The sequence below is a fragment of the Amyelois transitella genome, chromosome 13 (assembly GCF_032362555.1).
Source record: "Amyelois transitella isolate CPQ chromosome 13, ilAmyTran1.1, whole genome shotgun sequence".
Classification (NCBI taxonomy): Eukaryota; Metazoa; Arthropoda; class Insecta; order Lepidoptera; family Pyralidae; genus Amyelois; species Amyelois transitella.
This window is the reverse complement of record NC_083516.1, coordinates 8,961,921-9,478,332: the sequence shown is the minus strand read 5'-3', so window position 1 is coordinate 9,478,332 and position 516,412 is coordinate 8,961,921. Positions and strand designations below refer to the sequence as shown.

Sequence of the window (516,412 nt, the reverse complement as noted above, 5' to 3'; positions counted from 1 at the left end):
ATTGGTTGAGCGCGTCAATTTCTTCGCGATGATTGACAGTTGTTGTGTGATTTGATGTTGTTGACGAGTGGCGTAGAGATGTCGCCACAAGAGTTATGAATGTGGATGAAGCGTGCACGGATCGTGCCAAGTGGAAAGATGTGGTCTCTGTCCACCCCACCGGGAAAGGGACGTGATTAATGTATGTATCTTCTGCGACACGGCGATATAGTTGTTGGAAAAACCTCCTTACTGTAAGCGACAACCCTAGGCATATCAAATCCGAGTACTTATAGTAATATGCAGTGATGGCAGCCAGTTATACGAATTGTTATTGTTTAGTTTGTAAATGTTCTATAACGTTGTAAATGTTAATGAAAGATAACTGATCCAAGATGGGCGATTAAGGCGATGCTGTAGCAACATGTCACTATTTGAATCTCAAACTCATCTTTCAGACGTATAGCTGAACGTTGCCTTTCAGTTTTTGTAAGTATTTCAGTACATACATACATATGGTCACGTCTATATCCCTTGCGGGGTAGACAGAGCCAACAGTCTTGAAAGGACTGAATGGCCACGTTCAGCTATTTGGTTTAATGATAGAATTGAGATTCAAATAGTGACAGGTTGCTAGCCCATCACCTAAAAAAGAATTAAAAGTTTGTAAGCCTATCCCTTAGTCGCCTTTAACGAAATCCATGGGAAAGAGATGGAGTGGTCCCATACTTTTTTGTATTGGTGCCGGGAACCACACGGCACCTGTTTTACAAATCTCGATTCTTACAAATTCGATTACTTAAATCAAAATTTAACGATATTTCTCACAATTTCATTGGTAATCAAAATATACAATATCTATTACAGATTCCGACGCAAAACCAGAGGGCGATCCTTTTGCAAATAAATTTGAATATTTCGTAATGTATTCCGTCATTTGAATAATAATCGAATAGTATCCCCTTGTTATATTCTACGTCCCAGCGGTGTGAAATTCGATAACAAACAATTACGCAGTTACTCGTATCTTGTATTTTAATATACCTAGTGATATTAAAAACATTTTTAGCCTTAATATTGACGGCCTCTGTGGCGCAGCGGTAGTACGCTTGTCTGTGACACCGGAGGTCCCGGGTTCAAATCCCGGTCAGGGCATGATGAGAAAAAGAACTTTTTGTGATTGGCCTGGGTCTTGGATGTTTATCTTTATAAGTATTTGTTATAAAATATAATATCGTTGATTTAGTATCTCGTAACAAAAGTTTCGAACTTACTTCGAGGCTAACTCAATCAGTGTAATTTGTCCCGTATATATTTATTTATTTATAAAATCAGTTAATATGTAGCATCAAATATACTATTCAGCGATGCTAGTATTGAACGCACGACGCCGTTATTATCGCGCGATAACTATCGCTATTCTGTTTCATGTTATAATAAAAAGCGATAGGTAGTTTATCGCGCGCTGAAAACCTTATACTTATACATACATAAATACATATGGTCACGTCTATATCCCTTGCGGGGTAGACAGAGCCAACAGTCTTGAAAAGACTGAATGGCCACGTTCAGCTATTTGGCTTAATGATAGAATTGAGATTAAAATAGTGACAGGTTGCTAGCCCATCGCCTAAAAAAGAATCCCAAGTTTGTAAGCCTATCCCTCAGTCGCCTTTTACGACATCCATGGGAAAGAGATGGAGTGGTCTTGTTCTTTTTGTATTGGTGCCGGGAACCACACGGCACTTGTTCTTATTTACATCATAACAATAAAAACGACAGACTACTTTGGAAACAGATGTCTGACCAAGCCGCTACTAGGCTCTGGTAGAAGGATCAGGCCTATAAGATCATGTCTGGACGTCGCAAAAGATGACATGCGAGCCAATGGACTGAAGTCCGAGGACGCCGAAAACCGGACCAAGTGGAGAGAGAAAAGTCGGAAAGCGGACCCCGGGTCCCGAAACACTTCTGTGGCGGGCGACCGATATAAATTAAAAGAGGTAATAGAATAGTTTTATGGTAACCTCTACAGTTCTCACCGCCAAAACCGAGTTCCAGCCCCACTGATACAAGGCCACTTTTAGAAAAGCATTTTACAGCAGATCTTCCCGAAATCAGCCTCTATGAAATTGAGTACCTATGCTCTTAAACTTATGAAGGCGAATAAATCTCCTGGTGGCGATAAAGACACTTACGAGAGTCTTAAATACGGAGGAAAACCCGTTTTGAAACAGCTGCAAATAATAATTAATAAGGCACTTTTTGATGGTGCAGGCGGGTGCAACAGGAAACACACAGACATGAGAGTGATGAGAGATAATAAAAAAATCAAAAAAAAATAAAAATTCGTTCGTCCTACCCGTAAATAAAGCAATAAGAATGATAACTTTATAAATAACCTCCTTTACGAAAGCCGGTTAAAGTAAGTAGCTAGCGAAATCACCTGAGCTAAAAAAGGGGAGTACAAAAAACGCGTCGAGCCTACCCTTAATATATTGTATGCATTTATCAAGATGATAGACAAGAGGCTGGAGTTTCGTCTGCCCCGTAATGTTTTGGGAAAACGAGGCAATAAAAATATAAAGGTTTTAGACTGGAACTCATCTCTTTCCAATGGATGTCGTAAAAAGCGACTAAGAGATAGGCTTATAAACTTGGGATTCTCCTTTTAAGCGACGGGCTAGCAACCTGTCACTTTATATGAATCTTAATTATATCAGTAAGCCAAACAGCTGAACGCAGCCTAACAGTATTTTCAAGACTGTTGGCTCTGTCTACCCCGCAAGGGATATAGATGTCATTATATGCATGTATGTATGTAGACTGAAATTCGTTCATACTAATATTTAAAAAAGAAAAATCTTTTTGTTTTCAATAAAACCTTATAAATAAAATCACGCTTCTTTCTTAGACCGGGAGACAGAGAATTTGAAGATACTTTAAAAACACAATTTTGATTAATTCTATTGGTGTCGTGTGGTTCCCAGCACCACTTATCCTAAGCATACGTTATTCTGGGTCTTCAACTACCTACATACCAAATTTCAATGTAATCGGTTCAGTAGTTTTTGCGTGAAAGTGTAACAAACATCCATACTGACACACTCACAAACTTTCGCATTTATAATATTAGTACGATTCATATTATGCCGATAAAAAAGCATTCCTATTATAGAACATCAAGCTCTGTGGTAGATAAATAAACTAAATACTTAAGAGCTCACCCACATAAACATGCGTTCACACTTAGTGAAAACCAAAAGGTTATTAGGTACATACGAAATAACAATAAACAAAAGAAAACTGTGAACGTTAGCTAAACAGCTAAACGCTTGCTCACAGGAATGGTCTAAGGTTAGATTTTATTTTGTGGCCGCTCTGTTCGGATCAATGTTATAGGACGTAGCGGATACTGGTCTGCTTTTTATTAAAGCCTTTACATACATACATACATATCGTTACGTCTTTATCCCTTGCCGAGTAGACAGAGCCAACAGTCCTGAAAAGACTGAATGGCCACGTTCACCTATATGGCTTAACGATAGAATTGAGATTCAAATAGTGACAGGTTGCTAACCCATCGCCTCCCAAGAATCCTAAGTTCGCAAACTATCGCCTTTTATGACATCCATGGGAAAGATGGAGTGGTCCTATTCTTTTTTGCCTTTATTAGAAGAGAAATAATAATAGTCCCGGCGAAAGGTCAGGTCGCGAACACGCGTGACCTGACCATGTTAGATTACGTGAAGAGAATTCTTAATGTGGTTAATGCAAAAGAAGTATGCAAGGATCACAACTAGATTTAGTCTCTCTCCGTTTTTTAAGACTGTTGGCTCTGTCTGCCGCGCAGGGATATAGACGTGATAGTCACAATGAGATGAAGAATATTTACATGCATACATATAGTGTATGCATGTAAATATTCTTCATCTCATGGCATTATCAGGTCAGAAGCAACATAGTTAACTGCAGTGTAGTTTGTTTCGCCGCTTCTTCTATACATGCGCTTTTGAAGCGGTAATAGTTGTAATTAGATTTAAGTGATACCTTGTATCCAATTTTGGTAATAAATCTATTCTATTCTATTCAATTCATATAAGTTCTTCGTCACAATTGTTATTGCATTGTAAATTATATAAATCTAATTCTCTTATCACTTACGCTCCACCTTTAAGGGCAGATTTCATTGCGCACCCGCCTAAGGCCGTGAATTATTCATTCTCACCGAGCTCTTTACTGAATAAACATTGGATGATGGAATTGTACTTATGTAGTCTTATTTTTATATTCCGCCTCATTGGACTCTCTAGTATATTTATATTTATTTATATTATTTGCCGTGTGGTTCCCGGCACCAATAGAGAAAATAATAGGACCACTCCATCTCTTTCCAATGGATGTTGGGGATAGGCTTACAAATTTGGGATCCTTTTTTAGACGATGGGCTAGCAACCTGTCGCTATTTGAATCTCAATTCTATCATTAAGGCAAATAGTTGAACATGGCAATTCAGTCTTTTCATGACTGTAGGCTCTGACTACCCCTCAAGGGATATAGACGTCACCATTATGTATGTATGTCATGTATGCTATTTATCTTTATTAGGGAAACAAACGGTTACATGGTTGCCTATTAAAATTATCTTATACTATGATGCATACACCAATAAAGTTTCCTCTGTTTACTATCCTTGAGGACTTCAATGATGCCCAAAATAACTATTCCACGCGAACGAAGTGGCGGGCACAGCTAGTAATGGATATAAGTGCCTGAGCAAAATGCGTGAAAAGTACGCTTAGAGGCACAGGTTCAGTCTACCTCGGCCATATGATGACTCCTGATAGACACATTGAGTTGACTACATTAGTTTTATTGCTAACCTATTTGTGTCATGGGGAAAACATGCACATTCAATCAAGTGAATGTGTTACCATGATCCATTACGTGTTAGGTTCCTCCACCTATCCTGAGAGGTGAGGATGTAACTAGGACTTAAGTCAAGAGAAAGAAAAGTTATGTTGTTAAAATGTCATTATTAAACTCAATGCCAGTTATAAGAAATTTATAATCCCTTGATTGATTAAAATAAGTGTGCAGGGATCATGGCTTGTGGAAAGATGTATTCTCTGCCTATCTTTCGGAGGGAAAGGGTCTCATTAAAATAGATTTTGTTCAATTACTCGTAATGTCTGATTTTACATTTTCGCGTTTCATTCTACTATTTATAAATAATACAGGGATTAAACGTGCACTTATCGTTCCTTTATTTTATGTCGGACGTTTCGAATCGTGTTACAATAAATATAAATAAATAAATATATACGGGACAGATAACATTGTAAGTTCAAGACTTGTATTGCGTGATGCTAACTCAACGATAATATATTTTATAATAAATACTTATATAGATAAACATCCAAGACCCAGGCCAATCAAACAAAGTTTCGTTTCTTATCATGCCCTGGCCGAGATTCGAACCCGGGACCGCCGGTGACACAGACGAGCGCACTGCCACTGCGCCACTGAGGCCGCCATAATTACAATGATCAATAGGTACCTGAATTATTTGTAAATACTAGTTATGTGATACCAAATGCATAAAAATATTTTACCAAGACTCTGTCGATAAAATATTGATAGATTTATTTTTACAAACTCGTCCCAGCAAGAGAATTAAATTGTGTCTAAAAATCTCAATTATAAGTTAGTGGGTAGTTCTTCTGGACAGAATTTATCTCACTTCTATTCGACTTTCAAAACATCGCCCAGCTTTTGAAGGGTCCTAAACTAACAACTGAATCGAGTATTTAAGGGCTTAATTGACGTCACAGGAAAAAGGAACCGGCGTCCGATTTTGAGCCCTATTTATAATACCATTAATGGCGACAAATGCTTGTTAAACTCAAATTTTGCTGACACGAAATAATGAGCTTAAACACAAGTAAATTATATACGTACATACCTGAGAGGAATTTTCTATAGGACTATTTGTTACAAAGTTTTGTCCAAAAATAATAATTTAATACTCATAGGCGTCATTAGAAATTTTGTACTATAAAATACAAAAACAGAACCTTTATAGGATCATCTATTTACTTGTCTTCTTCCTCCTGGCTTTAGTCCCGGTTGCATCCTCACCTCTCTGGAGAAGAGCCCGGGGTATGCCCTTGACCATGGATCCTAGATCGGGACCATCTCGTTACTTGCTTTAGCGATAAGTCCGCCTTTGTACTATCTATATCTGCTTTGTGTTGTTTTGTATGTTTTACTCTTATGGTGCAATAAAGAGTTTTATCTATCTATCTATCTTGTCTGTCTATTAATTAAAGCCTCTGTTAAAATAACAAGAGTGTATCAGACGCTAAAATGTACATACATGCATTATAGTCACGTCTATATCCCTTGCGGGGTAGACAAAGTCCACAGTCTTGAAAAGACTGAAAGGCTACATTCAGCTGTATGGCTTAATGGTGGAATTGAGATTCAAATAGTGACAGGTTGCTAGCCCATCGCGTATATGAGGAATCACAAGTTTGTAAGACTATCAATTAATCGCCTTTTACGACATCCATGGGAAAGATATGGAGTGGCCTGTCCTTTTTTCTATTGGTGCCGAGAACCACAGGGCGATTTCACATTCACAACTCTCTTCATGCAAACACTTCTTGGTCCGAATTAATAAATACTTACATTATACAGTTTTAAAAACAATTCATATAAGTTCATGTTCCATTTTCTTTCTATACTTACATCGAAATGCACTCCATCTTTATTGATTACAAATGAACGACTGGAGTTTTCTTGGCATCCAACAAAGGCTTTCATTCAAAACCGTCGAAACAAATCGAGAATCGACAATGGTCTGGGTACCGATACTACCTTTAGAAAGATGAGGCTTAATTTTAATAAACAAAAGAATGGTTAACTTGGATTTCTTTCACAAAAAAAGGGCGAGAGCTCTAATAACAGGCAGAAAGATTATCATGTATTCTTCTTTTTTATTTTTTTATATTAGAAAGGGGTTTTGTCAAGCAGTGACTATGACACCCCTGAAAGGTTATCAAACAAAGGAAAAATGGAACATTAAAGTAATTGCATTCAGAGAATTATTTCGTGACACAATTTGACTAGGTACATACATACATACATATGGTCACGTCTATATCCCACGCGGGGTAGACAGAGCCAACAGTCTTGAAGTCTAAATGGCCACGTTCAGCTATTTGGCTTAATGATACAATTGAGATTCAAATAATGACAGGTTGCTAGCCCATCGCCTAAAAGAAGAATGCCAAGTTTATAAGCCTGTCCCTAAGTGGCCTTTTACGACATCCATGGGAAAGAGATGGAGTGGTCCTATTCTTTTTTGTATTGGTGCCGGGAACCACACGGCATTTGACTAGGTACTTAGCACAATCTGATAACGGATCAGCTAATAGACTGCCTGTGGTTCCCGGCACCAATACAAAAAAAAATACGTATTGTACAATACAAAAACGAATACGTATGTATGTAAATAAAATCAAAAGCTTACTTAAAATTCACTTCAAACTAGGTCAATAAACCCCTCAGAATCGTCGCGACTTGACTGATAATTAATTGAATTCCGTTCGCGATGATACAAGACTGGGAGCTTAATGACAATTTCGGTTTCATTGTAAATAAGGACGATATTGAACAAGAATTCATTAGTCACGTGCCCGCAAATTTAGCGACAATGTAGGGTGAGACACCACAAGACTTACAGAAATGGAAATAATCGCCTTATTGTTCAGTTCAGAAATAATTAAGTTACAACTGTGTTATTTTTCATTTCATTCGAAGTTGATGCAAATATATTTTATTAAAAATACATACATACATACATATGATCACGTCTATATCCCTAGCAGGGTAGACAGAGCCACCAGTCTTGAAAAGACTGATAGGCCACGCTCAGCTGTTTGGCTTAGTGATAGAATTGAGATTCAAATAGTGACAGGTTGCTAGCCCATCGCCTAAAAGAGAAATCCCAAGTTTATAAGCCTAGCCCTTAGTCGCATTTTACGACATCCGTGGGAAAGAGATGGAGTGGTCCTATTCTTTTTTGTAATGGTGACGGGAACCTACGGCACTTTAAAAAAAAAACTCGATAAAATATGTATCAAAATTTTCAATTTTTATGTTCAGGCTTCCTCACGATGATATTCCGTCACCATTAGAACATCAGTTAGTATTCAAACTAATGAACATAACTTTGAAAATAGTCATTAGTACATGGCCCAGTCACTCATTCACAACCACTCACCTTAACCTTTCATTAATAATAATTTTCTACCGCTACATAAAAAGTGTGTAATGATGTTACTTACCTCCTGGACTAATCAGAATTTCAGCATTCACACACACGATATTTATCCAGAATGCACGGTATTACAAATATGCCTCGTCGTATGACCATTTTTCGATATAAATATGAATATTCAGTTCAGTATTTAAGAATTATCTTTATTACAGAGATATGATTTACTATGATTGTTTAAGTACTTATATATATAATTACGTCTTTATGCCTCACGAGGTAACAGAGCCAGGAGTCTCGAAAATACCGGAAGGCCACGTTTAGCTATTTTTTAAATTAGATTTTTCGCTGTTTTTGACTGTTAGCGTTGACTTGTGGCGTAAGGATATCAAATAAATAAATAGAAATAGTAATACTAAATGGCTTAACAGGTTATAAACATAAAAAAACACACATAAAGATACTCGTATCACTAAATAGCTTAACAGGTTATGTATAAAAAAAAAAACACACATAAAAAAAGCAACCTGTCACTATTTGAATCTCAATTCTATCATTAAGCCAAAAAGCGGATCGTGGCGTATTGGTATTTTCGAGAGAAAGTTGACTCTGTTTCCCCGCAAAGGATATAGACGTGATTATATGTATGTGTGTAGAAACTTGAAAAGATTCCAATTCTCATGACGAACTTATAACAATTAAACTTAAAATAGAATTCCAAAGACATTTCAATATTGGACCGGGAGGAACTGTCAAAAATCCAATGACATAAAACCATCTGATAATAATCGTGGCTACCTCAAGTCTCGTAAAGCAGACATAAGGGGAAGGTCAGAAGGACTGAAATTTATTGCACCTATAGAACTTTTCCTATTATCGACTTATCTACGTCGTTATTCATAGAGGCCGTTATTAGGGCATTACTGAAGTATCGACTATGCTTTATCTTGAGATATAAAGATCGTTTGGGTGAATGATTGGCACTCGTTTGAGATATTTGTTCCGGATAAAGGGCTTGTAATTTCTGTTTTGGTACGTATAATACGTCTCTATATTTTATGTGGTAGACAGAGCCAAAAGTCTTGAAGACTGAAAGGCAATGCCCAGATGTACGGCTTAATGGTGGAACTTTTATTTGGTTTGTTTTTTTTTTTTTTTTTTTTTCAGCGATCGTATGATTTAAGTTTAAAAGCGGATCACGCATGTTGAAATCTTACAGCGGTGATGACAAACCTTGAGATCATCACTACGGTAAGGTTATCGGATGTATAAATAATTCATATCAAATTATATTATGTTAGGTTCCCTTGCAAATGTTACGGAGATCAGAAGATAGACGTTTCGTGTAAAATCGTCAAAATCAGTTGCTACAGTTGCTACAATACTAAACACATACAACATAAACCAATTCATCAAACTAATATGTTTTTTAATGTAGACAATGTGCATTCGTCCACGATTTAGATTTAAGAGATCTATATTTGTAAATTGTCGCCCGATGAAAATGCTGCAGTGTAGTTTGTTCCGCCGCTTCTTCTACACATGCACTTTGGAAGCGGTAGTAGTTATAATTAGATTTAAGTTATGTGACGCCAATAAGTGATACCTTGTATCCAATTTTGAAAATAAATCTATTCTATTCTATTCTAATAGCACCCATCTTTTTGATCGCAGACCAAAATAGGTAGGTAACACGCTTCATAGTCGCGTTTTCAGTTGCGCTCAGCGCTGCGTTGAGTGTGCACGTACATCGGGTCTGTTATCGTTTTTGTGGCGTAATATAAAACTACCTTCAGCTATGGAAAATAATAGTGACGGCGACATACAATTGAATAGAAGTTTGGAAGTTCAAGAAAAAACGAGCAGGCAGGAAAGTGATGTTGTTGAAGAGATAGAATGGGATGACTCAAACTTCAGGAATACTGAGAAAAGGAAGACTAGGGAAGATGAAAGTAATAGTGAGGAAGGTTTCCAAACTGTTACCCGCAGAAAGAGGGCAGCGAAGCGTTTACTGAGGAGTAACTCCCACAAGGGCCAAGTTGAACCATCAAGAGGAGAATCGCAATATATTGAAAGATATGAAGTATGTATTACTTCTTTGGAGATTTTACCTAAGCAAATGGCTATGGCAAAGTTGCTGAGAGGTGAGAATATTTCAAATATTTTGAGAATAAAATATAAAAGCCCCTATAAGGTTCTCATTCAAGTAGAAGACGAAGAGACGGCAGAAAAACTGTTAGGTTGTCAAAAAATACTTAATATGGGATGTAGATGTCAGATGACTACGGAAACCAGTTTTTGTTATGGTATTGTGAAAAATGTTGATTTAGATATGACAGAAAAAGATTTAGTGGATGTTGTAGAATCTTCAGCAGAAGTTGTCTCAATTAAACGTTTAAATCGCATTGACGCAGATGGAAAATGGGTACCGAGTGAAACAATAAGACTATGTTTTAAAGGAACCATTTTACCCCCATATATAACAGCATATGGATGTAGATTCAAGGTTGATACCTATATATTCCCTGTAACTCAATGTTCCGGGTGCTGGAAATTTGGACATGTAGTCAAGTTCTGTCCCACGAAGAAAATCGTTTGCCCTAAATGTGGAGAGAACCATGAAAATTGTGAAATCAAAGAATTTTCATGTGCCAATTGTAAAGGTTCCCACTTGGCCCTAGACAAAATATGCCCCATTTACCAAAAAGAGAAATTGATTCGCTCTATTATGAGTAAGAATAATACCACGTATAGAAAGGCATTACTTATTTATAAAGAAGAGATGGCGGAGAAAGAAGAGTCGGAGTCTGAGATCATAAACTGGGAAATGGAACCGACCCCTGCACAAGCAACTGGTATGGACACCAGCGCCTCACAGCCTGCCTCTGTCCCAATTTCCGGTACTTCTCAAAATACTTATAGCAATGTTGTAGGGGCTAAAACAATGGTCCAGCAAACGCGACTAGATAGTGAAGAAACTCCTGCCTCATATAATAAGAAGAAAAACGACAAAAAGAATAAAAAAAAGGAAAAAACGAAGGGAAATCTTTGCAACACGGAAAAATGTTCTATGGAATTCGAGGAAGTCGAAATGGGTAATAATAAAAAACAGGAATCACAACGAGCAACTCAGCAAGAAAGAAGATCCAAGTTTAGAATAATTTTTGAACGTTTTAAAGATATATTATTGTCTAATGTTTCGGTGGGAGAAAAAATTTTTTTGTTGCTTCAGTTGATTGTTGAACAATGTAAAGTTGTTTTAAAGGATATGTTTACCGATGGAGAGATGTTAGGCAAAATTTTTAAACTTTTTAATGGATAGACCTATTAAAAATTTTACTATTAATATATTACAGTGGAATGCACAAAGCCTCAGACCCAAATTGGCAAGTTTTGAAACATTATTGCAACAAGAAAAAATACACATAGCCATTTTGAGTGAAACATGGTTAGAGCCTGAAGCCTGTTTGAAGATCCACGGATATAATATTTACAGAAGGGATCGGCCTGATACCTATGGAGGAGTTGCCATCATAGTTCACAAATCGATTTCAGTACAGGTATGTCCTTTGAACTTAACTAACTCGGACATAGAAATCTTGCATATCAAAATTCTTAACTGTAGTTCTTTGGAAAATGTGTTTTCTATCTACTGCCCGCAAACTGTCGCTACTAGCCCTTCCGATTGGGATAGTATATTCTCTTTGTATTCAAAGAAAACTATAATCGCTGGGGACTTTAACGGCCATCATACTAATTGGTCATATAAGACTGATACAAGGGGAAATCAACTTCTGGACTCATCACTAGAAAACGGGTTTATATCTGTAAATGATGGAAGTCCAACAAGGATTAAACTCGTCAACGGGATCCTCCAAAAATCGTCACCCGACATAACATTTATTTCTTCAGACATTGCACTTAATAATACATGGCAAGTAAGCAACGAAAATCTAGGTAGTGATCATATTGTTGTAAAAGCTTCTTTGAGTTATCAGGATCATATTCATTTTGTTAAAAGTAGGAATTACAAGAGTGCTAACTGGGAGGCTTATAGGGACCATTTAAAAGATACTTTCTGTATACCTCATCTCAATTTCGAAAATATTCAAGAAAAATATGATTATTTTCTTGAGAAGGTCAACGAATCAGTCAATAAGCATATTCCCTTTAAGAAGGTATGTACAGATCCCAATTCTAAATTTAAGCCAAGGGACTACTGGAACTCTGATCTCTCTAAAGTTATTGCCCAACGTAGATTAGCGCTAAAAGAATTTCGGCGTAATCCTACTCCTTCGAATCTTTCACTATTGGAAAATAAAATAATTGAAAGCAGAAAGTGTATTCAAAATGCTAAGTTCAGATGTTACCAGAAATTCTGTGACAATTTAGATGGGCAAACGTCTCCTCAGGAAATGTGGAGGCAAATGCGTTGGATTAAGGGATATCAAAACCAAAGATCAAATATATCTGACGAAAATAAGGAGAAGTTATTATGCTCTCTTACACCTGATTTCGTAGCTAATAGAGAATATTTAAGTAAACCTACTATTACGAGTAATAATACACAGTTAGACTCTAAATTTACGTTGAGTGAGTTTAAAAACTGCTTGAAAAGAAAAGATACAGCTCCCGGCGACGATGGAATAACATATTCCATGATTTTTCACATGCCTGATAATGCGAAGTTGTTTTTATTGAATATTTTTAATGACATTTTCTGTACTGGTCATGTACCCCGTCAATGGCGGGATATTAATATAATTCCTATCCCCAAACAAGGTAGTGTAGTGACAGAAAATCCAAAGTTAAGACCAATATCTTTGATTTCATGTATCTGTAAGATTTTCCACGCCATGATTTCAAGAAGACTCGAATGGTTCAGTGAGAAAAAATCGATACTATCCGTAAATACAGTAGGATTCAGACGTGGACATTCTTGTTTAGACTGCCTTTCACGACTTGTCACTTATATTCAAATAGGATTTGCTAAAAGTCAACCAACACTAGCTTGTTTCCTTGATGTAGAAAATGCCTACAATAACATATTAATAGGAAAGCTTATTAATTTGCTTGATGAACTTAATATTGGGGCTAATATTTGTAATTATCTGTGGTCGTTTCTTACCGAGAGACACCTGTCGGTGCCAAATGAAAATAAGGATAAAATGGTTACCAGATGGACTAATAGAGGCTTAGCGCAAGGTGACCCTTTGTCTCCTCTTTTATTTAATTTGGCCACTTATAAAATTTGTCAGCAAATACAAAATGTTATTGTTGGTCAGTATGCAGATGATTTTGTATTGTATTTCAGTCATAAGGATTTCAGTTGTTGTGAGGATGAAATTCAAGCCGCTTTGGATGTAACCGTATCTCTTTTAAATGATTTGGGATTGGAGCTATCTTCAAGTAAGACAAAACTATGTGTATTCAGTAGAGGTCGTAGGCAGCTGGTACCCAATGTTAAAATAAATTCGGTGACATTATCTTCCAGCGAGTGTATTAAATATTTGGGACTATGGTTGGACAAAAAACTACTGTGGAGCAAGCATATCAATGAAGTAAGCGAAAAATGTTTAAAATTTTTGAACATTTTAAAAGTACTAACAGGGTCATCTTGGGGAGTACATCCTAATCATATGCGAAAATTATATTTATCACTTATTAGAAGCAGACTGGACTATGGAAGTGGCTTGTTTGGAAATAGTGCTCAAACACATTTAAAAAAATTAGACAAGGTTCAAAATCAGGCTTTAAGAATCATAGGAGGTTTCCTTAAGAGCACGCCCATACATGTGATGGAGAGTGAATTAAGTATACCTCCCCTGTATATAAGAAGAGTTCAGTTGGCATACAAACATTGTTTGAAATTTCAATCAATTTCAGAAAACGAAAGTGTAAACCTTCTTGATAAGTTAAGTACTCTGTGTCAATTTAAATACTGGAAGAAAAAAAAGAAACCACTGCTAGTAGAATGTTATGAAAAAACCAAACATGAGATTATCCATTCATCTGCTCCTCTGGAAATGTTTACTTTGAATACTTGGGTCTCAAGCATAGAGTACAAGATTGAGATTAATTTAAAAGCCGTCAAACAGGCAAAAGCGTCTTACGACGCGAGTGTCCTCAAGTTTGAAATAATGAATGAAATCCAAGAGAAATATCGTGGATGGCACATGTTGTTCACTGACGGGTCGAAAAGTGATGAAGGGGCAGGTGCGGCTTTTTACGACTGCACCACCAATTTCTCTGAAGGTTTTAAGGTCGATCCCTGTCTGTCTATAATGTCCGTTGAACTCATTGCAATTTTAAAGGCAGTATCGTACATAAGAGGGCTGGGTATACAAAGATGTGTCATCTTCACTGATAGCAAAAGTGCGCTTCAACACCTGGCTCGATGCGCCTCTGGAAATAGCAGAGGTATATCGATAGCCTACGATATTTTGGCACTTTTGTATGAAGTAGTTCAAACCGATGTTGAGTTAAGATTGCAATGGGTTCCATCTCATATAGGTTTGGTGGGCAATGAGAAGGTTGACTCATTAGCAAAAGAAGCAAGGACCAGTGGTTCTAGCACTACTATTTCACCGGATTATGTAGAAAAGTTTTCTAAATTCAAAAATATTACCTACAATTTATGGAAAGAATATTTTAACCGTAGATCATTGGAGAAAGGAATTTGGTATAAAACGCTACAGAGTCAACCTCCTCAAGTGCCTTGGTTTAGTAATGTAAAACTTAGTAGAAATTTAATTAAAGTAGCATTTAGACTTCGTTCTGGTCATTATTTATGTAATAAGTTTAAATTTATGATGAAAAAATCAGATACTCCTAACTGTGAAAGATGTGGTGTTTTAGAAGATGTACAACATATACTCATTGATTGTATTAAATATAAGTGTGAAAGGGATCAACTAGTGAGAGAATTAATGTTAAACTACAATGATGTGGGACTTGCCCAGTCAATATTGTCAAAACCTAACTCGATAGTTGCAAGAAAATTTTACGAGTTTGTGTTTATATTTTCTCAGAAGTAGATCTCTTAATTAGGGTACGATAGGGCTGACATGCCATTAAGGAAAAAGCCCTATAAAAAAAAATAAAGAGAAAAAAAAAAAAAAATAGTCGCGTTTTGCACCCCGATAGATCCCGACCCTGGATGGAAACTTCTGGACAAGTTAGACAGTTGGCCAGCCAGCCTTGATTATTCCAGTTCACGCCTGAACACCAATCCAAACTCAAAATTGCTCGGCAAATTTCGAAATCTCGATTTATTTTATATAAATCTTGATTAAAGATTCGGTTATTATTATTATACTATCTAATATTATTATGTTATAAACTGAACTTTTGAAAAAAAAAATGTATATGTGCTTTAAGGTGTCAGAAACATTAATTAAGTATTTATAAGCTTCTATTTACCAAGGACCTCAAATAAATCTATTATTTTTCATATTCTGGTATATGATAAATAATAGATTTATCTGAATGTGCTCTACTTACTTAGTTTCTCATCCATATCATCATCTATATCCCTTGCGGGGTAAACAGAGCCAGCAGCCTTGAAAGACAGAGAGGCCATGTTTAACTGTTAGGCTTAATGATAGAATTGAGATTCAAATAGTGACAGGTTGCTGGCCCATCGCCTATAAGAAGAAGACCAAATTTATATGCTCATGTGAAAGGGATGGAGTGACTATATTTTATAATAAGTATTTATTATAAAATATAGTATCGTTGAGTTAGTATCTCGTAACACAAGTCTCGAACTTACTTCGAGGCTAACTCAATCTGTGTAATTTGTCCCGTATATATATCCTATTCTTTTTTTATATTGATGCTGCGTGGTTCTCGGGACCAATATAAAAAAAAATTATAGTATACCTTTTTGACATTTTCGGGAAAATGGTTTCACTTTCCAGAGCGCTGAGAACCGCACGCACAGAAGATTAAGTCTTATCAGTCTATAAAATCTATACTTCAAAAATGGCAAAAGTATAATCGTAAAGTCTCAAAAACTTCAGAATCACGGGCGGATCTGAAAATCTCTATTGGCCGGTTTTATCTCGAATTTCAGTTTGACGAATTATTTCAAAATTTATGCCCGGCCCAACTCGCTACTAACTTTGTTCATTTGTCAATTTTGATTCGATGTTTAAATTGAAATCCCCTCCATTCGGGATCTATAGACTTAAATGGAAATTATATCCGTTAGAAGAATATAGTAAAATCTGTGAAATACAAATAATGTTTTTTTCGTCAAAAAATTAGAACAGTATACAGTTACACTTAGTTTGACACTAAAAAAGAAAACATACATACATACATATGGTCACGTCTTTATCCGTTGCGGGGTAGACAGAGCCAACAGCCTTGAAAAGACTGAATTACCACGTTCAGCTATTTGGCTTAATGATAGAATTGAGATTCAAATAGTGACAGGTTGCTAGCCCATCGCCTAAAAAATAATCAAAAGTTTTTAAGTCTATCCCTTAGTCGCCTTTTACGACATCCATGGGAAATAAATGGAGTGGTCCTATTCTATTTTGTATTGGTGCCGGGTAGCACACGGCACAAAAAGAAAAAAAAAGTAAAAGTAGTATAGTTTATGAGTGTCGGAGATCGAATCGGTGAGGAACCTGGTCAAAACGCTATATTGGATATAGATATATATATATATATTATATATATATATATATACTCGTATAATAAGATATAGAAGAATCCCAAGTTTATAAGCCTATTCCTTACTCGCCTTTTATGATATCCAAAGATGGAGGTGTCCTATTCTTTTCTCTATTGGTGCCGGGAACCACACGGTACGGCAATTACATACATATTCGGTAACATAGGTATGTTCTAAAAACTATATCTGTTTTTGTCATAACTCTTGCCAGTGAAATTTATTTTACGTAGAATAAATTCGTATCAAGTGCTATACATACATACATAAAATCACGCTTCTTTCCCGGGGGGATAGGCAGACTAATACTTTTCACTTGCCACGATCTCTGCATACTTCCTTCGCTTCATCCACACTCATAACTCTCTTTATACAAGTTCGGCGGTTTCGGGTACTTTTGACCTTACTTTAATTACTTACTTTATACTCAAGTGCTATGATGTCGACTATTCACATAACTTAAATCAAAATCCTAACCAAACAGTGTTTTTGCTAACAATGACTCCGGGTAACTTTTTCCGCTTCAAACTTTAAGTTATAGTTTAAGTTACAGTCGGAGCGGTTAAGTCGGGTTCAACCGGATTCGCTTCGACTTTGTAATTCTGTTAAGACACCGTTCTCCTTGGTTTTTGAACAAGAACGGGTTGGACGCCGCAAATTGATTTATACTCTAAGTTCTGAGCAACAAGAATTATTAATGGTCATTATAATAATCGAAAATACGAGTAATACCTATCGTAAATTCGTACCTTATTTTTTATCTTCCATGGTCCTTCGATACTTATTTCGTTTCATTCAAATTAATTCATTCTAGGCCTAAATTGACTAGATATTTCGCCAGGTTGTCCCCGATTTGATCTAGATAGGAATTTTTACATACATACAATCACGTCTTTATCCCTTGCGGGGTATACAGAGCCAACAGTGTTTAGAAGACTAATAAGCCACGTTCAGCTGTTTGGTATCAAATATAATCGAGATTCAAATATAAAAAGGTTTTAAGCCCATCGCCTAAAAGAAGAATTCCAAGTTTATAAGCCTATCACTTATCGTTTTGTATCGGTGCCGGAACCACACGGCATTTGTTCTGTTGTATTGACCTCAATAGAGTTGCGTAAACTAAATACCTTTGTAAATCTATATAGGTATCTACATAACTGTGAAGGCAAATATATAAATACATAAAATCAAACCTCTTTCCATGATCTCTTTATACTGTTTAGATTCATCATTAAAAAAAAAAATTAAATTTTAGAAGAATTCAAGACAATTCTAATCATGAGTACAAATTGAAAACTACGCAAAACTTTAATAATTCATACTGCGTATACCCACTACAGACATGCCCAGTTTAAACTTTGTTTTTCCGTCACGAAACTCTTAATCCTCCAAGAAATAACAAGACGTGACTTCGTTCCGTACTGTTATAAGACTTAGAAGGTTTGTATTACGTTAGAAATACTAATAAATAACTTCGTTAGCGTGGAACAGTTGTATCATACAGTATTATATTAGTTTGCCGTGTGGTTCCCGGCACCAATAGAAAAAAGATTAAGACCACTCCGTCTCATTTCTATGGATGTCGTAAAAGGCGACTAAAGGATAGGCTCGTTAACTTAGAATCCTTTTTTAGGCGATTGGATAGCAACCTGTCACTATTTTAACCACAATTCTCAAGACAGAGCCAACAGTCTCGATAAGACTGATAGGCTACGTTCAGCTGTTTATTTAATGATAGAAATCTGCCTTCTTATATAGTGATTGCTGACTCTGTCTATCCCGTAAGTGACAAATGTGTTTGTGCTGATTCCTTTGCCCTATACGATAGGCAGATTCCGAGGGTGCAACTGGGACAAACAACTGTACTTTCATGATTATTATTTTACATAATTAAAATTGTTGCAAAGTTAATGCATAATTAACATGCCATTACGAGTTTATTACAAAATTTGAAATTTCCCAAGGTTAAATGTAACTTACTCTTCATTAAAAATGTAGCTAAGAATCTATTATTATTCTTGACTACATACTATACACTATAGTATGTAGTATACATATAATATATAAAGTACATACTATACATATAATATAATTTTAACTTAAGTTTTTGTGTATATTTTAGCATAGTGATATTAAAGTTAAATTAACATGGTTACATAAAACTATTTTTATTCAATTTTAATTTGGTTCTATTAATATTTTTTTAACTATAAAGGTTATTTAATACCTTTTCACTAATTTCGGTAATCATTGCACCTATTTATTTATGTATATTGTTTATTTATTGTACTTTTTATGGATGTTTATTATAATTATTTTATTTTGTATTTTTTTGTAGGTATAAATTAAGTTTGACCCCACATAAAGTTCTCTGTCAGACCCAAAGGCTGACTGGTGCTTTCTATAATAATAATATAGAGCCAACAGTCTTGAAAAGAATGATACTTATGCCACGCTCAGCTATTTGGCTTTATGATAGAATTGAGATTCAAATAGTGACAACCAATGTTGTTAAACCATACGTTTTGACAATTATTAAGCGATACGAAGTATCCTATAATAATGAATAAAAATTTTGAATTTGAATTTTTGACAGGTTGCTAGCCCATCGCCTGAAAAAGAATCCCAAGTTTGTAAGCCTATCCGTATCATCTTATAGCTGAAAATTTACACGAAAGCAAAACCCTATGCAATAATAGTTTCAAACGAAAACATTTCTCAGAAACAAAATACAGCAGACTAATGAAATTTTGTTAAGTCTGCACACAATCCGATTTTGATTGGCAAAGTTAAACATTGGCTTAATTGAATCCGATCGCTTAATATTCCTATAATTCCATCGCTGTTGTGTCTTATCCGATTACAAAAGAGAGAAGTGTAAATTTCATTTTGCACATTTATCTTCTCTTTAGATTACTGTTAATTTCAGTTAAAACATATATACATTTATATGTATGTATGTGATTATTCACGTCTATATCCCTTGCGTGGTAGACAGAGCTAACGGTCTTGAAAAACTGACAGGCCACGTTCAGCTGCTTGGTTAATGATCGAATTGAGATTCAAATAGTGAAAGATTGCTAGTTCATCGCCTAAATGAAGAATCCGAAGTTTATAACCTATCCCTTAGTCGCTTTTTACGACATCCAGAGATGGAGTGTACCTATTCTTTTTAATATTTGTGTCGGGAACCACACGGCACACTAACGGCACTATGAGAAGGTAACCAGTGGAAAATGCATTTAAATTTGTGCCACCTATAGAGGCAGCCTTCAGGCAAGTTGCGCCGCTCCAATTAAGCACTGCTTAATGACTTGGACACACTAAGCTCGTACATCACTACATAGTATAAAACAAAGTCGCTATTTTAGTCTGTTTGTCTGTATGCTTAAATCTTTAAAATTACGCAACGGATTTTGATGCGGTTTTTTGTAACAGGTAGAGTGATTCAAGAGGAAGGTTTTTGTGGATATTTTTTTCCGAATTTTGCACCCATGCGAAGCCGGGGCGGATCGCTAGTTTTTAATATATACCTTTTAGGCTTACAAACTTGGGATTCTTTTTTAGGCGATGGGCTAGCAACCTGTCACTATTTGAATCTCAATTCTATCATTAAGCTAAATAGCTGAAAGTGGCTGTTCAGTCTTTTCAAGACTGTTGGCTCTGTCTACTCCGCCAGGGATATAGACGTGACTGTATGTATGTATGTATACCTTTAAATATATGGTTTAAATTTTGTGTAACCTTGTTCTGCTTTTATTCCTAAAGTTACATTTGTTTCCAACGAACTTTTATCCCGTGCGGTTCCCGGCACTGATAGAAAAAAGAATAGTCTTCATCTCTTTCCCATAGATAGCGTAAAAGGCAACTGGGGGATAGGCTTATAAACTTGGAATTCTTTAAGACGATTTATTAGCAACCTGTTACTATTTGGATCGCAATTCTGCCATTAAGCCAAACAGCTGAACGTGGCGAATCAACTTTTTCAAGACTTATCGCTCTGTATATACCGCGAGAGATATAGACGTGATTAAATGTATGTGTGAATGTATGCATGATCATTTTTAAGAAAAGAAACTTTGTTAATGTTTTATCTAGCCTGTTAGCTTATTTACAAAAAAATAATAATGCTATATACATTAAAATTTGAGGAACAGTAATAATTATTCTAAGCTACAGCAAAATACCAGACATAATACTTCAAACTATTCACTAAATTTCAGAAATATCCTGGCATTAATTTTCTTCAAGATTTCAATTTGAATTCTTGATTTTAATACTTGATTCCTTCATTTCGATTTCAAATTCGTGACAGCTAGAAATTATAGCCTGACAAGAAGAGATTTTATTTAGGTGTTCAAATATGAAATTTAACTGTTTTTATAAGTCTAAGTATTTTTGCTGTCTGTACTTTGAGTGTGTATGAAGAAGATAGTAAGAGATTTGTAAGAATATTAAAGTTACCTCTGCACTCCATAGAAATTAGACATAAAAAGGTTCTATGCCTATATTTAACCACTCCAGTAATATGGTCAATCAATTAGGGTTATTAATCTGCGGCTATAAAACTGAGCCGTATGGTTCCCGGCACCAATGGAAAAAAGAATAGGACCACTCCATCTCTCTCCCATGATGTCGTAAAAGGCGACTAAGGGGTAGGTTTTTTTTTTAATGTAAGTATGTATTTCCTTATTCGTTTTTTTATGTAAGTTTGTATATTATTTCGTTTTCTTAGTGACACTCGGTATACCTCCAGCTCCACTGCAACCGCCTGCCTCAATGTGAAAGCTCACAACTCATTATGTGCAACAAACTTAGACGTTAACGGGCAAACACTACGAAATGTAATATTTACACCGAACTCCGAATGAAGATTTAGATTTTGTGACAGCTGGAAGTTGCTTACTAACTTAAGTCATAAAATAATGTTAGTACACATGATTAGGTACAATACAATACAAATTACCTTTAGTGCCCATCAGTCTAGTCAGAATGTGTCTAGTTTTCTCACAATGTTTTCCCTCACCGTAAAAGCATCGTTCGGTATTAAAACTAATGCACATAACTTTGTATAAAGTCATTTATTTACTTATTTATGTACACAGAATTTTATTGATTTATAGCCGAGGATGTAGGAAAGAAAAATCTTTATTTTGCGCAAAAGGTAACATTACAGAAATTACAAAAGGTGGGATTTGAACCTGTCCCCTTAAACCGCATCACGCATTTTAACCGCTGTACCGAGGACCGTGCTATATCTATCTGTTCATTATTTAATGTGTGGTTGGAGTATTGTGGGGGAACTACGATATGAACATATCTGATGCATAAATTAAACCACACTTGTACGCCCTGATACATTTGCTTGCTAAATTATTAGTTTCGGAGTTATATTTTAATATACTAAATGCTGTTTAAAAATTTTGCCGCGAAATATTTTATATATAATATAAGTATATACATATACACATATGGTCACGTCTATATCCCTTACGGGGTTGATAGAGCCAACAGTCTTAAAATGACTGATAGGCCACGTTCAGCTGTTTGGCTTAATGATGGAATTGAGATTCAAATAGTGACAGGTTGCTAGCGTGTCGCCTAAAAGAAGAATCCCAAGTTTATTAGCCTATCCCTTAGTCGCCTTTTACGACATCCATGGGAAAGAGATGGAGTGGTCCTATTCTTTTTTGTATTGGTGCCGGGAACCACACGGTATAATATAAGTGTGGATTGTAAATTGGAACGTTGAAAGAGATAGAAAAATACTTATTACCTTGATTGATTAAGTGTAGCACGTTCTGTAAAAAGGTCAGGTCAAGAGTAACCTAAACTGACGACCTTGAATGAAAGAATTGATGAATTAAGATGAATCAAAAGAAATATGCAGATATAGTGACAAGTGGAATGATAATCTATCTCTTTAAGAAAAACGCATAATCATATTATTCGAAGTTTTAATACAAACACTATGAAAAATTAGGCTTTCTTGGTAAACTTAATTTTATTGGGTTCTCTGAAACAAGCATTTTTTGTTCACTAGAGAGTACTAACAATGTATCTTTGTACACTTTTTGGTAAATGAAATAAACAAATTTTTATTTATTTATTATATTATTGGCTAGTCCACAACAAGGTGTCATTTAATTTAAAAAAATACCCTCCCCTTAAGACTTTCTGATCGGGAGGGCCAAAGCCGACTCAAACAAAAGTGGGCTTCAGAGAAAGAAAACTTATTTAAGCTCTCGTTTGGAAAATGACAACAAAAAAGCTCGGAAACTTCCAAGTCTATTTCAATTACGTGCCAACTTCTGGCACGAGGCTCGCCGTGGAAAGTTGGCAACTGTCATTTTGGCACAATCAAGGATTACCGCTGTATTTGCTAAGAAAAACTAACGTACATGTGTGGCATTAGAAAATACTTTAGAACGTCTGTCTTATTTTTGTATACATACATACATAATCACGTCGATATTCCCTGCGGGGTAGACAGAGCAAACAGTCTTGAAAAGACACGTGAGCCGCGTTCAACTGTTTGCCTCAATGATAGAATTGAGATTCAAATAGTGACAGGTTGCTAGCCCATCTCCTAAAAAAGAATCCCAAGGTTGTAAGCCTATCCCTTAGTCGCCTTTTACGACATCCATAGGAAAGAGATGGAGTGGTCCTATTCTTTTTTGTACTGGTGCCGGGAACCACACGGCACTTAGAAAAACTTTAGAACTTCTTCCTTGTTTCTGTATACATACATACATAATCACGTCGATATTCCCTGCGGGGTAGACAGAGCCAACGGTCTTGAAAAGACACGTAGGCCACGTTCAACGGTAGTAGTTATAATTAGATTTAAATGATGTGACGTCAATAAGTGATACCTTGTATCCAATTTTGAAAATATATCTATTCTTTTCTATTCAATTCATGGTTACCTTTTTTTACCTTTTCGGAAAAGAGCACATTGTCATTGGAGAAACAATCCAGCTCCCGTAACATGAAACACGCGACGCCGTTTTTTATCGCGCGATATCGCTGTTCCGTTCACGTCATACTCGTAACAAAAAGCCAAACAGCGATTGTTTATCGCTCGATGAAACCGGCGTCGCGAATGCCGAACTACAGAAGCTGAATGTTTATTTATAAAACCGTAACAGACAGACAAACTTTCGGAATGCACCAGTATGGATTAACATATATGTATAGCTTCGCTTGTATACATAGACGGTATCCGTCTAAGTACCAAGAGTAATAATGCCAACAAATGTACAAACTTTGAGGCTACATGTATCCTTAGTTTGGTGAAATTCCTCAAGTTGTATTTAAAGACGAGTCCCAAAATTATATAATACTCGTATCATAAAAACACCGTCTACCAAATTACAAGGCTTGGCATGCAAAGTAGCTCAAGTAATATATATGTATATATATAATATATATATATAGCCATGTGGTTCCAGGCACCAATACAAAAAAGAATAAGACCACTTCATCTCTTTCCCATGGATGTCGTAAAAGGCGATTAAGGGATAGACTTATAAACTTGGGGCTCTTCTTATAGGCGATGGGCTAGCAACCTGTCACTATTTGAATCTCAATTCTATCTTTAAGCCAAATAGCTTAACGTAGCCTATCAGTCTTTTCAAGACTGTTAGTCGCGATTATATGTATGTATGTATGTACTTAATAATATATACGCAAAATTAAAAGAAATTTTAATTTTGCGTATATATTATATAAGACAACTAATTAATAAAGAAACAAATAAACTTACTTTCGAATTTATAACTTGTATTATTAATTTCTTACTGAAATGGTGCGAAAGAAAAAAAAATCACAAATTATAGAATCACAGAACAACACACCAACCCAGCTGCTTCTGTCCAAAATGGACGGTCCAATCGAGTGAATGGACCCAATGTCTCTTCGTCTTGTCGAGCCCCGTGCAGCCAATTACTTGCTTCGTTGTCAACTGTAACGGCCCTGTCGTGTCACTGGGGAAATATCTTGTGGAACACTCGTTTACATATAAAGTGCAATATACACTAATGTAAACTGGCTGCTTCAAAAGACAATTAAGAAAAGGGCTGATCCATATTTGAAAAACGAAAAATACTCCGTATGGTGCCGTGTGGTTGCCGGCACCAATAAAAAAAGAATAGGACAGTGTCATCCCCATGGATGTCGTAAAAGGCGACTAAGGTAGAGGCTTATAAACTTGGGATTCTTTTTTAGGCGACGGGCTAGCAACCTGTCACTATTTGAATCTCAATTCTAACATTAAGACAAAAAAACTGAACGTGGCCTATCAGTCGTTTCAAGACTGTTGACTCTGTCTACCCCGCAAGGGATATAGACGTATAAATTAATTGTGCACTTCACGAAATGTTGCCCAGATTTAACCGCTATACAACTACAAGTAATACTTTATATGTTCAATAGTAGATCCTTTATAATATTTTCAATATTGGAACATAATATGAGAAAATTCTGAATCATTTATCAATGCATCACTGAAGTATGCCACGCGGGGATTCCTACGGTATCAAAGTTCGTAATATACTTGTTTAAAATAAAACTGAGAAACTTCCTTATAGTGGTGCCGAAATATTTAATTTAAGGCATAAGGCACACTGCAGCGTCAGGTGGAAAATTTGCATGGAAATCATCTAAGTTTGTGCACACGAATGTACCGGCTTCATGTACCTACTGCTGAGAAAATTGCATATTATACTCATGAGTGCTGAATTAGCTTTGAGATAAGGCAGTGTTTGTTTAAGTAAGTAGGTCGGAATAAGGTATATTTCCTAGCAATTTTTTTGTCTTAGATTCATATATATTTTTTTTATTTGAATATTGAACACGATTTGCCGAAAAGACTGAATGGCCACGTTCAGCTATTTGGCTTAATGATATAATTGAGATTCAAATAGTGACAGGTTGCTAGCCCATCGCCTAAAAAGAATCCCAAGCTTGTAAGGATGTCGTAAAAGGTGACTAAGGAATAGGCCCTTAGTCGCCTTTTACGACATCCATGGGAAAGAAATGGAGTGGTCCTATTCCTTTTTCTTTTGTATTGGTGCCGGGAACCACACGGCACAGAGTTAACAATCTTTAAAATACTGATAGGCTACGTTCAGCTGTTTGGCTGAATACAAGAATTGAGACCTTTTTTTAAAAAGTAAATAAATAAATAAATATATTTTTTTACAGTACAAACATTGGTCGCGTTTGTTTTAACCAAAAACCGCTTGTTATTCATTCCCATTAAAGTTGTTTTCAATACTTGTTCGTATCAATATTTTGGTTGGACACCTTTGAATTCTAATGTAACTCAATGGGAGTAAATTGAATTTGTTTCCCTAAAGAGAATAAGTTCAAACAAAACACGCGTACTGGTAAACAAACACCACGAAATAATATTTCAAAGGTGGGATGGAAAAATGTTTTAACGTAGAAGAACAGAGTTTTGTGAAACGACTTTGATTCGTCAAGCGGCAATAATGTTTCTAGTAATAAATAAACAAGTAATTAAAGATTCTTTTGGATGAAAGAAAACGCCGTGAGTTGGTGCTGTAAAATAATTTATTAAATACATTAGGTATTTTGGAGTAAGTGTCGAGTGACGTCGGTGGTCGAATTGGTAAGGTGCCTGGTTAAAATGCGTGATGCGCAGAAAGGCACAGGTTCGAATCCCACCTAGGTCAATGTACCAATGACTAGTTCGGAAGTTTTGTACATTAGTTTGTATACTAACCGATGCTTTTACGGTGAGGGGAAATCATTGTGAGGAAATCTGTGCATATTCAGGCAACTGGATGTGTAACCATGATCGATCCAATACGGGTTAAGTACTCCTGCAAAGGTTGCGGAGGTCAGATGGGAGTCGCTTCTTGTAAAAACCTGACTCATCCAATCTGGGATCCATGGTCAAAGGCATACCCCAGGCTGCAGGCATCCAGAGTGGTGACGATGTAACTGGGACTAAGGCCAGGAGGAAGAAAAAGGGTATTTTGAAGTAAAAGTGTAGTAAATTAATGATAAATTGTATAAGATATTAATTATTTGGAATTCGACATTCGACAGGTTGCTAGCCCATCACCTAAAAGAACAATCCCAAGTCTATAAACCTATCCCTTAGTCGCTTTTTACGACATCCGTGGGGAAGAGTAGTAGTAGACGGAGTAGTCCTATTCTTTTTTCTATTGGTGCCGGGAACCACGCGGCACCTGTAATTCAAATGAAGCATTATTATATTTTATTCATGTTAGTAATTTATTTTCATCTCTTATCTTATAAAATCAACATCGTGTTACATAGCAAATAATTCTTTATTGCGCTTAATCTGTAAAGTAGTACATTGGAAAAACAATAAGGAAAATGGAAGTGAGGGAAATTGTAAAGATCAAGGAAGGGAATACAAATTTAAGTTGTTCGCGCCTTAGAAGAGTTTGTAAACGGCTCGCGCGAGATCCACTTCGTATATTTTAATTTATTAGTGCTTGAGATTCTAGTAGAAATCGTATACCAGGCCATTATTCTGAATGTGAGAGAGATTGGAATACAAACTTCCATATTTATAAATAATACATACACACATATAGTCACGTCTATATCCCTTACGAGGTAGACACAGCCAACAGTCTTGAAAAGACTGATCGGCCACGTTCAGTAATGATTGAATTGTTATTCAAATAGTGACACGTTGCTAGCCCATCGCCTAAAAAAAATAATCCTAATCTCCATATCTTTCCAATGGATGTCGTTAAAGGCGACTGAGGGATAGGCTTACAAACTTGGAATTCCACTTGTAGGCGATAGGCTAGCAACCTATCGCTATTTGAATCTCAATTCTATTATTAAGCTAAACAGCCGAACGTTGCCTTTCAAGCTTTTCAGTATTGTTGGCTCTGTCTACACCGCAAAGGATATGGACGTTATTATTTGTATATATGTTGAACAGGAGTAACTGACACTAGGTTGTACATGGTCTAAGACTTCGTGATTCGTCAAGCAACATAATATATTGACTTCGTCAAGCAATATAATATATTGACGTAGGTACACTCCAACTCAAGTGAAACCATTTGTAACAAAAGAAGCGATTGGGCGTTTCCAAACGATTGAACTGTGTGAGACACTTCAGTGGTTTCGTACAACAACACAAAAAAAAATTCTTAAATTCTATTTAGGTATTTCTTGACAAAACACATTCGTATTGAAATTCAAACATAACAATCACATTAACAAAAGATGTGTCAATCAATATAATAAAGGGAATGTAATTTGATTTTTAAACAGAAAGAACTTACATACATATAATCACGTCTATAACCCTTGCGGGGTAGACAGTGCCAAAAGTTTTTAAAATACTAATAGGCCACGTTCAGCAGTTGTTTGGCTTAATGATGGAAATATGATTCAAATAGTGACAGGTTAAATTAATCCCAAGTTTACAATCTTTGTTATTCCTATTACTAAAAATACGAGCTATATCGAAGTCAGACCCACAGTAGAAGTAGGTAATCTATACTAATATTATAAAGCTGAAGAGTTTGTTTGTTTGTTCTCATGAACTACTGGTTCGAATTGATAAATAATTTTTGTGTTGAATAAACCATTCATCGAGGAACGCTTTAGGCTATATATAACATCACGCTGCAACTACTAGGAGCGAAGAAATAATGGAGAATGTGAAAAAAATCGGGGAAATTTATTCATCCTTGAGAGCATTATTGAATGCCCAAAATAACTATTTCACGCGGACGAAGTCGCGGACACAGCAAGTTATCAAATATGAGTGCTCATTCTTGTTCGTTCGTCATTTTCTAGAAATCGTACAAACTTTTTGCGACTTTTAAACTCATCGTTTTAAATAATATTACTAACCAATGCTCTTATATAGCACACACATAGGCACAGCTTACTAATTCATATAATTCCGCCAATTTATCACCATTTAAACCATAAGTTCGTTCTATATAAAGTTATAATGCTATATGCGTATCACAATTATCTCTTTCGGCTCATTAATCCATTTTGGATTCTGCTCCGAGGCGGCCCGGAGTCCATTTTGAGGCCATTAGGAGGGTTTGCGAAATTTAATCACTAACACCCATCCTTTGTTCCATGGTTATCCGGGACAAAGCAAGCCGATATTGTTAGATTTTAAGTTTTATTATTGAGCTCACTCGTGTTAGAATTTGTTGCTAAGCTCCATTAGAAAAGAAAAAAAATAGTTTCAAAATTGTATACAAGGTATCACTTATTGACGTCACATCACTTAAGCAGCGGAACAAACTACACTGCAGCATTTTCACCGGACGCCAATTTACAAATATAGAGATCTCTTAAATCTAAATCTTGGACGAATGCACAATGTCTATGTTTTTTTTTACGGGAATTATTTACTATGCTTTCTAATATTAAAAATGCCAAAGTAACTCTGTCTTTTTGTAATGCATTCTCGCCTAAACCAATTCTGATGAAATTTGGTACTGAGAAAGAACATAGGTTACTTTTTGTTAAAAAAAAGGGAAAAAGAGTTAAACACGGGATGAATACAAAATCCAGTCAACACTATCACCACGCGGACGAAGTCACCGACAAAAGCCAGAAGTATTATCATTAATTTATACTCATTCATATGCGCTTTGAAAGCGATAGTAGATATAATTAGATTTAAGTTATTTGACGTCAATAAATGATACCTTGTATCCAATTTTACATACATACATATAATCACGTCTATATCCCTTGCGGGTAGGCAAAGCCAACAGTCTTGAAAAGACTGTATGGCTACGTTCAGCTATTTAGCGTAATGATAGAATTGAGATTCAAATAGTGACAGGTTGCTAGCCCATCGTCTAAAAGAAGAATCCCAAGTTTATAAGCCTACCCGAGTCGCCATTTACGACATCCATGGGAATGAGATGGAGTGGTCCTATTCTTTTTTCCATTTGTGCCGGGAACCACACGGCACTAATTCAAATTCAATTTTGAAAATAAATATGTTCTGAAACATTCTATTCTGCAAAACATAAAAGTAATACATCTATCATGATATTTGAACATGTTTTGAGTATAACAAATGTAATTTCACGATAGCCATAAAGTCGCCACGAAATGAGAAAACTATGACTGATCCATCACGAATGTTGGATCTAGGATATGCAGGAAATGTTCTAACGTTATGTTGTTGGGAGCCAATAATACATAAATACATACACACATAAAATCACGCCACTTTCCCGGAGGGGTAGGCAGAGACTACCTCTTTCCACTTGTCACGATCTCTGCATACTTCCTTCACTTCATCCACATTCATAACTCTCTTCATGCAAGCTCGGCAGTTTCGAGTACTCTTCACCTGACCCTTTACCAGGACGTCCTTAATTTGATCAAGATACGTAATAATGAGCCAGTAATGGCAGTAATAATTTAGAAAGAAAAATTATTTATAACGTCATCCATGTCTGTGGGATCAGAATTCGATTTTTCCATGCCAATAAAGTATGAAAACGTCATCATTTATGCGTTAGTTCTGATTCCGTGCTCAGTTATCTGGAGGACAGTCTGACCTCAGCGTGTTACCATGATTCTGGTGTCCAAAATAACTATTCCACGCGGACGAAATCGCGGGCACAGCTAGTATTATATATATATATATATATATTTACGCTTCCTCGACTGAGTCAGAAACAACTGACTTTAAACTGACGCGGCTCGGAGAAGCTTGAACGGAATCGGGAAGTGAATTTCGAAGTCTGACAACTACCTACATATTAACATCCTAAACAAGATTCTAAGTAGTTTGAAGGTATACAAAATGAAATTCAAACTGATTTTGTTATAGTATAGTAGTAGACATCTAGACTTAATAAGTAGACTTTACAATTCAGGAAACAACCAAATTTCACCGGCGGCGGCATGAAATCTACATTAGTGTATCTCCGAAACTTAGCACTGAATTATTAAACAACAATTAGTGAATAAAAGCTGTAAAACGGAGCTTCTAGACGCTATAGCTTTCGAATAACAAAAGTTTAAGGCTTTCATTTTATACTCACGCTTTTGAAGAACGAAAATTGTTAAATTATCCAAGTTTCATAAAGTAACATCACATTTAATATTGTGCCGTGCGGTTTCCGCCACTTTAGAATAGTATTAGACTAAGGGATAAGCTGATGAACTTGACATTATTTCTTTGCACCTTATAGTTGCGGCGTGATGTTAAGTAGCCTAAAGCCTTCCTCGATAAATCGTCTATTCAACACAATAATAATTTTTCAATTTAAACCAGTAGTGCCTGAGATTAGCGCGTTCAAACAAACAAACAAACAAACAAACTCTTCAGCTTTATATTATTAGTATAGACAAGATACCTACACAATGTTATGATCTGAACGACTGACTATTGAACCAAGTAATTCAAAAATCTCGGGGGAGCTCCCAAGTTCGGACGTGTTGGAAAGATGACGTCATTTGACACATCAAAAAAGGTATTTATAGCGTGTTTTATTTCTTGGCTGACCTTTCGAATACCTAAAATAAACTTATTGTATTAACTCCCTTGGGTGTCACTGGCTGTTTTATGAACGAACAACTTTTTCTTTATTCAAATTATTTATGTTTTTAATAATACCCATATTTTTTTTAAGATTGTGACTTAATTAGTAAAGTTTATCGAGGGTAATACTCGTACGCGGTCTAATTTTATGCCGTGTGGTTCATTTTAGAATAGACCACTCCATAGTTCATCGATATCGTAAGAGGCAGCTAAGGATACAAGCACATTCTACCAATGTAGCTTTTATCATGATCCAATAAAAGTTAAGTTCCCCTGCAAAAGTTGTGGAGGTCAGACGGGATTAGCTTCGTGTAAAAATTTTAAGCCTGGGTCGTCGCCAAAAGACGGATCTAAGTCAGCTCTCCGGAGAGTAAAAATATTATTGGAATTATGTAATAGAAAAGATGTGGTTGAAACAAATGAGGTTATACATTATAAGAAGTGCCGTGTGGTTCCCGGCACTAATAGAAAAAGATTATGACCCATCTCTTTCCCATGTCGATTAAGCGATAGGCTTAAATCGAGAATGTTGGCTCTGTCTACGTATTATGAAAACCAACAAACGCTATTAAAAATAAGGTATATAAATACAAGGAAAAATACGAACACAAATTGCAATATATATTTTTGACATTAACCCAAATTTAATGCTCATATTTTTATTGCGAGCTATCTTGATCGCCCTGACTTCCTTCTCGTCCATATTAAACCCAGATACGGATGAGTTACACACGGTGCTTCCTTTATGAATACAAAATTATGGCGTGTATATTATCATATATACATATAGTCACGTCTATATCCCTTGCGGGGTAGACAGAGGCAACAGTCTTCAAAAGACTGATAGGCCTCGTTCAGATTTTTGGCTTGATAGAATTGATGGTATATAAACTAATGTAACTAATCTAGTGTAACATTTTTCAAACAAAAATATATCTACACAATAATATATTGCACAAAGTTATAAAAACATTTTCATCATCATTTATTTACCTAACATTTTCCCACCATTCATAAATAAATGGAGCTGTATTATTAAAATAATAAGGGCCACTCGTTTAGTATCATTGCAAAGAAAATATCATTATTCTGGTAAATAAAACACCGCCATTTTGTCTGTCCAAGACGTCCCGTCCGAGTCTATTGTAGTCTACACAAGTGTCTCACCAGATTTTTTTCGTTGTCTATACCTACGATTCGTTTATTATCAGGATAGCATCTATACGGACCATAGATATGTAAAGTTATAGAACAACACTTGTAAAAATAATTCTTGTCTCTGTCATAATTTTTAGATTTATAGCTCAGAGGCCGCTTAAGACAGCACAAGGTTAAAAAAATTAATTTGCTTCATCTTAAGTTCAAAGACAATTTTTATAGCCTGCATTCTTCCTCCATAAGCAAGCATAGTTTTTTCATCCACTGAGAAATGTGTCAATTTCATTCCGCCATTACCTCCGTGGTCAAGACAATAAAAAAACTATCTTTTTTCATCACTACTTGACCGAGGGCTGGTTACGTTAGGTAAGGCGAAAAAACGTTTCCAATGTGACCGTTATCTGTAATACTTAGTATTACATACATACATACATACAATTAATAACTCTTTCTTGTGCTCCGTTTTAACAAAAGAAGCTGTCTGAAACATATTTTTAAATACATAAATAAACCAATCTATCAATTGTACAATCGTGATCATATATAAAATGATAAAACAAATTAAAAAAATATATATTTACTGATAAAAAAAAAAAGTAACATTAGCTAAGTAAGTAACATTTAAGTAAGTTCATGAAATATGAAACAAGTTGGTTACAGAGGAGATTGAACCCGAAACCACAGTTACAGATCCACATATAAAACCTGAACTCACAGAAAAAAAAATGGAAACCAAACAAAAAAGTCTTTGTTAAAATTCCACGACCCCATTTCTATTCAAAGTCTATTGACTGTTCATCTATTTACCAATTCTCTGTGACGGTCGTTTGAACAAAATCTTGTTGAGATAAGCCCAGCTTTCACGTGATTTTCCTGTTCTCTTGTCCAATTCGCTGTTAGGACGTCAGAGTCAGTGGCTCATTAAAAAAAAAGTTGTTATAAGTCCTTTATTTCATAGTTGAAGTCTGTTGTTAAGAGTCGACGAATGTCGCTTTGTATCTTGCCTTTAGGGTTCAGTTGCCCTGAAAGGAACATTAAATTCATTCAATGGTTGGACAAGTAATTTTGGCAGGTATATTTAAAGGAATCAAATAAAAAAGACAATACTCTCAGTTAAAACATTGCAGAGGACGATAAAAAAATTGGCCTCGGATTGTTAGTCAAAAATTTACACAAAATTTCATTGAAATCGGTCCAGTAGCTGAGCCGTGAAGTTATAACAGACAGACACGTAAATATACTAATTATTTTTATTATAAACATTATACTAAGCATTTACAAAAAAGACGGGATATTCCGAAAAAGTAAAGATTTTCGGAATATCCCGTCTTTTTCTTCTCGTTTCGAATTTCATTTTCGAAGTGCTCTCCGTTTCGAATTTCTAGACCTAGCGGTTTACGATGTGCAATGTGCATGTTGATCGATATATCTTACAGTAACCTCTTTTATATATTTTGATAAAGTAAATACAGAATATCCAGTATAAACCATATTATTCCCAAGAGCTTTCGGAATCACAAAACGAATTTGAACAATATACAAATAATAACTCCTTATGAGAGATAAACCAATTTGCGCATACATTGAAGAGCACTCAATCAATTTGTTATTCCGTTTAGATCCTTTGTTCGACCCTCTGCAGTCGATGGGCTCTCGGAATAAGGGCTATTTAGGACTCAAGCGGAATAATTATGAACCATACTTTTATGCCAATCGATGTTATGCAAATGAGAATTGTTTTGTATAAATGTTTAAAATTTGTTTTTTTTTTCTAAAATAATGTATATACACATACAAACATATAGTCTCGTCTATATCCTTTGCGGGGCAGACAGAGCCAACACTCTGAAATGACTGAAAAGGCTTGATGATAGAAATAAGATCCAAAAAGTGACGGGTCGCTAGCCCATCGCCTAAAGGAAGAATCCCAAGTTTATGAGCCTAATCGCCTTTTACGACATCCATGGGAAAGAGATGGAATGGTCCAATTATCTATGTTATATTTTCGTTGTGATGGAGAAAAATTGAATTAGGCGTATTTTTCAAATAACATATAATAATTAAACTGTCATCACTCAACGCGTGGGCAGCTTGTCGCTTAAATATGTTTTTTATATAAGTAACTAGCTGTGCCCGCGACTTCGTCCGCGTGGAATAGTTATATTGGGCATCATTGAAGCCCTCAAGTATGAATGATTTTCCTCGTTTTTTTTTTCACATTTTCCATTATTTCTTTGCTCCTAAAAGTTGCAGCGTGATGTAATATAGCCTAAAGCCTTCCTCGATAAATGGTCTATAATAATTTTTCAATTCGAACCAGTAGTTCCTGAGATTAGCACGTTAAAACAAACAAACAAACAAGCTTTATAATATTAGTATAGATACATTTCTTTTCTCGTTCACATTTCAAAGGTCATTTTATATTTAGATTTTTAATCGCATACTTTGCCGTGTGGTTCCCGGCACCAATACAAAAAAGAATAGGACCACTCCATCTCTTTCCCATGGATGTCGTAAAAGGCGACTAAGGGATAGGCTTACAAACTTGAGATTCTTTTTTTAGGCGATAGGCTAGCAACTTGTCACTATTCGAATCTCAATTCTATCTTAAAGCCAAATAGCTGAACGTGGCCTATCAGTCCGCTCAGGACTGTTGGCTCTGTCTACCCCGTAAGGGATATAGACGTGATTATATGTATGTATGTATCGCATACTTCTAAATCACATTCGACGTCATTCTGAGGGTCCATTTTGTAATTATGTTTATCATTACACAGGCGAGGCGATATTACAAAATATGAATTTCGCTTTTCAGTAATATTTTGTTTTTTTCTTTATTTTATATATAAAGCTGGGACGCGTGCATTCTTGATGTTATTTTTATAACTTTATTAAATATTTCCAATTTCTCATATGTCAGTGAATAATAAGGAAAAATGGTGAAAATTAATCCAAACAGCTGAACGTGCCCTTTCAGTCTTTTCGGGACTGTTGGCTCTGTCTACCCCGCAAGGAATAAAGACGCGATTGTATGTAATATGAAAACATATGCAGTACAGCACTTTATGTTTTTATATTTTTCATGCATAACTACTTATTTTTTAAGTCCAAAGTTTTTTGTATTGTGTGCTAAAGTATTTTTTTTTTTCATACATTCATTTAATAAAATTGTAAACAAGTCGTGTCTGTACATGTATAGATAACAGAAAAAAATATTATCCATAGAATAACTACAATCTTTATTAGCGGACATACATACATACATATGGTCACGTCTTTATCCCTTGAGGGGTAGACAGAGCCAACAGTCTTGAGAAGACTGAATGGCCACGTTCAGCTATTTGGCTTAATGATCGAATTGAAATTCAAATAGTGACAGGTTGCTAGCCTATCGCCTAAAAAAGAATCCCAAGTTTGTAAGCATATCCCTTAGTCGCCTTTTACGACATCCACGGGGAAGAGATGGAGTGGTCCTATTCTTTTTTGTATTGGTGCCGGGAACCACACGGCACAACCACGGCTAATGAACGACATCAGAAAAAAAAACTTTCGCCAAAAACTACTAAATTCCACAAATACAATTCAAATTACATTTAACAAAGCAAATATATTCATATTGCGGAAACAGTACCACCTACAGATATAATAGTATTCATTTATATGCAGATTCATTTGCCTCTTCGTGGCAAATTCCGGTGGCTTCAGTTAAAGAGTTTCTACAAATAAATGTTTCTTCTACAGTGTATAATTACTGTCTTATTTACTTCTGTAATAGAGTAAGTTTATATTTAGCGATAAGAAACGTTTTTATTATTCTGAAAAAAAAAACACATTTTGTGTTCAGCCGTAAAGAACATTTAGTCATTAATTATCTAGATTATGAAAAATTATTTTAATAAATTATGTTGTTACTTCTACGTTTTGGTTATGAAATAAATTATTAAAACATAAAAGGAAATACTTTGTGGCATTAACTCCACCTGTTATATATTTTACGTATACAAAGTAACAATAAAAATCAAGGGGTTACCAGTAAGAACTACCAATTGAAATATGTAGTAATCACGAATAATAATTAATAGATAACATAATAATAGACCAGGAAGGTCATTATGACTTGTCTATTAACAGCTAATGCTATAAATCTAAATGATAACACAACAATACAATATCACGGGAATTTTCGCAGACGCACAGAGAATAATAATCGCTAATGCAGTAATAATAAGGATATAATTTCTATGTTATATCTCCGAGCCGTTATGAATTATTAAATTATTCGTGCCACCTGCGATGCTTCGTTTATATGATGATAGTGGTTTAGTCACTTACAATTATTTCTTAGTAAAAGATGATGATTTTCGACATAAAAATTTAAATATAACTAAGTTGATTCAACTTTGTTGTACGAAATACAAATGTATAGCACAATAATTGACGGACTTAATGCTAGAAGCATTATCTACCAGTCAACCATTGGGTCTGACAAACAACTTTGTATGGGGTCAAATTAAATGAATATATTATTTATTTAGGGTTTCAAATTGCGAAATAATTTCTGAATATAACATCCCTCCTACGTAAAGGATAGAAAGATTCAACGGTATTTGATAGACTCGAAAGCAATATCCAATTAATTGCTCATACATTGCCTTTAATACGATATTGGTGATTTAATATTACAGGCAATCAAGAAATAACATAAATTATACATTATAACATATATTATATAACATTTTGTAATATAAATTTACTCTGTACACGAACTGTCAATGTTTTACTTTATATTATATTATTACAATAACAATAAAAAAATATATCTTTATTATTATATACACAAGCCAATGCCTTTCTTTAAAATTTCCTGTCGTTGGCCTACTTGAAAACATTTCTCTAGAAATAAGTAGTGCCCTTGTACTGATTTTCTCTTTATTTTAAGTTTTATTCTTATTCTCTTTGATGTACATAAATATATAAATAAATAGTTTTTAATGTAAAAATATAACAACTGTTGTAAAAAAAAATGTTTAAATAACTAAGCCACTAATCCACTCTAAACGCAGCATGATGGCGTATTCGCGTGTACATTCGTATATCATATGACACGGCCCCTAATAATGGAAGCTCCTTTTGGGCAAATTTGCAAGCAACGCGGCCCACGGCATAACCCTCTTTTTCTCACCCGATGACACCGAGCATTTTTCTTCTAAAATCTCGTGATTTACCGCCTTATCATGGGAAGGTTGTAATTTAGCGCGCATTTTTCTTTTCGAATTTTGAAATGGTTTGGTGAAATTCTTTCTTTTTTTTTTTAATTATTTATGATAACTCGGCTCCCGTCTGAACTTCCCAACCTTAAAATGGGGAATGCGCAGATTTCCTTCAGCATAAAGGCCATCGAAAGAAATAATCATTGTCAGGAGGCTAAATCAGGATTTGAACCTGTGACTTCTAAACACATCCATTACGGCGATGGTAAAATAAAACACGAACTCCGGTTAACAATATGGGAATTATTTAATGCATGAATTATTAAGAATAGTCAACGGCTTATTATACTATGCAAATTTATATATATTATATTATACAGATGCAAATAGAGATAGGTGGTTAGCCGATTGCCTACAAGAGGCATCCTAAGATTATAAGCCTATCCCGAAGTCTACCTTTACGACATCCATGGGAAAGTGATAGAGTGGTCCTATTCTTTATTGTATTGGTGCCGGAAACCACACGGCACCATAATAAAACATGATGCCTTCCTCCTGGCTTTAGTCCCGGTTGCATCCTCACCTCTCTGGAGAGGAGTCCGGGGTATGCCTTTGACCATGGATCCGAGATTGGGTGAGTCAAGCTTTTTTACTCGAAGCGACTGCAATCTACATATACATACATACATCCCTTACGGGGTAGACAGAGCCAATAGTCCCGAAAAGACTGAATGGCCACGTTCAGCTGCTCGGCTTAATGATGGAATTGAGATCCAAATAGTGACAGGTTGCTAGCCCATCGCCTAAAAAAAGTATCGCAATTTTATAATCCTATCCCTTAGTCGCCTTTACGACATTCATGGGAAAGAGATGGAGTGGTCCTATTCTTTTTTGTATTGGTGCCGGGAACCACACGGCACAACTCCAATCTGACCTCCGCAACCTTTGTAAGTCAACCTAACCCGTATTATATCCATGCATGGTTACATATCCAGTTGCCTGAATGTGCAGGTTTCCTCGCTATAAGAGCACATGTAACCCTAAAGAGTACATGACTATATAAATCACACTAACTACCAAAGCATGATACTCTCTTCGGACAGTTGCGCAAAAATCACTAACTTTCATGTCACCAGTATCTCAGAGGGAACGACAGTAACAAAACATCGCGATAAATTAAGTGTCCACAGTACGGACAGATGACGGCCATTTGAGTATTTCGATTAAGGACTGTGTAATCCATCCAACATGTCCGCCATACATATAAAAAACTAGAGGCCGCTGGTGACTTCGTCCGCATGAAAATCCCTATAAATCCTGCGGGAACTCCGGGATGAAACGTAGCCTATATGTTATTCTTGGTCTTCAGCTACCTGCATACCAAATTTCATCGTAATTGGTTCAGTAGTTTTTGTGTGAAAGAGTAACAAACATCCATATTGACTTACATACAAACTTTCGCATTTATTATATTAGTAGGATTAAATTGCAACTATCTGATGTACTTCCGTTATTGAAAAAGCATCAATATTTGTGATCCCGGAGTTCCCGCAGGATTGATATATATATAATCAATATATATATATATATCAATATATACATATATATATATATATATATATATACATAGTCACGTCTATATCCCCTGCGGGATAGACAGAGCCAAAATTCTTGAAAAAACTATTGAGAACTTGAAATTGGCGTGTGGTTTCAGGTACTTTAGAATGAAGCCACTCCAAATCTTTCCTGTGGATGTCATAGAAGGCGAATAAGGGATAGGCTTATAAACTTGGGATTCCTCATATAGACGATGGGCTAACTACCTGTCACTATTTTAATCTCAATTCATTCATGAAACTTTAAAGCTGAACGTGTCCTTTCAGACTTTTCGAAATTGTTGGCTCTGTCTACCCCGCAGACGTGACTATATGTATGTATGTATGCCAATGAGAAACATTAATTAGGAATAACATTTATTTTGCACTAACGCAAATGTCAATTGATTACCTTAACGCGAATGCGGAAGTTAAATTTTACCAGTTCGATTAATCTGCATAGTTTGACAGACGTACAGACAAGCCTACTATTGTAACTACTGTTGTGTTCTGTGTGTGTGTGTGTACTGTGTGTTCCTGATTTCATTTCTTATACTGAGTTTGAAATTTTTGACACGTATTTTTTTAAATATTAATAAGATTGACTCTTGTGTTGATTTTCATATATATTTTTTCACTTTTGAAAGTATGTAATTAATTTCTATGAAAAATTGCCTAAGAAATCACATAAGTATTAACTAAAAGGCTAATTTTAAGTCTCCTTTTATAGAAACCGATTTAACCCTAGAGATTTTGCACTTACTAACTACTTTATTTACCTTGAGGCTACTCAGTGTCCAAATTTGTCCCAGTATAGTACATACAAACATAAAATCACGCCTCTTTCTCGGAGGGGTAGGCAGAGACTACTTTTTTCCACTTGCCACGATCTCTGCATACTTCCTTCGCTTCCCAGTATATTTATTACATTTATTAAATTATTTCGTTACTACGAATTTTTTTTAGTCCAACGGCATCTCTAAATTCATTCATAAGTATCATGGTTGTCCGAAATAAATACATACATAAAATCACGCCTCTTTCCCAGAAGGGTAGGCCTTCTTCTTTCCGCTTGCCACGATACCCGCCGCCGCAGCATAGCACGCGCTACGCCGTTTTGATCGCGCAAAACTATCGCTGTTTCGCTTTTATTGTGACGTGAAACGAGACAGCGCTAATTTGAAATACCTATATAAATAAAAAATTCATCGCGCGGGCCATGCAACGAGGCTGCATACTACAATTACTACATGCAACCTCATTGGCTTAAGGTACTCTTGAACTGACTTTTCGAGAACATAAAAGACTAATTTTATTCGACGTTGAACTTTGAAGCCAGCTGAGAATGAAATCAAGATCCTACGGACTATTCAAGCACAAAAAAGCTAGAACGGCATCAGTTCACATAAGTCTAGACTTTTCAATGAAACGCCTGCCAATTTCCATCAAGGCGAGTTGACGCAGTAATTCGTTCTGCCGCCGTATATCGGCGGCAGAACGAATTGCTTTTAGCCGGTCAATTGGGAGTTCGATTCCCGATGCAGGCATATTTGTTCTCGTCGACACGGTTACTTGTCTGTGGTTTAGTAAGCCTGTATTGTGTTTCAATTAAACATAGGTACCATACATACATATAATGTCTCTCAAATTCAAATTCAAAAATCTTATTCATTATCATAGGATACTTCATGTCACTTTATAATTGTCATATCTTTTGGTTTCACAACATTGGTTGCCGTCAATTAAATTACTTTAGCCTAAGTTTACTGCCGCTTCCGAAACGTCAGTGCAGAAGAAGCGGTAACAAACTGCACTGCAGCATTGTCTTCAACAACGTCAACATCACAACTATCCAAACTTAGAATAGAATTTTGGACGAGAGATTACATTGTTGAGATTTATTGATTTATATGATACTAGCTTTCCGCCCGCGGCTTCGCCCACGTGTAATTCGGTTATATATAGCGTTTTTTAATGATCTCGACAGGGCTTTTTCTTCCACAGGCTGAAATCTTGTTACAACTGGAATTAAATATAGCCTGTGTTACTCAGGGATGATGTAGCTTTCTAATGGTGAATGTTTGAAATCGATTCAGTAGTTTCGGAGTTTATCGATTACATGTGTAAACAAACAAACATATAAAAAAATAGATTGTTCCTCTTTATAATATTAGTATACATACAAATCTATATAGAAAAAGTAAAGCGAGACAAAATCATAGCGCAATCTATCTCGATGCCAACGCCATCTATCGAGCATCGAGACAACTCAACAAGAAAATAAAATTCGGGTGTTTTATTTATGCATACCGATTACGCCGAGATTTATGGACCGATTTACGTGATTCTTTTTTTGTTCGGTAGAGTATACTTTCAAGTTGGTCCCGTTGTTACCTAGTCAGGATCTGATGATGGTATTCCAGGGAAATCAAGGGCAAACCTCAAATTTACAGGCAATTACGTTTTTGACAATTTCATAGATCTTTTTAAGTATTTGCGTCTGATAGTCATCATCCCATGTGAATGAGCTGATGATGGAAGGTACAACTCCTCAACGGTTAGGAGTTGAAAGAAAATTCTTACGAAGTTATACGTACATGTGAGGCTATTAGGTTGACCTGATAATAAAAAGTAAATCTCATTAACGTTAAGAATTTAGGTGAAAATGGATGCGGACAAATTTCGTCTCTTCACTTGTTTCCTTTTAGCTGTTTGTATGGGTAGTGTTAACACAAAATAGGGATTTAAAGGCGTGATGTTATTAATGTTATGCATGTATGTACATAATTATATATGTTATTATGTATGTTAAAGAGACGACTGAAAGTTGTCATACAAAGTCTTTTTTTTTAAGGATGGGAAATCATCAAATGACCTCTCCCGCTCTGGGTGGAACGGAAGGGAGTGTCAGACTTTTACTGACTAAAACCCACCTCGTTCCTTCAGTTGCCCTTTGCGTTCCGGGGCCACGGTATCTCGTTAGAACTTTCCCGCAGCCCCGGCTCAGTTTATCCCGTTTCCCCTTCCCCCAAAAATCCCTTCTTAGTGCTCACTTATGTTACTAAAGGAACCTCTGTTCAAAATCTCAGACTCCTATACCGAGCGGTTTCGGCTGTGCGTTAATAAATCAGTCACCCAATCGCACCCCCTAAATCACGATTGGAGGGTAGTTTGAAAAAACTTATAATGTCAAACATATTTACTTGCCTATGTACGTGTTCATGCCAAGTTTCAAGTTTATAAACCCAAGGAATTAGATTTTTCATAGAAACGTTTTTACCCCTTTTCCCCCCCTTGGGGGTTGAATTTCCAAAAATCCTTTCTTAGTGCTCCCCTACATATCCCAAGGAACCTACATTCCAAATTTCAGCTGTCTACGACCAATAGTTTCGACTGTGCGTTGTCTGTCAGTCAGTCACTCAGTAACGGAAGAGTTTTATATATATAGATTTTAATATTAATAAAATATAATTTTCCCTCTCTTGCAGAGACAACAGTTACAACAAAGAACAATATTATCCTTTGTCGAATAACGTAGATCATGGTTTTTAAGTTAAAACGACGGGAACCACACGGCAGTAAATTGCGAACAATAAAATGACCTAAATCATCATCTTAAGTAGAAGGTCTGTCTAGATTCATTTTAATTTCATAAATATACTGCCGGCCTCTTTAAAATCTAAAGTGGCAAGACAAATCTCTCAACTTTTAATCACTTTATAATGTTTTATCGCGTTAACAACGCAGGTTCATTTAAAGCCTTCCCAAGTTTTTAAAGTATTGTTTTAAATTATGCCTCTTAAGAGAATAGATTTATTGCTCACTTCTCATAATATATGTATAGACCTTGTAACCCACATTATTAATAATTATTGTGCCGTGTGGTTCCCGGCACCAATGCAAAAAAGAATAGAACCATTCCATCTCTCTCCCATGGATGTCGTAAAAGGGGACTAAGGGATAGGCTTATAAACTTGGGATTCTTCTTTTAGGCGAAGGGCTAGCAACCTGTCACTATTTGAATCTCATATGACCATAGGTATATATGTATATATGTACTAGTACTCCTAACATCTCCCTTTTTTAAGACACTCGAAATTTGGTACTTGAAATTTTGACGAGGCCGGCCCTATCCCACTTTTACAGTCAGCTCCGCCTTACAAATTCCTTTCGTTAGTCTATCCTCATCCATTCTCTCGACATGTCCAAACCATCTCAACATACTCTTTTAAATTTTTATCACCACATCCTCTTTCACTCCACACATTTCTCTTACATCGATATTTCGAATTAATTTGATGATTAAACTTTTTATTGCACCATACGAATAAAATATACAAAACAGCACAAAACAGAGAGAGATGGTACAAAGGCGGACTTATCGCTAATGCAATCTCTTCCAGTAAAACTTTGGGTGGAAGAAAACCAAACAGGAGATTGGCGTTGGCGCAGAGCAAGGTAAATAAATGTTTAAACATAATACAATGCACTCAGAATATATATCAATATACGAGTATAATACATATAAATACATACACATAATAACAAACTTCTTAAAGATTCCATTTCAACATTTAGATATCCATGGAAATGAGATGGAGTTTTTGTATTTTTTTTTATTGATGCTGGAAACCACCTTTCACTATTTTAATCTCAATTCCATCATTAAGCCATCTAGATAAACGTGACTGGAGGTCCGTTCACCTCGCAAAAATAAATACGTGATAACTATGTGAAAGTAAATTTCAATCAAGCCATCAAACACTTATCCCTTCCTAACAAAAAGCCTTCCGTGTGCCTAGAGACAGAATTTATTAGGTCCATTTACCGTAAACATAATAAATTAAACAAGTGAATTAACTACCCATATAAATGGCCAGCGGGCAATATACCTGTTAATGTCCGCTGAAACAGCCCAATTTATAACAATTGAAGTGAGAAAATTCGTCTCCCTGAAGGCGGTGACATAGGTACAGACTTGGGTCCAATAAATTAGAATTTTGTTGATCAAAACATATAGACGACCAAAAATTTTATTTGCAACTCTATTAACTGTGTAACAAAGTCTAAAATCTTTTGGGTTATATTGTTTAATCACGGAGAATTGGTCGTGCGGTCAACTATTCTGGACTTTAGTTAGTTACTAAGGGATTTTGAACTCTATTGTGATACAATAGATGGTTTTGTCGGTAAGTCTGTTAGTCCTCCCCTGGGCGCAATTGTTAAGATAGGATTGAAATTAAAAATTTGTTAAATATATTTTTTATTTTTTTATTTCTTTTACTGTTGTTGCACCACCCATATATCCATCTCAGTTTGGTCCAAAGGTTCGACTGGCAGAGAATGCCTTGTGGCATTAAGTCCACCTGTTGTACATTTTACGTGCATAAATTTCACATAATAAATATAGTGAGCAATAAAGTAATGTGCCAGCAACCTGTCAATATATTTGAATCTCAGTTTGTTTATCCATTCAGATTTACGTGGTTTATAGTTCTGTGGCTCATAATTCAATATTTTATTTAAATTTGGTATAGTCAAAAGCCGTTATAAGTATTACGTGGTATATATGTAAGTGGGCTTCATAAATCCAGCTTTTCCAGTCCAATTTCAAGTATAAATGATAAAACAATAAAAATCGTAATATTAACCACATTCTGGACGGAAAAACTTAGCTGATAATGAGACAGTCGGGTTAACATTATAATTTTCCATTAGGCATTGAACTTATACTCGTATATTGGTATGACATAATCGTTTATTATGATTTGGTAAAAGGTTTGTAAGTACGTATTTATCTCTCATTTCTTCTATTCCATACCAAACCAGGAATTTTATCAATAACAATAATATTCGATCCCGTGTTCCAGTTATTTTTATCATAAAAAAGGTCGTGCATTCCCATTTAAAAATTCCAATTTTCCATCTCGATTCGTGACCATTGCGGCCGTTTCCGCAATCGCGGACTGTACAAATTAGACTGTGGTCTAATTTATAAGAAAAGCGAGAGAAATAATAACGCGTACCTACATTAAGACTTTCTTTTCTTCACAACCATTTCTTTTGCCTCGGAATACTTACACGGGAAATAAAATAAATGATTGTAAGCTTAATAATTGGACGTTAAAGCTAGTTGTTACTAAAGCTAACATCTAACCAGCGTAAGTCCTGTTTGCATCCTCATTTTTTTAGAAAGATGCCTTGAGGTTAGCCGTGCCCATAATCCTGAATTGGGTAAGCGGCTTTTACACGGAGCTACTCCACAACCTTTGCAGGGAAACCTATGAAACCTATATTGGAGCGTGGTTATTAAAGCTTAACCTATCTTTTGCTTTTTTAAATCTCAAACCCTTCTTAATTTTTTGCTTCACTTAGATTTTAATTGCTTAACAAACTTGCAAATTCTGTAATCCACTCCTAGGTTTCTGAGAAATTTCATCACAATCTACCCAACGGCTAGAGAGTTATCACGTCACAAATATAACTACTCTTAAACACATAAATAAAAAGACTATACTCGCATCTTCCTTTTTTTTTTCAATATATGTATTTTTATTAGTTTTGTTTTCAAAATCGCCGTCGCTTATAACTCGCCCCGCCACATGTCACAGAAGGCAGGGCATCCGTTGCATTGTCCGCACTAGAGCAGTAATAGCCGGTAATAACCGGTAATAATTACTCTAAAGCTTGGTTTCCATTAACGTAGTGCCACCGGGTTTTGTGATCGTGCGAGTGGAGAACGAGGTTTATGTTAAGCGGCGCAATTGAAAGGAATCGGGAGTTAGAATTGAATTGGAGTTGCTTAATCAGTTGTATGGTTATAGTATCCGATTCATAAGGGTTTCTTTTTAGTGATCCTCCCGACGTTAGATCCAGTTTCGTCGTTACTTTCCTGATAAGTAACCTAGCATCCGGCTATAACGGCGAACTTTGATTAAGGACGTCACCTTTTTACACGAAGCGTCTCCCTAAGACTTTTTAAATCTCAATTCCATCATTTCTGTCTTTGCGAGACTGTCGGCTTTGTCTACCCCGCAAGGGATAAACGTAATAAATGTGTGTTATTAACCCTGCTCCCTAAATCATTACCATTAGTGACTGCGCTGCCGCCAACTAAATTATAGTGATAATAAAAGGTTAAGAGGGTATTAAAAAGGACGTTAGGGGTAATGACACGGTTAACTTATGTTATTATTCCTAATGTAGACCTATTCTTTGGTATGATTAAAATTACAGTGTGGTTCCCGGCACTAATATAAAAAAGGATAGGACCACTCCGACTCTTTCACATGAATGTCGTTAAAGGCGTCTATAGGATATGGTTGATAAACTAAGTATTCTTCTTTTGGGCGATGGGCTAGCAACCTGTCACTATTTGAATCTCGATTCCATCATTAAGCCTAACAGCTGAACGTGGTCTGTCAGTCTTTCAAGACTGCCGGCTCTGTCTACCCCGCAAGGGATATAGACGTGAATAGTCATATGAACGAATGATTAAAATAAACTTATCATTTATTAAATTTTAGGGCGAATGTCCGATATTGTGAATAACATTTTGAATATTAACTAACACCACTCACTAAAGGAAAATCCTAATTTTGAAACTCACAATTGAGAACATTTCATATTTTTCAAGGGCCCAAATAAAATCTTCAATCTACTGAAACACTACGTCTACGTCTAAAAGAAGAATACTAAGTTTAGCAATTCATTTGTGTCGTGTGATTTCCCGCCCTTTAAAATAGGACCTGAGACCCATGAGTTTCGTAAAAGTCGACTAAGAGATAACGATGTCCAAATTAAAGAAATGGAGTGGTGCTATTCTGAAGTGCGTGCAACCACAACGGCACTGAAGAAACATAGTATGGTCACGTCTATATCCCTTGTGGGGTAGACAGAACCAACAGTTTTGAAAGGACTGTTTGGCCACGATCAGCTATTTGGCTAAATGAAAATGATATAATCAAATAGTGACAGGTTGCCAGGCCAATGCCTTAAAAAAAGAATCCCAAGTTTGTAAGCCCAAAGAAAATTAACTACAATTTTCAACTACGCTGACGTTTAGACGGCTATGGCGAATTATTTCGTCATCATGATGTGTGAATCGCCTGAGTAATTTCACGCCTGCTCAGTCAAAAGGCAGGCATTCCGCAGACTAGTTATAACTAGTTATAACTGGATATTAAGGTGAGCTCTCATTTGAGGATTTGATTAAAGGCGAATGAACGAATACATCCATATAATCACGTAATTTATGCCTGTGATGCCGTGTGGTTCCCGGCACCAATATAATAAAGAATAGGACCACTCCATCTCATTTCCTATGGATGTCGTAAGAGGCGACTAAGGGATAGTCTTATAAACTTGGGATTTTTATTTTAGACGATGTGCTAGCAACCTGTCACTATTTGAATCTCAATTCTATTACAAAGTCAAAAAGATGAACGTGGCCTTTCAGTCTCTTCAAGAATGTTTATCACTGTCTACCCCGCGAGGAAAATAGACGTGACTATATGCTGCTATGCTATGCATACATTATGCCTAAGGGATAGACAGACCAAACAGTCTCAAAGACTGAAAAGCAACGTTCAGATGTATGGTTTAATAACTTATATAATCTAGATTCAAATAGTGACAGGTTAGCCCATCGACTGCAAGAAAAATTAGCTTTTCATCAGTCACCTTTTACATCACGAAAGAGTAAAGCGGTCCGATTCAAAAGTGCAGGAAACCACACGGCGGAACACGGATAAAATTAAATTAATACCCGACAAAATGCGAATAATAAATGTAGTTTCACTGTGTGAAAATAAATCGGGTCACGGCGGTTACGCGACTCAGGAATGTATGCAAAAATATTTAACGCCTGATGAAAATGTGGGATGGAATGTTTTTTTTTTCATTATAAATTCGTTTCCAAACCTGTGTATTTATTTCACTGCATAATCTGTGCTGCACCGAGCGCGGTAGGGTTTATGAACATTGTAAATTTTTTTCATCTTCTATCGGGTAAGCACTTAGGATTATCGTGTTATGTTTAACAAGGTAGTATATTGTTATGCTCGTAAAAGTAATGCTGTACAGTTTCGCAATTCAAAATGTCATTTCTTTACAGATTTTTTATTCTGCGTATATAGACTATGTATAGGTACATGCCGCGTGGTTCCCGGCACCAATATAAAAAGAATAGGACCACTTCATCTCTTTCCCATGGATGTCGTTAAAAGCGACTAAGGGATGGGTTTATAAGCTGGGGGTTCTTCTTATAGGCGATGGGCTAGCAACCTGACACTTTTTGAATCTCAATTCTATCAATAACTGAACGTGGCCTGTCATTCTTCGATTTGGTTTGATTTGATAAATGCTACCTATGAAATGCCGGGGCGGGACGCTAGAAAAAAATTATAAATAAGAAAAGCATTTAAACGCTTCAAATAAATCTAGGTTAAGCCTGAAACCGCCTTCAAGATAAGGCTCGACTTATAACAATAGCTGTTTAGCTTGACTGACTAAGCCGTGACTGAAAATGTTTTCACACGCAAACTTTTCTTAATAAAACTCTATATTATTTCCTGGTAATTCCTGTTATTTTATGGTGATCTTCTTCTTCTTCCTCCTAGTTATAGTCCTGGTTACTTTCTTACCTCTGGAGAAGAGCCCGGTGGGATTCTATTTTAATTATTTATATATGTGCAAAAAATTATAAACAGGAGCAATACAGTAATTCTAGTACAAAGGTGCTACTTATTTCAAAAGAAATCTCTTCCAGTAGACACATGAGCGGATCCTATATTGAGTGGGTCAGGTTTTTACACGATACGATTCCCATCTAACAAACATACATATAATCACGTCTATAACCCTTGCAGGTAGTTAGAGCCAACAGTTTTGAAAAAGACTGTAAGGCCACGTTCAGCTTTATGGCTTAAAGATGGGATTAAGATTCATATAGTGACAGGTTGCTAGCCCATCGCCTAAAAGAAGTCGCCTATCCCTCCTTATTCGTCTTTTACGACATCCATAGGAATAAAATAGAGGGGTCCTATTCTGTTTTCCATTGGTATATCAGTTGGTATTTAAACTAATGTACGTAACTTCGAAAATAGTCAATTTTAGGTGTATCAACTCACATTATATCAGTATGAAGTATTTGCATTAAAATAGCCAGTTATTTTGGGCCGGACACCTACATACAGGTTTTACATCCTGTTAGGAACGCATTATCATAAGAAAATAGTTACCCCGAGGTGCCAGATATAACCGCCCCTTGTATGTCTTTTTGTGTTACTATTATAGTCATGTTGACATGCATTGTCATAATCCCAACTGATATTAAGTAGAAAGTAAGTTTATTGTTTGTTTGTTTGTAAACTCTTTATTGCACATAAAAATAAATATAACAAATTACAAAACAGTTATTGGATTTAGAAGAATATGCACAATGGCGGACTTATCCCCAATGGGATTTCTTCCAGTCAACCAAAATATAAAGGAAAATCACAATTCACGGGTTATCTACTGAATTTATCTTGTTTGAATAGCACGTTTATATAATTAAGAGTCTGGAGAAGGAGATAGAGTACCTTTTATCCCGGTAAAAACTATAGTTCCCATGGGATTTGCGAAAAAGCGATATTCTTTTGTAGGTGGCGCTAATTTCACACGGGCGAACCTGCATGTATAAGCTAGTTTGTAAATTTTTATACTGGTCTGGTAACGAATTGGTTTTAATTAAATTTTCTCCTTGTAACAGGAGCGATGATGCGACCGCCGCCAGGCTAGGTGTTCCGACAGACGATGTTATGTCGTACATATGTACATATGGTCACGTCTATATCCCTTGCGGGGTAGACAGAGTCAACAATCTTGAAATGACTGAATGGCCACGTTCAGCTATTTGTCTTAATGATAGAATTAAGATTCAAATAGTGTCAGGTTGCTAGCCCATCGCTTAAAAAAGGATCCCAAGTTTGTAAGCCTTTCCCTTAGTCTCCTTTTACGACATCCACGGGAAAGAGATGGAGTGGTCCTATTCTTTTTGTTGTATTGGTTCCGGGAACCACACGGCATTACGTAGGTTATGATTATGCTCCAATCCGTGAAATCTGTAATATTGTGATTTAGCAAACGCGCTGTGATAGGCTGGTGGCGTGTGACGTTTAAAACGTCATTCGCTGCTATTGGTTGAGTTGAGAAAGTAAAGTCGTAACACCACACGGTACATATAAAGACCTAAATGTGTTTCTGACCAATTCGCAATAAGCCGACTACATTCTAGACCCGAGCATTTATCCAGTGTGACAAGGCAAATGTAATTTCGTTTGTGACCAACCTTTTTGTCCATTGTCCCTTGTAGGGTACACTCAACAGGGTGACCATCCAACAATCACTTTTATTGTGTGCTTAAACCATTTCCTACCAGTTTGATCGTGCGGGTTTCACTGCTTCATTCATTCATATAATCACGTTTTTATCCTTTGCGGGGTACACAGAGCCAGCAGTCTTGAAAGAAAGATCTCTCTCTTTTATTATGGATTTTCCTTTTTATTTTGGTTGACTGGAAGAAATCCCGATTGGGATAAGTCCGCCATTGTACATATTCTTCTATATCCAATGACTGTTTTATTTTTGTTTTTTTTTTATGTGCAATAAACAGTTTACAAACAAACAAACAAACAAAGAAAGGCTACGTTCAGCTGTTAGGCTTAATAATATAATTGAGATTCAAATAGTGACAGGATGCTAGTTCATCGCCTAAAAGAAGAATTTCAAGTTTATAAGCCTATCTCTTAGTTGCCTTTTAACGATAACCATAGGAAAGAGATGGAGTGGTCCTATTATTTTTTATATTGGTGCCGGAAACACATAGCACCGCACTTTTATAAAAAAATGAAAGTTCGTTTCTCTGCCAGCAATGCTTTCAAGACTGCTGCTTCACCGATTTCGAAGAATTTTCTATGAACAAAGTGAATTTTCACGAGAATAGGTTAAACGGACATTTCATTTCAACGCGGCCAGTGAGGCTGTCCCTTTTCACGACATAATAAAAAGCGAAACAGGTATAGTTTATTCCAAGTGCTATGCTAACCCCGCCAAGCAGCGGACAAATCTAACACAATTTAATGTATATATGGAAAATACAATAAGCGGCTACTGTACGGCAACGGTAGTATGCTTTTCTGTGATACCGGAAGTTCCAGGTTCGAATCCCGGCCAGGGCATGATGAGAAAAGAACTTTTTTTGATTGCCTGGGTCTTGGATATTTATACATACATACATACATACATACAATTTATTTATTTATTTATTAGTATTTATTATAAAATGTAGAATCGTTAAGTAAGTATGTACGTCGTAACATAAGTCTCTAACTTACTTCGAAGCTAAGTCAATCTGTGTAATTTGTCCCGTGTATATTTATTTATTTTATACAATGAAAAAACTACTCTACTCTTTAGATAATATAAGTCAAAAGAGAACAAACAAAGGACATATCAATTAATCTCAGTAGCATCCTGCGTTTTGTATCGGCAAAGAACAAAAAGACTCCGAGACAAAGACACTTGTGTCCATTAAAGAGGAATAAGACCACAACAATGTGGACATTAATTGATCAATGAATTCGATTCGGAGATGTCTTTTGCGATGCTGAACTAAATAAATAAAAATATAAATATATACGGAACAAATAACACTGATTGAGTTAACTTCGAAGTAAGTTCGAGACTTGTGTTACGAGATACTAACTCAACGATACTATATTTCATAATAAACTAGCGACCCGCCCCGGCTTCGCACGGATGCAAAATATAAATGTTATTATACATAAATACCTTCCTCTTGAATCACTCTACCTGTTACAAAAAACCGCATCAAAATCCGTTGCGTAATTTTAAAGATTTAAGCATACAGACAAACAGACTAAAATAGCGACTTTGTTTTATACTATGTAGTGATACTGATATAGATAAACATCTAAGACTCTGGCCAATCAGAAAAAGTTCTTTCTCATCAAGCCTTGGCTGGGATTCGAACCCGGGACCTCCGATGTCACAGACAAGCGTACTAACCGCTGCGCCACAGAGGCCGTCAAAACTAACATTACGAAATGGTTTGCTTGTAAATATCCGGCACTGATATAAAAAAAAGAATAGGACCACTCCATCTCTTTCCCATGAATATCGTAAAAGGCGGGATCGTTAAGGGATCGTTTATTATTATTTATTAAGCCTAACAGCTGAACGTAGCTTGTCTTTCTTTCAAGACTTGGTTAAGGTAAGGTTAGGTTAGGCTTGTAATGTAGGTTACATTTCAGTCAGCAGTTTTAAACTTTTACCAAACAAATAACCTTTACAGAATAATCAATATTATGAGTATGGTCACTTGAATTGAATATCTATACTAATATTATAAAGCTGAAGAGTTTGTTTGTTTGAACGCGCTTACTGGTTCGAATTGAAAAATCTTTTTGTGTTGAATACACCATTTATCGAGGAAGGCTTAAGGCTGTGTAACATCACGCTGCAACTTTTAGGAGCGAAGAAATAATGGAAAATGTGAAAAAAGCTGGGAAAAATATTTGTCCTTGAGATCTTAAATGATGCCCAAAATAACTATTCCACGCGGACGACAACGCGGGCACAGCTAGTATAGTTATTATAGTTTTTCAATCATTCAAAAGTATTTGTGTACATGTACTTTCATATCCCGGAATTTCATGTGTACGGGACTGGTGTTAAACCAAATATTTCTAAGACCAGCGTTGTGGTATATACCACGACAAATGCTGAGGGGAGGCAATTTTGGTACAAAAGTTGTTATAGATTAAGGTTTCTGTTCTTGATATATTACATACATACATACATACATATCATCACGTCTATATCCCTTACGGGGTAGACAGAGCCAACAGTCTTGAAAAGGCTGAATGGCCACGTTCAGCTATTTGGCTTAATGATAGAATTGAGATTCAAATAGTGACAGGTTGCTAGCCCATCGCCTAAAAGAAGAATCCCAAGTTTGTAAGCCTATATATTGATATATTATTATGTACCAAATAAACATTATTTCTTTCTTTCTTTCTAATTAACTTGTTTGAACGTTAATTCATGTCTAAGTTCTTTTCTTACACCATTTATTAATAACTCACCACAAAATAACTAACCCAAAGTCGTATTACTAGACAGCAGATATCAATTAATCAAAGCAACATCCTAATGACAAAACAAAACACGAATAAGAGACAAAGGGAGAGGTATCCATTACAGTCGAGACAATGTGAGGAAGCATTAATTGTCAATGAAAATAGGTACAAAACACAAGAAAATTACATCTGATCGTATTAATGATATTTGGGACACACTGCTTTATAGTTCAGTAGGCGAGCGTCGATGGTCGAATCAGTAAAGTGCCCGGTTAAATGCGTGATGCGCAGAAAGGCACAGGTTCAAATCCCACCTCGGCCGAATGACTCTTTTTAAAGTTATGTACATTAGTTTGAATACTAACCGATGCGACTACAATACACCGTCACAATTACGGTGCGGGAAAACATCGTGAGGAAACCTGCACATTCAGGCAACTGGATGTGTAACCATGGAACCAATTTAGGTTAGGTTTACCTATGGGAGTCGCTTCACGCTTAGTGTAAAAAGCTGACTCACCCAATCCAGTATCCATGGTCAAAGGCATACCCCAGGCTCCTCTCCAGAGTGGAGCCCAGGGCATGGGGTGTCAAGGTTATTGGCTCTGTCTAGCCCGCAAGGGATATGGTTATTATCTCGTAACACAAGTCTCGAACTTACTTCGAGGCCAACTCTGTGTAATTTGTCCCGTATATAATCTAATAACTACATACGGGACAAATTACACAGATTGAGGTAGCCTCGAAGTAAATTCGAGACTTGTGTTACGAGATACTAACTCAACGATACTATAATTTATAATAAATACTCGTACTTATATAGATAAACATCCAAGACCCAAGCCAATCAGAGAATGTTCGTTTATCATCATGCCCTGGCCGGGATTCGAACCCGGGACCTCCGGTGACACAGACAAGCGCACTACCGCTGCGCCACAGAGGCCGTCAAATAATTATGCAAAAGTAGATGTATGAATTGAATCTGTCACATGTTGACCAAACGTATTTTATGTGTGTATCAAAATATCTGTATTCAATCAGAGACAATGCTATTGGACACCGTCAACGTATAATAACTTCCAATGAACAATACACCCAAATAAAAGATCCCTCTAATTGTTTTCTCACAATAAGAGGGAAAACAAAAGTTCAAGCTCAAAAATACGTTTAAATACTGCTTGGAATTCAATGGAAATGCTGATTTACTTCTGAATAATAGATTACAATGAGTGCGTTAACGTTTTTAGATCTGACATTTTTTTTTTGTTTTGTTAATTCATTTATGTTTTGTTAAAGGAAATGGTGACTGACATTACTATGCGTCTTGAAATATTTGAATGTATAAGATTTTGTCGCTATTTTGGTATTAGAACAGTTAAGTATATGATTGCAGCAGACAAAGTGAGAAATTGATAATCTATAAAAATGAAATCGAATCGGCTAAAATTAAAAATTCAAATTTTTTTTATGCTTTTTCTTACGGCAAACGTTCCTTGTTTATATGCAGAGAAAAAAATTAAATAATAACAAGAAAAAAAAAAACTTTTACAATTTTTACTCTGGCAAAAGACTCTATGTATGTGCATACAAAAATTTAATTTAAAAAATCAATATTCTCACTCATCTCTGCGTATTCCCGGTTGCACCTTCCACAGAAGTGATTCGGGACTCAGGGTCCGCTTTCAAAAAAATTCTCAGGTTTCTCTCTCCACTTGGTCCTATATACGGCGTCCTCGGATTTCAGTCAAATTAAAAAGATATAGGGTAGAGAGAGCCAACAGTCTTGAAAAACCTGAATGGCCAGTTTCAGCTCTTTGGCTTAATGATAGAATTGAGATTCAAATAGTGACAGGTTGCTTACACATCGTCTAAAAAAGAATCTCAAGTTTGTAAGCCTATTCCTTAGTCGCCTTCGTCCATGGGAAAGAGACGGAGTGATCCTATCATTTGTTTCTTTATCATAAATATTCTCTATCAGTGCCCTTTCACTTGAGTATATTATATTCGCCGACATTTAGCCTTCCTTCATCACTTGCAACTTTCACAACTTTTAAACGGCTCAACCGATTTTGATCAAACATGTCTAAGAACACCCCCATTCATCACCTTCAATTCAAAAAACCTTAATTGAAATGGGTTCATCCGTTTGTGAGGTATGGTGGCACAGCAAACAGACACGTCAAACTTATAACACCCCTGTTTTTCCGTCGGGTGTTAAAAAAGTGTTTTGTCTACGATCTAAAAAAAAACGAATAATTTCTATTAAAAATTTTGAATCTTGGGACAAATCTTTCGTGTCGCTATTTATTATATAAATATTTTCTTTTTACGTTTAAAAATATGGAGTTTAAATGTATGCTATAATTACCTTACAGCAATTAATTAAATTTTATGTTTATTTTAAAGATTAATTAAATCGTGTCAGTTGTGTTTTACGATAAATTATACACGATACGAGAATTAATAAGCATAATTTATATCGTATGCATTTGTGTTCATGTTGAACCTAAACAAACGAATATTACTTCCTCATCGCTACATAAATTGCAGACTCAATTAGTAAGAATAAGATATATGAGTAAAACATATTTATTGCATTAAATACAAAACACAAATTAACGAACTTATGGAATAAAGCAATCTTCTGTAGTAATTATTTATAAGTATATATTAAGGATTACATATCCTGACCCAGGTTATGACAGCACGCGAGACGCCCATTTTTATCGCGCGAAGAACTACCGAAACAGTTTGTCGCGCGATAAAAACGACGTCGCGCGTGTCATGCTACGTGGGCTGAATGTTAGTCTCTGCCTACCCTTCCGGGAAAGAGGCGTGATTTATCCTACTACGGACGAAGTCGCGGGCGGCCTCTAGTGTATGTATATAGATACTAGAGGCCGCCCGCGACTTCGTCCGCATGGAAACCCTATCAATCCCGCGGGAACTCTGGGATAAAAAGTAGCCTATGTGTTATTCTGGGTCTTCAGCTACCTACATACCAAATTTCATGGTAATCGGTTCAGTAGTTTTTGCGTGAAAGAGTAACAAACATCCATACATCCATACAAACTTTCGCCTTTATAATAGTAGTAGGATTAAGTCGGATTTACATTACGAAATTAGTTCCATGACATTTGTTTTACAAAAAATATGTGCATAGGTAGCACGAAACTACTCCAGTTTCACAAAAGTAACGCATTCATTGTAAAACTGAATGTCTACACGTGAAATTACTGGTCAAATCAGTTTTATCAAACTTATTTCGAGCCACTTATTTCGTAGTGTAAATCCGGCTTTAAATAAAGGTATATATAATCAAAACTACGAATCATTTTATAATATTATTATGAATTAACTACATAACTAAAACTAAAATGCATTGAGAAAAGCTCTGTATAAAAACAAATGGGAATAAAAATAAATAAAATCCTTACTCCAAACTGACCGACTGAACGTGCAAACTCAATTAGCTAAGAGGGAATTAATTAAAACAAAGTTAAATCCCCTAAGTTTAAGTAAGATCTCAACTGTGAGGCTTTCTGCCTAGATTCCTATGATGAATTTCTTATGAATTGTTCTGGAAAGATTTTATTTCTTAGATTTCATATTTCTTAGTAAAATATCGGGGTCGTTTTGTTAAAAGGTCAGGTCAAAAGTTAACTTAACGGGTGAGGTAGCATTAAAAGCTGTCCATAACTTGTAAACCTAAATTGATATTTTATGTATGTATATGAATTTATAATGTATATTGTGTATCTTGTATGTATTTTTTTTTTGTAATGTATGTATTTTTAGTATGCATGTGCACTTTATCGCACCACCAACTTAAAGTTTTTTTGTTTGGTCAGCTGGTTGACTGGTAGAAAATGCCAAACGGCATTCAGTCCGCCTTTTGTACATTTTTGTTTTTGTGCAATAAAGTTTTAAATAAATAAATAAACCTTTTCATGCTATTGTACTTAACTGAGCTATCGATAAGCCTATCGATATTTTAGATGATTTTCGATGTTACTACTTCCATCTTATTCCTCCTGGCTTCAGTCCCGGTTGCATCCTCACCTCGAAGGAGAGGAGCCCGGGGTATGCCTTTGACCATGGATCCTGGATTGGGTGAGTCAGGTTTTTACACGAAGCGACTCCCGCGTGACCTCCGCAACCTTTGCAGGTAAACCTAACCCGTATTGGATCCATGTTTACACATACAGTTGCCTGAATTTGCAGGTTTCCTCATGATGTTTTCACTCATCGAAAAAGAAAAAAAACATCGTAAGAGATGTTACTACTTCCATCATTGAGCCATTAGGCTTAATGTGGCCTTAAGTCACATTGAGATTATATGCTCTGTCTCCCCCGTAAACTTATAGGACTACTACTAACATAGACACAAAAGACATTGGTTATTTCAGATTCTTGCTGCCTTCGTTGTGTAACAAACGAACGTACACACCAATTACGTCTATATCACTTGCGGGGTAGACAGAGCCAACAGTCATCAAAAGTATGAAAGACCACGTTTAGCCATTTGGCTCAATGATGTAATTGAGATTCAAATAGTGACAGGTTGCTAGCCACTAGACTAAAAAAGGAATCCTAAGTATATAAGCCAATCCATTTTAATTATATATAAATTTCTCGGAAACATAGAAAGTGACGCCACAAGAAACAAAAATAATGGCAAGAAATTCTGCACGCCAACCTAATTAGCTAAGCGAGAATTAATTACAACAAAATTAGAGCCCTTTAGTCAAATAAAGATCCCGCCACAAAATACTAAGTGTATAGAAATCAAGAACTGCAAAGAGTAAAAATATAAATAGAAAAATATGAAGGTTTGTTTCTCTTTTACGTATAAACTTGTAGACCATTTTATTTAGAAAAAGTAAATCGAAGATCTGAAATGAATATACAAAGGCAAAAGTAATTTTTATTTGCAAAATCACAGAGTTACACAAATTAAAAAAAACGATGAAAAATTGTTAAGAAATCTATGGAACTCCTTTTCCTAGCGTTGTCCCGTCTCTCCGGCGAGGAACCTGGGGTTCGCCTTCCTTCTACTTTTATACATACATATAATCACGTCTATATCCCTTGCGGGGTAGACAGAACCAACAGTCTTGTAAAGACTGATAGGCCACGTTCAGCTATTTGGCTTTAAGATAGAATTGACATTCAAATAGTGACAGGTTGCTAGCCCATCGCCTAAAAGAGGAATCCCAAGTTTATAAGCCTATCCCTTAGTCGCCTTTTACGACATCCGTGGGAAAGAGATGGAGTGGTCCTATTCTATTTTGTAATGGTGCCGGGAACCACACGGCACATTACAAAAAACTACTTTTATTGAATTGACTTTTGATTTATGTAAACGAAAGGGAATTGTGTGTGTTTGTTTGTTTCTTTATTTGACTTTATTTAGTTAAATTAACACAGAAAATTTAGAAATTTAAACAGCTTGTCTTCTGCACTTACTCTAATCTGTAGTCTATTTATAGATTTCGTGGCGTGGTGGAGCGTGAGGTGGCATTGTAATTCACCATGTTAATGAAACGAAACGCATCCATTCTAGGTGTATTTAGAAGACGTCATTATATTTCGTACTAGATTAACATCATACGTCGTACATATAATCACGTACGTCTATATCCCTTGCGGGGTAGTAGTAGTAGTAGGCCACCTTTAGCTGTTTGGCTTAATGATAGAAGTATCGGATTAAGCCCGCGGATTTGTCCGTGTTAAACGAAAAATCCTGTTAATATCCCAAATACGCGAAAACTTTATAAAATCCTCTTTTGGTCATATACATATAATTCATAAAGTACTTGCGTATTTATATAGTCAAGTCTCTATCCCTTGCGGGGTTGACAGAGCCAACAGTCTTGAGAAAACTGAACGGCCACGTTTATCTGTATGACTTCATGATGAATTTGAGATTCAAACAGTAACAGGCCTTTTAGTCTTTTGAAGTCTGTTTGCTCTGTCTACCCCGTAAGGGATATAGACGTGATGATATGTATGTATTCTTCATAACAAAAAAAAAACTGCGCAGGTATAAATTCAGATTATCATAATTTATTCACCTAACTTTTTTACAACAAAAATTTCCAACACCTCCCAACAAACCCTGTCTAAATCAAACACTGCTACGGAAGTTATTACACGAACAGAAACTCTCATCAATGCAAAACTTTTTAACAATCCGCTATCCGGATGATTTTATTAAAAATACAAGAAAAATATGTAGGTAAGTGTATTAAGTAACCTATTATTCATAGACATACATACCTACATAAAATCACGCTTCTTTCCCGGAGGGGTAGGCAAAGACTACCTCTTTCCACCTGCCACGATCTCTGCATACTTCCTTCGCTTCATCCACATTCATAACTCTCTTCATGCAAGCTTGGCGGTTTCGGGTACTTTTGACCTGGTAAAGGGTCAGGCCCTTTACCAGGACGTCCTTAATTTGATCAAGATACGTTCGTCTAGGTCTTCCCACTCCGACCTTTCCCTCCACACTCTCCTAGTATATCTGCTTAGTCAACCTGCTTTCATTCATCCTCTCCACATGACCGAACCATCTTAACATACCCTTTTCTATTCCTGTAACGACATCTTCTTTCACATCACAACATTCCCTTATCACGCTGTTCCTTATTCGGTCATTATTTATATTTATATTATTATTTCTTTTTCAGTTATCGTACCACCCGTACATCCATCTCAGTTTGGTCCAAAGGTTCGACAGGCAGAGAATGCCATGTCGCATTAAGTCCACCTGTGGTATTATTTATTTTATATTATTTGCTTAATCAACCTGCTTTCATTCATCCTCTCTACATGACCAAACCATCTAAGGATTCCCTATTCTAGAATCATTTAGATCTTTTACTAATTAAGATCAGATAATTATTTTTCTTTTTTGTTTTTGTTTTTCACCGCTTAATACGTTGCTTTTTGTTGGTAACGCTAAATTCGTAGCTGCGGGTAAAATCTAAATCTGCGAATAAATACATACATACTATCACGTCAATATCCCTTGCGGGATAGACAGAGCCAACAGTTTTGAAAAGACTGAGAGGCCAAGAATAAGTACATTATAAGGATTTTACAATATCAACAAATGTCAAGGACCTTATTTCATTCGTCGTTTTTTCGCGTAATTATTCATTTGGATTTTTTTTTACCCTTTTTCTCCAAAATTATCCGGACCCCGGGTCCGTCGTTCGTTATCCGGCTTAGCAACATTCCTACTCAGTAATACAAGTCAAATATAATTAGAATGATTAATTAAAACATCGTCAAAGTTCTCGCAAAGCTTTGCAGAAACACTGTCTTTTTTTTTGTCGATTTTTCGTTTTAATGAGCAGATCTTGTCTTCATTGCGATTGTTTGAATTTTCACTAGCTTCTGCCAGCTGTTTTATACATTGTCCTATATATATTTTGTCCCAGGTTCGAATTCCAGCCAGGGCATAATGAGAAATGTTTTTTGTCTGATTGGCCTACGTCTTGGATGTTTATCTATATAAGTATTTTTTTTATAAAATATGGTGTCGCTGAGTTTATATCTCGTAACACAAGTTTCGAACTTACTTCGAGGCTAACTCAATCTGTGTAATTTGTTCCGTATATATTTATTATATAATTATAGACCCATAAGTCTGCTATCACAAACCTACAAGCTCTTCTCCAAGATTATCACCACCAGGATAACACCTAAACTGGACTTCTACCAACCAATCGAGCAAGCAGGCTTTAGAGCGGGATACAGCACAATAGAGCACATTCTGGCAATGAGAGTCCTCATCGAGAAAACTACCGAGTATCAAATGCCACTGTGGTTGGCATTCATTGACTACAAAAAGGCGTTCGACAGCGTGGAAACTTGGGCCGTACATAACTCGCTAAGGAACGCAAGAGTTGATCATAGATACAACCAGCTGATCGCCAGAGTTTACCAAAACGCTAAAATGAAAGTGTCAATACCGCAGATGACAAACCCTATTAACATCAAAAGGGGAGTAAGACAGGGGGATAACCTATCGCCTAAATTGTTTACGCTGGTTGTCGAGGACGTATTTAAAAAACTGAAATGGCAAAAACGAGGTATTTCCATATCAGGTGCACGTTTAACCAACCTTCGATTCGCGGACGACATAGTCTTATTTGCTGACAACCCTACTGAACTACAAGAGATGATCGAGGACCTACACAACACATCATTACGAGTAGGACTGGAGATGAACCTCGATAAGACCAAAGTTATGACATCCGAACAACAAAACAACATCAGGATTGAAGTAGGAGGGACAGAAATTGAGCAAGTCCAAAAGTATGTGTACTTGGGTCAAGAAATTAAAATAGGCAAAGAGAACCAGTGTAACGAAATCGACAGACGAATAAGACTGGGGTGGGCAGCCTACTCCAAGCTTGAATATGTTTTTAACATGAACCTGACGTCACAACAAAAAGCCCAAATTTTCGACCAGTGCATACTACCCGTCCTGACATATGGCGCCGAAACCTGGGTGACTACCCAAGAAGTGATACACAAGCTTGGGGTGGCACAAAGGCATATGGAGCGGAAAATTGTAGGCGTCTGTCTGAAAGACCGTGTGACCAATAAGGACCTAAGACGGCGCAGCAAAGTCACGGATGTCGGCAGAAGAGTTGCGAAGCTCAAGTGGGAGTGGGCTGGTCATATTGCCAGGAAGTCTGAATCTTGGTGCAAAAGATTGCTAGACTGGAGACCTTGGGACCAAAAGCGACCCAGGGGAAGGCCACAAATGAGATGGAAAGACGACATCAAGCAGGTGGCGGGCAGCAATTGGACTCTTACTGCCCAAAATAGAGAAGAATGGAAGGAGATGAAGGAGGCCTACATCAGAATGCTGATAGAAGAAGGCTAAGAAGAAGAGAAGAGAAGAAGAAGATATTTATTAATTTACTACATACATATAATTACGTCTATATTCCTTGCGGGGTAGACAGAGCCAACAGTCTCAAAAATACCCTGAGGCCACGTTCAGCTATTTGGTTATTAAGCCAAATAGCTGAACGTGGCTGAGCGTAGCATTAACTATTAATTATAATTATTTAATACCATAAAAAGTTTTCCTGTTCTATATCATGAACTAGATTTTGAACAGGGCACCTGTGTATAAGTTAAACCTTTATATATAATATATAAGTTAAAATGAGTTATGCACAGAAAAGCACAAGTTCAAATCCCACCTAAGCCATGTACCAATGACTATTTTCAAAGTCATGTACATTAGTTTGAATACTAACCGATGCTCTTACTTTGAGGGAAATCATGAGGAAACCTGCACATTCAGGCAACTGAATGTGTAACCATGGACCCAATACGGGTTAGGTTTACCTGAAAAAGTTGTGGAGGTCAGATGTGAGTCGCTTCGTGTAAATACCTGACTCACCCAATCCAGGATCCATGGTCAAAGGCATACCCCAGTCTCCTCTCCAGAGAGGTGAGGATGCAACCGGGACTAAAGCCAGGAGGAAGAAGATATATGTATACTAGCTGTCCCGGCAAACGTTGTTTTGCTATATAAATAATTTAAAGTAATTTAACCGTTACCGTTATCACTAAGGAGTATGAAAAATAGATGTCGACCTATTCTCAGACCTACTCAATATGCTCACAAAATTTCATGAGAATCGGTCAAGCCGTTTCGGAGAAGTACAGGAACTAACATTGTGACACGAGAATTTTATATATAAGTATTCAAACCGAGTAACGTAGATTGAGCTAAGAAATTGCTACGGCGTAGCCAAGTGCTACGAACTTCGTAGCACGTACGGAGGCTAACCGAACTACCAACGAATTTAAAACTAGAAACTACGCATACAACTTATGTAGTACGTGTTGAAGTGAGACAAAACATAATAACAATAATGTAAGTAAGGGACGGAAATACTGTAAGAACTTAAGCGTGTAGAAGGTTAATTAAGCTTCATTGTATTATTATTCTTTTTCAAAATTTAAAAAGAAATATTCGATTTTTTTCTAATATCTTTTACATACATACATTTAGTCACGTCTATATCGCCTGCGGTGAAGACAGATCCAACAGTCTTAAAAAGGCTGAAAGGTCATATTCAGCTGTATGGCTTATTAATGGACCTGAAATTCAAATAGTGAAAATAGTTATTAAGAACGTGGCGAATCAGTCATTTCAAGACTGTTGGCTCTATCTACCCCGCAAGGGATATAGACGTGATTATATGTATGTATGTATTTAAGACCATGCAACTAAGTAATTTCGTAGCACATTAATCGTAGCAGTTCTACGTCGTAGACGCTCTACGAGTCTACGACAATGTCACATTGGGACGTAGCGGTCATAATAATTATTTTTCATTCCAATAGAAATTTTAACTTGAATTATTTGGCTTTTTGTATTGAACTGAATTGTTGGCAATAAAAATGTTTCTTCTAAATACACACTTATAATCATCACGTCTTTATTTCTCACTGGGTAGACAGAGCCGTCAGTCTCACATAGTCTGAAAAGCCACGTTCAACTGTTTGGCTTAAAGATGGAATTGAGATTCAAATAGTGAAAGGTTTCTAGCCCCTTGCCTATCCCTTAGTCGTCTTTTACGTCATCCATTGGAAAAAAAATTAAGTGGTCCAATTTTTTGGACATTTTCACGGGAATAAAACCGCGTATCAAAAGTATGTTGATAACATATTTATTTACCATTTTGTATTGCAATAATACATACATACATGTAATCACGTCGATATCCCTTGCGGGGTAGACAGAGCCAACGGTTTTGAAAATAGGCCACGTTCAGCTATTTGGCTTACTGAAACGAGTAGAATTGAGATTCATATAAAGTGACAGGTCGCTAGCCCGTCGCCTAAAAGAAGAATCTCAAATTTATAAGCCTATCCCCTAGTCGCCTTTTACGACATCAATGGTAAAGAGATGTAGTGGTCCTATTTTTTTCCGTTGATGCCGGGAACCACACGGCAATAAATTTCAATGAAAACACAAAAGTACTTAATTAACAAATAATATAATATGATAACAATGACAAAAGCCCAATGAATTGAATACCGTATTTGGACCGTGACTAAATTAAATTGAAACACTCCGGTGACCGTTTGTAATGACACCCGGGGTGTCAATTGTTTGTATATATATATATATACATATATATATATATATATATATATATATATATATATATATATATATATATATCTATATCTATATCTATATATATATATATATATATATATATATATACAGGGATACTAGCGAATACCCGCGACTTCGCTCGCGTGATTCGAAAATCATTAAGATTTTTCCATCCTTAAGTTTTAAGAGGTTAAAAAGTACTTTCTTTTTTTTTGTTTTTTTTTTTATTCAAGATTGGATAAGGCGTTTGTCTTCCATCTCACTTGATGGCTTGATGGTATGTTGTTTAATGTTACCTTTTCAATTCATGTTCTTTTAATGTTCTTAATTTCATGTATTTTCGAGTTTTTGCGTTGTTTAATAAAAATTAAAATATTTTCTCTTTATGAATACATCTATAGTCCCGAAAAGACTGTCACACAACGCTCAGCTGCTTGGCTTTAAGATAGAATTGAGATTCAAATAGTGACAGGTTGCCGACCCATCGCCCAAGAAAAAGAATCACAAGGTTATACTATTATACTTACGTTTATATACCTTGAGGGGTAAACAGAGCCAATCGTTCTGAAAATACTGAAATGCCACGGTCATCTATATGGCTTAATGATGGAATTGGGATTCAAATAGTGACAGGTCGTTAGCCCCTCTTTATACATACATACATAATAACACGCCTCTTTCCCGTAGGGGTGGTCAGAGACTACATCTTTGCACTAATCCCTACATACTTCTTTTGTTTCAGCGACATTCATAACTCTGTACATGCAAGCTCGTCGCTTTTATACATTCCTTAATAGACATTTTACATTCTCTTTAAATTGTTTCCAAAACGGTACAAGTAGCGTCTAAATTCAGTGTTTAATCAACTCAAAGGCACAATGTTAGCTAAGCGCTGTCTCTGAGGCGATTTTTTCGAACTCCAAGCCTGGTATTATCAACAGTTTTGCGCGCGCTTCGAACCACCCACCCCAGTCTACTCTAGTCCGCCGAGTCGACCGCACGTCAGTGCGCCACGAACCACATTATAAATGACACCGATGTAAATTCATACGTAAATCGAACCAGATATTTCGAATTTCAAATTTTCATTTGCAACTTTAGTGGCCAGTGTTTCGTGATATTATTTTTTTAATTTTTTTTTTAATTATGTGTTGCATGACAGATGTGATGAGGTTTGTTATCTGTGACTGATGTTACTCATCACCAGTGATGATAAAATGATCATCAGACACTCGAGGCGACTTTGAACGTGCAGAAGCCAGGTAAGCTAATTAGATTTTTATTGCATTAGATTTTTATTTTTCAGGTATTATTCGTTTAAGAATGTAAGTGGTTCGTTATTCAAATAAATAACGGTTGTTGCTCAATTATTCTGAAAACTCTCAAGATCACAATCCAGTCCAATGTTATCGCAATATTGTTTCACGTTATCATTTTTTACTTGAATTTAAGCAGCAAAATATGGTCATTTTTAAATTTTGCAAAACGTAAAAATATTTAAATATTTTTTTTTTTTGTTTTGTTTAATATATTTCAGCGGTTTCAAGTTCAATTCTTTCAAATATTTACATTTTATTTCCTGATATTAGTTATCAGCTTTTGGTACATTTAGTTTAGACTTTTTTCTATCGCATCCATGACACCCTTAAAACATATTTTGAGCCGTTATTTTCATATCTACATAAGAATATGTATACATACGTTAGTTTTTAATAAAGTAAAGTAAAGTTTAAAATAAAGTAAATTACAATCAATATGTCGAAAATAGGACAAAGTGAATATAGAAATGTAGGATTGCGGACCCTGGGCGCTGAACAGAAGTCAAGAGTAAAACCTACCACATAAAGATAAAACACAAAATTTTTTCTTCAATTCTAGATTTATATGTATAAAAGTAATATTTCATATAAAGAAATCTAATACTGCCGGGAACCACACGGATACTCTTTCTTTTGTACAATTTTTGAAATGAATCTCGGAAACTCAGGTTCACAAACGTTCACGTCTATATCCCTTGCGCGGTAGATAGAGCCAGCGGTCTTGAAAGACTGACAGGCCACGTTCAGATGTAAGGCTTCATGATAGAATTGAGATTCAAATAGTGACAGGTTGTAATATATAACTATACAAATGCATTAAAGGCATTAATATCTATGAGAATAAAATCTTAAAACGAATTGATATGAAACGAATAGTGACAGGTTGCTAGCCCATCACCTATAAGAAGAATTCCAAGTTTGTAAGCCATTAGTCGCCTTTCACGACATCCATGGGAACAAAATGGAGTTGTCCTATTAGCTAAAAACACGGTCAAATTTATATAAAGTCAGAATCACCGAACGGATTGCTCTTGACGAATTACTCAGTTATCCCCCTTTTAACCCTAAATGACAGGAATAACCTCTGAATCTACCCAAAAGTGACCCCTCACCGCTCCGCTTACAAAATAATTGCCAGAGATAAAATTTTAAAAGATGAAAAAGTGGCCATCGTTAATCTCCCATCAAAGGAATATTAATTAAAGTAATTGAAGGCAGCGTAGACTAAAAATTATTGGAAAAGAGTTGAATGGTTAGTAATTTTTTTTTTTAACTTTTCGATTTCACTTTCCGACATACAATATACTAGTTAATTTTATGGGTTTACATTACATAACATATATAATCACGTCTTTATCCCTTGCGGGTTAGATATACCCTAATCAAATCAGATCAAAAGACTAAAAGGCCACATTCAGCTGTTTGGCTTAATGATTGAATTGAGATTCAAATAGTGGCAGGTTGCTAGCCGATCGCCCAAAAGAGAAATCCTAAGTATGTAAGCATATCCCTTAGTCACCTTTAACGACATCCATGGGAAAGGGATGGAGCGGTCCTTCTCTTTTTTCTATTGGTGCCGGGAACCACACGGCATGCATTTTATGGGTTTACTTAACGATAAAGTTTTTTTTTTTTTTTTTTTGATATATGTAAGTGCACGTCAAAGCAAGCAGAGCAGCTATGATAGAACGTTTGAAAAATATACAAAGGAAAATTGGCACTCAAATAAAAAAAACTAATTCACTTGACAAATAAATACTTACATATAGTCATGTCTTTATTCCTTGCCGGGTAGACAAAGCCAACAGTCTCAAAAAGACTAAAAGACCACTATCAGATGCAAGGCGTTTATGACTTAATTAAGATTTAAATAGTGACAGGTCGCTAGCCAATCGCCTAAAAAAATAATCTCAAGTTTATAAGCCTATCCCTTAGTCGCCTTTTACGACATCCACGGGAAAAAGATTTAGTGGTCCTACTCTTTTTTGTATTGGTGCCGGGAACCACACGGCACTATATAACTGTAAAAGCTATCCATCACAATTACCAAGGGAAATGTATGGAGCTATATGTTATGTTACTATGAACTTCGGTTTGAAGTCCCACGGGATTTTAATGGTTGGCGTAATCCAGTTTTCTTTCATACTACTGTCAGATGGTTTTGTAATTTTCGGTAATGCAAGGGAGTTCTCAAAGTTTAATATTTCATATTCTTATTCATGTGTATATATAATCACGTCTATATCCCTTGCGGGTAAGACGGGGCCTGAAAGTACTGAAAGGCCACGTTCAGCTGTATAGCTTAGTGATGGAATTGAAAATCAAATAGAGACAGTTTGCTAGCCTGCAAGAAGGATCCCAAGTTTATTAGCCATTCCCTTAGTAGCCTTTTACGACCATAGAAGTGTGATCCAGTGATGTTACTAGCCCATGTGGTTGCCGTGTGCAAAATAAAAAAATAGGACCACTACTCACTTACTACTTGACTCTGTCTACCCCGCAAGGAATATAGACGTGATGATATGTATGTATGGTAACATTGCTAGCTCATTGGCCTCATAGCCTTAATACTATCTAGAAAACTACGTAAATAGGTATTTCTATTGTTTAATATTATTCCAATTACTCCGATCTGAAAATTTGATCTGAAACTACTTTACTTATAAGCATTTTGTTTCATTTTCAGTAACAAATAAATATGAAATTAATACTCGGAAGTTAATTTGAAATCTGTGGAGGAGAAAAGTTCTGATGGACAGACGGGCGGAAATCCAATCAAGGGTGTGACATTAAATATTACGATTTCAATTCGTACTTTATACTTAAACTAGCTGTGCGCGCGACTTCGTCCGCGTAGAATAGTTATTTTGGGCATCATTGAAGCCCTCAAGGATGATTAATTTGCCCCGTGTTTTTATAGGACCACTAAATCTCTTTTCCATGTATGTCGTAAAAGGCGACTGAGGGATAGGCTTACAAACTTGGGATTCTTTTTTTAGGCGATGGGCTAGCAACCAGTCATTATTTATAGGATTGAGATTCAAAAATCTCAATCCTATCATTAAGCCAAATAGCTGAACGTGGCCATTCAATCTTTTCAAGACTATTGGTTCTGTCTACCCCGCAAGGGATATAGACGTGACCATAAGTATGTATGTATTTTTTTCACATTTTCCATTATTTCTTCGCCCCTAATAGTTGCAGCGTGATGTTATATAGCCTAAAACCTTCCTCGATAGTTCCTGAGATTAGCACGTTTAAAACACACAAACAAACTCTTCAGCTTTATAATATTAGTATAGATATAGATGATTGGAACAGGCAATTATTACAAACCAGCGAACTCTGTCTTCCCGCAAGGGATATAGACGTATGTATGTATGTTTACCCGCGTTTTCCGTTATATTGTTTTTCTGTCCATACTTAAAAATAATGTTATAACGTTATCAATTTCAAGTAAAAAAATATATATGTAATATAACCTCATTATAACAACAACAAGTTTACAACATTCAATTATTCATACGTCGATTATCACATTATATGTTGTTTTGTTCCAAGGTCTTATAATTTCTATGTCCTGTAAATTATAGAAAGCGCTTATTTGTCAACAGTTATAACATAGCTTCATTATAATATTTATTTGGCAATTAATACATACATACATATAGTCACGTCTATAAAACTTGCGAGGTAGACAGATCCAACAGTCTTGAAAACACTGATAGGCGACGTTTAGCTGTTTGGCTTAATGATAGAATTGAGATTCAAATAGTGACAATTTGCCTAAAAGAAAAAGCCCAAGTTTAGAAGCCTATCAGTGAGTTGCCTTTTACGACATCCATGAGAAAGAGAAGGAGTGGTCCTATTATTTATTTATTTTTATATTAATATGTAATTACAGTTAATGTTCAGGTTTAATTACTTTTACTACCGGTATAAATGTGGGTTGCATTTGATTTCTTATATAAAACGTAAGTACGTAACGTAAACTAATAAAAAAAAATGATAGAACCACCTCATCTCTAATTTCTAATCGTATCCGATCTCGTCGTAAAAGGCGACTAAGGAATAGGCCTAAAAACTATGGATTCTTCCATAAAGCGACCAGGTCTAGCAACCTGTTTACCATTAAGCCATTACGGTTAATGTGGTCTATCAGCCTTTTCAAGACTGTTGGCTCTGTCTGCCCCGCAAGGGATAAACGTGACTATATGTATGTGCGTTTAACGCGTCAAAATAGCACGTTACTTTACGATCGCAGTGTAAAAACGAAGCCTGATATGAGTAACAGGATAAGGAACAGTCTTGAACGGGATGATGTGATGTGAAAGAAGATCATTAGATACATATACATATATATGAATATATGTGTCGCCAAAATCTCAGCTATTCAACGTTCAAACGAAAGTATTATACTTATATTACATAAAATATGTCGCTTTCGTGAGCACTCTGAATACTATGAGGTCACAAATATGCTTTGAAATCGATACGTTTATTTTACGCGCGCTGAGATCATTATAGAGACCAAGCTTCGTAATTACGGTTTGATTTCCAAATAATGAACGAATGAATGAACATAAAATCACGTCTATATCCCTTGCGGTATAGAAAGTGCCAGCAGTCTGAAAGACTGATTGGCCACGTTCAGCTGTTAGGCTTAATGATAGAATTGAGATTCAAATAGTGACAGGTTGCTAGCACATCGACTAAAAGTAGAATCACATGTTTATAAGCCTATCCCTTAAATGCTTTTTAAGACATCCACGGGAAATAGATGGAATGTTTTTTTATATTGGTGCCGGGAAAATAGATTTGGGGGGCGGTAAGCAAGATGAGGCCTAAGGTAGTGCAGCGCAAGCTCAAATTGTGATTATTTACTCTTGTCTCAAAAATCAAGACTAAAATATTTATAAATAATACTCGTATTACACGCGCACGTTACGTACCTTTGTTTTATCTCGGACGTTTCGAATCATGTTACAGTGATTCTTGGTCACTGAGCGAGCCGTGTAGTTCAAAACCTTAAAGTTAGAAACGAACTATTTATAAAAAAAATTAATTATAAAAAATAGTATCATCTTTCTTAAATGCCAAGTTCGTAATCCGATCACACAACATTTACAAGCATAGAAAATCAGTAAATAATTTTGATGATTTCAAAGCTTTGTCTCTACCCAAATTTCTACTCTTCGCCTCAGGGGCAAAAAAATAAGCGAATGTCAGCGTGATGTTGCCACGAGGAAATGACAACGGTTTTAAATCAACTCCCTCGTAGCAATGGTGACAGAATTCTTGCTATGGACAATTTTTTTTTTTTTTTTTGTTGTAAAGCCAGATATTTTCATAGCCTCCATACTGGTTTGGTAGTGAAAAAAATATTTAACTGTGTATGCTAGATTGTAAAAAGTCAATCGCAGGAAAAGGTATAAACTTGGGATTCCTTTTTTAAATAATGGGCTAGCAACCTGACACTATATGAATCTTAATTCCATAATAATCTTTCCCGTAAGGTATAAAGACGTGATTTTATGTATGTATGTACTTACGGTAAGTTAATTTATTACAACATTCTCCAAGCCTTGCTAATTCGGTATATATTGTATATATTTTATGTAAGTTTATTATTTGGTATTAACATTATGTATTTTATTATATTCTATTTATGTATTAGTTTATGTATGTCTATAATTAGTTGTGTGAGTGGAGTACACGCCTGTCACCCTTTCCATCATGTCTCCTATCTCGGGTCTGCTGGAAGAGATTTCTTTTGTAATAATCTGCAAACATACATTTTCAATTTTTTTTTTCAATATAATCACGTCTATATCCCTTGCGGGGTAGACAGAGCTAACAGTCTTGTAAAGACTGATAGGCCACGTTCAGCCATTTGGCTTTAAGATAAAATTGAAATCTTTGTAATTTTGTTTCTTTTTATTATCAGTCTCGATGTTTTTTTTATACATATTACATAAATTAGTAAATAAATAAAAAAATCGTTATGAAATCCAGCATTGCAACCCGACCAACTTTGACGAGTTTAACGTTATGAGAGATGCTTTTCAATTGCAGCGTTAATGAGCAATTTAAAATAATTTAATTTTAAATGTCCGCTTTCAACAGCGAGTTTAAAACTGTTTGCGAGTTTGTAACATATTATTTTTTTAAGCAATTACACTATAAATATACCTACTAATAAAAAGCGAAATTTTGTATGAATGGATTGGATGCGTATTTTTTTTATTTTACACGCAAAATCTACTGGACAGAGTTCAATTAAGGCAATGGATACATCAAGTGACTAAGGGATAGGCTTATAAACTCAGGATTCTTCTTTTACGCGATGGGCTAGCAACCTGCCACTATTTCAATCTCAATTCTATCGTTAAGCCTAACAGCTAAACGTAGTCAATCAGTCTTTTCAAGACTGTTGGCTCTGTCTACCCCGCAAAGGATATAGACGTGACCATATGTATGTATGTAAGTATAATTTTCAAGGCGCTGTTGGCAATCATATTGATTAGTGCTATTTCAAGGGAGTAAGGGCGCATCTGAAATTTATTATAATGACGCCGATACGACTTACAATGTTATTGGCTATGTGGATAAGTGTTTTCGTTTCGTTTTCCGTGTGGTTCCCGACACTAATACAAAAAAGAATAAAACCACTGCATCTCTTTCACATACATGTCGTATAAAGCCACTTAGGGATAGGCTTATAAATTTGTGATTCCTTTTTTAGGCGATGGGTTAGCAACCTGTCACTATTTTAATCTTATTTCTATCATTATGCTTAATAGCTAAACGTGGCCTATTGTTTTTTTAACACTGTTGGCTCTATCTACCCCGCGAGGGATATAGACAATACTTTATGTATGTCTAAGTTTTTTTTATATCAATATCCAATTCATATTCCAACTAATATTATAAATGCGAAAATAAATTTGTTTGTTGGTTTGTTACCTCTTCACACGTTATATGATAAACCAGTCTTCTTGAAACTTTCCGTATGTATCACTAAGATTCTGGAGAAGGACATAGGGTACCTTTTATCCGAGTAAAACTATAGTTCCGTGAGATTTGCGAAAAGCGCTAATTTCGTCGCTTTTTGTAGATGGCGCTTAATTCACGCGAGCTAAACTACCGGCAAAAACTAGCAACTTCAACTATATATTATTTTTTTAAGCAATAAAGCAAGCAAGTGCTGTGTGGTTCCCGGCACCAATATAAAAAAAGAATAGGACCACTCCATCTCGTTCCCATGGATATCGTAAAAGGCGACTAAGCGATGGGCTTATAAACTTGGGATTCTTCTTTTAGGCGATGGGCTAGCAACCTGTCACTATTTGAATCTTAATTCTATCTTAAAGCCAAATAGCTGAACGAGGCCTATCAGTATTTTCAAGACTGTTGGCTCTGTCTAGCCCGCAAGGGATATACACGTGGCTATATGTATGTATGTATGTTCAACTATATAACAGATTAGTGTATATACATATATATCAGATTTACTATATGTGAACAGCAACAAATAGTGAATATAATAATTTATGACATGACTGTTATTAGTACATCATTGATTCCCTGAAACTTATACAATAACAAGGCAAAGTTAGTCTGTTTGTCAATAACAATATTGTCTGTAACTCTATAAGGAAGGGGCAGAAATAATATGTGCAAAAAAAATTTTACGTAGACATAATTTTTTCATATGATATTTATTCTTGTCTTCTTATATTTGCTTGTAATTTCATCTGCGTTCAAATCCGGTAATCAGTCTAAATGTTTGACTGACTGACTCAGAACGTAAAGCTACCACTACGAAGGGGAAAGCTGAAAATTAGTATGTTCTTACTTAAGGAACAAAGGAACAAAATTTCCCGCGGGAATAGCAAATTAACATTTTTGTTTTGCGCGAGTTAAACTGTGAGTGTTATTACGTCTTTACAAAGTTTCATCTCTTTAGAACTCTTTTTTGCATACACACATAAGACATTTTATCACGTCTACATTCGTTGCGGGGCAGATTGAGCCAACAGTCTTAAAAAGACTGAAAGACCACGGTCAGATGTATGGCTTACTGATGGAAAGTTTATGTTCTATTTGTGTAGATGTAAAGCTTTATTTCCGACACATGCATACATACATGCATGTATATTTACATTTAATCAGAACAATAGGCGGACTTAATGCTTATAGCATTTGCAGAGAACCTGTGTGGGTGATAATAATAATGCATAATAAACATACTTTCTATATCATATATACTATAAACCTATACATAATGTATATAGTAGTGTAGTTTAAAGGTATATATATATACATAATACTAATACTACATAATACTTTAAACTACACTACACATACATATATATTTATATTTGCAGCATATTAAATACAGAGATTACATTTATTATTATAAAACATAACATCTATAATAAAACGAGTTAGGATTTCTTTGTAAATTGGGTCAGTCAAGAAGGGCTGCGACATTCATCTGTCGAGTTCCACCTAGACACATTGATCGATGACTTATCCGACACACTTTAAGGTCACTTGGCTCCATCACTAACAGGTGGTCAGATGACTTGGTTTGTTCCTTTTTGGGCTCGTTATTATGGTTCCTTAAGATATATTTATATTGACGTCCTGTGTAGTTGCAGTGTAGTTTGTTCCGCCACTTCTTCTACACACTTTGAAGTGGTAGTTTAGGCGATGGGCTAACAACCTGTCACTATTTGAATCTCAATTCCATCTTTAAGCCATAAGTTGAACGTGTCCTTTCAGTCTTTGTGAAACTGTCGACTCTGTCTACCCCGAAAGATAGACGTCATTATATGTGTAGGTACGTGTTTTTTATATCCCTTTACATAAATAAGTAAAAAAATAGGTGATTAATCTCTTAACTTTTTAACAATGACATCTAATAAAGTCCAACGGGAAAAACCCAGCTCTCTATAAAATATGACCTTATACCTAGGTTACACAAATAAGTTAAAAAATATACCTATGTGATTAATCCCTACGTTTTTCACCAATGACATCTAGTAAGGTCCGACGGGAAAAAACCTAGCTCTCTATAAAATATGACCTTATACTATAGCCTAGGCTTTTATTAATAGCGCTGTCTACTCGCCCGTGAAAGCCGACCACGACGAAGGTGAAATCTATTGTTTCAGCGCGCTGGTAGTTATATACCTTTTTTGTTTGAGAATTTATAGAGAAAAAATTATATGTATTGTACTCATATTGCTACTAGGCTGATCTGTGGGATTTCCCCGCGAAAATTGTCAAAGAAAATCAAAACTAATTTGAGATTCTTAACTTGTTACCTGTAAATATTAAGATCTGCCTATATAATTCTTATTTTTGATGTGTGTACTGACATTTTCAATTTTATTTTAATTTTTATGTTGACTTTATTTTATATAAATGTATGTAATTAATTATTGTACGTCTGTAAAGACAGGACTCAGTGGTACTCTATACAATTATATTATCTTTTTACCTGTGCTCCACAATAAATAGATTTGATTTGATTTGATTTGATTTGCCTAACCAAAATTTAACACTGATATAAACAGGCATATAATCATGTCTATATCTCTTGCAAAGAAGACATAATCGACAGTCTTGAATGGACTTCAACTGTTTGGCTTAATTAAAGAATTGAGTTTCAAATAGTGGCAGGTTACTAGCCCATCGCCTACATGAAGAATTCTAAGTTTATTAGCCTACTCTTTAGTCGCCTTTTACGACTAATAAACTCACTCTCGCATTTATAACATTAGGTAAGATATGAATAATGAAATCGTGCCCATTCATCTATATATATAAAACTCTTCCGTTACTGAGTGACTGACTGACAGACAACGCACAGTCGAAACTACTGGTCGTAGACAGCTGAAATTTGGAATGTAGGTTCCTTGGGATATGTAGGGGAGCACTAAGAAAGGATTTTTGGAAATTCAACCCCCAAGGGGGGGAAAAGGGGTAAAAACGTTTCTATGAAAAATCTTATTCCTTGGGTTTATAACTTGAAACTTGGCATGAACACGTACATAGGCAAGTAAATATGTTTGACATTATAAGTTTTTTCAAACTACCCTCTAATCGTGATTTAGGGGGTGCGATTGGGTGACTGATTTATTAACGCACAGCCGAAACCGCTCGGTATAGGAGTCTGAGATTTTGAACAGAGGTTCCTTTAGTAACATAAGTGAGCACTAAGAAGGGATTTTTGAAATGTCAACCCCCAAGGGGGGGAAACGGGATAAACCGAGCCGGGGCTGCGGGAAAGTTCTAACGAGATACCGTGGCCCCGGAACGCAAAGGGCAACTGAAGGAACGAGGTGGGTTTTAGTCAGTAAAAGTCTGACACTCCCTTCCGTTCCACCCAGAGCGAGAGAGGTCATTTGATGATTTCCCATCCTTAAAAAAAAAAAGACTTTGTATGACAACTTTCAGTCGTCTCTTTAACATACATAATAACATACATAATTATGTACATACATGCATAACATTAATAACATCACGCCTTTAAATCCCTATTTTGTGTTAACACTACCCATACAAACAGCTAAAAGGAAACAAGTGAAGAGACGAAATTTGTCCGCATCCATTTTCACCTAAATTCTTAACGTTAATGAGATTTACTTTTTATTATCAGGTCAACCTAATAGCCTCACATGTACGTATAACTTCGTAAGAATTTTCTTTCAACTCCTAACCGTTGAGGAGTTGTACCTTCCATCATCAGCTCATTCACATGGGATGATGACTATCAGACGCAAATACTTAAACAGATCTATGAAATTGTCAAAAACGTAATTGCCTGTAAATTTGAGGTTTGCCCTTGATTTCCCTGGAATACCATCATCAGGTCTATAAAAGCGAAAAACACTCATTTAGGAATCACGAAATCTCGAAATCTACTGAGCCAATAAAGATGAAATTTATCAGAAAGGTAGATTTTAATTAGGAGGGATGCACTAAGAAAGGATTTTTGGAAATTCTATTCCTAAGGGGGTGAAATAGGGGTTGCAAGTTTGTATGAAACTTCGTCATTTTTAGTATTGGACACCAGAAAATTGTGATTTAAATTTACGGTTAGATTAAAATAATAATTCATTAATTAGATTTTGTAAATTGCATTTCTAAGGGGGTGAAATAGAGGTGGTAAGTTTGTATGAAACTTTGTCATTTTTAATGTTGGACACATGAAATGTTAGATTTGTTTAGTAAAAAATTCGAATACAGTAATAAGATTTTAAAAATTGCATTCCTATCCCGGTGAAATAAGGGTTGTAAATTTGTATGAAATTTCGTCAGTTTTAACGTTAGGCACATGAAATTTTAGAATTAAATTTTGGTTAGTAAGAAATAAATCATCAAAACATTGGATTTTGAAAACTGCATCTCAAGGACGAAAAATAAGGGTTAGAAGTTTGTATAAAACTTCGTTTTTTGATGGGTGTCGAAGTGCGAGAAGTCTTAAATATTGGTTAGTAAAAAATACGTATCAGTTGCGGAAAGCAGGATGGCACTAAATAGGATGGGATGGGACAGGATAGGACTGGACGGGGCAGGACGGGACACAACAGGTTGGGAGAACGAGAGGAGACGGAACAAGACGGGAGAAGCCATATGAATTTAAATCAAATATAAACTTCACAGTCCCGCACGATACGGGATTCAAAAATGGGTGAAATTATATGGCGTATCCTTATAATCGAAAATACATTTGCGCGGGCGAAGCCGCGGGCAAAAGCTAGTCCCTTATAAGAAGGAACGACAAAAGAAACCCAAAAAAGGTGGTATCTACCGCGACTTAAGGGGAACAATACAAAGATATACAAATAATCCCTTGAGACTCCCATCAACATGGTGTGACTTCAAAATAAAATCCGCTTTGATCCAAATCCATTGCCTTTTAGCCGACTTTCTGGACGAAGATTATGTGTTCCGCACTTAAATTTGTTGACTGAGCCAGTATGTGTGGGGCATTGATTAAATATACTGTATAGAGTACAGTATTGGTTATGCTAAAACAATTATTCATAACTAGCTGTGCCCGCGACTCCGTCCGCGTGGAATAGTTATTTTGGGCATCAATAGGCGAATAATTTTCCCAGTTTTTTCACATTTTCCATTATTTCTTCACTCCTTATAGTTGAGGCGTGATGTTATATAGCCTAAAGCTTTCCTCAATAAATAGTATATTAAACACAAAAATAATTTTTCAATTCGTACCAAGTAGTCCCTGAGATTAGCGCTTCAAACAAACAAACTCTTCAGCTTTATAATATTAGAATAGATAAATTCTTTCTCGAGTCTTGAATTAGTTATTAATATAGTATACATACATGTTTATATATTTTACGGTACGTGTATAATTGTTTAAGTCATAAGCATCATACCTCGTAAATGAACTGTCGTTGACCCTTGCCTCAACTTTCTATGCGATCCTCTTAATGTCAGGTTGGTTGTTAATATTAACTCCTTAACGGTTTCATATCCAATGCGTCTCATTTCAAGTCTTTTTTGACACACCCACAGAACACAGAGATCTGTGGTCACACACAACTTCATATCCCATACATTAGTGTTGGGACCAACACGCCTCTATGCACTGTCAGGTGAGCTGCTGGTGCACTGCTCATAAAGGCATTTAAAATACTCCATTCACCATGTTAACTCGCCGTTTAATATGACAACAAAACAAAACCTACTAATCCTACTACTATTAGTAATAGTTTGTATGGATGTTTGTTACTCTTTCACGCAAAAACTACTGAACCGATTACCATGAAATTTGGTATGTAGGTAGCTGAAGACCCAGAATAACACATAGGCTACTTTTTATCTCAGAGTTCCCGCGGGATTGATAGGGTTTCCATGCGGACGAAGTCGCGGGCGGCCTCTAGTATTATAAATGCGAAAGTTTGTGAGAATGTCAGGATGTCAGTATGGATGTTTGTTACCCTTTGACGCAAAAGCTACTCAACTGATAACGATGAAATTTGGTATGTAAGTAGCTGAAGACCCAGAATAACATATAGTCTACTTTTTTATCCCGGAGTTCCCGCGGGATTGACTCCACGCGGACGAAGTCGCGGGCGGCCTCTAGCATTATAAATATTACGAGTTTCTTTATTATGAGTAGTACTTCTAATACTTCTAATAGCTATCGAGCCAATATTTACTCATGTTCAACGATTGCACAGTCTGTGTATTCGTTCTTTACGACCCCCCAGCGGTTCCGGTGCCGGGGTCTAAAATCTGATCTGTGCAATATATTTATTTAGCTAACGTATACCTATTCGTTTCACTCGACACGGGACAATGGGGCTGTAAAATTAGAGCCAATTCATTAAATTGCGGGTCCGATTGCTGGCTGTCCTTTTTATGTTGAAATTGGTTTTATTTTTCTCTCTTAAGAGTACACGAAACCGCCTAACTTGCATGAAGAGAGTTATGAATGTGGATGAAGCGAAGGAAGTATGCAAAATGCAAAGGTCGTGGCAAGTGGATGGATGTAGTCTCTGCCTACCCCTCCGGGAAAGAAGCGTGATTTTATGTATGTATGCATGTTTGTAAATTATCTTATTTTTATGAAAAATAAAAGGGGATCCGTAAGGTAGTCGTAGCGATAGATGAAACATGTAGATTGTGCTAGCTGGTTTTTGTATTGTAAAAGTAATCAAAGAAAGAAAGAAGTCTCGTGTTGTTTCTGGTACTTTAGAATTGGAACAATCCATCTCTTTCTCGTGGATTCGTCTTAAAGGGCTGCACATTACTGCAACAAGACTCGACATTCATACATATAATCTTGAAAAGACTTATAGGCCACGTTCAGCTGTTCGGCTTATTGATAGAATTGTAATTCAAATAGTGACAGTTTGCTAGCCCATCGCCTAAAAGAAGAATGCCAAACTAATAAGTCTATCCCTTAGACGCCTCTACGTCATCCATGGGAACGAGATGGAGTGGTCCTATTCCTTTTTTTTTTTTTTGATTGGCGCCGAACACCACACGGCAAATGCACATGTCTTAGTAAAACATGCTTATAAAAACGTTTCATTTTCCCGCCCCGTATATCAGTGTCACAACCAATTTTCTCTGCCTACATAACGTGATACGGAACTGAACAATTACGTGTGACGCAACACAAGCAAAATTATATTATTTCTAGACTTCTCGTATAAATACATACATACATATGGTCACGTCTATATCCCTTGCGGGGTAATCAGAGCTAAACGTGGCCATTCAGTCTTGAAAAGACTGAATGGCCACGTTCAGCTATTTGACTTAACGATAGAATTGAGATTCAAATAGTGACAGGTTGCTAGCCCATCGACTACAAGAGGAATCCCAACTTTATAAGCCTATCCCTTAGTCGCCTTTTGATATCGATGGTAAAGATATGGATTGGTTCTATTCTAAAGTGCCGGTAACCACACGGCACACAATACAAAAATTTTTACAACTGGGACTCCAATAAAGTTTTATAATTATTCTATGGATATTCAAATTATCACCCATCACTCGTCCTGCAACGTTTTACCTAAACGTCCAAATGCGTGTATTAGTACATAAAATAACGACCTAATAATAAATTCTTATTCCGTTTGGTTATTCTTATGCTGTGTGGTTCCCGGCACCAATACAAAAAAGAATAGGACCACTCCGTCTCTTTCCCATGGATGTCGTAAAAGGCGACTAAGGGATAGGCTTACAAACTTGAAATTCTTTTTTAGGCGATGGGCCAGCAACCTGTCACTAGTTGAATCTCAATTCTTTCATTAAGCCAAATAGCTGAACGTGGCCATTTAGTCTTTCAAGACTGTTGGCTCTGTCTACCCCGTAAGGGATATAGACGTGACCATATGTATGTATGTAATAAATTCTTAATTGCCAAAAAAAGATCATGACCTCCTTCAGGACTCACACATGTCATAGGAATCGTTTATCTCTGTCAGCCTGGGGATGAACAGGGATGTGGGGATCAAACGCTAATGTCATTTTTGGGCAATTAAGACGTAATTCTCTTGGGCAACCTTCGCTCGGTAGGGTGCATATTACTATCATCGTACATTCTACATACCTACATATAATCACGTCTATATACTTTGCGGGGCAGACAAAGCCAACAGTGATGGGCCACGCTCAGCTGTTTGGCTTAATGATACAATTGAGATTCAAATACTGACCGGTTGCTTTTCCATGGCATGAAAGAAGAGTCCCAAATTTATAAGCCATTCCTTAATCGCCTTATACGACATCCATGGAAATGAGACCGAGTGTTCCTATACTTTTTTTATTGTTACCGGGTGATACACATTGTACATTCTATATATCATCATTTGCTTGAAACACTTAGAAGGTAGACACAAATACGACCACAGTACACATACATATATATAGTCACGTCTATATCCCTTACAGGGTAGACAGAGCCAACTGTCCCGAAAAGACTGAAAGGCCACGTACAGTTGCACTGCTTTGTGATGGAATTGAGATTCAAAAAGTGACAGGTTGCTAGCCCATCGCCTACAAAAAGTATTTGATTGGGTTTGGATTTTAGTTAAAAGACTACTCTTCTTCTGCAGTGCCGTGTGGTTCCCGGCACCAACACAAAAAAGAATGGGACCACTCCATCTCTTTCCCGTGGGTGTCGTAAAAGGCGACAAAGGGATGGGTTTGCAAACTTGAGATTCTTTTTTTGGGCGATGCGCTGGCAACCTGTCACTATTCGAATTTCAATTCTATCTTAAAGCCAAATAGCTGAACGTGGTCTATCAGTCCGTTTGGGACTGTTGGCTCTGTCTACCCCGCAGGGGACATGAACGTGATTATATGTATGTATGTATGTATCTTCTTCTTCACGAGGTCCTGGTTTCCGCAATTGGTCGTTTACGGACGAAATAAGCCGTGTGATTTCCAGCACTTCAGAATAGTACCACTCCATCTATTTCCAAATTATTATGACGAATATAAACATAAATTAACTTCATGGGATAAGTCCGCCATTGCAAGTGATTTGATTCTTTTATAACTATGTAATATTTTCTTGTTAATTTCACTGCAATAAAGATATTATAAACAAACAAACTTAAATGAAAATAAGCAAATTATCACTCATCGCACTATTATTTCTTTAGAATCGTGTCACAAACGTGTCTTTGAAGTGGGAAGGCCTAAACGAACGTACCTCGATCAAATCAGAGACGTTCTAGCAATAGGTCTGGTCAAGAGTACCCAAAACCGACGAGCTTGCATGAAGAAAGTTATAAGTGTGAATAAAGCGAAAGAAGTGTGCAGGGATCGTGGCAAGTGGAAAGATGAGGTCTCTGCCTAGCCCTCCGGGAAAGAGGCGTAATTTATGTATGTATGTATGTGTCACAAACACTTCAAACAATTACCAAAATGGCCGACGATTTGTTGTCAAATTTGAAATGATGCCAAATGACCTATTCAGTAGGTCGTTCGTTAGTAATGTATATACAACCGCAAATTAGGCACAAAATTGTCCCGTGGTCGTCCGTCAAATTGACACTGCTAATCAGGACTAAAACACCGTACTGAATGGAATACATCTGAATAGATGTTCCATTCAGTTTCACTATAGAAATCTGTGATAATAAATTGTTATTTAAGTCTTTGGGTAATTCTTAACTCTTTTGTTAAGGTATATCTTAAGTGTTAATTGCAATTTTCCTCAAAGTTCAACATACATACATATGGTCACTTCTATATCCCTTGGGGGTAGACAGAGCCAACAGTTTTGAAAAGACTGAATGGCCACGTTCAGCTATTTGGCTTAATGATAGAATTGAGATTCAAATAGCGACAGGTTGCTAGCCCATCGCCTAAAAAAGAATCCCAAGTTTGTAAGCCTATCCCTTAGTCGCCTTTTACGACATCCATGGGAAAGAGATGGAGTGGTTTTTTTGTGTTGGTGCCGGGAATCACACGGCACTTTTTACTTCAAATTTTAACAATAACGGTGACTTTAATATGAAACAATTTAAATGATGCAACACAAATTATGATCAAGCGTAGATTTGGTTTCTATGAGATAGGCATATAAACTTGGGACTCTTCTTTTAGTGGGAAGGCTAGCAACCTGTCACTATTCGAATCTCAATTCCATCATGAAGCCAAACAGCGGAACGTAGCCAATCAGTCTTTTCAAGGCTGTTGGCTCTGTCTAAACCACAAGGATATAAACGTGATTACTATATGTATGTAAGCAGACAAAATTAGTTTAAAAAAAAATTCGAACCTTTGCCTAAGTACAGAAACTCTTTACAATTCAGATACTTTAACCACTCTACCGTTAAAGCTTTTAACCTCTCACTGTCAATATTTGCACAGATTCAATAACGGGCCAATAAAAAATTCTAAATTGCCTTCGAGAATATGCTAATAATGTCCATAAATACATTACAGCTAATAATATTTGTAAAAATCATGAGACGGATATTTTTCTGAGTGATTTTATAAAGGAAGTAATAATGATGGTAGATTTATAATAAAAAATTCGTACAACATTTAGCTTTCTTTTATTTAATATGAATACACTAACTAAACTGTATTACTTTAGGACTACGAAAACACGTAATATAATGTATGTATGTCTTTGGTAAACATACATATATATACATATGGTCACGTGTATATCCCTTGTGGGGACATAGCTTACCCATCGCCTAAAAAAGCCCTTGGCCCTTAGTCTTAGCTTTTTATGGGGAAAATATGGAGTGGTTTATTTCTAAAGTGAAACACCACCACGGCACTACTTATTTAAAAAAAAATACAATACATATGGTCACGTCTACATCCCTTGTGGCGTAAACAGAGCTAACAGTCTTGAAAAGACTGATAGGCCACGTTCAGCTATTTGGCTTAATGATAGAATTGAGATTCAAATTGGTAAACAAATTGCTATAATAACATAATGATCCACTTTTTCTTTTCTGAGATTATTATTTACTTGCGTATTAAATGTATAAACAGGATGTCTGGGAAATAGCATTTCATATTTAAGGACATAGTGAATCATGAACACGCTTAACTTTTAACTTAAGTATATAATATTGTATCTACCTATCTCCAGTTCAATATAATTGCTTTTCCTTTACATTTCTTCTCGCGATTAAATTAATTGTAAATATGACTTTTTATTCGCTAAGAAAAAATAAAATTGTCTCTGTCTACCCCTGGCGTGATTTTATGTATGTATGAATGTATGAGAAAAATCGTTGCATCATGATGTTATGTAGTCCAAAGCCTTCCTCGATAAATGGTCTATTCAACGCAAAAAGAATTATTCAATTCGAACCAGAAGTTCCTGAGATTAGCGCCTTCAAACAAACAAACTCTTCAGCTTTTTAATATTAGTATAGATATGGCAAAGGTCAGCTCTTATTCAGAAAAGGTTGAAATTAACTTATCTATACATATAATAAATCTGTAGAAAGGTCAATTCTGTACATTGAAAATATTGAAAAAATAAATAGCAGGGGGTGTTACTGGATCGATACCAAACACAAAAATGTGATTAAAAAAATTTTTGTCTGTCTGTCTGTATGTTCAGGCATCACGTGAAAACTAACGGTTCGATTTTAATGAAACTTGGTATAATTATACCTTATTATCCTGGGCGTAAAATAGGATACTTTTTATCCCGAAAAAATACGAAGAAAAAAAAATCTTAATTTTTCAGTTTATCCATAGACGTTGTTCTGTAGAACCGCGAACACACGTTGCGTTACCCGCAGTGGATTTAGCGCCGTAACCTGTAGCACCTAAAGTCGGCTTTGGCTTGAACCGTTTGCTGCACAAGCGGGCCGCTACTAATTACTATGAAAAAAATACTACATAGCTACATTAATTCCCATCAAGCTGAAAATGAGTATAATTATTTAAAACACAATCAAAAGCATTATTTCAAAATTCCCCATGATTCCGGTTTAAGGAAAAAAATTTACTCACGGTCAAAGGTAAAAAATGGGTGTATCGCAATTTTCTTTAAAACGGTAAGTTTTTCAAATCGGAAAATTACCTCAGACATAAATTGTAGATCATAAAGTTATCTATAAAAAAGGTATCAATATTTTTTTTCAACAAAGCTACCGTTTCTGTGATATAACGATGCAAAAAGTTGCAAGCGTCATAATATGCATCCGTTTCCTTGCCACCTCTGAGGTAGTGTACTATTAGCGCGTTTTTTTTTAACATTTTTATTATTAAACTTGAAAAAGTCTGAAATAGGTTAGAATAAACACGTGTTTTCACTACGCAGTGGCACTCAAGACTAACTTTCGCATTTATTATTTTTAAAAAAATAGAATAACCCTAAGTGAAGAAAATCATCTTAGGACAATAATAGAGATTACAATTATCAAATTCAATGCAATAATCAAATTAAAACTAAAACTACTTATAAAAAGAAAGAAAAAGGATGACTACAAACTAAAATTTAATTTATAAATTGTACAGTCCTTGCATAGCATCAACATGCGGGAATGTGCCCAGAAGGCTGGCAGCATTGCCAATTCGAATGGCAATGCTGATTCTCTGAGACAGATAATTTCCAGCCCTCCGGTCAAGAGATACCTCAATTAGCTTTTTCGACAATTGTCGGAAAAGCTGATGGGCAGATAGGCCCCCCGGTCCCAGAGTTTCTACCCCAAAAGGTTCAAAAGTATAGATATTACTGACTATAACTACATACATACATACATACATAAAATCACGCCTCTTTTCTGGAGGGGTAGGCAGAGACTACCTCTTACCACTTGCCACGATCCCTGCATACTTCCTTTGCTTCATCTACATTCATAACTCTCTTCATGCAAGCTCGGCGGTTTCGGGTACTTTTGACCTGATCCTTTACCAGGACGTCCTTAATTTGATCAAGATATGTTCGTCTAGGTCTTCCCACCCCGACCTTTCCCTCCACACTCTCCATGTATATCTGCTTAGTCAAACTGTTTTCATTCATCCTCTCCACATGACCGAACCATCTCAACATACCCTTTTCTATTCCTGTAACTACATCTTCTTTCACATCACAACATTCCCTTATCACACTGTTCCTTATCCGGTCACTCAATTTCACACCCAACATACTCCTTAACGCTCCCATTTCCACTGCATTTATTCTGCTTTCGTGCTTCTTTTGCCATACCCAACTTTCACTCCCATACATTAATGTCGGGACCAACACGCCCCTGTGCACAGCCAGTCGAGCCTTTTTGGATAGTTTCTGACTGCTCATAAAGGTATGCAAAGCTCCATTCACCATGTTCCCCGCGTTCACTCTCCTTTCAATATCACTATCACACTTGCCATCTGATGTAAACTTTGATCCCGATAACTACATATTTGCGCCTTTTGAGGTTTTTTGCCTCATTTGAAGCAAAACGGCCTTAGATTTAGTAACCAGAAGATGAGACGGCGCGAGTGTGTCGACACAAGTAGCATCCCACACCAAAGGCCGCCCCAATCTCCAGGGTACCAAAGTCATACCATCCGGTCTCTTGGCATCATCCCGAGCCAGACCGTTTGGTTCTAGAACGGCTGGAACATGGATGGTGGCAAGAGCACGGAGGATTATATCATTTAGGGCGGCATGGCGCCCTAAACGGCTGGCACTCCTAGGGCATGAGAGGCCGTGGTGTCCATAGCCGACAACGGTATCCCCGCAAGGACAACTATTATTAAAGACTAACGGTATTTCATGTGTTGAGCATTCTGAGATAAAGCAGCTATACGACCCTAGCCACGTACACAATTAAACAGAGAGACAGATGTTGTCTCAAGGTTTCACTACAATATAAATGAAGGGACTGGGTTTCATTATACTTATGTATATTTTATATTTTGAATTCAAGTTAAAATTACCGACAGAACAATATTTTTACTTATATTACTGCTACATAGAGTATATACGAGACGTGCTTATGCATATTATGACGCTTGCAACTTTTTGCATCGTAATATCTCAGAAACGGTAGCTTTATTGAAAAAAAATATTGATTCCTTTTTATAGATATCTTTATGATCTACAATCTATGTCTGAGGTAATTTTCCTATAAAACTTACCGTTTTGAAGAAAATCGTGAAAATCCCATTTTCTTACCTTTGACCTTGGGTAATTTTTTTCCTTAAACCGGAATCATGGGGAATTTTGAAATAATGCTTTTGATTGTGTTTTAAACAATTATACTCATTTTCAGCTTGATGGGAATTAATGTAGCTTCATTCCTATTTTTTGGTCTAAATTGACCGGACTGAAAATAAAATGGAGAAATAAACCATCTACGCGAAGACCGACATCCGCGCGGACGGAGTCGCGGGGGAAAGCTAGTACAATAATATTTCATTCAAATGTACATTCGTTTGCTTTTAAACAATGACAGTGATTTATCTGAAAACAGAATAAGATATGAAGGGATGAATGACGTACAAATTTGTGCAAGTCAGTGCCGTGAGGTTCCCGGCACAAATAGGAAAATGAACAGGACCGCTCCATATCATTCCCATGGATATCGTAAAAGGCGACTAAGGGAAAAGCTTATAAACTTGGGATTCTTCTTTTAGGCGATGGGTAATCAACCTGTCGCGAATTAAGGCCAAAGTGCCCAAGTCTTTTCAAGACTGTGCGCTCTGTCTACCCCGCAGGTGATAAAGACGTGACTGTAAGTTTGTACAGGTCGACCTGAAATCTTCATTCATACATCGGATATCATAAGCTATCTAGCAAAATAAGTTACTGAGCAAACAAAGTTATTTTTGATCGTCCTTCGAGACGCTATGTATCGGTTCACCTTACCTTATCATTGACCTCGGTAGTGATAACATAATGTATGTTTCGACCGTGAACCCGTTTCTTATTGGTTAGAAATTGCTAAGTAAAGGCTTTAAGGCTTCAAAGGTGGTTTTACTAATGGATAGCGTTAATAGAAAGTTCCGTTGGGCCAGTGTTTTTCTTTTTTCTGAATTATGTGTGTACATTAGTTTGAGTGCTAACCGATAGTCTGGCGGTATGGGATAACATCGTGAGGAACAGGCATAAGGCTGCGTATGATATATATTTTTATATATATTTCGCAGCGTTATGCCTGTCTTATAAATAAATGGTAATTTTTAATTATATATTGTAATAATTCTTATTATGTATAATAATAATTCGCAGATATATAGTGAAAACCTTGTATTTTCTTGTATAATTAAATAATTAATAATATTTTTCTTTAAATCAAGTTAACGATAATACTAATCACGGCTTTTATAAAGATGATGAAGACCTTACAAATATAAGGTAGACAAAGTCATTTGTTAAGAAGTCTCGAAGGCTGAGTTTGACTGGATAGACAGAACGGCTACTATTATCAGCAAATTAAAAAAAAAAGTCATCCCTTACTAATATTATAGGTAAATGTGTCTGTCTGTACCGCTTTCACATCGAAACCTATGGATCGATTCGATTTAAATTTGGAATGGATATTGTCAACAAACCGCATTTTCAAAAATCAACCTCGCAAAATACTTAAAAGAGGAGGGGTGAAAGTTCGTATGAAAATCAATAATGCTACCCGTGCGAACTCGGGGCGGGTCGCTAGTACTTAATATTAACTACAAGCAAAAACAAACCAGTTATATTTTTATCGTAGGCAAATATAAAAATCTAGGTAACAACTTTACAGCCACTTCTACCAAAAAAAATCTTGTTAAAATCTCCACGATAGACGTATTACAAACAAGCTTTTACGAGATCCCATAAAACATTTGATGATTCATAAAATGTAAAATGGCGGATCTTGTTAAGTGTCCTACTGGAATTAAGGGAGAATTATCGCTTATCATATTGATTTGGAATTGTTTTATGAGCGGATGAAGTGATTCCCTATGAGCTATAATGGATAATCTTTACCAAGATAAAGCGAATAGCTTCGGTCTTTTAAACTCGTCAAATATAACATAAGATGTTTATTTATTATGAAGACCAACAACCATTTACAAAAAATAGCGCCGTATATGAAACAAATGGTCAACTGATACAAAACATTAAAAAAATAAAAAAGGAACATTAATCACTAAAAAATCAACAATAACCGTTCATTCATTCATTCATATAGTCACGTCTATGTGCATTGAGGGGTAGACAGAGCCAACAGTCTTAAAAGAGACTGATAGGCCACGTTCAACTGTTTGGCTTTATGAAAGAATTGAGATTTAAATAGCGACAGGTTGCTAGCCTTTCGCCTAAAATAAGAATCCCAAGTTTATGAGCCTATCCCTTAGTCGCCTTATACGACATACACAGGAAATGAGGTCATGAGAGAGTAAATAATCTCTGTATGTTATCTGTATATGTTTATAGTACAGATACATAATATATTTATGGTATAGTAAGTATGTTTATTACACATTATTTATTATCATCCACACAAAGGTTCTCTGCTTAACCCAAGGGTAGACTGTTACAGTTAGATAATGCTATTAGCATTAAGTCCGCCTGTTGTACTTTACAAATCGTAATTGTTACAATAAAGAATAAAAACCTTTATAATTTTGTTAATACCTTCGTAATTTTGTTTCTTGTGTTTATCAATCTCGATGTACATACATATATTAGTAAATAAAATAAATAAATAAATACATGTAGGTACTCGTTGTACATATATTAGTAAATAAAATAAATAAATAAATAACAAGTAGTTACAACACTCCGGCCGAAATTCTGTAAACAATCTTTCCGCCCTACCGTCCTTAAAAGAGTCATAAAAATAAAACGCAATAAAAAGGAAAATAAAGGTAATTAAAAGTGCAATAAAAGTTGGAAACCTCTATTTTCCTGTTATTTACTACTCATTTCAGTTTCAAGGATACTTAAGAATCGTGAGAACTGTTAAAAACTACTCCAAGCAAATGCTTTTATGTTTTACACCGTTTATTTTCTACTTTTCTTAACAGAAAAACGAGAGTCGGTTTTAATCGGCTTTTACGTTGGTCTATTTTCACTTGCATACATGTAATCACGTCTATAGCCCTTGCGGGGTAGACAGAACCAACGGACATGAAAAAGACTGATAGGCTCAGCTGTTAGGCTTAATGATATAATTGAGATTCAAATAGTAACAGGTTGCTAGCCCATCGCCTAAAAGAAGAATCTCAAGTTTCAAATCCATGGGAAAGAGATAGAGTGGTCCTATTATTTTTTCTATTGGTGCCGGAAACTTAATTTAATTAAATTATGTACTTTAATAAATTAATTTATGTATTTTAACCTTTTTTTATTTATTTGTATTTCGAAATTATCACACAGATTGCGAACTATTAATTGCGCCTAACGTAATTTTGAGACTTTGTTTATGGTATATTAATTTGAAGATACTATTACGCGAGCTTAGGTCTCGCGAATGCAAAAAATGTTATTAGGACTAAGTTGATTGGTAGACGTGACACGCTTCGCTTGCTCAGTCAGTTATGTCATGTAACAAATACTTGTATATATCTATACTAGCTGTCCCGGCAAACGTTGTTTTTATAAATAAATTTTAAGAAATTTGTAGTTAAAAAAAAATTAAGTGTGACAACCCTTAACACTTAGGGGTATGAAAAATAGATGTTAGTCGATTCTCAGACCTACTGAATGTGCATGCAAAATTTGGTTAAAATCGGTAAAGCCGTTTCGGAGGAGTACGGTGACAAACATTGTGACACGAGAATTGTATATATAAGAGATATATAAACCAGAAAAAGAAGACCAAGGATCGAACCCGGTACCTGTAGATAAGAGCAACATCACGACCCTTGCGCCAAGTTAACCGCCAAGTAACCACGATCTAGCAAAAAAATTTAGTCAAAAAAGAGAAATTAAATTAAATTATCCTATATCCTAGTCTTTACTTGACTTGAAACCCAAAAATGTCAATAACAGAATCGCAATGTAATTTTGACATTTTAAACGAGGCTACAAATTCGGAAAACGCGCGCAATGTCCACCCAAAACCATAAATTCCCGATCTGAATATCCAATCCGGGCCAAAATTAGCCACATCGACTCGGCTGCCGACCAATCACAGCGCCTAATTTGAAAATCGAACAAAACCCGGCCGTTATTCATTTAAAGAGGTAAGAAGAGATAAAAGACACGCTAGATCCCCCTTTCACTCCCCTTTTATAGCTTATGGAGGGGGTATGACCTAGAAAATTGTGGGCGATGCATTTTTTTGCATTCCGCGAGGCTGCCTACAGACTTTTATTGCGCTCATTAGTAGAGCTTTATATTCACCGTCTGTTTAATATGAACCGCGCATAGATTTGCAAGGTTCCATATTAATTTACTTTTTTTTCTGGGCGTAAAATTTATAAAGTTCGTAAAATTCAAATACTATTTTTGTATAGAAAAATCTCACTCAATATTTTAAGGTTAATTTATTTATTTAAACTTTATGCACGTAAAATGTACAACAGGTGGACTTAATGCCGCAAGGCATTCTCTGCCAGTCGAACCTTTGGACAAAACTGAGATGGATGTACGGGTGGTGCGATAACTGTAAAAGAAATAATAATATGAATAATAGGTTACTTAATACACTTACATATAATAGATTACAAACTTAAGTGTTAATGGCTTAGTTACACAAGTAAGAATGAAAAGTTCATTAAAAAAATGTCTCTGTCCACATGAGCTTCTACAAATTTATCCGTGCTTCAGACCTTTTCGGAAATTGTATGTACATTTTATGGTACAAAATCCAAATTACTTTGTGCAACGTTTGAGATGACACAGTTAAATAACCAAGATCAATTCATTTATGCTTAAAAATATATCTGTCCATTTGCACTCTAATGTCTCCAATCTTTAGAGCGTTTCATAACGACGTGATTAAGTGATGTTTTAATTAATTCGTACATGTGAATTTTTATCCATCTCGCTCTCACATATTAAAAATTTATTAATTAAAAAAATATTTTCCTTTTAAATTTAAAAATAGAAGTTCGATAATTCCCCTAATAGTGGTACAAATGCAATTGACATTATATTAAGATTTTAATACATTTTTACGACAGAATTCCCATGATTTTACTTTAAGTTCCCTGCAATGCAACATCTTAAGTGACGAAACGGTAATTTTTATTTATTCTACACTGGCTAAAACCACAATATTAGCAACACCTGTTAAAATTATACACACAATCGTCTTGAGCGTATTAAGAGGTGAATTACGCCAGCATTTTTCCGTGTGGTTCCCGGCACCAATACAAAAAAGAATAGGACCACTCCAACTCTTTCCCATGGATGTCGTAAAAGGCGACTAGGGGATAGGCTTACAGACTTGAGATTCTTTTTTAGGCGATGGGCTAGCAACCTGTCATTATTTGAATCTCAATTCTATCATTATGCCAAAAAGCTGAACGTGGCCATTCAGTCTTTTCAGGACTGTCGGCTCTGTCTACCCCGCAAGGGATATAGACGTGACCATATGTATGTTTGTTTTTCACCAATAATAAGTCTGCCCATCTCACAGTCAGACAAAATCCCCCTTACGAAAAATAACTTTAAACTCGCCCATGTAATATGTATCTTTGTCGAGTAAAGAGCGTGTTCTTAAAGGTTGGTGGTTAAAGTCGTGAGAAACAAAACTGTACCCTAGCCTCTGTAGTTACCCACACCCCCCCTTATTTGCCAAGAGTTCTCGTTCCTCGGACCACTTTGATGTGTGGCGTAATTAGGTTTGTGAGCTCTGTACTTTGTTTTAATGGAAAGGTAATTTAGTATAAGTACCTACTATAAGGTAGTCCCAATGACGTGTCAGATCAAAGGCCAAAATGTGCCAAGTGGATATGCTGTTAATTTTGTTGATATATGTAGTAATAATTTTCACTTTGAAGTTAATGGATGAAAATATTTGTTGATAGGAGTGTGTTATATCGTTTGTGGGTTAAGTTGACTGAGACGGTAATCCTTAGCGTCGGTGGCAGGTAACTGTTAGGTTTTTGACTTGTATAAGTTCAAAGGTCAAACGTTTTCGTGGTCAAACGGCGACTCCTCTACAAGATGGGGTAAAGATATTATAAACGGATTATTAATAGTCTTATTGTTGCAATTAGTAACGACACCGTTACTATAAATTCTTATTTAATGACTAGATTACGCCCGCTGTTCCGTATGTGTAAAATAAAATAAAAATGTAATAAGTCCTTGTAAAAAATAACAAAAAAATCTGTATAGATTTTTTTTTAATCTGTTTAGATTTTTTTTGTTACTTTTTTACCCAACAAGGTCCGCTACACTTCTAAACTGAATAAATGTATAAGTACCTACATACATATATGCCAAATTTGCACATGTTGCGATACAATGTTTACACTGAGACAAGTTAACATAATCGGAAACTTTGTGATATTAATGGACCGATACAGCTTCGTATATCGCCGTATCACATTATTGATAACTTGCACTAAACACGAGCATTGAGCAATTTCACAGATCACTCTCCTTGTCACAGACATAGTTCTAACTAGACCCTGCAAGTGTGCGTTCACTATTGTAACTTTGCGCGACATCGAGCGACCAACTTTTAGAACCTATTTTTATGGTTAACGTAATTAATCAAAATTCAAAGTTTTTCAAATCACGTCTCGTCACACCTCTTGCGGGGTAGATAGTGCCAACCGTCTTTAAGACCACGTACTGATGTATGGCTTAATAATGGAATTGACACTCAAATCTTCGTCGGTGACAACTGTCAAATCTGACAACTGTATGATATCTTGATTTCATGCATGTGGGCGAAGTGACGCTATCTAACTAGTTCTATGTCTGTGCCCGGTGCACACATCCTTGCTCTGTGGCCCATACAGTCCGTTTTCAATAGAATAGCTCCACAAGAATAGCTCGATCATGTTCATAACTTTGCAACCCTTGTCAATAGCCGATCTACGGATAACACATGTCGATGTGACATCAATTGTTGATTGATAGCGTTTAGAGAGGGAGATACCGTTTGACGGGCTATTGACGAAATTTTACACATACACATACACACACACATGTATAATTACACTGGCTATTGCCCGCGACTTTGTCCGCATCAAATCTCTATAAATTTTAACCTTCATTTCTATGCAGAATTTCATGATTTGATTAAATTAAGAAGTTTTTGCTTAAAATACATACATACATACATATTATCACGTCTATATCCCTTGCGGGGTAGACAGAGCCAACAGTCTTGTAAAGATTGATAGGCCACGTTCAGCTGTTTGGCTTAATGATAGAATTGAGATTCAAATAGTGACAGGTTGCTAGCCCATCACTTAAAAGAAGAATCCCAAGTTTATAAGCATATCCCTTAGTCGCCTTTTACGATATCCATGGGATAGAGATGGAGTGGTCCTATTATTTTTTCTATTGGTGCCGGGAACCATACGGCTATAATGGTCATTGCCCGCGACTTTGTCCGCCTAAAATCTCGATAAATTTTTACCTTCATTTTTATGCAGAATTTCATTATAGATTAAATTATACACATACCTAAATCAGAAAAAAGTTAGACATGTTCAAATACACTTTTGACTAAGGTAGGATTTGAACCTGTGACTCCAAGCTCATTACCCTACGCATTTTAATCTGGTATCTTATCCGTTCGACCATAATAATCTTTAGCATTTTACAAATACCAAAAAGGGCAGTCACCTACCATTTTAAAAATAACTTCGGAGCTAAAACCGTACCGTATATACTTAAAAATTACACTCCTTTGCTTTTCAAATGAATTTTTATTTGCGTTGCCGAAACGTAACTTAATTATGTAAACATACGGTTCGTAATTATGTAAACATGTTAAAACATGCGAGCTCCTTTCGGCTAGACATGTCTTACGGTGAATGAACTTTATTATTCACACCGAATTTACGTTAAACATGAGTTATGTATGTTGTAACGTGTCGGCGAATGCTAATACTTTAATTATGTGATAAAGCGTAGGGCTAACTTGATATACTGTTCCCGCTGAAGAGAATATTCATTCATTCATTGATGTCATCACGCTTATATCCCTTGCGGGGTAAACAAAGCCAGCAATGTTAAAAAACTGATGAACAAAAATATAATTTACAAAAATACAATTCTTTTTATATATACGACTTGCTGTGCCCGCGACTTCGTCCACGTGGAATAGTTATTTTGGACATCATTGAAGACCTCCCGTTTTTTTCACATTTTCCATTATATCTTCGCTCCTTATAGTTGCAGCGTGATGTTATATAACCTAAAACCTGCCTCGATAAATGGTCTATTCAACGCAAAAAGAATTTTTCAATTCGAACCAGTAGTTCCTGAGATTAGCGCGTTCAAACAAACAAACTCTTCAGCTTTATAATATTAGTATACATATGAGCATACAGAGCACTACGCCCTATTAAGAGCAAAATCGTCGTTCTCAGCTCTGTGGCAGAGTTTTATTCATTTACCTTGCTCAGCGCCACTTACAGTAATTGTGCGCATATCGGCCTAATAAATTATATACGGGACTAGCTGTGCCCGCGACTTCGTCCGGGTAGAATAGTTATTTTAGGTATCATTGAAGCCCTCAAGGAGGAATAATTTTCCCCGTTTTTTTTTCATATTTTCCGTTATTTCTTCGCTCCTAATAGTTGCAGCGTACTGATAAATAGCCTAAAGCCTTCCTCGAAAAATGGTCTATTAAATACAAAAAGAATTTTTCAATTCGAACCAGTAGTTGCTGACATTAACGCGTTCAATCAAACAAACTCTTCAGTTTTATGATATTAATATAGATAGTGTGGATAAGGAAGGTCAACTTAAATGCAATACTTTTATTTCAATTCCTGATGTTATAAACGAGTATTTCATCCATTCAAATGCAAAGTCCAAACAAAATTCTCATTCAAAACTGTCCCATAGTCTCACAGCAATTCGCCGAGTTTAATTTACAAGTAAATTCAAGTGAAAACATCACCTGGGGTACAAAATGACACTAGCCATTATGCCTTGAGCAAATTAGTGCTAAATGTCTCTACCTTGTCCCGTGTAGACGCGCCGTTAACATTCAAATGAAATTTTGTAATTACTTCGCTTCTTATTGCATCTACGAATTTCTTTCTCGCGCTGTTTGTACGCGTATTTACTGCATTCGCGTGGGAATTATGGGAAATGTCAACGCGAAGTCTGAACCGTTGCGTTTAGAGATTTGGAATTCGGCATGATACTTTCTTATGTTGTAAATTATTTCTTTCCCAAAATTCTCCCGGAAATTAATAAAAAAAATTGAATCTCAATTCTGTCATTAAGCCAAACAGCTGAACGTGGCCTATCAGTTTTTTTCAAGACTATTGGCTCTGTCTACCCCGTAAGGGATATAGATGTGACTATATGTATGTATGTATTAGTAGGAGATTCAGGTTTTACACCAAGCGACTCTGGTCTGCCCTCCACTACCTTGTAATTAGGTAATCCTTGCTCAGCTTGGCTCATGAGTTATCCTAACCACTCGATGTGGATACTCCATTTCCTTATACATAACTAGCGACCCGCCCCGGCTTTGCACGGGTACCATTTATAAATATAAACCTTCCTCAGGAAACCCTTTTCCCAACATTTCAAACAGGAACAAATCCGTCCATAACTTTCCGAGATTACCGTATACATACGGACAAAGAAAATAGAGACTTTATAATATCTAGTGATTATGACGTGTACATTAACAACAGAATAAAAATAACCTCCATTTTTTCATGAATATTTCGATATAAATTTTTATTCTTATATTCCTTTTTTCTAATAACCAGCACATAAATTCAGCATTATTATGTTTGCAGAGAAAGGAAATTAATATTTCATCTAGATTCTCATTAAGCGTTTTCTCATATCTTTTTTTGTGAAATAGTATACGACTGGCACTCCTAAACAGAAAATTTAAGTGGGCTGCTATATTATTCGGATGTGCTATTACGTTTCATTATACTTTATTTTTTCAGTCCGATCGGAATTTTTTTTCCATAACTTAAGGCATTTATTGGTCGGTTAGCTTTCAAACTAATGTCATAATCAGATAACTTCGAAAATAGTCATTGGTACATGGCCGGGGTCGGATTAGAACCTGTGCCTTTTTGCGCCATACGCATTTTAAGCGACGCTCTTATTTAGTAGATAAAAGATAAATGTACCTATTCCTTAAGCCGCCTTTTAAGATGATATCTTATAAGGAAAGAGGTGGAGTAGTCCTTTTCTAAAATGCCGAGATCCACACGGCACACTCTCGCCGCAAAAGCATCGATTAGTACTCAAACTAATATGCATAACTCAGTTAAAAGTTAAAGTCGAACGGCGCTCGATTTATCGTGACTCACGCAAGCGAAGTCGTTGGCAAGACTTACAGTTGCACAATCAAAAAATATGCAAGCATTATATTCACTAAATCAAAAAATATGCAAACTTCATATTAACTAAATCAAAAAATGTGCAAACATTATATTCACTAAATCAAAAAATGTGCAAACATTATTTTCACTAAATCAAAAAATATGCAAAAATTATATTCACTATAAATAAAAAAATATGCAAACATTATATTCACTATAAATAAAAAAATATGCCAACATTATATTCACTATAAATAAAAAAATATGCAAACATTTTATTCACTAAATAAAAAAAATATGCAAGCATTATATTCACTATAAATAAAAAAAATATCCAAACATTTTATTCACTAAATAAAAAAAATATGCCAACATTATATTCACTATAAATCCGTGAAATGCAACCGAGTACGGTGCTAGCTCCGACAATGGCGGATGCATTATTCATCTGCACTCCGCTTTCGTTACACATCGCACTGCCGCTGTGAGTTTGAATATTACCCGGCGTCGACGTACCTCGGAAACTGTGGGGAACATAGTATGATGTGGTAGAAATTGAACCAACTCAAAATTGTGGTTGTACTATATCACCAAGCTAGCAACCTGTCACTTTATACATGCATATAGTCACGTCTATTTCCCTTGCGGGGTAGACAAAGCCAACACTTTCTATGAATCTCAATTCTTTCAGTATTTTCAAGACTGTTGGCTCTGTCTCCCCCGCAAAGGATGTAAATATAATATGTATAGGATTATAACCAAAAAAGGGATGGTAACCTGTTTCCGCATTATCCCGTATATATTTTATTAGGGCAATATGCGCACAATTACTGTAAGTGACGCGGAGCAAGGTAAATGAATAAAACTCTGCCAAAGAGCTGAGAACGACGATATTGCTCTTAATAGGGCGAAATGCTCTGTATGCTCATATCCTCATGGTACTATTCCACTCAAACTTCAGGAATTCAAATATGGAATTTTGAAAAACAAAAAACACGAGAATTGCTTCACAAGAAATCTTACAGTATTGTTATTTTTTTCGCGTGACGTAAGTTAAACCTACCCTTTTCAAGACATTGTCTTTGAAATTTTTTTCTTAGTTCTATTTTTAAAAGCTGATTACTATATTTGTAATCAAATCGATGACGTTCTAGAAAAAGGTCAGGTCAAGTAGTAACCGAAATTGACTAGCTTGCATCAAGAGAGTTATGAATGTGGCTGAAGCGAAAGAAGTATGCAGGGATCTTGGCAAGTGGAAAGATGTTATCTGCCTTTTCCTCTGGGAAGAGGCTTGATGTTTGGCTTCCTCCTGGCTGAAGTTCCAGTTGCATCCTCACCACGCTGGAGAGGAGGCTGGGGTATACCATACCTTTGACATGGATCCTAGGTTGGGTAAGTCAGGTTTTTACACGAAGCTACATCTGATCTCCGCAACCTTTTCAGGAGAACCTAACCCGTATTGGATTGATCATGGTTACACATCCAGTTGCCTGAATGTGCAGGTTTCCTCACGATGTTTTACCTCACCGTTAGAGCATCGGTTAGTATTCAAACTAATGAACATAACTTCGAAAACAGTCATTGATACATGGTTGAGATGGGATTCGAACCGGTGCCTTTCTGCGCGTCACGCATTTTAACCGGGCACCTTACCGATTCTACCACCGACGACGCTTGTTTGTTAGTATGTATGTATAAATCGTGATTTAAAAACAAAAGTAGTCGAGTAACCATAAAGTATAAAAAATACTCTGGAGAGGAGCCCGGAATCCCCTTGTGACCATGACCTGACGGCCTCTGTGGCACAGCGGTAGTACGCTTGTCTGTGACACCGGAGGTCCCGGGTTCGAATCCCGGCCAGGGCACGATGAGAAAAGTACTTTTTCTGATTAGCCCGGGTCTTGGATATTTATCTATAAAAGTATTTATTAAAAAATATATCTAGTATCGTGGAGTTAGTATCTCGTAACACAAGTCTCGAACTTACTTCGGGGCTAACTCAATCTGTGTAATTTGTCCCGTAAAAAATAAATAACCATCCTGAGTCGGGTGAACCAGTTATTTTTAAAATCGATTTTTCAAACTTTATAAGTTGTTTTAGAATACGAGTTTCAGAAATTCCTATGCTGTTAAAAATTACCAACTTTTTACAGCGCAACAATTTAAAAGTCACGTAAAAAGAATGGAAGTATCCTTTTAAATAATTATTAGCATTATAAAATGTGAAACAGGTGTAAACATATTTTTAGGCTGAATTCTAAGTAGTGATAATAAATATGTCGTCAGTCTTAAACACAGCTATGTCCTAACTACTCCTTTGGTAATAAACTGATTTTAAACGTTCGCGAAGCATTATATTTTATGTACTATTCGTAAATAATAGATCGTATTGAACGCTCACGTAACGTACCTTTTTTAAATCGAACATTTCGAATCGTGTTACGATGTTCAGTGGTCGCCGAGCGACTGAAATACAATTTAAATATTTTGAAGGTAGAAAGTGCCGTGTGGTTCCCGGCACCAATACAAAAAAGAATAGGACCACTCCATCTCTTTCCCGTGGATGTCGTAAAAGGCGACTAAGGGATAGGCTTACAAACTTGGGATTCTTTTTTAGGCGATGGGCTAGCAACCTGTCACTATTTGAATCTCAATTCTATCATTAAGCCAAATAGCTGAATGTGGTCATTCAGTCTTTTCAAGACTGTTGGCTCTGTCTACCCCGCAAGGGATATAGACGTGACCATATGTATGTATGTATAAAGGTATAAAAAGGCTTGTTTGACTTGACTTGTGTGATGTGACCTCAATAAGTGATGCCTTGTATCCAATTTTGAAAATAAATCTATTCTCTTCAATTCGATTCTATTCTTGAAAAAGTCGATAACGAATCATGGGTTTTATTCTTGGGTGCCAGTTGCTTATATTTCTTTGCAGATTATAAAAGTCGGTTAAGGGAAAGACTTTAAAACTGAGGATTATTTTAGGTGATCAACCTGTCGCTATAGAATAGAATAGATTTATTTCAAAGTGAATACAAGGTATCACTTATTGACATCACATTACTTAAATCTAATTATAACTACTACCCCTTCCAAAGCGCATTTGTAGAAGTAGCGACCTATAAAAATTTTAACTATTACATATTTTCACGTTAGTTCTATCTATCCAGCAAGAGATAAAAATGTGATAGATAATGTATGTGTGTATATAAAATGCCTTCGCCTAAATAACGCTTCAAAGAGCCACTTATACTGCCACGCTTTGACATCGCCTCGTGTCAACTTGATACAAGATTTATGTGACAGACGATATAAAACATTCATTTATGCAGTTTATGTTTAAGTACCTATCATATCACTATCTCTGATTCTCAGTTTCAATATTCTTCAAATTTCATGATAATTATTGTCACTCATTCATTATAATGAAACCGTGTGGTTCCCGACACAAATAGAAAAATAGAATATATAAATTTAAAAACAAATAATTTTGAAACTAGTTAAATGTTAGTATATCAGTACCTTTATGCACAAAACATCAAATAATATGATACTGTAATGATTTCTTAGATAAACGTCGTCCGCCTGTTCCAAGGAAAAAAAATCCCACTCAAGCAAAGCTCCGAGCAAAACCTAGTTCACCGTAAAACTAGTCACGAAACGCATTAAGACTTTCATGTACTATATTGATGAAAACTGCAAATAGCGTTCTTGGAAAGTATTTTTTTTTAAACGGGGAATTTTCTCGAACTTGTCCAATACTTCGGTATGTCTACGGTTCGCAACACAAGCTAACTTACCAACTCTTCTCGTTACTTTTGCTGACCGTACATAGAAAAGTCGGCGAGGCAATTTAACTTGGATCATTTTGTTATTTGCTTTTTCCATAAACGGCTGATTAGCCAATGATTTTAAAGATATTTTTGACCCTCGGTCGGAAAGACGAGTGTTATACGCACTTAATACAAGCGAGTATGAAGTGCGTATGACTAGATAATTTTTAAAGGAATTTTAAGGGGACTGTATTTAAAAAATGTGTTTATGAAGTGTTTCTTTACGACAAACATGTCTTTAAATAATTCAAAACAAAATATGTAATCAACATACATTTAAATATAATATTTACATACTTAACGCATACTGGAGGCCGCCCGCGACTTCGTCCGCATGGAAACCCTTTCAATCCCGCGAGAACTCCGCGATCAAAAGTAGCCTAAATGTTATTCTGGGTGAAGACCTACATACCAAAATTCAACGTAATCGGTTCAGTAGTTTTTGCGTGAAAGAGTAACAAACATCCATACTGACATGCTGACATAGTCACAAACTCTCGCATTTATAATATTAGTAGGATTTTACTGCCTGGCTATAATTTTGGCTAAATAATATTAATAATATGTAGGTATATTAGTTAAACAAAACTATACCTCACAACTTTTTCAAGCTAAAAGAAATAGTGACTGAATTATTGTTAAACATACATATAATCACGTCTATATTTCTTGCGGGTTAAACAGAAATAACAGTTTTAAAAAACCGTATGGTTCCCGGCATTAAAGAATAGGACTACCCCATCTCTTTTTAATGGATGCCGTTAAAGATATTTTATTTATTTATTACAACTTCATTGCACAAAATACAAATGTATAGCACAACTGGCGGACTTAATGCTAGAAGCATTATATACCAGTCAACCATTGGGTCTGACAGAGAACTTTATGTGGGTTCAAACTAAATACAACTTTATGGGGTTATACAACTTATACAGAATTTACATACATACATAAAATCACGCCTCTTTCCCGGAGGGGTAGGCAGAGACTACCTCTTTCCACTTGCAACGATCTCTGCGTACTTCCTTCGCTTCATCCACATTCATAACTCTCTTCATGCAAGCTCGGCGGTTTCGGGGACTTTTGACCAGAATTCTCTCTCTCTTCTCTCTATTAATATTATTCCTCATTCCGTTTGCTCATTCACTTCGTTAAGCGTCTAAAACACGTGTTATAAATCACGCCCAAACAAAATTAACCCGAATTTCACTTTGAAGTGCCGGACCCCACTCAGAATTAGACGTTTAATTGTAAATTATGTAATTATTCGCCTTTTTTTGTAATTATGTAATTTTCCCTTTTTTTCTCCAGAATAGTAGCCTAACCTTATGTTCATAGTGTTTTTTTATTTTTATATATTATTAATAAAGAAAGACCAACAGCTACAAGTAATATCTTACATACATACATATATCCTGTTGGCTCCGTCTACCCCGTAAGGGATAAAGTCGCGATCATTACATAGGTATTTATTTTTATTTTTAGGTACGTATCTTGCCTGTCTGCCTTTCTGTCCTATGTATGATTAAAAATACTGTATCACTATCACATACGGGGTAAACAGAGCCATTAATTGCAAATCTTAAAGGCAACATTTAACTAACTTAACGATATACATACATACATACATATGGTCACGTCTATTTCCCTTGCGGGGTAGACAGAGCAAACAGACTTGAAAAGACTGAATGGCCACGATCAGCTATTTGGCTTAAAAAAGAATCCCAAGTTTGTAAGCCTATCCCTTAGTCGCCTTTTACGACATCCATGAGACAGAGATGTATTGGTGCCGGGAACCACACGGCACACTAACTTAACGATATAATATAATTAACTTTAATAAGATCTCAAACTTTAACAGTTTACGGAAAACCTTTGATAAGAAGGGCGTTTTGTTCGCTTATCACGTCACATATTAAACCAAACCAGCTGATGAAGGCTCTTTGAAGTTTTTCAAAGAAGTCTACATTTGTGATTAGGTTTTTGACTCGCCCCGTTTGAAAATCATTCCGTTTGACGTACCCTAAGTATAAAATCAAAAGGGAAATAGGTCATCTGTGTTCCAGTGAAGCGCGTTTCGTTATTATAACGCTATTAAATTTGAAACTTTGGTTATAGTTATAAATCTTAAAACATACTACGGAATAACTAAGGAATAGGCTTATAAACTAATGATTCTTCTTTAAGGTGATGGGCTACTCTCACTATTTTAATCGGAATTATATCTAGAATAGAATAGAATAGAATAGATTTATTTTCAAAATTGGATACAAGGTATCACTTATTGACGTCACATAACTTAAATCTAATTATAACTACTACCGCTTCCAAAGCGCATGTGTAGAAGAAGCGGCGGAACAAACTACACTGCAGCATTATCTTAAAGCCAAATAGCTGAACGTGGACTTTTCAAGACTGTTGGCTCTGTCTACCCCGCAAGGAATATAGACGTGATTATATGTATGTACTAACATATCCCGTGACATTCAACTTTTGCCCTCAGCTCCTGCTACTAGTGCTTTCTAAAACCAAAAACGCATTTTAATTTTCATGGATTTATCGTCTCAATAAATTATAGCATTCTCTGCCACCACTTCACATTTAAAAGACAAAACAATTTAAAATTCGAACACAAACAACTTCTCAGCGAGAACCGAATAAAATGCAGCAATAAATTCAGTTGAATTTAAAAATGGAACTGCCATTCGAACATTCAAATTAGTGTTCTATCGTATATAACCGCTAGTCAATGGAACGAATCGAGTGCGATTCGATAAAAATCTTCTAAATATGTTGATCATTCCACTAAATTGGAAATAAATAGAGTTATTTTTGATAAATAAAAAATATAGCAATATTTTTATTGGGATGCTTTGCAAACAAATAGGTAAATAAAATTTATACTTCAAAAATCATGTGAAAAATTCGAATGAAAAATTCAAAATAATTTGACTTGTTACACAACCTACAAATTTTGACGTCATTTTTCACTTACGGAGTAGACAGAGCCAACAGTTAAGTCAATAATATTTTTTTTCATTCCCTTCATGAGCTACAAAATCGTTGGTTTTTTCCGTACTAAGTAGTACTTATGGATACACCATTAGATTCGATACTCGTGGTCTTCTATTCGAATTCAACGTACGAATAATAGCGGGCATTAATCTTATGAGCGAGAAATAGCGAATTTATGGTAATTCAAGGCTGAAATCGAATATATTTCGTAAAGTAGCATTGGTTACGCTTATATTACACTGATATAAAATTTGTAGATTTCAAAATCGGCTAATAAACTTGGGATTCTACTTTAAGGCGATAAGCTAGCAACCTGTCACTATTTGTATCTCAATACCTTACGGCTGAACGAGGCCTTTCATTCTTCGCGAGACTGTGATGTTAAACAGACTGACTGTACTGGCTCTTTCTACACCCCGTAAGGGATGAAGACGTGATTATATGTAAAGCAGGAGCAATGATTCAGCTCGACCGCCACCAAAGGGAAGATCTTCCGCCAGGCTAGGTGCTATGCCCGCGGGAACCGCGGCTCCAACGATGTTGTGTCGGAGGTTGTATATATACTCCAATCCGTGAAATCTTTGCTTGCGCGATTCATGTTTTTCGCTGTTTATGACTGATAGCTTCGCGTGATTCTATTTTTTATTTTTGTGGCTTGTGGCGTATAGATATCGCCACATGTATTGTGACGTCGTGCCGCTTCGGTCTCACCGGCGCCCCTTTTCACAGCCCGGGAGCTACAAAAGCGTGCGCACGCGCACCGGGTCTTCACCTTAGGACTATCAGGCGTACACCAAGTAGCTCGCTATCAACTAGCGGCTGCTTGCTGGATCTCGCGTCTATAGCTAGACCAACGAACTGTTGTAACTTGTAAAACTAGTCCAAATAAAGTTTGTCTTTATTCTGTCAATTTTTTAATTATCTTAAAGCCAAATAGCTGAACGTGGCCTTTCAGTCTTTAAGACTGTTGGCTCTGTCTACCCCGCAAGGAATATAGACGTGATTATATGTATGTATATACATACATACGTTTTTTACATGCGACGTTTTAGTAAAATATCAAAGTACGTGTGCACTTGTGTTTTGTCAATTGGCAAAATTAGTCTTTTCAAAAGACAACAATATAAATGTATTGTTATTATTTCAGGAGGGCGAGCGACTGGAGAGCAATGAACTCAACGCAAACACTAAGCTGGTTCAATGACACCAACCGTAAGTCTCCATTTTAATCCATACGAATATTTCTAAGCTCATTCCAACTAATACTTCTCTTTTCTATTGGTGCCGGGAACCACACGGCACGGCAATAGAAAAACGAAGTTAAGGGGGTGCCGTGTGGTTCCCGGCACAAATAGAAAAAAGAATAGGACCACTACATCTCTCTCCCATGGATGTCGTAAAAGGCAACTAAAGGGGAAGGCTTATAAACTTGGGATTCTTCTTTTAGGCGATGGGCTAGCAACCTGTCTCTATTTGAATCTCAATTCTATCGTTAAGCCAGACAGCTGACCGCGGCATATCAGACTGTTGGCTCTGTCTACCCCGCAAGGGATATAGACGTGATTTTATGTATGTATGTATCTACACATATAAAATTGTTTGTCTTGTTTGACAATATAAGTTTTTGCGAGTTTTTTTAAATATATCATTGTATTATTTATCTCTGAAGTTAGTAAAAATATATTTAAATACATTTTGTGCCACCGGTAAAGTCTTATCTTTCCTTCCCTTGTGGTTGCTAGGATTCCATTAGCGATAAGGCCGCCTTTTGAACTTCTTAGTCATATTCTTTTGGCTTTATGACGGCCTCTGTGGCGCAGCGGTAGTACGCTTGTCTGTGACACCGGAGGTCCCGGGTTCGAATCCCGGCCAGGGCATGATGAGAAAAGAACTTTTTCTGATTGTCCTGGGTCTTGGATGTTTATCTATATAAGTATTTATTATAAAATATAGTATCGTTGAGTTAGTATCTCGTAACACAAGTCACGAACTTACTTCGAGGCTAACTCAATCTGTGTAATTTGTCCCGTATATATTTATTTTATTTTTATTTTATTTTATTTTTATTTTAGTATCTGTAACTAACCACGTCTCACTATTGAGCATGGTATTACAGTCATTGAATATAATAATTTTAAACCAAGTTAAATCTGTACTATTTCAAGCATAAGACATCAGAGTTTACTCTAACGTATTTTTTTTTCAATTAGATAATTGTCAAAAAAAATATGGCTGAGTAAACGATAATGACCTTTGGAATAAAGTCGCCTTATTTATTGCTAGCAAATATTTAATTATCCGTACAAATATAACTTATAAAGAGAAAAAAAGATTCGTATTTTTGTTTGTAACCAATGAACTCAGAAACTGATATATTATCAGGTTGAACAACTTTTGTTAAGACGTCTTTTTCATAATTCAGGTGATTAAGCTGGTAAAGCAAATCTGTTCAGTAGTTCCGGAGATTAACGTGTACCAACAAACATACAAACAGACAAACTTATTTTTATTTCATGCTCGGTTACTATTTCTAAATAGTAATTTTTTTTAACATATAGGTACTCAATATACAGACAATTTCTTTTTTACTGTTTTATTATATGTATGTATTGATTATTATTAATTTTGTTGCGGTCCTAAATATGCTTGGAAATAAATTTCATTAATTCCAACCTAGCTGAACATATTTTTTTTTTCATCATAAACGTATGTTTCAGTATTATATTATTGTAAATATCTATATTAATTTATTTATATTTATATATTTATGATCATCAAGGAAACAAAACACAATATAATTTTTTTTAACAAATAAATATATACGGGACAGATAAGAGAGTAAGCCTCGAAGTAACTTCGGGACTTGTGTTACGAGATACCAACTCAACGATCCTATATTTTATAATAAATACTTATATAGATAAACATCCAAGACCCAGGCCAATCAGATAAAGTTCTATTCTCATCATGCCCTGACCGGGACTCGAATCCGGGATCTCCGGTGTCACAGACAAGCGTACAGCCACTGCGCCACAGAGGCCTGACTATATTGTAATAAATATATTGCAAATGGGCTTATAAAATTGCGATCCTTTTTTAGGCGATGGGCTAGCAACCTGTCACTATTTGGATCTCAATTCCATCATTTAGTCGAGCAGCTGAACGTAGCCATTCTGTCTTTTCGGGACTATTGGCTCTGTCTACCCCGTAAGGGTCATAGACGTGACTATATGTATGTATATTTCAAAGTACTTGTCCCAACATATCTCACAGTCTCCCATTATTTATGCACACGCCCCTTCGCTGTAATATTCATCCTCCCATGAGTCTACGGGATGACACTTCAATTGAAATAAGTAGCAAATCCCACGGGAATATTCCCACTCAGATGTAAAATACCGTTTGATTTTCTAAATAGGTTCTTCTTATTCTTATATCAATTCCCGTTACCGCAAGAATTTTGTAATAATGAACCTACTTGCCAAATTTCAAGTCTTTAGACCTTGCGGTTGGGATTTAGGTACATTGTCTGTCAGTCACTCAGTAATGGAATATATTTAATCTATACTAATATAATAAAGCTGAATAGTTTGTTTGTTTGTTAGAACGCGTTAATCTCAGAAACTACTGGTTCGAATTTTTTTTGTGTGTTGAATAGACCATTTATCTCGAAAGGCTTTAGGCTATATAACATCACGCTGCAACTTTAAGGAGAGATGAAATAATGGAAAATGTGAAAAAAACGGGGAATATTATTCATCCTTGAGGGCTTTAGTGATGTCCAAAATAGCTATTCCAAGCGGACGTAGTCGCGGGCACCAGTGATGCCCAAAATAACTATTCTACGCGGACGAAGTCGCGGGCACAGCTAGAATATTTAATATAAGCTTGGAAATATAGGTATAGAAATGTTATGTGACCAGCACATTCGTAGGACCACACCATCTACTAGAATTTGAATTGAAAACATTACCATATTTTGCAAATACTGGCTGTCAAAATAAATCGTATCGGATACCTACAGAGGTACTTAAAGGGCCATCAGACGATCCAGTGGTACGTGACTCGAGGGGGGAACATATTATACAAACCAATACTGGTATACAGATAATATTTCCATTTTGTTATTCCAAATTCAAATAGTGTCTCATTTCTTTTTTTTTTATCTGTATTTAGTCTATTGTTTGAAATTTTTGTTTATGGTATAATTATATGTGCTTTTTAGTTATAAATTATTGTGCTGTCTTGTGATTCTTATATTTGTTGTTAAGTTATTTTTATTCATTTGTAAAGTCACTAACACACAGCAAAAAATTAAAACTTAATTTAAACAAAATGTTGACCTTATAAGGCAAGAAATTTGAGTTATATTAATTTTCACAAAATATTATATGATATAAGTTTACCCACACAGATTTTAATAGGGGTTCCATCCGATGATTATATTGCACTACGTGATCACGCTGCTATCAATTAATAAAACAATTTAATAAAAATAAATTCAATTAACCATACGACCTAAAATACAAAAACTCGTCATTAAGTAAGGAAGTGGTTCTCCTGCTAAATCTTCACGATCCTGTTAGCAAGGGGACCTAACGCATATTGAATCATAGTTATATTCCTCACGATGTTCAACCTCACCATAACAGAATCAGTGAGCATTTATACCTAACATACGTAACGTAACTTTTAATATAATCCATTTTTGAAGATTATATTTTTAAAAACACCAGAGTGTAACATACCTACATGACGAACGTATCTTGATCAAATTAAGGACGTCCTGGTAAAGGGTCAGGTCAAAAGTACCCGAAACCGCCGAGCTTGCATGAAGAGAGTTATGAATGTGGATGAAGCAAAGGAAATATGCAGAGATCGTGGCAAGTGAAAGAGGTAGTCTCTGCCTACCCCTGCGGGAAAGAGGCGTGATTTTATGTATGTATGTAACATACACTTTTCTCAAAACCGCATCAAAATCGGTTAAGTGAAACGCGAGATAATCGCGGACAAAAATACATACATACATACAATCATACTTACATGCATACAAACAAACAGGTCAAACTGAGAAACACCGTTGATGCCAAAGTAATGCCAGTCCGTGCTTAAGTAAGATTTGAACCCTGTCACTCTGTCAGATTAATAAGAAAGTGTGATATTAAGGATACATTAATAAATATTAATTTCTTAACCTCCATCCCCTCAACATTTTGCTACCGAACCCTTTCAGGAAAATATTACGGCTTAATGTAATTTTAATATGAAACTTGAATTATGGTGACCTTTTTGCTTTCAGGCGTTAATAAGTTAGGCGGGATCACATTATATTTTCGTGGAGTCACGTAATATATCCAACGCCAGCTTTTTAGGTCTATTTTGGGACTAGTGTGATTCTACATAATATATGTTTTCATGTAAATTGTTGCCAAGACGAGATCTTATTGTTTGCACTGTTAAAAATTTTCAGTTTCTTATGTAGTTCGTTTAGTCTTTTAACTCTTCATTTGAGTCAAAATGTGTGGCTTGAAGTCCAAGGGATTTATCATGATTAAAATGATTTATATGAATAGGACGGACTGGTGCCCTCTATGGTGCAGCAGAAGATGCCGGATTCAAATCCTGGCCGGGGTATAATGTTTATATATAAGTATGTATACTAATATGATAAAGCTGAAGAGTTTGTTTGTTTGTTTAAACGCGCTAATCTCAGGAACTACTGGTTCGAATTGAAAAATTCTTTTTGTGTTGAATAGACCATTTATCGAGGTAGATTTTATATAACGTCACGTTGCAACTATAAGGAGCAAAGAAATAATGGAAAATGTGAAAAAAAAAACGGGGGAAATTATTCATTCTTGAGGGCCAGGGTATAATGTTTATCTATTTAAGTATTCATGATAAGATATCTCGTAACACAAGTCTCGAGCTTGCTTTGAGGCTAACTAAAACTTGTCCAGTATGTAATCATTAGGAACTTGTGCCTTTTCTATCTTTTTTAACAGCTCTATAACCACCGTACCTAATTCTAGATCAGCGAAACATTTATTATGAAAGTTTCCATAACATTTGGAAGTCTCAATATTGACAATTAACGTTTCGTTGTCAGATGAAGTCACCTACCCAACGACGTCAGAATGGTTCGATGGGAACTGCTCCTGGGTGGACGCGGTGTCCTGGGGCTGCAACGGCACCTCTGGGAACTCCACAACAAGTGACGTCACCTCGCTCGTCCTCATGGCAGTCACGTCGGTCGTATTGGCTCTCATCATCTTGGCAACCATCGTCGGTGAGTTTGATTTTTTGAAATTCGAATTGAGTTACATTGAAATTCAAAAAATGAAAGTGGCCAGGATTCTAAGATAAAGTATATTTAAACAAAAAATTAAAAAATAATATCGTAGCAAGAAATTGAATTATTTGAAATTAGAATCGTTGTTCGTGGATATGTATATGTTAACGGAAATGTATAAAATCTAGGAAATGCATACAACTCCTAGGAAATGTATACAATTCCGAAGCTATTTAGGAAATGTATAAAATATTGTTTAAAAAATTATTTAATACATACATATCCTGGGAGATGTATACATTTCCTAGGAATTGTATATAATTCCTATATCGTATTAGGAAACGTATAAAAAGAAGGCTTTCTGTAATAAAACACCTTGTTAAAATGAGAATATATTTATGTAGGTACTTGTACATAAATATATGAAAAAATAAAATAAAACTTTAAATAAAGATAAATTTACTACATACTTATTCCTAGAAAAAATTTCTTCCAGCAGACCCACGACAGGAAAGTGTAAAGAAAGGCATAGGCTCGTGTACATAATAATTAAGATAAATAAAACACATATTTCTAAACTTTCCATATTTTGTGATTCTGTTTATAATGGATTGAGGTTTATTATTGCAGCGAGGCAGTATTAAACATGAGTGCACCCTGTCTTGTATGGCCCATTCAAGTCGTAAAAACAGAATAAGGCTTTAGGCATCCAGTTCCATTATACCATATACTAACCACGTCTTAATCCCATACGAGGTAGATAGAGCCAGCAGTCTTGAAAAGATACATACATATGGTCACGTCTATATCCCTTGCGGGCTAGACAGAGCCAACAGTCTTGATAGAGTGGACTTGAAAGATTGAATGGCCACCTTCAGCTATTTAGCTTAATGATAGAATTGAGATTCAAACAGGTTGCTAGCCCAGCGCATACAAGAAGAATCCCAAGTTCATTAACTTTTCCCTTAGTCGCTTTCTTTTACGACATCCACGCAAAAGATATGTAGTGATCCTATTCTAAAGTTTCGGGAACCACACGGCACAATCCACGTCATAAAATCTCATCTCCATCTCGCATCAAATTTTCTAATCAAACCATCGTTCGGAGAATTCTGGCCGAAGTCCAAATTGTTATGACCATGTGTACGAGTAACAACATAGTAGTGAATCTGTTTTTATTCGCTTCCGTGTTTTATTAACTTGTAAAAAGAGAAAATATGTTCTTCATTAGTGTGTACCGTTTTTTTTTTATTATTTTACCTAGTTTTGTTTGTTTGTTTGTAAACTCTTTATATGTACATACATACACAAAATCACGCCTCTTTCCCGGAGGGGTAGGCAGAGACTACCTCTTTCCACTTGCCACGATCTCTGCATACTTCCTTCGCTTCATCCACATTCATAACTCTCTTCATGTAAGCTCGGCGGTTTCGGGTACTTTTGACCTGACCCTTTACCAGGACGTCCTTCGTTGATCAAGATACGATTAATAAACTCTTTATTACACATAAAAATAAATAAAACAAATTACAAAACAGTTATTGTATTTAGATGAATATGTACAATGGCGGACTTATCCCCAATGGGATTTGTTCCAGTCAACCAAAAGTTTTTTTATTTTTATGATATTTTTTTTGCGTTCTGCGTGTGCTCAAAACTTATTTAGCCTTGATAAAAAGAGAGGTTCTACAAGTTTACAGTACTGACATACATACATATAATCACGTCTAGATTATATAATAGAGCTTTTTTTTTTATTTCACCTAGTTTTTAATGGAGAACTTACCGATAAACCTCGAAAGAGTTTTTTGCGTTCGTGAATAAATAAATGAACAACATTCGACTGCGTGGTGTAAGCTGATTTATTAAGCCTTGATAAAAAGAGAAGTGCTAGTTTACAATATTATGTACATACATACAAGCACGTCGAACGTCAATTTTCAAATATAGATCTGTCAAATCCAAATCGTGGACGAATGCGCATTGAGTACATTAAAAAAAAATGAATAAATAGTATAATAAGATATATATACAATTACATACTGTACATACATGCCGTGTGGTTCCCGGCACCAATAGAAAAAAGAGTACAACCACTCCTTCTCTTTTCTATGGATGCCTTAATAGGCGACTAAGAGATACGATTATTAACTTGGAATTCTTCTTTTAGGCGATGGGTTAGCAACCATTCCCTATTTTAATCTCAATTCTATCATAAAGCCTAACAGCTGAACGGTGGCATTTCAATCTTTTCAACACTATTAGCTCTGTCTACCCCGCACGGGATATAGACGTGACGTATCTGTTTGAGACAGTATCGCAAACAAATTGGCCTAACCGATGCCACTGCATCCAATTAGTATGTGTGGCTTGGCTCCGAGCACTAAAGCGGGTTGACTGACTCGGGCAGATTAAAGGGAGTTTAGTGCCAATTGTAGTATAACATACAAGCTGTGCCCGCGTATTCGTCCGCGTGAAATAGTTAGTTGTTTTGGGCATCATTGAATCCCTCAAGGAGGAATCCCTCAAGCCCTCAAGAACGGGGAAAATTTCCCCGTTTTTTTTTTCACATTTCCCATTATTTCTTAGCTCCTAATAGTTGTAACGTGATGATAAATGGCCTAAAGCCTTCCTCTATAAATAGTCTAAAAAAGAATTTTTCAATTCGAACCATTAATTCCTGAGATTAGCGCGTTCAATCAAAAAAACTCTTCAGCTTTATAATATTAGTATAGATTTTATTTTATGGAAAAAACTCTGACAGTTATTTTATCTAAGTTTCAAATCTCCAATCAGATTGTAATATCACATACATAAAACCACGTCCTCTTATCCGGAGGGGTAGAAAGAGATTTTAAAGAGAGAGACAGATCAAAAGGAGTTTAGTGCCCACTGTAGTATATCATGCAACTTAAACGTATGGGCGAAATAAAAGCAGCCTTCTCTTAACGGCTTTCCCTGTAGTAACGATACTAAATATTTTCTAAGTCAGCTAAATAACTATATAAACTATAAAACGCCCGTGGTTTCGCCTGCGTAAATACATACATATAATCACGTCTATATTTTTTACGAATAAAATAATCAAGGGGGCGCCAAAATCATACCAAGCCCTATCCCAATTGCCTAGTGCCGGCACTGTCACAGTATCGTACAATAGCTAATTGGATACAACCAGCAAAGCTGAACATGTGTCTCCAAGTTCCGTCACCACTTGACCCACTGCCGACGGATTTCACACTCGACTCGGCTTGAACGACCAGTTGGTAGATTGACAGTGTGGTATCACAGAATTCACAGACATCGATATAGTTAGATACGGCTTGTTTATCGATCTGTATGAAAAACATGCGTGGCAAGTTGTTTGGGCTCTGTTAGTCAACGAGGCGGTAAATTTCACATGTACTGTAGTGAGAGCGACGAATCCGGCTTAATCACAACGAAGGAAACATCTGACGCGATACTTCTACGAGCCCGGACTGTTATTGGAAAAGAAAGGCTTTCTAACTTGTAAAGGCTGAAGTTTTTGAATTTATTTCGTTAAAAACTTTGATTGGTACATAAAAATTTGTTTTACCAATTTCTTTTAATATTTTACTGATATATACGCAACACAATTAAAATTATTATATAAAAGAGAATTTGGAATCAATCCAGCGGGAACTCCGTAATTAAGGTAGCCTATGTGTTATTCCGGCTCTTCAGCTACCTACATACCAAATTACATCGTAATCGGTTCAACAAACATCCATACATACACACTCGCTAACTTTCGCATTTTTAATATTTGTTATACGTGGTAAATAACAATCACTACGCCGAATAACAGATGTAAAAAGATGCTCATTAGTCATCATTTATGCCACTCCATTTGGCTCGCGAAGTATATTCACTTACAGGGTCTATATAGATATATGTCTGTGTCAGTTATCGATTCGACTCGAGTTAAGATGCTAGTCGAATCGTGAAGTTTGCCAACTTGAAGTGTCTATTGGTTTTGTTCAAGTGGATTTTGGTATACCGTGGGAATATTGATAGATAGATAAACTCTTAATTGCACCAAAAGAAAAAGAGAAACAAAATAAATACAGGTTATAAGGTACAAAGGCGGACTTATCGATAAAGCAATCTCTTCCAGTCAACCTTAGGGTGGGAGGGAACTAAATGAATAGAAAAGCGATTGGCGCAGTACTACCTAATATAAACAGAATAAAAATACATACTACATTGAAATATATCTAAATAAATAAATAACTTACAATAATTACGTCAATTTACAAACCTGTACCTGGTATAATAAAAATTATGAAGGTGTAGAAAGATAGTGAGACTTAATCAGATCTTTGAAACTGTATATTGTCTGTTATTTGTCTTTGTTGGAGATATTTTCTTATTGGGGATTTACTTGATGCCTTCATAATATAACTAGCTGTGCCCGCGACTTTGTCCGCGTGGAATAGTTATTATGGGCATCATTGAAGCCCTCAACGATAAATAATTTTCCCCGATTTTTTTCACATTCTGCATTATTTCTTTGCTCCTAATAGTTGCAGCGTAATGTTATATAGCCTAAAGCCTTCCTCGATAAATGGTCTATTCAACGCAAAAAGAATTTTTCAATTCAAACCAGTAGTTCCCGAGATTAGCGCGTTCTAACAAACAAACTCTTCAGCTTTATAATATTAGTATAGATTGAGATTGAAATAGTGACAGGTTGCTAGCCCATGTAATCTCTCAATTAAAAAAAATATTGCCCAATCATCGTTCATTCAATTTGTTAATAAATTTAGTAAATATGAATTACCTTCTAAAATCGATCTCTTTCACATACAAGGCTACTCAATCACATACAAGGCTTCCCAATGGTAACAGCACAAAAGCAGTTTGAGGTCTTCATTTTCTAATAATTCCCGAGAACGCCATCTCTCGGCTCTTTACAATAAAATTGATAACATTGTCACGTTGTGTTATACAGCCATCATTTTTCTACTACGACTTTGCAATGAAAAGTTGTTCTATTTTTAACTTTTGAAGAACCGAATTAAAAATAATTCTTATCTCATTGGGAACAACCTATTATTATTATTTTTTAATTTCCATTTTATTTTTTGTTTTTTTTTACTCTGCAAACCTTGGAGAATTAAATGTAATTTATCTATAACATAAAAATGCCTTAAGCTATTTATACAGATTCCTCTGTTTGCCACGTTGAAAGCGGGAAGCAAAATTTACTTTTAAAAATTAAGATATTTGAAGTAAGTTTATACGCCTCGCCAGAGCAAGGAATACATACATACTTATAATCACGTCTGTATCCCTTGCGGGGTAGACAGGGCCAACAGTCTTGAAAAGACCGATAGGCCAAGTTCAGTTATTTGGCATAAAGAAAGATTTTATTTATGTACTAGAGGACGCCCACGACTTCGTCCGCATGGAAATCCAATCAATCCCGCGGGAACTCCGGGATAAAAAGTAACCTTTATGTTATTCTGGGTCTTCAGCTACCTACATACCAAATTTCATCGTAATCGGTTCAGTAGTTTTTGCGTGAAAGAGTAACAAACATCCATACTGACATCCTGACATACTAACAAACTCGCATTTATAATATTAAACAATCAAAGGTACAAACGATATATTTGTAACTTTAACTCTTTATAATAAACGTTAAAAAAATGGACACCACGATCCGTTATGTTAATCAAAAATAACTTTTCAACATGATAACAGTTATAACTCTTAGTTAAGTCCCCAAACTTTTAAACGCTTGATAAAAGGAGGCCTTTACTGGAAAGTTTTGTTCAGTTATTTTTAATTAAAACCAGTTAGCTAACCTTCCGCTGTTAAGGAGTAGAAGCGATTAGGGCGCGGGTAATGAGGCTTGGTGTTCGAAATTGAAGTATTTGATAGAGGGGAATTGTTAAGTATAATATATATATATATATGGTCACGTCTATATCCCTTGCGAAGTAGACAGAGCCAATAGTCTTGAAAAGACTGAATGGCCACGTTCAACTATTTGACTTAATGATAGAATTGAGATTCAAATAGTGACAGGTTGCTAGCCCATCGCCTAAAAAGGAATGCCAAGTTTATGTTTTATAAGACTATGTCTTAGTCGCCTTTTACGACATCCATGGGAAAGAGATGGAGTGGTCGTGTGCTTTTTTGTATTGGTGCCGGGAACCACACGGTTAAGTACAAATTGGGTAGAAAACATGTTTAAATAATCCTAGTTAAAAAAAGAATTGCATACCAATATTTATTAAACATACTACCGGCGTTTGAAAAAAAATGAAAAGAATAAAAAAAAAGTCAACATATTTAATGAACAAACCACAAATCAGATACTCCTATAAATTGGCTATCAAATAATTTAAATCCGAAATGAATCCTAAAACAAATTTCGCATTAACCAATATCTATTACGACAGCTAATTTATTCGGACAATCGATAACCGCGTTTAATTGGGAATCGATCTAAAAACCAAATGGAACCGTTCTTGTAATTGAATGTTAGAATTAATCTCTTCAAGCATTCTCCTTTATAGGCCCTTACTCTTATAAAAGCGTTGGTGGCCGAATCGGTAAGGTGCCCGGTTGAAATGCGTGATGCGCAGAAAGGCACAGGTTCAAATCCCACCACGGCCAAGTATATGTACTCGTACATACCAATGGCTATTTTCGAAGTTATGTACATTAGTTTGAATACTAACTCATGCCGTGTGGTTCCCGGCACCAATACAAAAAAGAATAGGACCACTCCATCTCTTTCCCATGGATGTCGTAAAAGGCGACTAAGGGATAGGCTTATAAAATTGCGATCCTTTTTTTAGGCGATGGGCTAGCAACCTGTCACTATTTGGATCTCAATTCCATCATTTAGTCGAGCTGCTGAACGTGGCCATTCAGTCTTTTCGGGACTATTGGCTCTGTCTACCCCGTAAGGGATATAGACGTGACTATATGTATGTATGTACTAACCCATGCTCTTTGGCGAGGGAAAACATCTTGAGGATACCTGCACATTCAGGCAACTGGATGTGTAATCATGAATGATCCAATATGGGTTAGGTTCTCCTGCAAAGGTTGCGGAGGTCAGATGGGAGTCGCTTCGTGTAAAATCCTGACTTGACCAATCCATGGTCAAAGGCAAACCCAGGATTAGTCTTCAAAGTGTTGAAGATGCAACCAGGACTAAAGCCAGGAAGAAGAGGAAGAAAGCCCTAACTCTTATTAGTCGTTATTTAGAGCTAAAAAGGTGGAAATTCTTTTAAGTTTTTGTTGAAACTAATTCTAATCATTAGTGTTATTTTATTATTAATTCGTATCCCTCGTGATGACGGTTCAAGCAGTAATTTGGCACGAATAAAAATACGTTACATGTATACATTATAATCACGTCTTTATCCCTTACAGGGCGGACAGAACCAACAATCTCGCAAAGACAAGCAAGACACCTTGACGTGCTTCGGACAGTCTTAAAAGAAGTAACTTGAACCTTGTTCAAACAAGAGTTAACTACATCTCGTTGCCGTCATAAACGGATATATCGGTGTACCGGATAACCGTTTATCCGGATAACGATTTATCGATGAAAATAACGCGTTTGCAAACCATTACAAACTGACGGCTGCGGAAAAAAGCCCAGTGAACTTTTATATCTCTCTTACATCATTGACCTGATTTGAGTCATAAAAACATAACAATCGTACATATATGTATATGTACGAGTATACGGGACAAATTACACAGATATATATATATACATCTGTGTCTTCGAGGCTAACTCAATCTGTGTAATTTGTCCCGTATGTATATATACGAGTATACGGGACAAATTACACAGATTGAGTTAGCCTCGACGTAAGTTCGAGACTTGTGTTACGAGATACTAACTCAACGATACTATATTTTATAATAAATACTTATATAAATAAACATCCGAGACCCAGGCCAATCAGAAAAAGTTCCTTTCTCATCATGCCCTGGCCGGGATTCGAACCCGGCCCTCCGGTGTCGCAAACAAGCGTATTACAGCTGCGCCACAGAGGCCATACCATACACTGCGATATATATATCCAAGATATAAGTCACGTCTATATCCCTTGCGGGGTGGAGAGAGCCAACAGTCTTGAAAAGACTGAAAGGCCACGTTCACCTGTATGACTTTATCATGTGAAATAGTGACAGGTTACTAGCCCATCGCCTACGAGAGGAATCCGAAGTTTATATAATCCTATCCCTTAGTCGCCTTTTGATAAAATGTAATAATAATAGTGCTAGAAAGGCAAGCAGCCGACCGCAAAACTCCGCCAACCTTACCTAAACCAACGCGGTTAACCTAATTTATAGTTTCGTTTGTTTAAAACTTATTTCTATTATACTCCACTTAATACCGTTCCATTTGGCAAGACCTTCAAACTCGAAACTCAAAAAACTGGTCAAGTGCGAATCGGACTGTTGAACGAACGGTTCCGTACCAATAATCTTAAACTTGTGACTTTATGTTTGTAAAAATGTATCCCTTATAACCTCTGTCTGACCAGTACTTCACTAGTTCAAGTGAGTGTAGAAACATTAGATTACAAATATTAGGATATTCTTCGTCTTCGTCCTGGTTTCATCCTCACCACTCTGGAGAGGAACCCGGGGTAAGCACTCGACCATGGATCCTGGATTGGGTGAGTCAGGTTTTTACACGAAGCGACTCCCATCTGACCTCCGTAACCTTTGCAGGGGAACCTAACCCATTTTGGGTGATATGGTTACACATCCAGTTGTCTGAATATGCAGAATAAATATAAATATTGGGATATTTGTACTTATAAATGCGAAATAAGTTATCAAGGAAGAGCAAAAGTAAGAAAAATAAATCACGTTTGTTGTATAAGAGCCAGTAATTATTTAATTATTGAGTTTCGAAGTTATTACAAAAATTTACATTCTCTAACATTTTGTCATAATATTTCAAACGTCTACCTATCAATAGGGTTCTATTTTTACGCTTTGGGTGCGTTACCCTAAAAATTGAGGATGTTTTTTTGTACTTATTTCTAACCTCATATATTGGTCGTATTTTTGTTTTTTGATTCTTTTTCAATTGAAATCGTATAAGGATGAAAGGCGAAATTACAATGTATGATTTTGTGAAAGCATTGCGAATAGGGAACCCTAAAAACGCTTCGAACACGCCCAAAAAGTATTTTGGTAACTTTAAGACTTGCCGCGTCATTTTACACAAAGAAGAAAAGTTCGAGAATCTTCTAAGAAAATGTTACAACACCGAAAATTCCCTCCCAGGGCTCCGTTCACGTCATTTCGACGCTGTATAACAATTAATCGTGTGAAACCATAGATCGCTTAACGTTATAGACAGCGTTTACACACTTTTCGGTTCAATATAGGTTTATTTGTACCTTGTGGTTCCCGACACCAATAAAAAAAAGAATAGGACCATAGGGTAGGCTTATAAACTTTGGATTCTTCTTTTAGGCGATGGGCTAGCAACCTGTCACTATTTGAATCTCAATTCTATCTTAAATCCAAACAGCTGAACGCCTTTTAAAACATTTAGGGAAAAGAGTTGCAAAATACGACATCCTTTTCTTTTGGTGCCGGGAACCACACGACACATTTATTTTGTTTTTTATGAACAAGGAAACATGTTTCTGCAGTCGAATTATCGAAGCGAGACAATTAAGAACAAACAATTATTTGAGAGCGAGCTGTTTTAAGCTAAAGATTGAAGATGTCTTCCACGTTTCTTTCTCCCTTTTTCGTTTTAAGAAGGTAAACTTTAAGTTAGGCAGACACTATGTTTTAAGTACCAAGATTTGTCGTAAGTATCTCTCTTTCTAACACTTCGGATTTATACAAGGATAGAGCAGGAAAGAGGTAAGTTAAGACATTATTCTTATAAATTGTCGTGAATTAGTCCCCTGGAAGTCACAACAGATATATAAAATTACGCCTCTTCCGGAGGGGTAGGCAGTCACTTCATGTTTCCACTAGCCACCCTTTCCTTGCATACTTCTTTCGCTTCGTCCACATTCATAACTCTATTCAATTTCGGTTACTCCTTGACCGGACCTTTTTCCAGAACGTCCTTGATTTGATTACAAATTTATCTTTATATGCATGCAGCGGTCCAGATAAACAGAGATTTAAATTATGAAATGCTATGTGGAAAAAACTGGTTCCAGATCAAAAACCAACGAAAGGAAACTTCCACAGTGAAGTTATCTTTTGGAAAGTAAAAACTTTTAACGAATTCAGTTGCCAGTTAAAAGGTATGTTAGTTCGTCTAGTTACCCTGTAGTTATCTGCCCCGGTTAACGGGAAACTTACTCTGTTCACGTTAAAAGATAACCAAGAACCTAGAATGCGTAATAGAGGTTTGTTTGTTTGTTTGTAATATCTTTATGTGCCAATGTGCCATGTGGTTCCCGGCACCAATACAAAAAAGAATAGGACCACTCCATCTCTTTCCCGTGGATGTCGTAAAAGGCGATTTTTAGACGATGGGCTAGCAACCTGTCACAATTTGAATCTCAATTCTATCATTAAGCCAAATAGCTGAATGTGGCCATTCAGTCTTTTCAAGACTGTTGGCTCTGTCTACCCCGCAAGGGATATAGACGTGATTATATGTATGTATGTATGTTAAAAATAAATATCAAGAAAATGGCTTATAAACTTGTGAATCTTTATGTAGGCGTTTATACTAGCAACCTGTCATATTATTTGAATCTCAATTCGTTAGTTCCAGTTGCCTAGGTACTCATCTTCCTGGAGAAAAGATCCTGGATTGGATAAGTCAGGTTTTGTACGAAGTATCTCCCGTCTGACCTCCGCAACCAATGCAGAAAAACTTAACTCATTAATAAGCACGCAACGCCTAGTTAATAAAGAGATCAGGTCAAGAGTACCCGAAACCGTCGAGCATGAAGAAGAGTTATGAATGCGAATGAAGCGAAAGAAGTATGCAGGGATCGTGACAAGTGGAAAGATGTAGTGACTGCCTACCCCGCCGGAAGAGGCGTGTTTATATATCTGTTGTGACATCCAGGGGACTTATTCACGAAAATTTATAAGACGAATGTCTTAACTTACCTCTTTCCCGCTCTATCTTTGTATAAATCCGAAGTGTTAAAAAGAGATACTCACGACAATTCTTGGTACTTGAAATATATTAACTCCTCCATATCTTTTTTAGGTTCTTGACAAGAGCCGAAGCTCAATTTAGTTAATGTTCAAGTATTCGATGGAAAGTGACCGAAAACAGGTGTACTTAGTCTCAGTAGACTGTGTAGGGCGCTCGTGTATTTCAAACTTGGGTGTGTTAACAAGATGTTATACTGAAATAGTGAACGGTCTGACCGGCTGCGCCGTTAAGAGGTTTGTTTCCATGTAAAGACATACATTCTGCACTGACGCTTTGGAAGCGGCGGTAAACTTAGTTTGAAGTAATCTATTTGACGTCAACCAATGTTGTGAAACCAAAACATATGACAATTATTAAGTGATGTTTTGAAAGGTTCCATAATATTGAATGAAAATCTTGAATTTTAATTTGAACTTGGAACATATAAATGACTAATTTCAAATTCCTACGCTAAGAAGTTTACCCTTACATTCATACTCAATCAGAAACGCAAGAGTTTCACATACAATACAATACAATACAGTACAAGAATTCTTTATTGCACCACAATAAAATACAGAAAATTCACAATCATGTATTAAAAACATATACATAAGCAGGTAATTATAATTATTTAAAAACAAAACTGCTAAATTTAATATGCCGTGTGGTTCCCAGCACCTATTAAGAATAGGACCACTCCATCTCTTTCCCATGGATATCATAAAAAGCGACTAAGGGATGGGCTTATAAACTAGAGATTCTTCTTTAGGCGATGGGCTAGCACCCTGTCACTATTTAAATCTCAAATCTATCATTAAGCCTATCAACTGACCGTGGCCTATCAGTCTTACAAGACTGCTGGCTCTATCTACCCCGCAAGGGATATAGACGTGATTAAATATTAAATATAAATAAATATAAATATATACGGGACAAATTACACCGATTGAGTTAGCCTCGAAGTAAGTTCGAAACTTGTGTTACGAGATACTAACTCAACGATACTATATTTTATAATAAATACTTATATAGATAAACATCCAAGACCCAGTACAATCAGAAAAAGTTCTTTTCTCATCATGCCTTGACCGGGATTCGAACCCGGGACCTCCGGTGTCACAGACAAGCGTACTACCGCTGAGCCACAGAGGCCGTGATTAGGAATCAATTTTATATGAAGATATTCAAAATTTTAAGTCTGTCTTTCCATTCCAGGTAACGTGTTCGTGATAGCTGCTATAATCATCGAGAGGAACCTTCAGAATGTCGCCAACTACCTGGTGGCTTCCCTGGCGGTTGCCGACCTGATGGTGGCATGTCTAGTTATGCCCCTCGGCGCTGTCTATGAGGTAATTGTAACCATTTTTTTAAGACTATTAACCTACTCGATGCAGGTGGCTTTTGAAAGTTCAAGGTTGTAGAATCTTGTTGATGTTCTGGAGGTCAGACGGGAGTCGCTTCGCGGAAAATCTTCACTCACCAGATACAGGTTCCAGGTCAAGGGCGTACCCCAGGCGCCTCTACAGAATGGTGATGATGTTACTAAAGCTATGGCCGGGAAGAAGATGATGCATCACTCTTTTTTTCTAATTTAATTTAATACAAAATTCATAGGATGTTTTTTTTTTTTTCAAAAATTCTTGAGATTGAAAGAAAATTCGTTAGCCGAATTTTGTTTTGATCAGATAAATTAATGTTAAGAACAGTGCATGGTTTCCGTAGTAACCTGCTCTCCGACGCCATTTTGATTCAACTCATACGCCGGTTATAGTAACTTGGTTGTGACATCAATCTTACGACATCTAGACTAAATCTTGTCAAGGGGAGTCCCAAGTTCACAAGTCTATCCATTAGTAGCCCTTTATAGGAAAGATATGGAGTGGTTCTGTTCTAAATTGCCAAAAACCACACGGCACTAGCCAGTTACAATAAAAAAATAACAAAGAGCAAGGAATACATACATACATATAATCACGTCTATATCCCTTGCGGGGTAGACAGAGCCAACAGTCTTGTAAAGACTGATAGGCCACGTTCAGCTATTTGGCTTTAAGATAGAATTGAGATTCAAATAGAGACAGGTTGCTAGCCCATCGCCTAAAAAAGAATCTCAAGGATGTAAGCCTATCCGTTAGTCGCCTTTTACGACATCCATGGGAAAGAGATGGTGTGGTACCATTCTTTTTGTATTGGTGCCGGGAACCACACGGCACAGCAAGGAATTACATTTATATATTTTTTTATTCGTTACATTTTGTTCGCGCCCACAAAAACCGGGACGTCCCCAAATGAACCTTATAACAAAGTTCCAACCCGACACCTGCGAACAAAGGGTGAAAGATAAAAAATTGTGCGACTTTAATCAGTAGAGAAGTTTATGTTTCCAACCGATTTTGATAAGGCTGTTTGTTTGTTTGTTATATCTTTATTGCATAGAAATTTACACTGTAACACGAAAATAGTACATAGGTAGTTACAAAAGATACAAATCACTTGCAATGGCGGACTTATCCCATGAAGGGATCTCTTCAAGTCATCAATAAAGGAACTAGATAATTAAGTAAAATGCGGCAAGTCACTATGTTTTTTAGCAACAATATAATAATATACTAACGAAATATACTACTATCTACTATACAAATAATCTAATTACAAAAAATAGACATATACCCACCCACTAAGTCTATATGTATGTATAAACTTATTAATAAATAACTATTTGTTTGTTTGTAAAACTATTGCATAAAAAGAAATAGAACAAAATATATAACAGTAATTTAATATGTACAATGGCGGACTTATCCATTCAACAAAAATAAGAAGGAAACCCAGAAACAAAAAGGCAGCGCACATTAAAAGCATTGAGGGTGCATTACAATAATCAATTAATTACAAATTAATTAATGATAAACATACATACTTAAATAAAATATAAATAAATTCTGAAAAGACTGAAAATTCAGACTCAAAATTCAAATGCATCTAATCAGAATTTTGAGTATGAATTATTGAGTATTTCAGTCTTCTGATAAGTGTTTCAAAATAACTAAGGTATAGAGCAGATCTCGTATCTTGGAGATTTGTTGTTCTGTTATGTTAGTCACGCAATTTGTTTATTGTAATCTCGTATAACTAAAATGTTATAAAGTATTTTAAGTGTACAACAAGAAACACCTACTTGTTGACAAAATGTTGTTACAACAACTGTAATTTTCAACAAGCCAACATTTCACTAAATAAGTACTTATGCATTGGCATTGTTCTGAAATCTCTGGTGAAGAGCCGTGGCATTTGACAAAGATTAAGAATTGTAACTGTATAAAAATAAATAACGTTTCCTCAGAATACAACGCCAATTCAAATCAAGTCAAATCAAATATTTTATTAGTAGTAAGTACATAACATAGTAAAGATTATGAGAGACTGGTATATGAACTAATCAGATGCTTGTATCTCCCCCCCCCCCTTCCCCCACCCCCCCCCCCCCCCCCATATGTGGTTAACATAATTACATGACGACAAAAGATTGTAACAGCAATAGTTCGGTTACGGATGACACGGTCAGTTCATTAGTATTGTCTGGTTCAGATCCTGTGGTTTGTGGTCACGGCATTGATTGCACGCCGACATGTTCGGACTTGTGATTAAAGCGCCATCTTGTCGAAAAAAAAAATTACGATTGACAACATTCTGAACTCTAAACCTGAGGCAGTAAAGCACACGCGACGCCATTTTTATTACGTTAAAAGCTATCGCTGTTTCGTTGTTTTATTATGACGTAAAACGGGACAGTGATATTTTTTGATAAAAATGACGTCAAGCATGCCATGCTACAGGGGATGGATTCAAACCCCGGTTCATGCCCTGTAGTTTTATTGAGAAATTAGACCACAAACCTAGTGACACTTTTTGTTCTTACTATTCCTATTATCTGACTCAAACTCTGAGATAATGCTGTGAATATTTAATTATAGAGAATAAGGTTATCGGCGAAATGAAATTTAGAATTTAACGTAGATTAATAAGTTAGATTGTCTTAATATTTAACTTGAAAGTCAATATGTCCGTCTCCTGGCACAGTGTACGAAAGATTGAACGAAACAAAATGGCGGATGTATTGCATTATGAATAAGTCAATTGATTTTTGCAATTTAAAATTAAATAATTCGATACTAATGATTTAATGTAACTTAAGGTTAATGAGGTAATTATGTAAAATATTTAAAACGGTCACTAAACATACTTGAAGGGTGATCACAGCTTTGAGAGAAAGTGCTAGTTTGTAAATAGACTAACATCGTGTCGTATCAGAAATATATATCATGAAGAACCTAAACCTAACAACTAGAAACATCAAGCATTCTGATACTAGAGTAAGGTCTGATAACACTTCGAAATAAAACCTTACGTACACTGTAACCCTAATTTACCAAAAAAAACAAGTAATCCATCAATGTGTACCGTACACAAAACAAAACGTAGCTTTGTTGAATTTATCAGACCTTTATGAATGTTTAAAACGCTCGGCCCTCGGATTTATATGTGATGATGTCAAGGATATACTAAGACTCTACTGGATAGGGCATTTTATACAAACATACATACATACATAAAATCACGCCTCTTTCCTGGAGGGGTATAGGCAGACACTATCTCTTTCCACTTGCCACGATCTCTGCATACTTCCTTCGCTTCATTCGCTGTTAGATACTTTTAGCTGAGCTGATAATGACAGTGCTACACTGAGAGCGATAGTTCGGGCTCGACCGCCACAAAGGGAAGATCTTCCGCCAGGCTAGGTGTGATGCCTGCGGAACCGCGGCTCCGACGATGTTCAGTCGGAGGTTGTATTTATGCTCCAATACGTGAAATCTTTGTAATCGCGATTTAGATTCTTTACTGCTATTGGCTGAGCGCGTTAACTTCTTCGCTATGATTGACAATTTGTGTGTGACATTAGTGATGTTGCCACAACAAAATTAGAAATTTATATGCACACGTTACGTTAGTTTTAGGAAATAAATATGTTTGTACAAAAAAAAACTTAATACAGAGGTACTCCTTATTCCAAACTGTTAGAAACTTAAGTAAGTAGTTAACTGTTAGAAACTTCAACATTGACAGATTAGCTAAAAATATTTTGCGTAAGTGGCTTAAAGTGAAATTTCTACGCAGCTTAGGTATATATAAAATATAACTCATCACTTTTTTCTTAATAGATCCTAATTCTCGTCAGTCGTCGACGACTCATGATAAGCACATTTTCAATACTCCTAAAACCACCCTTTTCATGAATTATGATATAATCCCGTCACGATATATTCGCCGAGTTCAACCCTGATACATTTCCACGGCACCCTATAATATATTTTGAAGGTGGAGCTATCCGATCAGAGCTAACCAACCATCAACCTCAATTCCCGAAAGTCGATCGAATAACATCTTCGTTATTAGACGTGAAATAAACATTGGATACTGGCAACATTATTGATTAACTAGCTGTTACTCGTAGCTTCGCCAGCGCAAATTTAGCGTCACCCACACATTTAGAATAACAATTATATATTCGCAAAATATAAAGAAAGTTGATTTAGTACGCGTGTAGAGGTAACAAACAAACTTACTTTCGTCTTACATACATACATACATACATAAACTCACGCCTCTTTCCCGGAGGGGTAGGCAGAGACTACCTCTTTCCACTTGCCACGATCCCTGCATACTTCCTTTGCTTCATCCACATTCATAACTCTCTTCATGCAAGCTTAAGTCTATCGTAACATGCTTTCGTCTTTATAATGTTAATTATGATTTTAGGAAAAATACATGTTCTTTATTTTATTTAACGATGTCCTGGTTAAGGTATTTATGAATTGGTGCAAAATATTTAGAGGTTACATAGAAGGAACATTCTTCTTATAGGCAATGGGTTAGCAACCTATCACTATTTAAATCTCAATTCCATCATAAAGCCATACAGCTAAACGTAGCCTTTCAGACTTTTCAACTTTTGGTTTTGATTTTGATTGTTGGCTCTGTCTATACTCAGCAAAAGATAAAGACGTGTATAATTGGGATTCTAATAGTGACAGGTTGCTTGCTTATCGCCTATAAGAAAAATCCGAAGTTTATAAGCCTATCCTTTAGTCGCCTCTTACGACATACACGAGATCGTTATGAAGTGGTCTTATTCTTTTATGCCGGGAACTACACGGCACTAGTAGTTCCATCAACGATATTCTTAATCCAAATTTTGTACTGTTTGATCGAATGTGTTGTACATTCATGAAAAACTACATACATACATTAAAATCACGCCTCTTTCCCGGAGGGGTAGGCAGAGACTACCAGCGAAAAACTACATACATACATATCATCACGTCTATATCCCTTACGGGGTAGACAGAGCCAACAGTCTTGGAAAGACTGAAAGGCCACGTTCAGCTATTTGGCTTAATGCTAGAATTGAGATTCAAATAGTGACAGGTTGCTAGCATGTCGCCTAAAAAAGAATCCCAAGTTTGTAAGCCTATCCCTTAGTCGCCTTTTACGACATCCATGGGAAAGAGATGGAGTGGTCCTATTCTTCTTTTGTATTGGTGCCGGGAACCACACGGCATTAGTTCCATCAACCATATCCTTAATCCAAATTTTGGACTGTTTGATCGAATGTGTTGTACATTCATGAAAAAAAAGCTAACTTAAGAATGCAAGAGGTTATAGATGAAGATGTGAAGGAAGCACGTAAGGAATATAAGAAAATGAAAGATTTGGTTAAGAAAGCTGTGATTAGAAAGAAAGAAGAGTATAAAGAGGATTTTGATAAAAGGCTATCAGAAGACTTTCAGTCAAATCTGAAAGTATTCTGGAAATCCGTAAGGTCAGCCCGAGGAAATACTATAACCAGAGAGCTGACTAGGATCAGATGCCAGGATGGTAGCGTTGTGAAAGGAGAAGAATGTGTACTAAAGATATGGAAGGACTATTTTGAAAGTTTATTTGAAAAAAAGGAAGGAAATAAGAAAGATTTCTGCTATAGCGAAGAAAAAGAGAATGAGATGGAAGGCGAAATTGAAATGTTCGAAATTGTGGAAACACTTAAGAGTATGAAAGCGGGAAAGGCTGCTGGGTGTGATAGAGTGTCGGTCGAGATGCTTAAAGCAGGAAAAGGCGTAGTAGCTAGTCAGTTGTACTGCCTTTTCAATTTGTGTTGGAGAAGCGGCCGAGTACCAAAAGATTGGTGTAAGGCTGTTATCGTGCCACTTTACAAAGGAAAAGGGTCACAGCTGGACTGCAAAAATTATCGTGGTATAAGCCTGCTTAGCGTCGTCGGCAAATTGTATGCTAAGGTATTGATTAATAGAGTCAGGAATGAAACTGATGACAAAATATGGGATGCTCAAGCGGGATTTCGAAAGGGAATGGGATGTACTGATCAGGTCTTTTCCTTGCGGTGCATAGCCGAAAAGTTTTTGGCCAAGAGTCAAAAAGTCTATTGCACATTCGTAGATCTGGAAAAGGCCTATGACAGAGTTGAGAGGAATGAATTGTGGTCAGCACTTTCTATGCATGGGGTGAGCAGTCTCTTAATACGAGCACTGAAATCCTTATATGAGGATTCGAGTGCTTGTGTCAGGATAAACGGAGCGCACACTGAGTGGTTTAAGATTGAGAAAGGCGTTAGGCAAGGATGTGTTGCGTCACCGTGGCTGTTCAACCTATTTATGGATAGCTGTTTGACAGATTTGAAAGAGTCTAAAAGTGGATTAAGGATGAATGAGTTACTCGTCAAATGTCTGCTCTATGCCGACGATCAGGTTATACTGGCGTCATCAGCGGAGGAGTTACAGGAGATGGTAAACTGTATGCATGAAGCTTTAAAAGAGAAAGGAATGAAAGTGAACGTAAGTAAAACTAAAACACTGGTTTTTGAAATGGAGAAAGAAATGACAGCATGTAATATTTTGATTGGAGGAGAAAAAGTGGAGCAAGTGAAAGAGTTTGTATATCTAGGATCAAAGTTTACATCAGATGGCAAGTATGATAGTGATATTGAAAGGAGAGTGAACGCGGGGAACATGGTGAATGGAGCTTTGCATGCCTTTATGAGCAGTCAGAAACTATCCAAAAAGGCTCGACTGGCTGTGCACAGGGGCGTGTTGGTCCCGACATTAATGTATGGGAGTGAAAGTTGGGTATGGCAAAAGAAGCATGAAAGCAGAATAAATGCAGTGGAAATGAGAGCGTTAAGGAGTATGATGGGTGTGAAATTGAGTGACAGGATAAGGAACAGCGTGATAAGGGAATGTTGTGATGTGAAAGAAGATGTAGTTACAGGAATAGAAAAGGGTATGTTAAGATGGTTCGGTCATGTGGAGAGGATGAATGAAAGCAGGTTGACTAAGCAGATATACAAGGAGAGTGTGGAGGGAAAGGTCGGAGTGGGAAGACCTAGACGAACGTATCTTGATCAAATTAAGGACGTCCTGGTAAAGGGTCAGGTCAAAAGTACCCGAAACCGCCGAGCTTGTATGAAGAGAGTTATGAATGTGGACGAAGCGAAAGAAGTATGCAGAGATCGTGGCAAGTGGAAAGAGGTAGTCTCTGCCTACCCCTCCGGGAGAGAGGCGTGATTTTATGTATGTATGTATGTATGTATTCATGAAAAACTACATACATATGTACATAAAATCACTCCTGTTTCCCGGAGGGGTAGGCAGAGACTACCAGCGAAAAATTACATACATACATATCATCACGTCTATATCCTTTACGGGGTATTCAAATAGTGACAGGTTGCTAGCCTGTCGCCTAAAAAAAGAATCCCAAGTTTGTAAGCCTATCCCTTAGTCGCCTTTTACGACATCCACGGGAAAGAGATGGAGTGGTCCTATTCTTTCTTATTGGTGCCGGGAACCACACGTAAAACTAATAGCGCATAATTTCGCAGGTCAGCCAGGGTTGGATCCTGGGGCCGGAGCTCTGTGATATGTGGACTTCCAGCGACGTGCTCTGTAGCTCTGCTTCGATCTTGCACCTCGTCGCTATTGCTACTGACAGGTAATTAGACTAAATGTAATTGTTCATTGTCAAAAGTACCCGAAACCGCCGAGCCTGCATGAAGAGAGTTATGAATGTGGATGAAGCGAAGGAAATATGCAGAGATCGTGGCAAGTGGAAAGAGATAGTCTCTGCCTACCCCTCCGGGAAAGAGGCGTGATTTTATGTATGTATGTATGTATGTAATTGTTCATCTACGAATTCACTTGCAGTTGTCTTGATAGCCTATTGTGTTTCACAGATTTATACGGAAATGTTACAAGTAAATTCTGATTACTATTTAATTTGCAGATTCCTCTTTTTGTCATTACAAATCTTAGTGTTATTGACCCGGCGCATAAAGACTGGTTCACTGTATCCATAATCGTAATTATCAGAAAATTAATCTTTAATATCACATAAATTTAATCTGCAATAGTTCTACGAGTTACGATGCACTAAATAGATAGATAGATAATAGTGTTTGTGCGACAGTGCTACAAACACAAACAAATATAACAATAATAAGTCCTTAAAACTAACATAGGTGTGCTGTAGCAAGTCGAAATAAACATTAATATTATGGGACAAAAGTAAGTCTCGAACTTACTTCGAGGCTAACTCAATCTGTGAAATTTGTCCGGTACATATTACGAGATACTAACTCAACGATACTATTATATATTTTATAATAAATACTTATATAGATAAATATCCAAGACCCAAGCCAATCAGAAAACTTCTTTTCTCATCATGCCCTCGCCGGAATTCGAACCCGGGACCTCCGAATGATGAATGAAATGGTCACAACTCAGCGATCTTTTCGCACTTAATCGCCTAAGTGTTCAATTTTATGTACCTATGTTTTGATAGAAACCACACCAAGGCACAATGTATAGCCGTGTGTTTATATAGTCCATTATCTACTTACAAAATCATACAACTTATTTCTCACTTACAGATATTGGGCTGTGACAGATGTGGACTACATCCACATACGGAACGAGAAGCGAATATTCACCATGATATTCCTCGTGTGGGGAGCAGCACTCGTGGTCTCACTGGCCCCTCAGCTGGGCTGGAAAGACCCCGACTACCTAGCAAGAATCACTCAACAACAAAAGTGCCTCGTCAGTCAAGACCTCGCGTACCAGATATTCGCCACTTGCTCCACGTTCTACGTCCCGCTAGCTGTCATCCTCATTCTGTACTGGAAGATATTCCAGACAGCCAGGAGACGAATCCGAAGGAGACGAGAGCCCCCTCCCCGCCCCACCTCGGCTGACGGCGCCGCGCCATCCGGACGACAAGTACAGTCAGCAAGAGATAGAAGATTCGTCAAGAAAAGGTTCTTAAATCTAAAGAAATGTAACCAACGCACGCGGGCTGAAACATTAGCAGCGGCGTTGTTGCTGACTGAAGGTCAGAGCACTTCTACCGTGGACACGTTGGACGAAGAGCCTCGTACTACTGCGTTCACAATCAACGAGAAGCTTCCACCTTCAGTGTCACCAGAGAAGTCTTCCTCGACCGTTACGAACGGGTCGAAACCGGAGCGGTCTATCGTATCCGCTCCCACGCATAGGGAGAAAAAGGAGTCTTTAGAAGCTAAGAGGGAGAGGAAAGCGGCGAAGACCCTCGCGATTATAACGGGCGCCTTCGTCTTCTGTTGGCTGCCGTTCTTCATAATGGCGCTAGTGATGCCGATATGTCAAACGTGCGTGATCAGTGACTACTTGGCCAGCTTCTTCCTGTGGCTCGGTTACTTCAACTCGACTCTCAATCCCGTTATATACACAATATTCAGCCCAGATTTCCGCCAAGCGTTCGCCCGTATCCTTTTCGGGACCCATCGGCGCGGGCGCAATAAAAAATTCTAACGAAAGTGTCCCTACTATATCTATAATTGAGTCCGAGAGTGGACTTATGGACTATGTTATCCCCTACTTGTATCATATTTCAATGCTTTTCTGTATGTTATACATACTTAACTTTGGTAGTGATTGTAAATACGTTAAGTCGAAGAGTTGTACATAATATAAAAGTATATACATACATATTATAGATGATGTTGAGAATTGTTTTTTTTTACGCGTTATAGTCTATGAAGCCGCGGGGGGTAGTCCGCGAGTCCAAGGACTACTCCGCGTCCGCTCTTGTGTTGTTTTCGGTGACATTACGAAATAAATATTTAAATTGTATCACAATGGAGTATTTTTATTTATTTTTTATTACCAGAAGATCCCGGATTACATAAAAGTATCTACGTTGGTCTTCGTCTTCAAACGTTTCTATTTGAACGTCCCCAATGTCAACAACGTTTTCCATGTGTGTACATGGAAAACGTTGATGTATATGATACATACAACGATATGCATGTAAGTGTTTACATACATACATGTAATCACGTCTATATCCCTTGCAGGGTAGACAGAGCCAACAGTCTTGAAAAGACTTATAGGCCACGTTCAGCTGTTTGGCTTAATGATAGAATTGAGATTCAAATAGTGACAGGTTGCTAACCCATCGCCTTAAAAAGAATCCCAAATTGGTAAGCCTATCCCTCAGTCGCCTTTTACGATATCCGTGGGAAAAAGATGGAGTGGTCCTATTCTTTTTCTATTGGTGCCGGGAACCACACGTGGAAAGAATTAATAAGAATCAAGTTTTTTGTTTGGATAATTTTAGAAAACAAAACTAGCTTGAACAGGCCATAATAGAGTCAACATATACCGTAAAGTATCATAAAGAGACTTACATACATAAAATCACGCCTCTTTCCCGGAGGGGTAGGCAGAGACTACATCTTTCCACTTGCCCCGAACTCTGCATACTTCCTACGCTTCATCCACATTCATAACTCTCTTCATGCAATCTGCGGTTTCGGGTACTCTTGACCTGACCCATTGCCTGGACGTCCTTAATTTGATCAAGATTCGTTCGTTGACTTTGTTGGTATTGTATCTAAAAACTCTCTAAACACATAACCTTCTTTCTTTACTGTCGAGTATAAAAACAATAGCGCCTCGAGCAAGCTTTTATGTGTTTTCCGTCACATCTATCACTCCGTATCTTGAGCGAGGACGTCACATCAAAAGCGCAATATTGCGTACTGACGACAAAATATACACATTTCCGTGTCTTTTTCTTTCTTTCGCGAGATCCTAATCTAATTCGTTAGTCACAGTTTCAATCTCACCTCTAAATTCAAAATATTCAAACGTTACTAGCTGTCCCGGCAAACTTTATTTTGCCATAATAAATAATTTTTAAATAATTTCTTGTTAAAAAAAAATGTTAAGGTTGGACAAGCCTTATCACTAAGGGGTATGAAAAATAGATGTCGGCCGATTCTCTGACCTACTCAATATGCTCACAAAATTTCATGAGAACCGGTCAAGCCGTTTCGGAGGAGTACGGGTACGAACACTGTGACACAATAATTTTATATATTAGATTATGAGACATTTTGAACAACACTTAATAAATGTCATAAATATATCGAGTCACGTCTATATCCTTTGCGGGGTAGACAGAGCTCATAGTCTTGAAAAGAATGGAAGTACTAGAATTATTACAAAAAATACTAAACGTTAAGATTCGTCATTCAAATTTGGCATAGAGTAGCGCAACCTACCGCCAAATCTAACGAAAAACAAAACTTAATAAAGTTACGACTTTATTACAAGTATTTTAAACTTAAAATCTAAAAACGAATATCTCCTGCTATCTCGCTCATAAGCCCGGGCAGTTCGGTTCGCAAGTTCAAATCGCGCGCTCTGATTGGCCATAATTTGGCGCCATGCTAAAATTAGATTTCAGCTCAGGTACATCGGTGTTACTTTTAAAAGTAGTACTGTATTCTCATTTGGTACCCTAGCATCGTTTCCAAAATCAATCTTCAAAGCCGACCTTCGATCAAGAGGCGAAACTTACCAAAGAATTTTCATTAATCAACATCCTTATGTTAATTCATTTAAATTTCGCCGACAACTTGAGAATACTTGCTCCATATTACATTAAGTAATGTACTTGTTATATATATTACGGAGTTAATTAATAATTCGTGCAAATATGGGTATGAGGGGCTTTTGTGTACATTAAAGGCAAGACTCGCAACTTGACGTCGGAAGTTTTATTTGTAACCGTTCACTGAGAATTATATGGACTCCTATTCAGTTTTAAATTGAATTGAAATGTCTTTAAATAAGTCAATATAAATTATACATGTTGCATGTAGCATGTTAGGCATGATACCTAAAGTCGTCGTAAAAGTATATTTAAGACCATAAACTTAATACCTAACTTTTTCACAATACTACGATGACTTTACGAAGAGTTACGGAACCAACTGAATTATGCACGACGCGTTTCTTATTGAATAGAGTCCTTATATTTATAGTGCATTAGTATTATTTGCTTCTTCACCTCTCTGCAATGTAGCCTATAACTCTATCTCTCTCTCTCACTCTCCCCTTATCCCACTCTTATTCTCTTTACTCTTTGCAATGTATGTAAAAAGAACAGTAACCTGTAAAAGTTACTCGTATTTATTCATTTCGTATCAAATGTCCTTTAAGTTTCACATGCCGTAAAACCTATTCATTAAAATTTTACATCAGAAATTCAGTGGAATTTATCATAAGTTCTGATATTCATCATAAAACAGTTTTAAATTTAATATTTGACACAAACCATATTCAGTCACGTACTAGTTCTAAAATTTCTGATACATTCACCGCAAATCCAATATGAAAGTTTGACTGCAACTCACACGGTCTGGTGAATTAAATAACAAGAACTGACATAGTGAATTTAATGATTTTCAATTTATTTAGTTAAATGGAAATAAATTAACCTCGCCTTTAAAAAAAGAATTTATAAACAATTGAACGTTCTTCTTCTTCCTGGCTTTAGTCCCGGTTGCATCATCACCCCTCTTAAGAGGAGCCCGAGGTAAGACTTTAACCATGGATCCTGGGATTGGGTGAGACATGTTTTTACACGAAGCGACTACCATCTGGCCTCCGCAACCTTTGCAGGGGAACCTAGCCCTTACTGGATCGATCATCGTACATCCAGTTGCCTGAATGTGCAGGTTTCCTCGCGATGATTTCACTCACCGTAAGAGCATCGGTTAGTATTCATAGAAGTAACTGAACCTGATTGACTGATGAATCAAATTATAGGCCATTTGTACTGAAATGAAGGTAACAGGAACAGTCTTGATATGTTTGTTGAAAAATGCACGCAATTTTCGGCACGGTTGCAAATCTGTCAAATAAAACTCAGAATTAATGTAATATGAATAAAACATTTTAGTGTTTGACGTTCGTAATTACCATCAGTTGGGACTACATTTTCCAGTTCTTACCACCTCTATTGTCTTCTTGGTGTACAACCGCGACTTCATCCGTGTAGAATGGGAAAATAACTCTTATTTCCATTCCCGCGTGAATTCGGGAAATTCCAGCATGTAAGTTGCTTTAGTGGTCTAGGTGAGCACTTAACCCTAGTCCATATATAAAACCTATATGCCAAAAATTCTAACAACGATGCCTTCTCTATAGTTACAAACTCAATGTACCGAGATACATACGCTACAATGTTGCAAACTGACCTGCCAACTGGTGCTGTAAATGCTTAGCGTAAACGGTCTTATTATCAGATTGTTGACATCAGACGGATATACATACATACATATGATCACGTCTATATCCCTTGTGGGGTAGACAGAACCAACAGTCTTGATGATACAACAGTCTTGAACAGTCAATGATAGAATTGAGATTCAAATAGTGACAGGTTGCTAGCCCATCGCCTTAAAACAGAATCCCAAGTTTGTAAGCCTATCCCTTAGTCGCCTTTTAGGACATCCATGGGAAAGAGATAGAGTGGTCCTATTCTTTTTTGTATTGGTGCCGGGAACCACACGGCACGGCTGTTGCTCAAATTTCACAGGGATTTTTCATTATACGCAAGCCGCGGCCGAACGCTAGTTTTTTTTTCTATCTCAAGGCAACAGACACACAACAAAAACAAACGACAACTCGTATAAAATCCATCAATGAATACAATTTTCCACAACGAAAATCTCTTACTCAATAAAATAAAAAGCATGCTGTGTTTTACTGGATCATAAAACTTGACGTTTACAAGATAAAACACTTTATTCCGTACAGACAAGGTGTATAATCGTATATTCTCTGGATAGTGGGAATCAGTTGTCAAAGGTTATTTGGGACCCAAGGGGCTGAGATCTTGCCACAATTTTCTTTATTTTTTGGCCTTCCTAGTGACAACAGATGGAGTCCTTAGGGCGAGGGCATATTGCATAAGATATAGCGAGCTCATATTTTTCTATACATACATATGGTCACGTCTATATCGCTTGCGGGGTAGACAAAGCCAACAGTTTTGAAAAGACTGAATAGCCACGTTCAGCTATTTGACTTAATGATAGAATTGTAATTCAAATAGTGACAGGTTGCTAGCCCTATCGCCTAAAAAGAGTCCAAGTTTGTGAGCCTATCCCTTAGCCGCCTTTTACGACATTCATGGGATTCACTGCATATTTTTGTATTTGTAACAATATATTTGCTTTTCTCATTTCCGCCGCCATATTGTGATCTTAGTTCTGCAGGTATTTAAAACATAAGATAACACTTCATATCACTCCCATGAATGTCGTAAAAGGCGACTAAGGAATGAGCTTGTAAACTGAGGACTCGTCATGTAGGGGATGGGCTAGTGACCTGTCACTATTTTCATCTCAATTAGCCATACAGCTAAACGTTGCGCTACAGTCTTTGCGAGACTCTCGGCTCTGTCTACCGGGTAAGGAATAAAGACGTGATAATATGTATGTACATATGTATCTACCAACCTCTTTTTAACACTTTTAAAAGAGTGCTTTCCTAATACAAGCGTTCTTTGTATTAAGTCCAGAATATGACCAAATACTAAACTTAGCGCACAAAAACCTATATAATTTTTAAAATAATTTCATCCCACTCGCTTTCTCTTTGTTATTTCGACAAACCGTAATGTTTCAAGGTTGCCTCGGCATGGAAAAATGTATGGTCATTTTAGATTGAGGGATGGCTTTATGTCGCTTGTTTCAAGAACACCTGTGTTCTCAACTTACATACGTACATTATAAAGTACCTACTGTTGTTCTATGGAGTCACAACAAGTAGAATAGAATAGAATAGAATGGATTTATTTTCAAAATTGGATACAAGGTATCACTTATTGACGTCACATAACTTAAATCTAATTGTATCAACTACCGCTTCCGAAGCGCATGTGTAGAACAATAAGTACCTATTTTATGGGTGATTTTTATACGTACTTACATAATATTAAATGTATGTATATTAAATGTACGTACTTAATAATAATTTGTTCTGTGGAAACGATTACGAATTCAAGTTGACTTAGCAAATAGTAAATTTTAACATTGAAGAGTCAAGACAAAAGTAGCATATATACATACAAAGGTACATATTATCACATCTATATCCCTTGCGGGGTACACAGAGCCAACAGTCTTGAAAAGACTGATAGGACACGTTCAGCTGTTTGGCTTAATGATAGAATTGAGATTAAGCCAAACAGGTGAAGTAAAGTACCATTTGACAAGATTTTCACTTTTTTCACCTACCGAATAAACTCGATAAACCGATTTTGATGATACTCGCAAAAGATACAGGCAAAACCTTCGAAATAACAAAGATTACTATTTTCTGGTCATTTTCACGGGAGTGAAACGCTGGACAAAAACTAGTATCGAATTAACAAAATATAGTTAAAAAAAATTTGATTATAATAAAAAAAGTAAAGAAAAAGTAACTCGTTATTAATGAATTGTAGTCCCTGGAAATCGTATTCCCACGGAGGCAACGTGCCCAGAAAGCTGGTGGCATTATCTAATTAAATACGAAGATATACAAATCCAAATCAATATTACGAATCTGGTTGACATACATACATACATACATAAAATCACGCCTCTTTCCCGGAGGGGTAGGCAGAGACTACCTCTTTCCACTTGCCACGATCTCTGCATACTTCTTTCGCTTCGTCCACATTCATAACTCTCTTCATACAAGCTCGGCGGTTTCGGGTACTTTTGACCTGACCCTTTACCAGGACGTCCTTAATTTGATCAAGATACGTTCGTCTAGGTCTTCCCACTCCGACCTTTCCTTTCTATCTGGTTGACCAATCTAAATATTTCATCTATGCGGAAAGAAACTACTGTTTCCGTGGGATTTTCGTTACACAAAATGTACGAGGAATAACTAGAGGCCGCCCGCGACTTCGCCCGCGTGGAAACCCTATCAAAACTTAACAATCAATCCCGCTGGAACTCCGGTATAAAAAATAGCCTGTATGTTATTCTGGGTCTTCAGCTACCTACATACCAAATTTCATCGTAATCGGTTCAGAAGTTTTTGCGTGAAAGAGTAACAAACATACATAACTACTGACATCCTGACATACAAACTTTCGCATTTATAATTTAATTATAATTTATTATTTAATTTCGCATTCGTATCCACGGATCTTTGTTGTCTGAAATAAATGAATTTTATTTATTTATTTATTATTATAAAATTAGAAGGCGTATTGTAAATGTACCAGGCGCCCATAAAACACAAAGAGATTTGCCTCAGTGGACTTCATAGATTCACTATGGCGAAAATCATGATGAATTATGACGAATGAACAGCCAACAGCGCGCAGCGAGCGTCACAATAATTAGGTGAATTTGACGCAACTGATTGCACTTGTAACACCAGGAAATCATGCGATTTCACATTTCGACGAACAATAAATGAATGAATGAATTATTAATGCGCGAATGAATAATTTAACAAACTTACGCCCGAATATCTGGAATCATTATTTATTAGCGAAGGTTTCGGGTGTCGTGCTTGCTCTTTCTAAACAATCGTTTGGAAAGAGAGAGTTGAATGATGAGAAGGGCTGCTTTAAATTCGCCTTAAGTCGGGCGTTATTCTGAAAATAACAATGTCACCCCATAGCATGTTTGTAGCTAAAGGTAACTTTACTGCTCCAATTAATACTTGATATATATACATACATACATATAGTCTTATCAAGACTGTTGGCACTGTCTACCCCGCAAGGGATATAGACGTGATCACATGTATGTATGTATGTATATTGTTATATTACAGTTTATATACATTTTATATAATTTTAAAATATTAAGGCAAAATGTTCCTACGACTCATGTAACATACATACATATGGTCACGTCTATATCACTTGCGGGGTAGACAGAGCCAACAGTCTCGAATAGACTGAATGGCCACGTCCAGCTATTTGGCTTTGATATAAAATTGAGATTCAAATAGTGACAGGTTGCTAGCCCATCGCCTAAAAAAGAATCCCAAGTTTATAAGCCTATCCCTTAGTTGCCTTTTACGACATCCATGGGAAAGAGATGGAGTGGTCCTATTATTTTTTGTATTGGGGCCGGGAACCACACGGCACAAACTTGCATTTAGTCAACTTTCACAGCAAATAAGCCCCATCGAGAGGACAAACTAATTTTATTTGAACGAGGTACGTTACCCGTGTACACATTACAACCAGCGATTGAAACTTTGCCCTTTTATGTTAAGCCTAGACTAAATCTAACAACTAAAAACTAAAACTAAAGTATAGTCACTTCTATATCTATTACTGGGTAAACAGAGCCCACACTCTTTAAAAGTTTAGAAGGCCACGTTCAGCTATATGGCTTTATGATGGAATGAGATTCGAATAGCTAACATGAGGAATGCCAAGCCTATCCCTTAATCGCCTTTTACGACATCCATGGCAAAGATATGGAGTGGTTCTATTCTTAAGTATATTTTAAACCACACAGCACCATTAATTTTTTTTCATTCATTTTTTATCCGCAATATGGTGAAAAAAAAAGTCAAGCTTTATGAAACTTTTTCGATAATCATATTTAGTCCAGCATTACATTGACATCGATGGCCCGAACTTCGAAGTTCGGACACCTTAGATGTCAAGAAGAAATGAAAGGTAAACAAGAGATATTTGTTTTGTCAACAAAAACTCTACTTATCCGTGTTTTTATCTATAAAGCAAACGAACCGCGAAAATTACTTAAGCCTCGGGATTTGGTTGTTTTCTTAAGTTTTCTTCTTCTTCTTATCTTTTATTCTAAGTTTGGTCGTGTGCAGAGGATGAATGAAAGCAGGTTGACTAAGCAGATACACAAGGAGAGTGTGGAGGGAAAGGTCGGGTTGGGAAGGCCTAGACGAACGTATCTTGATCAAATTAAGGACGTCCTGGCAAAGAGTCAGGTCAAGAGTACCCGAAACCGCCGAGCTTGCATGAAGAGAGTTATGAATGTGGACGAAGCGAAGGAAGTATGCAGAGATCGTGGCAAGTGGAAAGATGTAGCCTCTGCCTACCCCTCCGGGAAAGTGGCGTGGTTTTATGTTATGTTATGATCTTCTATTCTTGATCCAAATTCCAATCAGAGTGAGTCTTTCAGCCATTTCCATCTTACCCGGTAATACGTAGAATATTTATGTTTATTTTGAAAACGTTTTGTGAAGTCTTTTCTATCAGGTACGTTTCAAGAACGCCGAATTTATTTAACTGCATATAATTATCACAAGCGGTAAGGTTAAAGAAATAAAAATTAAGCTATTTTAGATTCAATATGTTGCCACCCCATTTGGTTCCAATATCCTGAGCCTAGCTAGAATATTCCAGTAATTATTGCATCTTCGGGCGCTAATGGAGCAAACAGCAGACAATATGTCAATAACCATAGCCTTGTGGTTATCGCAAGGAGAACATCTACTGTTAGATAGGCACTATTTCTCTGTTTGGTCAGCTGGTAGACTAATAGAGAATACGACGATAAGTCTTTTGCGAAAAAAGTTTGAAATAAATTTAAATAATATTTGTATATTGACGTCCGATGAAAATGCTGCAGTGTGTTTGTTCCGCCGCTTCTTCTACACACATGTGTAGCTTTGGAAGCAGTAGTAGTTATAATTAGAATTAAGTGAGTGACGTCAATAAGTGATACCTTGTATCCAATTTTGAAATATATTCTATTCTATTCTAAGGCTTTTACCGTGCAGTGTGGTTCCGGCACCAATAAAAAAAGAATAGGACCACTCCTTCTCTTTCCCATGGATTCGTCTTGTAGGTGATGGCTAGCAACTTGTCATTATTTTAAATCTCAATTTTATAATTAAGCCGAACAGCTGAACGTGGCCAATCAGTCTTTTCAAGACTGCTGGCTCTGTCTACCCCGCAAGGGACATAGACGTGACTATATATGTATATATATTTATGTATAAGGCTTTTAAGCTTCCGTATTCTAGTATATGATGGAATAGAAAAGATAATGCTTAGATGGTTTGACCATGTAAAGAGGATGAATTTAAGCAGGTTGTCTACCTTATCCCTTGATCCTTATTTACCTTGTTATACCTTGTTCAAATCGTGCTAGCAAATGGTCAAAAATTCAAAAATTCAAATTCAAAATTCAAAATTTTTTATTCATTATTATAGGATATTATTATATCGCTTAATAATTGTCGTATGGTTTAACAACTTGGTTGACGTCAAATATATTACTTAAAAACTAAGTTTACTGCCGCTTCCAAGGCGTCAGTGCAGAAGAAGCGGTAACAAACTGCACTGCAGCATTTTCTTTTCAGATTAAGCGTACCGTTAACCGACGACTTTCAGTTATGATTGTGGATAAAACGCAAAAAGTTTGTAATAACGTTGCAAATGGGAAGATGTAGACTTTGCCTACGCCTTTTTTTCTACGATTTTTTTTCTGACTATGAGACATAGTGTGCCTGAAGGCCATTTACTTGGCGTGACGTTTTTAGGCTAGAGCTTGACGCTGTACCTAACAGCCTTTTCAGCAAAAGCGTACAAGGGGCTCCCATGTACTAACCTCTTCGACATTGTCATTTTTTTGCAATCTCTTCACTTCTTCACTTCACCACTCCATCTCTTTCGCATGGATGTCGTAATAGGCGACTAAGGGATAGGCATAAGGATAGGGATACTTGGGATTTCTCTTTTAGGCGATGGGCTAGCAACCTATCTCTATTTGAATCTCATTTCTATCATTAAACCAAACAGCTGAACGTGGCGTTTCAGTCTATTGATGACTGTTGGCTCTGTCTACCACGCAAGGGATATAGACGTGATTATATTGTCTAAACCTACCGTGTCGGCGTGAAGCGCCCTGGTTTATTGCGGTACATGGGGAACGAGCTGCTGTACCCCTCCTGGAGAAAGAGGCGTGATTTTATTTTAGTTTGCAACGAAAACACACTCAAATATGAATCTTTGGTGGCAGCACAATTCGAACATAACGCCATCAAACTCAAGATCTCCCGCCAGGTATTATGTACGTTTAGTTAAATGTTATTTATGCACACGCCATACCGCTCCAAAATTCATATCTCCTCTCATGGGTTAACTGGAAGAGATTTCTTTTGAAATAAGTAGCACCTTTGTACTTTAATAACTGTATATTTTTTTATTATAATAAATTTGTACTATATACTATACAAAATTTGTACTATAATAAATTTTGTGTACATAAATAAATAAATACGCTCCAATCCGTAAAAAGCTCTATAGCGCGATTAAGGAATTTCCGATTTTGACTTGTGGTTTAGGGGTCACCACAAATCGATCTCGTAATTCAGCCGTTAACAGTTAGAAAGATAGAGAATAGCTACTTTGTTTACGAAACTAAATATTTTATTGTGTTTCAGTATTTGTTTCGCGAAGCTTTGACGATATATTTCCCTTTCATACTGAACAATGTTGCTGGCCGGCTAGTCTCGCTTTTGGTTAGTGTTTCTGCTAAGGTAGATTCCAGTGAGAGATATACTATTTTGTATAGTTTCTAAAAAAGTTCGGTAAATAAAAATAACTATAAGATGTGTGCCATGTGGTTCCCGGCACCAATAAAAAGAATAGGACCACTCCATCTCTTTCCCATGGATGTCGTAAAAGGCGACTAAGGGGTAGGCTTATAAACTTGGGATTCTTCTTTTAGGCGATGGGCTAACAACCTGTCACTATTTGAATCTCAATTCTATCTTAAAGCCAACGTGGCCTATCAGTCTTTTCAAGATGTTGGCTCTGTCTACCCCGCAAGGGATATAGACGTGATTATATGTATGTATGTATGTATAAGACGTATGTATGTATAATCATATTAACCAGAGTATGTATGCAGCTTTAAACTAATAAACAGGAAAGCCTCTCCTACTGCTTCTCCTAATACTAAATTTCGGTTTTTTTACCCAATGCCGTGTGGTTTCTGGCACATAAGAATGGAACCACTCCAAATCTACAATTGTTAGAAGTAGGAACACTACAAATGAATGGGTTTCGTTTTTACTCCTAACTTTACTCAGAGACAGCTTCTCGATTATTATATTTCTAGTCCAACTGGACACAAAACTTTAGTTATGAATTTCTCACACTTTCAGTACATTAACAAACAAAATAGCGCAAAAGTACATAAGACCCTTTGTGTATTGTTACCTAGAAACGCTGAAAATTTTGAAAATAAAAAGCCGTTGTTTCGAAATACAGTAAGCAACTTCAATAGTAAGAGTACAATATTAATAAGCTTGTGGTTTGCTCCACTTTTGTTGTGAATAAAATGTATTTTCAACTGACTTAAAAACTTAACTGACTTCAAAAAGGAAGATTTTTCTATGTTCATTAACTACTTACAACATACATAAATACATATGGTCACGTCTATATCCCTTGCGGGGTAGACAGAGCCAACAGTCTTGAAAAGACTGAATGGCCACGTTCAGCTATTTGGTTTAATGATTGAACTGAGATTCAAATAGTGACAGGTTGCTAGCCCATCGCCTAAAAAGAATCCAAGTTTGTAAGCCTATCCCTTAATCGCCTTTTACGACATCCATAGAAAAAAGATGGACTGGTCGTATTCTTTTTTATATTGGTGCCGGGAACCACACGGCACAACTACTTACAACCTTATAAATATAAGCTGAACCTGTCTACCCCGCAAGGGATATGGACGTGATTATATATATATATATATATATATATAATCACGTCCATATCCCTAGTTAATATATATATATATTTATATTTATATATATATATATTAACTACATAATACAGATAATTTTTGTAATGCATGTATTCTGCAGTATGCATGTGCACATTATCGCACCACCAACTTAAAGTTTTTCTGTTTGGTCAGCTGGTTGACTGGTAGAGAATGCCAAACGGCATTCAGTCCGCCTTTTGTACTTTTTTTTGTGCAATTAAGTTATAAATACCTAAATAAATTGAATTGGATTTCAAGATTTGGAGTACCGTGTGGTTCCCGGATGCCGTGTGGTTCCCGGCACCAATATAAAAAAGAATAGGATCAATCCATCTCGTTCCCATGGATGTCGTTAAAGGCGACTAAGGGATAGGCATATAAACTTGGGTTTCTTCTTTTAGGCGATAGGCTAGCAACCTGTCACTATTTGAATATCAATTCCATCATAAAGCCAAACAGCTGAACGTGGCCTATCAGTATTTTCAAGACTGTTTGCTCTGTCTACCCCGCAAGGGATATAGACGTGGTTATATGTATGTATGTATGAATTGGATTTCAATCCATCAGCCATCCTGCCCGTATCTAGCTAGTACTTTCGAAACTATTGGCTCTGTTATAAGGGATAAATATATCGACTATGATCTTCGTTCATGAATTGCTCAGTTCAGGGTTAATTTCTAAAATATATTATATATCCCATTCAGTTGTCCCACGGTGGTACAAGTGAGATTTAGTCCCAGCAGTCCCATGGGACAGATCAATGGGACTAGTAGGTACAATGAGAACACGACCCCCTTCTTCCTCTTGGCTTTAGTCCCGGTTGCATCCTCACCTCTCTAGAGAGGAACCCGGGGAATAAATATAAATAAATATATACGGGACAAATTACACAGATTGAGTAACTTGTGTTACGAGATACTAAGTCAACGATAATATATTTTTATAATAAATACTTATATAGATTAACATCCAAGAGCCAGGCCAATCAGAAAAAGTTCTTTTCTCATCATGCCCTGGCCGGGATTCGAACCCGGGACCTCCGGTGTCACAGACAAGCGTGCTCCCGCTGCGCCACAGAGGCCGGGTATACCCTTAACCATGGATCCTGGATTGGGTGAGTCAGGTATTTACACGAAGCGACTGACCGTCTGACCTCCACAACTTTTGCAGGAGAACCCGCGTATTGGATCGCTCATGGTTACATATCAGAACACGACCACGCTTGCGACTTTTCTTAAATAACTAGATATATTGCAATGCACTAGAAAATACACATACAACGTGTAGGTTCAAAAGGTTATCGCTGGTCAGAAAAGATCGGAGCAAATATCGTATGTACCAGACCCCCGAAATTCTCCGCCAATTAAGGCATCGACGATAAAATCCACTAGATTCGAGTCTAAGGAGTTATAATCGAATAGAGTTCTGTTTAAATACCTTAAAAATGCCTGAGTCTGGGAGAATAAACGCAGTGGAAATACAATTGTTAAGGAGTATGAGTATGATCGTTCCATAAAAAAGTGACAGGATAAGGAACGATATGAAGAAGATATGAAATAAAATGTAATGACAGTAATGTGGCGACATCACTGACGTCACATGCCATCTGCCAATCATAGTGACGAATGTGACGTGCTCGGCCAATAGTAGCAAAGAGTTGACTTCACAAACTCCATTTGGTTCCCACCGCAGCGAGCGTACGAGGCCGGTATTGCGATTGAAATCAGTTATCTCTAGGCGGCTATACAAAATGTATCGGAGAGTTTCCAACCGAAGATCGTTACGTCCGATACAGACAGTGAAACTGACGACGTGGACGTGATTTTGTCCAAAATTCAACTCCGTTTTACAATTGTTTTTTTTTTCCTGTTACGAAATATTCTCATTTAGTGAGCGGAATTTATGTACTTATCCAAAATAGACTTATTCGTTACAGTTAAATTATAATTTATGACTTTTTTTAAGAGATGATCTAGCAACCTGTCACTGTCATCTCAATACTATAATTGAGCGGCTGAGCGTGGCCATTAAGTCTTGTGATGACTGTTAGCTCTGTCTACTCCGCGGTGGTATAGACATCATTATAATTGAAGAAAATATGTAATTAAATGATTATATGTTACCTATTGATGCAAAAATAAAATCGCCTAAAAGAGGAATCCGAAAAAGCCTATCCCTTAGCCGCCTTTTCCGACATCCATGGGAAGAGATGGAGTGGTACTATTCTTTTTTCTGTTAATAAGTACACTTATTATACTCCACCTTAAATCATTTCCTCTGTGAAAAAAGTGACGTCAGTCTTCAAGAGTTCAGTGACGTCATATCGTCACTATTGTTATCACTCCTGGCCAACCAGGACCGGCTGCGCCATCACCTCTCAGGAGATGAGCTCGGGATCTGGAACTACGTGGGTCAGTACGACCATGGGTCATTTTCATAATATGAAATTCCCTCTCACGAAATGTTTTTGTGGTTGCCTGGAAGAGATTGTAAAATGCCGTCTTTTGCACATTACCTTAACATAACATACATACATAAAATCACGCCTCTTTCCCGGAGGGGTAGGCAGAGACTACCTCTTTCCACTTGCCACGATCTCTGCATATTTCCTTCGCTTCATCCACATTCATAACTCTCTTCATGCAAGCTCGGCGGTTTCGGGTACTTTTGACCTGACCCTTTACCAGGACGTCCCTAATTTGATCAAGATACGTTCGTCTAGGTCTTCTTCACTCCGACCTTTCCCTCCACACTCTCCTTGTATATCTGCTTAGTCAACCTGTTTTCATTCATCCTCATAACATAAGCTTACGATAAATCTATTGTTATAATTTTATGTTCAATAAAGGGTATCTATCTTTGACCTCCGTACCACCTCTCTGGAGAGGAGCCCAGGGTCTGGCTGTGACAATGATCATGGGTTACTACCATATGACCTTCGCAACTTATTTTAAAAGGCAAGGTTTTTCTCCGTTACAAGGAACCCTAAAATGGAACTCGACAATCTGAAACTTGTCAACTTGTAGATAATTTGACATTTTTAATTGTTACCCTGAAAAACTGTCCGGAAAAAAATCACGACCCTTATCACTTTAGACATAAGGTTGTTAATAATGAAGCGAAGATATCTTTTTGTTGGAAAAATTAAATTTGCGTCGTTGTCATTCATTATTTCGCTGTCACATCGTAATGACAAATCTGTATTTCAAATTTTGTTTGTTGAAAAAGTTTTATTATTATTTTAAAAATGTTTTTTTTTATAAAAGATTTGTGTGCGTTTGACCTCAATCTGCCTAGTGGTAAACAAGATGAGACCTAAGTTGGTGCAAGCAAGCTCAAATAGCGCCTATTCACTCTTGCCTTGAAAATCCCCTAGTTATAGTATCTATTGGGACGTCCTGGTAAAGGGTCAAGTCAAAAGTACCCGAAACCGCCGAGCTTGTATGAAGAGAGTTATGAATGTGGATGAAGCGAAGGAATTATGCAGAGATCGTGGCAAGTGGAAAGAGGTAGTCTCTGCCTACCCCTCCGGGCAAGAGGCGTGATTGTATGTATGTATATCTATTGGGAAAGAGAGATTTGTGGACGGAATTCTAAATCACAGCGGTCCGCATGATAAAAGATTTGGCGAGTCAAAAGGTGCGAAAGATGGGGGATATCCACCTCGTTAATAATGTTTTTTTCATCTCTCGGTTTCCGGAACCACTCTTTCTCTTAATTTTACTATAAATACTGAAAATGAATGAAATTCAATCACATAATGTTTGTCTAAGCCTGTAATTGGATTCTTAAAAAAAAAGGAATTATAAAAATGCGTTTTACTTTTTATTATTATAGATAAATAGATAGATAAAATCCTTTATTGCACCATAAGAGTAAAACATACTACTAATATTACTATTTATTTCAGAAAGAATGTTATGACAATTTCTAAAATATGTACTTTGGCAAAATTTCTTCGAATAAGTAATTTTTTTTTCAAATTCAAATTCAAAATTTTTATTCTTTATTAAAGGATACTTCATATCGCTTAATAATTGTCAAAACTTTTGGTTTCACAACATTGGTTGACGTTAAAAAAAATACTTAAAACGGACTTTTAAGACTTTCATTCATTTATACTAGTTTTTCTTTTATTATTTTATAAAATAATTGCCTTTCAATCGACAAGCATTTAATAAATTGTGTTTCATCAACAATGGAAGGCAGTTTACATTTATTTACGAGGCCCATTTTAATTGAGTACTAATTTAATTTCGCCGATTCCAATCAATTCAGTTTTCAATCATTAAGCTTACGATATACAGCGACGACGGTATAATAACCGACTGCACAAAATAAAAATTGTATGTGTTTGATCGCGTGGATCGTAAAAGTCCATCAAGGGACCGGAAAATTAAATAAATATATATACGGGACAAATTACACTGATTGAGTTAGCCTCGAAGTAAGTTCGTGACTTGTGTTACGAGATACTAACTCAACGATACTATATTTTATAATAAATACTTATATAGACAAACATCCAAGACTCAGGCCAATCAGAAAAAGTTCTTTTCTCATCATGCCCTGACCGGGATTCGAACCCGAGACGTCACGTCACGTAATCACGTCTATATCCCTTGCGGGGGTAGACAGAGCCTCGAAAAGTCTTAAAAATACTGATAGGCCACGTTCAGCTGATTGGCTTTATGATGATATTGAGATTCAAATAGTGACAGGTTGCTAGCCCATCGCCTTAAAGAAGAATCCCAAGTTTATAAGCCTATCCCATAGTCGCCTTTTACGACATCCATGGGAACGAGATGAAGTGGTCCTATTCTTTTTTTATTGGTGCCGGGAACCACACGGCACTCGCTCCTAGGTGATTAAAGTGAAATAAACCATGTCCAACTATCCTATAGGTGGAAATTGCTCGCAACTCGGCACTATAAGAATAACAAGCCCTGCTCCGACAAAGAGCTGGCACAGTGAGATGAATTGCATTTTAAATGCGTCGTTGCCTTCAGATAGAGGCGTGTCTCTTTGCTTGCGATTATAACAATATTCTTATTTTGTACCTTCTGATGATTTAAATATGATTTAAGTACCTTCTACATACACATACATACATATGGTCACGTCTAAATCCCTTGCGGGGTAGACAGAGCCAACAGTCTGGAAAGACTGATAGGCCGCGCTCAGCTATTTGGCTTAATGATAGAATTGAGATTCAAATAGTGACAGGCTGCTAGCCCATCGCCTAAAAAAAGAATCCCAAGTTTGTAAGCTTATCCCTTAGTCGCCTTTTAAGACATCCATGGGAAAGAGATGAAGTGGTCCTATTCTTTTTTGTTCTGGTGCCGGGAACCACACGGCACTTATTATAACTTATTGTCTACAAATCCTTCTCTTCTTCCCTACGTATGTAAGGTATTTCTACTTGATCACGATAGGATTTGAAGCGGCACACCACGTTTTTTTAGTCGGGATTCTTAACCTTATGATTGTACCGACGCGACGCTCGACTTTCGCTCACTCTACCACTGACACCCCGCCCCGAATTCCCTTCCGTCTCATTCTAATTTAAACCGAGTCCCAGGTCGTTGCAGAGGTTCAAATCGTCTCAAACGGCATGCAGTCCCTTTAATCCTGTGTTATATCCTGGAATAAACGTGTATCTGTCTGTTTTCTTTGGCAAATTTAATTAAACTACGGCTACCCTTTCAATTAAATGTAATAATGAGATTATTTAAGCTTATTCGATTATATTGCTTGATTCTACATACAAAAATACATATGATCACGTCTATATCCCTAACGGGGTAGACAGAGCCACCAGTCTTGAAAAGACTGATAAACCACGCTCCGCTGCTTGGCTTAGTGATAGTATTGAGATTCAAATAGTTACAGGTTGCTAGCCCATCGTCTAAAAGAAGAATCCCAAGTTTATAAGCCTATCCCTTAGTCGCTTTTTACGACATCCGTGGGAAAGAGATGGAGTGGTCCTATTATTTTCCAATGGTACCGGGAACCACACGGCACAAACTTGCATTTAGTCAGCTTTCACAGCAAATAAGCCCCATCGAGAGGACAAACTAATTTTATTTGAACGAGGTACGTCACCCGTGTACACATTACAACCAACGATTGAAACTTAGATTTTAGATTTTTTCATCCAAGCTTTTTCCATCCAAGCATTTTCATCCAAGGTTTGTCGGCCTAGGGTTCAAGGGTTTTCATCATCATTTTAGCCGTAGGACTTCCACTGCTGAACATAGACTTCCAACTCCCAATGACTTCCAACTCGCTCTGTTGAAGATGACCTGCATCAAATGTTCCTCCGCGCACTTCGCAAGATCATTGGTCCATCTCGCTGGGGGGCGTCCTACGCTGCGCTTGGTCTCCATTTTAGAACCTTTTGACCCTATCAGCCCATCAGATTTGGTGTAAAAGTAATAATGTTCAGTACATAAGACACTTATATAGTCCTTAGCAATATGTAAGTACTAGCAATTATGAGTCACTGTTACTTGAGAGAAATAAATGCCATCAAAAACGTCCTGTAAAAAAACCCAAGTCTCGCAGCTCAGTCTTCCTACCGTAACAAAGTTGTGAGATCCATGTATGTATAATATAGATGACATGTATAATACCAAGTCGGTTAGTCTATTTAGTCTCTACTTAAAAGGCCTTAAGGTATTATCATGCCAATATAAAAAAAAATGCCGTGTGGTTCCCGGCACCAATACATAATAAAAGAATAGAACCACTCCGCCTCTTTCCCATGGATGTCGTAAAAAGCGACTAAGGGATAGGCTTACAAACTTGGGATTCTTTTTTAGGCGATGGGCTAACATCCTGTCACTATTTGAGTCTCAGTTCTATCTTTAAGCCAAATATCTGAACGTGGCCATTCGTCTTTTCAAGACTGGTGGCTCTGTCTACCCCGCAAGGGATATAGACGTGACCATATGTATGTATGTATTAAAAAAATTAACGTTTTAAACAAATAGATCGACTTGGACATCGGACTTGGACTCTGGTGAGGAATTAGGTTGCTGGCCCGTCGTGCTGTGTAGTGTGATACATACTAATAATCAAATCATGCGAAATTATAAGGGGGTCGAAAATAGCCTGAATTTCTTCGAGAATAGGATGGTACGGCCGTGCCGCTTCTTTTTGCTCGACTTGGCGGGGGCACTACCGTGCCCCCGGATTCATTCATTCATTAATTCAATGATTTATCACTACATAGTATAAAACAAAGTCGCTATTTTAGTCTGTTTGTCTGTATGCTTAAATCTTTAAAATTACGCAACGGAATTTTATACGGTTTTTTGTAACAGGTAGAGTGATTCAAGAGGAAGGTTTTTATGTATAATAACATTTATAATTTTGCACCCGTGCGAAGCCGGGGCGGGTCGCTAGTTTTATAATATATTAGATCTGTAGGTTTTCGATAGGACTACACTTTTTAATTTTAGTCAGAGGCGATTAAAGGACAAGGACATGCAAAACGATTACGTAATTATAAAATTACGTATAGTATATACTATGTATGTAGAGTCAAACACAATTGCTCTTTCTACATAAATATTTATACTCTGTGGTAGCGATATAAATAACTTTTATATCAAAATGATGCGAGCCAAATTACCTAAATGTTTACTTGCAAACACAAACATAGGAAGGGCGATATAATGAAGTACTTCCGTATTGGAATATAAATATCCTCCATAGTTAGTCGGGCAATCTGCTCGAGAAGAGAAAATTATATTGTTAGACAAACATGGCGTTCGCACTGAATAGAAAAAGCGATTCACGCCGAAATTTAATAGAGTGCCGTGTGGCACCAATACAAAAAATAATAGGACCACTCCATCCCTTTCCCATGGATGTCGTAAAGGGCGACTAAGGGATAGGCTTACAAACTTTGGATTCTTTTTTTAGGCGATGGTCTAGCAACCTGTCACTATTTGAATCTCAATTCTATATCAAAGCCAAATAGCTGAACGTGGCGCCTATCAGTCTTTTTAAGACTGTTGGCTCCGTCTACCCCGCAACGGATACAGACGTGATTATATGTATGTATATTTATTTTACATTCTCGTTATATGTATTTTAACGGGAAGACGACACTTGACCCAACATAAATCTACATTCAAACACAGTTCCCGTGTTGGTCTGTCCATTCCGGACAACGGAGAAATGCATTTGACTTAAAAGTGATTTAGTACGTTTCTACGTAGCTCGAGCGTCGCTATTTAAGTTTGTGGTTTTATTTCACACATTGTATTATATACAAACACTAGCTGTGCCCGCGGCTTTGTCCGCGTGGAATAGTTATTTTGGGCACCATTGAAGCCCTCAAGGATGAATAATTTATCCCGTTTTTTTTCACATTTTCCATTATTTCTTCGCTCCTTATAGTTGCAGCGTGATGTTATATAGCCTAAAGCTTTCCTCAATAAATGGTCTCTTAAACACAAAAATAATTGTTCAATTCGATCTTGTAGTTCCTGAGATTAGCGCGTTCAAACAAACAAACAATCTCTTCAACTTTATATAGTATAGAAGTAATTTTAAGTAAGTAAGTGAATCATAAGTCCGCCTATTGTACTTTACAAATTGCAATAGTTACAATAAAGAAAATAAATAAACACATGCATATAATCACGTCTTTACCCCTTACGAGGTGGATAGAGCCAACAGTATTGAGACGACTGAAAGGGTATGTTCAGTTGTGAGGGAATTTACATACAAATAGTGACAGGCTGCTATGTCATCCCATTAAGAGGAATCCCAAGTTTATTACCCTTTTCCCTTGATAGTCATTTACATTTTGCACGGGAATCGAAGCGGTGTCGTGTGGTTCTAGGCACTAATAAGAAATATAATAGGACTACTGCCTCTTATTCCCATGGATGTCGTAAAAGGCGACTAAGGACTAGCCCTAAGCCTATGCTTATAAACTTGGAATTCTTCTTTTGGGCGATGGGCTAGCAACCTCTCACTATTTGAATTTCAAGTCTTTTATTATGCCGTGTGGTTTCCGGCAGTGCCGTGTGGTTTCCGGCACCAATACAAAAAAGAATAGGACCACTCCATCTCTTTCCCATGGATGTCGTAAAAGCCGACTAAGGGGTAGGCTTATAAACTTTGGATTCTTCTTTTAGGCGATGGGCTAGCAACCTGTCACTATTTGAATCTCAATCCTATCTTTAAGCCAAATAGCTGAACGTGGCCTATCAGTCTTTACAAGACTGTAGGCTCTGTCTACCCCGCAAGGGATATAGACGTGATTGTATGTATGTATGTATGTATTATGCCAAACAGCTGAATCTATCAGTCTTTTTTAGACTGCCTATGTTTGTATGATGAATTAAAGATCAACAATCAAAGTAACTAACCTTAAATATTCTATAGCAACTGTAACACAATACGCTGATTTGAATCGATTTATACTTACCCGCCAAATTGTTCCCGCCGCCCGCCGGCTGTCTATCAAAGAGGTATCGAGGGCCGCAGATTGAAATGAATCGATTAAAATCACATGAGCACTTTGTGCGATTGCGATTAACGATCAATCGATTCGATTGGTTTATTATACCTAGGCGTGATTCACTTTTGATGTATTGTTTTTTCTCCTTTAAATTTTTGACACTTTATTTTATAATAGAGGCCGCCCGCGACTTCGTCCGCATGGTAACCCTTTCAATCCCGCGGAACTCCGGGATGAAAAGTCTAGCCTATAAGTTATTCTGGGTCTTCAGCTACCTACATGCCAAATTTCATCGTAATCGGTTCAGCAGTTTTTGCGTGAAAGAGTTACAAACATCTTTACTGACAAACACACAAACTTTCGCATTTATAATATTAGTAGGATTGCAATGCGATTCAGCGTGGGCATGACGCCCAATGTATTTTTGCGCCCTTTACGATAGATACGTAACGAAGTGTTTCATTTTTATTATTCACTTTATTATATCAATTATATAATATGCTAGCTGTGCCCGCGACTTCGTCCGCGTGGAATAGTTATTTTGGACATCATTGAAGCCCTCAAGGATGAATAAATTTTCCCCGTTTTTTTTTCACATTTTCTATTATTTCTTTGCTCTTTATAGTTGCAGGGTGATGTTTTATCCTTCTTCGATAAATGGTCTATTCAACGCAAAAAAGATTTTTTCAATTCGAACCAGTAGTTCCTGAGATTAGCGCGTTCAAACAAACTCTTCAGCTTTATCTATATATATAAAACTCTTCCGTTACTGAGTGACTGACTGACAGACAACGCACAGTCGAAACTACTGGTCGTAGACAGCTGAAATTTGGAATGTAGGTTCCTTGGGATATGTAGGGGAGCACTAAGAAATGATTTTTGGAAATTCAACCCCCAAGGGGGGGAAAAGGGGTAAAAACGTTTCTATGAAAAATCTTATTCCTTGGGTTTATAAACTTGAAACTTGGCATGAACACGTACATAGGCAAGTAAATATGTTTGACATTATAAGTTTTTTCAAACTACCCTCCAATCGTGATTTAGGGGGTGCGATTGGGTGACTGATTTATTAACGCACAGCCGAAACCGCTCGGTATAGGAGTCTGAGATTTTGAACAGAGGTTCCTTTAGTAACATAAGTGAGCACTAAGAAGGGATTTTTGAAATGTCAACCCCCAAGGGGGGGAAACGGGATAAACTGAGCCGGGGCTGCGGGAAAGTTCTAACGAGATACCGTGGCCCCGGAACGCAAAGGGCAACTGAAGGAACGAGGTGGGTTTTAGTCAGTAAAAGTCTGACACTCCCTTCCGTTCCACCCAGAGCGGGAGAGGTCATTTGATGATTTCCCATCCTTAAAAAAAAAGACTTTGTATGACAACTTTCAGTCGTCTCTTTAACATACATAATAACATACATAATTATGTACATACATGCATAACATTAATAACATCACGCCTTTAAATCCCTATTTTGTGTTAACACTACCCATACAAACAGCTAAAAGGAAACAAGTGAAGAGACGAAATTTGTCCGCATCCATTTTTTTTCACATCACATTTCAACTCCTAACCATTGAGGAGTTGTACCTTCCATCGTCAGCTCATTCACATGGGATGATGACTATCAGACGCAAATACTTAAACAGATCTATGAAATTGACAAAAACGTAATTGCCTGTAAATTTGAGGTTTGCCCTTGATTTCCCTGGAATACCATCATCAGATCCTGACTAGGTAACAACGGGACCAACTTGAAAGTATACTCTACCGAACAAAAAAAGAATCACGTAAATCGGTCCATAAATCTCGGCGTAATCGGTATCGATTTCAAACATTCACCATTAGAAAGCTACATCATCCCTGAGTAACACAGGCTATATTTAATTCCAGTTGTAACAAGATTTCAGCCTGTGGAAGAAAAAGCCCTGTCGAGATCATTAAAAAACGCTATATATAACCGAATTACACGTGGGCGAAGCCGCGGGCGGAAAGCTAGTCTATATATATAAAACTCTTCCGTTACTGAGTGACTGACTGACAGACAACGCACAGTCGAAACTATTGGTCGTAGACAGCTGAAATTTGGAATGTAGGTTCCTTGGGATATGTAGGGGAGCACTAAGAAAGGATTTTTGGAAATTCAACCCCCAAGGGGGGGAAAAGGGGTAAAAACGTTTCTATGAAAAATCTTATTCCTTGGGTTTATAAACTTGAAACTTGGCATGAACACGTACATAGGCAAGTAAATATGTTTGACATTATAAGTTTTTTCAAACTACCCTCCAATCGTGATTTAGGGGGTGCGATTGGGTGACTGATTTATTAACGCACAGCCGAAACCGCTCGGTATAGGAGTCTGAGATTTTGAACAGAGGTTCCTTTAGTAACATAAGTGAGCACTAAGAAGGGATTTTTGGGGGAAGGGGAAACGGGATAAACTGAGCCGGGGCTGCGGGAAAGTTCTAACGAGATACCGTGGCCCCGGAACGCAAAGGGCAACTGAAGGAACGAGGTGGGTTTTAGTCAGTAAAAGTCTGACACTCCCTTCCGTTCCACCCAGAGCGGGAGAGGTCATTTGATGATTTCCCATCCTTAAAAAAAAAGACTTTGTATGACAACTTTCAGTCGTCTCTTTAACATACATAATAACATATATAATTATGTACATACATGCATAACATTAATAACATCACGCCTTTAAATCCCTATTTTGTGTTAACACTACCCATACAAACAGCTAAAAGGAAACAAGTGAAGAGACGAAATTTGTCCGCATCCATTTTCACCTAAATTCTTAACGTTAATGAGATTTACTTTTTATTATCAGGTCAACCTAATAGCCTCACATGTACGTATAACTTCGTAAGAATTTTCTTTCAACTCCTAACCGTTGAGGAGTTGTACCTTCCATCATCAGCTCATTCACATGGGATGATGACTATCAGACGCAAATACTTAAAAAGATCTATGAAATTGTCAAAAACGTAATTGCCTGTAAATTTGAGGTTTGCCCTTGATTTCCCTGGAATACCATCATCAGATCCTGACTAGGTAACAACGGGACCAACTTGAAAGTATACTCTACCGAACAAAAAAAGAATCACGTAAATCGGTCCATAAATCTCGGCGTAATCGGTATGCATAAATAAAACACCCGAATTTTATTTTCTTGTTGAGTTGTCTCGATGCTCGATAGATGGCGTTGGCATCGAGATAGATTGCGCTATGATTTTGTCTCGCTTTACTTTTTCTATATAGATTTGTATGTATACTAATATTATAAAGAGGAACAATCTATTTTTTTATATGTTTGTTTGTTTACACATGTAATCGATAAACTCCGAAACTACTGAATCGATTTCAAACATTCACCATTAGAAAGCTACATCATCCCTGAGTAACACAGGCTATATTTAATTCCAGTTGTAACAAGATTTCAGCCTGTGGAAGAAAAAGCCCTGTCGAGATCATTAAAAAACGCTATATATAACCGAATTACACGTGGGCGAAGCCGCGGGCGGAAAGCTAGTAATATTAGTATAAATACGGGACAAATTACACAGATTAAGTGAGCTTGGAAGTAATTTCGAAACTTGTGTTGCTAACAGTCTTGAAAAGACTGAAAGGTCACATTCAGCGATTTACTAGATTATCTGAAACTAGATACAAAGAAAATAATACAACCTTCGTTAGTAAAGACAACCGAATTCTATTGAGCGGTAAGAGAGATGATTTGCATTGAATTTGGGTAGGTTGATATGCTGTTGACTGTACCTTAAGTAGTATTACATAGCCTGAGTGTACGCATAATACGTACTGTAGCACCAATTTGTCAGGCAGGCAATTCCAACCGGTCACAGCGGTTGGACTTGACGTAATCCACAAAATAAATATTTAGCCGGCCAACTACTTCCTATATATCAGGGCTATGCCTGCTTCTTTAGACTTGCACCTCGGAAACTCAATATAAACATCACCAAAACCGTATTACTGCTTACTTTAATATCCATTGCGCATAACCTTCAACAGTCAAAGGAGTATCTTCAAATTGAAACGGTAATGTATTTGGTTCTCGGTTTCTAGTCGTAGAAGTAAAGTTGCATTGTTACATAGGTAACTAAGTGATTGATCATCGGTAGGAAATTGCAGTTAAGTCCTGAACTGAATGCCTCCATCTTGGTCTGGTCATTGTTGGAGCACTCGCAAACGGTAAAGTTGTTTTATTAAGGCATGTTCACATTGCAGTAATAATTACAGCGTCGGTGGTCGAATCGACAAGGTGCACGGTAAAAAAAATTCATATGTTTAAACCTTCATACATACATACATAAAATCACGCCTCTTTCCCAGAGGGGTAGGCAGAGACTACCTCTTTCCACTTGCCACGATCTCTGCATACTTCCTTCGCTTCATCCACATTCATAACTCTCTTCATACAAACTCGGCGGTTTCGGGTACTTTTGACCTGACCCTTAAACCTTCATGGTTTTGTTTATGTGTCAAGTAGATTAAAATAAGGGCTACGGCTTCATTCTCTTCTATCCATCAGCTGTATCACGTACATGCCATGTGTTATATGTATGTGTCGAAGATTTTATCTACAAGAAATAAACTTACGTACACACTGTACTCTCTGCTTTCATTAATAATAATTAAGGCAAATATTTATCTGATATATGATGATTGATTGATGAAGATATACTGAAGAACAGATTTGAAGATTTAAAGATGTGTTGATGATTCATTGAAATGATTTAATCACTAGTCGAATTCACGAATATATAATTTTTTTTAACAAATCACTCATGAGTTACAAATCTCTAGTTCAGTAGTTTCATCGTTTAATACTGACAAACAAACCCACTAATATGGATTACGTTTTCATTTTAATATGTGCCGTGTGGTTCCCGGCACTAATACAAAAAAGAATAGGACCGCTCCATGTCTTTCCCATGGATGTCGTAAAAGGCGACTAAGGGATATAGGCTTACAAACTTGGGATTCTTTTTTAGGCGATGGGCTAGCAACCTGTCGCTATTTAAATCTCAATTCTATCATTAAGCCTAATAGCTGAACGTGGCCATTCAGTCTTTTCAAGACTATTGGCTCTGTCTACCCCGCAAGGGATATAGACGTGACCATATGTATGTATGTATGTATGTATGTTTAATATAACAGGAAAATTTATCAAGTTGCAGTGTACACACTGCCTTATACAGCTTTGTTTCCAGTTGAAATTAATATCGGAACATTACGACTTGTTGTTGGGACTTAGTGCATTCATAATTGTTGCATAGCATGCAATGTACACAGTGCTGGTGAATATAAGAGACATACATACATATGGTTACGTCTATATCCCTTGCGGGGTAGATAGAGCCAACAGTCATCAATAGTCTTAAAGGCCACGTTCAGCTATTTGGCTTAATGATAGAATTGAGATTCAAATAGTGACAGGTTGCTAACCCATCGCCTAAAACAATAATCCCAAGTTTATAAGCCTATCCTTTAGTCGCCTTTTACGACATCCATGGGAAAGAGATGGATCCTATTATTTTTTGTATTGGTGCCGGGAACCACACTTTGAGTTCTCGCAATGAATCGTATTGTAATAAATGTAAGATGCGATATGATGAATTTGATTTTGATCATCCATCTTGCTATTTTCATCACCTCCTCAAGAAAATCAAAACGTAGTGACTTTATAAATCCTGAGTTCTGAAACATATTACATTAAATAGCGCCTTTTCCCGGAGGGATGGCGAGACTACATCTTTCCACTTGCCACGATCTCTGCATGCATCTTTCGCTTCATTCACATTCATCACTGCCTTCATGCAAGACCATCGATCAATTGGTATTTCGCACTTTTGACCTGACTTTTATCTAAGAAGCCCTAAAGTAATTTTGTCAAGGACTACCCATCCAACGTACCCGTATATACTTGTATAATTGCTTAGTCAAACTCCTTTCATTCATCCTCTCCACATGACCAAACTATCTAAGCATGCCCTTTTTCATCCCTGTCACTATATCTTCTTTCACATAACAACATTCCCTTAGGAGTATCACGCTGTTCCCTTATCCTGTCAGTCAATTTTGCACCGACTTTGGATTACTATTGTACGAGCTCCAAACACTTTACTTAACCTTAACGCTCTCATTTTTACTTACAAAATATTACGTCTACATTCCTTGCTAGGTAGACAGAGCCAACAGTTTTCAAAAGAATGATAGGCTACGTTTAACCGCGTCAATTCTGCAAAAATAATTGGAAACCACTATTATAAGAATAACGCTGCATATTCTTTGTTTGATAATCAATTATTTTCAGAACACTCGCGATTTTCTCATTTTCTCGACTCCTTTGTACCGCTATTTATTCGATTCCCAAAATTTGTGTAAATTGGTTGGTTTCCAGTGCCAGCCTCTTGTTCAGTGTTGATTGTCTCGGGTAAATAATTTTGATTCTAAATTATTTCGATTGTTTTCGGGGCTGCGGCTAAATTTCTCATGAACAGCGCAAAAATAATGCTACCGTGCTAATTCGATTTTGTACTGGTGTTTGAAACAAAATATGTAAGTACAATAAAATATTTACCCTCGCGCGGGCAGCTTTCTTGCGCAGCGTATTGCTATTGCAATATTGGCTGGAATGCTGCCTGTGTGATGGGAACCCTACCACACTTAAATAATATTTTTTTAGTTTGTAGTTAAGAATTTTTTTTTTTTTAATTCGGTAAATTTATTATTAGAATAGTTATATAAGTTTAGGATTTTTTTAATTTAATAAATTTATTATTAGAATAGTTTAGAAATTTTGATAACCATAATTAGTTGTAATGTATTATATATTTATGTAATGTTATAAATAAATAAATAACTTTTCACTTGGTTGTGTGAAATAAATATGTAACACCTCTTAACAGTACTTTCGATTCGTTCTTCCAATATTTTTTAATGGTGAATTCGATATAATTAGATAATTCATTTGATACCTCTTTTTTTTAATAAATTGCAATTAAAATAATCAGAAAACGGGTGACATGAAACTATATTCACTCACAACATTGACAAGACGTGCGATCTTTACTCTTTTTCTATTTCTAAGAATAATCGAAATGTTAGAAAGATAATCTTGTCAACGTTAGAGAATAGGCCCGCTAGTGTCTTATCTCAATCAACCATCACTGATGTTGGTTCAGGATCTGCTGCAGCCGATATTGAGATAACAGAATTGATCTAGACCACAGACCAAATCTAGATAGATACCGTAAGTTCACCCATCTGTCTATATACATACATACATATAGTCGCGTCTATATCCCTTGCGGGGTAGACAGAGCCAACAGTCTTGAAAAGAATGACTGAGGCCACGTTGAGCTTATTGTCTTGATAATAGAATTGAGATTCAAATAGTGACAGGTTGCTAGCTCATCGCCTAAAAGAAGAGTCCCAAGTTTATAAGCCTATCCCTTAATCGCCTTTTACGACATCCATGGGAAAGAGAAGGAGTGGTTCTATTCTTTTCTTTTATTGGTGCCGGGAACCACACGGCACCCATCTGTATCTGTATAAAAACTAAGCGTTTCAAGTTTTCTCTGTCTACTGGAAAATGAACACCTATTCACCTTAAAGGTTTTTATCCAATTTTTCGCTACTACACTGTGGAATATACTTCCCGATTCCGTTCAAGCTTCACGTGGTCCAGTTGTTCAACATTAAGCCAAACCAGCCGACCGCGGCCTATCCTTTCTTTTCTCGCCGGGTCTAGCCTCATCTATGTCTGTGATTTATACATATGACCTTCAGCTAAGCCCTATTTAATCCTATTGTCGGTCGAAGACCTACTAAAACCGATACGGCAAGCGCCCTTTCTGTGAAAATTGTGTAAGTTATTAAAATATTTATTGAATACTAAATTACGTCAGGACCTCAGTTACCAAGGAAATAACTGAACTTGACCGTTTCAATTCTACGAGTATAATCGCGATCACTACATAGTATAAATCAAAGTCGCTTCCCGCTGTCCCTGTGTATGTATGTATGTTTACGAATGCATAAATACATATAATAATAATAGCCTTTCTTCGAACCTAAGTTCTTTTTTCTTTACAATAGTTTCAATAAATTATAGTTACGAGTCCGTCTGTCCTTTAACGAAGGCCTTCTCCAACTTCTTCCACGTCTCTCTGTTACTGTCCAGATTGCACCTGGAACCTCTTTGATTTCATCCACCCACCTTTTGTAAGGTTTATTCTTTTCCTGGCCATGTATCTGGGGTACCAGTGCATTACTGTTTTTGACCATTTATCTCTTCCTCTTATTTTTTGACCTGCCCATCTCCATTTTAGCTTTTTTATTGATAGTGTCACCAATTTTGTTTTTGTATTTTCGCTTATTGTATTCATTCTTATATACATATATCGGTTGGCTCTATCTCCCCCGCAAGTGTAATATAGACGTGATTATATATAGGTATATGTATTACATCTATAATTTTATACTAAGGAGAGATTAGGATAGGATGGGAATTCAGATATTTAAAAAAAAATGTATACAAAATACATTACCTACCGCATTCAAACTTAGCAACTCCATAAACAAATACGTCGCGCCAGATCAATCAAACTTAATCAAAATCAAAATCAAAATTTTTTATTCATTATTATAGGATATTATTATATCGCTTAATAATTGTCGTATGGTTTAACAACTTGGTTGACGTCAAATAAATTACTTAAAAACTAAGTTTACTGCCGCTTCCAAGGCGTCAGTGCAGAAGAAGCGGTAACAAACTGCACTGCAGCATTTTCTTTAACAACGTCAACTTCACAATAATAAATTATACTTAGAATAGAATGTGGACGGGAGAATACATTGCTCACGGGAGATTTATATATTTATGAGATTTAATATTGAAAAAAGAAATATATATTATATATATTTTATGGATTGCCAATTTTAAAAAGATTTATGTACAGAGTGTACTGAAATTTTGATATAAGTTCAAATTAAACTACAATTAATTACGAGGTTCCTGTGCCAAGCTCGAGCCAGATGTTTTTATCATTAAGAATATAATCAAACTATTTTACACTTTATAACTCTGGTTACAAAGTGCAAATTGATCCATAATAATTCAAAGTCCAAGGATAGCTGTCACATTAGAAATTCCTTTTGAAACCTCAGTTTGCCCCAAGCTAGTAAGATAAAATAAAATCTTATATAATTACATACACAAAGTCACGTCTAAAACCCTTGCGGGGTAGACAGGGCCAACAGTCTTAAAGAGGCTTATAGGTTACGTTCCGCCGTATGACTTGATGATGCGTCCTGTCACTATTTGAATCTGATTCCATTATTAATCCGTACAGCTGAACGTAGCTTTCTATTAAGATTCCTGGCTCTGTCTACCCCGTGAGGGATAAGTTCGTGAGATATACATATATATATATAGAGAGCTAAATGCTTATTTTCTCCAACATCTTTCAAAACATTCAGATTACTGTCTCAGTTTTTGAAAACGATATTAAATTTCTATACTAACTGTATTTTATGTATTAAATTGAATAGAAAGCGACGGTCGCGTTGTAATCGAATGATATCCACTCGGCACGAGCTCTATTTGAATTAATTGAACCTCCCATTTCTGTTGGGAGCTAAAATTTTCATATTGTTCGCTATATCCATTCATACAACACAATGGTACTTGTTCTATTGACTTTATCTACATACATAGGGCACGTCTATATTCCATGCAGGGTAGACAGAGCCAGCAATTTTGAAAGACTGATAGGCTATGTTCAGCTGAGGCTTAATGATAGAATTGAGATTCAAAAAGTGCCAGGTTATTAACCCATCGCCTATAAGAGGAATCCCAATTTTATGAGCCTGAGTTATCTTAGTCGCCTTTAACGACATCCATAGGAAAGAGATAGAGTACTCCACACTTTTTTGTATTGTGGTGACATTAATTGCATTTCCCACGTTTGTTGCATAAATACATACATACATACATACATATAATCACGTCTATATCCCTTGTGGGGCAGACAGAGCTAACAGTCTTGAAATGACTGAAAGACCACATTCAGCTGTTTGCATAAATTAGTGCACTAAATGTGGCTTGCTTTGCAGTAATTACACTTTAGACACTCCACTTTGTTATTCAGACACTTACGAGTATGTTTGTTTGAAATATCTGTATTGTACCTGCAAGAAACTTAATTACAGGTGTGGTGTAAATGTTACACTTGAATCTCAATTCTATCATTAAGCCAAACGGCTGAACGTGGCCTTTTAGTCTTTTGAAGATATGTAGATGTAATTATACAAATACTTATGTGTGATCTCGTAATTAAATAGAACAAAATAATGAGATTGGACTAAATTATAACATTATTTTGCCGTTTGGTTCCCGGCACCATTACAAAAAAGAATAGGACCACTCCATCTCTAAGGGATGGGCCTCTTTTAGGCGATGGGCTAGCAACCTGTCACTATTTGAATCTCAATTCTATCACTAAGCCAAACAGCTGAGCGTGGCCTATCAGTCTTTTCAAGACTGGTGGCTCTGTCTACCCCGCTAGGGATATAGACGTGATCATATGTATGTATGTATGTTTTTTTTTTTCATTTTGTGCATTTTAATAAAAGCTTGTTTTTAAAAAACAAATATTGTTTTTTTGTTTGTTATATATTTATTGCACAAAAGTTTTCATAAAAGAAATTTATCACTAATTATTATTATTTTTTAATCATATTACAGCGAGATTTAAGAATTAGTTAACAATGTAAACAAATAATGATACACCTTTTAAAAATTTAAATTTAATAATAGCTTTTAATTTTATAATAGCTGTGCCCGCAACTTCGTCCGCGTGGAATAGTTATTTTGGGCATCAAAAGAGCCACATTTTCCATTATTTCTTTGCTCCTTATAGTTGCAGCGTGATGTTATATAGCCTAAAGCCTTCCTCGATAAATAGTCTATTCAACGCAAAAATAATTTTTCAATTCGAACCTGTAGGACCTGAGATTTACGCGTTCAAACAAACAAACTCTTCAGCTTTATAATATTAGTATAGATAGATTTTCAAATAATATGCTCAAAATATCGGATATTTATTAAATTGAAGCAACTGATTCCTGTTTACCTCCCGCTCACCACAAAGGCTCAGCTAAATTGAGCGAGGGGTACGAATAGAAGCTGAATTTCTAAAATTCTGGAAGTATTCCCCTCGGCGCTGCCATATCCGATGGGCCCTGGCCTCAACTAAACTAAAGGCGACTGTACACTGTACATAAAGACGAATATCGGGCTTTGTTATGACATTCACTCATACATATCATCACGTCTACATCCCTTGTTGGGTAGACAGAGCGTGAAAGACGTACATGATGAAGGGCCACGTTTAGATGGACATTAAAAATATTACAAAGTTTGTATTTATATATATATATATATATATTAAATTTGTACACAGATAAATCGTAGCAAGTGGAAATCCATAGTCCCTGCCTACCCCAGTGGGAGATGGAGATGATATGTACCGATAGAGTTGACTCTGAGGAAGAACATAGGCTGTTAATTATTGCGAAAAGAGGGGTTAAAAAAGGAAATGTAAGATTGTCAGTAAATTTGTACGGCGAATGATGTCGCAGGTAACAGCTACTTAGTACTTCATAGTTGGTGAAATCAAATTCAAATTCAAATTTTTATTTGTTATTAGGAGATACTTCATATCACTTAATCTTTTAGTTTCACAACATTGGTTGACGTCAAATAAATTACTTTAAACTAAATATACTGCCGCTTCCAAAGCGTCAGCGCAGAAGAAGCGGTAACAAACTGCCCTGCAGCATTTTCTTCAACAACATCGACTTCACGACTATCGACTCATCTAATGTCTTGCGGTTGGTGTGTAGGTACAACCCTTTATTTTAGGAATACATGAAACTTTCCCTAGAAATTGCTTTCCACATATATCCATGTATTGGGTTTTGTATAAATTTTAATTTTCCCAAATCGGTAATTTACTGACTTATTTTAAATCGAAAGCTTCGTTTGTCGAAGATTCTTATAAACTTATTTTTAACTCAATGGAAGATAGATGTTAGATAATGCTATTAGCATTAAGTCCGCCTATTATACATACATACATATGGTCACGTCTATATTCCTTGTGGGGTAGACAGAGCCAAGCTCAGCTATTTGGTTTAATAGAATTCCGCCTATTGTACTTTACAAATTGTAATTGTTACAGTAAATAATAAATAATTAAACTTTTATTAGAACTTATTGGAAAGCGGTTAAACAGATTTAAGCTAATCTATATATATAAAACTCTTCCGTTACTGAGTGACTGACTGACAGACAACGCACAGTCGAAACTATTGGTCGTAGACAGCTGAAATTTGGAATGTAGGTTCCTTGGGATATGTAGGGGAGCACTAAGAAAGGATTTTTGGAAATTCAACCCCCAAGGGGGGGAAAAGGGGTAAAAACGTTTCTATGAAAAATCTTATTCCTTGGGTTTATAAACTTGAAACTTGGCATGAACACGTACATAGGCAAGTAAATATGTTTGACATTATAAGTTTTTTCAAACTACCCTCCAATCGTGATTTAGGGGGTGCGATTGGGTGACTGATTTATTAACGCACAGCCGAAACCGCTCGGTATAGGAGTCTGAGATTTTGAACAGAGGTTCCTTTAGTAACATAAGTGAGCACTAAGAAGGGATTTTTGGGGGAAGGGGAAACGGGATAAACTGAGCCGGGGCTGCGGGAAAGTTCTAACGAGATACCGTGGCCCCGGAACGCAAAGGGCAACTGAAGGAACAAGGTGGGTTTTAGTCAGTAAAAGTCTGACACTCCCTTCCGTTCCACCCAGAGCGGGAGAGGTCATTTGATGATTTCCCATCCTTAAAAAAAAAGACTTTGTATGACAACTTTCAGTCGTCTCTTTAACATACATAATAACATATATAATTATGTACATACATGCATAACATTAATAACATCACGCCTTTAAATCCCTATTTTGTGTTAACACTACCCATACAAACAGCTAAAAGGAAACAAGTGAAGAGACGAAATTTGTCCGCATCCATTTTCACCTAAATTCTTAACGTTAATGAGATTTACTTTTTATTATCAGGTCAACCTAATAGCCTCACATGTACGTATAACTTCCTAAGAATTTTCTTTCAACTCCTAACCGTTGAGGAGTTGTACCTTCCATCATCAGCTCATTCACATGGGATGATGACTATCAGACGCAAATACTTAAAAAGATCTATGAAATTGTCAAAAACGTAATTGCCTGTAAATTTGAGGTTTGCCCTTGATTTCCCTGGAATACCATCATCAGATCCTGACTAGGTAACAACGGGACCAACTTGAAAGTATACTCTACCGAACAAAAAAAGAATCACGTAAATCGGTCCATAAATCTCGGCGTAATCGGTATGCATAAATAAAACACCCGAATTTTATTTTCTTGTTGAGTTGTCTCGATGCTCGATAGATGGCGTTGGCATCGAGATAGATTGCGCTATGATTTTGTCTCGCTTTACTTTTTCTATATAGATTTGTATGTATACTAATATTATAAAGAGGAACAATCTATTTTTTTATATGTTTGTTTGTTTACACATGTAATCGATAAACTCCGAAACTACTGAATCGATTTCAAACATTCACCATTAGAAAGCTACATCATCCCTGAGTAACACAGGCTATATTTAATTCCAGTTGTAACAAGATTTCAGCCTGTGGAAGAAAAAGCCCTGTCGAGATCATTAAAAAACGCTATATATAACCGAATTACACGTGGGCGAAGCCGCGGGCGGAAAGCTAGTAGATAAATAAGATTTTCTGCATTATCATTAAAATTACTTACCGTGTGGTTCCCGGCTGTTTAGAATAGGACCACTCCATCATCTTTCCCATGGATGGTATAAAAAGCAACTAAGGGAAAGCCTAATAAACTTGGGATTCCTCTTAAAGGCGGTGGGCTAGCGACCTGTCACTATTTGAATCTCAATTCCATCATTTAGCCATACAGCTGAACGTTGCCTTTCAGTTAATTCAAGACTGTTGGCTGTGAAACATTATAATTTTTAACCTTTACTTAAACGGGGATCGAATCTACAGTTAGTAGCTCATAGACTTACCATTAAACTAGAATAACATACATACATACATACATATGGTCATGTCTATATCCCTTGCGGGGACAGTCTGGAAAAGACTGAAGACTGTATGGCCACGTTCAGCTATTTGGCTTAATGATAGAATTGAGATTCGCATAGTGACAGGTTGCTAGTCCATCGCCTAAAAAATAATCCCAAGTTTATAAGATTATCCCTTAGTCGCCCTTTGCGACATCCATGGGAAAGAGATGGAGTGGTCCTATTCTTTTTTGGATTGGTGCCGGGAACCACACGGCACTAGAATTACCCTCAAACTATTATACATACAAATATAAAAAACTGAGACTTAACCTTTCCAATTGCCACGATCCCAGCATACTTCTTTCGCTTCATACACATTTATAATGTCTTCGTGTAAGCTCGTCGATTTCGGGTACTAACTATAACTCAGCTAAAGTTAACCAAAATACATACATATGGTCACGTCTATATCCCTTGCAGGGTAGACAGAGCCAACAGTCTTGAAAAGAGTGAATGGCCACGTTCAGCTATTTGGCTTTATGATAGAATTGAGATTCAAATAGTGACAGGTTGCTAGCCCATCGCCTAAAAGAGGAATCCCAAGTTTATAAGCCTATCCCTTAGTCGCCCTTTATGACATCCATGGGAAAGAGATGGAGTGGTCCTATTCTTTTTTGTAATGGTGCCGGGAACCACACGACCAACCACATAACCAAAATCCTATTGAATATACAGCTTTTTTGTTTTTTTAGTAACCTCGTTCGACATCCACAACAAAATATTATATTCACGATGAAAACTCCTTAAAATTATGTTAATTTGAAGAAAAAAAAAACAAATTACTTAAAATCCTCTTAATTCGTTCGCAAACCCGGGAATGTTCTAGAAACATGGTTAGCGTACAGCGCGGGGTATTATCATAATTTAAACACTAATTCGGGTAGAAAGGACCAGAAATTTGCAATTCATGGTATCCCGTTCAGAAGCCGTTAAAACGCTACCTTTTGGATTATTTTAAACAGCCGAATTTCATATTCTTATTTTAAATTTGTAATTAGTTTTTTTAGAGATGACAAAGATGAGTTAACGATGATTCGGTCAAATGGACCATTTTTTCAGTACGATGTTCTTACCCACCACCAACCCATGCCGTGTGGTTCCCGGCACTAATAGAAAAAAGAATAGGACTACTCCATCTCTTTTCCACGGATGTTGTAAAAGGCGACTAATGGATAGGCTTATAAACTTGGGTTTCTTCTTTCAGGCGATGGGCTAGCAACTTACCAGTATTTGAATCTTAATTCTATCGTTTATCCAAACAGCTGGACGTAGCGTTTCAGTCTTTTCAAGACCGTTGGCTCTGTCTACCCGCAAGAGATATAGACGTAATTAATATGTATGTAGAGTTAATTTTAGGACCACTCCATCTATTACCCATGGATGTCGTAAAGGTACTCGGATCCTACAAAATCTGCCAACACACCTTTAGCAATCGTTAATTAAAGGTAAAAATATTAAAAAAAAATACAACCGAACAAACAGTAAAAATTAAATACTTATATGAATTCTGTGAAAGAAGAAATATAGAAGACTATTTGAAAAATATAAAGGCGATTCATTTGTGGCGATCCCCAGATACTGGCTCGTTCGCTGATCAAATATTAAATACTGCAATTCAGTGCAGAGGGCAACAATGAACTGTTTGAACTTGGAATATTTTTATATAAAAAAAAATATCTCTTCCATGATCTCTTATTTGTCGTACCTATTGCAGGTTGCGTTTCACGTACAATTTGACTCCTCATCTTTTTCCTGTGGATTGCATTAGATTGTCTACAAAAAGGTGTATTTAAATAAGTAACTTACGTTAGAAATTTGACTGAATTCGTTTAATTCTCTTAAAGAAATATACTCATTAGAATACATATTACTCGTATCATACCTAACACAACGTAGGTTTCCGTTACATATCTAGGTTAAACCACTTTTTATGTACCTACGTATAGCGAAACAAAACGAGAGAAATATTATGCTCTCGCTTAAGAAAAGATTACTTTTTTACCCAAAAATATTGAAGAGGTTTAATATTATTGAAGTAACAAGTAAAAGTCGGACTTTTTACTTAATTTAAAAGTATATTTCCACAAGTCTGTAGTCTATGGTCTATGTATTTCTAACTTCGCAAACTTGTACAAAATTAACAGCTAGCTGCGGCGCCGTCTTGTAATATCCTCTGAATTACATGCACAAACGTGCAGCGTTTCCCGCATTACAGCGTATTACATGCCTTTGCATACAGAAAGGTTCATTTGTAATAGAGTTGTTGTTATCAATGATGATGTTTTAATGTCGGTCTGTCTTACAGCGTCGGCGGTCGAACGGTTAATGCCCGAATTAAAAAAGGTGACATGAAATGAAGCATAGGTACTCGTAGGTTTTTACATACATACATACATATAATCACGTCGATATCCCTTGCGGGGTAGGCAGAGCCAACACTCTTGTAAAGACTAATAGGCCACGTTCAGCTGTTTGGCTTTAAGATAAAATTGAGATTCAAATAGTGACAGGTGGGTAGCCCATCGCCTAAAAGAAGAATCCCAAGTTTATAAGCCTATCTCTTAGCCCAACCAAGAGTCTCGACACCAAAGAGTATAAAGTCATATTTGGTGCCGAGACAATGGTATTTATTACTCTTATAGCGTTCCCGGGTATCCAGCCTCCTTACTGATCGCTGGTAGATACGCCCGACCCATACTCCACGGAATCAAAGACATCCCATGTTGCTATATGTTTCTTTGTGACTACTGAAAGCATAGGTCGGGTTGGGTAGGTTTCCTACCGCGACAATTGTAATAACACTTTTTTGGTTTGATTGCTTGACAGTGCTCTTACGGTAAGGAATACATCGTGATACTGAATGTGTAACCATGTTCAAATATGAGTGAGACTTCAAAGGTTTCGAAGGTCAGACGGGAGTGGTTGTAAGTAAAAACTTGACCTCTCCCGAGAGGTGAGGATCGAACTGGGACTAAAATCCTTATAGATATTCATTATCTTCTCAAATAATCGAATAAAAATTTGATAAACAAAATATAATACACCTAAATTTCCCGCCAAAATTGTTTGAATTTCGAAACATTTGCAGCGGGAGCTCTCCCAAAGGCACTCACCGTTAACTCGATCGAAGTTCAACATATTTCTGAAGCAAGCGCGAACTAGCATGTAGGTACGAGTAACATTCCATTAGTTGCGCTTCGATAAATTTTGCACTATATAGTTATACACCCTTTTAAAATTTCGGTAAATTTTGTACTAATTGAATTTAAACAAGCACGTTTCTCGCCCTTACGGGGTAAACATAGCCAATAATCAGATGAGTTGAATGAGTCAGAAAGAATTCACTTTGTTTCAAAATTCTAATAAATTTAAATCAGATGTCGTGATCCATATGTTTTAAAGTTTAAATTAATAACGTATTCATACATATACATACAAATAGTCACGTCTATCTCACTTACAAGGTAGACAGAGACAACAGTCTCTAAAAGACTGAAAGGCCACGTTCAGCTGCATGGCTACATGATGAAATTGAGATTCAAATAATGACAGGTTGCTATCGCCTACAAGAGTAATCAAAAGTTTATAAGCCTATTATATTCTAGACCCGCCATTAAAACATCCATGGAAAAAATAGGAAACTGTATAATTTTTTTTTAATAAAAATCAATTAAAACCCCGATATATTTAATAAACCTTGTTAATTCCGTCTTAAATCGTCGCCCCTTACATCGTGAGGTAATAAACAAACACAGCACAGGGGTGTATTTTAAAGGATTTGTTATAAGTCGCCGACTCAGCCCGGGTCGTGTCGGGATTACAGGGATTACGGTCTTTCATTCACTATGAACTGTGACATTTACCTAATAGGCTCATCGCACATACATACAGACCTTATGGTCACGTCTATATCCCTTGCGGGGTAGACAGAGCCAACAGTCATGAAAAGACTGAATGGCCGCGTTCAGCTATTTGGCTTAATGATAGAATAGAGATTGGAATAGTGTCATGTTGCTAATCCAATGCCTAAAAAATAATCCCAAGTTTGTAAGCCTACCCCTTAGTCGCCTTGCCGTGTGGTTCCCGGCAACAATACAAAAAGAATAGGACCACTCCATCTCTTTCCCATGGATGTCGTAAAAGGCGACTAAGGGGTAAGGAATAGAGACGTTATTATATTTATTAATTTATTTACTAATTTATGTACACAAAAAAACATCTAGACTGATAAAGTTCTGCTTATTTCAAAAGAAATCTCTTATATATACTCATATGTATGTTATTTGAATGACGTAGTGAGATAAAGGTAGTATAATACTTTACAAAAACCTTGAAGAGAAAGCTCAACATTTATTATTGTTTGCAGATAAATAATAACAATATCAGCGCGAAGTTTCAAGAAATTGGACCTCGCAAACGGAACAAAAGTTTCATTTTAACGAAGTTAAGGGCCGACAATCTGACAATATTACAAAATATTACGACATTACACAAGTCTAGCAATTTGATTATGTACAGAAACATTTAAACGTCTAATGCTTTGATCAAATTTGGCAAGGTCAGGTCAAATGTAACCTTTTAAGAGAGTATGAAAATATTGATAACTATGTTTGAAACAAAAAAGTACTAAAGCAGGAATCGTGGCATGTGAAAAAAAATTGTAAATTACATAGACTCTTTGGCACAAATAAAAAAAAAAAACAAAACTACGAAAAGTGACTGGCTACGAGACACAATGGCTATCATTATTTTTATACATACATACATACATATGATCACGTCTATATCCCTAGCGGGGTAGACAGAGCCACCAGTCTTGAAAAGACTGATAGGCCACGCTCAGCTGTTTGGCTTAGTGATAGAATTGAGATTCAAATAGTGACAGGTTGCTAGCCCATCGCCTAAAAGAGGAATCCCAAGTTTATAAGCCTATTCCTTAGTCGCCTTTTACGACATCCGTGGGAAAGAGATGGAATGGTCCTATTCTTTTTTGTAATGGTGCCGGGAACCACACGGCACATTATTTTTAGTAATACTAATATGGTTCCCAAAAAAACTTACTGAAAAAAGTGATGTGACGAAATATATATTTAGCGTAAAACTTTACTAACGTTTACACTTCACTGGAGAGGAGCTTGACCACAAACCTTGATTAAGTAAGTCAGGTTTTTACACGAACCGACCCCGTCTGACCTTTGCAGGAGACCCTAACCCATAACGGATCATGGCTAGCCATAGCCGTGGTCATGGTGGTAAGAACCTTACCTCGTCAAACTTAACTGACATTACCTTGTAATTAACATCTATTTTCTCTGTTTAAAATAATTATTTGAAGCGATCATTTTAACATATCTACATATATATAACCAACAGTCTTGAAAAGACTGATAGGCCATGTTCAGCTGTACGGCTTCATTGAGATTCAAATAGTGACAGATTGCAATGCCATCGTCTAAATGAAGAATTCCAAGGTTATAAGCTCTATACCTCAGTCGCCTTTTACGACGTCCACGGGAAAGAGATAGAGTGGTCCCGTTCTTTTTTATACTGGTGCCGGTAACCACACGGCACATCATATTAACACGGCCAATTAATTTATTATCATTAAATAAAAACACATCTGTTAATGAAGCACCTTCTCATCCATCATCTAACGAGCATCCCCTTCCCCCCCCTCGTTAACCCCCCTCCCCCCTTCCTCCCCACCCGTAGGTTTGATTACAATTTAATTACGCACCTGAATCCATTCCTGTTAAGACCGATGGGGATTCCGAAAAGTGTTTGTAAATGGTCGAATTAATGGACAAAATTTGAATGGTAAATAAAATGAATGAATGGGATTTAATTTGTCTTACTAAATATCTTTGATTTCATGTATCTGTAAGATTTTCCACGCCATGATTTCAAGAAGACTCGAATGGTTCAGTGAGAAAAAATCGATACTATCCGTAAATACAGTAGGATTCAGACGTGGACATTCTTGTTTAGACTGCCTTTCACGACTTGTCACTTATATTCAAATAGGATTTGCTAAAAGTCAACCAACACTAGCTTGTTTCCTTGATGTAGAAAATGCCTACAATAACATATTAATAGGAAAGCTTATTAATTTGCTTGATGAACTTAATATTGGGGCTAATATTTGTAATTATCTGTGGTCGTTTCTTACCGAGAGACACCTGTCGGTGCCAAATGAAAATAAGGATAAAATGGTTACCAGATGGACTAATAGAGGCTTAGCGCAAGGTGACCCTTTGTCTCCTCTTTTATTTAATTTGGCCACTTATAAAATTTGTCAGCAAATACAAAATGTTATTGTTGGTCAGTATGCAGATGATTTTGTATTGTATTTCAGTCATAAGGATTTCAGTTGTTGTGAGGATGAAATTCAAGCCGCTTTGGATGTAACCGTATCTCTTTTAAATGATTTGGGATTGGAGCTATCTTCAAGTAAGACAAAACTATGTGTATTCAGTAGAGGTCGTAGGCAGCTGGTACCCAATGTTAAAATAAATTCGGTGACATTATCTTCCAGCGAGTGTATTAAATATTTGGGACTATGGTTGGACAAAAAACTACTGTGGAGCAAGCATATCAATGAAGTAAGCGAAAAATGTTTAAAATTTTTGAACATTTTAAAAGTACTAACAGGGTCATCTTGGGGAGTACATCCTAATCATATGCGAAAATTATATTTATCACTTATTAGAAGCAGACTGGACTATGGAAGTGGCTTGTTTGGAAATAGTGCTCAAACACATTTAAAAAAATTAGACAAGGTTCAAAATCAGGCTTTAAGAATCATAGGAGGTTTCCTTAAGAGCACGCCCATACATGTGATGGAGAGTGAATTAAGTATACCTCCCCTGTATATAAGAAGAGTTCAGTTGGCATACAAACATTGTTTGAAATTTCAATCAATTTCAGAAAACGAAAGTGTAAACCTTCTTGATAAGTTAAGTACTCTGTGTCAATTTAAATACTGGAAGAAAAAAAAGAAACCACTGCTAGTAGAATGTTATGAAAAAACCAAACATGAGATTATCCATTCATCTGCTCCTCTGGAAATGTTTACTTTGAATACTTGGGTCTCAAGCATAGAGTACAAGATTGAGATTAATTTAAAAGCCGTCAAACAGGCAAAAGCGTCTTACGACGCGAGTGTCCTCAAGTTTGAAATAATGAATGAAATCCAAGAGAAATATCGTGGATGGCACATGTTGTTCACTGACGGGTCGAAAAGTGATGAAGGGGCAGGTGCGGCTTTTTACGACTGCACCACCAATTTCTCTGAAGGTTTTAAGGTCGATCCCTGTCTGTCTATAATGTCCGTTGAACTCATTGCAATTTTAAAGGCAGTATCGTACATAAGAGGGCTGGGTATACAAAGATGTGTCATCTTCACTGATAGCAAAAGTGCGCTTCAACACCTGGCTCGATGCGCCTCTGGAAATAGCAGAGGTATATCGATAGCCTACGATATTTTGGCACTTTTGTATGAAGTAGTTCAAACCGATGTTGAGTTAAGATTGCAATGGGTTCCATCTCATATAGGTTTGGTGGGCAATGAGAAGGTTGACTCATTAGCAAAAGAAGCAAGGACCAGTGGTTCTAGCACTACTATTTCACCGGATTATGTAGAAAAGTTTTCTAAATTCAAAAATATTACCTACAATTTATCTTGCACCGAAGCACTGTTGTGTGGGGAGCGCGTGAAGAGAAACAGGTGGCGAGGTATAGTGAATTATGTAATCATAGTTTGAGTGAAGTTGATTTTCCCCCAGAGTTCACGGAGTGTAGTCGTGGAGCATGTAGCCTGAGTGGACATAAACTGGTGTTAGACCGTTTGTACAGTGACATTGTAAAGTCCTTAAGTGAAGCGGCAAGTAAAACTAGTGAGAGATCTGAGGGGGGGAAAAGCAGCTACAAACATCTATGTGGTTGGAACAAACACGTTCACGAGGCTCACAGGGTGGCCAGGCTTAATTACAGACTGTGGTTGCTATACAATCGCCCTAGTTCAGGTAGAATATATGTACAGATGAAGGAGTCGCGTAAAATTTTTAAGAGCCGTCTACAATGGTGTCAAAAAAATCAAGATATACTTAAAATGAATGTCTTAGCTAAGTATAGAGCGGAAAAGCGGTTTGACAGATTTTGGAAAGCGACAAAAAGGCTTGATGTTAGGCCTGGCCTGCCCGCGAGTGTGGAGGGGGAAAGCGAGCCTATTAGTATTGCCAATATGTTTCGAAATCATTTTAGGGTTAGCTCACAGTTGGGGCCTTCGGCTCCCTCTTATGTTGAGCTTAGCGGACAGACTCCACTGATATGTATTTCGGCAAAACAGATTAAAATGGCGATAAATGGTATGAGTGGTGGAAAATCTCCTGGCCATGATGGCATCAGTGTGGAGCATTTGAAACATGCCGGTGCTCACTTGCCCAGGGTGCTCGCTCTCTTCTTTACAATGTGTATTAGCCACTCTTATCTTCCACATGAAATGTTGAAAACGGTTGTGATACCCATTGTGAAGAATAGGGCGGGTGACGTTTCGGTAAAGGGGAACTACCGCCCCATTTCGCTAGCAACAACCATTGCTAAGGTGTTTGACAGTGTGCTAAACTCGATTTTACAGAAGTTTGCTGATATTCACGATGCACAGTTTGGATTTCGTACCAAGCTGTCTACGGAAAGCGCAATTGTGAGTTTAAAGCACACTGTCAAATACTACACAAGTCGCAGGACGCAGGTGTATGGCTGTTTCCTTGACCTCTCGACGGCTTTTGACCTTGTGTCATACAACAAGCTCTGGAGTAAGCTGAGTGAGGGGGGTATGCCGGCGGAAATCATAAATATATTTAAATTTTGGTACGCCAATCAATCTAATGTTGTGAAGTGGGCGGGTGCATTTTCAGAGCCATATGTGTTGGAGAGCGGGGTGAGACAGGGTGGTTTAACGTCTCCCACGCTCTTTAACATATACATCAACGATCTCATCGTTGAGCTGAGCAGCATGCGTGTCGGATGTCGGTTGGATGGCGTTAATCTAAATAATATTAGTTACGCCGATGACATGGTGCTGCTTAGTCCGACGGTGGGGGGGATAAACACCCTGCTTGAAGTGTGTCAGACCTATGCCGCCAATCATGGGCTGATTTATAATGTCAGGAAAACCGAGTATATGGTCTTTGAGGCCCCCGGTAACCGCCCCAATGTCACATTGAGTATCACTCTCGGTGGAGTTGAAATAAAACGCGTGACAAAATTCAAATACCTGGGACACATTGTTACTGAGGACCTTAAAGATGATGAGGACATTGATAGAGAACGCAGGGCGCTAGCGGTGAGGGGGAATATGCTGATCCGCAGATTCTCTCGTTGTACTGAAGATGTCAAGATCACGCTGTTCAAATCATACTGTCAGAATATGTACACGGGAAGTCTGTGGGTGGGCTGTACCCAAAAGGCGATGGACGCACTGCGTGTTCTATACAATAACGTTTTCAGGATGATGCTGGGATTGCCTCGTTTCTGTAGCGCCTCAGGTATGTTCGCGGAATACCAAGTCGATAGCTTTGCGGCTATTATGCGCAAGAAGACCTCGTCGCTAATTTTTAGAATACGGGACAGTCCCAATAGCATTTTGAAGACGTTGGCAGACAGGTTCTCCTCTCCGTTGTGGGCTGTTTTTGTGAGGAGGGTGATCTGTGAAAGAAATGAGCCGATCTGATCACTCTCCATTTTATTTTATTTTATTTTATATTTTATTTTATTTTATTTTATTTTATTTTATTTTATTTTATTTTTTATGTTTTAGTATTTCTTATCGTGCCATGTTACTAACAAATCTAGACTAAGTTTACTAACATTGATATGGATCCGTGGCTATCTGAAATAAACAATTTTTATTTTTTATTTTTATGGAAAGAATATTTTAACCGTAGATCATTGGAGAAAGGAATTTGGTATAAAACGCTACAGAGTCAACCTCCTCAAGTGCCTTGGTTTAGTAATGTAAAACTTAGTAGAAATTTAATTAAAGTAGCATTTAGACTTCGTTCTGGTCATTATTTAGGTAATAAGTTTAAATTTATGATGAAAAAATCAGATACTCCTAACTGTGAAAGATGTGGTGTTTTAGAAGATGTACAACATATACTCATTGATTGTATTAAATATAAGTGTGAAAGGGATCAACTAGTGAGAGAATTAATGTTAAACTACAATGATGTGGGACTTGCCCAGTCAATATTGTCAAAACCTAACTCGATAGTTGCAAGAAAATTTTACGAGTTTGTGTTTATATTTTCTCAGAAGTAGATCTCTTAATTAGGGTACGATAGGGCTGACATGCCATTAAGGAAAAAGCCCTGTAAAAAAAAAATAAAGAGAAAAAAAAAAAAAAAAAAAAAAACTAAATATCCTTGTTTACTTATGGGATATCGAGCGAAGTACATACATACATATGATCACGTCTGTACCCCTTGCGGGGTAGACAGAGCCAACAATCTAGAAAAGACTGATGAGTATATGCTACCATCAGCTGTTTGGCTTAATGATAGAATTGAGATTCATATAGCGACAAGTTGCTAGCCCGTCGCCTAAAAGAAGAATCTCGTGTTTTATTAGCCTATCCCTTTACTCGCCTTTTACGCCATCAATGGGAAAGATATGAATTGGTCCTTTTCTTTTTCTATTGATGCCGGGAACCACATGGCACTCCAGAGGATTGGATGATATAAAAGTTTTCTTTTTTTTTACTTATTACCATTGATAAAGTTTGGACTGGCAAACGACAAAATGTGCATTATTAATTAAATTTCGAGTGACGAGTTAATTTATATCGTAAATAATTAATTGAAGTACACTCACGGCAATTATATTCGTAAACCTGTTTCTCACTTGATAGCGTATTTTCAAATGCATTCTGCTTATTTTAGTCATGTCATACATATCACGTCTTTATCCTTTATAAGGTACAAGAGACTAATAAAGTCTCTAAAAGACTTAAAAGAGTCTCGAAAAGACTTAAAAGAGTCTCGAAAAGGCTTAAAAGAGTCTCGAAAAGACTTAAAAAAGTCTCGGAAAGACATAAAGTTTGAGACTCAGATAGATAGTAACAAGTTGTAAACGAAAAGTCCCAAGTTAAGGGACTTTTCCCTTCATTGACATTTACAAATTGTTTAGCAGCTGGCTTAAAGGTAGGTAGGTACTATGTTTTTTTTTTTTTCAATTAACCCGTACTAATATTTTAAAATGTGAAAGTGTTTTTGTGTGTTTATTAGTCTGTATTTCACGTTGAAACCAGTGAACCGATCTTCATGAAATTTTTCATAAAAATTATGGATTATGGACGGAGAAGGACTTAGTATGCTTTTCACGCGGGGGAAGCCGCGGGCGAAATCTGCTAAATAATAAACCTGTTATTAATAATAAGTCAACATACAAAGCTAATAGAGTTATATTAACTCAACATGTTTGAGAAATAATTAGTTTACTTACGTCAATTACTTGAGCCGCTTTTGATTTGCAATGAATTGCTTTTGCCTTTGTCGTAAAATTAAGTTAACTGATTCAACATTTTTAGCTTCTGTTTAATATATATACCTCCTCGGTTAAGTGATACACATGTTCGCCTTGTCAGCGTAGATCGGAGGTTCTGTTCCAAGCGAAAACTTATTAAATCGTTGGAATTTCGAGAAATAAAAGTAGCTGTTGTAAACTCCTGAAGTACTAAAATTACATACCGACATACATATGTATGATCACGTCTATATCCCTTGTGGGGTAGACAGAGCCAACAGTCATCAAAAGACTGAAAGGCCAAGCTCAGCCGCTTGGCTCAATGATAGAATTGAGATTCATATAGTGACAGGTCGGTGATTGAGTTAACCTCGAAGTAAGTTCGAGACTTGTGTTACGAGATACTAACTCAACGATGATAATTCAAAATCACTACGTAGTATAAAACAAAGTCGCTATTTTAGTCTGTTTGTCTGTATGCTTAAATCTTTAAAATTACGCAACGGATTTTGATGCGGTTTTTTATAACAGGTAGATTGATTCAAGAGGAAGGTTAAATAATAAGTATAAAAAAATATAATAAGTAAAGTTGTTAATTAATGTATAATAACAAAATTTTTCACCCGTGCGAAGCCGGGGCGGGTCGCTAGTTCATAATAAATAATTTTATTTTTGTCAGAACAGACAAAATACAGTCAGTTTGCTAGCTATGCTGCGCCGACAGACATATAAATTAATTTCGTTGTTTGTCGCATCGCAATTAAATTTCAGCAGAGCGGTTCTCTTTAAAGTCTAATATACTTAGTTTAAACTATAAAGGTTACTTTAAAAGTTTGAGAAACACTCTAAATGGAACCAAAAAAAAAATACTGGCTGGATTAAATGAGAAAGTTAAGTTATTCCACAAAGTGTTGGAACTACATCTAAATTCAGCACTAAAGGCGAGTAATATTAAAATTCCCTTTTCTCACATTGCGCGCTGTGATTAATTCAACCGTTTTAAAAGATTCAATTGCGTACGACGAGACGACGACGGTACGAACCCGGGCGGAGAGTGGTTTGTATTTTTTATGTTTAAACCGATTTCATGAAAGGAGGTTATCAAAATTTTCAAACAAAGAAAATCTGCCACCTTTCTTAAAAGATGCAGCGATGGGGCAATTACTCGATAAAGAATTATGTACCCAAATTCATATTATTTTTATATCCTAATTCTTCTTCTGGTGTGTATGTGGGATGCGTCCTCACTTCTTTGGCTAAACGGCTTCGGCTGAGGGCCTGAGAACCCAATTCTGCCCCTCCACTTTATTTTTTACGCTAATAAAGATAAAAAAAATCCATTTATTTCAGGCTACTGATAGGCCCATAATACAAAAAAAAAAGAAAAATTCATCCATATTCAGTTATGTATTCCATTTTAAATCAAATTAATTCACTTGCATCAAAATTTCATTTTGTCAAAATATAATAATTACAGTTGGAACACAAAACTTCGATAATTCTGGTCAATATTTTTTACCGCACCGTTTCAATTTTTTTGACGGCAAATACTGCTTTATATGTTCTAAGAATCAAATTAATTTTCAAATTAATGACAATACGGTAAAAAATATGGCAACGTTCGAGGTTCTATTACGGCATTGCGTTCCATCTTGGGGCTTGATTCTAAGTCAGATTAGATAGTACTATATGAAAAGGCTAAAACGAGTCAACATGCTTAGTCAGCGTTTTGTCAGAATCAATAACAGAGTAACAAAAACAAAATCGTCCCGCTTTTTTGCATTATGGTTTAATTAATTTTGATGGATATCTATGGTCGGCTATTTCTGCGGCGTCATCTCTATGGGAACACGCACTCGCAAATTAAGGTGACAACAGAGAGGTATCTCTTACAAAGATATAAATACATTTAGTCACGTCTATATCCCTTGCGGGGTAGACAGAGCCAACAGTCTCGATCGAATGGTCGATCGAGTGGTAGATCGAATGGCCACGTTCATCTATTTGGCTTAATGATAGAATTGAGATTCAAATAGTGACAGGTTGCCAGCCCATCGCCTAAAAAAGAAACCCAAGTTTGTAAGCCTATCCCTTAGTCGCCTTTTACGACATCCATGGGAAAGAGATGGAGTGGTCCTATTCTTTTTTGTGTTGGTGCCGGGAACCACACGGCAATCTTACAAACATATACACGTTGTTATTTTGTGAGAAAGGTGAATGTTCTTTAACTTGTTTGTTTCTGTAAGTAACTTCTTGTGTTTCTTACCCATATTATACACTAGTTATTTGTCCTTTTTATTTGAAATGAAGACTGTCAACATTTTATTTTGTTATATAAGAATTCCTTGCCAGATACTTTAAGAGGTGTACTACTACCGTTGTTTTATTGGCGTAAATAAATAAATAAAATAAAAATAAATAAATGTCTATAACCGTTATGAATAGAGCAAGCCAGAACCAGTAGTCTCGTTAAGACTCATGCATTTTGGTTTATTTTTATTTTTATGACGATTTGATTTTATGACTATATACTTCATATTCTACGTATCGGACTTTTTATTGTTTGTTCTGACTGTATTATTTAAACAAAAATTACATGACAGATAGCTCCCTTGATACCCCAAAGGCTTTATCTCATGAAAACGATCATATCTGTACTCTGGTTATTTTACAAAACTGTTTTACGTTTCAGTGGTGTAGGTACTATTTGCGTAACTCGATTTTTATGAAACACGGCATGTTAACGACCTTTTTATACTATTTATAGCACGCTTATTTGTCACTGAATGTATAACTTCAAAGGTTATTATTAACCATCAACGCATAAACGAGTGTGTTGTAATTTGAACCAGTATTTTGTGTATCTGTGCATTGGAGGTCCTAAAACGAATGTACCAAGCAGTTTTCTGCCAATGATAAAAAAGCTTGTATAAAACAGTATAATCCAAATTTCAAAATTATTATTCAATATTGTGGGACATTTCAAACATCACTTAATAATTGTCATTTCTCTTGGTTTCACAACATTGGCTGACGACATAGCCTACCTTATTTAGCAGTTTTAAACAAAAGGATATCGAAAGATACAAAATTTAGAGTTAAAGCTAAGGATTTAGTGTTCTAAGACTTAATTTTTTTTAAAAAGTCCTGAGTTTATGCATGAATCAATGATCTGTAGGTCCACTATTGAACACAAGTCAAAAAGTTTTGCCATAGAAGAAAACGTCAATAAATACCGAAAAACTTTATAAGAGTTTCAAAAATTATAGTGTTCAACTAAAATAAACTCTAACACTAATGTTATTTAAATTCAAAAAAACTTGATTCAATCAAATTGGACCTTAAAAATACATAATGCGTTGTTTTAACTTCATTTAAGTCCGTTATGACTCAAGAGTCGAGCCATTTGGCATAAAGTCGTTCTTAAGACAGTTTCCATGGCAACTTGGGGTCCAAGAAGCTAATTGACTGACGGTGTAGCAGACTCCTTGTTTAAAACTGTAGATCTACTGTTTTCTTGATACCAAAAATTCAGTTTTTTGCCTTAACATAAAAATCTACAGATTTGCTTTACGACTAAAAAAAAAAGCTTGTTCCGTCACGGAAGTCACAAGTCAACGTATCGAAAAACATTGGTAAAATTATCTACAAAATTTTTTAATGCCGCTAAAATATTAACAGTTTTTCTCGACATTGGGACTGGCAACACAGTTGACGGGAGAATAATGCAAAATCAACTTCTTTTGCGCGATATCTTGTTTATTCAACGCTTTGAGGAAATGATCTCGGTTCTACTGAAGTTATAAATGGAACGATTTGGAAAAATCTTAATCTTTTTTCGCTGTTTCCAATTTCTAAATCCGGTGAAATGAAATGTCGTTTGACTTTATGGCAGGGCATTATTTCTGAAAGTTATTGAATAAATTAAGAACGCCAGTAGTGGAGTTATTATAGGATTTGATCCCTCTTCCTGCTTATCCTATAAATGCGAAGTTTGGAAGTGTGTTTATTTGTGACTCTTTCACGCAAAAACTACCGAACGGAAGATATATTAAGATATATTACCAGCTGTGCCCGCGACTTCGTCCGCGTGGAATAGTTATTTTGAGCAACATTGAAGCCAAGCTCAAGGATGAATAATTTTTCCCGTTTTCTTCATATATTCCATTACTTCCTTGCTCCTTATAGTTGCAGCGTGATGTTATATAGCCTAAGCCTTCCTCGATAAATGGTCTATTCAACGCAAAAATAAAAATAATTTTTCAATTTGAACCAGTAGTTCCTGAGATTAGCGCGTTCAAACAAACAAACAAACTCTTCAGCTTAATAATATTAGTGTAGATAAGACATTGGAATAACATTAATCGTAAATATAAAAAACCTTCACATTCACAATGAAGAATCATGAGACAAGCTGGGATTTTTTACCAGAGATCCCTTGGGAACGACGCATCCGAGACAAACGACAGGACAAAGAAATCGTGACTTGATGTCGCGAATGATAAAGCAAAAAATAAATAATAATAAAATAATAGTTTATTTGATTAATTTTAAACAGTATCCCATTTTTTGGGATCTCTATTTCAGTATAAATACTTGTGTTTGGTGAACCCGCTCTTCTTATATGGTAAATATTAATTATTAGGTGCCGTGCGGTTCCCGGCACCATTGTAAAAAAAATAGAACCACCCTATCTCTTTCCCATGAATGTCGTAAAAGGCGACTAAGGGATAGGCTTATAAACTTGGGATTCGTCTTTTAGGCAACCGACTAACAACCTGTCACTATTTGAATCTCAATTCTATCATTAAGCCAAACAGCTGAACGTGGCCTATAAGACTGTTACCTCTGTCTACCCCGCAAGGGATATAGACGTGATTAAATGTATGCTATAATTATTATGCTTAAAACTGAGAATGTCAAAATCGGGACAAAAAGCGAACCACGTACTAACGTAACAGTGGAAGGGTGCAACAACGAATTAACCTTGAAATTTGACAGCCAAGACTCCAGCGGAATAAGAATGCTCGAAATTAGACCCTGGCACATTCCTTCGCATCAGAAATTAGGCCCTACAAAAACAATGAGCGAATCGCATACTGCCGGCAAAATTAAATTTTGAAGCACACCCTTATAAAACATTTACTAGGTGGTCTAACATTGAAGATCACAACGTGAACCGAAGTATTTTTAGGGTAAAGTAGGGTAAAAGGCCCTACATATCACTAAATCACCTGTTCGATGTTTCTGGTAAAACACACGCACATTATTATCTCGTTAACGCATAGCGTTCACTGTAATAATGTACCTAAGTTACAAATAAATTAAAATAAAATAGTCACAGTTAAAACATAATATGTATACCTAAGCAAAGAAAACGGGATAATTATGTGCAGAAAGTATTTAATTCACACAGCGCCAACATTTTTTAACATGGACCACCGTCCATAATTCGTGGGATCGCTACGCTGACAAAAGTTTCTTATTGCAGAGTGATAAAGTTGAAATTTAATCCGATCTCAAAATGTAACGAGTATTTGATCTTCCATTTGCTTGTATGTACAGAAAATTGCCAACATTTGCTGAAATGTTATTCTTGACGATCGATGTTCGAAATGTGCAATTATTTATGTCCGCGGCAATTTATTGCTGTGAGATCGCATCGGGAGATTGTATCGGCAACGGCTTGGTGCAGCGACCACTGATCTCTATTTATTATCGCTGGATAGACTAGCCTTTAAGACAGAATAGCAGGGGTACGCGCGCCTCTAAGACGGCTTGTTTATATTTATAACAATCATAGCCACGCCACTTAGACATATTTTTGCTTTCGCAGCATGGATTCAAAAAAGGATTAATGGAAAAATTAACTTAATTTTTTTTTGTTACTTATTTTGTTTAGCTTAAAAACAGATAATTCTTCCTTTTCATTTTGTAATTTTTAACTCGTACATACCTAACAGTTTTTGTCAGAATTTTATAATATGGGCTATTCAGCAACACACTTACTTAATTCTATGTAATAATCTGTGGATAGCGTTGTTGGTTACACTTTTTAAAATAACACTATGTTGTCAATCCAGATTAAGTTTTATGAGTGTAATCGTTTGCTGACCTAAATAAATAAAAAGACAAGGGTTACACTATCAGTTTGGCGTCAGTTCAGACCATCAGTTTGGTCCGGTTACGATTGTTGCCAGAATGAGGGATGAAAACTCGGTTACACGCTCAGTCCGTAGCTGACGACAGACTGATAAAACTTTAGTCTGATAAAACGTTAGACACGGTTTACATGATACATACATACATACTACATATAATCACGTCTATATCCCTTGCGGGGTAGACAGAGCCAACAGTCTTGCAAAGACTGATAGGCCACGTTCAGCTATTTGGCTTTAAGATTAAATTGAGATTAATTGAGAGGTTTACAAGATCAGTTTGATTTTGGTCATTCTGGACTATCAGTCCGTCAGTCACCCTTGGCTAACGTAGCTTGACATTATTGACACTATTATAGGACCACCAAATTTTTTTCAATACCTACTCTATTATTTATTGCATTAGGTATATTCCAAATAACATGGTTACCAAATTAAAAAGCACAGTTATGGACCCAATTATGTTAGGCACAAGAATTAGACAGTATATAGGTACATACATAAAATCACGCCTTTTTTCCGGAGGGGTAGGCAGAGACTATATAGACTTCACCCTGTGAACCCCACTCAAACATTATGTGGCGATATGTGTAATCACGCGACGCTGTTAGTCAAAAACAACGAAAAGTCTAAATCGCGGAAGCAAAGATTTCACAGATTGGAGCATATATACCTCCGACAAAACATCGTCTGTCGCGCGGTTCCCCAGGCATAACACTTAGCCCGGCGGAAGATCTTCCCTTTGTGACGGTTGAGACTGAACTATGTTCCCGCTACAATTTAAACAACAGATTATCAAAATAGATTTTATTACATAAAAAAAAACTTAACTAATACATAAATTCATTTTATCTGTGATTTTACGTCTTAAAACTAAATATCACAGGAAGTGCAAAGAAATGTCTGTATAAAGTCCGTTAAATTTCACCAAAAATGGACCAAACTTGTACACAAAAGAAACAAACATGTGAAACATAATGCAATAGTTAAAAGGGAACATTAATTCATACCTATAAAAATATTATTTTTCGTAATACCTGTAAAAATCTGTATATAATGGCAAAGTCGCCAAGCCCAACAAAAACAAAAAAGAACAATACCAAAAAAAAGCAATAAATTTTGCCGTCATTATGAATTTTATAAGAAATATACTAGTGATCTTGTTAAACACACTATATTTTCTCAGACTTGCAAGAACTATGTTTAAAGAAATTATTTGATATAAGTATAATTTAAACTTTTTAAATGGATTACAGAGAAGGTATAAGACACATAAATACACACACTACATAGAATATTGTCATGTTTACACACAAACATACATAGGTGATCAAATTACAATTCGATGACATGTTCAATTCAAAGCCACAAGCAAAACGGGTTAACATAAACATTTTATGTTAAACGATACATACATACATAAAATCACGCCTCTTTCCCTAATATATTTATATATTTGGTACATATTCTTTCTTTTTCTTTTTTTTTTTTTGTAAAACGATATATGATGAAAATGAAAGAAAAAATATTTATTATACATGACATACGTTAATTCTATCTACATACATACATATGATCACGTCTATATCCCTTGCGGGGTAGACAGAGCCAACAGTCTTGAAAAGACTGAATGGCCACGTTCAGCTATTTGGCTTAATGATAGAACCGAGATTCAAATAGTGACAGGTTGCTAGCCCATCGCCTAAAAGAGGAATCCTAAGTTTATAAGCCTATCCCTTAGTCGCCTTTTACGACATCCATGGGAAAGAGATGGAGTGGTCCTATTCTTTTTTGTAATAGTGCCGGGAACCACACGGCACCATCTATCTATATTTCTTCTATCTATATCATACAATACGCGTTTCACTTAAAATTCACATCTCAGCATTAAAAATTTCGTTTTTGCTTAGTATGGTTAAAACAATAAACTAGTTTGGACTGTCCGTAATTTGTCTGACTTTATTATAGACATCTAAACTAAAATTTATCCTAAGTTTGTAAGGCTGTCATGAAAAGATGTGTGTATGTGGTGTGTTTGTTACTCGTTCACGCAAAATCTACTGGACGGATTTTGATTACATTTAGCACACGAGTGGATAGGGTAAAACAAAATGTTCATTTTACCTTGAATTCCCACGAGTAACCCCGGGGCGTGGCCAGTATATTTATATGAATTAAATAGGTATAAAGGAAATCCGTTCATTGTTGTCTCTTATTTTTGAGATACAGAATTGCATACTTTTTGGATTCCTTAAAGATCATCCTACCTATCAAACGAACGATTCATCCAAAAATATGATTGATATTTTTCAACACAATATAGGTACATAATTAAAAAAAGCAAATTAAAGTTCTAAATGAGTCCGTTATAATTGTTGAATTTATACATTAATCGTTTTAAGGTTAGTACGGTTGGCCACGGGGGCATATAATATTCGAAGCTAAACTGTCGGACCAACATTTGCATACAAGCAATTGGCAAACGCTTTGAATAATTCGCTTTTTACTGCCCTGACAGTATAATTAATTAGAGATCAGGTTTGGTACGAAATGTCAACATTACCATTACACACATTCTCCAGAACAGTCATAATTGTTTGTGCCGTATTATTTCCGGGACATTAGAATAGGAACACTCGCATCTCTTTCCCACGGATGTCGTAAAAAGCTACTAAGGGAAAGGGTACATTCATGTAGTATAACCATGATTCAATATGAGATAGATACCCTGCAAAGGTTCCGAATGCCAGACGGGAGTCGCTTCGTGTAAAAACCTGATTAAACTAATCAAGTCAAATGGCGCACCACACGTTCTTCTCCGGAGAAGTGAGGATGTCAAGAAGAAGAATACATTATTTTTTTCTAGATTACAATATTGTCATCTCACTTCTGATAACTGACTCAGATTTTTTGGAAAACGGGCCTATTTCATTAATTTAAAAATGTTTATTAATTTTTTTTTTCACGCAGATCCCAATAGATTCGTCTCCTCCCTCGCACGCCTTGCCCCCTAGTTGCGAGCCGTGTATGTAACCCTGCATGTGGTTCTTAGTTGTATTATAAAGGGTCCTTCTTGTCCCGGGTAGAAAGTGGACACAGTGAGGATGTACCGACCGGCTGGTAGGCTGGGCAGGTCGAGAACCGCGTAGCCGGATCTGTGGTAAAAAAAAAAAACAATTTTTTAACGGAAACAGTGCGGAACGGAATTCGCTTTGTTTCCTCGACTATTTTACAACAGTGTTATTGGGCTTCTTTAGAGACTGCTATTTTATCGACTGTGCTATTGTATCGACTGTACCATTTTATCGACTATGCAATTTTATCGACTGCACCATTTTATCGACTGCACCATTTTTTCGACTATTCAATTTTATCGACTGCACCATTTTTTCGAGTGTGCCATTTTATCGACTGCACCATTTTATCTCACTCACAACCTAACTGACTGACCTGTAAGCCCCAGAAGACTCCCTCAGGAAGGGCGCGGTGACACTAGGGTCCTGTAGCGCATCGACTGTGACATCGATGCCTATATTGTACTGCTTGGGCCCGCGAAGTTCCACCACCATGGCGCCAGAGTCCGGGAAACTGATGAGGAACTTGGGGTTGTTGGGGTAGGTCTGGCGGTGGTTCTCGCAACCACCAGCGTTGCGGCCCGACCATTCGCCTTGGATCTGTGTATGGAAAATTGAGATAAATAGAGGATAATGTGAGAAATCAATAGAAAAATACTTAGAATCAATAGAAATTGAAATTTGAACTAGATAATACATTGTTATTACGATTAACTGATTTAATCGAAATTTTACATACATACATACATATCTATACTAATATTATAAAGCTGAAGAGTTGGTTTGTTTGAACGCGCCAATCTCATGAACTACTGGTTTATTTTTTGTTTTAAATAAACTATTTATCAAGGAAGGCTTAAGGCTATACAACATCACGTTGCATCTATTAGAAGCGAAGAAATAATGGAAAATGTGAAAAAAAAAACGGGGGAAATTATTCATCCTTGAGGGCTTCAATGATGCCTAAAATACAAAATAACTATCCCACGCGGACGAAGTCGCGGACACAGCTAGTACATACATAAATTACGCCTCTCCCTTTTCCCAGGCAGAGACCACATCTCTCCACTTGCCACGATCCCTGTACACTTCTTTCGCTTCATCCACATTCATAACTCTGTTCAAGCAAAATTCTGGTTGGTTTCGGGTACTCTTGACTCGACCTTTTGAATTTTAAATCTATAATATAAAAATGAATCGCTAAATGTGTTGGTAAGCGCATAACTCCAGAAAGCGTGGACCAATTTGGCCAATTCTTTTTTTTTTAATATTCGTCGAAGCTCAGGGATGGTTTTTACGGCGAAAAAATACCAAATAATTGCCTGAAAAACCTTAAAAACAGTCCTTTTCTTTATCCCATACGTTTTCTAACTAATACGTACAGTCAATTTGAGCTTTATTGCTAATGTATAAAGTTCACTGTTGTCTAAGCAATGTAGGTCTAATAGATAGGAACAAAAAACTGTCATATTACAAATCTATTTGACAGAACGAAGTCTGTCGGGTCCACTAGTAGTAAATAAAAAAAAATTTAGTGTTTAATTTTACTTACACTAATGGTATAAGGGTATGTCTCCAACTTCTGCAATGCGAATGGGCAGGTCGCATACGCACGTAGGGTGTACAATATCGTACGAGATTTCTCATATTGAGAAACGACTAATGTGTATCTGTTTGCGCTGTTGTCGCCCACAATGATTTTGCACAAATAGTGGGGGCTGTTTATCGGAACACCGTCTATATACGGTTGGGGCTCCTCTGAAAAATTAAAAGTATACGTTGGTATTGCTAAAGATCTGATTGAAACTGGTGTTTGAGTCAATTTAATAAATAAATATACCTATACCGGACCAATTACACAGATTGAGTTAGCTTCGAAGTAAGTTCGAAACTTGTGTTACGATAGATACTAACTCAACGAAACTATATTTTATAATAAATACTTATATAGATAAACATCCAAGACGTAGGCCAATCAGAAAAAGTTCTTTTCTCATCATGCCCTGGCCGGGATTTGAACCCGGGACCTCCGGTGTCACAGACGAGCGTTACCGCTGCGCCACAGAGGTCGTCAATTTGATGCACTACCTGAGATATTAGCAATTTTTCAGAAAATTTCTGGTAGAAACAGTCATATATAATTACGTCCTATATATATATATTTAATCCTTTGCGGGGTAGACTAAGCAAACAGTCTCGAAAGAGCAATAGGCCATGTTTAGTTGTTTGGCTTAATGATACAATTGAGATTGAAATAGTGACAGGTTGCTAGCCCATCGTCTAAAAGAAGAATCCCAAGTTTATAAGCCTATCCTTTAGTCGCCTTTTACGACATCCATGGGAACTAGATGGAGTGGTCCTGTTCTTTTTTTTATAAGTGTCGGGAACCACACGGCACATTACTATAAACTTAATGTATTCAAGAAGAAGAAGATTATGAAGAATCCCAAGTTTATAAGCCTTAGTCACCATTAACGACACCAATGGGAAAGAAATGGATGTGTTCCTATTCTTTTCTATTAGTACCACACGGCACATATTTATATACTCACGTCTATAATAAACTCTCCGTCCGTTATTCTTGTACACCAACAAGGTTATATACTCTTTATTATCTCTAAAGTCGTCTATCTGAGTAATGTGCCTGGTCAAAAGGAGCCACACGGCTCCTTTACCTTGAACGTGTAGGGAGAATTGTGGATTCTCACCAACCGTATAAATGTCTTTGACTGGGCCACTGCCGGCGTCCCATTTTCTGTAAAACAACAATATACATATGTACTAGCTGTCCCGGCAAACGTTGTTTTGCCATATAAATAATTTTTAGTTAAAAAAAAAATGTTAAGGGTGGACAAACCTTAACACTTAGGGGTATGAAAAATAGATGTTAGCCGATTCTCAGACCTACTGAATATGCATGCAAAATTTGGTTAAAATCGGTAAAGCCGTTTCGGAGGAGTACGGAGACAAACATTGTGACACGAGAATTTTATATATAAGATATGGTCACGTCTATATCCCCTGTGGGGTGGACAGAGCCAACAGTCTTGATATGACTGATCGGCCACGTTCAGGTATTTGGCTTTTTTTTAAAACAACAATTTGATAATTAAACTAGGATTTTACCTTAAATTTTTTAGAAAACAACAATTTGATAATAAACTTAGTTTTTAACTTTGATTCAAGGCGACAGAGATAAGCGGGTAGTTAAACATAATACATACGTGTCGTAGTTCCAAAACTGGCGGATAGATGGCGTCCTAAAAAAATCGAGATGCTTATTCTGTGATATATACTTACTGGTGCGTACAAAAGGTGTATTTAAACAGATCAGGCTTCCAATTTAGATAGAAAACGTCGAAGAAGTTCAATATGCTAGCGTAATCTATCCAGAACACTCCGTTATCGTACTGCGCTGCGCTATCAGGGTCGTAGTTCAGAAGTTGACGCAAAGATGGCGTCCAGTGAGCGCTGTCCAGTTCCGAATAGTTCCCTCGCCATCGTAGGTGGGACCATGGGTTTTTTAGTTTTAGCAGTTTGACGCCCTGTAACAATAAATAGATAGATAGATAAAACTCTTTGTTGCACCATAAGTGTAAAACATACAAAACAACATAAAACAGATAGGGATGGTACAAAGGCGATGATAATAAATGCAATAGATGTATCATCAGTCTTACTTTTATCTTCTTTTAGAGAAAACTAAGAGTTCGCTTGTACTAGTTAAGTGGAACGATATAGTCTGTGCCTACCACACTACTTGTAATACTACCTACATATTACCTATATTTGGTAGTATTACAAGTAGTACCTGGGCGACTGAGCTCCGCTCGGTATTTTTTGGTACCTCAATATTTAAATTCACTTTTTAAGTCACAATATGGCGAGGTCTGCTTTATTGCTAACGCCGTTTCGTTTTCCTATGACGTGCTATGCTATATCCCCACTGATCAAGCTTTCATATATAACATTAGTTTAGATGCTAACCGATGGTTTTATGGTGAGGGAAAACATCGTGAGGAAACTTGAACATTCAGGCATCTGGATGTGTAACCATGATCTAATACGGGTTAAATTTATCTATAAAGGTTGCGGAGATCAAATTGTAGTCGCTTAAAAACCTGACTAAGCCAATACAGTATTCATGGTCAGGAGCTTACCCCGAGCTTCGCTCCACTTACAAAACCCAGATGAAAAAGATGGTGACATGCTGCTCTACAATAGCACGTAATAATCACCCTTTAATATAATTAAGTGTAGCGGGAGCGACGATTCAGCTCGACCGTTACCAAAGGGAAGATCTTTCGCCAGGCTAGGTGTAATGCCTGGGGAACCGCGGCTCCGACGATGTTGTGTCGGAGGTTGTATATATAGCTCCAATCCGTGAAATCTTTGCTTGCGCGATTAAGGTTTTTCGCTGTTTATAGCGTCGCGTGATTTTATTTTTTATTTTTGTGACTTGTGGCGTATAGATTTCGCCACATTAAGTATTCAACACAAAACTCACATTAGCAAGTCTCACATCCAAAACTGCGTACGCGTGCGTAGCGACCAAACCGGTCCGGTCCGCTTCCGAGTCGGACAGCGGGCCGGTGGCGACCGTGGCCAACACGTCGCCGGCCGCCAGGTGCGTACGGATCTTGTCGTACAACACGTCCGGGTTGAAGTCCGGCTCGTTCGCCCGGATGGCGCACCGTTCCGGTATCCATCCGGTTAATGCGTGCAGGTCTATGTTCTGTGGGGAAGAAGTTGAGTGTGAAAAACCGTAGTTCTGTCTATTTGTAATGTCTTAATTACATACATACATATTGTCACGTCTTGCGAAGTAGACAGAGCCAACAGTTCCGAAAAGACTGAAAGCGCACACTCAGCTGTACTCGGCTTTGTAAAGGAATTGATATTCAAATAGTGACAAGGATGCTAGCCCATCGCCTACAAGAAGAATCCATACTTATATACATAGTATAGACACGTCTATATCCCTTGCGGGGTAGACAGAGCCAACAGTTCCGAAAAGACTGAAAGCGCACACTCAGCTGTACTCGGCTTTGCAATGGAATTGTGATTCAAATAGTGACAGGTTGCTAGTCCATCGCCTACAAAAATCCCAAATTTATTATCCTATCCCTTAGCCACCTTTTACGACATCCATTAGAAAGATATGGAGCGGTTCTTTCCTGAAGTGTCTATAATGAAAGTCTATAAGGGAACTTGTTACCGCTTCTTCTGCACTGACGCCTTGGAAGCGGCAGTAAACTTAGTTTTAAGTAATTTATTTGACGTCAACCAATGTTGTGTAACCAAACGTTTGACAATTATTAAGCGATATGTAGTATTCTATAATAATGAATAAAAATTTGAAATTTGAATTTGAATATGGAACATTAAGTGTATGACTTTGACGATCAAAAAAAAAAGAAAATAACTCACACTATTAGATCCGGGGAAGTCATAACCGCCCATGACCTTCATGTAAGCTTTCTCGAGCATTGACACCCAAAACTCGTTCTTGTTGCTCGAGTAAGAACATAGTAGGCGACCGTAGCGGCTGAACGGCAAACGGTCGTCAATTATAACCTGAAACAAGTATTTTTGAATTTTGCAGCTGAATGTGGCCATTCAGTCTTTTCGGAACTATAGGCTCTGTCTACCCCGTAAGAGATATAGACGTGACTATATGTATGTATGTATGTAACAAGAATTTTTAAAAATCATATTATCACGTCTATAGACGTGATAATATGATTTTTAAAAATTCTAAGGGATATATCCCTTGCGGGGTAGACAGAGCCAAATGGCTTGAAAAGACTGATAGGCCACGTTCAGCTGTTTAGCTTAATGATAGAATTGAGATTCAAATAGTGACAGGTTGCTAGCGCATCGCCTAAAAGATGAATCCCAAGTTTATAAGCATATCCTTTAGTCGCCCTTTACGACATCCATGAGAACGGAGATGGAGTGGTCCTATTATTTTTTTTATAAATGCCGGGAACCACACGACACATTATTTGTATTAAATATATATATATATATTATAAGTTGTATATATATATGTATATATTTTTTATTTTTAACAACACCTACCTTTCTTCTAACACCGTTTAGATGCAACTTCACCATATATTTCCCGAACGGATTATATACAGGCTGATTATTTTTATTCCTCGGGTATATGATATTAGTAATAATCTTCTTGCGTTCCGGAAAGCGCCTCTCGTACAAAGCGCTGACAGCTAGAGACGCCACGAATGAACAGTCCGAAACTATCTGAAAAAGAAAATGGGTATAAACATAACATAGTATTGGTGCCGTGTGGTTCCCGGCACTAATACAAAAAAGAATAGGACCACTCCATCTCTTTCCCATGGATGTCGTAAAAGGCGACTAAGGGATAGGCTTATAAAATTGCGATCCTTTTTTTAGGCGATTGGCTAGCAACCTGTCACTATTTGTATCTCAATTACATCATTAAGCCGAGCAGCTTAACGTGGTCATTCAGTCTTTTCGGGACTATTGGCTCTGTCGACCCCGTAAGGGATATAGACGTGCTTATATGTATGTATGTATAAACATAACAAAACATAAAAGCACGCCTTTTTCCCGCAAGGGGTAAGGCAGAGACTACATCTTTCCACTTGCCACGATCTCTGCATACTTCCTTCGCTTCGTCCACATTCATTACTCTCTTCATACAAGCTCGGCGGTTTCGGGTACTTTTGACCTGACCCTTTACCAGGACGTCCTTAATTTGATCAAGATACGTTCGTCTAGGTCTTCCCACGCCGACCTTTCCCTCCACACTCTCCTTGTATATCTGCTTAGTCAACCTGCTTTTATTCATCCTCTCCACATGACTAAACCGAAAAGATACCTCTTATCCCCCCCGAAAAGGTACTTTTCTTAGAAGAATTATTTATTCTAAGACCAGAATATAAGAATTTCATCTCCCATTTTAATTGTAAGTTTTTTATTAACCATAATTCTATTAAATATCCATACATTACATTAAAAGGGATTTTATTTTTTGTGCCGTGTGGTTCCCGGCACCAATAAAAAAAAATTAATGGGACCACTCCATCTCGTTCCCATGGATGTCGTAAAAGGCGACCAAGGGATACGCTTATAAACATGTCATTCATCTTTTAGACGATGGGCAAGCAACCTGTCACTATTTGAATCTCAATTCTATCATTAGACCAAACAGCTGAACGTGGCCTATCAGTATTTTCAAGACTGTTGGCTCTGTCTACCCCGCACGGGATATAGACGTGATTATATGTATGCGTGTATGTAACAACTTACAGTCTGCTTGATACTGAAGCAGTCCACAGTCTCGTTGACTATCAACTTGGGGTCGCCGCATATCTCGTGCGGTCTGACCCAGGAATCGAACTCCTTCTGTTGTTTCGCTGATAACTTCAACTCGCTGGCTCTGTCTTCGAATGGTATCGCGTATTGGAATCTGTAATACATACATACATAAATACATACGGTCACGTCTATATCCCTCGCGGGGTAGACAGAGCCAACAGTCTTGAAAAGACTGATGGCCACGTTCACGTGGCTATTTGGCTTTATGATAGAATTGAGATCTAACTAGTGACAGGTTGCTAGCCCATCGCCTAAAAAAGAATCCCAAGTTTGTAAGCCTATCCTTTAGTCGCATTTTACGACATCCATGGAAAAGAGATGGAGTGGTCCTATTCTTTTCTTTTATTGGTGCCGGGAACCACACAGTAATCTGTAATACTTTATTTATATCCGAGAGTCTCTTTGGTGCACGATCAATTACATGTTAAACATGCATATAATTCTATTAATGCCGTGTGGTCATCGGCACCAATAGAAAAAAGAATAAGAATACTCCATCCCTTTTCCATGGATATCGTAAAGTGAGGGCTACATGGGAGTCTTCTTTAAGGCGATGGGCTAGTAACCTGTCACTATTTGAATCTCAATTCTATCACTGAGCCAAACATTTCTATCAACAAGTTCTCCTAATCGCTCGGCGATCAAACATGCTGTGAATGAGTTTTTCATTCGGTAGATCAATAATGGGTCATCCTAATTTGATATAGAATTGAATAGATTTATTTTCAAAATTGAATACAAGGTATCAGTTATTGACGTCACATAACTTAAATGTAATTATAACTACTACCGCTTCCAAAGCGCATGTGTAGAAGAAGCGGCGGAACAAACTACACTGCAGCATTTTCACCGGACTTCAATATACAAATATAGATCTCTTAAATCTAAATCGTGGACAAATGCACATTGTCTACATTAAAAAAACATGAATGGTTATAAAACTAATTATTTCAATACGAATATTTCATCAAATAAATAAAGATAAAATAAGATATGTACACACTGTACAAAAAATGCACAAGCATTAAAGAGGCCATTAATGTCAAGTCAAGCTCAGGTCACACTAGTTTATCTTAATATTTATGTATGTATATGTACTTACTTACATTAATAATGAATTTTGTATGCATTTTGTTTGTAATGTATATATTGTGCAATATGCATGTGCAATTGTGCACTTTATCCATTTTTATAAATCCAATACAAAATAATATAAAATTAATACCTTTCAGATAAATCGACGTCCATGAATGGGTAGAAAGTATTATTGTTTATATTTGAAGTCGTTCTTAGCACCTCTTTCTCTTCGTCCGTGTAAGCATACTTGCCGGTCACTTTTAGATTCACACTCTGTTCTCTTTGCAAAATCGCTTTGGTGGGAGTCACAGCTGTGGAAATATTAATAAGACAAATAAGATATTGTTTCGACTTCTGACCAATTGTGCTATGGTCATATTGTCAATCATACTAGCTGTGCCCGCGATCTCGTCCGCGTGGTATTGTTATTTTGGGCATCATTAAAGGGTGAATAATTTTCACCGTTTTTTTCACATTTTCCATTATTTCTTCGCTCCTAATAGTTGAAGTGTGATGTTATATAGCCTAAAGCCTTCCTCGATAAATGATGATAATTATGTGCCTCTGTGGTTTCCAACACTTTAGAATAGAACCACTCCATATCTTTCTCAAGGATGTCATAAAGGTGCCTAAAGGATAGTCTTAAAAACTTGTGATTCTTTTTTATGTGATAGGCTAGCAATCTGTCACTATTTGAATCTTAATTCTATCATGAAGCCAGATGAACATAGCCTTTCAGTGTTTTCGAGACTGTCCGCTTGCACGGGATATAGAAGTGACAGGACTGTGCCAAATTTAATATATTTAAAGTTCTTTTTTTTTATTAACTTGAGTATGTTTGACTCTTACAATTCTTCCTAACAATTAATAATTTCCTCCTTAATATTGTGATATGTCTGATGAGAAGGAAAATTTTATATCTTTGAAGGCATAAATACCTGGTCTCTTTGGTTCATTCAATGACAAATTACTTAAATTGATCCCCTTCAACTCCTCTGCTCTATCTAATGCTCGTTTGGCTAAAGAGTTGCAATCTCCCTTTTTCTCGGAATCTTTTAATTTCTGTAAATAAAAATATATTTTTTTACATTTTTATTTTAAATTTTAAGGTTCCAAAAAAACAATTGCTGTTTAGTTTTCTGTTACCTATCATTTAACCATACAACAGCCTTTTTGAGACTGTCTGTTCTATCTATCCCGTAAGGGACAAAGACGTTGTTATATGTATATTATTTGACCAGGTCTTATGGTCCAACTCAATTTATTTCTTTTAAAACCTAAAAATATGTTTAAATGTTTTTGTTAGGTTAGTATCCCAAAACACAAGTCTCGAACTTATTTTGAGGCTAACTCATTCTATGTATCTGTCCCGTATTTATTTATTTAACTTTATTTAACTACCGCACTTGAAAATTCAAGCCTCCTAAATGCCTGTACTTACAACGGCAAGTTCCACGGCCTGCATATACATGTTCAAAGCCAAGTCCTTCTGTCCAGCCTCATCGGCGTCCAGCGCCTGTTGCATGAGGAAGTGGAACTTCTGCAGCATTCTCTCACCCTCAGCCTGCTGATTCCTTTCTGCCAACAAATAAATGTTTCAAATTAAACATTTATAGAGAAAGGAATCTTTAATGTCATTTTAAAAATGAATACAATTTATATTAAAACTGAGGCCTCTATATTTTATATCATTCCATCATAAAGCCATACAGCTGAATGTGGCCTTTCAGTCTTTACAAGACTGTTGGCTCTGCCTACCCCGTATGGGATATAAACGTGATTATATTGAATTTATGTTTGTCTCTAAATATGTTGCTTATATGAGCTAGACTGTCCCCTGTAGCCTCCAAAAGAGAAAGCTGAAGAGAACTCTTTACCAGTTGTCTAAATTAGTCTGTATTTCAATATTTAATTGGGATCAGTAAGGATAATTAGACTTTCAAAATTGTTACTTAGTGTGTAGAAAATTAAAACTTTCAATACTTGATAACTATTTGAATAAACAACTAAATTTAAACATAAAAGACATGTCATTGAGTCTTTCTCCTTAATTTAAAACAAACAGCCATTCACTAGAGATAAGACTATTAAGTAAACGCAGACAAGATGACTCATATAACAGTGGTTAGTGTATGACTAAGAAGCAAATAACATACCTTCTTGGGATTCGAGAGCAGTAGCCCTCTCGAGACATTCTTTGACCTTATTTCGATAGGACAGTATTCGCTCTGTAGGCACTGCATTTTGGGACAGAGCCCTATCTAAAAACCTGGCTGCTTTTCTGTAACATAGCACAGCTTTTTCTGAATCCTTCATTTGGTCAAAACGAACGGCGAGAGTCAACGCCTCGTTGGCGTCAGTTAAATCATTCATTGTGAATTTATGAAAAACTTATTAACGATTCATATTACAATAACAAACGACAAACACTTAACAAAATTTTCTATGGCCTGTGACTGCAAATAAAATACATAACAAAACAACAGTTTGCAATTTTGCAACCACGAATGAGCAGAACAGATGGTCAATGTCAAAAGCGACATTGATTGACGCATTGATATGTGTCACTGATGTGAATACAAACGCTAAATACAAAATGACCGGCAGCTTTTGCCGCCTATTTCTGAATGAACCGGTCATTGAATAAAAATCCTTCTTCCTTCCAGTATCCTATGTTGAATATAAATATATTTCTACTTCTTCCTCCTAGTAACATCATTATCTCTCTGTAAAGGAACCCAGAGTGTGTCTTTAGCGTATATAAGTTATAAATTTCAATTTTCTCCATAGAAAACGACCTCTTAACACCAAACCTTCAATGAAATTCGACACACAATACTGACTTGACGACTAATAAACTACTCCTTCTTTTTTGACAAATGCAAAATCATTGTAAAAGTAGAGATTACCTATCATATTTACTATATTATGTAAAATTCGTTCATTTTGTTATAATCTTGACATTCTAGCAAAAGATCATGTCAAGAGTACCCGAAACTGACGAGCTTGCATGAAGAGAGTTATGAATGTGGATGAAGCGAAAGAAGCGTGCAGGGATCGTAGCAAGTGGAAAGATATGGTCTTTGCTTCACACTCCGGGAAGGAGGCGTGATTTATGTGTGTGTGTGTCTCTACTGTGAATGTCAGTCAGCTGTCAACAGTCTTAATGCTAACGGTTCATTTCATTCAGATGCAGTCAGTCAGTCAGTGCAGTCAAATTGACAAAAGTCGGCAAAAAATAAAATCCTTTTATATTCGTGTTATACAAAATAATTAATGTTGTGAAGTGAAAAGACTTTATTTCCTTAAAATCGGATCTATATATAGGTACTTAGTTAAAATTTGTGAAAATGAGCGCAGAACTGATAACGAACGCTGGAGCCGAAATCCGTGATAATTTGGTAAATTTTCATTTTATTAGTTCTTTGAATTTTATTATAAAAATATTATTTGAATAAATTATTGTCAGTAAATTTCTTTTGAAAATCCTTATGGGATAAAAAACTATGTCAACTTTTTATTCAATTAGCTACCGCTTCAGTATGACCTTCGAACTCTCACAATACAAATCATTATAAATTTAATAGACCTCCAATGTTCTATTCATTCTCAGACTGATGTAGCATACAAATCTTTATGCAAATGCAATTTTTTTTGCCTAATAAAGATGTCTAATTTTCTATCAACATCAAATGGTCACTAATAAAAATACAGAATCTCAATTCCAACACTAGACATCCATCATAAGAGGGTACCTATCGGCTCTATCTGTCCTGTTATCAACAAACACATTTTCCCAATTTTAACTTTAAGGCTTATTTTGCAAAGTCACAGAAGACAGATTAACCATTAGATAACTGTTGTTGGCTCTATCTACCCTTCTCCTTCTTCTTCATGGCTTTAATCCCGGTTGCTTCCTCGCCACTCTGGAGAGGAGCCAGGGGTTAGCCTTTGTTCTTGTTTTTACACAAATTACAACACAACCTCCTGTCTTACCTCCGCAACCTTTGTAGGGGAACCCAACTTGTATTGGATCATATGGCTATCAGCATATCCAGTTGTCTAAATGTGCAGGTTTCCTTGCATTGTTTTTCCTTAACATAAAAGCATTGCTTAGTAATCAAACTAAAACATAACTTTGAAAACTGTGATTATTACATAGGCGCAGTATGACTCGAACCTGTTCCTTAATGCTCCTCAATGCTTTTTATGTGCACTGCCTTATTGATAATGGACATTGATTAATAGATGGATTGATAATGCCTTATATTTTGGTTGACTGGAAGAAATCCCAATTGGGTTAAGTCCACCATTGTATATATTCTTCTAAATCTAATGACTGTTTTGTAATGTGTTATATTTTTTTTTATGTGCAATAGACAGTTTTCCAAACAAAGAAACTATTAATAACAATTTGAGATAACATATTTGATTGAATTTTGAAAAACTATTAGCTAGTAAATCTACATTCACAGTCTAGCTGGTATTGTTATAAAACTCATATGTAATTTCTCATTTTGTATGTCTATTAAATCTGTAAAAAGCTTATTGTTGTTGTTCAGTATTATTTATATTGCATATTATTTATATCATATGCTGGCTAATTAACCTTTGAAAGTTGCGTTCCAGTTCCTGATAGGTTAGTTGATAAGATATCAGTTATGTCTAGAAATAAAGTGCTTCTTAATTTTTGGAACAGTCATAATATGATAAAGGTTTGGGCTAATTTATAAGGTTAAGTAAGCCTTTATCGTTAATATTAAGTTCCAATTAGGCTGTTAATAATGTTTATCAATAAGGGTTAATAATAATTTGCAAAGACAAAGACATTTATTTTCTAAACATAGGTATTGTATAATTATGTTATAATTAAATATATTGAGCCCATTAACCTTATATATTGTAGTAATTTGTCGATTGCAAATTAAATTTGAAAGTTGGATGCCTGTATGTATATGTTTTAAGTAATTAGATACATTAATAATTGAATTATAAATAAAAAACACAAAAAACATTTAAAACAGAACTGTAGTATTGATATCGGTAACAGATGTAGTATTGGTATTGAACCCATACTTCATTTGTTTCTGGTATCAATAATACCTGTAATACTATTATTGGAACCAGTGCAAAAATTATTGTTCAATTATTTGCAGGTTTGTGTCCTGCAAATGAGGAACTTTCTAACTGAGACTGTAAACAATTAAAAATCGACTTGACAAACATTTTAAAACACAAGTGCAGTGATATACACCCATGAGCTTAAGGCGATACATCATAGATTTTGGGTCATTTTCACTTGGTTTTTTCTCATAAAATATAACTTGCATCGTTTCAATATTTTTGGATATGAAAGTAAATATATTCAATTATATTTGTGGAAGATGAAAACACGATTGGAACAAAAATCCTCGATCAAAAAAATTCAGGAACACAAGTCTAGATTTCGATTATTTATCTCAAACTATAAGGATTTAAAATTTGAATTTTGTACCAAATTGAAGATCATTAAAAAATAATAACTTCTGGAAGATGAAATTTCGATTGGATGTTTTGTTTAGACGTAATTAAACTAAATAGATGAAAACAGGAATTAAAATTGTTGCGACAATAGTACTGGACAGTAGAGTGTTGACACTTTATCTCTGTCTCATTCCTACACGACCGGGTGGGATAAAGCGCTATCCTTTGTAAGCGTGCCTTCACTCCGCGGATCACATTCTCCGACGCAGGACCTGTGCCAATCGCTCCGAGCGTCGTTGAAAAATATTCTGCGAAGTATTTTATTTCCCACTTTCATTTTGTTTGAATTTATTTCTGTACATAATTGTCAGCTCAGCTTATTGAATTGTGTCGTTGATCTCTGAATCTTACGCGTCGCTTTTCCGCCGGACGGGGTGATATTACGTAGGTATTTAGGATCGTGGATTTTGATACTTTTTTTTTTTTTTGGTACTTTCTGAAATATACCTATTATAGATAGTTTAGGTTAGTTTTTAATACAGTTTTTTTGTTTCGTTTCGTGTAAATAGGTGTATAATTTTACGTCATGATAGCATGTTAAATGTTAGCATGTTAAAAAAAAACCTTGAAAGAGCTTCCCATATGGGACAATTAAGATGGTGGGTACTAATTACACTTACTAATAGATAGACATATAGATGCCTACTGAGATTTTCTCCGCAAACACTGAAGGTGAAAAATATTTCATTTGATACCGGCTTGTGGCGGGGCGGCAGTAGGTTGATAGATAGATAAAACAACAACAAACAACAGCTCCGCCGCCGTCGGTTATACTGTCACTAGTTGTTGCCCTGGTCTTTGCCTACGGAAACAGTACTTTTTACTGGATGATTGTTCTGTCTTTTTCTATAGGTATTTACTCCTAGGTAACTGTATTATTCAGGGTACCTCCTCAGCTGCAAGACGTCGCAGGGTTTATTTTTCTTCGCTTTCTTCATTTGGCACGATCACAGTCATTATCCCATTATTTGATTGTTATTAATTTTTAGGAAAAATAAATTGTCTCCGATATCGTCGTTGACAATGTCCGAACAGAGAAGTGCGGATGGTGTGGAGTCGACAGTTATATTATGGACTTAGATAGTCATGGCATTATTCCGACGCCGACATCAACGACAACCCAAGATAGAAAACCATATATAGAAAACCATAGGTTCCGTAGCCATTTGGCTACGGAACCCTAAAAATATATGATATACATTACTATGTAAATTACCTTTGATTGAACGAAATCGAATAAGTAATTACGAGTAGGTAGTTTTTTTAAAACCATTACAAACTTATTCATTTTATACAAAATTTTTGCATACATCCGCAACTATATCATTGCTTATAATGTAATTTAATATATGTATGTTTTTTTGTAAAATTATTTTATTGTATCAAAAACAATAAAATATTCGGACTCCATTGCATTCGCAAACTTTATTCGGGTTACGTGAGGTGACGCGCCAGCGGCTTCGGTGCGGCGGCGATCTAGCGGGGCAAGCTGGTCGGGGGTGAGCCCCGCGCGGGGTGAGCCTCTCGCCCGCATCGAGGTACATGTAATCTGAATGTAGCGCCTTAAGCTGCTTGTATAAAATATACATAAATATGGTGCTTCATTTTGCCCTATACTTACTAAAACTCAGTTCACTTTTTTTCTATGTCTATGTTTTATTATTAATACACAAAGCAGCTTAAACTGATGCGTGTACATCACTGCACTTATACATTATACACGCCTCACGCACGCAATCTCACCAACAGTGTCCCAGTCGGCCGCCATTACGTCATAGATTATCTCATTTTCTGTCACTCACACATGCCATTACGACGCTTTACTTTTTTTCAAGCCTCCCTTTTTTCTACGTTTATGAATTAATAATAATGACGGCCTCTATGGCGCAGCGGTAGTACCGACGCTTGTCTGTGACATAGGTGGTCCCGGGTTCGAACCCCGGCCAGGGCATGATGAAAAAAATTTTCTGATTGGCCAGGGTCTTGGATGTTTATCTATACATATAAGTATTTATTATAAAATATAGTATCGTTGAGTTAGCATCTCGTAACACAAGTTTCGAACTTACTTCGAGGCTAAAACAAACTGTGTAATGCGGCCCGAAAAAAAAAAAACATTTCGAAAAACAATATTTCTAAGTATTTAAACGTTTTCAGGCTAAATTCAATAATAAAAAATTTAAATATAATCTGAATTCTCTTTTCAGGTGACGACTGCAGTAAAATTCTTAACAAATCCAAATGTGCAAAGATGTACACTGGAAAGCAAAGAACGCTTCCTTCGTAGCAAAGGTCTGACCGACTTGGAGATACAGAAGGCCATAGAGAAATGCGGGGAAATGATGGATTTACCATCGTTGACGTCTGAACTCATGTTCTTCCATCACTCAAGAAGATCCTGGTTCAGAGACAACATTCTGCCGTTGATTGTCTATGGCGGATTTGCTTATGGCTGTTATTGGTTTTATAAAGTAAGTAATTTGTTCCTTGGTGCCGTGTGGTTCCCGGCATTGTGGAATAGGTCCACTCTGTATCTTTCCAATGGATGTCGTACAAGGCGACTGAGGGAAAGCCTAATAATTCTTTTTGTAGGCGATAGGCTAACAACCTATCATTATTTGAATCACAACTTCATCATTAAGCCAAACAGCTGAACGTTGCCTATCAGTCTTTTCAAGACTATTGGCTCTGTCTACCCTGCAAGGGATATAGACGTGATTAAATTAATATGTATGTTTACAAACATTTCTTATAAGTTTATTGATGTTGATGATACAATTTCAGAACTGCATCCGGCACCTACTCTTCGTTGAAGAGCCGAAACGCAAGTCCACAGCGGAGTGCATAGACGAACTGCGCAAATCACTGGACATCCTGAACTCGAACGTTTCTTCTTTAAGGGGTGAGATGCAGACTTCGGTGCAACAGAACGCCCTGCGCAGTCAACTCGACAATATTAAATCTGACATAGCGTCGGTAAAAGGAATATTGCTCAATAGGTATGTATGTTGGTAAATGTATGAAGATGCTCTTACGGTGATGGAAAATTATACAATAAGTAGATTAACAAGCTTATCTTTTGGTTGGTGCCGTGTGGTTTCCGGCACCAATTAAAATAAAGAACAGGACCGTCTGCGTCTCATTTCCATGGATGTTCGTAAAAGGCGACAAGCTTATAAATTTGAGATTCCTCGTTTAGGCGATTAGCAACCTGTCACTATTTGAATCTCAATTCTATCATTAAGCTGAACGTGAACGTCATTAGTCTTTACAAGACTGTTGACTGATATAGACGTGATTATATGTATGTATGTACATATATCTTTGGTTAAACAACATTGATTGAAGTCGAATTAATTACATAAAAATAAGTTTACCCCCGCTTCCGAAGCGACAGTGCAGAAAAAGCGGTAACGCAGTACAAGTAGAACGTAAAAGTTATGTAGTTCAAAAGAAATTTTATTTTATTATGTTCTATTCTTGGGCGACTAAGGGGTAGGCTTATAAACTTGGGATTCTTCTTTAAGGCGATGGGCTAGCAGCCCGTCACTATTTGAATCTAAATTCTATCATTAAGCCAAATAGCTATCAGTCAGAACGTGGCCTATCAGTCTTTTCAAGACTGTTGGCTCTGTCTACCCCGCAAAAGATACAAACGTGATAACATGTATGTCCATCATTTAACAGGAACCAGTTCCCGACGATCAAGACTCGTTCTGAGCCACCTTCGATACCGTCATGGCAACAGCAGTCCCAGGAAGCGACGTCCACGGAAGCAGCAGGTGACGACAAGAAGAAGTCGCACAGAAGTAGAAGCCAAAGGTCCGAGTCGGGGGGCTCCAACTCCAGCGAGGGTGAGCAGGCGACGAAGAACAGCGATAGCAGCCTTGAAATCATGTGAGTGTTAAATAAATATCGGCCGTGTGGTTCCCGGCACTAGATAATGATTAGGACCACTTCATGTCTTTCACATGGATGTCGTAAAAAGCGACTAAGGGGTAGGCTAATAAATTGGGGATTCTTCTTTTAGGCGATGGGGCTAGCTGTCATTATTTGAATCTCAATTCCATCATTGGGCTATACCTACAGCTGAGCATGGCGTTGCATTCTTTTCGGGACCGTTGGTTCAGTCTACCCCGTAAGGGATAAAGACGTGATTGTATGTATTTGACGGCCTCTGTGGCGCAGCGGTAGTACGCTTGTCTGTGTCACCGGAGGTCCCGGGTTCGAATCCCGGCCAGGGCATGATGAGAAAAGAACTTTCTCTGATTGGCCTGGGTCTTGGATGTTTATCTATATAAGTATTTATTATTATTATAAAGTAAAGTATCGTTGAGTGAGTATCTCGTAACACAAGTCTCGAACTTACTTCGAGGCTAACTCAATCTGTGTAATTTGTCCCGTATATATTTATTATTTATGTATCGTTGTTTTCGTGTCTCGTAACAAATTGTCGACTTATTTTGAGATTTGAGGCTTACTCAATTTGTGTTTTAAGTCTCGTATACATTATTAATTTCTGAACAGTGATCAGGATAGGAATAAGTAATTAAACATCGATGCCTCTGTTCGAATCAAAAGATTGTTTGTTTGTTATATCTAGTATTACACAGAAATTTACACAATTAAAAGTAACAGTAAATAGTTCACTTGCAATGGCTGACTTATCCCATGAACGGATCTCTTCCAGTCAACCGGAATAAAGGAACTATAGTATAATTAAAAAAAAAACGTTAGTTTTCATCGTTACCGCGGATCGAACCTGATAGGGGCATAAACATAGGTACATATAGTCACGTCAATTACCCTTGCGGGGTAGACAGAGGTCTTGAAAAGACTGACAGGCCACGTTCAGCTGTATGGCTCAATGATAGAATTGAGATTAGAATAGTATCAAGTTGCTAGTCCATATCCTAAAAGAAGAGTCCCCAAGTTTACAAGCCTATCCCTTAGTCGCCTAAAGGCAATTATACTTTGATCATTTTCACTGTAGGATAACCTAGCATAAAATTCAAAATATTTTCCACCAGGAGCATGCCATCGACTGATAAAATGAGAGAAAAACCTAAGAAGCCTTTATCAGCATATAGGATGTGGTTAAACAGTTATAGAGACACGTTATTTGCTAACTTTCCCAAGTTAAGTGTAACAGAGAGAGCCAAAAAGGGGCATGAAATTTGGAAAAATTTGCCCCCGAGCGAGAAGAGTGCATGGGAACATAGAGCTGCGACCGCTAGAAAAGAGTACGAAGTGTTTTATGATGATTTATGAAGATATAGAAGCGTACGCGGTTCGAGATTTGATTATTTTGTGGGTAGTTGCATAATTTTTTTTATTTTTTACAGGTTAATGTAACTTGGGATTCTTCTTTTAGGGGATGGGCTTGTCCTGTCACTATTTGAACTGGGGATTTTTCTTTTTTTTTCACTATTTTTTAGAATAGAATAGAAAAGATTTATTTTCAAAATTGGATACAAGGTATCACTTATTGACGTCACATAACTTAAATCTAATTGAATTTGAATATAAATTCCATTATTGAGCCATACAGCTGAACGTGGCCTTTCAGTCTTTGCGAGATTATATGTATGTATGAATGTATCTTGTTTAACTGAAAAGCCTAGGTCATGGTGAGAAGCTGGTGTAGTTAAGATTATTATATGTCTATACTAATATTATACAGCTGAAGAGTTTATTTGTTTGAACGCGCTAATCTCAGGAACTGGTTCGAATTGAAAAATTCTTTTTGCGTTGAATAGACCATTTATCGAGGAAGGCTTTAGGCTATATAACATCAGGTTGCAACTTTAAGGAGCAAAGAAATAATGGAAAACGGGGAAAATTATTCATCCTTGAGGGCTTCAATGGTGCCCAAAATAACTATTCCACGCGGACGAAGTCGCGGACACAGCTAGTATGTAATAGTCGTTCAAGCCGATTTTCTTTTTTTCGGCACATGTTTTTTTTTTATTATTTGGGTACATTTGACCTCAGTCTGCTGGTGGTAAGCAAGATGAGGCCTAAGATGGTGCAAGCAAGCTCAAATAGTGCCTATTCACTCTTACCTTTAAAATCCCCAAGTTGTATGTATCGGGTGAGAGCCAGGAGGGAGTTCCACTTGTCACCAATAACTTGTCGCTCGGGTATTCATGTGCCATGTCTTTTTAAAACATATTGTATACTAGAGGCCGCCCGCGACTTCGTCCGCGTGGAATCAATCCCGCGGGAACTCCGGGATAAAAAGCCTATATGTTATTCTGGGTCTTCATCGTAATCGGTTCAGTAGTTTTTGCGTGAAAGGGTAACAAACATCCATACTGACTGACAGAAAACATACAGCTGAAACTACAGGAGTACTAAGTAAACTTAAGCGTCAGGAAGTGTACACATCTTTATAAAAATGATTTTTTTATCTTTATTTCAGAACATGAAAAGACATCAATATCATCCGACTACAGTGACCTTCATTTATATTATTAGAATATATCCAATTATAAAAGGATGCGGGTAGTGGTATGTTTATAGTACAGTCAAGAAGTAAAGTTCAAGTTTTGTGGCAAATTTCATCCAAAAACAATGTATTGTATGAAAACTGTAAAGGAAAATGTTTGGATCATATGCTTTATTGAAAATGGTACAAAAAAAATGTCGAAGTTAAATTGAACTTACTGTCTAGTCTCAATTTATAATTTATTTATATATGGATTGTTGTATTCGACTGTAACTATTTTATTATATGAAAAAAAAATGTTCTATTTCCTTAGTGAAATCCATTTTTCTTCAGTGTAGTTTCTTGTCATTCTTCCACTCTCTGTTTTATTTTTTAATTTTTTTTATGAAAATCTCATTCAATCATTTATTATTTACATTCCTTTGGATAACTTTATGTCATGGTACAGTTACAATATTTCTGGTAGTAATAAAGACAAGGATTAAAATTCCTGCAAGCACAGAAAAAATCACCCCAAAACCCACTTTTTGTGTTAAAATTTGTGCCTGTTTAGGAAAAAGCATGCCAGCTCAGTAACTTCCATGAAAATTCCGTTTGAAATTGTTAGCTGTTCGCCTTTTTTCCATTGTATACTTATAATTTGCCATAATTATTTATCTTCACGGATATACAGCTGTCTAAGTTTTGTATATATGTACTTTAACAGACTAATTTATTATTTAAATTGGTATTTTTATGCTTGCTACCAATTTTCGAAACGATGTATCATACATCTTATCTTCATACATACTTTATATCATCATGTTGTTTTGGTTTTATGTTCTTGAATTATTCAATATGTAATTTTAAAATAAATATTTTAGGACAATTAATGATAACTGTTGTAATTTTAGAATATGTGTGTACTGGTAGTTTTTGAGAGATGTACGTCTTTTGTAATGTATGAATGAATGTGAATTTTACTAATACGGGGCATATTGTTGAATATTTTCGATTTAGATTTACGAGTATCGAGTCCAATTGGCTTAGTATGTATTTGCCACAAAAAAAAACCTTTTGTATTTTGGGTATTCTCTTCTTCCTCCTGGCGTCAGTCCCAGTCACATCCTCACCTCTCTGGAGAGGAGCCTGGGGTGAGCCTTTTGATTGAGTGAGTCAGGTTTCGACGTGACAAAGTCTTATAATTCGATTGAGCCGGCTGCACGCACGAAAAAGCATGACTCATGCGGCGTTACCTCGCTCTGAGGCGTTCCATATAAGGTTTGAAGTGCAAGCGAGAGCGCGGAACGAGCGACAAAGAGGCACAATTGGCCTTCGCGTTCGGCAGCGTATACCTCCTTCTCTATATACATACAAATCTATTAAACAAATGAATTTTTTATTAATGCTTAATTAATCAGTATTTTCTTAAGACGTTGTCACATTCAACTATCGTCAGTAAACCGACTTTACAGACAACCTATTTTTACACGAAGTTACTCCCATCCTAACCTAACCCTAACCTATAAGGTATATACGAGGCGTATAATTTGTATGTAAGTCGCTGTACAGTGAGATCCATAAAAGTCTGATTGCAGTTGATTGATTAGCAGAGATTTAAATCTTACTGAACAATGACGAACGACACATGTTTATAGCAAATTGAAAAGTAATGATATGTATCGCTTGATTATTATTACTAGCAAAAAATGCTAGATTTTTTAGAAAGCAATTTAGTGCGTGTTAAAAGAAAATTAATGTTACTATCATTGTAATAAGTCAGTCATATAAAATACTTCATTTTAACTTCTTTGTTAGTAATCAGTTTTTTTTTTATAAAAAATGTTCAACGTTTGCCCGTCGCGTATATTAATATGTGTATCACTTTGTTTTGTGATAAATAAACCAATGACAATTGAGTAATGTATTTTATTACAGCTAAAAAAAGTTTTGACAATTTTTTTTTTATTAGGGAATTCTTAAATGGTTTAGTTATGTGGAGAGGATTAATGAAGCAGTTTGACTAAGCAAATTTACAAGGAGAGTGTGAATGAGAATGTTGGAATGGGAAGGCCTAGACGAGCGTACTTTGATCAAATTGGGGTGTTCTGGCAAAGGGTCAGGTCAAGAGTACCCGAAACCGACGAGCTTGCATGAAGAAAGTTATGAATGTGGATGAAGAGAAAGAAGTCTCTGTCTACCCCTCCTGGAAAGTGGCCTGATTTTAGGTATGTATGTATTATATTCTCAGTTGCAGTTTATCTTCCGTATGGATTAATAAAAAAATACGGTCGAATTTAGAACCTCTTTTTGAAGTCTGGTTAAAAAGGCGACATCCATTAAACTTTGAAGTTTATATCTGTTTATACAAAGGCTTCTTGGCAAAAGATTTCACACGATAATGTGTGGTAAGCAGCGGATTATAGCCCATTACCTGAAAAATATAAATGTCAAATGACGAGCTGTCAACTAAACCTTCTGATCGGCCTCGGTGGCACAGCGGTAGTGCGCTTGCTTGCACCGGGTTCGAATCCCGGCCAGGGCATGATGAAAAACAAAATTTCTCTGATTGGCCTGGGTCTTGGATGTTTATCTAAGATATAAGTATTTATCATAAAATATAGTATCGTTGGGTTAGTATCTCGTAACACAAGTCTCGAACTTATTGGAGGCTAACTCAATCTGTGTAATCTGTTCCGTATTTATTTATTGCGTGTTCCCAGCTGCAAAACAACTGGACCGATATTGACGAAATTAGGCAAAGAGATAGAATAATGGCTTTTGTTCTGGAAATACCCACGAGTACAAATGCTTATAGTAAGTAAAAGGTAATCAAATCGTTACCTACCTTTGTAAAGAATTGCAAACATTTGTCCCTGTCTCTATAGTGAAATTTATCGTTAGACAATTTGTCATAGGCATTTTTTATGCTATCTGGTTTCGATGATAAATTTGTTGACACCTAAAATGAAAGACGTAGTTAATTAAAGTTTTATTCATTGTTTAAATACCAAAGGTAAATTAGACTACAACATTAGAAACAGCAATTTGATCGCACTGACTGCATCCGTATAAACATTAAAACACGACTCCCTCCTGGAAGGATAGGCAAAGACATGGGAAAAAAAATAACGACTTTCTTATAAGTATACTGAAATTAAATTAAAAAAAAAAAAACTCGTACGAACTCGCTAATGGGCTTAAATATTGGGTATCATTTAAGCTATCACCAATTTAATTAGTTTTGTGTTTCTTAAATAATAGGGTTTGTCCTCAACATAGTAGATCTGTCACGAAAATGTAGTCACCAAACAATGCAAAATCAGTTCCACAATAAATCACCTAAAATCCTGAGATATAAGGTCTAGTACCAAATAAATGTTTTTGTATGTATTATAATAGGTGTGTCCTAATAAGTATTTAAGCAAACTAATTTAAAGAGATCACCAATAAATCATATTATGTTACTAGAAAATTGCATTAAGTTCAAATAAAAAATTAGGGTTGTCATCATCGTTTCAACCAAAAGATTCTGCTACTTAACTAGACTCCCAAGGTTCTAAATTTCCACTGGTAGTATAAATTATATTTAAATAAATTTTTTAGCAGAGTAGTAAATAAAACAATTAAAGTTAAAATAATCAATATTTATTGTTGAAAATAATTACCACTGAACAATCAGCGCTGGTTTAAAATAGCTGGCTTATGGCTAGCAGAATTACTATTCTCTATTATCTACTGATAAAACACTTAAGTTAACTACTACCCATCGTTGAGGCCGGATTGGTCAATTTTTAAAGCGCGCCAATAGGTCTCCGCCCCTTTGATCATTTTTTCATTAAAATTATAAATTGATGTATTAAATTGGTAACGAATACTATTAATTTAATATCTGAACGAAATAAAATGTTACTACTGTATTGGTGACAAAATATCAAATAAAAAGGAGTCGCAGTCAGGGATCGATAATCGATTTATTTGGTGACAGATCTACCATTCTGAGCACAGAGCTATTATTTAAGTAACAAAACTGTTATTATAAGAACGAAGTTTATATTCATGTAATTCAATATAATTTTATTGGTTATCGATCTCTTATTTTACACATATATTAACATTAATTTGATAATTCATACCTGGGAACAATTTTTGTTTATCTGAGAACGAAAATATTTCGTGGCGATAGATCTATTTATTAGGTGATACAACTTGATGACAAATATAAATTTTGGTGATAGAAAATATAGTTCCCTTAAATATTTTCGCGCCATACAAACATTCTGGGTTTTATTAGACTTCTGTGCAGATAACTTTACTTAAAAGTGGTAACTACCTACTTATTACTGTAGGTACCTACCTTCTTTCGCATCATTGACAATCACTACTTCGATGTAGGCTTTGTGGTATAAATATTAACTTAGTAATTCCACGATTTAGTTTTCAAAGATCTGTAAATTGACGTCCGGTGAAAATGCTCTAGTGTAGTTTGTTCCGCCGCTTCTACAATACGCTTTGGAAGCGGTAGTAGATATAATTAGATAAAAGTGATGTGACGTCGATAAGTGATACCTACCTTCTATCCAACTTTGACAATAAATCAATTGAACGTGGCCATTCAGTCTTTTCAAGACTGTTGGCTCTGTCTACCCCGCAAGGGATATAGACGTGACCATATGTATGTATGTATGTAAATCAATTGTATTCTATTCTTATACCTATAAAGAAAAAAACATACAACAACCTTCACCGGCGGCTTCCTAGTAATGTGCGAGACCAAAAAGTTCATAGCAATGTCTTCGCAGTTCATATGGTCGTCTACGAAACTTCTTACAGCTTGTGGCAAGACACGCCAATACGCCCACAAGAAGTAACGGTGGATGAACGCCGCTCCGGTCAGGACCATGCTGATTTCACATTGGATTGTGTTTTCGCTAAAAAAATATAAAAACAATATACCTACCTACCTACATTTTTGCCGTATGTTTCCCGGCAATAGAAAAAAGTATAGGATCACTTTATCTCTTTCCCCGTGGATGTAAAAGGCGATTAAGGGACAGGCGTATAAACTTGGGATTCTTTTTTGACGCACACTGAAAATTTTCTTAGTTACCATACCTGCATGGAGCATAGGAGCTTGCATTATTAATACCCCTATTTTTCTTTTAGTCGCCATTTACGACATCCATGGAGAGTTCGGTCCTTTAAAGCTGCTGTGAAAATGTATATCTAACTAGCAGTGCCAGCGACTTCGTCCGCGTGGAAAAGTTATTTTGGGCATCATTGAAGCCCTCAAGGATAAATAAGTTTCCCCTTTTTTTTTCACATTTTCCATTATTTCCTCGCTCCTTATAGTTGCAGCGTGATGTTATATAGCCTAAAGCCTTCCTCGATAAATGGTCTATTCAACACAAAAAGAATTTTCCAATTCGAACCAGTAGTTCCTGAGATTAGCGCGTTCATAAAAACAAACTCTTCAGCTTTATAATATTAAGTATAGATTTATATAAAAATTATAACATACATGTTCCGTTCAATTTTGTACAAAGTTGAATATACGAATGCATTCCCTTTTTCGTCCCATTCGTAATTTCGTCCGAAAAAGCCGACGATTTGGTCTCTATGTTCGCGCCACACTCTAAAACAACAGGTAAACATTGTATTTTATCATATTACTAGCTGTGTCCGCGACTTCGTCCGTGTGGAATAGTTATTTTGGGCATCATTGAAATCCTCAAGGATGAATAATTTTCCCCGTTTTTTTTTTCACATTTTCCTTTGTTTCTACGCTCCTAGAAGTTGCAGCGTGATGTTGTATAGCCTAAAGCCTTCTTCAATAAATGGTCTATTCAACACAAAAAAAAAATTCAATTCGAACCATAAGTTCCTGAGATTAGCGCTTTCAAACAAACAAACTCTTCAGCTTTATAATATTAGTAAAATGTTGTGGGTTTACTGGAAGAAATTTCTCTAGAAATAAGTAGAGCCCTTGTACTAAATTTCTATAGTTCTATTCTTATTTTTTTTTCTTTGGTGTACATCGATATATAAATAAATAAAGATATATTTACTTATTTAAATTTCGTATAAACCAATTAATCATAACAATGTATTATGTCGTCCACATTTCTACTCTAACATTTGGTAATTGTAAAGTTGACGTTATCAAAGAAAATGCTGCAGCGCAATTTGTTACTGCTTCTTCTGCACTGACGCTTTGGAAGCGGCAGTAAACTTTGTTTTAAGTAATTTATTTGACGTCAACCAATGTTGTGAAACCAAAAGATATGACAATCGATGGAATTGAGATAAAAACAGTAGCAGGTTGCTAATCCATCACCTAAAAAAAGAATCTCTAAATTATTAGTCTATCCCTTACTCACCTTTTACGACATCCAAAGAGATGGAGTTGCTTTGTTCTAAAGTGCTGGGAAACCCCTAACTGCTATAAAACTAAAACCTTAAGCCGTTACGTGGAGAAAAATAATTCTTACTTGAAAGCAAAATATATTTCATCTCGCTTCGGCGCATCGTCGTCATCCAAACAAAATACTGCTTCAGTTTCAATAAGGTGGTAAGGAAGAAAGCGATTGTTCAGGGAATTTCCAGAGCCATGTACTCTTACTATAGGAGGTCCAGATGTTGGCCAATCGATAGTTGAAGGCTTAGCCGGTCCATTGCAGACTACAATTATCTGTAAATCATGAACGAAAATGGCGTCTGTATAATCAACGATTAGATTGACGTCAGTCTTTTCAAGACTGTTGGCTCTGTCTTTCTCGCAAGGGATGTGAACGTGGGTAGTACCAAATCAATCCAAATAGAGAATTATAGGTACCTATGCACCGGGATTGGTACTTGATATTTATGTTTTATAGCGGGCAACATTGTAGGCCCTTTCGGGGAGACATCTCTTGTTGTTATCCCGTAGTTGGCTTTTACTTCTCAATCTCGCCCCGCTATAGTTTTGTATATAAAAAAAAAACGAAAGTACCTACCTACGTCATTGATAATTTGTAATCAACAATATATATGTAAACTGAAAGAGCAAGCTAATATCTAATTTCCAAAAAGATAAGCTATCATTCCACCGGAGTAAAATATTCACCTTATTCAAAAATCGCAGGTTAGACAGCGCATTAAGGACTTTAGCCAGCATTTTTGTCCTGTTATACGTCAAGATAATAACAGTAAACTGTTCCACCGGCCGATCTCCCGCTAAACTCTTGCAGGATCTGTGAAACCGCTTTGCGACGGCTTCGTCCACAAAGCGAGGTTCCGGCGTCATCATGGGATCCCACGGCAACTGCGGATACAACGCAAATGGATCGCCCCAAACATTCCACTGTTCATAGCCATTAAGTAAACCTACTGTGAAGTTCCGCTTAAAATTTCTTGATGGAAATGCCTTAACTCTGTTTGTCTTATTCGAAGGATAGTAATCATATTCGCCCGTAGACAACGAGGCTACTGGCCGTGGTGGAATGCTCAATCTGTTTCTGATAACTGCTAATAAAGTGTCCAAAACAGTTTGCATGGAACCGAAATACCGCTCCAACAACATGCGACCTTGACTCCGAAACGCTAGAATGTCTTCTAACGTCATGGTCTTTAACAAGAAGAGCAGCTCTTTGACACGTACTATCGACAGAGAAATAACTGCCTTCCGCCAATCCAATACTTCTTCGAATGGCAAACGAATCCTATCCCCACCGAGTACGACAGGAATCGCTCCTGATTCTAACGCCTCGTAAAGTCTCGTTTGGAATGAAAACGTTGAATCATATGTCGTATTTATTGGAGCAAATATGACCACAAAAGTAGACTTTCTCAGCAGTTTTCTTCTAGTCTCGCGCGTGTAGCATAATGCCCAGTCTCGAATCGTACGTTCAAATAGTTGGTCAACATATTCACAGTTGAATTCTACATAAATTTTGTCGTATTTGACCTCTGTTCGCATGTTGTAAAAATATTGTTTTAGAGTTTCTAATAGGCTTGATTTTGTCGCTGAAAATCCCTGGAAACTAATAAAAAAACAGATAGTTCACTTTCAAATAGTTTTTGGTACTGAGCTGAGAATAGGATCAGTAGGTATCTTTCCCATGGCTGTAAGTAGTAAAAGACCATTACGTAATAGGCTAATAAACTTGACATTGTTCTTGTAGGCTAGCAACCTATTATTAATTGAATCTCCATCTCATCATTTAGCCATAATTCTGAACGAGGCCTTTTAATTTTTTTCAAGGCTCTGTCTTCGGGAAGATATACTTATTTCAATGTATGTAGGCTGCTAGAAAACCTACTGCTAATAAATTTAGCTTACCTAAAAAGATACTTTCGTTTAGGCGGTGCTATAGGAGGAATTCGCGTCCATAATTCGACGTTGAGGGGACCTAGTACTGGAGGGGTGACAATGTCGTAGCCTGGTCGGAATGAATTGCGAGTAAACGTGGTCTGGGCTAGAATCGCATCACCGGTGTCTTCAGCGAATCCATTCTGATCCAGATTTACTAGAACGTGGTTAGAACCCGTACGCTGCCAAAATGGCAACATTTTAACTCTTGTTTCATTGAAATAAAATATTTCCGACCTGAAATGGTATACAACTTTTTAGAAAGGGCAAATTCAAAACACTTTTGAACATTATAGGTAGTAAGATTATCTAACTTACTCAATACTATCATTATAACTGACTTTCCCGAAAAGGGCGAGAAATATGCAAGCTTTCTCAGGATTAGTGGTAAGCAAATTGTTTTTATTCAAAATTTGTCTTAGCCATGTCGTTGTTAAGTGATTTGTTTCTGAAGTTACTGCAAGATCATAAAGATATATGAAGAAATCGCCTAAGAGGGGGCAACGTGAACAATTAAAACAAGAAAACATCGTGCAGTGAAGATCCGAAGTGGGATTGGAATGTGTTAGGTTTACGGGCGGCGTTTTTGATACAAATTGTCCAAACTCCGTTTTATGTACAGATTTAGTCTGAATAGAAGACTTGGGTAGATATGAATGGGCTGAGTGGACACTGCTTGTTGTTGGTTCATTTTGCACCAATGAACTCTCCTCTTGTGGCAGTAATTTCTGTAAATAAAGCATCATAAATTTCTAGAAAAACATAAGAAAACTAAATAATAATTATACCCTTAAATATGTAAGTCTGTCTTCGTTGCTTAATTGTAAAATAATCAACAGAGTTTAAAATAACACATACAAAAACTAACCTTTATATTGGACAAATTATTGCGACGATAAGTCCAGAATATGACCACAAATGTTGTGATGAGAACTAATAATCGTGTCTTTTTGTTGCTACACCAATAAAACAGCCGTTCATGTAATATTATATTTTTTGGACTATGGTAGTTTTTTGATCCCATGATACGTCAACATCCAAGACTAGGTAGAAAATATTCTAATACTTCGTGCAATAAAATCCACACATAATCAAGTATTTTGTAAATCAATATCTCAACTATTGCACTTAACTGTTCCTAACGTCAGTGCTTTAAAATTGTTATTAATAGACAAGAAACTAAAAAAATCTAAGTTAACATTAATTTTTAAAAATTAACTTGTAATTTAACGTTTATTAATTAATTCAACAGATGCAACTAACGTCGGTAATGCCTTAATTAATTTTTCTTACAAGGCAAGAGAACGTTATTAGAACTCAATTAAACGCACTTAATTGACTAGAACATTTTATGTGTCGATAAAAAATTATGTTAAAAGGTTCGCGTGTACTATAGTGTACAAAATCACAATTCCTATGTATTATTTCTTAAATTTTAAAAATAATCGTATATATTAGACACAAAAATAGTAAGATCACAGAATCGAAATAATATCATACCGCTTTCTTTAATTTCTAAAGATGCTTTAACTAATTAATATATATAAATAAAAATACACCGTAGGTACATAATATGTATGACTTTATTACAAAAATACATCACAAGGTACATATTGAGCTTAATAATTGAATTTCCTGTATATAATACGGTAGAACACACTTCAACGGCTTGAATTGAGATCAACTACATATATATCTTAACTGGATTTCTTGATAATAAAATATATATTTTATCATACTATTTTATAAGGCAGCAGCACTAATTAAAATTTAAAATGTGAATCGTACTGCCTTGGGCAGATATACTTTACTACAAATTTAACATTACCGGTAACAATAACGATTTCAAACACAGAAACAGGAATAATGTAAGACTATAGAAGTGACAAGTGTATCGTCGCAACTGATAGTAGTCACCTCACCATAAAATTCTCATATTGTATCTTTATTCTGAGTTTTAATTTAAAGCTTAAGATCTGCGCAGAAAACTGATATAGACTGCTAATAATTACTATAGTTTTAAATACAATGTATTATCATATTATACTATAGTGTCGAATAATATGAAAGAATTAAGTGATGCAACCACAGAAATCGTAACAATAAAAGACAATCTTCCTCTCGGCTCAAGTCCCGGTTGCATCCTCACCACTCTGGAGAGGAGCCTGGAGTATGCCTTTGACAATGTATCCTATATTGGGTAAGTTAGGTACGTAATAATAAAAGACAATACCTATACTATACTAAAAAACTAAAAAGACAACAAGCTTGGAAGTTCAAAAATGATGTTTCGTCGTCTTGCACCTCCTCCAATGTGCAATGCGAACAACCATCAGTAGTGACGTCAGATCCATCAGAACTTACCACTTCTAAAAGCTTTTAATATTCCTAATTCTATGCATGTAACATGGTGAAATTTTGCATGAAATTAAGCTGCCTTATAAAAGTATTTAACATGCCATTAATATAAAAAATGTTTAACCAATATACACCAATAACACTTTATTAATTGATAAAACATAGAATTACTTAACTACAAAGTGAAAAAGGGAACATATATAATCATCAAGAAATTTTGCCTTACAAAGAACAAGTAATATAACAGACTAAATTTGCAATATTATAAACAATATTGACAGAATTAAAGTGTGACAGAGACAATGGTTTATAAAAAAAGTTTATTAAATGAGCAATGTATTATGCAAATAAAAGTTTGAATTTGAATGAAATTATAAAGGACGATGCGGGATATTGAAAAATTCTCGACTTTATTAACAAAGAGTAAAAGGTAATTCGAGATAATTTTTTCGTTATGACATTTATTTATTTTTGTCCCCGACCACGGAAATTTATGAGAAAATAGTTTTATAACGGCTGGTTCCCACATGTAATCGTTTGTCTCTGTCACACTCGCTTCATAATTATATCTCCGTCCTGCTGTCATAAATATCATCAGAATAGAAGATATAATTTTACCGAGAAACATGGATACATTTAAATTAAACTCTACATAGAACGACCTTAGAATTACGCATTTGTAAACTTCAAAACAAGCTTATTTCCCGATTCTCATTAGTAAGCCACAAACATTTATGGAAAATATACAAACATCCATAAGTAAAAAAATGTTATATGGCACGTTAAAGAAGAAATATTAAAACGAGGGAATGTTAAAGTAATCTTTTGTGTTCGACACGATTTTAAGACTGCAAAAGGGGATTTGATAATATATTGTTTGTCTGCGACGAAATTGTTTTTTTTTTATCACTAACTTTTACCAGCGACTCCACACGCTTGCTCAATCAACGTAAATCCCACGTGTACAATACTTTTAAGAGGGATTAAGTTAGAAAATCGGATGATACAAACGAAATTTCGCCGTATTAGACATGATTTCTTTATCAGCGCAAACTGTTCATTAAGACCTCATTATAGGAGGTTTGCACTTGAAAAAAAAAACTTATAATTTTGCGTTTTTAGATATACAAGACACATTAGTGAAGTATGATACATCTAAAGATAGCTACAGATATAATAAGGTGGGGCCCGGGTGAAAAAAGTCTGTATACCACTCTAGGAATACATACATAAAATCACGCCTTTTTCCCGGAGAGGATGAATGTGGATGAAGCGAAAGAACTGATCAGGGATCGTGGCAAGTGGAAATATGTAGTTTTTGCCTTCCGCTCCGAGAAAGAGGCGTGATTTATGTATGTATGCTTAAAAGCTGTATATAGATTTTTGCACGTGGCTATATATTAGTTATCTTCCAAATATAAATATACCAAATTAAATGAATGAATGAAGCGAACGAAGTATGCAGAGATCGTGGCAAGTGGAAAGAGGTAGTCTCTGCCTACCCCTCCGGGAAAGAGGCGTGATTTTATGTATGTATGTATGTATCTTCCAAATATATCACCACATTTAAGAGCGATGGGTGATCTATGAATTAAAAAAAATACTCGCGTTCTGGAATTGTATTATAAGTTATTTTTGAGGTCGATTATTAGGATGAAAATTTTTGGTAACTACCAATTTCAATAAAAAAATAGATGATAACTTGTATTTCAAATTAAAAAAATATTAGAGAATATAATATTTCGTATCTTCTCTATGCTATAAAATTACGTAAATAAAAAAAAGCAATCACCCACCGCTACTGGTCCCGAAGCACGTAGAGAACACACAAATAGTATTATTTCATAGTTACATTAAAATTAAAAAAAGTTTAATTGGCCAGTCCGAGATTTATAGATATATAAATTTAGGATAAGGGGTCAACTACCTAGCCTAATAAAATGCAAATGTGTAGGACTGGTCGTGTGCAAGCGCAATTTATAAGGAAACAAATGTAATAATAACATATGTTATGATGTACAGTGGGTCATATAGAAACATGACCCCACTCTTCATACTAACCACAATTAAAGGGGTAAAATGTTTCTGCAGACGACAGTACAGTGGATCACCTTATAAAATGATACTATGTTCGTATCAAAAACGTATCGAAGAACGTATATTTTTTATGCAGCCCACTGTATCCACATTTTTACGAATGAATGGATTGATTTGTTCATTAATCAATGACGTAAGTTTTGAGACAAAACAACACACGTGTTTTTAATATTAAAAAAAGGATTATTTTCTAAATTGATTACATATCGAATTGATAATAGGACCCATAAATATAATTCTATATTATGATCTCCCGCACATACCTACAAAATTCATTATATTTTATATTGATTGAATACATAATTAATTAAATACCAATTCAATCCTCCACACTTTCATTATATCCGACTGCCATAACATAACACAACATGACACTTTAAAATCTAAAGAAATACTTACAACTAAAATTAAATTTACACTTAAATTTTTTTACAAAGAAATAGATCGGGATATCACTATTTAAGAAAAATACTCAGTATTAAGAAAACATGGCGAATTTTATCATTACTTTTGAGACACCATTGTAAAAATTTAACAAGAGTAGTTTTTTTTTTTTAATTTATGTTTTTGATCTTTATGCCATGATATGTTTTTTTATTTTTATTTTATAAAGCACTTAAATACGCATAGAAACTGGGAACACGATAGAATCACCACGTTTAGAATATACTTAAATACTTTTTTTTGTCATTTTAACTTCACGTGAAAATCTTTTAAATGAAAGTTTTATAACACTTAACCATTTAACGATTATCGAATTCATATTCAACATCATATGGAGATTAAGTATATCTATAACAAGTTTCCATTACATTTCAGCCCCACGTCAGGAAAGGAGGGGTGATATTATTGTTCTCTATCCATCCCTTATAGCGGCTTACACAGAAACCGGAGAGATCACTTCAAATTTAATGAGTCATGCACGATCGCATCTATTTCCTAAAATAACTTGACCTTAATTCACTTATATAACATTCAAACATGCTTAAACCCTCATAGACTTTCCATAACACTCAAGAAAGTGGTATTTATACAATTAAACCACCACTTTCCATAAACCCTCTAGAACATTCTAACAAACGTCACACGTGAAACTATGTATTTGAATCTTAACAACCAATTGTTGTAGGATGTGTTGACAGAAGAGTCGAATTTCGACCAATCAGATTACGTCTCGAGAAAATGGAACACGTTGATTGGTCGATCATATAGGTACAACAACAAACAAAATGAGCTAAGTGAAGCCGGGCGTTCCACCAATCAGATTACGCCTCTCAAACAATGGAGTCCCGTCATTGGTCAATCTTAGCTCACTCGTTTCTGTCCAAACAATTGCGATTCACAAGAATACTTAATCTCCAAAGAGAAACTGTATCAAAAAAAAAATATTACACCAAAATCTTCTTTTCAAACGCATTCTTTTCGCATCCAACTACAATATCATCTTTGTTACCGTTCAACAATTTTTTGGCCCTGTTCAAATCATCGATAAAATTCTTACCTTTCTCCGAACGCGATAGCTGCTTTAACGGCAGCAAATCCTTTGACAGAAACGCGATCATTTTGTTCCAATCTTTCAGCAGACAAAACGTCTTGCTGTGTTTAGTTTCAATCGGCAATTGTCCGTTGGAATGTTCGAAGCGTACATTCGTAACGTGCTTGGAGCACCTAGTCGCCCGCAAAGCTCTGACCATAGACAACAGTAACACATCAACGTTGCGATACGGCGGTATGATTTGTTTCTCGTATATATTTCCGTATTGGTTATTCACTTCAGTTGGGCCTACGACATATAAAATGTGTGACGCTAGACTGAACGCTTCTTGCGCCCAAATGAATGGGTCTCTATGTTTCGTGTTGTTTATGTCTCCGTCGTACATTATGTCGAAGGCGTATTCATCACGGAGATAACTCACGAAGGAGGCTACGCATTCGGCGTGCAAACGATTGCCGTTCGGATAAATGACTAGGACCTTCGTCGGCGGTGGAATTTCGTTACCTGTATTAGGAAAATTGAAAATAAATATCAAATACTTTTTATTTAGCTTCGAAACTTAAGAGATACAAAACTGGACTTTAAAAAAATCATTAAATAAGGTACATAATTGTTTTAATTTTATAAATGACTTAATATTTTTATAAAAACTATTAATAACTTTTAATTAATGCCGATGGAAAATAATAAGATACTTTTCAGGCATTTAAATAAAAACAACCATTTCTATTAAGCGAATCGTTAATAGCCGTATTCAGAACTCCAAATTATAAAAAAACTAGTGGCCGCCCGCGACTTCGTCCGCGTGGAAACCGAACCATAACGAAACAATAAATCCCGCGGGATCTCCAGAAAAAAAGTACCATATGTGTTATTGTGGAACTTCAGCTACTTTTATACCACATTTCATCGTAATCGGTTCAATAGTATTTGCCTGAAAGAGTAACAAACATCCACGAAAAAAATAGCCTATATCACATCTAAAGGTCGATTCTATAATTTGTGAAAATCAGTCCAATAGTTTATTAGTTTAATCGTCACAAACGTACAAAAATACGAAACTATTTATTATTTAGTTGGGATTAATCAAATGGACAAAAGCGTTACCAAATAAAACATGACAAAATGAACGGAATGGTAAACACTGATTACCTAATAATTAATAGACTTACCATCAGCGAGATGATAGTCCTTGCAACAAAATCGCCTGATATATCTCAGCACGAGATAGTAAGCGAACAATGAAGCCACGACAAGAGCGGTGATGCTTGCTATGCAGATGTTCAGAGTTTTGTGCGCGTCGGTTGCTGAAAAAAAAATCTCAATTAAAAAATCAATTTATTGTTATGAAACTTCTTCATGAGCATATTTTTTCCAGTTTTAGACAATCCTCGTTACAGAATATTCATTCTAAAATGTTGTTGTATACTTAATAGCTGGGAATGCTTTACTACCGCTCTTTTCATGGACTTTTTAGGTCAACATCAAAATACACATTAATTTATTATTATAACACTCTCCAAAACTAAGGCTTGCCCATGAACGGTTTATATAATCAACAATCCACCCTAATAAATCATTAAAAGCTGATCGAACCTTTTGGAGAAACTATTAAAGCACAATCGTGACGTTTAGGTTCCCGCCAAAAAGTCACATTACCATACATACATATAATCACGTCTTAATCCCTTGCGGGGTGTACGGAGCCAACAGTCTTGAAAAGACTGCAAGGCAAGGGTTAAGCTGTTCGGCTTAAGATGGAAAATCTTAGTCACTAATCATAAACATTCATTTGATTACATATTATTACATATTAAAACAAAAAAGCACGTTCATTTATGAAGTACCTAATTATAATTATCACATTAAACACCATCCTATACTCATATACGTTATGTCACGATATATTTACGTGACTATATTTAACTTTGTTTATTGTATAATGAGTTAGTAATGTGAATCATCACATTATCAATATGCTACCTGACCATTTGTAAGTTATTTAATGCGCAATATGTAAATTATGTTGTTGATATGAACGACCCTTAGGTAGGTAGTGGTTTCAAATCTCGAGGGAACGCAATTCAAAAAGCAGTTTTTGCTATTTGGTATGGATATTACAGTATTATTTGACATTCGTTATTTTTTTATATATTATTATATATTAGGCGAACCCCGGGCTCGCAACACTTCGGTAGAGGGTGCAACCGGATGTAGGAAAGCGGACCTCAGGCCCTGAAGCACTGTAGTGGAAGGTGCATGAAAATGCGCAAAGATGAGAGAGATAAACTAGTGACCTGCATATATATATTTTTACATAACTTTTGTATGTACGTATATACGTATATTAATACGTACCTACATACAAAAGTTATGTAAATCAACAATTGATTATATCAACGCAAATAATTTTGTGTATGACACAATACTGCCTACGATTATACCTATGTACCTACTTTTATGGAATAAATCGGTACATTTTCCTTATAACTAAAATCGAAAACAATCCATCTCTTTCTCATGGATGTCGTGAACGGCGACTAAGGGTTACGCTTATTAACTTGGAATTCTTCTTTTAGACGACGGGCTATCAACATGTCACTATTTGAATCTCAATTCTATCATTAAGCCTTACAATTGAATGTGGCCTATCAGTCTTTCAAGACTGCTGTGTCTGTCTATATAGACGTGATTAAATGAATGAGGACATTTTTTTTAAAGTTTTTACACCTATGACAGACAAGTAGATATATAATACTTACTGATATCAATTTTAGGGCTCGACGCCGCTTGACATGTGACCTCCACCCCTGTACATTCTTCATGTAACGGAGTAACCACAAAATAATGCGAACCGGGACTTCTTATAAAGTAATAATCGTATGTAACCTCTTCATCGGGATCTCTGGCTGTTAGGTTGGCAGTTTTCAAGACCTCTTCAAAACAGTCAGTTGTGCCTTTAAGGCAGCCTTTGCGGACCTCTATTTTGTAGCCTTTGATAGTTAGTTGGGGAGGTGGGGGCATTATATGGAGTCGTAGTACGGTCGATAATATTTCGATGTACAGGAATGGCTTCCATTGATTTTCGGAGACCGTTGTGCCTGAAAGAATTTTTTTTTTTAAATTAATTACGCTGATGACGCGTATCAATGTTGGAAACACAGATTATAGCGAGCAACGAGTACGGTAATCTATACTAATATTATAAAGCTGAAGAGTTTGTTTGTTTGTTTGAACGCGCTAATCTCAGGAACTACTGGTTCTAATTGAAAAATTCTTTTTGCGTCCAATAGACCATTTATCGAGGAAGGTTTAAGGCTATATAATGTCACGCTGCAACTTTACGGAGCGAAGAAATAATGAAAAATAACGGGGAAAATTAATAATCCTTGAAGGCTTCAATGATGCCTAAAATAACTATTCCACGCGGACGAAGTCGCGGGCACAGCAAGTCAGTAATAAAAAATAAAATCTTCGCAATATTCTTGGTATAAGAAAAGAGGGGCAAACCTCATTGGCATTGTTAAACAGATAATCCCGCGTAGTATGGCACGCGCGAAGTTATGTACATATATTAGTTTGAATACTAACCGACGCTCTTACGGTGAGCGAAAACATCGTGAGGAAACCTGCACATTCAGGCAACTGGATGTGTTGCCATGATCGATCCAATACGAGTCAGGCTTCGACAACCTTTGCGGGGGAGCCTTACCCGTATTTGATGGATAGTATATATAGCCGAGGTGGGATTCTGGCGCAAAAAAGTTCGAAACCCACCTCGGCCATGTACGCCACACGCATTTTAACCGGTCACCTTACCGATTCGACCGCCAACGCTCTAATTAGCGAATAAAAAAAAATCATAACTTACTAAGCATCTTCATGTTCGGTATATTAAAAAAGTATTGCCCCCTATTGGTGCTATAATCTGTGGACGCTTCGAAATCCAAATAATGACTGGAACTGTTATTTTCATCGGTGACGGACCAGTAACAATCGTAGTACAGCACGGATCGCTCGTCTATGGCCGCCTCTTTGCTGATCTCTATGTTACGGCAATGGTAGCTGTTCGGGCGGTTGGGATTGTGGAAACGAAACTTCATGGCTGTAAAAAATAAATAAAGCCAAGTGTTATTGGGAAAGGCCGCATCCCCGATTTACCACATTTTAGAAAAACGGCAGTGCACCGTGTGGTTCCCGGCACAAATACAAAAAAGAATAGGACCACTCCATATCTTTCCCATGGATGTCGTAAAAGCCGACTAAGGGATAGGCTTATAAACTTAGGATTCTTCTTTTAGGCGATGGGCTAGCAACCTGTCACTACTTGAATCTCAATTCTATCATTAAGCCAAATAGCATAACGTGGCCATTCAGTCTTTTCAAGACTGTTGGCTCTGTCTACCCCACAAGGGATATAGACGTGACTATATGTATGTATGTAAGAACGTGCGTGAATACAAAGAATGTTCGAGATATCTATTCTCAATGCGAATTTATAACAAACATTTTCCATAATATTTAGGGATGATTCATTGTCAAACCAATATGTAGTTTACTTTTACTTACTCGACGTTTACATATTTCGATTAGATAAGATAGGTACAGTTTTATAAACATGCATGACATTATGCACAAAGACCAAGATTACAATTTACATATTTTAGTACATACATATAATCACATCTATACTCCTTGCTAGTCTGAGCCACCAGTCTTGAAAAGACTGAAAGGCCGCGTTCAGCTGTATAACTTTTTTCATTCATTCATTCATATAATCACGTCTATATCCCTTGCGGGGTAGACAGAGCCAGCAGTCCTAAAAGAATAACAGACCACATCCAGCTGTTAAGCTTATTGAAAGCATTGATTTAAATAGTGACAGGTTGCTAGCCCATCGCTTATAAGAAGAATCCCAAGTTTATAAGCCTATCCTTTAGTCGCCTTTTACGACGTCCATGGGAAAGACATGGGGTGGTCATATTCCTTCATATATTGGCGCCGGGAACCACACGGCACAATATAACGGTTGTATAACTTTATGATGAAATTAGAATTCAAATAGTGACAGGTTGCAATCTCGTAAGGAATGATGATGTAATGATAATATGTATGTATGTGTGTAAATTTCTTCTATTATTTATTAAAAATCTATATCATCAATATTTACTTACTTTTCCACTTAATACTGGTGAATGTGATATTCAATACTGTGAAATTCAGATTGTTGTCTTCATTGTCCAACAGGTACGGCCTCAGGCTGACTCCTCCAATGCCCGCGTTGTACGGCACATCAGACTGGAAGGGGCCGAAGTTCATCTCGCGGCATTCCGAATAGTTCAGGGGCTTGGACAAGAGAACCTTGCAGACGTCTGCATCTAACGTTTCATCTTGTACTGCCAACTGGAAAAGCTATAATATTAATAAACTTATATTATAAAGCTGAAGAGTTTGTTTAAACGCACTAATTTAAGGAACTACTGGTTTGAATTGAAATATTCTTTTTGTGTTGAAAGGACCATTTATCGAGGAAGGTTTAAGGCTATATAACATCAAGCTGCAACTATTAGGAGCGAATAAATAATGGAAAATGTTAAAACATCAGTGAAAATAATTGATCCTTGTGGGCTTCAATGATGCCCAAAATAACTATTCCACGCGGACGAAGTTGTGGGCACAGCTAGTAATATATAAAAATCTAAAGGCTTCAGCCAACTTACTAATGTTTTTGTATTAAAACATAATAATAAATGCTTTAACTTCAAAGCCTTGAATTATTACAGGTGAAAAAAGGGATAATTCAAACAATGATAGTTATAGAAAATTTTATGAAAATTAGTCCCAAATTCTTGTGTTTTTGTCAATTAAACACCATGTTATTGTATTACTCTTTCTTTTTTTTAATGTGAGCCTTTGCATAGAATCAGACAGCTCAGAATGCTACTTTAAATGCTTAAGGAACTTTGATTAGATAAGAGAGATAATATTTACCAATATATACTATTCTTATAAAATCCTACCACATAAAAACAAATATTCTGTTAATTAACACGACATTTACCTCAATTATTAATAGATTTAAAAAACAATCAATTCACAAATTTGATTTGTTAGCTTTTTTAACTGGCAATTTCATCGTGACAAACAGCCAAACATGGCCTTTCAGTCTTTTCAAGACTGTTGGATCTGTCTACCATGCAAGGGATATAGATGTGATGATATGTATGAATGACCCAATATTAGTAATAAAAATTAACTTGAAAAGTGCCCTGATTTACATAAATGTAGTGAAACCTGACCCTGATTAGATCTTGGTTACATATCCAGTTGCCTGAATGTACAGGTAAACTCAGTATGTTTGACATTACTATTAAAAGTTAGTCAAATAAGTATATGGCCTTATATTCTACAAAGAAATAAATCATTAAAAAATTTCAATGAACACTTGCATTCAGTCTATGCGTAGTTTTGAATAAAATAAGCTTGATCAGAACTATGCGTAGTTTAGACGAGGGTCCATCATTGTTATCAATTTAGTAAGGAAAATCAATAACCTGTACAATACAATGTATTGACGCCTTTTCATGCAGCCAAATTTTTAATTCTTTAAAAAGCATTTACCTGAGTACTACAGCTGAGCGTTTTGGTAATATTTTCTTTGCATTTCTGATAGAAATCCTGCTTGATTGCAACGGCATAGCTTGAATAACTGGATAAAATAAATGCACAAAACAAAAATCGCCACATGATTAAACACTGATATAGACACCAATTTCAATTAAATTACTATCATTGTGTCAGTATTAGGAAAACATTTCTTGCAAAATATTTTTCATCTGACAAAATAAACAAAAAATTAAACACAAAACGTAATTTCAATATTTGCACTTGAAACGACGAGATCGCAAACCCAAAATACCAAAATCACCAGAGAAATGCCAGAAAAAATGAATGACTGACCTGACACTTGCCTGACACCAACTGACAATTGACAATTTTTTTTGTTTATTTTGTTATACCTCCTTTTATTAAGGTGGCAAAGTGTACCAGCCCATGCAGCCAAGTATAATGATAATTGAAAATAGTAACATGACAAACATGACTCTTTCCCATGGATGTTGTAAAAGGTGACTAAGGGATAGGCTTACAAACTTGGGATTCTTTTTTAGGCGATAGGCTAACAACCTGTATCTGTATACGAATATTTGAATCTCAATTCTATCATTAAGCCAAATAGCTGAACGTGGCCAATCAGACTTTTCAAGACTGTTGGCTCTGTCTACCCCATAAGGGATATAGACGTGACCATATGTATGTATCCTTTTATTAAGGTGGCAAAGTGTACCAGCCCATGCAGCCAAGTATAATGATAATTGAAAATAGTAACATGACAAACATGACTCTTTCCCATGGATGTTGTAAAAGGTGACTAAGGGATAGGCTTACAAACTTGGGATTCTTTTTTAGGCGATAGGCTAACAACCTGTATCTGTATACGAATATTTGAATCTCAATTCTATCATTAAGCCAAATAGCTGAACGTGGCCAATCAGACTTTTCAAGACTGTTGGCTCTGTCTACCCCATAAGGGATATAGACGTGACCATATGTATGTATGTAAATAAAAAGCATTTGGCAAATAAATGAATATTATTACCAGAGATCGGAATAGGTAGATTGATTTTATGTACTTGCATCATGAACTACCATAGAAAGCATAACATGGAAAAGCCTCTTTTCCGGGATTCCATTTCAGTACTTACAGTAAACTACATTGTCCGCGGGTAACATAGGACTACAATTTACGTGAACGAAGTCGAGGGAAAACAGCTACCACTAATATATTCTTCATCCCACTTGTAAAAATTCCGGAAAAATCTTAAATATTTACAAATCCCGCAAATCCCGGACGGAGACATCGCCATATTAATATATACATTTCAGTTCATTGATCCCAATTCAATCTACCTATTCCGATCGTTAATTATTACAGAAAATAATGATTTCAATTAACTTAAAAAAATACCCGGCCAAGTGCGAGTCGGACTCGCACACTAAGTGTTCCATACCATCATTACGTTAGGTACTTTGTTTTTCATATTCATGTTTCTACCTTTTTATTGAAATCGACCCAAAAATTGCTAAAATTATGTAGAAATGTCATAAAATCTAGACTCATGCCTAGATTATAGACTGCTTTGTTTTTGTGTATAATTTGATTTGTCAATGTTATTGTCAGTTAGGCAGGTGTCAGGGGTTTCGAGCAATACTTTGTATACTATTCAAATAGGTAGGTACCTAACAAATCAAATCAATGTCTACCACTATTTGTGGCATTAACATCATTGAGTTTTTATTACATTTATTTTGAAAATACATGGCTACTTATACACGGAAATACGCTTTACGCACGCTCATGTGAGGTAAATTAATAATACTAATCAATATAACATGGATATGCAGAGAGGCTAATAAATTGTCGCAAATATGACGGTAAGTTTTGTACATTTTATTGAATCAATTTAAAGTCTTATCTATTCTATTTATCGTATGTATCCGAGGCGTTATCAAAGAACTGGGCACTTATATCCTCTGCAGCTTCATTCTAATGTAACAATCAGCTATTACAGTACTGTTCTACATACTATTGTATTTTGTATTGTCGGTGAAGTGTCGAAACTGTGTTTAATATTCAGGTACTATTAAAAATATTATTTCAATGTACTAATAAAATTTACTCTTTCTTTTCAGTAGATAATTTAATGTTCACAATTATGCTGAGGTACTTGTAATTAAAAAAGTAGGTACCTATTAGTTTTGTGGATGAGTTATTTAGTGGTGTTGATAATGTTATAATGATAAATCTTAGTATTTGTAATTAATCCAATGTAGTGCACAAAACTTAAAATCTCATGCCAGTCAAAAAAAAGTTTATACTCAACATGTCTGAGAAACAAACCAAATAAATGAATAAAAAATTATGATGAATTATTTATATAGCATACATACATCCCATCTTTCATATAATCATGTCTTTTTTCCTTTCGGGATAGACGTCTCACGAGGACTGAAAGGCCACAAAAGCAAAGTGTCCTAAAGTGGAATATGAATTTTAATAATCGCAAAAACACCCTGTATTTTAATATTTATTTATTTGCATTCTTTTCACATAAAGCACAACGAATAAACCTGACTTTTATGGATATTTTTATCGCCCAACAATTTCTCTAATTGCCTCAATCATTATTTCCTAACACCTTACAATCTAAATTTATTGAGAACACACACTGTTTTTCCAAACTGCTATTGCTAAGGCAAGATATTTAATTTTGATTTATTTCCTACCAAGTGGGTATATCATTATTTTTTTACGAACCATGAAAATTCAGTTTTTAATTACTTTATATGTATATATGTACTCAGTCTATGAATTTTTCAATCACTCACAATTTAGTATCAGATTGTGTTTCAATTGTTATTATTGTGTGTGAATTCTGAGTATGTTGAAAATGGATGTATGTGTTTTTTGTATAAACATTCACTAAAATCATGGACTAATAGGAAATTAAAATAAATAATAAATTTAATTAATTAATAGAGTCAAATAATTTAATTGTCTTTTTCTAGTACCTAGTTAACTTATTGTACATATGTAGTGAAATAAGTTAAGCACAACACAGGCAGTACAGTCTGGTGTATTCTGGGTATATTTCTTGTGATTTAATAAGTGACAACCCACAAGACGGGTTAATGTGTAATGATATTAATAAATATTAAAAAAAAATTAAACAAAAAAATAAAAACAATAAAAAAAATTTATTAAAACTTGAAGAAAAAAAACCTTACCAGAATGGATTCTCTTTCAGTAAATCCTTAATTTTTGCAAACTACATACATACATATAATGACGTCTTTTTCACTTAGGGGAAGATAGAGCCGAACAGTAAATAACATAGGGCCACGTTCAGCTGTATGGCATAATGATAAAATTAATCGAATTGCATTTGCATTGAATTGAAATATAGCAAACTAGTAAAAAAAATAAAGATAAATTTATAAAAAGTCGCGCGCGCAATTCCATAAAGGAAAAACATAGATTAGGAACAACGGAAAATAATTATTACTGAGAATGTACCAATCAAATCTGATTTTACACTTCATCACAGAGGCCATATGAATGGTGAATTAACAGGCGCTTGCGTATCTCGATCAAATTGCCTTGCCGCATAGCCGACAACTTAATTGTTCAGTAGCTAAACAATACTCTTATTTAACCAATTCCATTTGACCTATTGACTAATAAATGAGTCGGAGGTGTTTTTATAGAAGGGACAATGCTAAATCGTTCTAGCAAAGTGCACACCTTTGAGTTGAAGAACAACTTCGAACTCGAAGCTTTCGGAGCCGCGTTTTTTAACTGGAGGAGATCTTCCTTCATCCTTTTAGTTACTGTCATTTAAAAGTTCAGTCTCGCTACGTATAAGTATAGTTCAGCAATAATATTATGAAAGTCTGTTATTTAAATTTCTATAAAAATATAAAAAATCTAAATTCAAAAGTTGCAAGCTACTAATGAGGCTAAGTAAATTGTGTGTATTGGTTTCGACTCACGAAAGTCCACTAATTGAAACAATGCAAGAAAGGCATTTGACATCACAAACAAACAAACAACTAAACAGAATGTATGCATTTTAAATTTGTTAAGACATCAACACATTACGTGGATGGTTCTAAAACAATTGTAGTCATTCAAACTTGTGATCTCGCGACGAATCACGTTATGGGTCTTCTCAGGGTAATTTGAAAATGGCCGAAATATTTTTATTGTTGTATTATACATTTCTAGTTTATCACGCTCTTGTTAAAATAAAATAAAGCAAAAATAATATTTAAATTATTTTATTTAAATTGGTAAGTTTGGAGTACCTTTAAATATGTTTTATTCGTTAGATAGGCCGTTAAAAAATGTTAAAAAAATTTGAAAATTTTCAGATAGCAGTTTTCCACACCACCAAAAACATAAGTAATTTGTTTCATTAATCAAACGTTAGATGTTTTCAAACTGTATTTATTATCGCTATTAAAACAAAAAGATCGTTTGTAAATAAATCAGATCATATTGTAAGTACAATGTAACTAAAACATTCTCAAAGCAATCGTGCGTGTGTTATCAAAATAATTGTCATAATTTTAATATGACATTGTACGAGTAGTTGTCTTCGCCAATCAATGCGCGTTATACATACTAGTATATGTGATTTTTGAAGTGTGTTTTTAAATTATTGATATTATGAAAATAATTATTTTTCATTCCTGTCTTAATTTTTTTTAATAAAAATTCGCGTTTTTTTTTCTTAAATTCAAATTTAAAGTACGTAATTCAAAGTTTAATAAAAAATATGAACTATTTATTTTAACAGTCGTCGCACGGTTGATTTTTAATCGAGATATACAAGCAGTGAGTAACCAACAACCAACATTGTAAATAAAAACTTACGGAAGCAGATCTAAAGGATACCCGAACTATATTTTTTTAGTCGTAGGTACAATAAAATACATTTTATTTTATACAAATTTAAAAACATTTTATAGGTACCTATCTACAATCTAACTTTTTTAATGTAAACGTGAACTTGTTTATTGTACCAAAATATAAATTAGGGTAATACTTTTGACAATGTACGCACAGGCAGAAGCTCGGGTGATGGGTCGTCGTTTTGTTCTAACATTGGTGATTGGGATATCAGCGGGATTTAGTGTCGCATACATATTCTTAACATCTACAGGACACGGCAGAGATGTAGTTTATTCTCAGTACAGGTAAATATAAATGACGCTTTTTGTAATATTTCTTTCGCATGCCGTGTTGTTTTAATTGTGCTCTTTCTGCTTGTGTTTTTGTGTTTTTTTTTGTGCTCTGTGATTATCTATGCTTGCGCTTTACACACACTGTACACCACGAACATTAATTAATTAATTTTAATACTAATATTGAAATAGTAAGTTAAAGTTTATTTAAATAAAAAAAAAAACTTTCTTGTTTGTAAAAAAGTTGTTTTTTTTTTTTGCAAATTGTTCTTGAAAGAAAATAAATAATAAATAAAGAACAATTTGCTTTTCAGGTACATGTTTTAACATATTTTGTTAATTGGATTTATAATCATCTTAATTCATTTTAATTGTTAATTTTATTTAGATGAGTATATGAAATAAAATGTCTTTTTACGAGTAAGTAATACCAGCTCTGCTCAGCGACCAGAGTAAAAAAGCCTTGCTTAAAAATCTTAACAAATTTGCAGACAGACATTAAAATCATGTCAGTCATATACCTACCCTCTGCACTAAACAGTTGTCGTTGTCTTAGACTCTTAAGTGCATTTATAAGTTCTTAGCTTTAAACAAGATTGCCTTATTTCAGTTTAGCAATATCGATCTAGCATACTCGGCGATAAATACAGAAATTTTAATATTAGCGCTTTCAAATTGTTGCAAATGAGGTCTTTATAAATAGCAATGTTCCCAATACAGAATAGGAAAAAGAGATATATTAATTTTTTTATATTTTCGTGCATGGCTTTGTTAAAGTTTTATAGGCGTAGTTACTGATTGAGTATATATATATATATATATATATATATATGTATTATTACTCAGCAAAACAATGAGAATAGATTGCCCATATCAAATAAATTTATTGAAATTTATTGGCCTGTTTTGAGTGGGAGTCTGACTGACCTCAATCAGTAAAGATGAAGATATTTTTATTATGTATAATAGTTAAAAAGAAATTCAATGTACAGTCATCGGCAGAGAAACATGACCGTTGGCTGTACATAAAATGCATTTGGTGTTTTTTTTATATTAGTAGATAACACAGCATGATTCTCCGGTATCAATTATGAACTGGCTAGTCTTAGCTCATATTTATCAGCTCTTACAAATTACTTATATGTACAGTCCATTTTTTAACGTACTGAAATAAAAGTAATCTTTATTTTTATTATTTTATTAAGTTTAATTTTTATTAAATTATTTAATATTTTATTAAAATAATAAAAAATAAATAAATTGCATAAAATCAATCTGCGGGCACCGGTTCTTGCAGAGTTTTGCAGGTTGCATGCAGAGACTGTGCTTAAATTTAATTTTAGTTTGTTATCTTTTTTTTGTTGTATACGTAGGTAGTTTTAGTATCTAATCATAAGCACTTTATTTGGTTATATTTCAAATTTAATTATTTTTTTATCGTGAGAAGAAAAAGCGAAATGGATATAACATTTAGTAATAAATTTCTTTTGCTATTAACTTTTAATTTATTTTTCTTTAAATAGACGTACCAAAATTTTTATCATTTTAACTACTTACCTAAAGAAATGGACTATACAGTATGACCGAGAGGTACATTTATAACATACAACATATTTTACAATTACAAACAAATTTCAGAGAATCGGCAAGAGATCTAGAGAAACATCCCATATCGAATCTGATTGAACACAGTAGCGATGAGCCGGCGCACAGAAATGAAGACAGATCGGTCGCCGATGAGTTGGCGAAGAAAGTCAGGGTGCTATGCTGGGTGATGACCCAACCTGTCAATCATAATAAAAAGGCCAGGCATGTGAAAGCGACGTGGGGGAAGAGGTGTAATAAGCTTATATTCATGAGCTCGGAGGAAGGTGAGTTTGACAGAATCTCAGAGCTGAAATACAAAGTATTTTCAAGTTATGTTAGAACCAACGGTTTAAAAGTTATCGCGTTACAAAGATACGTATATACAAAAAAAATATATATACATATATTCGGTCCAAGTTAGTCTATTGGTAGACCTTACTCGCTTCGTTTGCTCGGTCAGTAACACAAAATTTAAGATATAGGTACCTATGAAGCGCAATGCAAAAATAAGTTAGGTTGATATAACCTACATACATAGTATAAACGTAATGTTCTTTTATAGTTAAAGGGTTAGGTTAGATACTTAGGTTCTTTTATTTCGTAGTATATTTTCATTTTTATTTATTCTGAGGTAAGTAAAAAAATACTTTACTTATCGCAAACTTTTACTAAAAATACCCGTGCGAAGCCGGGACGGGTTGCCAAAGTCAAAGAAATAAGTTAATTATAATCTATGTAATGACTTTAAAAAAGGAAAAGAGATCTCAATTCGCCCGTTTTTTTTTAATTTCCAGACGAATCTCTGCCGTCGGTTAAACTGCCAGTCCACGAAGGTCGGGACTATTTGTGGGCGAAGACGAAGGAGGCGTTCCGATACGTTTACGAGCATCACCGGCGGGACGCTGATTGGTTCCTCAAAGCTGATGATGACACGTAAGGATATAATCATTTTTAACTGTCGCCAGTTGGCGGCCATTTTGATTTTTCAGGTACTTTTTGTCGGTTGAGGTGTCAAATTACAACCGTAAACACCCGTAACAAATATCGTACCCGGATTACGATAATTTAATTTTAAAATTATATATATAAATATATATATATATATCATCATCTATATCATTAAAATTTATATCTATTGATCCTTATACGATGAATTCTTAAAGCAAGGACCAAATATCAATTATTTTTGTCTTTACTTTTTCGATAAGATATTAAAATTAACTTTTTTCAAGCTGAGCATGTCTCTCTGCCTAAAGTACCTACCTTGTGGCCTTAAGTCTAACTGTCAATTATAGTATATAATTTCTTAACTTGTAATTTGAATCACGAAATATCTAATTTAATCTCTGCGTGAACTGAGCGGATGCCATTGTGATATTACTCGACATTTGGCGGTTTCGAAGTTTAATTTTCTAGCATAAATATGCACCAAATGAATGTAGCTTTCATTATATTTCCGTAAATTAATGAAAGTAGCTTTAGCATTATTACATTATACGAGTATTACGTAAATTAATTAAAAAATGTTAAGGAATTTGTTCACTCCGCACAATTTTATGTGCATAAAAAAACTATATTTTATTCACAGTTATGTCGTGGTAGAAAACCTGCGTTACATGTTGGCCGACCACGACCCTGGTCAACCCATGTACTTCGGGTGCCGATTCAAACACTTCACTCAGCAGGTTTGTCATAGTTATTAAGTACCGTTTGGTGTCGTGTGGTTCCCGGCACCAATAGAAAAAAGAACAGGACCACCCCATCTCTTTTCAATTGATTTCGTAAAAGGCGACTAAGAGATAGGCTTATGTACTTAGGATTCCTCTTTTAGGCGATGGGCTAGCTGTCCTGTCACTATTTGAATCTTAATTCTATCATTAGGCCATACAGGTGAACGTCTACCGCGCAAGGGATATAGAAGTGATTATATGAATGAATGACAACTTTACATTGGTGTTGTAACCATAAAAAATTGCATTGATAATAATTCCGAAATTGATAAATTTTCACATGTAGCTTATGAGATGCGTTAGTTTTACTGACACACATAAAGTTTGGGTCAGCTAGCTACAGTAATTTTGTATGATTGATTCATACCAGGGTTACATGAGCGGTGGTGCGGGTTACGTTTTAAGCAGGAACGCGCTCGATCGCTTCGTGAACAAAGCGCTGCCGTCGCCACATCTGTGCAAAGTGAGCGAACACGGCGCTGAAGATGCGGAGATGGGTGAGTTGCTATTTTTTAAAGTATGTTTAGTATAAATTTTTAATGTGTGGTTCCCGGTACCAATACAAAAAAGAATAGGACCACTCCATCTCTTTCCCATGGATGTCGTAAAAGGCGACTAAGGAATAGACTTACAAACTTGGGATTCTTTTTTAGGCGATGGGCTAGCAGCCTGTCACTATTTGAATCTCAATTCTATCATTAAGCCAAATAGCTGAACGTGGCCATTCAGTCTTTTCAAGACTGTTGGCTCTGTCTACCCCGCAAGGGATATAGACGTGACCATATGTATGTATGAATGTAAATTTTTAATTAAGTCACGACGTCAACTGAGCCTACACATCCTGGTTTGATAGTTAGCTAAGAAATGTCAGTGTAAAGTGAGAAAGAATGGCGCTGAAGATGCGGAGATGGGTAAGTTAGAACTTGTTGAGTTTGGTGTCATTTTGTCAAGTAGCTCATGACGTCAACTGATCCTGCCCACCCTGGTTTGATAGTCTAGCTAAGAAATCGCTTTGTAAATATAGTTATCCTCACATCTGTGCGAAGTGAGCAAGCATTACGCTGAAGATGAGGAGATGGGTTAGTTATAACTTGTTTTAGTGACTTTGGAATCAAGTTTTAAGAAGGTCATGGCGTCAACTGATCCTGCACATCCTGGTTTGATAGTCTAGCTAAGAAATGGCTTTGTAAGTGAAGCGCTGCCGTCGCTAAGTCAGTGTAAAAGTGAGAAAGAATGGCGCTGAAGATGCGGAGATGGGTAAGTTAGAACTTGTTGAGTTTGGTATCATTTTGTCAAGTAGCTCATGACGTCAACTGATCCTGCACACCCTGGTTTGATAGTCTAGCTAAGAAATCGCTTTGTAAATATAGTTATCCCTACATCTGTACGGAGTGAGCGAGCATTACGCTGAAGATGCGGAGATGGGTGAGTAACTATTTGTTTTAGCGATTTTGGTAACATTTTTTCAAGTAGCTCATGGCGTCAACTGAGCCTGCATACCCTGTGTAATTTAAAGAATATGGAGTCAAGTTCCAATCGGAGAGCGTCCTGGCGAAAGGTAATTTCTTAAACCGACCAAGTTTTAATGAAGATTATTATGTATTTTATTATTCAGTTTATTGTTTAATGTGAAATTTTTATTCAAGGTAAGTGCCTGGACAACATCGGCGTGAAAGCAATGGACTCCAGGGACAGTTACCATAGAGGCCGGTTCTTCCCCTTTGTGCCTCACGACCACTTGTTCCCTAATAAGGACAAAGACTTTTGGTACTGGCACTATATCTACTATCCTACTGAAGATGTGAGTAAAAAAGTTTTTATTACTATATCGATGCTTCATACCTGACTGGAATGTCAATCACTTGCTATTGCCCGCGACTTCGTTCGCCATAAAAAATCATTAAAAAATTGCCAAAAAATGCCCATTACGAGGGTTTGAGAGGATTTTGTAGCAATATCTTTCAAGTACAGGCATCGGTAAAATGTATATGTATTGAAATAAGAAGCGCCACAATGTTATATGCACTAGACATTAAACTCCGGATTTAGAGCTCTGATATTGTTAAAAATGCTAGTTACAGCATCGAAAGCGCTAAGTTGGCAACACTGGTGTTAAGTTTCATATATTTCCCCGCCAGGGTCTCGACTGCTGTTCCGACCACGCCATTTCCTTCCACTACGTATCACCAGACATGATGTATGTGATGGACTATCTGATATATCATCTCAGACCTTACGGCATCAGCTTTGGCACCGGTGATCTACCAAAGATACTTAGAAACAGCACCAAAGAGATTACTACAAATTAGTTTTTAATGTCAACTGTGATTTTTTATAAGAATAAGTAATTTTTCAAGATGTTATAGTCTCTGCCTACCACTCCGGGAAAGAGGCGTGATTTTATGTATGTATGTATGTATAAGTCATTTTTAGTTACTATTGTTAGGAGACTGTTGCTGTGATCAGCGGGGTGTGATATACATATATATATATATATATGACAATTTGGCACACATAACAAATTGTAGTACAAAAAAATCAAATATAAAGTTCAAGGTTCTTAGCTTTTAATGGATCTCTGAGGACGAAGGGCCCCGGGTACGACCCTCGGGTGCCTTAATGGTGAAGACAGTGTCTTTATTTACGCCATTAAAGGGTTTTACACCTCCTGATTACAGAATCGGCCTCCTAGCTATAGTAACAGAAGTTTTCCGATAAAGCCTCTCTGATTTTGCATTTGAAAAGTGGTAATATATTTCAATGTGATAATCAAAGTTGATACCCCACTAGTGTAAAAAAAATATTTTAAATATCGCATGATATTCTTCTTGGTCCCATAGGGAATGAGATTTTTAGAACAGTGAGTTTGCATATATGTATGCCTTTCTAATGTTCTTTGGACCATTTAGGCAAGAAAAAATATGCGAAAATATTCTGTAGATTTGAATACTTAAAATTTAAAAGATATAGAGATACTCTACATTTGTAATTGATGCGCTGGCGCATTTGAATTAAAAGCCTAGGTTGACCACGTAATGAAAGACATTTATTTATAAAAGAAAAATGTTTATTTAAGGCAAAAATTAATTCTCACGTAGTATTTTTTTTAATGTTTACTTCAAAAGACCTTTGTATATATATATGGCGGAATTCGAATTATTAACTCTATTTAGGACTAGAATCTCATAAAGACATACTATTCTTGCCGAAATGTAGGGTAATAATTTTTATATGTAAGCTTATAACAAACAATCAGTGATAATTTTAAGTCAAAATTTGTTATTCTTAAGAATTTTTTTTCAAATGATTTTTTGACGATACAAGACCTTAAATACTCCGTTTGAAAATTGGCATCAAAGATTGATAGCTTATTTGCAAACTTTTACGTATTATGTCAAAGTAAAAAAATATCGTAAAAATAAAATAGAATAATAGAGTTAATCTCATACTTTACAATCATTACTTAGTATAACACAAGGTCACATAAAGTTTATTTATACATCCAAAATATTCTTGGCATGGCATACCGTGCGAATCCGGGTCGGGTCGCTAGTATCTAATAGATTGTAAGTGCAAAAGCTACGCCGAAACTCTTGCCTATATAACGTAATGTGCAATAAATAAATAAGTAATTTTGACTTTTAGGTAGATGACACTTTACTAATATCACTATATCCATAGCTACTACCTTATAGTTTTTTTTTCCTATTTGGCGTTACTGGGAAATTTTTTTCCTACTAAATATATGTTAAACCCACATCAAATAAGAAATGACCCCAGACTTTATATGGTAGTTTCTTCATTCCGACCAAAAACTCAAGCGTGTTTTATTTTAACAAATACTTCATTGATCTCCCGACTTTTTCTAATTCTATTGGCGATGTCATCTGTCAATAAGACTTCTCGCGATCTTCATTTTTAAGAGATAAAAAAGTTAATAATGTGTCAAAATGCTTTGAGTATTCGGCCTTAAGTCTATCATGTCCACATATTTATTATAAATTCTTAATCGAAAATCTCTTATGAATGTTTTTATTGATTTAATTTATCATAAGTTCGTTCAGTCCGATTTATAAATCAGGGTAATTTTTAGAATTTAATTGAAAAGATCGTTTTATTGATTTTTATACAAATTTTGATGCCATTTAAGATTTCATTTCCGCTAATAAAAAATGAGTGATCCTTTGCATTTTTGTGCTGCAAATAACTTTATGTTAAATATTTGTATATAACGTTATTGTGACAGTGTTTAAAAATATCGTCAAATAATTTTGAAATTTCTACTTATACATTTGCATAATAGTCAAATATTTATTTTAAAAGCTAACATAAGTTTGTTTTTATAAAGATAGTGTCTAATTTATGAAGCCAAAAATATAAGTAAACATATATTTCATAAAATATATGACCATGGACACATTATTATCACAAAACGCAGTTAAGTGTGATAACCAATTACACCTACAATTAAAAATATATCTACAGGGTGACTGGTATATCTCGTGTAATATTTAGGAACTTAGTAAATCACGAGCACGCTTAAAATAATAATCTTTAAAACCTACTATTATTTTTTTATTATTTGGAATGAGAATCGGATAGTTAGTGCCCCATTTCAATATGCAACGCGATTTATCAGACACCCCGTATATATTATTAGATGCGTTCTTATTTTTAGTCAAAAATGTATCTTACTCAACTAGTCTTAAGTTAAATCTTTATTACCAAAGAATCTTTTGTAATATGTTATTGAAGGCTCTAAGTTACCGCATTTATTTTAGGTACAATCTAGTCGTAAGATGATTCCATTATGTGTGTGTGTATGTGTGTGTAGATATTAAAATTATATCTATAAAACTAATAGTAAAAATATAGTGAAATCAAGACATAGGAAGGATAACAAAATAGTAGTTGTAATTTAAAAAAAATCTTGTAGATAGATTTTGTGCATTTCATTTGATAAAACCATTGGCTAAAAGACATTAAAAAGAAAAAAAGTTATTTGATTAAAAAAAAATAAAAGATAAATCGTTTTGCAAAATTATTCATTAAATAATTGTTTGGAAAATTATAAAACCAGTTGTTAAAAAAATGTAAATAAGGTTGTATATAATCTTCCTTCTCAGTAAGTAATTTTGTCGAATTATAAGCTAAGTAGATTTATAGTTCCACACAAAGGTTTCTAAAATATCTTTAAAGCTTCCTATGAGTAATATACGTAGGACGAATATGTGAAATAATGACTCAGTGTACAAAAACCAGTGTTTAATTTGTATAACAAAACATTCAAAAAGTTTCTTAATTTAACGATTTTTTAAGCATTTATTTTGTATTTATTACGTATGTATATGTTCTTTTTTAAAGATCATAATTTGATATTGTCATTGATATTAATTTTACTGATTTGCTCAATTTGTGTTTGATCCAAATAAACAACGTTGCGTATTCTTAATTGTTTTATTTACTATGACATTTGCTGTGTGATTGTGATTTGATGTGAACTGTGACAAAATTTGAATTTTTACTTTATAAGTAAATTTTGAATAAGACGTTTGCTCACCCCATAACATTTGTCTGGAGGACAAACATCTTTGGAAAATATCCTTGATGGTAGGAGTCATTACAAATACTGCTTAAACTTTGTAAGAATACATACAGTCCAGATAAATAAACCCTTAGTTTCAGAGCCAACAACTTTGAATGCGCTGTGTGGAAGAAATCGAACTGAATTTTTTCATTTAAGTCGTGATCATAAAAATATGCATAATATTGTCATACATTATTCCTATTCCTATGCACTGTAAGGTAAAAAAAAAATTGGGAATAAAAGGACTTGTAAAATTGAATGGTTTATATAAAAATTGTATGATATGTTTTTATTTTTACAAAATTGTTTTATAAATAAGTACATTCAACAAATTAACATGAAATTATTCTGGTGTGAATCTCATACAGTCATTACATCATCGTCAGGATACCAACCCAGCGAGTCTTCTGCGTCGTGAGCTGAAAATAAAAACATTTCGGCCAATACTTATGCATTTCACATAATGTCTGCCTAAATAGAATGTCACAGACTACATTTTTTTTTCCTATCTCAAATTTTCTAACTACTAAAACAAATCTTAATAAAGTAAGAAGGTATTTTAAATGATTTTATGTATTTGGTCGTTCAAACCAGGCGTAAAGAGCACACCAAGAATCATGATTAAAATGTAAAATCTATTTTATATTTAATATACCTTACCGAAGAGTTGAGTTTCGTTCAAATAGTTCGTTAACCAAATTTTTATAGTAATACAAAATAGATGAAGGTGCAATACCTATTCAACATTGCAAAAATGCTGTTAATTAAAATGCATGATATGGCAACACCTATTCAAAAAATCTGAATCAGATTTTTAATTTTGTCTATTCTTTACTTAAGCCTCTTGTGAAATGGCGGGAGAAACTTAGTTTCTTATATTTATCACTTAAAAGCAAAATTATATTACCCTGTACAGGAAAATCGTTCTCTGGCATAAAGTAACTTCTCCTCAATATTTTTGGCAAATTTTCGCCGAATTTAATACCATATGGTCTCAATTGGTATATGAGGTAGTCTAGGACGTATTTCATGTGAGGGTCAACATCGTCAAAAGAAATTGCATAGTCTGAGTAACAGTCGCCAGGCTGGAAGAAAATCAGGGCTTTAATTGGCTTATCATGTAGATACATATAATCACGTCTATATCCCTTGCGGGGTAGACAGAGCCAACAGTCTCGAAAACACTGATAGGTTACTTTTAGCTATTTGGCTTTAAGATAGAATTGAGATTCAAATAGTGCCAGGCCCATCGCCAAAAAGAAGAATCCCAAGTTTATAAGCCTACCCCTCAGTCGCCTTTTACGACATCCATGGGAGCGAGATGGAGTGGTCCTATTCTTTTTGTATTGGTGCCGGGAACCACACGGCACCACCATTATAATGTAGACTTTTAATTTATTACGTTCGGTAATGTATTTCCATGTAATTCCCAAACTTCTTAGTATAATAATTCAATGACCTGTTTTAACCTTTTGTTAAGTATTTAAAAAACTCGCAGTGGAAAGCCAGCAATGCTTTTTCTACTTCCATCCACGAAGCCGACCAAGGATTCTTATTATCTACATACATATATATAGACACGTCTATATCCCTTGCGGTGTATCCAGAGCCAACAGTCTTGAAAAGACTGTTGTCTATTCAAATAGTGAGAGACTGAGTGATATACAAATAGTGAGAAACCCATCGCCTAAAAAAACCCAAGTTTATAAGCCTATCTTTTCGTCGCCTTTTACGACATTCATGAGAAAGAGATGGATTGGTCCTTTTCTTATTTGTATAAGTATTTATTATTATTCTGCTTCTTAACTACCTACTCAACTAGTTCCCTATCTACAAGTACTTTTAACTAGCATTCGATACCTACAACTAAGTATTTGCAAGAAAAGTATCAGTAATTGTAAATTAATTTCTTAAAGTGTTTTGATAACTCATCATGATTGCGTGTAAAAGGTCAACTTTCAACACATGAATCTTCTTGGTAAAGATCTAATCCAATTTGCAGATGTTGCTCTCCCATGGCGCCCTCAGGGGTTTGCCTTGGGTCCTGAATGGAAATTTTTAAGTTGGTATTTTTTATGTAATACCTTTTCGGGTATGTCGCGACAATCCCAGAATTTCCTCCGCTCTTGCTTCACGCCATCCGTGTAAGGGTCGCCCGCGAAGAAGCGATCCCGTTTTAGTGAATCTTGGGAATCCATTAGTTTTATCCCAATAGCTTTAAAGCAATTCTCTGGAAATTATTTCAATCTTAATCTGAGTTTTGTTCGCATTTATTCATCTTATACTTGTTTTTGTGCGGGACTTCGCTTTCCCAGGAAATTCAGAAAAAAGTAACCCACTTCCAAATTTCGCAAAAATCAGTCCAGTAGTTTATAAGTTTATTCGTTACAACATACAAATGTTTTCTCTTAAGTAAGTGTGGATTAAACGAGCAATATTTGTGGTTAAAATTCGATTTAGCCGAGTCCCATGCGTCTTAGACTATTATTTTTTTCCATATTTTCATCCAAAATCATGATCCAACATCTTGCTTAAAAAACGGTATGAGTAGGTTCCATGGAGCAACACGGTAAGACCTACGAGTATGTATACTACGCTTAGTACTAATATCCCCATAACTTTAGTTGCTGTTGTGACGATGTGCCACTTCGGTCTCCCAGACGCCCATCTTCACAGCCAGGGAGCACTATAACGGCGCATGCGCGTGCCCTGGGTCTTCCAAATTTAGGACTACTAAAGCCTTCACTAGGTTAAGTAGCTCGCTATCCTCTAGGGCGCATGCGCGTGCCCTTGGTCTTCCCCTTTGGACTACTACAGCGTTCACCAGGTTACGTAGCTCGCTATTCTCTAGCAGCTTCTTGCTAGATCCTGTGTCTATAGCTCAACCCACGACCTCTTACAACATGTAAAACTGCTTAGTTCTAATAAGGATTGTCTTGATTCTATCAATTTATAAATTATCTCATCTCCCTTACCTGCGATTTATTACTAAAACGCCACACTGGATGCTTTGCTTTGGATTAAAATATTTGAACGTGGCCATTCAGTTTTTTCAAGACTGTTGGCTCCGTCTACTCCGCAAGGGATATTGACGTGACCACATGTTTGTATGTATGTATTTAGTTCTTTTCGCAAAAACTTACCCCGTGCAACGTCATCGTCTATGTCAGTTCTACACACACTAATTTGTGTATCAGTTTTCATGAACATATCAAACGCTTTCCTGCTAAGAACGTAGGTAACACCCTAAAATAAAAAGATACACGTCACTATAAACTATTTTAGTTAGGTACTACGTATTTTCTATAACTATAGCAAAAATGGACGAAGTAACGTCATAAAACGTGACGTAAACGTATTACTTGTATTTCTCGACTTAATGGGGTTTATAGCAATGATAACAATATCGTTAATAATTTGGTCCTTCGAGCCGGATAAATTTAAATGAAATATTGAATTAAAACAGCTCTTTAAAGACTAGTTCCACTTACCCTATTTTCACTAACGACCAACATAAAATATATGGCGTTGTTAGGGTCGTGATCCGCTAGCATATACCTGAGGTTCTCCACCACTATGTAACTGAAAGAAATAAATTTGAGTAATACCTAATTTATTTACAAAATTTAGGTCCTTGGTTATATACCTATACTTAATATTATAAAGCTGAAGAGTTTGTTTGTTTGAACTGGTTCGAATTGAAAAATTCTTTTTTCGTTGAATAGACCATTTATCGAGGAAGTCTTTAGGCTATATTACAGCGCGTTTAAACAAATAAATTCTTAAGCTTTATAATATTAGCATACATATGATCACGTCTATATCCCTTGCGGGGTAGATAGACAGAGCCAACAGTCTTGAAAAGACTGAATGGCCACGTTCAGCTATTTGGCTTAATGATAGAATCGAGATTCAAATAGTGACAGGTTGCTAGCCCATCGCCTAAAAGAAGAATCCCAAGCTTGTACGCCTTTCCCTTAGTCGCTTTTTACTACATCCATGGGAAAGAGATGGAGTGGTCCTATTCTTTTTTTTTCAATGGTGCTGGGAACCACCCGGCTGTAATATTAGTATATGTAGATTTATTTATCTTTACTAATATAAAGCTAAAGAGTTTGTTTGTTTGTTTGAACGCGCTTATCTCAGGAACTACTGGTTCAAATTGAAAAATTCTTTTTGTGTTGAATAGACCATTCATCGAGGTAGGCTTAAGGCTATATCACATCACGCTGCAACTATTAGGAGCGAAGAAATAATGGAAAATGTAAAAGAAAAAAAAACGGGCAAAATTATTCATTCTTGAGTGCTTCAATGATGCCCAAAATAACTATTCCACGCGAACGAAGTTGCAGGGACAGCTAGTATGTGCTGCTTGTAGTTGCAGCGTGATGTTATATAACCTAAAGCCTTCCTCGATAAATGGTCTATTCAACACAAATTTCCTGAGATTAGCGCGTTCAAACAAACAAACTCTTCATCTTTTTAATATTAGTATAGATTTTTTTATTATTTATTATCTCACCCTTTCCCTGTAGTAGCCAGGAGGTACCAATCACTGCTAGCGGCGCTCTGGTCGCGCATGTACCGCAAATGGCGTTGGTCCCGGTACAATGGAGTTTTTGTTGACAATTCGTTTGCTCCTGCAAAATATATATAGATCCTACTTTGTTTTTAACTAGCCTTTGGCGGGTGATTCACTTCTGCGGGAATAAAAACTATATATACATACATTTTATTACGTCGAAATCCCTTACGGGGTAGGCAGAGCGAACAGTCTTAAAAAGATTGAAATGCCACGTTCAGCTGTTTTCTTTATAATGGAATTGAGATTCAAATAGTGACAATTGCCAGCTCAACGCCTACAAAAAAATATCCAAGTTTATAAGCCTATCCTTTAATCGCCTTTAACGACATCCATGGGAAAGATACTAAAAAAAGTGATCGAAAAGTGTTCCTATTATTTTGTTCCGGGAACCACACGTCTAAAAATACCTTACTTTTTTCCAATTCAGTGCCTTCACCATAATAATGCAGATGAGTGCATGCTGTTTAAACAAATAACTAAACTCAGTTGCCGTGTGGTCTCCGGCACTTTGAAATAGGACGGCTCCCATCTTTTACTCGAGAATGCCATAAAACACGACTAAGGGTAAAACAGCTTCGTCTCGTGATTGCTTCCATTGTTACGTTAAATAGCTTTATAACATTCAATTTGATGTGCGATACTGATAGTAAACTGACTAACTAACTAAATACTGATCATTTATCAGTAGACTAGTTGGTTAGTCAGTATTCTGCCCATTCCCATAAGATAGATAGATAAAACTCATTATTGCACCATAAGAGTAAAATATACAATACAGCACAAAACAGATAGAGATGGTACAAAGGCGGACTCATCGCTAATGCGATCTTTTCCAGTCAACCTTTCTCATAAGATAACGACTTACCGCTCAAAAAGAAGAGTTCATTACACCTTTTGCCCCACGTGTTAGCAATAGAGTGTGCTATTTCTGTATCATCTGCTCTCAGAAATACTCCGCACGTCACCCGCACTCTATGCGCAAGAGCATCAGCCACTGAATTATTTGCGCTGTGAACGAGTTCACTTGTCTTCCTGAAAATAATAAGTGGGAACCTACTGTTGTCATTAATTTTTTTTCATACACATAATCACGTCCTTATCATTAGCGGGGTAGACAGTGCGGTGGGGGTTACAATTTTAAGATAAATAAAAGCGGATTCCTCGGAATGATTTCGTCGTGTGCTTATCTATCCGTCTCCCTTTTATTTTAATTACAAATTATAAAATATTCTAGAGAAAGGTTGCAAAGTTTGAGTTTAAATTGCAAGGATTAGCACCACAGACATATATGTAGCTAGATACCTACCATACCTAGCGTTACTAAAGTCACTTATTTCGACCTACTTTTTTACTCATACAGTACAATATAGCATTAAAATAAATAAGTTAGCGACAATCACAACAGATATCGAATGAAACAACTTATCCATTTGTAATCCGTTTGGGTCGCATACGAAAGACGTCTACGCTCGCGGGGTCTAGCCAGATCTATGTCTGTGGGTAATCCATTTAATACATGTAAACATGTGTGTAACAGTTGTATAGGTCATATCTTAAAATAAAAACTTACATAACCACAAACCCCGTTGACAAAATCACCAGTATCCTGAACTTGAAGTTTCCCATTATCAAAAAATAATACTTGGAAGAAATTTAAGTACAGACGAAAACAGGATATTTTTTATCTTTTATAAAAAATACAATTTTCACATTTAAAAAGTGGATTGACTGCGTAAGAACGTGACCAACAAGGCAGTATTTTTAAATGAGCAGCAGCAAAATAAAATGCGATGTAAAAAAAAGTTCTTAAAAATGTCTTAATTTTCACAAAAGGAAATTATGACTCATTTAATCAATCGCGGTAGATAAAAACAAATATTTTACATAAACCTGTCGTGCTTGATGCAAGACTAATCTACACTTGGCATTTTTCATGGAGTACCTACCTTCAAGTATTTCCTCAAAGGCGTTTATTATATTATGGAACGTAAATATTTAAAAAAGGAGTAGCATACCTATTAGTAAACACCTTTGTCATTCAGGGTAGTTGGCTTAGTACAATTCCCACACACTAGAAACTGCGGCTCTCCTATAGGCGTATATAAAGGTGGGCAATGTCGCCAAGGAGGGGCTTTGAAGAGCCCTCCTTTAAAATAAGTCGTTCTCTTAAATAAAACCATATCATACCGTAAATAGTTCTCGTGTTGTAAATTTTATATTATACACCGTGGCGAAATGTATACGCCACCATTCACAAGAATATAAAAATATACTACGCGACGCTATCAATCAAAAAACAGCGAAAATCCTAAATCACGGAATGAAGCTATATATACAACCTCCGACTCAACATCGTCGGAGCCGCGCCGCGGTTCCCCAGGCATAACACCTAGCCTGGCGGAAGATCTTCCCTTTGGTGGCGGTCGAGCCGAATCATCGCTCCCGCTACAACTCTTGTACCTAAATACTTTTAAGGAGTGAATATTTTGGTAAGTACTTAAACCTTGGATGCGGATCTTACTACAAGGGAAATTATCGTGAAGTTAACGATATACTTAACCCGTTCCTGGTTCACCCTGGGTGGGCCCTACCCGAAGCAGATAAAACCATGACCAAAGTCAACATTCAGTAAAATCAGTTTTTTTCTTCTAATTTTTGTATTTCGAGGTAACTTTGTCAGAAACTGTAAATCTTAAACCCTTTAAAAACATTTGTCTCTAGCTACACCTCTAAAACACCACTAGATAATAAATTGAATGAAAACAATCTTCATAAGTAAATATTTATATCCCCTAGAAAATGCTGTTTTGAGAAAAGCATAATGTTAAACATAACTAGTGGAAAATAGTCTCCCAGTTGTTATAATAGCGTGATTGAGTGTGGTGATAGCCATAATTTCCTTTAAAAAATATATATATGCAAATGGATCCTCATATAGTGATATTGATTGTGGGAATATTGTTTGGAAACTCTGTGAGGTAAGTATTATATATCTTTATTAAATAACGTGAATAAATATATAGGTAAGTATGATTATGTAATAAATAAATACGCTCAAAGACTTAAGGTGTCATTTTGATGTTTTAACAACTAGATCGAACGTCAGGCTATTGTTCTTATTATACGTATTTTTAAGTATTAATAAGTCTATACATATATATTTAGTGGGTAGGTATATATTTATTACTAGTATTTAAGTCAGTATATTATTACACTTATAATCACGACTTACTTACTTATAACGCGACTTGCCGCTTTTTCACTTAATTATCTAGATCCTTTATTGTTTACGGGTTGACTAGAGATCCCTTTATGGGATAAGTCCGCCATTGCCAACATTTAGTAAAATGATTTATGTATTTCTTTTCCAACTAGGTATGTATTATTATCTTGTACCTAACTGTATAAATTTCTGCGAAATAATACCTATATTACAAACAAACAAATTTGGCATAGTAATGGATGAGACTTCTAAAAGTAAGGCTTTTAATTTCTGGGAATTGCCTGAGCAAGAATCTAGTTCTGTATATTTCTTACCTCCTTTCAGTGTATCATCCAAATACTTCTTCAAAGCTGCAACGTCTAGAACAATTCCTGACCTTACAATAGCAAAAAGCTTCCAACCTGATTCTACAAACCAAATAGAACCTACAAATCAACCAGATCGATTAGATAAAGTTGATCACTTTGCTCATTTTGCTGATGATACGTCTGTAGCTGACGCCCTGGCGAGGAAGGTGAGGGTGCTGTGTTGGGTGATGACAGAGCCGGGAGATCATCAACTCAAGGCGGTGCATGTGAAGGAAACGTGGGGCTGGAGGTGTAATCAATTACTGTTCATGAGTTCTGTCGAAGGTGAGATTGTGCCATTTTCTTTTTAAGACTTGATAGTTGGCGTCAGTGAATAATATATATTATCTTTTATTTTTTACAAGGTACACAACAGCGGAAGACTAAGTGCCTTTGTGTGATAAATATTTTGCTAAATCTTTTCAAAATTAACTCAGGTGTTAGGTTAAAAAACCGAAAAAACTGATAGGCCATGTTCAGCTTAATTATAGAATTGAGATTCAAATAGTGACAGGTTGCCAACCCATCGCCTTAATGAAGAATCCCTAGTTTATAAACTTATTCCTTAGTCGCCTTTTACGACATCCATTGGAAAGAGATGTAATGGTCCTTTTCTTTTTTCTTGGTGCCAGGAACACTGCATAACAAACAAATACTTGCTATCTTGGGAATAAATACTACAATGAGACAAAGAAACAGTCAAATGATCCATTCAATGGTTCAAAATATCTCTTACCCATGATCGTAATGCTGATGCCGCATTTTTACTTTACAGACCCGCTTCTGCCATCAGTTAAGTTACCAGTTAAAGAAAATAAACGCCGCCTTTGGAACAAAATCAAGGAGGCTTACAGATACATCTATCAGCATCATTTGTTTGACGCTGATTGGTTCGTCCAAGCTGATGATGCCACGTGAGTGTTCCTTTTTTTTGGCTATATCTCTATTTGGGTATCTGTTTCCCATGGATGTCGTAAAAGGCGACTAAGGGATAGGCGTACAAGCTTGGGATTCTTCTTTTAGGCGATGGGCTGGCAACCTGTCACTATTTGAATCTCAATTCCATCTTAAAGCCAAACAGCTGAACGTGGCATTTCGGTCTTTTCAAGACTGTTGGCTCTGTCTGCTCCGCAAGGGATATAGATGGATATAGATGTATGAAAAAAGCGTAGTTTTTTGTGGGGGAGACTCGGTGCCAGGTCGGTGCTCGGTGCCATTCGACACGGCAATGCAATTCCTTTACCTTTTAAGGAATCAATGGGAAAGATAATGTAATTCTATTCTAATGTACAGTCACAGGTGATGGTATTTTGATAATCATTACGGAATACTTATCTGTTTATTCCTAGATCATGGTCAAAGGCTCACCTGGATGACCTAGATCCTATAAAGACTCCTCCCTACGCAAGAAGTATTTATTCCTTATTCTGTTTCAGCTACGTCGTGGTTGAAAACCTGAGACACATGTTGGCAGATTACAATACTACAGATCCCATTTATTTTGGGTCTAGTGTCCGAAGTCCAGCGAAACACATAAATAAGGTAAAATTTTTTTTTTTAAATCAACGCCGGACTGCAAGGGAAACGATGTCATAGAAAAAAAAAGTCAGTATTATTGTTTTTCCTTATACTTCTTAGCTTCGACTGCGATTTTGCCGGATGTCTTTTTCCGTGTTCTACACTATACGTATGTGAAATTTTTTTGCAGATCGGTTCAGTAGTTTCGACGTGAAATACGAACAAACAAACACAATTTCAATTTACCATGCCAATAAGAGCACTACATATTATATACTATACCTACATCTTACTCAACGCATGACTATATCAGTAGTCCTTATTCACACACGCACACATACACTAATAAGAGGAAAAATCATATTTTTCTATGTTTGTTAACAAATAAACTGAAAAATACTACACCGATTTTGATGAAATTCGGTACACAGATAGAATAGATCTTTAGTAATAGGATAGGCTTTACTTGATGCCCACGGAATGGGAAGCCCCGCGCAATAGCTAAGATAAATTTATTTAACAAAACATGTGTACAAATGCATTTTAGATGTAAAAAATAACGATAGTGTTCCAACATTTTTTTTACTGTCATTACAGTTTGAAAATGTTAAAGGTGATATCAAAATAAAACAACAGGTGATTTGACGTGTAAATTACTTACTATTTTAAAATATAATAGATTTATTTTCTAAATTGGATACTGAGTATCACTTATTGACGTCACATCAACTAAATCTTATTAAAACTACTTCCGCTTCCAAAGCGCATGTGTAGAAGAAGCGGCGGAACAAACTACACTGCAGCATTTACACCGAACGTCAATTTACAAATATAGATCTCTTAAATCTAAGTCGTGGACGAATGTACATTGTCATAATTCAAAAACATGAACATACATACATATGGTCACGTCTATATCCCTTGCGGGGTAGACAGAGCCAACAGTCTTGGAAAGACTGAATGAGGCCACGTTCAGCTATTTGGCCTAATGATGAAATTCAGATTCAAATAGTGACAGGTTTGTAGCGACACAGGTTGCTAGCCCATCGCCTAAAAACAATCCCAAGTTTGTTAGTCTATCCCTTAGTCGCCTTTTACGACATCCATAGGAAAGCGATGGAGAGGTCCTATTCTTTTTTACTTGTATTGGTGCCGGGAACTACACGGCAGAAAAAAACATGAATAAATGTAAAACTAATTGCATGAGCGATATAGTGAATTGTATTCACAGGCGCTTGTGAGCGGCTGTGCTGGCTACGTACTCAGCAGAGAGGCAGTGGTCCGCTTTGTCTTGAAGGTACTGAACGGCCGTAATAGCTGTCCACTGAACTCGCCCGTTTTGGACGTCAAACATATGGGTAAGTGTAAGTGCCGTGTGGTTCCCGGCACCAATAAGTGCCGCGTGGTTCCCGGCACCAATAAAAAAAGAATTGGACCACTCCATCTCGTTACCATGGATGTCGTAAAAGGCGACTAAGGGATAGGCTTATAAACTTGGGATTCTTCTTTTAGGCGATGGGCTAGAAACCTGTCACTATTTGAATCTCAATTCCATTATAAAGCCAAACAGCTGTACGTGGCCTATAAGTCTTTTCAAGACTGTTGGCTCTGTCTACCCCGCAAGGGATATAGACGTGATTATATGTATGTATGTGTGCATATGGGTAAGTAAGACGGGAAGTCTTCAACTTTCTTGTCAACCGTCTTAATAGCTATGATGACACGAAGTCAATCTAAAGTTCTCGACTTAAGATTACATATATGTGTATATAATTACGTCTTTATCCTTTACATTGTAGACTGAGCAAAACAATATTGAAAATACTGATGGCCACGTTCAGCTGTTTGGCTTAATGATAGAATTGCGATTCAAATAGTGACAGGTTGCTAGCCCATCGCCTACAAGAAGAATCTCATATTTATAATTCCCTTAGTCACCTTTTACGACATCCATATGAACCAGATGGAGTGGTTACATACTTTTTTTATTGATGCTGGAAATCACCCGGCACTCTTTATTTTTACTATACAATTTCGAACTTACTTTGAGGCTAACACAATCTGTGTAATTTATCCTATATCTTCATTTATGTACAAACATTATTACATTGAAAAGACTGATTGGCCACGTTCAGCTATTTGGCTTAATGATAGAACTGAGATTCAAATAGTGACAGGTTGCTAGCCCATCGCCTAAAAGAGGAATTCTAAGTTTATAAACCTATCCCTTAGTCGCCTTTTACGACATCGATGGGAAAGAGATGGAGTGGTCCTATTCTTTTTTGTAATGGTGCCGGGAACCACACGGCACAAAATTATATACACAAGTATTTAATACATAGTACAAAGGTGCTACTTGTTTCAAAAGAAATCTCTTCCAATAGACCCATGATAGGGGAGATGAATTTTGGAGCGGTATGGCGTTTATCTACATCTACACTAATATTATAAAGAGGAAAACTTTGTTTGTTTGGTTGTAATGAATAGGCTCAAAAACTACTGGACCGATTTTAAAAATTCTTTCACCATTCAAAAGCTACATTATCCACGAGTAACATAGACTATATTTTATATTGGAAAAAAATCGGGTTCCGTAATAATAGGAGATAGGAGATCTGCTCTGAACCTTAGTTCTTTTAAATCACGTATCAAGAGACTGTATTCTGATGCATCTGACAATTGAGTGTACTTATAAATATGTAAGTTTATATATATTTATATATATATATATATATATATATATATATATATATATATATATATATATATATACATATATATATATATATATATATATATATATATATATATATATATATATATATATATATATATATTATTTATGTATGTTTATCTTTAATTAGATATGTAGAAATTTATTGTTTATTTTACTGTATCTCAATGCTTTTTATGTGCGCTGCCTTTTAATTATGGATTTTCCTTTATATTTTGGTTGACTGGAAGAAATCCCATTGGGGATAAGTCCGCCATTGTACATATTCTTCTAAATCCAATAACTGTTTTGTAATTTGTTTTATTTATTTTTATGTGCAATAAAGAGTTTACAAACAAACAAACAATATATAAAAATAATTAGCAAAACAGCGTTTGCCGGGTCAGCTAGTTTATATGTATATATACGAGTGTACGTATTCCAGATCAATGTCTTTATAACATTGGAGTGAGACCCGTGGACTCTAGGGACGCTTTCCGCCGAGGCAGACTGTTCCCTCTCGCCCTTCCCGACCACCTCAGCTCAAAAACTGGCACCGACACTGATTGGTACTGGACTAACATCTATAGGATCAAAACTGTGAGTCTAAGAAATTATATCACCTTGTTTATACTTCGGGAAAATCGTCAATTTACATCACTTGTCTTACGGTGAGGGAAAACATCGTTAGGAAACTTCCATATTCAGGCAAATGGACGCGTGCTAATGATCCAATACGGGTTTAGGTTCGCTGTCCGCTAGTTCTACATTCATTCATGTTTTTTAAAGTAAACAATGTGCATTCGTCCATGATTTAGATTTAAGAGATCTACATTTGTATATTGACGTCCGATGAAAATGCTGCAGTGTAGTTTGTTCCGCAGTATCTTGTACACATGCGCTTTGGAAGCGGTAGTATTTATAATTAGATTTAAGCGATGTGACGTCAATAAGTGATACCTTGTATCCAATTTTGAAAATAAATCTATTCTATTCTATTCTGTCGTAATTTTAAAAAAAGAAACGAAAGAATTATTTTTTTTTAAATCCACAAACAAACCATTACTTTTTAATTTTATAGTCTACTAGCGACCCGCCCCGGCTTCGCACGGGTGCAAAATTCGGAAAAAATTATACATAAAAACCTTCCTCTTGAATCACTCTACCTGTTACAAAAAACCGCATCAAAATCCGTTGCGTAATTTTAAAGATTTAAGCATACAGACAAACAGACTAAAATAGCGACGAAGAAGTTTTATACTATGTAGTGAAGCTTCAACATTTTTAAAACAAGCCTTACCTCCTTCGTAAAGTCTCTGTTTACTTATTGTTTATAATTAAGTTGTTACCTAATACTCTTAAGATTTACCTGCTTTTTTCATGTTAAAGCCAGTTCTTTTTCAGGGTCGGGACTGTTGTTCGGAATATGCTGTGTGTTTCCATTTCGTTGACCCGGATCAGATGTACGTGCTGGAGTACTTCGTGTATCACCTGAGGCCTTTCGGAATCAGCTATAATTATAACTAATAAATAATAAAAAAAAATCTAATAATTAGAAGTTATCTCTGTAAGAAATAAGTTGGGAAAATAAAAATGTGGAAAATTCAATATTTTGCTTTTAAAACTTACCTTTTATTTATTACACTTTTTACCTATAGTCCTATCCTATATACAGTATTGTAACGCGGGCTTTTAGTTGTAAACATTTATCTCTTTTAGGGACTATTTCACGACTAAATATCGTTCATTTAAAACTCTTTGATATGTAAGTAGGTGAATAAAACATAGTAATTAATTATTTTATGAGCACAGTGTGTAATAGCCTCTCGGTTGGTTTACGATCTATGAACTATACGAACAAACATGTTAGAGAGTAGTAGTTCGTGCAAACTTTTTAAAATATGGTTTACCGGTTACACAATAGGTGTAGGGTTAGCCATTATCCTTTTTAGATTGCAACAAGGGCGATTTTTCTGGTAAGTAGAAATGTAAGCCGTGTGGTTCCCGGTACCGGTACAAAAAAGAATAGGACCACTCCATCTCTTTCCCGTGGATGTCGTAAAAGGCAACCAAAAGATAGGCTTACAAAATCGGGATTCTTTTTTTAGGCGATGGGCTAGCAACCTGTCACTATTTGAATTTCAATTCTATATTATATTTCTAATTAAGCCAAATAGCTGAGCGTGGCCTATCAGTCTTTTCAAGACTGTTGGCTCTGTCTACCCCACAAGGGATATAGACGTGACCATAATTATGTATGTATGTTGAAATGTAATTAGTAATTTATATGTCAAAAGATTAATTATTATTTCATCTTCCTTTATGCGCCGTGTGGTTTCCGGCACTGTAGAATAGAACCCCTCCGTATCTTTGCCACGGATGTCGTAAAAAGCGAGTAGGGGATATTAATAAGTATAAGTAGTATGTACAAAAATGAGGTTTCCTTGTCACCAATGTCTGATATTCAGTATTTGTGTATTTTAGGGAGTACTCAGAAATGGATGCGGACGAAGATTACGATGATAACGACTCACAAGGTAGGTTTAAATCCAGTCATCTGCTTTTCATACATTCGTTTTTTTTTCAAATTAAACTCTATATGTACACATTGACTATACACCATTTTACCATAGTAACATTAGGTAAATCCAAATATTTAATCGTGGTTTCTAAAAATAAAATTGTTATAATATTAAATTTATATTGAGTGATTCATATCAGGCAAATTTTCTCAGCAAACTCATGAATCAGATAAACTTTTCTAATAACTCAAATAAGTATCTATAAATTGTAATTCCTGTATGTGCCGTGGGGTTCCTGGCACCGATATAAAATAATAGGACCACTCTATCTCTTTCCTATGGATGTCGTAAAAGGCAACTTAGGGATAGGCTTAGGAAGCTAGCAACCTGTCACTAAACTGTTGAAACTCAATTCTATTCCAGTCAACCTTTTAGACGTGATAATATACATATGTATGTATGTAAAAACATCTCTGTAGGTACCTAACTCTGTGCCGTGTGGTTCCCGGCATCAATACAAAAAAGAACAGGACCACTCCATATCTTTCCCATAGATGTCGTAAAAGGCGACTAAGAGATAGGCTAACAAACTTGGGATTCTTTTTTAGGCGATAGGCTAGTAACCTGTCACTATTTGAATCTCAATTCTATCATTAAGCCAGATAGCTGAACGTGGTCATTCAGTCTTTTCAAGACAATTGGCTCTGTCTACCCCGCAAGGGATATAGACGTGACCATATGTGTGTATGTACAACTCTGTAAAAAAAAAGGTTTTTAATTATTGTGTGTTTAATTTTAATTTAAGAGTACGACGAATACAGAAACAGGCGTGATCACTGGATTTTGATTGATTACGACACGAATTTGTTGCCGCCGCCGCCGGCCGTGTACGGCATTGATTGTAAGTAAATTAAATATAAATAAATAGATACGGGACAAATAACACAGATTGAGTTAGCCTCGAAGTAAGTTCGAGACTTGTGTTACGAGATACTAACTCAACGATACTATATTTTATAATAAATACTTATATAGATAAACATCCAAGACCCAGGCCAATCAGAAAAAGTTCGTTTCTCATCATGCCCTGGCCGGGATTCGAACCCGGGACCTCCGGTGTCAAAGACAAGCGTACTACCGCTGCGCCACAGAGGCCGTCAACCCTCTGTGTGAGACGACGGCCTCTGTGGCGCAGCGGTAGCGGGCTAGTCCCGGGTTCGAATCCCGGTCAGGGCATGATGAGAAATAATTTCCGATTGGCCTGTGGCTTGGATGTTTATCTATGTAAATATTGTTTTTTTTTTATAAAATATAGTACCGTTGAGTTAGTATATATGTAGTTACACAAGTTTCGTACAATTACTAAAATTTAATTACCTATTAAGTACTTTAGTATTTTCTTGAAGATTCCGATTGCACTTTCAAGACAACTTCTTCATTATATTATTATCTTATTATTCACGCAACTAATTATTATTCGAATAATATTACTATCTATTGATTATTGTGCAAAAAATTAATTATATTTAGATTTAAGTGATGTGACGTCAATAAGTGATACCTTGTATCCAATTTTGAAAATAAATCTATTCTTATCTAATAAATTCTAGATTTAATCCACATTAACAAAGGTGAGGACAGGACAGTGGCCGATGTCATAGCTGCAAAAGTTAACGTATTCTGCGTGGTGAAGACAGTGGCCGGTCGGCATGAGTTCAGGGCGCGGCGTGTGAAAGAAACCTGGGGCAAGAGGTGTGACAAGCTGCTGTTCTTGAGCACGGCGCCAGGTCAGACAACGAGACATATGATGATCATAAAGTGATTTATTGTATGTCCGTTACCAACTGTTAGTCTCTCTCTTGACAATGACATTGACACTCATAGATAATCTTAATTTATTGTTTATAATTAATCAGAAAAGTACTAATAATAAATATACCTAATTAAATAATTTAAACTAATATTAATTATTTTACAATAATATAAAAAAAAACTATGTATTCTAAATTACAAGCTAAAAACATTATTGTTTAAATTTTAACCCCTAGGAAGGGTTCCCATCATAAAGTGTGTGAATCGTAGCAATTTTATTATAGTGTTTTTTTGTAGTGGTTCAATGAAAACTGATTATAAAAGTTAGTACTGGTGAAATCATATTTCAGTCTGAATAGGTAAAAAATCAAAGTATTTTTCAGGGATAGGTACCTTCACTTCATCATATCCAATTTCCGGCACACCTACTTTTTATTAAAATATGTTGGTTCTTGGTTTTAAGCTTAATAGTAAGACCTAAAATGCTATGTCTGTTTTCATCGTTGTCCCATAAAAAAGGGTACTTTTCTCAAATTAATGTCTCTTAATAGAAACTGACTGATGATTTCTATATTATCATCAAAGCTATGAAATGTATTCTCTGTATTTCGTACTTCGTCCTGGCAAAGGGTCAGGTCAAGAGTACCCGAAACCGCCGAACGAAGTATACAGAGATCGTGGCAAGTGGAAAGAAGTAGTCTCTGCCTACCGCTCCGGGAAAAGACGTGATTTTATGTATTCATGTTCAAAACAAAAACTGAATGATGAATTCTACTTATATTATATCTAGTACCTATCGTTAAAACTATAAAATGTATTCACTGTAATTTCAGATGAATATCTTCCAGCTGTCACCCTTAGCACGGAGGAGGACAAGCTTTGGGACAGAGAAAGGGAGGGATTCGAATACATATACCAATATCATGTTGACAAAGCAGACTGGTTCCTCATGATAGACGATAACACGTAAGAAGTTACAAAATAGTCATAGGAGAAAAATCCTAGTATCACTTTATTTTTCATACATACATACATACATAAAATCACGCCTCTTTCCCAGAGGGGTAGGCAGAGACTACCTCTTTCCACTTGCCACGATCTCTGCATACTTCCTTCGCTTCATCCACATTCATAACTCTCTTCATGCAAGCTCGGAGGTTTCGGGTACTCTTGACCTGACCCTTTACCAGGACATGTTATTTTTCATACATACATATAATCACTTCTATATCCCTTGCGGGGTGGACAGAACCAACAGTATTTAAAGGACTGATAGGGCCACGTTCAGCGGTGTTTATAAAATTGAGATTCAAATAGTAACTAGGTTGCTAGTTCATCGCCTAAAAGACGAATCACAAGTTTATAAGCCTATCTCTAAGTCGCCTATCACGACAGACTTTTAGACTTTTTATTTTTCAGATACGTTATAATGGAAAATCTGAAATACATGTTATTGAGCCACTTCAGTTCAGAGGCAGTATATTTCGGCTGCGCACTTGAAGATATACAAGAGAAGGTATTTCCGTATTCTTGTTATAGAATTCTTTGGCGTTGTGGTAATGTGGTTACCTCTAAATCACTTAGACCAGAGTTTGAAGGCAAGGGTTGTTGGTGGGTCCGATTTTACTTTGTTTAGATAATCGCCTTGTGCAAATCCCAAAAATACCCGTAGGTACTAATATTTCATTGCAAAGAGATAACATGATCAAAACAAAAACTAAAACAGATTCTGATTTTTTCTATTCTAGTTTTGGATAATTGTGAAGTTGACGATATCGAAGGAAATGGTGCAGTGCAGTTTGTTACCGCTTTTTCTGCACTGACTCTTGGGAAGCGGCAGTTAACTTAGTTTTAAGTTTTATTTTTTGAAGTCAACCAATGTTGTGAAACCTAAAGATATGACAATTATTAAGTGATTTTTAAATGTCCCATAATCTATACCTACGAGGTGCTGAACCGATTTACTTAAAACTTTCACCAATTGCTTTGTTTCATCTTAGAAAAATATTTAATGTTTGTTTTATGAAAATCGGTTTACTAAAAAAAAGTTATCGTCATTTGAATGAACTCAAGGCATGAGTGTGCCTGCAAATAAGTTTACGCGGAAAAAATCGAAAATTTACGCGGACGAAGTCGCGGGCAACAGCTAGCAGCAGCCTAAAACTAGACTTAACTTTGATTTTTCTTTCAGAGGCTAGCATTTGATCCGGGATACGTTTTAAGCAAAACTGCAATAGAGAAACTAGCCAAGAGATCACATCTATGCAATTCTACATCAGATTTACTAATCGTTGTTTTGGGTATGAAAAATTACTCATTCTCCAAATGAATTTTGCCTACTTTAGGATAACTACCCAAAGGTTGACTGGAAGGGATTGCTTAGCTATAAGTCCGCTTTTGCTCAACATATTCATAATGTATGTTTCTACTACATATGTATTTTTTTATGGGCAATAAAGATAATTTGTATTGCATTGTATTGAAACTTTTATAACTTGAGTGTCTGTTTTGTGATGTTAAAAATTCAGTGCCTTGAACTGAGTGGGCCATAATTAAATTAATATACATCTAGTGCAACTTTACAAGACAATCTGACAAATACTCCTGCGCAGGTTTGCCGCCTTTTTTGTTCAACGTTTTGTGTGTATGTAGATACCTATTGATTGGCACAAACATTTGGTTTTTTTTTCAGGTGAATGTGTCCGAACATTAGACATTAAAGCGGTTGATTCTCGTGACTCCGTGGGTCGTGGTCGGTTAATTCCTTTCAAACCACCAGAATTGAAAATGGTATGTAATAATTATCTACTAAGTCTTATTTGATACTTTGGTGTGGATTATTGTATTGGATGGTTTTTTATTAGAAAAAGGTAAAAGTTAATGTCATTTACAATATACATATACATAAACAGTACTTTATACCTGCATTAACAATTAATAACTTAGAAAAAACTAAACTCAAAACTAAACTACGCGACGGTAAAACAACTTTTGTCCTATCTGAATCTCCATGTTGAACTAGGCCATCGAGACTGGCTCTGCCTGCCCCGTAAGATGTATAGATGCATGTATTTTTTCCAGGCTTCCGATGGCGCCTCAGACTACGCAATATCATTCCACAACGTGACCCACAGTTACCTTAACTTGATGGAATTCTTCGTGTATCATCTAAGACCCTTTGGAATTGTCGCCAATTATACACTACCAGAGTCAGTTTAAAAATAAAGAAACTCTTTAAAGTAATCTATACTATTATTATAATGCTGAAGAGTTTGTTTGTTTGAACGCGCTAATCTCAAGAACTACTATTCTATCAGGTTCTAATTGAAAAATTCTTGCGTTGAATAGACCATTTATCGAGAAAGGCTTTAGGCTATATTAACACGCTGCAACTATAAGGAGCAAAGAAATAATAGAATATGTGAAAAAAAACAGGGAAGATTATTCATCCTTAAGGGCTTCAATGATACCCAAAATAACTATTCCACGCGGGCGAAGTCGCGGGCACAGGTATAAATTATTTTAAAAGACTGTTTACCGATTGGGCTAAAATCTGATCCCTCTTTTAAATTCACATCGGCAATATTCAATGGTGGAGTAAAGCGCAAATTTCTGTCGAACCAAAGAATTGAAAACTCAATAAAATAACGACCTTATTACAAGTACATTAAATCCAAGAACGAAATCCCTCCTGCTATTCTCGCTAAAAATAGCAGACAGTTCAGTCCGCGGTTTCAAATGGCGCCCTCTGATTGGTCCTAGCGCACAAATAATTTCGCGCCAAACAAAAATTTTACTTCTACGTAAGGTAAATTTGAAAATTTTTACAGAATCTATTCATTGATATAAAGATCCAAAAATATGAAAAAAAAATTTTACCTCATCTTTTTACTTATAGAACTTATTTACATCCAAAAAAAATTTTTTTTCGCCGACTTTCAGTCAACGCAGTCATCACTTGAAATCACAGAATTTTAATAATTGCAATTTTAAGTTGCGTTTGCGTGTGTGTGGTTTATTAAAAAAAGAAAAATGGTTTTAGTGTTAGATTTTATTTCATTTAATAAAGTCAAATATTACAAACAGTGAATTTTCTTGAAAGAATATAAATCTACAGGCTAGTCCTTGTGACTAGTATTCAACATAATTTTGCCTTTATCTTTGCAAAATTCTGAAATACAGTGGTTTTATAACTATAGTGACTTAATTGTTACAATGCAAAAAAAATAAATATTTTATTATAATCCTTGGTAGTTGTTATAACTTTACTATCAGTAATCAAAAATATATAACAACTGCTTATTATGAACAAATAGTTTTATTTACATTGAAGATTTTATTGTATTGAATTAACGTTAAACAAAGGCAAATAAATCACTGGTCATGTACATATATATAAAGAACTTAAGAAAAAAAAAAATTATTAATGTAATATTTCTGCATGTCTGTATTTTGTTGCAAATAAAAGTGAAAAAAAAAATGGTTTGAAATTAATAACTATAATGTCATATAAGTACTTTAGTGTGATCCCAGGAATTAAAGAAAAAAACAGTCCACCTCTCATTATGACACAGTGGATAACTTAAGACGCAACTAAGGAAATAAGTTTCTTTCATCTTGTTCCACGACAATTATCTGTGCTGGATAAGGCTAGGTATTAAGTGTATTATTTTAACTATTGTCATTTTCCTTATCACGATGCAGTTATAAACATAACCTTAACTTCTAAAATGATACAAGTGTAATCAGATGGTTAACAGTCTTAACATAATTAAGTACAAACCTTACAAACTATAGGTATTATCAGCTAAATTTATATAAAGAAACATAAAGAGCAGATCCAGTAAATAATATAAAACACAGATAATTTAAATAAACATATCCTATTTTATTGATAATTTTATGTATAATAACGAAAATTTACGCTTTTAACTTTACATTAATTTAATACATAAACTGAATATGTGTCAGATAAATTGGAAATCTGGGGGCACGGTAGTGCCCGCCAATACGATTGGCAACATTTAACATGAAATGTTTTTGTGGGATTTGCTTTTACTCTTCCCCACATTTTATCGAGAAAAATTAAATAACTAATATTAAAACTAACTTTTACGCGTAGTTTTGCCCTCGCGTATTAAGCGCCACGTACAAGAGAATACAGGATTTTCGCAAATCCCACGAGAACTATATTTTTTACCGGGATGAAAATAAATATATACAAAATATATACGAAATACTAACTCAACGATACTATATTTTATAATAAATAGTTATATATGTAGATAAACATCCAAGGCCCAGGCCAATCAGAAAAAGTTCTTTTCCCATCAGGCCCTGGCCGGGATTCGAACCCGGGACCTCCGATGTCACAGACAAGCGTACTACCGCTGCGCCACAGAGGCCTAGGAAAAGTACCCTATGTCCCTCTCCCAGACTCTTCCATTTTATATATACAAAAAATTGCGACGAACGAAGAAGAATGGTTTAGTAGATGATAACACGTGAGGAGACAACAAACAAACAAATAAACTTAATTTCGCATTTATATAATTAGTTGGGATGTTTTACCTAAGAAATTATTTGTGCATTTATAAATTTCTTACAACTTTGAATCAACAAAATGTAATCTCTTGTTTTAAAGTAATGTTTAGTTATAAATGTCTACGTAACGTCAGATTTACATATTTGTAAAACTAAATCGGATAAAATTCGATCAGGTATTGTAAAAAAAAAATATTATGTCAAGTGAAATTCTCATACAGATATATAAATAAACCTAACGACATTAAGCATAAAGCAATACAGTTATATACAATGATATGCATACAACAAAATAATTAAGCAAATTAAGTTGAAGGAAATCCTAAATACAATTATAGCTAAATTAATATCAAAAGTTCTTATAATATTGGTATTTGAAGGTCAGTGCTATTGGAAATAATTTCTCTTTTTCCTCGACACTCTGAAAGAAACAGACAATATATAATAATAGAAGACATATAATATAAGACAATAATGTGCCGTGTGGTTCCCGGAAATATAAATATATTTATATTCTTCTTTAAGGCGATGAGCTAGCAAAATGTCACTATTTGAATCTCAATTCCATCTTTACGCCATACATACAGATGAACGTGGCCTAGCAGTCTTGAAAAGACTGAAGCCCTGTCTACCCCGTAAGGGAAAAAGCCGTGGTTATATGCATGTAATGATGGGGTTCTATTCAGCACGCTGGAATTCAAAACCCAGAACTAATGGTATGGACTGCCGCATCGAACACGCTACGCCATGTAGTCTTGACACAACTATGAAAAGCATTCATACCTTAGTTTTATTGACAACTGATATTCTTACGGTGAGGGTAAACAGTATGAGAAAACCTGCACATTAACGCAGTTCTATGTGTAATCATGATCCAATATGAGTTAAGTTCCCGGCACCAATGTAAAAAAGAATAGGACCACCCCCTCTCTTTCCCATAGATGTCGCTAAAGGCGACTAAAGAATCATTACATAGTATAAAACAAAGTCGCTATTTTAGTCTGTTTGTCTGTAAGCTTAAATCTTTAAAATTACGCAACGGATTTTGATGCGGTTTTTTGTAACATATAGAGTGATTCAAGAGGAAGGTTTTTATGTATAATAACATTTATAATTTTGCACCCGTGCGAAGCCGGGGCGGGTCGCTAGTAGGCTTATAAAGCTACAATTTAAAAAAAATTCCACCTACCCAGTGTCTGCCGGGGAGAAGAAGAACCCCCTGGGTTTGGTGAAGGTCTGCTGCAGCGGCGACTCCATAGCGGGGCACGCCCACTGTGCCCAGTAATCAGATGGAAGACGCAATAGTAACTGCATTACCTGAAATAAATCACATAACGATGATTTGATGATTCTAAAATAAAAACATACATATCTACATATAGTCACGTCTATATACCTTGCGGGGTAGACAGAGCCAACAGTCTTGAAAAGACTGATAGGCCACGTTCAGCTGTTTGGCTTAATGATGGAATCGAGATTCGAATAGTGACAGGTTGCTAGCCCATCGCCTGAATAAATAAACCCAAGTTTATGAGCCTATTCCTTAGTCACCTTTTACGACATCCATGGGATAGTGATGGATCGGTTCTATTCTTTTTTTAATTAGTGCCGGTAACCACACCACACAAAACCAAAAGATGTGACAATTACTAAGTAAGTTATGGTCGAGTTTTCGCATAATAATAATATGTAATATTCATTATTTAAAAAAATCTTGGCCGTGTGGTTCCCAGCATCAATACAAAAAAGAATAGAACCACTCCATTTCTTTCCCATGGATGTCGTAAAAGGCGACTAAGGGATAGGCTTACACACTTGTGATCCTTTTTTTTAGGCGATGGGCTAGCAACCTGTCACTATTCGAATCTCAATTCCATCATTAAGCCGAGCAGCTGAATGTGGCCATTCAGTCTTTTCGGGACTATTGGCTCTGTCTACCCCGTAAGGTATATAGACGTGACTATATGTAGGTATGTATGTAAAAAAGTGAATTAAAATCCGACTAACAAACTCACATTGAACATCTGCGCAGTCGTCGTGTACTGATGGTCGAGTTGTCGCATAAACATAATATAAAATATTCATTATTTAAAAAAATGAATTAAATTTGACTAACAAACTCACATTGAACATCTGCGCAGTCGCCGTGTTCTGATGGTCGAGTTGTCGCATAACAATATTCTTTTTTTAAAATGAATTAAATCCGACTAACAAACTCACATCTGCGCAGTCGTCGTGTACTGATGGTCGAGTTGTCGCATAATAATATTCTTTTTTAAAAAATGAATTAAATCCGACTAAAAAACTCACATTGAACATCTGCGCAGTCGCCGTGTACTGATGGTCGAGTTGTCGCATAAACATAATATAAAATATTCATTATTTAAAAATGAATTAAATTCGACTAACAAACTCACATCTGCGCAGTCGTCGTGTACTGATGGTCGAGTTGTCGCATAACAATATTCTTTTTTTTAAAATGAATTAAATCCGACTAACAAACTCACATCTGCGCAGTCGTCGTGTACTGATGGTCGAGTTGTCGCATAATAATATTCTTTTTTAAAAAATGAATTAAATCCGACTAAAAAACTCACATTGAACATCTGCGCAGTCGCCGTGTACTGATGGTCGAGTTGTCGCATAAACATAATATAAAATATTCATTATTTAAAAATGAATTAAATTCGACTAACAAACTCACATCTGCGCAGTCGTCGTGTACTGATGGTCGAGTTGTCGCATAACAATATTCTTTTTTTTAAAATGAATTAAAATTCGTCTAACAAACTCACATTGAACATCTGCGCAGTCGCCGTGTACATCTCGGCGGCCTGCGTCATCAGCCCGTACCCCACCACGGTGGGGCCGAACACCGTCGCCAGATTCTCAACGCCCATCTCACATTCAGCACTCTCGGCCACTCTGGAAAAAATTGTATCAGCAATGTATTGATTAATTCCAATTACTTTGTTATAGATGAGAGACTTGATATCCATGTGAAGCCAAAATTTAAATTGAAAAAATTGAAAATTGATTTTTTTTTTATTTCCAAGTCTTAGTTTCTCATAATACATAATACCTACTGGGACCCACCTAGTAAGCTTAGAAAAGCCTGTGGCAGGGGGACCCACTCTTCCAAAAACATAATATTTACTTAGGCCAATTTACATATTTACAGACATACATATAGCAACTTGCGGGGTAGACAGAGCCAACAGACTAGAAATCACTGAAAGGCCATGTTCCGCTGTATAGCTTAATGATGGAATTGAGATTCAAATGGTGACAGGTTGCTAGCCCATGGTATACAAGAGGAATCTCAAGTTTATGAGCCTATCCCTTAGTCGCCTTTTACGACATAAATGGGACTCCAAGATATGGAGTGGTTCTATTCTAAAGTGCTGGAAACTACACGGCGCTTAATGTGTTATATGCTAATACTTCGTAAGTATATAGTTTCATTTATCTTATAAAGTAAGCTGTATTAAAAGCCATAATACATATAGCTTTGTTCAGACATATTTACTTTGCAAATGTAACCTAAAAATATAAATAAGAAAGAAAAAATGTTCATTCAGTACATACACTTAAAACTGAAAAATTATTTGGTGGACCTCACGTTTCCAACAAACATTTCTCAACTAGCAATGCCCGCGTTTAACTTTACGGTGTCAGCGGTGGGATACGCGAACCCTGCTGACCCCTGAGATTGGCGGCCAAAACCATTTGAAGCTTAATTCCAAAGACTTGGGAGCTTCACTACATAGTATTAAACAAAGTCGCCATTTTAGTCTGTTTGTCTGTATGCTTAAATCTTTAAAATTACGCAACGGATTTTGATGCGGTTTTTTGTAACAGGTAGAGTGATTCAAGAGGAACGTTTTTATGTATAATTTTTTCCGAATTTTGCACCCGTGCGAAGCCGGGGCGGGTCGTTAGTGAAAGATAATTTTAAAGACTCACTTCTGCAGATGTAAGACGAGGAATGCCAGGGTGTCTCTGTTAGGTTGTGGCAACTGCGTCACAGCTTGCACCACGGCCGCCGTGGCGTCACTCGGCTCAGACAACTTCGCCACATTCATGAAGTCTCCCCAGAGACTGTTGGAGACCAACGGCTCTTTGAGGGAGCGGAGGAAGTCTTTGATGCAGCCGCAGATCACGTGGATGTCTTCGTTCGCGAGTTGAGGTGAGCCACAGCCGCGCAGAAAGCGTTCCTGGAATGGTTTATAACAATAGAATCATGGTTATTAAATCCGCGCTAATAATAAAGAGAAATTATATGTATTTTTTGTATGTTTGTAACTAATTAACTCAAAAACTACTGGATTGATTTAAACGAAATTACGGCACAGATATAATATAGACTTTCAAGAGCGACTACTTTATTTCAGGAATTTCCCAAGGGAGCGAAGCACAGCGCAAATGCTCGTATATATATGGAATACCAATACAAAAGAGAACTATCAGAATGCAAAAAATATCTCCAATGGCCTCTTCTTTTTTAAATTAGGCCAATTGTAAGGGCACGAAAAAAATTCATTGATACATACATACATATAATCATATCTACATATATATATATACACGACACTTCAAGGTCATATAAACATTCTCCATTAAGTTAGCTTTAGCGTTTCTCCAGCGTTGGCTCTGTCTACCCCGCTAGGGATACGTGACTATATGAACGTAAATAAATTTTGTCTCATTGGACTCTGGAATATAAGCAAGAAGGGGGAGAAATCTATAATTTATCATTCATCTAGCATTAAAATTAGCTAACTAAGTGGGACTCGTCGAACTTTCAAGGACCAAATTTCAAATGTCTTGAAAAAGGGAGATGGGTAGGAGTACCCGTAATCGTCGAATATGCATGAAAAGAGTAATGAGTGTAGAGGAAGAGGGAGAGGTCTGTAAGGATCGTAGCAAGTGGATTTTCATAGTCAACAAAAACAGGCGTGATGGTATGTTTGTATGTACGTATGTATCTAGCATTAGCATTACCTTCAGTCGCTTGACGTCCTTTTCAACGCCACTAATGCGGTATATACCCTTTTCAGTAAGTCCCCTCTTCTCCACCTCGTTGATACAATGCACCAACAAAGCCGGTACCATGGGCGGAGATCGGGGCGCGTAATCCGCTATGCTGCCGAGTTGCTGAAATATAAATATCACATCATTAAAGTTCTAACATTATATATATATATATATATATATAATGTTAGAATATATATATATATATATATATATATATATATATATATAATATATTCTAACACAATACTTATGTTGTTGACTGTTTACTGAATGTTACCCTGTATATATATATATATATATATATATATACAGGGTAACATTTAAAACAACTGCATCCTTTTAATCATAGACTATACCCATGCTTCTGAGCTGAGCCTATTTTTATTTAAATTAAACGTCATCATTTTCACATTTAAAAAACCCTCAAAAACTACATCACACGCTTTATTAAAGACCAAAACTACAAAAAAGAAATTAAAACTAAACATGTAAATAAATGTCTGAAAAATAAATTATCTTTCTAGTATCAAGATCAAGTAAAGTACAGAGTTGTCGAGATCGCTCAGCTGAATGAATTGTGGCGTTGGCCTCTGAATCTTAAGCGTCGCTTTTCCGCCGGCCAGGGTGATATGACGTATTTAGGATCGTGGATTCTGATACTTATTTTTTTTCGTACTTTCTGAAATAAGAACCGATATTTTTCTTTTAACGTTTTTAAATATCCTTTAGATGAGTACACTTAACAGTTAAATTTATGCAGTTGAATTAAAAGTCACCCTGTATATATATATATATATATATATGTATAATATATAAATATATTAAAAAACGCCCTGTGTGGCGCAGCAGTAGTATAAAATAAATTTTTAAGATGTCTATATTTGTAAATTGACGTTCCGCCGTTCCATCTACAAATGCGCTTTGGAAGCGGTATGTAGTACCTAGTTATAATTAGATTTAAGTGATGTGACCGTCAATAAGTGATACTTTTATTCTATTCTATACATTTTTGAATAAAGAATAAAGGTGGAGCCTCACCGCGGCGGCGGCGTGCGGCGGCGCGGGCCCGGGCGGCACGCACGGCAGCGGCAGCAGCGCGCGGCACTCGGCGTGCGTCTGCGCGCGGCAGCTCTCGCACTTCACGCCGGCCTTGCCGAACCCGATGCTGGCAGGACATCAATCAATCAATCAATACACATACATACGGTCACGTCTATATCCCTTGCGGGGTAGACAGGACTCAATGTATTATTGGCTTAAAAGATGCAGTTTAAAAAAATACTAATTTTTATTTATTTTTACAATCACAAGTCCCCTATATGGAGACTACAATGTAAAAAAAAAACTAACAGGAGATTCTTTAAAAAAAATTTTTTCTAAACCCAGTTTATGATCCATACATATGTATAGTAAATCTGTAAAAGGGTCAATTAAATTAAAAAAATAAAAACAGGGGGTGTTACTGGATCGATACCAAACCCAAATATGTGATTAAAAATTTTTTTGTCAGTCTGTCTGTATGTTCAGGCCTCACGTGAAAACTAACGGTTCGATTTCGATGAAACTTGGTATTATTATGCCTTATTATCCTGGGCATAAAATGGGACACTTTTTATCCTGGATTTTTAATTTTAAGCGAACTTCTCTTACTAAAACATCGAAACATACTAGGCAAAGCCTAGCCGTATTTGGGTCCAATAGATATTTATGAGATGTCATTGTCCGAGTTACTCAAAATGGAGAAATAAACCATGCACGCGAAGACCGACATCCGCGCGGACGGAGTCGCGGGCGGAAGCTAGTTACAAATAAAAAAAAATACTTACGTTTTCCCACACGGGCCACATTTCTCCCTCTTGTAGAAGTTTTTGGAGACGAAATTGTGCGCCCTCGGCCTTGTTCTGGGCGAGCCGCCATATTGTGCGGACACCACGCTGGGGGTGCGCTGCGGCGCGCACCGGGGGGTCTCGGAGACACTGTCAGTGTCTAAAACAATATTTATTTATTTATTTTATTTATTTATTTATGTAGACAAAATTATATACAGGAGCATTTAATACAGTTATTCTAGTACAAAGATGCTACTTATTTCAAAAGAAATCTCTTCCAGTAGACCCATGAGAGGAGATATAAATTTTGGAGCTGTATGAGCCACGTTCAGCTATTTGGCTTTAAGAAAGAAATTAGATTCAAATAGTGACAGGTTGCTAACCCATCGCCTAAAAAAGAATCCCAATCCCAAGTTTATAAGCCTATCCCTTAGTCGCCTTTTACGACATCCATGGGAACGAGATGGAGTGGTCCTATTCTTTTTTTTATATTGGTGCCGGAAACCACACAGCACTGTGGGTGCAATGTGGCAGAATTATGGTCATAGGCCATAGGTTGCCTATGACCATAATTCTGGGGCAAGCCAGGTTTTGACACGACGCGGCTCCCGCCTGACCTCCGCGATTCCGCTTAGAACCAAACGCGACTTGGATCACCGTTACACATTCAATTGCTTGAATGTGCATAAACTTCCTCACGAACTTTTAGTCAATCAATCAATATACCTATACTTATTTGTGAAAACAGGTTACAAGGTACACATTATATAAATCACTCCTCTGCTATAGGTGAACATGCCAAATGTCATTAGTCTGCAAGTAGTTTCAGCCGGCAATTACTAATAGTTGCTTATAGTAGTAGTTACCAGTGCGTGGCGGAGCGCTAGGTGTGCACGGAGTCCTCATTTCCTGGTGCAATTGAACACTGTGCTTGCCCGACACGCGGTGGGGGGACTTCGAAGGTGGAGCTTCATCGCTGCTCTCCGATATTGGTTGCTGAAATTATAATTTTTTTCAATTTAAGAGCCAATTTACATTTTTCAAAGGCGCAGTGCTGCATTTGAAATAAGAGATTTATATTATACATACATACATATGGTCACGTCTATATCCCTTGCGGGGTAGACAGAGCCAACAGTCTTGTAAAGACTGATAGGCCAAGTTCAGCTATTTTGGCTTTAAGATAGAATTGAGATTCAAATAGTGACAGGTTGCTAGCCCATCGCCCGTAAAAAGAATTCCAAGTATGTAAGCCTGTCCCTTAGTCGCCTTTTACGACATCCATGGGAAAGAGATGGAGTGGTCCCATTCTTTTTTGTATTGGTGCCGGGAACCACACGGCACGATTAAAGATGACAGTTAGCTACAACAGTGATGATTTCACAAATCCTATTAATAATATTATAAATGCGAAAGTATGTCAGTATGGATGTTTGTTACTCTTTCTCGCAAAAACTACTGAACCGATTACAATGAAATTTGGTATGTAGGTAACTGAAGACCCAGAACAACATATAGGCTACTTTTTATCCCGGAGTTCACGCGATATTGATTCCACGCGGACGAAGTCGCGGGCGGCCATTAGTCGTCAATACATCTACTATCATCTCATCAACTTACGAAATTCTGCGGAGGTTTCAAATCGTGGTTGGTCGGAGCGCGTTCCAGCGTCAATGTCGTTGTGGCGGTTGCTAGAACCTTCCCGCCTTGTATTTCTACCGTCTGAAAACAAACCCACATACATACAAACATAGTCACGTCTATATCCCTTGCGGGGTAGACAGAGCCAACAGTGTTAAAAAGACTGATGGGCCACGTTCAGCTATTTGGCTTAATGATAGAATTGAGATTCATATAGTGACAGGTTGCCAGCCCATCGCCCACAAGAGGATTCCCAAGTTAATAAGCCTATTCCTTAGTCGCCTTTTACGACATCCATGGGAAAATGATGGAGTGGTTCTATTCTAAAGGGGCGAAAACCACACGGCACGAAACAAATACACGTAAGCGAGAAAAATTTAAATCTTCTCTCATTTATGCCTAGTAATTTTTAAGGTAGGTACCCTAATTCCATATTTCATATGAAGTTAATTCAATTCAATTTATTTATTGCATTATCATTTTGTAAATTTCAGTTCTAACTACTACAATAGTCACTGGTATAATAATAATAATGGGTATAACACGAACCTCGTAGGGTATAGCAACATTATGATTTGAACAAAAGAAACGGGAAAGAGACGTGATTTTATGTATGTATGTATTTATGATTTGAATGGCAAGTGGTTTTGTGAATTTAATTAAGTATATAGTTCAATAATATTTAAGGTCGCCATTTATGGGGTGTAGGTGATGCTTATTTGGGTGTTGTTGATGATGATTGCTGTACAGTTAAGTTAATAGCTTCTGAAACATCTGGCATTCCTTGTGCAATGAAAGTAAGAACAGTCTATGATTTGCTTATACTCGTATTACAAATTTAAAATTCAAATTTTTTATTAATTACTACGAGACATTACAACATAACTTAACAAATTTTCATAACTTGGTTTCACAACATTGGTTAACATCAAATATATTACTCAAGACTAAGTTTAGTGCCTCTTCCAAAGCGTCAGCGCAAAAGATACTTGATAATCCTGTCACTACAAAATGGGTGCAACTTGTATAGAAAAGGTGTAATCACAATGTCGATCTAATTGCTACAGTCACATTTTTTACAACTTGGTAGATACACAAGAAGTCCCTACTATTTTGTAAAGAAAATTGGTATTACCCTACATACATATGATCACGTCTTTATATTTACTGCGTAGAGAGAGCCTATGATATCAAGAAGACTGAAAGGCCACGTTTAGCTGTAAGGCTTAATGAACTGAGAAAGAAAATTCTTGTTATACCTTAGTAGCAGAGGATGTAGAAGATCGTCTCTTCTTCGAAGCTGGAGGGTTGTCTCTCGCAGTCCACCCTCCCCGTTGCACCCACGAGCGGCGCGTCGACGCTATGGAGATGTCCAGGTCGTCTTCAGAGCGGGAGTAGGACATCTCCGATAAGAGGGTACCTACAAATTGAGGTTTACATATATACATATATCTAATATATTTAAATGAGCAATTCTTGTATATATATAATCAGGATCTCGGAAACGGCTCCAACGATTTTCGTGAAAGTTACAGATTAGGGGCTTTTCGGCTCAAGGTATCGATTTATCAAGGTCCTAGGTTCGAGAAAAGCTCGGTTCCCAAGATATATAAACATTTTAAAAACCGCGTTTTAATAAACTATATCAGCGCCATCTCTGGTAGACCGACCAAAGCTCGGTCAACTGGGTACTATATATTTATATAACCACGTCTATATCCGTTGTATGGTAGACAGGGCCAGCAGGACAAGTCACAAAAGACTGATAGGCCACATTCAGCTGTTGCGGCAAAATTATGGAATTGAGATTCAAATAGCAAGAGTTTGCTGGCCCAAAAATATATCAAAATCATCAGATAATCCTACAGGAAAGTTGCTATATGTCGTAACTTGACTTACCCACTCCAGCCTGTGGTATGGCAAGCGCGACGCCGATTTTATCGCGCGCGAACTTTCGCTGTCCCGTTTCTTTCTTTCTTTATGACATAATAAAGAGCGAAACAGCGATAGCTTTCCACAGTGGCAGGGTCGTTTTTAAAGGCGTTAACTTTCTCCAGTTAACACTAAAGAGATTAAAAACAGGTGGATAGTTTATGACTTTACCAGTAGAGTTCAACTCTGGCACGCCAGAAAGTTTGGCGTTGTGGTCTTGCTGTGCTGTCCCGTTCAGGAAGGCCAGCTTCTGCAGGGTCTCATCATTCAGCTTGGCCCGATTGTCATTGAACAACAGGTCTCGGGCCATTTCTAACAGCTTGCTCTGAAATTAATACCAATAGTTTGAGAACTTCTTAATTTTGCCCTTGCATATACATCTTGTACATCTATATCTCTTGAATGGTGAACAATGCTGATAGTCTTGAAAAGACTGAATGCCACATTCAGCTGTATGCCTTTATGATGGAATTGAGATTTAAATAGTGATAGGCTGCTAACCAATCACATGCAAAAATACTAAGTTTCCTATCTCTTAGTTGCCTTCTACAACATCCATGGGTAAGATATGAAGTGGTTCTAGTCTAAAATGCCTGAAACCACACGGCTCTCTGCTCTTGATTGCCAAAAAATTGTCTGTTATTTAGTCATTAAGACTTTTTACTCCAAAAATACCTTTTCCAGGCTTTCATGTGTTCAATAAGATAAGTATTATTATTAAAAAAGTAGCTTTCTGATGAGGAAAAATGTAAATCATGAACTGTAAGCTGTTGATGGTGATATTTTTAGCAAACTTTATTATGTGTTTTCTTAATCCAACCTCTTACACAAAGAGGAAATATTATGCAACTACTTGCTGTGTTTAGTCAAGAAAGTAAGTGATAATCACCTAGAAGGCTTCCATTTTTCAAGGGAAGTGTAGCAATGTCACTTTTCTCGCGCAGAATAACCGCCCGTTACTTATAATAATGAAACGGGTAACAGTTTTTAGTGTGATACAAATGGTATCCCTGTACCATGCTACGGCATGAGAAGTAAAAAACATTGAAGTAAATAAAAAGTACCTGTAAATATATATACTTTACAAAAATGAACCAACCAATTCGCTATACTTCTTCAGTACAATATTCCTCTCCCTCTTCTCACCATCCAGAAGTTTCCGGACGTGCGTGAACTTAGCCTCCCACTTCTCCAGTTTGCGGAGAGCCTCATCCAGTTCCGTCTGGAGCCGCACCGCCTCTGCTTGTGCCGAGGCCCATTGGGAACGAACCCATTCCATCTGCTTTGCAAACGCTAGGAAACCTGTAGAAGGGAATATTTATTTTCCACCTAATTTTGTTATAACTACTTGGTTTTGATTATTAAAAACAACGTTTTTGAATAAAACAGACTTCTCAATAGACCATGCTTGTACAGACTCTAGCTAAGTTCAAAGTATAACATTTTTCAAGTGATATGGGTACTTATGACTTTTATTGAGAAGTTATTTCTGATAATTGTGAGATGCACATAGAATATACTTCATAAAATAGAATATAACCTTTGTTTTTGATATATGTGTACACATAAGGTGTAGCATAAAACATATTTCCTCCTGATTACCCATTAATAATTTTATACCAAGGTATCTTAGACAAAGGTAGGATCTAGTTTATTTACAATCGCCTACAGATGCATGCCCCTCCTGCGGAGAGTAAGCGGGTAGTGTTATTTTTTTTTGCAATTGCCTCATCTAAATATGCGTGATATTCATTAATGTTTTTTGACAGGAAAGTATGTAATTAAAGTGTTAAATAAGTAATACATACATTCTTCCGCAGCTCCGTCGTTTAGAACTCCATTCAAACGATTTATATCATCAAATTGAGCGACGAGAGACAATGCTATATTGTATCCCGAATCCGAGCCGTCCGTACTCATTTTGTATTAATATTTTATTCTGATAACTAGCAGTTACAAAACTATCAAATTGTACACATTTATTACATTTCTACACTACACTCGTAAACAAATAACTTCAACTCAACCGTACGCAAACTTGAATTGAAATTTTTAACGGCCGGCGGTGGTTGACGTTAAAAAAATGACAAATGACACATGCGCTATGACAGTGGCTAAAGTTTTAATTTTGACGTTCTAACTATCGTCGATAAATTAATAAATGTAAATATGACACAAAAATATTAAACATTTTTGGATTTTAATGAAAAACATTTAGGAATCAAACATATTGCAAACCCAATATCTTCTTCAGTTCAATGTTTGATTCAATCAAGTTTCAATGTCAAATCTACTTTTTTTTTGGTGAACAATCCTATGGAAGTGCCCTATGCATGAACTTTTCCTGCATACCTAAATAAACAAACCCGGATACAAACATGGCGGACTAGAGATGTTCATTTAGTCGATAATATTTTATCGATGGACGAGTGAGTTAAGATGTTTATCACCGAATTAAATTTATTAAAAAAAAAAAATTTACATCGGGAATCCTTACTATCTTGGCTATATAATCTAAGGTCCAACAATATTGTATCTATTACCTATGTCATTCTGATAAAGTGTTTGGAAATCAAATATAATTACATACATAAATAAAATCACGCCTCTTTTCCGGAGGGGTAGGCAGAGACTACCTCTTTCCACTTGCCACGATCTCTGCGTACTTCTTTCGCTTCATCCACATTCATAACTCTCTTCATGCAAGTTCGGCGGTTTCGGGTACTTTTGACCTGACCCTTTACCAGGACGTCCTTAATTTGATCAAGATACGTTCGTCTAGGTCTTCCCACTCCGACCTTTCCCTCCACACTCTCCTTGTTTATCTGCTTAGTCATCCCGCTTTCATTCATCCTCTCCACATGACCGAACCATCTCAACATGCCCTTTTCTATTCCTGTAACTACATCTTCTTTCACATCACAACATTTCCTTATCACGATGTTCCTTATCCGGTCACTCAATTTCACACACATCATACTCCTTAACGCTCTCTTTTCCACTGCATTTGTTCTGTTTTCGTGCTTCTTTTGCCATACCCAACTTTCACTCCCATACATTAATGTCGGGACCAACACGCCCCTATACTGGCTGTGGCCAGTCGAGCCTTTTTGGATAGTTTCTGACTGCTCATAAAGGCATGCAAAGCTCCATTCTCCTCCAATCAAAATATTACATGCTGTCATTTCTTTCTCCATTTCAAAAACCAGTGTTTTAGTTTTACTTACGTTCACTTTCATTCCTTTCTCTTTTAAAGCTTCACGCATACAGTTTACCATCTCCTGTAATTCTTCCGCTGATGACGCCAATATATCCTGATCGTCGGCATAGAGCAGACATTTGACGAGTAACTCATTCATCCTTAATCCAATTTCAGACTCTTTCAAATCTGTCAAACTATCCATAAATAGGTTGGCGGACGAAGTCGCGGGCACAGCTAGTTTATCGATAAGATTCTATGTTCGATGATGTTCAACACTAGCACACGTGTTTATGTTTTCGATGTGAATGAAATATTGAGAATATTACAATTTTTTAAAGCTCACAACAAAGAAGATTAAAAGTAATAAGGTTTTTAAACACATTTAATTAAATACACTGTATGATAGACCATAATTTAACCAAATATTAACCACTTACCGGTGAAAGGTTAAATTCGGCCTATTTTTGCTTTGGCATAAGCCACAATATGCTATTGAACACTTCATTTGTTGTTTATTATCGATTAATATAAGCACAACTTGGTAAACAGTAGAAAAACACGGGATTTCCTCGGAAAAACGTAAAATCCTCACGGTGATAACTTCCACGAGTAAGCTAAGCGGGCTACTTGAGATGGCGGTGCTCCAGCACAAACACATCGAAGCCAATGAAGAGGGTGCTGATAAAAGAGTGTAAACGTTTTTTCTCCCGTTAAACCACTGTTGTGAGAAAGAGACAGATATATCAGTTTTTATTTCTGAGTCAAGTTGAACAATTAGGGCACCTCCATAGAATATTATTTCATTGTTTAAAAACGATAAAAATGCATTGACAAGGTAGGATAAACGATTGCCTAGCATGTAAAATAAGATCATTTCAATTTTTGCACCCAAAACCGAAGATTGTATGATCTTCAACACCTATTAGGTAAAAATTCTTAACAATGTGGCAACATTGGTTTCGTTCCGTTTGTTTGACACTGACAGCTGACTGAAGTTGTTCTTGTTCCATTTCATTTGCCGTCTGGCAGAATTTCGCAGAATTTACAAAGCGCAATGACGTTCGGTTGAGGACGGTGGTTTGTCCTCGTCGGCCGCGTAGTCTAGCGAATTTTGTGATTGTATCTGCTGCCGGCCCTAAAGCCGCTTTTCGCCATGGCGGACGAGGAAAATAATTGTGATGATGGTGGTGGTGAAGTTCGGGTAGACCAGGCCTTTCGGCTCCGCGGCCGTAAGGGTGCCCTGAAGAAGAAGAATGTTTATCTTGTAAAGGATCACAAGTTCATGCCGAGATTCTTCAAGCAGCCCACCTTCTGTTCCCACTGCAAGGATTTCATATGGTGCGTACATTTTTTTATGTTTTCATTTCATTACGAGACTTAACTAGTTTGAGAAATTATAAATAAACCATTTGTTTACAATGCGGAGGCGCTTGTAATCAGGTTCGGGTTTAGTGTTACAGTAGTAAGTGATAACATGGATTTTGGATTATATTTATTATTTATTATTACTATAAAATCTGACTATTATGCAGTTTTGGTTTAGAATATTGCTATGATGTCACAAACCTAATTTGGCTTACATTGTGTTTTGAATTATAATGATGGCTAACTGTTTTTTTTGCATAGGTAGATTTATTCTGCACAATTTGTACAGGCAAATTGCATTATAAATTATTGTAAAGAAAATTTTGAAAATGAATTAAATTTAAATTTCTTTGTTTATTTTCATTAAAATAAACATTTTATATTAAGCAATATCTAATTAATTATTGAATCTAGTTAATTCTTATCAGAATCTTAGTAGATAAAAAGTTCCTTACCCTGCGCAGGGTTTTGTTTGCCTGGTCCCTCAGGTACTTGGGTCCTATGTGGGGGTGAAAATAATTTAATGTTATTTTTCTAAGTAATTATGGAAATTGTTTAACGGTTTATTGATCTGATATATATAAGTTAGTGGCTTCTTACATGTTTGGCAAATAATTCCTACCCATGACTTTGTTTACATACGATCATGTCATCTGTCTCCCATTAACATTGTGTACATAAACCCATCCAACAGCCAATCATGGTCCTGTTAACATTTGTATGCATGTTTAAGTTTCTTAAAATTGGAAAGCCTTTTTAGTAGGCTTCATTGGTAGAGCACTCAGTGCAAAGAACGGACATCATCATGGTACCAAAATATACTAGAATAGTTCATTAGACATTCATTGTCAACCCTCATTTAGTTTGGAGAAGTATACATGTACATATAATCACTCCTTTTTCCCTTACAGTGTACACATAGTCAACAGTCTTAAAAAGACTGAAAGCTTCATTCAGCTGTGTATTTAGATACAAACAGTGACATGTTCAATGCAAACAGTATTTTTAATTGCACAGTAAAAAGTACCTTTATTAGAGTCCCAAGTTAAAAAAAAAAATGTTTCAGATACCCGTCCACAAACAATGTAGCTGTTCATTATTTTATTTGGAGGATAAATTCCACCTGTTTACACAGGACCTTCCAGTATTCTCATGTGGTATTGGTTCTTTCATATTTAGAATATTAACTTTGAACTATTATAATATTGTCATATGTTAATTCAATTTCTATAGGTAGAAATAATACAGATTTATTAGCACAGTATATGATTCATGACTGTGTAATGTGATTTTTTTAATACCCCTTAAAATTGATTTTCAGTGATTCTTTAAAAAAATTGGTAATGCAATAGAAAAAAAAAAGATTGAACAAAAATGGGCTAAGATTTTTATCTATGGGCTAATGCTAAAATTTTTAAATGAAAATATTGATGAAGAACATGAAAAAAAACAGAACAAGGCTTGTAAAATTGTGATTCTTCATTAATTAGGCGATGGCTAGTAACCTGTCTAGTAACCAGTCATTTTATAAATCAATCAATCAATTCCATCCATCAATCCATCTTTAATTAAGACATCTGGCTGAATGTGTTTTTCAGAGGCTTTTGGCTAATAAATTAAATAAAGGGATAATCCTCAAGAATATTTTTTAATCCATTTTGTGTTTTCATCAAACTATCACAGTTTTCGTAAACAATATCACATTGGCTACGTACCTACCTGTTTCTTATGACCGTCGCATTTATATCACTGCGGCCTATTTCCAACGGCTACGTCTCGTAAATTTATGATTTCTTACCGCTATTTTTATATTAGAATGGGTTACCGCGCGAACTGCTCCCAATGACAGTTCTTGGCTTGGAAAATAATTTATTGGTTCGAATATTGTTGAGGAAAATTTAATATTGCCGTCTGTAAATCTGAGGACAGACAAGCGTAAATTTTAACGCTATAGTCTTTTTCGTGTGGTACGCACCCGGCACCAATGAAAAAAGAATAGGACCACTCCATCTCTTTCCCATGAATGTCGTAAATGGCGACTAAGGGATAGGCTTACAAAATTGGGATTCTTTTTTTAGGCGATGGGCTAGTAACTTGTCACTATTTAAATCTCAATGCTATCATGAAGCCAAATAGCTGAACGTGGCCATTCAGCCTTTTCAAGACTGTTGGCTCTGTCTACCCCGCGAGGGATATAGACGTGACAATATGTATGTATGTATAGTCTTTTTCGTCGAGCATAGACCGTCGGTCAACAAGGTCCAACCGCGAACTCATCCAATGTTCTGATTGTTATATACAATAATGAGTAGTAGATAATGCTTTAAGCATTAAATTTACTTGTTGTAGCTTCAATGCAAGCACTGCTCTGCCCTGTCGCTTTGTAAGCGGCAGTAAACTTAGTTTTAAGTAATTTATTTGACGTAAACCAATGTTGTGAAACAAAAAGAATTAAGTGATATTGAAGTGTCCTATAATAATGAATAAAAGTTTTGAATTTGACTTAAATGATGAATAAAAATTTATGATTTATTTTCCCTGCACCTTCCTGATGTTTTAAAATAAACAGAAACGTTGTTTTCATTGTCATTATGAAACTAATCGGGGTTTTCTCAAAAAATATACTTTAAGAATAGCTACCCGGCGGAAGTGTCCTAGGGTCCAGCCCCTGTATCACGTGATTTTAGGTACAGGATAGAATTTTGGGTGGAAAAAAAAAACTCTTGATACCTATGCGGATAATAATCACCTGCGTGCGGTTTGTCGCTGTCATCAAAACTCTATTCCAAATCATTAAACTCGTAATATCTTGTTAACTTCATATTTCCTTGATAAAAAACCCACTCGTTAGGTCATAAAAAATTAAGTGGTCAAATGATTCACCGTGGGAATGGGAAAAAACGTTGCAGAATGTTGCTGAGTGGAACACTGGCCCGGTTTCTTGCGCCCCGTCCGCTAATTACCTTTCTTGTTCGTACGAACTTGCGTCCGTAAGTTACGAGACGCCCTGTCTTACCCTGGGGGTAAACTTACCGGGAAATCATGATAAAGTATGTTAGTGATGTAGATGTAACGGAGTAGATGCATTTTCAACTATATATTAGGTATGGATACTATTCAGTCTCTCACTTCGCGCCCTTTGTATCGCTTATTATGAGGATCTATTTAAATGACAAGCGCACCATGTATTTGTTGAAGTGAAATACATATAGATATTTTTTTCTTGAATTTTTTGTTTGCAAACGAGTATAGTATATCTCAATCAATAGGAGCATGTACTCAGATTTTTCAAACTTTGTTTCTTTTTTTTAATCATTTAGTTTATTGATCAAGTTGACGATCAAGATTGGTTCATCCATAATGCTATCTTAACTTTTAAGGATGCTGCACTAAAGATCGTCCGGGTACTCGAGTGATACAAATCTTTAAGATTCTTCACACACGGTTTATTTTCCTTCCGGGTTAACGTTAACACAGGATCTTCCCTTGTATTGCAAACTGAAGAATACTTTATGTTGCCCTCTCATGATATGTCCAAAATACTGCAGTTTTTCTTTGATAAAATTCGCCACATACATTCTACGTATGATTTCAATATTATATACATATGTACAGTACACATACTTATTTAAACGCGTGTTAAGCAAATTAAATCTTTATCTTATTACTCACTTGCCAACCCACGATAAACAAACCAAATGCTTCCAATTTGGAGTTTAACATCGAGGTAAGAGTTACAACTTTCCGTATTGATCAATACAAATCCGTAATCGCTAGCCAATATAAATGATACGGTTATACTCCCATTATGTAACATAGTTACTTATATTATTATCTATTTATGTACTTACGTTATTATTCAGTCCTTCCTTTTCCTCGTCTATCCCAAGGTACCGAACAGGAAAATAACTACGAAATATGTACATATTTCAGTATTGTCATGTACCTACGAAATATAATCGAATCAAATAGTTTCTAGGCGGTGCCAATGTATCTAGTTTGTTATTTATTTGTTTGAAAATTGCACGAAAATGCACGAATGTATTGTACAAAAAGCGGACTTAATCTGTTATTTTAGCGAACGTGTGTAATTTTTGCACTTCTGATGTCCCGTTTTTTACAACGTTCCTTTTACAACATTCATGGAGCAAAGATAGAGTGATCATATTCTATTAAAGTGTCTAAGAACTAGATATGTCCGGCAATAATTCCGTCGTGTCTTTAAGAACTCGCTCTAAGAACACTTAGAGCGAGAAGATATATCAGAATCAAGAATTGTAGTTAATATTTTTATTCCCTCAAGAATTAATGTCGAATTTATTCCAGAACTTGTGAAAAAAAAATAATTCCACCCAGAACAATGAGATGAGCATTTACTATTAGGCAATCTTTAGTAGGCCAATCCATATTTAATTTACTATTTCACGCCCACGAGTGGATCACGACAAATCCCCCTTATACTTATCGAGTACATAAGTACTTAATGATGGCAGAGTGACGCGGCAAGTCTGGACAATCAATCTCTGTGGTCAGTGAGAGATGGGATTTTTCCGATAAATTGCTCTGAAAATCAATTTGCGTTGATATATTTTGTATGAAGATCCTGATAGTTTATTTCAAGTTGAGTCATATAACATGAAAAGTGTAGTATTATGTTCGTCCAGATTTTAGTTTTATTGAAAACCTTGGTTGAATATAACAAAAAAGGATGTGTTGAAATCTTACTGTGGCACTGTAAATACCAACGACTCGAGTGTTTTACAAATCCATACCCTTCCAGTGAGTGAAAACATAAGGAAACCTTCCTGCAATCAGACGTGTAACCATTATCCAATACTAGAGGCCGCCCGCGACTTCGTCCGCATGGAAACCCTATCAATCCAGCGGGAACTCTGGGATAAAAAGTAGCCTATGTGTTATTCTGGGTCTTCAGCTACCTACATACCAAATTTCATGGTAATCGGTTCAGTAGTTTTTGCGTGAAAGAGTAACAAACATCCATACAAACTTTCGCCTTTATAATAGTAGTAGGATGAGTCAGGTTCCCATACATCGTCGTAAAGGTCAGATGGGAGTTCCTTCGTGTACAAATCTCTACTTTCCTAATACGAAAGTAACTCTGTCTCTCTGTCTGTTATACGTTTACGCCTTAACCACTGAACAGAGTTAGAGTTGACCTTGAGGAAGAACACAAGAAGAACTTTCTTTTTTAGTAAAAATGATGAGAAGGGGCCAAAAGAGGGGAACAAATATTGGCAATGATTTTTTTACGATTATTGAAAGAATTTTGATGAATGAATTCTGAGGCCTCAGAATCGTAGTGTTACGCAGGCCCTGATCCATGCATTTGCGTTTTGGTGCGTTAAAACAAATGTATTGTCTGTCACACACTATAATCAAAATTGTTTCAATGAAAATAGAAACCAAAGGGTTGTTTTTTTTATGGATGACCGTTTTTGGGTCTACGAGTCAAAAATCAAACGCAATTTTAGGAAAATTCGAACTGTACATCTATATTTCTTCTACCTAGTAAATAATAACTCTCTTTTTTTTAGTAGCTACCTTTTAAAAATTAAACATCTACACTAAAAACCCACGAATAACAGAGTAAGTAACATTATCATGTTTCTAAGGAAGACGCCGCTGTCAACGGGCTGTCAGCTCGACGTGAGATCATTTATCTAAAGAACAAATGCACAGACAAGGGGACTCAAAAAATAATCGCCGCGTGTTTACGGAATTAGTCAGGTTGTGACGCGGGTGTTACGCGTTTTGTTCTGTTAGATTGTGTGGAAAATATTAACCGAAAATTAATAATTGTGCCGTATGGTTCCCAGCAGTGCAGTGTGGTTCCCGGCACCAAATAGAAAAAAAGAATAGGACCATTCCATCACTCTCCCATGGATGTCGTAAAAGGCGACTAAGGGGTAGGCTTATAAACTTGGAATTCTTCTTTTAGGCGATGGGCTAGCAATCCGTCACTATTAGAATTCTTTCTTAAAGCCAAATAGCTGAACGTGGCCTATCAGTCTTTACAAGACTGTTAGCTCTGTCTACCCCGCTATCTATCTAGGGATATAGATGTGATTATATGTTTATGTTTAATAAATAATTTTTATGTAACACACTCTTTAGGATCATATCTACATACATACATATAATCATAATTACATCTCTTGCGGAGTAGAGGTAGCCAACCGTCCTGAAAAGATTGAAAGGCGGCTTAGTAATGGAATTAAAATTCAAATAGTGACAGGGTGCTAACCGATCGCCTACCTGAAGAATCCTCAGTTTATTAGCCCTTAGTCGCCTCATACGGGAAAGATATGCAATGGTCCCATTCCAAGGTGTCGGGAACCAATCAGGTACGTAAGAGGTATATTCGTTCCCTTTTAAAGTAACGGGAAAACGGCTATGTAACTTTATAGTATATAGGTAAATAAGTAGGTATATATTCATTGAAGCATCTTTATATGACGAAAAGTGCGTGTGATTCTGAAGCAATAACTGTACAACCAACAATTATTTTTTCTATTTTGAACATCGATATGGTTAATACAACATCGCTGCTGACTTGCTAAGTCTTGTAAAAACTGGAATGCAGTTAAAAAATATTAATCCTAATTTAAACACAAAAAACAATTTTTTCTTCAAATCTATTGAGCAACTTCTGCCTTTAGTACCTTTCACAGTTACCTTTAGAACGTGTCACGGCAATACGATACAAAGCGAGACATATCAAATAACAGATCACATAACAGCGCAAACGCAACCAACAGCCGCTCTGCTGATTGGCTTAATGTTTTTTTTACGATCATCCATCCATCATTGTCAATGTCTATCTGAATTCTACAAAAGCAGAGACATTTTGAACTCTATACCTATCGGTCTTCGTGTTTGTTTATTTGCTCATGTATGTTTGGAGCGCGGCCGTAACATGCAGCAGCATTGTATCGGCGATGAATGAAACAGTGCGCACATTTCGTAATTACATAGCGATATAAATCTTATTCCTCGTCATTTATCATTATTGATTTTTGACGAAGTATTGGCCAATAGCAAAAAAAGAGAACCTTAAAAAACCGTAACATCTCTGAAAAAGTAACTGTCAATATAAAAAAAACAAAAACAAAAATGGAATTGTTTTAAATCGAATTAAGATTCAAGAGAAAGTTGAATATCACCTTTTTCATGCCTGCATCAGTTGTAACTTTTTCTTCACAAAATGTGGCCAGTTAGTAAAGATATTTTTTATCCAAAAATAATGTAGAATTATAAGGTTTTATTATACATGTTCTAAATGCATTTAAAACTACGAATTTGTCTTAATCACAAGTTTAACGAATAAGTAGCCAAATTAAGGAAAGCCAAATAAAATAATGATATATAGAGTTATAAAAATTGTTGTGATACCTTAATTGAGCATGAGGAAACTTCAATTACGTAATCCAGATAGGTACAGATGTTCATTGTTTTTGCAGGTGCCGCTTGACGTGCATCAGTTCTGTGGAATACCAGTCCTTGTTATTTCAATAATAACATCTAATAAATGAGCTTTGTTCTCGTCAAAAATGTTTACTTCTATGAATTAGGTCATTCGAAGAATTTGCCACATGAAAATTGGATGTTTACACAATTAAAAAAATAATCTGTAAGAGAACAAATTTTAATACTGACTACTAAAAACAAAAAACATAAATTATATACCTAGGTCCGAAGCCTTGGTCAATAAATAGAAGAATGAATGAAGGTTTAAATTAGAGTTGTAATTAACCAAATATTTTGTCATGGTTTAGTTGACGCTTGAAGGTTATATCATTAACAATAGTCTGTCAGGTTAGTGGAGTTTAAACATTGTTGGGAACATAATAATTCCGGAGTTTCAAAGTCGCGCCCTTGTCCTTGCGGTGGGTGAACCGGGTGTGAAAAATTACCTAGGAACATGGAATTAAAAAAAAGTTTCGAACGAAGAATACTGCTTTTTTAAAATTGTTGTTTGTACATATAGCCACCCGGGTATATGATATGAACTATCGTCATCAATCACTGACTATTTGGGATAAATACGGAAATCTCATTTTTGCCCTAATTTAGCAAATATATACGTAGAATAAAATTGTATCTGGGTGATGTTTGAAATATACTCGTATTGCCAAAAATCGATATGGGGGAGCTAAAAGATCAACAGATGCCAAAAATTTGATTTTTAAAATTTCTGTCTCAGCGTCTGCATGTTTGTACTCGAATCACGCGGAATCTATTGCTCCGATATGAATGCGGATTTCTCAGATTTGCTAAGCTTTTTCCAACTAATATACTGCTATACTAAGTTAAGTAACATAACAGAAATGTTTTTATTATTTATTTATCTCTTCTCATTCATATTTAATTTTATTTATGTACGTTCTTCAAAAAGCTGATCTAAGAATAAATCGAGGTTTTTGGCGCTCAACATGGCACACTTGTAACTACTATGGTTGTCGAGTATAAACAGTTTTTTGCATTTTCTAGTTTCTTTTATGTCAGTAATATGTTTTATCTAAACAAACACTACCTATAAAACCAAAACTTTATTGCTGTGTTTATTGTACGACGTTAGGACGAGTGTTACGTTGGGTTATTATTTTGTCTTGCACATGGACGTTCCATATGTAAGCCGACGAAAGATTTTAAAGAGTCGAGAAATTTACTTATTTAAAATCAAAAACGCTTGTTATATCAGCATCTGTCGTGGCCATGGCGCACTTCGGGCTTGGAGAGGTCAGAACGAAATGGGGACTTACGCCAGGAGGAACCAGATTTACAGATAATTTTAACTTCCGAAGTCTACCATGTGATAAATCTTTATGCGCTTCACTGTTTAAATCAATTAGCTTCGTAATCATTTAATCGATAGATCACTCCATAGAAATTGGAATTTATTAGGACTTGGATACATCATATAGCTTTGTAGTAATTTTAATATTTAGGCACACAGCAGTTTGTAAAACCTTTATTTAGGATCCGAATATTAACGGCGTGGGATGAAAAAAGAATTCACAATTCTGCGAACAGATTTGTATTATACAAAATCATTACAGCATTAAATGGTTCATAAAAGAAATAGCAGCTAATAAAGCGTTACTTTGGCCCTTTGTAATATTTAGAAATGGCGTACACAGCGAGCAATTTACATTTTTATGAGGGATTCAGGTGATTTCGGGAGCACTGTTTTGGATTAAAAGAGCCTTTCATTAATGTAATGTGTTATAGCGTCTAGGAATTCTTTTTGTTGGCGACGGGCTATCAACCTGTCACTGTTTTACTTAATTTCATCATTAAGAACTGAACTTGGTCGTTCATTCTTTTCAAGACTATTTGCTCCGGCTACCCCGCAAAGCCTAAATGTAAAGCCGCCACAAGCCACCGTCTTAAATATTCTAAATTTTATTACAGGCATAAATCTCAGATTAACGTTTTACCACAAGTTGTAGCAAAATGAAGCACCTTCAATCATAATTATAAAGGCTTGTTTGTTCAACTTGCTGCCTTTCAATGCCATTATGCTGCTGTTGAATGAAGTCTTGATGACTGTCTATTGGATAAGGAGTAAACAATGGACAGTCATCCTCTCCCTTGCGTTAGTCTCTATCGTCCATATTCGTAGTTGATCTTTGATAACCAGATAAGAACATAGATTTTTTAAGGATAAGAAAATGGAATTTTTTGTCATTTTTGTAACCATGTTTCATAACCAGCCTACGAAATAGTTTTGAATTTTCTCTGCTCATAACTGGATATTATTTCATATATTTTATCCACTTTTGTTGCTGCGTAAAAGTCCTTATTGCGGTCTTTAACTCTCGGGCGTTAAGAGAGAAGCCAGGGCTCAGATATTTACAGTGACTCCTCTTCTTCAGAGTCTTACCTCCGCAATGTAATATGGTCCTTATGCACTTCCCTGAATGTGTTGGTTTTTATGAAGTTATCCTTCACCGAAAGAGCATCGGTTGGTTAACAAACCAAAAGAAGGTAACTTAGAAAAAGAGTAATTGGAACATGCTACAAGTTTCGCGCATTGCCTTTCAACGACAAATAAAAATCAACGAAAAGGATTATTCTTCAAAAGGACATTGTTTTTTAGTATAACAAAACTGATAGTAACACTGTACCCACCCATAATATGAACATCACATTATTTATTGACCAAATATTTGGTTATTCAGTTCAAGCTCAGCGAGTGTCGGGTTCGGTCAAATCACTTTGGGTCATCTAGCGTGATACGAGTATCAAAGATATTTTATGAGAAAAAAATGGTTAGTTTTATTTGTATTCATAGTACTTCAACCGCTGGCGTTTCTACGAAGGAGTTATTTGTTGTCGTTCACTCTAATGCACGTATTGTTATTTAACGTGGGTGATGCGGTTTCTTTTTCAGATTTTGTTTATTTTTACTACGCTTTTATTAGCTTGGGTTGTATGTATGTATGTATGTATGTAACGGAATCTTTGAGCTTAATTTTGACTGATTTCTAAACGTCTGATCAACTTGAAAATTTGCACACGTATCAAGGACCGATGACAATGCAATATTTTGATAAGAGTTTCTCATTATCCTTATTAAAACTGCCAGGATTAATAAATTCATTTTTAGATCCTTCGTATGAGAGTAAGAGAGACAGAGATAGCACCATTGCCAGTAATCTCTATACAAGAAACCAAGAAGTTCTGACGTATAAGGAGTCCAAAAAGAGATGTAATATATTTCCATATAATGTTACTATTAACCTGAGACTTTTTTATTTCATCGCATCGCTCCATTTAGAATTACCATTAGAAACAATAGTAGAATTAGTAGAATATTTTAAAACAATAAAAAATATATAAGTAATAAAACAAAAGTAATAAATGAAAATTGAACAACTAAATTTACAACAATACAAGAATAAAGTTACTACCTACAGAACTTTGTGATATTTAATACGTATTTAACATATTAATGCAATTCTTGAATTAACATTAGGTATCTTTTGCCTATTTATAATAGCAACACTGTAATACTCATTTAAGAAATGAGTGACATTTATTTATGTCAAATAAGTTTTGCAGTAAGTTTCGAATTCGATTAGAAAACCTGTAAACTTTCTTTCTGTTTTTTTATACCGGTGCCTGTGTATTTACCTATTTGCACTTTGTTTTGTGCTGATAACTTGTCGTTATTTGTAGTTTAGAATCTTCCGTTGAGTCGAGCTTTGTTCTTCCGGATATTCGTATGATTTTATCATCTGAGATTGGACTCTGACTGTGTTCACTGTGTTGTGCAGATAGGACTCCTGTAAAAAGTACCTGATTATTTGAGATAGGAGTCCCAAGTTTGTGTTTGTTTTTGTGAAAGACAGTTTTACAACGAAAGTGCCACGATGTCTTCCGATAAACATTGTTGCGTTCCTGGTTGTAAAGGCAGTGGAGGTATGTTTAAAATATTTTTGTTCCTGTATCAATCTGCCTCTTAATCTTGTGGTTTGATTCCTGGCAAGGCCACAATCGAAAATTATTATGTTTGCTGGATAGTCAAAAATATTATTAACAGTGATTTAACACTATAAAATTCTTTTCAACTGGGTTTAACAATCATCATACATACATATAATCACGTCTATATCCCTTGCGGGGTAAACAGAGCCAACAGTCTTGTAAAGACTGATAGGCCACGTTCAACTATTTGGCTTTAAGATAGAATTGAGATTCAAATAGTGACAGGTTGCAAGCCCATCGCCTAAAAAAGAATCATCATTATGAGAATATTATGAGATTTAATCCAATCAGGCCACATATAACTTTAAGAAAGTTAGTTGTGAAAACCTCCGGCGATGGGCGCATGGTTGCGAAAGTCTTTTCTAGTAAGATAGTTATACTAGAAGTGTTAACTTCCAAAAAATAATTGTATAAAAAAACTAAAAAACTACGCGTTTTATTGCTAATCGAACTAAAAAATAGAAAATAAATAATAGTTTAAAAAAAAACTAAAAAACTACGCTTTGTTGCTAATCAAACTAAAAAATAGAAAATAAAAATTAATGACAAAGGAATTATAAAACAGTAGTAGTAAGTCGAACAATCAGTTATAGTCAATTACCTCTGATTAAAATTATAACAAAATTAAATTTATAAACAAAACAATTTAAATCTGAGTAAAAAGCGTGGGGTGCCTTATGTAGTAAATATTAAAATCATTCTATTAGCATATATTTATGACAAGAGAGTTATGAAAATGAAGTAAAATGCACCCCACGCTTTTTACTCTGATTTAAATTGTTTTGTTTATAAATTTAATTTTGTTATAATTTTAATCAGAGGTAATTGACTATAACTGATTGTTCGACTTACTACTACTGTTTTATAATTCCTTTGTCATTAATTTTTATTTTCTATTTTTTAGTTTTTATCAGTATCTGAAGTGTTGATTTTTTTGTAAGTATCGTTGACTTAGAAGTGGTTATGCCATTACTAAAGAAAGCTACGGGTAGTTACCAGACCAGCTTTCTTAAGTCTTTCTTTAGACAAAGGAAAAACTTACTATGTGCCCTAATCAAGGGAAATGCTAATTATTCTTTTTAGGCGATAAGCTAGTGACCTGTCACCATTTAAATTAAAATTTTATCATCAAGCGATACAGCTGAACTGGCTGGTTTTACAGTCTTTTCAAAACTGTTGATTAGTAAGGGATGAAGATGTGGTTGTATGTATGTATGATGTGTAACTTACTTGAGTGCTTTGCAATTGTGCGATTTGTTTTTGTTTTAATTTTTATTCATATTAAAAAAAATTTCTTCTTATACACATCTTAAACTTTCGCATGCTCCATTAAATTAATTAACGCGTAATGATTGTGCAAAATAAAATATTTATAGTTTCATTTGATTAATAAAATAAACACAACCCGTACATAATAGGTACATTTATATCCAACAAAGAGTGAACTAAAAACTAAATTAGAGAGAACATTTGAAACTGGTTGTGGTTAAAAATAAAAAACTCCGCTTTAATGGATACGGTTTTCTTTTAATTAAAAGCGATACTAACGACACGCCCGCAAAGAGCTTAATGGAAACATTCTTTAAAGAACAGGGTTTTCTGTAATACTTACTGTAGGAAAGTTTTAAAAGAATTCTAATGTTTTGCTAAGTATGGTTCCCGGGACCAATAAAAAAAAGAATAAGACCACACCTTCTTTCACATGGATGTCGTAAAAGGTAACTAAGGGATAGGCCTATACATTTGGGATTTTTCTTTTAGGCGATGGGCCAGCAACCTGTCACTATTTGAATCTCAATTCAATCATAAAGCCAAAAAGCTGAACGTGGCCTAAAAGTCTTTTCAAGACTGTTGTCTCTGTCTACCCCGCAAGGAATAATTCACTTGAGATTCTCCATTTAGGTGATGGGCTGCAACGTGTGACTATTTGAATCTCAATTCCATACAGCTGAACGTGGCTTTTCAGTCTTTTCAAGACTGTTGACTCTGTCTACTCCGCAAGGGAAAGGACGTGGGTTTAATCTATGTATTCCATAAAGCGTAAAGATAGACTAAGCGGAGGCATCGCAAAGCGTCTTAGCTGTTTGGAAGCCCTCTGGGAGTGGCCCTCATCGCCTTATTCTCTGTAATTAAATTATGCCCCGACTTACCTTTTGTTCCTCAACTTCCTTTCGCTGTCGGATTAAGAGAGAATAGAGTAGATTTGTTTGTCGGTAAATAGTTTATCACCGCTCAGGACCACTCCATCTCTTTCCCATGGATGTCGTAAAAGGCGACTAAGGGATATGCTTACAAACTTGGGATTCCTTTTTAGGCGATGGGCTAGCAACCTGTCACTATTTGAATCTCAATTTTATCATTAGGCCAAATAGCTGAATGGGGCCATTCAGTCTTTTCAAGACTATTGGCTCTGTCTACCCCGCAAGGGCTATAGACGTGATTATATATATATATAGTTTATATGTCTTCAGCCGTGACGTGCAGTTTTCATAGGGTAGACTATCTCTTTCACACTTTTTGGCGATCAGCATTGATGTACTTGTGTGATCCACACGTGCATCTAGATCTATATTTTATACATGGAAGGCGAATTCCCGTTTCATCCGTTTTCGTACGACTTTCCAGAAAAAAGTAGCAGTGACACGTGTTGATATTGTTTTTACAGTTTGGGAAGGATTTGCATGCATCGTTAAAACTAAGTAAAGTTTGATAAAAGACGTTTTTAATATTAAGTGGTTTAGTTTGAAAAATCAAAAACATACCATATTCAAAACATTATCGTGAAAAAAAAATTATATTTATTCGTTTCTTCGACGCAAGAGTTAACTAAACTTAATATGTAAAGCGCCTAAGTTCATGTTAGTCATGCGAAATGTATTCAGAGTTATTTTCGTGTGCCGTGTGGTTTCCGGAACTCTTTAGAATAGAACCACTCCACATCTTTCCCAAGGATGTCTTAAAAGGCGACTAAGGGATAAGCTTATAAACTTGGGATTCCTCTTGACGATGGGCTAGCAACCTTTCACTATTTGAATTACAATTCTATGATAAAGTTGTACAGCTAAACGTGGCTTAATCTTTTCAACACTGTTGGCTCTGTCTACCTCGCAAGGGATTATGGACGTGACTATATGTATGTATGTCTGTTAATGGACGCAACTACATCAAAACACCCATTACTTAGTCCCGATATCCATATTTAATGTACCCCTTGACATTCTCTGGTCGCCTCTAAATATTCCGTTTCGCCAAACAGGAGACTGGCGTGTTTGTTAATAGCTTTTTAAGTGCGAACCTGTGACCTCGAACTTGGCCATTTGCGCTGTCATTAAGGACGAGTGTATTTTCATTCATTGAGGACTGGGGGGGTCTTTAATATTTACGTTTTCAGCGGTTCATTTTGGTCTCGGACAGTTTTGACTTGAGTGCGTTGAAATATTGTTTGCCAGCTTTTTTTTAGTACGGCGCGTTCTATACTCAGTTGTTATTCACTGCAATACGTAGTTATTTCTTCTTCGTTCGTATTTATGAATGAATTTTTACAATAAAAACACTTGTGTTTATGAGATTTTGTAAATGAGCCTATTACACTCAATACTGGCTTTGGGAAAATGTTATCGATTGTTTTTTTGGAATCTGGTGAGGGTTTTAGAATAAAATTTTAACAATAGTTTTTTTTTTCTGTAAATATGTTAATACGTGTGTATGTGTTCGTGTATTACGTGTAATTTGTCATATTAATTATTATGTTATTTTGTTTGCAGGTAAGTCCGCGTGGAATTCATAACATCGTGAGTTAATACTACATGCTCTAAATAGAAAAAATCAATATTCCTAATGTCGTAACGTTTCTCAATCGATGTTTCAAAAACTGACGAGCTTGAATGAAAATAATGATGAATTTTAATGAAGCAAATCAAGTATACAGGCAATGGAAAAATGTGGTCTGCCGACCGCTATGCAAAAATCTGTAAGACCCAAATAAGATTCAATAAAAAAGAATTATATTTCGATGTGTAGTTAACTAATTATTAATAGTAATTTTAGTTCAGTAAATTTTATTTATAGTAACTTTAAATTATTTTAAATGTTGTGTTTTTTTTGATCGTATTTTGTTTTTTAAATTGATATTAGTTGGCCGCATGCACTTGTCACAAAACATTATTCTCTGCTCTCTCTTGGCCAGTCCATAGATTTACTGTTCAGTATCCGAAGTTATCAATCAAGCAGATATTGATGACCTCTTCAGCGACTCACGGCCACAGCGCGCCCTTGGCCCGCAATTTCTATAGCGGTTTATTATTCATTGGAGTGACTCGCAGAATTCAAAATATGCATGTTCGATTCGAAGTTTGAAAAGTTCTTTTTTTATGGTTATTTTAAGATAATGTCACGATTGTATAATTAGTGTTGGTTTAAAAACTAAGGTAAGTTACTAAGAGTAGCAATGATCAAATCCTGCGAGCATTCTTAAATAAGCTCTATATAATCCATTCCATGACACTGGGAGATGACCGTAAAATATATTTTAACATCATCATCCTGGATAGATCTAAATTTATGAAAAAGGACACTTATTGGCAAACTGACGGATAATTGCAATCAACGCACGGCTCAAACGCCGTAGCGCGCCGATTTTAAATATTTGAAAATTATGTTGTTTATTTGGTGCCTTATTTGGTCTAGGAGAGCAATAACAGGGGATTTCCCGTAATCCCCGCGGTTACACGAATTGTGACGATTTTTCGCTCTACCCTGGCGCAGCCGCAGGCGAATATACTAGTATTTTATATAATATTTACAACAACAACCTTTCTCTTTCTACAAGGCATCCATTATTAAGTATTGTGTTGCCGTGAAAAATAATAATTTATTGTTTTGTATTCGTTACACTGCTTATCAAATGTTACTAATTACCATCTAATTACACACACTCAACATCAATACTGTATCTAATTATGATTGAATTAGTATAACCGTGTAATAGGAAATTCCGGTAATATTATTATGTAGATAATAGTGCCGTCTGTTTCCCAGAACTTTAAAATAGGACCACTCCATCACTTTTCTAAGGATGTCGTTAAAGGCATTTAAGGGAAAGACTAACGAACTTGGGATTCTTTTTGTAGACGATGGGCTAGCAACCTGTCACTTTTTCAATCTTAATTTCACCTGAAGCAAAACAGCTAAAAGGCCTCGTTCAGTCTTTTCAAGACTGTTCGCTCTGTCTATCCCGCAAGGGAGATAGTAGTTATTATATGTATGTATATATCCTATGTATTATTTACGTTTGCTTAGTTTTTTACTCTACAAACTTTAACATTTTCTTCAAGAGACCAGCATTATTGATGAAATTTGATATCTTTTTCGATATTAATTTATTGAAAATTGGAGCAGAGCCAAGCGGCATTGTGCTGGCAAGATTGCAAGAAAAGTTTGTATTTTTTTTACGTCATTGTCCCTCACGGGGTAGACAGTATTGTGGGCTGCAGATGATAGAAGACTTATGACCTCTCGGTAGACCATCGTTCATTTGTTATTTTACGATAACAATATTTTACGATCTGAAAAGGTAGGAGTGTTGAACTTTTGTTGTTGAAATCAAGTTTTTTTTTCTAATTTAATTGTGTTTTTAGTTCAAAATGTAATTATATGTATTACAAAATAAACAATTTTACTTTTTATCAATAATTTATTGTTTAAGATATCTATGACTGAAGTGACAAACATCGTATGAGTAGGTTAGATAGAGCCAACAGTTTTCACAAGACTGAAAGGCCACGTTCAGCTCAATGATAGAATTGAGAAATTTCAAATAGTGACAGGTTGCTAGCTCGTAGCTTAAAAGAAGAATCCCAAGCCTATCCCTTAGTCGCTTTTTACGTCATCCATAGGTAAGAGATGGAGTGGTTCTATTCTTTTTTATATTAATGTCGGGAACCACACGGCACATCATAGCCCGCCATACGAATCTCATTTCCATCATTAAAACATCACGGTAAACGTCGCCTACGGGTTAAATAACCTATTTATTAACGGGTTAAATAAGCCTACCATGAAACTGGTAAAAACGTGATATTTGCGCGCGAATTTAATTTATAAGTTGTGTAAAAACTTATTTACTATTTATTTGTCAAAGCCTGTGTAAAACAGGCGTAATTTTCAATTTAAAAAGAAAAAAAACCCCTTTTTAAATTTGTAACGCCTGTGGCGTGTTGTTCAATTAAAAAAAATAAAAATTCTCTTTTCGAATTTGAAATCAGCGGTAAAACCTTCAGCAAACACAAGGTCCAGAGACAAAATACTTTCTTCGCTACCGGGAAATGAATTTTTAAGTTATTCTTTTTGGACGTAAGCCAACAGTTGGTAAGTTGAGGTTTGTTTGGTTAGGTCTGCCTTTATTTTACATTATGATTACGTTGGGACACTGCTTGTCTTTGGGGTTAGAGATTGATTCTAAAATAAGGCAACCTGACTTTGATTTGGAAATAAAAGTGGAAAAGGGTCCCAATTAGTCTGTAAAGTCCATGTTAAGGTTTTGTTGAGGTAAACATTTTGTTTTTGTCCAGAAATGTCCAAGTACCTTATACCAATATTAAGTCGATGTGTTTAATACAACTACTTGTGTTTTTTCTTTACATAATTGATATACTTAAGATTAAAACTTGATTTGGAGCGAGCTGGATGAAAAATAAGTTACTAAGTTTTTTTTTTTTTAATTGGAGCCACCATAGCCAATTTTTCTCTTGAGATTAAAATTTCCCAATTTTCCGAGTTTTAATAAATTTTGACAGAACAGAAATCTTAATAACAAGGCAAATATTGAAATTTCTGTAACCTGCTGTCAGTGTTAGTGAAATTCAATTTCAGATGTTTTCTGCTGTGGTTTGTTTATCTCATAATAATTGTCTACGCTATCAACCTTTCATGGACCAATCAATTGTTGGTAATTAGTTTCAGCTTCGGAATTATTATTAGTACCTATAAATAATTCCAAAAGCATCATCGTACTGACATTATAAATGCGAATGTTCGTGTATATCTTTGTCACTCTTCGAATTTAGATAAAATCGGCCTTACATCCACGAACAAAGTTAGCAATATAAGCAAGTAAGCCGCGAATGAAAGTCTTTAATATAAAGGTTTTTGTGTAACTTTCATTCTCATGTTCAATTGTATAACATTATGGCAGCCTATCATCATGAGGCAGTCACCGCCGCACCTTTTTGTTTCCTACAAATTGAAAATGAAAATGCCTGCGCGATACGTGATAGGAAAGTGTACCGAATTTTTTTTCTATTGACCACACCAAAAATATACCTTCTATCTATAGAATAAGGTACAATTTCATTTGGCGGAACACAGTTCATTAGAGATATTCCTTGATTAGTCAGCTGCGACGGGTTCGTCCTTGCCATGTTTCGGGCCTTTGTTAACCTAAATAATTGCAATTTGCGCCCGTAATGTTGATGTGTAAGGTTGAATTTCCATCGACGCAATTTTGTACATCCAGGTAAGTGCCTATTTGGTAGTAATAATGGAATCTCAGCTAAAATGTAACGAACGAAATTGGTTGCTGTCGGCCAAATATAGGGTACAGTATATGCAAACGAGTACATTATTTATTTCGTAAGGGTCAACGGATTGGAGTATATTTTTTTATATTTGCTAATTTTTTAATTTTACCGAAAGCGCTAAATCGGGGTTCTGTTTTTCGAATATTCTCCAAAAACAGCTGTTATGAGTTTGATTTCGCCTAAGAGTAGGGTGATATGGTATAATGTCAGAATGCCGCCGTTATGAGGTTAAAGGAATAAGCGGAAGTTAGTTTGAACAAAATCGATAAAGTGAATCATGATATTTCGAGACGATTTACTGTTTAGGAAACAGTTTAAAAAAATTAAGATACAGAAATCCGCCTCGCACTTGGCCAGTTTTTTAACACAACCGTTATCTAGTCTGTCTATAAAATTGACGTCATGTGCGGTTTGTATGCATTCACATCGTATTAACGTCTAAAAACTCACTAGCAATGTCACAAACTCTATTGCTATTGTTATAACGGTGACTGTCAACGTGCACATTTTTAGAAGTCCCTATCTCGTGCCTGGATAATAAAACTTGAATTTTAAAGAAGCCATCGCATAAACATTATACATTGCCGCCAACATCAATATTATGCCATGGGCCCACGTGGGGACGCTCATAAAATTCGATTGTAAAAATCCGTATTCAAGGTTAAGAAAAATATGTTTAAATTAAAGACGCCACAATACATGACTAATGGGTATGTAACTAATTAAATGTTCGTTCATAAAATTTGGAGCAAGAACAAAAGAGAGATTACAAAATTTTATTAAAAGAAAAAATGTCACAAACTAAATATTTGGTCATTTCGCCATTGTGTTTCTTTTATCAATGCTTCTTTTTCGATTATGAGCCTGAACTAAGACCGAACTGGGACTAATGGTAGGAGTATCGTTTAACTTTTGGAACATCATTTCTTTGGTTTCAAGTAAGCACAATATTGTGGCAATACATTGTCTTTTATTTTATGGTTAAAATACACGACAATATCTGTAGAGATTCCAATAAATGTATCACACGGATGTCTTTTATTACTCACAATAAACAAGGTATTATGATAAATTCACGATTCTATACTCCATAATGCTGTCATTAAGAGGTAAGTGGGCGTTAAAATGTAAATGTACGCTGTTAAATCTTTGTTACCTGTCGATTTATGTTACTTCTGTATATTTGAGTCTCAATTTGAAGAAAACAGATGTCTTTGTAGAGAACCTTTTTTTTAAAATTGCTGGTACTCATCGTGGTATTCTCTATGTAAGCGTGTGTTCTTTTAGGCGATGTTTTAGCAATCTCAGTCTCAAAATCTCAACTAAACGTAGCTTTTGGGGCTTTTCGAGACTGTCGACTCTGACTACCCCCGTAGGGGACAAAGACGTAATTGAAGTATGTTTAACTGATGTATGTATATTTCACTCAGATTGGACTGCTATAGGCCTACAATACACTTACTATAAATCTGTTCGTAAAACGAAAAATACTCTTAAATCTACATAAAATAACTGATTTGAGCATAAATGATAAATCCAGTTAGCATATTGCCGACTCGGCTTAGTTACAGAGTGTACTACATTGTCAAATTCAGAGACCACAGCTGAGTTAGTTCAAGAATTGGTACGGCAAACTTTGAAACTTACAAATCCCTCTTGTTATGAAATTTGAATGGGTATAGCATGTTTTAATAATTATTCTACGATGTTCCCAAGAGAATTAAAAACTGAATAAATAAAATGTCGACTGGAAAAGGATCAGTTTAATTTAAAATAGAGGAATTATTCTCTTCTGTATTTAATTACTTAGTTTTGTGATATAAAAGCATTAGAAGATAGAAAAAACTCTTTATTGCACCTTCAAAATAAAACATACAAAACACCACAAAACGGATAGAGATGGTACAAAGGCTGACTTATCGCTAATGCAATCTCTTCCAGTCAACTTTTAGGGTGGAAGGAAACCAAACAGGAGATTGGCGTTGGCGCAGAGCAAGGTAAATAAATGTTTAAACAAATATAATGCACACAGAATAAATATCTATATATAATACATACAAATACAAATCACATAGTAAATACAGTAAATCCCAGATAACAGCTGAATTGTTTATGTTATTGACTAAATGGACCTTCGTTATTGTGGGCTCTTTTGACCCCATAAGGGATGAAGACATGATATATGTATTTATATATGCACCAAATTTATTTAAAGTAAATCACGCATTAATTTTGTATAGGTATCTGCTTAAATTACTTAAAATCTCCCTGACCACTAAATAAACATAAACCTACATTTGTACATCAGCCCGCTGTCAGAAATTCGTTTGTAATAAAATAAGCAATGCTACTTCAGATCCCTCACAATATGAATTCCGGGAATTGTCTCACAACAAGTACAAATTAATGAGAGCTAGAAACAAAGCTCATGTATATACTAAAGCTCGGTTCGAATACCGGTCAAGGCATTATAAGAAACGAATGTTCTCTGATTGGCATGGGTCGTGGATGTTTATCTATGTAAGCATTTATTATAAAATATGGTCCTTGAGTTAGTATTTTGTACACGACACAGTACACAAGTTTCGAACTTAATTCGAGACTAACTCAATCTGTTTAAATTGTTCCATATTCGAGTATATTTATTGGTTTTAAGCATATAATCGTTATCAATAAATACAAAAAAATAAATGTGATAATCAATTAAAGTTTTTACTTATTTACAATTAGCTCCCAAAAATCTACCCAGAACTACGGTCTAATGCTAATTGGGAAAGTAGAAAGAGAAAAGAGCATTGTCATGACAATTATATTATTAAGCCAAACAGCTGAACGAGGCCTGTCAGTTTTCAAGACTCTGTCTACCTCCCCAAGGGATATAGACGTGATTATATGTATGTATTTATGCATGACAGTCTCTAGAGTAAATATAGCAAGTAATGTGTGAAGCATTTGAAACAGGTTTTACCTCTGTTCCTTCATTGTGTTGCAAGAAGTCTATTTTGTAATTCAAATGGGCTAACCGACTTTATTAGGCTCTTTGGCTGTTACTTGATATTTTATTTACCAACTTTCATATTCAAAGTTGCAATTTCGTTTGAACTTAACTCAATTAGGAAGCCGCTTCGTACTTATACAATTTTGTGACGGAAAATAGAATAAGTTTTTTTTTATTTGTTACCAAGGTAATGTAGGCGAGAAAAGCTCAGGACAGAGAATACATAAATATTATCATGTCTCTTTTCTGGAAGGGTACGCAGAGACTATATCTTTTCTATAATCAATTCATCAATGTTAGACTGGCAGATGATTATGTCTTGAAATCAAATAAAACAATGTTTTAAGTAAAGTGTAGGGCAAGCCTGCCTTTTCTCTTTTTTCATGTTCTCTTGAGTGGATCCTGAATATTGAAGAAGAAAAGAGAGTAAGAGACATTTGGTCTCAGATAAGTATTGCAATGGGATTATTAACTAGTATATGTTTAGGAAGACGAAGAATAAAATATTTTAATCAAATAAAGCAAAAAGTAAACGTTACAACATACCAATAAATTAAAAAAATAAAACAGAAAAGAGATGAATGGAGGACGCTCAACTTAATTCCACCGACAAGAGTTAGCTCTGAAATTTGAGAAAGAAGATATCTTTAGGCGAACACTGGCTAGAATAATTCATTCCTGCTACACTATTATGAAGACAAAAAAATTATATTAATGTTTATATTTTCGTAACTGATATACGTAATTGTTTAGCCAAACAATGACACAAGGCACACAATAGTGAACTGCATGATAATCGTCCGTGATGATGTCCTCACGAAGTTTGTTTATAAAAGAGATAATGGTTGTAAACAGACCAGCTGTGATGAAACTTAGAAATAGTATATAAACTCTTTATTAAACAAATAAATAAATATATACGGGACAAATTACACATATTGAGAGGCTTGTGTTACGAGATACTAACTCAACGATACAATATTTAATAATAAATACTATTAATCTATGTATAGATAATCATCCAAGACCCAGGCCAATCAGAAAAAGTTCTTTTCTCCGATGTCAGAGACAAGCGTCTGGTGGCTCCTGGCACCAATACAAACAAGAATAGGACCACTCCATCTCTTTCCCATGGATGTCGTAAAAGGTGACTAAGGGATAGGCTTACAAACTTGGGATTCTTTTTTAGGCGATGGGCTATCAACCTGTCACTAGTTGAATCTCAATTCTATCGTTAAGCCAAATGGCTGAACGTGGCCATTCAGTCTTCAAGACTGTTGGCTCTGTCTACCCCGCAAGGGACGTGACCATATGTATGTATGTATGTTAAAAAATTAACGAGGATAGAATAAAATACTTAATCTGTATCATTCGCCCCCTAATGACTGTCTTAGTAGCACCGGAATCGATGAAAAAATCTTCGAACTATCCTGTTAACGAGGTCGACCAGCGTGAATTAGTAGCGCTCCATATTTCCACGATAACTGATAAATCGATATTGGCACAAACAGTTTGAAACTGGTTAAGTATTAAAGTAAGTATGGAAACTCTCAGCCGATAAGTACTCCGACAAACTTGGGTCCGGGTTAAGTAGGAATCCGTGAAATGATTTTCACTAAACTTTCTACTTGTGCCAGTACCAAGTTTTCACGGCGCAGTCATATTTTTATTGTGAGCACGTTATTATGAATTATACATACGTACAGTTTTCCACTTAGGGGTAAGCCTGCCTTTTTACTGTACTAATGTTTAATATTTGTAATGTACTCCATTAGTGAAAAATAAAGCATTTATTAATTTACTCACAGCAACTTAAATATTGAATTATATTGAAGATCAGAAACGAAAGTAGGTACCTTGATGAAGTTCTGGGATGTCCCCGGGAATAGTCGGGTCAATGGTTCCCTAAACTTGAAACGAAGCTTGATTGATAAATGTAGATGAAACAAAAGAAGTGTAAATAAAATAAATATCAAAAAAGATATATCAGGAATAAGCATAAATTTTAGTGCATTACAAAGATTTAAACATTATAAACAATTTTTCTTATAGCCATTTTCAGATGAAGCAAAAAAATTTCATTAACATACAGTCATATACGAGTATTTATATTTTTATAGATTATCGTAGGAGACGGGGTCTTTCATAAATAAGCCTATATTTCTCAGGTCGTTAATTCATTTCAAGTCCGAATGAAAAGTTGCAGTCTCCACTAATTTTTCACCACCAACTGAATGAGACTTATTCACGGAGTTCGAAACACAGTGATCAAGATTAATGAACGTTTTTTTGACCTTTCCTTCGATTCTATTTCAATTCTTTGATAAATAACGTTGCTGTATGAATGAATATATAAATTCATCTTGTATTGCCTTATTTTTTGTTATAAATAAATGTTATGAGTTAGAAACCGGTCAATATAATTAAATTCTTTCATAGCACAAGGCAACAGAAATATGAATGTGCTTACTTACCTCAGGCTATACACATTTAGGTATTAAGTTGCGTATAATATTCGTGTTTTATATTTGTACATTACTGTACACCTTCCAATGCAAGTTACTGCTGCGTAGTTCATTTAACTTTAAAGTCTTATTCGGTTAATTACTTTTCCCTTGTTCCTATAAAAAAATACCCGGATTTATTGTAATACCTGCAACAACCTCTTAATTTCTCGTAGCAAATTCGTAAAACAAATTACCATGAAACGCGAGCAATAGCTTCAATACGTTACTCGTACGCAAATTAAGTTTTGCACGTCAAAGTTTATATTAGAATTAGAAGGAGCCCGACCGTTTTGGACGGGTATTGAAACAGTGTATTCCAACGTGAAGCGCAAATAAACTATTTAACCCGAAAACAAGGTTGTATTGTTTATTTAATTCATTTTGGTGTTTCAGTTGAACAGAGTATTGAAAATGATGAGCCTTTTATTTATCTAAGTGATCTCTCTGAATACGGACAGGTTTTGATTTCTGTGCTCTCATCTTTATGTATTATCCATTGTATCTTTATGAATGTGGATGAAGCGAAGGAAGTATGCAGAGATCGTGGCAAGTGGAAAGAGGTAGTCTCTGCGTACCCCTCCGGGAAAGAGGCGTGATTTTATGTATGTATATATCTTTATGTATTTCCAGTTGTACCCTTCGCAGTTATGGTTCAGGGCCTGGGGTCTGTTTTCCGACATTTTTTTATCCACTCTGTCTGGTACGCAGCGTATTCTGTTTTAAGATAATTGGTATCATCTTTAATGACAGTTTCTTCGGCCTGCTGTCTCCTAAGCCTGACATGTGCGATTTTTATCACGCGAAAATCTATCGCTGTTTCAATATTACGTGAAACGGAACAGCGATAGCTTTTCGCGCGATAAAAACAGCCGCACCTTCTACCTGTACCTTTATAAAATTAATACTACAGCTGGAACTGGCTTTGTTTTATTATCGCTACCAGACTAGCAAAGTATTTTTATGAAACCAATTATAAGATTAGATATTAAATGGTCTATCTTCTACATGTGTGGCAATTTTAAATGAATCCTGTCTGCACTTTGGAAATGAAAGCGTAACTACGTTTTACTGCGACTCTAGCTCTTACAAATGGAATGTAAGTTAATTTGTTTGTAACCTCTTCACGGGTTATAAACTAAATTAGTCTTTTTGAAATATCACGTATGTATATATAATTAAGAGTCTTGAGAAGGTCATATCATACCTGTCATCCAGGTAAGAACTATAGTCGTGGAACTTGCGAAAAACATTATTTTGTAGGTGGCGCTAAATTCGTTGCCTTTTCGTAGTTGGCGTTAAATTCTTCGCCTCTCGTAGGTGGTGTTCAATTCTCGCAAGCGAAGTTGCGGGTTCAATCTAGTTGAAAATAATTTGAAATCGATTAATCGATTGCAACACTCGGAATCTTGAAACGGAATGTCCAGTATTCCCGTTGCCTGGGAATTCGGCTCGCGTGGGCCGTATCCAGCTATTGCATTGTTGCATCTGCCCACTCTATCTCCAGCAATTCCGAACGAGAGTTCCAGGAGATTATAACGTGTTTATCGTGATCAAATTTAATTTGATTTAGCTGGGTCTGATTGCACAGATTGTAGATAAAATGGTGAAAATATTGAAAATAGATCGGTTTTCTAAAATTCTTCATTGCACATGCACATATAAAAAACGAAATAAAATTGATTTAAAAAACCAGTTTACCTAATTGTGCAATGGCGGATTTATCTCGAAATGGCGATTTCTTCCTTCAGTGGGGCGAAGGTAATGTTTCGACCTTCTATAAAGTTACTGAAACACTGTCTGAAATTACTTGTACACGTTTAAAGTTAACAAACGCAATTAACATCATCTACTGGCGTTAGTCCCGGTCACATCACGTTTTTTTATGACTGATACTTTAACTATCCAACCACCGATGCTAAAAAAATATTATTTCTTATAAGAACACTAGCTGTGCCCGCGACTTCGTCCGCGTGGAATAGTCAAGGAGAAATAATTTTCTCCGTTTTTTTTCACATATTTCATTATTTCTTTGCTCCTTATAGTTGCAGCGTGATGTTATATAGCCTGAAGCCTCCCTCGATAAATGGTCTATTTAACGCAAAAAGCATTTTTCAAATCGAACCAGTAGTTCCTGAGATTAGCGCTTTTAAACCAACAAACAAACTCTTCAGCTTTATAATATTAGCATTGATGTAGCGGGAGCGACGATCTAGGCTCGACCGGCTCGACTCGGCCACAAAGGAAGATCTTCCGCCAGGCTAGGTGTGATGCCTGGGGAACCGCGCGACAGACGATGTTGTGTCCTTAGGTTGTATTTATGCTTCAATCCGTGAAATCTTTGTAATCGCGATTTAGATTCATCGCTGCTATTGGCCGAGCGCGTCAATTTCTTCGCGATGATTGACAGTTGGCGTGTGACGTTAGTGATGTCGTCAAAGTAATTTTATTTTAATCCTCGTTCGTAGCTGATCTTTTTGGGTCGCTGCGCCACCCTTGTACTAAGTTACCAGCACTGTTGGTGGTTCCACACGCACGGACTAATCTCTTGCGGGAGGCTCCACTGACGCGCGCATACGCATACTCAATCTCATATCGAATGAGATACATTTGTTCAATTGCAGTTTGAGTGAATTCACAAGGGCAGCATTAAGGATTATATGTTATAATTGATTATACACTATCGCATTACATTAAGTCTGTAATGGTAGATGTAAGAAAGTAAATAAATATGTAAATGTTTGTTTAACCCAGAATATATGCCTATTAGACCAGTGAATTCAGCCAAGCTAAGATTAATAAGGGAAAATGGAAGGCATTGTATGATATTGTAAGCCAAGTTTTGGGCCGAATAAACTTGTAACCGAACTTTGCAATGTAGTAAGCCTTGCAGTCATGTTTAAGTTAAGGTTATTAGCAAACAGAGAGACATGTTAGTGAAATGTTCATCAGTCACATTATTTGACTAAGTACAAAATTGAATCTTAAGGTATTGAAAGAGCCGCAGAGAGTAGATGTTCATATAAATGAGTGATATGAGAATAAACTATATTGATGAGGGTTGTCTTTTGGAAAAAAGGGCGAAGTTTGCAATGAGAATAAAAATTTAAAGAAAAAACAAACAACCGACTATATAAACCACTTAAAAGCTTAATATATTGTGTTGTGGTTCTTTAATCTAAAACCTAAACTCTTCAGCTTTATAATATTAATATAGATTGATTGGCTCTCTTCCCTGGATATTTTGTTTCAGTCGAGTAAGACGCGGCGGCCTTGCCCAAACATTTGCTTCAATTTCAGTTTTCAAACTGTCGTTACTTGAAAATTGCAACTAGAGTTGTATGATTTGTTATTCGTCGTCCTTGTAACAGTATGTATGAATGTATGTACCTATGTTATAAACATGAAACACTTGTGTTATGAAAGTTAAGCTTAAGAAAATATGACAGCGAACTCGTTTTTAATAAATTAAAAATATTTATAAAATTAGTTTTCAAAAATGCGCAAGGACTCACCATTTGTTTAGTTCAAGTACAATATGACATTTCAATTCGTCTTCTTCCTCCAATAGGAGAATTAATCCCTCCGCAACCTTTGTACGGGAACCTATACTTACTCTGATTCAATATGGGTTATATTGGATGATAGGTAAAGCTGCACTAGATAAATGTGCCTATTTCCTTACTCATCGTTTACGACGTCAATGGAAAAGAGATGGAGTGGTTCTATTCCTATGACCCGCACCCTATGAGCGAGCGAAGCGAGTGAGATCTATCAATCAACCAATTTTTGTATGTTTGTAGCACAATAACGTTCGAACCGCTGGTCTGATTTTGACGAAATTTATAAGGCAGCTATGTAGGATCTGTCAATAGAATATTTAAGTAAATACTTTATAAAAAAAGTTGTCTTGTACATTTGTATTGTCTTATCCTAATTCCTATTGGAAATAATGCAATAACAATTAAATAATTGAAATTAAAAATATCAAGCCCCAGTTCTGCAAGCTTTTACATCCACAAATTCTGTAAGTATCCATTCCGAGAATAAACCCGTCAGTCGTGATCGTTATATTTGGACCTTTCTCCTAAATATTTATACGAAGCCGCGTGTGTGATGAGATAATATTTCGAACACAGCGAAAACAAGTCGCCGCGAATTGTATACTATTTTGTAAATTGTCGTCTGGTGTAAATGCTTTGGTGCAGTTTGTTTTGTTTCTTCTACACTTGCGCTTTGAAAATTGTCGTAAAATGCGACTAAGGGATGGGCTTATAAACTTGGGATTCTTTTAGGCGATGGGCTAGCAACCTGTCACTATTTGAATCTAAATTCTATAATTAAGCCAAATAGCTGAACGTGGCCATTCAGACTTTTCAAGTCTGTAGGCTCTGTCTGCCCTGCAAGGTATATAGACGTTACCATATGTATGTATGTATGTACGAATTAAGAATCTATTTTTTTTAAAGATAAGTCTTTTGATATTGAACTTTATTCATATGGTTTTTATTCACGGTAGGAAATGCGCACTCTTTTTTAAATCGTAAGACGTTCCGTTCTACGTACTCTGTCGAAACTGACGTATAACTTGTTCATAAAGTATTTATTGTTTCTCAGTACCGAGTCTGATTCGCTGTCAAGTTAAATTATTAATCGATTCATTGAACTGCAAGGATTATTGGAAATAAACTTGTTAAAGGGGTTCTTTTCTTTATAAAATTACTTTTTTTTACCCGTGCATATACCTACCGCTAATACTACGGTTAAAGTAAGTTTAAACCTTATGTTTTAAATACTGTGCCGTGTGGTTCCCGTAAGTAAAGAATAGCCACTCTTTCTCTTTCCCGTGGATGTCGTAAAAGGCTACTAAGGAATCTGCTATATACCTGGGATTCTTCTTGTAGGCGATGGGCTAGGCAACCGTCACTACTTCAATATAAATTCCATTATAAACCCTGCAGAACGTGGCCTTTCGGTCTTTTCAAAACTGTGGGCTCTGTCTACCCTACCTCTGTCTATACGTTAATATGTGCACTTGGGAATGTCTTAGCGAAAAGTCAAGTCAAGAGCACACAAATGCGGATGTAGGTAGCGAAAGAAGTATGCAAGGAGGTCAAGTCAAGAGTACCCTAAACAGACGAATTTGTATAATGCGCATGAAGCGAAAAAAGTATGCAGGGATAGTGGCAAGCGGAAATACAATATGTCTTACGTATTCAAAATTTTACATACATACATACATATGGTCACGTCTATATCCCTTGCGGGGTAGACAGAGCCAACAGTCTTGAAAAGACTGAATGGCCATGGTTCAGCTAGTTCAAAATTTTATGCAGTTCGATTAAGGGGTGTTGACGTGAAAGATGGACAAAAACACTTTCACATTTATAATATACGTATGGCTACCTTACAAATTTTCTGGTGACCCTCAGTGATTCCTAAAATCCGACGTAAAAATGTGTCTTTGTTTTAGCGTTTAGCGAACAAAGGGCACCAGCCGCCCTTCCAAGGGCCATTAGTTTCGACAGCTGAAAGCCTTATTTCCTGGATTGATTCGTGACATTTGACACGAACAGGGATATTGCCTTTACGCACCAATAATATACGATTTAAACCCCTTTTCTGTGGATATAGAATTGCTACCGAAGAGCTAGAAAGTAGTGCATCGATAATTTTTTTCGAGATTTGCGCATACATACAGACAGAGAATGGGGGCTTTATAATTGTGTAGTGACTACCGTCATACGCAAAATTACTTTACTCGCTCCCGTGGGAATTTCGAAAAAACCTTTAATTGCTTCCACACTGTCTTAAAAAACATACCTACATCTCATTCGTGGCTACAAGTCCCGGTTGCATCCTCGCCACTTTGGAGAGGATCCCAGGGTAAGCTCTTGACCGTGGATCCTGTATTGGGTGAGTCAGGTTTTACACGAAGCGACTCCCATCTGACCTTAGTTACCTTTGGCCTGACCGCCGATAATCTCGGACTGGGTAAAAAGAAGGCACATAACGAAATTTTGGAATAAAATTTGAATGTGCTCATCATAGAGAAAGAATAAGGTTTAGACAATAGGTACGACTGATTTTAAGAACGTTCGCGTTTCATTTGTAGCGGGAGCGATGATTCGGCTCGACCGCCACCAAGGGAAGATCTTCCGCCAGGCTAGGTGTTATGCCTGGGGAACCGCGGCTCCAACGATGTTGTGTTGGGGGTGTATGTGCTCCAAATCGTGAAATCTTTGCTTGCGCGATTTAGACTCTTCGCTGTTATTGGCTGATATCGTCGCGTGATTGGCTTGTGCGACACATTATACTAGTTAAAACATGTTTTGAAATGTCCGAGATAAGAAAAGGTACGTTACGTTAGCCTTTAATACCTGTATTATTTATAAACAATAGGAATTTCACACATACCATACTGCGGGCAAATCGTGCCCATTTACCTCTTTTGATTCTTTCGTTATATTTTCTATATACATATCTTGTTGCAATAAAGAGTACTATTACTACAATTTAAAAAAAAACTTTCATACAGTGCCGACCCCACGTAGAAAGTGGGAAAAGGTAACGATAAAAAAGAATAAAGAGTACCTTTTATCTATCTATTTCCAACATTACACGGGAAAATAAAAACACTATCTCATTATGTTGAGCCCGTTGACATTATGGGCGCTCACAATATCCTTGCAAGGGCTACTGCGAACAATTTATAGCCTCAACCCGCCGCTAATGTGGCTCACTTTCTTGATTAACATCTTATATGTCTTTCGTTTATATTTTATATTACAATAACAAACATATAAATAATTACGTCCCTATATAAAGTATATTGTTTATTACCATTTCACATATATAATATACAAGCTGTGTCCGCGACTTCGTCCGCGTGGAATAGTTATTTTGGGCATCATTGAAGCCTTCAAGGATGAATAATTTTCCCCGTTTTTTTTTCACATATTCCATTATTTCTTTGCTCCTTAAAGTTGCTGCGTGATGTTATATAGCCTTAAGCCTTCCTCGATAAATGGTCTCTTCAACGCAAAAAGAATTTTTCATTTCGAACCAGTAGTTCCTGAGATTAGCGCGTTCAGAGAAACAAACAAACTCTTCAGCTTTATAATATTAGTATAGATTATTAACAGTCTCGAGAAGGACATAGGCTATTTTTCATCTCGGGTAAAAACTATAATTCCCGTGGGATTTGCAAAAATCCTGTTTTTCTTTGCTGGCACTAAATTCGCACGGGCGAAACCGCGCGTAAAAGCTAGTAACTCATAAATTTCATATACAAAGTTATACCAGCTTAACCTAGAATCGTAGACGTGCTACGGAGCTACGCGCGTAGCATGATTTATGGCTACGGCGTAGCATGTGTAGATGAGAAGTTATATTCACTTCGTAAATTATTGTTAAAGTTGAAAATAAAATGAAAGAGTAATGTAATAAAACTGGTCAAGTGTGAGTTGTGCCACGCGTAATGTATTGAGATTTATTTCGTAATAACTCATCAAACGTACGTAATTGCTTATGTAGTTTTCTGTGGTTCTTGTCTTTTATTACTGTCTAAATTTATTATATGTTTTATTAGGTCATCGCATATAACTAAAAACTTAGTTTTACATATATATCTTTAACAAAATGTAAATGTCGCTATAAATTTTCATTGGACATTCCAACTTAACTAATATACAAAACAAAAGCTACGCATACGTCGACCCTAATTAATTAATATTCCTAAACTTTCCCTGAATTAACTTCACATACCCTCAATGTTTATAATTCATTTATTTTTTAATCACATTATAGTTCGTTGTCGGACGCGGCTTCATAACAAATTGGACCTTGCGTTGTTGTTTAAAAGGTGTATTATTGGTTGGCACGTGAGCTAAGTTTATGTGGGCTGTGAAGGAAATTTTATTTAGGTCGCTGTCACGGCGTATCGCGCCGCTGAACAATGTTGCTTTTCTCTACGCCTCTGGATAGATAGTTGTTAACCCCCGACGTAAAATAGAGAGGTGCTATTAGTTACAAGTCGATTGATTATTTAAAAACTTTGTGTGCTTGTGCTGCTGTGTGATTCCCAGCAGTTCGGATTAGGAACACTGTTTAGCTTTTCCATGGATGTTGTAATAGGCGAGCAAAGAATTGGTTAACTAAACTTGGGATTCATATTGTAGGCGACGGGCTGGCAAATGATATATGTCAGTTTGTACATACATACATACATATGGTCACGTCTCGCGGGGTAGACAGAGCCAACAGTCTTGAAAAAACTGAATGGCCACGTTGAGCTATTTGGCTTCATGATAGAATGAGATTCCAACAGGTTGCTATATACATAATTCTAACATATCGCCTAAAACAGGAATCTCAAGTTCATAAGCCTAACCCTTAGTCGCGTTTTACCACATCCATGGAAAAGAAATGAAGTGGCCCTCATCTTTATTATATTGGTGCCGGCACATCTATATTTATGAAGATTATTTATGTTTTTCCGAAGTAAGGTACACGTACGTCAAAATTCCACGCCTTTCAGTCTTTCAAGACCGCTGGCTCTGTCAACCCCGCAGGGGATATAGACGTGACTATGTGTGTGTTGTGTGTGTATAAATATAGATTTCGCGATGAAAACAATATCAAAACACGTGGTTTCCTCTCCCATTTTCCGCTACAACTCGTTCAGCTCGCTTTATTATGTAAAGCCTTGCGGTGGAGCGGAGCGATCGCTCCCCGACGACCCGTTCCAACCACAATTCATTTTAAGGCAACTTCTTACCTGCCCGTGGAAATTGTGTTGTTAGGAATTGCGTCTTACTAATGTTTTATAGGTGCTTTATATTATTAATATTAATGTTTTATATTCTGCTTGAACGCAATATTGTTACTTTAGATATACATATTTAGCTAAAAGTGTATAAGACTGTAGCAGAAGCGATGATTCGGGTTCGACTGCCATTATAAAGAAGATCTTCCGATGGATGTCGTAAAAGGCTTACAAAGTTGGGGTTCTTTTTTAGGCGATGTGCTAGCAACCTGTCACTATTTGAATCTCAATTCTTTCAGTAAGCCAAATAGCTGAATGTGGCCTATCAGTCTTATCATGACTGTCGGCTTTCTCTAGCCATCAAGGGATATAGACGTGATTATATGTAAAAAAACCTTTCCGAAGTCGCCATACTGAACGTGTTTAAGACATTTCTTTTTTTAGTTTCATACAAAAACTCAAGGAGGTTGAAAAACAAATGGGCAGACGTTTAAAATGCTTAACTGGATTTTCCATCCTACTACTATTATAAAGGCGAAAGTTTGTATGGATGTATGGATGTTTGTTACTCTTTCACGCAAAAATTACTGAACCGATTACCATGAAATTTGGTATGTAGGTAGCTGAAGACCCAGAATAACACATAGGCTACTTTTTATCCCAGAGTTCCCGCGGGATTGATAGGGTTTCCATGCGGACGAAGTCGCGGGCGGCCTCTAGTTAATTCATAAACGTAGCTCTCGTGATGGGAACAAACGTCGGCAACGTGACGCCATGTTGCTAAATTGAATGAAGTTCCACGCTCCACTTTATTTGACGCTCTTAATTAAAGCGACTCTTATTTCGCTCAACGCGTTTCCTGCGACCGCCGTGTATAAATGATGACTGAATATTATGTGAATGTGTCACGTCTTTATCCATTGCAGGGTAGACAGAGCCAACAGTTTCGAAAAACGAAAGGCCATGTTCAGCTGGATGGCTAAATGATGGAGGATTTTCTTAAAATATTATTTATTTCAGTAAATTATGGAAGTATGCAGAGATCGTGGCAAGTGGAAAGATGTAGTCTCTGCCTACCCCCCCGGGAAAGACACGTGATTTTATGTATGTATGTAATATTTATTTCATGTAGCCCGCATTAAACGAATAATACCGTTAATAGTCGTTTCCGCGGGAATTTCGGGAAACTCTTAGTGCAACCACCTACATAAAAAAAAACCTGTAATCTTTTGTTGGTGGCGTTAAATTTGCTCGGTCGAAGCTGCGGGTAAAAGTCAGTATTTTATATTTTCTTCCCATCACTACATATCCGCGTTGTTTTTAATAAATAAAGGCTTTTAATCTGCACAAAACCACAGTTCTAAATCCTACTTTACCTGTTAAAAGCATTGCATTTTCAACATCAATGTTATAAAAAGTGTTTATGTAACATCAAGCCAGTCTTTCAACATAACCATTCCTATACAGGAAAAATATATAAAAAAAATATATTGAAAAATTTACTGAACTATACAGTTTAGTAACTTTTTCAACTTTTTTTTTATAAAAGTTGGTCATGTTACATCAAGCAATCATTGTAACATAACGATTCTAATATAGTTACTGTCCTACCTACTTTGTATAGTAACTGCTTTGTTAAATCTGTCCTATCACAAAGGGTATGCCCATCTCTTTTTGTACCATAGATAAACCGGTCGGGTCATTTTACCCGGCTCAGTGGGAAGCGATCGTTTCGTCATACCCAGAAACGTTTTGAGATAGTTATGGGACTACCCACATTTGTCCATATTTAGGTTCGGTTACTTGAATTCTTTATGTTTGTCCGATAGCGAAAGGAGGGTTAAGTTTTGATTATATAAAAATATGGTTCGGTGCCTTTATTTACTGTTTTAGGGTAGTTTAACAAGGAAGATAATTTTTGTGATCTATCTTACTCTAAAATGAGGACACTGACCGACTGAATGAAATATTTTCGCACAGGTTCAGAGATTTAAAATTTCGATTTTTTTCCCGGATTTCTATGGGTAAGGCAATTAATAGAATTTTTAGCTTGCGGCGTATTGATAATTTATTATTTCTGTCGTCGAGTTATTGATATTTTTTTATTTCTGGTGTAAGATAAATTTTAAAACTCCTAGTTGTAACATTCCTTCGCTTGATAAAATTGTTTTTTTTTTTCAGTGTAAGTCCATAATAGACCTGAAGCTGTCAAATAAAGTTCTTTATATTTATAAAGACATTAGACAAATGTACCTATAAAACTATGTATATTGTAACCAAGGAATAAATAAATCATTAAAGTTTACTCAAAGGGGAGAAGGGTGAAATGGTTCATTACTTCATTTGCACGTCTATGAAACGTAAGGAAACTTTCCCAGCTCACAGAATCAAACGAATTCTATCTCTTTTTATCAAATATTTTGCAAATTGACAGTTATTGCATTACCCGAACCGAAGTTCAATGCGGTTGGTTGGACTATGTTGGCGAACGGAACAAAGTGCGTGTGTGGACGGGCCTTCTGTGGTCTGTGGTTAGTGCTTTTAACGGATTTTATGTAAATATGAGTTTTGTAAAAAAGTCTTAACCGTAGGTATTTTTGAATGTTCGAGTTTTTCTCATAAATTACTTAATGGTCTTCCATTGTATATTGAATCTGCCAATACCTTCGAATATAATAAACATCATAAAACAACATAATTAATTTTTAAAAAATAGTGTTCACAAAAGCAGTATAAATGCTGGCAGTTAATATAAATGAAGGGAGAAAATATACTTCATTTCATTCAACCATAGTAGAACCCTTTAAAAATATTGGATACGGTCGCAAAAGAAAAAAAAATAAAGATTAAAAATACAGATCGTATCGACAGAGGTGTTCCATGTTTGAACATCTGTGTTTTCAATATGGCGCTTGTTCCTTTTTTGCCCGCTGACCTATATATTATTAAATTTACTGGGCAGAATATGCTCTTTGAAATTGAGGAAATTGTAATGGCTGCCTTCTTGTTTATTTTGTGTGTTCTTGAGGCAGAATAAGTTGCAAAGAATAATATTTCATTGTATTGAAACTGGGCAATGGTAAATAAAACTCCCCTACTACTTTTCAGTAATTCAATTAATCCTTCCATACAGGATAATGTTCTTCATCATTAATCCTTTTCACTATGTTATACTGTTATGTTCAGTCAACGGCAGGGAATCGTGACGTCCTTGTATAATAAACAAACCAATTGATTTGAACCAAGTGTTCCAATTCCTGCCCCGCATCTCTCTTCCCCGATTCTTGGATATTTTAAATGCAAGAGTGAACACTAGTGAACAGGCACTATTTGAACTTCCGTACCACCTTAAGCCTCATCTTGCTTATTACCAAGCGAATTGAGGTCAAGCGCACTCTAATCTTTTATAAAAACAAGAAAAAATGGTAATACAGTAAAAAAAGTTGACAACGAAACAATCTACTCGTATCTACGCCTAAGCAAAATTTCAGCAAAAATAGTTTCCAGCGTTGATTGATATGTCGAGACAAAACCTTATATTTGTGTTAAGACTTGCGTGATCGCTTACCGTTCCGTGTTTATCGCCAAGTGTTTTACTAATTTATGCCAAGTTCTTGATTATTATGTCAAAGATAAGGCAAGTGGCGACATGGATATAAAAGTTACTTGCATGCAATTTAATTTGATATAATGATGAAATTGAAATATGTTATTCGTTATTATAACTTAAATCTAAAAAAAGCTTTTTCTAATAGTAGTAAATAAGATTGTACCAAATAGAAATAAAGATGAATGTCCAAGACCTATGTCGATCTTAAGAAGCTTTATTCCATTATTACTTCGACCGGGAACGAATTCGTCGACTTTTGATCTAGAAACCACCACTACGCCAAAAAGGCCAGCCCTAATCACGAACATTGAAAGGCCCTCTCTCTCTACCGATTCAGTTAACTTTAAGCCTAAAAAAGAGAGAGTGGAGAACCTAATCACAGCGCCAAAAAGGCCGTCAAAGTCTAAATATGGCTGAAACCGGTCCAATCTGCCTTTATCCGGCTATAACTGAAATTAGTTTCCCCGTCTGATTGGCTCACTTAGAAACGCTTCAATGGCGTGATTAATTGAAATGAAACTTGGTGAATAAGGTCTCCTTTGAATAGAACGTTTCGGCTAATAGAACCTTCGTTATGTTATTGAGGAGCGAAATGCAATGAGACTCTAACAATAGGCTAGTTTAGTTTACAAATTGTCTGTGCTACCTCCTGGCTTTACACCCGATTGCATCCTCACCACTCTGAAGAGGAGAGTCTTTTGACCATGATTCTGAGAGGTGAGGAAATAACCGAAACTAATGTCAGGAGGAAGAATATCTAAATTGGAACTATCTCTTAATTCGACTTTAATTATTTAGTAAGAAAAATGTCAGTTTTTTTTTAAGTCGATAATGTGGCGGCACAAAAAAATAATATATGTACCCTACGGGGTACGGCTACGGCTTAACAGTGCTAGAAATCTAAAACCTCAGGAAGCCACGCCTCATCTGACCACTGACACTCATTGCATTTATAAATGTGTGCTTGGTAATGCACCGATTATGTTGGTCGAGAAGAACTATTAACATACATACATACATATGGTCACGTCTATATCCCTTGCGGGGTAGACAGAGCCAACAGTCTTGAAAAGACTGAATGGCCACGTTCAGCTATTTGGCTTTGTTTAATATGTATCTATGTATAACTTTAGTTTTCAATAAAATAGTCAGTCGTTCTAATACCTTCAATAGAAACGTTGTTTTATTATAGGTTTAATGATATAATTGAGATTCAAATAGTGACAGGTTGCTAGCCCATCGCTTAAAAAAGAATCCCAAGTTTGTAAGCCTATCCCTTAGTCGCGTTTTACGACATCTATGGGAAAGAGATGGAGTGGTCCTATTCTTTGTTTGTACTGGTGCCGGGAACCACACGGCACAGAACTATTAACCTATTTGTAAAACAGTCTCACGGCAGTAATGAGCGCATCCTGCAAATGTGACGTACATTTGCGTTCGCGACGTGTGTCAAGGTAATTGACACTATGATTTTGCACGAAGCGAATGATCTCACTACTTGAAAAAGGCAATGGATTCAAAATGGTGTTTAAATCGTAGGTAAACCTATTCATCTTTAGGGAAATGCTCGCATGTAGTAAAGGTTTTTTTATTTTATTTACTTTAATATTAGAAGTACTAGCCTACCATATGTACATATAATCACATTTATCTCTTAAGGGATTGACAGAGCAGCAGTCTTGAAAAGATTGATAGGCCACCATCAACTGTTTGGCTTAATGACAGAATTGAGATTGATATAGTGACAGGTTGTTCATTTACTGAAAGTTTGTTAGCCCGTCGTCGCCTAACAGAAGCATCCCAAGTTTATAAGCCTATCCCTTAGTCGCCTTTTACTACAACTATGGGAAAGCGGTGGAGTGGGCGTATTCTTTTTTCTATTGGTGTTGGGTACCACACGACACTAACCACCATAGTCATACATTATTTGAATTATCCTATCGAAACGAAAATTTATTAAAATTGCGAAAATAAATTTGTTTCGCTGTTACATTTTTACGTTTATTACAAATCCGAAAATAAGTTTGTTACTTCTTTACGGTATAACCATTGAATCGATTTTGGTGTGACATAGTATATATAAGAAGAAAAGAAGAAAAAAAAGCCTGTTTTTTTTCATTAGGAAGCAAAGATATGACCAAAAACTTTTTAAAATTTTCTTTTGCAACACTTAAAGCATCTCAGTTTTTTCAGTTTAGTTGCAAATCTCGGAAACTTCTCTTAATTTCAGCTGTTTGTGTAGGAAGCAGCAGGAAATGAAGTTTGGCCCCTGTAGCGCAATTATCGAGGAGATCGCAAAGTAAATGTTTATTTCTGAGAAACACTTTGAGATGGTAATTACTGATCCTTTTTGAAATAACTTTGTCATTACATGGTTTTATTTCCTGGAGGTATTGATATATACTATATTATTGTTATATTTGTTTGTGTTTGTAGCATATAAATGTATGAATATACATGTATACATACATATATATGTATGTATATGTGAGTATATGTATACTCTCTCTGATACAAGATCTGTCCTCAACTTTAGTTATTTTAAACACTAATCAAAAGACTGTATTCGGTCTGATGCATCTAACATTTGAGTGTGCTTATATTTATGTAAGTTTATATTTTATTTATGTATGTTTATTATTAATACGTTTGTAATAAATTGGTTATTGTAACGCATCCTTTTTATGTGCGCTGCCTCTTTGATTCTGGATTTTCCTTCATATATTTTGGTTGACTGGAAGAAATCCCGATTCGGATTAGGAGTGGTCCGCCATTGAACAAATTCTTCTTAATCCAATGACTGTTTTCTATTTTATGTTACATTTTTTTTAAGTGCAATAAAGAGTTTACTAACAAAAAAACAAACAAACAAACTCTTCTGTTACCGAGTGACTGACAGACAGAAGACGCACAGCCGAAACCGCTGACTCTAGAGACTTGAATTGAACATGTTGGTTCCTTGTGTGGTCTAGTAGTGCCTTTAAATTTCTCGAAATTCTTGTGGGAACAGGAACTATCGATTTCTTTTAATTTACGTGGACGAAGCCGCTAGTATGATTTAAGTATCGCTCGCTCCGCCCGCTTAGAATGGAATTCCTTTGAAAGTTTGGGAAATCCATTCATATAGAGCACACAAGAAATCAACACGTCAAAAAGGAAATCTCTTGACTCAGCGATTTAGGCTGTGTGTTATATGTCAGTCAATCAATCAGTCAGTGTCCTCTATTGTATGTAATATAAGATTTTTCATAACTATAACACTACTTACATACATACATATAGTCACGCCTATATCCCTTACGGGGTAGACAGAGCCAATAGTCCCGAAAATACTGAATGGCCACGTTCAGCTGCTCGACTTAATGATGGAATTGAGATCCAAATAGTGACCAGGTTGCCAGCCCATCGCCCAAAAAAAGGATCGCAATTTTATAACCCTATGCCTTAGTCGCTTTTTACGACATCCATGGGAAAGTGATGGAGTGGTCCTATTCTTTTTTGTATTGGTGCCGGGAACCACACGGCACATAACACTACTTAATATTTATTTAATTATATTTTTTCAGGTACGTTTACAAAATGGCGTGTTTGCTCACCATGTATCACCTCAACAAATATGTATGTACCATTATTTGTGTTTTAAGTTTATCTGAAATTTCCTTAATATTCAATATAATTAAAATATGAAATTCTCTTAAACATCACACAATATTTTTTGTTGAAAGTTTCTGAATACCTAAACGTGGTAAGTGGAAAGATGTAGTTTCTGCCTACCCCTCTGGGAAAAGCTTGATTTTATGTATGTATGTTCCTTTGTGTACCACTCAGATAAAGTCATAAAACAGTAACGAGGCTTCTTAAGTTTTCCCTCACACACATGAATTAACCGTACTTTGTAGCTGAAGTACATATTTATATTTAAAATACTTAAAAATGAGTGCATTATAAGCTTAGCTGTGTTATAATAGTTGGTATAAGTTAGATTCCTCTATTTAGCGGAGGTCAGACGGGAGTCGCTCCGTATAAAAACATTAACCTGACCAAAGGCGTTCCCGGGGTTCCCCTCCGGAGTCGTGAGGATGTTACCGAGACAGTGCCAAAAGGAAGACGGGCATTTATATTCTTCATATATGTATGTATATTATAAGGGTCAGGTCAAAAGTACCCGAAACCGCCGAGCTTGCATGAAGAGAGTTATGAATGTGGATGAAGCGAAGGAAATATGCAGAGATCGTGGCAAGTGGAAAGAGGTAGTCTCTGCCTACCCCTCCGGGAAAGAGGCGTGATTTTATGTATGTGTGTATATATGTATATTCTATCACAACTTACCGTGCCGTGTGGTTCTGGCAGCAATAAAAAAAGAATAGGACCACTTCATCTCGTTGGATGGATGTCGTTAAAGGCGACTAAGGGATAAGCTTATAAACTCGGGATTGTTCTTTTAGGTGATGGGCAAGCAACCTGTAACTATTCGAATCGCAATTACATCATACTACACAGCTGAACGTGGCCTTTCAGTCTTTTCAAGATTGTTGGCTCTGTCTACCCCGCAAGGGATATCGACGTGACTATATGTATGTCTACTTGTAATATTTTATTTGTTTCTTGATAACAAAATACAAACGAAATGGGCAAAAAGATTGCGGATGATTGTTCATTGTGTAATAAAGTGATTAAACAATAACGCCTCAGCGATAGCTCTCAGTTCAGATAATTGCGTTTCTGATTGCTTTGTCATCCAGTCGTCAAAGGATGAGACCAGGATATTATATCCAGTGATTAAGATGTTGATTAGTCCTTTTTATTAGCGATTCATTTTCTTGTTTAAGCTTTTTCGCTTGATCTAAGCATTTTTGACCTGCCTACTGGTAACTGGTAATCTTACATATATACACATGGTCACGTCTATATCCCTTGCGGGGTAACAGAGCCAACAGTCTTGATAAGACTAAATGGCCACTTGGCTTAATGATAGAATTGAGATTCAAATAGTGACAAGTTGCTGGCCCATCGCCTAAAAAAGAATCCCAGCCTATCCCTTAGTCGCCTTTTACGACATTCATGGGAAAGAGATGGAGTGCTCCTATTCTTTTTTGTATTGGTGCCGGGAACTACACGGCACTAGTGTATAATAATAATATTAACGTTACAAGTGCCGTTAGCATTTACAATTCAATGAACCACTAACCGCGTAACCAGACTGTTCAAATTGAAACTCTGATACGGGCGTTACGGGTACTTACCATATTTAGACTATCTGATTCACTAAACAGATATACAACTAGTGTATAGTATAGTAGTACTACTCTGTCAAGAAAGTAGCAGGAAAAGATCAATAATACACAAACTGTTTGTTATTCATCCAAATTTATTTTATCACCTTCAAAATATGCTCCTTTAGAAACGATACACTTACGCCAACGAATAATCCAATCATCAAAACATTTTTTAAACGCTGTTTCCGGAATTGAGGTCAGTTCTCGCCGCGAATTCTCTTTTATGTCTTCTACCGATTGAAAACGGGTGCCACGAAGTGGTAATTTGAGTTTAGGAAAAAGAAAAAAGTCGGCTGGAGCCATATCTGGTGAATATGGTGGTTGCTCGATGGTATTTGTTGAGTGTTTGGTTAAAAATTCGTTCACAATGATGGCCTTGTGCGAAGGTGCATTATCATGGTGCAAAATCCAAGAATTTTCTTTCCACAAATCTGGCCTTTTTCGTCGGATTTGCTCTCTTAAACGCCGCATAACACTCAAATAATATTCCTTATTTACCGTTTGACCTTCCGGCAAGAATTCCGAGTGCACAACACCGCGATAGTCAAAGAAAACAGTCAACATGACTTTGACTTTTGAACGACTTTGGCGTGGTTTTTTCGGTTTCGGTTCAGTTGGAAGGCGCCACTCCGAAGCTTGTTGACTAGTTTGCATGTCAAACTCGTAAACCCACGTCTCGTCACCAGTAACAATGCGTTTCATGAATGTTGGATCGGAATTGACTCGTTTTAGCATGTCCTCAGCGACTCTCATGCGATTGAGTTTTTGAAAAAAATTCAGGTCTTTTGGGACTAGCCGAGCGGCAACATGTTTCATACCCAAATTATTAGTTAAAATGGTACGGATCGACTCGTGAGATACAGAAAGTTCGGTGGCTATCTCTCTCAAAGTTGAATGAGGATTTTCAGTCACTATTTCCTTCACTTTTGCGATGTTAACTTCAGTTGCAGACGTTGATGGCCTACCAGAGCGAGGCAAATCTTCCATCACATCTCGACCGCTTTTGAACGCTTTGTACCACTCATAAGCACGAGTTTTGATAAAGTCGATTCACCGTAAGCCTTCTGTAACATTTTCAGTGACTCCGAACACGATATTCCATTGGCAATGCAAAATTTAAGACAAACTCTTTGTTCGATGTTTTTATCCATTATGAAATTAGCAATACACACTAGATATGATATAACTAAAAATAGCACTGTATTTAATGTAAACAACAGATGCAACTCAAACTCCGCGCCAAAATGGAAAACAGTTGTGCCAATCTAACAACAACAAAAAAAACAAAAATTTGAGTTTGGAACTATAAATAAATAATCCATTCCCGATACTTTTCTGACTGAATGTATATAAATACTACGATATATATTATATATATTAATACATACATACATATGGTCACGTCTTTATCCCTTGCAGGGTAGACAGAGCCGACAGTCTTGAAAAGATTGAATGGCCACGTTCAGCTATTTGGCTAAATGATAGAATTGAGATTCAAATAGACAAGTTGATAGCCCATCGCCTTAAAAATAATCCCAAGTTTGTAAGTCTATCCCTTAGTCGCCTTTGACATCCATGGGAAAGAGATGGAGTGGTCCTATTCTTTTTTGTATTGGTGCCGGGAACCACACGGCACACATTGCTATTGAATAAGTTGGTAAACAAATATATGTATTTTCGTATTTTGTTCACGAAGGCAAAATGTTTTACGAGTCTCTCAAGGCCCTTATTTGGGAAAGATACAGCGCGTGTATTGTTTGATTAGAATTTTATGGACACACACTGAATTCCCTGGACATTCTTCATGTTTTCTTGAACTATACATATTCCTTACGGGGTAGACGGAGCCAGCAGTCTTGAAAAGAGTGAAAAGTAAAATATATTCCCTTAAAGATATACTAAGGCGATCATGGCTATGGCCCTTACATGGTATATGGTAACATACATACATACATATAATCACGTCTACATCCCATGCGGGGTAGACAAAGCCAACAGTCTTGAAAAGACTGATGGGATACGTAGAGGCCCGTGTAAGTAAACATTTATTTTAATGGTGTAAAAATATTTTGTAATTCGTTGACTGTCTGACATCATGTGTAATCTATACTAATATTATAAAGCTGAAGAGTTTGTTTGTTTGAACGCGCTAATCTCAGGAACTACTGGTTCCAATTGCAAAATTCTTTTTGCGTTGAGGCTATATAACATCACGCTGCAACTATTAGGAGCGAAGAAATAAAGGAAAATGTGAAAAAAAAAACAAGGAAAATTATTCATCCTTGATCAATGATGCCCAAAATAACTTTTCCACGCGGACGAAGTTGCGGGCAGAGCTAGTGAATAATTAAAGATGAACTTGTTTTAATTCTTTTTTTATAATTGTCGTTTAATTTGACATCCTATCAGAGAGAGCGCGCCGTACTTATTTGTATTAGTTATGATGAATTATATTGTTATATCAATCATGAATACCCTTAAACGAGGTTAATATTTAGCTAATACAATGGAATGAAGGATAACATTCAACTCTGTGTGATCCAACACGAGCGTTGTCACTCCACAAACAAACACGATTCGAATCAAAGCGCTTACGTAAATAGACGCTTTATCGCCTAAAGCGCTAATCCCCTTGTAGATGGACGAGAGAAAACCTCAGGGAATGCTTATTCGCGAGTTAATGTGGACAACTGTGCAGATTAGTTTAGGGTTGTCGCATATTTTTTTTGAACAAGAAGGTGAATCATCTTTTTTGTGAAATACACATTGAGAAAATGCTGTAGCAGAAAATTAAGAAAATGCTACAGTGCAGTTTGTTACCGCTTCTCCTGCACTGACGCCTTGGAAGCGGCAGTAAACTTAGGTTTAAGTAATTCATTTGACGTCAACCAATGTTGTGAAACCGAAAGATTTGACAACTATTAAGCGATATGAAGTATCCTATAATAATGAATAAAAATTTTGAATCTTGAATTTGAATTTTATCCCCGTCGGAAAAAGACGGGTGTTATCAGTGTGTCGTGTCTGTTTGTCTGTCAGTGTCATCGTAGCTCACAATCGGATGAAGCGATTTCAATTTAAATGTTAATTTACTACTAAGTTGGCAACCCTAAATTAGTAGAACATTTCCGAGCCATTGGTGCGCGGCGAGCGGCGCTGCCACTGGAATTGGGTTATTTGATACAACTGGACAATATCCAAAATGACACAATTACGATGCTTTGTGATTTCATATCTGTTAAATTGTAGCCTTTTATTTGAATAAGTAAATTATGGATTTTATTGCCTTAAAGCCTTTTTCATACATACATACATACATAAAAATCACGCCTCTTTCCCGGAGGGGTAGGCAGAGACTACCTCTTTCCACTTGCCACGATCTCTGCATACTTCCTTCGCTTCATTCACATTCATAACGCTCTTCATGCAAGCTCGGCGGTTTCGGGTACTTTTGACCTTTTTCAAAATGATACGTAAATGTAAGGGAAAAATTGCATAAATTGAAGTAGCCTCAAAGTAAGTTCTAGACTTGTGTTTTGAGATCTCTCGTCACAATATGCTTCGTTTTTCATCTTTCAAGTGTGAAAATGTGTATTTTCGCCTTCACATATTTGCTGCAAACATTCAAAAGTAGAATAAATGGTTATCTCTTGGATAGACATGATACATTTTCGACTTTATCGTCAAATGCCTAATGCAATACAAAATTAAAAAGATAATGATTTAAGCGTATACAAATATTGATACGCTTAAATCATCATTATCAGAAAATCCCACATTAAACGAAGATATTCGAAATAAAATATATTTTCATTGTGTCAAATATCCATACATACACAATGCATAAAATCACGCCTTTTTCCCGGAGGAGTAGGCAGAGACTAAATCTTTCCACCTGCCACGGTCTATGCATAATTCTTTCGCTTCATCCACATTCACAACTCTCATGCAAGCTCGGGGGTTTCGGGTACTCTTGACCTGACCTTTGCCAGGACATCCTTAATATGATCAAGGTACGTTCATCCAGGAAAATGTATAAAATAATTATAATTTCTCTTATTAAAGTTTTTTATAACCGATCGAACGAGCTCGCATGAACCGATTCCTGAATGTGAGATGAACGGAGTATGCGGTGCGGTGAATTCACGAAAATTGACAAGACAATTTTCGTGACTTAACTAAATCCTCTATCTCTTTCTATCACTACGATTAACCTCAATCACAGAGAGACGTAAGTTATATGCGAATAAGCTCCGTCGTTTAAAAACTGCACACGTTCAAGAAAGCTTACTCCTTAGCTCATAAAATCTTTAGAAATGGTAATACGACTCAATCAAGTAGGATTTCCACGAGATAGCAATCTGTATTGCAGGTGCAGTTTTGCAGCTGTGCACTGTTTATAATTTCTACTGCACTGCAGTTTGTCTTGGGTAATGCAATTATGAAATGTCTCGCGAGTTATTGTTTTTGTGTATTTTTTTTGTGTTCGCTGTCGGATATACTTGATTTATATTTTTAAACTTTTAAGCTCACTTATTGTTTACTAGCTTTGCCGAAGGTTTCACTGCCGTGCAAATTTATAGGCAAAATGTAGCCTGTCTGTGTTAATGTGATATTTTAATCGACAGATAAAGAATTAACATACATATTGCCTATGCCATATACCTTTGCAAAGTAGACAGAGCCAACAGTCTCGAAAAGACTGAAAGGCCACGTTCAGCTGTTTGGCTTAAGATGGATTGAAATAGTGACAGGTTGCTAGCCCATCGCCTGTAAGAAAAATCCCAAGTTTATTAGCCTTTCCCTTAGTCGCCTTTTACGACATCCATGAAAAAGATATAGAGTGAAATTTGGTATGTAGGTAGCTGTAGACCCAGAATAACATAAAGGCCACTTTTTATCCCGGAGTTCCCGGGGGATTGATTCCACGCGGACGAAGTCGCGGGCGGCCTCTAGTACTTTTTAAATGGCACTTCAAAATCTAAAAGGCGAATACTTATTAATTGAAAAACTCGTTTGTTTAATCGTATCGGTCGCAACTAATTACAAATACGTTATTCGGTCTGATTAACAACTTAGTTCGGCTTGGTTCCAGCTCCGACAAGTCCGGAACACGGACATTTCTGGATACCACTACAAATGAACGGTCATAGCGGGTAAAGTTTTTGATACTCGGCCAACTTTATAAACTATTATTTGGTACATACATTCAGTCACGTCTATATCCCTTGCGGGGTAGACAGAGCCGACAGTCTTGAAGAGACTGATAGGCACGAATGTGGCCTAAGGTTGAGATTGAGGTTAACTAAGCAGGTTGACTAAGCAGATATACAAGGAGAGTGTGGAGAGAAAGGTCGGAGTGGGAAGACCTAGACGAACGTATCTTGATCAAATTAAGGACGTCCTGGTAAAGGGTCAGGTCAAAAGTACCCGAAACCGCCGAGCTTGCATGAAGACAGTTATGAATGTGGATGAAGCGAAGGAAGTGTGCAGAGATCGTGGCAAGTGGAAAGAGTTAGTCTCTGCCTACCCCTCCGGGAAAGAGGCGTGATTTTATGTATGTATGTATGTATGAATGTAAACTAGAGTGGTAGATAAAATCCGAACCTCCATGCACAATCGGGTAAAATCGATCGCGTTCGGCATGTACGTCATTCCACATTTATAGCGCCTTTGAACCGGCCCGCTGGGCCGCGACAACCCTATTAACGCCGGGACAAAAAAAAAATAATGCCTCAATTTTATTTTATAAATGCGGATTGCTATTTTATTTGTTATTATTTATATTCGAAGCGGTGGGACGTGACGTGTCATTGGCGCAGATTGATGCAGTGGGGTTTTGTTTTTTTTTTTTTAATTTTATTACACAGAGTACAGTCTAGTGTATAATATAAGTAGTCGTTCGCCGCGAACTTACTCCACGCACACACTTTATATTAAAAAAAAAAAACAACTTAATTGATTTTGGTTCCCCACTTAAAAAAATCAATTGACAGATTTCTTCAAAATCAGACTAACGGTTCTAAAGTTATCGCGTTACAAACATAGATACGCCCCAAGTTGCTGTGTTACATGCGCTTTTAGAGAGGCAGTATATGTAATAACAAGAGGCCGCCCGCGACTTCGTCCGCATGGAAACCCTATCAATCCCGCGGGAACTCCGGGATAAAAAGTAGCCTATATGTTATTAAGAATAGGACCACTCCATCTCTTTCCCATGTATGTCGTAAAAGGCGACTAAGGGATAGGCTTATAAACTTGGGATTCTTTTATAGGCGATGCAGGCTAGCAACCTGTCACTATCTGAAACTCAATTCTATCATTAAGCCAAATAGCTGAACGAACGTAGCCATTCAGTCCTTTCGAGACTGTTGGCTCTGTCTACCCCGCAAGGGATAAAGACGTGACCATATGTATGTATGGTGTATACAAAATCTGTTTCATTTTTGCTCCAATCTCTTGCGAAACATAATCATTTAGAGTGCTTCATGTTAACTTCACAATATAAAGATGAGAGTGGCGTTACTTTCTTAGAGCAAAATGTTTTTAGATATTTCTAGACTAAGTACGTATAATTTTTTTTCGTAAACTGCGTTATTTTACTACTGCGCGGTTGAAATAAGATTCTTTTTAATTAAGAGTAATAAATTGCATTAATCATATGGTTGCTGGATCATATGATATGATAAATGCAATTTGAAATGTATATATAAGGTTATCCTACTAATTGTATAAATGCGAAGGTTTATAAGGATGTGTACCTATGTATGTGGTATTTTGTCACTCTTTACGCAAAAACTAATGAATACTATACTGAGTTTCTAACTCATGAAACTTTGCAGTTTCTTAGTAGATATTGAAATAACATAATAAGGTTAAATTTTATAGAGATGGCGGACGAAGTCGCGGGAATCCGCTAGTTTATTTATCAATTTCTCATACAACCAGGTGGGTGATACAAAATAAATCTCTACCTCTTCTCTTCAAGCGAGGTGACTGACATAAGTAATCACTTATGTCAGTCACCTCGTCGCTTGGAAAATGTTACGAGGCGAGGAATTAGCGTCGAGGCTACATGAATGGCTTCCGAAGCCTGTTGTATCCACTTACGAAGGTATTACCCTCGGACCACACTTAGGTAGGGCTTACCTACTGTTGTTAGGTGACGTATGTTCGTGGGGAACGAACAAACATTGTTTAATGTGCCTACTATTTTCGTTCCTTTCCTATCTTCCTTTCGTGCCGTGTTCCCGGCACCGATATAAAAAAAGAATGGGACCACTCCATCTCTTTCCCCGTGGATGTCGTGAAAGGCGACTAAGGGATAGGCTTATAAACTTGGGATTCTTCTTTTAGGCGACATGCTTGCAACCTGTCACTGTTTGAATCTCAATTCTATCATTATGCCAAACAGCTGAACGTGGCCTATCAGTCTTTTTAAGACTGTTGGCTCTGTCTACCCCGCAAGGGATATAAACGTGATTATATGTGTGTATGTATGTACTCCTTTCGTTCGCGTTAGGATTTATTGTTGCAGTGTAAAGACACTTTGATTAGCTTATCACCAAATCAGGCCTCTACCTCACAGGAAAAAGCAGAGACTATGACTTTCTATTGCTACCCCCGAATTCATCTCTGTTTACACACGGTAAACAATAGACAACGAACTCATCGCCTTTTCATTACTAAAAGCATATATTTTCTTATCGTGTCTTGTATTACAATAACATTCATCATATAAAAAAGAAAAATAGAAAAACAAATCAATAACTTATTATAATTTTTCGTTTAAGTCAGTTAAAGTTTAGTTCATTATGAATATATGTATATTACATTAAACAAGCGTATGAATATGACATATCTCTGAAGGGAAATTGTTATAGCTGAGATAAGCCGAGCGATGTTTGACTAATATCCGCCCGCGGCAATCGCTTTCGTAATGAGTTCGTAAATTATATACAAATTTACGTACGTAATTATACACTTTGGTAATCACGTCTCCGCATCCAAGATTAATACACGTAAGTATATATTAATTTATAGGTACATTTAATCATGCCTCTACTCCTTACGGGGTAGACAGAGCCAACAATTTCTAAAAGATGTAATAAATGCGAAAATAAGTTTATTTGTTTGTTTGTTTGTAGTCTTCTCGTGTTATCTACTTGAAATTATTCGCATATATAATTGAGAGTTTGGAAAAGGTCATAGGATACTTTGGATCCCGGTAAAACGTATAGTTCCCGTGGGAGTTGCGAAAATCCTGTTTTCTTTTATAGGTGAACGTGAATTATTGTTAAAGCTATAGTAGATATATAAGCCGTAAAGAAGACCTTACAGAGAATTCATTAAAAATTAAAAACATATATTTTTCTCCACTATCTTTCAAAATAAAACAGTTTTAGTAAAAACGTGTGTTAGAACCTAACATACTGGCTCTATTACACAACATCGTCGCGGGTTTTTAACTTAACTTTCAACTGTTATCTGTTTCAAAAACATTGTACGTACCTACTGCAAAAAAACTCGATGAAATCCGTTTTTCTTTTCCTTCAAATTTATACCCGGCATTAATCCTCTTGAAAGAACAATAAAGGTGAAAAATGTCAGTATTACAATTCGTTTGTGCAGATACTTGGCTATTTGCTTGAGTGTTAAGATAAATGTGCATACGTCCACGATTTAGATTAAAGAGATCTATATTTGTAAATTGACGTCCGAAGAAAATGCTACAGTGTAGTTTGTTCCGCCGCTTCTTATACACATGCGCTTTGGATGTGGTAGTAGTTATAATTAGATTTAAGTGATGTGACGTCAATAAGTGATACCTTGTATCTAATTTTGGAAATAAATCATTCTATTTTATTCTTAATGGCCCGTTTGTCCTACGCCATTGTCATTAATGCTTGATTAAGCTCATTTAGAAAATTAATTAACCGTTTTTTCTTTTATTACATACAAATATAAAATCATCCCTCTTTCCCGGCGGGGTAGGCAGTGACTACATCTCTCCACTTGCCACGATCCTTACATTAGATCTTAGATCCTATAATTACTATACTTAGTTACTTGCTAAGATGATACTCATTGCAAGTAACTAAGAAATTATTATGTTACTTGCTTTGTCGACTGTGCCTTTTCCCTTAGTCGTCGAATTTACTGGCATCCATGGAAAACATTTTTACCCAAAGATTTTTTTTTTATTTAAGGAAATAATAAAGAAATATGTTGGTATAGCTTTTGTGTTCACAACAAAATTACTTTTAAAAGTATGTTTCAATGCAGTCGGGGTTTTTGTTGTATTTCAAAGATTTATTATTAGAAAAGCGTAAAAGGTTTCATTTGTATATTTAATACGCCTTTTGATATCGTGTTACCGGCGTACAGATAATGCCACATCAAACGGAGTAAAGAGATACGGACCCCCCTTTATTGCTGTTGTAAATAAGGAAATCCTTGATCCAATACAGCGGAAGATGCACAACAAACAAAATAAGGGATCTACACCACTTATAGCGTGTAAATCACCGTTTATGTATACATATCTACATACATATGGTCTCCGTATGGTTCCCGGCACTATTACAAAAAAGAATAGGACCACTCCATCTCTTTCCCATGGATGTCGTAAAAGGCGACTAAGGGATAGGCTTATAAACTTAGGAATTCTCTTTTAGGCGATGGGCTAGCAACCTGTCACTATTTGAATCTCGGTTCTATCATTAAGTCAAATAGCTGAACGTGGCCATTCAGTCTTTTCAAGACTGTTGGCTCTGTCTACCCCGCAAGGGATATAGACGTGACCATATGTATGTATGTATGTATGTATGTGGCCTATAAGTCTTTACAAGACTGTTAGCTCTGTCTACCCCGAGGACCCTACCCTAAGGATTTCCAAGTTTATAAGCCTATCCCTTAGTCGCTTTTTACGGCATGAATTGGAAAGATATGGAGTGATTCTATTCTAAATTAATGCATTCTACGTTCAAGAAATTATGTTTTTTTTTTTCTTTGGTAGATTAATTGTATTGATTATTGTCTTCTGATGCAGTAGTTATATTGGGTCTTATAATGAAGATTGCCTTTTAAACAGACGTTTTTACTTTCAACTGACGTTTATGCAATAGCAACGGATTGTAATGGAGGACTGCCTTTAGATCCAAATCTGATCATTTGTCTTGAAAAGCCGGCGTGATCTCTCAAATTGAAATAGATTGAAAACTTTGAGACGTTAAGATTTACAACTAAAGTTATTTTGTATTATTCTACTGCGTTTAGCCTACTCGTAACACTTATACCTAATGTCTAACCTTTGTATCTGCATTTTATCATTATGAATTAGAGTTATGAATGTGGATGAAGAAGGAGGTATGCAGAGATCGTGGCAAGTGGAAAGCTGTAGTCTCTGCCTACCCCTCCGGGAAAGAGGCGTGATTTTATGTATGTATGTTATCATTATGCCATATATCTGAATGTGGCCTTTAATTTTTTTCGAGACCGTTGACTTTGTCTTAACCGTGAGATATAAAGACATTATAATATGTACGTATATATATAGTCCCCGTATTTTCTCTGACTGTGTATACGCGTTAATTTCGGAAACTACTGGACGGATTTTGTTCCTGTTTGAAATGTTGGAAAGAGGGTTTTCTTGGAAAGGTTTATATCGATAAATGCTACCCGTGCGAACACGGGGCGAGTCGCTAGTGTTACATAAATAAATGACCTTACCTTTCTTCTGAAACATTAATATCTGGCAATAATGTGTACCGAACGTGTTCTGTGTGCCAAATGAGAATCGGAAATGATAAGTTTATTTTTTGTACACTTTATATTAGCGTAGAATGGACTGTAGAATCTTAAAATAGAAATAAGTATTAAAAAGTCTAATTTTGTTGGTTATTTTATGAGCGTATATATTTTTAATCATATTGCCTACAAGTTGCATAAAATCAATCATGCATACATGTAATCACGTCTATATCCCTTGCGGGGTAGACTGAGCCAACAGTCTTGAAAATACTGAAAGGCCACGTTAAGCTGTAAGGCTTTTAGGAAGGAATTGAGATTCAAATAGTGATAGGTTGCTAGCCCATCGCCTACAAGAGGAAATCAAAGTTTAAAAGCCCATCCCTTAATCGCCTTTCACGAAATTAATGGAAAAGATATGGAGTGGTCTCATTCTTAAGTGCCGGTAACCACACGGCACTAACAAAGAGCAACTGTTATTCAAATGCACTAAACTTAACCATTAAATTTAACAACCGTGGCTTGAAACGCGGAAATTTCAGTGCTTTTTAACGTAAAGTAAAGGCTCAAGTATATATTAAGTACCTACATATGGTCACGTCTATATCCCTTGCGGGGAAGACAGAGCCAACAGTCTTGAAAAGACTGAATGGCCACGTTCAGCTATTTGGCTTAATGATAGAATTGAGATTCAAATAGTGACAGGTTGCTAGCCCATCGCCTAAAAAAGAATCCCAAGTTTGTAAGCCTATCCCTTAGTCGCCTTTTACGACATCCATGGAAAAAAGAGGGAGTGCTCCTATTATTAAGTGCCGGAAATCACACGGAACAGTTAAAGTAATATGTACCTACAAAAAAAAAAAATTGTCTATGCTAAACGTATAGCAACAGTGTTGCCAGTTCATTTATTCACGCTCAATATGCCCGCTATGATAATTCCTTCGAGAAGATTCGGTGCTTTGTATATTTTTTCCCTCCGAATTCGTCGTCTGACGTTTCTTTTTACTTAATGGGGTCCAGAGGGCACTCGGGCGCGTCGCTCCTGTCATTTACAATTTCAATTAGTCTGTTTGCAGTTGTTTTCTTGTATTTTCCTTTGAATTTTTCGTTGCTTTCCGCTTTTGCGCTGATTGATTTGAACGTTTAAGCGAAGTTTTCCCGCATTTAGAGAATACATTATCTTCTCCGTGTGGTTCCCGGCACCAATTCAAAAAAGAATAGGACCACTCCATCTCTTTCCCATGGATGTCGTAATCTTTCCTTAATTCGTCTTAAGCCAAACCTGTTTTTGGCTCTGTTTACCCCGCAAGGGATATACACGTGATTGTATTTATAATCTCTCCTTCACTCTGACCAACCTCTGACTTCTTGCACATCAAGAACTTATATTAATTCCATACCCAAGAGAGATAATCAGAATATATAATTGTATATTCCGGCAAGCCCAACCTTCCATGAAGGAAAGTTGTACAAAACCTGATTAATATTCAGTCGGCGTTAAAGACCGCTCCTAAATTGTTTTGCATATTTACCAATCAATAATAATATTTATCAACCAAGCAGGTTGACTAAGCAGATATACAAGGAGAGTGTGGAGGGAAAGGTCGGAGTGGGAAGACCTAGACGAACGTATCTTGATCAAATTAAGGACGTCCTGGTAAAGGGTCAGGTCAAAAGTACCCGAAACCGCCGAGCTTGTATGAAGAGAGTTATGAATGTGGACGAAGCGAAAGAAGTATGCAGAGATCGTGGCAAGTGGAAAGAGGTAGTCTCTGCCTACCCCTCCGGGAAAGAGGCGTGATTTTATGTATGTATGTAAGTATGTATTTACCAATACAATACAAAGTTATAAGTTATAACGGCCAATTCTGATGCGTTTGTATTAATTAGGCATTCTCGTGAAACATTCTCTCTCGTTTAACTCTGCCTACCCCCTTTAAGAATGACGCGTGATTTTATCTGTGTGTTTAGGTTTAAAAGGGCTTACTTAGGTATCCAATCGATTATGTTTCATGCGTGTGACTTTACCATAAAAATCGGAATAAAAATCACGTATTTTATGAAGCATAATGTCCATTGTACATCCTGGGTTATCCAAAAGCAATAAATCCCTGTATCTGCACATCTCTCAGACGATAATTCTCTATAGACCAGGGACCATTACGAGTTTATCGCATAGACGACTCAGTGGTTCAGATTTCGAACCCCACTTCTTCACATTCTCAAATAGTGAGACAAGATTTCTTAAATTCTTCGTCGCAAAACTATGAGTCAGCAAATTGTTATACCTTAAAATAAATTTTAGTTTACTGTACCCAATATATGTGAAATTGGCCGTTTAGTTCCTGGCACCAATAGAAAAAAGAATAGGACCATCTCTTTCCCATGGATGTCGTAAAAGGCGACTAACGAAAAGGCTTGTAAACTTGAAATTCTTCTTTTAGGCGATGGATTAGCAACATTTCACTATTTGAGTTTCAATTCCATCATTAAGCTAAACAGCTGAACGTGGACTAATAGTCTTTTCAAGACGGCTCTTTCTACCCCGCAAGGGATAAAGACGTGATTATATGTTTGTGTGTATGATATAACAATGATGTGTTTTAATTGACAGTGTGTTATGGATTCTCACTGTGACCATGAATTTAAAGAAATCTGCGTGTATCTGTGTCCTTTATAAACCGCTTTAAATTTTCACTATTATTAAGAAGTACTCTTAAAACAATATCTAAAACGTTTCCATACATTTTAAATGTCTCTTAGACTTCCGTCGTGGTAAAGTGGCGAGTACCATCTTCACGGATTTCTAAGTCTGAAGCTTCAGTCGTGAACAAGGAATGAAAGACGGAATTCATTCATGTAATTGATATTTGTTTGTACTATATGTTTTGTTTTTAGCTATATATAATGTTTGTATTGTATTATGTTTAAGCATTTGTGTCTCCTGTTTGGTTTCCTTCCACCCAAAGGTTGACTGGAAGAGGTTGCATTAGCGATTAGTCTGCCTTTGTACCGTCTCTGTCTGTTTTGTATGTTTTACTCTTATCTTGCAATAAAGAGTTTATCTATCTATCTTAGTTACGATTTTATTAATGGCTGTAACTATCTCTGTATTATTTACGTACGGATAATTAACAGTTTTTTTTTATTTACGCGGGCAGATCCTTTGAAAATACTACATTTTTCCTGGGGCTTCGTTTTCGTTTGAATATCCTGAAAATTTATCAAACATTTTATCAAAATCGACGTAGCAGCTAAGCCGTATAAACGCTATAGACAGTTTTCGCATATATTATTTAAGTATAGGTATGGAGTATTTATTTAAAATTCCTTTACGCGTCGCACACACGAGAAATTACATTCTCGTGTCAAATAAACTGGCAGGCAGTATATCATCAACAATTCTCTTAACATTTAATCGAGGTGTTGAAAGATGAAAGGTTCTATAGAGAGAATCCATAACACGAGTACAACTCTAGTACGAAATACGTACAAATCTATATAAATATTATAAAGCTGAAGAGTTTGATTGTTTGAAGAAGGCTTTAGGCTATATAACATCACGCTGCAACTATAAGGAGCAAAGAAATAATAGAAAATGGAAAAAAAACGGGGAAAATTATTCATCCTTGAGTGCTTCAATGATGCCCAAAATAACTATTCCACGCGGACGAAGTCGCGGGCACAGCTAGTTTAGTATAATTACATATTAATCCCAACTAATACTATAAAAGCAAATGTAAGTTTGTTTGTTGCCTCTTCACACGTTATCCACCGAACCAATTTATTGAAATTTCGCATATATTTAAATAAGAATTTGAAAACGGTTAAAACTATAGGTGTGGTCGGTTTTGGGAAAAACTTTTTTTTTTTTTTGTGGGTGGCGCTTCATTCACGCGGGCGAAGTTGCGGGTAGTTAACGATAGTTTGGTATAATGCGGGCGTTTGCGTGAGAGCGTGCGGCCCCGAGGGCGGCCATAATGGATTGTCCTCATGCTTAAATGCACTATGAATATTATCCGCCCAATTTACACTGTGAATTTATTACATTACATACATACAATCAAGTCTATATTCCTTCCGGGGTCGACAGTGCCAACAGTCTTGAACTTAATGATAGAATGCGTACCTATAGACAAAAGGACCACTCCAACTCTGTCCCATGGATGCCGTTAAAGGCGACTAAGGGATAGGCTTATAAACCTTGGACTCGTTCTTTTAGGCGATGGGCTGGCAACCTGTCACAATTTTAATCTCATTTCTATCATTAAGCCAAACAGCTGAACGTGGTGATAAGTCTTTCAAGATTATTTGGCTCTGTCTATCCCGCAAAGGATGTAGACGTGATTATATGTATGTATATATTTATCCTTTAAAGGGTCGTGTCAGAGTCACAAAAGATGGCTTAATGATAGAAATGAGATTCGGTGTTAGTATAGTGACGGGTTGCTAGCCTGTTAGGTCTATATCTGTATTGAATTCCTGCTTATATAATGCGATTCTTCTATTTTTGTTGGGCGTAGTGATAAATTCACGTCGCAAGAGCGAAAATAAAAATTGTACAAATAAATATTACGTTTGTGACGCAAAGGTGAGCGACGACGTTTTGTTTGGACTCTGGGATCTACGAAGTTTTTTTAGATACGAGTATATTTTATCAGCTTTACCTTTACTCCGGGCAAGGGTGTGTTCATATTATGTATGTACCTATTTTCTCGTTTCTCTTTTTACTAAAGATTTTAAAAAACTTTTGTAAAAAGAGAAACGCCTGAAATTGATATCCTCCTTCTTTTAAGTAGGTTAAATTTTTTAAAACCTTCTTCTAAGTGTACTTTCCTGAAAATCGCGTCGAAATCGGTGCACCGAAACGCGAGTTAATAGAGGACAAATTTACATACATATGAACATACATACTCGTGCATGAATACATACATACTTATACATAAAACATACAAACATACAGGTCAAATAGTGGTTTATATGAGATGACTCACCACGGAAGATTGAACATCTTTATTGTGTCAAAACGTGGCCTTTCAGACTTTGCGATACTGTTGGCTCTGTCTATCTCTTAAGGGATAAAGACGTGATTATAGGTATAATCTACAACTTACAATTTATCGGGTCAATGCTTAATTTGGTATTACCTCCACAAGGTCCCATCAACTGCAGCTGCTTTTTATTTGTGCCCAGACTAAAATATTCCGGACACTGTCCGGACAGACAATAAAGTTAAAAGTGTCCGTGCCGACAATGGGGCTTCAATGTCAATCAATAGAATATGTATGTACCAATTAAATAAATATATAAATATATACGGGACAAATTACACAGATTGAGTTAGCCCCGATGTAAGTTCGAGACTTGTGTTACGAGATACTATATTTTATAATAAATACTTATATAGATAAACATCCAAGACCCAGGCCAATCAGAAAAAGTTCTTTTCTCATCATGCCCTGGCCGGGATTTGAACCCGGGACCTCCGGTGTCACAGACAAGCGTACTACCGCTGCCCCACATAGGCCGTCAATTTCCTTGAGTCTCCATTTTGTCTCCGTACGAGCGACGTCCCTGATGTGTAGCGATAAACCATGATTGAAACATAGTTCCACTGAAAGCCGGGGCGAGTCGCTAGTGAACGTAGATATAGGATAAACCACGCTAAACATATCAGATTTACTATTAATAAAGCTGTCGGCTCATTTATGGCTGATATTTACGTGCGCTCCTCATAAAATTTATCTTTACACGACCTTTTACATGACACAAAGGGGAATAGATTATTTCAGTATTGTGCGAAAGGGAGAATGAATGTTTGCAATTGTTTATGACCGCATTCTTTTGTGTTGCCAACGTTAAAAATCTATCAAAGGTGGGAGGTTTATTACCTAAAAATTTTGATTCAAGAAATTTCTGTGGCATTTTATAAAATACGTGTGCAAGATTGCCATAATTACGTAGGCATATACTAAGGAATAATGTTGTGTATGTATGTTGTTAAAATGCGTGAATTTGATAAAGACACAGGTTCAATCCTACCTCGGCGATGTACTTATGAATATTTTCGAAGTTATGTACATTAGTTTGAATACTAACCAACCGATGCTCTTTCCGTGAGGGAAAACAGAGTAAGACCAAACTTGCACATTCAGGCAACTGAGGCAAAGGTTGCAAGTGTGTTTCAAAAAAACCTGACTCCCTTAATCCAGGACCATGGTAGAACCCCGGGTTCCTCTTCAGAATGGTTAGGACTTAACCAGGTCTATAGCTAGGAGAAGAAAAAGAAGATGATGCTTCAGATTAATGCAACTTATATCCACGGGGACAAGACCTAGGCAGAATTTAATTATAATATTTTTTTTTCATATACCTGTTTTTCTTTTCAGGTAAGCTCCTTGATAACACAATATTTAGCAACAAAATGGTTAAAGCTTTAATCAGACAGCTACCCGCGAACAAAGGTAAGCATTACAACGGTCTATTTTCTCGAAACTTTTTGTTCATTTCAACCATAGATCGATATTAATTTACATAAAATGTAAAAGGTGTAACTATAATGTAATAAGTAACTCTTAAGTAGATAATAATTTACAAAAATAGAAACAATATAGGTTTGACAAAAATGTACTAATTAACTCTTTTACATCACTGCGTAAAAGTGATCACTATCGCTACATAGTATAAAGTCGCTTCCTGCGTCTGTCCGTCTGTGTGTATGTATGTATGTATATTTCGATCTTTAAAACTACACGACGGATTTTGATGCAGTTTTTAATAGGTAAGAGTTATTCAAGAGTAAGATTTAAATGTTTATATGCTACCCGTGTGAAGGCGGGTCGCTAGTTAAATACTTAACTAATCACAGTTCAACATTATAAAATAACCAATTAATAACCTTTCACCGGGGATTGAACACGGGACCTTTAGGGTCAGGCGATAATCCGACCACTGGGTAAAACAGGCTGTCAAAAAATAAAAAAGATCCATGCATACCTCTTCTACTTCATTCACATCAAACATTTTTGGCATACTCATCGATTGTAAATATAAATACAAATGTGATATCAACAAAATCCATACGCATAAATAGTCTCAAGAACCTCCTCTTTTGAAGTGGGTTAAAGACATCTGCGTGGCCTGACCTAACTCTAACGGCCATTATTATTTCACGTGCCTACGAAGTGTGTCGCGCTGTCGTCGACCATTTTGAATAATAACTTAGTTGCTGAATGTAAACACTTCTATTCAAGGAATAGAAATTTTGAAGTGTAAAATATATTTAAAAGAAATCATGCCTTTTCACGAGGTGGTAGGTAGAGACTTCGTCTTTACACTTGCCACGATCTCTGCATACTTCTATCGTTTCATGTATATATTCATAACTCACGTAGTTTGGTACGTGGTATGGTTGGTACTCTTCGTACTGAGACAAAATACTTCGTGGTGCGTTGGTTGGTACGTGGTATGATCTGAGGTTTCGTCATTACGTCCTCGATTAGAACGAGGTACGTCCGTCTAGGCTTTCCCACATCAACATTCCTATTCACTCGTAGAAATATATGAAAAGAGGTCTTCTCCCTCCTGGCTTTAGTCCGGGTTGCATCATCACCTCTCTGGAGACGAGCTCGGGGTATGCCTTTGACCATGGATGGGTGAGTCAGGTTTTTACACGAAGCGACTCCCGTCTGACCTCCGCAACCTTTTCAGGGAAACCTAATCCTTATTGGACCTAACATGATTACACATCCAGTTGTCTGAATGTGCAGTGAATCTGTATTCTTATAAAGGTGGCGTTATTCTCGCGCGGGCGACATTGCGCGTATAAGCTATTAATTAACACTTAAACAAAAAAAAACAAATCCATATCTAAATGTGTTTTACATACATACATACATATGGTCACGTCTATATCCCTTGCGGGGTAGACAGAGCCAACAGCTATTTAGCTATTTAGCTTAATGATAGAATTCAGATTCAAATAGTGACAGGTTGCTAGCCCATCGCCTAAAAAATAATCCCAAGTTTGTAAGCCTATCCCTTAGTCGCCTTTTACGACAATCATGGGAAAGAGATGGAGTGGTCCTATTCTTTTTTGTAGGTATTGGTGCCGGGAACCACACGGCACTTGTTTTACATACGTTTTTATACTGACACTGTCTTGCTGGTTACGGATAAATAAATATTAAAAATGGTTGTATACGAGTATGAATACGTAATCAACATTTCCTAGCGTTTCGTCTCAATTTCCAGGGCATTTTATGCTTCAATGGTTATTATTATTTCAAGTGTGTTGGCGACCTTCACCCATTTTGAATTATTACTTATTCACTGAATTCTCAGCAACGTAGAGCTGGATTTTGCGAAACGTTAAGGCTGGTGTACTGTATAGAGCAGGGGACTGTGAATGGTTTGTAATGTAATGGCAAGTCGCAGAAAGTTGACTATTCTATGATGTTAATTTGTATAAAAAAAGAGGTCATGTATCTCTGCAGGGAACTGTAAGAGTACAGTGCTCGGCACTTAAGTTGGGCTTTGTATAAATTTAATTTTATCACGTTTTTTTTCCTTGCTGGGTAGTCAGAGTCAATAGTCTCACAAAGACTGAAAGGCCACGTTCAGATTTATGGCTTTAAGATGAATTGAGAGATCAAATAGTGACATGTTGCTAGCCCATCGCTATCCTATCCTTTAGTCGCTTTTTACGGCATCCATGGAAAAGATGAAGTGGTCCTGTTCTAAAGTGGCGAGAACCACACGGCATTATGTAGATTTAAGTGGCAAAAACAAACTATTTTTTAATTTAACTTATACCTTGAAATACCGTTACTACTTTTCAGTCAGAAAACTAAATGAGATAGTGTTATCGACACTAATTAATTTACTCGTGGAAAACTAAATTGGATGCTGGCATCTGGCACAAGTTTTTCCGAGTCGAAGACACGGCCAATGGATCTCAAATGAATAAATAACTAAGGACCTGCCAACAAGTTCTCCGGCTACTTAAAGTGATCACTCACGTTTGGCTTTTACTGAAACAGCAATGATACAGACGGGATTTGGGGAAACTCTATTCAGAGTTACATACATTAGTTTCAATGATAATCTTTGTAGGAAAATGTAGTGAAGAATCGTGTTTATGCGAGCTACATAGATAGTATTACGTTATTTCTTTTACTTTCGAACCGGGGTCATGGGTGGTCCCCGAACTGGTATTTTTGGGACAAAGTATCCTGGAGAAATGGTAGGATAGCCTATTACCGTTTTATTTATATATTTATCGCGCGATAAACTATCGCTGTCCCGTTTCACATACATAGCTATAATCACTTCTATATCCCTTGCGGGATAGGCAGCCAACAGTCTAGAAAGAACTGATAAGCGACATTCAGCTGTTTGGCTGAATGATTGAATTAAGATTCAAATAAGGTAATTGCAGGAAGTTTTTGGATTAATTAGTATTTAACTTTCAGGTTAAAAGGTATGACCGTTAAGTCGGTTGAAGACCGGCAGTGATACTTAAATTATTCATTCTTAGGGCTCGTAAGTTTCTATACTCAATATTCACTCTCGCTTCTTTCATTTCCAAGTCTACGGTACTAACTTCAAAGTGGATTGGAGTTGCGTACTAACTTATTGATGGACCAAGGGTGAAGTGAATTTATTTATTTAGGCTTGCGTAGTTTTCGTAACTAGTTCTAATGAGACAGGCTGAAGACGTAGAATATCTTTTTGTTTTAAGTCAGTTCTGCCTTATTAAGTACCTTTCATCAGTCGTCGTCGTCTTCATTAATTCTCTTTTTCTTTCTTCTCAAAACTCTACCCCTCCGGGAAAAAGGCGTAACTTTATGTTAATATATCTGTTATTTTCCACGTATAGAAGCATTAACTGCGTGAAATCCTAGCTCCAAAGCAATAATCAAGAAAGCTTGACTAAACAGAACACTCCATTTCATAATGAATATATCGGAAGAAATTACTCCAGAAAAGAATAATTAATTCACGCGGCCGAAAACATGGGATAAAGTTAGTTAAAAATAAGTAATTGGAATCGTCACAGACCAAATCCCATAAACAGGGAACTGTTTTAAATGCAAAATACCTCATCATTTAAGTCCCCGTTTAAGTGAAAGGTCCTGTACCAATTTAAGGAATACTTTCGGGCCTTTTGTCCTATTTACTGCGTTGTTTTCGTCATTTGTTCTGGGACTCCGTAATTAAGGAGCAGTAAAAAGTAATTAATATTGTTATGCCAGCACTTCAACGCTATAAATCTAATTCTAATTTATGCGTGCATTATTAAGAATTTTCAAATAAAATTGAACAATTCTTGGTTTCTTCACAATTTTACTTTTAAACCAAAGGACTTTATTTTACACGTGTACGCACGTTTTTGTACTTTTTATAAATTAAACGACATCAAACCAAGTTTTCTTACAATCATAATTATTCTAAGCTTTGTTTTTGACCATCTTCTGTTCTGCATATGTTGTTTTTGGGTAATAGAAAGATTTCGTAACAGTTCATTCTTTTTTGTTTATATAGATTTATTGCCAGAATCGAATAGAATCAAGGAAAAAGAAGAAGTGAAACAAATAAAAATATTTTCTAAAAGAACGTTCCAGTGCACAAGACACTTTAAAAGTTTTTATTTACATTTCAAATCCATCGTCCGGTTGACTTGGATTTTTGCAATTTAAATTTGTTCCACTTTGTTGTAAAATACCTAAATAGAACTAAACCATACGTGCTGATAAATACGTGTAACCTGTGATTTTCTGCCGCTGCGGTCTCTCCTGCGCCAACTTCACCATCGTTTTACCTAAAGTGGCGCCCAACGCGTAGCCACTGTGATAAACCATATTAGCCGATATTTAAGGTCACGAACCTTGTAGAGATTTGAGATTTTGAATGAAGGTTCCTTATGTAGTCTAGTGGTGCATTGAGAGAGATTTCTTGAAGTTCCTGCGGGAACATGATCTTTTCGCTTCACGAGGACATTACTCACTTCACTTTAGTGAAGTATTATGCAATTTATAAGTTTGTATAAACGGGAAAAAATTACACAGATTGAGATAGTCCCAAAGTAAGTTAGAGACTTGTGCTATGTAATACTAACTTAACGATACTATATTTTATAGTAGGTTTATGTAGATAAATATCCAAGACCCAGGCCAATCAGAACAGGTCTTTTCCATCATGACCAGACCGGGGATAGAACCCAAATCCTAATGAATAATTCGGAAAGAGCAATATTTCTTACACCATAAGCCGCAGTAAATATGCCAGCATTTTTCTATAAGACCGCGTGGGCGGATTGTGGGCGTTCCAGTAATTACTCGCTCTCTTCTCACTCTTTAGCCAAATGTTGCTTTTTCCTTTTAACTCGATATAGAAAAAAAAATATACAATAACCAGGATAAAGTATGGCATGAAAAAGCAATAGCAATTTCTGTAAAATAATATGATTTTTATACTTCCGACCTGAAAAATAAAGACATAAAGACATTATATTATAATATACTTCCATGAACAATGTGGATGAAGCACAAAAATTATGTCAATCAATTAGTAGAAGGCTTGATGAATGTTTTCCTCCTCGCTTTAGTCCCGGTTGCATCTTCACCTCTCAGGAAAGGAGACCGGGGTATGCCTTTGACCATGGATCCTAGATTGGGTGAGTCAGTTGCCTAAATGTACAAGTTTCCTCAAGATGTTTTTTCTCACCTCGAGAGCATCGCTCACTTTTCAAACTAATTAATGTACGCAACTTTGAAAATGGTCATTAATACATGACATGGTTTGGGATTGAAACCTGGGATTTGAACCTGTGCCTTTCTGCGCATCACGCATTTTACTCACAGCTTTGCCCGCGGGATTTTAGCACCAACTACAAAAGAATACAGATTTTCGCATATTTACCGGGATGAAAAGTAACTTATCCAGTATCTTAATTATATATACGCTAAATTTCAAGAAGATTGGTTCAGTAGATAACGCGTTAAGAAACAACAAACAAATAAACTTACTTTCGCATTCATAATATTAGTTAGGATTTTAACTTGACAAACTACTAAGCAAGACCGCTACCCACTTGGCCAGTTTACTTATAAACAGAAAATTCAAATTTTCTCCTGAGCTCTGTAACCCATAGAAACCCTTTATAAAAACGACATACGTTTCACGACAGTTTATGATCTGTAAGACATGCGATGTGAGGCTCGACGTAGTTTACAAGCAAGTTGCAAAATAAAAATTCAACAGATCTGACACCTTTTGTCAGTAGGACGATTTGAGATGACAAGTTCTAATAATCCAAATCGCGATCCGCAAAAAAAGTCAGCCAGACAGTAATATGTAGTGATAGTTAAGTGATGATAATAGTTCCCCCATATCGATTTTCACGCAATATCTTTCGTGTTCAGTTACTATTTTATTTATGAATGGATTAGGTGCAAATACTCTCTCCGATTCAACATAACTATCATATTTTGTGAATAGATTGACGAATGTGGATGATGGTAACTTACACGGTACATGGCAACACTAACATCAATTTTCTTTGTCGCTCGACCAGCTACAAACGACGACGCATTGACGGTGTTGCACTTTATTTGAATTTTCTGAATTTGTTGTTGATTTTTCCCAATTAATAACTTAATTCTGTTTATTATTTTTTTAACAACCCAGTAAGGACTTACTTCCAAAATGAAACGCATCAAGCGAGGTATTCTTCTGTAGAATAAATATTTTACAGTGACGTGGAAATGGCAGTAATTCCGCACACGTGGATGCCCGCGTTCTCGAGCATTCCGGAACCGGGACGGCATTGTACAAGGAGGAATACGCCTGACACGCCTGAAGAATTCTAATACTTGATAAGACTTTATCTTTATGTATATTGCCTTATGTTATGAAGATTGAGTGTCATTAAGAAGTTGTGCTCTTGATGAACCTTGTAATGTGTTACATAATGTAACGAAAACCCTGTTCGAAAAAGGGATATTTAAATAAATTGTAAAGTAATAAACATAATAAATTAAAAATAAATCAGCATATTCCCAAAATTTTGCAAAATCATAGAATGTGGCAGCACCTCCGGCTTTCTATATCTATTCAGCACCAGAATACTTATTTGCCGCACAGGCATCCAAGACAACCATGCTTCTATGTAGACCTCAGTTCCTAACGAGAATGTATCCATGACACAATATATTAGGTTCCTGTCCCTGATGTTCCCCTGTCAGGCCACAAAGAACGCAAATAAGCCGTGTCACATAAAATCACGCCTCTTAGGTAGGCAATTAGGCATACACCATATATTGCTACTAGCAACGATTTCTACTATTTTCGCTTCATCTATATTTATCTTTCGCGAGACAACGTCGTCGGTTTACGTAACTCTTTAAATGACCCTTCACCGGCATATCCTCAATTTGATCAAGGTACTTTAATCTTACGGTGAGGGAAAGCCTGCCTGTTCAGGCAACTGAAAGGGGACCATGATCGATCCAATACGGTTGAGGTTTACCTGCAAAGGTTGCGAAGATCAGATGGGAGTCGCTTCGTGTACAAACCTGCCTCATCCAATCTAAGATCCATGTTCAAAGGCTCCAAGCTCCTCTTCAGAGTGGTGAGGATACAACCGGGACCAAAGTCAGGAGGAAGAAGAGGACCTTCGTCTAGGCCTTTCCGTTCCCACATTTAACGATCTATTGCTGTGTGATTATTTTATTATAGTGCCGTGTGGTTCCCGACACCAATACAAAAAGAATAGGACCTCTCCATCTCTTTCCTATGGATGTCGTAAAAGGCGACTAAGGGATAGGCTAACAAACTTGGGATTCTTTTTCAGGCGATGGGTTAGCAACCTGTCACTATTTGAATCTCAATTCTTTTATTAAGCCAAATAATTGAACGTGGCCATTCAGTCTTTTCAAGACTGTTGGCTCTGTCTACCTGGCAAGGGATATAGACGTGACCAAATGTATGTATGTATTAATTTATAGCCTAAATGCAACGCACAGAAACAACAGAGTGTAGATTGTCACCTGATTTATTGCAATATTTCACCCGCGGGTGCCGGCCGATTTACCGCCGAACCCAATTTATCATCCCCGGAATGGAGTACGGTGATTTTCGCGTCAAAATTCAATATATTTTTTCAGGTAGATTGATGTTTTTTGTCACCTCGTGGCGTAACCCCGATTTGATAGAGTATGTTATTGTTTATTCTTGTAAGGCGATGGGCAAGCAACTTGTCAATATTTGAATCGCAACTCCTCCATCATTGCTGAACGCAGCTTTTCAGTCTTTTTAAGACTGCTGTTTCTGCCTACCCCTGCTCTGCAAGGAGTCCTATCCCACTACACCCATGGCTTTACTTACCTACCGGTTATATTAGTTACCCGCAAGGTGTATTATATAAAAAAGAATAGGACCACTCCATTTCATTACCCGTGGATGTCGTAAGAGGCGACTAAGGGATAGGCTTTTAAACTTTGGATTCTTATTTTAGGCGATGGGCTAGCAACCTGTCACTTTTTGAATCTCAATTCTATCATAAAGCCAAACAGCTGAACGTGGCCCGTTAGTCTCTTCAGGGCTGTTGGCCCTGTCTACCCCGCAAGGGATATAGACGTGACTATATGTATGTACTATATAAACGTGGCTATATGTATGTATGTTATTGTGTAAAGTATGCTTGGAGAATAAGCGTTGTAAGCGGTCGAAAGAAGGTCGGTCGGGCCTAAGAAGATTTATTTATGGAAAACTCTATTGAGCTGTAACTTCACCTGTGGTAATGAACTTCATGTTAAAAGTATTCTCAACCAGCCAACCTTTATAAAAGTACAGACAGCTAAATAATTTGAGCTCGAGATACGGAACAATCAAAAAAGTTATAGTTACTTCTTAAGCATCATTTTAATAAGCAACGATTACCCATGATCTAGAGGTCTTTTTTAAATTTTATCAGCACTTACCTTTAATCCTTAGAATCTCTCGATACAAAGGCAGAAAGAACTTCTTTCGCACTTCAGACGAATTCACATTAATGGAAAATGAAAACCTTTTTACATAAAATCCCGTGAAATTTATTCTTAAAATAATATTCTGGGAAAACAACCAGTTAAGTTGCCGATTGCTATAAAAAAAAAACTTTCTAAAAATAACCAGAGATAACAAATTACAACAGTTTTATTATAAATGAAAACGTGCCTCGCTTAAAATTTCGGAGAGTTTTAATGTACACCTGAATAAATTTTGTATCACCGAAGGAGGTAATAAATCATGTTTATGCAAAGTAGTGCTCAAAAATCCATTAACTCTATGGGCCTTTGAGAAAATTAATGTAAAGTAAAAAATGTCTTCCATCATTTGCATTAATAAATTGCGAAAATAAATATATTGGTGGTAACTTAATTTTAAACCAATATGAGTAGATTCTTTAACCGTGCCTAAATATAGTCTAGTTTTTATGTGCAAGCAGTTTAGTTTACTAACAAACAACTTACTTTATCTGTGTATCAAGATATAATCTTTAACATATCCTATTCCTTTCCTACTGAAAATAACTTGTTAGTGTCACCTTCTCGTTCAATCAGACCCCTACTATTTATATTTCGATATTTTCTTTATATTTTTCGGTTTATATTTAGATTACATCCTGGGATATCTTGAGGTGAACTCAATAGACTATACAATAACTCTTATTCAAATACGATTAAAGAGGTCAACCCCGCCCAGCGACTATTGTCTCTCGTTGAAGTGCTATCGATTTGCAGATACACCGTCACGGAACAAAAATAGTCCAGAAGTAAAACTCGAAGCCTAACCAAAGAAAAGATTCTACATAGCAATGTCAGGAATTGTACAACCTTATTTCTATGCTATTTGTATTTTGCAACCAACCACAGATGACGAAACAAAAGTTCTCAAAGACACTCGTTCCTTTTTGACAAATGACTCGTCAAAATGAGTGGACCCGAAAATCGCGTTCGAAGAATTTGCTGGAAACTTCCAGAATGTCCCCGTTTGATGGGACTTTGTTATTGCGAACTACCCTCCGAGTTTGGTCTTCGATTAGTTGGATTTCCCTCGGCGCACGTAATTTTATGGTTTCCTTGTGAACAAAAGGATTTCTTTTTATGAAGGAATAAAATTAATTGAACCGCAAAAATGGATGTATTTAATGATCCAAGGAAACCAATTTGTGACCGATTACAGGATGTTGCCTGTTCGAATAAAAAGGCGGTATTCGCCTTTTTATTTTAAATCTACCCACACATTTTTCCCAACTGAATTCTGAAATTGACATTCTGGAAATTTACGAGTTCAGGGACGAATTTCGAATTCAGGGACCCATGATGCGGGTGAATGATGCGTAGGATAAGTACGGAAAACCTAATGGTTTGTTGTTTTATCGAAAATCGGAGCAGAAATCGAATGCTGTTTATATAATATTATATTTGTAAATTAAATTTGTTTGTACCTAAGGATTTACAAATTCAAATATTAGTAGCAAAATTTTTTTGCAAAGGAATTGAAAGTGCTTTTTTAATAAATTGCCGTGTGTTTCCCGGCACCAATAAAAAAAACTAATAGGACCGCCCCATCGCTTTCCCATGGATGTCGTAAAAGGCGACCAAGGGAAAGCTTATAACTTGGAATTCTTCTTTTAGGCGATGGGCTAGCAATCTGCCACTATTTGAATCTCAATTCTATCATTAATCCAAACATTGAAATGTTGAATCTTTCAATTCCTTTGCAGGAAATTGACCTGCTAAAATAAATTTGTAAATCATTTAAATAAAATTAATTGAACTTTTACTCTCAAAAAACATTCGCAATCAACGGCACGAGTAGCTCCTTCTTAAATTAATATCTGGTAACACTGGGTTTATAATTAGGCACATAAAATTTCAATTGACGCCGCTCAAAGTTTTGGGCTCGTCCTGTCACAATCCCGGTACTCCCTTATTGCACTTGGGAACAATTGTTTGAGTTTTGACATGCGATTTAATTCAACAAAATGTATAAGATCAAGGGATAGGCTTACAAACTTGGATTATTTTTAGACGATGGGCTAGCAACCTGTTACTATTTGAATCTCAATTCTATTCAATCAATCTTTTCAAGACTGTTGGCTCCGTCTACATCGCAAGGGATATAGACGTGACTGTATGTATGCATGTATGTATAAAATCAAACTTATTCTTCGAAAACTTGGAGGAACACGACATTTTAATGTAATTTTTTATTAGAATATAATAGTTTTGTTTTCGAAATCGGATACAGGGTTTCATTCATTGACGTCAATTAACTTAAATCTAATTACATACTATATCTATCAACTGTAAAAAGGCATAACATTAGATTTCTTTAATCAGCATGAGGATCAAGGTTTTCACCTTATTAGCATTTCCCTGAATAAATAAAAGGCAATTTAGACATTTATCCGTCATGTAAGCTTGTATCACAAGGCATAAAAGTTTATTATATTATTATATGAATCTATGAAAAAAGAATCGCTCATTGGCAATATGTTTTATAAATATGTCTGATTGCATTAAAACAGTGCAATCAGCCGTGTGGTTCCCGGCACCAATATAAAAAACAATAGGACCACTCCATCTCTATTCCCATGGATGTCGTAAGAAGCGACTAAGGAATAGGCTTATAAACTTTGGATTCTTATTTTAGGCGATGAGCTAGCAACCTGTCACTATTTGAATCTCAATTCTATCATTAAATTAAACAGCCGAACGTGACCTTTCAGTCTCTTCCAGATTATTGGCTATGTCTACCCCGCAAGGGATATACATGTGACTATATGAATGAATGAAATGTTTTTAATGTTTTAAGTGATGTTGATTCTCTATAAATAAATAATAAAAAGAACCTTGGACCTGTGGCTAAAAGGCGAGAATACAACCGTCGAAAATGCCATAAAAACTGGTTTCATTCTCACGTCTGGCAGCACCAGCATTTGAACACAGTAATCTCTCCATCCCAGACGCAATATTTATCGACACGGCAGTGTGTAGTAATGGAGAAACCTTGTTCGCCGTTCCTCCACAAAGGATAATCAGCGTAAACATCGCTGGATTTCCCGCATTAGGACGCTTCAAACTCTTTTGAACAGTTGCGTGGGAGTTTATGCTAATAAAGTATTAAGTATAATCTGAAACAATTAACCGAACTTTGAGGCTTTTGGGCACAATATGAAGGGTTTCGGCTTTTGTTTACCAACGACGTCTATTTAAGGGATTATGTGTTTAGGGTATTATTATTTTTGTTACATCGTACAGTTTTAGAATCGCTGTCTGTGTTTACAAGTTAACCCTTTAACGACTAATGATATCTTCGTGTCAGGACCTTAAGGTGTCGTATCACATTCAACCAAACAAAAAAACATTACGACATTTGACAACGTAATCCCAATTTTTACCTTTATCCCAAAAAAAATTATTATGGAATCTTGCATGCACTTACTTTTAAAAAAAAAAACTATAAATAAACCATTACATTATTTTTCTTTTACGTGTGGCCAGTTTGCATTTGAAATGTAACAAAAACAAAAACTTATTTTTATGTACTAGTTTTAATGAAAACTGAATCCTCTCAATAAATAATGAACCGTGTCTATTTTATGATAACACTAAACCAGATGTTCAATCAAAGTTTGCTTATAAAAAAATGTCTATAAGCTGCTCTGTTTGGAGGACCAATCAATCAAAATATTATTTGACGCACTCCAGCGCCATCTATCACGTGGTGACGGTTATTGAAAAGCGCCTCTATTGGCGATTTGGTCTGTGTTTCTTTCGCCCACGAGTAGAGCGTTGGTGGTCGAACGGTTAAGGTAACTTAAATGAAAAGTGTGACGCACGAGGTAGCACGAGATACAGATGAGGTTAATTTTTTTACAAATCTATACTAATATTATAAAGCTGAAGAGTTTGTTTGAACGGGCTAATCTCAGGAACTACTGGTTCGAATTGGAAAAATATTTTTGTGTTGTATAGACCATTTATCGAGGAAGGGTTTAGGCTAAGAAATAATGGAAAATGTGAAAAAAAAAACGGGGAAAATTTCACGCCGACGAAGTCGCGGGCACAGCTAGTATTACTATATAATTATAAAAAAGCTCGAATTTCGGGATAAAATGTGCCCAATGTGATCTTCTTCCACTTTGCTTTAGTCCCGGTTGCATCCTCACCACTCTGGAGAGAAGCCCGGGGTATGCCTTTGACCATGGGCCTTGGATTGGGTGAGTCAGGTTATTACACGAAGCGACTCCTATCTGATCTCCGCAACCGTTGCGGCCTGACCCTAAATATGATCCTGATTAAACAGCCAATGTGATATAAGAATAGAATAGATTTATTTTCAAAATTGGATACAAGGTATTACTTATTGACGTCACATCACTTAAATCTTATTATAACTACTACAGCGGCGGAACAAACTACAGTGGAGCATTTTTACTGGACGTCAATTTACTAATATAGATCTCTTAAATCTAAATCGTGGGCGTATTCACATTGCCTACATAAAAAAATATGAATTAATATAAAACTAATTATTTCAATACGAATATTTCGTCAAACGAATATTCCAAGTTATATTCCAAATTTCATCAAAATCGGTCGCGTTGATTTTGCGTGAAAGAGTAACAAACACACATCCTTAAAAATTTTAGCATTTACAATATTTGCAATAAGCATGGTGCCGCACCCACATGGTGGTACCCACATTTAATCGCCTATTGTGAAATCTATGGGAAAAAATTGGAGTCATATACCAATGTGCCAAGAACTACACGGCAACAGTAATAAGGTTCAAAACTAAAATGTTCCTATTCATAAAGAGTTTCTCATTTTCCACTTGGCCGAGTTGAATCCTATGCTTTCACTCCAACTTCATTTTTTATTTGAGTTTTATCTTCCCAAGTTGCGAAATTTGACGCAACATTGTTTTGTTTGTTTTCTTTTCGCCTTTCAGTCTTTTCCAGACTACAACAGTCTGACTCTGTCTAGCCCGCACGGGATATAGACGTGAATGTAAATTGTATCCGTGTTTATTCTGATCTGGCGTGTTATTCACTAACCGAACCATTTAGTTCAGCCATCTTGGAATAAATATTATTGAACAGCAAATCAAAAAAAAATATCTAAAGGTTTTTATTACAAGACTTCAAACAAAGTAAAGGAGATAAAATAACACATACGATATATTAACCGAAATTCTATTGCCAACAAAATATAAGGTATATCGTCGGAATTGACTCCTCTTGTGCTTCGTTTTTTTTTATATATTTATATTTTTTTGGCGATTCGATTATTTACAATTTCAATCCCTTGTCTAAAGATACGAGAATTAGCTAGTCGATAATTCAGAAAATTAAAAATATTGGCCTATGTAAGTTAAATATATAAGTTATATATATCTAAGTTATATATATATAATATATATAACTTCATACTTTCCACCGAAGACGAAAAGTGTAGCGAGAAATGTCCGTAAACTTACTTTACGTTACTAAATTGTCTTCCCGGCTCCAATAGAAAAAAAACAGGCCACGCCATGTCTTTCCCACGGATGTGGTAAGAGACGACTAAGGGAAAGGCTTATTAACTTGGGATTCTTCTTTTAGGCGATTGGCTAGCAAACTGTCACTATTTGAATGTCAATTCTACCGTTAAGCCAAACAGCTGAACGTGGCCTATCACTCGTTTCAAGCTAATTGGCTCTGTCTACCTCACAATATATATAGACGTGATTATATGTGTGTATGTATAGGTTAAAAGCCCATCTCTTGATGGATTCCATAGCTTCCCTTTGACTTTTACAATTTGCGTAGGAATTGTAAGTAGTGGGTGTAAGTTTTGAGTGCAACAGGAACAAACCAATCTTTATGGAAGCCTCCGATTCCGCTCCCAACTCGACCTTTACCTCCCGACAAATAGACATATTTCGCCGGTAATCGATTGAGCTGGAGATGGAATGAATCGAGTCGTATCGAGTCAAGACACCCGCAACTTGATTTATCGCTTTTCAAAGTAAATTTATAACGTTTGGTTTGATAGAAAAACTGTGTATTGGATAGCCCAATGTTACAGATATAGAAAAATACTGCAGAAATAAACGAAATAAGCCATATTTATTAGAAATGTTTATTTTGTTCACAGTTACAGTTCACAGATAAACCGCTGTAACGATTTTTATTACATTTTGGAAGGAGCTAAATTTCAAGACTCTAGTTTTAATATATTTTAAATTCTTGACGAACGAAGTCGGGGTATACTATATTTTTCATAGAGACTAGTATTAAGCCAATTTAGGTTCTCTGTTTAGTTTAATGACCAGTATAAAAAAAAAAACAACGTTTAGTTTTCTTTATTTTTTTTTTATAAGCACGAACAATTTATTAGATTTCGTTCCAATTTCAATCAAGCGATCTCAAACTTTCTTTAGTCTGTGACACTTAAAAAATTTAATATCTTTGCTTTGTAAAGTTCTGAATGACAGCCAAGTTACGGTCATTTAATACTTATTCATCTGTTATTAAAAAAGAAAAAAAAAACTAAAATTTTAGCTATTTAGCTCAACGTGGTTTGATAGAACCACTACGAAACTGTTCATTACGTACGAGTATTTGAGACATAAAATAACTACCAAATGTAACTCAAGGATGAGAAAATGTTTATTAGAACAGCATAGTGGAATATTATTGAAAAGATTTTTGTAAATAATTTGAAGGTTACTTATACAGGTTTTCGGTAATGCCAAGATTTTGTGAATTATTCGCTTGTCGCCAAGTAAAAATGTTTTAAACAATGCCGTGGTAAATCCTACTAATATTATAAATGCGAAAGTTTGTGAGTATGTCAGGATGTCAGTATGTATGTTTGTTACGTTACTCTTTCACGCAAAAACTACTGAACCGATTACGATGAAATTTGGTATGAACGTAGCTGAAGCCTCAGATGTTAATAAAAACTTCAAACCTACTTTCGGTTTAAACAAAATCGATAGAGAACATCAAGTATAAAAATATAAAGCAGAAACTACTAGAAAGTGGTCATTTTTATTTAATAATCTATTTAAATTTAAGTTTAATTTTTCAACTGATTTAAAAGAAGTGCGTTAATTAAAACTGTGTGTGATTTAACCCTAAGACGTGCTAGCTAATAAGGGAATGTTGTGATGTGAAAGAAGATGTAGTTGCAGGAATAGAAAAATATGTTGAGATGGTTCGGTAATGTGGAGAGGATGGATGAAAATAGGTTGACTAAGCAGATATACAAGGAGAGTGTGGAGGGAAAGGTCGGAGTGGGAAGACCTAGACGAACGTATCTTGATCAAATTAAGGACGTCCTGGTAAAGGGTCAGGTCAAAAGTACCCGAAACCGCCGAGCTTGCATGAATAGAGTTATGAATGTGGGTGAAGCGAAGGAAGTATGCAGAGATCGTGGCAAGTGGAAAGAGGTAGTCTCTGCCTACCCCTCCGGGAAAGAGGCGTGATTTTATGTATGTATGTACGTGCCAGCTGGGACAAGAAAGCGCCTTACCTGATTCAAAATTAACATAGTGAAGTGACGCGCAGACAAATGGAAATAGAGCGAAGACTGTTTGCGAAGGCGTTCCGTGATTCAATTTGCTTAAATTTGACTGCCTCTTAATGGGCGACATGTGTATGTTAATAAGCTGTATCTGAGTGTGTTTGTACGAATGTTTGTTACGTTATAAGTTTGTATTAACGATTGAGTGCGTCTGTGGTCGCACCGTTAGGTATGATCGATGTATTTTCTGATGTTTATTGCTAACTGATACTCTTTTGAATGACCACGTTCAGCTATTTGGCTTAATGATAGAATTGAAATTCAAATAGTGACAGGTTGCTAGCCCATCGCCTAAAAAAGAATCCCAAGTTTGTAAGCCTATCCCTTAGTCGCCTTTTACGTCATCCATGGGAAAGAGATGGAGTGGTCCTATTCTTTGTTGTATTGGTGCCGGGAACCACACAGCACTGCCTGTTGAACATGCAACTGCTTTTGTAAACATCATCCGATATAAGTTAGGTTCCCCTGCGTTATTTGGTGCAAGAAAGTATATAAATAAAGTTGCTCCCGTCGCATTGTTCGCGCGGCGTAGTTTTTATCGCGCGAAACACTATAGCTGTTCTGTTTCACGTCATAATAAAAAGCGAAACAGTGGTAGTTTTTCGCGCGATAAAAATGGCGTCGCGCTACCAATGCGCGCGCGTTACGTTCCCCTGTTAACACACAGATGGCAGTTAGCTACTATGTGTCTGACTTTTCTATTCGACCGTGATTTTAGTGGGCACCGGAAATGATTCCCATGATGGGGGATCCGATCGAGACAAACTCTTAGGAGAATGACATGAGAACCGTTGCCGTTTATGTAGGTAGGTATATGCCGACTAGGTAAGGAAAAAACTGTGAGAGAGATTTTTGATGTCTTACGTAGAATGTAGTGAAATTAAACATACTCGTATATACATATAGTCACGCTCACGCCTTGCGGGGTAGACGGAGCCAATAGTGAACCGAAAAGACTGAAATGCCACGTTCAGCTGTAAAATTAAAATAAATCATCGCAAAATATCCATTTCAAACTCGGTCATACTTTTCAAGAAGATAATACGAATGAAAATAATTTATTATCTTGATGAATTCTCAGAAATTAATGAAATACAATCAATCTTCTTGAGTTACGGTTTTATGTAAATTTGAATTGAATAACTTTTGCTGTCAACTTTTATGATCAAGGAGCTTTTGTTTATAAATATAATAATGATTCTTTTGAATAAATAATATATACGAGTCAATATCAATATATTTAGATTGAGCTAGCTCCAATGTAAGTTAGAGACTTGTATTATTGGATACCTACTAATTCATACTACTTGTTTAAAATACATAAATGCTTAAATAGAAATATCCAAATCAGTCAGACAGTCCGGTTCGAACCCGGGATCTTTAAGGACACCAGGATTATTTTTAAAGGTAAGTAAAGTTATAAATGTGGATGAAGCGAAAAAAGTATGCAGAGATCGTGGAAAGTAGAAAAATTTACTCTTTGCCTACCCCTGTCGGAAAGAGGCGTGGTTTCATGTATGTATGTGTATACCGTGTCGTTCTATTAACTTAACGATAAAGATTGAAAGATATTATAATTCTCTTCACTACATATGTTGTATAAAACAAAGTCGCTATTTTAGTCTGTTTGTCTGTATGCTTAAATCTTTAAAATTACGCAACGGATTTTGATGCGGTTTTTTGTAACAGGTAGAGTGATTCAAGAGGAAGGTTTTTATGTATAATAACATTTAAAATTTTGCACCCGTGCGAAGCCGGGGCGGGTCGCTAGTGTTCAAAAAAATAGATTTATCTGCACCTAGTACAAGTGCGCACTCTTTGGTGTTTGGTGTGCTAGACAGAGACACACAGTCCTTTGGGGCGAGAGCGTGGGAGAGCTTCACAAGGCGCTCAACAAACGCCTGAGGAAGGTAACAGGTGACCTTTATTGCGCAACGTATTGAAATAGTTGCCAGCCCATCGCCTAAAAGAAGAATCCCAAGTTTATAAGCTTTATCCCATAGTCGCCTTTTACGACATCTATGGGAAAGAGATGGAGTGATCCTATTCTTTTTTGTATTAGTGCTGGGAACCGGGAACTGGGAATACGGCACGGCATCGTAAGAGAATTAGTTAGTATTCAAACTAATGTACATAAGTTTGAAAATAGTCATTGGTACATGCCTGAGGTGGGATTTGAACCTGTGCCTTTCAGAGCATCGCGCATTCTAACCGGACACCTTTTACCCATTCGACCACCCACGCTCAAATTTAATACGACCTTTTGAACAAGATATCCCACATCAATCCAAAATATCCAGTCATTAACACCACAGAACACTTAACGATAGCCCTGGGTGTCGTCTTTGTTCTGTGCAGAGTATTTCTGAGCGCTCTCTTGAAGATCAAATGAACACTTGTAGCTTTGATAATACCTTTGATCGTCTTCAGGACTTTGTACTTAGCAAAATATATATATATATATATATATATATATATATATATATATATATTTTGCTAAGTACAAAGTCCTGAAGACGATATATATATATATATATATATATATATATATATATATATATATATGTAGCTATGTAGTTGTAAGTAAACATGTTTGTTTGTTGTCCGCCCGCGGCTCCACTCGTGTAATGCAAGAGAGGATTTCCCGTAATTCCCGTGGGAAATTTACTTGATTTAATTAATTATTTAATTTAATAATATTAATTTACTTGGTATTTAATCAAGTAAATTTCCCTCGGATATAAGGAAATGCGAAAGTTCTTTCGTTTGTTTGTTGTCTCTTCACGCGTTATCTACTGGACCAATCTTCAATTCGTTTGGTCTTTCTACCCCTTAAGGAATAAATCTATGTATACTAGGTTAAGCAAGCCTTATTACCGTTATATATTTTTTTGCCAAAAAAGTCTACCCGCCCACGTGGTCCAAAAACTTTTTTATTAACTTCCTTTAAATTTATGATTTTAATCATGAAACAACATACCCCCGGCTTTCCTGTAACCTGAAGCGATATTTTCTTAGAATAACAAGTATATTGTGTTAAACTCGATCATGAAAAATTCTATATCTTAAAAAACATGTTTTTGTATTGGGAAAATAAAGATTTGTGTATACTTATGTTGTCAACTCTATTTTTGGGAAAAGAGAACCGCCTATAATCGATATCCTCCATTTTGGAAGTCGGTAAAATTTCTGAAACCTTGTCTTAAGTGTAACAAACGCTTTTCTGGAAACCGCACCAAAACTGGTTAAGCATAGGCGAGATAATCGCGGACAAACATACATACAGGTCAAATTGTAAACCACCTTTTTTGAAGGCGGTTAAAAAAGGATGTCTGCGGGTGAAGTATTGATAGGCTACCATAGCTTTCGTGACCTCGTCATAAAAGACCCGTATTTTCATTTCCAAGTATATAGCATGAAAAGGGCCAATTCGTCGAATTCAATCGTTGAATAATACCCGTGCAATCTGTACAAAGCCATCTGTCGTACACATGTGTGTCTGCATGTGTTCGCAGATCTCCCGTCTCCATCCGTCCTCGCATTCACATGTAAATCCTAGCCGCTGCCCCCATTAGCCTTGTAGCACCGGATTTTGATAGGGCTGTCGACTTTAATTTTATATATTTTTATTTAATTTTAATACTGTCGATTACAAAGAACATTGGTAGACATTGGAAATTAATTGCGTTACTTTCGTATCGTCACGTTTTTTTTAATGACTTATACACGAAAACATGTGAGTTTCTCTGTTTTTTTCTATGATCAATCCAATGAAAGTCCCCATTATAGCACCGAATTTTGATAGGGCTGTCAACTTTGTGTTAATAAATGTTATGGGAGATTACAATGCCAAAACCATGATGTCATCAAAATGACATTAGAGAGGTTTAAGTTGGCTAGCACACTAGGTTCCAAGAGTCTCATAACCCCCTTTTTCATTAGGACCACTCCTTGTCATTCTCATGGATGTCGTAAAAGGCGATTAAGGGATTGGCTTATAAACTTGGGATTCTTCTTTAAGGCCATGGGCTAGCAACCTGTCACTATTTGAATCTCAATTCTATCATCAAGCCAAAAAGCTGAACGTGGCCTACCAGTATTTTCAAGACTGTTGGCTTTGTCTACCCCGCAAGGGATATAGGCGTGACTAAATGTACGTAAGTTTGTAACAAATTTTGTTTAACATTTCTCAACTCTTAGCACAGCCCTAGCCTCTTTCCTAGCGGTATCCGGAGACACCTCTTGACTGGGGTGAATTGAATGCGCGTTTCCATGAATACGCCGTCTTTCCCTTTAATCTGGGCCTTTTTCCATTATCTATTGTGGTCTATCATATGCCAAGGTATCACCGTTAGACAGTAAAGGGTTTCCGATTCCGTTTGGTCATTGAGATGTTTTTATATACACTAGCTTTTTCTCGCGCCTTCACTCGCGTTAAACACGCGTACCTCATGCCCTTATGTGTGCTTTACACTATATGTATTCAAATTTTAATATAGATCGGTACAGTGGTTTTGACGTGATAGAAGAACAAATAAACACAAAAATAAAATGTAAATCTAATTAAATTACCTCGCACAGCCCTAGCCTATTTCCTAGCGGTGTCTAGAGACACCTTTAGACTGGGCTAAATTGCGAATGCGCGATTCCATAAATAAGCCGTCTGAAAGGCGGTATTAGCATATTTTTTCACTTTCATTCTAAATAATTGTGGCATTTACTGGGCCTTTCAGATTGTGAAATCAATTTCCGAGCTGAATTTCTCGGGCTCGTGAGCTCATAAAATGTTTACCGGAAAAATATGAGCGACGTATAAAGTGGAAATTTAGAAACCTTTTTATACACATATCACGTCTGCATCCCTTTTGAGGTGGCAGAATCAATATATACAAGTATATATACTGTCCAAAAAGGCTCGACTGGCTGTTCATAGGGGCGTGTTGGTCCCGACATTAATGTATGGGAGTGAACGTTGGGTATGGCAAAAGAAGCACGAAAGCAGAATAAATGCAGTGGAAAGGAGAGCGTTAAGGAGTATGATGGGTGTTAAATTGAGTGACTGGATAAGGAACAGCGTGATAAGGGAATGTTGTGATGTGAAAGAAGATGTAGTTACAGGAATAGAAAAGGGTATGTTAAGATGGTGTGTTCATGTGGAGAGGATGATTTACTGTATGTATGTATATGTAGATTTATAGTGCGCGTGCTACGATTAACCGAAAAGTTTAATAATTGACTTGAGATTCATTTAAAAAACTGAAAGGCCACGTTCAGATGTTTGGCTTAATGATAGAATTGGAATTCAAATAGTCATTCAGATTGCTCTCCCATCGCAAAAAAGAGGAATCCCAAGTACATAAGTATCCTTTAGTCTAAAGGTAGTATAAGTAACTATCCCTAAGTCGCCTTTTACGACTTCCATGGGAGTGAGATGGAGTGGTCCTATTCTTTTTCTATTGGTACCGGGAACCACACGGCGCAATTAAATTAAATAAACAAATATTTGGTTAAGGATTGGAGTTATCATTGTAAACTCATTTTGCAAATGAAATATCTCCGCCGTCGTTCCCTCCGAGTAATTATTTGTTTGATCAAATAATTATTTGTTTAATCAAATAATTACTGCCTAAAGTGTACTCTAAAATTTCGCTTTAACTGTTGACTGTTCCAGCATTCCTTACCCGTTTCTTGAAATCACATGGTGTAGTAAGATTGTAAACAAGATACTTTTCATAACAATATTAGTAAAATTAGTATAAGGTAGTACGATTACAGTACAGATAGTTAAAATACTTTACTAGTATATATGAATTTATTAATGCAAAATTCTATATCAGTATCAGGATTAGTATAAGATAGTACGATTACAGTACAGATAGTTAAAATACTTTACTAGTATATATAAATTTATTAATGCAAAATTCTATTAATTTGTTATACTGTAACGCCTAAAACGCTGGAATGATTTTGATTATTTTTAAAAAAGGCCAATAATAGGCTCTTTTTCCATATAGCATCAAAAAAATTTATAGCTTTTAAATATTTGCTAGAGTATGAACCCAATAAAGTCCGGTCATTTAATAACCGTTCCGTGTCAACCATATTTTATGAGGCGGCCCTCGTGACGCGGCCCTGGCCCTTCTCAACTGCGAATGAGAGGGTTCGGCAATGTGAACCTGGCCTCTTTAATATTTCACCTTATTTTGATATACGACATGTCTAAACGTGCCCTCTGGGTTTGACAGTCCGGGACTCTGTCTAACCCAAATAAAAATATATACATGTATGTATGTGCCGTGTGGTTCCCGGCACCAATACAAAAAAGAAGAGGACCACTCTATCTCTTCCCCATGGATGTCGTAAAAGGCGACTAAGGGATAGGCTTACAAACTTGGGATTCTTTTTTTAGGCGACGGGCTAGCAACCTGTCACCCTTTGAATCTCAATTCTGTCATTAAGCCAAATAGCTGAACGTGGCCATTCAGTCTTTTCAAGACTGTTGGCTCTGTCTACCCCGCAAGGGATATAGACGTGGCCATATGTATGTATGTATGTATACATATACTCACGTCTATATCCCTGCGGAGTAGAGAGAGCCAACAGTCAAAGACTGAAAGGCCACGTTCAGCTTGAGGTGAAATTGAGATTCGAAGAGTGACAGGTTCCTAGCCCGTCGCTTACAAGGAGAATCCCAAGTTTATTAGCCTCTGGAGAGGCCTGATTTTATGTAGATATGTATAATATCGTACTAATTTAGAACGCATTACTCATTAAATCGCAGACAAATATCTTTAAAATTTAGCACAAATACATACCTACTACAGTTGTTATCTTTAAGTCCTTCCAAAACACTATCATTGAATACATACGTCGAGCAGAAGTTTCGGAAACAATTTCCTCAGTTTCAATCACACTAAAATATTCAGTACCTGCCTTTACCCTTCGCCCTTGGCCCTCAGACCCTAAGGGCCGCTTTACACAATAGGCCATTCTCTCATTACAGCATATTACTAATTGTATTGTGACAAAGACTGCAAGTTTGTGACTCAAAATTCAAAGTTTTTAAATTTCAAACATCACTTAATATTTTTCATACCTTATGTTTCATAACATTGGTTGATGTTAAATAAATTAACTAAGTCAACTGCCGCTTCCAAAGCGTCAGTGCAGAAGAAGCGGTAACAAACTGCACTGCAGCATTTTATTCAATAACATTTAGATTAAGTTATACTCTAGAATGCATGAAAACAATTTTTTTAAACATGTTCCTTGAAATATGCACAAGTACACAAATAGGCATGTTAAGGGACAATTCTGGAAATACAGTCTCTAAATCTGTATATTACCAGTTCCGCACTGGCTCGGTACATTGGCCAGGAGTGAGGCTAATGTTAACGCTGGCTCGGTACATTGGCCAGGAGTGAGGCTAATGTTAACACTGGCTCGGTACATTGGACAGGAGTGAGGCTAATGTTAACACTGGCTCGGTACATTGGCCAGGATTGAGGCTAATGTTAACACTGGCTCGGTACATTGGCCAGGAGTGAGGCTAATGTTAACACTGGCTCGGTACATTGGACAGGAGTGAGGCTAATGTTAACACTGGCTCGGTACATTGGCCAGGATTGAGGCTAATGTTAACACTGGCTCGGTACATTGGCCAGGAGTGAGGCTAATGTTAACACTGGCTTGGTACATTGGCCAGGATTGAGGCTAATGTTAACACTGGCTCGGTACATTGGACAGGAGTGAGGCTAATGTTAACACTGGCTCGGTACATTGGCCAGGATTGAGGCTAATGTTAACACTGGCTCGGTACATTGGACAGGAGTGAGGCTAATGTTAACACTGGCTCGGTACATTGGCCAGGAGTGAGGCTAATGTTAACACTGGCTCGGTACATTGGCCAAGAGTGAGGCTAATGTTAACACTGGCTCGGTACATTGGCCGGGTGTGAGGCTAATGTTAACACTGGCTCGGTACATTGGCTAGGTGTGAGGCTAATGTTAGCACTGGCTCGGTACATTGGCCAGGAGTGAGGCTAATGTTAACACAGGCTCGGTACACTGGCCAGGAGTGAGGCTAATGTTAACACGGGCTCGGAACATTGGCCAGGAGTGAGGCTAATGTTAACACTGGCTCGGTACACTGGCCAGGAGTGAGGCTAATGTTAACACTGGCTCGGTACACTGGCCAGGAGTGAGGCTAATGTTAACACTGGCTCGGTACACTGGCCAGGAGTGAGGCTAATGTTAACACTGGCTCGGTACATTGGCCAGGAGTGAGGCTAATGTTAACACTGGCTCGGTACCTTGGCCAGTCGTTGGCCTAATGTAAACCTTGCTCTACCTACAGCAACCCTAATATGAGATGGGAGTGATTTGCGTTCCACATGTCCGTACTGCGATATATATTAAATATCTGGAATTCTTGCCTACTGTAATTTATTTTTCTTAATTTTTCAGAACGCCGAGTTAAAATGGAATTCGCACAAAGTTACGTAATTAGATATGTGCATAAAATTTAAATAAATAAATTTCTTAGTTATATGTTTGTAATAGCAATTTTTTGAAAATACTGAAACGGTCATGAGAATTCTCTCATCGATAATAAATCATATTATCTGCTATGTACTACGTGGCAGGCCGCTTGTAGTATATATAATCCGATTTCTTTAATCACCACTGATAAATCATCGTACAGAATATGCTTCAGGATAAATGGTATCCTTCAATATAGTGACAGGACGCGCCGGGCACGTAGAATGTTATTTCTGTCGAAAAAAAATCATTAAACCATCCATCTGAATTCCTTTCAGTCATTTGGAGGCTATTGGCTCTGTCTACATCGTAAAGGAGACGTGTAAGTATGTATGTTACAAAAATACAAAGTAGCCTTAATGTGTAAATGAGATATTTCGTTTTAAGAGGGAGAAGCAGGCATATACAGTATAAAATCTTTAAAAACATATAACTCCTTTTATGTTTTCATGAAGAGAGTTAATTATGTATATGGTTGACGTGGAAAAAGTAAAAAGGTATAATGGTAAGTGGAAAGATGTAGTCTCTGCCTACTTCACTTGGTTGAGGTGACGTGTGATTTTACGAATGTTTGTTAAAAAGAGATGCGTCTCGGCGACGTAAATCATGTGATATCATAAAAAGCACATTCCGGAGTGATGCCAAGAAATTATTCCAGCCGATGTTTAAGGTATTACGTGACATTTGCATCAAGATGTCTGGTTAATTGAGGATTTATGACGAAAAGTTTTGAGCCATACAGCTGAACGTGGCACTTTCAGTGTTTCTGAGACTGTTGGCTCTGTCTACCCCGTAATGGAGAAAGACGTGATTGGATTTTTGTATGTAGTTTTAAGCGATATGCCTTTTTTTAAACAAGTTTAGCTCATGATGTCACAAGTGTTTTGCTGTGGTGTATGCAAAACTAATAAATTTATAAAATTTAAACTTTTCTTCAAATAAAAAAACCTGAGCAATTCTATTCCGTGACAATCACTTGAGTAATAAAAGTCCATATGGTTATCAATTAAATAATACGATGCCGCGAAATTATTAGCAGTACTAAGATACGTACTTCAGTGACTCTTTATGTTTTCTTCAGATGATAAAAACATCGCAAGTTTGTGACTCGGCGAATTTCCATTTTGTTCAACACTTCAAAGGATATCATCTCCTTTAGAAAGTACTCTCCAACTCAATTTTGAAACTGCGATATTATTGTACGTTATAAGATTTAACAATTATTATTTTTCTCTTACAGGTAAGCTGTCTTAAACCAAGCTCGAAAATTACCGACATTCAGGTAATGAGTAAATGCCTTTTAAAGGTTTTTATTTATGATAACTTTTATGAGTTTATTTTTGAGTAGGTAAGTTTTATTAATATTTCAATTATTTAACAAAATCAAATTCAAATATCTTTATTTTACTCTACACAAACTTAAATCAAAATATTTACAGAAAAGTTAACTATAACTATACAAAGTAAGTTTGTGAGAGACTGGTGTCTAAGCAGGGCTTGTATCTCAGTACAAAAGCCTCCCCCCACAAAAAGTATTGTTGTTTGTTTGTAATATCTTTATTGCATAGATTCGATCATGGTTATCATGGTTACGTATCCAGTTGCTTGAATGTGCAGGTTTCCCCACGATGTTTTCCCTCACCGTAAGATGGTACGCCACATCGACATGCACCAAATCCGAAGGTTTCCGATAATAATAATCTAAATTAGCGTTGATAAAGATCTTACCAATTTATTTATTTTATACTTATGTTTTGTTTCCCGAAAGAAAACTGCGTTATCACTATTACGCTAGACATTACCTATAGACATCTAAACTTAGACGGCCTTAAATGATTCAGTAACTAATTCGTACAAGTTAATACCATTAAGGAAATTGCTAAATCTATCGCATCTCCTAGAATTTTTCGCGTTTACGATGACAGTTCACTGTACAATTACAGTTGAGATTCAAATAGTGACAAGTCTTAAGAGGAATCCCAAATCGGCTAGCCAAATACTAAACACTCTTTAAACAAAAGGTTTTTTATTTTCAACCTTATTTTTAATGACTCTAAAACATATTTTCACCTTTTAGCTAACGCACGATTCAAAAAGACAACATCAAGAAAACGGTACAGCTATTAATTGTGTTTAACCCAAGTTTTAATTAACTATAAGGCACGATAACCCTTTTTGGAGTGATCTATTACCCTGAATTCTTGCTCCTAATTCAAGGTGATACCTATGCATTGCCGTGCCTGTAAAATGTTGCTTAGTTATAAATCAATTTCTAATTTTAAGACCAATGTACTTACGCTTAATTGGCAAATAAATGAAAACGAATATCATTAAAGTGAGGGAAAACGTCGTGAGGAAACCTGCACATTCAGGCAACTGGATACGTATTCTTTACTTTGTCGCTTATGCGAATCGGCCCCCAAAAACTATCGCCGTTTCGCTTTTCATTATGACGTGAAACGAGACAGCGATAGTTTTCGCGCGATAAAAACGGCGTCGCGCGTGCCGTACTATGGGGACTGCATGTTTCAAATCGAGCGCAGATAGATAAATGAGGTTCAAGACACATAATGATATGACCTGTAAATCCTATTATTAAGCAGCTGCCCATATAGCCTGCAGCCATTTTAGGTCGACTTTTGCTCTGAATATTTATTTATTATATTAAACAAATAAATATATACGGGACAGATTACACAGATTGAGTTGGCCTCGAAGTAATACAATCACGCTTCCATCCCACGTATGCAGAGGAATCGTTTCACTTGCCACGTTCTCTGCGTGTGTTTTTTGCATCAGCCACATTCATGAAAACTCGCCGATTGAGGTACTCCTGACCTGACCGTTCCTCAAAACGTCCCACATTTGACCAAACTACGTTTGCCTTTGTTATTCCAACGTCCACTTTTACACCCGCCGGCTACAGATTTCACACACGTTGTAGCCTCTTGCTACGAAAACTCGTAGCAGACTACAAGTTCGCGCTACGAATATTGTAGAAGCTTTGTGTCACTACTGACGTTGTAGCTCAGTACTACGACTAGCGTTGTAGATTCGTAACGCTACAACAAGCGTAGTAGTTTCGTGATAAATTGGTGCTGGTTTTAAACTAAAACACAATAACTTTCATCAGACCAAGCAATTTTTTAATTATGTCTTACTAGAGTAACACTTGGATTAAATGGAATAATTGCGATAATTTCTTTTTGGTGGGAATTTAAAAAAAAATCTTCCTTACTGCATCCCTGGTCGAGGACAGGAGAGACAGGAACCGTAAAACTAGTCTGTGATGCAAACAAAGGTACCATAAAAAAAAAACAAAAATATAATTGGAAAATTAACCCCTTGGAATCAGTGCCCGCTGAAATAAAAATAATATCAATATACTTACTTATGTGTCAATTACTGACAAATTGCACACAATACTCGTATACCTATATTTTGGCGAATGTTATGTTATGGTCATATTTATTCAAAATCAACCCATATTCTATTCCTTTCAGTGTAACAGAAAATGTGTATGAATATTTTTAAATTGAGCATCATCAAGGAGCTATTATAATCAGCTCTTTTCACTGTAATAAGCAATAAGTACTCTTATTAAAGTTTCAATAGCGATCTATTACAGTGTATCCACGGTATTACCCGAGGATAATCCGTACATTCATGCATCTAAATATAATTAAAGTGTCGTTTGTAATTTATTTATATTGATGATGTAAAGAGAGAATGTTTGTATTTTTGTTTGTAGCGTAATGAACTACCTAAATTCTAAACATGAAAGACATTCCTTTGAAAAAAGAAAAAAAAAACAAAAGCTGCTGTTTTTGACAATTTCGATTTGACAAACAGCTAATCCCATACTAACTAATATTATAAACTAGAGGCCGCCCGCGACTTCGTCCACATGTAAACCCTATCTATCACGCAGTAACTCCGAGATAAAAAGTAGCCTATATGTTATTCTGGGTTTTCAGCTACCAAATTTCATCGTAATCGGTTCAGTAGTTTTTGCGTGAAAGAGTAACTGACATCCTGCCATACTCACAAACTTTCGCATTTATTATATTAGTAGGATGTGAAAGTAAGTTTATTTGTTTGTTTGTTAACTCTTCACGCGTTATCTACTTAACCAATCTTCTTGAAATAGAGTCTGCAGATGGAGTATGATGAAGGGTAATTTCGTCTCAGTAAAAACCAAAGCTCCCGTGGAATTTGCGAAAAACCTAGTATTATTTTGTAGGTAGCACTAAATTCGAAAAAATATCATAAATACGCTTTTGGCATAATCAAAACAAGATGATATTCAAATTTTTCTTATATTCATACATGGTTTTCAAATATGTAAATCGTCTAACATGATTTTATACTGTGTCTTAGAATATTTGAAAAATAAATGTTTGAAACTGCCATTCTACTTTCAAAGGAAGGAAATACAGTACTTTACATTGTTCTAAACTGATTTTAGATCCTTTGTGGCAAGGCGGTGCCCGCGGCTGAATCATTTGCTCTGTGCTGCGGCGTATAAACTTTGTTATTTGCTTTGTGTATGGCTCTAGTTGAATCGCCTTCAGCGAAATTAGTTAATTTTGCGAAATATGTTTGTATTTTTTGTAACATAAAGTCATGGGATCTAATTATAGTTTTTATTTAAAGAGTAGTTTTTCTCTCTTTCTATCATATAATTCATCTCATCGCAAAAGGTTTATAAACTTTGGTTCGTTTTTTAGGCGGTGAGCTAGTGGGTTACTTATCACTCTATGCTTATTTTCTGAATCCCAATTCCATCATTAGCTAGCCATTTAGCTGAATTCAATCAACCTCTTTAGGGATAAAGTATCATATATGTATAAGTATGAATTATACACATATAGTTACATATAAGAATATACTAGAACATTTTTGACGTATTCACAAGTTAAAATGTGGAATTCCTTGTCTACTTAATCGAACACTACGAAAATACAGTTTTTATATATATATTTTGTACACAGGTAGTGAGAGTGTATGACTCAATTATTACGCTATGTATATTTACCAAAAAAGAAATCTATTCCTTTAAACAAAAACATGAAACAGTTTCCCAAAGTATTTGTTACGTTCATACGGTTCTGGAAAAATGGAAATTTGTAGCAGCCCAAATCATTTTCTCATTTTCCTGTGCGCATGAAAAATGAAATAAAAACAGGAGTGGTATGGCTGAATAAATTGTATCTAACGGAGCGTGAGTTTTCTTGGTGTGATGGCGCAAATGTTGCGTGGTCTAGTTTCTGTGATGACAATAGAATTCAATACCCAAAATATCGCTCCTACTGCAAATAATTATTCAGAGGATCGTTGTACGTAGATGATTCGATAAAGAAATGAAATGAATTTATTTCTTCACCATTCTCTTCATATTGATCCTTGTTGCGTCCTCAACTATCAGGTGACCACGATTTTTGATTGGGTAAGATTTTTACACGAAGCGACTCCCGTATGACGGGACGCAACCATTACAGAGAAAATAACCCATATTACCTCAAGGTATATCCATAATCCTAAGGTTAGGATGTTTTTAGGATCAAAACATACGCATCTAGTTCGCAATCAAAGGGGTTAGAGTTTCAAAAAGAGGAACTATCACAAAAACAACATTTAGCGTTTGTGTAACAAAATCAGTCAGAAGATTATTATTTTCCAACGGAAATTTTGGACGTATTAAGAAACTTCCTAAACGCAGTGGAAAGATGAAACGATAACGCAAAGAGCAAAAGTATTTTTTTACATCACTAACGGCGGGTCCACACGACGCGTCAAGATGTTTTGAACGGAGCGGCTCAAACGCTGTTTTCATAATTGTTGTCAAAGCATTGCTCCTGTGGAAATTTTCAAAAATCTTTTTCGTATGCCTATTACGATTACGACAAATCTCATCGGGATTTTTTTGTAAATTTTAGGCGAGTTTTTTGGCACCGTTCCGTCACCGAGACTCTTAAATAATAAAGAAAAATCAGTTAAGATATCTGTACAATCAATACCGTAATTACTCTGCTTAACGCTGACATTGACAGTTAGATTATAGATGTTTTATTTATCATCAAGCTCGCATACTGTATCGACACTTTTGTACCTCCTATTGAGCGTTATTGAGAAACAAACCAAAAATGTATTATTAATTTGTGAATATAATAGTTGGGCTAAACCATAACAATATATAGAACACTACATCTCACTACTGCATTATTTAAAAAAGAAAGGCTACCTGTATTTATTCACGAATTAATTCTCAACGCGTAAAACACACGCGCCGTGTACACCAACCATTAGATATCTAAATTAATATATTCTCTTCGTTTCGTTCTTGATGTGTATTTATTAAATTCTCTTAAAGGTCGCCATGTTGTATCTTACGCAATTAACAATTTAATATGTCTCGTGGAATTTTCTTGAGGTTATTCCGCCCAGTTTCACTTGTGAAGCTTAATTTTCTTGTTTGTGAATGTTATTTTGTTTTCACCGTTTCTGTGTAATTCTTTGTTATTTTTTTCTTTTGTTTGTTCGCTACTTTCTTGAAGAGAAAATTAAAATGTCAGGTTTTTTCACAATATGTTAAATAAAAGTGTGTACGATATTAAATATCTATTGAATATGTTTTTTATGAAGCGATTAAGGAATTTCTGTTTTCATGTTACTGACACATTAATGTTATTTATGTTTAACTTTCTCCGCCCGTGTAAAAAAATAATCATATATTTTCCGTTCCTGTTAATCTTTTAAGAAAAAGTTGCCTGTATATATAGAATTAAGTTGATATTTGACGGCCTCTGTGGCGCAGTGGTAGTACATACGCTTGTCTGTGACACCGGAAGTTCCGGGTTCGAATCCCGCCCAGGGCATGATGAGAAAAGAACTTTCCTGATTGGCCTGGGTCTTGAATGTTTATCTATATAAGTATTTATTATAAAATATAGTATCGTTGAGTTAGTATCTCGTAACATAAGTCTCGAACTTACTTCGCGTCTAACTCAATCTGTGTAATTTGTCCTGTATATATTTGTTTATTTTTTTAATAAGTTATAAAAGTTGCATGTTATAATATGCTTGGCCTCAGATAATTAACAATATTGGCACAAAATTTAAATCAGTCTAATAGACTTTCTCAGTATAAATATTTGTATAAGAATGCTGACGTTAAATAAATTGGCTATCTTAACAGAGAAGTTATCTAATTCGTGTTGCTTCTCCGAGTTTATTCGAAACTTGATATTATTTTAATATTCCTTGCTTCGAGATAAGAAATTATGAACAAGGAAGCTTTCAACCACATCTCTTATTTAGAAATAATAGCTCAGGGCTTTGATCCTTTCACGATCTATGTGGGAAGAAAATCACCCGCCGTATTTTGTTATTTTTTGCCGCTTTCAAGACCCAGTTCTGCAGATATCGTTTGATATCATTAATCTGCAAAGTTAGGAATATAATAAGTAAATATGCTCCTTCTTTTATCTAGGCTTTGCAGTCTTTTTATCTTATCAGAAGTAAAAAGTAGCTACAGTTGAAAAGAACATTTCGACTGTAGCTACTGTTTTGTTTAACAACAAAGATTGAACCGATTTTGACTATTCTTTGTTTTTTTTTTTGAAAAAAAAAACACTTTCTATTCCGTAAAGATCTGATTGCGGCTTATGCTCATTTTGAAAAAGAAATACTTTACGTCTAGAGGATATTTTGCGAAACAAACCTTATATCTACGCACAACCCGATTATGATGCAAATCAAAAAAGGTGTTATCTGTAAAATCTATGCCACATGTGTATACATATTCTGAGAATTTTCACAAAAGTAATACTTTGAAAGTAAGCATTTTCATATAATTACGGTATGATCATTATACGCGCGGGCCCACGTAATTACGGAGGCCCTAGGGGCTACGGCGGGGTCTGCTTTTGTGACCCGAATTATACATAGACTCAGTATAAATAATGTCCATTCATTTCCTTTGCCAGACGTAAATGGCTAATTATTTATATTCAAATAAGTTTTTCCCGTAGAAATCTAAATAATTAGACAATATTATTTTTTCTAAAGCTCTTACGAGATACTGCATTAATCGTGTAGTACCGTCAACCCCCTCTATAACAAGGAGCGAGTATAGATTTATTTTCAAAATTGGATACAAGTTATCACTTATTGACGTCACTTCGCTTAAATCTATTTATAACTACTACCACTTCCAAAGCGCATGTGTAGAAAAAGCGGCGTATTAACTAAAGGTCTACAAAAAATCTAATCTAAAAATTATATCAAATCTAAAGTCAAGAAAGGCTGTAATTATAGACAGCAAACGCAAAAGCAGCGGATTCCTCCCATGATTCGTTGACGATAACCGGCAGGTTGGTAGACCCATGGGTGGTAGAATATATGTACATACATACATATAGTCACGTTTATATCCCTTGCGGTAGAATATAAGTGCATCAAATTAACCATGGATCGTTGTTGTCAAGCTAACATTAATTAATTAAGAAACAAAAGCACTATGATGGTATGGAGAGCAAATAAGAAGAATGACAATGTATACATTTCTAAAAAAAAAGGTGATTGCGATATAAAATATTCTTTCTATTAATAGAATCTTTATTTGTCTCTTATACTCGGACAGCGCGAATGGAATTCATCAAGAAACTCCGTTGAATTTAATTTATTCACTTCGCGAATTACTTCTTGAGAGTTCGACGTAAATTATTAAAAGTGGAGGGTCACATGTTTATTAAAGTTTCGTAGAGATACTTGAATATTTAATTTGGTTGTATTGCCGTTTGTCGGTAATCGAAGTTCAACGCACTGAGAGGATAGGAACATTGTTTTATAAGATGCAAATAAAAAAAAACACGAAAGTAGTCGTAGTCTCGTTTTTCATATTTTTTTCTAATTTCAGTGAATTTTGTGTCTACAAATGCTGTAAGTTTAATCCGAAAGTCCCGACTTTTAATTAATTAGTATTACGACCTTACTAATAAAAATGTGAATGTAAGCTTGTCTATTCGATTTAGTTTTCTCAAAACAATTATCACTATAATTAATTTGCTTGAAATTTCGCAAAGCGATTAATAACTGAATATAAATTTGACGTCAACCAATGTTGTTAAACCATACGTTTTGACAATTATTAAGCGATATGAAGTATCCTATAGTAATGAATAAAAATTTTGATTTTTTTAATTTTGAACTAGTTTTCTGTATATAAAAGGAATCGGACGAGAAATCTCTTTGGCGCATCGTCCCCATGTTCCTTATTTTCTGAGTACCTTACATTATAAATGCAATTTTGAATTTAACATCTCGTTTATTGAAAAGCTTTGTGTCTTATTAAAAGAAATATGTCATTTAAAAATTTAGGAAGCTATCCATAAAGGAAAAAGGCCTGAAATTTCCTAAACATACATACATACATAAAATCACGCCTCTTTCCCGGAGGGGTAGGCAGAGACTACCTCTTTCCTAATTTCCTAAACAATCACATTAAAATGTATCTTTCCTTTATATTGCCACATTTGTTACACGCCCAATTTTAAAGGCAAATACACACACACATTGTTTCAATTCGCACGTACCCAGTATAATCAATGCCCACCATTAATAATGCAGCCCTTAATGAATTCACCAATATCCCATATTTCCTATGCCTACCTCTGCATAAGCCATTGCAAAAGATGCTCAATCGTCACAACGATAAGAGTTAAAATTGATTGTAGCCTAAATTCGGTCATGAGGTTAATGAAGGTCAGTGCGGTGAGATTGATGCATCGTTCTGGTAATCCGTGATCAGAACTACGACTTATCACGAGCCTGAAACGAATCTTTATTGTGTTATTTATATACACACACTAGCGACCCGCCCCGGCTTCGCACGGGTGCAAAATTATAAATGTTATTATACATAAAAACCTTCCTCTTGAATCACTCTACCTGTTACAAAAAACCGCATCAAAATCCGTTGCGTAATTTAAAAGATTTAAGCATACAGACAAACAGACTAAAATAGCGACTTTGTTTTATACTATGTAGTGATACATTATCGTGTTCCGATGATCTTAAGGTGAGGAAAGACATCGTGAGGAAACCTGCACATTTGGGCAACTGGATATGTAACCATGATAGGTACAATACGGGTTTAGGTTACGAAGGTCCGATGGGAGTCGCTTCGTGTAAAAACCTGAATCATCCAATTTAGGGTCCATAGTCAAAGGATACGATCGTTTATGTAGGAAATATCTTATAAAGAAAAATTAAGAGTACCTACTCCCCTTTCGTTGGGTTTGCGTATACTTAATTAAGAAATGACAGTTTATCTCATATGGGTCAATAATTTTTGTTTTCAATGTGACCATTTAAGTTTTACAACTGTTTATATAATACGTTAATTGCGTTGAATACTTTTTATTACCTTAATGATGAGGTAAATTAAATTAATAAATCAACAATCCAAATAATAACAACGGAGTCTGGCAATTAAAATTTGTAACGTAAGCCAGAATTGTGGTAATTAAATGTGCGGAAATCAGCAACATCGAAATAGGCCTGTTGAAAATGGTGTTACAACGAAATTGCCCGAAATCCACACAATGCTGAAGCCTAAACTTTTAATGGCCTGTTTTGATCTGCGATTCGCTCAAAGTTCGCGATATTATTCCAAAAAGTCTCCCTTGTGGAACACGGAAAGATTTGAGGGTAAAATACGAAAACCGAAATCCAACTAGAACCGGTTTAATCCGGCGAATATCAGTTAGTAGTAATTAGAACTGGATTGGAAAGAGAATTGGCGAATCGGCGAAATTGCCTTTTGCGAAATACGCGCTGAAAAATGCAGATACAATCGAATGATCGCTGCTGTTCCCGGAGAGGGTTGGGTTTGATGACGTCACGGATTTTCGTTCACCTGGTAGGTAAAATGCTCTGTTATAATGAGATACTTACCGTAAATGAACGCTTTGTTCAAGTACTTTAATATATTCAGCTACTATTTAGTTTTTCTTAGATATTTCTAATCTTTTTTTAGGCGATGGGCTAGCAACCTGTCACTATTTGAATCTCAATTCTATCATTAAGCCAAATACGAGTAGCTGAACGTGGCCGTTCAGTCTTTTCAAAACTGTTGGCTCTGTCAACTGTTTTATACACTTTAGAATAGACGACGATTAGAATTGTAATTACTATTTTCGTAGGATTTTTCATTGAGTCTCATTATTTATTCAGATTATTATTTTTCTCTTCTAGGTATGATATACATTTAAAAAAGGTGTAAGAGATCTATACCATCATATATAATGGAGTGTATGGAGAAACATTACAAAATTTTGTTAGACAATAAACTATTTCCTCGATTATTACATTGAAAAATCATCTGCTTTAAAATTACATATCTAATCAAACAAATATACATACATACATATAATCACGTCTATATCTCTTGCGGGGTAGTCTGACCCAACAGTCTTGAAAAGACTGATAGGCCACGTTCAGCTTTTTGGTTTAATGACAGAATTGTGATTCAAATAGAAACAAATCAATTCAAACAAATCTAGCCGGAGAACCCGAAAACCAAAATGTCCAAAAAAAAAATTACATAACCCTATAAAAGTGAAAAGTCGTTTCAATTAAGGTGTCGCATCAATAATAACGCATCGTCTGAAACGGCTCACCTGTTGCGGCGCGCGCACATCGACCCACTCGCGAATATGGGTCGCTGGGACCATCGGTGGACGCGCCGGCAATCGGCTGACCGTGTAGACGGCTCAAGGTTGGATTCCGGGATATCATAATAAAAATTAAAAATTACATTGTACATACATACGCTTAAGACGAGTTGAATCTGGTTTAATAGTGTTATTATGAACATTATAACCAAGTAAATTTATAGAGCTAGAAGAAAAGGTACACTTATCTTTGTTAAGTGTCAAACTGTATTTCTCGGCTGCCATCATAAATCTTTTCAAATTTTTGTCATGATCGTCTTTTGTTTTGCCGCATACGGTAATATCATCTAAATAAGCAAATGTGCCGTTAAACATAAGAGTACATATGGTCACGTCTATATCCCTTGCGGGGTAGACAGAGCCAACAGGCTTGAAAAGACTGTATGTATAGCCACGTTCAGCTTTTTGGCTTGATGATAGAATTGAGATTCTAATAGTGACAGGTTGCTAGCCTATCGCCTAAAAAAGAATCACAAGTTTGTAAGCCTATACCTTAGTCGCCTTTTACGACATCCGTGGGAAAGAGATGGAGTGGTCCTTTTCTTCTTTTTATTGCTGCCAGGAACCACACGGCACTACACTATAAAAATTACGGTTATTAAATATATGTTTTTTTTTGAAGAAATGGCGTGTTCTTCAGTCTTTTCGAGATTGTTGACTCTGTCTACTGGATAAAGTTGTGATTATATGTATGTTTATATCTTACTACTATTTATGAATAATAATTTCGCCTACAATTACAAGTCGCCCGTTATGACTTCAACGGGAAAGAGATGGGAGTAGCCCTATTCTTTTTCTATCGGTACCGGGAACCACACGGCACTATCAGTTTATATCACTACTAATTTATGTTATTCATTGTACGTACTAGGTATATACATAGGTCTGTTTCCTCATTCGCATTCACGACAAACGAAATGGTATTGAAACGAAGGAATTTTCAGTCCCTGGAGCTGTAAGATTTCAATCTGCTTAGAATAATGTGCTATCTCGATTCACAAGCGGAATTCTATATGGGACTCGAAATAACGATGACAATATTTATTACGATACAAAAGCGAGCGTTTGAACGATTTCTTTTATGTTTTTAAATGAAAACACGCTTTGCCGTGACTGCTTGTTTCTGTACGATTATGTTTTATATTTCTAGAGGCCGCCCGCGACTTCGTACGCGTGGAATCAATCCCGCGGGAACTCCGGGATAAAAACATATGTATGTGTCATTCTGGGTCTTCAGCTACCTACATGCCAAATTTCATCGTGATCGGTTCAGTAGTTTTTGTGTGAAAGAGTCATCCTGATATACTCACAAACTTTCCAATTTATAATATTAGTAGGATTCTCATTTATATATTACATACATATATACATATAATCACGTCTATATCCCTTGCGGGGTAGACAGAGCCTACAGTCTTTTAAAGACTGATAGGCCACGTTCGTAGCTATTTGGCTTTAAGATAGAATTGAGATTCAAATAGTGACAGGTTGCTAGCCCATCGCCTAAAAAATAATCCCAAGTTTGTAAGCCTATCCCTTAGTCGCCTTTTCGATGGCAGGAGCTAATATAAGACAATCTTTATTTACCGACTTCAAAAAGAAGGAGACAGATATAGATAGATAAAAATCTTTATTGCACCGTAAGCATGTAAGAGTAAAACATACAAAACAGCACAAAGGAGATAGAGATGGTACAAAGGCGGACTTATCGCTAATGCAATCTCTTCTAGTCAATCTTTGGGTGGTTCTCAATGCGACCATATTTTTTATAGATCCTAAATCAAAGCACCCCACATTACTTGTAAGCTTCGACGTTCAAACTTCCACGCGTTACTCCGTCGTAACATTCATTTACACAGAGTAAGGAACTTTGCACCTGCCGGGCGGAGTGGACTTCAGTGCTCTGTGAGGCGATGAATAAAATATGGATTCTTGACCACACCAACTCAACCCTGTTGACCGTTGAAGTCAACAGGTTCGTGTATTGAACAAACAATGAACGGAACTTTAATGTTTACTAGCTGTTGTGCCTTGTTTTAGTTTCGTTCATTTCGTACATTTAAGTCTTTGTGGTGTTACGACATAAAATTTGGGAAGACCAAAAGATGAGAGGAAGCTGATCGGTGATTTCACATTTACATAAAAACATATGGTCACGTCTATATCCCTTGCGGGGTAGACAGAGCCAACAGTCTTGAAAAGACTGAATGGCCGCGTTCAGCTATTTGGCTTAATGATAGAATTGAGGTTCAAATAGTGACAGGTTGCTAGCCCATCGCCTAAAAAAGAATCACAAGTTTGTAAGCCTATCCCTTAGTCGCCTGTACGACATCCATGGGGAAGAGATGGAGTGGTCCTATTCTTTTTTTTAAAGGCGCCGGGAGCACACGGCACACATTTTACATTTACATTTGTCCCAATAACACAAATCATAACTTGGTACATTACGCAGAATAGCGCAACCTGCCACCTTATCAAAGTAAGTAAGTAAATGCTTTATTGTTCACTAAAGGAGTACATTACAAATAAAAACAGTACAGTACAAAGGCGGGCTTATCCCTAAGTGGGATCTCTTCCAGCTAACCTGACAATAAGAGGATCATAAACAAAATTGAGGCAAGGGTGAACAACAGTTCTTTTACTAGTATTATCCTTAAGACACAACAATTATATACGTACAATACAAAACTGAATAAAAACTTAAAAAAGTAAAACCTTATTACAGGTAAATTAAACTCAAAATCCGAAAACAAAATGTCTTTTTTAACAGTTCAGTTCGTAGGTTCAAATGATGTTCTCTGATAGGTCTAAATATTTTCGCGCCATTCTTACTCGTATTCGAGGCAGCTCTTTCAAGCTGCGGAGAACAATTATCGATTAGCTCCTTATAAATCTTGTCAGAGCATATAAAAATTGAAATCGCAAATATTTAACAAGCGCAAAGAATCACAAATAATTCATATTCTATTAGCGTTCTCGGACGCTTTGTGAATTAAAATCGTTATTATTTCGCGGCGCGCGAGGACGGTACTGATTTCTCTCTGGCGAATAAATCCGCTTTAAATTTCGAACAAAATGTATGTCTATATAATGAAAAATGTATAGACGGCGCCACTGTAGTGAGTAATACCGGGTACGTACAATTTTAATACCATAAATCCTTCGATGAATATTATACGGTGCAGTATGATTTCCGCCTCTTTAGAAAGACACTACTTCTGTTTCCAATGGATACCGTAAAAGGCGACTAGGGGTCGTAACATTCCATCAAGGGAAAGCTTTAAAATCTTGCGATTTTCTTTTCGGCGATGGACTAGCAACCTGTCACTATCACCTACCTGCGAAGTGGAACTGAATCAGTTTCTGTTACATTGTATGTCGTAGAAGGCGAGTAAATGAAAAGTAATTTAAATCGCAAGTTCCTAATTGTACCGAGCTCAAGTATCTGGACAATTCTATTTGTTACATCATGATCATATTATAGTTCGTCAGATTTGAGCGAGTCACTCATTCAGTAATAGCACTCCTGAAAAACTACGATAACGGGCTCGTTGGAATAACTGAAAATTTTTCGAGCAGCTCGGATTTCCACAAAACATTTTGTATTCATATCCGTGCCTCGCATCCTATTTCGGAGGGAGAAACATAGACAAAAAATATTTAGATTCTAAAAAGTTTAAACCACTATCGCACATGAAAGGTTTTTTTGGTTATCCGCGAATACAATAAACATAATTCTATTGTATTTTCGTTTTTTCATGGCTCCGTCTATTAAATCCAGATAATTCCTGGGGAAATTTCTAGTAATCCTTACTGCTCCACAGCGCTTTATAAGGCACTTAAGTACATGCTAAATTAGGCTGTTAAACCATGTTTCTTACGCCAGTAGTTTCGGTCGTAGGTTGTCTGTCAGTAAGAGTTTTTTTGAGGCGTATCTAACGTTCGCTAACCTAACATTTTCATTTACTTTTTTTTATATAGAACCAATACTAAAACTCTTCTTCTTCATACATAATCATTGGCCCCGTGAACTCCAAACTACACGAAAGAGAACAATCACGGTGAACTAACAATGAATATTTCATCGTGTTTCAAACGCTTGTACAAAATAAAGTATGATAAAGAGTGATTCTTCTAAATAATGTGTAAGTAACGTATCTCATACGGGGCACCATTTCTGCAGCCTTGTTATGTTAGGTTCGAGTGTATTTCCAGTGTGTGTTTCAATATTAACCATTTTCTATCTATTAACCTTAATCGTTAAATATTTTCTCATTTTATTAATTCCTTTCTTACGTACATTTCCATGTACTTACTACCAAGAATGGATTACTGATATCTGCTCAAAGAAAATGTATATAGGTATTTGTATGAATGATTATTTTTTTATACCCCTAAACAAATTTCCAGATTTCTTTAATGTGGTACGCTCCAATTAACTCCAAGAGTTAAATCTGCTTTATGCGAAGAAGCTACTTATGTAATATCTCAAATATGAAATTTTCAAATTTATTGAGCGGTTATATCTTATACAGCAATTCTTATTTTTAGTGACGAGCAGAGGATTGCAAATAAAAATAAAATATATGGTTTACTTAAAGCTACTTCGTCAGAAAAACCCTTTTAGGCTTATAAATGCCTGTGCCAGGGCCTTCATTCATCTTGCGTAATTTGCATTACCTACCTAAGTTGCAAAAACGTTTCCAGAATAAAATAAAAAGCTACCTAGTTGAGAGGCTTTTAGGTAGGGTAGTAGGGTAAGTTTTTTTTTCTTCATGAAAACTCCGATTTAATTTATTTTGAAGAAACATTACATACATAGATAAAGCTTATTTCTTAGTAGAACTGTTTGTATGTATATTGTTTCTTGAAGTTGACAGTAAAAAAATAGTGTTGCCATTCGCGACTTACCTATTTCTACTAACGTAGTCGTTGTTACTTTTACTCGTAAAAGAAATAACTAGTGATATACTGCGTTCGTTCCTTCGTACACTATGTATTCTGTGTCACTCGCGCACTTTTCATCTTGTAACTTTTTAGGAAATTTCCCAACTAATTTCTTCACTTGTGAAGTAAAAGCGGTGATGTCATCGGCAGGGGTCATATTAAAGTTTGACAGCTCAATCAAAGTCGAAGAATGCTTGGATTACCAAGATGACATAGCTGGCTCCTTCGAAACTGACGTCACTAAGACCCCAGTTTTAGAATATGCTTTATTAGTACCTACTTACTTTTGTGTTCAATCAATTGTCAACGGAAAAATGTATCTTCTTGTGTACATGAACTCCTAAACAACTAATATCAGCAATGTCCATTTTATATTTTCATCGTAGTCATAATCAGATGTAAAAATTCTAAAGTAGGGTTGCCAACTTTCCCGCCATTTCGGTATTCTCTCGGGAAAAAAACGTTTTAAAAGTCTATCACCCGAACCGCAGCTTAAAACTGACGGATTTGCTTGATCATGGTAACACATCTAGTTGCCTCAATGTGCAGGATTCCACACGAGTTGCCTATTTAAAAAAGTATCGGTTAACAAATAATCGACTATTATGTAATACTAAATCTGTATGAATAATAATAATATGCATGTAAATGAAGCGGAAGAAGTATGCAGTGATCGTGGCAAGTGGAAAGATGTAGTCTCTGGCTACCTCTTTAGGGAAGAGGTGTGATTTTAATAACATAATTCACAAAAAGAGTCATTAGCCATGGCAGGATTTTATCTAGGCTTTTTTATTCGCCCATCGTGGCCATTTCATTTCACCTTTTGTACACCAGTTTTTAGTGCCACACTCAATGTTAATTATTATGAGTGTTAATTGAAATAACCAGTTTCAATGTACGTGCTATTAATCGATGAAGCATGATAGCGAACAATGAACACATAAAGTGTTTCAGGAAGACAAAAGAATTATAGGTGTAAATAATGACAATAGTTTTTTTCTATATCATATTCATCAAGGCAGTGTCCTAGGGCCTACCCTTTTTCTTATATATATAAATCCACTTTGTAATATGAATATTCTAAATGGTAAAGTTTTTTCTTATGCTGACGATACCGCAATAGTATTCTCGGGGCCAACATGGGAGCATGTTCGCAAAAGCACTGAAGAGGGTCTGACCAGGGTCGCTGGCTGGTTAAAATGTAATTTGCTAACTTTAAATACCTTGAAAACCAATTATATAACTTTTTCTAACTATAGTTGTTCCCAGCCTGCTACTCCTTTTGAAATAAAAATACATATTTGTAATACTATGAAAGATGGCTGTAATTGTAAAACTATCAAAAAGACTGATAAGATAAAATATTTAGGAGTCATTATTGACCAGCGTCTTACCTGGCATGACCATCTAGACCTAATTATGAATAGAATTCGCAAGATGATATGGATTTTTAAGTCATTAAGACATGTCGCAGGCTATAAATTATTAAAACAAATATATCTATCACTTGCCCAATCCATTATAGTATATTGCATCCCTGTATGGGGTGGTGCCACCAAAATGAAAATGTTGGAGTTGGAAAGGTCCCAGAGAGCGTTGTTGAAAGTTATGCGCTTTAAGCCGTATACCTTTTCTACATCCTGTCTATACGAGATCTGTGATCTCCTTACCGTTCGAGGGTTGTATATTTTGAATATCGTTCTAAGGTTTCATAGGACTACTGTATTTGATCCAAATGTGTTACGAAAACGACGGAATCATATGGTTGTGCCGCTGCCTGTTGTTAAAACTCAATTTGCAGGAAGACAATATACGCGACAATCGGCACTATTGTATAATAGATTAAACAAAATGCTAAACTTTTATCCACATACTAAATATATTACTAAAAACATTCTGACTACATATTTAAAATCGCTAGATTACGACGAAGTTGAATCCCTATGTTTACAATTATAATTATAACTTGTATTACTACACACACAGTACACCGGTGCATTATACATTACCTAAACTATGTATGGGTAATGTTTTGTGTTGTTGGTTGTGTATTTGTTTATTGTATTACTATAATAAAATAATGTTAAATGTACTTATCTACACTAATTGTTACTGAAGAGCGGGATCTCCTAACACAGGTAATTACTTACTTAAAAGGAGATCCCGGTCACAAATATGCTCATGTAAACCATGGTAAGGAAATAAAGATTTTATTATTTAAAAAAAAAAAAAAAAAAAAAAAAAAAATATTATTTTAATAATACATATTCATACTGTGTAATATCTATACCTTTTTTCACCTGAATCTCAATTCCATCATTAAGCCATCCATTTGAACGTGGTTTTATCGAAAATGTTGGCTCTGTTTACCCCGTAACTTCTATACTCTCCGTGAAATCACGCCACGCCACACATCCAGTCACCTACCACATCACCCAGACGTTTACATTTTTATGTCTATATACAAACTCATTCACAATTACCGGACCTAAATAAAGCCAACGCAAGAAATAAAAATTAGAAGTGCCAGTAAATATTCATGATTAAACGCCTAAAACAGAAAAGATCGATACTGCGGTCAAAAAGTAACGTTCCTCAGTTTAAATTACAAATTTGCGTTAATTTTAAATAAGTAACTCTCATCTTTATTGAATCTGGAACCCAAAGAATATAAAAGTAATTATTTTCCTCTTTGATCGCCCTAAGCAGAAGTGTTCTTAATTATTAAATAATGTGAACCCTTTGGAAAATTTATACAAAGTTTAAGTATTCTATCCAATTTTCTTTTGATAACATTTAACTAAGGTATTTTTTTTAAACATTTTTTATGTAGCAAATCCAATAGTCAGGAGCATGCTTGTTATTTTTTCCTTTATAAATTACCTGTCGCTCTCAGCTCCGCTGGTGTAAAAAGTAAAATTTCTTTATGTCCATTCCCGTAGTTAGTACCAAAAAGCCTTGGTGTATTTTACGATCTAAAATATATTTAAATACGAAAGTTAGTTTAATTGGGTTTGAAAAATAATCAAAATTTAATGGAATAAAATTAAAATAGATTGCTTTTTTTCTCATCGAATTAAATATTCTAGTGATGCGTATTGTTTGAAATACGATAGCGGTACTATATCGATGTTTCAACTGTCGAGTACCATTGTTGCGTGGAACTGGCATGAAACACGCCCCTCCCATCTCGTTCTACTTTTGAATCTGAGAAGCGGGTGCAGTTTGAACGAGTGTACTTTGTTTCTCTTTTTTTTTTGTTGGCATTACGGCTCAGTGATTTTCGCTGTAACAGCCGTGGCGCGAAAAAATGAAGCACATTTCTGGCGGTAAAATGTAAACGGAAAATTTTCGGGAAAATTACGTCGTTTTTGGTTACAAATTTTTTCGTGAGGATAGGAGTAAAATCGGCCATGATTTGTGTGCAAGCTTTTCACATTTCATTTCATTATCGTTTGCGGCAAGGAGTCATCAAAAGTACTAGTTATTGTCTACCTATTTAACTTAATCATCAGCGTAACAATGTTAATTTTTAGATTTAATTCTTTTTTTATAAACAATGTTTCATTAATTAGATACGTTTTATTGTTCTCTATGAGAATAGGTGACTACATATCTCTTCCGTTACAATCGTATAAATTAATGTCTTTTCATGCTATATTGTGTTTATAAAGCGTGCGCATGATATATGTTTATTAGCTAGACCCATTTTGAAAGATTTATTGAGAAGTAACAGTGCCAAGAACGTGAAAATTAGAACTCAATTCAGTTTTACATATATATCCGACCGTTTCTTGATGATGTAGTTTGACCCTGTGTCCTACATTAGTTTGATTATTAACCAATCCTACGACGAGGGTAACATTGTTAAAAAAACTGGCGCATTAATCAATTTATTGTGCGATTTAACTACGTTATATATTCTGTTAACAATTTTTTTATGCACACAGATATTTAAATATCATTACGCCTGTTTCCCATCAGGGTAGGTAGAAACTACATATATATATCCACTTACTACGATCCTTGCAGACCTCTCCGGTTTCCTCCACACTCATTACTCTTTTCATGCATATTCGACGATTACTGGTACTCCTAACAACTTCCTTTTAAGACATTCGAAATTTGGTCCTTAAAAGTTCGATAAGGTCGGCCCTGTCCCACTTTTACAGACAGCGCTGTCTTATAAATTCCTCTCGTCAGTCTGTCATCTTCCATACTCTTGACATTGTCAAACCAAATATTTATGAAAATCCGTCTAAATATTACCAACTAAAAGTCTCGTATTTAGGTCATCGTATCCTACAAATTAGAGCCGTGTGGCTTCCGGCACCAATAAAAAAAAATAGGACCACTCCACCTCGTTCCCGTGGATGTCGTAAAAGGCGACTAAAGCATAGGCTTATAAACTTGGGATTCTTCTTTTAGGCGTTGGGCTAACAACCTGTCACTATTTGAATCTATCAAACAGCTGAACGTGGCATAACAGTCTTTTCAAGACTGTTGGCTCTGTCTACCCCGCAAGGGATATAGACGTGATTATATGTATGTATGTATGTACAAGTTAGAGCCAACGCTGTCTAGAAAACCTGAAAACAACAAGTGAAGATGTATTACCTAGCTCAGTTCTCCGTAACAAGTTCGGAATCGAAGTACCTAAGGTAGAATTCTGTACGTACGTATTTTCTGAAACTTGCAGTTGGAAACTTGTTGGAAGACTACTTCCTTCGTATTAAAACAACGGGATGCATTGACGAAAAAATTGTAAAGAAAAATTAAAGGTTAAATTACGTTATGAAAATAACTAGCTCGTCGGCTTAGCACGGGTAGAATTTATAGTTATAAATCTTCCTCAGAAAACTCTCCAAAATTTCAAGCAGGAACAAAATCCGTCCACAACTTTCATAGATTAGCGCATTCATGCAGACGAGAAAATAGAGAGATTTTATAATATGTAGGGATAAATGGTATTCCCGAAAAAAAATCAAATTCAAAATTTTTATTCATTATTATAGGATACTTCATATCGTTTAATAATTGACAAATCTTTTGTTTTCACAATATTGGTTGACGTCAAATAAATTACTTAAAACTAAGTTTACTGCCGCTTTCAAGACGTCAGTACAGAAGAAGCGGTAACAAACTGCACTGCAGCATTTTTTCAACAACATCAACGTCACAACTATCCAAACTTAGAATAGAAATGTGAACTAAAGAATACATTGTTCAGATTAATTTTTTTATATGAGATTTTAATAATAAATAAAAAAAGAAATATAATTTTTATTAATTAGCGCATACATACAGACGAAAAAATAGAGAGATTTTATAATATGTGATTAATGGTATTCCCGAAAGAGAATCACCGTTTCTGCTTGAAAATGTTTTTTTTTTTTCATAAAGAGCGTATAGCATAAGCGAAGGAAAATGCATGAATTGCCGCAATTAGGAAAATGGAGACCTGGCTACACTCCGGAAAAAGGTTTGGGAGCTTTGATGCCACAGACAAACCCGACAAACACTCTATTCTATATCCCTTGCGGGGTAGATAGAGCCAACAGTCCTGAAAAGACTGAATGGCCGCGTTCAGCTATTTGGCTTAATGATAGAATTGAGATTCAAATAGTGACAGGTTGCTAACCCATGGCCTAAAAAAGAATCCCAAGTTTGTGAGCCAATCCCTTAGTCGCCTTTTACGACATCCTTGGGAAAGAGATAGAGTAGTCCTGTTCTTTTTGTATTGGTGCCGGGAACCACACGGCACTGTATTGTCAAAAAAGATAATGAATATTCTCGTTAAGTAAACAATAACCGTTTATAACCGTGACGGTAACGGCATAATTGAATCGCGATAATTTCGAGTGGTCAAATATCACGGTATCGAGCACCACTCGATTATTCGCTGCCCACTTTGAATCGCTAATTAAATCGATTGTTCAGCTTGTCCTGTTATTAAGGCTTCGGGAGTTCATTATGAATACTATCGAATCAATCAATTATTTTATACTTTAAATGATCGGTTTATAGCGTCAGTTGTCTAACGGTTAAGACATTAAAGAAACGTGGTACGCAGCTTCAAATCATTTCAATCAGTTATCTAGAGGTAGAATATGTATAAATAATAAATAATAAATAAATATATACGGGACAAATAACACTGATTGAGTTAGCCTCGAAGTAAGTTCGAGACTTGTGTTACGAGATACTAACTCAACGATACTATATTTTATAATAAATACTTATATAGATAAACATCCAAGACCCAGGCCAATCAGAAAAAGTTCTTTTCTCATCATGCCCTGGCCGGGATTCGAACCCGGGACCTCCGGTGTCACAGACAAGCGTACTACCGCTGAGCCACAGAGGCCGTATAAACGCAGAGGAATAATTGATAATGATTTCTTACTTTTACTTTCGAAACCGCCGAGCTTGCATGAAGACAGTTATGAATGTGGATGAAGCGAAGGAAGTATGCAGAGATCGTGGCAAGTGGAAAGAGGTAGTCTATGCCTACCCCTCCGGGAAAGAGGCGTGATTTTATGTATGTATGTATTTCTTACTGATCTCCTTAAGGTAAGGGAAAACATCTTGAAGACAGATGATCTTACACGAGGTTAGGTTCCTTGCAAAGGTTGCGAAGGTCGGGCGGGAGTGTCTTCGTATAATAACCTGATTAACCCATTCCATGGTCGTCATTCTGAGCTTCAGAGAGATACAACTGGTCCCGACGTCAGGAGGGTTTTATTACACATATTGATATGATAACATTAATATAATATACATACATACATACATATATCACGTCTATATCCCTTGCGGGGTAGATGGAGCCAATAGTCTTGTAAAGACTGATAAGCCACTTTCAGTTATTTGGCTTAATGATAGAATTGAGATTCAAATAGTGACAGGTTGCTAGCCCATCGCCTAAAAGAAGAATCCCAAGTTTATAAGCCTATCTCTTAGCCTCCTTTTACGACATCAATGGAAACGAGATGGAGTGGTCCTATTCTTTTTTTAAGAAAGAGGTCGAAGGCAAGAAAGTTGAATGATCTTAGAGCTTTTTTTTATATTGACAAAATAACACAAGAAAGAATGCGCAGAATAAAAGAAGTTGGGGGTTTTACTCAGAAATGGAACATGAGTATCTCATTGATTTATCATTGATGCATGATTGATTATACTGAGTGATAATAAAACGGCTAAGCGTTTAACTAAAATTATGTAGTTGCTACGCGTGACATTATGCCAGTTTGTTTCAACATATCTAATTTATATGACCGCTGAAACAATTTTGATACAATAATAATAGTTACAGGCGATAACACAAATTACCGAAGTTACGGAACGATAAACAGCGTGGTGTATTAGTAAAAAATGTAGAAGTCAAATGTTTGTATTGTATGAGTTTTTGTTCAATGAACACACATAATAATCTAGAGGTCGACAGAGCCAACAGTCTGAAAAGACTGGTAATCCACGTTCAGCTTTTTGGCTTGATGATAGAAGTGAGATTCAAATAGTGACAGGTTGCTAGTCGATCGCCTAAAAGAAGAACCCCAAGTTTAGAAGCCTATCCCTTAGTCGCCTAATACGACATCCATCTATATTTTTTAAAACATCAAACCGTAACTCACAATTTCTAGGTGCCTTTACTAGTCGGTTAAAAACAAAAGTTAAACATTAAAAGATAATTCTGTGTTTTGTATACACTCTTTAATTTGTAACTATTGGACGCAACATTCATTATTCTCTAGCGCGTTATCTCTTATACTAACGCGTCCCTTTAAATTGACTGCTTTATTTTTTATTGCACAATGAAGTAGCCAAACGCCCACGCGTTTCAGAACAGAGTGATCAACCTATAAGAGCTGTTTTCAGGATTCATTATTAGAGAAGATTGTAAAATTCTTTAACGTAAATTTTATAAACATTATGTAACGTAAGTTATAAACGTGATTTTTTTCTGATATTTAAGCATATCCAATATATCCACAAAACAATGGACATATGAAATTAACCTGTTATATTTTTTATCCGTCAAGCCAATGATCAAACAACGGAAGATTAAGCTTAACACTTGGATATGGCATCTAAATTCCCACAGGAACGTAATCCCTGGTAAACATTATTGACAGATATCTCATCAAACAATGGTGAGGACACAGTGAACGCTGCGCTACCATTTCGTTTTTGGCGCATCCATTCTGTTTTTGGCGCATCCATTTTGTTTTTGGCGCGTCATGCGTCGCGATACAGTGAACAGTGAATGGCGGCCCAGTTCGCCAGAGTTTTGTACCCCTGTAAATAAATTAGAATGATAACAAAACAAGCTGAAATAAAAAAAAAATAAGCTGTAACAACAAAGTTAAAACAATCCAAGATTAAATATTTGTTTCAAACTTTATTGAATTAATAGCAATTTAATGCCATCTGTCATTTACAAATGACCAAATCATTTGTGTCAGCCAGCGGATAGGTTCGCACTTTTGAGTAGAAACTCTTAAATCCCGTGTAATAAAATCGTGGTGTAGTCCTATGTAAACATTATGTACAGGTATGTTTTCAAACAATAGTGAAGACATAGTGAACGCAGCGCGACGATGTCGCTTTCAGCGCGCCGGATGCGTCGCATGCGATACAGTCGGCAGTGAATGGCGGCCCAGCTTGCCAGAGATAGTTTTGTGCCGTGTAGAACATTACAAAATTGAATCTGTAATTGAAAAACGAACAGATAATATTGTTTATTTTAACTTTATTCCAAAAGTACATGTTGGTGCCGTGCTCTAATTGAAGTTCATTTGTTGACAACACACAACACTTTTTTAGGCAGAATTCGTAACATACATACAAAAACCACGTTTATCTTAGGTTAACTTAAGGAAAATAATATTTGCTGAATATTTTGTAGGCTCTAACAAAACTAAAACCCACTCCATCATATTTTCACAGTTGGCCAAAGTGTATACACACAATATTCTCTATGAATTTACTCCAATACATATTGAAAAGAAAGCATTAACGTGAGTAAACACGAAATATGATATAATATTTGTTCATTCTTAGAAGGTGAGTTCAGTATATTGAGTAAATTGACTATTTAAATAACGCAAGTATAATACATTTGTAAGACGTTGTTGCTAATATATTATAGATTTATTATATTTGTTTACTTTTTTCTATATTACTTAGACAAACTATAATATTTATAGAAATGTTTTAAGTAAGTATTAATAATACAGTATTAAAAGTCAAGAACCTGGAACATACAAACTTAACATGTATTTATATGAGGATCATCTGGCACAAACATTTACTGTTGCTACCAGACCTGCATGGAACGCTTGGTATTATAACAATATCATTGAGAAAAACAAAAAAGCATTTGTTGAAGTTTCCTCAGCATTATTATTTATATTGGCAACAATCCAATGTTGAAACTATCGGTTTCAATTTATTGTCGTCTCGACTTATGAATGAAATGTTGAAAACCTGTTCTAAAAAATCTTTATTTATGCAAGACTTTGTTCACTGATTTATTATAGTACTTTTGTTCGCGACTTCGTATGAGCAAGAAGAATTTCGGGAAATCATCTCTGTGCTCTTCTTCTTCTTCCTAAAGCGGAATTTCAGCATCTTTCTTCACGATGTAGTTTCAATTTTCCTTTCTGTTACTCACTCATCATTCGTTACCTTACTAGAAAAGTAATAATATTGATTTTTTATTTCATTCTGTGGTAAGAAAATGAATATACATAAAATTACGTCCACAGAAACAAAAATAAACATTATCTTTAATTACAACACAAATCAAATCACACCGAAGCTGGACCCAAGTGAACAGCTATATCTATCGAATTCCTTCAAAAATGAAGTTGCGAGAAAAAAGAAATAAACAAACTTTCATCTTTGTAATGGAACCCTATTCTTTTTGTTAAATACAATTCATTTTGTATAAAAAAACCCCCGTCGGGTCCCAATCACGCCTCTCAGTTCATTGGGCCGGCAAATTGTCTCATTCCGAACAAACGCTCTTGCGATTGTTACAGCATAATATTTTTAAAGTATTTAATAAAAAGAATATTACGAAATATAAAAAATACTGTAATACCATATCGTATTCCCGGCTTCATTAAAATCAGTGTCTATTTAAGTAACATTTTACTGCAAAATATGTAACTGTGCAAAGTTTATGCAGTAAACTGCATACTAATTCCATACTGTGTCGTAAAAGGCGACTATCGGAGTAGGCGATGAGCTAGCAACCTATCCCTATTTAAATCTGGATTCCATGATTAAGTCATACAGTTGAACATTGCCTTGCAGTCTTTTCAATAATTTCGGCTGTCTACTCCGCAAGGGATATGTGATTATAGGTTTGTATATATGTATGTAGTGAGAGTAAAACAGTACGGTAAATGTAATCTTATTTTATTAGACATCTTCAAAACAGAATTGAGTTTCAAATAGTGCCAGGTTGCTAGCCCATCGCCTTAAAGAAGTTTTTAAGCCTATCTCTCAGTCGCCTTTTACGGCATCCATGGGAGCGAGATGGAGTGGTCCTTTTTTAATTGGTGCTGGGAACCACAAGGCCCACATCTATACTAATATTATAAAGCTGAAGAGTTTGTTTGTTTGAACGCGCTAATCTCAGCAACTACTGGTTCAAATTGAAAAATTATTTTTGCGTTGAATAGACCATTTATCGAGGAAGGCTTTAGGCTATATAACATCACGCTGCAACTGTAAGAGCGAAGAAATAATGGAATATGTGAAAAATACGGGGAAAATTATTCGTCCTTGAGGGCTTCAATGATGCCTAAAATAACTATTCCACGCGCACGAAGTCGTGGGCACAGCTAGTAGTATATGTAGGTATAGCTATTATTACTAATCATAAGGTATGAACACATAACAATAAAACAAAAATATAACGATCACAATTTAGTCGATCATCATCAACTCTCCAATCAGGGCTTTCGCGCCAGTGGTCCGTGAAATTGTCACAGCTTACCCCCCCACTTCTCTCTCCCCCCCCCCCATACCACCCCTGCATTGACGCCTAGCCAGTTTTGTTTCAATACAAAGAGTTGCAATCACAATACGATTTGTAACGTATCACCCTGTTTTTAATCGATAGATTTAGAAGCGATACCTATAAGTCACTGTTGCTAGGAGTCAGATTTCTTTAAGAGTCGCCAGGAAATTGTTATGGCTTCGTGTTACTGCAATAGGCGAGTTTGGTGTAGGACTTTTTTAAGGAGGAGAACTCATCACACGAATCACAAAGTTCCATACTCCCTTTTACGACATCCATGGGAAAGAGATGGAGTGGTCCTATTCTTTTTTATAACGGTGCCGGGAACCACACGGCAAACTCTTAAACTCTTAATAGAACAGATATTTTTTATCACGCAAACCTTTGCTCCTTTTTGTGGTATTATTAAGTGGAAGGTCCACGATTTAGATTTAGGAGATCTATATTTTTAAATTGACGTCCAGTGAAAATGTTGCAGTGTAGTTTGTTCTGTCACTTCTTCTACACATGCTCTTTGGAAGCGGTATTAGAAATTTCGTAATGCTGCAGTGAAGTTTTATTCCGCCGTTTATACTTCATATGCGCTCGGGAAGCGGTAGTAGATATAATGAGATTTAAGTGATGTGACGTCACTTAGTGATACCTTGTATGACTTGTATCCAATTCTGAAAATAAATCTATGCTATTCTATTCTATTTTAATGGTGTGAAATTTTCTTACTGACCGAAATAACTAGGCGGACTGACCGCTTTAGGAATTAGTCTTAAGCTAACGCTAAGTAAAAAATGTATAATAAGGAAATAACTATTGCTGTTATCCCTTGAATCTTTAAATTGTTTCTCAACCATCACCCGCGAAGTTTTACCTTAAACATCACAAGTTGGAGTGATCCTTTTCGGCTTAGTAAGAAACTACACGACTTATCGTAAGTCACTAATGAATCCACGCAAACTTTGATCCTATTAATTGAATAATGATTAGGGCGTCATCACATTCAATAAGGGTGTTTGATGACACATTAGTGATATCTTTCCAAACTTTGAGACTTCGTTAATAGATTACACACACGTCGGCTAATCTCTCCAATACCTTGCCTTGCTCAGCATACATTACCTACTAAATCCGATAATGCTTTCTGTCCGTCTTAATCAAAATAAAGTAAGCACAGATAATAAACTTAATCGTTATTTTTCAAGTATTGAGGCAGGTCAAAATTCTTGAACAATTAAAACATACATACATACATATAAATACGTCTATATCCCTTGCGGGGTAGACAGAGCCAACAGTCTTGTAAAGACTAAATGGCCACGTTCAGCTATTTGGCTTTAAGATAGAATTGATATTCAAATAGTGACAGCTTGCTAGCCCATCGTCTAAAAAAGAATCCCAAGTTTGTAAGCCTATCCCTTAGTCGCCTTTTACGACATCCATAGGAAAGAAATGGACTAGTCTCCTACTCATAACTTAAATGTACATTAAAGTTATTTACTCATGTTTTTCGCCTCATTTTTGTGTGAATTTAAACTAAATTAAGAGCCATTTCTGTACATGCATTCTGTACACGCTTTGCCCAGAATTCTTTTTGTCCTCGAATTGCTATAAGTCCCGTTAATTCTCTTTGATTAATTGCTAATTTGACTCCCACGCATCTAACAAATGTCATGTGAAAGGTTACGATGAGGTTGTATAATGTAATGTTATTAACGAGTAGGATGTTTTGCACAGAACATTCCAGTTAAGACCGCCTCCAAAATAATATTAGTCTCGATTAGTTTTGAAGTCCGCCCGCGCCTTATCATTACTCTGTTATGTCAAGATTTCAAATAGGTAAATACGTAGTCCTACTATCTGTTAGTGTATACATACATATATATAATCACGTCTATATCCCTTGCGGGGTAGACAGAGCCAACAGTCTTGAACAGACTGATAGGCCACGTTCAGCTATTTGGCTTTACGATAGAATTGAGATTAGTGACAGGTTGCTAGCCCATCGTCTAAAAGAAGAATCCCAAGTTTATAAACCTGATGGGAGAAAGATGGAGTGGTCCTATTCTTGTTTTTATTGGTGCCGGGAACCACACGACACTGGCATTTGTTATTTATATTTTGCTTTATGCAATAAAGTTAATATTTTAACAACGACAGTTATATACATAAGGCTAAACATATTCATAGACCTAAGTCAGAAGTCAGGTCAGGAGTCGCTTCGTGTATAAACCTGACTCATAAAATTCAGGATCATAGTTACAGGCAGACTGCTGGCTCCTCTCCAGAGAGGTGAGGATGCAACCGGGACCAACAGGAGGAGGTTAATGAATGAACTATAACTAAAGTGACCATACGTCCCGCTTTCGGCGGGATTGTCCCGCTTTCAGGCTGCCTGTCCTGTCCCGCTGTCCCAAGCGAGAGCAAAAATGTCCCGCTTTTGCAAACAAACTAAATTTTTATACTTATATCAACATTGCACTCAAATCTCGCTGATGAGAACAGTCAGTCAAAAATACTAAATGTGCAGACAAAATATTTTTACTGTTTTATTATATGTATAGATAATTATTCATAATTAACTTATATATTAAGTATATAGTATATTATTTTTATTAACTTATGTACAAAATTCTGAAAGCGTCCCGCGCTGACGCAAAAAAAATGGTCACGTTAACTATAACGTTGAACTATGACTATGACGGCCTCTGTGGCGCAACGGTAGTACGCTTGTCTGTGACACCGGAGGTCCCGGGTTCGAATCCTGGCCAGGGCATAATGAGAAAAGAACATTTTCTGATTGGCCTGGGTCTTTGATGTTTATTTATATAAGTAAGTATTTATTATAAAATATAGTATCGTTGAGTTAGTATCTTGTAACACAAGTCTCGAACTTACTTCGAGGCTAACTCAATACCTATGTGTAATTTGTCTAAAAAAAAAAACCTCTGTCTACCTTGTAAGGAATAAAGACGTGTGTATGTATGTAATATATATGTATGTATGTATGTATAAGTTAACTAAACTACCCCGACCTCCTGGACCTCTTTACGTTATTATCTTAAACTTTGGCATTTCGCTTCACAAATACACAGTACAAATGTTCAACACCCACAACTTTCAAGGGTTACCTAACATCTCGTTATGTGGAACAATCGTATACTTAGGTACTCTAGATATGACATTATCATACTATCCCATTTGAACGTAGATAATTACATACAGAAATAGAAAAGAAAAGATTTATTTTCAAATTTAAAATTACATAATTTAAAAATGAGGCGTGATTTTATGTATGTATGTATGTATTATTTTCAAAATTGTATGTGTGTATACAAGGTATCACTAATTGAAGCCAAATCATCAATCTTGAATTTATATTATATCTGCTACCACTTCTAAAGAGCACGTGTTGAAGAAGCGGCGGAACAAATTACACTGCAGCATTTTCACCGGACGAATGAAATATATCTGTCAGACATGCCTTGTCCAAACAAGCTTAAGCTTAAGCCTAAATCTTGGGCTTTCAGTCCTGTTAGAAACTATAGATACTTATAAAAGATATTTTAATTACTAAGCTAGAAAATAAGGAGTATATGAATGACCTTTGAAAGTACCGGTTTTAATACAAATTGGCCACATAATTACAGTACGATTTCTGCCTGTAGGTACTATATCTTGGAAATGGCCCTCTTCTGAAATTGCAGTAGACCGTTATGCGGCACACGTAAGCTGACCATTGACCAACTATCTTATAGATAACAAATGTCTTGTCAAAGTTTCAGCTTAAATTAATTGTAAAATATACCATTTATACAGAAGTTCTACTGGAAAACTAGGCTTTATAGACGTAGTTTTTATAGTAATGGCACAGTTGCCAATCAGTCATAAATATATATAAAACTCGCGTTAATATTGGTTGAGGGAGTGACTGACAGAAAATCTAAACCTGGTAATACTAAGTGTTGTAAGTATACATATATTTTCTGACTAACGCCTCGAAAATCGTGCAAAAAGTTTATTTTTCTCAAAAACTAATGCAGTAAGTATATGTATTTGTATATTTCGTTTCAACAATAAATTTTTGCGTTTTATTGAAAAATCCTGATAAGCTGCTGTTTTCTACCTCAGTGAAAATGATATTTATGATCTTGAATGAGTTATGTTGCTTGATTCCTATCATGAAAGTTGCAAATCTGACACAAAATTCCGAATATCTTGCATTTTACTTTATAAATATAAATCCTTTTATATTCACGGAAGAGATGCTGAATATCAGAATGTTGAGATCTAATTTTGGCCACTTTGCAAAGATGAGTAGAATCAAATGAAAGTTAGGCGTAACACATAACGTTTTGTAAGAAGGCGGACATTTTGACATTTGACGTGAAATTTGTTACTTTTGTATGATGGAAATAAGGATAATATAGTTTGTAGGCGGAAGTCTGATTAGTAGTTACTTACGACTCTAGATAAAGCGTAATATACAAAAGTACTGGGTATTAGGGCATCAAAAATTAAACGCATGAATCTATAGTTTTAACAAAAAAATTAAGTTCATCATTCGCCTGGCGTTGTTTACATTTCTAGAAAGGAGCCCAGGATCCGCCGATGTCTATATGACTATGATGCTGCCTTTAATCGCGCGCAATACTACCGCTGTTTCGCTTTTTATTATGACATGAAACGGGACAGCGATAGTTTTCGTCCCATATTAAATGACAGATGATAAAACAAATTATCCTGCTTTGGCAGTAAAAATAAATAAAGCGACGTTGGCAAAGTGTATGTCGTTGTCGTCGAACGAATAGGCGTAACCTTGCTTCGTCAAATCTTACTCATTCTGAGATTCATAACTAAGATCTAACTTTGATATTATCTATGGTCCGTGGCTAGTCAATACACGTTGGCAGACCTCCGAGTACTAATTGCGATAGCTGCTGCATTTCGATTGAATTCGATGTGGTCTGTCCCTACCCTTATATCGACCTTTGTATATAGCATTCAACTGTAACTCCAGTTCCAGTACGAGATATCTATAGAGGTATCTATAAATTGTGGATTTCTGAGACCGGTCGTCACTAGCAAATCTATATAATTGTAAACTTTTATGATAAATCCGTTCACTAGTTCTTGCGCGAAAGAATAATAAACACAAAAACACATTCTTACAAACTTTAGGATATTAGTAGGAATTAATAGCATTTATGTTATGCTTAAAAGATATTACTCAACAGTGTTATTGTCTCACAATTAATTATCAACCTGCAATAAGTTTCCATTTACTTTTTTTTATCTCCGTCTTTGTGTTCATGTTATTGACTGCACTTTTTACTAGCTCTGCCGCGTTCCAAAACTTTTAAGACTATATAATGATAAAGTCTCCTCCACTGCGACTGAGTCAACTTTCAATGTTCAGTAGCTGTTTTCAGATGATAGAAATTCAGCAGATATGACAAATGCCTCCACCAGCCCATGTCTCTACTAACGTTCCGATTTTACCAACTAACGAGGATTTTCACATGATATCTGGACAAATCGCTCCACTGGTCCATAATTTTACCAACCTTACGATTATTCAAGCTGACTGACGAGAGTACAAATATTGCACATGTATCAATGTTACATATATGTATAAGTCTCTTCACGCAACTTCGTCAGTGGTGTGGATGAAACGAAAGAAGTATGCAGGGATCGTGACAAGTGGAAAGATGTAGTCTCTGCCTACCCCTCCGAGAAAGTGATTTATGTATGTACCGATGTTAAAAGTACTAACGTGTGACGTCACAGGCACGTAGGCCCTCTCCGGGCCGGCCAATCTCGACGTTTCCGATTCAGTGTGGTTCGCGAATTATTTTGAAGTGGATGAGGTACTTAGATTCTTTATAATAGTGAATTTATTATGTATATTTATTACAGGCAACAACTGCAAGCTAAAAGTATAATTTAATAATCGTACTAGGTACAATTCTGCCATGCAATCCAAGAAGAAATAAAATTATTTGGCAAACTATAAAAACACATAAAACCTTTTTAAAGTTCTCTTACATCCTTTATTCTATATCTATAGACAAGTTAAGACAAAACCAATGTGCCCAAATTGATACTAAAATTTATGTTTTTCTATTATTTTTATGTTGTTACATGTGGAAAGTGACTTTGATGGTGTAAGCTTTACCGCATCCTCCATTTTATGATTGTTCGCACCTCCTCGGCAGCCCACTGGGATGATAAATTGGACGCAGTACCCAATTCCACTCTGATCCACTGCCCGAATTACATTCCCATCGCTGTTTCTGTTAACTGCAATTGAATAAATAAATAAACATGAGCAAATCACTCAGATTGAATTGGTCCCAGTTGGTACCAATTCAATCTGAGAATACTAACTTCACTATAAAACTAAATAACACTGTTACCATTATTGGATCATAGCATTCTTTCTATACTAATATGATGGAGTAATGTAAAGAATAACTTTTGTAAAAAGAAAACTGTTGCTAATCGAAGTCCTTCTTTTTCGATAAAATTTCTAAAACCTGCTCCTAAGTGTAACAAACACTTTCCTGAAAACCGCATCAAAATCGGTCCAGTGAAACGCGAGATAATCGCGGAAAAACATACATACATACAAGTCAACCGTGCCAACTCTTTTTTAAGGCGGTCCTTGAATCTGACCTCTGCATAGACGAGGAACTGATATATTATGATGTTATTACAAATGCGATATATTGTAAAAAAGGAGAGTGTATTCGGTAATTTTATTACTTGTAAACAGAATTTTAATGATTTTTTTTTAATTGTTTCAGGGGCTTTGGAAAACAAGGATTCCAGTGTCAAGGTAAGTGGACACGCGGTATTTTCTTCATCATCATTCTCATTCTGATGATCTCAGACACTCTGCGATCTAGTGGAAGTCAGAATGACACATCGAGGAACTTGAATTTGACTTTATATCAGTTCAAGTAAGCTGAAAAATGTTATCAGTATAAACAGAAATCTGTAGGAATAAGAAGGGTCGAGTGGGCAAGTAGACTAGTTAAGTTACCCTGGTCTTAATTTCAAATTTATCTAATCCCCACCACAGACTAGTCTGGTTGTCCAAGCCCGATTCATAATATTCTTAAGGTAGGTGCTGGACCTGGTTATTATTTAAACATATGTACGTCTATGGTCATATTTTTTGTTTTGGGTCGTTTTAAATTTTAACGATTTTTACTCGTATTTTCACAGTATGCAGCTTCGTGGTGCACAAGAGATGCCACGAGTACGTCACCTTCACGTGTCCCGGCGCCGACAAAGGGGCAGATTCAGACGTATGTACTCATATTTCTTGTCATTGTCATATGTACCATCCTATTCATTAAATTTCATGTCAGGGCGACAACATCACCAGCCCGAAGAACGAAGGAATAAATTTACACATTTTAGTTTTTTGAGATTGTTTTGTATGTATGAAAAGAAAAATAAGAAAAGGTCTCAAAGGATTTAGAGTCATGAACCTAAGATGGTTTAGGTTTTATCCTAGTCAGGCTCATTAGCTATTTAAATAAAGAGCCTTTTTAATTTTAAATTAAATTTTAGGTGTTTTTCTTCTGGACAATTGATAAGACAAATATAATCAAAGCTCTATATTTTGGATCCTATGAACACAGGCATTAACGAACTAACACAGTACTCCCTGAACTTCCAAGGAATATAGGTACAACCAATATTTGTATGGGCTGATCGAATCTTAGGCCCCAATAATGCAAGCTGTTCTAATTAAACATTACGCCACAATGGTCGTCATTCCTCAATTTGGCAATAACATGTTTACATCATTTAAAAGCAAATACGTTGACATCATTAAATAACACACAAATATAAAGTTGCGAAGTAATTAAAATGCAAATTGACATAACGCGAAGTTCGCTCCAAAATTAAGAGGACTTCCATAGGCGACTTATTGTACTCCTATATGTGTGTATGTAAGTATGTTTGTATGCTTATTACTTGTACAACATCAAAGTACACTCAAATATCAAGCTTGTTACGGGATTGTCCTATAGGAAGACCGCTGACCTGTCACATCATTGCACACGGCACCGATGCAATGAATTGCGCAAGTGAAGTAAAGTGCCGACGCAGCAGCACGTGCAAGCCTCGACGCCCGCCCGGAGACCGGACGCCTCGGCCACTTGGGCTTCACACTTCGACCCATGCACTTACTTGTAATTAGTCGTAATTATAACTTGTAATTTCATTCTTTTAATAAATTAGTATTTTAAATTTTGGTTTTTTTTGAGACCTCCGACTCGCTGGACCATAATTGGCGCAGTCTTGGTAGTAGGCTCGAGCTAGGCGTGCGCGATCGCGATCAAGATTTCCGCTGGAATTCAGCCCGAGTCCCGCGTGACTAGCTGGTTCTCGAACCTTCGTCGAGCTGACCTACTCATCTCTACTCGTCGAGCTGAGGGCGGAGGAGATATCCGATCTTCGATATCACTCAAGAAGGACCAGGTATCGAGACATGATACTGTAAGTACGCTACAATTTATTCGTGGTGTTGCTTTCCCTATTTCCTAATTTCCTAGTGTAGTAAACTTCCAAAATTTTTCACCCTCGTAAATTACCTCATAGCTCTGCATCCAGGCAGGCTAGAGACACTTTTATTGATAGTAATAGAGAGTTAGATTCATTAGATTTAGATAGTAATAGCGTAGAAATGGCTCAGCAGCAAATACCATTAGGACAGCCGTCCACTGGGCATGTTGAACCTGACACTATAATTAAGGCCCTTCGATTGGCGCCTGACTTTGATGGCAATCCTCATACACTGCCTCGCTTTATACAATTATGCGATCAGATTGTAGGAGCCTATTGGACGGAGGATAACCACCTCACCAATCTGTTCTTGATTAACGGCATACTAAACAAGATAAAGGGCAATGCCGCATTGACTATAAATGCGAATGGTATTCCATCCGATTGGTTAGGTATCAGAAACCATCTTATTAATAATTTCAGTGACCAAAGAGATGAGACCACTTTGTATAACGATCTAGCTATGCAAGTTCAAGGTAATAGCTCTCCTCAAGAGTTCTACGATAGGTGTCAGACATTGTTTAGCACTATAATGACGTTTGTAACCTTACACGAAAGCATCCCCACGACCGTAACTGCTAAGAGAGACCTGTATAAAAAATTGACAATGCAGGCTTTTGTTCGCGGACTCAAAGAACCTTTGGGATCTCGTATAAGGTGCATGCGTCCAGAGAGCATGGAGAAAGCATTGGAGTTTGTTCAGGAGGAGTTAAATACTATGTATTTACAGCAACGTAATGAAGGACTCCCTAAAAACTTACAAGGGTCATCCGCCTCTAAACCTGTACAGACACCAACGCCATCGCCACAAACTCAACTACCTCAAATACCTAAACCTTTCACCTTTGGTCCTATGACACAATTTCCACCTCGTCAGAATTTTAATAATTATCAACCTAAACCTAATGCACAATTCCAACTCAATCAAACTACACCTCGCATGCCTACACGCACCCAACAGATGTTCGCAGCACCACCTCGAAATTATAATGCCAATAGTAATATGTTCAGATTACCAAATCGAAATTTTAATAATAATGCCGGTCCTCGCCCTATGAGCGGCGTTAATCATTTTACACCAAGAGTTTTACCACCTAGTGGCCATGACTGGACCAAACATGGCAATCCGCCTCCCACAAATTATTTCAAATCTCGAGATGTGAATCTGAACGAGTGTTATGCTTATGATTCTGATTATAATTACTACCCCGTGTATTACGAACCAGACTATAGTGACTATAATAACTATAACTACGTTGAACCTATTGACTACGACAGGACTAACTATAATGTTTTTGACGAAAACCTGTATACTGGACAAGGACCGAGTATATCGGAAGTGACTTATAATGGACAGACAGATAACCTTCCCCAGCCATCGTCTAGCCAAGCTGAGGATTTTCAGATAGCCAGCCTTACAAAAAAGTTAAAATAGAAGTTAATCTGCAAACACAACGACAGTTACCCTATGTGCAGATAACTGATCCCCCTCTTAAACTTCTATTGGACACTGGCGCAAACCAATCTTTCCTTAGTCCCATTGCAGCAAAGAAATACTACCCTCATGTGCAATTGAATTATGACCCCTTTCAAATAACTAATATACACGGTACTTCTAAAAGTGATCATTCTATAACTTTACCGTGTTTCCAAGAATTCAATTGTGATAATGACATTACATTATTCCTTTATGACTTTCACGAGTTCTTTGATGGATTAATAGGGTTAGATTTGCTCACCCAATGGGAAGCCAAACTTGATCTTAAAGACTTAATAATAGTAACTAGCAACGCGTCCAACCCTATCAAAATGTATAACTCGCGCAACGTTAACCTCTACGAGGATATCATACCAGCTAAATCTTCTAAGTTACTTAGACTTCCTATCAATGTAGGGGACGGTGATGCTTATATACCGGAACAAGTATTGTGTAACTGCCTAATTCATGAATGTATAACCTCAGTTAAGAACAATCGCGGTGTGATAGAAATTGAAAACCCATCCGATCACGATGTTATATTATCTTTGGATAGACCCGCGAATGCCGAACTGTTCAATGTCGATAGTGCTAGCATAGATCAGCAGCCCATGTCTAAGCGAACCCAAGAGGTTCTGTCGCGTCTACGTACAGACCACCTCAACGCAGAAGAGAAAGCCAACCTACTACAGCTTTGCTCACAATACTCAGATATATTTTATATTGATGGTGAAGCCTTGACATTCACCAACCAAGTTAAACATTCTATTAAAACCACGGATGAGGTACCGATCTACACTAAAAGCCACAGGTATCCCTTTATACACAGACAAGAAGTCCGTGATCAAATTCAAAAAATGTTAGATCAGGGAATAATAAGGCCCTCGGAGTCTGCATGGAGCTCCCCCATCTGGGTAGTTCCCAAGAAATTAGATGCATCCGGCAAACAAAAATGGCGTTTAGTTGTCGATTTTCGTAAACTAAACGAAAAGACTATTGACGACAAGTACCCTATACCGAACATCAATGACGTACTTGACAAGCTAGGAAAGTGTCAATACTTCACTACACTTGATTTGGCGTCCGGATTTTATCAATGCGAAATGAATCCACAAGATATACCTAAAACAGCCTTCAATGTAGAGCACGGGCACTTTGAATTCCTTCGGATGCCGATGGGATTAAAAAATGCGCCATCAACCTTTCAAAGAGTGATGGACAATGTCCTTAGAGGCCTTCAAAATGAAATATGCCTGGTATACTTGGACGACATAATAGTCTTTAGTACTTCTCTCCAAGAGCACATCCTTAACCTTGAAAAGGTTTTTCAGAGACTCAGGGAATCTAACTTCAAAGTACAAATGGACAAGTCAGAGTTCCTCAAGCTTGAGACTGCCTATTTAGGTCACGTCATAACTCGTGACGGTATCAAGCCAAATCCCGATAAAATATCCGCAATAGTTAAATATCCAATCCCCAAAACCAGTAAGGAAATCAAACAATTTTTAGGCCTCCTCGGTTACTACCGAAAATTCATACCAGATTTTGCCCGTATAACCAAGCCAATGACCCACTGTCTTAAGAAAGGTCAGAGAATATCAATTGATAATCCGGCTTACGTTAAGTGTTTTGAGACATGTAAAAGCTTACTGACAAATGACCCCATACTTAAATACCCTGACTTTGAAAAAGAATTCATACTGACTACAGACGCAAGTAACTTCGCAATCGGAGCCATATTATCTCAAGGGCCCATAGGTTCCGACAAACCTATATCCTACGCGTCTCGTACTCTTAATACCAGTGAGACCAACTATAGCACAATAGAGAAAGAGCTATTAGCCATAGTTTGGGCCACCAAGTATTTCAGGCCATACTTGTTTGGTAGAAAATTTAAGGTGTTAACAGATCATAAACCACTCCAGTGGCTAATGAGTCTGCGTGAACCCAATTCTCGGCTTACAAGATGGAAACTGAAATTAAGCGAGTACGATTTCAGTGTCATATACAAAAAAGGCAAAAGCAATACGAACGCCGACGCACTGTCTAGGGTAGAAATTCACAATGAAGAATTAGACCAATTGTTAGACGACCTACAGTCCATAATAGGTAATCCATCAGAAAAACCACAGACATTACAGGGTTCCACAACAGCCACGGTACATACCAGTGAGGAGAACCCGATATTAGAAGTCCCCATTACCGATGAACCCCTTAATAAATTTCACCGACAGCTCGTCATAACTATCGTAGGTGACGTAAAAAAGCGACCTGTCGTAACTAAACCATTTGATACACATACCCGAGTTTCAGTACAGATTTCAGAATCAAATTTAGAACAAGAAGTTATTAATACAGTCAAAGAATATGTAAATCCTAAAGTTAAGACTGGTATGTTGTTAAACCCCCCACTTGCGATGTATTCAATCATACCTATCATTCAAAATAATTTCAAAAATTCAGCTATGAACCTTGTACTTTGTAAAAGTGAAATAGAGAATGTCAAACAGTACTTGAGGCAACAAGAAATAATCAGCAACTATCACAATGGCAAAACTAACCATCGTGGTATAAATGAATGTTTCTTGTCCCTTTCTCATCGCTACTTTTGGCCCAAGATGAAAGAACACATCGCAAAATTTATAGGAGAATGTACCATATGCGGGCAGGCTAAATATGACAGAAACCCCGTTAAGCCACAATTTAATCTTGTCCCACCTGTGTCTAAGCCCTTCGAAGTAGTCCATATGGATCTTTTCACTGCCCAAAACGAGAAATATCTAACTTTCATTGACGTTTTCTCGAAATATGCACAGGCATACATCCTTAGGGATGGTACAGCACTCAGCATCCTACAAGGGCTCCTAACATTCTGTACCCATCATGGACTTCCCTTAACAATAGTCACCGACCAGGGACCAGAGTTTAATAACCAAATGTTTTCAGAGTTCGTAAGATTACATAAAATAACACACCACAAGACCTTGGCCCATACACCTAGTGATAATGGCAACATAGAACGATTCCATTCTACCCTTCTTGAACATCTCCGTATTCTTAGTATCCAACAAAAAACAGAGCCCATTGTTAATCTAATGCCTTATGCTCTCATAGCTTACAATAGTTCCGTACATAGTTTTACTAAGTGTAGACCATATGATCTAATAAATGGCCACTTTAACCCCCGAGATCCCATAGACATAGATGTTACTGGACACTTAATGCAACAGTACCTACAAACACACAAAGACCGAATGAAGACAGTGTACGAACTAATACATGACTCTACCACCGTTGAACGTGAGGCTATTATAGAGAACCGAAATAAAAATCGCGAGCCGGAAATAGAATACCAACCCCAACAACAAGTTTTTATAACCAACCCTTCAGCCAGTAGGCAAAAGATAGCCCCAAGATATACCCAAGATACTGTATTGGCGGATTTGCCGATCCATATCTATACTTCTAAAAAGCGCGGCCCAATTGCAAAAGTTAGACTGAAAAGAATTCCCAAGTCAGCAAAATTGTTGCAGGTTACTCCTAACTCTGACCGTGACACGAGCGCAAGAAGTTCAAGTTGACAGCCTGGAAGACGGACCTGGACTTTTGCCCTTCAAATTGGGACCTACTAGACTAGTAACACATGACCACTCCTTCCTACAATACATTGAGCTTAGTAGCATTGAGAAACATATTGAACTTGTTAAACACCAAATCGTAGAACTAAAAGTTAGATTACCTAATGATACTTATCAAATATTTGAACACCAGGTAGATTACTTAAGTAACAAATTAAATAAAACAACATACGAACTGGACAGTCTAGAACCCCATCGTTTACGAAGAGGTCTCGTAGATGGTCTAGGGTCTATGATAAAAAGTATAACAGGAAATTTAGATTATACAGACGCTATAAACTATAATAAGGCCATTGAATCTCTTGAAACCAATCAAAAGAAATTAGCTAGTAACTATAATACCCACGTTAGCTTAAATAAGGAGTGGATGGCTCATCATGCGAGTGTATTAGTTAGTCTAGTAGAAAATCAAAAGAAACTTAACCATACATTGAATATTCTTCTAGACGACGAGATCCATAAGAATAGCAATCTGATAAAATACGCTAAGTTAGCTCAGTTCTTATCGATCGTCACCAATAATATAGATGAACTCTCAAACGAATTACGCAGAATAGAAGATATATTGGCGTTCACTCGTACATCAAGTGTCCATCACTCGATGTTAAGAGTCGACATTTTAAGTAAGATTATTAGAAAACTTAAGGAATTATATAATAACGAACAATTATTAGATATAGATTTAAGAGACTATTATAATATCATACAGGCAGGTTCATATTATATGAATAGACAAATAGTTATAGTTTTCAAGTTTCCAATACTTTCAACAGAAACCTATGATCTTTATAAATTACCTATAGTACCCAACCAATATAACCAAATCCTAATACCCCCTCATCCTTTACTAGCAACCAACGGTAAAGAGTACATGTACATAGAGGCAGAATGCCCGAAGATACAATCTCGATACCTATGTCAACCAACAACTTACCAGCAAATTAGATCGGATTCTGACTGTATCCAGACACTCATCTTCAGACAGGCCATCGACGACTCCTGCCAGCAGATCACCGTCAATCTTACAAGAGAGACGCTAGAAAAGTTGGATGACAGACATTACATCCTAACTCTTCCACGGCCAACCAAAGTACGATTTACATGTGAGCGAGATGAATACCGAATTCTGCATCGTAGCCATCTCATTACTATTCCACGTCGGTGTTCAGTTCAAACAGATGACTTCACCATCTACAACTCTCAAGATCGCGTCGAAGGACAACCCGTCAAGATATTCAACATCCCCGATAACCCGGACCTACACATCTCATCGCAGCCAGCGATAACTCTTAATTCTATCGACCTGAAGATGCTTCGGAACATTCAAGATAGAGTTTTATCCCAGAAACCCATGGAAATGGACGAAGTGAATACAGCATCCCTATACCACACTACAGTACCATTATATGTATTGCTGAGCATCACTGCAGTCGCAGCTACGGTTATATTAAGCCGCAAATATATGAACCGAAGACAGAATCCTGGAACCACAGACGATATCCCGAAGACTGAAGAAACTTCCAGATCCACAACTATATACAGCATCCCAAGCCCTGCAAACAGAATATCGAACGCAACATTTTCGTTAAAGAACCTAAAATAGTTGCGTTTCTAAGGGTGGAGGTGTTACGGGATTGTCCTATAGGAAGACCGCTGACCTGTCACATCATTGCACACGGCACCGATGCAATGAATTGCGCAAGTGAAGTAAAGTGCCGACGCAGCAGCACGTGCAAGCCTCGACGCCCGCCCGGAGACCGGACGCCTCGGCCACTTGGGCTTCACACTTCGACCCATGCACTTACTTGTAATTAGTCGTAATTATAACTTGTAATTTCATTCTTTTAATAAATTAGTATTTTAAATTTTGGTTTTTTTTGAGACCTCCGACTCGCTGGACCATAATTAGCTGACATTTATGAAGCTTCAAAAGCATTAAACACTTTTGTTCTTCCGACTTAAGGAACACCTTATTATTATGAATGCTAAAGTTCGTTCCACGCCGTGTGGTTTGCACAGAGTAGAATAGAACTTCTTTATGGCTAGGGTTGCCAAATTCTTCCAGAATCTTAGAATTTACTCAAAAAGGAAATTAAAATTTACGCAGGTAAAATTTTGACGCGTCTGAACGTACAGCACGTGTTTACTTTAACTATTATTAAAGTCGTAATTGGCTTGAAATAATAATGGGCTTGGCACTCTCCCTATTATTTGATGTTTGGTCTGCATAGTTGGCGACCCTATCACAATTTTCTGTGAGACTAAAGTTCACAAGTTTTAAACAAGTAGTGCATTAAAAATTCTCAAGCCAGATTGGTGTAACGAAGGAAGCTACTACAAATTTTGTGCAAGCAGAAAATTACAATCCTGTATTATATGAGAGAGAAAGTGGGAGAGAGATTTTGCAAGAAAGAGGAGGTTTATGAAACTTGAGCGCAATGCTATAGTTTAGCGTAAGCATGCTTTGTGGCATTAATATCCTTGCCTCGTGGCATTAAGTCCTCCTGTTGTACATTTTACGTGCATATAGTTAGAAAGCAATTGTGAAACTAAGCCGGCAAAGATAATCCGTACATATAAAAAAAACAGTAACTGACCGATGTCTGTACTTGAAAGATTTTAGCAAAAAGTCGACATAAAATCAACAGAACGCAAAAATTATGATTTTAAGTATTTCTATTTGTATGTTTGTACTTGCAACACGCGAAACCTTTTGCTCTGATTTTAATGCGGTTTTCTGAGGTGTTTTAGGCTTGTCTCAACTTAAAAACTGATATATAAAAATAAATCCCACATTTCTCTAAGTGACACTACAAAATGGCCAGCTACTGAGATTATCAGTGAACTATTACGGCGAACGAATTCGCGGGCAACAGTTAGTATCTAAATAATTATGCTAAATGCATACTCAAAAAGATAATCATTTAGATACACAAACAGAACGTTATACAAATGATTAAATTAATGATATAGAACAAAGCACTCCTCTTAATGAGAATTAACTAGACCTCAAATTAATTGTTTTGCATATAACTCGCGTGCCGACATGATGTAAGGCTGTACATAAAACGACATGTCAGCTTGATCAAATTTATTGAATTTTAACTCTTATTGCTGTAACATAGGGATGTTGGTTAACTTGATGTGCTGATGACGGTACAATCAACAAACGAGTATTAATTGTGAGTGGGAGAATCTCAGACATAGATGAAGCTAGACCCCGCGTGTGTGTATGTACAGTCATCTGCAAAGCGACTTAACCAATGTTCATACAAACCGGAACCACAGAGGGTCATGTTTTTCTGCAGGCACTGTACTTTACTTGTCAAAACGTATGGCAAATTGGTACTACTTTAATCTGCTTGATACGGTCTCATTATCATTTATTATCGTCATTAACAAAAGTTGGAAAATGTACTGTAGTGGCCTAAACTCAAATTCATTATTATGGGACATCTCGAACATAACTTAAAAATACTATAACTACTATATAAAATATAGGATTTTATCACTTTACACAGTTGCGGTATCTAGCCAAATATGAGTCCGCGTTGAACCTACTCCATTTTAATTACATTGAAAAACATGATTTTACGACGTCTATAGAGCTAATGACGATGTTTACAAGGCTCTACGTTAATTAGGCCAGTGTGCTTAGTAAAAATTATGGGATCTTCATAGGCACGTGTTAGACGTTTAATACTAGCTGTCCCGGCAAACGTAGTTTTGAATTTTGTGGGTATGAAAAATAGATGTGGGCCGATTCTCAGATCTACTCAATATGCTCACAAAATTTTATGAGAATAGGTCAAGCCGTTTCGGAGGAGTACGGGAACGAACATTGTGACACGATAATTTTATATTTAAGATTTTGTACGTTCATAAAAAAATATTCAACTTTTTTGAAGTTTTTCTCTTTAAAAGGTTGTTAGACTTATATTGTATACGCTTAGAGTCAGTTTATTGGTGCGCAGAGAACAAATATAAGTAAAATAAAATAGATCTAATTCGTAGGAAATAACAGATTTCCCGCTAACTGACGGTATTGAAGACACAAAAATATATTAAAATTCTAGGTTGACATTATTAACTTTCAAGTTCTACCAATGTTATTGTCCTCTCAAATAAGAGAGTAATGAAATATCTCATTCTAGGATCTGAGAGTCATTGCATTAGATGTCATTAATTTTATTCTCCAGAAATCAAAACAGGTAGTATATTTAAAATGCAATAATCTCAAGTTATTTATTTTAAAACTAAATTCCTGCATTGTTAATATACTTATAAGAATTTTTTTCAAATGCAGTATTTGAAAATGGAAAGTTATAATTTTGAAATAAATTAAATGTGTCTATAGAAAAGAAAAGATGAATGTGGATATACAAGTGGAAAGTGTATAGTAACCAATAACTCGAACTACAAAGTTCCGCTGATATTATTATTATGATATCCTAAAATCAAATAAATCCTAAAATAAAAACTAAAACTACAATGATTTAAAGAAGCTTTGTTAACTAAGTCTTTGCATAAGTCTTTTGATGTAAAGATTTGTCGGCACATAACGTACGAAAAATTCTGTAGGTAAATATACAATGCTACAAATATAAATGTTCACTGAGACAGCACGTAGAACCACAATTTGAAAAGTAGAAAGCGACACTGTAAGTCCTTTGTGAGTAAAGAAAACATCTCTTGGAGGTAACATTTATTGGATCCAATAAAACTCGCTGAAAGAATCGATGTGACAAGGATTAACAGGGTTTACCACGTGTTTTGTACAATATTTCGTATTTGTTTTCTCTTGCACAAAAAATTCCAGATGTAAAGAATTGAACAAATGGCGAATAGCGTTAGGGTTTCATTTGGAAAATAATGTTTCACCTAAGATGTTTAAATTTAATTTGATGGTTCATAATCGACGCACGCAAATGGTGTCATCCAATTATTTAGATATGCATGCAATGTCATCTAAATACATTATCAACAGGACACTCGCACTCGGCACAACTTCCGCAATCACACATACTCGTCCCCGACGTTCTGCGACCACTGCGGGTCGCTGCTGTACGGCCTCATCCACCAGGGCCTCAAGTGTCAAGGTACAACGACTGAGGAAGACCGGCAGACCCTCTACTTTAATCTGCTAATACGCCTTCTACAATGCTTGGATCTCTAACAGCTTTATGTGTGCTCGCTTCTTTTTCAGATTTGTTTCGGTGGTGGTTTATGCTAATGCTTTGTTGTTATTTTACTCCTATTAGTATTTAACTCTTCATTTATGACATCAGTTAAATTATATTGTCCCTTTCTTCGGAAGACTTCAAAATTTTCGAAGCAAGAAGCGAAACAGCAGCGGCGTTAAAATTTTTTGTCTGATATTAATCATGATTTGTTGTTGCTAAGGCCGCCTACGCGCCCCACAAATGGAATAACTGGACGTTCCTAGCTCCAACGTTTTGTGATCATTGTGGTACGATGCTACATGGCCTCGCGCACCAAGGATATAAATGCGGAGGTATAAAATGTCATTAGATTGATGGACATGTGACGATGCCGAGGAAACTAGTTCCTGGGGTGTCCCCGTAGATATATATGGAACTGATGTGCTTGAATATTCACTGAATGTGGTCAAATCACTCGATATTGTCCCGTTAGTTGGTAAAAAAACGTACTAAATTCAATATGGCATCACTATGTGTGTTCGTCAAAAAGTATTGGCAAAAAAATATTGGCAATATTAGTTTTCCAATGCCCAAGACTTTCATCACTGAATCCTTGCAGCACGTCCAAGAATAAATTGAAACTAAGTCTAGAATCACCCCAGTTACGTATTGAATTACTTTATCTAAGAAATTCTCGGGAAGTCAAACAAATTTAATTAACTTTAGCTCGGTGTTTGAAACTCAGCAGATTAAATGCTTATGAACCTTATTGTAATACAAATCTCTGGAAGCATGAAGTCTATTGTGTGTAGCGCTTTAGAACTTATATGACGTGAGTTTGTAAGAGTTTCTTAAGTGTCTTTAGCATGCTCTGCTCGTATTAGTAGCTAGACTGTAATTGTCTGCTGATGCTATTGTTTCAACTTGCACAATAAATGGAATGTTGTGGTGTTTACAAAGGCTATGTTTATAGCGTTTATATATAGTTGCAGGTATTCATTATGTTTTAGTTATTATATTTAATTGTTATGTCCTTTTTGGAGAAAAAAGCAATTCCTATCCAGGATTCTTTTAGCATATTCCAAGCACGTATTCAGCCCAGTGTCTCACTAACATAGCGATCTTTAGACCAAAATCTGCGATTTCTATTCTTGAAAGTTATTCGGGCTTTGTCAATTGTGACACTCAAATACTACGGTTTTTTTTTTTAATTTATGTTCAAGAACTTTATAGTACTAATCATTGCCATCTTGATGATCTAAATAAACAAAAATATGGATATGGAAATAAAAGGATTTATCTATCCTATTTTTCTCCATAAACTCAATATCTTAATAGCACTGGGCGTACCACTAATGGAAAATGAAAGATGGCTTATTACACCGCCAATGCAACAGTCATGCATAAATTATACTACAAATGCAAAGTCTGATAGAACTACATTATACAAGCTGTTATAATCTTCGTCTGTTTCACACATATTGTTCGGATGAAAGAACATACTTTGCAGGAAAAAAATTAAGAATTTGTCTTTTATTAATATGTGTTTTTACATATAGTTTTATGTGGCAATGGGAGGACAAAGTCGTTAGTTCCACAAGAGACAATTTAGTCTAAGGAATGTTTATAAACGTTATATTTTATTAAATAAAATTTACTTCATACATTTTTGACTGAAAATCTACGCTCAGTAATATATTCATGATTTAGTTAGGATCCTGAGAGAAAGGACGAAATAAATGACAAAAAATATCATTATTAAGAAAGCTTGTTCCATAATAATATCCACAACGTTCCATTTTTTACTTCAGTTAATTTTCCACGTTTGCCTTAAAAATTCTTATATTGAAAAGTTTCCCCCAACTTAATTTATTCTTCGTCTTTCTAACAAGTTCTCTTCAAGTTGTTCGTAAATTTTGCACGAATATCATCAACTTAATGTCTCTGATCCCTTTTTGCGTCATGTTTTACTTTGAGCTAGCTTCAACTCGATTGTTGTATGTTTTGAAGTAATTAGAAGAGGGAACAATCATCAAACGTTCCCCTGTTTAAACCGTACATTACTGCACATATAATACATATATGTTGAGAATCTAAAGAAAAAGAAATGAATATAATTATTATTGCCCTTTTTATTCGGAGAAATTCAGGATTACGTTTGTTTGAAGTAATATTTTTTTTCTTCTCAATATACTTGCACTTATTTTAACTCTTTGTGTTTAATAACGCGTATTGCTTATGCTTATTTATATATAAGTTCATAATATTAGGAATAACTCTTGAAATTATCTGCTAATTCTTTTTGTTATTTTTTCCTTGCCACACGATATAAAAATAATAACATAACAACCTCTCATAACCTTTTAGCAAGTTATAATTGGTATACAGGTTTAATATTATGAGAATTCCATGTTGACACTTTTTTTTTTAATTTAGCATGTGACATGAACGTTCATAAACGATGCGAAGAGTCGGTGCCGAACTTGTGCGGTTGTGACCACACCGAAAGACGAGGGAGAGTACAACTCGTGGTGTCCTGTGTTGGAAACAAGCTGACTGTTGAAGGTAATTTTAATAAGCCAACATTATTGTAGTATTGTATTTAGTAAGTTAACTTAGTGAGTAAGTGCCATGTGTTCCCGGCACCAATAGAAACAAGAATAGGAGATGGAGTGCCATCTCTTTCCCATGGATGTCGTAAAAGGAGACTGAGGAATAGGCTTATAAACTTGGGATTTTTATCTTAGGCGATGTGCTAGCAACCTGCCACTATTTGAATCTCAATTCTATCTTAAAGCCAAATTGCTGAACGTGGCCTATCAGTCTTTTCAAGACTGTTGGTTCTGTCTACCCCGCAAGGGATACATACGTGATGTAAAAAATGTTTTTCTTAAGTCTCTTTTCTGGGATCACACCACTTATGGCCAGTTGTATCGGCTGTGAGTGTGAGAGCTTTAAATGGCATTATGCTCTACTGCTTCGCCTGTAAGAAACAAAAATTCTATTAATCTCGTTCTATTAGTATGTGGAGTGTTTCTGCTTTTCCAGAACATCTATGCCGATTTTCAGCTTATTATGTCTTTCATTCAGATGTTATTGGCAGAATTTATTTATATTGTCAAAAGTACCCGAAACCGCCGAGCTTGCATGAATAAATGAATGTGGATGAAGCGAAGTAAGTATGCAGAGATCGTGGCAAGTGGAAAGAGTTGACGGCCTCTGTGGCGCAGCGGTAGTACGCTTGTCTGTGACACCTGAGGTCTCGGGTCCGAATCCCGGTCAGGGCATGATGAGAAAAGAACTTTTTCTGACTGGCCTGGGTCTTGGATGTTTATCTTTATAAGTATTTATTATAAAATATAGTATCGTTGAGTTAGTATCTCGTAACACAAGTCTCGAAACTTACTTCGAGGCTAACTCAATCTGTGTAATTTGTCCTGTATATATTTATTTATTTAAAGAGGTAGTCTCTGCCAACCACTCCGGGAAAGAGGCGTGATTTTATGTATGAATGTATGTATGTTGATGATTTCAGTGAAGCAAGGCCGCAACCTTATCCCAATGGACCCCAACGGTCTATCCGACCCGTACGTCAAGATGAAGCTGATCCCTGACTCGGACAATGTGAAGAGAAAAACGAAGACCATTCGCAGCACGCTCAACCCCGTGTGGAACGAGACCTTGTCCTTCGACTTGAAGGCCGAGGATAAAGATCGCAGGCTGCTCATCGAGGTATGTGTACCTTTAAATGTGTCTTGTTAAACACTTACTGTCACCTGAGATTGCAAAGATACATACATACATATGGTCACGTCTATATCCCTTGCAGGGTATACAGAGCCAACAGTCTTGAAAAGACTGAATGGCCACGTTCAGCTATTTGGCTTAATGATAGAATGGAGATTTAAATAGTGACAAGTTGCTAACCCATCGCCTAAAAAAGAATCCCAAATTTGTAAGCCCATCCTTTAGTCACCTTTTACGACATTTGTATTGGTGCCGGGAACCACACGGCACTAATTATCATAGTTTCACTTTTTGTACAGTGACTACATGCTTTTTGAACGCAAAAAAGCTGCAGCGTTTACGTAAAATTCCATTAAAAGAATGATAATGTTTATGATGGGATTTATTGGTGCCGTGTGGTTACTGGCCCTAATAACAAAAAATCACCAGGACCACTCCGTCTCATTCCTATGGATGTCGTAAAAGGCAATTAAGGTGTAGGCTTATAAACTTGGGATTCCTGTAACTATATTAATCTTAATTCTATCATTAAGCTAAACAGCTGAACGTGGCCTATCTGTCTTTTCGAAACTGTTGGCTCTGTCTACCCCGCACGGGATATAGACGTGATTAAATGTATGTATGCGATATTAAATCCAATGGTGCTTCCTCAATAAGGTAGTCGGATCTCCTCCAAAGTACATGCTGGTTGGGCCGCTGGATGAATGCCGTTTCCAACCCGTCAGCGTGGACATCTTTGAGATCCTAGGTTCAGCAGTAAATTTCATGTGACCCAACATCAGCGCCATCGTATTTTAATTACTTTTCTTTCAAAAAGGAGCTACAATACGAGTTCAATAGATTTCTTCATACATACATACATAAAATCACGCCTCTTTTCCGGAGGGGTAGGCAGAGACTACCTCTTTCCACTTGCCACGATCCCTGCATACTTCCTTCGCTTCATCCACATTCATAACTCTCTTCATGCAAGCTTGGCGGTTTCGGGTACTTTTGACCTGACCCTTTGCCAGGACGTCCTTAATTTGATCAAGATACGTTCGTCTAGGTCTTCCCACTCCGACCTTGACCGAATAATCTATTAAAATTGTCCTACCGCTTCCAGGTGTGGGACTGGGACCGCACATCCCGCAACGACTTCATGGGCTCTCTCTCCTTTGGCATCTCCGAGCTGATGAAGGCACCCGCCGAGGGCTGGTTCAAACTGCTCACCCAAGAAGAGGGAGAGTTCTACAACGTTCCAGTACCAGAGGAAGGAACTGACCTAGCTCAATTGAAGACTCAGATGAGAGCCACCAGCGTGGGAGCACGTAGGGCTCCCCCGCCGCCGGATAGGGAAGTCCCGCACAACATGGCGGCCGCTGACGTCATCAGAGCATCAGATTTCAATTTTATTATGGTGCTCGGGAAGGGATCCTTTGGTAAGGTAAGTAGCGATTGAAGGTTTGTTGTTGATGGAGACATCTTTTCAATTTAGAGCAAACTTTTAGGTCATGGATCATAAGACCGATACTCGACTAGGGATACCTCGACACTCAGTTCCAATCTTTATAGGTTGGTGGTCTGTGGGTTAATACCATGTTATTGAGTAGACATTGATCGTCTTCTATTAGATGAGTACTTTTTTAAGGATCATTATTAGATCTACTAAACCTTGTATCTGATTTTCGATAGGTTGATTGTTGATATGGTTAAATTAGTGATTACGTCACATACAAAATCACAGCCAAATGAAGGAAATGTAATATAGATAGCCTTCGCCTAAAGTTTAAAGAAACATATAATTGTAGTAAAGATAGATCTTTCAGGAGTTATTGCACTGATGTAGGAGCATTTGTGTTTTATCTTTGAGAGTCTGGTTTCTTTATTAGTGTCTATCTACGCTGCAAAGTTTCAAAACCTCTAAAAATTTGGTGATCTAAACTATTGGCACCTTAGATTCAGAATTCATTTCTGGAACGCAAATTACAATCATCCTATTTTGTTCAATTTGTGCCGTGTGGTTCCCGGCACCAATACGCCAATTGTGCTATACATTTGTATTTTGTGCAATGAAGTTTAAATAAATAAATAAATAAAAATAAATAAATAATACAAAAAAGAATAGGACCACTCCATCTCTTTCCCGTGGATGTCGTAAAAGGCGACTAAGGGATAGGCTTACAAACTTGAGATTCTTTTTTTAGGCGATGGGCTAGCAACCTGTCACTATTCGAATCTCAATTCTATCTTAAAGCCAAATAGCTGAACGTGGCCTATCAGTCCGCTCAGGACTGTTGGCTCTGTCTACCCCGCAAGGGACATAGACGTGATTATATGTATGTATGTATGTTGTTCAATTTTTACAGGTGATGCTGGCAGAACGTCGTGGTACCGACGAGTTGTATGCCATTAAGATCCTGAAGAAGGACATCATTATCCAGGACGATGACGTGGAGTGCACCATGGTGGAGAAGCGAGTGTTGGCTCTCAGCAGCAAGCCGCCATTTTTGGTCCAACTGCATTCCTGCTTCCAGACCATGGTTCGTATTATTGAATTACATGACCGTTTCTTTTTTCGAAAGTGGATGAAAGAGGCGTGATTTTATGTGTGTATGGATGAAAATGGTGGTTTAAATCGGGCAATACTGTTATTAGACTGTTCGCTTTGTCTACCCGGTAAGGGATGAAATGAAGAATGATGATGATGAATGAAGCTATCTATGTGAAGCTATGTGAATGTTATTTAAAGAATTATAAACATTCATATTATCGCTTTATCAAGAAGAAAGTTTCTAGAAAGTCTATCAGAATAGCGTTGAATTTCCTCTCACTATGTAAGTCACACGATGACCTTATTCAGATTGCATAAAAGCACTGAAACTTAGCCTTTTCTATTGATCAAAGTGGAAATCGGGAATGTCAACAAATAAGTTAAACATACTGTTTAGGCTCTGAATATTCATAATTTCCGCTTTTTTATTTGTTTCTGCGCTTTTATGTTAGTGTTATTTTAATTAATTGCACATTCCTGATTCCAGGACCGGCTGTACTTCGTGATGGAGTACGTGAACGGCGGAGATCTGATGTTCCAGATCCAACAGTGCGGGAAATTCAAGGAGCCTGTGGCCGTGTGAGTTAAACCATTTTTTTAATTTCAACTCCAATGTAACTACCGTCATTCTTATATCTTTTTTTTTAATTTCTTTAAAATTAAATTTCGTTTGATTACATAACTAGATCAGATCTTAAGACTCCCCTGCTAGTTGTTATCTATATCAGCTAGAAATCATACTATTGACTCACTGGAGACGAGACCTTGGTGCGCATATAAAAAAAAAAAAAAACTTTAAAATTAAAAATATTCTTAACAAATTTAACCAGGTTCTACGCATCAGAGATCGCTATCGGGCTGTTCTTCCTGCATTCCCGCGGGATCGTGTACCGGGATCTGAAGCTGGATAACGTTCTTCTCGATCAAGACGGCCATATTAAGATCGCTGACTTCGGAATGTGCAAGGAGGGTAAGTTCGATTATACTTTATTGTTGAAAAGCTTTAATGCCATACATAATTATAGTCACGTCTATATCCCTTGTGGGGTAGACAGAGCCATCAGTCTCGAAAAGACCGGCAGGCCACGTTCGACTTTATGGCTTAATGATAGAATTGAGATTCAAATAGTGATAATTTGCTAGCCCATCGCCTACAAGAGGTATAGAGTTTATAAGTCTATTCCTTAGTCGCCTTTTACGACATCCATGGAAGAGATATGGAGTGGTCCTATTCTAAGGTGCCGGAAACCACCCTGCACTTATAGCATTAAAATGAAGAAAATTTAAAAAATATATATGTACCTATATATTTATATAGAACTAAATTGTTCCAAGCTTTCTAGATAAAGATCCAAGACCCAGGCCAATCATAAAAAGTTCGTTTCTCATCATGCCCCGGCCGGGATTCGAACCCTGGACCAATTTTGGCACAGTCAAGCGCACTGCCGCTGCGCCACAGATCCGTCAAGCAACCGAACTTTCAATTTTCAACAGGCATCACCGGCGACAAAACAACCAAGACCTTCTGCGGCACACCGGACTACATCGCGCCGGAGATCATCTTATACCAGCCGTACGGGAAGTCCGTTGATTGGTGGGCGTATGGCGTACTGTTGTATGAAATGCTTGTGGGTCAACCACCTTTCGATGGAGAAGACGAGGAAGAACTGTTCGCTGCGATCACCGATAATAGTGTGTCGTATCCGAAGACTTTGAGCAAGGTAGAGTGTTCAAAGATTTTTTTTTTAGTTATAGGTGATGTTCGTGTGGAAAATATAGTTTTTTTTTAGCTACTATGCCATTGAGAACAATTGGTACTATTGTTACTGATCAGCTTTAAAACGTTTCTAAAATTTTTGAACATTTTTTTTCTCTTGTGTTTAAATACCTTATTGGTTTGTAAGAGGCCAGCCATTCTGACATGATGCCATCTTGAAGTAACGTATGTAGAATCTCCACTGAAGTGTTTTAAATTTCAATTTGCCGCACGAATGTCAGGTATTTATACATGTATGTATATAATCATGTCTTTATCCATTACGGGGTAGACAGAGCCAACAATCTTGACGTGACTAATAGGCCACGTTAAACTATTTGGCTTAATAATAGAATTGAGAGTCATTTAGTGACAGATTGCTAGCTCGTCACCTAAAAGAAGAATCCTAAGTTTATCTATCAACTTTTATCTATATAATATTTTTACACAAAAGTATGTTATCAATATCAAGTGCTGTGTGGTTCCCGGCACCAATACAAAAAAGAATACGACCACTCCATCTCTTTCCCATGGATGTCGTAAAAGGCGACTAAGGGATAGGCTTACAAACTTGGGATTCTTCTTTTAGGCGATGGGCTAGCAACCTGTCACTATTTTAATCTCAATTCTATCATTAAGCCAAACAGCTGAACGTGGCCATTCAGTCTTTTCAAGACTGTTAGCTCTGTCTACCCCGCAAGTGTTATAGACGTGACCATATGTATGTAAGTATGTTATCAATTCTAACAGTAAAGCACTTATTTGAAGATCAATTGATATTTGTCGTTCAGGAAGCGAAAGACGCGTGCAAGGCGTTCCTCACCAAGAACCCGGTGAAGCGGCTCGGCTGCGGCGCGCGCGGCGAGGAGGACGTGCGCACGCACCCGTTCTTCCGCCGCATCGACTGGGCGCGCATCGAGGCCAGGGACGTTCAGCCGCCCTTCAAGCCCAAGATCGTACGTCTCTCATCATAATTTATTTTGATGTTATCATCAACTAGCTGTGCCTGCGACTTCGTCCGCGTGGAAAAAAAACGGGGCAAATTATTCATCCTTGAGGGCTTCAATGATGCCTTAAAAAAACTAGGAATCATTGAAGCCCTCAAGGATGTATAATTTTCCCCGTTTTTTTTTTTGACGTTTTCCATTACTTCTTCGCTCCTAAAAGTTGCAGCGTGATGTTATAAAGCCTAAAACCTTCCTCGATAAATGGTGTATTCAACACAAAAAGAATTTTTCAATTCGAACCAGTAGTTCCTGAGATTACCGCGTTCAAACAAACTCTTCAGCTTTATAATATTTGTAAAGATATCATCATATAATCACGTCTCTATCTGTTTACCCCGATGACATAGGCTTGATTATATGAATGAATGAGAAACGGTATAAGTACAATACAACAATATCTTTATTGCCCATAAAAAAATACATATGTAGTAGAAACATACATTATGAATATGTTAAGCAAAGACGGATTTGTCGCTATCACTTCCAGCCAACCTTTGGGTGGTGAAAGGTAAAATACTGGAACCGGGTGGGCATCATACTAAACAGATGTTAGTTAACTACTACATCGATACAATTGCACAATTCCAGAAACATCGCAAGGACGTGTCGAACTTCGACAAGCAGTTCACCCAAGAGAAGACGGAACTGACGCCCACCGACAAGCTGTTCATGATGAACCTCGACCAGACAGAGTTCATGGGCTTCTCGTTCCTCAACCCGGAGTTTGTGCAGCACGTGTGAACGAACCAGGTGAACTACTTCATCATCAGGATCCTTCTGATCGGACCGGAGTGCGTCGGAATGTATGGGTTGATGAGTTAAAGTCTTTGAATTTGTAATCAGAATGTTTCAATGAATTTTTGAAATTTATATGTCAGGATGTGTGAACTCAGTTCGTCAGAATGGTTGTTCGAACAAGTCCGTCAGAATGAATGAACCAACCATGTAAAATTCCTTAAAATTCTTGAAGGTTGATGATTTTTTAAGGTTAAACGATGAAGGTCATATGAATAAATAATGGTAATAATTTTTTTTCAGGGTCGAACCACTCTTTTCTCATCATAGGAGCTGACTTAGCGCCAAAAGCCCCGTAAGGTTTCGAGGCGCGAACTCTTCTCTTCACTGTCGACTGTCTCTGTCATTCAAACGACACCAGTCGTTTGCTATCTCGCTCATTCTCGAATTAAGTTCGGATTTATGATCTGTGAAGTATTATCTTGAATGGGAATATGGTACGAATTATAAAGCTACTATCTGGAGGAAAAATCGATGAAATGCTCATTCCCGTATTATTTTTAATGTACACTGTACTACTTCTTAGAAATTTCTCATTTTCCATCCAATACGACATGACTTGAAATCTTAATGTAAGTTAGTGTTTTCGCAATAATTTATTTATTTAACCTGCAATAATATTGCAATTGATATCTCAACGAATTTACAAAGCAATATTATACGCGTGAAAATTTGTTATTTAGTTGCCGCGCTCTCTATTACTCTTGCGAAGTTGGCATTACTGTTAAAATGAAAAAAAAAAATATTGCATTCTCTGCTTTTTAATTTTAGAATCTCGTTCCGTGTTAACTAAATATATCATTATCTTGGGGCCACTTAATAGGTTTACTCGCTCACTCGGCGTGATTGCCGTTGAATATAATGCCTTATGACGACGGAATGAAGTTTAGAAAGGCATGATCATTGACCAACGGTGAACTGCGTTTAGTTTTCATCTTAACACATATCAGTGTTGTAAATAGTGTTGTCGTGTCGTGTGGATGGCAGTTCGCTAGAGTTATCGATATTCTTATCGTTATTTTTATCGATATTTCAAAACTCACAATTTAATGAATCTCGTATTGCATTCATTACTTATTTGTTAATAGTTTATTTATTTTTGTAATTGGCCGTTTTTTGTAAAATAAGTCTTCACTGATTTTATGATTTATTTTCATGAGACAAAAAGTTCTTGATGAGTTTCTTACAATGTAAAACAGTGGAGGATTGTAAAAAAAATGCATTTTTTTTGTATTGCGAAAGTATTTTCTTTTTATTGTGGCCAAAGAGTATTATTTACTTATTTATTTACAGAACGATTTAATTGTCAAGCTGTTGCATTAAGTTTTAAATGTCTTTAATAACGTTAATTTATTTTGTTATTCTAATTTTATTGTGATTTAATTTTGTGATGATTGGTGTATATGTGTTTTTTTCACTTGTGTGCGTGGATGGTTGTATTTTAAAGTGTACGATGTTTTTGATCAATTGCCAATTTATGTCGTTATTAGACGATGTAGAGGATACCTTCCTTTCTAATATCCTTAACTATTATTTACTATTTTAATTCAGTTATTTTGAAGCTGGACAAATCAAAGCAAAGGTAATGGCGCGTCCGCAAGAAAATGGGAGCTGCCAGAATATATTTTCTTTATATAAAATTTTAAAAATACTGTAGACGATCCCTCGTCAGTCTTAAGTTAGCTCTTTTCCTACAAATTACCAGTAAAAGACAGTGTTATAGTAAGAACCGTCTAATAACGCCATAAAACGCAGCTCAAGCTGCCAATATTCGTCTACTAAAATAGCCTTACTAACTTAGTATTATCGCTAATAAAAATACATTTAAAAATTTAACACTTTATTAGATTAAAAATGTGAATTTAAAATGAGAAAGCATTTGATTCTAAATTGAATTGTAATAAAATGACATTTTAGAAGTTTTAATTTTTTTTCAAGTGATTCATTTTGGAGGTGTTATTAAAGGTGGGAGTTTGACATTTTCGCTTTGCTTATAAAAAAATTTAATAACACCTCCAAATTAACTTTTATCGTGTATTTATAAATATTCTATGACACTGCTTCATGTATACTAGCTAATTATTAAAAAAAATATTAGGTTATTTCAATTCTTTTAGAGTTAAGTATATCATTTAAGGTTAACACGCTGGCTCATTTTCCTTTTTTACTAACTATCAATTTACTGCCCAATCATATGATATACTTTTTTTTTAATGAATCCGGTGTTCTTTTTTTAAGGCTTTCTAAGGCCAAACGAAATTTGTAAAAATAATGAAGATACGTAAGGATTGCCCCCGTATTTATTGTCAGAAAAAGCATAAAATATCGAGGAATCAGATCGTTACGTTTTGTACGCTATGATCTCACAACATTAGCCGTGATGAAGCTTGAGCGATAGCCTAGAAACATTTCGTTTTCAATGGAGACTGTACGAAAATGGGCCGGCTTTAGTATAAACAGCTGGATATGGGAGTCAATGTAGCAACGCTGCCTGCGTTTCCTATACACACACCAATTCCTAATACCCAGCAGTAGAAAAGCACGCCCTAAATCCAGAGCTATTTAAAAATTCTGCAGTACACACGGCTCAGGAGATACCTGGGGCACCTCCCATATAGCAATCAAGGTGGCACAGCTATCTTCTAAGCCCACCGTACCTACGTCAGTATAATATAACCATAAAAAAATTAATGTAAAACCATTCGACGCTGTGGAAAATTAATACGAACAAAAATCAGAAGAATCATATTTCTTAAACGCATCATTAAAAAGTTATAAAAATGTTTTGTGCGCAATGTTTTAGCAATTTATAAAAACGGACAGTTTCACAGATTTTCAAAAGGTTACTGTTGAGACCAAATTAATTAGTAAATTTAGGTTCAAGGTATTTGGGAGTAAAAACCTACACTTTTTTAAAACAATTTATGCAAAATTAAATTTAATAAATATAACTCCTTTCAAAATAAATCCTGCTTCATTTACAACGCAAATTAAAAGTCACTAATTACAAATAGTTTTAAGCGCATAATTGTATACAATTTCGATACTCGCATTTCATTAAGTATTGATAAAATAAAATTATATTTCTGCCATATTTAAACATATAAATGAATTTACAATATGCTTTTAATTCCAGTGTATTTTCCCCTTGTAACGATCTGTTCTTACCAATTTAGCAATTCACTATCACGTTTCAATCAATCTTTGTTTAAATATTAACTTCTTCAGGGTAAATCTATTATAGAAATCCGTATAAAAGTATGTACACTGGGCAACCAATAAATCTGGCAATTACCCGATCAATGTAGCTAATGTTCTCAAGGTAGTTAGATTTTATACTTCTCACTGTACTTTAGTTTATTGCGACGACTGCCTATACAAGAAATTATATAAATTATAATAAGTCTAGTAAGAAAAAAAGAACTTAATAAATCGGACTTATTATAGTTTATTTTCCTCTTCATTAATTTTCCTTTTTTTATTTAATTGTTAACTTAGTGTCTGCTAGCTTACGCCTTGAAATCCCCAAATTTTCCTGTGACTTGGTAAAATTAGGAATATTTATAAAAGTTTATGAAACTCGTAGTAAAGTATTTAACAATATAATCATATAAGATCTCACTTGTAAATAAGCATATTTTCATTTAAGGGCAAAATCGTTATTTTGTCATGTTTGTCTATGCTTTTAAACCTAGAAAAATCAGTTGGCTTAATTAAACCATATTATTAATAGTTTATGGTATGTGTTCAGTGAGAATTAGTTATTAAATTATTTCGATATTATTTAGTGAACTAAGTAGCGTTAAAATGTAAGATTAGGTTGCTCTTCCTAAGTACTTGTTTTCTATTATCCTAATATAAAATTTGACACAATGGCAAGCTTGGATTGAAATTTCAGGAAATGTAGCTCTATACAAGCACGACTTCATAATATTATATAGGATCACACTTATATAACTGTACGCTAATTGAAAGATTTAAATAATTACGAGAAACAATTTAATAGGTTTAAGATAATTATAATATTACAATAAACATAAGAAGGTACAGTCAAAAGCAAAAGTTGATTGTTAAAAAAAAGATTATCCGATAAATTCAATACTATTTATTAACATCTAACTTGTTAGCTTTTGCCTTTGATTGTTAATAGAGAAATGTTGGACTTAGTATATAGCTATTTGAAAATTCGATTACATGTTATATCATTAAAGCAAAAATTGCCCCAACCATTTTTTAAAGTATTTCTATATTTGTAAGGATAAGTTGTGCTTGTTTGGAGCTAGAAAGAAATAATTGAAGTGCCGCGACGTTGGGTTTTTGAGCCAAAAGTCATCGGGGTGGGCTTCACAGTATATTGTGTGGGTTTCAATTTCGCAATTTAAATAATATTCTTTTAAAATCTCATAAAATATAGGCCTAAATAACGCCCTTTCTACATAGAGTAAGCCCTTAGTTAATACAGGTGTTAGTATACTTTTTATTAAATTTTACTAATAGTATTTGAGCGTGTTTAAATTTTACATGACGATATTGTCGATGCACCATCACCTGTGCCAAATGTATTTGTAAATATTTTCCATATTAATTAGTGGTATTCTATTGAATATTATGATAACCAATCATTTTTATGTAGTTATCAACAATTTATTAAACTTTGCCGTTTCTAAGAAGTATTTTATCATATTAAAAAAAAAATAACTTCATTTGATTTATGACTTTCCTTCATTAATGAACTGTTAATCGTATTTTGATAATAAAAATCTAGACCATATATTGCTTTTAGTAAGTGGCAAAAAGACACACATACTTTTATATTTATTATTTTTAAGGAAAGATGATCTTTTTATGTATATTTTACAGATTTTTTTTCTGTTTGAAATATAACAGATTTTTATATCAAAATTAAAGGCAGGTGATTGGACAAGTATTTTAAATATTTATGACTGTTTCCACGTTTGTATTTTATGTAACTTCACGTTGCGACTGTCTCTGTGATATCATCCTTTCACAATCACGCGGTTGAATTTTGCGCCTTTGAACCGGTTTTTTTAATTATATAATTTATAATCAGTATTAAATGAAAACAAACATTATTAGGCAACTCACTTTTACACACGACAGTACAAACTTTTAATTTCTGTATATAAATTAAATGAATGGTCATGATTCCCCTTTATGTCATGATATTAAGAATAAATAATTTAAAAGTTACTTAGTACATAGTTTCTTATTAAACTGATTTATTGAAAGAAAAATGCACAATTATCGGTTTTAAAATAGATAAGCAAATTAAATGAGACATGTTGTGAAAACTAAAATCAAGTAACAAAAATTGAAATTAATTACTTCATTTCAAAACTGGAACATATAAAATAAAAATTCAATTTTTTAATGTGCCAAAATCTATGGTTTTCAATTTACAAACGGCGCAAATATCAACAGTGTGTATTTTAAATAATCGATGTGCACTTTACGTTCTCATGTCATTGCCTCTCACTAGGATAAAGTTTATATTTAACATTTTGAATTTTTAACCAATTAAAGAGTAACGGTTGTCTGTGGAAATGGCACTTTGTATTTCTGCACACAATCATGTTTATGAGATTTTATTGCATATTCTATAATTATAGCGTAGTGCAGTATTTCGATTTGTAGATTCATTCGTCATTCTTCAAATTTGAAGTTGTAATTTGCCGCTTTTCCCAAAATGTGACAAATTTGAAATAAGAAGGGCTTAAAGGCAGTCATATTTTTTTTTGGGATATGAGATTTCTGATCCATATTTGTAATTTAGGTTATCGATAACTGTTTCGATAGCCGTAAACTAAAATTAAATATATAGACATCAGAAATCTAATATCTTGATCACTAAGTCGTAATTTTCGAATAGAAGTTTAGGAAATGAAATTTCAAACGGTAAGCCGAATTACATTACGAATCCCTTGAACTATTCTGTAGGAATTTTGTATATATTTTGGGAAAAGAGGTTCATTCGGAGGTAAGGATACATCCTGGTCACAGAGAACTGTTTTTAAGGGTCTCTGGTGTTCTCTTAAAAAGTAAATGTCGATTGTACTCAACAATATACATTTCTAATCCATTAGATGTTTTGCGTTTTATTTTCAAATAGCTTTTACCCGCAACTTCGCTCGCGTGAATTTAGCGCCACCTACAAAAGAATACAGGTTTTTTCGCAAATGGTAGATATAGACGTGATTATATTAATGATTATGATTGCAGTAAATTGGGAAGGTTGTCATGCTATTGACCGTACCTAATGTATTTCTGAAGGCACGTTCAATAATCTTAGGGATAGTAAGAAGGGGACTTTTCAACGTCCGTAAGTAACTCGCTGGTTGTCAGAATTTGTATAATTATAATACATACATCATATACATACATCACCACAGAGTGGCGCTTGTATATAGATAACTGATAGACTAACTGATAACACTAAATATAAAAATATTAAACTTTCACAGTTGTATATCTTCTCCTCGCATAACTTGACTCAGCATTTGGTTGCAAAGCGCCGCATATGGATTCAGTTCTACCACCTGAAACAGGGTACAATGAGATCTTAAGAAACATAACATATAATCACGCCTATATCCGTTGCGGAGTAGACAGAGCCAACAGTCATCAAAAGACTGATGGGCCACGTTCAGCTGTTTGGTTTATCTATCCCTTAGTAGCCTTTTACGACATCCATGGGAAAAAGATGGATCTTAAGAATGGTATATTTATTTCTATATTTCAAATCAAAGTAGGTACAATATTAAATTTCCGAGGCGAACGAATTTCGTTGGCCTTTTAGTCTTTTCGAAACTTTTGGCTAGGTTTGCCTCGTAAGGGATGTAGACATGATATACATATGTAACTATGTATCCTTTAGAGTGAACTGAAGACAGAGAGAGAAAACAATACGAGTACATATGACTCCACATCGTGACTAACCCCGATGGATCGTGAAAATGAAACCGCCGCATTTCTCACGAGTACAGAGGGTACAGAATATAGAGATTGAAATAACATAAAAGAAAATTTTGGTACCAACCTGTTTCTTAGCAAAACCACTGCCTAGTTTAGCTGCCTCAGTAAAGGCAGCCCGCGCGTCTGCGTCTGCGCCTCGTTTCCTCAGTAGCACCCCGCGTTGACACAGTGCTAGTGCGCGTGCGCGGGTTTGCTTGCCTTCCGTCAGTTGTAGCGCCCGGTCAATGTCTGACATAGCATCTGTAATTATACTTTGACATTATATTTTCTTTTTCGACTGATTTGACTTTTATTGCCGTGTGGTTCCAGGCACCATTACAAAAAAGAATAGGACCATTCCATCTCTTTCCCACGGATGTCGTAAAAGGCGACTAAGGGATAGGCTTATAAACTTGGGATTCCTCTTTTAGGCTATGGGCTAGCAACCTGTCACTATTTGAATCTCAATTCTATCGCAAAGCCAAACAGCTGAGCGTGGCCTATCAGTCTTTTCAAGACTTGTGGCTCTGACTACCCCGCTAGGGATATAGATGTGATCATATGTATGTATGTATGCTTTCTTTTTCCTGGCGTAAATCCTGTTTACATCGAATCTGGAGAAGCCGGTGGTGCGTTTTTGGCCATGATTCTGGATTGAGTAAGGTTTAACACGAAGCGTCTGTCATCTGGCCTCCGCAAATTTTACAGGGGAACTATATACCTACTTGCACTATAAATTTACAGGGGAATATCGGATCGTGGTGAAACATTCTGTTAGCAGCATTTTTAGGACAAGAACGATTTATTGAGCTAGCATTAACAACGACCTCATCTTGCTTACCATCAGACGTCAATTGAAATACATATTATCAAGTCGGGAACAAAATCTTACCATCATCTTTCTGCAAAAGCCTCAACACTTGAGCCCTGTCGTTATAACCCGCAGCCCTATCAGGTGCCACCTCAATGCCCTTGTTGAGGGCCTCCAGGGCTTCCTTCAGCTTACCAGCTTCCGCCAGGTGGACACCTTCGGCTGATAGCCTGATAGATTCTTGGTAAGATTCCGTAGATGGTTCTAGAAGATTACATTAGTAGCAATAATTTAATGTATTCTTACTCCTTTTAGATAATCTAGAAAATAGGTAAGCGCTTGTTTCTTTTCGTGGTAGAATAAATAAGAATTCTTTTTTAGTGTGGAGGAAGCAAGTGAATTCTGTGGGCAAAGATTGCTTGTGGAAATCCGTAGTCTATCTTACCCATAATGGTTCCTATATATGTAGGTAGGTACTTCTTCCTAAGATTTCAGTCAGTATGCAAGCAGTTACAATCTCTGTATTTCGTGTAAACAAATTAAAAATATTCTTAGCACTGGTCGGGTCGGGTCGGGAATAAAAATTTGTGCCAAATGTTTTCAAAACATGTCACGTGCTGATATTAGTGGACCTCGAGGTGAGAAGCAAAAAGACGCTGTGATGATAAGTATAAACTTAGTACCTATATTATAAGTTTTCTTGCTACATACATTGAGTAACTTGATGTAAGATTATTAGAAAATTTCAAACCTAAATATAAAGTCTGTATAATTTCAACCTTTGTTTCCGAGTCGAAAACATATACCTAGGTATTCAAATACAGACATATATATCTCCAACAATCATCATATTAGAATAAACTTAATTAACAATGAATTTAAAATAGTATTTATAATATAATCATACATAATGTACCTTCGTCATCTTTAGGAAAGGTGTCGCCATCATCGATCACATCCCCGATTGTCGCTGTTGGATCAAAAATACTTCTCAAGACAGCTCTATCACGTTCGCTCAAATTTTCCAAACCAGCCATATTTAAAAAAAAAACCTTTTATCAAACGTCTGAACTCTTTGAAAGCCTATGACGTACTAAAACAAGAATATTTTAAAACTAGTCTCGGAATGTTCGGCCAACATAATAATTGACAATTTTGTTGGACCAATGTTTGTAACTTTATGTAAATTTAAAAAACTGGTCAGATCTGTTTACATTCCGACAAATGCATTTAAATTATCAGAGCGACAATCTCAAGTAGGTAATATATTAAAATTAATATTTTATTGGCACAAACCGTAATTATTATGAAACAGGATGTTGAAGAGCATAAAAATTATGTCAATTAGCTGTTTCTCCTTGGTAATAGAAATACCAATAAATTGGTGCAGTCGGTAATTGATAGCTAGCTGTAGGCCGTGATAATGAGGCAGTAAGTACCTATATTGATTTAATTCAGGTACTTTTTATTGAACCAGTCATTCAATGCATAATTTTATAATGGACGATGCTGACTGAAATCAGCAGGGTTACTCTTGACGCGGTCGAGAATCGATCAAAATCGACATCGAGAAACAGTAATTTGGTACTCTGGAAAACGACTGAAGCGCCAATCGAGTTGTGGTCGAAAGTGAACTCGAGTGAACTACTTGAAATCGAAAACCGCCGTTTTGTCCTTAATCGGTAAGCTGAAGAGAGAAATTTCGGAAAAAAACAAAGATGAGTGTAAGATGTGAATAAATTTGAAGCGTTAAAGCCTTTTTCGAATAAAACGAATAGTAATTTTAACATTTTTAATCATTTCCGGTTAAAATATAATTGTATAATAACTAAATTACCTATTACTTAAAAATAAAACGAGTTACAATTGTACGGACGTGGATCCTATTGTAAATAAGGCTAGATTTATTAGAATCTCAGCATTTTGAAGCATTCGCGCAAGTTAAGGGCAAAGTAGCAATTTATATTTGTTGGCTGGTAAAGAAAATATGTTTACTTTTCTATATAAGTTTATATCATAAGATTTTTTATTATTATCAGGCTGCTTTCTTTGTCGAACTAAATAATTGTGATTTGGTTTGGTTCAAATAAGCACGAAATGGATGAGAGCGACACAATGACTACTAAGAGATAGGTCCTGATCGTAGGTTTTACATTATAGCCATCTTTGTTAAGAACGTCTATGTAAAATGCCTTACCGCTTATCGTTCAGTTAAGGATGTGTAAAAGATTAAATAAATACACTATAAATACTATCCTCAAATCATACAAAACCAACAAAAACAATGAATACGTTAATTGGCACTTAAGATTTGTTCACAAATGAACAGAATTGTTTACATAACTTGCAGGCTTCAACGCGTAAATATGTCTTTAAGAATTATACTCGTACTAAATAATTGTAATAATCCTTTTTCACATAAACCCGATTAAATAAACAAAAACTGAATAAATACAACTTAAAATATATTTGCTAAAACCTATAAACGTGGGAATTTTCGGTCAAATATAAAAATATAAAGGTAATTTCCTTGTCGTTAATGTAAAATTAAGGATACCCAAGTACCCAGAATTTGAAAAAAGAATATCTTATTTTTTAAATGATGATGTCAATTGTAGTACTTCCTTAATTGCTAGATTTCCATAATATATTTAGCATAAAAATGCCTCTAAAAAGAACTATGTTCTTACATCTTTCAATCGCACAACCGTTCTTCGGTAACATTTAATATCATCATATAAAATGGAATTCTTACATGTCAACAAAGGGTCTTAATTTTGGCTCCCTGCGATATCTTCCCTTTGCGTATTTCTTTATAATATTTACAAAGCACATTTCAAATTGAACGTTGAAACAAAAGCTTAAATAAGGAACATAGTCTAAAAATAAACAGGCAGTTAATGTACTTTGATACTGATAACTTAAAATTTTGGCAATTGCCGCCAAAACCGACCTATATACATACATACCCCGCCCGCTATAATGTAACATACAAAAAGGCTTGCTAAGAATATTTTTTTATCACAATCCTCAGTTACATTTATAAACTTATGCTAGTGGTTCGTCGCGCCAGATTTATTCAATTAATATTGAAAATCATAGGTATGCCTTCTAGGAACGAAAGTTACAAAGCCTTACATTGATTTTAAGTCTGCGACCCATTAATTTTTTTTTTACTTCAGGGGTCCAATAGAAAAAAAAATCGAATATAATATTAACTTTTTTCGATTTGGTGTAAACTGTACCCTAATGTCTTTGGCTTCGGGGACGGGACGTAAAAGCCCAAAGTTAGGAAAAGACTAGAACTTCAGGCAAAAACAATTTCGTAATTAAATAAATCATGGCTCAACTTACATGCACCTCAGTCACTCTTACGTGTATACAAGCTCGACTTGTGTCAATCAATTCTTCGTGGAGTTGTGATTAATTATGCTACATTCACACGAACTAAGTAACTTGCACTTGTTGCTGTTAAAAGGTGGGTTGGCTAATGAAAACTAACCATACTTTCAATTCAATCGATAAGTAATTATTTCCCTTCACTATCATTTTACACTTTCTTGAGTTACTCTACAGAGTTCAAAATCAAATTAATTTATACAACAGCGACTGAAACTGCTAAATTGTAGATTCTAAGTTTCGTAAATGATGTGTTAACCAATCAAGGTTCTGTTAAATTAACTAGAATTATTTTAAGGACACACAGAAGAAATACTCCACTACCAAAACATTTGTCAGATTTTTAAGAATAACAATTATATGCTAAAGAAAAAAATATAATTTATTATGACACATTAGCATTCACACAAATGTACACAAAAAGTATATCCAATAATACGTGAATAAAACAGCTCAGCGATACGCAGAACACGTTCAGCACTGATTTTCCGCCAGAACCCTTATTGTATAATTCCGTCTTCCGTGAGAAACCACAATTCGAAATGAAGCCAATAACAGGCTTACGAATAAAAAAAAATAAGGCGCTGAATTCTATATTCTCTAAATAATATAAAAGGAGACTGACATGTCTATAAAAGTGCACACAAAGTAATGAACGTACTTGTCATTATTATAACTTTGCCACGTATGTAGATTTTATATCAAATAATAAAAATCACTTCGGTCAAGTCATTAACAAGAGCATTTATTACAATACGTGGTTTGTCTTTTGCTTATTTTTTTTTAAATCCATATTTCAGATTTGTTGCGAATCACAACTCCAACGTGCAAACAAAACATATTTAGGTAATAATGAAATTAAAAATGATTGACACAAATCAGGTCCTTGTAATTAATAATATAATAGCGTTAAAATATACAAATACCAAGTATCTTATCCTAGAAATATTCTATACAATGTACAAAAACTAGATATAAAAATCGTTCGTTAATATTTTCAACTCCTATCGATTTTATACGTACAATTTGATATTGAACGTGTGAGTCTAATTGTTGATGATTTAACACAATTTTTTTGGTCCACTTGGAGGTTTTTGCAGACATTATTGTATTGAACTATATACATATATAGTTTTGAACAGAGACCGTTAAAACGACAATCTTAGTAGAAATCGAATAAGGAAAATCGTCCAACATGATTAGTACCTGCATTTTAAAATAACCATTTGAGTTACCTACTGAAAAGATATATTAAGCATCAATTAACTGAATTTAGAACACTGTAAATCAATTAGTCTGCCTCCTCGGGATCTTAATGAGATTGTGTGTATAGCTAAATACAATTAATTTGTAGTCCTCTTAAAAACAAAGAATTATAGGCTATGATAACATTACAATTGTGAGATCGTACTGTGTAGGCTATGTACTCTCGTTTTTAAAACAACTAAAATTATTTTGAACATCTAAGTGAAATGGCCAAGGATGATACGCTGACATGTTTTCTTTGGAAATAATCCATGAAAAATGCTATTTTAAAATTTTAAGACTTCTCAAGCATTATTAACATATGATTAAGAATAATAACCATTTGAAACTCGTATTGACGTCTAGCCGATTTTTATTGATTCGCACAATTTCGAAATAGTGCCCCATGCTTTTCAAATATGGCTATTGTATAAATTTGTTTTTGTATTCATTACTGTTCTAATCAAATAGGTACTTTTAATGAAAAATCTTAAAAAGTATCTTCCTTATTTACCAGCCACTTCATGTCATATACATAATATACTTTATATGATATACTTTATTCTGATCTGAATTTTCAAACTTAAGATATTATACCTATCCCCAACAAAAAAATTCATGCATTTAAAAAAAGAAGCTTGTGTCAAAAATCATCTGTTTGTCTTTGGGATGTTATCATTTCAAATTTTGCAAATCATAATTTACATAAATTTATGTAAACAGGTCTTTACCATTTGCAAACTACAGTAAATGACAGTATATATATATATACATATTACATACTGAATTTTCACAAGTAGAAAGATATGTGTACAATTTCAGTGTTAGCAACACTGCATTTTCAGTGTTTAGATGGAAGATATCTTTAAATAAAGAACTTTAGCAAATGATTTCATAATAATCGCAACAGTTGTTTGTTATTAAAATGGGTATTATAAGTACATTATATTGCACTGTTTCTTATACATGACTCAAATGACAACCATTATTTATAAAACAAATTTCATTCTCACACCTATTCAAGAGAATAAACTTGCCTTTACAATATGTTACATATCTAAATGTGCTGTTTAATATGAAAAAGAAAGTATTTACTTAGACATTTAGCATATTACTGCAGGGTCAAAGTCTGTAAAATGCAACAACAAAATGTTGAAAGTGTTTCAGTTTAGTAGTTTTGTAATTTGGCAGTCCATACCATAGTAACGGACACAAAATGTCAAATTGCTCCGAGACTCTTACAACACACTATTGGTACATTTATAGTGAACAGATTCGAAACCCTGGTTGCATCCGCAGCTATTGCAGAGAGGAGTAGTCTTATTTATGAAACCAGATCAAAATATAGTATTAAGAGAGTTCATTTGTAGTAAGTTCACAATTTCTATCTACATTATACAACTTAGCGTATATAAATGTTATGATTGTTCCCTTAAATGAGCACTCATAATTTCAAAATTTTATTCCACAACTTAAAATTTAATACACTGACATTTCAAAGAATTTATATTTCCATTAGACTAAAAAAGTATTTCTATTAGGCATAAGTACGCCTGATCTGTAATAATTTCATTTTTTTGGTACCATTATAAAATAATAATTTTGTAGTTCAAAGAGTGCTTGAAAATGTAAGCTGATTATATTTTGGCTTTACTTTGCATATGCTCAAAGTTAAGAGAACACTGATTGAAAAAGATTCCTTCAAAGAAAGCACAAATTTTCAAATCAGCTTTAGTTTTCTTTATGGGCCATTAAGTCTTTACTTGTTTATAATAATTAAAATATGATAATTTTCATTTTCATACCTTATAACACTAAACTAGTAAATTTTAAATTGTGAAATAAAATTCCAATGATAAAAAATGTTAGATTAAGGTGAGGCATAATGGGGACTTACATTAAGTGAGTTACCTTAGAAATAAAAATTTCTACGTGCTACCTTCTTGTGAAGCCTTTTGTACCATCTGGTCCTCTTGGAGTCCGTATGACGAGTACCCCACGAGGTGGTGGTGAGGGAAATACACCCGCAGGAGTGGCTCCTGGCGGTAGTCGGGCAAGAACCTTACGTTCTTGCTTATTTCCTTTGGTGTCATTATGAAAGTTTTTCGTTTTACTACTGCCCACATTTATGTTTGGGCTGTCATTCAAATTGTTAGCTTGTAGTTTGTCTTGCAACCGACTTAGACTGGAAAGAATAAAACATATAACTCTTAGGTCTTGCTCATTCATACAATTATGTCTATGTTCCTTGCTGGTTTGACAGAGCCAGCAGTCTTGAAAAACCAATAGGCATAATGATAGAATTAAGATTCAAATAGCAAAGAAGAATCCCAAGTTTATAATTGTATCCCTTAGTCACCTTTTAAAACATCCATTGGAAAGAGATGGAGTGGTTATACTTTTTTATATTGTTACCATGAAGAACATGGCACTGTTAGATCTATACTCTATTCGTCGAAACAAGTTAGTAGTGCACCGTCTCTCTCCCACAATTCCTCGTCAGTAATTGGTCAGTGATAAGCGCTAAGGCAGTGTACACAATACGAGTACTTTTTAGTCTGCTTGTGCAATCCGTACTGTGCTGACGTGCTCACCGATCTATATTTTCTCTCTATCTTGTGACTTTGCGTGTTCTTTGGACTTGTTGATACCTACATTTATTGTGACTGGCTTGTGTATTGGATATTGTGATTGATTACTTATTTGACTACTTGGCGGTGTACAAAACGGACTTTCGAAACAATGGCGAATAATGTAGATCAACCTGCTGAAAAAAGAAAGAAACGGCCTTTTTCATCTACTGAGAAAATATGTATATATATGTATAATACTCAATATGTATCAAGCTATGAGAAGTGCAGATTCTTCAGCTTCAGATGGCGACATTTGGAAGGCTGTTGCATCTTCACTAGGTGTGCATTGGGTTTCTATTCATAGAATAGTGATGGATAGTGTCCGACCGAAGCTTCGGCTTCGGCTTCGGCTTCGGCCACCTTCGGCCAAAAAATCCACCTTCGGCGAAACATTCGGCTTCGGCCCAAAATCCGGCCGAAGCCGAAGGTTTCGCCGAAGGTCCGAGCGACCGTCGAGATTGAACGAACTGTTACGAAAGTCATGAGGCGGCGGGGAGTCACTGTCAAAATATCACATTGCTGATTGCATGCATCAAAACAAGTCCGTACGTGTATTTAAACGAGTGTTTTTGTAAGAAATCAAATCATTATTTTTACCAGTAGGTAAATCACAAACTTTTATCTTTTTTTTTTTTTTTTTTTTTTTTTTTTTTTTTTTTTTTTTTTTTTTTTTTTTTTTTTTTTTTTTTTACATTTGTCCTGCAAAACTGCTTACGCGGTTTGACTGCAGGTAATAGTCTCATTTATACTTATATGTAGGTACTTAAATCATAAACTATCTTATAAGATCAAAAGAATTACAGTGATTCGAGTAAATATTTTTTTAACATATTCTTGAATCGGCATAAGCGTGGTTCCAGTCTGATATTTTCAGGTAAACTATTAAGAAGATACGGTAAACGTTTTTTTAAAGTTCTATCTCCAAAGTAATTGTTTACTCTGGGGACCTTATATTTGCCTGTGGTTACTGACCTAGTGCCACGCCCATGTCTAATCAACGCTAAGCTGAGATCTTCCTTTGCTTCATCTATACATATAATAGATGAAGCAAAGGAAGTATGCAGGGATCGTGGCAAGTGGAAAGAGGTAGTCTCTGCCTACCCCTCCGGGAAAGAGGCGTGAGTTTATGTATGTATGTATGTATAATAAAACAGTAAAAATATTTTGTCTGTACATTTAGTATTTTCGACTGAAATGGATAGAGGGACACTTAGAATGAATAATAGAAAGCAAAAATATTTTTTTTTTTAATTTCTTGTCTGTCTGTCTGTATGTATGATCACGATTATCTCCGAAAGTACTAAACCGATTTACTTCAAACTTTCACCAATTGCTTTGTTTTAACTCAGAATAACATTAAAAGTTTGTTTCATCAAAATCGGTTTACAAAAAAAAAAGTTATCGACATTTGAATGAACTCAAGGCATCAGTATGCCGGCAAATAAGTTACGAAATTAAAAATTCAAAGTCATTTATCATTATACGACGACATTATACCTATAACATATAAATATAAGTGAAAGGCGACTAAGGGATGGGCTTACAAACTTGGGATTCTTTTTTAGGCGATGGGCGAGCAACCTATCACTTTTTGAATCTCAATTCTATCATTAAGTCAAATAGCTGAACGTGGCCATTCAGTCTTTTCAAGTCTGTTGGCTCTGTCTACCCCGCAAGGGATAAAGACGTGACCATATGTATGTAGTCTACTTTAATTTCGACACCAACGCAACGGCTTCGATGGTCCAGTGGTTAGCCCGTGAGACTGTGAAGTTGGCGGTCCAAGTTCGAATCCCAACAATTACAAGATATTTTTTATTATTAAAAATATATTTTTTTTGTATTGTTTTAGTATTTTATGTAAAAAAACTGAAAATCAAAATACTACATATAATAAAACGGTAAAAATATTTTTTCTGTACATTTAATATTTTGACTGAAACGGATAGAGAATTTTTTTTTTACATTTTTTGTCTGTCTGTATCTGACTGTATGATTAAAATTCAACTCGAAATTTACGCGGACGAAGTCGCGGGCAACAGCTAGTTTATCTCTAAACCAACCACCTCTTTGATATATCATCAACTTCTATATGAAACAGTCAATATATAAACCTTCAATATTGAGGTTTTGAAATTATTTTAATATTAATTGTAGCTTGTAGACAATATTGAACAAAATTAATTACTGAGTGCTGAGAGAATATAAACCTTCGGCTTCGGCTTCGGCTTCGGCCGAAGGTTGTGGCGATAGCCGATTAATCGGCTTCGGCTTCGGCTTCGGCCAAAAATAGACCTTCGGTCGGACACTAGTGATGGAGAAGAAAAAAATGGCGTACTAAAATCCCCAAAGAAATTAAAACAACGTGTGTCAATTGTGGATAAAATTGATGATTTTACAAAAACGGCTATAAGGTCTATACTATAGTCCACGATTTCTTTGCACGAAATGAGATTCCTACACTAGACAAGATTTTGAAGGCAATCAATGATGATGGCAGTTTAGGCATTATCAAAAGGACAACATTGTATAAAATATTAAAAGAATAATAATGTTGTATAAATTCTTGTGATATTAAAGACTAGTTTGAATGACAATTGTTTATTTTTTTATAAGACATGAACAACCTGTACAATTACGTAAATTCAATGTATTAATAATGTATATAGCGTGTCACACGCATATCATCATTCGGTAACAATATTTAATTTATCAGTAATAATATGACAGACATAACCGCGGACAAAAGCTAAGCGAGCTCGAAGAAGCGCAATGTGCCCGCGCGCTTACTTTTCTGAGATTTCGTTTCGGCCCACTGACCTTGAACATGATGTTTTGTCTTTGTCGTTTGTATGGTGTTGAGTGATAAAGAAAGCGCGCTACTAACTTGTTTCGGCGAATAAAGTATAGAAATTTGAAATTTGGCATGTGGGTGTGTTGTTAAGGGCTGCATGAGAAGATTTCTTCTTTGACATTCTCATAAATATATCTGGGTGTTTTTGTGTAATCTTTGTCTTCAATGTTTTGTTATAGATAAGTTTATATTTCACTTTAAATATCATACATTTTAGTGATACTGATAGATAAGAAACGGAATGTTACTTACTTTCTCACCCCAAGTAGAACTTATTAGAATAAAATAACGCCAGGAGAATGATGATGAATCTCAATGTCAACATTCAAGAATGGTTATGTAAACATTTAACAATTATTAAGAGACTTACTTGTCGTCAATTACATCCTCTGGACTTCGCGCTTCGCCAAGAATCCGTAATCGAGCTTCTTCATACTCTTTTTGTCTTTGTTCGAAGGTTTTTACAGGTCTAGATCGGCTTTCACCATTTAGCTGACCACTGGCTGAAGGCGATGGACGCTTCAAAATGCGAATAGCTGGCTCCGGCATTACGCACTGTGATCCTATGCACGCGTTTTCTTCAACAGTAACCTTGCACCCTTTTAGACTTGTCACAGGCGCACACTCACTTGACATGAGCTTGATCTTCTGCTCTAACTGAAATATCAAAATGCCACTGTAGAAAAATAGATGTGGGTAGCGACTTATTATATTAAGCAACGGTCAGGGACGGCCTGTAAAGTTAAACTTACGCCAATTTCGTCCATATCCTCCCAACTTTCACATACGTCAACTTCATCTTGGGCCGCCATGTTGACTAATTTTTTTTATCCATCTCTAAATGTTGCCAGATTTACTATTTTGTGGGACTTAGGCTTCTACTCACGTCGAAATGTGACCCTACGACTTGTCAACCGAGTGACTAACTTTCTATGAGGTAAGTTATATGCAATTGCAAAGGGTTGATCCGCGAAAGTTAAAATATAACCTATGTTTTATCTTCCCTCTTGCTTTCTTGAATGATTGAATTAAGATATACTAGCATCACACGAATATATATCTTGCACTAAAGTAGAGACTTAGTTAAAGGAAAAACAAACAGTTACCTAAACTGTCTTAATTCCATTGCCACCATTAATTAAAAGACAAATCTTTCCTCCCCATTCCTCTGATCCCCAATACCTATAATTTTTCAAATCTGTGGACCGGTAGAAATTTTGTGACTGTAATCAAATAATTTTATATCTTTATATTCATTCCATCATTAAGCCATTAGCTGCTGTGTATCTATGACCTGTCGGACAAATCGCAGCGTGAATAGAGGCATTAAAACTGAGAAAATGTCATTGTCAATGTATCCCATCTTGTCCATCAATGACAAAGATTCATTTCCAGCGTTGCCAGACCGTACCAAAAAGTACGGTTTTCCGTACTATTCATCACACAACCGTACCACTATCGTACCTCAGTGCAGACCGTACCTTTTTCGTACCTTTTCCATATTAGTAGTTTATTTTTCACTACACCTACAAAGGGTAAAAAACAATAAAAAATCGCCTTTTTATGTTTTGCTCAACATTCTGAATTTGTGTTCAAAAAACTTTTTTCTTCCAAACAAATAAGACTTAGCTGTTTGGATTACATTCATTGCCTTTCTTACTAAGAAACGATGAACTTAAAAAAAAAAACAAAATATAGTCTGCGGTCTGCAGGACTCAAAGAATTGGCGGGACTATCACCAAATGTCAAATAGTCAATCTGAAACCGAGATCGAACTAAATATTTAAAAATAACTTATTTTCACAAGTATGATTAGAATTTGGTTTTAATATAAAGTACTGTGTTCTGTTGTTCGGATAATCACATAACTGATTGAGAAAACAATACGAATCTCGAGACGGAAGAAAAGTTAAGTCAAGGTAAGTTGATGTTGATGATGGTTTGCATTTTTCATGCATGATTTTTGTTTGCATGGCAAGAAGGCAAAGTTGTGTGACTAAATGACAATGCTATTTCTTTTCTTATCACCACAGCCAAGGTGTGGTTTATTGCTCTTCATTCATTCTTATTAAATAGATACTGACAAACAACTTAAAATTTTGCAAACTATCTGTTCCGATCTGATGGTCAAGGGTAGAACTATATTTAATCGCCTTGGACGTTTGATATAATAAATTATTTATAGGTCGACCAGAAATATTGCAGACCTGTCAACGAGGGCGCTAATTATGCATTTTACACAATAACATTATACCCTAAACAGGATTGATAACTGATAGATACCTAGCGAAAAAACGACCCGAGCGAGATAGGTAGTACGGGGGCCGGCTGTCCCTTTTTAATAGGGCGACTTCATAGTCACGATAGAGGCGATTTGGCTATGTGAGACAAATTAGAATTTGCTAAGATTATTTAACTTTGTAAATTTGGAATTGTTTTTATATAACATATGCTATAAAAAACATTAAATGCTAAAAAGATGCTAAATCATCCGACGCCATGACATGATATGATTTTCAGGGTTACCATAAAAAATAAAAAAGCGAAATATAAATTTATATTTTCTTTTTGATTTAAAAATACATGCAAAGAAATTAATGCGATTGTTATTTGTTGACTTAACAATTGTTAAAATACCATAAAAATATAAGTGTTTCAATGAAATTTTTGAGTAGCCAAAACTGTTGATTAAAATAGTGTTCATTTTCGTAAATATATATTTTATATCAGTCCTTTTTTAGCAAAGCAACACCAAATAGGTATGTCATATTGAGTAAACTGTCAAATTGTCAAATATAATCAGACTTATTTTAGAAGATGTAAGAACAAGCAAGACCATAGAGCAACACTGATTACTGAATATTGTCGGGTTATGGTAACATTTTTTTTTAGCCTTGTTGCCAGTTATTTTTTTTTTTGTTGCTTTTTTTATCCGCAGTGTGGCAAAGTCTGCTATATTTCTGGTCGACATATAAAATTAATAATCACCACTAGCGTCAAAATGAAACAGATAAGTTTGATGCTAAAAATCCTGTTTTTTTAATGTTTTGTTGGGGTTGCCATCTTGTGAATTAACAACCGAATTTAGAAAATTCCGGAGTATTTACGTATATCACATAAATTCATTTAAGTAATTGGCTATTTGATAGTTGTAACGATGAAACATCAAATATGTTAAATATGATACTTGAGATAGCTTGTAACCAAAGAATAATGGCACAATAGATATCGCTTTATAAGAAATTTTAAATATTTTATTTTCGCAAAATAGATTTGTCTTTTTTATCTGTGGATATATTGTGATACGTCACATACATCTCACAGAAAATGTCAAGCAAAACGTCACCTGTCAGTTTCAAACAGCGTTCACTGATTGGCGAGAAATTGTAATGTGACGTGACCGGCTGTTTTCGCGCGAATTTAAAGTAATGAATATTTTTTTGTAAATATTTTTCCGAAGGCTGGCACGTAGCCAATTGTATGAATGCATGTGATTCTAATATTTGATATTCAATAATACGAAATTATACTTTGTTTCAATATTTTTGTTTCATAACTTTCTTTTCTACCTATACTTACCTACATTTTTAATAAGAAAATTATTAATATTGTGAACGTATATACTCTGTAAACGGTCAAAGTAAAAGTTTGCGGAATGCACAGAACACAATGAATCAGATAGAAATGAAGACAATTGAAAATCTAAGTTATTTAAATTGTTAGAACTTTCATGAACACATGGCGCCGTCACATGCTTATATCACACTAATATTATAAATGTGAAAGTTTGTTTGTTTGGATGTTTGTCCGTCAATCACGCTGAAACTACTTAACGGATTTAGATGAAACTTGGTATACAGACAGGGTAGGAGCTGACTTGGGTAATAGGATACTTTTAACGCGGGCGGAGCCGCGGGCGGAAGCTAGTAGCTTATATATTTATATTGTTTCTATTTAATGTCCCTTTCAAACTAAACTATATATCCGTACCTTACCGTACCTTTGCATGGAGCTGTGTGTGATGGATGGCATGTTTTTTGTCTAAACGCAGGTGTTGGAAAATGGACAGATTTATAACGAAGCGAAAACGTAGCCCTCCTGATAATAACAGCTCTCAAAATAGTAACCAGACTACTAAACCTGATCATTCAACTAAGAAGAAATGTTTAAGTCCTAGCATACCTGGCCCTTCATGTACTGACGCACTAACAAAACCTACCCAGCCACAAGAATCAAATCATTCCAACGGTTTCAGTCTGCTAGACAAATCAAATCCATCTTACAAAAAAAAACCACAAGCCTTACTTGATACTTGTAACGAAAATGAAGGAATCCAGATAGCAACAAGTAATGACGAGCATAAAAAAATTATTCCAACCAAATCTAAAAAAGCATCGGATAAGACTGAAAAACATTTATATGTTTTTAGCGAGAAATGGTTGGAAATTAAAGAACTCTCAGAGTGGCTAGTTTCAGACACAGTTAAAGGCACAATCAGTGCAAAATGCAAATACTGTCAAACTACGTTACCCAACCACAAGCCGCACTTGATACGGCACTCTGAAACTGATAAACACAAATCAATAATGAAAGCGATTAAATCCACATCAAATATTAAAGAATCATTAAAACCATCAGATGAAGATCTCTCAGCAAAAAGAGGTGAACTTAAAATTGCTGCAATGCTGGCTACAAATAATTTACCATTCCTCTTATCAGACACTCTAGTTAGCTTAATAGCGGACATTTGCCCTGATTCGAAAATTGCTCAGAAGATGAAGATGGGTCGTACAAAAGCAACAGCAGTTGTAACACAAATTTTAGGGCCCAGTCTTCGAAGTACTTTGCATGATTATTTAAAACAACTCGGTAATTTCTTTTGCCTAATAATGGATGAAACAACTGATGTTGGAACAAAAAAACAATGTGCGATGACAGTAATATATTGTAACAAAGAATTTAAAATAGAAACAGAATTCTTCGATTTGCTGGAAATGGCTTCAGGTACGGCTGATGACTTGTATAACGCATTAATACAGAGCGTTGAAACTAAAAAAATCCCACTAGAAAACTTAGTGGGATTTTCTTCAGACACGACGAACGTAATGGTGGGTGAATATAATTCTGTGTTCGCCAAATTGAAAGAAAGACTTCCTAACATAGTGTGTGTCCGCTGCTCTTGCCATATGATTCATTTGGCTGCCTCTAAGGCTTGTCTAAAACTGCCAAAATCAGTAGAAGATATGTTACGGAACATTGGTTCCCATTTCAGCCGCAGCCACAATCGACAACAGAAGCTTGCAGAAATGCAACGCTTCTACCAAACAGAAATTCATCAGATTCTTTTGCCGGCAACAACTCGGTGGCTTTCTTTGAAGGCATGTGTCGACCGAACGCTGGAACAGTATCCTGCCCTGGAAGCCTATTTCAGACTTGAAATTGTGGAAGATCCATCCAGAATAACTGAAAGTATCATTTCCAGTTTGCGTAACCAGTTTACAAAATTTTATCTCGAATTCATGGCATATGTGCTAGACCTGTTAAATGACTTCAATATTACTTTTCAGTCTGAATCGCCATTACTTCATAAACTGAAACCAGCCGTAGAAGGGCTCATCCGCACCATTGCAAGTAACTTCATTGATTTACATCACGTCAAAAACACGCCTCCTCTAGAGATCGAACATAAAAACCCAAGGTTGTACTTGCCTTTGGAAAATTTGTACCTTGGTGTTCTTGTGAACTCAAGCCTCAACGAGGTTGAAAATGAGGTTAGAAAAGAGGACCTGGAAAGATTCAAACTAGATTGCCTGGCATTTTATGTTGAAGTTATAGAACAAATAAAACAAAGATTTATATTTACAGACCCAATTTATGACATAATCCAAATAGTCCAACCAAAAATTATGAAATCCTTTGATCCACAAATGATAAATTCAATTTTAAACAGATTTCCTTTTTTAGCCCCCACATATCTGAATAAAAATGCATTAATAAACGAATGGCGGGAGTACTGTTTATTAGATCTGACAAGTTTGGACGACAGTATATCGATTCAAATGAATGCTGCTGATTTTTGGACAAAAGTGTTTAAATTAAAAGACATTGGTGGCACAGAAAAATTCAAAAATTTAAAAATTCTGATAGGATTTCTTTTAATTTTGCCTTTTTCTAATGCCTCAGTGGAAAGAGTATTTAGCAAACTAAAGCTGATAAAGACTGAACATCGGAATCGCCTCAATACCGAAACTATTGCCGCATTAATGGCTACTAGTTCATCTATACAACAACAAGGTGGTATAAAAAATTTTGAACCCAGCACTTTTATGTTAAATAAGAAGATACAGTACTCAAATTAATGTGATTTAGTAGTGAAGTGATACAACATGAAATTACCTCTTTTGTAAACTTTAAAAACTCATGATTTCGACATACCTAAATAAATGTTTATTGTATCTGTAGAGAAATATTACCAATTTTGTAGATTGAAATGAAAACTATTAACTTGCATTGAGCATGGGTGCAGGCTAAGTTACGTATTTTGGAATGAAGTAAAGCATGTCTACAGACAGAATGAAACATATCCAAACTATTGAAGCTTCAAGCATGTATTAGCAAGTTATTTATTTATAAACTCGTGGTAAGTTAAATTATTATTTTACGAGCATTTTTCAACATTTCAGCAAAACCATACGGATACTTCTGCAAGAACTAGATAATAAAGTAGAATATTATTACCGATTGCCAATATCGAACAAATTCATTTGTAAATCAATTATATTATATCGCTTTTTTCTAACCTATGGTCGCAGACAGCCAACTCGAAGGAAAAAAATCTAGTTTTTGCAGAATCCCGACCCAACCGTACCTTGAAGTTGAAAACCGTACTTTTTCAGAAAGTCAACAGTCCTTTTTTGGGAAATCATACTGGCAACACTGTTCATTTCTGCATACTGCATGTCAATCAAAGTTGCGATCGTAAATACAAAATTAAAGCCGAAAGCATGTGATTTAATTTAAAGAGGATTTATAGATTAACTTGTACCAGAAATATTTCATATATATATATTTTTTTTTTCCTTATATCATTTTATCCTTATTACATAAACGTAAGTACTTATGTCCATTCAAACTACTTAAATGCAACAAGATAACCATATGTCTAACCTCATTGCTTATCAAAATGATAAAAAAATCTTAATTTCAGATCATGGCTCCGAAGCCGTCAGCCCTTGCTGGTTTGAACTCGGTTGACCCTGATTCCGTTCAGTTTCTGATGTATACTGACGAAGAAATAAGGAAGCTTAGTGTGGTCAAGATCACTAACATTAATTCCTTTGATGCAATGGGAAACCCCACGCCGGGAGGTTTGTATGACTCGCATTTAGGTCCTGTCAGGGAGAGATTGGACTTATGTGCCACCTGTGAAAATCCATTACTACACTGTGCTGGACATTTTGGACATATAGAACTACCTGTAGTTGTTATCAATCCTTTGTTTTTGAAAAGCATTTACACTATATTCAGGATAAGCTGCCTCAAGTGTTTTAAAATTCAAATGGACGATAAAATGAAATTTCTGTTGAAGCTGCAGTTACAGCTCATTGATGCTGGTCATGTTACAGCTGCGTTAGATTTGGAAAACTTTTCTGGAGAAGTATTTAAAGTCGACACAGAGACTCGTGAACAAAAGACGACTAAAGTCATAAAAAAATATAAGAAATTATTGAAAAAGACAGATGCAATAACTGAGGTTTTCCATAACAAGAATACAGACAAACTGAGATCAAGAATATTAAATGGTTATTTTAAATCTATCAATATCGCCAAAAGATGTGTATACTGCCAGAACAAACTAATAAAGGTCACTACATCTGAGGGAAAGCTCATGTATAATTTGAGTGCTGAAGGTATAGTGGGGAAGGGAATAAAAATATTAATGCCGGATGAAATAAAAAAGTATTGCACTAACATTGCTGAAAATGATGGTGACATCTTACGTCACTGCCTCCCAGTCCTCAACATGTCAAACTGCCAACCAATGACTGATATATTTTTTATGACCTTGATTCCAGTACTTCCACCTTGTGTCAGACCATGTAATGTTCTACAAGGAGAATTGACTGAGCATGCACAAACAAATGTTTATAAAGCTATATTAGCACATGCTTTTGGCGTAAGGTCTGTATTACATGTTTTAGCATCGGAAGACCAAAAGAAAGCGATTGATGAACTAGATAGCAAACCTAGATTTGCTTATACTAGCATAAGTGGTGCTACTCCAGCTGAAAAATTGCACAATGGGTGGCAAGATCTTCAAAAAAGTGTCAATAACCTTCTCAGCTGTGATTCTCAAGGGTTCACCAGTTTAGGGTTGAAGCAGATTCTTGAGAAGAAAACTGGTGTTATTAGGATGCACATGATGGGTAAAAGAGTAAATTTTGCTGCCCGATCAGTAATTACACCAGATCCAAATGTGGACATTGATGAAATAGGAGTCCCGGATGCTTTTGCCAAAAAGCTCACATATCCTGTACCAGTAACTGAATTTAATGTTGATGAACTTAGAAAAATGGTTATTAATGGGCCTAATGTGCACCCAGGTGCTGAAAAATTAGAAATAGAAAATGGCAGAACAATAAGGATTCCAGCTGATTCAATTCAAAAAAGGAAAAGCCTTGCTAAGAGACTGCTTACTCCTGACGAGTACAAAACATCTGGCTTAAAGATTGTACATAGGCACTTAATTAATGGAGATGTCATGATATTGAATCGTCAACCTTCTTTACATAAACCCAGTATGATGGCTCACCGAGCTAGAATTCTGAAAGGAGAAAAGACCCTAAGATTGCATTATGCAAATTGTAAATCATACAATGCTGACTTTGATGGTGATGAAATGAATGCTCACTTCCCTCAGAATGAGATAGCAAGAAGTGAAGCATATAATATCATGTCTGTAAGAAAGCAGTACCTTGTACCGAAGGATGGTACGCCATTGAGTGGTTTGATACAAGATCATGTAATATCAGGAGTAAGAATGTCTTTAAGAGGTGTATTTTTTTCTAAAACAGATTATCAACAGTTAGTATTTCAAGCTCTGACTAACCACAGAGGTGAAATAAAACTCCTTCCCCCAACAATTCTTAAACCAAGACAGCTGTGGTCGGGTAAACAAGTACTATCTACGATTATCATCAACAGTATACCAAAAGGTAAGAAATACCTTTCAATATCTGGAAAAGCAAAAATTAGCTCTAAGGCATGGTTGAAGGAAAAACCAAGACCTTGGAAAGCTGGTGGTACACCTTTCATTAAAGAAAATGACATGTCTGAAGCTGAAGTTATTATCAGAAATGGAGAATTACTGTGTGGAGTGTTAGATAAAACACACTATGGTGCTACACCTTATGGTTTGGTGCATTGTATGTATGAACTGTATGGAGGAGATAGCTCTAGTGCACTGCTAAGTTCTTTTTCAAAAGTATTTACATTTTATCTTCAATGGATAGGATTTACCCTTGGTGTAAAAGATATTTTAGTTGTTGATGAATCTGATCTTAAAAGAGATGATTATATTCGCTCAGTTAGAGACTCTGGGAGAGTTGCTGCTATCAAAGCTACTGATCTTCCCCTGGATGTAGATGAGGGCAAATTAAAAAATATAATTGAAGAAATGCATACTAAAGATCCGAAGTTTAGAGCGAATTTGGACAGACAATACAAAACAATGCTTGACTCTTACACAAATAATATTAATAAAGTTTGTCTCTCTGAAGGATTACTTGAAAAATTTCCATACAACAACCTTCAGTTAATGGTTCAATCTGGTGCCAAAGGTTCCACTGTAAATACTATGCAGATTTCTTGCTTGTTAGGTCAAATTGAATTAGAAGGGAAAAGGCCGCCGCTTATGATATCGGGACGCTCCTTACCTAGTTTCCCACCTTACGACGTTTCACCCAGGGCCGGCGGATTTATTGACGGTCGTTTCATGACTGGAATTCAACCCCAAGAATTCTTTTTCCACTGTATGGCAGGTCGTGAAGGTCTTATTGATACAGCCGTAAAAACAAGTCGCTCAGGTTATTTACAAAGATGTTTGATCAAGCATCTTGAAAGCTTGAGCGTAGGGTACGATCATACAGTCCGTGATTCCGATGGCAGTGTCATTCAGTATGCTTATGGAGAAGATGGTCTTGATGTTTTGAAATGTCAATACTTAAAACCAGAACAACTGAAATTCCTTGATGAAAATTCGGGCGCTGTTATTGCGGATTCTGCTATAGATATGCTTAAAGAAGAAGCAGATCCAAAATCCATAAAAAAAGCCAATAAGTCGTTAAAGAAATGGAAAAAGAAATTTGGCGATCCCCTACGGAAAGAAAGAGCCAGTGGCTTTATAAGATTCTGTGCGCAAGCTAAACAAGATATTAAGCTTTATGATAAACCAACAGATCAAACCAGAGATCCTTATTATTGGGAGTTGGAGAAAATGTGGAGGTCACTAGAAGAAGAAGATAGAAAACAGTATGAACCAAAGTCTTGCCCTGACCCAATACCTGGCAAATATGCCCCAGATTATAAACTTGGTGTAATAACAGAACAATTGGACGGTATAATACAAAGTTATCTGAAGAATCGTCAAGTAAATATGTACGACGTTTGTACTGATAAAGAAAAATTTGTCGAAGTGATGAATGCTAAATACTTAGCATCAATGGCAGCGCCGGGTGAGCCTGTGGGGTTGTTAGCTGCACAATCTATTGGAGAGCCTTCCACTCAGATGACACTGAATACTTTCCATTTCGCCGGTCGGGGTGACATGAACGTGACCTTAGGTATCCCACGTCTTAGAGAAATCCTGATGACTGCATCTGCTAAACTTAAAACTCCGAACATGGACATTCCTCTCAGAAGCGACATTCAGAACGTGGAGAAAAAAGCGGAGCGACTGAGACAGAAACTGAACAGGGTAACTGTCGCGGACGTTTTAGAGAAAGTGGACGTAGAATGTGAATTAGTAACTCGGCCAGAGAGGCAGTTGAAAACGACTATGAAGTTTACGTTTTTGCCACACTCTCAATATCGCTCTCAGTATGCGGTAAAACCGCCTCAAATTATAAAGCACATGGAGAACAAATTTTTCGCTGAGATGTTCTCGATTGTTAAAAAGCAGGCGAAAGCGAGTGCTGGTATTGTGTGGGCTTCGGAGAAGAAGAAAGAGCGACGTAAGGCGGCGGCTAGTGATGATGAAGATGGAGAAGTGAACGCGCCGACTGAGAAAGTCAACGTTGACGACGACAGCTCGGATGACGAGGCTCCTAATGAAGATGATGATAATACTGATGTAAGTTTATTGCATTGTTAATATTTATTAAGTATCCTATCTAAGATATTGTAAGTTTTATTATGGGTTAATTTTTGGAAAAACTGAACCATTCATGAAAATTATCTGCAGGTGTTTCATATGTATTTACCACGGGATAAGCCGTAGCAGGCACGGTGTTCGTGGGCGTAGTTAATATTAATTTTGAAATAATGTCATCATTATTTATTTTATTACATCATTTATAATATGTATTAATTATATCATCAATAGTTTCATCATAGTCCTTCGAGACATACCTTGAGGCTGTGGTATTGATACCACAGCCCTGCATTTGGTGGAAGTCAATAATCCATATCTATACAAACTAGCTTCTTTGCCAATATCTGACTATTTAGCATTAACCAGAATATATTTGACAACTTTCAGACTAAAATAAGGAAGAAGAGAAATGAAGAACAAGAATATGAAGATCCTGAATCGGGAGAAGAAGAAAAATCTGACGACGAAGCGGAGTTGGTCGACGAACCAACTGAAAATATTGAAGAAAAACCATCAGAACTCGATATCACCGCTAAAGAACTAAAAGTTATGAGCGACGTTGTGAACAGTATCAAGGAGGCGAAAAATTATTCGTACGACACGAAGAATCACCTCTGGTGCGAACTAACAGTTATGTTTCCTATCGCCTTCTTAAGAGTTGATTTGTCCCAAGCAGTGCGCGATGCGGCCACCAAATCAATAATCCATGAGGTCAAAAACATCAAAAGAGCTATAACGAACAAAGAGAAAAATATGCTTTATATCAAAACAGAAGGTATTAACATTCTACAGATGTTCAAATACAACGATTTGCTAGATTTGAATAAGTTGTACAGTAATGACATACATGCGATCGCGAACACGTACGGCATAGAAGCAGCGAACAAAGTGATTATAAAGGAAATACAGAATGTATTCAATGTTTATGGGATTGCTGTTGATCCGAGACATTTGTCGTTGATAGCAGATTATATGACGTTCAATGGGGTTTTTGAGCCGATGAGTAGAAAAGGAATGGAGGCATCTTCTTCTCCACTACAGCAGATGTCATTCGAGTCGTCCCTGATATTCTTGAAAGAAGCAGTTTTGAATGCGAAGAAGGATAATATACGTTCGGCGTCCAGTTGCCTGATGGTAGGACAACCTTGCAGATATGGAACCGGTTCCTTTAGCTTGCAGCATTGTAGTGAAATTAAGTGAGTGTGAATTCATGATACTATATTTATATTTTTTATGGACCAACTGTGATTAGAATTAAAAGTAAAAAAATATATATTCGTTTTATTTTAAAAAAAGGTATATTCAAAATATTTTTGTGAGTGAGTGACAGAGGTGACTGGCCCAAAGGAATTAAATCAAACTACATAATGTTCTCTAATATTTCTGTATTACAACTTTTATTTACATCTTACAAGAGCGCTTAAACAAAAGCGGCACTCAAAATGAGTTTTTTATAAAAATTTTGGCTGAAGGTGTTCAACGCTGTTCGATTCTCGACTAAGGCACACTTATATCGTCTGCAGTAATTACATTACTTAATTTCAAGTTTGTTAATGAATAATTTTAGTAAATAGGAAGCTCATTACACTATTTCCATAGACAAAATAAGGCTGGCCACACAACTTTTTTTAAATTGAAAGAAAGTGCTTATATGATTCGCGTCAACTCATACTCAAATAAACATTACTGTATTATGGAATATGTTTTTTTACGTTATATGGTCCTGCTTTCCTTTCTATCGGCTCAGGTTTATTAAATTGGATTTTGAATAATAACATTAACTTGAGAAAATTTATTTAACCATATTTCTCAGCATAATTGTCTATGGTATTTTTTAAAAATTAGGTACTACATACTACAATCTAACTTATAACAGAATGATCACATAAGCTCCTGGGCTCATAGCGCCTGATGACGTCACATGAACTACAACTAATTCCATAAATAGTAGTCTTAATCAAATAAAACATTTAAAATTCTTATCTAATGCAACAAATCGCTTCGAGCGAAAATAATAACAACACAAAAAATATTACCGTTTGGCACTAAATCACACATAGACAATTTTTTTTTTCATTTGGGCCTTGGGCCTTGTACAATCTTCATATTTTTTATTGAGCATCGTAATTTAGTCTATGAAAATGATAAGTATTGGTAAGTTTAAAATTTAACAATTTGTCGGCTATTCGAGTTAATAATGCAACTTTTCAAATGCAAATTCTGAAACAATGGCACTATTACGACAAAAAATAAATGACACTTGCTTTTTATAGTCACTGGACGGTAACATTTTTTTACCCTTGGACCCGAAATTTTTCTTTCGTTCATCACATAAATGGCTTAACTTAAATTAAAAGACAATACTTTTATGGTAATAGAAATATATAATTATACAATATAGAATAAACGAGTCATTGAAAAGTCATCCGATTGGAGTGTCGCTGCCAACTTTAAGAAGTTTATCACAGCCCGATGATGTGCGCTTTTTTAAATGAAGATTAAAATGTATAGAATTTAAACCTAGTTACCAGACGTCCTATTCAATTATACGATCTTTGAATCTGCAAATATTTTTTTTTTAAATAAATTTATGCACTTACATTTTAATAGAAGACAAAAGGAAATAGTAAAATATCTTAAACAAATATATACAACTATTTTATTCCTCGCCCACTATAAAAGATCTCCAATCGGATTTCTAACGCTAAACAAACAAAATTACACAACCATAATGAAATGAAACATGACTCATTTAAAAATTTAATCGCATTAAAAAAAACCTTATTTTACTTTCAAAAATGTTAACTGCCAGATATTATGTTCGTAAAGCGTTACAAACTTTTTAATGCTCGTTATTGGGCCGTTTCCGCCAGATTTTGATTCTTTGCCGCCTTTTTCTCGATTTTGGCGGCCTTCTTGTCGGCTGCCTTTTTGGCGATCGCTTCGTCTTGTGCAGGATTGTCCCATTCTTGCCTTTGGCCCGAACCGAAGATATTGTAGAAAGTTGCACAGAAGATGTAGACACCGCCAGCGATGTAGAATACTATTCTCCACTGTGCTTGCGTAGGCTGTAAAAAAACATCGAATAAAATTCTGGAATTTTGGGTAATTTTTTATTGGAATGGGCAAATGCGTCATCAATTTGACAAGAGTTGTGTGAATAATTACTAGCTATATTATATTTTCGGGCTTCATAATAACGTAATGGCTTCAAGTGATCGATGATATTTGCTCTCACTCTCATTTTCAAGTGTCATCTTAGTTACATCCTCGGCCATCGTTCTACTCCGACTTTTCTCTATACTCTTTTTCCGGGCATTGGCATCCTCAGTTTCGAGTTCATTGGCATATTATCTTCAACAGCATAAATTTGGCCTTTTTCAGCCTATTTCCTTCTATCTGAGACTGTCGAAGGCAGCATTTGTTCCTCAGATTATCACCAGTACCAGCTTAGGCGACTATCTTACATGCATCTGGTATGTTACGGACATGAAACAACTCAAACCCACGCGGTCTCTTCGCGAAAAGAAGAATGAGATTTCCTGTTAAGAGTAGAGATAAAAGATTTCTATATTTAAAGGTTTAGTACTGACCCTTCCCTCGATGATGTATCCGGCCACGATGGGCGCTAAGAGCCCCGTGAGGTTGGCGAGGCAGTTTGTGAACGACATCAGGATGCCGGCGAAACGCGGCGACAGGTCCAAGTGGTTCACCTAAACAATATAAAGTTTTATTTATTGTGTTAAATTAATAACTTGAAATGAGACTGACCGCAGTCAAACTGTGAAAACAGTTTTGCGGAATATTGTTTTAAGTTCATAATGAATATTGTGAATAAAAAAAATAAATAAAAAATAAAAGTCAAACATGTCAAAAATTTGAACTTTGAACACTGGTAACATGTAGGTATAAAACTACAAATTTATTTATGTAGACGCCGCTTGCCTTGTCGCTTTTACACGCGAATTTTAAGGGACATTTCAAACATCATTTAGTAATTCTAATAAATCTTTTGATTTGACAACATTAGTTGACGTCAAATAAATTACTTAAAACTTAGTTCCGAAACGTCAGTGCAGAAGAAGCGGTAACAAACTGCACTGCAGCATTTTCTATAATAACGTCAACTTCACAGTTAACTCTGGTTGAAACTACTGTTTATTGAAGAACTTGGTTTGGTATTAAGTAGTAGGAAGATTGAAAAGAGAAGGCGAAATCTATGATGAGCGCACGCAATCTATTTGACATTATTAACTGTCCGACATATTTATAAATGTCACACACTATAAAATAGGACTAACTACGCCAACTCTCCCGTGTACCTAAGTGGTAAGGAAAGAGGTGACTTTCGCAATCGCAATAAACTAAATATGTATGAACATTGTCAACTCATTAGGAATACCAGCTATTTCAAGTGTCTTTTATAAGCGTATTCGTATCTGTTACCTACCTTGAAACCAGAGTATATACCGCCGTTGAGTCCGACACCGATGGCCAGAATGGCGACGGTGGCGGCGGGGTTGCAGCCAGTGTTGGCGGCTATAAACAGACCAATCGCAGGGCCGTATTCACCTGGAAAATAAAGTCACGTGCCTTGCATTAGCAATAGATACATTTATTTTAAAAAAATAATCCCCAAAAACACATGAAGTTTAATTGTCCGTTCAGTACATTTGTGTTTATTTAAAAAATAAAAGCGTAGTAAAAAGAAGAGCAATTTATAATAGTCAATGCTATTGTTATTATTGTTTCTCATGTCAATTTGATATCCCACCGCTGCCACCAAGATATCCCTCTTCTGTCTTCATGTTTTAGACTACATAATATGGAGGTCGAATATCAAAGAATTCATACTATCATGTCTATTTCCCGTCAGAGTAGCTATAGGTATTATTACAGATCTATATGCTCTGTTCTTCACTTTCCATGCATTCTACAAACTAATCAATATCAATGAAATTTAGTTTCAATAGTTTAATCTCTCACCGATACTGTTGATGATCTTCCTGACTTGGGTGTGGTTCAATCTGCCGCTGGACAGCATCCAGTCAGCCACCACGGAGATGAACATGGAGAAGAGCCACATGCACAGGTAAGGGAGGGCAGAGACGAAGCCGTTCTGTAAACACAATTAAAATATATTATTTATTTTTATGTCCATGAAAAAGAACAGGGAGGGGCATTAACACAAAATTGTAGTACAAAGGTGCTACGTAGGTACTTATTTCAATAGGAATCTATTCCAATAGAACCGTGAGAGGTGAAACGAATATTGATTCTTTAAGATTAAAGTTCTCGTATATCTTGCATTTAGATGGGTCCGTACAAGGTCCGTTCTAATATCAATCCTCTTTCGTCAATCTTTCTGAACTATCCTAATAACTAATTAACCTGTCAATAGATCTGTACTCATCCATTTCTTTTTATTAACCCTAATGCCATTAATTTTATCCTCCCTTTTTTGTTAACTGCATCCGTCTTGACCCTTGCCATTGAAATGCCATTTTTAAGTAAAGGTGATGAATGAGAACTAAGTTTTACAAATGGTGACCCACTTGTGAAATTTTCTTGCTTCTACCACCAAAGCTAATTATCTAACATTGGCCAATTCGCCACATTACCAGAGCAAACTAACTCAATATATCAGGACACGCAACGTGATTCAATCATCCAATTGACTCGGAATGAACTATGACCCTGGACACGATTACGAGCTCGAATGTTCTGTACCTACGCTTGAGAATTTAGGACTTTCACACGTTGTTTTAGTGTTTAAGGTCGAGGAGGTCGTGAAATCAAAATCAACCTTTTTAATTTGTTTAGTTTTGATTAGATTTTCTCAAGTCGTTTATTCTTAGTTTTTTCTATGTTGGCCAATAAGTTTGCTATTAGCAGAACCAACAGTTTACGTTACGTAGGTACAGTCAACGGCATATTAAGTAAGCCTGCATGACGCGGTAATAGAAGAATGGGTAGGTTGATATGCTCTCTTGAATTTATATAGATAAGGTTTATTCCTCTCATACCGTTGAGTGATCTACAACTAATAAGATCGTCTGAACATATGGCGATGGGCTAGCTACCTGTCACTATTTTAATCTCGATTCTACCATTCAGCCAAACAGCTGAACGTGGCCTATCAGTCTTAAAAAGACTGCTGGCTCTGTCTACCCCGCAAGGGATTTAGACGTGATTTTATGTATGAAGGTATGCATGTGTGTTTACTTACATCCTTGATAGAGAAATGCAGCACTTGTCTCATAAAGGTAGGAAGCTCAGTCATCAGCGTCTCGTACCCGTAGTTCTGTCCCATGTGCGCCAACATGATCGCCCAGAATGGCATCGACGTGAGGATCTTGCTCCATGGGATCGGTGGTGACTGAAATTTTATTTTAAATGTCACAAGTGGAAGAAGGAAGAGAACTGTTTTATCATTAGGGCAACACGAATATAAAGAAATTTAAAAATCTCTGCGAGTTAAGAGCTCATCCATTAATATTTCTTGAGGCTGACATAATAAAACTCAGACCTAGTGTTTGAACTCTCAACAAAAAGCATGAAAGAAGAAATACCTTAATTTAACAGGACTCATAATAATTGAGTTATACATTGCTTCTTTAAAAGAAGGTGGCTCAATGATAATCTAAATAAAAATATTATTTTTTAGATTTTTATTTATTAAAAATCTAAAAAATAATAGAGAACAATCATTCAAGTAGTTTCATTCGTATTGGTAGCAACCACAAACATGAGTAAAACTACAACAGAAACAATACTCAATTCTAATAATATGTAGGTACTATTGTCTTGTTACTGTGTAAATTTCTATGCAATAAAGAAACAAACAATTCAATACTTACACTCGACCCAGCGTTGCCCCACAGCGAGCTGAGGATATACTTCTTCTCAGTCTCCTTTATACTCTTGCACTGCTCTGGATCCTCGGAGACGAAGAACAGGAAGGCCAAGCACCAGACAGTGCCGATGAGACCGAACACGTAGAAGATGGACGGCCAGCCGCCAGAGAAACCATAGGCGGAGAGGAGACCAGATAGAGGCATGGAGATTACCGTGCCGAATTGGGCTCCTGCGGAAAGAAAAGAAATCGTCAATCCGTGTCATATTTGTAATTGTTCACAAAAATATGAGGTGTAGCTCGTATCGTAAGTAGTATTTTTTTATTGGAATCTGAACTTTCGTGAGATTCAAACATTGGTTCCGCTAAAAGTTATACTTTTCCCTATAGCACAGGCTCACGCTTGCGAAGGTAGATAATCATCATTACTGTTCTGGTGTAAGTTTCATTTAATCTTCTGAACACTTAAAGTCCAATTTTCCCAATTTCACCTAAGTACCGTCGTAAAATTTACTATTAATTTTCAAACATTGTTGATACTCATGATGATTACTGATAATTTAAAATCTCGATGCAATAATTGCTATTGATTCTAACCGGCATATACAGCTGCTCCCATCCGACTCCTCTCGTTGGGCGGGATCCATTTGGCCAGCATAGCGTGAGAGCACGGTACTATAGGACCCTGCAAACAAACAACTGTTTTACTTAGGCATTTCTATTATCTTCACTATTCTGGCATCTATTTCTTCTACATTGCTATTGAAAGTTCTAACTAACAATGACTCAAGTTATATATTACCTCTCCTAATCCCTGTATGAACCGGACTAGGATGAGCCACTCGACGCCGGCCTCAGCGGCGACCGGCACCAGCAGACCAAACACTGAGTTGACCAGCATACCAACCCCTAGGAACAGGCGGGCTCCGTATCTGAAAGGAGGTTCTCATGAATTTGCTGCAGGGGGATAGGGTAAAGATGATCTTACACAAGTAGATGATGAAATTAAGTAAGTAAATTATTGTATTGTTTTTTTATAGAAATGCAATGAGTTGGCGGCTGATAGAAAGCAGATTACAATGAGTTAATGAAGAGAAAAGGAGAAGATAAAATTATGTAAGCTATCGTTATGTTCTCATTAAAACGAAATGTTTTTGCTGCTACTACTTCTAAGGTACCTAATAATGACCTCAAATAGTTAATGCAAACTATTGTATTTCTTATTGCAACGAAAATTAATTCGCTGCTAAATAACGGAGGTAATTATGACCTTACGCATGCTAAAATTGGTTAGATTGGGCCTCTAAGTCCTACTCCTAATATTAAACAATCTTCAGCGGAGCTAGTAAAGTTTGAAACCTAAAGCTGTAAATATATAAAGCCCAACGCTATAATGACGGAGATAATCAAGAGTTTATACAACGACCACAAACAACAGTCAATAAAATACGACACGACCAGAAAGCTATCGTAAAATGAGGAACGTTGATTACGTTAATATTTTTATGTGACTATAACAACATATCTTGGAAGATGGATAGAGATGTGTTATCCGCGTAATAGGTATACTTATACGATATGTCACGATGATTTAAGTACCTTCCTAGCTACACAAGTATGCAAAATAATACATGTATGCAATATATTGTTGCTATGATTTGCGGAAGACATGTAAAATTATGTACAAGTATGCACTTAGATCTATTAATAATAATAAAATCACGTCTATACCTTGCGGGGTACACTTTTTATGTGAAGTAAAGTTTCTTTATCGTCTATCCAACTTGCTTCATATTATTAATCTTATCCACGTGACCAATACCTGCCCTTTTCACGTGTGTCTTAAATCTTTTTTACCGAGTATTGACTTTACTAGGCATAAAGGGTTCCAGATTCACGACCGTAACAATTGCCCCTTGGACTTACAACATACATAATACTAGTCATATATTTAATATACAATTAATACATATATATATATATATAAAATCACGACTCTCTCCCGGAGGGGTAGGCGAAATTAAATTATTGTAGGTACAACAATTAATCCTAGTAAAGTTAAGTAGTTTAGTAGCTTTCAACGTGCCACACGAACAGAACACAACTTTAGCTTCGTGCTTTCTGCAATGGCCACAAAATATTTTATCAAATCGCATATAATCTGATTTGTCGGTGTCAAGTGTCGGTATTAAACCGTTGAACGTCATGGTGACGTCATATCTGCCTACTCGAGTGTACCGACAAAGGAAATTTTGCTCATTCTCCCTGCTTAATATAAGTACTACATTAGTAGTGCAGCCGTTAAAATTTACTCTTCTAATATGTATAAGGCCCTCTTAGGCGTATGTATAAAACATACTGCGCTGCAGAAAAATTCAGTAAAATCTTTTCAATTGACCTGTTCTACTTGCCTGAGCAGAAAGGAAACATTAATAAAAATCCATTAGTGTCATAAAAAAAGTGACGAGTTTTGAAGCATATAACTGTGAATGCAATAAGAGATAACTGCACAACGGAAAATATATAATGAGGCAGGAAATTGCGAAATTTTTGAACATTTGAGTTTGAGATCGTTGATGATAGTATTATCATAATAGATAAACCACCAAAGCAGATAGAGTTAAAATCATTATATACTGCATCAACAGGAACCAGAGCTTGAAGAGGGACCAAAATCCAAGTTCAAGATCATCAGACGATAAAACCAATGACGCTGATAAACGTTACAAAGCATCAATTTCTTAGACAAAGTACTTGAATGTACATACAATCCTTCATAATCAATTTGTCTAATACAAACACAATTAAATTCAAATAACTTAGCCGCCACGTCATCGTGACGAAAAATGTGAAAGTTGATGGAGATGAAAATATGTAAAACCACTTAAACAAGTAGACTGTTGAAGAGTATGTGCCTATAAAAATGGGAATTTAATATAGCAAAATCACCTAACAACATGATAGATTCATTAAAGAGGCAATGAGTACGTAAACACTCAATTTTCATGTTGTACCACAAATCACAATAAATGTGACACTTTCGGCACTAATTATACCTGCCTCTACGTCTGACCTTAGCCTAAATGATCAGCATCCTCGAATCTATTATAAGAATCCGGTAAGGAGTGGGTGTGAGCAGTGGATGCATGTCACTTCCGAAATAATCTCTAGCGTCGAGATCGCGTGTTATACTTTAGTTCCTGTTTTGCGTTGATTAGATCTACATAAAATTGCTTTTTATGTGAACAGTGATGGATTATTTAATGGTCTTCTTACGACTTCTTATGACATATAAGACTGATTGAGGAAAGAACAAGTCAGCGAAATAGGAGTCAGATCTGAATTAGAAGCAACGAAAAGTAGGGACACTAAATTGATGAGAGAGAAAAACAAGAGACTTTATCTCTCTCATCACTTTGTGATTTCTATTTTCTCATACATAGCAGTAATTATTCTACGCCTTACATAGTTATCGCTTTCCCCAATATAATGATTTAGAAAATTTAGCAATTAATGAAGTGAAAAATACAAACAACTAAAACTTAATTTAAAAATCTAATAAGCAACTGACCTTTTAGAGAGAATTCCAAAGGGGATCTGAGTGAGGACGTATCCATAGAAAAATGATGACAGAATATAACCCTGTAATGTCGAAGTCCAGACGAACTGGCCGTCTTGCGATGCTGCCGACTGCAACAAAATAAATGTTTGCTTAAAATCAAGTTGGCGAGACTAAAATTGACTGTTACCTACAGTGTTTAGTGTCATAGTGCATATTAGTGCATGTAATTTATGTTCGTGACAAAAAGCAGTTTACCTATACTTATATCATTGTTTTTCAGAGAAAGGGGAAAAATATATAAACAGGACAAACCGACTGTTACTGTTACTATTGCCATTAATGGCCAGTTCTGAAATATTTCTAACCTAATATCATTCAAACATCTGTTTATCCTCCTTTTGACTTGTCAATTCTCGGTGGACCATGTGTGCGTCATCAAGAAACTTACGCTGGTATTATTCCCATCGACGTTCCCGCACTCCGTGTCTATGTGCTCCGCTATAACCGGGAGCGCCGAGTGGTTCACCATGGCGACTATTGCCACCGACATGTTGGTCCTCATGATGTAGGCGTTCGCCATCCCAAGGAACAGCATGAAGGTGACGAAGTGCCGCGTACCGAGGCCACCTGGTGGACAAAAAAACTTAAGTAAGTAAATGCTTTAGTGCCGTGCGGTTCCCGACACCAATACAAAAAAGAATAGGACCACTCCCATCTCTTTCCCATGGATGTCGTAAAAGGTGACTAAGGGATAGGCTTATAAAATTGCGATCCTTTTTTTAGGCGATGGGCTAGCAACCTGTCTACTATTTGGATCTCAATTCCATCATTAAGCCGAGCAGCTGAACGTGGCCATTCAGTTTTTTCGGGACTATTGGCTGTCTACCCCGTAAGGGATATAGACTTGACTATATGTATGTATGTATGTAAATGCTTTATTGCTCACTAAAGGAGTACATTACAAATATAAAACAGTAGTACAGTACAAAGGTGGGCTTATTCTTAAGTGGGATCTCTTCCAGCCAACCTGACAATAAGAGCATAAACGTACTTTTAATACCTATATTTTACAAAAAAAAATCCGTCCAAAACATAATACACGAGTCAATGGACTGAAAACGGGATAAAGTGGAGAGAAATGTCCGAAGGCGAAGGTCCTGGGACTCGAAGCATTGCGTCGGACGCACGAAAACCGGGAACACTCAAAGATAAGCTCAAGGGTGAGGCTCATATTTCACTACTACCTACTAAGATAGATAAGTAGGATAAAAAGACAGGAAAATGGTCCAACGCTAATAAAAAAGCGCTTTCGAAAGGTGCATGTGAGATTAGGGATATCATGCTTTGCCAAACTCTTCTCATTTAAAACGCAGAACGCGACCACTCAAGTTAATCATGACAGGAAATTTGGTCCACAACCTAACCTACGACAAAAATAAAACCGGACGTGAAAAGCCACTAGTCTTATTTGTAACTTTCTATGCTTAAAAGTTATACGTGTATATCATTAACGTTATCTCAAACTTGGCAATGAAAAGCGCGTGGAACGCCAAAACGTCAATTTTGTATTCGCGTGAAATGCTGAACCAAAATTATTTACCAGAAATCGTACACCTACGAGTTATCTAATTACTGTAAGTACAGAAACGCACATTTATCACAACATTAGACCTTCATTAAAATTTAGATTTTGTATCCTCTGATTTCAAAGTCATAAACCAATTAGCTGCCAGCACTGAGTATTGGTGTTTCAAGCTAGCTTAAAGCTTGTTTAATCGTTTGGATGGCTCTAAATTCTTAACTACCTTCGTTAAGTTATTGGTTACTAAGATTTGAAAAGTTTGAGGATTTTACCCGTATGGTTCCACTATTTCAAAATGCAAGCAAATGTAGGTGAAATTGCAACCCCATTTTGTCATAGGTAGATTATTTGAACGATTTTCAATTTGGAATGGTTCTTCTGAAAACTTCTGTTAGCTGAACGACTGTAGATGCATCTTTATTTATGGAACTGCTTGTAGGCAAAGGGATAGTAAAACTGTTTTAGAATAGATTAATTGTTTATGAGGCTTCTATCGCTATCGAAAGTTACAAAAACTATATATTTTTTTTAAATACCATGAAAGAGTGGTCGGAACGGTCACGTGCATTCGCTCTTGGCCAGGTTCAATTCTGTGACACGTGCTAAACGACGTCATTGTTTATTATAGTTAATTTGTATAGTGAGGTAGGTGACGATTGATAGCTATTATTTAGTCATTTGTGTTTTGACGTGCGTTACTTACATAACATTAAGTAGTTTGGGTAAATTGTTAATACTGACATCAAAATCATTTTTTTGTTTCTCCAATGTTTTAAACAGACATGAAAGTTGTAATTCGAAAATTAACGAAAGAACTTGGCAGTTATTTCGGTTATAATCTATGCTAGTGTAACAGATCTGATAATATTTCCCAATACAAGTCTTTGCGACAAGTTAGAACTAATTATTTATTTTTTCTACCGCATCACTCATTCGAGTAAGAATATTATGTACTGTACATTATACATTATTAAAGATACGATTGATATAAGTCTTTTATATTTTTGCCAAGTAAGCGGACTAGCAAGTACCGCATTTGCAAATCAAATCATCAACCGACGAGTAAGGGAAAAGTTATTAATAGCAATTTTTGACATGCTGCAATTAAATACGTATATCACAACCTGAATGCAGTAGGTAGTAACTACCTGTATTTATAATTCTTGCTATCCCGACTTCTACGTAAAAACCTTGTTTAATAACACAAAATCGTCAATCGAAATAAATACGTAGGTTCCATTTTTTGCCGGAGAACTCCTAGTAGAAAAAGTGCTAAGAAATTCAGACAGATCTAAAAATAAACTAATGCGTACAAAAGTCATCAAATATTAGAGGCGGCAAAACTGTAAATTAGCAGCATGTGCCTCGTTCATGATATTTTAAAACGATACAGTTTCCGATGACATATGATAGTATAAAATTTTAAGGAGAAAAGTTTTACAAAAGTATACAATTGTATCAAAGTTCAACTTAGAGTAAGTGTACAAGTAAGTTTAAATGGTGTGTTAAATCTTAAATCGACCCGGTTTGACTCTCCCTAGAGACGAGCGAGTGTCTACCTTTGCCCACATACTATAGTGAAAAAGCTGAGAATTATGGTACCGTTTAATTGTAAGAAAAATTGGATTAACAACTAAAAAGGAGATCTTATGAAAATAATCCATGGCAATTTAACCTTACATATATTACCAAAATTTTTCTTCATATACCTATAAATATGAAGTGTGTGATGTTTCCACGTGTTAAAAGTATAAATAAACGATACTTTTGTATCAAAGAAAATGTGCGCCGACGCGTCTGATGACGTTCCATTGTTGTGTAACTGTAAGTGGGCGAGGAGTCTACTTAATGTCTACAACGACAAGACGGAAAGGAATATCGCAAGTCATAAATTAGTTAACTCCTTCTTTTATATTTTCATTATTTTATAAACCTTCAACTTTAAAGTATGTGGTCTAATTTGGTGCCCTACCTCACATGGACATGGCTTGTGTCTGCCTTTGATAACGCCCTTAAAAAGTCTGACTGAGTAAGTACATTAAGTGAAACAAAATATTGTTTGACCCGTCCCGTCTGATCAATTCAGTTCGGATGATAATCCAAGCCAATGATAAATAAATCTTTACCTTTGATGTCAATTGAAAATTTAACAGAAATCAATTTAAATCTGCTATTATTCCTTGAAATTTAAATAATAATGCCTGCCTCCGGGAAATAGGCATGATATTATGTCACGCATATCTAAATCACCTAAACTAAGTGGTAACTTTTGAAGTATTAGATAGTATGAGTTAAGACGTTTCCCTATAAATCGCACACTCGAATTCGCAACTAATTAAATGTTAGCGTATAATCATGTTCTGGTGTTAGCACGTACGTTCAGAGAAGCCTTAAAATTGTAATAAGAAGACCCATGTCGCAGTTGCCTTGTTGCCCTTAATTATGGAAATACCTAGTGGTTATATTACTAACCAATGACTTATTTGGGTCTTTTCTATATATGTTTCATCGTTATGATGTGAATCCAAAGATTTTACATACCTAGGCACAAACTATAAACAAAAAACATTCCATAGTACCTATATCTTTATGACCAAATTCAAAAATAGGTCTGTATATATGTATGTGTGTACGAGTATATGTCAGTATATCTATATGTATATATGCGCATGACTATATTAAACTTTTGCTACAATTTGGATACATTTAAAAAGATTCAATTTTTAACCAGAGAGATGACGCATTTTTATGACGAAAATAGTGCGAAATATCTGACTGATCAATTAGAATTACAAAATTGTGTTAACAAACTCGCTATTAGAAGTTTAACGTTATGGCCATAAAATAAAGGTTTCGGTAACTAAAGGTACATTAACTTTATAAAAAAAATTATACATACACATAATCACGTTTATGTCCTTTGCGGGGTAGACAGAGACAACAGTTTTGAAAAGACTGATAGGCCACGTTCAGCTGTTTGGCTTAAAGATAGAATTGAGATTCAAATAGTGACAAGAGGCTAGCCCGTCGCCTAAAAGAAGTACTAACCCAAGTTTATAAATCCAAATAAAATATCTTTATAAATTATATATCTCAAAAAAAAACTAAAATCGAAAACTTTTATAAGTGTAGATACGATTACATAGATCATGTTTCTACATTTCTTGTGAACGGTGAACAAAAACAGGATCATGTTCAGACCGTATGACAATCACAATAAAACTATTGTGTACCTCCGACCTTGCACTTGTGTTTATTGTGTCGTTTCCGGAAAATGTCATGCTTTTTCATCATCGGGGTGCCCCATCATTTTCTAATCAACGTTTTTGTGTTTATGAGTTATCAACGTATAATTTGAACCAATTTGTCTCTTAGTATCACCAAAATGATTGAACGATACAATGGGAAATTGGAGGGTTGTTGCTTTCGATAGTGATTAATGGTGAACGTTTTCCTGTATAGACTGAAATTACTTTTATGCATGGAAAAAAAATACTTAGAGGACCAAAAATGCAACCTTGAGGTATACCACTTTCATAAGTACTTTTTTTTCTTAAAAATAGTAATTTTGATTAAACGACATAAGTGTCAGTCAATTCAATAGGTACCTATGTCTGTAGTCCATGTCATAGTGTATTGGATTTTCTATGAAGTAAGTATCCCCGTCGTGTCCTGCTTTATTCCGATGACGTCACTGGGGAAATTGGAGCACTATACTTACGCGGCAACTAAACTGCCATTACAGACAAGATTAATATGAACAGTGAATTAAAGAGTGTTTCTATTATCGGAGCCTCCTGGCAATCTTCAGATTAAAAGGGGTCTCCAACACTTAAGTACTAAGTTAAACATAAGATAATTATTGTCTTTAAGAAAATAACTTCTCAAATAGTGTATCATCTTTTTGTTTTGATTTCAAATCTTCTCTTAATCTGCAAACATTATTCCTAACCAAAGCTTGCTCTGATAACATTAAAGTGCATGAAGGTTCAGACTCACCGCTGCTGCTCGCCGGCCGCTGGTCTTCCAACCCTGGCTGTTCCCAGACAAGCACGTGCGCACCGCGCGATTTCGACACCATTTTGCGAGACAAATGCGAAAAGAATCCTTGAATTGGGCGAAAAACGTCCGTCACGTAGCTACGTAACGTTACTTAGTGAAGCAACTGACGGGTTGTTGTTTAGGGGAGGCATCGCGAGGGTTGTGTGCTGAAGTCTGAGGAGAAGCCGACTGAGAGACGTCGGGTTGGCGCGTGGTCGCGTCTGTAAATATAGGCGGGCGAAGGAGGGGCCTGGGGGAGACGCGGCGGCGCACGCGTTTGGAGCATGCTATGACGTGAGCCAGTTTTTACTACTGAAACTGAAGTTTGTGTAGGATATAATACCGGCTATGATTAATGCTGACTGGCATGGCCTTGATCTTATGGTTATTCAGGTTTGTGATGTGACTTAGTTGTAAGAGGCTATAGCGCCCCATTTGAACTAAATAAATATATGTGTACGTACGTATCAAAGCTTAGCCACCTACAAAAACTGCTTTGGTATTAACCAAGACACATTAGGTAGTAGGAAGGTAGTAGGTACTACGAATTCAGTCGTAATTTCCAATCCATTCCATCTATCTACTAACACAGGAAAGCGGTGTAATATTGTTCTACTTAGATAATGTCTTATTTAGTTAGTCAGGATAATGAGTTGGAGTATTGAGTTGATGTTGCCAACCAATTATAGCTCTAGCTAGTTTCAAATTAAAACTCAAAACTTGTTTTCAAAACACTAAGTCTCCTCTGAAAACTGTACCAACAATTTAACGAGACATCAATGTCCTTTATAAAAGTGAGTTTCTAACAAAGGAAGGAAATTTAAAAAAAATGCTACACTATAGTAATGATAGTAGATTTAGATACCAAAATTGAAACATATAAAAGATAAAAAGATTTACCTATGGTTAAAATAAAACTGGGTTGCTGACACTGGTACCACCACACATTGAGTGGCCAATAAGTTCAATGTCCTATTCATAGAAGTCCTACCTAGTTTTTACGAGTAGTTTTTGTACGAATACGTAGGTAACATATATACGTGGGTAACTTTATCATTAATCACATCTAAGACATTGAATACCGAAATCAAGCACGACTCATTTTTTTATAAGTAGGTACCTACCGACCTATTTATTTTAACTTTATCAATAGGCATTTTGACTATTTTTCTATTTAAAATTTCTCCTAATGCTCCCCTGTCATGAACAGGTACATACAATGCAATATGTTGATTAAAATTTTCTAGCAATTTTCCTTTTTCAAGTTAAGTTTTCTAATAATATAATTTTCAGCTTTCAAAACATTCCACTTCATAATTTAGTACCACTAACGTCATCTATCAACGATTCATTGTACTAAAGAGCGTCGTAAAAAATAGCTAATTTATTTCAGTCGTAGTTTCACAATTTTCAGGTAGATGGAGGCACACGTTCTTTAAGCGTAAAATAGAAAAAAACACAGCCTTAGTATAATGACATACCTAGGTACCTAAGCTAACTACTTGCAGTATGTACATAAATGACAACTGAATAAATAAACAGTATTTAATTTAATATAGTTCATTCATATTCATTCATGTATATATTCACGTCTATACCCCTGTCGGAGTAGACAGAGCCAAAAGCCTTGAAGAGACTGATAGGCCACGCTCAGCTGTTTGGCTTTATGAAATAGAGACAGGTCGCTAGCCCATCGCCTAAAAAAGGATCCCAAGTTTGTAAGCCTATCCCTTAGTCGCCTTTTACGAGATCCATGGGAAAGAGATGGAGTGGTCCTATTCTTTTTTGTATTGGTACCGGGAACCACACGGCACAAGAATTATATATACGGGACAAATTACACTGATTGAGTTAGCCTCGAAGTAAGTTGGAGAGCAACCTGTCACTATTTGAATCTCAATTCTATCATTAAGCCAAATAGCTGAACGTGGCCATTCAGTCTTTTCAAGACTGTTGGCTCTGTCTACCCCGCAAGGGATATAGACGTGACCAAATGTATGTAGGTATGTATATAATTCTTTCATTGGTCCACACATCTGAACGTGACCAATGTCTACCTTGTAAGTGATCTATGTATATATGTCTGTATTATTTTTGACATGGCGACCGTGTTAGGTGTGGGCTCGACAATCCACCGCATCCTGCGCACAACAAGACGATATGTGGGGCGGCGGCGTGGTTATTCAATCGAGCGCACGTTACAAACATACATACACACACGTCCATTGTTCGCGACATGTGGGTGAGGTCGGTACTGGTGTTCAAATTGACCAATTTGTACACTACTTAGTACTTTGACTGGAAGGAATCCCATTGGGGATAAGTCCGCCATTGTACATATTCTTCTTAATCCAATAACTGCTTTGTAATTTGTTATATTTATTTTTATGTGCAATAAAGAGTTTACAAACAAACAAACTAGTGGCCGGCCATGGATCCGCCTGTGGTATATATATAGCCACCTACAGATAATGTAGGTACTAAAGTATCTAAGTGCCGCCGTATGGTTCCCGGCACCAATACAAAAAAGAATTTTTCATACCCCTTAGTGATAAGGGTTGTCCATCCTTAACATTTTTTTAACTGGAAATTACTTAAAAAAAATTACATGGCAAAACAACGTTTGCCGGGACAGCTAGTATACAATTTTATAACAAGACATACAATCACGTCTACTTATATCCCTTGCGGGGATTTATATTTCCCTTTATTTTATTTATTGACCTCTTTATTATTTTAGTATAATTATATATCATGTTTTTATTCCGTACGGGGGTAGACAGAACCAAAAAATACCTTCGAGTCTCAGTCCTTTTAGTGTATATAGTGATCGATATAAAAGAAGTCTCTTTAAAATTTAATTTAACATGTAAAAAGATGAACGTGGGTAAAGCGAAAGAAAATTGCAGGTTATGTCAAAAAAATGAGGTAGAAATTTATGTATAAACAGATTTAATGCAGAGAAAATTTGCCCTTATTTATTTTAGGTTAAACTAACTGTGCCCGCGGCTTCGTCCGCGTGGAATAGTTATTTTGGGCATCATTGAAGCCCTCAATAATTTTCTCCGCTTTTTTCACATATTCCATTATTTCTTTGCTCCTTATAGTTGCGGTGTGATGTTATATTGCCTAAAGCCTTCCTCGATAAATGGTATATTCAACACAAAAATAATTTTTAACTCGAACCAGTAGTTCCTGAGATTAACGCGTTCAAACAAACAAACTCTTTAGATTTATAATATTAGTATAGATATGAACAGTGTAATTTTTCTCTGCAGCCTACAATTACTCTATAATATGATGACGAAACATCTAACTTACCAATAGTCACAACACACGTGTAGGTACCTACAGTGTAACCTAGACCTAATAGTTACACGATTATCCCTGCTCGGAATGGAAATGCACGTGCCACCATAGATTGGTCGTTTAAAATCAATGGTTTTCGCTACACTACATAAAATTACTGCTTGACGTTTTTTATGACCTCACCGTTTTACCTTTGCCAAGCGAAAGAAAATTATTAAAAACCACAAATAACGAAAAATGCTGTACAGTAAGGGAAAAACACATACATACAAATCATGTCTCTATCTCTTGCGGGGTAGAGAGAGCCAACAGTCTTGAAAAGACTGCAAGGCCACGTTCACGGAGGTCAGAGGTCACCACTCTCAGTGTCTCCCCAAATGATCCACAGTCCACAGGAGCTTGGGTGAGTCAGATTTTTCAAGAGAGCGACTCCCGTCTGACCTCCGCAACCTTTGCAAGTGAACCTAGCCCGTATTGGGTCGATCATGATTACTCATCCAGTTGCCTGAATGTGTAGATTTCCTCATGATGTTTTCCCTGGCCTGGTATTCAAGCTAATGTATATAACTTCGAAAATAGTCATTGGTACGGAGTGAGATTCAAACCTGTACCTTTTGCGCCGGGCACCTTACCGATTCGCGGTGACGCTCAGTTCAGAGCCAATTTACTTAATTATAAAAAAGAGAGTAAGTACTTACAATTTTAATTTCCCGGAAAAACGCAAATCCGTTAACGTAAACGTTTTGGCATACAGCCATAGGAAATAAATGAGTATTAAAATAATTCACAATAAGTAGATTGGTTAGCACGCGATATGTGAATGAACCTTTGGTATGATTGACTGAAATTGTTAGAAGGATTTGAGGTAGGTACATGCAGAACTTTAATTACAAAAAAAAAACATTTAGGTATATAATAACTCTTATTTCTACTTTATAAGAAAGACCACGGAAAAAATATTTTGAATATGTACCTACAAATGTCAGTGATTTTACTGAATAAAAAAGCGTGCTGTACATAGGTATTAGTTTATTTACTAACTGATGCTCCGATGCGTTGGGGGAAAAACAAAGGGAGGAATCGTGTACCTACATTCAGGCAACTGTAGTTATCGCGCGATAAAAACTTCATCGCGCGTGTCATGCTACGGTGCAAAGGTGGGTTTAATTCTCTAACTGGATGACGTCAGTGCATATATTCACTGACACTTTTTATAAAATAATTTTATTTTCATGCTAATTACAGAGAGATCACGCGCCTGATTTATTGGCAATTAACTATCACATTTCATGATTTCGTGTTTATTGTTTATTTGTTTTGCGATCAAAGGTTCCTTCCCTGTCATTCTTGATAGGAAATTTCTGTAATGAGATAATTAAATTTTGAACAGTCGCAAAGAACTATCACTGACCCGGCTCTGCTTGACACGGCAACAACTTTTCAATATACTAGTTTTTTATTTTAATTTCTAAATACTTTAAAATATGTTTCTAATAAACAGTTAATGCTTTTTAATCTGGCTTATAAATCGCGTGTGTAGAAGTGTCGAATACCTTTATATATTGGTTTTTAAAATATAACAAAATCAATTTAAAAGTCATTTATTTATTTCATAACGATTTACTATTTCTTGTACCTGTGTAAATTTCTGTGCAATAAACAATTATACAAACAAACAATTTAACTTTCCATGACTTTACAATTCAAGATTAGGTATATTTTAGTAATCAATGACTGGTTTTAAAAAATATTTGTTATTGTCGTACACAGACGATGTATATGTAATGAAATTGTCATAATTCAGACTTGGACTGATGTAATAAACGTATACCCAAAGAGTTCAAATCACTACGTTTCAAGTGTTAGGAGTTCCATATAAAAATTGTACTTTGCACCAGGCTTTTATACCGACAGCGAGTAAAGGAATAAGTAATAAATACAAGTTTGGACGTCATATCCTGAACATTCAGCCACTCCATACATTGTCGGAATAAATGAAGTTTATTGCTTATTGTAAGTAGTCACAGTCTGGGAAGAACCGTAGTGAAGATCATTTGTCTGAACTTGAGTTCTCAATCAAGTTATTTTTATTTTACGTCGCCTTAGCAGACCGATGTACCTAATTGGTTTTTGTCACAAATTGTCAATCTATACTAATATTATAAAGCTGAAGAGTTTGTTTGTTTGAACGCGCTAAGCTCAGGAACTACTGGTTCGAATTGCAAAATTCTTTTTGTGTTGAATAGACCATTTATTGAGGAAGGCTTTAGGCTATATAACATCAGGCTTCAACTATTAGGAGCGAAGAAATAATGGAAAATGTGAAAAAAAAACCGGGGTAAATTATTCACCATTGAGGGCTTCAATTATGCCTAAAATAACTATTCCACGCGGACGAAGTCGCGGGCACAGCTAGTACTATATATTCTATATTATAAATCGCTTGCGTGGTAGACAGAGCCAACAGTTTTAAACATACTGAAAGTCCACGTTCAGCTGTATGGCTTTATAATGGAATTGAGATCCGAATAGTGACAGGTTGCTAGCCCATCGACTACAAGTTTATTAGCCTTTCTCTTAGTCGCCTTTTACGATATCCATAAGAAAGATATATACCTAGTGTCTTATGCTCAAGTTCCGGTAACCACACGGTAAACAATCATCTTATGTTTAACTAGCTTCCGCCCGCGACTCCGTCCGCGCGGATGTCGGTTTTCGCGTGGACGGTTTATTTCTCCATTTTGAGAAAATCTGACAATGACATCTTTTTACGGCGCTGAATCCACTGCAGGTAACACAACGTGTGTTCGCGGTTTTACAGAACAACGTTTATGGATAAAACTGAAAAATCAAGATTTTTTTACGTATTTTTCCAGGATAAAAAGTATCCCAGTTTATGCCCAGGATAATAAGGTATAATTATACCAAGTTTCATCGAAATCGAACCGTTAGTTTTCACGTGATGCCTGAACATACAGACAGACAAAAAACTTTTAATCACATATTTGTGTTTGATATCGATCCAGTATACCTATATATGCTATTTATTTTTTCAATATTTTCAATGTACAGAATTGACCCTTCTACAGATTTATTATATGTATAGATGAAGCTATATGATACCGTACCTAATAGGTAAGCTGCAAATCCTTTTTATGTAAGTAGGGTAGGTATGTGTGCTCTGACATTTTAATAATGGCATTAAAACTTGCGGTACACTCGGAACAATAGACAGGGGGGCATGATCGATACATTCTAGGACAACTGTACCGTTCGGAACACAGACATGTATCTTGCTAGACCCCACCAGTCTCGGGCTTAGGTATATTTACTTAAGAACCTAGGTAGATATAACGTATAAAATCGCGTGGCAATATGGTATTCTCTTTTCGAAATTTTCACTCTTTGTATATTTTCGGTGCCGTTTTCATTTAACTGAAGCATAAAAACGTGAATTGTGTATTTTAAATCTACAACAGTAGATATTGGTCTATATAAGGAAATTTGCCTAAATCTGCCCTGTCAATTTTGTACTATTAGCAGATAAAATCTTGACACGCTTGAAATTTCCAACAGATTAGTGTACTTACTAGCCGTATCTAGCTAAATAGTATGTCTGTGGTTCAGTCAGATAATAACGGGCATATATGAATCGGTACCTACATAATTTAATCGATTGTTTTGTATCGAACCTTGACAATTTATTATAAACGAGAAATTGATTATGTTCGATAAATCTTCCACTTCATTTAATGGGAAGTCTAGAATATTTTTGCATTAAGTACCTATAGTTGGTACTGAATAAATTATAAATGATGAATTATTGATGTTTTAAGTTCTTTATAGTACTTATTAGGTACGATTACCTACTACTTGGCGAATTTCACATTCAGGCAAATTAATGTATAACCATGATGATCTAATTATGGGTTAAGTTCCCCTGCATAAGCTGCTCAGCAGTCGCTTCGTTTAAAATCCTAACTCGTCCAATCCGGTCAACACAATCATAGTCAAAAAGGCGCACACCAGAATCCTCTCGACGCCAGGAGGAAGACCTACTTATAAATAAAATAAAAGTAACTAACTATTGAAAGCAATTTTTCAAATTTTGTATCGTATAGTTAGTTTGTTGCCCTGTTACAAACTTCTTCTCCCCGTAGCGTGCAGAAATAACTATACAAAATAATAATTATTAGGATTTGATTACTTTTACGCGGTCTTATCATGAGATCTGAACACGCGACCTCAGTTGAAACACCTTGGACCTTACTCCAATTAGCGAAACAGTTCTAAATATCAGCCAACGCTCGAATTGAAGATTGGTTTGCTATGTGGTTATAACTTCGATATTAAGTAACTATGAAAATACAGATCATGATCTTAATAATTGCTTCTTTAAAGGTTGTTTAAATTATATCTAAGGCTTTTTCGACACTACATTGGAAATGCTTAAGATATTAATTGATACGCTCATGCAGAATTATAGGCAACTATTAATTTATATCGCCTATAGCGAAATATCACGTTAATTTCCATTCCCGCGGGAATTTTTGGGAACCCGTGCACTCAGAGAGTCCACCATTAGATCACAAAATGGAGTTTTATTTAATTAGATTTCTGGATAAACATAATATAAGGATTCTACTGACCGTTTTCCTAATTTCGGCTGGCTTTTTGTCTAGAATTTGCTCCAGGACAATGATTTAAAGAAGGTTCACGATGGAAAATACAGTGAGCGTGTTTGTCTGAGAGCCGATAAGCCGGCCGGCTTTTGGCCCCGAGGATGGGATAAATTTTTGCAGGAAAAAAATATGTATTATTCCAAAAAAAAATGATTATATTGTAGGAACTGAACGCTGCAATCCTATTTATTTAATTAGACTAGACCGAACGCGGTCTGTTATTATTGTTTTACTCGTTTTGTTTCTCAATAACAATTGGTGGTAAGAAACAATTAAGTCGGCGGTTAGACGAGATGAGGATTCAAGGCTACATATTTTAAAACTCAAAAAGTATTTTAACCATAGTTCTGGGGAAGAAAGAGCCGTGTGGTTCCCGGCACCTATACAAAAAAAGAATAGGACCACTCCATCTCTTTCGCATGAATGTCGTTAAAGGCGACTAAGGGATAAGCTTACAAACTTGGGATTATTTTTTAGGCGATGGGTTGACAACCTGTCAGTATTTGAATATCAATTCTATCATTAAGCTAAATAGCTGAACGTGGCCATGCAGTCTTTTCAAGATTGTTGGCTCTGTCTACGTCTAAGTCTAATTTCCGCCGTAGGTGTGGTTTTAAGAAAGGGTTTGAGATTCAAATAGTGACAGGTTGCGTTGCGTATGCGCATCACTAAAAAGTGGAATCCCAAGTTTATTAACCTTTCCCTTGATTAACCTTTACGATCTGCACGGGAAGAGAAGCAGTTGTGTACCTATTTGAAATATTCTTTATTATCTTTGTTTCTAATAACACTACAATAAATCACACACTGGTCAGTTCAGTTCCTCCAAAGAACAAAGCTACTTTCACCCTAGAAGGTTCTTGGGACACCTTCATGCTACAAATTTGATAAATTAAACAAAAGAACAGGGTTTGTAATAATAGCAAAAACAACAAATATTTAATTAAATGACGACTTAAATTGTTACAATAACAAAAGAAAAGAAAACATAGCTGGTATAAATATATGAGTGGACTGAAAGTCACACCTAAGTAAACAAAATAAGCATAATATAATATAGGTACAGCAATTTCTTGCTAAAAACATACACTAGTTAGTCAATTTGATGATAAGACAAAAAAAACAAATAACACAAGCCCAAAGCCGGGACAATCAAAGAGTCAAAATATCTTATCGAAATTGAGAATCATTAACAAAATATTGACTTATACATATTTTCAAATAGCACAAGTTTGCACAAGTATAGGTAAGTGCACATACAATATGCTTTGGTGTTTCGTCAGTTTTACTAGAAAATTGAGACAAAATAATGAAATTACATAGGTGTAAGAAATTTTAGTACCTACATTAAACTACGTGCAATAGTGATTTCTAGAAAATAATTGTTCAATTACATAAAAGTACCTACTAATTCTTACTCTATAATTACAGGCCGAGATCTATTAAATTTATAATATATTAAATTCGGTAACTGTTAAGATATAGATATATGTAGTTACTTATTAGTCATTACATGTACACAGAAAACATAATACTTACCTATAGCTATGACAAATTCAAGAAGCATTTTTCAAAGGTTCTACATATTTCTAAAGTTGAAACAAATATCTACTTCGCCATGGCGGATTAAAATATTAGAAAAAGTCACGTTTCAAAATGTTTACAGGTAGGTATAAATTAAATGAGTTTATGCGCGTGCGCATAATATTCTGACTTAAATCATAAGATTTATACGTTTTGTTTGTACAAATCTTACCTTATCTCAATTGTAATGTAACTAATTTGTGTTATAATTTATTCCGCTCCGATAAATTTTAAACAAATGAAAATTTAAAAAAAATCGACGGGAACGAAAAGCATCATTATGAAAAAGCCTGCATCTTCGCCCGCGTAAGACGAAAAATCAATTTATTACCCGTTCCCGTAGAAATTTCGGGAAATCCTTTCTTAGTACTTCCCTAAACTTCACGAGGAACCTTAGGAACATTTTTGCGAAATTAATTTTATTGCAAGCAGCATATTATTCCCTAGTCTATAGACAAGCACGAACCTACTTAATTATGATGAACTTAGTGAGTACGTAGGTACGTGAACCGAGAAATTTTATTAAAGTAAATAAAAAGAAACTCTTCAAAATATTGCAGCTTCATATTAAATCGATAGATGATTAATTAAGGTAGCAAGAACCTATGATTTTATTTTCTTAAACTCACGATCATTAATTTTCAAAAAAGAATATGTCATTCGATTTTTAAATATACGACAACACTAACGATGAATAGGCAATTTTTTATGCACACACAACGCAGCGACATCCAGATGTGTTTACCATGGTAACTAGATGAACAAATACGCATTCCAATTAGGACGATAAACGCGTTCGTGAACGAGTTGCTCACGAGTTAGGCTCCACGCTCACTCGCTTGACACGTGCTTGATCAGAGTTTCTCAAACTTTTGCACTCCGAAGAATTAGACATTCAGGATGGTATGTTAAGTTAAAGGAATCGTACCATTGATAACGGTTTTAAGGTGCGCATAGATTATGTAACAGTGTTGTAACTTAACTTTGTTGTCCAGATTATCTGACATTGTTTTACAATTTTGAAACATATATCAGTACACCTCAGAGTAACAATGTTATATAAAATAAACAAAATAGACCTTTGCAAGCACTTTTTCAATAATTCTTACATTTTGATAAATTAAATTAGAAGATAACTTGGTATGAATAACCCACTTTGAGAACGTCTGTGATAGATAAAACATCAATAAAGTATAAGATATGATAATGATTTGCGTAACTAACAGCATCAAGGTATCACTAGCTTTTGCTCGGGGGTACGCTTTCGTGGGAGTTTTTGTAAATTGGTTTTTTATTTAGTAGAAATTTTATAAATTTTGTACCTGGTTGACCGATCGGTGCTCGGTGAACGTCAGAAACACCATAAAAAATAAAACTATCGAACTTTCCCCAGACATGGAACACAGTTTTTAACCCATTACATAAAAGGAGGAGGTTCACAATTCGATCGTATTTTATATACCGTTTGCTATACCGGATGTCAACCCCCCGTTCTTAAGCGGAATTATTGAGAACCTCCTCTTAAAAATCGGCTAAAAGGTGTGTGGCTCCTACGAGTCACGTGTCGTGTCATGTTTGACGACACTTGTACACTTATCAGATCATTGTCAATACTATTGAGACTGTTATCAAATGGACAGTCGCGCGATATGACTGAAAACTTGATAATGTCAACAAAATTTATCTTACTGAAATATTTTGATGACTTACCAGTTCAAGTTTTTGAACGGAAATAATTATCTCTCTCTCTCTTGTTTTCACATAATTCGCAGTTGTTTCATATTTAACACAGAACACAATCTCGTTGTATAAGGACCAATATTTGGATCCTGTATCTCAATTCCATCATACATTATACAGCCTTACAGCTGAACGTGGCTTTTCAATCTTTTCAAGGCTGTTGGCTCTGTTTACCCCGCACGGGATATAGACGCGACTATATGTATGTACTATGTATAAGCACTAATATTTTAATACAAATACTTTTTGTTCCTTACATTATACATAGTGATAATTGATACAAAGTATGTATCAATTATCACTTCTTTGACTTCTTGACTTCACTTACGATTCTTGACTTCACTTCATTCTCTTGACCTGTCTTCGTCCATGCGTTAGTCCCGTAAGTACTTACCTTTCTGGAGAGGAGCCCGGGGTACGCCTTTACGACCATGATCGTTATTGGACAAGTCAAGTGATTCCCTTGACTCCACTTTATACCTGACTTGAAAGAATACCTTATCATGAAACATCAACATAGCAGCCACTGGTACTTACCTGAAACAGAATAAACAGAAAATGTAATACATACATTCATTTCTCTAAATAAAAGTACAGTCAACCGCGTACCAAGTCACCCTACTCGGAAATCTATGATGTTGTAATACATACATACATATATAAAATAGCGCCTCTTTCCCGGAGGGGTAGGCAGAGACTACCTCTTTCCACTTGCCACGATCCCTGCATACTTCCTTTGCTTCATCCATTGATCTTTCATCTTCATTGATGTTGTAATAGAGGCGAATTTACAGTGAATTTGGTTAGGTTGTACATAAGAATGTACACTACTGTAGGCAACCTTCTTGCTAGATGCCATAGCAACGGTTGCCATGTTTATGTTAGTGAGAGATATGTCAAAAATATTTTTTTTTGATAGATGTTCTGAATTTATACGTCTAATAATATAGTCATTTTTAACTGATTATTTCTCTCCTCTTTTCTCCTTCTATCTTCTGTAGGAATGAAATAACTTTATAACTATACTTCCTACGACTACAATAAGCAAAGTGTAGCACTTAAGGTACAATTCCGTGCTTCGCGATCGATTGCGTCCGCACGTGTCGTGAACTGCACGCGGTGTCGTTTGTCAGCTATAGACGTGTATTTACTGAAGTCAAAGCGTATCCTTTACTCGCCCTTCACTTCACCCATGAGACAGATATGAAGTGATTCAATTGCAAATTGCCTAAAACCACACGGCATTTTATGTATGCATATAAAATATACGTTAGCTACATAGTACATAATTACAGACATACACACCATCACGCCTGTTTCCCATTGGGGTAGGCAGAGACTATGGATTTCCACTTGCTACGATCCTTACGAAACTCTCCCGCTTCCTCCGCACTCATTACTCTTTTCATGCATATTCGACTATTACAGGCACTCCTAACATCTCTATTTTTCAAGACAATCGAAATTTTGTCTATGAATCATAATTAGGTGCCGGTAAATAGGACCTCTCCATCTCTTTCCCATGGATGTCGTAACAGGCAACTAAGGGAAAGGCTTTTAAACTTGGGATTCTTCTTTTAGGCGATGGGCTAGCAACCCGTCACTATTTGAATCACAATTCTATCATTAAGCCAAACAGCTGAACGTGGCCTATCAGTCTTTTCAAGACTGTTGGCTCTGTCTACCCCGTAAGGGATAAAGACGTGATCGTATCATAGTACAGCCATGTGATTAATCTCGAGTACGTGCTAATCGCACCGCGCATAACATAATTCTCTTTCTGAAGCCGCAATGGAATGCGTGATATGAATGAACATGAACATCTTGAGTGACACTGACCGAGGTTATAATGGTAATGGGGTGATAAAAATACTATCCAGCAATGAACATAGCAAACGTTTTTTCGACGCTTACATATGTAAGAACGGGCGAAGAAGAATGACAAGAAAGATGTTAGGAGTAGTAATCTACACTACTAATATTATAAAGATGAAGAATTTGTTTGTTTGTTTGTTTGTTTGAAGGCGCTTATCTCAGAAACTACTGGTTCGAATTGAAAAATTCTTTTTGCGTGGAATACACCATTTATCGAAGAGGGCTTTAGGTTATATAACATAGCTATATAAAAAAAACACTGAAATTTCATATTTGAATGCACCTCCTTAGTATCCTTAGTATGCATACATACATACATATGGTCACGTCCATATCCCTTGCGGGGTAGACAGAGCCAACAGTCTCGAAAAGACTGAATGGCCACGTTCAGCTATTTGGCTCAATGATAGAATTAAGATTCAAATAGTGACAAGCTAGCCCATTGTCTAAAAAAGAATCCCAAGTTTGTAAACCTATCCCTTAGTCGCCTTTAACGACATCCATAGGACAGAGATGGAGTGGTCCTATTCATTTTTGTATTGGTGCCGGGAACCACACGGCACCTAAATATGACATGACAAAAAGTAATTACTCAAAATTCAAAAAATTCAAAATTCAAAATTTTTATTCATTATTATAGGATATTATTATATCGCTTAATAATTGTCGTATGGTTTAACAACTTGGTTGACGTCAACTAAATTACTTAAAAACTAAGTTTACTGCCGCTTCCAAGGCGTCAGTGCAGAAGAAGCGGTAACAAACTGCACTGCAGCATTTTCATCAACAACGTCAACTTCACAATATTAAATTATACTTAGAATAGAATGTGGACGGGAGAATACATTGTTCACGTACATACTTATCTACGTACGTACATTCATACTTATCTACGTTATAAAGTAATCTATATTTTAATAAACGTGGAGGTGGAAGTAAACGTAATTACAACAACTTATTTAGGTAGCAAAACTAATTGACAACCTTGTCGGACGCGATAACTCGAACTTGAGAAAAAACAATCGAAAGAAAATCAAGCCTTCACTGATCAATGGTTTGATGACGATTGAATTGTCGAAGAAAATTTAATCATTATAAAATGTGTTTTTATACAAAAACAAACTATTCCTTTAAATGTAGAATTAAGTCTAGCCCCCCCTTCCAACGTAGAAACTAATTTATACTATAACTATTAATACTAGATTTTCTATTCAACAAAACATCTAAGTATGTATCTAATATGATAAAAATAAGATTCCTGCGACAACCGTCAATCAGTCAATGAAAATCATTGAAGATCAGATAAAAAATCCCTATCACCTGTTAGAGATAAGATTAAAAAAATTATCATTATCTTCCTAAGTGTTACAAATCTATTCTTTAGATTTTCTTTCTGTCGACGGAGCGAAGACTACTCGTAAACGTCGTTTTCTATAAAAAACAAATTCCCAAAATTGACACCTACTCGTAATATCCGAAAGGGTAAATATGAAGATCTGGCATACATATTTTAAGACCTTGTTGTACTCATATTATGCAAATAAAAGTTTGAATTTGAATTTGAATATTAAAAAGTTATGTCCAATAATATTGGGTGACTCGCGTTACCCAATATAATTCGTAACGATATTTTATTCTCATCTTCAGGTCCACGACAAAGCGGCATTTAATTTTTTTGAAATTCGAGAGAGTTTTTACGGTGGGTCTTGCAGAATTCCGCAAGGAATCTGGGAAACAAATGTCTGGCCATGCCTCTAATGGACGCGCTGACTTTCTTCCATAAATGTAGAAGACTCGTGCGCATGACCATCACCATACAAGCCATTCAAAACATTGGATTGAAGGGATAACTGGTTAAAGATAAAAATAGTTAGACCCGGACATAGGTACAATAAACCTTGTAGGTATTTGTTGTTGACAAATAGTTTTTTCAAAGGAAATCCAATGAACGAACTGAAAAACTGCTCGATTACGCATTACCCGCGGATATAAGTAGAATTTCAGTTTTTGTTGCTTTTATTTCTGGGATTGTGACATAATACGGTAGAAAAAGTGGAAAGTGTCATATTGTCACTCTCTTTGTAGTGGCTAACCTTGTTAGGCTTGTGGTTATAACCATTCAATTCGGTAAAGAATGCTAATCATGCGCACACGCGTTGTGGACCTACACTCATATGATCATTCTCATTCTTCTGGGTAGAAGTTAAATATGATTTGGTGTGATCCTCATAACGTAATAAACGATTAAAATAAAAATACAAAGTCCCTATTGTTAATTTAGCAAACCACTCAAGAATTTCCAGAAATTTGGCATATTTCCCGCCGGCATATTTATTCAATTTTCCGTGCATAGAGAAATTTGACCTCCGCATGGTTTTAATTAAGTACTTTGAACAGATTAGCATGTCAGACTGTACCCATGTAATTTAAAAAAAATGGTTTGTTATTTTTTTTATACATTTATCCGGAACTTGTTTCTTATCGTTTGCTGTTTTGAAAGCTTGATTGGCAAAGAATGCGTGCAATATTAAGCCGACCGGTTGTAGCTTAAAAGCTTAATCACATTTTAAATATGAAATCCGTATCTTAGATTGATTGAAAGTCGATGTAGCAAAAGAAGTAAGTTATTCCTTTTTTTGTTCATTCAAAAGAACACATCAAAACATGAAACAATACAGTACAAAGGCGGTATTATCCCTGAGTGGGATCTCTTCCAGGCAACCTTAAATTTATAGGATTTTTGGAAGTATGAAAAGCTCATGGCAAGTTGCGAGCGGTATTAGCCTATAAGAGCGACCCTGGATTAGAGTAAAAGAAAGAAAGTAAATAATTTATTACGATATTTGAATCAGTAGGAATAAACAAAAAAAAAACGTACTTAACCTAATACGCGAATGCCATAACAGGTCAGTGTAGATTTTCAGCTAGAACCCAGTTGTGGCATCACGGACATTTTTACACGAGAGATTCCAGTCTAACCTCCGGAACCTCTGCAGGGGTATCTAATCCATACTGTATCATGGTAGCGGGAGCGACTTTTTGGGATGGACCGCCACCAAAGGGAAGATCTTTCGCTTGCAATAGATATTACGTCTGGTTAACCGCGTTTTCGGAAAAGACATACATACATACCTACATACATTTGGTCACGTTGGCTCTGTTGGCTCTGTCTACACCACAAGGGTATATCCCATGTGGAGTAGACAGAGCCAACGGTCTTGAAAAGACTGATAGGCCACGCTCAGCTATTTGGCTTAATGATATAATTGAGATTCAAATGGTGACAGGTTGCGAGCCCATCGCCTAAAAAAAGAATCCCAAGTTTATAAGCTTATCCCTTAGTCGCCTTATACGACATCCATAGGAAAGAGATGAAGTGGTCCTATTTCTTTTTTTGTACTGGTTCCGGGAACCACACGGCACCAGTACAAAGAAAAGAAAAAGTCGTTATTACAATATACCTTAACGTGAATCTCTCAACAGTTTACAGTCATAATATACGAGTACCAACCCATACAATGCACCTCCACAAACAAACATCGCTAATTGTTTGCCAACCTCGTGTTAGTCACCTGTTGTCCGTATGTTTGCAACAATAACACCAGATTCCTAACGATGACAATGCTGGTAAACAAAGTTTATGTAGGTACAATGATACGTTTATGTATAATGAAACAAAATTAAATTGTTGGTTAATTCTGAAATCTTTTGTGATGACTTTGCACCTAATCTAAATATATAAAAGAGGAAACACATCAACACACAGCCCAAACTGCTGGATTCGGAGACTTGAAATTTGGCGTGTAGGTTCTTTATATTGCCTAGAGGTGCCCTAAGAGAGGATTCCCCAAAATTTCCGTGAGAACGGGAATTATGATGATTTATCGTGCGTCCTCTTGTATGAGAATATACCAAGATACTTACAAATTATTAACAAGTTTAAAGCCTCTTATATGGTTAACTCAATCAGTGAGATTTATCCACTTTTTATCTTTTTACACTATGTTTTATACCTACATACAGCTTTTTGATGCACACTTGATGCAACTGAAAATTAAGCTTCTTTTTATTTTACTGCCACTCAATACAAACGACATCAACGAGTTAAGAACGCCAAATGAATGAGTGCCAAGTATAAAACTTAATTAGTTACTATAAATGCATTTTCTATTTGTGTTTTCTATAGCTTCAACCATTCATGGATGGAAAATTCTCTTTAAAAGCTGAGCAATATGTGTTAAAATATCATCGTTCATCTGATCTCTAGAGAGTTCAACGTGAGACGTTCAAAATCATTGTTTTATACGGCAATTTCATACTAGTCCTTGTGTTAATACATTGTTTCAAATCACTTTTTTCAAGGCCTTACCATTTCTAGGTCATTCAACTCTACAAGTAAAAAAACTCGAAATACTCGTGCGCAGCGCGAAATTTGCCGATGAGAAATTGCTTTTTACATTTCAGGGACATATTGCTGCCCGTTGGTATTCATGTATATTAATTCGTGATAGTGATTCGTGAATCTTACTCTCATCGAAATTACATTATAGAAAATTTATAAAATTGTATTTCTACTTGTTAGCTATTTCCTGACAGCGCAAATATCTTTCATGGTAGATTGTCAAAAAAAATATTAAGCACTTACACTTTTATTACTCAAGGCTTTATTTAACTAGGTACCTATATAAGAAAAAAGTTTTATTAATAGCCCATTCAGTATTTCTGGTCTGGAGACAAGACAGTACAAAGAGGATTTTAAAAAATCTTACATATACTTACATATAATCACGTCTATATCCCTTGTGGCCACAGCCAACAATCTTCAAAAGACTGATAGGCCACGTTCAGCTGTTTGACTTAATATGATACAATTGAGATTTAAAAAGTGACAGGTTGTTAGTATAATATGTATAAAAAATCTTATTAAGTATTAAACTATTGCTTAATTCGATTAACTCATTCGATAATAGATCACTTTGTTTTTAAGAAGAAGTAAGCCAAGACAATTTCAAATTACATGTTTTATTTTCAAACTCAAAAAGTAATAACTTTAATGAAAAAAATAAATAAGTGTAATCTACACTTAAACAAAATTCAACTTAATATACCTATATTTTTTTTGTTTATAAATGCCAAACATCATAATATAAAGACAAAAAATAATGTAATTGAGCCCAAGCACTTATCAGACGGTTTTTTTGTCAAAATAGCGGTGGAACCGGATCGTTAAAATAATTACACTCCTTGTAGGTAGGACAAGTACAGCGGACCACAGCACAATACAGTTTGCAAATTTAAACTTAAGTGCGAAGGTATAATTAAGTTTGATCAAGTCAACTTGCTCCGGGAAAAACATATGTATAAGACGGTTCGAGTACTTGGCGATGCGGATACTGATAAAAATAGTTTTATTAGATCTCATTTTTTATGACCCTTAAGATTTTATGATAAATAGTAAACATACTTACATACAAACATATAGTCACATCTTTATCCATTGCGGGGTAGACAGAGCCAACAGTCTTGAAAAGACTGAAATGTCACTTTCAGCTGTATGGTTTTATGATAGAATTAAGATTCAAATAGTGTCAGGTTGCTAGTCAGTCGCCTACAAGAGGAATCCCAAGTTTATAAGCATATCCCTTAGTCGCTTTTAACGATATCCATGGGAAATATATAGTTCTATTGAAAAGTGCCGGAGACCTCACGGCACAATATTGTAAAAAACTTAAGGCAGAGAGATAGAAAACATTAATATGATCATAAAATTATGAGACCTCGATATTAAAACACCGAAGTTGGAAAAGACGTCTCGGAAACTCCAGGCTCTAAAGCAATGCATGCAACAGACAACACGCAAAGAGAGAGATAGGAGATATTAATATGGTCATAAAATTATGAGATAGGCTATTAGCATCCTTGAGGACTAAATTCTATCAATATTGAGTACTAAACGAGGATTCTAATTTACTAAACCATCACGAGCTGTTTCTTAAATACCAGTTTATTTTCAACTGGCTGACCCGGCAAACGCTGTTTTGCCAATTATTTTTATATATTATTACGGAACCCTATTTTTTTCCAAAATAAAATATAGTCTATGTTACTCGTGGATAATGTAGCTTTCAAATGGTGAAAGAATTTTTAAAATCGGTCCAGTAGTTTTTGACCCTATTCATTACAACCAAACAAACAAAGTTTTCCTCTTTATAATATTAGTGTAGATAGACGATAAATACAGTTTCCTTTTCAAACTTTTTCCCCCTACAGTGGAGACTAAACAAAGACCTGATGACGATGATGCCTTGACCATCAAAATAGCAAGAGACTTGGGTATTAATTATCTTGATGATTTCATGACTGCAGTCGGTAAAGAGCGTTTGCCTTTTCAAAGGCGCCGGTTCGACCTTCACGAACTCAGGGCATTACAGATGTAAATCACTACATATTATAAAGTCCCCTATTTTTACTACGCTTTTTTAATGTGTGTATGTATGCTCTTAACTCGGAAAGTTGAAGATTTTGTTACTGTTTAAAATATTAGAAACAGGGTTTTCAGAGGAAGGTTTATATATACATATATACAAATGCCACACGTGCGAAGACGGGGCGGGTCGCAAGTATCACAAAAAAGCAATCACATGTCCTAAGATACGTTAGATGACGTTAGCACAGAGCTAACGATGGCATCGGTAAAGTAAAATACATACATACATATAATCAAGTCTATATCCCTTGCGGGGTAGACAGAGCCTACAGTCTTGAAGAGACTGAATGGCCACGTTGAGCTATTTGGCTTTAAGATAGGATTGAGATTCAAATAATCACAGGTTGCTAGCCCATCGACTAAAAGAAGAATCCCAAGTTTATTAGCCTACCCCTTAGTTGGCTTTTACGACATCCATGGGAAAGAGATGGAGTGGTCCTATTCTTTTTTGTATTGGTGCCGGGAACCACACGGCATTAAAGTAAAGTAAAATAATAAATACAATTAAAGTACCCGACTTATAAACAAAATAAATATTAAGCCAACCTTTGAGTAAAAATATTCGTGTTATGGTATAAAGTTTACAAGTATTCCTTCGTGTAAAAACCTGACTTTGTCAATCCAGAATCAGTCAAAGGCACACCCTGGCCTCCTCTGCACAGAGGTGAGGATGTCAACGGGATTAACTCTAGAAGGATGAAGTCGAACATAACGATGATATTTCCTTCTTTTTAATATTTAAGAAGCTTTTGTCTGCGGAGATAAGTGAATAATTTTTCGCGAATTCTGTATTAGCGGTGGTAGGCTTGAAGTTGTAATTTTACCTATTATCAAACCTATCGATATGTTTATAAAGTTTAAAAGAATCGACTTCAAGTTTTCCTAATCTGTGAATCATGATGCATTAAACAATAGCAGTCACATGGGGCGTAGAAACAATCTACTTAAGACTACGGCTGATAAATCCTGCGCTCGCGCATATAATTTACTGCAAATACGTGATTGTTCTGGTGAAACTGCTCGTGCGCATGGAAATCATATTTATGAGTGTAACTATTTAACTCTATTATATGTTTTACTAATTTACGTTTTTTACATAAAGTAAAGAAATATATATCGACAATTGTAATGAATTTAAGACCTCTATTGTCATATTTACTTTAGTGGTAAGTTTACTTTTTACTACTTATTGATAGATTATCTTGTGACCACAATAATAGCGAGCGAGTGAAGAAGCGAGGTGTAATAAATCATAAGACGAAATTAAATAATGGCCGTGTTGGACTAATTGCGAATAGGACATATTTTTTAAACTTTACATTTATTGTGAATTAGAACAGTAGGTACCTACTCTAAACAGACGAATTGCACTGAAAGGAAACAAACGCTTCTTCTTTCTTCTCCTCTTTTAAAGTTAACAAAAATCATTATTTAATGTCTTAAATTAGCTATCAAGTTTTGAATTAAATTTAAGTTCAGTCAACAGCACACATCAACCTACAGCACACATATACCTAAATTCACTGCAAATTCGACATGGACATTCGAGGATAAAACACATGCCAGGGTAAGTTAATTTCCAGTTGACTGTACTACATATACATTTTTGTTAATAAACGGAACCTAACGTATTAAAAAAAGCCTCTATAAATATCATTATTACGAGTTCATCAACTGTTAATATCTTAATTAATAAAATGGCTTTGGTCGAATAAATTGTTATTTCAATATAAAGGAAAAATCCTCATCTTGCAATAAAATGTTACTTAATCTATTGTATCATTTAAAGTAAACACGAACTTCCTAGGGTATCATTGTGTTTACGATATTTTCTTAATGATAACGCGCAGATTTTATATGAAAAATTGTTTCCACTTTAGTATCAAGATTTATCGTTTGAGCACCTACAAAGGACGCATCAATCGTGCTGATAACATCTAGTGGACGTATCAGTCATTTGATTCTCTTTTATGTACCTACGCATTTTTCTAAATCATCATCATCATTGACATATCATATTCCTTCTCAAATTATAATCTCAAAGCCATCATACAGCAGTTAGTTCTGCTAAACGTGGCCTATATGAACCTCATGACTGCTCCGACTTATACCATAAGCGGTTAGGACGTTAAAATATGTGTGTGTAAACAGGAAAATCCATTTATGTATGTAGCGGCAGCATAGCACGCGCGATGCCGTTTTGATCGCGCGATAAACTTACGCTGTTTCTTGACTTACTTGACTTAAGGTCCTATGTCCCCTAGCTGGGGCAGAGGGCATCCACAGTGCTGTTCCTTAACACGTCATAATGAAAATCGAAACACGCGCGTGCCATGCTACGGTATTCCCCCATAAATACCTACGATATATCCCATGACATAAGTAGTATACTGAATATAACATACTCAGTGCTTGGATGAAAGTGAAGTATTGATGAATGTGGAAGAAGCGAATGAATTAGATGCGGTCGTGGCAAGTTCAAAAACTATTTAATTATTCTAAGTGTCATATGGTTCTTGGATATACCTAATATTAAGTAGGTAATATAAAGTATATTAAGTAAAGTATTTGTCGTAAATTCATTATTTAAGGCAGTGTCAATAGTGAGGAAACTTACTCGTCTTAGTGGGTCATACACATCAAGGCTGTAGGAACAGTCTTGCGGACATCCGGGATCCGCCATGTATGACAATGACATGAGATATATTTTATGACATACACTTAAAGATAAAGAAAAAATCAAGAAAAGGACAAACAAAGTCAGGATATAAGAATACGTTTGATTAGCAGTCGGCTAACCCGTCAACGAAATTATATATTTTTTATTAAGGTAATTTTTACCTTTTGTTTTTTTTTGACAGAGCTTCGTTAGCGCAAAGAAAGTTAACAAAATGTTTTAATTACTTAGGTACCTTTTATATAAATTCGACGTTGATTTAGAACAGAAGAACATATAAAATTCCAAGATTTTTCATTAAAAATCATTAACACCAATGATCTTTATAATGCCACAAGTTATCAGCAAATAAAAATATTGACACTGATTTCACGAGTCTAGCTCACATCATAAACTATTAAAATACATGATATAAAGATAAGTGTTCAAAGTCTTATGTATTTATTCCGAATAAAAAGATACATAATTATAAAAAAATATCAAAAATTTGCTAGTGTGAGATTCATCAAGATAATTTCCATTTTATTATACTAAATGCACCATCGAATCCATAAATCTACCAGTATACTAAATTACATCAAAATCCGTCCAGTAGTTTTTGCGTGAAAGTGTAACAAGCCACCATAACACACCCACACATATTAATAAACTTTTGCATTTATAATACTGAGTGCAGATCAAAGAAATTAGATATACTTATAATGGAAGTAAGATATATTAATGCGAAAAACAGTTTGTTTGTTAGTTGTCTCTTCACCCGTTTCTACTTAACCGAACTTCTTGAAATTGTACGCAAATAGATATACGGATTAAAAGTCTGGAGAAGGACAATAGGATACTTTACATCCTGGTAAAAAACTATAGTTTCGTTGAGATTTGCAAAACTTGCGATCCTGCGGGTAGAAGCTAGCAAAATATACAACTCACCCATAAAAACACAAAACAGTACAACCTAAATTGCTGACCGTACGAGGCTGAAATTTTGAGTTTATGTTTCTGAGTGCATCTACCGAAAGATGATTTCGAAAATGAGAAATAAGAAACCATATTTTTTGTTTTACGCGGGCGATGTTGCGGGCATAATCAATTAATTATAGAAAGATCATTCATTCATTCGCGTCTATATCCCTTGCAAGGTAGACAGAGCCAGCAGTCTTAAAAGACTGATAGGCCACGTTCGGCTGATTGGTTAAATGATAGAATTGAGACAAAAAGTGACAGGTTGCTAGACCCTCGCCAAAAAAATACCAATTTTATAAGCCTTACCCTTAGTCGCATTTTTATAGAAAGATAGATAAAACAAATACTAGCCGCTTTTTACTGAATTATCTATTTCCTTTATTGTTTGCCGGTTGACTGGAAGAGATCCCTTCATGGGATAAGTCCGCCATTGCAAGTGATTTGTTACTTTTATAACTATGTACTTACTATTTTCTTGTTACTGTGTAAATTTCTATGCAATAAAGATATTACAAACAAACAAACAATAGCATGAAATGCAATCTCTTCCATTCAACCTTTGGGCTTATAGTGGCCTCTTTTGTCCAAAAGTCCGAATGCAGTAGATCGGACCAACAAATCCGATATTACATAAATAGAGATAACACCAATGATAACTTTTAAAACTACCTCCATTGCACCATTAAAAAAATAAAAGTAATAAAAAGGCGCGCTACTAACAGATGGACCAACAGTCACATTTGGCGATTATACAATGCATGAAGTTATGCAAGTGAGATTACTTCGATAAAATCTTTAATTTCGCGAATAACCGATTCATGGTGTTATGATATGAATAATATCAATTAGAATATTGAGCGAGATTTTGTTATTGGTAAATTTTGACTCGGCCTCTGTGGCGCAGCGGTAGTGCGCTTGTCTGTGACACCGGTGGTCCGGGTTCGAATCCCGGCCAGGGCATGATGAGAAAAGAACTTTTTCTGATTGACCTGGGTCTTGGATGTTAATCTATATACCTAAGTATTTATTATAAAATATAGTATCGTTATGTTAGTATCTCGTAACACAAGTCTCGCACTTCGAGGCTAACTCAATCGTGTAATTTATCCCGTATACATTTATTTTATTTATATTTATAATAAACTGTGTGGAAATTTATAAGGTCTGTGTTGATTATTTCTAGTTTTAAATATAAATACAACTTGTATAGCATTAAAAATTATAAATAGGTGCAGCTGAAAGTGGCCTATTTTATGTCTTTTCAAGACTGTTGGCTCTGTCTGCCCCGCAAGTGATATAGCATGATTATATATTACATTATTGTTATAAAATGGCATTACAATCTGCAAATTTATACATTTATCAGAGTATTTTTTCTCCAAAACACGTATTCACTTCACCGGTTGAATTTTAACTCAAATTAACTAGAATTCATGAAGGCCAGTGTTATTTTCGTTGGTATTTTTTTAACGGAAAATTACATTTTGTGTGGACCACAACCTTATACGCCGTGAGTCATAGTAAATTACTTATATTATTCGGGTGCTTATTTACGCCCGCTGGTCAGGCGTCATAAAAACCATGCCGGGATTACTTGGACCAGAAAAACCTTTAATAGAACTAAGAGGAAAGATATTGGAGAAGAATTGAATAACATATCTTTCATACAGCATCCATACTTATATATGACTATATGATAGATACATATGTGCGAATTTATGCTGTAGAAGTAGATTACTTGTCGTCTCAGTTATTTGTCGTCAGTTTTTTCAAGACTGTTTGTTGGCTCTGTCTACCCCGCAAGGGATATAGACCTGAGTATATGTATGTATATATATATATTATTCATATCAAATTGTAGTAATTTGGATACCTTGACACGGTATCAGCAACTGCATTAGCATGCATTATGTTATGTAAGTCTCAACACTTTCCTACATTTTTCTCTTAAAATAACCTACTCCAAGCTGGTCTTGCAACAAAGTTTGACATGATTTAACTCGTAACAGCTGTTTAAATTGATGCCGATTACATTCATACAGTTGTATATCCTTTTGTCGGAAAATGTATTGTCGTTATATTCTAAGCGCTGATGTAATGAATGGTGGTCGTAGGTACATTCTTTCTTTGAACATTATCTGGATTTTACATGGTGCTTATTTGCATTATTTTGTGCCGTGTGGTTCCCGGCACCGATAAAAAAAATAGGACCACTCCTTCTATTTCCCATGGATGTCGTAAAAGGCGATTAAGAGATAGGCTTACAAATTTGGAATTTTTCTTTTAGGCTATGATAGGATAGGAACCTGTCACTATTTGAATCTCGATCCTATCATTAAGCCAAAAAGCTGAACGAGGCCTGACTGTTGGCTCTTTCTACCCCGCAAGGGATATAGACGTAACTATATGTATGTATGTTTTTATTTGCAACTAGCTTAATCGCATTTTTGAGAAGAAAGAAAGATAAGGAATTGTCATTTTGATTGAACAACTCGATGAATATTTTTATATGTACCGCAGGGAAAATGGGGCATCATTTCAAAAACTGCGATAAAAAATAATTTGAAGACTGTAGTTAAAAATGCCTGCCTATACGTAAACAAGTGTAATAAACTTATAACTGGTACCGAAAACCTGAATGTTACATTTGACAAACAAAAACATCAACATCATTGGATATATATAGTTACAAACACAGCAATTCCATCAAAAACGTCATCAAATAAGTACAAAGCTTCGAATAACAACAATACATTTTTTATTGTAAACGTCAATAAAAGGGTTAATAAATTTAGATTAGCAACTTTTTTTTTTGTCACTAACTATTTCAATCTAAATTCCATCATAAAGCATCATTTAAAAGAAGCAGTACTTTTGTACTTTATTTCTATTCTTGGTGCCTAGTTTTGACATAAATAATGTTATTATGTAGATACATAGATAGATAAAATAACAATAAATTTATCCTAAAGTTATTTTAAGGTAACGCGAAAAAGGCAGCCTTATTGCATTATTCAATCTCTTCCAGGAAAACAGAAGAACATTTTATGACAGTGAAATTAATAAATGAAATAAATATATAGCAATACACTTAAACGTTGTCTTTCAGTCCTTTCAAGTCTGTTGGCTCGGTCTCCTACATACGATAAAAAGACATGATTGTATGTCCATATATTTGTATGAAACACCATATTTTATTTTATTAAGCAACTCGTGAGCATCACCCTTGCATCAAGTGCGCTTTGTTACGGCGATTGTCAACAGCTAACTATGTACGTACATACATACATCCTGTAGTTACGTCTGTAATTATTAAGTAGGTATTATTTGGTTGCGTAAAAAGAACCACTTGTAGGTATGTTTTGTTTGTGTTAAGACACTCTGTCGCGATGAACCATGGTACCTATGTCCCACTTTCAACGGTACACTGAACTGTCTATAAGAAGTAACATGTCATAAAAATAGTAGAAATTTGTAGGTAGTTATTCTAAAATGTGTGTAGTGCTGTACCCGGCTCCAAAATAAAAAAGAATATGACCACTCTCTCTCTTTTCCCTAGATGTCGTAAAAGGCGACTAAAGGATAGGCTCATAAACTTCGGATTCTTCTTTTAGGCGAAGAACTAGCAACCTGCCACTACTTATTTATATCTCAATTCTATCATTAAGCCGAACAGCTGAACGTGGCCCATTAGTCTTTTCAAGCCTGTTGGCTCTGTCTACCCCGCAAGAGATATTGACGTGATTAAATGTACTTTTCAAATTTTTGGTTTCTTAATTCTTGCCTTTTCTATTCTTCGGTTATTAGGTAGTCAAGTTATATTGAAATGCAAGAAGTGTCCAATAATTTATTCATTTTCGTGACAAGTGCAACCGCAGCTTCAGCCGGCTACAATAGAAATACAAGGAAATCCTTGACATGAATTTTCATGTATTGAAAAATATGTAATTGAATGTCTCTTAGCGCACAAGGGGCATTTCGCAACGTTCTTTATCGATTCGATTGTCAATACCTATCGATATATCGATAACTTCTCTCGATTACGAAATTAGATCGCACGTGAATAAATTCACGGTCATAATGATAATTTAGACTCTCTAAGCGGGTCTCCTACAAAATAAGAAAATTATTACTAAGCATAGGACAGAAGTCTACACCGCAGTACATTTTTTATTGCAACAATAAACGGAATTATGTATATACTTGAAGTTTGGTGTTTGGTTCCCGGCACCAATACAAAAAAGAATAGGACCACTCCATCTCTTTCCCATGGATGTCGTAAAAAGCGACTAAGGGATAGGCTTACAAACTTGGGATTCTTTTTTAGGCGATGGGCTAGCAACCTGTCACTAGTTGAATCTCAATTCTATCGTTAAGCCAAATAGCTGAACGTAGCCATTCAGTCTTTTCAAGACTGTTGGCTCTGTCTACCCCACAAGGGATATAGACGTGACGGTATGTATGTACTTGAAGTTTGATTGTACGAGAAGTAGTCTTATGAAAACGAGTTTGAACTATTTTTTTTTCTTTGTTTGTTTGTTTATTTTTTTTTATTACGTGCGCAGATTGACCTGCACTAGCACCTAGGTCATAACTGAAAATCAGCGTATTGCTATAAATTCGTTGAGTTATTTATGACCTTTTTGTTTTGCTGCAACTCACACTCTCATTAATTTGTATTCCATATGTACATTGTAAATTGTGTGTAGCAAATCAAATAAATGTTACTATTTGAATCTCAATTTTATCATTAAGCTAAACAGCTGAACGTAGCCTATCAGTCTTATATAAGACCGTTGGCTCTGTCTACCTCATAAGGGATATAGACGTGATTATATGTTTGTATGTATGCAGTTGTGTCGTATGCGTCAATCGAGCAATGTCGTAAATATCCAATATAAAAAAACAAACATAAAACCTTACATAAGCTGTAGGAAGCGATAGTTCACTTACCATTTAAGCTGTTATTATCGAAGTTATTTCAACACAGTACCTTCACGTTTTATAGCGTAATTTGTTTATCATTACATAACTAACATTATCAATTTAATTTCTACATTCGGAGGAAACATTAAAAAAGAATCGTATTCAGCAAGCGAGCAACGTTAATAAAACTCCATGATTACCTACTACGAAGCGGTCACGTATTTGTTAAGTTTGTAATAGCAAGATTATTATAGATACTGCAAAATATAAATTATGTCATTGACAATCGTTGAACTATGCATGTTCTAATAATAAGGAACTGGACCTTGTAATGTTTATTTTTATTTACTTTTTTTCTATTGTGGGAAAATTCTCAATTCATCTTGCGTCCTACCTACCTACGCAAGATAAATTGTGAATCTAATTTGGGAATTTTCTCTAAAGAAATAATCAACCTCTAAAGATTTTTTCTTAAGGCTTAACTTTTTATCTAAGAAAAAAAAACTAAGGTAGGTAAGTACTTAAATGCATGAATATAAAAATATACGATGTCGATTTGAGAACCTCCTCCTCCTTTTTAAAATAGGTTTAAAACACAATATTCTAATTCTACACTTATCAAAACTAACCAAAGAATAATTTTCAGTGACATTTTTTCCAAGAAGTCGTTAGAAAATGCGGAACGAAAAATTAAGCCGTGTTTATGTAAAGTCTGTACTGTACACTATTAGGTTTGATAATGATAAAGTAATTTATTGTAGGTTATACGACATATGCTCAGAGCTTAACCAAAGAAAGTACCTACTAGATTTCGCTTGGTTATGTATAATTATATTTTGACGAATAAATTTAAGGATTCAATGAATCTTGCTAGTTCTAATTAGATTTTTTGTATCATGCAAAATTTGGGAGCATATTACACTTTTATAAAATATATTTATCGAATTTGATAATTTATGGGTTAAAGTTTATCACTAATTAAAATTGGCATAACTAATTAATATCTTGTATTAGTTTTTTGAGACTCTAGTATATTTTTTTTGTAATTAACATACTTCAAAAAATTAAGCTGTTTAATTTAAATACTTTTCTTATGTAATTTATAATTAGGTACTTGTGTATTAAAAAAAACATTAAGATTTATGAAAAAATTTCCAATAGTGTAACAATTTAGAAGGACCATTCTTTTAGTTCCGACCGGAACTGTGACTTGCAATAACAATTCAATAATAATCTAATTTCATTATAAAACAAATTAGCTTTCAACGTGTACTTGCGTAGGTACTTACTTACGTACTTTACAGCTAAATTCCTTGGCCTTGGTACTTGCCATGCCTAATAAAAAAATTTTAAATCAGGTGCCACCTGTTAATATACTGATAAGAATAACGAAGTATTTTTTGATAACATTATGAATTTCACATTTTTTTAAGGCTAGATGTTATGAAATATTCCATCCGTGATCCAGAGGAAAAGCAAAGACGAGATAGAAAATTTTATTAAAATAAACTTATTTTAATAATTATGCTTACATATATAAAATGACATATCAGATTACTTTGTTACGTTGTTTAAAGACATTTTTGGTATGCAAGTTATGTAAAAATAAATAATTAGCCTCTATTAGGAATTTTAATTTATAATGAATCATGCTCATGCATTTGCTTATGACATTCTTTTGTTAAATCGTTTCCACTCTGAACCGTAGGTAATTTGCGCCAGAGTGTCATTCATGAAATCTTCGACTTCCTTTCGCACTTAGATGATATCATTAAATACTTCATTGTTCTTTGTCCTACGTGCGCAAACGCAGCAATTTCAATTTACAGTCAATACTGTTATTTAATAAGAGTAACAGGTTTATATTAATTTTAAGAGACAGTTGAGGGTATATAATTTATTATTTACCAAAATTATACAGGTTTCATCATAGATATTATGTCAAGCATAAATAAATTGTTTAATATTGTTGTAAGAAATTTACTTAAAACAAAATTAAACTTATTCTTTTTTAATAAGTGCACAATATATTCGAGTAAAGTTAAAAAATTTAAAAAAATATGTCAGTAATAATTTTTTTAATATTTTATTACTTGCAGCTATTAAAATTAACAAATCGATATAAATGCCATTTTTGAAATAGTTTGAATTGAAACCATTACGAGATATATGTTTTTTATAATAATGGACATCACAAAAAAGAACTTAATTAATATCACCATTAACTAAATGTGATTCGGCTTCTAATAGTTTTGACGGCCACCGATCATCACCAAAAATCGTTATTAAGCTTGATATCCTATGTGCATATAAAAATATAATAATAATAATATCATCTTTGTACCTAAGCTTAACTTTTGTCTAAGTGATGAAAATTTAGAAAGTTGTGTTAATAACACGAACAAAATATTTACAAACAATTGCTCTTCTACCGGCATAACAAATAATTAATCAATATTTCTAGGTACCAAAATTAAACCTTCCAATTAAAAATAAGAATAATAAAAAAAAATAAGAAATTTAAGTATGTACATAGTAACTTAAAATATATTAGAAAGTTAGTTACTCTACAATATTACTTAATGTTCACTAACTCATCATAATTAACGCAAACCGCAATTTCTATTTGTCATGCAAATAAACTTTTACTTTTGCAAAAGACTTACTTTGTGGGTTCGGTGCATCGTCCTCCATGATAGCCAGCTTGCTGGGTCTTTTATCATCTTCAGGTTTCAAACCCATTTTCACTTATTTCAATAAAAAAAAAAAAAAATATGTACGCGTATAATAAATTCGAAATTTAAATTGATCGTCACTGGCACTTTATTTTTGGCCTATATTTTTTATTGGTGTTAACATTTAGTTTTTTATTTTTTAAATTTTCAGGTACGTATGGTTTCGCGCGCGCTTTTAGTTCGTCATGCTCGCAGGTGATGCATGCCGCGTTTCGCCGCGAAGGTTGATGCCGACTGTCACGCTACACTGGCCCAGCCTTGTTTTTAAGCCATTAAGCCACGCAAGTTGCAGACGCACGCGGCATCCACAGTTCGTCTCGTCTCGTGTACATAAGCCCTTTGATATGTCTACCGAGATAAATTAGCAACTTAGTAACGTGCCTGACCAATTTTTTACACATCTTTTTTTTTTTTTTGATTCGGCGGCTTTTGTCAACATTGTCTAGATGTCGTGAGTTGATTAATGAATTAATTAGTATCTTGTAGGTATATTTAAACTGCTGAATATTTGTGTGCCTACCCATATTACCTAGATTGTAGGTTTAGATAACAGTAGGTTGTTGACTTTACAAGTGAGGATGATGACACCAGACCGTGACTCAGACAAAGTAGTAGGTAACTTAAAACTATTCTGCATCAAATAAGTAATGATTACTGCATACAAACACAATTTCCTTTATCAATCTGTTTTGGTTGCATAACTAAAGTATGATTTCATAGCAAAAATTAAAAGAAAAATCCATGCTTCCTGAATTCAGTTAGTTAAAGTATTAAAGGTATTTTGTTGCGCTATTTGTTCAGTAAGTATGAATTAGTATTTGGAGTCATCTGGAAGAACCAAGAAAGCGATAAGTTTTATATACAGATTTTGATGCAGTGATGATTATCATACCAAGTTCAATCAATTAATCAATTCTTAACCTTATGATTCGGGATCTGTCACTCACTCGTACAGTACTCTCACACTTAATACGCGTAGTTTTGCTTTCCAAAGAGGCACATGCCACAAATTGCAAGCCCAGGCGTAATGTCAAGGCGATGCAATTTTAAATGGTTAAAAAACTAAAATAAGCGCAATATTAAACATTATTGCCTACACACGCTGATAACAAAGGTTTCAGGTGGCTATTATAATACCTACCGCAATATACTTATGTTTCGCGTAACTTCTCTAACAGTAGTACGCGACTACAAATGGTTTCTAATGATATATGACCATGGGCATAGGAAGGGTCGGGACCCTATATCAAGTGTCATATTATGAAATCTGCTTATGTAATTATTTTTTTTTTTAAATTCCAGTTACTCAAATAGACTTAGAACTACTAAGAGGACAAACCGTTCATGGTATAAGTTTTTTTTTTAATTTTTGTAAATAAAATAGACTTCGAACTACCTACTTAGAGGACAAACCGTTCATTGTATATCTCTGTAAATAATGAAATTAAATGACTCATGCGAACACTGGCAATCTCAATCTTTCTCCACGCGTCAGAGACATGGAGTTCGGGAGTTGGAAAAAACGATGAAAGGTGTTTTAGGTAGTCTCTGCCTACCCCTCCGGGAAAGAGGCGTGATTTTTATGTTATGTTATGTGTTTTAGAGATGTGGTGCTGGAGAAAGATACGGGGCATATCGTGGTCAGAGTTCTGCATCAATGTCTCCATACTCCAGGAACTCGGCACAACTAGGTGCAAGTCGTCTACCTGGATCCCCCAACCCGATCCCCAGGGACACTCTATTGCATACTTAATTATATTAGTAAATAGTATTAAAAAATTAATGAAGTAGTAATGGGCATATCTTTTAATACTCTCATAATGACCAGATAGAAACTGGGAAATACGGTCAATTTAAAAATTGTTTATTTATTAGTCTGCACAATCTCAAGTTATAAGCATCGTGCCATTTTTGTCTTGTGAACCTATTTATTAAATACCAAGTATATGCAAAGCGGTTTGCAAAAACTTGACTAATGCACTCCAAAACGTGATCACAAATTTATCACGAGCTCCTTTCCAGTGGTGACGATGCAGGACTAATAATGAAATATGAAATGATGATAATGACAAAGGTATGTTTTCTATACACACGCGAACCCTTGATCTTAAACCTAGTGGCAACAAGAGGAATGCTTACAAGACATACCAGAAACTCCACTTTCGATATCCGTTGATGTCAATAACAATGTCATTGCTGTTTGTACATTTCTTGGTATCGTCAAAACATTCTCCTTACCTACTAATTACGCATGCGCGTCACGCAGATACGACACGAGGTGAACACTGTGTACCAAATTTGGGACAGCCGATAAGTACCTTAGGTTTTGTCTTTATATTGTTTGAAAAACACCTGTAACCCAAAAGTAAATCGACTTGTGGTGTGAAAGGGAGAACACTAGGCTGTAGGAGAAAAAAATATCTGGTGTAAGGTTAAATAATGTGTAAGTACGACTTAAGTAATAGGAGACAGAACTGGACTTTAATCACGCAAAACAGAGCAGATTACAGAAGATTGAAGGAGACTAACGTACGAAGAAAGCTTGAAGAAGATAAATCCTTACTTCCGTTTACAAATTTGATATCTACAATTTATCTTTTTTAGCCATAAACAATTTGATTAACGAGCCAGACAGAAACATAGATTGTTAAACTAATACCTAAATTTCATAAGAAATAGCGACCGTACCTTTAGAAAGAACGTTCAGACTTTGGCGGAAAAGCAAATATGAAACAAGTGACACATTGCTCACCAAGTCCTGTTCAGAATTTTAAGAATAATGACTTGACCGGCTTGTACAATCTACATTAGAAGAAAATGAGCCAGCAACCGTAAATTTTGACTTTAAATCCGTATATTGAAATGTTTGTATTGTAAAGAACCCATCGATAAGCGCGGCCTAATGAATATAGAAAACATTCTAAAACATTCACGAACTTTCTTGAATTTTCTAGCACTCTCAAATACTATAAGATGCAACTATTCAGGAAGAATTACCTTTACCTACATAAAAGTAAAGAATGCGCCTGAACTTATGGGAACATTCTTAACCATTCTCGCTCATTCGAGAAAGCTTGCCTGCTATTGTTAGTTGACCATATTTTGACAATCTGATTTTAATATCTTTACCCGCAGCTTCGCCCACGAAAGCGACGAATTTAACCCCATCTACAAATAGGGACGATATATACACCACCTTCAATAAGCAACGAATTAAACGCCACTTACAAAAAGCGACACATATAAAGAACACTGGTTTTTCGCAAATACCACAGGAAGTTTTACTGGGATGAAAAGTAAGGTTCTTCTCCAGACACTTAATTATATATCCGTGATATTTCAATAAGATTCGTTCAGTAGATAACCCGCGAAGAGGTAACAAACAAACAAATAAACTCGCTGAAGTTATTAGTTGGGATTTCCAAAAGATGTCAGATAATTATTAAAAGATAAAAGTTGCAAAAGAGGATAAATTCTTGTTCAATTCTGAAGGTAAATCGCCGCAATAGTGGACTGGATGTCCTTACCTTACCTACATGCTCTGTAACGCCTACGTATTATGTCCTCAAAAATTAAAATTTATTTTGAGAAGGAAGGCGGTAGCGCAGTCATAAGTACCTCGACATTACATGCATATATAATTTAGTTAAAATCATGTCATGTGATTTCTAACGGAAAATGGCCTAGATCTGAAGAAGTGAGACAGAAATTTGAAGTGAATGTGGGTGGGGTAATATGCTGGTGGCTGTACATAGACGTGGTATGTCCATCTTCTCCTGATACAGACCATGAGCCTGGGTGGACACAGAGACTGATTACATGCTGAATCTCAATGTCTCCGAGCGATTGATACCTACTAAGTAGGCTTCAGTTTTGCAGAGTAAGTTCACAGAAAACGAGTCATGTCTTTTGGTAAAATTGGAGTAATATAGGAAACAATGAAACTATTTTTTTAAAATATAACTGAAAGCATAAAATAATGAGAAAAAAAATATATTTTATGGTTAAAAGCATGGCACTTAGGGTTCACTAACTTTTCGCGACCTCTGTAACCATAGAGTTTAACACGAGCTATTGAACTTTTTAATAAATACGCGCTCGTATCGTTACGACATTTCCTATTAAAATGCGGAGAGAAAATGTGAGAGAGTGCAACAAGGGCAAGCCCCAACATAGGTCATTGAGTATATAGTATCGCTGCTCTTACGGTACGGCCAATATTATGGAACTTATTTGGAATAGATAGCTCAGCTACTTTTAACAAGTCAGTGGTACGATAAGTTAAAGATCCTCCTGTTTTTTGTGTTTATGTTCATATAACTTAGTTGACGACACTAATTTCTCAGTGGTATTAGACCCATCACAGTGACCAGGTCTCAGAAACCTATGTAATTAGCCTTTTTTGTAAACACAGGTTGTAAAGAATACCATAGTCAATATGATTTGTTAACATATTTCTACCAGCCGATATGTTCACCTACATTTTTGCTACACTATTAGTATTGACCTACTTCACCACCTACTGATAATTGCATTCGATATGAAGCTAACACAGCTACTTATAACAATGTCCGTCTTTTATATGATACCTAATTGACATATTCAATAGGTAAGTCTTTCCCATTTTTTCTATAAAAAAATCATTAATTTAATTTGTTTAATTCGCGCCTTATGTTTGATGTTTTTTCTTCGCTCACTTTTTACAAAAAAAAACTAATATCATTTTCAGAACATTCATTTGTTCATATAAACCATCATGTTTTACTTTCGCACTTATAAAACCTTCCTCATAATATCCTTGACAGAATTACGTATTCATTGATAATGGTTCGATGGCAATAAGTATACCTATACTTATTGCCTGGTACCTACCAACATTGTCAACTTGATACAGTGTCTTTAAATAAACAACCGGCGCCCGACGGTCTGGCCGTGATTAAAACAAACAAACACATAGAGACCAGTGAACGGAATAACGAGGAGTTTCGCATGAACTAATAATAAACAATCCAAAATAATTAAAGATTTCTTTCGTCACCTCTACCCAGAAAAGTTGCAATGTCGCCATGCGTAATGGCCGGACGGAATCTGTGAGTTTGATGTAAATATTTGGTGACTTGCTTCACGGATTGAGCTTTTTATATAACCTAATAACAAAAGCCCGGCAGATCTGACACCGTAAATAGTCGTTACAGGTAATCAAAAAGCGTAACATCCGGCTTTAGAAGTCGAGCGATCCCGTACCTAGTTGTATTCCGTTCACGTGATATCACGTGGGGTTTCTAAAAGTTTTCTGGGGCAAAATACTACCTCAAAATGCAAACAAAATGTTCTGTGGTAGATAGATCAGATCATAGCACTATTTTTTCCTTTTCATCGTTGTGGCAATGAAACTTCTTAATATCATAAGCTTATTTTTGCCAGTGTCGAGTTTTAGTCTCCTCAATATAGAATATTTGTCCTAATATGGTCGAATAATAGCTGTGAATGCTTTACTTCGCACTTTCTTGGGACTTTTAGAGACCACATCAAAAATCGCTATTGCAGGTATTTTAGCACTCTCAATACTCATGCTTATCCACGAATAGTTATATCCACACATTAAAATTTCATCAAACACCCATTTGTGAAAAAAATCAAAAATATTACTTTAGATTAATACTTTTTAAATTTAACAACATGACGTTTGGGTTCCCGCCAAAAGTCCTCAATTCAATATGGCTCCGTTTCGTACATCGCACTTTCATAATTGTGAATCGGAACGCAGGCTTACACTGGAACGCGTTATGCTTGCATTATAGAACTACTTTCGTTTTATATATCCGTTATAATCGAACACAAATAAAACAATAAAAGCCTTGTTCCGTTTATTAATAAAAATAAAAAAACAAAATCGTTAAACTTCGTATTACGTACAAATCGTTTTTGCGTTATAACGGAACGTTACTACCAATATTTTATTTATCTGTGCGCGCAACATACAAGACGTCTTCATTAGACACGCCATATCTGTTTTAGTTTAGATATTGTATGGCTAGGGTGCAATAATTTCTTAAATAATGGAGGATAGTATAAACGTGGATTTGGACCACATGATAAGCCTTATAGAAATGCGACCAATGTTATGGGATAAGACGAGTGACGACTACAAATCCAGGCACTTGAAGACAGCTGCCTGGCATGAAATTTGCGTCTTATTGTTAGACAATTTCGAGTGCTTGACATTACACGAGCAGAATGAAAAAGGTGAGATATCTATGTACTTAGTAAAACAATATAAAAAAGATGCATTTTGGAGTAGTTAAGAACGCAATGGTACCTACCTACATTACATGATTACTATTGTAAAATACTTGATTAGATAGGTAAGTTTTGAATAATAAAATACCCACCTACCATTAAAAACAATTTAATGGAAGGTGATTTTTATATAAAATATCCTGTTGATAATTAAGATGAACTAGGGAAAAATTTAAATCGTACTTAAGCAAACAAAAATGGACTTTATTATGTTCCTATGTTAGTATAAAAATTCTTGGGAGAAATGACTATTGTTCCTTTCTCCTCTTTATTTAAAGATTTAGTAAAGGACTAAGATCAGGTACAGGTACCACGTACAAAAGGTTATCCGAAAACCCACGGGAACTTTAGTTTTTACCGGATGAAAAGAACTTACCCTATGTCCTTCTCCAAACTCAATTACATATACGCAGAATTGGTTCAGTAGATAACAATGATGTAACAAATAAACTTACATTCGCATTTATAATATATAATTGGAATCGGAATAATAAAATTCGTAATAAATCATTTCAGGACGAGCTATAATAAAAAAATGGACAAATGAACGAGAAAAATGGATGAAATGGAGAAAAAGACATGAAGTTTCCGGCTCTAGTTTATGTAAAAAGCCGCTTTATTATGAACAATTGTCATTTTTAGAGAAAATATTTGAACCTAGCAACACGTCGATTTCAGAAGCAAACGAAACAGATTCTGACCCTAGTGACTCCAAAACGACAAAACATTCTTTAGATTATGAAATGCCAGAATTTGTAAATACCAGTTTTAAATCAGATACTTCTCAGAGATCATGCACAAGAAAAAGGAAAAGATCCCTAGATGAATTCGAAGTCGATTTAAATTCTGTGAAACGTTCGTCGACTCCATCCGCGGGCACAGAAACACCTATGTTGTCATTTTTCAAAGGCATATTACCAGTTTTAGAAGAATTCGATGTTGATGAGCACTTAGAATTTCAGATAAAGGTTTTAAATTTGATCCGATCTATGAGAGAGAGAAAGAAAATTTGACAACATGTAAGCCCAGAAACTTAATTTGAAAAATTTATTGTTAATTTTTGATATTAAAGATTTTTGCAGATGTGTTTTTACTTTGATGTTTCTTTACCGTAGAATTGTACATAAAATAAAGATCGCCTTCTGTTTTTTACTCTTAATATAGAAGCAGTTGATGTGCTAAGGCATGTATTAGAGCTATCTAGTTATACTACAGTTCGCACTTCATTTAAACATTGGGTAAGTATCAATTATTCGCGTTACAAGAGACCAATAAAAACCATAATAAAATTGTCATGTCACGATCACACTGTTATCGTACAGTGCGTAGGTATCTTACCGACTTTGTACAGTTTTAAAAACAAGTTAATTCATATTTTTGATGGCATCTGTATCGCAGCGGCAGTGCGCTTGTCTGTTACCGGAGGTCCCTCGATTCCTGGCCAGGGCATGATGGATGTGAAACGAACTTTCTATATAAATATTTATTATAAAATATAGTATCGTTGAGTTGGAATCATATAACACAAGTCTCTAACTTATTTCGAGGCTAACTCAATCCGTGTAATTAATTTATTAATTTTTTATTATTGTTTTTATTTTTAAGGTCGCTCATGAATTTTATAAAACAATAAATTTATAAGTACTTAACTACTTTTATAAATGCTCAAGATCAGCGGAGAGACGAGTGATTATGTTATGGTGATCAGACGGATCGGACGAGACTACTGTGATTATGTTATGGTGAAATACGTACAGTTATAGTGGTATACGCGATCGCAAAAGAAAATTCTATTCAAATTATCTTAGGACTCGAGAAAAAAAAATTGTAACTCATGACTGTACAACACTATAAGTACTCTAAGATGTCCATCACTCGTAAACTGCATGTCATCGAGAAAATACTCATATTCATCTAATTTATCGATAATTCGTTTATCATCTAACATGTAAATTACACATTCCATGTTTAAATTAACTATTTGGCGCTTATAAGTGGCTAATCGTGACCGCGTGACTTTAATATTAGCCATAGCCTTCTATTGCATTATTTGCCTGAATGTTCCCCTTATTTACAACATAAACTCGTCAAATTTATAATAAAAAGCTCATGCTAGGGGTGGATGAGCTTCTGTAAAGGATTGTTGTCTTATTACTTTACTTTTTTCCTGCAGATTGCAAAATTCAATCAAGACAAAGTCTATATTTTATTTGGAAATCTTTTTAGTCGATTGGCCAGCAATCTGTCACTTCTATCAATTCTATCATCATTAAGCCCTACGACTAAACGTCTCTCAGTTTTCTTTTAGACTGTGGGATTTGTCTACCTCGATTATATTATATGTATGTTGTAAAATTCGATCATAGAAAAAGCTTATTCATATTGTATTATTTTTTGGGCGCTGGAATACTTATATGTCACGATCACGACCCTAATCTCAATCCTATGATTAATCTATACTAATATTATAAAGTTGAAGAGTTTGTTTTGTTTGTTTGTTTGTTTGTTTGTTTAAACGCGCTAATCTCAGAAACTACTGAACCGATTTGAATAATTCTTTCACTGTTAGATAGTCTATTTATCGAGGAAGGCTATAGGCTACATTTCATCCCGGATTTCCTACGGGAAACATCAACAATGCAGGTGAAAGTTGAATGAGTCGGCCATCTGCGAGCTTTCCACGCGAACGCTGCGCAAACCAACAATGATATAGTAAAACAATGTACTAAAGATGTGAAGTACTCATTTTTTGCCACAAAAAAGTCCGCGAGAGCATATATCTATCTCTTAAGGTTTACTTACATTAACTACTTTTATGTTCATTTTTTAAGATTATTTTTTCATTATAAACATAAGTTATTTTGAAGCCAATTTTCTTTAATTCAGTATTAATCCTTATCCAAATAAATATGTTTATTACTTTCGGCTTTTCATGTAGACTAAAATTGCCATTTACAGTATATAAATCAGACGAATAGGTTTTGAGATATAGTCGTTATAAGCAATTTGCAGCGAAACATTTAATACGGCGAACCAGCGTTCTTTCTAATACGCGTGACCGCCTGACTGCCTGTTTTTACCTCTTACCTACTTTTAAACTGATTATGTCTATCTTTTAAGATTTTTGTTGATTATGAGAATTTAATTGTAAACACAACTGTTTTTGATATCACTTAATTTCAATGAACATCTTAGAAGATATTACTATTTTAAAGTAAAGTAAAGTATCAGCCTGTAAGATCCCACTACTGGGCAAAGGCCTCTCATCACACTATACGGTCTCCGTTCCGTCGCGGGTAATGATGTGGGCCAAGTCGTCGCCAAGTCGCATAACAATTAGCAGCTATAATTGATAAAGCCGAGGAGGATGTTTGCAAAAATAAATATGATGCCCAAAATAACTATTCCACGCGGACGAAGTCGCGGGCACAGCTAGTTAATTATATAAGTCTTTTTGGGACGATTGGTTCGGTAAGTATATATAACCAAAATAAAATGTAACAATATCCGAGAAGGCACTAAACACGTAGTGCTAGAATAAAAACCCATTGATCATAAATCAAATCTAAGTTAAATATTTTTTTATCTTAGTTTGATAATAAATATTAGTAAAAGCTGATGACATCTGTATAAAATTTTAATAACGTACGTATTCACGTTATCTTTTATTGTAAGTTCAATAAAATAAATCGTAATGCTTTCATTGTGGCTTCAGATTATGATATGGAAGTTAAAGAACAGTTTAGTATACTAATCTAATCTTCTTCCTTAAGTTAAGTCTTAAGTCCCGGTTGCATCCTCACAACCTTTTCAGGTAAACCTAACCCGTATTGGATCGATCATGGTTACAAACGTCCAGTTGCCTGAATGTGCAGATTTCCTTGTTTTCCCTCACAGTAAAAGCATTGGTTAATATTCAAACTAATTTACATAACTTCGAAAATAGTCATTGGTATACGGCCGAGGTGGGATTCGCAGTTGTGCCTTTCCGCGCATCACGCATTTTAACCTTACCAATTCGACTATCGACTTTAAATATACTTATCTAATACAATAATAAAAAATGTACCTATTAGTCGTGACATACAAGGATAAACCTTAAATGGCTTGATCTTGTCAAACATTTTATCAGATGCCAAAGACTAAGAAAGCGTACCAATATTATAAAATTGATAATTTGTAAGGATGTGTGTGTGTTTGTTTCCACGCAATAACTTGAACGGTTTTTCATGAAACTTTGCCGTAATATAGCTTAGACATTGGAATTACATAATTAGTTAAAAATCACAGAGATTTAAAGCCGACGAAGTCGCGAACAACAGCTAGTTTATAATAACATTGCCTATAAAAGCAATTCACGAACCTACGTGACTATTTATATTACGGAATAAACCTACTCACTTACCTACCTACTTACTAAATAAGCTCTATTTCCTAATTGGTAATAACCCGATAATAATTATAACTAGGTTACTTGGTAAGTAATATCAAACAAATTACATAATTATCCTAGGTACTACTTATCTGGCGTTTTAAGTTGCTACAGTAAGTTGCATTTTTTTTTCATCATAGATCATAATACAACGCAACATACTAAAACAATTATTAAGTAAACTGTAAACTTATTGTTTTATTAAATTTTTATCAATATTGCATAATATTATGGCATAGGTACAATAATAAAATTATAAAGGCAGCAGCAAAGTCATTAATGATAACTCTTATGTAAGTACTAGATAATCTAACCTATTTGCTAAATCTTACATGTGAATAATCTGCACAAACCGTTATATATTCTAAGTGCATAGTTACTAAATTCATGTTACATAATGCCCAGTTAACACTGCCCTTTTTACTTAACTTTTCTATTAGCTGTACCCGCGGCCGCACTACAAATATTTATTATTTCCAAACGGATTTTGCTATTTATGATCTAATGATCATTTTCTCGAGGTAGAGTTGCATAAATATGCACCATTTGTTCGAAATAGTTTATTCTCGATAGGTCAAATACATACATAATTGATAGCTACCCCATCGTCAAAAAATGTCCAATTGTTTGTTGTCCAACAAAAGTCAAAAGAAGGAACGACTGAACAATTAGGTACACCTAGTGCAGCCAGGATCGGTTTCTTTTGTTAACATAGGTACTTAAAGTAGGTCAAACGAGAGCCGCTTTCTGTAAATTAAATACCCTTAGTATGTATATAATTTACACAAATAACTGACCTCTTACTCAAGACCTTTTGTATAGGTATAGGTACTATTATTTTTACTATTATTTTGTGAGATATACTAGAATGTAACTTATACACTCAATAATTACCAAACAGTCTGAAAGGTGATACCACAATCTCATTCTGATATGCAATAAGTATTAAACCTCTCACATGTCACACATCACTAGTCCCACACCCAAGTCGACGCGCTCTGTAAAATACATGGTGAATGCTTTCATCATATTCCTGGCCTTTGTCTCCACGATCTTGGTGTGGATAAGTCAAGCAGGTGGTTTTATTGTGATCCTGTTTAAAGGGAAACCCAGTTTGGTTTGGTTTAGTTAATCCAGTTTGGATCAAGATGACATTTATGTCAGTACGTCGGCCTCAGTGGCGCAGCGGCAGTGCGCTTGTCTGACACCGGAGGTCCCGGGTTCGAATCCCAGCCAGGGCATGATGAGATCGAACTTTCTCTGATTGCCCAGGCCAAATGTCTTGGATGTTTATCTATGTTTATGTTTGTGTTGTATAATATCTCGTAACACAAGTTTCGAATTATTTCTTTATTTTTTATTTTATATACTACGATAAAAACTTTAGTAGCATGACTATTCCTGGAGATTTTTTTTCTAATTTTTAAGTCAAAGCCCCGACAAAGTATGCATATTATTTCAACCCGATGTTTGCTCTCGCTGTAAGAGGAATTTCATACCTGAAAATAGCAGCCGGAAAATAAGTAGACTCTAGAATTTGAAAACTTATGCGCAGTGTCCATAGAATTTCGTTTAACTTTCGTGTCGGGCACTATAAACTCGATGTTTCCATGGGAGTGATTTCACAAATAAGAGATAAATACAGCGGTATCGTTGGAAACAATTCGTTGACTCATTTCATTTATTTAAATAATTAGAACAAAATCTCACTATTTTCGATTAAAATACTCACATGCATTTGAGAAAGAAACGTATGTATCTGCTGAGCTGCTTTGTCCTGGGTCACCTTCTTCAGCGCGCGAACACATATTGCACTTTAGTCCCCATCGCAAAGCACTTAGGCATACCACTAACTATGTAGGGCGATGCTTACACCGCTGAAGCACTGGGCGGAAATTATATAGATGGGTGGTTAGTTATTCAACTCACTTGATAGTTATTATTGGTACAGTCATCTACAACACCTAGATATAAAAAAACCGGTAAAATAAAAAATTAACATTTGGTTTCTGCACTTGTAAATTCATTAGGATATAGGTAATCTTTTCGTTTTCTACGTCAATTTTTCATTTAATACCACTTTCCCACTTGCTAGTTTAGTTAGTAACTTATTTCTCATTCAGAATCTTATTAATTAATACTGTGGAGTTATTTTAAGCGTTTTTCCACCGGTTTCAGCTGCGATTATTGGGAAAGATGACAACTGTCATGCAATTTGAGAAGCCTTTCATTATTATTTCGGTCTTACGACCCTTTTTTGACCGAGTGTCGACCTTATTGTGATTTTTCTTAGGATTTTAGAATGGATGGTATGGAAATTCTACATATTTTTTAAACTTTTTATTACTGTCTGTAGTACCTATATCTCTTTGTTCAGTTTTCGGGCAAACCTTAGGCAGGCAGGTAACTGTTTCTGATCCTTATTTGTTCCTTAGCTACATCTCGTTCAGTAGCTGTGAATGCGTAAAGTTACATTTAATATACTGTACCTATGGGTACCATAAAAGTAGGTAACTTATTTAATCCGTGACTTTCAAAGACGATATTAATGCATATTAATTGTATTGGAAACAATACAATTGCATGCTATAACTATATGAACAATAGTGTAGTTACCTACTTTACTGATCCACTAACATGTAAGTAACATTTATTTCATAATTACAAATTGTGCCATAACTAAATTTTATGGACTATAAAAATAAAATCAAGTATAAATGATGCACTTAAAAGATTTTGCTTCTGTACCTTTTGGATTTTTAGCAATACCTAACATGGTCATTGGTCAATCATACGTATTATATAAGTAGCTTACAGAACAGGTAGTCATCATTCTTCTACATTAAGTCTCGGTTTCGCACCCGGTAAATTTAGGTACCTAATAATGTAGAAAGTTATGTTTAATTAAAATTACTTAAGTAGACACCTCAAATATACCTTTTTAATTATAGATAATTGCCTAAGGTTTTAACATTGGAATAAGCACTCGATGTAGTGCAACAACCTTGATCCAAGCAAAGTACATCCCTAGCTAACAGGTTCAAGTTATTGAAATAGGAGTTACTCCGTGTCGGTACCTTATTACCTGACTTACACTCTTCTGGACATAGTCACTGGTGAACCCTGGGATCTCTCGCAAAGAGGACTTAACTGAAACTGAAGCAAGTAGGATGAAAAAGGACCAATAAAAAGCCACCACCGCATCCTTTCTCCGTCGTCTTCAAAAACATATATAGGAGTAGTCCTTTCGACTTTTTTGGTTGGTAACTGGATCAGCGTCAATATCGTCATTCCAACTTATCTAGGTATTCGTAGAATAAGATAACAAGTACAAGATATTTTACACTCTTTTCAAAAACATCTCTGATAAAATTAATCCGTTAACACATCATTGCGAAAATGATGTGCAAATTTGGACCAATCAAGAGAAGCCGTGAGGAGCACGCCTCCAATTCATGAATGTCATGCCGCGTCTTAACCGTCTCATGAGCGGCTCACGAGCCTTCCACAGGCTGTCAAAGATGTGATAACAGAAGATTCCAGTAAGTCGACGGCAAATATGCATAATCCTAGTAAGTGCCGTCAACCGTGCCTCCTGGTAGGTATTTTTATCATTTAAAGACAAGGTCATAATTTTTTAATGATACGACTAAGTATTGTAAACAATGAAATTATTGGTTAGGTATATTAATATATCAATGTCTCGTGGTAAAAAGCATTCTGAAAGGGCGGTCTGAAATCTGAAGCACAAAACATGATGAGCTCTGGTCAGTCTTTGCTCAGGCAGAATACGTCATCCTTGTCAAATTTCAATAATTATATAGGTACTACTCAGCACACCGAGGTTGCTTTGTCGGTTAGGGAAACAGCACATAGGTACATATATTTGGATGTAACCATGATCCACGTTGAGCAAGATCTGACCTCTGCGACTTTATGGTCTGAATTTACTGTGTGGTGTCCGGCACTTTAAAATAGGACCACTTCATCTCTTATGGGTGTCATAAAAGACGACTAAGGGATAGGCTAAGCAATAAACTTGGGATGGGCAAGCTATCTGTCACGATTTGAATCTCAATTCCATAATTAAATAAATAAATAAATAAATTCTTTATTTAGCCATTATGACATAGAACACATTACATAGTACACAAAGGGAGTAAGTACATGTTTATATAATTGTATTATAAAGTCCCCTGCCCCAACCAGACACAATCAATCTCTGAACTAGACGTTAGTCTGTATCTCAGAGACCGCTGCCCCGGGGTGGCAGGGAAATTTATAGAGTTTAGTGCTTATGGCAATAAGAACAGAGTAATGATCTAGGTTTCCCAAACTAGACTAGTCTGTTATTTTTGGGAAACCTTATTTAAAAGTTACTAAAGAAATGAAGCCTTAGCTAGAAACTTAACTAAATTGATTTGCTGGGTACAAAAGGTGGCATGTGTGAAGTGTGTATGTGTTTGTGTGTGTGTGTGGGTTGTGTGAAAATAAATGTGTGTTTGTTAGGAAATTGAAAGCAGGATTTGGATACAGAATGGAAGACAGTTAGAGTAACAGGTTTTCGGTTTCGTCGTAATTTAATGAATGTAGAAATTTTTGCACACGTTTTTTGCAAACAAATTTTGAGCATGAGTAAATATTGCTTTCTTTGTTTAATTTATTATAAAGTTTTGCGCCTAATACACTGAAGTTTCTGGCTGCTGTTGATGTTCTGTGTTGTGGTATTATGCAAACCTTATACTGAAGATGTCGTCGTCGGTTAGCGTTGAGGTTTGGGTCAAACTTTAGCAGAGAGTGTTTTTTAAGTACCGTCTGTAACACAAAGAGCTGCCTCACTGCCAACACTTTTACGTCGGTGTAAAGCTGAGAGGTTGGGTAACGGTATGGTTTACGTGTCATCACTTTAAGGACAGCCCTCTGTGCCCTTTCCAATGGCAGTAAGTTTGTTTTTGCTGCTGACCCCCAGACCCGAACACCATACATTAGAATAGACTGACATAGGGCAAAATAGGTATTTTTCAGTGTATCAGAATCCGCCACGTTTCTAAGATTTTTAAAGACAAATATCATTTTCCGCACGCGAGAAATAAGCGACTTAATTTGTAGTAGCCATTTTAATTTTTGGTCTAGAATAATACCAAGATATTTGACGTTAGTTACTTGGGGGATAACTGAACAAGTGCAATTCGGGGTCAGGTTTTGGCATATATGGGCTTTGATTACAAAATTGTGATGTGAAGGAAGTGTTGTCGAATTAAGTCCAAATGGCAAACAATTAGTTTTTGATAAATTAAGCGAGAGTAGGTTATCAGATAACCAAGACATAACAACGGCCAAGGCTGATTCTGCATGTATTTGGGCTTCTTCCCATGAGCGACCGGATACTAATAAAGCTGTGTCATCAGCATAAGTATATATGTTACAAAAAGGAATTGTTAGTTTGCACAAATCATTGATATATATAATGAAAAGTGTGGGGCCAAGGACACTTCCCTGCGGGACTCCAGTTGTTATGTACTCCTCTTCACTTGTGTATTCTTCAATTTTTACTTTTTGTGTCCGATTAGACAGGTAACTTCTAAAAAGATCCAAAGCCACACCACGAATACCGACAGCCTCCAACTTTAAAAGAAGTTTGGGGATAGAGACGGTGTCGAAGGCTTTTGATAGATCTAGGAATAATCCTAGTCCTTTTCTCTGTTTTTCAAAGCAGTCAACTATGTCATCAACCAGTGCAGATACTGCATCCTCCGTCGATCTACCCGCTCTGAAACCATACTGATTATTTGAGATTATATTATTAGCATTAAGGTATCTGAGTAGCCGAGAATTAATAATTTTTTCCAATAATTTTGACATTGCAGTAAGCACAGATATCGGACGATAGTTGGTGACATCGTCTCCATCACCACCCTTATAAATTGGATGAATGATGGCTTTCTTAAATGCATCTGGGAAAACTCCACTTGTGAGTGATAGTTGAAAGATATGTCTTAGTAATGGGACAAAAATTTCACGTGATGATTGCAGAATACGGGATGAAATGTTGTCCCACCCAGTAGCGCAATCTCTTCTTAAATTCATTATGTGGTCATTAATTTCGTCATTAGTGACATTAAAAAGAGCAAAGGAGTTTCGAGGGGATGAAACTGGTGCTGTGGGAGGTACAAATGAAGTTTTATTAGTTTGCCCTATTGTATTAGCTAAGTTTCTCCCAACATTTACAAAGTAGTTATTAACCTCATTCACAGATTTGGTAGGATCATGTGTAGACTTTAGGAGGGCTTTAGAACTAACGCGTGATGGTGCAATATTTGTGATTTCTTTGATCGCCTTCCATTTTAATTTGGGATCATTTTTCGTCCTCATTAGAGCCTGCCTATTGTATTCTTTCTTCAATTTCTTCAAAAGTTTATTGATATAATTTCTGTATCTTGAATAAGTAATCGCAAGCGTGACGTTATTGTGTTGTTTTTTTAATTGTTTATGCATTCGGTCTCGATTTCGTATGCAGCGTAGAAGGCCTGGAGTAATCCAAGGCTTCAGATTTCTCTTACTACGGGGGGGTGTGTACCTAACGGTGTTTTTGTTTATTATATCACTGACTGATGAAACCAAAAGATCTGTAGCAGAATTT

General features: G+C 35.9%; 17 protein-coding genes across 22 annotated transcripts; 9 read left to right on the top strand and 8 right to left on the bottom strand.

The window, feature by feature from the left end:
• The first annotated feature begins 105,537 nt into the window (after positions 1-105,537).
• Positions 105,538-132,728, top strand: LOC106132885 (5-hydroxytryptamine receptor). The gene is made up of 5 exons (XM_013332446.1): positions 105,538-105,580; positions 110,478-110,657; positions 123,025-123,158; positions 130,760-130,869; positions 131,810-132,728. Exons 1-5 carry the CDS (start codon positions 105,538-105,540, stop codon positions 132,726-132,728), a joined length of 1,386 nt encoding a protein of 461 aa, XP_013187900.1.
• A 55,994-nt stretch (positions 132,729-188,722) lies between these two features.
• On the bottom strand, positions 188,723-200,458 carry LOC106132897 (calpain-7). The gene is made up of 13 exons (XM_013332468.2): positions 200,086-200,458; positions 199,371-199,507; positions 198,868-198,991; positions 198,078-198,240; positions 196,784-196,943; positions 195,566-195,748; positions 194,912-195,058; positions 193,989-194,216; positions 192,782-193,026; positions 192,034-192,236; positions 191,034-191,239; positions 189,858-190,081; positions 188,723-189,562 (listed from the first exon to the last, which is right to left on the bottom strand). Exons 1-13 carry the CDS (start codon positions 200,300-200,302, stop codon positions 189,418-189,420), a joined length of 2,382 nt encoding a protein of 793 aa, XP_013187922.1. The 5' UTR covers positions 200,303-200,458; the 3' UTR covers positions 188,723-189,417.
• Positions 200,459-201,085: 627 nt separating this feature from the next.
• On the top strand, positions 201,086-211,801 carry LOC106132894 (peroxisomal membrane protein PEX14). The gene is made up of 6 exons (XM_013332463.2): positions 201,086-201,330; positions 205,660-205,923; positions 206,237-206,451; positions 207,140-207,349; positions 208,483-208,762; positions 209,877-211,801. Exons 1-5 carry the CDS (start codon positions 201,280-201,282, stop codon positions 208,721-208,723), a joined length of 981 nt encoding a protein of 326 aa, XP_013187917.1. The 5' UTR covers positions 201,086-201,279; the 3' UTR covers positions 208,724-208,762; positions 209,877-211,801.
• Positions 211,801-218,973, bottom strand: LOC106132882 (exostosin-3). The gene is made up of 7 exons (XM_060947216.1): positions 218,203-218,973; positions 216,988-217,903; positions 216,374-216,573; positions 215,404-215,517; positions 214,624-214,813; positions 212,731-212,844; positions 211,801-212,316 (listed from the first exon to the last, which is right to left on the bottom strand). The coding sequence occupies exons 1-7, from the start codon at positions 218,430-218,432 to the stop codon at positions 212,236-212,238; spliced, it is 1,845 nt and encodes a 614-aa protein (XP_060803199.1). The 5' UTR covers positions 218,433-218,973; the 3' UTR covers positions 211,801-212,235.
• An 820-nt stretch (positions 218,974-219,793) lies between these two features.
• LOC106132893 (uncharacterized) lies at positions 219,794-231,129 on the bottom strand. 2 transcript variants are annotated; one of them, XM_013332459.2, is made up of 6 exons: positions 230,804-231,129; positions 229,357-229,594; positions 228,054-228,287; positions 226,945-227,283; positions 225,355-225,489; positions 219,794-224,686 (listed from the first exon to the last, which is right to left on the bottom strand). In XM_013332459.2, the coding sequence occupies exons 1-6, from the start codon at positions 230,927-230,929 to the stop codon at positions 224,076-224,078; spliced, it is 1,683 nt and encodes a 560-aa protein (XP_013187913.1). In that variant the 5' UTR covers positions 230,930-231,129; the 3' UTR covers positions 219,794-224,075. The 2 variants fall into 2 exon arrangements, with proteins under 2 accessions (XP_013187913.1, XP_013187914.1); XM_013332460.2 differs by having other exon boundaries at positions 229,357-229,585.
• A 1,339-nt stretch (positions 231,130-232,468) lies between these two features.
• Positions 232,469-244,742, top strand: LOC106132891 (glycoprotein-N-acetylgalactosamine 3-beta-galactosyltransferase 1). 3 transcript variants are annotated; one of them, XM_013332455.2, is made up of 8 exons: positions 232,469-232,675; positions 235,872-236,002; positions 237,629-237,861; positions 238,372-238,510; positions 239,166-239,262; positions 239,678-239,804; positions 240,954-241,108; positions 241,446-244,742. In XM_013332455.2, the coding sequence occupies exons 1-8, from the start codon at positions 232,670-232,672 to the stop codon at positions 241,614-241,616; spliced, it is 1,059 nt and encodes a 352-aa protein (XP_013187909.1). In that variant the 5' UTR covers positions 232,469-232,669; the 3' UTR covers positions 241,617-244,742. The 3 variants fall into 3 exon arrangements, with proteins under 3 accessions (XP_013187909.1, XP_060803314.1, XP_013187911.1); XM_013332457.2 differs by lacking the exon at positions 232,469-232,675 and adding an exon at positions 232,813-232,878; XM_060947331.1 differs by lacking the exons at positions 232,469-232,675; positions 235,872-236,002 and adding an exon at positions 232,695-232,878.
• Positions 244,743-245,254: 512 nt separating this feature from the next.
• LOC106132881 (glycoprotein-N-acetylgalactosamine 3-beta-galactosyltransferase 1-like) lies at positions 245,255-251,105 on the bottom strand. Its single transcript, XM_013332441.1, has 8 exons — positions 251,050-251,105; positions 250,345-250,511; positions 249,417-249,534; positions 248,386-248,476; positions 248,038-248,140; positions 246,979-247,124; positions 245,802-245,979; positions 245,255-245,313 (listed from the first exon to the last, which is right to left on the bottom strand). The coding sequence occupies exons 1-8, from the start codon at positions 251,103-251,105 to the stop codon at positions 245,255-245,257; spliced, it is 918 nt and encodes a 305-aa protein (XP_013187895.1).
• Positions 251,106-253,030: 1,925 nt separating this feature from the next.
• On the top strand, positions 253,031-258,815 carry LOC132902461 (glycoprotein-N-acetylgalactosamine 3-beta-galactosyltransferase 1-like). The gene is made up of 6 exons (XM_060947562.1): positions 253,031-253,334; positions 253,825-253,963; positions 254,486-254,591; positions 255,799-255,925; positions 257,726-257,880; positions 258,685-258,815. Exons 1-6 carry the CDS (start codon positions 253,238-253,240, stop codon positions 258,805-258,807), a joined length of 747 nt encoding a protein of 248 aa, XP_060803545.1. The 5' UTR covers positions 253,031-253,237; the 3' UTR covers positions 258,808-258,815.
• A 962-nt stretch (positions 258,816-259,777) lies between these two features.
• On the top strand, positions 259,778-264,915 carry LOC106132880 (glycoprotein-N-acetylgalactosamine 3-beta-galactosyltransferase 1). The gene is made up of 8 exons (XM_013332440.2): positions 259,778-259,817; positions 260,608-260,703; positions 261,413-261,589; positions 262,448-262,580; positions 263,034-263,130; positions 263,806-263,914; positions 264,307-264,404; positions 264,696-264,915. Exons 1-8 carry the CDS (start codon positions 259,778-259,780, stop codon positions 264,831-264,833), a joined length of 888 nt encoding a protein of 295 aa, XP_013187894.2. The 3' UTR covers positions 264,834-264,915.
• Positions 264,916-265,668: 753 nt separating this feature from the next.
• On the bottom strand, positions 265,669-279,652 carry LOC106132884 (rac GTPase-activating protein 1). The gene is made up of 13 exons (XM_060947598.1): positions 279,406-279,652; positions 278,697-278,899; positions 277,769-277,922; positions 276,925-277,085; positions 275,645-275,746; positions 274,891-275,020; positions 274,022-274,181; positions 273,234-273,360; positions 272,163-272,315; positions 271,125-271,375; positions 269,954-270,083; positions 268,348-268,475; positions 265,669-267,579 (listed from the first exon to the last, which is right to left on the bottom strand). The coding sequence occupies exons 1-13, from the start codon at positions 279,515-279,517 to the stop codon at positions 267,546-267,548; spliced, it is 1,845 nt and encodes a 614-aa protein (XP_060803581.1). The 5' UTR covers positions 279,518-279,652; the 3' UTR covers positions 265,669-267,545.
• A 2,147-nt stretch (positions 279,653-281,799) lies between these two features.
• Positions 281,800-424,704, top strand: LOC106132886 (protein kinase C, brain isozyme). Its single transcript, XM_013332447.2, has 14 exons — positions 281,800-282,137; positions 400,848-400,879; positions 401,272-401,354; positions 412,727-412,838; positions 415,338-415,466; positions 416,437-416,633; positions 417,754-418,074; positions 418,997-419,170; positions 419,669-419,760; positions 420,012-420,151; positions 420,676-420,902; positions 421,729-421,893; positions 422,533-422,694; positions 422,983-424,704. Exons 1-13 carry the CDS (start codon positions 281,953-281,955, stop codon positions 422,683-422,685), a joined length of 2,010 nt encoding a protein of 669 aa, XP_013187901.1. The 5' UTR covers positions 281,800-281,952; the 3' UTR covers positions 422,686-422,694; positions 422,983-424,704.
• Positions 424,705-428,813: 4,109 nt separating this feature from the next.
• Positions 428,814-432,191, bottom strand: LOC106132890 (tetratricopeptide repeat protein 36). The gene is made up of 4 exons (XM_013332453.2): positions 431,439-432,191; positions 430,604-430,786; positions 429,797-429,972; positions 428,814-429,296 (listed from the first exon to the last, which is right to left on the bottom strand). The coding sequence occupies exons 1-4, from the start codon at positions 431,557-431,559 to the stop codon at positions 429,216-429,218; spliced, it is 561 nt and encodes a 186-aa protein (XP_013187907.1). The 5' UTR covers positions 431,560-432,191; the 3' UTR covers positions 428,814-429,215.
• Positions 432,192-432,300: 109 nt separating this feature from the next.
• On the bottom strand, positions 432,301-441,503 carry LOC106132889 (SUZ domain-containing protein 1). Its single transcript, XM_013332452.2, has 3 exons — positions 441,406-441,503; positions 441,024-441,310; positions 432,301-437,351 (listed from the first exon to the last, which is right to left on the bottom strand). The coding sequence occupies exons 1-3, from the start codon at positions 441,463-441,465 to the stop codon at positions 437,102-437,104; spliced, it is 597 nt and encodes a 198-aa protein (XP_013187906.1). The 5' UTR covers positions 441,466-441,503; the 3' UTR covers positions 432,301-437,101.
• Positions 441,504-442,236: 733 nt separating this feature from the next.
• Positions 442,237-447,597, top strand: LOC106135800 (uncharacterized). 2 transcript variants are annotated; one of them, XM_060947196.1, is made up of 3 exons: positions 442,237-442,572; positions 444,705-447,293; positions 447,550-447,595. In XM_060947196.1, the coding sequence occupies exon 2, from the start codon at positions 444,715-444,717 to the stop codon at positions 447,010-447,012; it is 2,298 nt and encodes a 765-aa protein (XP_060803179.1). In that variant the 5' UTR covers positions 442,237-442,572; positions 444,705-444,714; the 3' UTR covers positions 447,013-447,293; positions 447,550-447,595. The 2 variants fall into 2 exon arrangements, 1 of the variants encoding a protein (XP_060803179.1); XR_009657111.1 differs by lacking the exon at positions 444,705-447,293 and having other exon boundaries at positions 447,503-447,597.
• On the top strand, positions 447,598-453,295 carry LOC106139011 (DNA-directed RNA polymerase I subunit RPA1). Its single transcript, XM_013340343.2, has 3 exons — positions 447,598-447,762; positions 447,861-452,003; positions 452,412-453,295. Exons 2-3 carry the CDS (start codon positions 447,864-447,866, stop codon positions 453,222-453,224), a joined length of 4,953 nt encoding a protein of 1,650 aa, XP_013195797.1. The 5' UTR covers positions 447,598-447,762; positions 447,861-447,863; the 3' UTR covers positions 453,225-453,295.
• A 97-nt stretch (positions 453,296-453,392) lies between these two features.
• LOC106139015 (putative inorganic phosphate cotransporter) lies at positions 453,393-499,294 on the bottom strand. 2 transcript variants are annotated; one of them, XM_013340348.2, is made up of 11 exons: positions 498,972-499,294; positions 462,891-463,069; positions 462,452-462,570; positions 459,683-459,812; positions 459,478-459,565; positions 458,885-459,111; positions 458,254-458,403; positions 457,011-457,143; positions 456,475-456,596; positions 455,618-455,737; positions 453,393-455,092 (listed from the first exon to the last, which is right to left on the bottom strand). In XM_013340348.2, exons 1-11 carry the CDS (start codon positions 499,045-499,047, stop codon positions 454,877-454,879), a joined length of 1,560 nt encoding a protein of 519 aa, XP_013195802.1. In that variant the 5' UTR covers positions 499,048-499,294; the 3' UTR covers positions 453,393-454,876. The 2 variants fall into 2 exon arrangements, with proteins under 2 accessions (XP_013195802.1, XP_013195801.1); XM_013340347.2 differs by lacking the exon at positions 498,972-499,294 and adding an exon at positions 468,024-468,259.
• Positions 499,295-504,741: 5,447 nt separating this feature from the next.
• Positions 504,742-506,433, top strand: LOC106139006 (uncharacterized). Its single transcript, XM_013340334.2, has 2 exons — positions 504,742-505,286; positions 505,857-506,433. The coding sequence occupies exons 1-2, from the start codon at positions 505,100-505,102 to the stop codon at positions 506,351-506,353; spliced, it is 684 nt and encodes a 227-aa protein (XP_013195788.1). The 5' UTR covers positions 504,742-505,099; the 3' UTR covers positions 506,354-506,433.
• Positions 506,434-516,412: the final 9,979 nt, after the last annotated feature.

What these genes read in the sequence shown, in the direction of transcription:
- LOC106132880 (XM_013332440.2), top strand. Translation starts at nt 259,778, where the DNA reads ATGGATGCGGACGAAGATTACGATGATAACGACTCACAAG. An exon ending in CGATGATAACGACTCACAAG is followed by an intron (nt 259,818 to 260,607) that starts GTAGGTTTAAAT and finishes TTTTAATTTAAG; the next exon opens with AGTACGACGAATACAGAAAC. An exon ending in AACCACCAGAATTGAAAATG is followed by an intron (nt 264,405 to 264,695) that starts GTATGTAATAAT and finishes TATTTTTTCCAG; the next exon opens with GCTTCCGATGGCGCCTCAGA.
- LOC106132889 (XM_013332452.2), bottom strand. Translation starts at nt 441,465, where the DNA reads ATGGCGGCCCAAGATGAAGTTGACGTATGTGAAAGTTGGGAGGATATG. An exon ending in AGGATATGGACGAAATTGGC is followed by an intron (nt 441,311 to 441,405) that starts GTAAGTTTAACT and finishes TTGATATTTCAG; the next exon opens with TTAGAGCAGAAGATCAAGCT. An exon ending in GAGGATGTAATTGACGACAA is followed by an intron (nt 437,352 to 441,023) that starts GTAAGTCTCTTA and finishes TATTCTTTCCAG; the next exon opens with TCTAAGTCGGTTGCAAGACA.
- LOC106132894 (XM_013332463.2), top strand. Translation starts at nt 201,280, where the DNA reads ATGAGCGCAGAACTGATAACGAACGCTGGAGCCGAAATCCGTGATAAT. An exon ending in AAAGGAATATTGCTCAATAG is followed by an intron (nt 206,452 to 207,139) that starts GTATGTATGTTG and finishes ATCATTTAACAG; the next exon opens with GAACCAGTTCCCGACGATCA. An exon ending in GATAGCAGCCTTGAAATCAT is followed by an intron (nt 207,350 to 208,482) that starts GTGAGTGTTAAA and finishes ATTTTCCACCAG; the next exon opens with GAGCATGCCATCGACTGATA.
- LOC106139015 (XM_013340347.2), bottom strand. Translation starts at nt 468,105, where the DNA reads ATGGTGTCGAAATCGCGCGGTGCGCACGTGCTTGTCTGGGAACAGCCA. An exon ending in GAAGATCATCAACAGTATCG is followed by an intron (nt 456,597 to 457,010) that starts GTGAGAGATTAA and finishes TTTATTTTCCAG; the next exon opens with GTGAATACGGCCCTGCGATT. An exon ending in GTATATACTCTGGTTTCAAG is followed by an intron (nt 455,738 to 456,474) that starts GTAGGTAACAGA and finishes TATATTGTTTAG; the next exon opens with GTGAACCACTTGGACCTGTC.
- LOC106139011 (XM_013340343.2), top strand. Translation starts at nt 447,864, where the DNA reads ATGGCTCCGAAGCCGTCAGCCCTTGCTGGTTTGAACTCGGTTGACCCT. An exon ending in AAGATGATGATAATACTGAT is followed by an intron (nt 452,004 to 452,411) that starts GTAAGTTTATTG and finishes GACAACTTTCAG; the next exon opens with ACTAAAATAAGGAAGAAGAG.
- LOC106132884 (XM_060947598.1), bottom strand. Translation starts at nt 279,517, where the DNA reads ATGAGTACGGACGGCTCGGATTCGGGATACAATATAGCATTGTCTCTC. An exon ending in TGAAACCTCCGCAGAATTTC is followed by an intron (nt 275,021 to 275,644) that starts GTAAGTTGATGA and finishes TTATAATTTCAG; the next exon opens with CAACCAATATCGGAGAGCAG. An exon ending in AGGACGTCAAGCGACTGAAG is followed by an intron (nt 271,376 to 272,162) that starts GTAATGCTAATG and finishes AAACCATTCCAG; the next exon opens with GAACGCTTTCTGCGCGGCTG.
- LOC132902461 (XM_060947562.1), top strand. Translation starts at nt 253,238, where the DNA reads ATGACAGAGCCGGGAGATCATCAACTCAAGGCGGTGCATGTGAAGGAA. An exon ending in GTTCATGAGTTCTGTCGAAG is followed by an intron (nt 253,335 to 253,824) that starts GTGAGATTGTGC and finishes TTTACTTTACAG; the next exon opens with ACCCGCTTCTGCCATCAGTT. An exon ending in TTTGGACGTCAAACATATGG is followed by an intron (nt 255,926 to 257,725) that starts GTAAGTGTAAGT and finishes TACGTATTCCAG; the next exon opens with ATCAATGTCTTTATAACATT.
- LOC106132886 (XM_013332447.2), top strand. Translation starts at nt 281,953, where the DNA reads ATGGCGGACGAGGAAAATAATTGTGATGATGGTGGTGGTGAAGTTCGG. An exon ending in ATCGCAGGCTGCTCATCGAG is followed by an intron (nt 416,634 to 417,753) that starts GTATGTGTACCT and finishes TACCGCTTCCAG; the next exon opens with GTGTGGGACTGGGACCGCAC. An exon ending in ATTCCTGCTTCCAGACCATG is followed by an intron (nt 419,171 to 419,668) that starts GTTCGTATTATT and finishes TCCTGATTCCAG; the next exon opens with GACCGGCTGTACTTCGTGAT.
- LOC106132882 (XM_060947216.1), bottom strand. Translation starts at nt 218,432, where the DNA reads ATGTTGCCATTTTGGCAGCGTACGGGTTCTAACCACGTTCTAGTAAAT. An exon ending in AAACGAAAGTATCTTTTTAG is followed by an intron (nt 217,904 to 218,202) that starts GTAAGCTAAATT and finishes TTTTTTTATTAG; the next exon opens with TTTCCAGGGATTTTCAGCGA. An exon ending in CTAGGAAGCCGCCGGTGAAG is followed by an intron (nt 212,845 to 214,623) that starts GTTGTTGTATGT and finishes CTTTCATTTTAG; the next exon opens with GTGTCAACAAATTTATCATC.
- LOC106132885 (XM_013332446.1), top strand. Translation starts at nt 105,538, where the DNA reads ATGAACTCAACGCAAACACTAAGCTGGTTCAATGACACCAACC. An exon ending in CTGGTTCAATGACACCAACC is followed by an intron (nt 105,581 to 110,477) that starts GTAAGTCTCCAT and finishes TTTCGTTGTCAG; the next exon opens with ATGAAGTCACCTACCCAACG. An exon ending in CCCTCGGCGCTGTCTATGAG is followed by an intron (nt 123,159 to 130,759) that starts GTAATTGTAACC and finishes ATAATTTCGCAG; the next exon opens with GTCAGCCAGGGTTGGATCCT.
- LOC106132897 (XM_013332468.2), bottom strand. Translation starts at nt 200,302, where the DNA reads ATGAATGATTTAACTGACGCCAACGAGGCGTTGACTCTCGCCGTTCGT. An exon ending in TAAACGGTGTTAGAAGAAAG is followed by an intron (nt 195,059 to 195,565) that starts GTAGGTGTTGTT and finishes TACTTGTTTCAG; the next exon opens with GTTATAATTGACGACCGTTT. An exon ending in CATACCCTTATACCATTAGT is followed by an intron (nt 190,082 to 191,033) that starts GTAAGTAAAATT and finishes TTCCATACACAG; the next exon opens with ATCCAAGGCGAATGGTCGGG.
- LOC106132893 (XM_013332459.2), bottom strand. Translation starts at nt 230,929, where the DNA reads ATGTGGCGATTTTTGTTTTGTGCATTTATTTTATCCAGTTATTCAAGC. An exon ending in ACCGAACATGAAGATGCTTA is followed by an intron (nt 227,284 to 228,053) that starts GTAAGTTATGAT and finishes AAATTCTTTCAG; the next exon opens with GCACAACGGTCTCCGAAAAT. An exon ending in GGACTATCATCTCGCTGATG is followed by an intron (nt 224,687 to 225,354) that starts GTAAGTCTATTA and finishes TTCCTAATACAG; the next exon opens with GTAACGAAATTCCACCGCCG.
- LOC106132891 (XM_060947331.1), top strand. Translation starts at nt 232,733, where the DNA reads ATGTATCCGAGGCGTTATCAAAGAACTGGGCACTTATATCCTCTGCAG. An exon ending in CTCAAAGCTGATGATGACAC is followed by an intron (nt 238,511 to 239,165) that starts GTAAGGATATAA and finishes TTTTATTCACAG; the next exon opens with TTATGTCGTGGTAGAAAACC. An exon ending in TCAAACACTTCACTCAGCAG is followed by an intron (nt 239,263 to 239,677) that starts GTTTGTCATAGT and finishes GATTCATACCAG; the next exon opens with GGTTACATGAGCGGTGGTGC.
- LOC106132881 (XM_013332441.1), bottom strand. Translation starts at nt 251,105, where the DNA reads ATGGGAAACTTCAAGTTCAGGATACTGGTGATTTTGTCAACGGGGTTT. An exon ending in AGACGATGACGTTGCACGGG is followed by an intron (nt 247,125 to 248,037) that starts GTAAGTTTTTGC and finishes AATAATTTCCAG; the next exon opens with AGAATTGCTTTAAAGCTATT. An exon ending in GAACGATTTTCCTGTACAGG is followed by an intron (nt 245,314 to 245,801) that starts GTAATATAATTT and finishes TTTTATTTTCAG; the next exon opens with CTCACGACGCAGAAGACTCG.
- LOC106135800 (XM_060947196.1), top strand. Translation starts at nt 444,715, where the DNA reads ATGGACAGATTTATAACGAAGCGAAAACGTAGCCCTCCTGATAATAAC.
- LOC106139006 (XM_013340334.2), top strand. Translation starts at nt 505,100, where the DNA reads ATGGAGGATAGTATAAACGTGGATTTGGACCACATGATAAGCCTTATA. An exon ending in ACACGAGCAGAATGAAAAAG is followed by an intron (nt 505,287 to 505,856) that starts GTGAGATATCTA and finishes AAATCATTTCAG; the next exon opens with GACGAGCTATAATAAAAAAA.
- LOC106132890 (XM_013332453.2), bottom strand. Translation starts at nt 431,559, where the DNA reads ATGGCTGGTTTGGAAAATTTGAGCGAACGTGATAGAGCTGTCTTGAGA. An exon ending in GCTTTTGCAGAAAGATGATG is followed by an intron (nt 429,973 to 430,603) that starts GTAAGATTTTGT and finishes GTATAATTACAG; the next exon opens with ATGCTATGTCAGACATTGAC. An exon ending in GTGGTTTTGCTAAGAAACAG is followed by an intron (nt 429,297 to 429,796) that starts GTTGGTACCAAA and finishes ACCCTGTTTCAG; the next exon opens with GTGGTAGAACTGAATCCATA.